Source organism: Thermobia domestica, chromosome 12 (genome assembly GCF_964235325.1).
Source record: "Thermobia domestica chromosome 12, izTheDome1.hap1.1, whole genome shotgun sequence".
Classification (NCBI taxonomy): domain Eukaryota; kingdom Metazoa; phylum Arthropoda; class Insecta; order Zygentoma; family Lepismatidae; genus Thermobia; species Thermobia domestica.
The window spans coordinates 11,658,328-12,235,043 of NC_137465.1; the positions used below are offsets into that span (position 1 = coordinate 11,658,328).

At 35.9% G+C, this 576,716-nt stretch overlaps 4 protein-coding genes across 13 annotated transcripts in view; 3 read left to right on the forward strand and 1 right to left on the reverse strand.

Annotated features, from left to right (window-relative positions):
- Window positions 1-2,208, forward strand: part of LOC145666337 (bumetanide-sensitive sodium-(potassium)-chloride cotransporter-like) — a 373,540-nt gene extending 371,332 nt beyond the window's left edge. For all 5 annotated transcript variants that reach the window (XM_081733455.1, XM_081733454.1, XM_081733456.1 and 2 more), the window contains one exon: window positions 1-2,208. This exon is cut by the window's left edge and continues 3,514 nt beyond it. The gene's annotated coding sequence lies outside the window, so the exon portion shown is untranslated.
- A 33,663-nt stretch (window positions 2,209-35,871) lies between these two features.
- On the forward strand, window positions 35,872-67,874 carry LOC145666341 (uncharacterized). 3 transcript variants are annotated; one of them, XR_014127720.1, is made up of 3 exons: window positions 35,872-36,049; window positions 43,674-43,714; window positions 67,126-67,874. XR_014127720.1 is itself a non-coding variant. In XM_081733468.1 (3 exons), exon 1 carries the CDS (start codon window positions 40,943-40,945, stop codon window positions 41,306-41,308), a length of 366 nt encoding a protein of 121 aa, XP_081589594.1. In that variant the 5' UTR covers window positions 40,041-40,942; the 3' UTR covers window positions 41,309-42,392; window positions 43,674-43,714; window positions 67,126-67,874. The 3 variants fall into 3 exon arrangements, 1 of the variants encoding a protein (XP_081589594.1); XR_014127721.1 differs by lacking the exon at window positions 35,872-36,049 and adding an exon at window positions 36,066-36,440; XM_081733468.1 differs by lacking the exon at window positions 35,872-36,049 and adding an exon at window positions 40,041-42,392.
- On the reverse strand, window positions 45,941-314,560 carry Ncc69 (sodium chloride cotransporter 69). 3 transcript variants are annotated; one of them, XM_081733465.1, is made up of 20 exons: window positions 313,999-314,560; window positions 152,446-152,596; window positions 130,906-131,001; window positions 123,501-123,754; window positions 121,875-121,989; window positions 117,253-117,392; window positions 113,018-113,212; window positions 110,411-110,642; window positions 108,809-108,930; window positions 106,563-106,698; window positions 103,753-103,964; window positions 94,269-94,510; window positions 92,121-92,317; window positions 87,255-87,299; window positions 73,299-73,455; window positions 69,646-69,755; window positions 66,485-66,599; window positions 60,923-61,086; window positions 54,917-55,025; window positions 45,941-49,761 (listed from the first exon to the last, which is right to left on the reverse strand). In XM_081733465.1, the coding sequence occupies exons 1-20, from the start codon at window positions 314,416-314,418 to the stop codon at window positions 49,626-49,628; spliced, it is 3,348 nt and encodes a 1,115-aa protein (XP_081589591.1). In that variant the 5' UTR covers window positions 314,419-314,560; the 3' UTR covers window positions 45,941-49,625. The 3 variants fall into 3 exon arrangements, with proteins under 3 accessions (XP_081589591.1, XP_081589592.1, XP_081589593.1); XM_081733466.1 differs by lacking the exon at window positions 130,906-131,001 and adding an exon at window positions 134,750-134,845; XM_081733467.1 differs by lacking the exon at window positions 87,255-87,299.
- LOC145666342 (immediate early response 3-interacting protein 1) lies at window positions 291,191-359,260 on the forward strand. Of its 2 annotated transcripts, none has more exons than XM_081733469.1 (3): window positions 291,191-291,339; window positions 346,150-346,248; window positions 358,683-359,260. In XM_081733469.1, the coding sequence occupies exons 1-3, from the start codon at window positions 291,201-291,203 to the stop codon at window positions 358,736-358,738; spliced, it is 294 nt and encodes a 97-aa protein (XP_081589595.1). In that variant the 5' UTR covers window positions 291,191-291,200; the 3' UTR covers window positions 358,739-359,260. The 2 variants fall into 2 exon arrangements, with proteins under 2 accessions (XP_081589595.1, XP_081589596.1); XM_081733470.1 differs by lacking the exon at window positions 291,191-291,339 and adding an exon at window positions 314,578-314,736.
- Window positions 359,261-576,716: the final 217,456 nt, after the last annotated feature.

Consider the following 576,716-nt stretch of genomic DNA (forward strand, 5'->3'; position numbering starts at 1 on the left):
ATTGATAAGTATGAGTATACTATAGTTACAGGTAAATTTTTCAGGTATTGTTTTAGCTGACTTACCATAACAATTGGTAATTTGTTAAACATTTGAGATTAAAAATATACATATATACAGTTTTGGTATAAACAGATAACTATACTTCAATTTCTTTAAGCTGTAACGTTTTATTTATCATTGTGAGTTTTAAACTTACAAAGTGAAACATGAGCTTGAGAGTCGTATTTTTATTATTATTTTTAAAGTAAACAGTTATTACTTTGAAATAATCTATAAAAAGGAAAGAAAGCAAAAAAAAAAAAAAAAAAATCTGTTCATGTGTATGTATATGTAAAGCATTTTTGAGTAATTTTGCTTAATTTTTAAAAATAATACATAATTATAAGAGATTTAGATATTAGATGAGATTGCCCAACTCTTTTGCTATTTCTGACACAGAAAAAAATATATATATTTTACATTTTACCACCGTGTTGGTTTGTATGTTATACACATTACAGAGAGTCTATATTGAATAATTAAAATCTATTTTTTCATGTAATGAAAGAAAAAATAAACAAACTAGAAAAGAACACCAATCCATTGTCAGAAAAGTCTAATAAAAGATCCGTCTAATACGTATATATGTTGTAAATATGACAGGGTGAGAAAAGTATAATTTTGTACTGTACTAACATTTACATATTAAAAAACGCGCAAACTAATAGGATTTGGTGATGTGTGTTTGTTGGTTTATATATATATATATAAAATTTGAATCTTGTGTAAATAAAGATGAAGTTGGTAGAAATAGTACTGTCTATGAGAAGTTCTAGTACCACTTATGTTAAGTCCTTGGCACAATATGTGAAAATGTACCTGTACACCTGTGTATTTTTTCCATAATGAAAAAAATCCGATAATGCTATTCGTTAATTATTATTTTACCATAAACAGTGTTAGGTCTCCGTATGTTTATGAGTGCAGTATTTTTTTATAATACCAGATGTATACAGAGTGTTTCAAAAGTTCCTTATCACCCCTTTTAAAATCTGTGTGGATATATTTATATTGAACTTGATGTAGGAAATATACAATAGGGCTAGGGGCAAACCTTTTGGATGATGGTTCGCGGACGCTTGCCGCTTTGAATTTCTTTTTTTAATTTCAAACGATAGGTGGATCATGTGATACATGGCCTTAGGCAAGAATTTACTCTGGATGCCAAATCTGAAATCAGATGTCATGTATCTTTATTTGGTCAGAAGTTATAGACAACGACAATTGATGTTTACCTATTACTCAATGTACTCTACATGTGACACAGGGTGACGTTGTGAATGACGCTGATTGAAATCGGCTGCTACTGTAAGGGCACTTCTCCCACCCGACAGTTTGACGATCTGGATGCGTTCCTCAGTTGCTAACGGAATGGTTCACCACCTGCAAAAAGCAGAATAATCACCACATAAAGAGGAATAACTTCTCATCAAATAAAGAAATATGAAATCTGATTTCAGATTTGACATCCTCAGCAAATTCTAGCCTAAGATCATGTATCACATGACACACCTATTGTTTTAAATAAAAAATTGAAATTCAAGATGTCGGCCGTCCGAGAACCATCAGCAAAAAGGTGTGCCCATAACTCTATTTTATATTTCCTATATCAGGTTTAACTACATCCGTACGAATTTTAAAAGGAGTGGTAAGAGAGTTTTGAAACACCCTGTAGAATTGTATTCATATATTATTATGTTATGTGAATATTGATCATTCGACTAACAAACATTGTCTTGATTTTTATTCAATTTGTGTATATATACGTATATATAAAATATTGTATCCAGTGTTCCTGAAAGCACCATAAATATTTTTTTCTTGTAAGAAAACATAACGTGTGGTTATTCATCTTCATTGATCCCAGTGGGAAGTGGCTTATTATACAATGGAAAAAATGGTAACATTAAATTATTTGTTTTAAAAATGGTCCACTATTTGTGAAGGATGAACTTTTTTAGTCTTCAAACGATAACAACAAGAAATTAGAACAGTTTTGTGTTATTACCGTTTGGCAGCATTTTCTCCAATGCCTGTAGACAGGGAATAATTGTACATAGATCACAGTGCTTCCACACACTGTAAACCGAAGAAAAAACTCTCATTCATTATGGAGATAGTTTGTAATTATACCATTCTTAATATTAAACGTCAAAAGAATTTGAACTCTGTTTGTTATTCTGTTCTTCTATGCCTCTCCAGCGTTGTTTTATTTAAAATTATATATATACAGGGTGTTAATTAACTATACCGACAAACTGTAAGAGGTGATTCCTCACATCAAAATAAGAGAAAAAGCTCATATGGACCTATGGCGAAAAGTGCATAGTTTGAGAGCTAGGGCTATCTAAAAACGCGAAAAATCTAAATTTCAATAGGCTCTATTTCGAATTCCAGAAACTGTAGATGGTGGTTCTTATCAGAATAAAGGAAGCCACGCATGCACAGTCCAAAAGTGCATATTTCATCAATTGTCAATAGGTGTAGAGGGTATTCCCTACAGGGTGTAATTCTCAGATATGTTTTGAATAGTTTTTAGAATACCCTGATTTCAAGAAGGGTCCAAAGTAGGCAGGAGGTAAACCTTGACAGCAATGGACATCCAATGCTTCGGAGGGAAGGCGGAAGTGTTAGGAACCGCCCTTTCATGTTTCTTTGTGTTCGGAATGACGTGTGATATGTATTTTGTCACGGTATATAAAATTCACGATTTCTTCACTTATAAGCGTGAAAGAAAACATCGACCATGCGTTTTCTCGAGTACGCACCTTACTCCTTAACCGAGATCCTTAACACTTGCGACATCGCGCCAAAAGATTCCGTGTTCACTGCTATCAAGGCTTACCGTTTGCATACTTTGGGCCAATCATAAAGTCAGAGCATGTCTCAAAATTCTGTTAATGGCATGTCTGGGAATTTCACCCTGCAGGGAATACTCTGTACACCCATTGAACATTAATGAAAGATGAATTTTTGGATTACATATGCGTGACTTCCTTTATACTGATAAGGACAACCATCCACAGTCTCTCGAATTCGAAATAGGAGCTCTTGAAATTTGGCTTTTTCGCGATTTTGGAGAGCCCTAGCTCTGAAATTATGCACTTTTCCCCACAGGTGCATAGGAACTTTTTTCTTATTTTGATGTGAGGAATCACCTCTTAAAGTTTATCAGTATAGTTCATTAACACCCTGTATATAATATGTATATGTATAATTAAAATTTATTTAATATAAAAATTTATGTATTTAATATAAAAATCAGTCACCATTGGTAATGAAAATATTGCTCAAATTATTAACAATTTTGACATTGTTGGTAACAATCAATTGCTCTTTTATTCAGTTAGTGTGGTTAACCAATAATATTTCCAACCTTAATCATTGTTATAATCAATCAATCAAAATTCCCGTAACTGCTACTGCAAATAATTAAATAGTTTTTTTTAGCAAACAAAATTCAACATAAGCCATTAAGTTGTGCGATCCTCTAAACATTCAGTTATATCTAAGGGATTTATATCTCAACATCTCTCAACCATATGAAACGCAAGAATTTAAGTTTCTACATGTTAAGACATGATTTAAGCTACGTATTAAGGATGTAATCTGAATAATATTTGCCTAAATAAACGATGCTATTGATTATTAGGTACTCAGCCATTACACAACTTATCAACTGGTAGGTAGAGAGGGAGGGACATGTGAGAAAAGTAACGAATAAGAGGTGATAGATATGAAGTATAATATGTATACATATGAAGAAAGTTCAGTTAGTTGCTGTCAAGTTGATGTCTGAAGAGGATAACTAGTGTTTTACGGATGAATAAAATTCAAACTTTTATCCCATGATTTTAAGTATAGCTACACCTTTTATAGTACTCATCTATATGTGTTACATTCATATTTTAGGAGAGATCTAGATACGAAAAAGTTAGTAGTTCCTGCCTCAGGACCCATGGTCCATGGCCCAGGATCAATGACCTAGGAGTATATAGAATCTCTCTAAAAGTAGACAATAGTACCTTGGCTCACCCCAAATTTTGGAAGGGGTACAATAATTGCCCTCCTTGAATTTTAGTAATGTCAAATTTAAAAATTTGGTATGGTAGTATAGGACCGTGGTATGTACCTCGAAGTGCGGATAGTCCATCTCGTTAGCTTTTATGGGTAAAAATTGCCATAATGTAAATTTTGTAGGTTTCTGACCTATTTGATTCTTTTTAATGTGACTTTATTACCTTATATAGTTATACGGCATATACAGTGGTGCTATTCTATTTTTTTTAACAACCGGTTCTCTCTCTCTCTCTCTAAATATATATAAAATACTTTTCTCACATACCCCTCCCTCTCTACCTACCTAATAAACTGTCGTAATCGTAAATATTATAGTTCTTCTATTTCACAATATGAGTTCATCCGAAGAGGATGAAATAGCCATAACAGCGATATCTGCTCTGTTGTTGGCACAAGATCTACCCTCCCCTCCCCCCAGAAAACGAGAAAGAGTAAAGAGGAGCTGCTGGACCAGGGATTGAATTCTTCGCTGCAATAATGCACAGGAAAGCACCGTATTTTCAATGGTGAATAATGAACTACTTACAGAAGATCCTCGTTTCTACAAAAAATAATAAATAAATAAAGAAAAAGAAGAAAACTACAGAAAGGACTATTCAGAGTTCCATACGCTATTGAAATTAGTAACTCCGAGAATTCGGCAGCGAGATACGAGCATCAGGTACTCTGTATCAGCTGAGTGAAGATCTGTAAATCCTTGTACCCACCAGATTGTAGAACTGAAAATCAAATGACTTGTCCAAATATGTAAATGAGGGCAGTTACCATGCGCGGCAAGCTAAAATAAAGAAGAAAGAGGAATTTTCTAGTATAGGTACTGAGTGTATCCGCTCAGCTCACTACCCACAAACAATGCCCACATAGCCCATAAAGTAAACTTATACCGCGCCGAGGGCCCCTCTCAGCACTACACCCGGACTTTTTGTTTTGTGCCAGCATTATAGAACTGTTCCCTAAAATTGTACGAAGGCCACACAACACTGATGACAATTAACTCTCATTGTTTCTATTGTTGGTGCTGGTTTACTTTTGACGCACTACATCTGAATTTTATGTTTACAAGTGTAGGATTACTAGTGTAAAATGATTACAAGAGCCTTACGACGGATAAAATAAGTGAGTTAATATGAAAGATGCCTGTATAGAAACTATTTTCCACTGGCGTTGAATTTCTGCACAGTATACAGAAGTTGTATTTTGTTTACAAGTGTAACGCTACTAGTATGAAACCATGACAAATGCTATTGAAACTCGTATCATTGCCAAAACCCACTCGTTTTCACTACCCTCGCTTTAGCGGATACCCACCTTCGCTGAAGCGCCCGCTTGCTTCAGACGCACCCCCTTGCTAACGCTTGGGCCCTCCAGCTTCGCCCTGCTATGACTCGGTTAGATAGCATTCGTGCTTTTTAGTGGTGATCTAGCGCAGATTGTTTTGTGTTTTTTGGGCTGTAGTTTTTATGCATGCATCCGGACGCTCAATTTATACACAAATCATAAACTATTTAAAATTTTTGAACAATTGCTTATGATGCCCCCTTGAATATTAACTATGCCATATGGATATTGTCATGTCTCCCAGCACAAATCATTTAGAAAACAATAAGAAGGAAATTAGTGAAGAAATTCTAATTTTTGAACACTTATTTCGAGTGGTGCGCCAAAAGTAAACCTGCACTCTTTTTTTTTTTTTTTTTTTTTTTAACATGTTACATTTTTTGGTATAGAAATTGCACAGTATACTTAAACCACGTATTTTTATTCTTTTAAAACATATAATTACATTTGTTCACACCTGTAGTTTTCGGGCGGACACTACTTACTTCACTTCATATCTCCTCTAAGGTCTTTATTCTTGCAGTTTTTTTAAAATAATATAAATCGTGCTTCACATCATATTTTTCATATGACTATTAATATCATTAATGCTTCTCCTGTCCAGGCAGCATTGTTTTGAAATTACAGCGAGAAATAAAGTTCAATGTCGTCATGAACTTCGGCGTTTCCAGACTCTCAGCTCGGAATTATTCCAAAACCTGATCGAAATTATGCTAGATTCGGTCAAATTATGCTAGATCAGTGATGAAAATTTTCCGATTCATAAAAACATACTCCACTTATTTCGAGTGTATGACAAAATCCAAGCGGACAAAATCCAAGAGGACAAAATCCAAGCTAAATTCTGGTAAGGCGGACAAAATCCAAGCGGATAAAATCCAAGGAGCAGTATCATGTGCGTAGTTGTGGTATGTGCCTGTGAACACCCTAATTAAATTGTATGTTTGTTTCTTTCTTCAATTGTCATGCATTCTAAAGTTGTATCTGTAATTCTTCAATTTATTGAAATAATATTTCATTTACATTTAAAGAACTGAAAATCCAATAAAATATGTAAGATTGACACAGTAAGAGTGCAGATGAGCTTTAATTACTCATAAAATAGTCTGGTCACTGCTAGGACATGCCCAGGTGAATCCAATTTAGGGTGATCAGAAATATTTTGACTAAAAAGAGTATACTCACATAAATTAACCAGAAAATGCTATAACAGAGATAACAAATAACAGCAAAGCAGCCCAGCCTTAAAAAGAGTACACTACTTAATTCTATTATATTTATTGAGAATTAAAGTAAAAATAAAATTAAAAAGATATAATTTAGATAAAAAAATACTTCTCTGCCCTCAAAGTATTTACTTCAGTTACACTTGTCAAAATAACCAATACATTTTCATTTAGTTTGTCTAGACACATTTTCACATTTCGATTTTCTAGATAACACTTTTACATTACTTAATTCATACACATTATTACACTATTAAAAATACACATTACATATTTCACATTTTGATCATTTCTGACGAAAATTTGATTAGTATATCATAATTATTTGTTTCAAAGTATACATAAAACACTACCAACAAACAAATCAAGACTTCTGTGTGCCACCTCATAAGAAAGGAATTAAAATACTCCAATGATTGGTCTCACAATAATATGCTGAGTGTCTTAAATGTATTATACTGTATATAATAAAATTGAGAAGAAAATACATACTTTTACAATGTATTTGTACACACATAATACATACTTTCATATGGATGTGTAAGTAATTAAAGCTCATCTGCACTCTTACTGTGACAAACTTACATGTTTTATTGGATTTTCAGTTCTTTAAAAGTAAATGAAATGTTATTTCAATAAATTGAAGACTTACAAATAAAACTTTAGAATGCATGACAATTGAAGAAAGAAACAATCATACAATTTAATTAGGGTGTTCACAGGCACATATCACAGCTGTGAACATGATACTGTTCCTTGGATTTTATCCGCTTGGATTTTGTCCTCTTGGATTTTGTCCGCTTGGATTTTATCCGCTTGGATTTTGTCCGCGCCCCCTTATTTCTACATCGTTCTTTAGCGGTGATGTGAAGTGGAAAATTTTCTTGTATATTTTTCCGGAAAATTTTCCGTTCTTAACAAATATCAGTGATCAAGTAACAATTCCTCAGTATTCAGAAAAATTTCAGTACATTGAATTCATGTATAGAAATGTCAAAAAGTGAAAGATTGTTTAAAGAAACTGAAAATTTTCATGGCTAAGACAATTTTCAGTACTATGTAGGAACAAGTGAAACCATTTTTCATGAATCGAAAAATTGTCCGTCCTCTACAGTGATGAAAATTTTCCGGAAAATTTTGAAACGGAAAATTTTCCGATTCATAAAAACATACTCCACTTATTCCTACATCCTTGTTTAGCCGTGATGTGAGGTGGGAAACTTTCTTCTATATTTTTCCGGAAAATTTTCCGTTCTTAACAAATATCAGTGATCAAGTAACAGTTCCTCAGTATTCATAAAATTGATTGAAATCATGATAGAAATGTTAAAAGGTGAAAATCGTTTAAAGAATCTGAAAATTTTCATGGCTCAGACAATTTTCAGTACTATGTAGGACCAAGTGAAACAATTTTTCATGAATCGAAATATTTTCTGTCTTATATGGAAATATTGAAGAACTTTTTATGAGTCTTAAAATTTTCATCATTTTGAAGCAAAAAGTGAAACAACTTTTTGTGAATCGGAAAGTTTTATTCAAGGATCTTATAAAATAGAGGATTTGCCCTTACAACAAAATCTTGAAGCCATACGTCACAGTTTCGCCACCCCTACTCTGCCCACTCCGCCCAATAGGATTGCAATGTTTTGAGCTAACAATCATGGCGGAAACGAAGGTAACCAATCAGACGATGGCAGAAACGAGAGTAGGCAATCAGACGTGTCGATTCTCGGTTGTTTTTTGGCTTCATCGATTTAATAGGATAAAGATACATATGGGCAGATCCTCTATATTATAAGATCCTTGGTTTTATTGCTCTGTAGAAACAAATGAAAGGAATTTTTATGAATCGGAAAGTTTTCATCACGATGTAGAAACAAGTGAAAAAAAAATTCATAATCGGGACAATTTTGGATATTATGTATAGTGATGCTTGGTGGAAAATTTTCCACTATATTTAACTGCACATTCAGCTATAAAATTCAATTCCTGTAGAGGAAAGTTAGACAGCAACAAATTATCATTTTCCAATTAGAGCAAAGTTTCAAAGAATTGACCTCTTGAATGAAAATGTCATAGATACTGGTTAATTTGCATTTGAAAACACCATCTCTACAAGAGCATTGGCAGTTTACACTGGAAAATATTTCACTGTCGCGCAAGAAAACAAAAACTGGATATTGTATCTTTTTAAATTTGAGACGAGGCAAGAAACACAACAATTATCGTCTTGTTTTCGAGACGAGAAATTCCTCGAGTGCTGTGGGCAACACTAATTCACCCAAGTCTTGGATCTCAAACACTATTTTAGTGTCACATGATTCATATGTAAAAAAAAAATTCAAATTGATAAAATGATAGTACGAAAACAATGAATAGCATTTATCTACGTTTAAAATATACAAGTCATTACACAATTGACTCCAATAATAACTCTGGTTTAAATGTAATATCACACCATTCGTGGACCAATCGGGACGTAGAACGGTTGTGATAACTTCCAGTTGAAATTAAGAAAAACAATTAGGGCATGATTTTTTTTTTTTACATACATTAACAAAACGGAAGAATAAGATTTCGAGACAACAGCGAAAGAAGCCTTCGAGGATCGAGACAAAACAAGACCTATTAAATTTAGTAGACGAGACGAGAAAACCTTATCTCTTGTCTCGTTTCATACAGAACTATTTGAACTATATATATATATATCTACAGATGGTGATCAGAAAAATGGAAACACCTGTAGTTGGCAACACGTCAGATGTATGGGTTGGCAGTGGTGTCGTGGCGCCCGCAGCGCCGGACCGCTGGGGGTGGTGTGTTAGGTCGGTCTCCATACTACGTCAGGCGCAGTGGAACAGCAGTGTCCAGTGGCTGCAGCAGACGGAGGTAGTGTAAAATGGGAGACCTCTCAGATTTTCAAAGAGGCAAAATGTTGGTGCGCGGTTATGTGGAGTGAGTGTGACGGCATTGGCTACTGTGTTAGGTGTGTCGCGTGGGACAATGTCGAAGGTGATGACGGCCTACACAACACACGGGAAAACCACATCGAGGAAGCGGAACAGTGGGCGGAAGAAAATCATGAGTGAAAGGTCACGCCGAGTATTAAAGCGCATTGTCACGCAGAACCGTCGTGCCACTGCGGAGCAAGTGACGGAGGAACTCAATCTGCACCTCTCCCCCCATGTTTCGACAATCACAGTCCGCCGCGAATTATATGACATGAACTTACGGGGTCGTGTTGCACGGGCCAAACCGCTGATCAGGGACCATAACGCTTTCGCACGCCGCAAATGGTGCCGCGACCATGCAACTTGGACCGTTGAGGACTGGAAACGCGTGATATGGTCGGATGAGTCATCCTTCACCCTACTCCCAACCACGGGCCGTGTTTATGTGTGGAGAACGCCCAAAGAAGGTTATGATCTGCAGTGTCTCCGCCCAACTGTGAAACATGGCGGCGGCTCGGTGATGCTGTGGGCCGCCATATCATGGTTTTCATTGGGTCCTCTGGTCACACTTAGCGGACGAATCACTGCCAACGATTATGTCGCAATTTTAGGAGACCACTTGCATCCTATGGTCCGGATGTTGTTTCCGGACAATGACGCCATCTTCCAGGATGATAATGCACCCATTCACACAGCTGGCGTTGTTGCAGCGTGGTTTGAGGAACATCGGGATGAAGTTCAACACCTCCCCTGGCCCGCCCAATCCCCACATCTCAACATAATTGAACATCTGTGGTCCACGACTCCGGCGACGATTTCCACCTCAATCCTCTCTCAAAGAACTGGCCGATGCCCCGCACGAGGAATGGTGTAAAATTCCACTTGCTACCATTCACGACCTCTATGCCTCCATCCCACGTCGCATCAAGGCTGTTCTGAAGGCGAAAAGTGGCCCGACACCATATTAACCCTTTGGGGATCTTTTTTTTTTTGTGTGTGTGTGTGTGTTTCAAGTCCAGATACATTGTAGAAGACATTGCGTATGGTTTCAGACCGTCCTGCGTCCAGACATAGGAGGTGATGACGTCATAAGTCTAAAAGTTATATTTTCGTGTAATACTTTTTGGGGGGGGTTATGTAAAGTATTTTTGGCGGGCTTATTTTTGCACGTAGAAGATTGAAATTTTGCACAAACATTCAGTCCACCGATTAGTATTTACCAGATTTTTGTTCCGATGTCAGTGTTAAAACAGGGGGGAGGGGGGAACCAGAGGGGCAAAGGGGTGAAAAAAGGGATATTTTTACCCCCAAAATCCGGTTTCTCGTCATTTTCCCGCCTCACATACATGATGGGGACACGTGAGTCATACCGTCTGAAAGGCAGTTCCATTCTGAAGAGAATGACGGTCGAATCATTATCCTAGGGTAATTAGGGACGTCTCAGGGGTTTTTTGAAAAATATACTTCTATATAGGGAAAAATTGGATATGATGGGTATATTTTTTTTGGCGGGCTTACTTTTGCACCTAGAAGATTGAAATTGTGCACAAACATTCAGTCGACCGAGTAGTATTTACCAGATATTTTTTCAGATTTCTGCGTTAAAACAGGCGGGTACAGAGGGGCTAAACGTTGAAAAAGGGAAATTTTTACCAAAAAAACTTTTACGGGATTTTCCCGCCTTAGATACATGATGGGGACAAGTGAATGGTACCACCTGAAAGGCAGTTCTATTCTGAAAAGAATGATGGGCGAAACATGACCCTAGGGTGATTAGGGATGTCTGTGGGAATGTTTAAAAATTTCCCTCTGTATACGGGAATATGGGACATAGTCGGTATATTTTTTTTGGGGCGGGCTTACTTTTGCACCTGGAAAATTGAAATTGTGCATAAACATTCAGCCCACCGAGTAGTATTTACCAGATTTTTTTCAGATCTCTGCGTTAAAACAGGGGGGTCCAGGGGGGCTAAAAGTTGATGAAAAGGATATTTAGACCAAAAAAATCCCGTTTTTCATCATTTTCCCGCCTTAAATACATGATGGAGACACGCGAGTCATACCACCTGAAAGGCAGTTCTATTCTAAAGAGAATGATGGGCGAAACATGACCCTAGGGTAATTAGGGATGTCTCAGGAAATTTTTTACCTGAGATCATGGTGTTTTACGGTAATTTGGGACATGGTGGGAATTCCTGATAAAATTTCTCCCGCCCTTGTTATTCACGATAGAAACTTGAAATTCGGCACACACATTCAGTATTCCAAGTACTATTTATCAGATTTTTTTTAGATGGCTACGTTCACACAGGGCCGCTCTAGAGGGGCCCAAAGTGCGAGAAAAAAATTTTCCCTCCAAAATGTTCTCTTTGACATCATTTTTCCCGCTCCTGGTATATGGTATGAGCATGCATTTGAAAGCCTGCTCCATTCTAAAGAGAATGAGGTATGAACCATGATCCTAGGATAAATAGTGACGATGCAGTAGCTGCTTGACTGAAAGTCTAAAAAATAGCCCGAAAAGGGTTAATCTGGTAAGTTGCAATTTCGTTCAGGTGTTTCCATTTTTCTGATCAGCATCTGTATATATATTTCACTCTTTCTTGTAGCGACTACCTGGCAGATGTTGGTACATTTCTTTACATGAATAATCAATGTTATGGCATATCAATCTGCAAGCATATAATTCGTGATGTCAGGTGGAAAATTTTCCATTTCGGAAAATTTTCCGTTCTAAAAAAAATATCAGTAATCAAGTAACAATTCCTCAGCAATCATAAAATTGGTTGAATTCATGTATAGAAATGTTAAAAAGTTAAAGATCATTTAAAGAATCTGAAAATATTCATGACAGACAATTTTCAGTACTATGTAGGAACAAGTTAAACAATTTTTCATGAATCGAAATATTTTCTGTTTTATATGGAAAAATTGAAGAGCTTTTCATGAGTCAGAAAATCTTCATCATTTTGAAGCAAAAAGTAAAACAACCTTTTGTGAATCGGAAAGTTTTATTGCTCTGTAGAAACAAGTGAAAGGGATTTTCAGAGATCGGAAAATTTTCATCACGATATAGAAACAAGTGGAAAAAAACTTTTCATAAGCCGGACAATTTTGCATATTATGTATAGTGATGTTAGGTGGAAAATTTTCCACTACATTTAACTACACATATATCTACAAAAGTGAATTTCTGTAGAAGAAACTTAGTCAGCAACAATTTATAATTTTTCAATTAGCTTTCAGGAACCGGATTCTATTATTTAAAATTTCAATTAATTAAAAGTCTGAATATTTTCCGATTCATAAAAACATACTCCACTTATTCCTACATCGTTGTTTAGCCGTAAAATTTATTGGTAATAAATATTGTCTTAAAAATTTTCATGAAGTGAAAATCTAACGATTCTTCATTCCAAAAATGTTTCAAGAACTCCAATGCGTTCTTCCCTCAGAATCCACCTTTGATCTTACAATATTAGATTTCGTCAGTTTAATACGCATACGACGTTTTTCTCATAGCTTTACTTTTTTTATAGATTTACATGCTGCAACATTTATAAATAAGTAGATATAATATAAAGTGCCTACTGTAAATTTTTGACTACACAAAATTCGAATTTAAGTAACTCATGAAAGCTAACACTGACCATTTTCTGGAAATAAACATTTATTTATTCATATATTCATTCAGAAGAGAAAGTGAAATATAACTAATAAGGAATCTGATTTGTGTAGTTGTTCTCCTAATAAAATAATAAAAGAAACACAAAAAGCTGCACTATTAGCCCTGCGTTCTAAAAGCAACAAGTAATTTCATTTTAATTTACAAAATAAAAAACATATTTCTTTCTTTATATATATATATATATATATATATATATATACTTGCTCTATCGAATCGTCAGTATTTCTAATACATTTTATACATAATAATGGTAGTTTTACAATACAAATATCTGCTCTAAGATGTTGATTATACAAAATTCCGATATTGAAATTATGATTTACTAGTGTTAAACACAATAAAATCATTTTTTTCTTATTTTCTGTTACAAAAATAATCTTCACAAGGAACTTTTATGTAGTTATTTCATTATATAGGCAGGCCTGTAAAGAAATAGTGGAATTTTCTTTTTCTGAAATTGATAAATTCACAAAGGTTTCTTTTCAATTTCTTGTTACATTTTAAATATTGGAATAGGATATTTGTTCTCTACGAACTCGATGTATGTTCCCTGCACGTTACCACACACACACACACAGAGAGAGAGAGAGAGAGAGAGAGAGAGAGAGCGAGAGAGAGAGAGAGAGAGAGAGAGAGAGAGAGAGAGAGAGAGAGACTGTATATTTTTACTTCCGAACTTGAAATATTAGAAAATTTTCTTGTTTCCGAAAGCTAATTGGAAAATGATAATTTGTTGCTGTCTAACTTTCTTCTACAGGAATTGAATTTTATAGCTGAATGTGCAGTTAAATATAGTGGAAAATTTTCCACCAAATATCACTATACATAATATCCAAAATTGTCCGGATTATGAAGTTTTTTTCACTTGTTTCTACATCGTGATGAAAATTTTCCGATTCATGAAAATTCCTTTCACTTGTTTCTACAGAGCAATAAAACTTTCCGATTCACAAAAAGTTTGAAACTTTTCTGACTCATAAAAAGTTCTTCAATTTTTCCGTACAAGACAGAAAATATTTCGATTCATGAAAAATTGTTTCACTTGTTTCTACATAGTACTGAAAATCGTCTGAGCCATGAAAGTTTTTAGAATCTTTAAACGATCTTTAACTTTTTAACATTGCTATCATGATTTCAATCAATTTTATGAATACTGAGGAACTGTTACTTGATCACTGATATTTGTTAAGAACGGAAAATTTTCCGGAAAAATATAGAATATTTTCCACCTCACATCACGGCTAAACAACGATGTAGGAATAAGTGGAGTATGTTTTTATGAATCGGAAAATTTTCCGAAAAATTTTCATCACTGCATATAATCAATCTTTACGCTATTATTGGGGAATAGAGCACTGTAGAATGCATTAGGTGATTTTTTCTGTGCCAGTTTTGAATAATGAATTATCGACCGTTTTCTTCTTACACATGTATTACTAATTTGCAGTTCGCTATCCATCATAATAGAGTAAATCCTCTTTGATTTCTATGTAAAGTTTTGTCAGTTGATGCGACAAATAAGCGAGTTGGCTATTCAGTTCATTGTACAGTTCAAAACTATTTTTATAAGATGAACACTTCCCTCACTTGAAAGCAACACAGAGAGCTTTCTTGAAACTTTCGTACGTCGTTAGTTCCAATATGCCTCTACAGGTAACGATTTGCCGAGATGTTTACGCAGAATCAATGAAATCTTTATGATATATGAAGAGATAGAAAACTGACTTTGCTCTTATCTGCTGTCAATCTGCATTCCATTGGTATCTTCGTCTGCGGGGACAACCCAAAGTTCATGCACGTGACCTAGTGTGGGGCAGAGAATGAAAGAAACTACCTGCCCTCTTATCTGCTGTTCGCATTTTCGCCGATCCCAAGAGGTTCATCCAATACATGGCTGAAGTAGCACTCTTATTGGCCACATATGGATGACGTCACAAAGATTCAAGTTCAACTTGCTACTATGCGTGTTCCTTTCCTTTCTCTGTTTTCTGTATGTGCGTGTTTAATAACAGACAGAGGAGATTATCAATATTATTACTTGTGAAATACATTGCATTATAATTCTTGATTTTTATGTTCATTTCTTACACGGTACAAATAAATTATCCCGAAATAAGTCTTCGTCCAAATAAAAGCGTTATTAAACGCACTTCACATGAATGTTATTATTGACTGCAATTTTAACATTTTTATTAAATCACAGAGACAATATTAGCTGATGGTGCTCGCAATAAATACACTAGCTTTTGCTGAAATCGTGCACTTTGTTATGCAACACCTTCTTTTGATCTCAAATTTACGTACAAAACTTGGGTTCCACTCAATTAACGGTGTAAAATTCAAAACGTCTTGGCCTTGTTATTTTTACCATGTACAAAAATGTTTCTAAGATTAACTTTACATTACACGCTCCAACTCGTCTATATTTGCATCCAAAAATAGGTCTGGTTTACAAGTATTTTGCGGCAAATAACGGTGTAGTGTCGTTATTGATAAGTTATGATCGGTTCAATTGCACGAGAAATGCTCACCAACTTGAACCAAATGGCCATTATTAGTTAGCATTCTTTATGAACCACATAAGGTTACCAACTAGAGTATACAAAATAAATTGTATTATATTTCGTTGGAGTTTAGCATCCCTTTCAACACCAAGGTTATAATGAGACATGGACCTATTGCTTCACGTGGAATCCGAACCACATGGGATTACGCCGCGAAATGAATCCGGATCTCCTGGGCCAAAAACGTGTGTTAACGATATAGTTCCAGACAATGTAAAGTTAACCCTGCTTTTCTTTAGGATGAATATACCAGGGTCAACTTTACATCGCCTTAAACTTTAAATCAGTGGTTTCCAAGAGCCAGCTTTCTGAAGGGGACTTGAAGGAGAAGCGAGGGATCACAAGCTAACTACATAAATAAACTATAAAATTGTAATAAAAAGAAATTTAACAGATGTTACGTGTTTGATATTTTGTCTTTCTTATACTCCCATCTGAGACTTTTAAGTAATTAAACACTTAATAAATATAAGCAGATGAAAATAAGGCGAGTGGTTTGAGGTTTGATGCAGGGCCGTGCCCGGGGGGGGGGCGAGCGGAGTGACAGCTCCGGGCGCCAAAGTAAGGGGGCGAAAAATCTTGTGAAAAAGGGGCAAAAGAAAGAAAAATTACTTGGAATATATGTATGGGGCGCCGTCGTATACTTTCGCCCCGGGCGCTGATTTTCCAAGGCACGGCACTGGTTTGGAGTCCCGTTCAGCAGCAAAGATGCATGAGACGTTAAACTACAGCTTAACGTAAAATCTTTACTACATATGTTCTCGCCGAAACTCAAACTCAGATCTCTCGAGCCGAAGACGTCTATGCTAATCATATAGCTACGAGGAAACTAAAGATGAAAATATTGTTATCATTGCATTATCGGTATTATTATTATTATTATTATTATTATTATTATTATTATTATTGAAGACTTGAGATTTCATTGATGAATCTGAAATCAGACAAAAAGAACATATGGCCAATAAGTGGGAGGGAGGTTAGCGAGAAGTATACAGGGTTTAAGAAGGAGGCGCCAGGTAAAGGGTTGGGAACCACTGCTTTAAACATTATCACTTACACTTTATAAGCTCGCACTTGTCCTGCTTTGCCCTGCCCTTTGCGGATTTGATGCAAAACTCGCTTGTACAGACCAGTCAGCACAGATTGACCTGTATTTTACGCACTTGATGATATAATTTCATCAAGAGACCACTATCAATAAAGACACGACAATAACATCTGTTGCAAAATATCTCTCCACATCCAATGCACGTACAAACTACAGGAGTTCATTTCTTAAATTATTTCTACACGAAACTCGTAATGTTTAAATGGGACTATTCCATCAGCGGATTTTCATTCTGCTACGAATACTTTCAAAAAGGATTTTCTTCATAATCCACTGGGAAGTGTAGGGGATCTAAGAAAACAGACATCTGAATAGCATATGGAGTGAGGTTAAGAGCAAGGATTACAGATCTGAAAATACTAGCCTTAAAACACTGCAGACAACTGTTTGTTGCATTTACTGCAGATTTTGAAACAGGTCGGTAGCCAGCCCAAAAATGTAGGGAGGGCCCGGCTGAAATTAGAGGGGCCCGATCCAACTATATTATAGTTATCCGCCATATTATAGTTCATTTGCAAGCCTACCATGGAAATTTTAAAGGGGCTGGCCCCATAGACCCCCTGGGTACGAGCATGTTTTGAAATCGAATTCCAAAAGCTGGTAATTTACAGGAAAGATGTAATTTAGATTTGATTTTCAAATTGAATTTAGCGTTCATTTCAGCAGAAGCCTTATGAGCTGGCGGGAGTCGAACATGGGCCTCCTGCGCCAAAGGTGTGTACGCTATCCACATACCCATTAGGAAGTTATATGTAGTAATTTAGAAACGAAAGAGAATTTCTGAGGAACTAGCTTGTCCATAGACTGAACCATGTAATTATAGTGTTACAAACTTATAAACAACAACACTAGACGTCTTCGGCGCAGAAGACCTGAGTTTGTCTTCCGGCGATAGGATTTTACGTTAAGCAGTAGCTTCAAGTCGCATATACCTTTGCTGCTCAACGGGTCTCCAAACCTCAAACCACTTGTCTTGTTTTCATCTGTTCATATTTATTAAGTGTTTAATTACTTAAAAGTCTCAGATGTGAGTATAAGAAAGACAAAATATCAAACACGTAACATCTGTTAAATTTCTTTTTATTACAATTTTATAGTTTATTTATGTAGTTAGCTTGTGATCCCTCGCTTCTTCTTCAAGTCCCCTTCAGAAGGCTGGCCCTTGGAAACCACTGATTTAAAGTTTAAGGCGATGTAAAGTTGACCCTGGTATATTCATCCTAAAGAAAAGCAGGGTTAACTTTACATTGTCTGGAACTATATCGTTAACACACGTTTTTGGCCCAGGAGATCCGGATTCATTTCGCGGCGTAATCCCATGTGGTTCGGATTTCACGTGAAGCAATAGGTCTATGTCTCATTATAACCTTGGTGTTGAAAGGGATGCTAAACTCCAACGAAATATAATGCAATTTATTTTGTATACTCTAGTTGGTAACCTTATGTGGTTCATAAAGAATGCTAGCTAAAAATGGCCATCTAGTTCAAGTTGGTGAGCATTTCTCGTGCAATTGAACCGATCATAACTTATCAATAACGACACTACGTCACTTGCAGCAAAATACTTGTAAACCAGACCTATTTTTGGATGCAAATATAGACGAATTGGAGCGTGTAATGTAAAGTTAATCTTAGAAACATTTCTGTACATGGTAAAAATAACAAGGCCAAGACATTTTGAATTTTACACCGTTAATTGAGTGGAACCCAAGTTTTGTACGTAAATTTGAAATCAAAAGAAGGTGTTGCATAACAAAGTGCACGATTTCAGCAAAAGCTAGTGTATTTATTGCGAGCACCATCAGCTAATATTGTCTCTGTGATTTAATAAAAATGTTAAAATTGCAGTCAATAATAGCATTCATGTGAAGTGCGTTTAATAACACTTTTATTTGGACGAAGACTTATTTAAGGATAATTTATTTGTACCGTGTAAGAAGTGAACATAAATCAAGAATTATAATGCAATGTATTTCACAAATAATAAATTGATAATCTCCTCTCTCTATTTTTAAACATTCACACACACAAAACAGAGAAACGAAAGCAACAAGGATAGTAGGAGGTTGATCTTGAATCTTTGTGACGTCATCCTTACGTGGCCAATAAGAGTGCTACTTCAGCCATGTATTGGACGAACCTCTTGGGATCGGCGAAAATGCCACCTGAAAGGCAGTTCTATTCTAAAGAGAATGATGGGCGAAACATGACCCTAGGGTAATTAGGGATGTCTCAGGAAATTTTTTACCTGAGATCATGGTGTTTTACGGTAATTTGGGACATGGTGGGAATTCCTGATAAAATTTCTCCCGCCCTTGTTATTCACGATAGAAACTTGAAATTCGGCACACACATTCAGTATTCCAAGTACTATTTATCAGATTTTTTTTAGATGGCTACGTTCACACAGGGCCGCTCTAGAGGGGCCCAAAGTGCGAGAAAAAAATTTTCCCTCCAAAATGTTCTCTTTGACATCATTTTTCCCGCTCCTGGTATATGGTATGAGCATGCATTTGAAAGCCTGCTCCATTCTAAAGAGAATGAGGTATGAACCATGATCCTAGGATAAATAGTGACGATGCAGTAGCTGCTTGACTGAAAGTCTAAAAAATAGCCCGAAAAGGGTTAATCGGGTAAGTTGCAATTTCGTTCAGGTGTTTCCATTTTTCTGATCAGCATCTGTATATATATTTCACTCTTTCTTGTAGCGACTACCTGGCAGATGTTGGTACATTTCTTTACATGAATAATCAATGTTATGGCATATCAATCTGCAAGCATATAATTCGTGATGTCAGGTGGAAAATTTTCCATTTCGGAAAATTTTCCGTTCTAAAAAAAATATCAGTAATCAAGTAACAATTCCTCAGCAATCATAAAATTGGTTGAATTCATGTATAGAAATGTTAAAAAGTTAAAGATCATTTAAAGAATCTGAAAATATTCATGACAGACAATTTTCAGTACTATGTAGGAACAAGTTAAACAATTTTTCATGAATCGAAATATTTTCTGTTTTATATGGAAAAATTGAAGAGCTTTTCATGAGTCAGAAAATCTTCATCATTTTGAAGCAAAAAGTAAAACAACCTTTTGTGAATCGGAAAGTTTTATTGCTCTGTAGAAACAAGTGAAAGGGATTTTCAGAGATCGGAAAATTTTCATCACGATATAGAAACAAGTGGAAAAAAACTTTTCATAAGCCGGACAATTTTGCATATTATGTATAGTGATGTTAGGTGGAAAATTTTCCACTACATTTAACTACACATATATCTACAAAAGTGAATTTCTGTAGAAGAAACTTAGTCAGCAACAATTTATAATTTTTCAATTAGCTTTCAGGAACCGGATTCTATTATTTAAAATTTCAATTAATTAAAAGTCTGAATATTTTCCGATTCATAAAAACATACTCCACTTATTCCTACATCGTTGTTTAGCCGTAAAATTTATTGGTAATAAATATTGTCTTAAAAATTTTCATGAAGTGAAAATCTAACGATTCTTCATTCCAAAAATGTTTCAAGAACTCCAATGCGTTCTTCCCTCAGAATCCACCTTTGATCTTACAATATTAGATTTCGTCAGTTTAATACGCATACGACGTTTTTCTCATAGCTTTACTAGTTTTATAGATTTACATGCTGCAACATTTATAAATAAGTAGATATAATATAAAGTGCCTACTGTAAATTTTTGACTACACAAAATTCGAATTTAAGTAACTCATGAAAGCTAACACTGACCATTTTCTGGAAATAAACATTTATTTATTCATATATTCATTCAGAAGAGAAAGTGAAATATAACTAATAAGGAATCTGATTTGTGTAGTTGTTCTCCTAATAAAATAATAAAAGAAACACAAAAAGCTGCACTATTAGCCCTGCGTTCTAAAAGCAACAAGTAATTTCATTTTAATTTACAAAATAAAAAACATATTTCTTTCTTTATATATATATATATATATATATATATATATATATATACTTGCTCTATCGAATCGTCAGTATTTCTAATACATTTTATACATAATAATGGTAGTTTTACAATACAAATATCTGCTCTAAGATGTTGATTATACAAAATTCCGATATTGAAATTATGATTTACTAGTGTTAAACACAATAAAATCATTTTTTTCTTATTTTCTGTTACAAAAATAATCTTCACAAGGAACTTTTATGTAGTTATTTCATTATATAGGCAGGCCTGTAAAGAAATAGTGGAATTTTCTTTTTCTGAAATTGATAAATTCACAAAGGTTTCTTTTCAATTTCTTGTTACATTTTAAATATTGGAATAGGATATTTGTTCTCTACGAACTCGATGTATGTTCCCTGCACGTTACCACACACACACACACAGAGAGAGAGAGAGAGAGAGAGAGCGAGAGAGAGAGAGAGAGAGACTGTATATTTTTACTTCCGAACTTGAAATATTAGAAAATTTTCTTGTTTCCGAAAGCTAATTGGAAAATGATAATTTGTTGCTGTCTAACTTTCTTCTACAGGAATTGAATTTTATAGCTGAATGTGCAGTTAAATATAGTGGAAAATTTTCCACCAAATATCACTATACATAATATCCAAAATTGTCCGGATTATGAAGTTTTTTTCACTTGTTTCTACATCGTGATGAAAATTTTCCGATTCATGAAAATTCCTTTCACTTGTTTCTACAGAGCAATAAAACTTTCCGATTCACAAAAAGTTTGAAACTTTTCTGACTCATAAAAAGTTCTTCAATTTTTCCGTACAAGACAGAAAATATTTCGATTCATGAAAAATTGTTTCACTTGTTTCTACATAGTACTGAAAATCGTCTGAGCCATGAAAGTTTTTAGAATCTTTAAACGATCTTTAACTTTTTAACATTGCTATCATGATTTCAATCAATTTTATGAATACTGAGGAACTGTTACTTGATCACTGATATTTGTTAAGAACGGAAAATTTTCCGGAAAAATATAGAATATTTTCCACCTCACATCACGGCTAAACAACGATGTAGGAATAAGTGGAGTATGTTTTTATGAATCGGAAAATTTTCCGAAAAATTTTCATCACTGCATATAATCAATCTTTACGCTATTATTGGGGAATAGAGCACTGTAGAATGCATTAGGTGATTTTTTCTGTGCCAGTTTTGAATAATGAATTATCGACCGTTTTCTTCTTACACATGTATTACTAATTTGCAGTTCGCTATCCATCATAATAGAGTAAATCCTCTTTGATTTCTATGTAAAGTTTTGTCAGTTGATGCGACAAATAAGCGAGTTGGCTATTCAGTTCATTGTACAGTTCAAAACTATTTTTATAAGATGAACACTTCCCTCACTTGAAAGCAACACAGAGAGCTTTCTTGAAACTTTCGTACGTCGTTAGTTCCAATATGCCTCTACAGGTAACGATTTGCCGAGATGTTTACGCAGAATCAATGAAATCTTTATGATATATGAAGAGATAGAAAACTGACTTTGCTCTTATCTGCTGTCAATCTGCATTCCATTGGTATCTTCGTCTGCGGGGACAACCCAAAGTTCATGCACGTGACCTAGTGTGGGGCAGAGAATGAAAGAAACTACCTGCCCTCTTATCTGCTGTTCGCATTTTCGCCGATCCCAAGAGGTTCATCCAATACATGGCTGAAGTAGCACTCTTATTGGCCACATATGGATGACGTCACAAAGATTCAAGTTCAACTTGCTACTATGCGTGTTCCTTTCCTTTCTCTGTTTTCTGTATGTGCGTGTTTAATAACAGACAGAGGAGATTATCAATATTATTACTTGTGAAATACATTGCATTATAATTCTTGATTTTTATGTTCATTTCTTACACGGTACAAATAAATTATCCCGAAATAAGTCTTCGTCCAAATAAAAGCGTTATTAAACGCACTTCACATGAATGTTATTATTGACTGCAATTTTAACATTTTTATTAAATCACAGAGACAATATTAGCTGATGGTGCTCGCAATAAATACACTAGCTTTTGCTGAAATCGTGCACTTTGTTATGCAACACCTTCTTTTGATCTCAAATTTACGTACAAAACTTGGGTTCCACTCAATTAACGGTGTAAAATTCAAAACGTCTTGGCCTTGTTATTTTTACCATGTACAAAAATGTTTCTAAGATTAACTTTACATTACACGCTCCAACTCGTCTATATTTGCATCCAAAAATAGGTCTGGTTTACAAGTATTTTGCGGCAAATAACGGTGTAGTGTCGTTATTGATAAGTTATGATCGGTTCAATTGCACGAGAAATGCTCACCAACTTGAACCAAATGGCCATTATTAGTTAGCATTCTTTATGAACCACATAAGGTTACCAACTAGAGTATACAAAATAAATTGTATTATATTTCGTTGGAGTTTAGCATCCCTTTCAACACCAAGGTTATAATGAGACATGGACCTATTGCTTCACGTGGAATCCGAACCACATGGGATTACGCCGCGAAATGAATCCGGATCTCCTGGGCCAAAAACGTGTGTTAACGATATAGTTCCAGACAATGTAAAGTTAACCCTGCTTTTCTTTAGGATGAATATACCAGGGTCAACTTTACATCGCCTTAAACTTTAAATCAGTGGTTTCCAAGAGCCAGCTTTCTGAAGGGGACTTGAAGGAGAAGCGAGGGATCACAAGCTAACTACATAAATAAACTATAAAATTGTAATAAAAAGAAATTTAACAGATGTTACGTGTTTGATATTTTGTCTTTCTTATACTCCCATCTGAGACTTTTAAGTAATTAAACACTTAATAAATATAAGCAGATGAAAATAAGGCGAGTGGTTTGAGGTTTGATGCAGGGCCGTGCCCGGGGGGGGGGGCGAGCGGAGTGACAGCTCCGGGCGCCAAAGTAAGGGGGCGAAAAATCTTGTGAAAAAGGGGCAAAAGAAAGAAAAATTATTTGGAATATATGTATGGGGCGCCGTCGTATACTTTCGCCCCGGGCGCTGATTTTCCAAGGCACGGCACTGGTTTGGAGTCCCGTTCAGCAGCAAAGATGCATGAGACGTTAAACTACAGCTTAACGTAAAATCTTTACTACATATGTTCTCGCCGAAACTCAAACTCAGATCTCTCGAGCCGAAGACGTCTATGCTAATCATATAGCTACGAGGAAACTAAAGATGAAAATATTGTTATCATTGCATTATCGGTATTATTATTATTATTATTATTATTATTATTATTATTATTATTGAAGACTTGAGATTTCATTGATGAATCTGAAATCAGACAAAAAGAACATATGGCCAATAAGTGGGAGGGAGGTTAGCGAGAAGTATACAGGGTTTAAGAAGGAGGCGCCAGGTAAAGGGTTGGGAACCACTGCTTTAAACATTATCACTTACACTTTATAAGCTCGCACTTGTCCTGCTTTGCCCTGCCCTTTGCGGATTTGATGCAAAACTCGCTTGTACAGACCAGTCAGCACAGATTGACCTGTATTTTACGCACTTGATGATATAATTTCATCAAGAGACCACTATCAATAAAGACACGACAATAACATCTGTTGCAAAATATCTCTCCACATCCAATGCACGTACAAACTACAGGAGTTCATTTCTTAAATTATTTCTACACGAAACTCGTAATGTTTAAATGGGACTATTCCATCAGCGGATTTTCATTCTGCTACGAATACTTTCAAAAAGGATTTTCTTCATAATCCACTGGGAAGTGTAGGGGATCTAAGAAAACAGACATCTGAATAGCATATGGAGTGAGGTTAAGAGCAAGGATTACAGATCTGAAAATACTAGCCTTAAAACACTGCAGACAACTGTTTGTTGCATTTACTGCAGATTTTGAAACAGGTCGGTAGCCAGCCCAAAAATGTAGGGAGGGCCCGGCTGAAATTAGAGGGGCCCGATCCAACTATATTATAGTTATCCGCCATATTATAGTTCATTTGCAAGCCTACCATGGAAATTTTAAAGGGGCTGGCCCCATAGACCCCCTGGGTACGAGCATGTTTTGAAATCGAATTCCAAAAGCTGGTAATTTACAGGAAAGATGTAATTTAGATTTGATTTTCAAATTGAATTTAGCGTTCATTTCAGCAGAAGCCTTATGAGCTGGCGGGAGTCGAACATGGGCCTCCTGCGCCAAAGGTGTGTACGCTATCCACATACCCATTAGGAAGTTATATGTAGTAATTTAGAAACGAAAGAGAATTTCTGAGGAACTAGCTTGTCCATAGACTGAACCATGTAATTATAGTGTTACAAACTTATAAACAACAACACTAGACGTCTTCGGCGCAGAAGACCTGAGTTTGTCTTCCGGCGATAGGATTTTACGTTAAGCAGTAGCTTCAAGTCGCATATACCTTTGCTGCTCAACGGGTCTCCAAACCTCAAACCACTTGTCTTGTTTTCATCTGTTCATATTTATTAAGTGTTTAATTACTTAAAAGTCTCAGATGTGAGTATAAGAAAGACAAAATATCAAACACGTAACATCTGTTAAATTTCTTTTTATTACAATTTTATAGTTTATTTATGTAGTTAGCTTGTGATCCCTCGCTTCTTCTTCAAGTCCCCTTCAGAAGGCTGGCCCTTGGAAACCACTGATTTAAAGTTTAAGGCGATGTAAAGTTGACCCTGGTATATTCATCCTAAAGAAAAGCAGGGTTAACTTTACATTGTCTGGAACTATATCGTTAACACACGTTTTTGGCCCAGGAGATCCGGATTCATTTCGCGGCGTAATCCCATGTGGTTCGGATTTCACGTGAAGCAATAGGTCTATGTCTCATTATAACCTTGGTGTTGAAAGGGATGCTAAACTCCAACGAAATATAATGCAATTTATTTTGTATACTCTAGTTGGTAACCTTATGTGGTTCATAAAGAATGCTAGCTAATAATGGCCATCTAGTTCAAGTTGGTGAGCATTTCTCGTGCAATTGAACCGATCATAACTTATCAATAACGACACTACGTCACTTGCAGCAAAATACTTGTAAACCAGACCTATTTTTGGATGCAAATATAGACGAATTGGAGCGTGTAATGTAAAGTTAATCTTAGAAACATTTCTGTACATGGTAAAAATAACAAGGCCAAGACATTTTGAATTTTACACCGTTAATTGAGTGGAACCCAAGTTTTGTACGTAAATTTGAAATCAAAAGAAGGTGTTGCATAACAAAGTGCACGATTTCAGCAAAAGCTAGTGTATTTATTGCGAGCACCATCAGCTAATATTGTCTCTGTGATTTAATAAAAATGTTAAAATTGCAGTCAATAATAGCATTCATGTGAAGTGCGTTTAATAACACTTTTATTTGGACGAAGACTTATTTAAGGATAATTTATTTGTACCGTGTAAGAAGTGAACATAAATCAAGAATTATAATGCAATGTATTTCACAAATAATAAATTGATAATCTCCTCTCTCTATTTTTAAACATTCACACACACAAAACAGAGAAACGAAAGCAACAAGGATAGTAGGAGGTTGATCTTGAATCTTTGTGACGTCATCCTTACGTGGCCAATAAGAGTGCTACTTCAGCCATGTATTGGACGAACCTCTTGGGATCGGCGAAAATGCCACCTGAAAGGCAGTTCTATTCTAAAGAGAATGATGGGCGAAACATGACCCTAGGGTAATTAGGGATGTCTCAGGAAATTTTTTACCTGAGATCATGGTGTTTTACGGTAATTTGGGACATGGTGGGAATTCCTGATAAAATTTCTCCCGCCCTTGTTATTCACGATAGAAACTTGAAATTCGGCACACACATTCAGTATTCCAAGTACTATTTATCAGATTTTTTTTAGATGGCTACGTTCACACAGGGCCGCTCTAGAGGGGCCCAAAGTGCGAGAAAAAAATTTTCCCTCCAAAATGTTCTCTTTGACATCATTTTTCCCGCTCCTGGTATATGGTATGAGCATGCATTTGAAAGCCTGCTCCATTCTAAAGAGAATGAGGTATGAACCATGATCCTAGGATAAATAGTGACGATGCAGTAGCTGCTTGACTGAAAGTCTAAAAAATAGCCCGAAAAGGGTTAATCTGGTAAGTTGCAATTTCGTTCAGGTGTTTCCATTTTTCTGATCAGCATCTGTATATATATTTCACTCTTTCTTGTAGCGACTACCTGGCAGATGTTGGTACATTTCTTTACATGAATAATCAATGTTATGGCATATCAATCTGCAAGCATATAATTCGTGATGTCAGGTGGAAAATTTTCCATTTCGGAAAATTTTCCGTTCTAAAAAAAATATCAGTAATCAAGTAACAATTCCTCAGCAATCATAAAATTGGTTGAATTCATGTATAGAAATGTTAAAAAGTTAAAGATCATTTAAAGAATCTGAAAATATTCATGACAGACAATTTTCAGTACTATGTAGGAACAAGTTAAACAATTTTTCATGAATCGAAATATTTTCTGTTTTATATGGAAAAATTGAAGAGCTTTTCATGAGTCAGAAAATCTTCATCATTTTGAAGCAAAAAGTAAAACAACCTTTTGTGAATCGGAAAGTTTTATTGCTCTGTAGAAACAAGTGAAAGGGATTTTCAGAGATCGGAAAATTTTCATCACGATATAGAAACAAGTGGAAAAAAACTTTTCATAAGCCGGACAATTTTGCATATTATGTATAGTGATGTTAGGTGGAAAATTTTCCACTACATTTAACTACACATATATCTACAAAAGTGAATTTCTGTAGAAGAAACTTAGTCAGCAACAATTTATAATTTTTCAATTAGCTTTCAGGAACCGGATTCTATTATTTAAAATTTCAATTAATTAAAAGTCTGAATATTTTCCGATTCATAAAAACATACTCCACTTATTCCTACATCGTTGTTTAGCCGTAAAATTTATTGGTAATAAATATTGTCTTAAAAATTTTCATGAAGTGAAAATCTAACGATTCTTCATTCCAAAAATGTTTCAAGAACTCCAATGCGTTCTTCCCTCAGAATCCACCTTTGATCTTACAATATTAGATTTCGTCAGTTTAATACGCATACGACGTTTTTCTCATAGCTTTACTAGTTTTATAGATTTACATGCTGCAACATTTATAAATAAGTAGATATAATATAAAGTGCCTACTGTAAATTTTTGACTACACAAAATTCGAATTTAAGTAACTCATGAAAGCTAACACTGACCATTTTCTGGAAATAAACATTTATTTATTCATATATTCATTCAGAAGAGAAAGTGAAATATAACTAATAAGGAATCTGATTTGTGTAGTTGTTCTCCTAATAAAATAATAAAAGAAACACAAAAAGCTGCACTATTAGCCCTGCGTTCTAAAAGCAACAAGTAATTTCATTTTAATTTACAAAATAAAAAACATATTTCTTTCTTTATATATATATATATATATACTTGCTCTATCGAATCGTCAGTATTTCTAATACATTTTATACATAATAATGGTAGTTTTACAATACAAATATCTGCTCTAAGATGTTGATTATACAAAATTCCGATATTGAAATTATGATTTACTAGTGTTAAACACAATAAAATCATTTTTTTCTTATTTTCTGTTACAAAAATAATCTTCACAAGGAACTTTTATGTAGTTATTTCATTATATAGGCAGGCCTGTAAAGAAATAGTGGAATTTTCTTTTTCTGAAATTGATAAATTCACAAAGGTTTCTTTTCAATTTCTTGTTACATTTTAAATATTGGAATAGGATATTTGTTCTCTACGAACTCGATGTATGTTCCCTGCACGTTACCACACACACACACACAGAGAGAGAGAGAGAGAGAGAGAGCGAGAGAGAGAGAGAGAGAGACTGTATATTTTTACTTCCGAACTTGAAATATTAGAAAATTTTCTTGTTTCCGAAAGCTAATTGGAAAATGATAATTTGTTGCTGTCTAACTTTCTTCTACAGGAATTGAATTTTATAGCTGAATGTGCAGTTAAATATAGTGGAAAATTTTCCACCAAATATCACTATACATAATATCCAAAATTGTCCGGATTATGAAGTTTTTTTCACTTGTTTCTACATCGTGATGAAAATTTTCCGATTCATGAAAATTCCTTTCACTTGTTTCTACAGAGCAATAAAACTTTCCGATTCACAAAAAGTTTGAAACTTTTCTGACTCATAAAAAGTTCTTCAATTTTTCCGTACAAGACAGAAAATATTTCGATTCATGAAAAATTGTTTCACTTGTTTCTACATAGTACTGAAAATCGTCTGAGCCATGAAAGTTTTTAGAATCTTTAAACGATCTTTAACTTTTTAACATTGCTATCATGATTTCAATCAATTTTATGAATACTGAGGAACTGTTACTTGATCACTGATATTTGTTAAGAACGGAAAATTTTCCGGAAAAATATAGAATATTTTCCACCTCACATCACGGCTAAACAACGATGTAGGAATAAGTGGAGTATGTTTTTATGAATCGGAAAATTTTCCGAAAAATTTTCATCACTGCATATAATCAATCTTTACGCTATTATTGGGGAATAGAGCACTGTAGAATGCATTAGGTGATTTTTTCTGTGCCAGTTTTGAATAATGAATTATCGACCGTTTTCTTCTTACACATGTATTACTAATTTGCAGTTCGCTATCCATCATAATAGAGTAAATCCTCTTTGATTTCTATGTAAAGTTTTGTCAGTTGATGCGACAAATAAGCGAGTTGGCTATTCAGTTCATTGTACAGTTCAAAACTATTTTTATAAGATGAACACTTCCCTCACTTGAAAGCAACACAGAGAGCTTTCTTGAAACTTTCGTACGTCGTTAGTTCCAATATGCCTCTACAGGTAACGATTTGCCGAGATGTTTACGCAGAATCAATGAAATCTTTATGATATATGAAGAGATAGAAAACTGACTTTGCTCTTATCTGCTGTCAATCTGCATTCCATTGGTATCTTCGTCTGCGGGGACAACCCAAAGTTCATGCACGTGACCTAGTGTGGGGCAGAGAATGAAAGAAACTACCTGCCCTCTTATCTGCTGTTCGCATTTTCGCCGATCCCAAGAGGTTCATCCAATACATGGCTGAAGTAGCACTCTTATTGGCCACATATGGATGACGTCACAAAGATTCAAGTTCAACTTGCTACTATGCGTGTTCCTTTCCTTTCTCTGTTTTCTGTATGTGCGTGTTTAATAACAGACAGAGGAGATTATCAATATTATTACTTGTGAAATACATTGCATTATAATTCTTGATTTTTATGTTCATTTCTTACACGGTACAAATAAATTATCCCGAAATAAGTCTTCGTCCAAATAAAAGCGTTATTAAACGCACTTCACATGAATGTTATTATTGACTGCAATTTTAACATTTTTATTAAATCACAGAGACAATATTAGCTGATGGTGCTCGCAATAAATACACTAGCTTTTGCTGAAATCGTGCACTTTGTTATGCAACACCTTCTTTTGATCTCAAATTTACGTACAAAACTTGGGTTCCACTCAATTAACGGTGTAAAATTCAAAACGTCTTGGCCTTGTTATTTTTACCATGTACAAAAATGTTTCTAAGATTAACTTTACATTACACGCTCCAACTCGTCTATATTTGCATCCAAAAATAGGTCTGGTTTACAAGTATTTTGCGGCAAATAACGGTGTAGTGTCGTTATTGATAAGTTATGATCGGTTCAATTGCACGAGAAATGCTCACCAACTTGAACCAAATGGCCATTATTAGTTAGCATTCTTTATGAACCACATAAGGTTACCAACTAGAGTATACAAAATAAATTGTATTATATTTCGTTGGAGTTTAGCATCCCTTTCAACACCAAGGTTATAATGAGACATGGACCTATTGCTTCACGTGGAATCCGAACCACATGGGATTACGCCGCGAAATGAATCCGGATCTCCTGGGCCAAAAACGTGTGTTAACGATATAGTTCCAGACAATGTAAAGTTAACCCTGCTTTTCTTTAGGATGAATATACCAGGGTCAACTTTACATCGCCTTAAACTTTAAATCAGTGGTTTCCAAGAGCCAGCTTTCTGAAGGGGACTTGAAGGAGAAGCGAGGGATCACAAGCTAACTACATAAATAAACTATAAAATTGTAATAAAAAGAAATTTAACAGATGTTACGTGTTTGATATTTTGTCTTTCTTATACTCCCATCTGAGACTTTTAAGTAATTAAACACTTAATAAATATAAGCAGATGAAAATAAGGCGAGTGGTTTGAGGTTTGATGCAGGGCCGTGCCCGGGGGGGGGGGCGAGCGGAGTGACAGCTCCGGGCGCCAAAGTAAGGGGGCGAAAAATCTTGTGAAAAAGGGGCAAAAGAAAGAAAAATTATTTGGAATATATGTATGGGGCGCCGTCGTATACTTTCGCCCCGGGCGCTGATTTTCCAAGGCACGGCACTGGTTTGGAGTCCCGTTCAGCAGCAAAGATGCATGAGACGTTAAACTACAGCTTAACGTAAAATCTTTACTACATATGTTCTCGCCGAAACTCAAACTCAGATCTCTCGAGCCGAAGACGTCTATGCTAATCATATAGCTACGAGGAAACTAAAGATGAAAATATTGTTATCATTGCATTATCGGTATTATTATTATTATTATTATTATTATTATTATTATTATTATTGAAGACTTGAGATTTCATTGATGAATCTGAAATCAGACAAAAAGAACATATGGCCAATAAGTGGGAGGGAGGTTAGCGAGAAGTATACAGGGTTTAAGAAGGAGGCGCCAGGTAAAGGGTTGGGAACCACTGCTTTAAACATTATCACTTACACTTTATAAGCTCGCACTTGTCCTGCTTTGCCCTGCCCTTTGCGGATTTGATGCAAAACTCGCTTGTACAGACCAGTCAGCACAGATTGACCTGTATTTTACGCACTTGATGATATAATTTCATCAAGAGACCACTATCAATAAAGACACGACAATAACATCTGTTGCAAAATATCTCTCCACATCCAATGCACGTACAAACTACAGGAGTTCATTTCTTAAATTATTTCTACACGAAACTCGTAATGTTTAAATGGGACTATTCCATCAGCGGATTTTCATTCTGCTACGAATACTTTCAAAAAGGATTTTCTTCATAATCCACTGGGAAGTGTAGGGGATCTAAGAAAACAGACATCTGAATAGCATATGGAGTGAGGTTAAGAGCAAGGATTACAGATCTGAAAATACTAGCCTTAAAACACTGCAGACAACTGTTTGTTGCATTTACTGCAGATTTTGAAACAGGTCGGTAGCCAGCCCAAAAATGTAGGGAGGGCCCGGCTGAAATTAGAGGGGCCCGATCCAACTATATTATAGTTATCCGCCATATTATAGTTCATTTGCAAGCCTACCATGGAAATTTTAAAGGGGCTGGCCCCATAGACCCCCTGGGTACGAGCATGTTTTGAAATCGAATTCCAAAAGCTGGTAATTTACAGGAAAGATGTAATTTAGATTTGATTTTCAAATTGAATTTAGCGTTCATTTCAGCAGAAGCCTTATGAGCTGGCGGGAGTCGAACATGGGCCTCCTGCGCCAAAGGTGTGTACGCTATCCACATACCCATTAGGAAGTTATATGTAGTAATTTAGAAACGAAAGAGAATTTCTGAGGAACTAGCTTGTCCATAGACTGAACCATGTAATTATAGTGTTACAAACTTATAAACAACAACACTAGACGTCTTCGGCGCAGAAGACCTGAGTTTGTCTTCCGGCGATAGGATTTTACGTTAAGCAGTAGCTTCAAGTCGCATATACCTTTGCTGCTCAACGGGTCTCCAAACCTCAAACCACTTGTCTTGTTTTCATCTGTTCATATTTATTAAGTGTTTAATTACTTAAAAGTCTCAGATGTGAGTATAAGAAAGACAAAATATCAAACACGTAACATCTGTTAAATTTCTTTTTATTACAATTTTATAGTTTATTTATGTAGTTAGCTTGTGATCCCTCGCTTCTTCTTCAAGTCCCCTTCAGAAGGCTGGCCCTTGGAAACCACTGATTTAAAGTTTAAGGCGATGTAAAGTTGACCCTGGTATATTCATCCTAAAGAAAAGCAGGGTTAACTTTACATTGTCTGGAACTATATCGTTAACACACGTTTTTGGCCCAGGAGATCCGGATTCATTTCGCGGCGTAATCCCATGTGGTTCGGATTTCACGTGAAGCAATAGGTCTATGTCTCATTATAACCTTGGTGTTGAAAGGGATGCTAAACTCCAACGAAATATAATGCAATTTATTTTGTATACTCTAGTTGGTAACCTTATGTGGTTCATAAAGAATGCTAGCTAATAATGGCCATCTAGTTCAAGTTGGTGAGCATTTCTCGTGCAATTGAACCGATCATAACTTATCAATAACGACACTACGTCACTTGCAGCAAAATACTTGTAAACCAGACCTATTTTTGGATGCAAATATAGACGAATTGGAGCGTGTAATGTAAAGTTAATCTTAGAAACATTTCTGTACATGGTAAAAATAACAAGGCCAAGACATTTTGAATTTTACACCGTTAATTGAGTGGAACCCAAGTTTTGTACGTAAATTTGAAATCAAAAGAAGGTGTTGCATAACAAAGTGCACGATTTCAGCAAAAGCTAGTGTATTTATTGCGAGCACCATCAGCTAATATTGTCTCTGTGATTTAATAAAAATGTTAAAATTGCAGTCAATAATAGCATTCATGTGAAGTGCGTTTAATAACACTTTTATTTGGACGAAGACTTATTTAAGGATAATTTATTTGTACCGTGTAAGAAGTGAACATAAATCAAGAATTATAATGCAATGTATTTCACAAATAATAAATTGATAATCTCCTCTCTCTATTTTTAAACATTCACACACACAAAACAGAGAAACGAAAGCAACAAGGATAGTAGGAGGTTGATCTTGAATCTTTGTGACGTCATCCTTACGTGGCCAATAAGAGTGCTACTTCAGCCATGTATTGGACGAACCTCTTGGGATCGGCGAAAATGCCTGCTGTTCTGCGTTGTTGCAACATAAAGACCATAAATTAAACAGCTTTTAAATGGAAGAAAATCAATTTTTAATCAGCGCGCTTTAGTATTACCCTAGCAAGAAAAAGTAAAAGTGAACATGCAATATTAATACTAACAAACATTTGGACGAATTTTGAAATGTATAAAATAAATAGTTTTCACAATATTTTGGAAAGAAATATGCCATGTTATTATATAGGGAAATCCCATCACATTCTGAGTGTTGGACACAGCCTTAATGTTGTTCAATTCATAAATGGTCCAAGTATTCCGGGGAAGGGGGAACGGTGGCTCAGTGTGCTTACTTCTGGTGCGTGGGGTCCCTGGTTCGATCCACGGCGTCAGTTTGTAGTGGACATCGTGCTCGTGGGTTTTTTCGGGGTACTCCCTTTCCTCCCACTTTCTCATTCCACTAGTTCTTCCAGCATTCACTGCTTTAATTATTGTTTCCCTTAGTCTAACAGGCGTAATTATGGGGCGTTAAATTAAAAAGATTTAATTTCAAGATTTCCAAGTATCAAGGGAGAGTAATGGGCATCTAATCATTTGTTCATTCCGCTGAAGTCGCCATAATCTCCCGAAAACAATTTTCTTCAAACCATTGCATTACTTTTGTCCCTCGGGATCACAATATTCTTAGCTCTTCAAATGCATCTGGAATTTCAACAGCTGGCAAAAAGTACAAAGCAGCTAAAGAACGCATTTCTAAACTAAAATCTTCCCTTTCTCCGTATATAGCATTAAGTACACACGATTATATCTTTTTGTATGTACGTGGAAACAATCTTTATTCTAGCTGCATACATAGATACTTTTCGAAACCTGAAATAATCAATTCTGGATTTAGTCGATCATCATTTTGGAGCGCAATAGACAAAGATTTTCGAAAATACGCGTAAAATCACTTGACTTCTGCAAGTCAAGTCAAGTCAAGTTCAGAACAAAGGAACTATTTTAAAATTGTCGTTACCACCAACAGCTCCATGTACCGCATATGAATAGTAGTGAACATTCAGCTGTTCTATGGTTGGTTGCTCAGGTGGTATATACTGCGACCAAACAAGTTATATTTGGCGTCTGTGAGCTTGTTCAGAAGGCAAACAAGGACGGTATCCGGGTGAAATAGTAAGAAACTTGTCCTGAATCATTTGGAGCGGTATATGCGCTTCTACTTGTTTCGAAAAGAACTTCTCATCTCGAAGCTTTAGAGGTAGGTAGTAGGTGTAGGGGTGTGTAGAGAGGTAGGTAGGTAGGTGTGTGTGTGTGTGTGTGGGTGTGTTTGTGTGTGTGTGTGTGTGTGTGTGTGTTTGTTCACTAGCAAACAAATAGTGGTGTCTAGTGATGTGTCATTCGCAAGTCAGCCGACTCTTCTGCATGGGTGAGTGAGTCATGGCTCACTAGAAATGAGCGACGACTCTTTGGGAGTCGTAATTCTCCGGGAGTTGTTGTTCTTTAAGAGTCGTGACTCTGGGAGTCGTTCTTTAAGAGTCGTGACTCTTCGGGAGTCGTAGGGGGCGCGGTGGCTCAGTGGTAAAGCGTTCACCTCCGGTGCTTGGGGTCCCTGGTTCGATCCCAACTCGTGCCGTGTGGACTTTGTGGTGGACAAACATCGTGCTCGTAGGTTTTCTCGGGGTTCTCCCGTTTCCTTCCCGCACACTTTCTTTATTCCACCATTTCATTCATTTCTCATCATCACCGTCTCCTTTAGCCTAACCGGCATAAGCGTGGGACGTAAAACTAAAGATTCCATTTCATTTTCATTTTTTCTTCGGGAGTCGTAGTTCTTCAAGAGTAGTTACTCTTCAGGAGTCGTGATTGTTTTGGAATCACTATTCTCTGGGAGCCACGTTTCTTTGGGAATGCCAATGTTTGAGGAACGTGAATCTTGTACGTACGTCGCTCACGTCGCACTCTCTTGCTTCACGATCTTGTGGTTGGTTTAGTCAGTTGTTCTTTTGGAGAGGTGGTTTCGCTGGTTCTCACTGGAGTGAGCGCCTCTTCAATCTAGTTCGGTAAGTGTGCGTTGTCATAAATGTTAATGTATTTACTCTACATGTTTGTGTTGCTTTGACTTGAATGAATTAAAAATAGTAGCAACAACGTAAATGTTTTGCACTTTAATGCAACAATTGGAATTATGATATTTCACATATAAAGCGCAAAACTAATTAGTAAACTTTTCAATATTAATTAAAATTAAACTTGCACAATGGTGGAGTAGGTCAAGTAAATAGAAGCCCTTAAGAGCAGGTTCTTTTCTTTTCCCTGAATCTGCTCTGGCAATCAGCTATTCATTTGAGAATTTAAAGAGTGAGAACATAAATGTGCAATAGTGGTAAGAACTGATTAGTGATACTATGTTTGTTCGTACACCAATTGTGCAACTGACAGTTTTAAATACAGGTATGTGTTACACAATTCTTAAAGGGGAATGATGTGTTGAAATAAGCATATATAATTCAAATAAATTCTTAATAATTGCAGTAAATGTAATTATATTTTATAATAGAGAATCAAATCTGATTACGACTTAGTTCATTATTTTCTTTGCAGAAGGTAATTTCAGCTTAAATAATGGTCTGCTTAAGGGTATTTTGTGGAAATTCTTAAGGCTCTGATGTACAAAATTCAAAACGTAATTCACCTAAATTGTATCCGAACATCTCTCTATTTTGTGGAAGTACACAGGGTTGGGATGGTTGGGGCCTACGCCCCTATTAAGACTATGTACTTAAACAATTCTTAAACCGCAATATTATATTATTGACACAATAAATCTATTTTTATATAAAAATGACAAGAATCTTGTTTATGATCGCATCACGGGAAAACAATTGAACAGTTTAAATGAAATTTTAGATATAGTTATCACCTACCTCGAGCTCGATTTTTTCATATCATTGATTCCTAAGGAGGGGTGAGCGGTGTACATTTAAAAAATATAGTTTCTCACGGTGCTGTGAAATTAGAAATATGAAACTCGGAATGTAAACTCTTCACTAAAAATAAGCGGGCCCATATCCTATATATATATATATATATATATATATATATATATATATATATATATATATATATATATATATATATATATATACAGTGATTTATTTGTGGATTTTGTAGAAGGGAGGAATGTTTATGCAAGATTGTGTTCCGTATAACAGAATAACTTTAGAGTCGGGTTGGGACTTATTTTTAAACCTACCTACTTTGAAGTTATGATAGATACTAGTTTGATGGGCGGTCCCCAAGTTCATATTTTTATTCGCCTTTTTAAAAACAATTTTATGATAAATACTGCGGATAGGTACGTTAGATACGATTTGGTTAGGTAGATTAGATTATATGCGTTACTTAACTTGCTACGTTTCGTGCTACTGCTAAGGACAATTGTGCAGCATCCAGAGAAAGCCCTATAGTTACATTGCAATCTGCACTAGTTGTCGTAACAAGTGCCACACTCCTACGGGTAAAACAATTTTGTTATAGCAAATAATCCTTTAGTCCGTTCTGATCTGGTATTTGAAAACAAATTCCTCGCCCAAACAATAAATACTATAAAAGGTAAGAGTTTACTTTGGGCAGAACAGTGATAGGTGCACATACACTTGAACCTGATTTTTTTTTAAATAAAAGGGGAAAGACGGTACTAAGTGCTATTTCTTATATCATAAATGAGTTTTGGCAGGAGTGCGTGACCCTAACACTGTTCTGCTGAAAGTAAGCTTCCTGGTCAACAAAATATACCTGTATTAAAACGAATCCAGAGACTGTAATCTGGCCTCCGAAGAATCATGAGCATGTATTAAACAATTACCAATATGATGCTACCTAGGAAAAAAAAATACTTTATCTTTTCTTTCACTTTTACTCTCGAAATTGAAACAGACATCGTAGCCTACAATATTTACAGTTTTTACAACAAAATCACATGAAAGGATTGACTGCCGATTTCACCTTGAGATAAGCTGAAGCATGACTTACGGCCTGTTATCTAACACTATCTTTAGAAATTAACAATACTTTCACACATAGGCGTAGCTAGAACTTTATAGTTGGGTGTACACAAAGACAACAAATTAGATATTGTGCCTTTTTAATACCTTTGTAGCTTTGCAATACAATCAATTGGCTCTTTAATTCCACTAATGTTTTCAAGGAATATAAATTCAGTAAATGACAAAGTTGAAAATTTCTGGATATAGCTATGTAGTGGAAAAAATCAAATTGCATAGAAATTATACACACGCCCAATGTTCATACATGTTTTAAACAAATACATTAAAATGTACATAATCTGTAACAAGAGACGTCTGTCAAAATGTATAATGTTCTTAAATTCATTAGTAACTTCATCTACATCAATAGACGAAGCTCTTTCCTGTTCAACAAACATCAACAGCAGGGATTCTAATCTATCCTGTTCCTGAGTTGCTCTTAATTTACTTTTAATTTCAGTAAGTTTGGAGAAAGCTCTCTCACACGTGTAGCTTGTAAGAAGTATAGAAGCACGTATTACAGAGTAGAATGCAGTAAATATCTTCTTTCTATCTTCTTTTTCCAATCACTGAAACCACTCCTGCAGCATAACAGAAAAACTTCCTTTAGGTACAGACAATTTTACTTTCAAAAAACCTTATTTCTGCTGCCAACTCGTGTCCTGTCAATTTGAATGATCTAGCTAAGAGGGTTATATCTTCATCCTTTACATTCAAGTCAAGCAGATTTCTCACGGCTCTCAGGACCTCAATAGTTTCTTGACTAAGCTTCTCATCAATACCACAAACAACTGAGTCTAAAAAAGAATAATAACAAGAAATTGCAATCTCCTCTTTGTTTCAAACAAATACTGCAAGCCGACTTGATTTGTCAAGACTAAAATTTTGCGCCCTTCATTGGAAGAATTGAAATCTCCAGACTATCACAGATCTTAACAGCTTCGTTGTAAAATTCCATTAACTCAGACGAATTTCTCATGGATTTCATGGTATTGCGAAGCGATCTGACACTAGATATAGTGGAAAGTAGATTTACATCTGGACTTTGGAGTAGCTTGAGGAACGGATGTAGAATTCGAGGGTATATTCAGCAAGTTCATTATTTCAAATAATTTGTACTTTTAATAATTTTGCCCTGGAAAAAGAAAGGGCCCCCCAACTTTTCCTTATATTGAAATATCTGTCTTTCATTCTCTTTGATAAAGCAGCCCATTAGGGTGTGCCTGGGCACACCGGCACACCCTGTGGCTACGCCTACGCTTTCACAGCGTACCTCACTTTAGAATAGTGAAGCAATAATAGAGTGATTTACATTGGATACCGTCTTTTTTTAGTTGGTTTGTCAGTAGCAGCATGATATCCTCTTTTTAACTAGTTGAAGGCATAGTTTTCTGAATTGAAAGAAGTAATGTCTAATTCACTAACGTTTATAAAATGAAGAGATTTGAGGGTTTTTACAAATAAACGGTTTCTAGCGTCAGTATGCTGTAAGTTCAAGCTGGAAACGCCTCTCTCACACACTGCAGAAGAAACTGGGAGCAATTATATGAACAATTTTTCGGGAAGCAATGCTATAAACAAGACCAACATAGCTCGCGACAATCAACATGCTGAAAAAAAAAATAAAGAATCGCTACTAAAACACGAAGTTGAATAATTCTACTTCAAAACAGATTATAGCTTAAGAAAGGGACTATATATCTTCCCAGGCTGGGAAGACTGAATTAAACCTAGAGACAGGGAAGTCAAAGCTTAGAAGGGGGGAAATTCCCAGGCTTCCCTGGCTACAAATAAATCCCTGTATATATATATATATATATATATATATATATATATATATATATATATATATATATATATATATATATGGGATATATATAATCTTTAATGTTGTATTTTTAGATATATTATTAATACTTTTATTTAATCCAAATTGTTCATGATTTTGCATTAGAATTACACTTTTTCGTACATGACACCTGTTAATTGTAGTGTCTGATAACACTGTTCAACAACGAAAATGTAAATTGAACAAAATCAGCTAATTCTTATTGATTTTGTGGTGCTGATCACGAATTTGAAAGTTATTTTCGAATATTAGCTCTACTTTTCGTTTTACAGGCATGTCTAATAATAACGCTTTAAAAATAAATATATTCGCTTCGTTTGGGGTAAAATCAGGGCCGGCGCTAGAAGTTTTGCCGCCCTGGGCGGTTCTTTCACATGCCGCCCTTTTATTGTTTTCTTTCTCAAATTTTGCCGCCCCTGTATTCTTTTCTTTTTTCAAATTTTGCCGCCCATCAGACTTGCCGCCCCGGGCGGTAGCACGGCTCGACCCCCCCTCGCGCCGGCCCTGGGTAAAATGTTACATTGATCTGGCAACACTGGAGAAACTATATGAACGCTTGGTTTCATTGTGTTCCTTATCCCAGTAGTGTTCTGCTATTGTTAGAAAAGACAGGTTTAGTGCAATTATCAGCGTTTTGGGTGTGACGTTTGTGTACTGCAGGACATAAAAATACAACTACAAGTACGCAAAAATACTGGTATTTCGAATGTATATTTTTAAATAGTTGTCGGAGCTATTTCAAGTGACATTTTGAGGATTTCAATAAACAAAAATGCCGCGAAATTGTGTAAACAGTGCGGATAGCTTCTGCTACTTGTGTGGAGAAGTGACATTTTCCTCACAAAAGCAGACTATAACACCACTAATAAGAAAAGCCTATCAATATTATTTTGGTTGTAAAATTGGAGACCAAGATAAATCTTGGGCACCCCACATTGTGTGTAACACTTGTGCCAGCAATCTAAGAAATTGGATTAATGGGAAGGGGCACTCAATGCCTTTTGCAGTGCCCATGATTTGGAGGGAGCCAAGCGACCACATCAGAGACTTATTTTTGTATGGTTCCTTCCGTCAAGAAGGGAATTTCCACGAAGAAGCGGGCCTTGATCTATCCTAACATTCCTTCTGCAATGCGCCCTGTTCCACATGGAGAAGGACTACCTGTTCCTGACCCACCTAAAGAATACGATCTTTTTTCTGATGATGATCAAGAAGTTGAAGCTCCTGAATCAAGTACTTCGAAGGACCCTACGTTTATTGTAGAAGAACCTCCATGTGAACCACATATACTTACTCAAGAGGAACTAAGTGATCTAATCAGAGACTTGGACCTCTCGAAAAGCAAAGCCGAAATTTTAGCGTCACGCTTAAAGCAATGGAATTTATTGCAGGAAAAAAGTAAATATTTCAGTGTATCAGAATAGGGAGAAGATGTTCACTTCATTTTTTTTACTATGGAAGACACACTTGTGGCATGTACAGATGTAAATGGTCTCATGAGGGCACTTAAAATTAATTACGAACCTACGGAGTGGAGGCTCTTTATAGATTCGTCCAAGGTAAAAGGCAGTGCTTTTACATATTGGAAATTAACTTCCTTCAATTCCTGTGGGTTACGCAGTTCATATGAAGGAATCTTATGAAAACTTGAAACGTTTACTTCAAGCCATTAAATATTACGGTTTTCAGTGGCTCATTTGTGGTGACCTTAAAGTAATAGCACTGTTGCTAGGTATGCAGTTAAGGTATACAAAGTATTGTTGCTTTATATGTGAATGGGACAGTAGAGATCGTGGATCTCATTACCGCAAAAGTGATTGGAGTACCAGAGAAACTCTTCAGCCGGGAGTGAAAAATGTGCAGCATGAACCACTGGTAGATCGTAACCGAATTTTGCTTCCCCCTCTACATATTAAATTAGGTCTTATGAAAAGTTTTGTTAAGAGCATGAACCAAGAGAATGAGGCCTATAAGTACCTAAGAGGACAATTCCCTCGATTAAGTGATGCCAAAGTTAAAGAGGGTGTTCTCATAGGGCCACAGATTAGGCAACTATTCAAAGATCACAAGTTCGACTAAATTCTCCAAGGTGAGGAGAAAGCTGCGTGGGAAAGCTTGAAGAGTGTTTGTTCACAGTTCTTGGGAAGACACCGAGCAACAAATTACAAACAACTGGTAGCAAAGTTGTTATTGTGCTACGAAAATCTTGGTTGCAATATGTCTCTGAAACTCCACTTTCTTCATTCACATCTAGACTTCTTTCCCGAAGATTGTGGAGCAGTAAGTGACGAACATGGTGAGCGTTTCCATCAAGATATTGCAGCCATGGAAAAGAGATATGAGGGAAAGTGGATTTCTAACATATTGGCCGACTACTGTTGGACTATTGCAAGAGATGCTCCAGATGTAACCTACAAAAGGCAAGCCAAGCGAAGACGCTCAAAATAAAATAAACATAATCCTGTACAAGGGATCACTTGAAACTTTTGTCTACATTGGCACGAAAAGGTATTTATACATATTTTTCATGTTTTGATGTTAATACTGATTTTTATTACGGAATTGTTAATGTTTAACTTGACCACGATTACTTTATTTTCTGTATCGCTGTGAAACTGGTATTTGCGCAATTTTGAAAAAGGAAGTACAAGGGTATAGAAAGCTATAGGTTAGGGTACTTCTTAACTCCCCAGCTTATCACATCACAGTGAAATAGATAAAAAAAAAAGTGAAATGTAGGTTTTTACAAGGATTTTGCTTATGTTTTATAAATATTAATACATTTGTATATATACAGCTACTGTTGTACAAGGGCGTTTTTTTTTTTTTTCACAACCTGAGCTAAGAAAATTTTTCTATTATCATTTCCTTTCATATTATGCTTAAATGAATGTAAAAATACCAATTTCAAAGAATTTATATACTTTCGATCAAAATTTGTTGAACAGTGTAATACGATTTTATGTTTTAACCTCACCCTCTCCCGGTTGTAAAGGTATAAGTGAGTCACTGAACCGTTCAAATGAATCGATTCATTTTAGTGAGCGAACTCCTGAGCGACAAATCTGAGAGGTGAATCGTTTTGCCCATCACTAGTGGTGTCTATTTATTCGTGATTACTCCTCGACTGTTGCGGTCTCTCTCTCTTTTTTTTTCACACGCCCAATAATATTAATCATCTCGGCAAAGATAAACGATTACAACAATTTTTGCCTTTCGTCTGTCGGAGAAAGCAGTTCGCAAACATCTGCCTTCTGCCTCTTAAAATCGTTTCCAGTACAGGTAATTTACGCTCAAAGCATCTCAAATCATTTTATAAATCTAATTATACTAGTTCACTAGAAAAAAATGGGAATTCATAGAACATAATTCTGGGATATTAAAAAAAAAGAAAGAAAAAAAGAAGTTTGTTCAGACTTGCTCGAAGAAACAGACATAATTTTCACGTTTAAAACAATAGATAGGAAGTTGGTTCATCCAAATCTTCTGCGCCATCTGTTTAATAGCCTACTGAAAAGTACATTATCCAGTTATTTTACTTAATGCCTGTAACTACTTTAAAAAGATCATTGATCCTATCTACAGTACATTTGTACTGGGAATCATGGTTGAGAAGTTTCATAGCAATACACGCTATCAAGAATAGAAACAAATATTTGTGTAATTAGCGCATACCTAATTAACCAAAAAGATAAAATATTTTAAAAAGGAAACTCAACTCCCCCCCCCCCTTTTTTTTTTTTTTAGCATTTGCTCGTTTACCTGTGTGTTTCTTTTTCTTCATTCCAGCTTTTCTTGGAGTCAAACTTGGAATCATCGGTGCATCAAAGGTAAGCTTGCTAACTGAAGGGCTAAGTGTTGATAGATAGGTCATGAGATTCACAAGTGATGCAGGAGCTGAAAAGACGCAGCAAACCGATGTGTATGAATTCCTGTTGTCCACCAACTATCATTACCTACCAAACGTTATGTTGACCAATTCTTCTTGTCGACCGAATCTCGTGCTGAGCAATTCTCCTTGTCAACCAAATGCATGTCGTATAAATGCATCAGACCCATATTTTGATATAGAAAATAATATTGGCTTTATTTATTGAAAACACTTTGTGTAGCAATAGTCAAAGAATGGGTAAACTACGTGCAATTATCAGTAAAGAATTAACAATATTACTGTTCATAAACTTTAAACATAACGGAATATGGTACAATAATGCTGCTGTGGCAATCAGATACTACACAGACGCTGCGTTCTCGTGACTTAGCATCCTACTTACACTGTTTCTCACTATAAAACAGCTCCGTATCCACTCGTTTCAATTTCAGGTTTGTACTGGCATATAGATGTCAGTTTACAGAGAAATGTCTGAGATTACTGATCAGATACTGCATGTTATGAAACATACAAAGGTTCTGATTATTCTTAAAGAACTGAGATAAACTACAATGATATCTCGGTATACGTCCGCTTTGAAGTAAGTTCAACTTGAAATACATCCTGCTTGGATACGAAAAACATTTGCTTGGTATACGTCCTTAGTTTGGAATACAACTCGCGTGCTAGAACTTGCGTCAAAATGAATCACGACAGCGCACCGAGACAAAGCTACAACTGTCCGCGAGCAAAAATGAATTTTAAGTTCTACATCCCTTAGCCCGTGTAGGTTAAAGGATAGTAATGATAATGTAAGTGGAGAACCCCGAGAAAACCCACATGCACTGTGTTTACACAAGCCCACTTAGCGCGAGCTGGAATCGAACCAGGAATCCCATGCACCAGAGGCGAGCGTTCTACTAATGAGCTACCGCGACTCCGCAACTGCCCACGAGCGTCAATACCACAGTCAGTGCAGTATTTAGTACGTACACTCGCCAAGACTGTGCAATAAACAGTGCGTTTATTATTCCTACGTTTACAATTAAACAGTGTTTAAATGTATTTTATACAACTCTACTAATGTACAACATACCAATAACTATCATTTTTTTTTTTTTTTTTCATGTGAAAAGATGAATCCTTTTCACTTCGTTACGGGAAAAAATTCGTTTGATATGAGTCCAAGGATCTGGAACGGACCAAGAACTTATACCGAGATAGCACTGTATGATAATATTAAATTGAATAAAATAAACTTGTCCCCATAATTTCAACAGCTAAATGCAGCTAACATACGAGGGTCTTCCAAAAGTAAAGAACGTTTTGGCAAGATTAAATAATAAAAAAAGATATCGGCAAAAAAAAAAAAAACTTTATTTACAAAGCCACAGGACCTTACTCTACTTTTCTATGTAATCGTCATAGTTGTCAAGACACTTGTTATAACGTATGACCAATTTTTCAATGCCGATGTTATACTCATCTGCCGCCAAAGATTCGAGCCAAACTGTGACTGCTTGCTTGAGTTCCTCATCGTTTGCGAACAGTTTCCCCACCCAAAAAGATGAGTGTAATGTACTCAAAGTGAAACGTCGGTTTTCCTGAATGTTTTCTTCGTCTTTTTCCTTCATTTCTTCCCTAACAAGAGATGGCCTCCCACTTCAATCTTTATGGTGCGTGCTGGACCTTCCTTGATTAAACATAATGCACCATTTCCTCACCGATGACTCGTTCATTACACTATCACCATAAACATTCTTTATTTGCCTATAAATTTCAATAGGCCTAACTTCTTGTTCGTTCAGAAAACGAATGACACTCCGTACTTCACATTTGGTGGAATTTCCGATTGGTCCCACCATTTTGAACCGCTACCAAAACAAGTAGCGTGATCGTATAGCATTAACTCACTCTGAGGTGAAGGAGGGAGCTAATTGCCGCGTACGCGATTCGTGTTGGGGGTTCGATGTCGCGCGCGATGAGCAATCATTCTTTACTTTGTGGACATTCCTCGTATTTAAGGAATTGGAAATATTATAATCTCTTTCATATATATATTTCTGATCGTACATTCCCAAATAATTCCTTTTGTTAAGACGTAATTTTATTTGGAAATAAACTGTATACCACTATTTCTTGTGTGTTATACGAGGAAAACTAGGTTTACGAAAAATAAAGAAAAAACAATTACTATTTATTTATTTACTTATTAGGCATAACAAATATTACTAATACTGTTTCGCTTTAGAAATTATCAGGAGTTTTGGTCCCTCTAAATGTGTTTCCGTTTTAACCAAACACAAAGTTACATTTTTTTCTTCAAACTTTCACAACACTTTCATCCGTCAAACTTCAACCACACACACTGTTTCATTATCAGGGGGAAAAAAATATTTGATCGTCTAAAAAGCATTTCTTCCCTAAGTACACATTCCATTATTACTATTATCATTATTGTTATTAATGACCCAAAACAGAAATCAATTAGTTAGGTTCTGAACTATAAATACTAATAAAAAATATACATACTATAAATCACAATGTCTTTCTAAAACAACAAACTCTCAACACAAATTGTTTCGTTTCTATTCACATATTTTTTTTACTTTTAATTCGAAGATAAATTTATTAATTCGTGTACTCAAAATATTCTTTTTTACTCTCTACAACTGTACATACACAGTATTAAGTAAATGATTGTACAGTTTGTGAGCTTATTTTCATTTTATGTTCTCACAACATGTGAGTGATATGGTTGCTTTATTGTATTCATATTATATATATGTACACGCAAACACTGGAAAAACAAAAGAACATTGAAACTAAAACCTTAGATTGAATTTTAAAAATGAAACGTTTAAATATTCATAAACTACAATAGATTTTGGCCAATTTATAATACGCAAAAGGACACAAGAAGCATATTACTCTACTAAACTTCAGGAACGATGGAGGAAAATGCAGAACTGTGGGTAGCAGAATAGGTAATGATTCTCTATACATGACAGATACAAGCAAAGTTTCCAAATATACCATTACAAAGAACAAAATGCATATAAAGGATCTTCTGAGGGCAAATAGAGGGCCAAATATTTGGAAATACTGTTACTATGAAGTTGTTATTTTATTTATTTAACTCAGTTTTGGAGATACGATAAATCAGGTTTGGATATTTTTATCACTGTCGAAAAGTTTTAAGTGAACTGTTTAATTAGTGTATAATACTTCAATTATGTATAACTTTTAACACTTTTGATCTCTCTTTGTTAATAATTTGGGACCAAAAGAACAAGTTTTTACAACGCAGAGAGTAATTCTCTACAACTGACAAAATAAAAATCTAACTGCAATTGGTTCATTAATTGTAAAGCAGCTGAGAAAAGAAATGTAATGAATGGAGTGCCCTCTTGCCCATTTGAAATACTTTCAAGGTCTTTTAATTTTTTCTCATAGTACTTTATAACAAACTAAAAAATAAAATTGTAATACTGTTGTTTTCAATTTTGTGATTTTTCTAAAACGCAGAACGAGACTACTTCCGATCTCTGATAATGGAAAGGCCCATCTCATGAAGAGGTTTCACTATTTGTAGTTCTAATTTAGAAATAAGAGGCTCAAGGGAATAATTTCCAATTTGATGATGATGATTATGATAACATAGGAACATATGAAAACATACTAGTGCATCTACCTTAAAGAAAATTAAAATCTCACCAAAGGAAAGGATTATTGTTAGTAAAGTGTGTTAGTTTTGGCAGTATATATGTATCATTGCCTTCATCAAACACTCTTTAACCCTCGCACTACCTAGGTATTTTTTGTAACACGCACTAATAAAAAAAAGGGGGGTCCATTTTGTGCCCATCTGTTAAGATTAAATATATCTCGAAAAAGAAACGAATTAGAAATTTATAAAAATCTACAGAGACTGAAGTAAACAGGATAAGACTAACACCTATTTATTATACTGCCATCTAGGAGTGACACTTCTAAATCTCAATCACAACTCCTACCACTGGGGGGTTACTTTATGCCCACCAACTTCATGACCTACCGAAATAGCAAATTTATGAGATACACTAACATGAAACTCTCAAAATGAACAGTACATGGGATAAAACTAACCGCCAAATACAGAAAAGGCGGGATAGAGCTATTTATTGCACTGACACTACTAAATGTCAGTCACATCTACCAACGGTGGAAGGTGTACTTTGTGCCCACCAACTAAAAATAGCAAATTTTATAACACACACTAACGTGCAATTTGAACCACCGTAAGGTATGCGATTCAGCTAAACATAATGAGCAATAACATATTTTCTTACAATTTTAAAGAAACAATTAGATGAGTAATTACAAAAATATGCTCTGCTGGGTACAAAGTATCCCCCCTCCCTTTGATAGTCCGAGGGTTAATGATGTGTCTATATACAGTGTTATTACATAATAGCTATAAGCTGAATCATTACTTTATATTTAAGTAGTTAACATTCACTTCGGTATACTGGATCAAGACCAATTTCTGTTTGCAGCACATAACAGCAAAAGAGATTTTGCTTATTTCTGTTTTCGGCAACGAAACTGCTAATCGACCTTTTAATAAATTTATGCTTTAAGAAAAAGAAATAATGTTTAGGTGTAGATAACACAAAAAGTATAGCACTTTATTTGTTAAAATTACCTTAATAACATTCATTTTGGAATCCACTTTTACAACTCGCCAACCATTCAATACAAAATAAGCTATCTTGTTGATTTCCTTCGATAACACCAAGTATGCTACAAAGCTATAGGAATCGTCTGAGAATAATAAATGAACTGTGTGCAAACAGGAAAAAATTAACAAGAACTTCAGCAATCATCAGCTAATGATTTGTTTATGATTATGTGTCTAGATATAAAGCTACTACGTAATGTGTGAAGACTGCTACTACGTAATGTGTGAAGACTACTACTACGTAATGTGTGAAGACTGCTACTACGAAATGTGTGAAGAATTATTTATTGACGGGTGAAACTAACATAGATCAGCAATAATAAGGACTTGATTTAGTCAGACTTTATTTTTAAGTTACGTTAGTTGCAAAGCTGGAATGAGCAGGATTTGGTGCTTTTTGGTACGCTTGATAGGAACTACAAAAGTGAGAACTCTTCGAACGCAGGGCCTTCCCAATCTTATATATTCTTTTTTTCCTTCTACGATGTTTATCATACCTTCCATTTTTTAAACATTTGTAATAACACAGGAAACATTACAAACACATAACCCTAAGTACCTAATCTCCCATTAAACAACTGGGGTAATTAAAACAATTACCTTTAACAAGCAACCTGGACAGTTACTACATAAATAATGATAAAGCGCAGTAAATATTTGATACTATCTAAAAAAAAAAAAAATACTTTCATTTTACACATCTTAAAACAAGCTACTCAAAGATAAATATAGTTAAATATAGAAAGGATGGAATAATGATACACTGGCCTGTTGGACAATCACTGGAAAAGTACTATTGCCTAAAACTGTGTTTAACTAACATTTAATTATTAGGTTGAAACTAAACAGGAATGGAAAAAAAGAGTCTATTTCTCAAGTCATTTAACTATTTTTTTTTCTACGTTGTTTACTCAGAATACAGTAGCTACGTCGTTTTCCTGAACATCAGGACACGAAATCTGTGCACTTTCTCTTGACGAAGGAAGTATTCTTGAAATGTTTGAAAAAGTTGATTGTCCACAATATTTATTATTCCTAGCACACTGCCTGTAGAAACACTCACTCGCGCACACAACGTACTATATATAAAACAAACACCCACTGGCTTGTTAAACTCTGGCCCCAGTCAATGGATGGAGGGAAGACATTAAGAGTAGAACGTGAGGACTGAGGTTTGGTTTCCTCGCACCAACAGGAACGGCGGCATATCCTTCGTCAAGGTCTCAAGCCATGCCATGTAAAGAGCTGCTGATACAGCACCTTTGCGTGGCATTGGCAGGGTCCTGAAATATTTGTAAAAAGAAAAAAAGAAAAATTAGAAAATTTATTCATTTGCATTACAAATATGAATACATGCAATTATAAAGACATTGGTCGCAGAAAATTGTGATATTCATATGGTTTAAATCAGTGGTTCTCAACCGATGTGTCGCGACACACTGGTGTGTCACGCAGTCCCCTAAGGTGTCTCGAAATTTCAGAATTTAAAAATCACGAAGAATTTAATAATAATAATTAGTTAAAATCGAGACAGACTGTACCGGTACCTCTAGCGGTAGCAATAATGCTCAGTGCTATATAGAACCATTATGAACACTAATAGGTTTCACTATTATTATTATTATTAATAATAATAATAATAAAAAATAGCAAAACAAGTGTGTCGCGATATGCTAAACGTTCAGTAAAAAAAAAAAAAAAAAAAAAAAAAAAAAAACTGGTCTAAATAACAATACCAAAAAATCCGAACTAAATACACTGTTTAACTCTTGTTTTATAGCTAACATATGTTCGGACGAAATTTGATTACAGCGCATAAAGATTGTACCAAGAAAATTTCGAGAAATTAAGCGTATAAAATATATCTATCTCATATGCGTAATGGTAGGATTCAACTTGGTGATTATGTCAATAACGTTATGCATCATTTAAATATGGTGCCTGGCAACAGTGAACACAATTAATTATCACATGCAAGGAATAACGGTTATATTTAATCTTCATTGTTTTTCACATTATTAACTGCAAATTGTAGGTATACAATGAAAAGATGGATTTTAAAAAAAGATCTAGAATATTCACATTTATCAATAAGTAGATTGATGATACGCTGAAAACAGCAACAGGAAAATGACTGGTAGAAATATATTGGTTCCATTGATGTTTCAAACACACACAAGATAAGAAAGACATTGGAAGGGAAGGACTTTTTTTCTTTCTTTCTAAAATCTGATTAAAGAGGAGGGTATATTAAGAGTTTTATTGCTCCAGTTTGTGTGAAGGGAATAATGGAGATATGTAATGTATAAAAATACTGAGAGGTTTGTTCTCACAGTTGTGTTTGGGGACAGGATGATACAAGATATTGCAACAAACATTTTAATATTTGTTGTTGCCCCAATTCGAATAAACTTACTTTACCACCAAAACTTTCTACGATACTTAGTCCAAGAAATTAAATTATTTCTTTATTCTGTTAAGGCACTGAATTTATTTAATACTTATCATTTATTAGCTCTAATTCCAAAAACGTAGCCTTCCAAGATGGCGTTCTCACATATTATATCTTAACAGCCTAAATGTACTAGTAGGCCACAACATTTAACAGGATAAATGTGCATGTCTGTCTATCGATAAAAAAAGACATCTTGCGTACGGGACGATTGTCCTTTATAACACATACATATTATCGTTGCAATATATAATGCAGTTGTGCTGTAACCTACTAATTATGTCATGTGGACAGTTGTATAGTGGTGCAGATGTATTATGATATCCAGTTGTAAGTAGAGAATAAACAGAGTGGCCCAAAAGCAGGCATACAGCCTTGTGTTGATCAACTATGATATTTTAGTTTAAGATAATGCGTTTACTTGCTATGGCGTGTTCCGAGCTTAGATGTGAGAACTTAAGAACAACAATAAAGAAACTAAATTAATTTGTATGGATAACAGTAAGTAAACTATATAAAATACCATAAGCCGAACAGTACCGGACTATATACCTACTTTTGGGCCACTCTGTATACGGAATATATATATATTTTTTAAATATTTTCTGAAGGTTTAGTTGAATGGCTGAAATGAGTAAGAAAGCACTTATTAAATATATATCATAAAATTTATCTTGTGGATGTTCCTTACATTTACGATAGTCTCAGATCTATTTTGAAGGAATTAACTTAATCTTAACGTACGCCATTTTTCTCTTCCTAGTATCAAATTTTAACATACTGCCGAGCTAGTTTATAGTGAATCAGGGTTGGCAAAAACCATGGTTTTTATTTAAAAAAACAAAAAAACGGTTTTTTTGGTTTAAACCAGGTTTTTTTTGGTTTAAACCAGGTTTATTTGGTTTAAATAATTTGCTCTACATATTCATATCATATATGGACAGAAATAAGTTTGTTTCGCCTTGATGTTATTATGCAACAACAGGGTTATGCTGGAAGGGGTCACATAAGCTTAAAGCGGAATAAAAACTGCTTCTCGAGTTACATCTGAGAGAAATTGTCCTCCATTTGAACTCGGAACCAGGGCTAATTGGCCACAAATGCGCTACGTCTTCCGACTCGTTCACGAAGGAATACTGATAAAAATACGTTGTACTGATCTTTACATGCTTCTTAATATAACTGTCAAGAGTCATTTCAGAAGGACAAAAAGATACACAGTTGCACAAGTGAAACTATTGTACAGAATTACATATGGACAATTTCAAAGTACTACGGAGTACAGAAGAACTAGTTTAGTTCAAGTTAGTTAACAACGACTTTTATTGGTCCAAATTAAAGAAATACAACGACTTAATTTGCATATCAGTAAGAAAAGTGTATAAAGATACGAATTATTTGAGTCCACTTTGGCTCAGACTCATTTATACATAAATATATACCAAAGATACTTCTCATTTCACTAAATGCCTCTCGTGGGGTCTGTATGACCCCCCCCCCCCCTTCACACACACACAAAAGTACGGCATTTCGATGTATTTTATCAATGGTAAACATTCAAACGAAACAATATTTAGAATTTTTTCTTTGATTGCAATTACACAACAATAATAACTACAAAAAAATCACAAAACACATTTATAAACTTATATATATATAAAAGTTGCTTTTGTAGTATAATCTTTTTGAGTAATGAATGGGGAATTTAGGTCTGAATATAATATACGGGAGTGAAACGTGATAACCCACAAATGTGTGTTCATCAAGATTTTACAAACACTTACACTTTTACGAATATTTTTCGTTTTTTGGTTTAAACCAGCCAACCCTGTAGTGAATATTATACTTTCAGGCCAAAATCCGTAGTGCAACACTGATTTTCAACGTAGCAATGATCATATTGTTTTTCCGAAAGCAGCCGCGGGCGACGCTTGTGTGTTTCATGAAAGATTATTCTTGCTCGAGACTACACTCAACTTTATTGAATTCATGCGGCTTTGAGAATAGGTGAGTGTACCACGGGTGATACATAAGCAGTGTTTCTTTCAGAAACAATGTTTCGAGGGGTGGAAACACTTAGTATTCCGGGGGTCACTGCTGGTACTATTCTATTTATTATTATACACGTTTTATTTTGGTCTCCTCCGGGGGTACTCTCAAAGCTCCGGGGAGGGGAGCAGTGCCCCCCAAAGACATGTCTGAAAGAAACACATTACATAGGCTCACAGTATCTTTCGAATTATCCACCGATACTAAACGCGACAGTGGATGTGAAAGAATACTAGATTAACTTGTTTCCACCCAAATTAGATTTACACTTTTCAAGATATTGCTGGAATTGAAGAATAAAACAAGTATTTTTCTTCGTTCTTATTTAATACTTAGAATGTACTTATAATTTAGTACTTAGAATACTTAGTGAAATAGTTTGTTTCTTTATATTCTCCACTGTCATAGATAAGTTTTCAAATAAATTATGATAGTCTTTGATGAAAAACTTAGTAACGAACACTTATCTCGAAATCATTGATGAGAGTAGAACACCCAACTTTTTTGATACCGCCTCATATTTCCAAACAAGAATTTTAGGAATGAAAAAAATGCATTAAAAGATTGCGATCTTGGCTAATAATTAGTTTTTGGATCAGAGACCACAAAATTTTTGAACGGTCCCTAAATCGAGTTTTCGTATTTCCTACGGAATAAGCACATCAAACTGAGTTGAGTTAAGTGATACGTTCTAGGTGGCGAACAAGAACATTTTTGATTGAATGAAATTTATTGGATCTTTTGATCCAATAATAATTACTTGAAGAAAAGTAATAGATACTAATACAAGTGGTCGAAATCAGGCGCAATGATTCTATATTATATATATATATATAAAATCATACTGGCATTTGTAAAAAAAAAAAAAAAAAAAAAAAAAAAAAAAAAAAAAAAAAAAAAAACACATTGAAAGCGTATTGTTACTTGGTCAATCCATCTAAAGTGGTCCAAAGATGGAGAAAATGTTTGCTCAACCATCTCCGAAAATTATAGAAATTGCAGTGTGATGAACCTTGTGTATCAGAAGATCAACAACACTATTCACGTTGTCGTATGTACAAGTGTTCCTAATGCTGGCTATCTTTGTTGTCGGTGGAGTGCCAATTTTTGCATTTGCAAGCGTTTGTATTATGATCAATGAGCTAGAAAGATGGAACATTTTCCTCTAAACATTCGTCTTTGTTTGGTGTTCGTCTGATACGTAAGTCCTGAGTAACTGTAGTTTTCGTAAACGCTTGTAAATGCAAAAAGTAGCACTCCACCAACAACAAAGATGGTCGCCATTCAGGAACACGTATATACGACAACGTGAATAGTGTTATTGAGCATCTCATACACAAGGTTCATCACACTCCAATTTCTATAATTTTCGGAGATGGTCAAGCAACCACCTCTGGACCACTTCGTATGGATTGACCCCACTGGAAAATTCCATACAAACGCTGAAAAGTGTGGTATGTGAATAGAAGAAAGCATGCTATCTTTTGGTTTTTCATACTGTGACAAAGAAATATCTAGACAGAAGTCTTAAAAAACATAGATTCTGTTTTTATTTAAACTGCCCTTCGAGATTTGTTAATTACAATTTAGATTTAATTGTATAAATAATTAAATAATGAGATTTCAAATACACTGCCAAAAACACAGGAAACACCAAGATGTAATGACGAAAATTTAATGATGCTGGCAACCCCATCGTGAAGCAAACATTATGATTTTTTTTTCATTTATTCATTCATTCATCCACTCTCATTTGTTTATTTATTTATTTATTTATTTATTCTTTCATTTATTTATTTAGTTATTTACTCAATTTATTTATTTACTATTAATTCATTCTCATTTATTTATTTATTTATTTATTTATTTATTTATTTATTCAATCTCTCACTCTCATTCTCTTTGGCATTACGTTTAATAAATAACTGAGTACTCACATCACAACAAGCGTAGACTCTTTGGAATGTTCCAACAGCAACTCTCGCAATCGGAGGTGCCGGTTCGTCTTATCCTTCATGGCTAAGAGTTCTGCTTCAGTCACTAGAACTAAGAATTTGACAAAACGCGTTCATTAGAATTATGATCAATATGATACTGAAAACTCAAATAACTTAAAATAGTAAAACTAAGCACTTTTACGAACAGCTATTATAAAATCTAATAAGTTTAAGAATTGTATTTTTAGAAGCATAATTGGATGCATAGTGGATGTAAAAAGAAGAAAGGTTGATAGAGTTATGACAAGCTATAATACATGTTAGTCAACCCAACACAACGTTGCTAAGTTTTATAGAAGAAAGACGCTTAAGTGAGAAATAGCCAACATTAGTATAAAAGAGCCTTAAAAGAGCCTTTCCCAACCTTTTCCATACCGCGGCCCCCTTTAGAGTCAACAATACATGTGAAGGACCCCTTTGCAATATATATAGTTAGTATTTATATTTCTTTCTTATGTTTCGCACTTGTAACAATAAAAGCTTTGGGAAAGGTGTAGGGAGAAGGAAGAATGTATGTACCATAGAAAATATTCTAGTCAAGGGCTTTAACACACTAAAGAATGCTGAGCAAGAATTTGTCATTCTTCTTCCATTTTTGAGTCTCCTATTGTGTCAAAGAAGATTTTTGTTTGGAGATATTTTGCAAACACGTATATACATCAGTCTCTACACGCTTTTTGGTTCTGTCAGAACAAAAAATCCCGTTGGATTATAATTCGATCTCCGCAAATCGATAATTATAGGCAATTTCTTGTAGATCGAATATCAGTTCTCACGCAAACTGGCTTGCCATTATTAATTCGATCATTTAACTTAAAATGGTGTATTTCTCACCACTGTGTGTGCCTTTCTCCGATTGGCTTGTGGACCCCCGATTGGAAAAGGCTTAAAGTAAGCAAATATTTTCAGAAGTATTTCGTTAGAATTCCGTTATGGAGCTATATTGGTAATAAAGAATGTAATGATCATTCAATTAGAAATCCGTTAGGGGCTCAGTGCCAGCGGATTTATCTCTGGTGCGAGGGATCTCTGGTTAAATTCCAGGCAATGAGAATTTGTGTTGCACAACAACAGAGTTTGTGGGTTTTCTCGGAATCCTCCCAGTTTCCTCCGATATTCTCATTCTCCCAGTTCTTTTATAATAATTCGTCCCAAGTCCAAAAGACATAATCGCGGATGTCAAAAGAAATTTTATTTCATCTTTGGAAATCGGACTTCGACTTTGTATGACAGTTCTAACATTGGATTCACTGTATTTGTTTGATCAAGCCATTTTGAGGAACCAGTCATTATTACAATAAAAATAATAACACATAACAGAAACAGCTGAAGACATCACAGACTCATGCTGTATAATGACTCCCAAGGACTATCTAAAAAGAGACAACAATATTGCAAACAGTATTCACCAGTTTTTGGCACATAATATGTAATCGCCGATACCAAGCCATACTACAAATACCAACCAAGTCCAGTACTTGAAAATTATAAATACAAACTCTATTGGGATCGAGAAATCAGAACAAATTTAACAGTATCTGCAAACAGACCCAACATCATTATTATCAATAAAACTGAACAAGAAGTAACCTTCATAGATGTAGCAGTACAATTCGCTCATAACATACGGAATATTCAGCACGAAAATAAGCAAATATGAAGACCTGGCAGACGAAATCACCAAGTTATGGAAATGTCAGAAAATTACAGTAAGACCAACCATTATCTCAACTACAACAATTGTCCCTAAAAGTATTGTGACACAACTTGAACAGATAAATGCAAAACATTTTTTTTTTTTTTTTTTTTTAAAGAAAAACTTCAAATAATCTGCACTTATCAGAGACTACTGTCAAATTACTACGCTGAAACCGGTTTAAACCGAGATACAATAAATAATAACAATCTTTATTTTAGTGCCGCGAACAGCTTTTGGCAAAAATACAGCACGTGGTACCAGAGCATTATATTGCGATGGAATGATAATAAATAAGAAAATAAGAGTCCTAATATAAAACACAATGTAGATAAAAGTCAGTTAAACAGAAATAATTCCTTGTCAACACAGCGCAGTAAAAATTATCAAGTTCTTCATCTATCTAAAACAACGACAAGTTAAGAACAGCGTTCATAAAATTACATTTCGGATTAACATTTCTAAACGTCATTGGTTAAAAATTATCAGTCAGATCTCATAAAATTTTCACATTGTTTAATACAGTAAGTCTAAAATGAACTTAAAGAATCTGTCAATCTTTTTAAAATTTCACATTTCCATTTCAGAGGAAGTAAAATCGTGCTATTTATTATGTTATGATTGGATACTTTATATCAGTGAATATTGTTTACAAAACATAGGTTTTAAACTTTATCTAGAATTTTTTTGCATGCATACTCTGTCGAAATTTTTTCATCTATTCATAAGATTTTCCAGACCCCAATAATCATTTCAATATTCATAGCTATGTGAAAAGTAGCTCATTTTCATCTTAAAACATAGCAGCCGAATAAAACATTTTTGCACATATTCTATCTTTTTTGTCAAAGTTTTAGAAATGCTGTTCCAAATTACCGAACCAAATTCTAGTTTTGGTCTTACAAGTAATTTGTATAGAAATACATATGTTTTCTCTCTCTGAAATACAGGCCACTGTTTAAAACCTATTACCCTTCTGGCACCTTATACAATACAATTTAAGTGGTAAAAAAACTAACTGACCGTCAAATGTGATACCTAGGTCTTTAATAATGCTTACTTTCTCTATTTGTACACCATTGACCTCATATTTACTGACATAATATTGAGTTTTATTGGTGTATGTCATAAATTTTGTTTTCTTATCATTAATTTTTAGAAAATTGTTTCTACACCACGTGTTTACTCCATTTAAGTCTTGTTGCAGTAAATAATTATCAGACTCATTGTTCACTAATCTGAACAACTTAATATCATTAGTATACAGCAAAATTTTAGAGTATTTGATTTTTTCTGCAAGATCATTTAAAAATAAAGAGAATAAGAGGCGGCCCAAGGGCGACCCTTGCGGTATTCCATTTTTTACATAGCCTACACTAGAATGTACAGGTCCAATTTTAACTTTGTAGTTCTGTTTAACAGATAGCTCTCAAACCAGCGAACTTATAAAGGTGACAAACCAATAATTGATAACTTGTTAATGAGATACTTATGATGACAGAATCAAAAGCTTTTGAAATATCTTGTATATTACATCGATTTGTTACAATTGACTTGCCCTTATAAAAAACATGTTGCGACTCATTTAAGATATTTCTTACATTAAAATGTGTGTGTTTATGTACAATTAGTTCAAATATCTTCGAAAATGCACTGACAAGAGTTATTGGCCTGTAGTTGCTAGCATTCTGTCTATCACCTGATTTATATATCGGAACAACATATACTTGCTTCCACGTTGAAGGATATACACCTGTACGTAATGAAACGTTAAAAATATTTGCCAAACTAGTTGAAAGTTCAGTTGCACAGGCTTTTATTGCATAATAAGGAATATTATCTGGACCTGGAGTAGTGTTCGGTTTAATTAGTTTAATTGCTCCCATTACATCTAATTCAGTAACTGTAGGAATTCCGATTAGGGCACCATTACTAACGATATTCTCAGGCAATACCTCTTGACCTAAGTTTAAGTTAAAAGCTCCATACAATACATTCTTAAATGCTTCAGCAATTTCGACAGTGTCTTGGATTAGCATTCCATTACAATTTATTTGCTTTGGTACTTGTTTACAGTCAAACTTCTTAAAAATGTTCTAAAAATATGAGCTGTTCTTATAAATACTATTTTCTAAGCTTGAATAATAAGATTTCCTTGCTTCAATGTACTTCTTTTTTATATATAATTTTCCTTAGATCTGAATATCTCCGATACCATACGTCATCATTTGTTCTTTTGGCTTTAATAATAATAATAATAATAATAATAATAATAATAAACCAAGTTTAAACCACGAATAAGAGAATTCTAGAAACTTCTCGAACTTTGTTTCTTCTTATATAGTTTCCATGGCACATTTAACAACCTTTTAAATTTTCCAAGGTAACAAAATAATCAGATTTAGTTCGGAATATTAAAAAGTCCATCCCCTGTATATTGAAAGTCCACCAGTGGGAAATATTCTAAAGTTCTAAAGTCATCACTGTGAACAAGGACGTTCATTACAACTGAACGGAGAAATAATTTGATGCATTTGCAAGAAGTAACTGAGTATTACAGGAAACAGATAAATATGCTGAATGCAAGAATATCACTTTAGAGATGGCCTTTCAGAGATAAACTCCTAAAACTTCTACTTTAGTAGCTAATAAATAAATAAATAGAGACATCACAAGTAAACAGACACCTTACAATATAATGAAATGTAATGAGTTGAAGGTCACTAATGGTAGTAATTTGATTATTATCCCACGTATGGATAGTATGAAGATTCCCCAAGATTTCGAAAGAGAAACAATGATGCTGCAACCCAAAATATTCCGAGTTGGATCATTTCCAACGTGGTCAAATAGTGAGTCAATACGACGTCTCTGCAATCCAAGGACAAATATCTCGAAACTTTCAGATTTCACTGTCCGTCATCAATTGGGTTCTTACTCAATTTAAAACACATCAAAAGGAAAATGTGAGTCCACATTCTGGCTAACCAGTCCAGCACAACGCCAGTTGAGAGCTACTAAAAGGTGTGTGGAACAAAATCCCAAGTTCAAGGCTGTAGATGTGGCACAACACCTGAAAGTGAGTCGGATTACAGCTGTGAAATACCTGCATCAACTAAACAATCACGCAAGAGATGTAAACTAAACTCTTGCTTACCACAGCTACTATTGCTAACCAGAAACAGGGGGCAATAAACACAATAAACATGCTGCGGGACAATGTTAACTTTTGGCGCCAGGTAATTTTCTCTGATGAACCTTTATTTTCCTCATTTTCATTTAACGGACGCACATAGGTCTAGAGACAACTTTTTCAAAAATTCCACTTGGACCGGTTACAATCAATTTTAAAACATGGAGGGTTTTTACTGATGATGTGGAGAGCCATTTGGAGCTCTAAATGTTTCGAGTTGCTGGAATGTGCTGGCTCGCTCAACAGCGCTGGATACTTGAAATTTTGCAGATGGGTCTGCTATCGACATTTTCCACTGGGTTGCTTACAAAAACAACTGTTTATGGAAGATGCGTCCCTTGCCATACTACTAAAAACACCTGAACCTGGAAGAGACATAATATCATCCAAAAACTGTCATGAGTCAGTCAGTCCCGGGATATGAACCCAACTAAATATATCCAGGCTATTCTAGATCGTGCCATCAGACGGCATCCCCAAATGCCCGTTTCCAATGGAGAACTTCTACAAGGTTTGCGTGAAGAATGGACAAAAGTTCCCCAGGCCAAAATCATGGAATCCATTAATTCCATGGTCCAATGTGCAAAGATTTTGCTTCATGCTAAAGGTCAATCAAGATATTAACCTATATCCCTTTGTTACTCTTCAAAAAAATGGACAGATATTAATTTATTCATGATAAGTCTCTGCGTATAAATAAGATAAAAATGTAGATACAATTTGTTTCCTCCATATAAAATACATAGAGTTTAAACTAAGGTACTTGTTCCACAGAATTTAATCATTGGTAACAGTTAAAAGTTGGTCCTGTAATTTGTTTAATAGTTCATGTTAAGGCTATATTCATCGTCTATTGACCTCCAGACTGAATTTTACTACGTTCATTCATTACAAACTAACAACAACAACAAGTAATGACAATCTGTAACTATTACTGATATCCTTTAAAGCGGACATGACCCCTATACCAAGCAGGAAGGGTAAGGAGAGAACAGTAAAGCATGCAGTACTGAACTTCGTTTACAGATAATAATTAAAAAGAAGTAAAAATACGTACCTTTATCACTCTCTTTTTCTTCGTCTGACATGGACGTATATTTGAAATCTTCGATTAAACTTTCAAAGAACGTCTTGGTAGCTTCTTTAGGCCGTTTCGTGATATCTGGTATGATTTGAAGGTCAGAGTAATCGATGCGAAACTTTGATAGCATACTGGCCATACTGAAGGAAAGAAGAAATAAATTTACTAAAATTACAAGAAACTATTTTAGATCACGATAGAAAATTACTTGTAAATATTCTGTACGGTAGGAAGGGAGAGAAGCAAGCATTAATGTTTATTTTTTCCATATAATTCACCTAATAAGTAACCAAAGACAAAAATCAAGAGCACATTACGGAAGTTCGTCTTCTATAATAGACCAGGTTTAAAAGTTACTATTCTTTAATGATTCAGTTGAGGTTTTTCTACCTTTTCAGGTTCATAAACAATTAAAATACAAATGCAAAAAAAAAAAAAAAAAAAAAAAAAAAAAAAAAAAAAAAAAAGCTTATCAGTAAATATTAGATACACTACGTAACAAAATATCAGAATTTAGTTTTCTCGGCCTAAAATTGTTAATTCCCAATTAATTGATTACACTGAAATTTTATGAAAAAGACTTGAAGTTCTCTTCAAACTTTGCGTCATCTTGATAGTAAAGTTTTCATACAATGCATATTAATTTTATTCCAGGGATTCACCACCCTTTGCTAAATGAACATATCGACCTATCTGAATTGCCCAGAGGTAGCATGGTAAAGTTCAAATACTCCGGAAGTATTTTGATGTGTATGTAATAATTTACAAAACTAATAAAACAATATTGCAATAAAATACGATGGTTGGGACTGCATATTCTATGACTTTCAAGGTAAAGAGTATATTGGTGGAGAGAAGTACTATGAAAGTTTGAGGTAATGTAAAAGAGTTTGAGTGTTATGCAGGTTTTTAGATTATTTTATACCACCACAACAGAACAACTCAGATCTACTTATATGCAACTATAATAAAACATTGATATTATTTTATTATTGATCTCTATGTACTAGAATACACACACAAAATACAAAACAAAGCAAAGATTTCCAAGATTTTATGGAATGTTATACTAACTAGATAGTGCTTCAAACACCAATATAGATAAGAAATATTTACACTGTGAACATTTTAAAATAGAGGGACATTCAATTGCATAAAATATTTTTACCTCAGTATCCGATTAAAAACTAATAAACGTTAAATGTTTTCGAGATTCTCTGATGCCTTCACACCTAATCCATCACCTGGTTACACCAGACTTCTTACAAATCTTATGTAAGATTACCGATACTGAGGTAAGAATATTGTATTTAATTATTTAGTATTGTTCTATAGTGTTCATAAGTATACATTTAATTATTTACTACTTTATGCAATTGTATATATGTGACTAGCCGTTGGCTAGCTGGGAGCTCCGCCCCCAAGTCCCCGTGTCTGCTCGGCCTACGGCCTCGCATTTCTTATCTATCGGCCTCTGCATCAACAATGAAGTTCGTGAACTTGTTCTTCATATTTCCCGAATCTGCCCATCGTGGGACTTCGTCCCCACACACTTTCTTTGCTCGGTCTACGGCCTCACTTCAACTATCTAGAAGATAAGATTTTGTATCCTAGAAAACGCCCATTTAAATAGCATGGGAATTTCTTCATTCCCTTTAGACCCCTAAAAAATTAAAAATATTCACTTTTGGCAATTTTCCTGTAGGTTAGTCCTAGAAGGCTACAATCATGCCAAATTTCATCATTCTAATCCTGCCGGAAGCGCCTAAACATTTTGGAGTGTAGAAGATGTCCCATATAAATAACATGGGAAAGATTTTTCAGTTCCCCATAAAACCACTCTAAAGTTGGAAATTTTTATTTTCGGTGATTTACTTAGGTAACACTAACGAAAACGTACAAGCATACCGAATTTCAAGTTTTTATTCCAATTCTAAGTACCTAAAACATGAGATTATATGTCTAAAAAAGGCCCATTTAAATAACATAGGGAAATTCTTTATCCCCTCTTTAGACCCTCTAAAATTATAGATATTCACTTTTGGCTATTTTCCTGAGGGTTAGTTCACGAAAGCTACAATCATGTCAAATTTAATCATTGTAGCTTTCGGGAAGTGCGGGAAGTGCTCAATAATTTATGTGAGCTCATGTAGTTTTATATATAGTTGGGATTAATTAATATTGCTGTTGAAATTTCGATTTTGTTTTGTTTCTTCACGATCACGAGACTTACTTTACTTCTATCGTAGATCGAAATTGAAAAAACACGCTGACAGCATTGGTACAGTGTGAAATCTACAGGGTATTTCACTAAGTTTGACGGGAATTAAACCAAACCCTGGAAACTTCGTGTTCGTTGTTACCTACAACCTCGATAAAATGGGACAAAGGATGCACCTGAAAGATGCTGACGTTTATTTTAATTAACTCAGAAGCATGAATACATAGCAAAGAAACAAACCGAACGTTTCCACCAAAAAATGTGAACTTTAAACTCTAGCAAGGAGCGAATTATCGAAACATTGCTTATTGTTGTGGAATGATGAGGTAAGTTGCATTTTAGTCTCACATCTTGGGAAGCCTACTCACTTCCACACACTTGTGTTCATTGATTTGCTGATCGTGATTTAAGTTCCTTTCCAGCCCTGAGAGAGGTCCTACTTAAAGGAAATACGTACTAATGCTACGAGACCTTTTCCAGGGCTTAGTAGTGGGTGTGGTTACTAGTGGTTAAGCGCTCACCTCTAGCGTGAGAGGACCCTGCTTTGATCCAAGGCCATGTAAGTGTGGTGGAGGACAGCATTGTGTCTGGGTTTTCTCGGAGTCTCTCGTTTCCCCCACATTCTCATTCCACCAATTCTACAATCGTTCACTTTCATTAAATCATCAGTTTCCTTAGTCTTCAGGGCATAATCGTAAGACGTAAAACAAAGATTTCATATAAAAGAACGAACATCGTTACGTGTGTAGTGCGTCAAGGATTATTACTCTCCTATAGATTTCATAAACTCTACTATTTGCTTATTCATGTACTACTACTAATAACTTCTTGAACAGCTTAATTGATATTTCTTCTTACTTTCTTCTTATTTTCAATAAAAACTTTAGCACTTAAGGTCAAAATTTGGTAAAGCTATAAATTTTAAAATTATTATTATAATTATTATAATTATTATTATTATTATTATTATTATTATTATTATTATTATTATTATTATTATTATTATTATTATTTACTTTTCTAAAAAAAAAAGGAAAACTGTATACAGAGCTTCCATAAATAACTAATAATTTCTAACAAGAAGAATACTTTTTTATTAAAACTAAAATAAAAGTTTCAACAATTTAACGTTGTTTTCGTCAGATACTCAAAAGATCCCAGAGATTTTCAGAGTGATAAAGGATAGAGAACTTCCATCTTCCATGTTGAAACAGTAATGAATGAATGAATGAATGAATGGGGGATTAATGGGGACGTCAGCATCGAGGCTATATCTCCCCGTCACGATGAACGTAGTTGCTCAGAACTAAAATTGAAAGAACAAGCTAAAACGAATAGAGCTCAATGAACAAAAGTGCTGCTAAATGTTAAGAAAAAGCAAAAGTAGAGAATAAAAGAATAAATAAGATATCCATATATAATAACAGTGAAGTAAGTGAATCTTGACTGAAGTCTGCTGAATTGAATGCTGTGGAAATTTCGGTGCAGTGACAGTATGTGGAAGATCTTTACTATTTGCTGTAATTTATGATTTAGTCCTATTGCTTGTCTAACCTAATTTTATCCAGGTTTAATTTTGGATTCTTAGTCCTGATAAAAAATGATATGCATACTTGTCTTTCAATAAGCGACGACGTTTTGTGCAAAATGTTGATTTGTTTAACAAAATGCTTGGATTCACTTCGGTGTTTTGATAGTTCTGAAACCAGCTGAATATTGTTCTTAGAACTGGTAAGATGTTCTTTTATTCTACTTTGTTTCCCTTCATCACACCTAAGTAGGTTTGTTCGTAGATATAATCTCGTAATTTACAGAGTTTATTTTCGCTTCTATGTAATAAGTTCTGTTCTCTGTTAATTATTATTTATTAATTTATTGGTGATTTGAAGGTCTTCATAAGATCATATTACTCTGTAATTTTCTCGCATTCTGGCCAAACCTGGAACGAGACACATTTTTCTGCTTCTTTTGTTTTCAGTTTCATTTTTATGGTTTTGAATCTTTTGTCTTTTTTTTTTCTCTAAATACTATTTAGACCTTTACTTTTCTATTTATCTAATAAGGTGTTTCTGTGAAGATAAACTACCCATGATCTAAGTAAAAACTTTGTTCTTCAACTATAAGGGGAAAAAAAAAACCTGAAAAAGGCTTCAGTGATTAAGAGGCGCCGAAATAATCGTCCCACAAAATTAGGAAAATATGCGAGAGGTATGTTCTTCATATTCTTTTATTGTTCACAGAAACAATTGAAAGAAAAAAACTACTATTTTGTGTGTTCTTAAATAAACTGCTAGGAAATAACCGCATATTATCCAGGAACAAAATATTTACTACACAGTATTTTTGTTAACGGTAAATTAATTTGCGCCATTTTGGTACTTATAAAACATCTTTAAGAAGGTGTATTCTTATTCTTCTTCTTCTTCTGCTTCTTCTTATTATTAAAGTATTCTGCCTTTTGGGTTTTTCTTTTCTTCTTAATTTTCAGTTTGGACCTGGAAATGTTTTTTTCCATATTTCTCCATGTTCATCTTCCTTTTTTAACTCCCAATATTTTCTTTTAGTTTTCAAATCATCGATTACTTGTGTTCTTCCTATTAATCGCTTTCCTTCCATCCTTCCTTCTATGGCGGTATGGAAAAGACAAGTTCTTCGCAAGATGTGTCCAATTCAATTGACCTTCCTACCAATGATGGTAGCTGGAAGCGTCCTCTTCTCTCCTATCAGTTTTAAAATAGGTTTGTTATTCTTTTTGTCCACTTTATCATCTTCATCTTCCTCCAACATCACATTTCGAAGTTCTCTAAATATTTCTTCTCTATCTTTCGTAATGCCCAAGTCTCTGAACCATAAAGTCCAATGCTCGATATATATAGCACTTGAGCAATTTATTCTTTCCTCCAATATTAAGCCTGCTAGTTAAGAGTGATATTTTCTTGTTGAATGCTTCTTTGGCTATGGCAATTCTCGACGTGATCTCTTTGCTGAAGTAAGAGTTTTTCGTCAAAATACTTCTTAGATATTTCAAATGATCAACCTCTTCAGGTACTCTTTGTTGGGTGCATTTCCACGAGATATGAAGATTATATATACATATATTATAAATATATAAAAAAATATATATAATTCCAGCAAATCGAAAATCTACGAAAGCTTACATATGTTTGGAGCCTTCTAGGCCATACAGTACGTCAAATTGCTTGCCATTTAACACTAATACAAAATAAACCATATTGAACAATATTGTCATTTTATCAAAAGAATTAACTTTGGTTGTGAAATTTTCACGATCTGACATAAGATTCCTTTCGGCTTACCTTCTTTGTTCCGTGTCCAGTTCGTCTTTTTTGTTAGCCAATGCAAACACGCGTAGTTTACAACCAGCCCAGTTTCGTCTTGTGCTTATGATATATGGTAACAGCAACGTTAATCCTTCAGAAAAAAAAAAAAAAAAAACAATAAGTATTATTACTACACAAGATCTAAATTCAATCTCAACAATAGCTAGCAAATATAAAAAGTAATACTACTTAGAGCATCCTTTACCACTATTACACTACGCAGGTAGTTTTTAAGTTAAGCGTAATATCTGTGATTAACGTCTAACAATTTAAAAGTGAAAACTCTACTTAACTTTTTATTATTATTATTATTATTTTGTTAAAATGTACGAATGAAAAACTTGAACGCTATTAAGGAGATGTACACATCGTACATTAGACATGGGTACTGTTTCTAGTTTTTTGCGTTCTTCAGATACAGCCCTGAAAGTTGAATATTTCAAATGGTGAAAGCTGGTACCCCGCCTCCTGCTACTCCCAAGTAATTTTACATTAATTAATTAATATATATGGAAATTATTCTTTAACGTATGTTTTCTTGCAGCATACATTAACACAAATTTGGAGGACGTGACTATTGATTTGATTTATTTTCTTTTTAATTTTATTTATTTCAGGTTTCATATGTATAGCTACAGGCTTTTTACTTGCTACGCTTCAAAACAATTCAATAGTTTTACATCTGCTAAAATCAACCGCAAAAATTAAGTTCCATTGTGACAACGCACAGTGGGACGAAAGCACTAAATTCTTGGCAAAAAGTTGAAATGCGCAATATGAAGCAGAAAATTGTAAGGAAACCAATTCGTTCAGTTGTGCAGTGGCTACAATAATGTATTCAATATGTAAAAGAAAGATTTGAACACAAAATAAATTTACAAACAAACAAAAATACAGTTTTTAGGTGGAATGCACTATATGAATATGTCTCTGAAAGTGTAAAAGAAAATCCGTGGACAAATGTGTGTGTTATTTCGGCATTGTTTAATTAAAAATATAAAGTTTACTCGCACATCACAAAAGGGAATATTCCTTATATTCACACCTAGATTATATTAAATTATATAATTGGCATAAATTTGCGCGTGGGTAATATGCTTTGATTTGGCAATTTACAATTGGCTTACATTCTTGCGCGTGAACGGAAAAAGTGTAATTATACAGTTCACAACTGAAGAATAATAAAATTATAGAAAATTTCTTGCTGCTCAAAATTATTTTAAAGTTGTGGAAGATTAGTTATGACAATGATGATGCAAGGATGCTTCAATACATAAAAATTATCTTATCACAAGTTCTCTATATGAATAGATTATAAGATATATTAAACACATTCGGCCTTACGCAGAGTCGTTCTGACACGTGATTACTGCCATACTAAAGAGTTCGACTAACATGTTTCCTGCAGTAGTCACGCCTTTAGTATGACGCTAATCATACGTCAAAACGACTCTGCATAGGGCCCATTATGATTTACACGCATTGGTAATCTGTTCAGTTGTTTCATATCTTGCACTGGGCTCATTTTAGGGCTTTGATTGGAACACTCTGAGCTGGAGAGAGCGGAGGATCATTACAGTTGATTCCAATATCACTTCTGTGCACGCATCACAAAAAACAAAACACTGAATTGATCAACACCATTTTTAATATGGTGCTACCTTATAGTTCGTAGATTGTTTAGCAAATAATGGCGTTTTAAAACGTCGCCACCATTAATCAAATATGGTTTATTAGAATTTATTTCTGCGGGTGAATGCCCGAGAAGTACAACTAGATGTTGGGAATAAAATGGGGTCTGGGGGGCGAAGTTCTCAACGAGGTATGGGAGCAAAATTCCCAGAATCAACTTATATTCAACGTTGTCAGTGCGTGTATGGGGATCACACATCTAATCACCTAACACCTGCCCTCACATTTATCCCAGCTCAATTCAAAAGCTGCACTGCATGCAGAATTCGTTTTTCCTGAAACAGTTTCATGCGCTGTACTTCTCAAAAGTGCAAATATGTGCAGATTTCTTCTTTGCATACAATAAGAACAGTGTTTCCACTACGACATATTAAAAAATCACAGACATATTATGCCATATTTTCTACTAAAATGCCATTCTATCATTCGACCATAGTTTATATGCTTTCAGTACCAAATATGCATTTACCAAATATGATATTCAGTAGTACTACTACACAGCACATTAACGTTCTAAATATACAAAACGATACGTACATGTGGGTCATGTCAACATGTTTACCAGCCATTGAATATCTATACGCAATGTAGGAATAGTCGCATTCAAAGTCAACTTCCTATCTTCTGTCACTAAGCAGTGCCTCTCCGGCTTCGGCGGATAACCAAGTTTACACGTGCCATGAGGTCATTGTAAGCTGCTATCACTTCCTTTCCTGCACACTATCTTATGTGTACACTATTAAGGTTTAATTATAACAAATTATTTCGCGTCAATCTTTTACTTCACTTTTCGGGGCTTTGCCAAGAGTTGCATGGTTTGGCCCCACTGTGCGACGTGGTAATTCAAATTAGATAATCCATGCAAAAAACTTAATATTTTCAGCTACTCAGTTGACGCAAAGTAGCTTTGATTTCATCATTACCATTAGATTTAAGAAACTATTCGAGAGATATTTTCTGGAAAATTATATTGTTGATAGATCTTCCATTTTTGGCCGTAGTTATTATATAATAGTGCTTGCAATTTCAAAAATTCAGTTTTATCTATATGATTTATGGTTGCGATAAACTGAAAAACTCTACTATAATCTACTAAATTGATTGATTTTTAGTTTAGCGTCCCTTTCAGCAGCGAGGCTATATGAGACATGTACCTACGGCTTAATGTGGAATCCGAGTCACATGAGCTCTCGCCGGAAATGGAACTCGAGTCTCCCACGCCAAGGACGCGTACGCTAACCGCTTCTCTTAGTCAATAAAAATGGCACGCCATTAATACATGTACATTTATTCGCGGAAGAACAAGATGAGTTTACATTGTGAGTGTAAAGACTTTCAAACAAAATACGCCAAGCATTAACAATACGTGCGAAAAATTGTAAGAACTGAAGACAAATCTTACGCTGACAGCAAGGAAAATATTGCTTCTATTCAATGAATCTTACCTCCGTCGTCATAAAGCCACCAAACATCAATCGTGCCCTTCTTCTGTTTCTTTTGAAATTGCGTCACATTGGACACAACTTCTTTTGGAAGTTCACTGCCTCCTGGCCCCCTAAACAAATACAAAATTCAATCAATTAACGGGTATCATCTAGCAACAAATTTTACTAATTCAGTATATAAAATATGAATCAGGTAACATACGTACGAGCAATTTGATTTCACCTCAGCTACTTTTGTGCTGTAACATTTAAATTTTCAGCAACAGGTTTATTGGCTTCGCTCATCCCTTTAACCACTATATTTTTGCAATTTCTGTAAAAGGCAATATCATAAATCCCAAGTGTATCTAGTAATGATAAACTTCCTTATATTCAGACAGTTATTCCACTTAATCGAAAACGTGTCACATAAATAAGTAAATTAAAAGGATGTCTGCATGCTTGTAGCTCCAAGGAAAAAAATATTTATTTATTTATTTATTTATTCTGTTACAACCAACAGAAGTAAATATCAATCCGAACCCGCACACAAAACGTTAAGGTGGCCGTAATAGTTCAGTGGTGGAGCACTCATCTCTGGTTCGTGGATCCCTCGTTCGAAACCCAGCTCTCACCAAGTGGGCTTTCTGATGGACAAATACCGTGTACGTGGATTTCCTTGGGGTTCTCTTGTTTAATTCCACTTTTTCATTTTACCATTACATTTATCATCATTTCTCCGAGTATCATCAAGCGCACTAAACACCCATAGCCGATTTGAACGGAATAAGCACTACATAATGTATATGTTTAGAGAGGACATGTTAAACTTAATTTGAAGATCCCAGCACAGCCAACCGTAGAGGACAGGTTGATGATAGTATGTGTAGAAGAGTGACGCCAGCAGTTTGAAGGTTGTCTGTCAACACGAAGAATGTAATTGTGTGTCCCATTTCGTTGTGCATAGAGCGCGCAATGTGTCTCCAATGCCAGGACGACACTCGCGAACGCCTGTTGCGTAATTATATGACTGAGCGTAGATACACAGTTGGGATAGGAAGTTTTGGTGATAGTTCCGCAGAAAGCAACTTGCGTGGAACGTGACGTGTTAATGATTCATCGACAGTGTGCACGATCAGAGGCACAGGATTGTCAGTGATACCGCGACACGCCAGGTAGAGCCTAGATAAAAGGATCGTTTGAACTGTCCCAAGTGACAGGATAATAACTGTCAGCGCACTCAATCACTGTGGATTCACGTAAACGCACGAATACTAAACAACTGAAGTTAGATTTACGTTCCCGGCTTCCTCTCGCACGATTACTCCTGACACCTGCTTCACAATACTCAAGACTGTGCAATTACAGACTGTAAGAAAAGAAGCAATTATTTTCTTATTGCACACCTATATCTTTTCTGTGAGCGATGCGTCAAAACTCTATGGGTTTACCTTTTTAGGCCTTTTCTTAATCTTTTACACATTACGGTGTTATGTGTGATTTTTTACGAGTGGCAAAGCTATATTCTGCAACCCAGCGTGCTCTACTCGGTGCTTCTATCTTGAAATGCTAAGTTCCTATTAAGTACAGGTAGGACATGATGGAATGGTGCATAACCATCAATTGGACTCTTCTGCCTATGACCTCACCCAAGAAACGTTAAGATTTGTAGAGAGCGTGAGATACCCTACCAGACATTCAGCATTGGTACAAGTACAGTTGGAGCTATCATTTCTTATACCCACACTTATTCTGACACACTGCAAAACTGGTTTCAGGGAGTTTTAAAACCCACTCTACATCCCAGATTTAGCACTGCAGTCTTGGCATGAACAGCCGTGTGGACTGGAACACTTATGAAGTATGTGAGCTTAACGCATGATGAACTAATTCGAACGATTACCTCCAACGAACTGAAGCATCTCGATATTCAATCTTTTATATTATTATTTCTCCTATAGATAGCAGTATATGCTATACGCTTATAACAAGTGGAGCGATATTTCAGTACGAGGCCGGATACTTTTGGATTGAACTTGGTTTTGTAGTTATGTACAGTCACAAACAATATTAAGTACAGGTTGGAGTTATCATTCTTTATACCTCCAACCTATACTTAATATTGTTTCTATTATAATGGAGATTGCGCTGGAAGAAATATATTATGCTTATTAAAAGTGATATGCTTTATTGATATTATGTGATATTATGCAAAGTAGATCCAGCATTTGAGGCTTGTGTTAGCTTAGGGTAGAGTAGGTTACGTTAGCTTAGCTTAGCTAAAGTAGAGTAGGTTAGGTTAGCTTAGCTTAGCTAAAGTAGAGTAGCTTAGGTTAGCTCAGTTTAGGGCAAAGTAGCTTACGTTAGCTCAGTTTAGGGCAAAGTAGCTTACGTTAGCTCAGTTTAGGGCAAAGTAGCTTACGTTAGCTCAGTTTAGGGTAGAGAAGCTTACGTTAGGTTCAATATTCCTGGACCTACTCTGTGGCACTTAACTGTTTGCGAAAATATTGAATCGACGAGTTCGAAATATTAATCAAATTTGATTTCGCACATGGGCAGCGCGAGGGTCGCATACAATTTATCCACAGAATCATGTCATATGCTGCTCAAAGTAAGACATACTATTTGTGAGGAATATTCGACTTGATATTGTCATTCCATACGTTATGAAATTGCACCCATCATTCCTAACGGAATGTTCGCAAATTCTAATTCCCTTAGGGGGAACCCTTACGCCACCACTAAATTATTCTGAACCACACATTTTTGGATCGAGCAAATTACATATATAAGACGATAAAATGCTGCCTCAGTTGAATTGTTAGCAGTCTGAGTTCTTTTTCCCCAACGCTTTCAGTAGTCTAACTGAAATAAGTCCAAGGATATTTATATTGGAACTCTTTTATTGTTTCTATGGATATATTCACCTCTCATAAAGACCTTTAGAAACACGTTGTATAGATTGGACAATAACGCTTACTTGCTGGTTTTTTCAACTGTATCATAGTGCAGAATTTTGTCGCGTAAGCACAAAACGAAAGCAAGAATTAACCTTTTTCCTAAACTGATTTTACCACTCATAATTGCACATTTAGCTGAGAAGTGTTGACTGAGCGTAATACAGCAATTATTCAAGTCTATAACATATTTTATTTTAGGCTAACAGCAATTAGGAAAAAAATATTTTTGCTTGCAATTTCCATATTTTGGATCACTGGGAAAACACACATTTTTTATGTCGTGGTTTGTGTTCCTACCTTTACCCACCGAACTTTATGTTTTTTAAACAAAACTCCCTTAAATCCAAATTCAAAAGAGTATTCTTGACTAAATTTGGATTAGATATCATTTCACGAAGTTTCGAAAATGAAATGAAATCTTAAGTTTTACGTCCCATGATTATGCCGGCTAGTCTAAAGGAGACGGTGATGAGAAATGAACGAAATTATGGAATGAAGAAAGTAGGAGGAAACGGAAGAACTCCGAGAAAACCCATGCACACGACGTTTGTCCACCACAAAGTTCACTTGGCGCTAGCTGAGATTGAACCAAGGACCCCAAGCACCAGAGGTAAACGCTCTACTACTGAGGCACCGCTGCCCCACAAAGTTTTGAACACACGTTCTTTACACACATTGCATGCTGAAGAATAAAACGAAAGAAGAAAAACTTACCTGTATAAATCTGACACTGATCCTTTGTTGCTTTTTCCCTTCTTACTTTTATCCTTTTCATGAACATGGCTTTCGTCTACTACAGTCAATGTGTCGCCGAGTTTACTTCTGTTCACCATCGGTGTCGACGGTAGAGACATATCACTCACGCTGCTCACTGACCAAAGAGCAAAATACAAAATGAAATATAAATCTTAAATAATCAAGAAATTATGGTATCTTAAATAAAATCATTAAGAAACACTGGGATATAGAAAAAATACCTTAAATAAAACATTCAGTCACTCTTGTTGATATAGACTCCAACAAACTATATCAATAATTCCATAACAGACAGATTGTTAGCAACATATTACAGTCAAATATATCTAGTCCCAACAGCATTTTTCTAGACTTCTAGATAGAACTTACAATCTATTAATTGAAGTAACTTTGTAATTGTCTTATTCTAGGACCATACAGAGAATCTAACCTAGGACAAATGGTACGTACATTATCCATCAGGCTAAACGGGAAATATAGCTGTATCATGAGATCATTTATATTATGCCTTCCGTGTTATATTTTATATAAACTTTGTTGTCAGGCTTTTATTAACCAAAATGCATGAAGTATTATCACACAAAATTAATACGTTATCTCAACGAAACAAATTTTTGGTTTCCATTACTTCCATGCAACGTTATCAATATTAAGATAATCGTCTGTTTTCACCTAATCCCTTCTTTCAGGAAAAAAAAAGTGAGATTTTCCTCATTCCCACCGGACAAATGCCAGGATGGTACCTAAGATAAGATCCCAGGCCTTTCCTTTCTTCCCTTTCCTCGGACAGTCTGATTGCCAAGAGATGTCATCCCTCATCCGTGACGGGCTAACATGGTCATGGACGCCAAAGGCCAGAAATTTAATTCCTAATCCTAATCCAATTTATTTGTATTTTTTTTTAAACAATGTAAAACGCTGATTCAGTGATTATTTCACGAGTAAAATTCCACTTCATTGTGGAATTTCAGAATTTGCTCTGCGGAGATTTCCAGCATAAAAAGAATGAATGGGAATAAGATTGTTCTCACTGTGACATGAAGTTCCGTCTCATGTCAACTTGGATTTGATGACGTTTTGACGTAATGAAGGCGAAATTATTTACTTCCTTTCCTTCTTTAAACCAGGAATTCACAGGTATGCAGCGAGTCAAAACATGTAATAAAATTAAAATAAGTACCGTGCTTTACCCGCACAAAAGCGCGATTTTTGTTAAAACAGTGACAACCAACTTTTCAGCATTATACAGCCGCAACCATGTTTCAAGTTTGAGGAGCCAATTAGTATTGGACTATCGTCAATTAACCTCTTCGCTGGGTTAAAATAAATAAATAAATAAAAAAAAAAGTTAGTAATATGTGCCGTTAGTCAGTTATTTTTTACTATTACTGAAGCGCTCTCTGATAACGGACATTTTCGATAATTTTTATGTATCTTCTCCTCTCCCTCCCCAAGCTGCGGGGCTGAATTTGGATTTAAACGGCATCGGAAGTATCACTGTTCATCTCAGCGACCCCGAAAACTATGGATTTGGCAATAATACAAGGTCTGTATGATAAGTAATGAGACTCGCCGCGCCGCGGCGCGCGTGTCGCTGGAGCGGGTTTGTCGGTGATGGAGGATGTAGGGGGGGGTCCGAGCAAAGCAACGCACCGCGCGTCAGTTGGCTCCGAGCCTTAGTGGAGCGCGGACAAGCCTTGGACAAAGCCCTTGTGAACATTCTTGTCACGGCGGAAAATCAACAAACATGGAGGGTTCCATCGAACAGCGTTATGCGATCAAATTTTGCGTTCGCCTGGAGAAAACGGCTACTCAGACGCTTTCTCTCATCACGGAGGCCTACAAAGAGGAAGCCCTATCCAAAGCCCAGGTGTTTCGTTGGCACAGTGCGTTCCGGAACGGCCGGGAAAGCGTTGAGGATCTGGAGAGGGCTGGACGCCCGACAACAGTGACTACGGACGAAACTGTGGCAAAAGTGAGGGATCTCCTGAACTCAGACCGTCGATTATCGTTGAGATTGATTGCTGATGAACTCGATATGAACCACACAACAGTGCACAAGATTGTGACGGAACAATTGGGAATGAGAAAAACCTGTGCGAAACTGGTGCCGCGAGTGTTGACTGACGAACAAAAGCAACGACGTGTTGATTGTTGTCAGGAACTGTTGAACCTCATGAACAGTGACCCTAACTTTGAAGATGACGTCATAACAGGTGACGAGTCGTGGGTGTTCCAGTACGACCCTGAAACGAAACGTCAAAGCGCGGAGTGGCACACTCCTGCGTCCCCGCGCCCCAAGAAGGCCAGAATGTCGAAGTCAAAGGTGAAAACAATGTTGATTTTTTTTTGACAGTGTGGGGGTGGTCCACAAGGAGTTTGTACCCCAAGGACAAGCCGTCAACGCCGCCTTCTACAAACAAGTCCTTGAGAGACTGCACAGGAGCGTCAAGCGGAAAAGACCGGCGATCGCTAGCCGGTGGAAGTTGCATCACGACAATGCCCCTGCCCACACCGCCTTCTTAGTGACCTCCTTTTTGACCCGGATTGGGGTGGAAGTCCTTCCACAACCACCCTACAGCCCAGATGTGAGCCCGGCCGACTTCTTCCTCTTCCCGAAGCTGAAGCCACGCTTGAAAGGAACCCGTTTTGCAGACGTCACAGCCATCCAAGCAGCCGTGACCACATTTCTAAAGGACATGCCGGCTGCTGACTTCCAGGGGGCGTTTGCAGCGTGGAAACATCGATTGCAGAAGTGCATCGACGCAAGAGGAGAGTACTTCGAAAGCTTTTAAGTCCCTGTACAGATCAGATCAATAAAACAATGTTTCCAGACCTGGTCTCATTACTTATCATACAAACCCTGTATGTCATTTTCGATTATTATATATATATATATATATATATATATATATATATATATATATATATATATATATATATATATATATATATATATATATATATATATATATCCCCCTCCTCCATGTTGGGGGGCATGGCGTCTAAAGTGTCATTGTTCATCTCAGCGATCTCGAAAACTATAGATTCGACACTGATATTGGTCATTTTTAAATCATTTTTATACAACTCCTCCATCAAATTACGAAGCTGAATTTGGACGTACACGGGACTAGAAGTGTCACTGTTCAACTCAGCAACCCGGAAATCTATGAATTCGACATTGATATTAGTCATTTTCGATCATTTTTAAGTTATCTCCTCCTTCCCCTCCCCTGAGCTGCACTATCAAAGTGAAATGATAAAAACTATCCCAGGCCCAAACCTCATCTATGTTGAAAATTTGATCAAGATCTGTCGGGTGTTTCAAGAGATTAAGAAATAGTGTCCTTTAATTTTATATACAGGTTGTTTCAAAACAACACCGATAACGTTTAGGAGAATACTAAGGTACTAACGAAGCAATTTTTATAGAGGGAGTTTCGATATGGGCATATAATTTGAAGTACTCTCCAACTACCTCTATATAAATTATTGCAGAAGTACCACGGAATTCTGAAACTTGGATACGGCACATACTAATTCGTGAGATCGTGACCCGACTACGGTAGGTCCCATAGTTTTGGAGCTACGGACATTTAAATTTCATTTTTTTTTTTTTTTTTTTTCATGTTTTCGGCAGGCTATAACTCCGAAAGGAAGCATTTGTGCACCCAGGTTGGTCTATACTTTTTGCCTTACCTTGGTGTTAGGAATCAACTCCCAAACGTTGTCGGTGTTGTTTTGAAACACCCTGTATAAACATAAAAAGGGAACACTTTTGCATTTGTGATGGGCAAACAAAACATGAAGTGTTAACTCATGCAACGGTGTTAGGGGTTTCCGGGGATTAAAAAAACTGGCCATCTTTGTTTTTCGAAAACATCTAGAAAAGGTTAAAGAACGGGAGTCAAAGTTTTAAAATAAGCAGAAACAATTGAGTAGCTCCAAAATTATAAAAAAATAGAGAAAATGATCAAGTGCAATCTTGTTCTCATAAAAAGTTACGTCTAACCACATAGAGAGAGTATATTATAGTGCACATGTTGAAATTGGAAGTGGACGGGGCACCGTTGATCCTAACATCGTGTCCATTATGAATTGCTAAACAACAAGAAGTGATTCCTCCCTACATCACAATTTATTTGGATAATTTATTTATTTATTTATTTTTTATTTATAGTATTTATCATTGAGAGTGCAACGTAATAGGTTTTGCCGTTGTAGGCACTGAGCTGTTTCTCCAGCTGTTCCAGCTTCCATTATCTGCAACATTCATCTCAGAGCCCCACCTCTGGTTTCCAGAATATCCAAGAAAATGCTGTGCCATCAATTGTAAATTTTATTCCTCAAATCTAGATAGAGCTTTATAGTTACACACATCAGAGGCTCTCAAACTTTGTACACTTTTCTTCTTGGCTCCACATCCACAAATTCAACCATTTTGATCCACTCTAACACACTGTGAGACAAGTGAGACTAACACTGAGGTAGTTCACGAAATTTGTAGATTAATCTCAGCTAGCTGAGATTATACCCAACTTTATGCATACGAAAAGTGAAAAATCACAGTTTGATTCATCAGTTCCGAGCATTTACTCAGGTGTCTGAAATTAAACTCAAATGACGTCACGTTGTCTCGCCTTTTATGCATACAATCTTGAGATTAATCTCAAAATCTTGAGCAAAGAGTAAGATCTCAATTTTATGCATATCACTCTTTATCTTGCATTTTAATTTTTCTTTCCCCCTCCCTCATACATATTTTAATTTTCTCTCCGGAATGTTGAACTAATATCAAGATTCTAAATTGATTCAATGTAATTTATTTCTTCTACTTGTAACGGTCAAATAAATTGTGCTCTACTGATGAACGCCTAGATCAAACTGATTACACTAGAAACTCGAAATTTGGCATCATATAGGATTTGTAACGTAAGGTACCAGGACAGGTGTTCGGAAATTCGACGTGGAAAGGGAAGAAAGTGGAAAATGATGAATATTGCAATTATTATAAGAATTGTGCGTAATCTGGAAATTCTTTAAGGTTAGACACTCAAAATTTGTATTTGGACTTTTTATTTAAAATTAAACGCATATTTTATCATTTTTTGCTATTTGATACAGCAAGAGGAAAAGGGAGTAAGGAGTGTTTTATTAAGATGCCCCTACGAGATATTCAAATTTTGTGTGAGACTTTCGAGTACAGACCGAAAGACGCAGGAATAGGAAAGCAAAATGTTACCTACAGTAACATGTAGGGGCATTCGTTAGTACTTTCAATTATCAGTACTCCGAACTTGCCGCTTCACTTTTTGCTATATCTCGCTCATTTTCGTAACCCATTTACAACAAGCACCGCACATCTACAAATCCATCCTGTTTATAACATTTTCGCTCCAACAGATTTATTTACACTTACAGTTAACTTCTCCAAACAAAAGCACGTTTTTACCTTTCACCACAACTATCATGGTAAAGGATGAGATACCATGAGATTATTTCTGCGTATTTCCGTTAAAGGATGATATATATTTGACTGAAGAATACTGCAAGCGCAGATTAAAATGAATAACAATTTCAACGATTACTTTTAATTATTATTACTTGTACGTACATACATATATACATAATACGAGGAGGTGGGGCGGGGCGCGGCGAGTTGTATATGTAAAAGGATACCCATTCGCAAAAGGCTAATGTAGACGATGATTCCTCCACTTTCCCGACCCATTACAGGAAATGAAATGAAATCTGAGTTTTACGTCCCATGGTTATTGCCGGCTAGGCTAAAGGAGACGGTGGTGATGAGAAATGAATGAAATGGTTAAAAGAAGGAAGTAGGAGGAAACGGGAGAACCCCAAGGAAATCCACGCACACGGTATTTGTCCACCACAAAGTTTACTTGGCGGGGGCTGGGATCGAACCTGGGACCCCATGCACCAGAGGCGAACGCTCTACCACTGAGCCACCGCGGCCCTCCTGACCCATAGCACATTGAAATTCTGGTATTGATTTTCCTGAATTTCAATGACTAGCCAAGAAGCCCTGACCCGCAACCACTATCATTCGTGGTCAAGATTTTCTGTCTCAACCACCCCATAGCCGTCCAAACTTTCTTTTTATTTTTGAAATTCAGTACACGCTTCTTAGTGTAAATACTTATGAGTCAAAATTCTGAATTTGGAATACAATAGAAGACTACTACCGAACAATAATTATACACTAACGGTATCTTTAATATCTTTGCATTCTGAATGCACTCTCTTTGATTATCTACAACCAACAAACGTAAATTATTTATTTCGTCTGTAGCATTTGAATATTTTATTTATTTTTTCCTTTCAAACCTTAAAGTTCCTTTCAGCGCACATCAACCTTTTTATTTTATTATTCTTTATTATTTCTAACGATAATTTCCTTTTTCCAGCCTTTTCCGATCACCATCTTTTTGAATTTGTCTTGATTCTAAGGGCATTCTTCGTATCTTCTGTGGACAGCTTAAGTAAAGAAATAAATAAATAAAATAAAAATACCTTACTCTTCTCTGAAACTTAGTCGATTTTAATGGCTTTCGGCATATTTTGAAACACTTCCCCTGATTCATTTTAATTTGTCTGATTTTCAAAGTCAGTGTGAACCTTGTATAGAGGTGATGTGGTTAGCACTACGCTCAGGCTTGACCATTCTTGTTTCCGTAGATACACATTTTCACACAAGCTGAGTGAACCTCTGAACCATCTTGAATGAGAGTACAATGGGAGAATAAAATCTGCGCCCTCCAGGGATTGAACTCGAGCCGTTTGGTTGGTAGGTAGAGCCTTTCCAAAGACGCTACTATAGTTCTTTTGTATTATATATATATATATATTCCATTATTCTTAACACGAGTTTCCATTGTAATGATAGTACATTTATGCGTAGATTGGCGCAAGAGTATATAGCGTGGTTGCTAATTGTACTTTGAACAGAGATCGCGTTTCCTAGTGATTGACGTGTAAATCTATCATTCTGTCTATTCTGACTCGTAAAAGTTTAAACTGCGAGTCGAATTTGACTCGCAAAATTTCCGCCCGGTAGTTTTATTTGTTGCGAGTTATATATCATTGTAACGACGTGATGTGTTGCCAGGGTTTGAAAAAACCCGGGTTTTTTTGAAAAAGCCCAACCCACCTGGGCCCATGTGGGTTTTTTCGGGTATTTTCGGGTTTAATTGGGTTTTTTCGGGTTTAATTGGGTTTTTTCGAAATATTTAAATGTTTTTGGGGTAAAAGTGTTAAAATGTGATTTATATTTCAAGATTATCATTGCCACAACTTGTCACAATTGGCACAACAATTTTCTATTCACTACAGTTTTGAAAAAACGGCCGCCATTTTGTAATTTTACGTTGGATTGCTGCCAAGGTATATACATCTAATTTAGAGTGCCTCATGCTTCTACTCTGAACATGTCAACTTAAAAAGACCAGAAATTGCACTTTGTAGCGTGGATATCCGCTATTTTGAAAAAAAGAATGGCCGCCATTTTGAAATTTTACGTTGGTATGTCGCCAAAATCTATACAGGAAATTTAGTGTGTCTCATGCTTGTACCCTGGAAATTTAAACTTAAAAGACCGAAAGTGATACCCTGTAGTATCTGTGGTACAGGCAGACGAACGAACAAATGTAGATCGAATCATCCCAAGACCCTCAGCGACGTTCGCCAAAAATGAACACCAAATATATTAATTTAAAACAAAGATATATAATTCGTGTTTTATAAAATAAATATTTCAAAATGTCTTATACGACATAAATATTTTCCAATGTAAAATAAATAGTTTTATTGTTGGAGTCATGGGGGGCGATTAGGAGGGGCAGTTGCCTCCCCTCCACTTTTTTGAAATTACCCATTAATGTATATAGTTTCATTTGGAAATATAAAGTTTTGTATGTATTATTGGTTTATAGAATCAAAATGGTGCCATAAAGTATTTGTTGTTCTATGAGTACGTATTGGTTGTCTTCCCGTGGAATTAAGAAAGCTACAGGAATTGTGTTTGAACTGCCACTAAAAATAGCCCAAAAATAACATATTGGAGTGCCACAATTCCAGCGTACTTTAATTTCTTCTTGCAAGGGCTCGATATGTTACTCATTGAACTAATTGAGATAACATTTCTCAAGAAAAGAAGTCCTTCACAAGTTATTCTTTAATTGCACAAAAGTCGACAGTTCCTAAAATGTATTTTCTTCTTTCTAATAGTAAGGAATATTTTGATTTGATTTTTTTCAGTTTAACATCCTGTTCAGCAGCGAAGTTATATGAGATGTGGACTTAATGATCATCATTTAGTTCGAACCACGTGAGCTCCCCGGGAATCGAGCCCGGGTCTCCCACGTCAAAGGCGCGTACGCTAACCGCTTAGCCACGAAGGAGCTCAGTAAGGAATATTAATTTTGCAGTGTAATATACGAGTTTAGGGGTATACATATACAGTTTTGTATATACAATTAAATTTAGTGAATTCAGCATAATTCTACGTTTTAGGATTATTTTGTATAACTGAAACGTGGAGTGACTCTAAGTATTGCTGAGTTTTGATATATTCCAAGAAAGTGAAAACTTTACTTAATGGCAGCGAACATGTTTCGGGAAGCTGCAAAAGTATTTCTTTAAATGTCGTAGTATATGCTTGTAGTATTCACTGTCATTCTAAGAGTAATAACACATAATAGCATTCGTGGAATTAAAAATGTAAGTTGTTCATTAATTTCCAGTTTCAATATAACTTTTGCAAAACAAGCCTCATTATTCATTACTATGATTATTTGATTAATATTATTCTTTCTGTTTGTTTTACAAATTTGTTTTTAAATAGGTTAGGATTTAGATTTCTGGGCTTTAGGCATTTAAGGCCATTTAGCCCTTCATGTTTTGAGGGATGACGTCCCTCGGCGAGCACACAATCCGGGGAATGGGAAGGAACAAAGGATAGGGGAAGGAAGGAAGCGACCTGGGACCTATATGTTAGGTACCACCCCGGCATTTGCCTGGTGTGAATGAGGAAAAACCAGGAAAACCTCATTCAGGGTGGCTGGCCTGAAAAAGCGTTTTACACTTTTTCGAGCGAGTGCCCCCACCGGGAATCGAACCCGGGACCGCTCGCACCGTTGTTATTAAATAGGCCCCTAATCTGATCACACAATTTTCCAGACAGATATTCATGAGCAAGGAATCAAATCTCTTCTTACACCTTCGTTGTTTAAGAGTACAAAGGGCTAGTATCTACTTGCGTTGCCCTTGTCAATTTACTTAGTAAAATATGAAACAAGATATACCGTATAACTGAAACAGATACTATCCTAATAGTTGTACAACCTTTCGTCAAAGTGTTACAAGCAGCCAGGAAAACTAAAATAGATATCAAATATTCAGATCATGTCTTCCCCCCCCCCCCCCCAAACACACACTTTTAACGTCTAACCGCCGCCACTGGTTGTAGTTCACTTCCGATACTTTGTGCGTTCAATTACGGGAATTTCCCGAGCACTTGTTGCAAGACGGCTCTTTCCATAAAATTAATTTAAAACAATTAACACAGACATAATTCATATTTTATAAAGTAAATGTTTCAAAATGTCTTAAATGAAATTCAATATCTTCCAGCGTAAAATAAATAGTGTTATTGTTGAATTATTCAGTTGCGACGCTTTGTGCGTTGAATTGGGGGAATTTCCCGAGCACTTCTTTCGCGACCTTTTTTTTTTTTCCTTTCCTTTCTTTCGAAAATGCAGTTGATTTCAGCATTTGAAATAGTAAGAGTTACGTAATCTTCGGAACTCCGAGCACTACATATTTACTGGTAATACCAGCACCTATGGCCTTAAACCCGATGAGGGATAACGTCCCTTGGCGTCACCGAGTCAGCGAGCACACTTTTCACGGAAAGTATTTTCTAAAATATAAAAGTGCATATCTTACTTCAAACAGGCTATAAGCATAATCTATACATTAATTTGTTCTATAATTACCTCAAGCTAAAGTTTTTTTTAAATTATTTTTTTAATTCATTCAGTGCATTCAGAAGTTTATGTCTTATGTTGTTGTATACCTTAATGTGAAAGCATCTAATTTGCCCAGGAAAGTCCAAAATCTGATAAAAATCGCTTTCAATGTAATCACCTTAGTTGTACCAACAATATACAGCAAAAAGCTCAAAAACCCAGGCGGGTTTTAAGGTGGGTTTTTTCAGGTGGGTCCAACCCGAAAAAACCCGGTGGGTTTTTTCGGGCTGGGCCCACTTGGGCAAACCCTGTGTGTTGCAGAACACATTTGGTGTTCTGAGTGAATCAATCTGGTGTAAACCTGAAAGAGAGATTTCATGGGTATGACATTTCATTAAACAAAGTGTATGGTTTGGCTTCTGATGGTGCTGCAGTAATGGTGGGAAAAGTTAACGGTGTCGGTGCTAAACTTCGGGATGTGTCTCCAATTCAGCAGTAAAGGAAGTGGACACGCGCTAGTAAGTTAACTTGAACAAGAAAAATCGTCCAAAAATGCAACTGCAACAGACTCTACAGTCAGTTAAGATCATTTCGCTTTGTTTATATTACATAATTACTTTTAGATGTTAAATTGACTCGCAAAAATTTGAATGAAGCGCGAGCTCTGTTTGAACTACCTTTATGTTCTATGTCTCCTTACATAGAGTATGTACACAAAACAATAGCTTAATCTAGTTCGTATAAATTTAAACTAAACCATTTACATTTAAGATTTTACATTTTTATATATATTTCAATGGCAATGTATACGCTTATCAATGTCCCTCCGCTTGACATAATTAATATTCAAAGTAGCTTCTAACATTACATTTTTTTAATGCTTTCTAAACTATTGTTTAGCGTAGCATATTCTAAACACTACTTTTTTGATCATGCAGCATAGCAAAGCATAATTTTGCTTTATTTTTATAAAAAATTATATCTCTGATTTATTCAACTTTTTCGTTGATCAAAAATATTGGTACAAAAGCACGCATATATTTTTTTTATAATTGCTGCTGATTGAGGGGAAACTAAAAAATTTACAGAAGCCAAATTGTTAGCTTTAAAACGATATTTCACATTCGAAGAAGGGGAGTGCTAAAATTATATACAAAGAACTAACTTATTTATTCAGTAACTTATGATTCAGAGGGTATAAAAAAAAATTTGTCACAATATTTTGGGAACAGGTTCCTCATCAAAATAAGAAAAGAAGTAAATGTAAACCTGTAGTCGGAACTGCATAGTTTCGTAGTTATTGGAGCCGAAAACGTGAAAAATGAACTTTAAAAGGTCCACAGTTCCACTACTGTAGGTCCGATCGTAGTCAGGTCAAGATATCACTGAGGAACTAGTATTTGAACTATCCAAATATCCATCTTTCAGAATCTCTGGTACTTACACAATCAGTTTGAGAGAGACTGTTTGGGAGTACTTGATCACTCTCCATCTACCTTTCTAAAAATTAGTGTGCAAGTACTGGAGGATTCTTAAACATGAATATTTGGATAGTTCACATACCAGTTCCTCAGTGGTCTTGACGAAACTACGATAGGTCCCACAGTAGTGGAACTATGAACTTTTAAAGTTCACTTGTTTTACGTTTTCGGCACCCTGTAGCTCCAAAATTACCCACTTTTGAGCACAGGTTCATATGAACTTTTCCCTTACTTTGATTGAGGAATCTGTTTCCAAAATATTGTGACAACATTTTTTGTAACACCCTGTATAAACAGGCGGGAAGCAAGTTATGTTTGGCAAGGAACGTTGTGAATAAGTGCTAACGACTTAGAATCGTTCCCACTTTAGCACTTGTTGCCACTGTATAGTCTAATGTTTTGTGTTGTGATTAATTAATTTTTACCTACTTTCGGCGAGAGTTTTTCTCTACGATTTTACCGAGTTGTGTGTGCAGGTGCATCTCTATACGCAATCGATACTTCTTCATTTGGCAGTCAATCCGTCTCGTTAAGATTGATGGTAGCTAGCAGCCTTAACAGATAACATACTTCTTCCCACCGCTCTCCCTATCGATGATCTTCACAGTTACATACGAGGTACTACCCAAAATATCCGAGAATTTTTACCGGGCAACTAGTAGCAGTACGATATTCTGCCGCTAGATGTCTCGAGGTATATGTATTAACTACTACACCACAAAATTGTATTATCTTTGACGCATTCAGTTGTGAGTTATACTTGTGCGTGTCAGGACATGTTTCAGTGCTTCTGTGATTTGTCAAATGGCTGATGTTAAAGAGCAACGGATTTGCATCAAGTTCTGTATCAAGTTAAAGAAAACTGCAGCTGAAACATACCACATGCTGAAATAGGCATTTGGTGAGAGTGCACTGAGTCAAGCAAGAACATTTGAGTGCTTCAAGCGTTTCAAAGGAGGCCACGAATCTGTGGAAGATGACAATGATTCTGGTCGACCGTCAATATGCACAACACCGGAAATGATCATGAAAGTGCGTGATGTGATTCGCGAAGACAGAAGGCAGACTATTCACGATGTTTGTAACAGACTTCGACTGTCGTACGGTATATGTCAATGAACTCTATCCGATGAACTGAACATGAGACGGATTGCAGCGAAGTTTGTCCCTCGCCTTCTTAGCATCGATCAAAAAATCCTCAGGATTCAAGACGAGTACTGAGTTGCAACAAAGAGTTCGAGTGTCCAAACTTCTTATCCATAGACATTACAGGTGATAAATCTTTGGTCTATGGTTATGACCTGGAAACTAAGCAGCAATTATCACAAAGCCGGAAAAAAAAAAAACCTCTACAAGTTCGCAACAACACCAAGTCGATGCTGATGTTTCTTTTCGACATTCGAGGAATTGTTCATAAGGAGTTTGTTCCACCTGGTCAGAATGGTTGCTCAGACCAAACGAAAGACTGACTGCTGCACCATTATAATGCGCCCACGCACACCTCACTCGTTGTGAGGGAATTCCTGGCCAAAAACATGGCAACGGTCCACCCTCCCTACTCCACTGACCTAGCCCCGTGCGACTTCTGTTCCGAAGATTAAACTAGCGTTGAAAGGGAGATTGACTCCCTTGAAGACATCCAAGTGGAATCGCAACGGGCCCTGAACACCCTTTACTCTGCGGACTTCGCTGGGATCATTGCATACATGGCGGAGAGGACTACTCTGAACGTGACTGAGAACATTAGGACAAAGTATAATTTCCTGATTTTTACTATGACATTGTGTCGAATATTTTGGGTAGCACCTCGTAATGTATAACAATTCTAATCAACTCGTAAGTCTATTTCAGAAAATGACTGCATAACATATGTTTGTAAGATTAGCTCTTTCCTATAATTCATACTAGAAAATTAGATCGTTTTTCAGTGAATGCCTACGATGCAAAGCCTAACAATATTTTTGCTAAGCACAGAATTTAGTTAATATATAAATAATATGAAATCACAGATCTGAGAGCTTTCAAAAAAAAAAAAAAAAAAAAAATCTGTAAGCAATGACTACAAAGGAGAAGAGAGATACGCACGAACGAATTTTGAAATTTTTAAACTATCAGTCTTCAAATTAAAATTTATGATTTAGTGAATAGTTTACCATTATATAGATTTTATTGTTAGTTTTAAAATATTAAATTTTCCTTTTACTATTCTAATGCATTTTTAATGATTACGTCATTACATGCATTATAACTTCAGACCACGTACTTGCTAAACTGAGAGCTCTATAACAAGGTAGAATAGAATGTACTTTTAAATAAAACCTATTTTTCGAGTAAACATCTTTCTTTGTTTAAATTTCTATTTAGTGTCGTCAGCCATTCATGCACTAGCTACACAGGCTTATTCGTCTACATTCTACTGTCACGGTTTATTCACAACTTACCCGTGGTCATTTGCTGAATCCCTACACCAAGATATTTGTACAGCTCTGGTTGATTAAATTGAAAAAGAAACCAATCAGATAATTATTCACAATTTTGAGCTGATCTTTATCTATAAATGACAAATAAATGTCATGCAAACTATCTTCTGTTCCACAATAACAAAAACTCCAATGTTTTTTAATGATGTACAAAGATAATGATTTCGGGACTAACTCTCAGATGCATACCGCGCATTTTGTACATGCAAAAGTGAGAAGTTATTTTGTTTTACGTCAAAATCTTGACAACATGAACAATTCATGCGCATTCAAAACACTGAAACACAACTTTAAACTCCATGATTCTCAATAGAAGAACCTACAGGATATCTCAGGTAAAATAACTGTCTCAAAGCATACTCTTCGGAAACTACAATAAGGCGTAGTAGGAAGGGAAAAAAAATCGTTCCATCACCTCAGAAAATATTCAATGTCAACCATATCATGTATAAAAACTTTCTCAGTATGCAATTTTGAATCAAGGATAAATATTTTCATACTGTTTGCAGAAAGGTCATTGGTCTTCCACTAGTTCTTCAACTTCCTAACTCTGAACTAATTTAATGCAGTGTTTTACTATTAAACTGCTGAACTTTCGGATACAATGTTGCTCAATACTAGAAACAGGACACTAGTATATTAAGTTAAATAGATATTTGAAAACAATGTGTCCTTTGCGAAACATTATCTTCTCATAAAATGCTTTCTTTGTCTTTTAAAAATATCTAGTAAACACGTTAAGTTGATGAGTAATTTGCGATTTTACATTTATATTTTTTCAGCGATTTTTGCGATTTTACATTTATATTGTCAGAATTACAGTATTGAAGAATCAAGGAGTTTCGAGGAGTTGAAGTGTTACGAAATTGAGTTGAGTTGAGTTGATTTTGAGTTTAACGTCCCGTTCAGCAGCGAGGCTATATGAGACGTGGATCTACTGATTAACGTGGAATCCGAACAACACGAGCTCCCGCCGGGAATCGAACCCGGGTCTCCCACGCCAAAGGCGCGTACGCTAACCGCTTAGCCACGGAGAAGCTCTGTTACGAAATTGAGTGTTGTCAATATGACATTTTCAGTTGACGAATACAACTTGATATCTTATGACCAGGCCCGTATTTGGGTAAGTGCAATTCTGTGCTCGAGCACAGGGCGGAACTTTTTTCTTAAAGATTCACAGTAATATTTAAAATTAGCAACCCGCAGAGTCCCGCGAAAATATGTTAATATGTTTACTTCCCTCTAATTATAGTAGTTACTAATTAGCTAGCTTATCTGATTATTTTTTAAAAGTCATCCTCTTCCAGCCCCACCCTAAGAGGTGAGGATGAACATAATGAAAACTGATACCGTTAAATTCAGCGACCTCAAAAACTATGAATTCGATTCTAATATTGATAGTTTTTGATTATTTTTAAAATGTTCCCATGTTATTCCTAGGGGGGGACTTTGCACCCCCATATCTCAGCTGAGATATGACCTAGGGACCTGGAACAGGTCATTTGGATCATTTCTCTGAGAGCTTTAAAACATTAAAATTTTATGTTTCTATCTATTATGATTCTCGAGTTGAAAAGCGCTACAGACAGACAGACAGCTTATTGTATTATTACTATAGATGCTATTAAACCATTACTGACAGTGAATAATGTAAACTATTATTTTTCTTGTCAGTTCTCACCAATAATTATTAATGCCTCACACTGACGTCCACCAATGGATGTCAGCCAATCCCAGCTTCGAAATTACGCTCCCACTAGATTTCTAGTAGGTTTGTTCTTGTTCGTTCGTTCTCGTTCTCTCTCTCTCTCTCTCTCTCTCTCTCTCTCTCTCTCTCTCTCCTCCTCCTCCTCCTCCTCCTCCTCCTCCTCCTCCTCCGGTGTTGTTCCCTTCCGACTTCCTGTGGGTCGGTATCAGTGATAACAATCCCTGCACTGTTCGCTCAACATTCGGACAAGTGACACGTGTTTGTTTGTTAGTTTGTCTATATGTTAGTTTATAATACACACTGAACTGTGATGTGAAAAAGAGGAAAGTGCGAGTTTATTGTTACTTCTTTTGTATAAAGTTGTGATGGACGGTACAAAAAGTTGGGGGCAGCATATACACGGAAGGCAGAAGAAAAGAAGCATAAAGAGGCGATGCTTATGATCTATATGGGCTTCCAATTCCATTAAATTCATTCGACAGCGACTGGAAATCCACAAATGCTATATTACTATTTAAAACCCATTAGTGAGTTACACTAGCCGTGTGCACCAACGAAGTTTAAACGAGCGTTCACTCAAACGCGTTCAACATTAAACTTTCAAGTTTAAAAGTGGTTCCAGAACTTTTGTTGCACCACTGAAAGTAGAAGTTCAGTACATCTCGTTTAAGTAAACTTTGGTCAATTTGTAAAATCGACTCTGATTGGATGTCGTCTTTTGTCTCTAATCTTCGTTTAACAAAGTAACAAAAAGAAAGCATACCGCGTGCCTGTCTTTTCGACTTTCGAGATTCTGTGCATAGAGTTGTGAGTAGTTTAATTACAGTGATCGTAATGAAACCACGAGCAAAAAATGTTTCCAAACACGAGAAATGTATTGTAATTTCATTAGTGAAAAAATACAAAGATTATTGAATGTAAACAGACTGACTTGGATCGACGAAGTTTAAACTCCCAAATTTGGCCGTTCAAGCTAAATCCAAGTTTATCCACCATTTGATCGAGACTCAACCTTGAACGTTGTTGGTGCAACAGACATTTTTACCGAGCTTGGTTATGACCCTCGTTCAAGAGTTTTACTTGGTTGGTGCGCACGGCCAAACAAAAAAGGGGAAAAAATGAAAATACCCACAGAAAGTGTGTTTTATACCTCCAAATTTTCTACATTTTATATTTGGAATACTTATTTTATAACTGGAATTGGTCAACTCAAAGTTCCCATATGATATAGTGACAAGTCTTCAAGATATGAAAAGTAAAAATGAAGTAGATTGTCCCAACGAGCAATAGTTTACTTTAAGGGACTAAATATTTCCATTTTGTAATCTTTCTCGTATTTTTATGTCATTATCTCTAAGTCAGTTTTTGAGTTTTATAATTTTGTTATGCTTTATTCAACATATTCCAAAAATATTTATTTTTTTATATTTTCTTTAAATAATAGGATTGATTTTATATTCTTAAATTTTTGAGCAAGCTATTGTAAGTTTGAATAATATTAACACTATTTATACCAAAAGTTGAAGTAACATTGTCCATATCAATTTCATTCTTTTTTCTCTCATGTTATAACAATGGACATATTTTCTCTTTATCAGAAGTAAATATATTGTGCGCATACATACAAGAATGAACATATACATTCCACTGAATGAATGTTCATTTGATTATACAAACAAACTCTTACTTGAATAAAACAGAGGATGAGCATGCATAGCTATAGCAACGGAACAGAAAGATGTACACGTACTTCGGGAAATGATTCATGACATCAAAAGAAAACAAAGTCACCTTGCATGTTGTCGAATTCCGCGTCGTGTACGAGTGAGAGGGCCAACTTGGAATTGAAACTCTAACGGAATCTTTCTAATCCGTTCCAATTATCAGAATTCGATTTTCGATTCCGAGTTTGCCCCCTGTCACTCTTACATGACGCGGAATTCGACAATATGCAAGAGGGCGTTTTGTCTTCTTTTGATGTTACGAATCACCTCCCGAAATATGTGCACATCTTTCAGGTTCACCCTGTGTAATTCCCAACTCAGATTTTGATGTATTACCATCCTTAAATATGGTATGACATTCGACTATCACCCTTATTAATATCAATTTTATATATTCGACAAAATTATCTTTGGTTTTAGTGATGTTGAAAAGAAAAAGAAAAGATGCGTGAATTTTACTGAAAATGACTTCACGCAAAAGGAGAAAATGCGAGTCATAGATGTCTCACACTCAACCATTGTCAACTTTGTTATAAAGAAACAATCAGGGTGTCTACTAAAATTCCAAAATGAAATTTCGTGACTTTTTCATGACCTTTTCTTTAGTAAACCATAAAATTTCGTACCATTCTCAACAGGAAATTTGGGTGTGAATTAGGCCGAATTTTCATACATGCGACAGAAGCATGCTTTGCTTGTGATTTGGTAGCGTCTAAAGCCGATCATAGATATTTTTGGTTGTGAATTTTAATGTTTTATAGAACAAAATTTTCCAGTTTGTACTTATATTTGTACAGATTAAAAAAAAAAAAAAAAAAAAAAAAAGTCGTGATCCAAAAGCCAAATTTCGTGACTTTTTCTTGACTTTCATGGCCGTTTTCTGATTGCTTGACTTTTTCATGACTTTCGTGACCGATAGACACCCTGCTAACAATAAAGTAAGAAATTTCCTTACGCTCGTAATAATTTATTTTTAAATATGGATTGATAAAATCATGGTTTCAATAGTCCGAACGATCCACATTGCTCCGATAAGGGGCTCACGGTGCCATGTTTAATAGTTCACAATTTTCTCAACAATGTAAAATAAACCGATGGTTTCAATCTTTACAAACGGGAAGAAAGAAAGAAAGAAAGAAAGGAAATAAGTATGCCATCAAAATCTATTTTACCTGAAACATCCTGTACTTTACAAATATTGAAAATGGTAACACCCATTCATTCCTTGTTATCTGCTTTATATGAATTTTAAGTTCGTTAACAAATTTTCAAATTACGTGTTCTGTTTCTTTCTCTAATATTGAACACAACCTTTTGCATGCACAAGTCAGGTTGGTTTGCCAATGTGTGAAACCAGAAAAAAAAAATAATAATAATGATAAATTAACAGTTTACCTTGTGAAAGTTGTGAAAATGATGCATTATGGCGAAGAGATTCGTGTGAATTGCGTCTTGTTTTTGAAGCCCCTTTATCCACTGTTCCATTCGCTGTTGCGTTTATGATATCATCATCAGTTGCTATGACTTTGGAGTAGTCCAAACCTTCTTGCAGCCTTAGAATGGCAACCGCCAAATACATGTCTAATGCTTTACTGTTTAACAAAAGAGATATTATTATTATTATTATTATTATTATTATTATTATTATTATTATTATTATTATTATACAGTTAATATTTATTACCTAAAGACACGTAAACAAAGTACAGTAGACTCCCAAGTACCCGGCCTAATGTAGCGGAAGAGAAGGCCGGATAACAAAAAAGCCGGACAGGCCGGAGTTCTATGAACTCATTTCTTTGCGTAATTTCTCCTCCATAGTCACTACAACTTTTTTTTTTTTTTCGTTTATCACTCATTTTCAAATCTACACTGTAGTACACTTAAAAAAAATTAAGCATACCCAAAGAACAAATTACGAATACAGTACTGTACAGTTATGATCAGGAACAGTGACAAGCGTACTGTATTGAGATAGGTTACACACTGACGAAACAATGAACAAGGAGCAGAACGCTGCTCTTTTCCTGTCACAACTTGTATTTTGCACACGAAACGTAGGAGGATCGTAGCAGACGCACGCTTCTAATGCTTTGGCACTGTTGCCAATGCAACGCCTTGCCTTCCTCATTTAATTAGGATAAAAAGAAAACTAGGCCGGATAGTCGCAAGCCAGATACTCGGGAGTCTACTGTAGTGAAATTTCATTGGCTCGTCTTCAGACAAAACAAGACTTCCAAACAAAGGGAAAAAAAATATTACAATAATGCACACAGCATACACTCGCGTTACTGATATTTGCTTAACAATGCTGAAGGTTCATCACCACAGAAAGAAGCTTGACCAAAGTCAACGTAATCAAGGAAGTGGGTACAAGCTTTCCTACATTTTTATCTCACCTTCTTAGACCCCTCTAAGGTGTCGTTGGGGTCCAAGATTTGGAGACGGGGAGAGAGAGAGATCCAATACTACAAGCAACTAACGTCTATGTGGTATTGAACGGGTATAATTCTGTACCCAAAAAGACGATAAGTAACTGTAAAATACCAGTACTTCCACCTATATTGTCAGAAAAAACTATAGAACTAGAATGTTTTTATGAGAAAGAGTACAGACAAAGTGTAAGATCAAATGTTCATGCTAAATCAATCATTTCCATGTTAAACAAGTATAGTTTTATTCAGAAAATGTACAAAGGTATGTTGAGTCAAAGTTTTAAGGGATTTGGACCCGATGAACCCCTCCGTGGGTAGGTCCCTGAGTGCACCTAAAAATAATATGAGTTTATTAGCTAGTTGATATCTTAAACTTGCAAGACTATTTCATAGATTTCTCTACGTTACTTTTATTTCAAGTTTGTAAGTTTTTATGCAAGTTTGTAAGTTTGAAGATATATGCTCCTAAGGATATTCAATGATTAACGTAAGAAGAAATACAAACATGCAAAATTCTCAGTCTGTTACTATTAGAAGAAGACTGGTTAATCTTTGAAACACAGTGAAAGACAGATTAACAAATGTCTATCGTAAGGGAATAGGGAATGAGTATTGAAAATACCACATGATGTTTAAACAATACAGCTCTTGGCCCTTCTGATTAATAAAAATCGCGGACAATGCGATTAATGAGAAGGGTACAAAAATAGGCAAGAAGCACAAAAATAGGTACACATCTATAGATACAAATTTTTGAAACTTCAACATTATATTGGACGGGAGAAAGTGGTGTTAAGTCATATTGGGAAGACAGAACGATGAAAAACATGAAATGAAAGATAAAAAAGAAAGAAAAAGAAAAAGGTAGATACAAAAACCAGATCTAGATAAGTAAACCTGTTAACAGCAAACGTACAGTAAGTCAGAGTTTCATGGTAGATTTCAATAGATGACAAAGCTCTAGTGATAAGGAAACAGCTTAAAAAAAAAAAAAAAAAAAAAAAAAAAAAAAAAAAAAAAAAAAAGTTATATCAGTCAGATAAAGAATATGACTTACACCCCTAACTTCCATCCGTCCATATGTAAAACAACACTAAGAAATACTTACTGCATAACATTAAAATACATCAAGAGATCATTTCTGTCGCATTCTCGCCAGTCTCCTTTGTAGCCCATGAGAAGAATATTGGGTTTGAGCTTTCCTATTCCTGAAGCCTGAAGCAACGCTTTTGCTCCGTCTTCAAAATTCGTTTCATCAACGACGCTGTAGAAAGCTTTCACCTTGTGACTGCGAAGCCAACTTGTCGCTTTACTTTGAAGTGTACTGCGGATTCGTTGTGGAATAGGGCCCTGCAAATCATACAAACTTTTATAGATTATTGTTTATTATTATATTATTATTGATTTGGGACAACCCAATTTACAATACTACTACTACTACCAATAATAATAATAATAATTAATAATAATAATAATAATAATAATAATAATAATAATAATACCATTATGCATAGAAATCTTCAAATGGAAAAGATTTTTTAAACTATATATATCTCTGTTATATTCATCATGTTTCTAAACAACGCCGGCAATGTTTGGGAGACGATTCCTGACACCAAGATAAGATAAAAGTATAGACCAACCTAGGTGCAGAAATCAGTCATTTCGGAGTTATAGGCTGCCGAAAACATGAAAAAAATGAACTTTAAAGGTCCATCGCTCTAATACTATATATAGGACCTACTGTAGTCGCGTCGAGACTTCACTTAGGAACTAGTATGTGCCCTAACCAAATATCTATGTTCCAGAATCCTGAGTTACTTTCAGAACCCAATTTTTACAAAGATACTTGGTGGGTACTTCAAATTATATGCCCGTAGCCAAACTCCCTCTATAAAAATTGTTGCGTGAGTATCGCAGGATTCTGAAACATAGATATTTGGGTAGGGCACATACTAGTTTCTAACTGAAGTCTTGATCCGACTACAGTAGATCCTATAGTATTGGAGCTATGGACCTTTAAAAGTTCATTTTTTCATGTTTTCGGCAGCCTGTAACTGTGAAAGGAAGCATTTCTCGACCCAGGTTGGTCTATACTTTTTGTCATATCTTGGTGTCAGGAATCACCTCTCAAAACGTTGTCGGTGTTCCAGTATCCCAGACTGAGCGTACGAAAATAGAAGTAATCTTGATTACATCATTATCTACTAAAGCACCAAGCTTTCGAGCTATAATGGCTCAAGGACAGGATGTAGAAGAATTAACGGTGCCGAGTTAAATCGCCATCTTAGTTTTTTTTATTCCATTGATTTATATGAAAAATTATTTTTCTGTTTTCTTTAAAATTAACTCGAATTTTATAGTTTGGTTTTACTAATTTCTTCTTTAAATTTGTTTAAACCAGGGTGGATTGATTTAAATCAGTCTGATTTAAATCACGATTTAAATCAAGATTTAAATCACTTGATTTTTTTAATAAAAATCGTTGATTTAAATCAAATTCCGAAATAAAATAATTTAAAATGAAAATAAGTAAAATTCCGTTTCTGTTCTGTTATTTCGGTTACAGAAGTTAATAATCATAATACAATGAGACTCAAATGTACAGTAGTATGTACAACATAGTATGAAAACAAGTATCATGCACAAGATGATTAGGGAAAATCCGGTTTTGAACGGGTAACGGAGCAATGCTGCTTTCTTCTCTTCGTAACAATGGGTTTGGGTTTTTAAATCGTTAACTATTCCAATGGGGAAATCACCATCGACATTTAGTGTTATGCTAGTCGACAAAGCGTTACCCCCCACAGCGAACGCTGCCTAAGTGGCTATACGGTAATTTTAGTTTCACCAAAGTTGTAAATCATACTATGAGCCAGTCAGGGTTTCCAGGTCTTTTCTTTTCATTTCCCGCGCCAGAAGTGGTAGACGTGGATTCGATTCTAGGCAGGAGGTTATGTGGTTAGGGTCCCACGTTGAGCTGTAGTTCACGTCTGATGTAGCCTCACTGATATAGTCGAAAGAGACGAAGCAAGAGGCATTTTTTAAAGATATCCTCTGTATTGAAAACAAATATTAGACCCCAATTAATAAATTCCATTTACACTACTTTATACTTTACTAGCTATGCAAGTGCCTTTGGAGAATGGGGTTCCGGATTCGAATCCTGTGGGAAATCATGGAAAAGTTTCAGCGCATAAAGGTAGTTTAGATTCCACCTTGAACTGTAGGTTTACATCTTGTATAACTTCGGTGCTGAATGGACCGCTAAATTCCAAGCCACCAAGTATAAAATTTACATCATGATATTTTTAACCAATTCTCTGGTTTAATCTTTTATTTTTTTTCCTTTCATGATTTTGGCTTCTTCTGAAATTCCTACTCTCTACCAATTTTAGCACCTTATTTTCAGTTTCAGAACAAAGTTGATAAAACACGAGCAGTTACAGTTAAAATAAATAAATAAAATAAAATAAACATATCTTTCCCAGGAATATTTCTAAGCTGCATGGAAAGAAATGTCTGGAAACTGAAACATTATGTGTTTTACAAAACTAAGTTTCGAAATAATTTCGCAACGTAGTTTTTCGGTCATTTCAAAGACTGGAAAGAGAATAAGATGTATTGAATCCCAATTTAAAATTATGGTCTTTGCTGTTTAAAACATTTTCGATATACCTAAGTACCAAACTATTAGAGGTGGCATTTTCCGCCTTTCTACTGTGCACACATCTATGGCTTAGACCATCTAAGGGCAATTGTTCCATCATCCACCCCATAAAATAACGCATAGGCGACCCTGGCCCTTTCGGACTGTTGCGCCTTAAGGTTTGGTATATATTAGGTATATTGGAAGTTGGCACAACTTTAACAATGTATTTATTATTATTATTATTATTATCATTATTATTCATAGTGAACATCAATTTGGCTCGATGTAGCTCTACTTAACAGTATTAAATGAAATCATAAAATAAGAATATTCTTACCTTCTTCATTCTGAGAATTCCGTTCCATTCCCTCCCAGTCTGGAACAAATATCGCAGCCACTTCTCTCCACATTTTTAAGTCATGATTCATGTAGTTCGGATCTCTTAAATCATATAGGCATGGCCTATTTTGTATTTCGATTATAAACGCCTCTGTGTTAAACACACTAACCATGACTGGATATGTACACAGGACACGTTTTCAAACACAACTGAAAATTTCTCTTTGTGATTACACTTGTGGTTATCTGTTTGGGGGTGGAGTTCGAGCTTTTGAGATAGAGGCTCAAATTCAAGTTATTTCGTTGTTTCATCTTTTGCCTAAAGCCAGATATTTTGCTTATAGATTACCATGGCATCAGCTAACTGTCAATCAAGTGTGTCACGAGAAATCACCCTATTGTGTTACATAGATTTTTCTGTGATTAGCTAATTTTTCGGAATTTCCTTCTATTTTTGTGAATTTTCTTTTGTTATACACACACATACTTTATAATAGCAGAGTTCCATTCTCTGCACAAAGCGTCTTCCAAGCAGCTGTTTCTTGCTACAATCCCTCTTGCCTGGCAACACGTCTTTCCTTTCTGTCCTTCCTTTTGAAATCTTTTAAACAGCAGGCGGTCTATTGTTCCGACCTGCACCAAATTCGCTCGAGCCGACGTTTTTTTCAGCGATTTTATTGCTTTCGCGTTCATGTTTAGCCGCTCAGATTTAAATACATGGTCAGCGTATTTCAAGCATACGCAGGATTAATAAATGCGCTTTGCGATCGCTTCAAATAGCCGGGGACTTAAGACGGAAATTCTTTCGCGTGCGCGTTTGCTTGTTTGTTCCCAGATAATAGGGCGTATTTAGAGGGGTCCTATCCACTCTCCGATTTTTTTTTTAAGATTTATAACTAGAGACCGGATGTTTAGGCACTAAAAACCTAGAAAATAGGCAGGCAAATAGGCACTAAAAATTTAAAAAATAGGCAATAAAATAGGCACTAAAATGTAGCTCGAAATAATGAAGATAAATACTCAATACCATTAAAAATAGATTCAAGTCATAAATAATGCTCAAAGAATATAGAAACATACTTCATTGTCAATATCTTCTTTTATTGCATATATAAAAACGAAGCCTGCTATACATTTCACATATACTGGGTGAACCAGGAAGATGTGCACATACTTCGGGAGGTGATTCGTGACATCAAAAGAATACAAAAAGTCCTCTTGCATGTTGTGGAATTCCGCGTCGTATACGAGTGACAGGGGGGCTAACTTGGAATCGAAAATCGAATCCTGACAATTGGAGCGAGACATAAAAGTGTGTACATACTTTGGGAGGTGATTCGTGACATTCAAAAGGACTTTTTGTCTTCTTTTCATGTCACGAATCACCTCCCAACGTATGTGCACATCTATCGGTTCCAGTGCAATTGTCAATATTCGATTTTCGATTCCAAGTTGGCATCATTATCACTTGCACACGACACGGAATTCGACAAACTACAAGAGAACTTTTTGTCTTCTTTTGATATTAATCACCTCGGAAGTATGTGCACATCTTTGAAGTTCACCCTGTGTATATATTGTAACGTACCACGTGCTTGTGTTTACAAACACCTAATATACGTATATATGTATGTATTATTTATGTTATATAAATTATATATTTTCCCAATGAAGGCTTATTTTGAAGAAAATGCATAGAATAGGCAACATTAGGCACTAAAGCAAATATTTAGGCAGTAAAGGTCGAAGTAGGCAAAATAGGCAAAATAAAATTGGCTTTAATCGAAACTATAACCCCCTATACAAACTTTAAAACGTTATTTTTGATCATATCTTTAATATTAAAGAATAGGCATTTTGCCTAACATCCGGTCTCTATTTATAACTTTAGGCGAAATTTATGCATTTCGTGCCTTAAGCTATTTCCATTTTTTTTTAAAAAATATGCCCCCTACCAAACTAACTTCATATCAGTAACTTTTGTGAAAAAAGTGACATTTTGATAAACGCTGCTATACTTTTTCCTTAATGCTTAATATTTAAATTATATTACCTATCTTTATTCTATTAAAAATCGAATCTTCATTGCTCGATTAAAAAAGTACCAATAAACCTTTTTACTTCGTTTTATTTATTTATTTATTTATTTATTTATTTTTTTTTCAAAATTGAAGGCATTGTAGAACATGTTACATATGCTTTCACGCCTTTCTGCGTCGAGACATAGTATGTGATGACATCATAAATTTAAAAAGATATTTTTTGTTATGCCTATTATTCTTATTTTTTGGCGGGTTTACATTTTGCATTCAAAAAACTGAAATTTTACACAGTCGTTCAGTGCACCCCTTAGTATTTTTCAGATGTTTTCAGATCTCTGCTTGAAAACAGGGGGGGTCTAGAGGGGAAAATGAAAAAAAAATTAACAAAATAGCTTTCTCCGGTATTCAGATGGAGTCATATGAATGGTACCGTTTGAAAGGCTGTTCTATTCTGAAGAGAAGGACGTACGAACCATGATCCTAGGATAAATAGGGATGTTTCAGAAAACTGTTACCTGAGATCCTGTTTTATACGGGAATCTAGGGTATTTTGAAGATATTATTTTTCGCGGGCTTACTTTTGCACCTAGAAGATTGAAATTTTGCACAATCATTCAATGCACCCCTTAGTATTTTTCAGTGTTTCAGATCTCTACCTTAAAACAGGGAGTTGGTCCAGAGGGGTAAAAAGTAGAAAAGGATCTTTTTAACAGAAAATTCCTTTTTTCGTGTGATTTTTCCGCCCCAGATACACGATGGAGACATTTGAATGGTACGATTAAAAATCTTTTTTATTCTGAAGAGAATAATGTACAAATCACGACCGTAGGATAAATAGGGATGTCTAAGGAAATTTTTATATTACATGCGGGTTATCTGGGGCATTGTGGGGATGTTCTTAGCTCATTGTTAAATATTTTCCCCACCCTTACTATTCAAGATAGCTTGAAATTTTATACACACATTTAATTATACACACACCCTTAGTATTTCCCAGTTGATTTTGAGATATGTGCGTTAACACAAGGGAGTCCAGAGGGGATCAAAATTTGAAAAAAAAAAATCAGAAAGATCCCATTTTCTCTCAAAATTTCCCGCTTCAGGGACATGATAGAGAAATGTGAATGTTACCGTTTCAAAGGCTGTTCTATTCTGAAGAGAATGAGGTATGAACCATGATCCTAGGATAAAATAGGGATGATGATGTAGCTGCTTATCCATAATTTTCCTTCTAAAAAAGCCCAAATTTAAAAGTGTTAAGAAACATTGTTTGGGATTAACAGAGGTTAACAATTCGGGATTAATTGAAAATTCAACCCTAATACTTTCACTTAAATGGCATAATTAGCATTCAATATTAATTCCTAATGCTTTTTCTTCAGTTCGCCACTTGTAATTTACGAGAAGAAAGATTTGATTTAAATCAAAAAAATCGATTTAAATCAAAAAAATCAACAAAAATGATTTTTTTTAAAAAAATCATGATTTTTTTCCACCCTGGTTTAAACGCATCATACTTCGTGAAAATTAAATTTTGCTTTATGTAATTTTAATAATCTAATTTAACTCATGTCATGCTAAATTTAATTATGAATATTAAATTTAATTATATTATGTTGCATTCATTATATATACTCAACACCATTAAAAAATAAAAGATGCATAATAACTCGTTCCTTAAGAGCCTGACGTACTAAACATAATACAAAATTTACCATTTTTCTTTTGCTTGTTTTTTACAAGTGAAAGGAGATAATGAAATGCAACTTACACAATCATATACTGTATAATGTTATTCTACAACAGAAAATATGAACATGAAAAAAATTCAGTGTTGATAGGTTAAGGCAGCGACTAGAGGAATGAACATAACTACATTTGATTACGTATGGTAATGTTTTGGTTTCCTGTAAACAAGTTTTTAAATAATATTTGTATTTAGTTTGTAATAAACAAGATAGTTTTAACATACAGTTATTAAAATTCAATAATAACGTTATTGAAAAGTAGTTCACAGGATACCAAAAAAACATGACACGTATCAAATACAGTTGAGTTCGTTCCTCTAGTCGCTGCCTTAACTTAGATTTTGGGAAAATGTTATTCTGGGAACACTGTAATTTCTATGGATGGTAACACTAAAAATTCTTCAGGTTCATATTTTCTGTTGTAGAATAACATTATTTATGATTGCAGAAAGTTGCATTTCATTATCTCCTTTCACTTATGAAAAACCAGCAGAAGAAAAATGGTAAATTTTGTATTATTTTAGTATGTCAGGCTCTTAATATTTTACCTCTGAGACATCTAATTACACTGGAAATCTTTAAATCAACGTTTCCTTATGCCTCCACGTATGAGGAAAGAAACTCGTGCAAATGTTCTTAACATACTGAATAAAATTTTCATTACAGAGAATAAAGTTTTAAAAAATATCGAATCAAGTCTAAAGCCATCGCAATTTTCATTTATGTTGTAAAAGATACATATTCTAATCTGTAGGTAACAATCTAGGAAATGAATTATGAAAATATTTCAGGGAGATTCAAGTCAATTTTACACAATATTGTATTACTCAGGACTTTCAAAAATATTAGAATGACAATATTTCTGAATATTGTGCACTTTGGATATAAAAGCAAATTCATTCTATTTTCACGAATTTTATAGTTGCAATACCAGTACATTACTTGCCTTAAACAGAGTTACCACATAACCTTCGAAAATAATAATATTCAATGTTTAACCAGTTGACGATGATATTAAATATTTAGTTGAACGTTCCATGTAGCTTAAAGGACACTGATAACAAATGTAATTCAATAATGAAAGAATATGCTCAGGCCTCCTGGCTACGTCAGACTTGGACTTAGAACTTAACGTGGAATCCGAATCATATGATCTCCCACAAGACCCTGAGCCAAAGGCGTGTACGGTAACCATATAGCCACGCGGAAACTCTTGTTAATATGGAATTAATGGACAGAAAATGTCCGGTAAAATACTCGTATAACATAGTGCACAGTTGCTAGGCTAAGTGTAATAATAATAATAATAATAATAATAATAATAATAATAATAATAATAATAATAATAATAATAATAATAATAATAATAATAATAATAATAATAATAATAATAATAAGAAGAAGAAGAAGAAGAAGAAGAAGAAGAAGAAGAAGAATAGTAGCAGCAGGTTGGAGGAGGAGGATCAAGCACGAGGTTTTGGAATACGTGAAAAAAAAAAAAAAAAACCGTCGTAAGTCTTGATTAAAATATTAAGAACTTTATATACTGTCTATTATTACTTCTTTGATAAATCCACATAATTAGTGTGCATTTTTATTTAGTAACTTGTAAGTTAAAAATTATTCAAAGTAGTGGGCCCATCGAACCACCTCCTTGGACTTCCATGTGACATTTTGTACAAGTACATTTCCTGAAGTCAGATTTTTGTTTCGTTTGTATTTAGAAAGGATTGCGTTCTTATGTTGGGAAACAGTATATCAGCCACAAGTTCTGAATGCTTATTCTATATTCATTTCTTGTTAAATGGCATTATGTGAGTTATAGTATGTTATACTGTGGGTTCGAGGAGCCCCCCCCCCTCCCTTGGACCTACTTGAGACAAAAAAAATTCTTGGACTTTTTAGGGTTAAATGAAATGAAATCTTTCAGATTAACGTTCCACGATTATATCCTTTAGGCTAAGGGAGGCGGACGATTAAGGCAAATGAACGATAATGGAAGATTTTGTGAAATGAAATGAAAGTGTGGGAGGAAACGAGAGTATTCCGAGAAGATTCACGGGCACGATGTTGTCCACCACAAACTTACTTGGCCGGGGATGAAACCACGGACCGCGTGCACCAAAGGTAAGCGCTCTACCAGGGCCAATGTGACCCCCCCAGCCCCCGAAAAGAATACAAGCTATGGTAGAAGTTCAAATGACAGACTTCTAATAGATGGTTATATATGTTAATGTGATTTGAAACGTCAAAAGTATGATAGATTCTATGAATACATGAAAAGGCCTATGCTAAATAATTATTCTAGTTTTTGTTTTAATAGACAATAAAAAAAATAGATTGTGCACACAATTCTTTTATTTTGAACAGAATTAAAGAAATTAAAATAGTGAAATAGGGAAAATTCTGCATAAAGGAAGCAAGCAAGAAAGAAAAAGAAAAAAAACGAGAAAAGAAAAAGGACAGAAAGAAAAAATAAAATGAAAGAAAAGAACAAAAAGAAAAAAAAACACTAACACTATACTATCCATATTGCGAATACATATGATCTAGAATCGAATCAGGGAAATATTCTCGAGAAATGAGCGCCGTATCACTGAATCACCATACTCTCCATTTTGCAAAACCTTAAAATAAATGTAGACTCAAAGAATTGGTCTTACGTTAAGTTCACACATTCACTTTACATCAAAAGTCAGACAGTGTAACATGCTGTATATGGTTAATTATGAAACACTTAACACTATTCTCAAAAACACTTTATAATTTGATATTTAATGACTACAAAACGGAAATAGATTTAGTTCTCACCTGCAGAATGTGTCCACAGATCATCAACGACAGATTCTTACTCATTAAGTAGGCAAAGTCTATAAGAGGTGGACGGGAACTAGGAATGCCACTAAGGACTAGGATTTGTGGCCGATAGTTCTTCACGTGGTCCTCTACATTGTTCAACTGTTGAACAGAGACTAAAGCATTCTTATACGTTTGAGCCTGAGTTGTGGAGCCCCAATTTACATCTGAAATAAATAAATAAATAAATAAATAAATAAATAAAAATATGTTCTTTTAAATATTTATATGCACATAACATTAGGTACTTTTATATACCTAGCGGCGACTAGTAATGTTTATAAGGATATATAGATATAGATATGAGTGGTCCAAAACGGTGGAAACACCCAAATAAAATCCAAACCATTCAAAATTGTGAAAAAATGATAACAGACAAGGGGGAAAAATCTTTTGAGACATATGGCATCTCGGCTGCCATTTTGAAATGGCGAGTTTTTTTTTTTTAATATATATATATATATATATATATATATATATATATATTATATATATTATATATATATTATATATATATATATATATATATTATATATATTATATATATATATATATATATATATATATAAAATGGGAACCCTATCGTGTGATACATCAAATTGGACCAAAATTTTTCCAGCAATCCAGTGGTGAAATATTTTTGGCTCTACGACCAACCCTTGGAAAATTGTAACCGATTTCCTGCACTTACTCGGAGATAACACATCTTAATTTAAGTAAAAGTCATAGTTCACCAACGGAAGAACTGAAATATCATGAGTAGATTCCTACAGAAACTGATTATATGAATTTACAATAACAGTAATCGAAGCTTTATGATCAGGTCATCATAGGATCTGAGGAATATGTTGCTTGTCTCAAGCGTACAGAGATGAAGGAATTTTTCTTCCGTTCTACACTCTTTATTAACCCAACTTGTAGAAGCTACATTAAGCAGCCAAAGATTAAACTATACAAACAAGTAAATCGTAGAGTACTCACGTAGAAGGGGAAGTAGTGAAGACATGGCTAAGAACAAAATTATCTAGTGGAATCTACGATCACGTATTATAAAGCTTATTAACATAGGAAAGAAGTATTAACAACAGATATATAAAAATTAGCTGTAGGAGTGATTTCCTACCTAGAGTCACTCTTGTCTAGAATAAGTTCAAGTCATGATGAATGCTAGCAGTTAGGGTGACTAGATTCATAAATTAAAAAGACACTGGGTAAAGTGGCGTACTTTCACAATCTATTTAAATATAGCCATTGTTACGTAGTTAGTTTTTCCACTGAGGAAGTCTAGATGGGACACACGGCAAACTGATGTAATTTGACAATCCACCTAGGTATAAAGGGTGGTAAGAAACTATTTGAACAAACTTCGGGAGCTGATTCATGACACCGAAACAAGCAAGAAAAGTCTTCTGGAACTTTGGTCAGTGAGGGATAGTTTTGGCGATATAAGGTGCCGAAAGCGTGGGAAAAATGAACTTCAGAGGGCTGTAATTCAAAAACAACGCAACGTAGAGAGTGCGATTTAGAACATGACACTCGAAGTCATACCTGCTCGATTGAAAAATGTATGCTTCAAACCTCCGCAAAATGTGTGTGAGGGTTTCTCCAAAGGAACGTAGGGATCTCCTATAACCTGGCAAGTAATCTCTACGTGTCAGGAATCAGCTCCCGAAGTTTATTCAAATAGTTTCTTAACCAACCTGTAGACATTGTTATGTCGTTAGTCTTACCACTAAGGAAGAAGTCTCTACCTTTTTAATATAACCAGAATATTGAAATATGGAGTTTCCTATTGAGCCATGTGTTCGTAAAATACGGAACTATTTTACAAAATTTTGAAATCTGTACTATCTGTTGCAAGTGTTGATTGATAATTACCACAATACGTACTTTCGTAATGCATATGATAAAAGCAGTGGGGTTAGAGGCACAAACCGAATTAAAGGTTAATATTTGAATACCGATTATTACAACGCAACTTGTTACTCATTAGGTAGGTAAGAAGTTGCACATAGCACGATTTATAAACATACTTCTGTTTCTTTGTAGAAAGAAGTAACACAATAAATTAATCTCCCTGACGCAGAAAAGGCCATCAATCGCACAAATATTAAAACTGAAATTTTAAGAAACATAGGATCTGGCAAAAAGACCTCCCTATTTGAAGATGGCATTGTGTGAATTGTTGAGATACGGCGCAGCGGAAGGAGGAGTATGGATAGATAGCGGTATAATGCTATTTTCAGTAGTCGCAATAATGTAGACCGGTGAGCATCATGTGTTTGTAATGGAGGAGTATATTCATAATGGTGGTTCTGTGATTACTACTCAGCGAGCATTTCGCATTCGGTTTGGACTTGGCCGACATTATTCTGTTCCGGTCAAATTTGGGTAATCAAACTTTACAGCAACAGATCCTGCACTGGCTGAACTGCTTAACTGCTGAATGCTTTGGGGATTACTGGATAGACGCTCTCACACGCGCCACATTTTCCGGCGTTGTTACAGTCCGAGTCGGCCAGGCGACTTTTTTTTTTTTTTTTTTTTTTCCTCAGTTCACAACTTGTTGCTCCAAAATTTGATATCCCAGGTCTTTTTTTCCGGACTCTATATTAACAAATTAACTACGAAAATTATTATTTAATCGTATCTAACACCTAAAGTAGTTCCATTCATCTCATATGACCAGATGATACAAGATATAATGAAGAAGTATGATAACATCTAACAGGCTTTAAGAGCTACCTAGCACTTTTCATACTGACCTGGTTTCCTATAAATCACCACCAAATAGAGTGCCAAAACGACTACAAAGGTAAGTAACGCTGTCCACCAGCTGATAAGAAACATCACAGCTACACACAATGCAGAACCTAGAAGACTCAGCCACATGTTGTAATACTGTAAAATAAAAAGGAAAGATTGTTTAGTCTGAGAGGAGTTTTCATTCTTTAAAAAATTTTCAAACCTTTAAAATGGGAGAAATTCGAGCTTATATTAACTGAAATACTAGGAAGTTTTGCTATGTGGATTTTTTTTAATAGCTAATTTTTATTGTAAGTAGATATTGCATTTATAAGAAAGCTAATCAACAGTTTAATCATTTACTTCCTTATACTTCAAAGAACACAGGTGTGCTCCATATATTTGTTATAAATGCAATTACCTTCCTCTTCTTCTTTTTAACTTTTACTGTCTAAACTAGCAGTGGGCACAAAAACAATTTTTTTTTTTCGGATTTTAGAGTAACCGAAACCAGCTCTTGAAAGCATTTTAAAAAAACGTTTTTTGAAAAATTCAGATTTTTAATAAAAAGTAGTTTCGGTCAGAAACCGAACCAGTTTTTTTTAATGTCGGTTTCTCGGTTTTTCTACAAATCGGTTTTGCCCAATCTTAGTCCAAACCCCAACTTTGATGACCCATTATCAAGTTCGACCAGCTCTTCCATGATATCCGATTTAGTAAAGATCACATGAATTTTATCTATCGTGTACGATATATTATCCTTTGTGATTGATTTTTTTAATAGAAAAAATTAAATGAAGGACGAAGCTTTTACTTGTATGATAAAACTGAAAAGATTACTGCAGTTTTCCTAGATCTGACCAAAGCATTCGATACGATATCATAGAAAATACTCTTAAACAAGCTTGAAAGTTTGTGGAATATGGGATGTATATTGTTATCTTGGTTTAAAAGTTACTTAAAAAACAGGCTTACTCTCAAATTAATTTTATGTATGTAAAGCAAAGAGTTCCACAAGGAACTATATTGGGTTAAACGTTGCTCTTACATTTATATAAATGATTCATGTAATTTAAAAAGTAGACTGACATTTATTGCAAAATATACAATCATTTGCTGACGACACCTCACTTATATGCACTGATAAAACATGGACAGAGGTATTCATGAAATCAGAATGAGAATTGAACAAGAGGAAACAACTGCATATTAGTTAACATTAAGTACTGAAAAGACGAGGTGTAGAGTATATAGCATTTTCACGAATTTTAACAGATTAATCAGAAAATATTACACTAAAATTGGATTATTGTCAAAATATTGAAAATTGTAGTTGTAATTCTCTTATTGGTGAAAATGAAGTAAAAGGTTCAGGTATAATTACTGATAAGCATTTAAAACGCACTCCTCATATTAACCATATTAGTACAATTTTGAAAAATGATCATAAAATTTTGTCCAGTTAAATATTATTAACATAAAAATATTACGTATAGTATACAGGATGTTTCAAAACAACATCGATAATGTTTGGGAAGTGATTCCTGATACCAAGATAAGACAAAAAATATAAACCAACCTGGGTGCATAAATGCTTCCTTTCAAAGTTATAGGCTGCCGAAAACATGAAAAATTGAACTTTAAAGGTTCATAGCTCCAATATTGTGGAACCTACCGTAGTCCGGACAAGAGTTCACTTAGGAAATAGTATGTTCCTCGTCCAAATATCCAATTTTCACAATCCTGCGGTACTTCCGCAAAAATTTTTATAGAGGCAGTTAGTGAGTACTTCAAATTATATGCCCGTTGCCAAACCCCCCTCTATAAAAATTGTTGTGAAAATACCTCAGGATTCTGAAACATGGATTTTTGGATAGGACATATATTTTCTGCGTGAAGTCTTGACTCGACTATGGTAGGTCCCATAGTTTTGGAGCTATGTACCTTTAAAGTTCATTTTTTCATGTACCGGTAGCGTATAACTCCGAAGGGAAGCATTTGTGTACTCAAATTGATCTATAGTTTTTGTCTTATCTTGGTGTCAGGAATCACCTCCCAAATGTTGTCAGTGTTGTTTTGAAATACTCTGTACTCTTATAAATAGTATACTTATATATACCCACCGTCCTTTCTATGCATAAAAGCGTAAAACCATTCGCACAGAAAGCAACTGCATTAGTCACTTAGACACTAAATGCCACAAATTTGTTGCTGTTGATGTTTATACGTAACTAAAAGTACACTACACATAACTTAACCCTCTTACCTTAAATGTAGGTCTCCAGCCCACTGGTTTCGCCAACGAGGCATGGAATGTACTGAAGTTTACAAGAGCATAAGCCGCCAAAAAGAAATTTGAAATCAACGGAGCAATTGCATTCAGCTCACCTGTAATGAAAGAAAAAATGATCCAGCAATAAGTCAGATTTTTTTCAATGCAAAATGTTTAATGGTTTAATAAGAAATAGGATACTCAAGGTGAACGTCGCTAATAATTACATATTGTTTTCTATCTTTAGGACAGTTAAAAATCGCATGGAAAGTTAATTCAAAGTTTTGCATAAAAATTCGCGCAATTGCAACACTACTTTTTACAAGTTTTAAAAATATTGAAATGAAGACAAACCTCATAGAAGTAATAGTAATATCAGAACCGCAACTGGAGTGAAGTGGAAAGGTCACATGTTCCAGCAGGTGTTAGATTCGGAAGAGTTGCCGAAACAAAGGATGTAACTTAGGGAGGTGAAACATTCGTGAAATTGTAATTTTCTCTCACACATTTTAAAAAGTATCGTTTATCCATTCAATAGCAAATACCCTCATATGTTACTGTTTCTCCTCCTGTACCTCCCACACAGAATTCCTTTGAATTCGAACGTCTCGTATGGACATCTTAGTAAAGCATCCCAGCTCTGTTTCCTTTCCATTTTAGACCAAAAATCATAAAATGCTAAAACACGTACCGTCTAATTAAATATATATTTATTTCTTAATGGTACTTTACGTCACAAATCATATGCACTGTCCACATTTCCCCACATTTCCAGTTTTTAGCGTAAGAAGTTTGGCCTAGGCATTGAACAGTCAGTCAGTCGGACTAATACTTATATATATATATATATATATATATATATATATATATATATATATATATATATATATATATAATTATTATACTTCCTACTTTCATTGATATGAAAATCAAAGTTCATACCAATCCATGTATCAATAAAACAGGATGTTTGATGTCAAAGCACGCAAGGTAAAGTGAATCTTTTATTTTTTTAAAAAGTATGTTTTTCAATAATATTGTACATATTTTCTTAACCCAAGGTTCATAATTGGCTTTGATATCTGTGATGTTTTCGACAGGGTTGCTTTCAAGATTGACAAAGCTGCAACTAGTTGGCTAACTTATATTGCGAGTATTAAAACCAATCTCAATGAATAAGCATGAAAAGTATTCAAGGGTTTACTCTGGTTGTATCGCGAAAACCCTGCACAGTTTTGACAGTTCTTGATGTATTTTTCACAAAGTTTGGTCACTTATACGTAAATCTCACTTCCTATGAAGATACCTTCCATTCTTAGATGAAAGATAGAATAAAATTAAATTCTTTTCCTTCTTTTTCTCTTGAATGAAAATATTTAGAACACAAGTGAAACGAGATTCTTCGGACGAAACTTGTGAACTGAACCATTTTCAAGAAATAAATCAATGTTGCCAATTTTCATCAAATACGCTTGTTCAAGTTTTCTTTAGTCGTCATGAGTGACATAAACCATTTATTTAATCTTGCAAATACTACTTTAAATTTTCTGTATATCGTTTATACACGCCTTGTAGATTATCGGTATAACTACTCACCAATAAGAATGAATGCCAAAGCGATGAAAAATGTTAGAACATATCCTCGCACAGGTTCGTTGTTTTTGCCGTATCCTTTGGCAAACCACCCAATATAAGGATACAACTGATCTCTGCATAACGCTTGGAATACTTTAGGAGCAGACACCAAACTTGCAAGGGCTGAAGATAACGTAGCAGCGAAGCATCCAGCGTATATCAAAGGTCCCCACGCTGAAACAAGTTCCATCACCTGAAACAAGATAGAACTCAAAATTGGAACTAGTTTACTGTTGATAATTATAATGATTAAGTTTCAACCTAAACTTGAATTATTGTCCCTTTCAGCCTAAATAAATCAATATTTTCGATTTAAATTGATAGCAGCGGATACTGGACTGTGAAGTTCTAATACTTGATCGTGAATGACATTTCTAAGTAGAAAAGAATTATGTAAAGTATCACAGCATCAAGCAATGTCTTGTTATTTTAAATCTGACTGCTGCTTTTATTTGATTTAAACTACTAGTTAAGCAAAACAATATGTTTATTCTAAAAATTATTAACGTGTAGCACTTTCGCCAACTATTCACTTTGGCTTCATCAGATACCAGATAGTATCTGATGAAACCAAAGTGGATATGATAGTTGGTGAAACTATTACACGTTAATAACTTTTACAATAAACATATTGTTGTGCTCAGCGAGTAGTTTCAATTGGATTTAAGTCTATAAAAATTAAAGCTTGTACAATGGAAAACATTACTACTTTTAGTGATATTCAAACCAAAAAATAAATAAATAAATAAATAAATATAAATAAATAAAAATAAATAAATAAATAAATAAAAATAAATAAATAAAAATAAATAAATAAATAAAAATAAATAAATAAATAAAAATAAATAAATAAAAATAAATAAATAAATAAAAATAAATAAATAAATAAAAATAAATAAATAAATAAATAAAAATAAAACTCTTAAAGACGTCATTTTATGTGCAACAATTATTAGTGAAATGCTCATCAAATTGACACATGAGTTATTGAAGAGGGTATTCTATTTTCAGTATAGGACTCCTGGCTATAATAGGGCTAAAGGTTGTACTGAATCTTTCTAAATTTTCAGAGGAAAAGAAGGGTTACATAATACAATCAGAGAAATATCTTCAAATGTCATGATGAACAGGAACAAAGAAACAGAAAGAGTACAAGAAAAGAAAGAAAAAAGAAAGAGACAAAGAAATAACAGAAAAAGAAAGAAATGAAAGAAAAAGAAAAGAAAAAACTTGATTACAGAACATTATGCATGTTTCATATTTGGTCATTATTTTTAGATGAATGATAAAACATTAAAAGAAAGATAACTAATTTTCATTGTTTTCATTCATAAAATTGTATAACTTTTGGTTATCTGTGTGGTTAGTATTTAATACCTTTTCTATACATACAGTTTAATACAGGAGATCCGAACCACTACCAGCAATCCGAGTGTCAGCCTCTCCGTCACGAAAGCAATAAGAAAAAAGTTGAAATCTTAATCAATATCACAATTTCCTTTTCCAAGCCCTATTCAAGATGATTATTACAGCAACGAATGTCAGAAGATTTGAGTACACAATATGTTCAACAACTATATTTTATTTTGGTTCTGTGTCTTTAACAATAATATTTAAAAAAAATCACTTGCTTAAAAAAAAATTGTGTCAACAAATTTAAACTCACTTTACACCAAATTTAAACAAAGAAAATAGTGGTGGTGTCACATGTACACCACATCAAGGAGTTTGGTTTATTTGGCGTGGTTATTTTTCAATATTGATGGTAGATTTCTACCATTTTCAGTTTCAGTAGCGATTAGAGTGAATACAGAATATATTCTTGGGACGCTTAACTAACTGCAGGAAATCGCTTCTCGTTATCTATTACCGTTTTCACTGTACAGCAATGAATATTAAAACCGGAAGTGTTTGATTTCTGGTACTTCTGGTTTGAATATAGGGTTAAGAGAGAAGGGAGAGGGTTAAGAGAGTACCTATTCTTAGAATGCTAAATCAACTTTTTAAAAAGCTATTCTTGTTATCTTTTATCGTTTTTGTTCTATGTAGATCAATTCTGAAACCGGAAGATATAGTGGATTTCCATCACTTCCGGTTTTAGTAAGGAGATAATGATTGAGATAAAATTTATTCTTATGACGCTTAATCGATTGCAAAAATCCGCTTCTCGATATCCACGACCGTTTCTGCTTTATAGTGATCAATGTTAAAACCGATAATTATTGATATGGTTCGTTTGAATATCACCTCCATCAAGCAGCTCATAGCTGATTGATTTCTGCTACTTCGGTTTGAATATCATTTCCACCAAGGAGCTCATAGCTGATTGATTTCTGCTACTTCGGTTTGAATATCGCCTTCATCAAGGAGCTCATAGCTGATTAATTTCTGCTACTTCGGTTTGAATATCACTTCTAACAAGGAACTCATTCCTAACTTTTGACTAAATCCAAGCCAAAATTGATGGGGATTTTCAAGCAATTCGATTGTTTTCTTCCAAACGAATACACGGACAGATAGAGTAAATATATAAAGGTTTGGTAAATCAAACCTCTTGAAAAGAATTACCTGGAAACTATAATGTAGCCCCCACTCACAGGGCCTCCCAGTACAATTTCTGTAAGTGCCATTCCCAAGTTCAGCAACTATACCACTAGCTTGTCGGACAACAGTAGCACCAGCGATCACACTGAATCCTAAGTATGAAATCGTAGTTATCACAATAGCTAAAAGTGTCCCTTTTGGAATAGCGCTTTGTGGATCCTGAAAAAGTACAATAGGAGATTAGACGTTGTTTCTCTTGAATAATAAAAATTACATCATAAAAACAGAACAATGCAACATGGTTGCAACAAGTAAATAGTTAATAAATTAGGAGCTTTTAAATTGAAAGAGTGAAACGGGTGGAAGATGCACATTGTGTTAGTGTAAATATTGTTTTTAAATAATTGGTTTGCGAAACTATTTTTCGATTCATATGTTTAAATGTGGATCTGCAATCAACAGTTTTCTATACACAGTATCATACCGTTAAATTTTTAATGCAAGACAATTGAAGCCAATGGCAAAATAAACACTGAAGATAAGACCGATACTTTCCTGTTTTCCCCAGATTGAAATTTCTTTATCTTCAGCCGGTCATGATTATCAAAGAGGTTACAAACTTGTCTTGAAAGATACCAGATAATATGCAGCTATATGGTTTGGTTTTACAGGAAATCTTAAGCACATAGTCAATTTATATAAAGGCTGTATTGTTTAATATAAAGACACAAAAAATACTGCAAAAGTAATATACTGTCTGAAGGGTACATGAAAGCTACAACAAAACATTTTGTGATTACATAAACGATCCGCGTATGAGGAACAAAAAACTTAAATAGGTTTGGCTGGTTGTCGTACCTTCTTTCTGAAACCTCCCATGAGGAACTGGACAGCGGTGTCAGTCGAGGTCCTGGCAACTGTTCCAGTCGGAATGAAACTGCACCTCTGAAGTAGCAGGTCGAACACTTTTTCGCAGTTTGGCTTTCATTCAAGCCCAGAATTTTGTATGGGTCGCAATTTGGTGAATTCAACTCTGCGCACAACATTGACATCATGGTTAGGATACCATTGCATTGCTAATGTTCCATGATGACACGTCGCCAAGTCAGGCCAAAATAATGTTCTACCGTTGTGTTTAAGTAGCATTGATAGAAGTCGCTTATTTAGGCACTCATTGACATACAGATCACCTGTTATTGAACGGCTTGTAAAATGCACGTGATTTCATTCCATATTCGCATATTGCTTGCCAGACCATAATCTCACACACATTTGTTTTGAAGAGAATAGAGACGTACAACTTTCTTACGCGCGTTTTTCGACTACTTCTTACTCTGCACTGCGTTTAGGTATTTTTTTTTTCTTTTTTGTAAGTTTTTAGGTTATGTCTCCGATTGACACGCTACACCATTCTCATAGATGTTGCGAATTTTCGGACATCTCGCACAGAGTTCTTTTTTGGAGGCAAACGCCTTCAGTATCTTCTTTTCCAATTTCGAGATCACCGAACCTGGTTTTCGTCCAGGTCCGGATTTGTCGTTAAAGGTATACTCCTCACCGTATTTTCTAATTGCCGTTTGCACTGCACCATCACTTACTCCTTCCAGTTTGGTCTGTAGATTAGTCCTTTAGTGGTACACCATTTGTCCACAATGGATTTTTTCTTCTTTGCGGATAGCCCCCATATTTTCTTTCGTATTCAAACTTTCAACACACAAACTGCATCTACTGCTTTACCAACTTCAGATGACTCAATACTATGCTGTGGCAGCTATATGGACACTCCTACTTATTCTGGGAAGAGGAAGTTGTATTTATATTAAACGATACAGTCTTTATGTGCATTGTTCCACAAGATGTGTCATCAAACAAAGTTGATAGAAAAGTTAGCCAACAAATTAACTTCGAAGATACGTTTAAACCTTTCCCAATCTAACTTGCTGTCATCTCCATATTTCCTCCCCCAGCAGTTATTTACATTCAGCAAGAAAGAAGCTGATAAAGTGCTTATAATTATTTTTGGCTTTCAAAGAAAAGAAAAACAAGCTCACCTAATGATAGTATATATTTATATTTTAGGTTACATAAAATACTTGAGGATACTTGGATTGAAATTAGAGATAGCATTAAAAGTTCAGCAATAGAAAAATTGGGACACGCGGAAATACGTAGGAACAAACCATGGTTCGACCAAGAATGCATTAAACTAGCAGAGAAGAGAAAACAGGCAAAATTATGGTGGCTACAAAATCCGAATGAAATAACTACACAAAATTTCGCAGATATCAGGCGGGAAACTTCCAAAACTTTTAGAACAAAGAAACGGGATTTTTGAAAGCTAAAATTAAGGAACTTGAAGATAATAGTAAAAATAAAAATATTCGGGACATGTATAAGGAGATCAGCGAATTTAAGAAAGGCTATCAACCTCGTGCTTATATATTAAAGAAATTTGACGGGACAGTTCTCACTCATACGGATAGCCTCTTAAATAGATGGAAAGATTTCTTTGACGAGTTGCTGAACACGCAACCAAAAACTAATGTGCGTGGAGAAAAGGAGATACACACCGCAGAACCGTATATTCCAGAACCCAATCGAATAGAAGTGGAAGCCGCTATAAAGAAATTAAAGAAACACAAATCTCCGGGTGTAGATGAAATTCCGGCTGAGTTAATTTTAGCTGGAGGCGAAAAATTGTGGAACAAGATACACAAACTCATTCTCCTTATCTGGAACAAGGAAGAATTGCCACAAGAGTGGAAAGAATCAATCATTGTTCCAATTCACAAGAAAGGCGACAAAACTGACTGTAATAATTATCGAGGCATTTCTCTTCTGTCAACATCCTATAAAATCCTTTCAAATATTCTGTTAGCAAGATTGACCCCATACGCAGATGAAATTATTGGAGATTATCAGTGCGGATTTAGACGAAATCGATCAACTATCGACCAAATATTTACCATTCGCCAAATACTCGAAAAGAAGTGGGAATACTATACCCCGGTACATCAACTATTTATTGATTTTAGAAAGGCTTACGACTCTGTTAGGAGAGAAACATTATACAACCTTCTTACAAAGCTTGGAATACCGAGAAAGCTAATTAGATTAATTAAGATATGTTTAAGTGAATCCCAAAGTAAAGTCCGGGTAGGAAAATTTTTGTCCACGAGCTTCCACGTCGAAAATGGCCTGAAACAAGGAGATGCGTTGTCGCCATTATTATTTAACTTTGTGCTGGAATACGCCATAAGGAAAATCAAAGATAGCAATCAGGGCCTAGAGTTGAACGGCATTCACCAGGTTATGGCATATGCTGATGATGTAAATTTAATAGGGGATGATAGAAGAACAGTAGAAATAAATGCAGAGAAAACTAAATACATGGAAGTGCGTCGGGACCGTAATACGGCAAATTGTGGAGGCGTTAAAATATTAAATAATACTTTTGATAAAGGGGATACTTTCAAATATTTAGGATCAATATTAACAGACGAAAATCATATTCACGAAGAAATTAAATGTCGACTAAAATCAGGGAATTCGTGTTACTATTCGGTTCAAAATCTCTTGTCGTCGCGAATTCTGTCGAGGAATTTGAAGCTTAAAATATATAAAACGATAATCATGCCTGTTGTTCTGTATGGTTGCGAAACATGGTCTCTTACTCTGAGGGAAGAACATAGACTGAAAGTATTTGAGAACAGGATCCTCAGAAGAATATTCGGACCCAAGAGGAACGAGAATGGGGAATGGCGAAAGCTTCATAACGAGGAACTACATAGTTTATACGGTTTACCCAACATTGTTAGGGTCGTCAAGTCTAGGAGGCTTAGGTGGGCAGGTCATGTAGCTAGAATGGAAGAAAGTAGAAACGCTTTCAAAGTCTTGACTGGTAGACCCATAGGAAAACGACCATTAGGAAGACCTAGGCGCAGATGGGAGGATAATATTAAGATGGATCTCGCAGAGATAGGAATACAAAGTAGAAACTGGATCCATAAGGATAGAAGTCAGTGGAGAGCTTTTGTGAACGCGGCACTGAACCTCCGGGTTCCATAGGCCACAGAGTTAGTTAGTTAGGTTACATAAAATAATTAGAGAGTTTTTGTTCACTATTTCTCAATATCTACATTAATACATTTTCGTCTCTTATACGCATTGCTATTTTCCTACATTGTCAACCCACAAATTCTCAGAAAGTAGCAAAGGTAAAATATGAACAGAAAAGCTTTCAAAAAAAGATGTCTTACTGCCAAATCTCCTGAGATGTTAGCACCAGCAAGGATTCCTGTGGCAGCCGGGAAAAATATGGAGAAAACAGAAAAGAAATCTTGTTGCTTGTTTTCGCTATAAATGTAGTCAGGAGCAAAATTTTCTGTAATAAGTTCCTCTGAAAAATAAAAATAAAAAAATGCACATGAGTCGATATATATTTAACGTTACTCACATACAATATTGGCTCTACAGGTAACAGTTACTCTTACATTATGGATGAGCTTAGCTTAAGTTCTCGTCACTCGATATATTCATGATGCCACAACATATCGGCAAATCAATCACGCAGTCAACGTAACAAATTACATTTGAAGTACTAAACGATAAACTTAAGTAAACAACGAAACTTTTAAGTCACAGACGTAATGAGATAGGTAACTTTCGCATCTTAATACAGGGTAGCCACAAAATCTCATTACCCCTTGATAAATGCTAATACAAGTTTTCCCGTTACCCCGTTGATAAACGTTAATGTAAGGTTGTTTCAGATTGTGTGTACTTCCAGTTACAGCCTAGGCAGCTCGAAGCTCAGATCTCACCACCTGTGATAATGCGCTTTGGAGGTTCATACATAAAGGGCATCGTTGCACAAAACCGTTACGATGCCACTGCCGAACTGACAGAAGCTGTGAAACAAGCTTTCACTCAAGATACACTTGCAATGCTCCGCAAAATATCGCACAGAACCTGGCGGCGTAGTATCCTTTGTCATGAGAATGACGGTCGACAGACTGATCTTTTGGATACTTAATGTTTCCTATCTCAATAAAACTTCTCGAAAGCATTGTTGTTCATGTCATTCAGTTCTTTCCATGTAGTTATTTACGTACTTTTAGTGGTTTATGTTACTTATTTTCAGGGGTAACAGCACTCTGGTGGCGTATTATTCTTTGTCATGAGAATGACATTCGACAGACTGATCCTTTGGACACTTAATGTTTCCTATCTCAATAAAACTTCTCGAAAGCATTGTTGTTCATGTCATTCAGTTCTTTCCGTGTAGTTATTTACGTACTTTTAGTGGTTTTTGTTACTTATTTTCAGGGGTAACAGCACTCTGGTGGCGTATTATCTTTTGTCATAAGAATGACGGTCTACAGACTGATCCTTTGGACACTTAATGTTTCCTGTCTCAATAAAACTTCTCGAAAGCATTGTTGTTCATGTCATTCAGTTCTTTCCGTGTAGTTATTTACGTACTTTTAGTGGTTTATGTTACTTATTTTCAGAGAGTAACGGGACTTTGTGGTCACCCTGTACCTGATTACTCTTGCATAGAGACAAAATTTTAATTTTTACTAGTTTACTTTATTTCTGTTTGAACAAAACGATATAAACTTTTGCTACGCTGTTTCATACTGTATAAATATTGTTTAATCGACATATTATTTTATCAGCAATAAATTCAATTTAAACAACAAAAATATAAACTACCTAAAACACACCATCATACTCTTAAGATTAACGATTGAGTGTAGTCTCATTTGGAAGGAACACACAAATCTTGTTTATAAACTGAGTTGACTTTGCTATGCAATAAGAACTATTAAAAGGGGAAAATCTATCTAGTCAGGGTCTTACTACGCTATCTACTAAGTGGTGTTAAAATATGAAATTGCATTTCGTTTGTCTTGTATTTACAGTTAAGAATAAAAGGAAATAAAAAAATCGAAAAAATAAAGACACTTGTCAGTTATTAAAATATCTTTATATTTTACCATTAATGAATTATATCGTGTTATAGTAAATACAAGGATCAGGAAAGAATTAGAAATAACAGACAAGTGATCAAGAACAAGACCAACAATAAGGTGGAAGGACAAAGTTGTAAGAGAGAGAGAGAAAAGCAAGAGGTATGAAGTGGCAGCAAAGGGTGAATAATTGGCAGTGGAACGATAAAAGAAGATGGAGAGGCCTTGTGAATACCAAGACCTGGCGAGATGTTGGAACGGACGAAGAAAGAAAGAAGAAAAAGAGAGGGAAAGAGAAGGAAAGAGAGAAAGAGAAAGAAAGAGAAGGAAAGAAAGAAAGAGAAGGAAAGAAAGAAAGAGAATGAAAGAGAATGAAAGAGAAAGAGAGGGAAAAAGAATGAAAGAGAAGGAAAGAGAGAAAGAGAAGGAAAAAGAGAAAGAGAATGAAAGAGAATGAAAGAGAAGGAAAGAGAGAAAGAGGGAAAGAGAACGAAAGAGAAAGAGAAGGAAAGAGAGAAAGAGGGAAAGAGAAGGAAAGAGAGAAAGAGAGGGAAAGAGAAGGAAAGAGAAAGAAAGAGAAGGAAAGAGAAAGAAAGAGAAGGAAAGAGAGGGAAAGAGAACGAAAGAGAGGGAAAGAGAAGGAAAGAGAAAGAAAGAGAAGGAAAGAGAGGGAAAGAGAACGAAAGAGAGGGAAAGAGAACGAAAGAGAGGGAAAGAGAACGAAAGAGAGGGAAAGAGAACGAAAGAGAGGGAAAGAGAAAGAGAGGGAAAGAGAAAGAGAAAAAAAAGAAAGAAAGAGAAAGAGAAAGAAAGAGAAAGAGAAAGAGAAAGAAAGAGAGGGAAAGAGAAAGAAAGAGAGGGAAAGAGAAAGAAAGAGGGAAAGAGAAAGAAAGAGAGGGAAAGAGAAAGAAAGAGAGGGAAAGAGAAAGAAAGAGAAAGAGAGGGAAAGAGAGAAAGAGAAAGAAAAAGAGAAAGAGAAGGAAAGAGAACGAAAGAGAGAAAGAGAAAGAAAGAGAGAAAGAAAGAAAGAGAAAGAAAGAGAAAGAGAAAGAGAGGGAAAGAGAAAGAAAGAGAAAAAAGAGGGAAAGAGAAGGAAAGAGAAAGAGAGGGAAAGAGAAAGAAAGCAAAATTAAACTCAAGATTTTGTATTAAGTAAAAATGTAGCCTATTACAATACTCTACAGTAGGCAGAAATGATTTTCAGGTAAGTCAACATAAAAGTAATACGTATCAAAAAGATGCAATCATATAACAGGAGTATATCATGTTGCCTGGTGTAAGAAATACTTAATTTCAAGAAAATACTCAAAAGACATATTTTACTTGCATTCTTAGACTCTATGTATCATACTATATTTGTCAAAATGCAAGAAAAGAAAAAAGGAACCAAAGGTACACGGTGATCCGAAATGTCGTCCCCACAAAATGATGACTCTTCAAAACTTGGAAGACCAAGTCTGAGGGAAGGATACGGCATGTTGTGAGGTCATACTTCAAAATACTCCTGCAAAACATTATGCTCCTCTAAGCAATGAAGCTCTCTTTCACTTCAATGGCTCCGTGAACAAACAAAAATTATTGAAATCAAAATTTCCCACACTTGGAAATCGAAATGTTTAGTTTCTACAAAATGTAGCCACTGCTCATTATACTTTTGGAACAACTTTTTTCCGTGTGATCAATATCGTACACGGTAACATTCCGCAACACAATGACCCAATCTTGCCCACTTGCAACCTTTTTGTTTGAAGTTGCTTCAAAACAAAGTACGATTAGTAGTCTGTAGCCTAAACATCCGAACATAATTTGCACGTTTTGGAGGCTGTAAATATTATTCTTAACATGAAATAGACTCGGAATAATAATAATAATAATAATAATAATAATAATAATAATAATAATAATAATAATAATAATAATAATAATAATAATAATCCAAGTATGTTTGATAGTTACTTAAGATGTAAATTACAAACCTATTAGAATTATTATTGGATTCCAGAAATATGTACAAGAAGCAGACTCCTGTGTGCTTTTGTAAGATCTTTCATAAAAAGTTTTACCTAACATTATTATTTAAGAAATAACATTATTATTTGATTTTAATATCTATATGTTATTATTCTTATTATTACAAACTAAATACAACTATTATTTAAAAAGTAGTTCACAGAATTCCAAAACATGATACGTAATCAAATGCAGTTAAGTTCTTTCCTCTAGCCGCTGCCTTAACTTAGATTTTGGGAGAAATGTTATTCTAGCAACACTAAAAATTCTTCACGTTCATATTTTCTGTTGTAGAATAACATTATCTATGACTGCGGGAAGTTGAATTTTTTTTATCTCCTTTCACTTATGAAAAACAAGCAAAAGAAAAATGGTGATTTTTGTATTATTTTTAGTATGTAAGGCTCTTAAAACGTTTGTTTACCTTTACTGCGTAGGTTTGAAATGTTCGAAATAAGTTTTGCTCGAATTATAGTCGACTGAAATACCAAAAAAATCTCCAGAGCAATTAACATATTTGGAAAACGTAAACAGATGTTGGATTACCAACAGATGTTTAAAAAAATGTAATAATTACTAATATTGACGACAAATCATCCATAAACTGAAGATTGCTTTACAGAAAAAAAAGCTACTCTCCTAGTAAACGACTCAAACTCTAGAAACCTATCAAACATGTATTGCGACAGAACAGCACTATTCCGACAATATAATTTTCAAAGTTGAAGAAAAAGTGAATGAAAAAATGCATTCTACCCCTTTCCGCACCCTGAACATACAAAAACTTAGAAAAGGTATCAACACAACATAGTATGTTATAAGAGAAAATAATAATAATGGTCCGTGAATTAGTATCATAATATTAAATAACTTTACAATACACGAAAAGAACTTACGATTATATCCTAAAAATCCTTTAGCTTTTTCTTCATCATCCATTGGGCCAATAATACTACCAACAACAAAATCAAGCATCGCTACGATAAGAATAAATAACAGTCCTATTTGGGCCTGAAATGAAAAGAATTTTACTTAAATTTTAAGAGCTGATTTATACATTTCCTGTTCAATTAACATGTCAGAAACTGACTTCTAATATTATAGAAAGATAAAAGAAGTACAGCCCTCGTAATGAAGTAGGAAGTCATTTTTATGCCACTTTTCATCATCCATTGGGCCAATAATACTACCAACAACAAAATCAAGCATCGCTACGATAAGAATAAATAACAGTCCTATTTGGGCCTGAAATGAAAAGAATTTTACTTAAATTTTAAGAGCTGATTTATACATTTCCTGTTCAATTAACATGTCAGAAACTGACTTCTAATATTATAGAAAGATAAAAGAAGTACAGCCCTCGTAATGAAGTAGGAAGTCATTTTTATGCCACTTTTCATCATCCATTATTTTCATGTTTACACTAAAATCACTTATTGTATTACAATTATTTATAACAAAACTCAGTTATATAGGTGACTGTGACCTAGATCTGCACCTGAAGATACTTTTTTTTTCAACTTTTGCTAAACCATCACTCAGAAACCAGATGAGATGAAATGGGGACAAGACAAAACTGGTTAACAGCTACCTAGCTCCCTCTTTGTTCCGTCATATCACGTAGTTCTCTATAGTGGATTATCGGAAGTTGGGAAAAAAAAAAAAAAACAGCCCTCGTATAAAAACTAATTTGAAATTAAGAAAGAAGAATTAGTATCAACTAATCAACTAGGGTCAAAATTTAAAGTCACTTCAAGCCGCTGAATATAACAAAATAATGCAATAGTTTATGTTTAAAATTTATTTGTAAGGATTATTTTTCAGTTAAAAGACTCTTAACATCTTTTCCAGATTCCCCGTAACTCGGAATCTCCTTGCAACTAATTCTTTCAGTTATTCGATTTTATATTTATATATATACTCAAACAATTTGTTCTTTCTTCAAATATTGACGCAAACAATTTAATCCTTATTCAAATAATTTGTTGATTTATCAAATATTTATTCAAACAAGTTAGTAATTATTCTTATTCAAATAATTTTTATTCCCCAAACACTTATTCAAATAATTTATGCACTATTCAAATACTTATTCTAGCAATTTACTTATTGTTCACTTTTATTTGTGAACAATATTGAAAGAACTATTTGTTAATTTGAAATGACTTGAACAACTTATTGGATTTCAGGCAAAAATTTTCATCTAGGTCTTATATCTTGTGAACTACACACAGTATAGCCAAACCAAAACTATCACTTAACTCAGTATGATGTGCTTATTCCGTAAAAAATACGAAAACTCGATTTAGGGGCCGTTCAAAATTTTGTGGTCCCTGATCCAAAAAAAAAATCAATATATTTAATTCAATCACACATTTTCTTGTTTACAATTCATATGATTGTTCAAACAACTATCATTTGTTTAATTTCTTAATCAACTACTCGAATAAGTATTTTGCTCAAATATTTGAAGAAAATATATTTCTAAAATTGTAATATTAACAGCGCTTATTCTTACTCACCTTTGCCTCCCATTCCATTCCAACAACAACAATGCCAGTCAACAGAACAATTGCTATAGAGCCAACTATCCGTACATCGTTAAGATCGCCATCAACAATCTTAGTGTCCAAACTTTTCAACAAGTCTCTCATAGACTCTGCAAAACCAACGGTATACATAGCAACTGCTACGGCATTCGCTAGAGAAAATATTAAACCTATGGACGCACCGAATTCTGGACCAAGTGAACGAGATATCATGTAATATGTTCCTCCTGGAAAGAGCATAAACTTTTGATTAGTCTTACTGTATATATTGTTAATAAACAAGTTTAACTTTTTTTATTTTGGTTGCGTAATTACTGTAACAGTTCTGTTATCAACTTACTTTCAATAGTGTTTCATGGATAATGTTTGGTTTGGACTAGTTAGGGTAGAGGCCAAACCGACTATGGCTTTATATATGAACAAAAAAATTAAGAACATTAATAGCCTACTTCTCTGGCTTCTCAAATTTAGTTGATACTGGTCAAGTGTTAAGCCCAAAATAATTGATGGAGACTACTTTTCAGAAAATTCTTAAGTAATTTTCTAAAATTGGCTTGGTCAGTAATAGCTTACCTAGGTAGCCATTCATAGAGCAAATGACGAAATTTGATTGAAATTGTTCAAAGCATAGCCCAAATTTGGGCAATGACAAAGGCCGAAACTACAAACTTTTATTTGCATGTAATGCTTGAAGTCTAGGATTAGTCCAGAATAGGAGGGAAGATCAGTATTAAAATCCCAATATAACTCAACATCTACAGAAGACGAAGTGTATGTGTATATATATATATATATATATATATATATATATATATATATATATATATATATATATATATATATATACAGACACTTTTAACTTCTTATGTTTGAATTATCCGTATGTTTATCTGTTCAAACTTTTATTTGAGTTAGGTCAAATAATAGAGCTTCCATTGTAGTTTTCAGCAATACTAGGGTAAGTCAAAAATTATCCGCAATTTTGACATAACTCTACTTACATTGTTCATACTGACCTGTGTCCTCGTTTATTTTATTGTTATGCTGTTGTAGTCATGCTATGAAAGTTTGATCGTAATTCCTCGATTTGTCTTCCTTTTGTTGCAGATAGATCATGGCCACTTCATTAGAAGTTTGCACCAAAGAGGAACGAGCAGTGATCCGGTTTCTGTGGTCAGAAGATGTATCAGGGGCCGCAATCCATTACAGACTTTCTCCACAAAACGGTAACGTGTCTTGCAGCAACGGAGTGTCTAGGAATGGATAGAACAGAACCTGTGGCCGTACCGGCTCCTTTCTCATGCGTTAACACTTGTGCGACCATTTTTGAATTTCTCAATCCATTCGTAGACACTCAGCTGCGGCAAGACACTGTTCCCATACTGTACCGAAAATCTTTGATGGATTGCCTGATACACCTTCCGACCACAAAAGCCGGATCACTGCTCGTTGTTGCTCTTTGGTGCAACTTCTAATGGAACGGTCATGATCTATCTGCAACAAAACAAAGACCAATAAAGGTATTATGATTAAACTTTTATGGCATGACCACAACAGCATAACAATAAAATAAACGTGGACAGAAGTCAGTATGAACAATGTAAGTAAAGTTATGTCAAAAATGCGGATAATTTTTGACTTACCCTAGTATTGCTGAAAACTACAATGGAAGCTCGATTATTTGACCTAACTCAGATAAAAGTTTGAACAGATAAACATACGGATAATTCAAATATAAAAAGTTAAAAGCGTGTATATATACACTTCGTCTTCTGCAGATGTTGAGTTATATTGGGATTTTAATATTGATCTTCCCTCCTATTCTGGATTAATCCTAGGCTTCAAGCATTACATGCAAATAAAAGTTTGTAGTTTCGTCCTGTCATTGCCCAAATTTGGGTATGCTTTGTACAATTTCAATCAAATTTCGTCATTTTTTCTATCAATGGCTATCTAGGTAAACTATTACTGACCAAGCCAATTTTATAAAATTGGCTAAGAATTTTCTGAAAAGTAGTCTCCATCAATTATTTTGGGCTTAACACTTGACCAGTATCAACTAAATTTGAGAAGCCAGAGAATCAATGTTCTTAATAATTTTTTGTTCATATATAAAGCCATAGTCGGTTTGGCCTCTACCCTAACTAGTCCCAACCAAACTTTATAGGTGACTGAAGTAGACCATTGTTTATTTCCATGCCGATTTTGGTTCCAATCGGTTGTTGATCCAAAGTAAGTTAACACCTGTTCTGTTCTTTATCTGCATCGATGTCAAACTAGTATGAATAAGGCATCTACTGCATAGTATCATATCTAAATGTTTGTGTATACTATCAATTACCTTCATGATAATTTAACTCGAAATCTGATAATTTATCATCATTCCTGGAAATAAAAGTTCATTAACAGGCGACTTGAAAGAAAACTACAGTATCACTAGTAAATGATTGGGAAGAATTTTTTTTTTTTTTTTTTTTAAATGGAACTGTAAGCACCACATTTGACATTATAATGTAATTACTTGTAATGGAAGTATTCAGTCCTGGTAGATAGTAAACCAAGATCAACGAGGTTCTAGTGTATATTTCAAACAAACACTCAGTTATTCAACCACTTTTGAGATCACTGGGTAGTCTGATGCTTTAGATTTAATCTTAATAAAATTCAAACCTATCGAAATATCTCATGAAACCTTATCATTTTAGCCACTAATTATATATATATATATATATATATATATATATATATATATATATATATATATATATATATATATATATATATATATATATATATATATATATATATATATATTTGGTCTAGGAATTAATTCGTGCGGTTGGTACGCACACATTGAAGCTGTAGTACAAACACAAAATACATAAATACCTTAAGAAAAATATTGTCCATCGCTAACCACTACTTTCGCCCATCTGTCAGGCAATGTACGGATTCCGTGGCAAAAGAAGTCCTCATCCTTGGAAGCGATCCAGTCAGAGACCCATGTTTCGATATCTTCTGAAGAAGTAAACCGCTGTCCAATCAAATCGTTGTTCATGCAATCGAACAAGTAGTAGTCCGAAGGAGCAACGTCTGGTGAATACGGCGGGTGGGGTAAAACTTCCCATCCGACATTTTCTAAATAGGTTTTGACCGGTTTTGCGACATGTGGGCGAGCGTTATCATGTTGAACAATAAGTTTATCATGTCTGTTCTCCCATTCTGGTCGTGTTCTGGCCAGAGCTTGCTTCAAACGCATTAATTGTCGTCGATAACGTTCTCCATTCATAGTTTCACCCGGTTGCAGCAGCTCATAGTACACCACACCTTTCATATCCCACCATATGCACAGCATAACCTTTGCACAGTGAATATCTCGTTTTGGTTGTGATGGACCTGGTTCACCTGGTTTCACCCAGGCCTTTTTTCGTTTAGGGTTTTCGTAATGGATCCACTTCTCATCACCCGTAATAATTCGATGCAGAAACCCCTTTCTGCTCTGTCGTTGAAGCAGCAATTCGCAAATGGTTTTTCGTCTTTCAACGTCTCTGTCTTTCAATTCATGTGGAACCCAATGTGACATCTTTTGAATCATTCCCATGGCTTTCAAGCGTTTGGAGACTGTTGTTTGATCAACGCCTAATGCTGCTGCAAGTTGTTCCTGCGTTTAACACGAATCCTGCTCGAGCAATGCTATCAATTCTTCGTCTTGAAATTTTTTTGGCTGTCCAGCTCGCTCTTGGTCTGCCAAGCCGAAATCACCACTTCTAAACCGTGCAAACCACTTCTGACACGTTCGCTCAGCTAGAGCATGGTCACCATACACTTCCACCAAAATACGATGACTTTCAGTCGCACTTTTCTGCATGTTAAAGTAATGCAGCAGGACACCCCGCAAAAACACTTTATCAGGCACAAATTGCGCCATGTTCACTTAACTACAAACTGGTGTTGTTGACGCTTTAATCCACTGCCCTATACTACGAACGATACGCGATGACAGGGGTTTGCAACACATGTGTGGATACACGGAACTGTGGGACGCTCCGTTCGTTGCGCCATCTCTTGTCCAACCGCACGAATTAATTCCTAGACCAAATATATATATATATATATCGGGTGGGTGTGTAACTAAAGAGATTTTCAAAATAGTGGAAATTGAGATATCTAGCCACGAAGAAAGCACACATTGTTCCGCACTGGAACGTATAAAGCAGTAACTTATATCGCCACTGGTTGCGGTTGAAACTAACTTTACAAAAATCTCGCGATTACTGTGTGATTATACGGAAAACCAACACTTTAAGGCCTGCCACATACACTAGATCCTAGGAAATCTCATACGATTTTTCCTAGCGTCAAAACCTTAACGTGTGTGGCATCAGATCGCATGTCATTTCCTATGTTCTGAACGATCCTACGAGATTTCTCTTGTTTAGAGCACACTCCATTTTGGAAAGAAAATTCATAAGATTTCGATTAAAACGACAATAGGTGAAAGAAAGTGAAAACAAATATGTATTCTCCCCGTCAGCAGTGTGTGGGTGAGAGCAAAAATACTCGACAAAATGAAGAGTAATGCAGGGACTGATGAGGCATGTTTTAATAATTCAGCTTCTGATTTTTATTTTATTTTAGTTTTTATGTTATGTTACTTTATTTTATTATTATTATTATTATTATTATTTATTTGTTTATTTAGAGGTGTGCAATTTAACAATATAGCGCCTGGTATCAATATCAGTAAGATGCGCAGTGTAGTTAGCATATGAATTCATCAATTTTGTACTTTAATTAAATTAATATATCTTATGATATTGAAAAACATGGGTGTAGTTATCATGATGCTATCAAATTTTAGTTCTTGTAAATTTGTGAAATTTACGGAAGAAACGTGTAATATAATTTTGAAAGAACATTTCATAAGAAATCCAAATATGTGGGCGCTGCACTTGTGAGTTTAATATTTCGTGAGAAATGTATTTTTAAAAGTTGAACTTCTCAGGCACGTAATCCAATAACATCTCGTAACGTCAATCGGCCAGACAGGAAAAACCTTGACGTGTATGACACAAATGGGTAGGATTTCCTACGAGATATATCGTAACATTTTTCCTAAGATAAATCCTAGAATTTATCTCAGTGTATAGCAGGCCTTAATCTCATTTATCTCAAAGTCTACTTTTTCTTTTAATTCTCTCTCTTCACACACCCAGCTGATATATATGAATTTTACATATCAACACATGAAAGGCAAACAATATTTTTTAAAAAAATCAAAATGACTTCTAAATAAATATACGTATATGCAAAGACATGCACAAGACAGTGCAACATTTAAACATCAAGAGAAAGCAATTGTAATACAGTAAAAAAAAAAAAAAAAAAAAAAAAAAAAATCACAAATCATGAAGATTTCTCTGAAAACTTTTAATCTTAGCACTATTCTTCCATATATATTTTACGTAATTTGAAAGAAATACTAAAGCAAATGTGTTATACTGTACATACAGTGTCAGAATTATTACAGTAAATTTCTCTTTTTAAGATTATTTTAGATTTTTGTGTAAACCATAGTAGGGGAGGCCTACTCACATTAATGTAAGTAGCACTAGTTTAGAAATAAATTTCCTTCTTACGCAATAACAAACTGGCGTTCTTTACAACTGATTCTGTTTCCATATTAAGAGGTTTTCAACATATTTAGGGATAAAACAATTTCGCTGAGCCTTTTTCGGATTAACAAGTTCATAAAAGGACGTGATTGACAGTTTTAACTGTATTTACTTGAAACAAGAATATTCATGTAAATAAATTTGTGCAATATTTGCGTTGAAGACCGTAGAGAAAATAGTGTGGTTAAAAATAATAGCTATATAACTTAATTAGTATCCAGAATACGTTTCTGTTTGTCGATAAAATTATTCGTACTTTTAAAACTATCTACATACAACTTTATTTATTTTTATTCATTTAAATACATGTTCTGACTGTTGTAAATGGCAGTTAACTTACCTTTTCATCATAGATATGATTTCTGATCTGAGATCAAGACGAAAATATAGTGAGGGGGATTAATTAGGTAAATATAAAGGGTGAATGAATTAGTAATTTATATTTACCTAAACATGAACGAGAAAAAGATTAGTCTTATGCATCTATCATAAATAATTTTCATCTATGTAGGAAAATTTTGAAACCTAATTGAATGATATTCATAATAGAGAACATGAACAATTCAACGTAAAAGCATTCGACAGACGTGTATTTTTATCGATCGATTAAAAGGAAAACGTGGGATTTTTTTTTTTAAAACGAAAAGTAAGTAAATACTTAAAAAGCGAGATTTTAAATCGACTGTATGTGTCTTTCGAATTCGATGCATACACATGTGTGTTCGTGGAATTCATTTCACTCTTCAATTTCTACTCCGCAAAGAAATGAATAAATGGAGTTATTTTGAAATACTGTCTTCGCGCCAGTTATAATTATTTCACTTTACGAAATTTATTTTCTTCACCAAATGAAATGTTTAGTTCAATGTCTTATGTTTACGACAAAGTAGTGACAAATGAATGATTGGTATTATAAGTGGTGAAGGAGATCTCCACCCCCGAGAAAATCCCACAAATATGTACTTTATCCACCATGGAGCTCACAAAAAATGGGATCAAATCTGAAATCTTGTGCACGAAATGAGCAGTCAGTAATTTAAGCTTTTGTGTCTACTAATCTACATAATTTATCTATTGAAAGACATTACTATACAAGACTGATTTTCTGTCATAAATTTAATGAAAAACATGAAAGTAATTACATATTAATTGATAATTCAAATACTTTCCTTAAGAGGTGAATTATCTCTTGATTTTATCGCTAATATGAAAACCGCCGTACATGAAAACACTTAAAATACCTTGACCTTGAAAAACTTTCACTTAAGATGTTAATTGGTAATAAATTCATTAAAATCAAGGAAGGGGGCGACTACAGTTCGGGAATCGTGATTTTTATTTCGAGAAGCATATAGCAGATAATTAAAAACAATAAATACGTTGTCCTAAATATGAGTACCAACAAATGAAACGTGTAAGATGTTAAGTACACCTTAAACCACTAATATTCACTTATTGATTTCTCCAAGTTGATTCAAACAGAGGTTACAGTTAATACATTCGGTATCCCTGACGATTTTGAGACTACTTTATATGTGATTGAACATGTGAGCACCTCCCCTCCCCAGAAAGTTGTATAGATAGGTACCTTTCGTTTAGAAGAAAAATTTAGTAGATTACATCGGGAATTTCGCAGCCACCACTTTGGTAATTGCAGAAACTGCAGAAATTGCATATACAGAATCTGATTGCAAATAACCTACCTCCTTTTATGACACCATTTGTGCTAATCGCAGACATTGAAAGGGCAGATATTGTCGTAACAACGCACGTGGCAACAATTAGAAGCATTCCTTCACCTGAAACAGAATACTCCTTAATAATTATAATGCTCACAACTTTTATCACCCGCTGTGCGTCATATAGTGTTAACACACAACAAGCCACATTAACAAAACAACTGAACAACATGCATAACTTGTGGTATCCTCAAAGCAGAAGTGTACAAAAATGATCTTGTTCTCTTAATATTTTTTAGTCTTAAACATGTAGCAAGTCTTTCTCGACAATGTATCAAGTCACAGGACCTGATACTTTGCCAAGCATTATTTATAAATTATTACGTTTGTTCGGCATATATTAATTTATTTTTAACATTAGCAGATATGTCAGTTGTTCGCAACGCAAGAACACGGCTTAATGAACATTAACCCATAATTTCGATTATTGCAGAAATTGTCCATTTTCACTACTTTAGACGACGAGATTTGAAAGCGCTGAAATTTTTGTTCGCTCTTTTTCAATTAAACGTTTACATACAGAATTTACCCACACCTAATTTAAGTGAATCTTCATATTGGTCATTTGTTGAATAAAGAATCCAAAATTTAAATATTAGAAAAATTGCTTCCTTTTCCTCTTCGGAAATAAGATTTTCGAAAACGTTTAAACACATTTGTAATTATATATATTCGTTCGGAAAGCAACCTCCGATTGTTTAGAAAAGAAACACCAAAGTAAATACGATGAATTTATATATACACACATCTGAAAACAACTACTTTGCTCCATTTTCAACCTAGTTTCCATAAACATTCAAGCACTTATCATATCTCTGCACTATCTTAGAAATTCCATCAGCATAAAAATCTCCCACCTCTGCCTTGAGCTAGCCTGTGATGGCATCTTTCAGCCAGGGGCGAATCCAGGACGGACTTCTGGGGTAGGGGGCTGTGGGTTATAATACTGCTACTTAGAACTACTTTTAAGAGCTGCAAACTCGGAGATACATATAAAATAAAGTTTCCTCTTCTGGAGGGGGGGATCGCCCCCCTGAATCCGCCACTGCTTTCAGCTCCTCCTCATCACGAAAGCGCTAAGATCGAAGCCACTTCATACGCATCGCTGGGTGACAAATCTGGGCTGAAGGCGGATGATTGAAAACGTCCCATTTGAACTGGCTCAGAAGGTCCTTGGTTATTGAGCAGAGCGAGGTCGAACGGGGGGTGAACGAACCCATTTACGAACAACTTCTTCATTCATCACACTTGGTCCATACACAGCACAAAGTTCCCCATGAATAGTTGCTGCCGAATATTGTTTTGCCGTAAGAAAACAGCTCGCACCTCGTACATGGCAGGGTTTTCTATTGCAGCACACATTTTGAGACGCTTCAAAAGTGGAACTAGTGATCAGACAACCTTCACTGTGCCACGGCTGGATGCAGACTGATCTACTGCGCACGTCTGTGTAAAGATGGTAGCGCTGCACCCACTACTTCACGCAGAGACCAATCGGAGGTTACTTTCCGAATGCACCTCGTACGCACCACACTTTCCCAAACTCCACTTAAGCGAATCTTCTAGAATCTTAGGGAATCTTCTGAATAAAGAAACGTAAATTTCAACAACAAAGAAATTTCCCTTAGGAGCGCAATTCTCGAAAGCTCTGAAACAATTCTCGAAGTGTTCAGTTATTTTTAATGAGGAGTTTATACGTAGAGTTTAGTCTCTCTAACTTCGGGTATTCGTGAGATACCCTATTCTTGATCAAAAAGTATTTTCTTTTCCCTTCCTTTCGTGACGAAGAGAGATCTGTCCAAATTTTATGTTTCTAGCTATGCTAGCATGGCCTGGGCATCCGTAAGTGAGTAACTTCTATTCTTTTATATATTAGAGAAATGTGAATTGGCATAAACACGTGAATAACTTGTAAAAAAAAAAAAAAAAAAAAAAAAAAAATACTGAGTAATTGCACACACGTTATCCCTAATGCAATTTTTTCTTTCTTTCTTTCTCTCTTACTTTTTTCTCTCTTTCTTTCTTTCTCTCTCTCTCTCTCTCTCTCTCTCTTCTTTTTCCTGCAGCTTTCGAATTTCCTAATCTTCATTACTTCTTTGTAATTAGTGTAAGGTTTTTATCGACTGGTCTCGATTTCTCAATAATTTTCTCGTTTCGATTCTCGAAAAGCTTTCCTTGTATCGTTTAGTAAATTCATGTACAAAATTTATGCCCCCCTTTTTTTTTTTCATTAATTTCATCTAGAAGTTACCATAATCCTTCAGCGTCACGAGCGGTCCACGAAGGGTGTGCTACAACAATATTTATACCATATTTATTATTGGAGTATATTGAGTAATGACTTGCATATCTTTTAACGTTGATAAGTGTTCTTCATTATGTTCTTACAAATCACTTTATCAGTTTATAATTTTCATACTATGAATCATGTTAACACTAAAAAAATGTTGCAGATCTAAGACTTGGGTGAAATAGTGTTACCCACGAAACTTTTCAATTAACTCGTTTCGATTTTAGACTTGAAAATGAGACAAGAATCGTCATAATTCTCGTGTTCCCAATGGCAGAACTTTGTCTTTCTGCGATAAGCTTTTGTAAGTCAAAAGTTTTCTGCAAGAATTCTGCCAAAAATTTCTGCAGAAGAAACACTTGTGATTCTTAAAAATACGCTTTACGTGACGTAAAAAACAGTTCAAACTATATTTATGCGACTAATCCGTCCATTTAAGACATCTACACATAGCAGGCATGTTTTTATACTTTTCTGTTGGCTATTTTTTCTCCTCTGGCAATTTTTCTGCACAGGCGCGGCAAAATTGTCTGCGATCACATCGCAGATCGCGGCATATTCTGTTAAGGGGCTCGCGTTGCCCCGAATTTTAAAATCTACTTCTCCGTCTCGTTGGCAACTACTTATGAAATGAAAATGAAATGAAATCTTTGAGTTTAACGTCCGTCCTACGACTATGTCCTTTAGGCTAAGGGAGACTACGATTAAAGCAAATGAGAAAGTCGGAGGAAACGGGAGTACCCCGAAAAAAACACGAGCACGATGTTATTCACCACAAACTAACTTGGCCGGGAATCGAACCACAGACCCCAAGCACCAGAGATAAGCACTCTACCACTGAGGGCAACTACTTGTGAACGAGACTATAGTGCTGTCAAAATGTCTTGAGCCATGGCAAAAATGCGAACTAAAGCTCACACCCTCGACACACCCACGCATTGAGCCAGTTGTATTCAGTTGTTGCTAAGCGAGAGATCCTTAGCGAAAGGGAGTGGAATTCTTTCAGCCGACAGCAGCGCTCGGAAGGGAAGACTAGGTGTCAAGTCAATCTGGTATATCTTTAATCAACGCCAAGGCTGCTTTATTGGCTGAATGACCCTGTATATTTTAATACTACGGTCTACTACGTACATCGTACTGATGTGGTTAGTATCTTTGAAACTATGAATAATTGAGCTCACTATCGACACATTCATAAGAATATTATTCCAACGTTCTGTAGAACAAATCGCTACTGAAGTAATAGACAGTTGTAATACAACGTATATTTTATTTTTAGTACAAAATTAACACTTCTGCTTTTACGGATTACACAAACAAAAGAAATCATACATTAATAAAATCAAAAAAAAGCATAACATTATAACCAAAACCAAAATACAATACATATTAAAACATCTGTACGGCATTCCTCAAAAAATGCACAGCCATTCTGTTGGTTCAACTGGTAGTTCACATCACAAGATGGCAAAAGACAACACCAAACAACGCCTGCATTACTGCTTTCCTTAATCTTACCTCCTTTAATTTGGCCGTTTGTGCAAATCGCTGACATGGAAACTGCTGATAAAATAGTCACTACAGATGACACTGCAACGACTAAGCAGGCTTGACCTGTGAAGGGAGACTTTCATTAAAAGTTCTTATTTCTTACACTACGTCACAAACGAAGTTATATATTAAGGAAGTAAGAAATTCTCCAACATTAGAAATTATGATAGGGTAAATGCACTATCCCCAAGTACTCGGCGATACAATACTTAACAACAGGATTTCTACTGATCTGGAGAAATTATTTCCCTTACTTCCCCTGGCCTTTGGCAGGAAATTACCTTACTTTCATGACAGGTGTCGGATGACATTGACATATAAATAAGGAATAAATAACTGAATATTTGTATGTGAGAAACAGTAATCAATTGCTTATACGTACATTCCACTTATCTTCCATAAAAATCTGAATAACGTCCATTATAATGGTTGGATAAGGCGAAATTGGTATACAATTAATATTAGAAAACGTATTTTATAAAATTTTCCTGACTTTCCCTGATTTCCAGTCTTTTTTTCCTAAAATTTCCTGATCTGCACCATTTTTCCTGACTTCCGTGACCAGTAGGAACTCTGAATAAGCACATCGTGGCTTCATTACAAACGAAAATTTTAATCAGGGCTCCTCAGAAATTCTGCTTCCATGCACCATCTGGCAGAAGAATGAATTTTTGCAAGTATTGCATTTGTGTAAAATGCATATTTTGCTTTAAAAAAAATAATAGCTTCACTTTATAGGAAAGTTAAACCTCAATTAGTACTATTAGCTGCGAAAGGTTACTTTATTTAAATGCATACAGGAAACTTAAAATTTTATTGTTAAATGGATGGAAAATAAACGTGAATAAAACAATAGCCATGGTGATTGGAACGAAGCGGTCGGTGCCAAATATAAAATTAGAAGGGGAGAAAATAGAACAGGTAACTAATATTCGATACCTGGGTAGTATTATTATTGATGGTATGAAGTGTGAAGGTGAAATAAAAGCAAGAATAGGAATGGCAAAAGAAGCCTTTAGGAGGAAGAAAATACTATTTTGTGGGGAGCTTGAATAAAGAGTTTAGAAAAAGACTCATAACATGCTTCGTGTGGACTGTGGAATATTGTATTGTACGGGGCAGACACATGGACATTACGCACAAGTGCTGAAAAACTACGAGAAGCTTTCGAAATGTGGATGTGGAGAAGAATGGAGATAATAGCTAGGTCGAGCGGAAAACTACTAAGAGGGTGTTAGAAATGGTGAAGAAGAAAACAATTTTAGGTATTATGAAGAGGAAGAGAAACTGGTTGGGACATTGGCTAAAAAGGAATACATTATGGCGGACGTGCCATAATGTAGGATATCAAAACAGAGAAATCATACTTGAAGATTCTGTTGTGGCAAGTGACTTGGCAGAATACTTTAATAATAATAATATCAAACGCTCAGGACGATATTGCGGAGCAACAAGAGGGGCGGGGCTGACTACCAGTTACGCTTTCAAGATGATTCTCCAGAACTCGACCGAGGTAGGCTGCTGGAAGTAAAACCATAGTGTAACCTATTACATTAGAAAAAAAAAATCTCACTTTTGCATCTGACAGTATACCTAGTAGAACAGAATAATCAAAACTACTTCAGACTTCATTTTATAGTGGTCACCTTCCCATCATTTGCATGCATATTCACCAGTACTCAGCTGTACGATATTTCTAGACAATATACTACTTAAAAAACAAGTGAGTTTAGTTTTACAGTATGAAACTAGAATAGACTTCCAAACTATGGGAATTCAATACTCAAAGTAATACATCTGTAGTTACAGTTTACAATAGATTAATAAGACAACAATTATGAATGAAATTTCGTGACTTTTTCGTGACCTTTTCTTTCGCAAATCATAAAGTTTAGACACATTCTGAAAAGCGAATTTGGTGCGAATTGAGTCAAATTTTCATGCATGCGACAGAAACGTGCTTTGCTTGCGATTTGGTAGGGTCTACAGCAGAAAATAGGCATTTTTGGTGGTAAAGTTTGACGTTTATAGAACAAAATTTTCCAGTCTATACCATATTTCTCCAGATAAAAAAAAAAAAAAAAAAAAAAAAATTCATGACCTAAAAGCTGTTTCGTGACTTTCTTGACTTTCATGACCGTTTTCTGATTACGTTACTTTTTCGCGACTTTCGTGACCGATAGACACCCTGGACAAGAAGATAAACATGTTCCTCGGACGCAGAATTCATATCAAAAAGCCATACCCGCTCTGCCTTACTGTTTTTTTATGGGGATAAAAGTTGGAACCGGAATCCGTTAATTTGAACCAATTCCGGATTGAAGAGATGGATAACGGAGGAGACAGAACTTACTGTTGGAAAGCAGTATCGATAATCGAATGGAGCTAAGATAACGGTGAGGAATATCCATCCGTTAGTCCACATAATAACTTTTTTTTATTTCTTTTTCCTAATATATAGGTAATTATATCGGTCGAGGTCGTTAATGGATTTAAGATACGGTGACTGATGTCCGTTTCTTAGCCCACACGAAAACTCTCGAGGGGAATTTTTCAATCATGTTTTTCGCAACAGATAGCTAGACCAATTATCTTGGCTGAGCTTATTAATGGAGTTAATCCGTTAATATCTTGATGGGTAACGGTGACTAACCTCCGTATGTTACTTCACACGATAACTGTCGTGGGTTATTTCTTCTGTTTCTCGCAATATATAGGTGGAGTAATTGTCTCAGTCGAGTTTGTTAATGGAGTTAAGGTAACTGTGACTAATGTCCGTCCATTAGTCCACAAGATTACTCTCGAGGGGAATTTTTCAATTATGTTTTCCGCAACAGATAGCTAGACTAATTATCTTGGCTGAGCTTATTAATGGAGTTAATCCGTTAATATCTTGATGGGTAACGGTGACTAACCTCCGTATGTTACTTCACACGATAACTGTCGTGGGTTATTTCTTCTGTTTCTCGCAATATATACGTGGAGTAATTGTCTCAGTCGAGTTCGTTAATGGAGTTAAGGTAACGGTGACTAATGTCCGTCCGTTAGTCCACAAGATTACTCTCGAGGGGAATTTTTCAATTATGTTTTTCGCAACAGACAGCTAGACCAATTATCTTGGCTGAGCTTATTAATGGAGTCAATCCGTTAATATCTTAACGGGTAACAGTAACAACCCCATCCGTTACTCCACGCGATAACTCTTGAACGATTTTTTTTTTTTTTTTTGCAAAAGATAGTGCGATTATCACAGCCGAGTTCGTCAATTTAGTTAATCCGTTAACACTTTACGGGCAATGGTGTTGGTGACTAATCACAGCTATCCATATCCTTTTTATTATTATTATTATTATTATTATTGAAACAAAGGTAGAAGTTACACATCTCACCGTTAGATGGAAGCAAACATCCTCCAGCGGTTGACATCTACTGGACGAAATTGGAACTTCTAGTGCATGTTTCTTATTCCTGCCTACCAGAGTTTACATTTATGTCATTTTTCTGAGAAAATCTACCAGTATTGTTTAGGGGCGACTTTAATTCGATATCAAAGTTTGTGCGGCGAACGCATATCTTCCATTTATCACTGTATGCACAAAATAAATTATATTTTAGAAGTTATTCAACACAATTCTGTTCATATAATTAGTGAAGTCATTTTACACAGTGTTGTTAGAGAAGTGTCGTTGCTCAACGCTTGAATTACGTTCAATATTTTACTTCTGTTATTGTTCACACAATGAAGCTGGAAGGCTGACAATAGGAATTACAAAATTGACAGTTGAGAATGTAATACGTGCTAAACACGTGTGTCGTTCTTAATAGTTCCTGTATGGTGCCATGTTATTTAAAAAAAAAAAAATCTTCCCATGTTGAAAAATAAAAATGCTTGAAGTGCTTTTTTTCTGCTTTATGACTTCTCCTACAGGGATAAACGCCGTCTACTAAACTTAAAAGACGTTGACTGAAAAATATAGTTAGTTTCGCCATGTCAACTGAAGACGATAATGAACTCTTGAAATTTTCATAGCGAGGTTGAATTCTGCTTTTATTATTACTATCTTACTGAAGAGTAAAATTCAATGTTTAGTACATTATGCTGCTGAAAAAGAAATGTTCTAAACAATAAATGTTGACTTATATAGGGTGTTCATAAAATAATTGTAGGATATAAGAGGTCTGAAAATACGCAAGATTTGATCTATTATGTGGGCTATGGGCAAAATTTTGTAATACGGGTCGTCTTGATACTGTATAACTATCTGCAACCAGCTATCAGCAGACTGACTGTACAAGGTCTGTATGATAAGTAATGAGACTCGCCGCGCCGCGGCGCGCGTGTCGCTGGAGCGGGTTTGTCGGTGATGGAGGATGTAGGGGGGGGTCCGAGCAAAGCAACGCACCGCGCGTCAGTTGGCTCCGAGCCTTAGTGGAGCGCGGACAAGCCTTGGACAAAGCCCTTGTGAACATTCTTGTCACGGCGGAAAATCAACAAACATGGAGGGTTCCATCGAACAGCGTTATGCGATCAAATTTTGCGTTCGCCTGGGGAAAACGGCTACTCAGACGCTTTCTCTCATCACGGAGGCCTACAAAGAGGAAGCCCTATCCAAAGCCCAGGTGTTTCGTTGGCACAGTGCGTTCCGGAACGGCCGGGAAAGCGTTGAGGATCTGGAGAGGGCTGGACGCCCGACAACAGTGACTACGGACGAAACTGTGGCAAAAGTGAGGGATCTCCTGAACTCAGACCGTCGATTATCGTTGAGATTGATTGCTGATGAACTCGATATGAACCACACAACAGTGCACAAGATTGTGACGGAACAATTGGGAATGAGAAAAATCTGTGCGAAACTGGTGCCGCGAGTGTTGACTGACGAACAAAAGCAACGACGTGTTGATTGTTGTCAGGAACTGTTGAACCTCATGAACAGTGACCCTAACTTTGAAGATGACGTCATAACAGGTGACGAGTCGTGGGTGTTCCAGTACGACCCTGAAACGAAACGTCAAAGCGCGGAGTGGCACACTCCTGCGTCCCCGCGCCCCAAGAAGGCCAGAATGTCGAAGTCAAAGGTGAAAACAATGTTGATTGTTTTTTTTGACAATGTGGGGGTGGTCCACAAGGAGTTTGTACCCCAAGGACAAGCCGTCAACGCCGCCTTCTACAAACAAGTCCTTGAGAGACTGCACAGGAGCGTCAAGCGGAAAAGACCGGCGATCGCTAGCCGGTGGAAGTTGCATCACGACAATGCCCCTGCCCACACCGCCTTCTTAGTGACCTCCTTTTTGACCCGGATTGGGGTGGAAGTCCTTCCACAACCACCCTACAGCCCAGATGTGAGCCCGGCCGACTTCTTCCTCTTCCCGAAGCTGAAGCCACGCTTGAAAGGAACCCGTTTTGCAGACGTCACAGCCATCCAAGCAGCCGTGACCACATTTCTAAAGGACATGCCGGCTGCTGACTTCCAGGGGGCGTTTGCAGCGTGGAAACATCGATTGCAGAAGTGCATCGACGCAAGAGGAGAGTACTTCGAAAGCTTTTAAGTCCCTGTACAGATCAGATCAATAAAACAATGTTTCCAGACCTGGTCTCATTACTTATCATACAAACCCTGTATGTTAACAGTCTGCAAACGTTAAGTATTAAAAACAAAAAAATGTTTACCCCTGTCTTTTCAGATTATTCAGTTGTGAAAACTGAGGAACAAGGAGCAATCTGAAATTTCTGTACAATTTGCAGCTTAGAAATCGTTACAAAAATTTTAAGTAGAAACTGATGGTAAAATCTTGCTCCGTTTGCTTATGCATTCAGAAACACATGTCTCGATCTACTACTTACTTCTGGTTTTAAACTCAATTCAACTCTCCCCCTCCTCCACCTCTACTAGTCTAAACCAGTGTGTGATGTAATATACTCTTTCCATTCAGACGAAAAAAAAAAAAAACAGGTTTACAAGCTTTGTAGCTCATTCTCTCATTCGTTCGTTCTGAAATGCCTTTCTAGAGCCTGAATACAAAAAGATTGTCACAAAATGCTCCCATAGATTCATAAAAGCCTTTATTTGTACTCTTTCCCTTTTTCAAAAGTTGCAAACCTAGGAAGATACTCCTTGTGAAATTTATGAAAATTTGTCAATCACGGCAGTAGGATTTGTGCTTCCCAAAGTCTGTAATGCGGGCGCACAGTTCTAAAAATGACTGACAGAAATGAGTGTTATGCAATTATTAATTTCAGTAGTCATTCCGCGTCAAAGGTGGGTACGCTATTTACATAGCTACGAATGAGTTCTTAAAATTTTCGTGTACCACCCCAGGACTCATGACACAGGGCTCTTTGTGGCAAGCCGAACGCTCAATTCGATGCACCTCTTGACTCTTTCCTATTTTAATTTTTGCTGCAGTCGTTTGTGGTTTATAAGCACTGTACGTTTTATCTGGAACACCCAGTGTATATTATATCAGAGTATGAAAAATAGCGCTGTTTTTACGTGAAATGATTAGTTTCATCACTTGATTCTTGTAGAGCTCGGAATCTGGGATATTACAATTAACATTTTAAACTAATATTTCTTGCTTTCTAGGCTAGAGTTCGATACTACTACTCAATACCGACGTTCCGTCCTTACTGGGAATCGAAACCAGCATTATGAAACATTTTCATGACAACGGAAGACATAAAGGTGACGTGACACGACTTTCGGGAATATAAGCTAGTATCGATGGTTTTTCAGACTTATCGTATCAAGATCAGTATCTGTTTTAACTACACCGTTTATCAGTTCATTATTTGTGTCTCGCTCCTACGCTATGATTCGCGATGCAGAACAAGCAAAGGGGAGGAGAAGGGAGGGTAACTTCGTACATAAATTAGATGATCACCAATTAATCACTGACAGAAGACAGTTTCAGTGTATGATCACATTTACCACAAGAACTTTTTCTTTTTCGCAGAAAGCATACTTTTTAAGACACCTCGCGTGAGGAAGAGAATCTCGTAACTCAAAGTGCCAAGAATTACTTTTCCTTCACCTACTTTACAGCAGAGCAGAGCAAGCTGCATCTTTTGTGTTTATATAAATCAAACCCACAGCTTCTCTATAGCTGTTACTACAACACTAATTAGCTAAATGTAAAATAAAATAAAAAAGTTCTTGGTCTATCTAGTTTCACTAAAGCACATGCATGATTTTTCAAAAAGCACCATTTCGTGACTAATAAAAAAAAAAAATGCTGCTGGAACAATTACTACTTGCGGAACTCCAAGTTTTCAAGATGTTAAATTGTACGTGCGTTTAGTTCCTTTGTAATTATCTTTCCTTGACGTACGGAGTATTGAAAAAAAAAAAAAAAAAAAAAAAAAAAGCAGAAAAGTGGCATGATAATTTAAACTTATACGGACAGGTTTTACGCAGAATTTGCACTAATTTAAAATTATTTGCTTATCAGATTATAATGAAACTAGTTAAACGCTTTGTTTCGTAATTTTGACTTTAAACAAACTTAGATGAAAGAATTAATATTAAAACTGTTGATATTTCAATGATATTTGCAGTCGAAAAAGGGTTTATACAGAAGCTGATCGGTTTCCATCGAAACAAATGTTGTTGTAGCCAAAATTGTTGCTTGCCTAAGACATTCCATCCCGCCGACTATTGCACATCTGAGTTACCACTGCAACACATTTCGTTGCAACTGCACCAGGGGTATATTGTTAAAATGGCGGAAAGTGAAATAATCTGTATGGATCTCATTTTACTGATTCACTTTGGCAGCACTACAGAACACACAAAACTTACGATCAAATAAGAGAATATTTGAAATTTTGTATCAACGTAAAATTTCCCTTTAAAAAATATATATCAGTAATATTTTCCATTGTACAAACTTTGCCTTTCATCGACTTAAATTTGATTTAAGCTACTCGCTAAGCAAACTGTGTGTTTATTGTAAAAAATATTAACGTGTAACAGTATCTGATGAAGCCAAGTGGATAATTTGCGAAACTATTACACGTTAATAACACCGCCACGCAAAAGTTCTGTACACCGGCTCCCAGGACGATCGCCCGTGTAAATTCCTTTTTATGAGTGAAAAATTTTGAGCGATTTTGGATAGGGAGTACACAAGTTTTTTTGCCCATAAAACAAAATTTGACACGGTCAATCGTCCTAGTGTTTTTCAAAATTTGGATTCTATGTAATCGAATCCATAACCTGGGGTCCGCTGAACAGAACTTTTTTTTTTTTTTTTTTTTTTTTTTTTTTTTTGTATGGCTGAGTTACATATCCTCCCTATCCAAAATCGCGCAAATTTTTCGCCTATAATAAAAAGATTGACACCTGGGGTTTCTAAATTTGGATTCTGTGTAACAAAATACATCGAATCCATACCCTGGGGTTTCTAAATTTGGATTCTGTGTAACAAAATACATCGAATCCATACCCTGGGGTTTCTAAATTTGGATTCTGTGTATCAAAATACATCGAAACCATATCCTGGGGTACGCTGAACAAAACTTATTTTTGTGTATGGCTGTGTAATTTTTACAATAAATTTAGTGTTTTGCTCAGCGAGTTGTTTAAATCAAATTTATATCACTCAGAGATTTGACAATATAAGACATTAAATACCGTACTTTTTCAATAGAGGTAATGGCAACTTAAAAATGTTACTAATAAAAACCCCAATATTATTTGTGTTAATACACTCTCAAAATGGGGTTTAGGTTATAAAGGAGTGCGTTGATTGGAACAGTGATACGAATAACTCCCGATGTGTATTTAAGGGGAGAGTGATGAAAATATTGAACAGATTTACCATATTTTTTTTCAAGCAACTGCATTATTATTATTATTATCAGATACTAATCATCCCCTAATTAAATACAGGCAGTACTTTGATATGTTACTACTTTCTGAAAAAACTCCCCTTCTAGATTGTCTGAGGGGAAATTGTACTATCATGTCATAGAATTATTAACAAGATTTAATTTGTTGTTTTTAGTCATTAGCGAACTACCGTTATTTTAATAGAGTAAAAGGTAATCTATCTCGCTCGTAGAACTCTGTACAAATTTAAATTTGAAATTTGGTATTGATTTATTGGGACACTATAGCCATTAGCCGTCTGCAATTACAGATATACATAGGATTGCTTACGAGGTAAGAGTTGAGGGTGTTTCGTCTCGGAAAATTTACGATTTAAATTTGAGGTACAATCTCGTCTTGCATCTGGTCGTGAAAATTCTGTCTTGCTTCTTGCTTTGTACCGTAGGAAAAACTTTTCCCTACATACGCAGTCATGTAAAGTACAAGCTATGAAAATATCTATTTTTCCATATTTTCTGGGCTCTCCCCGCCCCCTTTTGAACTACTAAAATTACTCGAAATTAAAGAAATACAAACAGAAAATTTAGCACTAGTTCCCCTTTAAATTTACATAGAACTCTTCTTGGAAAGTTTGAGCGTTTGAAACACGATTGCAAAGAAATCTACGAACGAATTTCCTTGGCTTACGTCAAACGCAAGGTGACCTGTATCCAGCATGATTATGACACGCCTCACACAGAAGCAACGAAAGAAAGAGAGAGAGAGAGAAAAAAAAAGGCCTTTCATTTGTGTTACACCTTTGGTCCCTGTTTCGCGATAAGTAAATCCCTCCACTTGGCTATTTCTGTACCTCTCGCGTCAATGGTACGCTGGAGAGGAAGAAAAGGGTTATGTTTCAATAAAGAACCACGCCCACTCGGAAGAAACTCGGTCGATTTGAGAATAAAAAGCTGTACGTACGCGTTCAACATTCAAATGCTGAATAAACAAAAGGTTTTTGCTACCTATTTAGCAGAGGTACGATAACAGACGTGTGTCAAAACAAATGGTAGACAAGAAAGAGTTGAATAATTGTACCCTCCGTGTCACTTTCCTTTTGACTTGAAGTTGCCGAACAAATTGAGTTCTCTGCACTTCATTTATCCCTCCTTTAGTTAAAGTGAATTAATGTGTGTGTGTGGGCATTAAGTCTTTTCTTGTCGTAGAAAATATAACTCTTGATGTTAAAGAATTCAAAATAGTCGTGTAGAATACTTCCTAATTTAATCTTTAGATCAGCATGTTAGCTAACAGTGTGTCACGTATTACTCATCAAGCCATCATTTATTTATGACTCATTATACAAAAGTTATCATACACTAATTTATTCTTTTGTTTAAAGTACATTTATAAATACAAATGGCTATATGGCACGTAAGATACTTTGTTATGATTAATTTTTCAATAATTTTAATATTAATATAAGCTGGTTGTAATTAATTTATCCATTTGGTTATTATAAATACAGGTTGGTTATAATTAATTACTTCATCTGGTTCTTTTTTGGAATCGATTTAGCATTCTAAATACGATCTTTTCAACCCTCTATTTGAACAGGAAGTGGTAGGATCAATTACTTCCTGTTTCAACGTTGGTCACTATAAAGTAAAATCAATTAAGCATCCTAAGGAAAATAGTTTGTATATTCCCTCTCCGCTCTAATCTCTTTACTAAGAATCTCCTACCAGTTTCGATATTAAGAAAATATCGAGCCATATAAATTAAGCTCTTTCAGGTGATGTACACTTCACACTACTACTCATTTCTAACTACTTCGCTATCGAATCGTGTCAAGGGGTAAGAGTGGACCTGAAAAGGTAGGGGAACGCATGACGTCAGGTCGTCACCGTACCTAACTTTTTTTTTTTATTAGAAAATAGAGACCACCATAGTTATTTTTGGAAGTGGTGGAATGGCGTCCCACTCACTTTTACCCCCTGGTGTCAGTACAAAAAAGGAAGCCGGAAATAATTATTTGTTCTAGTTTCAGATAAAATTTTTACATTGAGATGACAACAATGAATCACGGGAAAACCATTCTGGGTCAACGGGCACGCGCGGGTTTCGAATCTAGGATCTCCGGACTGCGAAACTAGAAATAACTCTTTATCTCCATTTAAACAGTTCGTACTAAACTAAAACAATAAATCTGGAAAGATTTGGTTGCACAGTAACAACCTTTCTTAGAAAAGCATACTTTGCACTTTCTGTGACGTAGTCCGCAGTTGCTGACTACAGTGTGTTTCTCAGGCTGCTAACCGTAACGTACTTGATATTTGTTAGTTCAGTCAAAATTAATTTGTTTCCATTTATTTACAATCTTTTTGTATTTCTCAAATTGCTTTAATAATAATAATAATAATAATAATAATAATAATAATAATAATAATAATAATAATAATAATAATAATAATAATAATAATAATCCCTTCAGTACAAAATATCTTCAGAAATACTCGAGAGCTGAGTTAAAGAACGATTGTGAGGCAGAAACAGGCTCCAGCAAGTCTAAGAATTTAAACTAAAAAGAAAACACTGTCTAGCCATGAAATCTTTAAATAGAATGGTTTAAGTTTCTGATATAGAATAAAATATACAGCAATAGAAGATGATGATGGATTATAATATAAAGTCATACACGAAAAGTTTGACATTGAATCGACATTTCTTTTACGATTCTAAAGTCCAAAGAAAGTTCTTAAAATAACCAAAGAGTAATAAGGATCCTTCTATTAATAAAATGCCAACACAGGGAATAGAATGCATGAAAGTTAAGCACATAACAAAAAAGTACATAGTTTGTAGATAGAGAGACAGAAAAGGAAGAAAAATGAGAAAAGATTAAATAAAGAGAAATAGAAAAAGAGCAAAGAGAGAAAATACATAGAAAACAAAGAAAAAGAGAGAGAAAGAAAGAGAAAGAGAGAGAGAGAAAAAATGAAATCTAAGTTTTACGTCCCACGGTTATGCCGGTTAGGCTAAAGGAGACGGTGATAATGAGAGATGAGTGAAATGGTGGAATGAAGAAAGTGGGAGGAAACGGGAGAACCCCGAGAAAACCCACGAGCACGGTGTAGAGAGAGAGAGAGTGGTGATCGAAGCTATTCTTACTTGGGACAGTTAATCCATCTCGAAAAGGCATTTCTCGGTCTCTTGCCGTTTGAAACTGGAAGTAGTAGTAAATTTCTACAACTTCTGGTCGAGAACGAGATGCGCAGGTAACGATAATATTTCTCGAAACCCTGGACAGATTAAAAAAAAAAAAAAGTGTCACTATCTACTACCTATTTTGTTCTGTAGCGATGAACGTTCAAATCGGAAATTATTAATTTCTACTTCTTTCGGTTTGAACAGAGGATATGGATCCGATCGTTGGAATGCTGAATCGATTGCAAAAACAGCGCAACACCGAACAGCATTCTCTGCCTCTTGCCGTTTTTGTTCTGGTACCTCTCAAAATGAAATTAAATCTTTCAGTTTAACGTTCCACGATTATGTCTCTTTAGGCTAACGGAGACAAAGCAACTGAATAAAATAATCGGTGGAACGAAAATGTGGGAGGAATTTGCGGTACTCCGAGAAAACCCAAGGACACGATGTTGTCCATCTGAAACTTACTTGATTGGGAGTCGAACCAGGGAATCCACGCACCAGAAGTAAGTAGGACTTCACCATACTGTAGAGACCTGCACGGGCCGAATATTTCGGCCCGAGCCCAATCCTGCCCGAATGTACCTAGGCCCGGCCCAGCCCGGGCCCGAATTTTTTTGAGATTTTCGGCCCGAGCCCGGACCGAATTAAAAATTCTTGGCCAAAGCCTGGCCCGGGCCCGATAAATTTTTAAAGTTTCATTTTGTAACATTTTTCAAGGGCACACTTCTTCAACGTTTGCCTTTATTCTAATTATCGTTTAACGAAAGTCAATAATTATTAAAGAATTGCAATTAATCGGCCCCAGCCCGGCCCTACCTGAAGAGAAATCAGTGTCGGCCCACCCAAGCCCGACCCGGCCCAAAGAAATAACAGAGTCGGCCCGGCCCGTGCAGGTCTCTACCATACTGAGCCCCTTACGCCCCCTGATACCTGTCCACAGGCGCACACAAAGATAACTGTTCTACAATATTTCAAATACTTATGCATAGCATATTCTGGAAATCTGAACGCGAATGATTATAAAAGAACCGATGGAATAAAATAGTAAGAAAACGAGAGAACCCACGCAGACGATGTCTCCACTTCGAACTCACATGGACTGGGATCGAATCAGAGACCCCTCGGACCCGAAGTAAAAGCCCTCTACCACTTTTAAACTTCAATTTCTTATTAAATTATTCTTTATACTTTTGATTACTACTAGACTCGACAAGAACACGAGCAACGAGGATAGTTAAAGACTCTTATGTTTTTCAGTGAGACTCGAACCCAGGATGAGTTTCGTCTTACGATAAGCCTAACGGCCCAAGACCACTCGACCACACCACACTGGTTAGCATGGAGTCACCGTAATCCTATGGATCTTTTATGCAACAAACCTGAAGATTAGCAACGGAAATAACACAGAGATGAAAGTGTGGTGTAACGAAGTACAGTCAGGAATAAATGATACGGTAAAAACAAATTATTCCAAGACGCACATATTTGTACAGTCCGCAGCAAAAAACCTGCAACATAAGCATGTAAGTTTATTCTGAAACAACGCCTAACAGCCCAGGGAATCAACATAACATCTAAGTGGCACGAATCACGCCAGGAGAAACCTCGGCGTCCTTCCCTGCACACTTATTTTGGGACAAAGGACTTCGTCGTGACGATATTAACGGATTCACTCCAAAGCTAACTCGCTTGAGATAATCTCTGCTACCTACTGCAAAAATAGGATTCAAAAATTTGCTTTCATTCAAGAGTTATTGTGTGTAGTAACGGACGGACGGACGTATTAACATTACAGAGGTTCATTCATTTATATTGAGACGAATTTGAATGTGCCACTGTGTATATCAGGACGAGCCGACGAACAGACATCGAAAAATAAATTTTTCGATATGTAAGGGCTTTGAAATGTGTAAATTCTTTCAAATCTCCAATATTTTTTTCTTTCTTACGATCGTCATACTTTTTTCTCTTCGTGTCGTTGGTCGAAAGTAATAAAAAAAATAGAAAGTGAAATTTAAAAAAACTGTCAATGAAATTTGAAATTATAACAAAGGACACACTTCGGATACAACCTCATACGAAACATACTATGTATTTATACTTGCATCAGTATTTGAAATTTCAACATCGACCACAAAAGGCAATTCGTTCGTTTATGTAATTCTCTGAAATGGAAAATGAAATGAAATCTGTTTTACGTCCCACGATTACGCTGGCTAGGCTAAAGGAGATGGTGATGATGAGAAATGAATCAAGTAGTGGAATGAAGAAAGTGGGAGAACCCTGTGAAAACCCACGCGCACAGTTTGTCCATCACGAGGCTTACTTGGCGCGAGCTGGGATCAAACGAAAGATCCCATGTACCATAGGTGAACGCTCTACCACTCAGCCACCGCGGCCTCCATAATTCTCTGAAATCTAGGGATCCATACTGTATATTGCTGCTTCTTTTAAAACATATCAAGTTATAATAAATATGCGGCAGCCATTAAGCTAATTCCGCAATAAATGTAATATTGTTTGTAAGAGGTCACGTCAATTAAGTTGAACTAGTTGGCACAGACTTGTGTCTGAATTGCCTGCATTAATGTAATACTTATTTATTTTCCACCATATTCATGGCATTTAAAGAAGAAAAAAAAAAACTCGTCAGCAACTACGTCTGCCTAGTGTAGTTCAACTTTCAGAACTCAATATTGCAATTGCTTATGCTTCTAGCTTTTGTATATACCATTTATAGAAAGTTTGGTAGGATTTACGAACAAATACGTGATGCATCAAGTTGTACGCTAAAATGAAATTTCGAAATTTGCTAAATCATAGAAAGATTTGAGTTTCTTACCGAAAGTAAACATAAATAGTGTATAACTTCTTTTTGAGTTCAATTTCTAACAATGTGAGAAGCGGTATAGTACTTGGGAGCTGGTCTGTAGCGAAAAAGCGTTGGGTAGAAAATGTTTAAAGGAAGCAACATATCGGAACACATAACAAAAGAAATGTTTTGTTTATGTTTTGTTTATTAATACAGTGAAAACCTTAGAGGAGAAAGAAACAAAACTTGTAACAATAAAAAGGGGAAACCCAGAAGGAAAAGCTTTGACTACGCCATTATAGCCATTAAATATGGCAAAAAGAGAACATTTATTAAACGGCCTCACATTTTCAAATATCATCCCTTGTCTACAGAGACCGCGAAAAGACTACGTTAAAAATTCTAATTCACGATATCCTGAATGATATACAACCTAGCTTAGGACAGTTATAATGTTGGTTGCATATAGACAAGGGACAAAAGGCGAATTTCTTAATTATTATAAAGACCCCGCTAATTCCTTACAGTAAAGAGTCACATTATACGGCCAGGGTCGGATTTAACATTTTGGCGCCCCTAGGCCCAATAATTTTTTTCGTCCCCTAGTCTGGTTAAAGTTACTTTCCTAAAAACCTTTATTAAAAAATTACAGCCAGTTCTCCCGTGTTTGAGATCAATGTTGTAACGAAGTTGATGCATAATGTTGAAAAATAATTTAACTTTACCAACAATTATTTGTTCCAATGAACTTCAAAATCAGAATGCTTTATTAGCCTGATTTTTTAAATCAATTCAAAAAAAATGTTAAGTTATGGCTATTTATTTTTATTTCTAGATATTTTTTAATTTTTTTTCTCTCGGCCGTGCGCCCCCTGGGAGCTTGCACCCAGAGGCCCGGGCCTATTGGGAAATCCGGCCCAGTACACGGCACTACGTGTGGGGTAACGAAGTTCTTTAATAACCGAATAACAAAATGGTACGGAGTTTGCGTGGTTATATGCAAACTCGAATAAATAAATAAATAAATAAATAAATAAATAAATAAATAAATAAATGCATTTGTTAAATGTAAATGATTAGAATTTTTAATTAAGCAAGATTTTAGCCCGTGTACAGCGAATGGAAGGCTTGGGAGAACCTACTACTAAAATCAAGCAAAAATCAAGGAAGAATAATTTTCACAGGGATTGACATAAAAATTTAGAAATAACTTGTCATGTTTTTTTGGATCGAAAGTTCACTAGTTCTGGACCATAAAATCTCTAGCCTGAAACACTGTTTATGATAACATCCAAATGAAAGCTCAATTATCACCACTAAATGAAACCTTTCAGTTTAACGTCCCACGGTTATACTTTTTTTTAGGCTAAGGGAGACTATGATTAAAGCAAGTGAATGATGATGGAAGAATTGATGGAATGAGAAAGTGGGAGGAAACGGGAGTATCCCGAGAAAACCCATGGACACGATGTTGTCTACCATAAACTTGCTTAGACGGGGATCGAAACAGGGATTGCACGCCCCGGATGTAAGCGGCCTACCACAAAACCACCGTGCTCTCAACAAATTGTCAAGAGATATGAAAGAATTTGATGTCTCTCTGATTACAATGTCAGAATCTGAGGATTAGTTGACCGAAAGCTTCATTTCAATTTGAGAGCAAAATTAAAATAAAATGTAAAAACTTATAACCAAAGTGCTGTTTAAAACTGCTTTATGACCTAATTTAAGAGATAATTGTGCGTTTACAGATTTATTGGAGACTTAACTACACTGTGGCACTAAAATTAAGAATATTACATATCCCACAAGTACTTGATTTCAGCTTTTAAGAACTATGTTATTAACCCTTTTAAATTATGGCTTTTTTTAAATGGTAAATTATATACTTTCGGTCAAGCAGCTACAGCATCATCCCTATTTATTCTAGGATCGTGGTTCGTACCTCATTCTATTCAGAACACAACATCCTTTCAAATGGTATCATTCACATTTCCTTATTATGTCTATGAGGCGGGAAATTAAGAGAAATTGGGATTTCTCTTGATTTTTTAAAAAAAATTTGAGCCCCTCTGGACCTTCCTGTGTTAACGCACAGACGTCAAAATAAACTGAAAAATACGAAGGGGTGTACTAAATGTGTGTACAAAATTTCAAGCTTCTACCTTGAATAGTAAGGACGGGAAAAAATATTTACCAGCGAGTCCCACAATGCCCCAGATTACTCCAAAAGATAATATACAAATTTCCTGAGACATCCCTATTTATCCTAGGAACATGGTTCGTACATCATTCTCTTCAGAATAGAACAACCTTTGAAACGGTACCATTCGTATGTGTCCGTCATGTATCTAAGGCATGAAAATTGCGAATGAAAAGGTATTTCTTGTCAAAAATAACCCTTATTAAAACTTTTTGCCCGTCTTGACCCCCCTGTTTTAACAGAGAGATCTGAAAAAATTGAAAAATACTACGAGGCACTGGATGTATGTGCAAAATTTCAATATTTTAGGTGCAAGTAAGCCCACCAAAAAAATAGGCCCACCGAAGAATTATTTTTTGTAAATTATGACGTCATCACCTCCTATGTCTCGACGCAGAAAGACGTGAAACCGTACGTAACGGGTTCTACAATGTATCTATGCTTAGAAAAAAAGAAAAGAAAACGAAAATTTTTATTAGTTCTTTTTTAATCGAATAATGAAGACACTATCAAATATACTAAAAGTAGTATATATAATTTAAAAAGGTTAATGATAGTATAGATTCCCGTGATTAGAATCAAAGCTGATTTTATTGCAATTAAGGACTATGAATGTATGACTAACCTATTCCTGCTTGTCCTACGACCCATGATAGTCGAAGGAAAAGCATAACACCCCAAATGTTGAGCAGACATCTTACTAGAACACCTTTGATCCATCCGAATTTCACTGTGCCTTCGGTCTCTTTTTCTCCTTGGACGGCAGGAACTGTTTGCTACAAAGAAAGAAAAAATATATATATTAGACACCAGCATGAAAATTACTGTAAGGGCAGCACATATATTTAATAGCGTTATTATTCAAAATATTCCCTCTGAACGAAACTTATCCCTTTGCGAACAAGCATGTCCTACGATATGTCCTTTAGGCTAAGGGAGACTATGATTAAGGCAAGTGAATGATGGAAAAAATGCTAGAATGATAATGTGGGAGAAAACTGAAGTACTCCGAGAAAACCCTTGGACACAATGTTGTCCATCATAAACTAACTTGACCTGGGATCGAACCACAAACCCAACCACCAGAGGTAAGAAGCATGACAAAAAGTAGTGGTTCCCTCCTAGGACAACGTTAAAACATATCCTCAAATATTACCCAGAAGATCATAACTTTTTAATCTTTCTATCACCATCCACCATCGTACACAAGTCTAGAATGACACTAAACTTAGAACATGGCTGTACAGCAGTGTAGCCAGCAAGTTCTAGGGAGCCATGACTTTTTCAGGGTGGCCGGACTGTCCACATATAAAAATAAACCAGAAGTTTTTTCGCAATATCAAACCATCAGTAACTCCCCATACTAACATAGATTTTACACACGCATGTTATTTTCAGTGCGTTACCTTTTCGGGAGGTCCTTACAGATCTTGAAGTCAGAACCACAGGTTGTACAAAAAGAACACAAAATCTGTTGATGAAGGTCCACTTTTTGGCACTTTTCTATCTATATAAACTTCGAGACTGATTAACGCTCAGGCCCAACTTGAAATCTTGGCTGTACACAGATTTGAGACGTAAGGCACCACTAAAGAAGGATTTTTGGAAATTCGACGGGGAAGGGGGAGACTAGGGATGACAATTGAAGACTACAGGGGGGAAAAAAGGAGGAAAGTCAGTTTTTATAACTTGACACAATTGCTGTGTTTTACACTAACAACTCCTTCTTCCCTTGTAGGCGAAATCTTTAGCATTAAATTTCTTAGTGACTAATCTCCTTACTCCATGCAAACTACACCTATGAGGCTACATAATTCTGCTGTTAATTCATTTTCGATTTTTTTCACGACTTACCTCCTTTCTCCTCTGAGGTCTTCAATTATTATGTTAAAATGGCTATATCTCAGAATTCTTGAAAGTTAAGAGACACGAATTCGGTATACGGACATCATTTAAAATAATATGCATTTAAGCAATTTTCTTTTTATGGTCTAAAAGGGGAGAAAATGGGCAAAAAGGGAAAAAAATAGTGATTATTATTATCATCATAAAATGTCTATAGCTTGGACTCTTATTAACAGAAAGATCAAATTTAGTATTTGGAGTTTTCATTTAACGTAACTGGACTTTTTTTTTTTAAATCCCCTATACGGTAAGAAGAAACTATGGGAATGCAGTTGTTATAAATAATTATTTGGAAATTCCTTAAGGTTTGCGACGATAATATATATATATATATATATATATATATATATATATATATATATATATATATATATATATATATATATATATATATATATATATATATATATATATATATATATATATATATATATATTTGATTGTTTATATATTTTCGATCCGTATATATCGGGTTTAAGGATAAATTTGCTCCTGAATTGTTCCTTCATTCGAAGAGAAACAAAAAGAAATAATTTACAATGTTACACTAATTAATGTTGATTTTGTAAACTATATATTTCAAGCTTGCATTTCAATTATATATGCATTGGTTCTAGCAATAACAATTCGCTGTTTGTGGTTGCTTAGAAACGATATAGAACGTGTTGTATATAAAAAGTAGGAACTTCAATCGAATCTTAGTAAAGAGTAAATGTAAAAACTTATGCGAGTTCAAATAATCTTTGTAAAAGCTAATACGGTATATCAAATTATGATCCCTCTGACATATGTTTTCTTTGCTTTTATTGTTTAAGAGTCTTCATCCCGGCGAAATTAAAATACTGCTAATTTTACAGTAATTATGTGATATCTTCAAATAGATAAAAGATAATCGAAATGTGGAACAAGAGCGCCCTAGACATTATTTTACATGAGAAACGACTCACTTATCTGCTTTCGATTTCGAGCCATTTTGAAAATCGGCATTTATTTTCGCGTTTCTAAACAGCTGAAAACAGAAAGCCGCTAGGTGACTTGTGATAACGGTACCTCACGCAAAATAATATTGTCTAGGGCGCTCTTGTTCCATATTTCAATTATCTTTTATCTATTTGAAGATATAACATAATTACTGTAAAATTAGCGGTATTTTAATTTCGCCAGGATGAAGACTCTTAAGCAATTTTTAAAATGTCAAAAGAGGACAAAATATGGAACTGAGTAAACTGGTAGGTTATAGGTTAGAGACAAGAAATTCGGTATTTAGACTTGTCATTTAGAATAACGCATTTGAGGGAGTCGCAGTGGCTCAGTGGTAGGGCGCTCATGTTTTGTGTGTGGGGTCCTTGGATCTATCCCAATTCGCCCCAAGTCTGCTTTGTGGTAATCAAACACTATGAGCGTGAGTTTTCACGGGATTCTCCCGATTTGTCCTACTTTCTTCATTCTACCATTCACTCATTCTCATAATCATTGTCTCCTATCTCTTTTAGCTATGAGACTTAAATATTCCCTTTTTTTTATTCCCATAGAAAGGAAGAAAAAGGCATATAGTTGCAAATGTCATAACAAGATGGTCACAAATCATTACATCCCTTAAGCTTAGAGACACGTTAAGTAGATGAAATTTGACATTTAAACTCCTTATTCAATCCAGGTAGACATGTGCCACAATTTCCGGAAATCCCACTTATACCGGCCGAAAGGGAACTATTTCTAATTTTTATCTCAATATATAAAATGACCTCGAGGTTCTCTGTCTCATAACAAGAGAACGGACGAACCTTTTGAAATTAAATTTTTGAATATAGCAGTTGGGCTTTTTGTCATTTTACTGATTTAAATGTGTATTCTAAGGATAGAGAAGAACAGTTTTCAATTTTACGCAAAGAACAATGTCAGAAACTTATCCCGTGCGAAGAACGGGTATTTTAACTAAGCAAATAAGTAACTAAGTAAATAAATAAATATGTATGTATTCAGCGTGTTTAGATGTTTGAAGACCTAAAAGGGAAGAAAAAGGGATGGGGTGCTTCCTTAACATGCCCATGCGAGACGTTCGAATTATTTTTTTGCGAGACCTACAGATCAGACTAATTCTATACGAAAGGTGCAGAAGGAAGTATGCAGAATGTTGACCCCAATAACACATAGGGACATTTGCTAGTATGCATATAAATGCTTTTAAAAGAAAAGAAAAAAGTAAGATTAAACTCTGCCTTATTATGCACTAATACGTGTAATAAATTCACAAATGTAGATATCCAACCATTGGCGGATCCAGGACCAACTTCTGGGGGGGGGGGGTTGTCATACTGTTATATTTAAGGGCTCCAAACTTTGAAATGGGTTTTATTTATATATATAAAATAAGAAAGTTTTACTCTTCTGGGGGGCAATCGCCTCCCCCCCTGGATCCAACTAGGCAAATGAGATTAACAAAGTAGATGATTAATTTCAGCTGTTTCAATAATTTTAACATGTTCATTTGGTTTAAACTTTACAAACATTTTCTTAACTTGCTAATAAGTATTAAACAAGGCTAATGAACAAGATACTGTTTTGTGACCACATCCCCATTCCTCCCTCCCACGTGGTTACAACCCTGCGACTGTACCAAAACTCAAGCCCGACAACTGCACTAAAAATTACTACGTAACTGCTTTGAAACTATCAGAAATTATCATCTTTTCAAAATGTATTTTTAAAAAAAAATTAGTTTACAGAAGAAAAGAAACATTCTATAATTGTAAATACGCTAATACGTTTAAAGTAGCTTAGAAAAACAAACATTTCATGCAAAAGCGACCTCATCTGGCAAGTCATAGTGTCTGGAGTTTCGAAAGAAGCCAAATCCACTTCGTCTTTAAAATCCAATCTCAAAAGTGTTGAGAAATGCCATCGCAACGCCTGCTCTCGCTGGAGAAAATGGAGAGGGTGAAAAGAAGAAGAGAGATCTATTTTGGTCCTCTACAATGATTTACGTGAGAGCTTGGCTCCTGGCCATAAACACATTCCCTGATGAAATTTAAAAAAAAAAAAAAAAATCCTCCACTTTCAAAACGAAAATTTGGCAGCCGGAACTGAAAATACGGAAGACGCCTATTCACGTGACTGCGTCAAGAAATATATGAAACCTAACATTATTAAAGTTTGCTAAACATGCAAGAGATTTGCCTTGGTACAATTTTTAACGAACGTGAGATTGCTTTATCATTAGCAATATCGAACAGAGACGCTATGTTTTCCAGATATTAAACGCGCATCTCCAAACAACTAGGAAAGAAGGCTGTGATGCCATGCATTATTCAAGGAAGCGATTATTTTCAACTGAATGAGGGGGTGGGATCTTAAATACCTTTTTTTTAAAAAAAAAAAAAGAAAAATAGCCTGAAAAAAATCAAACTTGTTTTGCGATTTCTTTCTAGACTTCTAAACCATCCTATGCATACGTATCGAAAGTCTTATAGAACAGCTCTAAGCAGTGACATATTTAGGATTTTGTTTCGAGGGGGCTATACACAACACGGGGAGGCATGGGGCACTTGCCCACCTGAGTTTCAGAAATATATTTTAATCGATTCTCTACTAATATACTACAAAAAAAGCGTGAAGCTCATATCTCTGGAGGATCTCACAATGGTCTCTTCTCAGGCAAACCTCAAATGACGCTCCTGCGAAGACACGTTTAATATTTGTAATCTCATTTCAACTTAACTGGGATTTAATTTTAGAAACAAATGACAATATTCAGTTTTATCTGTGCATGTTTTTTTACCTGAAAGAAAATGTTGAGACAAGTTGAAGCTGAAATACAGTTTCAATGGCAAGAATTGCATACTGGTGAATCTCATGTGATGATACAAAAAAACAGTGAATCTAACCTTTTATTCTATTCATAAAAGAAAAAGATAGTATCCTCTTGGCCTACCTACTTTCCCGGGCTACTTATTCCCCCCCCCCCCCTCTTGATTTTCTTTAATTCTAACATTTATCTTTATAACTAAACGATGTAAATATTCATAATAACTAAAGTCTCGTTATGTTGCTATCCGTTCAAGTTGGTGTGGAACACCAGTTTCGCTTATCAGCTCCTCTTAAGGTTATTCAGAACGTCCAAACAGTTTGTGTCTAAAACGATAGATGGTGCCACCGTCACCAATGTTAACATATACAACTAATAAAATTAAAACAATCAAATATAAAATAAACAGTTCAAAAATTAAGCAAAAACGAATATAATCTGGTTAATGGACGTTACAAAATCTAGGGAATGGTACGTGTCGATTTCAGATATTGTTATTAGTTTCATTGTTAGAGGCCACCATTGTTAAGTAAACAATCAACTTTATCTGCCGTACTTTCTACCAGAAACTGACCAAACTTTGCACACCCATTTAAGATTGAAATATCTAGGGAATGGTACGTGTGGATTCCACATATTGTTGTTAGTTTCATTGTTAGAGGCCACCATTGTTAAATAAACAATCAACTTTATCTGCCACACTTTCTACCACAAACTGACCAAACTTGGCATACCCATCGGATTACAACTGAGATATCTACTGAATGGTACCAGTCGATTTCACATATTGTTGTTAGTTTCATTGTTCGAGGCCGCCATTGTTAAATAAACAATCGTTGGATTTCTCCATTGTTAGATAAACAATCAACTTTATCTGCCATACTTTCTATCACAAACTAACCAAGCTTGGCACACTCATTTACGATTGAGATATCAATGGAATGGTACGTGTCGATTTCACCTATTGTTGTTACTTTCATTGTTAGAGGCCGCCATTGTTAAATGAACAATCAACTTTATCTGCCATACTTCCTACCAGAAACTGGCCAAACCTTGCACACACATTTAAGATTAAAATATCTAGGGAAAGACATGTGTCGTTTTCTCATATTGTTGTTAGTTTCATTGTTGAAGATCACCATTGTTAAATAAACATTCGTTGGATTTCTCTATTGTTAAATAAACGATTAACTTTATCTGTCATAATTTCTACCACAAACTAAGCAAACTTTTCACACTTATGAACGATTGAGATATCTATGGAATGGTATGTGTCGATTTCGTATTGTTGTTCTTTCATTGTTGAAGGCCACCATTGTTAAATAAACAATCTTTGGATTTCTAAATTGTTACATAAACAATCAACTTTATCTTACACTCTTTCTACCAAAAACTAATCAAATTTGGCGCACTCATTTACCATTGAGATATCTATGAAACGGTACGTGTCGATTTCACTTATTTTTGTTAGTTTCATTGTTAGAGGCCACCATTGTTAAATAAAAAATCAACTCTATGTGCCACACTTTTTAACAGAAACTGACCAAACTTTGCACACCCATTTAAGATTGAAATATCTAGGGAATGGTATGTGTCGATTTCACATATTGTTGTTAGTTTCATTGTTGAAGGCCACCATTGTTAAAGAAACAATCAAGTTTTTCTGCCACACTTTCTACAACAACCTAAACAAAATTTGCAGACTCATTTAAGATTAAGATATCTATGGAACGATATGGGTCGATTTCACATATTGCTGATAGTTTCATTGTTAGAGGCCACCATTGTTAAATAAACAATCAACTTTAACGGCCATACTTTCTACCACAAACTGGCCAAACTTGGCACATCCATTTAAGATTGAAATATCTAGGCAATGGTACGTGTGGATTCCACATATTGTTGTTAGTTTCATTGTTGAAGACCACCATTGTTAAATACACAATCGTTGGATTTCTCCATTATTAAATATACAGTCAACTTTATCTGTAATATTTTCTGCCACAAACTAACCAAACTTGGCACACTCATTTACGATTGAGATATCAATGGAATGGTTCGTGCCGATTTCACACGTTGTTAGTTTCATTGTTAGAGGCCACCGTTGTTAAGTAAACAATCAACTTTATCTGCCGTACTTTTTACCAGAAAGTGAAGAAACTTTGCACACCCATTTAAGATTGAGATATCTAGGGAATGGTACGTGTGGATTCCACATAGTGTTGTTAGTTTCATTGTTGAAGGCCACCATTGTTAAATATACAATCAACTTTATCTGCCACACTTTCTACCACCAACTGACCAAACTTGGCATACCCATCGGATTACAACTGAGATATCTAGGGAATGGTACCTGCCGATTTCACAAATTGTTGTTAGTTTCATTGTTATAGGCTACCATTGTTAAATAAACAATCAACTTTGTCATACGTTCTACCAGAAACTGACGAAATTTTGCACACAAATTTAAGTTTTAAATATCTAGGGAATGCTACGTGTCTATTTCATGTATTGTTGTTAGTTTCGTTGCTGAAGACCACCATTGTTAAATACACAATCGATGGATTTCTAAATTGTTAAATAAACAAATAACTTTACCTGCCATACTTTCTACCACAAACTAACCAAACTTGGCACACTCATTTGCGATTAAGATGTCTATGGAATGGTACGTGTCGATTTCACATATTATTGTTAGTTTTCTTGTTAGAGGAAACCATTATTAAATAAACAATCATCTTTATCAGCCATACTTTTTAGCAGAAACTGGCCAAACTTTGCATACCCATTTAAGATTGAAATATCTATGGAATGGTATGTGTCGATTTCACATATTGTTTTTGTTTCATTGTTGAAGATCACCATTGTTAAATAAACAATCATTGGATTTCTTCTTTGTTAAATAAACAATTAACTTTATCTTACATACTTTCTACCACAAACTAACCAAACTTTGCACACCCATTTAAGATTGAAATATCTAGGAAATAGTTCGTGTTGATTCCACATATTGTTGTTAGTTTCATTGTTGAAGGCCACCATCGTTAAACAAAGAATCAACTTTGCTATATTTTGTACCAGAAACTGACCAAACTTGGCACACCCATCGGATTACCACTGAGTTATCTATGAAATGGTACTTGTCGATTTCAGTTGTTGTTGTTAGTTTCATTGTTAGAGGCCACCATTGTTAAATAAACAATCAACTTTATCTGTCATACTTTCTACCACAAACTAACGAAACTTTGCTTACCTATTTACGATTGAAATGTCTATGGAATGGTACATGCCGATTATCAAGGGCTAACAAGCCCTAGCCAAATTGTGTGTAATACGTCATTATGCTTGCGATCAAACGATAATTATTCGTGATCAAACGAGCTGGCCAAATTCCGATTGAATTTGTTTTCATGGTGGCTGTGGTGGAGGGGCTACAAGTCATCGGTAAATGTTATTGTTCGGAAAATGGAATAGTGCAAAAAAATAAACACATTTCATTCAGAACTTTGTTGTGCCTGCTTTGTAACCAGTGTGAATTAGTTGTGTGCCGCCAGATTTCTTTTCATTTTTTTTTTTTTTTTTTTTTTTTTTTTTTTTTTTTTGTCTCAGGTGGAGCGGGATAGCCCCCTACAGCGTTCCTAGAATTACACTCTAAAAGCCCACAGTGTTCCTAGAGCTGCACTCTAAAATCCCCTCCCATATAACTGACCTTTGTTTCACAGCAGACACCTCACATTTGAACTCTGTTGAGATTCTGTGTAAGTTTGTCGGTTGTACGCACAAATTGAGAGTATAAACATGTATTATGGAATGAGAAGTTCTCGAAATAAATTTGCAAGCTGAATATTTTTTCGCGACATAAGTGAAGAGTAATTGTATATCCTTGAAGAGTACCCTGGAGAGTAAGAAAACTCTAAGCAAAATAATCATTGAATAAATAGCAATGTAATCACAGTAATGTACATATGGCATGTTGTATTTCTACCAGATTGTCAGAGCACTAATTCTCTCATTTTTTGATGTGAGCGGTCTCGCTATCGAATCTCCAGAAGAACATTAAAAAAAAAAAAAAAAAAAAAAAAAAGATGTATTTAGGTCTATTCCATTTTAAACAAACGAAATACATTGCGTAAAAGAACTTTCCATGTTAAAATATTTGATGGGTAGAGTAGTTTGTGTGGGATTTGATTGTTATTGCATGTATCTATTGCATGCTGATTGGGTAGCTGGGAAGGCAGCCAAGATATTCATTCTGACGGTTGCAAGCCCGTGAAAATACAGAGCAACAGTTACTCCAAGGGAGTAGATAATAGATTAAAAAAAAAAAAAAAACTACCGTGAGGGAGAGAGCCGAAAAGAGTTTATAGTATGAAATTTTGTCCGCAACTAGGGAAGTTCCGCCAGGAACGCAGGATCACCTGTATATGGCTCTCATTGTTGAGACACTAAAATTTTTCAATTAATCGTATACGGAAGATAAACATTAATAAACTATTTTTTATTTACTTATTCCTCGGGGGGTAGTCTATCTCAGAAGATTACGATTAGCATAATTCTATGTTTCAGGGGTGCGCTTCCAATCCACCTCCCAGAGGCGGTTTTTGGGTGGGCGAACCGGACCTTGTCCTTAGATCCACACATTAATTAAAGTATATGTAACACACATGTACGTATGTGTGTGTGTGTGCGTATGATATGTGTATATGTATGTATGCTAAATGTAAAATATTTTTGAACCAATGTTTCCAATCCAAATAATAGAGCCCCACGGCTCCAACTCGCCAAAAACAATTTCCGCCTGTGTCACCTTCTACACATCAGCGGCTATGCCCATAGTATATTCTATGATAACAATTGACTGAATGTGCTTTTCAAGTTTCTAGCTCATTTTCTTGGAAAGATAATGCGTAAGACTCTCTTAATGTTGCAACGAGACGAGACAGGACTCTTTGAAGCGAGACACGATACAATACGAAACGTTTCGTAAAACGTCTTGTCTCGTGTCTCGAAAAATACAAACACAGTTTCTGAATTTGCTAAAAATTTATTAACTCGGAATAAATTATTTGCCTTCGAAATGTATACCATGTTTTATTATTTCAAATGATCCAAATGATTCAACGTTTCAAACCCTACACAGAACAGGGAATACCTAAAGCACTTTTTAAAAATGATTCTTACAAACTGCTTTCACTTCCATTTTTCAATCGATTCAAGTTTAATTATTTTGTGATAGTGCTCCAGATTCAAAAACAATGTAAAGCGTTCATTGAGATCAGTGTTTCAGAAGATTTTATTCCGGGGGCTGGTGGAGATATCTACGTATAAAAATCCTTTAATAGAAGTACAAGTATGCGTAGAAGTGGCAATTTTATCAGTAACTAACTATTATTTCATGGTCTTTCTCGTTCCGAACCAAGACAGAAACGTGTCAGCCTTTCTCGACACTGAGTTTCGAAAAAGATTCTGATTTGACAATAAAATTTATCTTTTTTATCCTTTTATGCTGTTATTCGAAGATAAACCATTTTTTAAATGGGAAAGTTACATAGGCCTCCTTATTTGTTGAAGTGGCGCCAGGGGTTCTGAAAAAAAGGATATCAGAATAAATGGGGAAATCTTGCCTTTCGTCTGTACTGACGGTATTGACAAATGTTCCTATCGAAGTAATTACGGGTACAGTCGAAACTAAGCAGTCGTTGCTGGAGGATTGCAGTCGTGTTTTGTGTTGTGCTCTGTTAACCAAACTAGGTTAAAAGTTATAATTTTAACCACTTGGTTTAACAGCTCTTTTGTGGGCCTCAGCCTTTCTGGTGTTGCCACGAGACGAGACAGAACCATTCGATACGAGACGAGACGGACACATCTTTTCTAGACGAGACGACACAGCCAGAAGTCTCATCTTGTCTCGTTTCGTCTCGTGGCAACACTAGACTCTCTAGATATATCAGTGCAAGGTATGACAACGTTCCTCACGGAGCACATGTTAGCTCTCAGCCTCTTTCTTTCACTGATGTTTGTTTACGTAGTAGATGAATATATAGAGAGTAACAAAAGGATGAGATATGCAGATTCTCCTGAAACCACATTAAAATTGTAGCAGTATTTGGAGCTTGTTATAAATGGATTTACCGGGGAACTAAAATAATTCTGGGAACTGATCATACAGTATTGATATAAATAAACATAGAAACAAGTAAATACAAAGAACTGAAATCGTGAATTGTTTTCAAAATACAGAAATCTCGAAGGAATATCTGTTTAGGCGGCTTTAATTGTAAAGGAATTTTGAATAAATTTGCATCCCCTGAATTCTTATACATAAAAAATAGAAATCTTTCTTTTAGCGTACGAATGAGATGCTTTAGGAAATTAGGTTAAGATAATTAAAATGATACTGTCCTTTGCAAAATTTAAGAGGAATACCATGATCGAAAAAGCATGAGTCAAACTATAAAGGTCAGTGGTAGCTTTTGCCATTTCTTACGACCACTATACGCACCTTATTGCGAAAAATTTATTCGTATTATAAAACCGATATCATTCAATAAATGTCAAATTTAACGGATCTTGAGAGATGAAATGACAAAAATTGTCATTACCTCTGTCGCATAAGATATTCTAGCTTTGTTACCCATGTTATTATATGACTTTCACGATAAGTGACAAGGAGAATATAAATCCCAAGTTCAAAACGTAAGGAAAGAAACCGGCTGTTCGCGCTTCAAATTATGAAAAATGTACCAAAATGGTTGAAATTATGATTTTGTATTTCTTTACGAGAAAGAAGAATAAAAATTAAAATTGGAGCAATTCTAATCATGTATGTATAAGTCCACTATCTTCTTCAAGTTACTAAACTAACTTCAAGTGTTTCAACCATTTTTGACACATAACTCGAAAACTTTTAAAGATATTAGAGGCAAGAATACGTGGTTGATAATGAGCTTTTTAATTATGTCACAATACTTTTGAACTTTACCTTATGAGAAATGGCATATTCCAAAATTAATTCAGTACCACCCTAACCTGAATTTTACCAAATGATAAGCGAAAGTGATACGGTGTGCATCGTCCAGGGATTAATTCCCGGTGTGGCACTCAAACATTTCTGTGTTGACCAAATATCGAGAGAAAAGTTGGGAAACTAAAAGATAGCGGACTTCTATCTAGACAGCCGGCAACGTTGGGTGTGGTTGTGCTTACTACTAACATAAGCCCGCTGCAGGCTCAGATCACAAGGGACTGTTGCGCCAGGATTATTTATCTATCTATATATATATATATATATATATATATATATTGGTGTTATTATTTTACCTTACATTCTCTCAGTAGCGTAAGTAAGGACGAATGGGCCTCCCCGCAAAAATGTTAAACGGACCCCCTCTTTCCACATTCATGAGTCACGTAAAATTTACAGAGAACAGTTTTGACTTTCTATGTTCTATCTAGTGAGTCACAACTTGCTCATATGCAAAAAAAAAATGCACATTATTATTATTATTATTATTATATTGTACTATAGTTTTCGTGTATTCTGCTATACCAAATTCGAGAGTCTACGACATCCGACATTTTTAATGAGGTGTGGTCGTCCCACTTTTTGTTGTTTGGTTCGATGCTGGTTTCACTGTTCTTTTCCCATCTTTGAAATACATAAGCACGGCAGATCGCGAAAACTCGACAAGTCGCGTTGTTTCCGAAATGAAGCTCCCAGCCACTTAGTCACCCTGATCATCGCCGGCTACGATCCCTTAGCGCCTTACCATATCTCTCTCGTAACATGAGATTTAGCGTACAGGGGATAGTTGACCTTTCGGCCGTTGTGGCGCTACTAACGTGCACTAAACAGAAGGACAGGTTGTCTGTCACATAAGTCTGAGTGGATTTAGACAAATGTAGTGAGGTCAGGATTGCCAAATAAAAATAGTCTAAATAAGGGATAGGTTGACTAGTTTCAATGAGTATTAACGGGAAGGGTTTTAATAAACATAATCTAGTGGTAGAAAATGAGCCAGGCATCAAATAAAAAAGTAATCATTTTAGACTAAAAGGAATACAAAAGTATGAACTAACACAAAGAGCTAATATAGATCTAAGAAAAAATAGGTAAATCTTACTTTTAAAACATTGAATTTACGTAATCAAAACTATTTCAAAAATCCTACTTCACGTTTGACTTAACTGTACTGATAAAATTTTTCAAGTTTGGATTTTTCTTTAGGCTGTCGAAAAACTCAGCTGTCATCAACTGGTCAGAAACACATATTTCTGTGTCAGTCCATTTCAAATTCACATGTGAGAAAACTCTTTTCACAAATGAATTTGACGGTGGGATCCTTAGGCAAAAGGGGACGACTTTAAATAAATTTGGCAACTCGGAGCTTTTCTGAAATAGCATTTGCCATTTACTGGCCAGGCTCATGACGACTCATTAAAAATTGCGGGCTTTAAAGTCGTTGTCTGAGGTAAATTTGTCATTTGGGCAAAATACGGGACTTTTGCTGCCCCGTATCGAAGCTCCCTGGGATACGGGACAAAATCATAAAATAAGGGACTGTCCCTTAAAATCCGGGACATATGTTTTACGTAATTTTTCTCTTTGCTAAAAAAAGTCACGTGGCGTATGTAGGCACTATAGTTGCATAATACTTGCAGTATCTTTATGTACTAAAATTAACAGCACAAAAAGTATATTCTTTTATTGTTTTAACTATGGTATATTGTTGTGTATCATTTTGTCTGGGAGCAATGATATATAGGTTAGCAGAGCCATTGTGTACAATAAATCGAATTTTAAAAACTTGATTACTATCTCTGCCTTGGCGATGCCCTGATATATCGTCGTCCTTCCTCATTCAAGGCACAAGCATCACACTGACTAATCGAGTGAGATTCTTGTCGTGTTTGGCGCGCGGTTGTGTTATGCCTTGTAGCTCTTATCTCAGCCCGATGGTTTCGTTCAAAAAGTAGCGAGTGGTCATAATGTTTTCGCTGGTCAGTAAAAGTTTTGTTGGCATTTAATTTACTAAATAATCGCTCAGGTGTTACCGTCTTCATAGGTAAAAATGAGATATAGTTGGAACATCACATAATTTTTAACATCTTAACATTATAAAGTTTAACTTCGAAACTGAAATGGGCCTCTTTCTGTTCTGGGCCTCTCAATGTTGCGGGCCCTGCAGGCCCTTTAGTTGCGCCACATCATTCTCTCTACTCAGAAGGATAGGGACAAATAGAAAAGTCAAAATTCATTTTGTCCATTTTTCATGCATCATACACTTCAGAAAAAAAATCATATAATACTGATATGTAAAAAAATATTAGTATTGTTTGTTTGTTTTCTGTATACAAAGAACCATTTAGGTTCTTTTTATCTCATATTCTGGTAATAATCAAAAAAAGAAAAGAGTTTCATGTGATAAACGTACGAAAGATAATTTGTCAACGCGATGTGAATGACGTTCTCTGCAACCTAATTCCCGTTTTTCGTACAAAACTCTATTCCTACCTGCAAAAAGAAAAGATTTATGTTACTCATCAATGGTTGAGGTTTTGCCCTGCGGCTGAACAACACGGCTTGTATAAATAGACTGACTGACTGCAGGTGCACGAAAAAAAAAAAACTGTTGGATTCCTCTCCCCGCCCACTTCAAGTGTGGATATCCTGGACACATTCAAACTGAGCGGTACGATCTTTCAGTTCTTCCCAGTAGAGGTGCCAGTAGTGATTGCTAAATGAAAAAGTGAGCATCTGGTGGCGAAAAGGCGAAGTGCTCGGACAAGGGTAGTTCACAGGAACCTTAAAGCCTGTGACAAACATCTTGGCATTCCAGCTGAACGAATAAAACGCAAGCTCTGACGCGATGTTGCCGAGTAGTAAAGGGATGTGGTTATGGCTAAGCAGACGAACTTCAGCGCGACCAGGTAGCAGGGGACAGACGTGGATGTGTACAAAATAAACGTGGCAATACCGCTGGCCCCTAATTTGCTAGCAGCATTTAAAGGGAACTCGGAGCGCCGCCTTCAAATGGCAAGATGTTTGTCACGCCGTTTAGTTTTGGTGTTACTGACGACGGCCGACTTAAATCACAACTAACAACGATCGAAAGTATGATAGTAGAAACGAAAGAAATAACACATGGGATGAAATTTGACAAATACAGTACTATTTCTGAACAAAGAGCATAAGGAAATGGAAAGTCAATGAAATTCTTAGAAATGATAAGCAGGATTATTGTACGTAGAATGAGAAAAACTAAAAATTCGGGGAGAAGGAGGCTTGAGCCCGATAACCTCCCTATTAACTGGCTCTAAGAGATATAGAGAAGTAGCTTCTTGGAGTCGATTCAGTAATGACAAGAAGAGATTCCATCTCATCTGTTAATCTATTTATAGCGGAAGAACTAAGACAGGGAGCAGCCTTTTTTCTTTCGTTCTTTTCTTTTCTTTCTTTCTTTCTTTCTTTTTTTTTTTTTTTTTGTAATCTATTCTGCGTGTGAAGGAAAGATACTTTATCTTACCCTGGGTATCTATACTAAAACCGGAAGTGGTACAAATTTACTAATTCTGGTTTCAATAATATTGACCTATATACCTAGGGATTTATTTCGAATCGATTCATCGTCCTTCTAATCAAATCACAATTGGTAGAAATTAACGATTTCTGGTTTATGTTTTTTCTTATATAAATCAATACGCTACAGAGTAAAGAAAAAATAGAACAGTATTCAACAATGTTGAAGGAAGTAAACTTAACCCATGACCTGAAACCAGTATTTTGTGAATAGTTTATTATTATTATTATTATTATTATTATTATTATTATTATTATTATTATTATTATTATTATTATTATTATAAAGATGGTGAATTGGCCTCTATTTCCGCTCATTTCAACCCAAGAATTTGGGAATTAATAGTTTCAGGACCAACGGCTCAAGGACTGAGCCAGTAGTTTAAACCTCCGTTGCTCGGCTCCTAATTAATCTAGAGAGATGATTTAGGTACCTGTTTCTTCAGATAGGATGAAAATTTCCAACGGTGTGCATTTCGTCCACATCGGGGGTCCCGCAGCGGAAGGGTAGAGAGAAACTCCCCCCCCCCAAAGGAGCTACAAGCATAAAAAGTGGTACCAATAAAGATAAATGAACATACTAACTAGTGATACCCTGTATATGACCATTGGGCTTGCGAGGGGTGAATAAGAGGGGTGAATAAGATTTTACCCTTTTTTAGTGTATATTTTTTTTAAAAAGAAAAACATTACTTGACAATTGTGGGACGCCAACAACACTTATTTGCCGCACGCGGAAAAAAAAAGTTACATGTACGCCAGACATTCGGAATAATCATATTAAAAAGTGAACGGCAAAGATACAATAGCAAGGGAGAAAAAAGTTGGGAACATCGTACCTACGAGAATCATCCTATATAAAATTTATTTATACATTTATATTTTGCCGTCTACTTTGACGTTGGCAGCCCTAGTGATGCCCCTAATTGTCACAGAGGCATGAACCATACCTTGTTGAAAAGCTTATATGACACAGATTCTAATAAGATAACTTTTGTGCCTAACTAATTTAAGAAGAAAGTCAAAAAAGCCTAGGAAAAAATACACTTTTTCGAAGTTTGTTGGGCTCTGCCAACATTATCATCTGTTGTATGCACGGGAGACACAAAAGTTACCTCATTTGAATCTCTGTCCCATAAGCTTTCCAACGAGGTATGGTTCACGTCCCTGTGACAATTAGAAGAGGTACTAGGGCAGCTAAAGTAAAGGTCTATGATTTTCTTGAAATCCCTATCGGTCCTGAAAAGGTTAAAATACAGAAGTTTTCTTTCTTGTAAGAAACTTGTCATAGATTATACGGGGCAAATTTACTTTCTTGACCGATGTCATCTTCAAGCAACAGAAGTGATAAGAAATATTTACAACAAGGCGAAATCCTTGTAACACTAACATAAAAATTTGGAAATCTACCGGGGGTGTTCTTAACCCACGCAACAGTCTTATCTATCTCGATTTCGTTTGACGTAATAATAAAAAAAAAAGTAACGCAAAGTTATTCAATCAGCGTGATTGAACGGTAATAAATGGATCAAGAACAGAATCAAAGAACTTGTTGACAGCGTAAACTGATTGCTTTCACTTGAACTTCTAATCTTTTGGTGATGAACGCATTTTTGAAACCATGATCCAGGTAATTAAGAATATAGCATACCAAACAACAACAACAAAAAAAGCTGAATCAGCCGATGAGGGATTATATTTACAAACAGAGGTCTAGGTGTTGATTGATAACATTGTGCTCTAAAATTGAGCCAAACATATATTACCAAATGACAAGTGATCTATCACGAATCTGTTGGTAATGCAACTAAAAACTTTTATTTGACATAACCGCTGATAGTTATTGTCAAGAAGAAAACACCTATCTGATTACCAGATTTGATATTCAACTCTTATTGTTTGACTAAACCTGAACTGTACACAATAACGGATTTACAAGCGTTAGAATCACAGTAATCCCTTCTTCTCCCTAAATTTTTCCAAAAGCTTATGCTATTTAAATCCTTAATACCATTAACTAACTATGACCTATGGAACCGGGAGGTTCAATGGCGCGTTCACAAAAGCTATCCACTCACTCCTATGCTTAAACAATTCGATCCGGTTTCTACTTTGTATTTCTATTCCTGCGAGATCCATCTTAATATTGTCCTCCCATCTTCGCATAGGTCTTCCTAATGGTCGCTTTCCGATTGAACCTCCAGTTAAAACTTTGAAAGCATTCCAATTTTCTTCCATTCTCGCTACATCACCTGTCCATCTGACGCTCCTAGATTTGATGGCTGGTATTCAGAGAGAATTCGTTAATCGAGGGTTAGTCACAGACTAGTTAGTAGCATACTAACGCTTTACTAAAGATGCACTTTTTGGTATTTAGAGTCTACTTTGGGAACAACTAAAAAGATGATTTGGGTATGATTAACTTATATAACCCCAATGCATCGGGTGAGAAAAATAAATGTGGCAACTACGGAAAAGTAGATCAGCGCATGCGTATTCTGTAAAAATGAAAGTAAATGAAATACGAAAAACAAAATGTTGTATCGCACGGTAAACCGTGGGTAAAAGATTAGTCTCTGCTCTAGATTAATTAGCCACATGTGAATAACTTCGTCAAATATTGCATCCTAATCAGAGACTCTGAATACAATTTTGATAACCATCCGTTAGTCAATCCCGTAGTATGGCTTTAATCAGACATCAAAACGACTCTGCATAAGGCCCAATAACTCGAACAAGCTGTATAAAATATGTAGTTCCTAGTTATGAAGTTTCTACCATTCTCCATTCCCATTCCTCTTGGGTCCGAATATTCGTCTCAGGATCTTGTTACAAATACTTTCAGAGTGCTTTCTTCCCTCGGAGTAAGCGACCATGTTTCACAACCACACAGGACAACAGACATAATTACCGCTTTATATATATTTTTATGGTTCAAATTCCTCAGAATTTGCGACGACATAAGATTTTTAACTGAATGACGCAAATTTCCTGTTTTCAGTCGACATTTAATTTCTTAGAGGATATGGGTTTGAAATTCCTAGTACTCTGTGTTTTATTAACTTATTTATTCTGTTTAGTTATTGAATTAAAAAATGTGAAATTGGATAATAAATTTCTAGTTCTACAAGCAACATAAGGTTATGGTTAGCCAGATGGCCTAAATACAAGTAAAACGAGTAGTACACAGTCAACTGTAATCGATCCTAACACTATTATATATGATTTTAGAGGCCAAAATTCACTACTTCAGTATCGGATCAAGATAAAATAGCGCTCACTTCTGGTAGTAGTTGTCCCAGATTCGACTCCAGGCCATGTAAAGTTTTTCGTGGAGATCGTGGTCTAGGGGTTTTCTCTGGGTTCAAGTTTCCTTCGACATTCTCATTCCATCAATTCTTTCGCCATCATTCATTTTCCTTAATAATTTGTCTCCTTGTAGATTTTCTACATGTACACGAGTATTTGGTTATACATAGGTTATCTTGTGTAATATTTTGTATAAATACCTATATTAATCTGTTATCTGTATACTTAACACGTTATTTATTTATTTATTTATTACTAGCATTAATTATCTGCTTTGCTGGGTTCAAATAAGGAAAAAGCAACAGTAATATGTTTCATTGAAGCGGTCTCTGATAGACGATATTTTTTGTCTTGCATTCTTCAAACATAACATATAAATTGTCGGTATTTTCAACTTGAGACATTGCGACATCAAGTTGGCTCTGTGAGAAGCAAAGGGTTCTCCCCCAAGTTGCTGAGCTAAATTTGGATTTAAACGGCATCGGAAGTGTCACTGTTCATCTCAGTGACCCCGAAAACTATGGATTGGACACTAATATCGGTCATTTTCGATTATTTTTGTACATCTCCCCCTCAGTGTTGAATTCAGACATTTTCACCCGGGGGGGAATGTCAACTCCTCGGGGGGGATGGTTGTTTTTCTGTATTTTTTCAAGAAAGCAGCAGCATATTTAACAATTCCATTCACATACACATCTTACCTAATATTGAGATTAATTGCTGATAAATATTCAATGTGAAATTATAATTAAGAAAAAAAAAACAATCGTTTGATTTCATCTAAAGCATTAAAGACTGGCAAAAATATTTTAGACTAAACTTTAACTGCTATTTACAGTAGCTATTTTTGTTATTATTTCCTATATTCAGTAGTTATTGTTTGTTACTAATGTAGAAGTTTTTAAAAAGATTTAAATTAACTCAAATATTTTTTGTCCTAAAACAAACACACACAGAAATATCTTAACAAAAAGTTATCATTCTTTCTCACACTTCTGATTCTAAATCAAGCATATTAGCCTTGGTTTCTTCACTGCATACATCAATAGTTTAGTTTACGAAATCTTTCAGTAGGATTAGTGCCGTGTCGTGGAAAATCAGCGCTTGGCGCGAGAGTATACGACGGCACCCCCGTATATATGAGTGAGGTCGACAGACCAGCCGCAAAGGTGAGAAAATTTTAAAAAGTAAACCATGCTTTTCCTTGATTTTGAGCACTTTTCATTACTTTTTTCTTTTATTTTATATAATATGTGCACATGTGTTTTATTCCTCTGTTTTCCTTTCCCTCTTTTCTTTTCTTTTTCCCTCCCGAATTTTGCACCCCTTACTTCGGCGCCCGGGGCCGTCGCCCCGCTTGCCCCTCCCCCATGGCACGGCTCTGAGCAGGATCTTCAACATCTTCAATAGCGATCTTTCACTTATATACTACTATCATATTGATAAATTCTATATAAATCTCTAGTCCAGGAGGGATAACTGTTCCTCCCTGATCCCTCTAAATGGCATCCTCTGAATCTCTCCCTTTAACTTAATTATTTTTAATTAAAGAAAGATGTGTTTACTTTAACAATCGTAAAACACATTTACGTCTGTTACTTCCGATGCGAGAAATGGGATTTAGGTGCCCTATTTCAAATAATGCAAGAACTGTACATTTTCAAGAACTGAAATCTGTTGACATCAGAGATCATATGGAATGATCGAAAGATCTTCCTATCTTTCCTTTCCTATCTCAACCTGTGCTAGTGCTACCTACAAATATACAATATAGGGCGAGAGTATAGTACCTACTAAGATACAAACCTTTCTTCAACAGTTGACAATTTCATGTTCTGCCAAACTCGGTCATAGCGTTAAGAAATACAAGTTTTATTGGCTATTTGGTATTCTATCTTAGATGTTAGCCTACATGTTTAATATTTATATAGAATGGGTCTGCGTCATTTATGTGTATATTGAGAGATTGGATTTCGTCTGCACGTGCACGGAAAGAAAGCAAATAATTATGTGAAGTAATTTCTACATTTTGTGACTGAAATTCTTTGAGTTTCTCCGGGGGGGAATGAATTTTCTTCGGGGGGGAGTTTCCCCCCGGGCTACCCCCTGAATTCAACCCTGCTCCCCCTCCCCTAAGGCGCATCGTCAAAATTAAACGATAAAAACCATCCCAGGCCGGAACCTCATCTATGTTGAAAATTTGATCAAGATCGGTCGGGTGGTTCAAGAGTTATTAAGTCAAAACATACTCACTTTTATATTATATTATAATTAAATTTTACATTTCTACGTATCTTGCCAGATAGGCAGACATTAGTATTTTTTAAATATATTGTGCCCCGCAGCTTTTACGTTTTTATATTTTAGACTATGGTGTTTATAGGGTCCGTATTAACTACTAACAAAAAATTAAGCTTACTAGTGTATTACATTTAAGCATTTACGTTTAGCTTAGCAAAAGAATTTATTTAGTAGACGCGCTTGCCCTCTTTGCTGGCCTAGTGGCTAGTGCGTGTACTTGGTGCACGTAGCCCCGGGTTCGATTCTTGATGGGAGAGCACAAAAAAATTAATTTCACAATCTTTCACTAATCATCCGTTTCTTTTGGCCTAAACGGTATAACAATGGAACTTGTAAAAGAAAAAAAATTAACAGACGCACTTAAGATTTTCTTTCAAATTCTTTTATGTTTATTTTTCTTCAATTTTTTTTTTTTTAATTTTACTGAATTATTCTATTTCTTTTGAAATTTGCGGAAAAGATTACCTTACATTCTTTAGTCCAAAAGACATATACGTGGGACGTTAAAAATGTTCTATCCATATAAATAAAAATAAAAATGACTAGGTTTGTGACTTACTAACTTTTGAACCATCCGACCGACCTCAATTAAATTATCAACATAGATGAAGGCTGGGCCTAGGATGTTTTTTTTTTTTATCATTTCACTTTGACGGTGGAACCTAAGGGAGGGGGAGAAAGAAGGTTGAGTTGAGTTGATTTGAGTTAACGCCCTTTCAGCAGCGAGGCTATATGAGACGGGACCTACTGATTAATGTGGAATCCGAACCACATGACCTCCCACCGGGAATCGAACCTGGATGCCAAAGGCGCGTATGCTAACCGCTTAGCCACGAAGGAGCTCATGACAGATATTAATGTCGAATCCAAAGTTTCCGGGTCCCTAAGACGAACAGTGACACCACCGATACCGTTTAAATCCAAATTCAGCCCCCCCATTTGTACCCCTAAGAGGGAATGGTGATACGTAAAAAAATTGAAAATGACCGAAATTACTGTCAAATTCATAGTTTTGGGGGTCTGTAAGTTGATTGGTAACAGTTTTGGTGCCCTTTACGTCTAAAATGACACGCATTCTCCCCGTGCGAAGAACGGGCATTCTGATCGTTTTCTTTTTCTAAAACTTCCATTGCTATGTACAGAAGCTTTATGGGTCAACAGGTACGCTTTAACTTTCTATCTTTCATAAGACGATTATTATATTCCTTTACAAAAGCACTCTGATAATATTTGTTGCTCTCAATCCCTTCTGCGATATATAATCCTAATATCCTGGTCGCTTAATAGTTGCATACATGCCACGGTGAGTGATCCCTTTATCTTGACTTAGTCTATGATTGATTGGTATATGTCAAGATATCGACAAGAAACAAGCACTTTACACGATTTCTTCATCTGATCTTGTCAACTACAATAATAAGCAAGAAGTGGAAACAGCAGTTTTATTTACTAATGTCAATTTTCCTACATCTCAGTGTGAAGAAAAGATAATTACCTTGACAAATTATTTGTTTATTATCACAGTTCAAGATGTAATTTTCACTGCGAGCCTCTCAAAATTATTGCAATTAGTCACGTTTATTTATATAATCAATCTTAATTAAAATAATACTGTAATTACTAAAAGCATAATATTCCATGTTAATGCACCAAAACAAAAGAAGACTGTAATGGTGATAATGAAATTGTGCAAGTGGGAGAACCCTTAGAACAGCCACACACACGGTGTTTGTCCACCACAAATCCCAACTGATAGAGACAGAGGAGCGTGGCCCCGTGTAGTGTAGTCGCTAACACACTCACCTTCAGTGCGAGCGGCCCCGGGTTCGATTCCCGGCGGAAACACTCGATCGGAGTGTAACAGCTTTTTCAGGCCAGTCATCGTGAATGATATTTTCCTAGGTTTTTCTCTTTCACACCAGGCAAATGTCAGGGTGATATCTAGAATAATGGTCCCAGACCATTTCTTTCCTTCTCCTCAACTCCCCGGGTAATGTGATCACTGAGGGACGTGAGAGGCTAACATAGCCATAGATGCTGAAAGCCCAGAAATCTAATTGAGAGAGAGAGAGAGAGAGAGGGGGGGGTCGAACCAAGAATTTCATGCATCATAGGTAGCAGCTGTACCACTAAGCCACCGCGACTTTGTTTTATTTCTTGTTAACGGGATTACGATAAGTTTTATAATCATTACGCTTTATATCCCTCATGTGGTACGGATCCTACGTTACACTGTAGTTCCATGTCTCTTATAGCTTCGCTGCTGAAAGGAACAAATTCCAACCCAATCAACGAATAGAATGAAGCTGGCCAAGGCATGTCTATATGAACGAAAATGGTATACGCTAGGTAAATCGGAATTCACAGAAACCAATAATTTTGCTGTGAACTATCAATAAAATTTTGGGTTGTGGTTTGAATACGCTTGGGATGTCCACTTCAGACTGATAATTCACTTTATCATATAAGGCCATATACTTGTTTATCGTTAAATTTTTAAAGAATAATCAAACAAGTTTCAAAATCAAAAAATAAAAATGTCACATCAGTGGAGAAATAATATGAAAATCTGACGCAAGCTGATAGGTGAAGAAACTTCACATATGCCATTTCAAGTCTTAACTCAATAAATACTATTATAATTCAAACAAGACAATCAGATATTTATATTTTAATTATTTGTTTATTTTTAGTTTGTGTTCATTTCTACCACTAAGAAGACAGACTTCGGGGCCATGTTTTCGCGAGGTGATAGTGCATATTTAAAGAGTTAATATTACAAACTGGCAGAGCGCAATAGCCAAAAATAACAAAGATAAAGCGTCTTAAATTTTCGACTCCCCGGATATATCGTACGAAGAGTAATATTACCAAGTGACGGCGTGGAAGAGTAAGGAGCATCAACAACTCACGTGCAAAGGTTCACGGGTTCGATTCCTGCGAGTCAACTTTTTTATTTTTTTTTGCTTTAACATATAAAGTAGCCATTTGTAACTAGAAGTGAAATATTAAATCACCATATGTTTATAATGAATAAAAAAATAGAAATGTTTAAATCAGTTGTAAAATCGTTCAATGTTCCATGTTAATTAGCAAAAAAATGTAATTAATTCCGTAAATATATTGATATCACGAGTTATACGTATTATGGCCACCACAGTCGTTGTGCAAAAATGTTCTTGACGCTTCGTGTCTATATCTATTGACTGTGGGAATTACAACGGGAATGAGGGGAAAATTCTCTTTGGTAATATTGTATGTTGCTATAACAAAAGGAGATTTCCCCTTCATTCCTCTTGTAATTAGCACTGTCCACAGATATAGACACGAAGCGTCAACAACATTTTTACACAACGACTGTCGTAACCATATCACTCGTGATATTACTATATTTACGAAATAGATTACATTTTGTTCCTAATTAACATGGAACATTGAAAGGTTTTACAACTGATTTGAACATTTCTATTGTTTTATTCATTATAAACGTATGGTGATTTAATATTTTACCGGTAGTAACCAATGGCTACTTTGTTGGTTAAAGCAAAAAACAAAAAACTTGACTCGAGCGGGAATCGAACACGTGACCCTTTGCACGTGAGTCGTTGATGCTCCTCACGCTTCACGCCGTCACTTGACAATTATACGCTTTGTATGATATACGTGGCGAGTCGAAAACTTTAAGATGCTTTATCTCCGCTATTTTTGGCTATTGCGCTCTGCCAGTTTGTAATATTAACACTTTAAATATGCACTACCACCTCGCGAAAACATGGCCCCGGAGTTCATTTACCAAATTCTGCTGTCTCCTTGTAAGATGATAGTTTTATTATTTAAACAAAACTGAATGCAGTTACCGATTCCTTTAACACAGTACCACATACAGAAAGCATATAATCCTACGCCATCTGAGTTTGTGATCAACAGCATCGTGTCCGTACGTTTTCTAGGGTTTCTTCAGTTTCCTCCCACACGCTTATAATACAAATTCTTTCACAATCCTTTACTTTCATTAATCATGTCTCTATTAGTGTAAAGAGTATAAACGTGGGACGTAAAACTAAAAGATTAATTTTATTTTCCTAAATTAGTTATCCAGAATCTATATGAAATGAAATCTTTGAGTTTTACGTCCCACGCTTATGCCGGATAGGCTAAAGGAGACGGTGATTATGAGAAATGAATGAAATGGTGGAATGAAGAAAGTGGGAGGAAACGGGAGAACCCCGAGAAAACCCACGCACACGGTGTTTGTCCACCACAAAGTTCACTTGGCGGGAGCAGGGTTTGAACCCGGGACAACATGCACCAGAGGTGAACGCTCTACCACTGAGCCACCGCGGTCCCCTCCAGAATCTATATTTAGGTGTATTATTCCAGCTCTTTTCTCATGGGACAGAAAAACGAAGAATTTTACTCCGAACAGGAAATTCGAACCCGGAATATCCCGATAGAAAAGCAAAACATAACCCTTCCGGTTTCTATAATACAGGGTGTTTCAAAATGAATATTGGGGTTTTAAGACTTTGTAGTGTTTACAGTAGGACGTCGATAATCCGAACGTCAAAAATCCGAACCCGGTCCCTAGAAGCTTTTTACATTTTGTCTCAGCGCTAGCGATAAACAAGCAATAGGATTGTCCATCGGCGTTGATTTTTTTTTTCAAAAGCTCATTCATATGTAATTGTTATACATATTTTAATTTTCCCTTAGGCCTATATAAGTTTTAAGCGTGTGTTACAAGAACAGTGTAATTTAGTGTACCAGCAGGATCTTCAGAAACATTAAATGTAAGTACCTTATGTACGGTATTGTAATTACTGTATGTACTGTGTAACCACTGTATCGATGAAAGAGCATACCGTACTGTATATTTAAGCCTAAATGGCATTTTCTTGGTCATTTTCGAAAATCCGAACAATTTGAAAATCCCAACTACCTGTGGTCTCAATTTGTTCGGAGTTTCGACTTCCTATTGTATTACAATTAACTTACAATTACAAATAATACACCAATTGAAAGAGCAACTCAGTTTTGTACGCACCCATGTGCATTCACTGTTTCCTCTGTCTGCCGTTAGAAAGCGCTAGTAGCAAAGATGGTGGTGAGCAGAAAGGTTTCTGTTTTTCACATTTTCCAAAGACTGAATCTGTCGTAACAGTGTAAAATTCTGTGTGGAGAATTTTAAGGAGGCGCTTACAATTACGACCTTACCGTTTGGAGTAAAGCTCTAAAGTCTACCGAGTACGGCTTACGTGCCAACCTTGCAAATGAAATTTTTCTGTGTGACTATTATGATTTTCTGGATCGTGTCCTCTTCAGTGATGAATCGGCATTTCACCTATTTCACCTAAGTGGTGATGTGAACACTCAATGTTCGCATCTGAGGGGTCAGCAAATCCCTACGAGATAGGACAGTTGCAACGAGATTCCCCTAAATTGAATGTATTTTGTGTCATATCCCTTCGGAAAGTCATATCTCGGCCTTTCTCGCCTTCAGACTCTATGTATGCCATGTGACGAATGGTACTCACATTAAACCCTTGTAGCAAAAATTATTTGAGATGCTCTTTCATTCGATGTATTATTTATAATTGTACGTTAAATGTAATAAATACTACAAAATTTTTAAACCTGGATATTTTGAAACAGCTGTATTGAATGCCTATTGTGGACCCTAACATTTTATAGTAAGCCCATCTTTGAAAGCAATCCGCAAGAACTGGTGGTATCTCATTATAATTTGAGAATGGTATCGGACACTTTTTTTTAATTATTATTATTATTATTATTATTATTATTATTTTACTTTGATTACGATCTTCAAATATAACTTGATATATTTTCCTTGTGGAAATGAAAATGATTGGATTTATAATACAACGTCAGAAGACAGATTGGTAACAAAGCCATTTTTACGATAATTTCATAAAAAGAAAGTGATATTTAATCATTATACACACGAATGAACAAGCTAAAAGTTATGTTAATAATCCCCAAGCAATCTTCTTTTAAGAATAGCTGATCATTTAAGTTTGTCATGCAGAAGATGGAAATACCCAGATTCCCCATAATTGCGTCTTGGCATGAGTTGAACGCTCAGTTATCAATCCGAGAACAATCTAGATTAATTTGTCAAGCTATTGCAGATTTTCACTTAATACATGGAGAAGTTTTTGTAACATGTTCAAATTCTTGCATGATTGCAGTATTACTAGGAATAGACTTTTCCTCTAGTGCAGGTGCGGCTTTTGAGGGAAGTTACATCAATAAAAGTTTAAATTTTACGGCTACATGCTAAAGAAAGCGCTTCATGAAGCTTTAGAAATCTGACTATATGAATTAGTAGATTACTTAAGCTTTCTTCCCATGACTTCTAGAGACAACATTTATTCATTTATTTTATTCAAATAACTTCAAGACACTCCACTGCTCCAGTGAACGTTGGAACTTTTATTGATTAATAACTTTTATAGGGAATAATACAGTTTCCGGGGGTTGGATATTTTAAGTGATTGCATACATGCAACATACATACAAGCGGCGGAACTGGAATTGGTCATCTCCGGTAGTTGGTATGTAACAATTTCCGAGGGTGTGCCGTTTTCAGCAATTCCACTGATGCAATATATAACCAGGGGTGTCATTTAGGCAATTGCCATCCTCCCAAGAGTTCGAGGAATACACATACTTCAATCGATTGTCGACTAATATACTACAAACCGTGAAAGTCTTATGTCGCTGGTACTCTTGCTTCCTTCAAGCGAAGTCTGAAATGACGTCCCTGTATAGTCTTGAAGGAAAGCGGTCGGCACAGTGCAATCCCTGGAAATACCCTTAGAAACTGTATTATGCACTGTGTACCGGAAGCGACCAATTCTGGTACCGATCGCTTTATTTCGTCAAGACTAGCTGATTGATATATAACTATGTTCCATTTGTGAAATTGCAAGAAATATTCCAGGCCCGGAAACATTATTCCTCTTTTATGTATTAGTATAATTTCAAAAAAGGTCACAGCGTTAGTCTTTTTCCTACAATTCTTACAGGAATTAACGTGTTTTTAACTTTTCAAAAAAAAAAAAAAAAGACAAGATTATATAAACAGAATTCGAAGAATGTGAACGGGCTGGAAAATTAACTTCATCCTAATAACTCTTTCACCCCCTTTCGGAACAGACTATGAAGATCTATGGGCTGTGAGTGAAGGTAAAGGGTCCACATTAGTGTTGTTAAAATTCGAATGAAATACTCAAACGGTGTCCATTATTGAAATACTCAAACGGTGTCCATTATTGAAATACTCAAACGGTCTCCATTATGGAAATACTCAAACGGTCTCCATTATGGAAATACTCAAACGGTCTCCATTATGGAAATACTCAAACGGTCTCCATTATGGAAATCTTCAAATGGCGTCCATTATGGAAATCTTCAAATGGCATCCATTATGGAAATCTTCAAATGGCATCCATTATGGAAATATTCAAATGGTGTCCATTACTGAAATATTCAAATGGTGTTCAAATGTGATGTAAATTTAATAGGGGATGATAGGAGAACAATAGAAAGAAATGCAGAGATAGGGACATGGGTTTAGAAGTAAATGCAGAGAAAACTGAACACACGAAAGTGCGTCGGGACCGTAATAGGGCAAATTATGGATGCGTTAAAATATAATACTTTTTATAAAGTGGATACTTTCAAATATCTAGGATCAATATTAACAGACGAATATCATATTCACGAAGAAATTAAATGTCGACTAAAAGCAGGGAATTCGTGTTACTATTCGGTTCAAAATATCTTGTTGTCGAGAATTCTGTCGAGGAATCTGAAGCTTAAAATACACAAAACGATAATCATGTCTATTGTTCTGTATGGTTGCGAAACATGGCCGCTTAGTCTGAGGGAAGAACATAGACTGAAAGTATTTGAGAGCAAGATCCTGAGACGAATATTCGGACCCAAGAGGAACGGGAATGAGGAATGGCGGAAACTTCATAACGAGGAACTACATAATTTATACGGTTTACCCAACATTGTTAGGGTCGTCAAGTCTAGGAGGCTTAGGTAGGCAGGTCATGTAGCTAGAATGGAAGAAAGTAGAAACGCTTTCAAAGTCTTAACTGGAAGACCAATCGGAAAACTACCATTAGGAAGACCTAGGCGCAGATGGGAGGACGATATTACAATGGATCTCGCAGAGATAGGAATACAAAGTAGAAACTGGATCCAATTGGCTAAGGATAGAAGTCAGTGGAGAGCTTTTTGAACGCGGCATTGAATCTCCGGGTCCCATAGGCCATAGAGTTAGTTAGTCCATTATTGAAACATTCAAATTATGCGTATTATTCAAATATTCAAATGGTGTGTATTATACGAATTGTGGATTCTTCAAACACTGGAATAATGTTCTTCGAATATTCTAATAGTGGATTATTTTAAAATAAAGTCGGATATTCGAATAATGAATTTAGCATAATTACTCCAAACTCGCCACTTCGACACGCATGGAGAGACATGCTCCGGTACTTCTCCAGGTTTCCATGTTAAAGGAGCTGGGTGAACCTTACATACATACAAATTACAATGACGGTATAACGAAAAAAATCCCACCCCCACTGGGGATAGAACCAAGTTTGATAGTAGTTCCTCACAAGTTTGCATTCTTAGTTGTACGTAAGCACTGGAAAGTCCTCTTCCTCCATTCTCACTTTATATTTTACGGTACATGGCCTGATATCTTTTCAACCACCAGTGCTTTGATTTTTTGAAATATAACCTTAGTTTCATCTTCACTACTCCTCAAATTTTTAACATATTTGATTTTTTTGTTCAGATTTAGCAACAATTTAAACGTCATCATGTTCTTGTATTTCGATGGATTTTTAGCTTGACATATATTTTTAACAGGTGCCAAGATAATTGTTCCTAGATTTAGAAGTCGCTTAAAGTTATGTTGTCAGCTTTCTCATCTTTGTTCAGAAAACCAGGGTTCGACTGTTTGCTTCCTTCTGGGAACTCAGGTGAGTCACACCAAACTTTAAATACTACTAATAAATATATATGAATGTTTGTTACATTAAAAAAATGAGCTTTTTCTTATGCCAGAATGAACCAGTGGCCCTTTTATTTTGAAATTAATGCTGATATTGCCTGGCTCATTCTGGCATAAAAAAGGGCATTTTTTTTACTGTAACAAGCATTCATTAACTCAAAATTGGTGAAAAAGGTAGATAGACTACTCTGGCATATGATCATCCATATATACTGTATATCATGGATTTATATTCTGTGAGTATAAACGAACATTTTCCCCTTTTATTAGCATATACTTTACCGATTTCGACCGATTTACACACGATGCTCGAAAAAAATATCTCGTCTTGAAAATGACACGAGAATTCTGTTTCTCACCTTCATCTCTAATTTGAAAATTTACTTCTCTTGACTCTTATCTTCTTTAGAGAAGATATTTTTCTGGTCTTGTGGGCAACACTAACAACCAATGAGGATGATCGAGATGTTCTGAAGAAAATAGTTTTACCAACACTGAATCTTTTACGTGGTTTAAACTGGAAATTATTCTGCATGTATAATATGTGCAAACTTCGAATATGGGGAAGATTTTATTCTTTATATTTAACGGACTGCATCTCCAAGCAATAACGTTATTTCTTCAGGTTGAGTGATATGAAGGCACATACCAAGTTTCATAAAAATCAGGTAAGTTTTCGACAGTTATCGTGTAACAGACGGACTAAGAGACACAGTCAAATGGTAGAAACTAAAGCCTTTTTTTATTTCAAGTGTGCCCCCGGAAAATGTGAAAGATAATTCGGTCCCACCCCTGCCAACCCTGATACGGAGGAAACCCTGCTTTTGCTTAGGAGAAAGATGTGAATGACTTCAGCTGTGTTGCCAATTTGTCATTCAGTCGTTCGGTCTTGACGAGTGAAGATCGTAGGCTACTTAGAATGGCTAACAAGACAGTGGACAGCGAAGCCTATCAATGTGGCATCCCTGTCCACATCCACCTATTGAAGGATTTTTGCTACAGCAACCTTTTTCTTCACTTTTGAGTGAAGTACGGGAAAGCACAAATCGACAGCAGTTATAGCACGGACACACTTGAAACAGAAACACTCTAGCGACATTCACTTGGGCAAAGTTGGCCAACTGAAGACTGTGGAAGGAAAACTAAGAACTCCACCGAAAATCCACAATGGTATTCCGTACAACCACCTAAGTATCTTGGGATCGAACAGGTTACTGGAAACCTTTCAATAATAAATAAATAAATATATAAATAAATATAAAATGACGACCAATGATCGATACTGAACCACTACTTTGACTGCAAGAGAGGTGAGACAATTTTGCCGAAACTAAGCAAACATATCTATTACAATATGAACAATACCATTAATTTGTGTATTTAGGTTATTTACCGCAATCGTGTTCTACTTTTTGAAGCATCATTTAATCTGGAGTAAAGGAAGATTTCTCGAATTCTTTTATACGGCCTTGATACCCATCTGTCAAAACATGTCAGAAACTCTGACATTTCAACAATGAGATAAGAAAACTAATATAATGAAATAAATTTCAACACCAAATTGTTATTTAAAAGAAAAAAAAAACTTATTTTGATCTACTGTACTTTGGAATATAACGTTTACAAAGTATTCTTTAAAAAATGACATTAATATACACAATTTATAGGACAGTTAACTTTTAGTAGTAGTGTGATCACCGCTCTTTCCTGTATAGTCCTATATACGTTTACAGTGTACATAATGTAAAGAAATCCCGACTTCAGCCCGCAAACTGTTATGGATAGCCTATTGACACACATTTAACAGTGGTCAACTAAATTCAGCGTCCCATTACTTTCAGCTTTAAACCTGCTGTCTATTACTCCAAGTACATATGTACTTATCAGCTGTGGAAAAATGGCATGAAGGATTTAACGCATCAAAGGCGCGCATCCAAACTATTTCGCTATATAGAAGTATCTATGTAAAATAAATTGTACATCCAGTGGCAAAAAATGAAATTAAATTTTTGAGTTTTACGTCCCACGTTTATGCCGGCTAGGCTAAAGGAGACGGTGCTTATGAGAAATGAATGAAATGGAGGAATGAGAAAGTGAGAGGAAACGGGAGAACTCCGAGAAAACCAACGCACATGGTGTTCGTCCACCACCAAGTTCATGCACGCAGGATTTCATTGAGGGGAAATTCAAGCATTGAATCTCATATCCTTTCTGGAGCTATTTTTTCAGAATATCTTGATCTCAGAACACTGTGCAATTAAATGAAACGCCATTAATTTCTGTATAGATTTGGAATAAATTTCCGCACTCGATTCAGATATAGAGTTTATGATACTAGAACTTCCTAATTTGGAGCAGCAGTAGATTAAAGAAAAAAATGTCAGTAACTGAACATAACTATGAAACGTAGGATTCGAGCTGGCGTGAGAAAATTAAATATTCCCGTGTCTCTATCGGAAAGTTCCATGTTCCAAATAAGCCATCGTCCGCCATGACGTTTTTCCGGGTTCTTTCACCAGAAAAAAATACTGAATGCTACATTTACGAGGTGCACATCAAAAGTAGGTGCTGTTTTGTTCTGAAGTCCACATTTCTTGTTATTTCGGGAAAGCAACTGCAGCGTCATAGACCTTCGTCTCTTAAGCAGTGCACGTTTTGTTTAGCACGTGGCACCAATAAAGCAATGCGAACGCGTGTGAAGGATGAGCAGAGATCTCCCATATTGAAAATTTCATTATGCAAGATACACGTGTAACCATGAAGATTTGTGATACACTGGGCTATCAATGGCAACAGTACAACGAATGATTACAAAAGATCAGAAAAGTTTCTCCTCGCTTGGTTCCACGAGTGCCTAATAATGATGAAAAAGACGTAAAGAATAGATTAAGTGCTGCAAATTTGACACTTTAGAAGAGAGGGACGCAATTTCTTGGAAAGTGTTCAATAACAGAATGTGAGATTCATCCATTGTTACAAATCAAAACCAATAAGTCAGTCGATGCAGTGGAAATACATAGATTTATCATTCAAAAAGGAAAAAAAAGAAAAAAAAGAAAAAAAGAAACAGAAAGAAAAAAATCGTCCGGCGGCACCAAATCAGAAGGTGCTGTGCGCTATCTTCTAAGATTCGCAGGAAGTGATGTTGTCTCAGCCTGTTCTGAAAGGCCATACATTACGGGGTAGTATATTCGTACAGTTTTGGATACAGAATTTTCCCCAAAATGGACAAAAGCAACCACAATGGCAATCTAATCTTTCACATGGACAATGCACTGCCACACCATGCTAATGCTGTGACCTCATTCTTGGCTGACCACTGTACTGAACTTATCACACCCTCCCTACTCACCACATCTAGTCCCGAATGACTTCTGGTTGTTCCTAAATCTCAGGAATTCTCTCCATGGACGCCATTTTACCAATAAAGCATCCCTGAGAAGTTATTTTCCAGTGTCTGAAACATGCCCCCAAAAATGACTGCCACATGCCACACACAATGAACGGAGCGATGGCAACTGTGTATCAATAGAGTTTGTTGATACCACGTTAGTTCCTTTGTTTTTGAAATTACAATGAAACGGCACGTACTTTTGGTGTGCATCTCGTAAATAGGGTCTGGCTGATTGTAACGCATTCCCGTGTTCCATTGTTAATTAGCAAATGATCTCATTTGCTACTGTGCGCAATATTTTGCATCTTTCGCAGACAGAATTTGTCTGAACTCGAAGTCTCGCACGAAATTAGAATACCTCGTATGGGCATCCCAGTACACTGCCCTCACCCATTTTTCTCCCTTCTAGGTCAAGTATACAAAGGAAAACGTTCGAATATCAAGCTTATTTTCTTTATTCTTCTATCATAGGTAGATAGATTTTTCATTTGAGCGTGCACAAAGGTAACTAAAACAAATCTTTTCATATGAATGTGCACAAAGGTAATTAAACAAATCTTTTCATACGAGTGTGCACAAAGGTAGGTTAAACAGATCTTTTCACATGGGTATGCAGAAAGGTAATTAATACAAATCTACTCATATGGGGGCACAGAAAGGCAATTTAAACAATATCATATGAGTGTGCACAAAGGTAAAGGCAAATCTTTTCATATGAGCGTTCACAAAGGTAATTAAAACATCTTTTTCATATGGGCGTGTACAAAGATAGCTAAAACTATATATCGTCTCACTATAACATTCTCATGTGGTTATTTCATTGGGTTTCAACTGTATTGCAAATAAGATAAAATGTTATTCCAATGAACCGAAGAGCTATAGGTACGGCCGGGTACACTCGTTCCGGTGGTTATAGTTAAGGAGCCGTACTTCCCATTTAGGGAAGGACGAGAAACTCCATACTTTCAGGAATTATTCATTGACTATCTAGGATGTTAAAAAGTAGGTAATAGACTGAGTTCTTGCCCTTGTACTTAGGGTGTTTAGGTAGTGCAACAGTAAGATGTATCCTTGTGCACGGGAGATGAGAAGTAGCTGTTCTTAACTATTACCGTTCCGGTATACCGGTGAGGTTTATCTGTATAGGTAAACCGGAGCGTGTGTGCCAGCCGCTACAGGCCAAACCGCACAGACGTAGCGACCTGTGCAGGCGTGTAGGCCTGAGCGTGTGAGAGTCACTCCAGCACACCTGTACAGTGTTTAGGTGAGGGAGTTGTGGCTAGTTCCTTGAATAGGGAACGTCGGTCGTCGTCTTGTTTGCTCGCCATCTCTCGACTGACAAGTAACACTTCCGAAGTGTAACACTCCGATTTTGATAAAATTGGGCAGGTAGATACTACACATGAAATAAACAAATACGTGGTTTTTATTTTCTGCGGAAAAACTGTTTTAGGGGCAAAAGCCCCCACCCAAAATTTTGAAAGTTGACGCCCGAAAGGCAAGAACAAGTGAACCGAAGTCAACAAAATTGTACACGCATATTGTAGACATAAAATGAGAGAATACGGGTTTCTCATTTTAATGAAAGAAAAAGAAAAAAAAAACGTTTAGGTAGGATACACACCCTTCCAAAACTTCGATCGTGAAATATCAAAAGTGTTAATAACAGTATGTCAGAAGTGCTTAAAGGATATGAAGAATTGGAACAACACATTGTGTAGGGACAATACGTAAAAAATAAACTAATACTTTTTATTTTCTGTGGAAAAATTGTTTTAGCGAGCAAAAGGCCCTACCCAAAATTTTGAAATTTGAGGCCCAAAAGGCAAGAAGAAGTGCACCGAATTGAATGACATAGTGCAAAGATATTGTAAACGTAAAATGAGATAATTGGGTTTCGTGTTCTCCTGGAGAAAGGCAGTTAAGTGAGGCACGGACCTTCTAAGACGTTGATTACGAAATATCAAAAGTGCAAATAAGCATACGTCAGAAGATCCTAAAGAATATGGAGAATTGTAACGAAACTTCGTATAGGGACAATTTGCAAAACAATAAATGAAACGTGTTTTAATTTGTGCGAAAAAACAGTGTCGGGGCCTAGGTCCCATCCGAAAAAAAAATAGTAAATATTACGATAATAGCGCAGGAAGGAGTGGACCGAAGCCAATGAAATTGTGTGTAGATATGATATAGACCCTATGTAAAATAAGACCTTTCGTGTTTCTCAAATGTCCCTATCAGTTTTGCTTCAAATTCGGTACATAAACAGCAAACTGAAAAAAAAATTGACACGTCTTTTTGTTTATCCGGAAAAACATTGTAAGGGTTAAACGTGCCTCCTGCAATACTATAAAATACGCTATACTCTTTGTGCTTGTAGTTCATCTGCCAAATTTGAATAAATGGGATAGAGACACGACACTTGTGAAACACGAAAGGCCATATTCTACATATCCAATATCTACATACAATTTCATTCGATTCGGTCCACTCCTTCCGCCACTCAACGCCTCAGTCCACTCAGTTTTTTTTTTTTCTTTTCTTTCTTCAGGAAAATACGAAACCCGTATCCCCTCGTACGTCTACAATATCTGTGCACAATTTCATTCACTTCGGTTCACTTCCTCTGGCCTTTCAGTCCTCAGCTTTGAAAATTTTTGATGGGAGCTTTTGCCCCCTAAAACCATAAAATAAACACGTATTCGATTATTTTATGTGTAGTATCTACCTGCTAAATTTTATAAAAATCAGAGTGTTTGAGTTAAAATCTTCAGGTTTACCGTTGCGTGTGTGTGTGCTCTAGCCTGCACAAGTATGCCCTTCCGGTATACCGGTGTGGTTTACCTGACAGGTATACCGTAACGTGTGAACCCGGCCTAAGATTTTAAAATGCACGACATCTGAAAAAACAAAAGAACCAGTTTTATCAGGGTGTGACAATCACACTTCACACATCCCGTAACTACGTTAATGACTTCCATTTTGAGTCATTGAAGTTTACGTTTCTTTCAGTATCAAGCTATTTAAGACATTTGGGGCGATATTAAGAGAGAATTAGTTAATCAAGCGTTAGTCACACGATTAGTATTAGCTCTGTACTAAGGAGGGTGTACTTTTTCATATTCAAAGTCTGCTTGGAGTTAAAATAATAAGTTGATTTGGGTATGATTAACTAATATAGACCTAATACATCGGCTGAGAAAAATAAATGTGGTAATTACGGAAATCTAGACGAGTGCATGCGTAGTCTGTAAACACGAAAATATATTAAATACGAAATTAGAAATGTTTTTCTGTGGTTTTATATCACAACAAGTTATAAATAGTTACGAAATCGAACTATAATCATTCATTTCTAAGAGGTGCATTTACACGAAGAACAAATGGAAGTTAATTAACATAAGGGCAATAGAAGGATTATGTTATAATTATAAGGGAAGGTAATTTACCGATCAATTGTACCTATCCCTCAGAAAATTTAATTTTTCTACTCACCTCTCACTGTTCACTTTAATGAACCACTTCTGCTACTGTAGAGGACTCTGCTTAATAGTAGCTTCATAGTTAATTCACCCGGTAACATAAAGAATAGGAAGACAGGTAATTATTTGCTCATAATGTAAGTTTATTGTGGCTAAACCAGGGTACCTCTGCTCTAAATTAATTAATCACATGTGGTTAACTTAGTAAACTACTACGTGCTAATCAAAGATTCTGAATACTCTTCCGATAACCATGCGTTAGTCAAACCCTTAGTATGGCACTAATAATACGGCGAAACGACTCTGCATAAGGCTTTAATGTTTAAAGCAAGGTCCGAACCACTATTCGAAAGTAATATCACAACGGGAATTAAGCCCAGAACCACAGGTGTTAACCACTATGTAGTGATCCGCACGAGACAAGAATTGATCGAAAATTGATCTGCTTCTATTGGCACAGCAATGGATTTCTGTGCATCTCTGCCGTGAAGGAATACTTTATAATTCTACATGTTCACACTTACAAAGTGTTTTCTTTCTACCATCCCACGATTATGCTCCGAGGCTAAGGAAGACGGTAAGATGATACTGAACGAAGCGGTGGGTGGAAATGGAGAACCCCCTGAAAACACACATACAGGGTTTGTCCATCAATACGCTCACTTGGTACGATAGGAATCGAACCAGGGCCACCACGCGCCAGAGGTGAACGCTTCACCACTGAGCCACTACGGCCCCCAAAGACAAAAGGTACACATTTTGTAAAACATGCTATATGTTAGCAGAAACCTGACTTTTGATTAAATGTGTACTTTTGATTAAATCGATTGAGAGTAAGGAAAATTGCCAGCTTGAGCCAAATTAGTATTCAAAAATGCGTATAGCTGACTAACAAGCAAGAAATTCAATTCACTTCCGCTTTTCGACCAAATCATCTACGTCATCAGACGTAATGACAATCAAACACGAAAATATCTAGTTAGGGCAACAAATAAAACGGAATGGAACGCTAATAATGCATTATGAGAATAAATATAAGTGGAAACATTGCCCTTCCACATTGTTAGGTTTGGCTATGCAATGGAGTCTAATTTCCTGGTTCAATGGCGAACTTGATTACATAATCTATGTTTTCCTTCACATGTCATGTACGTAACACGATCATCTTTACGAAAATTCTGCTCAGGAGAATGAGAAATGCACATGCCGATTTAGAGATCTATTGCTTACTTTATAAGTCACATACGTAGTCTAGTGACTAGCGCCGTGCTTTTGTGCATGAGGAAGGCACACTGAGTGTAGTAGAGCTCTCAGCTCTGGTGCGAAAGTTCACTGGTTCGACCCCATGCAATGTAATTTTGAAATGGATAGCATTGTGTTCCTGAGTTTTTCCGAGGTTCTGTTTCCTCCCACATTTTAATTTCATCACTTTTTCATAATGATTTACTTTTATTAATAATCAATCAATCAAAACAGCACTCAACAAGAAAAGATCACTCTTAACTTGCAGGCTTAATATTGGACTAAAGAAGAAGTTTGTTAAGTGCTATATATGAAGCATTGGACTGTATGGTTCAGAGACTTAGACATTACGGCAGTTAGAGAAGAAATATTTAAAGAGCTTCGAAATCTGGTTTTTGAGTAATCTGGAAAACTAAGATGTTCTAAAAAACAGATAGGAGGGAAGAGGACGCTTCTAGCCAGTATCGTTCGTAGAAAGGCCAATTGGGTTGGATACATCTTAGAAAGAAATTGTCTTCTTTATACCGCTATAGAAGGAAAGCTGGATTGAAAGAGAGGAACAGGACGACGAAGAACACAACTAATCGATTATCGGAAAAATAGAAAATATTAGATGTTGAAAGAGGAAGCTGACGGTCGAGAAACGTGGAAGAAACATCTCAAGGCCTAAACATAAAGTTTACAAAATCTTATTAGTCCCAGAACCTGCCAAGAGGCAGAATATTTAATTTAATGATCAGTCTCCTTTAGCATAATGGACATACTCAGAAGACAAAGGCCTATTTCCTTTAAAAAAAAAAAAAAAAAAAAAAGTATTTTCTCCCTCTCCATTAAAGAAATAAGAAATGTGGTAATATAGTATCTAACATTTATTCGATTCAGTGTTTATATTGTTAGGCCTAAATCTAAGAAAGTATGTAATTTGCAGTTCTCCATCCCAAAAGTTGATCAACTTTATACAAAATACTATATGAACAAACTAGAGACCTGCACGGACCGAATTTTTCGCCCCAGCCCAATCCAGCCCGAACGTACCTAGGCCCGGCCCAGCCCGGGCTGGGCCCGACAAATTTTAAAAGTTTTTGGTCCGACCCCGGCCCGATAATTTAAAAAAAAATAGCTCGAGCCCGAATCTTTCTCAAAATTTATTACTAAATTTGACCTAACCCTCAGAAACATTTTCTAAACTCTGGTTCACAAACCTGACGCTTGCCTCCCGAATGGTACCATTGCCTCCTAGAACTTTGCCTGTCATCGAGAGAACAAAAACTCCATTCCCTGTAACAAAAATCTAACTTAATTGATTTTTAGCATAAAGTGAAGATGGCAATATTGTTTAGCGACAGGCAAAACATTCCCATCCCTTGTTTTTATATTTTGAGTTCAGTGAAGGTCAAGGTCAGAGCTCAATTTACCGCATAATGCCTGGAATCCTCTAGTGAAAGTGGAGCGCTAAGCAACACAAACTGTAAATAGCTATTGCATTCTTTGTAACATTTTTCACGGACACACTTCTTCAACGTTTGGCTTTATTCCAATTATCGTTTAACGAAAGTCAATAATTATTAAAGAATTGCAATTGATCGGCCCCAGCCCGGCCCGACCTGAAGAGAAATCAGTGTTGGCCAGCCCAAGCCCGGCCGGCCGAAAGAAATAACAGTCGGCCCGCCCAAGCCCGGCCCGTGCAGGTCTCTAGAACAAACATTTAATGATTTAATTGTTCCTATTCAGTAATATTTTAACAAGAATTTACTCAGTATTTATGCAAATAAGCTTATTTTTCTAGTCTGACAACTGAAAGTAGGACTTGACCCATTTATAAAACTTGATGGCAATGTCTGCCATCTTAGATAAGTTCTGGCAATGCTAGATAATAAATGACGTTATTTCGTTGAGCTTCGTCGGTGATTTACAACGTACTTTTTATCACAATCTATCCTTCCTACTGAGATCAGTTGAGATTCAATATTTCTAACTAAATGTTGACATATCAATTTAAATACTAAGAAAGAAAAAGATTGAATAAACTGTGAACCTACATTCCCAGTAAACAAAACACTAGCGATTTCCGTACTTAAATGCTTATACCAACACATACTAATGTAGGTATGACATAGGTGCATAAACAAGAATGGCAAGATTAAATGTTATTTAAACATCCATTACGACATGTGAAAACACTTCTAGGGCTTACAAGCAGCAACATAGTGATGGTGGGGGATTAATCTGTATTTACAAGCAGACGCCTCGTGCTTCTTCGAACATCAAAAGATTTCCCCGTCTTCAGCACCGAAAGCTTTTAACACATAATTCTGCATAATCCTTGAGTACGTTCCAGTCATTTTATTGCCGAACTCAATTAATGGGATAGAAGTTACAAGGACGCTGCCGACAGAATATTTAATTTTATTCAGAAGTCCAGGTTTCGATAACCAAAGTTCGGCAGTAATATCTTAATGGGTTTATAGTTAATATATATATATTACTGTCTTAAAAATACTAGAAAAAGAAAAATAATTTTGGAGGTGTTCAAACGTTGATATGAGCTTGTAATGTGATTAATTTTCTTTCTCTAATTGGGAATAATAGTTAATTCATTATGTATTTGATCTTTTACTTTTGACTTGTAAGCAGTGTCGGAAGTAAGACGGTAGACGGTGTGCGGTGGTATCTCACACTGCCTTATTTTTTTTAGTGATGAAGGCATATTGTCACTGGAGAGTAGATGCTAAATACCTTTAATAAATGCATTTTTATACACAGTAATTGACAAATAGCTTTGCACGTAAAAAGATTGTATTTCTTATGTAGAAATAATTTGAAAGTTGATAACACCGACATTTTTGTTACCTTTTTCCCTACCTTTTGTCTTTAAAAATGAGACGTCTTCAAAGAAATTCATCTAGTTTATATTTGTATATGCCATATTTAATATTTTCTTATGTGTGTGTGTCTTCTTGCCTTAATGCATATAAATGTCCATTAGGACGGATTTAGGGTTGACTGCTGTGGGAGCGGATCTTCCGGGAGGTTTGGAATATCCCTCAGTCGAGTGGGGATCCGGTAGTTTCTCCCCCACAGGAAATTGTTAAGATAAAAACTTTTTTGTAAACATTTTTTGTATAATTCCCTATACTAGAAAATCATATATTTTAATTTTTTTTTCAGAAAGCTGTTGGCGGGGGATCAAAGTCTTTCCATGCCCCCCCCCCCCGTAACTACAGAGAAACTCTCCAAGGTTTTCAGTCATTATGTAAGTAGAAATTCAATCTTTTAGGCAACACACCGACATTTCGGTATGTCGAGTCAAAATTGTAATAAAACATACCGTCTCTGCTTTTCTCCACTTCGTACACTGCTTGTAAGTTATAATAAACTAACACTATAATAAACGCAAAGGATGTAATTTAATATACAATTGCTGAAACGATAAAATGGCAGAACGATGAAATTATTCGGGGGGAAAAACGCAATGTACGCTAAATTTGATATTAACTTCTAAATAAGGAAACTGAAAAGGTAAACACATTTTGCCCAATCTTGAAACAGTTGCGAGCACCTCCGTTCCGGTATCATTACTTGATGCACAGACGCGAAACTTGCAGAAACCTAAAGTTCTTCTGTTGATATTTTAATGGTGCAACAAATTGTTAATTTCATTCATTTGAACTGTCTTCTGCCATTGCTGATGAGCCACGCTCTACAAGCTGCAAAACTTTCACGAATCTAGGTTCCGTAACAGGGGCGTCATTTAGGGAGGGGGCAGGAGGGAGCAACTGGCCTCCTCAAGAGTTTGAGGAATACGTATACTTTAATAGATTGCTTATTAATATACTAGTACAAAACGTAAAAGTCTTATATCGATGGTGCTCTTGCCCCCCCCCCCAAGCGAAGTCTGAAATGACACCCCTGTTCCGTCATACCGATTAGTTATCTAATAATTTACTTTAATGATACATTTCTTACAGATTTCTTCATGTTTCTATTTTCCCTTTTGCCATACTACTTTCGACATCTAAGGCGTATTATAAGTGAAGGTAAGTGCACATGGGGACAAGGATTGACAAAGAATAGCATAGTTGTGAGTCTGAAAAAAAAATGTGGGGAACACTCATCAAAAGATGCAAATACGAACACCTTATAAAAGCGACAAAAACATACTAGGGTAAGGGGGTACAATTTCGAACAGGTACAATTCTGAACACAGTAAGCTTTTGCACAATTTTTCGAAATACAACAGTTTGCAACACTGAGTGAAGAATATGGCGTTGACAGTGACTCCTGTGCTTGTTTGTTTCTGATAGAGTTGTGTGTTTAATTTTTTCTTGAGGCCGTACAGAAATTATTCTTCAACCAAAGGTGTGTATATCAACCATAGAAAATGTCGTACTATAAAATAGCTCATTGTTTGACGTTGTATTGTTGCTTTAAATTGCGAAATGTTGGTTGTTAGTTTACTGTAGTATGTTGCACGGTCCATGATGGAAACAAGTATGGTACATCAGATGCTATCTACGAGCAGCATTTGTAACTGTTTAGTCGCAGATAAAGTATAGCGAAAGGTACAATTTCGAACACCAATAAGGGACAATTCTGAACACTACGTTGAAGGTACATATCAGTCAGTTGTGCTACCATTCTCAGTGTGCCTTTCATGTTTTGTCATTACAGATGCCATGACGAAAAACTGAAAAGAAGAAGCGTCTTTTGTGGGATCCTTTTAATATGGCAACAGCAGTGAAGAACGTCTTATCGGGTGATTTATCTTTAAGAGGAGCATCGGCATTGTATCACATTCCACTAGGCACCGTTCATAACCGTGTACTCAAGGAAAAGGAAAGGCAGATCCTCCATCGATAACAGGCAAAATTGGACATCCCACAGTACTATCGGAAGAAACAGAGGTTTTGGTGAATAGGTTAGTGTATTTCGAGAACAGAGGATTAGGACTTACACCCTTGCAAGTAAAACGTACTGCTTTTGATGTGGATGTGGCCTGTGGAGTTCGGCACCCCATGAAATCCAAATGTGAAGATAGCTGGTGATGACTGGTTCAAAAGGCACGCAAACATAAGTTTGAGGAAACCAGAAGGACTGTCGAGAGTTAGAGCTGCAGGTATGAATGAAGAAGTGAGAAACTACTTTAGAATTCTGAAAGGTGTAATAAATGACTTTAATTTGTTTGATAAACCTGACTGCATATACAACATGGATGAGACAGGGATTCCCTTGAATAACAGACCCATGAAAATAGTGGGTCAAAAAGGAAAGGGTGAGATCGTGTCACTAACCAACGTTGAAAAAGGGAAAAACATGACAGTCGTTGCTTGTTGCAATGCTTCTGGGTCTTTACATTACACTGATTATCATTTTCAAAGGTGTCAGAATGCGCCCCGAATTCAATGATGGTTTGCCACCTTGCACAGTTGTGGAGTTGAGCAAAGTCTGGTTACATCAACGAAAGGCTTTTCCTTAAGTGGTTGGAACATTTTTGTACATACAAAACTTCCGGTAAAGTTTTGCTTATACTGGACAATCATGGAAGCCACACCAATTTCAATGCCTTGAAATTCTACTAGGAGAATGAGATCGAGCTCGTGCGTTTACCACCTCATAGTAGGCACGTTCTTCAACCTTTAGATAGAACTTTGTTGAAGTCTTTGAAGGCACATTACCACAGGAAAGCAACAAACTGGCAACATAGCCATCCCAACGAGGCTCTGTCGAAGCTCAGATTTAATCCTCTCTTTTGCGAGGCTTGGAACTAAGCAGCTTCTGTTGGCTCAGCCATAAAAGGTTTTGCGTGTACTGGAATCATGCCCTTTTAGGACGACATTGTTCCAAAGTTCAAATTTGCTCCTTCCCTCCTATTCGTATCGTCTTCGGAAGAAAAAAAAAATCAGTCTAGGAACAACACTGAAACTAATGACATTTGTGCACCAGGAACATCGAAAATTGATGACTCACCTACATCACAAGATAAAGATAGACCCACTATTATCTCACCTATACCAAATACCTCAGGTTCTCCTATGCCACAAGGCGAAGACAAACCTAGCATTCTCTTACCTACACCAAAACCCTCCGATTCTCCGGAATATGCTTTGGTTCGTAACATCCTCAAAACTCCTGAGAAGAAACCTTCTACACGTAAAAGAAAACCCCTAACCTCGCTCCATCTTACAAGCAACGCTCACATTGTTGAAGTACAGGCTAAGAAATTCTGTGTTGTTAACCGGCCTACTCCAGAAAAGAAGCTTCAAGTTGCAAGACAACCGTAAAGAAGCAGGGCATTAACTCCAACAAATGAGGATATATATGGCTTTTGCCAGTTGAGCTATTATAGTGAAGAGTCCGTCGTGAAAAGCGACTGGATACGATGCCAGTCTTGCCACGTGTGGTATCATGAAATGTGTGTAGGTGCACAAGGGAAGAAACAATTTATTCGTGGAAAATGTATGTGATCGAAATTGTACCTACCAGTGTTCGGAATTGTACCTGATGTGGTACAAATCTGAACGTTTCTGTGCTAACAAAAAAATTATGTTTGTGGACATTGTAATAGAGCTTTTTTCTTAATATTTCTGTAACGCAACACATAGATTACAAACTTTGTATTTACCAAAAGTTGTCCTGTTATTACGTATAGTTTGTCCAAAAATAAAGTTTCTAAAGTGTTCGAAATTGTACCCTCTTACCCTAAATGTTCACAACATGTAAGAGTGAAGAAGAGCCTAGAAAATGAAATTGTGACAATCAAGGAACCAATTAGAAGTGATAAGGATTCTTCAACAAGGTTCTTTAAAAAGTACAACTAACGAAACTGCCTCACGCAGTCTTCCAGACTTTTACACTTCGGGACATATTCCGTACCTGTCCTCGTAAAATTCTGAATATAGGAATGCAACGCAATAAAAAAAAAAAAAAAATAGCAAAATGTGATACTATATGCATTATCGCCAATTAAACCGTAAATGTTGCATTGCATTGACGCAAACCTTTACGGAATGTGCCCGTTACTCTGTTAGTGTCGAAGAAAGAAATTCGGAAGTGATTGATTGTATTGATATTTTCCCCACACACTCACGAAGGACTTCTTAGTTGTGTAGGCTGATGTTTTTAACTATCGTTTGAATAAAATGAGGAATAGTCCGAAATGAGTGTTTTCTGCGGACTGGAAGTGATTTAATATCCTTAATGTTATCATATAATAGGTACAAGTTTCCTCTAACCATGATATGAACTTTTTATTTACTTATATTTACGGTAGTGACTTCATGAAACAACGTCTGTGGAAAAGAGTGGCCGACTATAATGGCAGAACAATGTTGTAATCCTGAACAGGAACTGAGGTGCAAGCAAGCTGTAGTGTGGTATAAATGAACACGCGCAAAGACATGTTCAGAAATCGACAGACCGATCGTACATGTTTATAGGCCCCAAGTCATACGCAAGAAGTCTGTAGGTAAGCGTGAACGTGTCGCTGACCACGATCGCGCAGGACGCCCATCGACATCCACAAATGCACAGAACATTGAACGTATGAATTTACTCATTGAAGAGAACATCAAATTGAATGTCGATGAAATAGGATAGCTTAGCATTGGGCATATACCAGCACATGTAAATATCCATGGTATTCTATGGTACAATACCAAGGATCTTATAAAAAAGAGGATCTGCCCTTACAACAAAATCTTGAAGCCATACGTCACAGTTTCGCCACCCCTACTCTGCTCACTCCGCCCAATAGGATCGCAATGTTTTGAGCCAACAATCATGGCGGAAACGAAAGTAACCAATCAGACAATGGCAGAAACGAGAGTAGCCAATCAGACGTTCGGTTGTTTTTTGGCTTCATCGATTTAATAGGATGAAGATACGTATGGGCAGATCCTCTATTTATAACATCCTTGTACAATACCGAAAATTGTGTCACGGTGAGTGCAACACAAGTTATCTAGTAATCACAAGGCCACGAGGATAGTCATCCATCTACAAAGCATGCTGCGTTACAAGAGGGAGGCAACAAACCTTACAACGGAAGAGAGGGAGATTATATATCGAAGTGGAAGATGGTTTATATACCAATCAAAAGCACTAATGATGCCTATTACGAAACTGTAATAAAATTTTTCCGAATGCATATACTGTGCGAGTTATATGAATATACAGGTTGTCCAGAAAATCCGTTTCCACCCCTGGAAATCGCAAACGATGAGATAAATGCCAAAGCAAGAAAACACGTGTTTGAACATTTTAAAAGTACACGTATCAAAGCAAAAAGTGTTGTCCCAGGGCCACCCGTAGGGTCCCAGGCGGGGTCCAACTCAAAATTGCAAAATTTAACGGGATCAAGTAGCATATCGTTGGAAACCTATTGAGAAATGAAAGAAGACGTAACAAGTTTCGACCCTCTAAAATTACCCTGTGTAAAATGGCGGTTGGTCAAAATGTACACTCATGTCCAAAATGATTGTCGCGTGTTTATAACTGTCTTCTTGTAAGAATATGATTTTGCAGGGTACTTTTAATACTGATACTGTGTATATAACCGGGAAGTGCACATTTGTGGTAAATTTCACAGGAAAAGAATTATAAATACGTAAATTAGAATGAGTAAAACAAAATGTTGCTAAATGGACAAGAAAGTTTTATTTTCGTTTTATTGTTCTTATATACTGCTCTTTTGACATGAACTTTGCCACATACATGTCTTTGCCGATTGTACACATACTAACATTATTCGAAATACCGGGCGAATTTGTTATCAAATTATATTTTTACAACAACATATTTATAGACGTGCGACAATAATTTTGAACATGAGTTTTCGATTCTCTGAGCGCATTTACTTTCCATTTTGCAATCGACACTTGTTTTCATTGTGAGACATTTGCACGTATTCACTGTTCCTGCTGCAAGAATTTTTTTGTTTGATTCGTTTTATAATGGATAATTCAGACAACAAGCATAGGTATCATTATATTGCACAGTCATAAACATAAATAAGTTAAGAGTCTTTATTTCTTATGGCTCCAACCTCTACTTATTTATGTTCGTGGTTGTACATTATATGTTACTAGTCAGTTCTATACTCAAAGATGTCAAATGTTATGTATTTTCTTTTCTTTTCTTTATTTCTTAATTTGCTTTTATTTTATTATATATATATATATATATATATATATATATATATATATATATATATATATATATATATTAGACATTGCTGGGCCCAAAGAACACAATCTCTCAGTAGGGACATTTCCTTTCTTTCCGTTGAGTACAATAATTAAAGTGAAAATGAACTGAAATCCGGCAACAGAAAGAACTAAAACTCAAGATGTTTGCACAGTGTTATTGTAGAGCGTCCAGACTTGACCATCTGCTTTCATTTATCAACAGCTTTAAACGATGTGCTAGTTGAACTCCCTTGCCATTTGAAAATTTTCAGTAGGACCCCGTCTGGTACCCTATGGAGGATCCTGGGACAAATATTTTTTACTTTCAATCATTGTACTTTTGAAAATATGACAAACATGTTTCCCTGTTTTGACATCTGTCTCACCGTTTCACGTTTTTTGAGGGTGGCCATAGATTTTACAATGACGATTTTGCTAACATTTTGAACGGAGGCCATATTGCATAGGGTAATTTTTAGAGAGTCGAGACTTGTTCCGTCTTCTTTCATTTCCCAACAGGTTTCCAACGATATGCTACTTGATCCCTTTACATTTTGCAGTTTTTGAGTTGGATCCCGCCTGGGACCCTACGGGTGGCCCTGGGACAACACTTTTTGCTTTGATACGTTGTACTTTTAAAATGATCAAACACGTGTTTTCCTGTTTTGGCATCTATCTCATCGTTTGCGATTTCCAGGGGTGGAAACGGATTTTCCGGACACCTTGTATATTCATATAACTCGCACAGTATATGCATTCGGAAAATTTTTATTACAGTTTCGTAATAGGCATCATTAGTGTTTTTGATTGGTATATAAACCATCTTCCACTTCGATATATAATCTCCCTCTTTTCCCTTGTTAATCAAATAATCACGAGATAATTTTTCGAGAACTAGATGCTAGCAGCTTCCACGGAGTGAAAAATCCCATTTCCTGAATCCACAAAAAGTCGAAGGTAGTTCCAATGACTGTCAAAATGCTCCTCATAGTTTTCTGGGAAATGACAGATGGTGTTCTGCTAGGGTTCTTTGAAGGAACTATCAATGCACAGTGGTACTGTGAAAGGAACGAGTTTTGAAGGTTGCAAACGAACAAAACTGACCTCGCATGCTTAACTTTCGGGATCATTCTCCTTGATAACGCCAGACCTCATAACTACAAAAACTGTGTAACATGGGCATAACCTTGGCTGGAAACGGGATCCCCTACAGTACGGATCTTGTACCCAGTAACTCTCACCTGTTCTTTCTAGAAACAATGGTTCAGTGGAAAGAAAAAAAATGAAATTAAGTTTTTACGTCCCACAGTTATGCCGGCTAGGCTAAAGGAGGCTGCGATGATGATAAATGAATGAAATGAAGACAATGGGAGGAAACGGGAGAACTCCGAGAAAACCCACGGACACGGTGTTTGTCCACCACAAAGCTCACTTGGCGCAAGCTGGGATCAAACCAAGGACCCCATGCACTAGAGGTGAACGCTCCACCACTGAGCCACCGGCCCTTAATGGAAAGAGTTTCGCAAATAACGAAGAGGTGAAAACCACTATTCGGTGATTCTTCCACATGCAGGATTTTTTTTAAATGCACGGGAAACTGCTACGGTATGACAAGTACCGTACAGTAAAACCTTTTCTAAACCATTACTGTTAAGATAATAGCAATCAATTTTTACTGAACCTAAATTACAGTATATAAGAAATCCATAAAAGCAATGCATTAGAATCCTCTTTACGTCGATCACTCCTGTCCCAGACCGGCGACTACCGATTATTGTCAGACATTAAGATCACTTCACTACAAACATATGGTTCGTTGAAATACGTATGTTAAACTGTAACAAAGTAATGTTAATGGAGAAGGTGAGTGAGCTCTGGAAAGATGAACATTAGCGAAAGAAAACTGCAAGTGTAGGAATTTTCATAAACTGATTCACACTGTTGTACTGTTTTATACGTACAACCAACAGCGGCGACCATATTTTCCTCACAAGCAAGCATCTATCCATTTTACGTACTGTTGTAGTCATGGTATGGAATATATAATATTTTGTAAGTTTCAGGGTTTCTGAAAAGCTTAAACAACTGTGTGCGCGAGTTCGAATGCCTTCGTTTTTTTTTTTTTTTTTTTCAAATAAAATTTTACACCAGTTTATTAAGAACTTAAAGGATAATTTGTATGCAAGTGGTATTTTACACCACTTCTGCTATAGTAGACCAGTGGCTCTCAACCTTTTTGATTGACGACACATTTTATTTAGGGATGGCCACAAAGTTCCGGTTCCGGCGGAACCGGTTCTCTGAGATCCGGTTTTCAGAACCGGTTCCAGAAGCGGATCTTAAAAACCGGTTCCAGATCTGGATCTGAAAACCCGGTTCCAGAACTGGATCTTAGGAACCGGTTCCAGATCTGGATCTGAAACCCCCAAAAACCCGTAAAGGAAGCACAAAGTTCACCTTCAAAAATAATGCAAAGAGGACCATGCACTTGTGCCTTCCCCGCCCAGACCTGCTTGTGCCCCCCCCCAAAAAAAAATTTGGTCCACCAGTGGGTGTTTAGCCAAATGAGTTGGTCAGTTTGCCTGTTTAGCCAATGAGTTTGCCAGTTACCCACTTTATTTAGCCAAATGAGACAAGCTGCCTCCGCCTGGCGCCTGCCTGTCGCTTCCACCATTTCATCTAGCATCCTGTTCACAGCTTGGCAGCACCTCGCGTTTAGCGTAGGGATGGTAACAAAGTTTCGGTTCCAGACCTGGATCCGAAGAACCGGTTCTAGACCTGGATCCGAAGAACCGGTTCCAGGCCTGGATCCGAAGAACCGGTTCCGGAACCGGATCTTCAAGAACCGGATCCGTTCAGACCCGAAAACCGGTTCCACCAGGAACCGGTTCTGGCCATCTCTAGTTTTATTCTAAACGTCCAGAACACCGCGACACAGTTGGTTTGATATTTTTATTATAAATAATAATAATAATAATAATAATAGTGAAACCAATTAGTTTTCATAATAATTTTATATAGCACTAAGCATTATTACTACTGCTAGAGGTATTGTCTGGTACAGTCCGCAGCAAAAAACCTGCAACATGAGCATGTAAGTTTATTGTGAAACTACGCCTAACAGCCCAGGGAATCAACATAACGTCTAAGTGGCTCGAATCACGCCAGGAGGAACCTGGATGTTTTCCCCCGCACACTTATTTTGAAGCAAAAGACTTCGTCGTTTCACAATAAACTTACATGCTCATGTTGCAGGTTTTTTTTTTTTTTTTTTTCTGCGGGGTGTATAGTCTGTCTCGATTTTAACTAATTATTATTAAATTCTTCATGATTTTTAAAGTCTAAAATTTCGCGACACACTTTAGCGGACTGAGTGACATACCAATATGTGGAGTAACAAACCACGATGGAGATTAATTGCACCAAGTGTTATCTATGAGACGAGAAATAATTTCAAATTCGACTTTCTTCAGTTTCGTACGTTAATACTTGTTCACACTAGTCTCTGATCAAAAATAAGGGGTCGTGGTGGCTCAGTGGTAGAGCGTTCGCCTCCGGTGGTTGGGATCCCTGATTCGATTCCAGCTCACGCCGTGTGGACTTTGTGGTGGATAAATATCGTGCTCGTGGGTTTTCTCGGGGTTCTCCCTTTTTCTCCAACTTTCTTAATGTTTTCCATTTCATTCATTTCTCATCAGAACCGTTTTCTTTAGTTTAGCCGGCATAGGAGTGGGACGTAAAACTCAAATATTTCATTTTTTCTGATCAAAAATATTTTTAGTGTTACATGATATGTAATATAAATTTATAAATTGAGAAATTGATTGTTCGAACATAATGAAAAACATTGGTCAACGTTTAAAGGGATGCGAGTCATTACACAACACGCTCCAATAATAAATATGATTTAAATGCTGTTATTTCATACTCTTCGAGGACCTCTCGTAGTGATTCAGAATTCTGATCACTTTTAGACGAAATTAAGAGGAAGAGAGAGAAAGAAAGAAAGAAACAAAGCATACATTCATAAAATACGACAAGAAATGGAGGCCAGACAAGAAAACCTTACTCTCTGAAGTCGTTGGTAAATTATTTAATCCCTTACGAAAACACTCGTGTGTGTGTATGTTCAAATAGTAATAATTAATGTTAAGCATAGTTAATGAACTTACAGGCATGGCGGATTCTTGTGATACCTATCAAAAAAGACAAGACGGCGAGAGAAAAAAACATTTATGACGAGACACAAACACAATTATGAAGAGGTATTTCACACAAGAATCTGACATGACGTGAGAAGAAAGTAACCTCTGCTCGTATCTAGCAGAAATACTTAAATTATTCACATGACTAAATTCAGTTCTGTGGCACTTACTATTTGTTCCTGATGTATCTTTGCTTTTCTCTCCCTAATTCTGCATTCAGACTAATGTAACTTTATCAAATAACTAGCGTCAAGTACCCGCTTCGTTGGGTTAAAATAATAATAATAAAATTAGTAATATGTTAACGTTAGTCGGTCATTTTTTACTATAACTGAAACGCTCCCTGATATCGGTCATTTTCGATCAGTTTTAAGGCGGCAGACTACTAAATATTTTTGAAAAACAAAATTTTTCTTTTGTCCGTTTTTCGTAAGTAGAAAGAGGTAATAAAATGTAACTTACCACAATAATAGATAATATTATTTTACACCCAAAAATAATAATCGGAAGAATTTTCAGTGCTGCCATCCATAGAAATTACAATGTGACCAGAATTTGAATTACTCAAAAATCTAGGTAAAGGTAGAGATTAGAAAAATGAACTCAACGGTAATTGATGACGTATCATGCTGTCTATGTTCCTTGTTTACTACTTTTTAAATAATATTTCTATTTATTTTATAAAACTTACATAAATTATTACAAAATAAATAAGTTATTACAAAATAAATAAAAATATTATTTAAAAAGTAGTAAACAAGGAACATAGATAGCATGATAAGTCATCAATTACCGTTGAGTTCATTTTTTTAGTCGCTGCCTTTACCTAGATTTTTGAGTATTCAAATTCTGGTCACACTGTAATTTCTATGGATGGCAACACTGAAAATTCTTCCGATTCGTATTTTTGGGTGTAGAATAACATTATCTATTATTGTGGTAAGTTACCTTGTATTAGGGGGCGCGGTGGCTCAGTGGTAGAGCGTTCACCTCTGGTGCTTGGGGTCCCGAGTTCGATCCCAGCCCCCGCCAAGTGATCTTTGTGGTGGACAAACACTGTGCTCGTGGGTTTTCTCGGGGTTCTCCCGTTTCCTCCCACTTTCTTCATTCCACCATTTCACTCATCTCTCATTATCACCGTCTCCTTTAGCCTAATCGGCATAACCGTGGGACGTAAAACTCAAAGATTTCATTTCATTTTTACATTGTATTACCTCTTTCTACTTACGAAAAACGGGCAAAAGAAAAATTATTAGTTTTTCAAAAATATTTAGTAGTCTGTTCCCTTAAATACCTTCGCCCCTTCTCTAAGTTGCACGTCAAAGTCTAATGATAAAAACCATCCCAGGTCCGAACCTCATCTATATTCAAAATTTGGTCGAGATCGGTCTCGTGTTCAAAGACTTATGAAGTCCTATTATATATATAAATAGATATATACGCGCGGATCCAAGGGGGGCTATAGCTCTCCCCTTGACGCTCATGTATACACTAGATAAAATGGGCTTTAATCCGGCTTTACACTGGATAAAGCGGCAAACTTTGGTTTAGCCCCTCCCATGATCATATCCTAGATCCGTCATTATATATATAAACCTAATTGTGTAACATACAGGGTGTGGCAAAACAAAGCACCACTGGTTAGTTTACAAAGTTGTAATCTGGAATACCTTTACACAACGCAAGTTCTCTAATTTTCTCGAAAACGGATCGAACGATTTTGCTTATTTTAGTAAATTGATATTTCACTGGGAACCCGATAATAAACTCGAAATAATTTATTTTAAAAAAATAATAATACAGCTCTTGTTACATGATATATTTATTCATTTATTTGAAAGCATACATGCATAAACCGATAACGTACTTTTTTAATTTAGATAATTAATTATATGAACATTACATGAAAGAAAATTTAAAAAACACACGTAACAGAAGAAATAGAAAGAAAAACAAAAAGGTGTACGATCCAGCCATGAAAATAATAAATGAAAGCAAGTGACTTAACCTTATTAGTGAGCCAGTTAGTGTATATTAGACATTATATTATTATTATTTCTCAAATTTCGGGATTCTACATCAATATTTTACGAGACAAAAAGCTATCAAGACGGAATATTCTTTAGAATAACTAGCAACCCTGGCGCCATCTGGCCAGCTATAGCTACAATTACTTTGTGGTGTAATTGTGGGGGCACAATGGCTCAGTGGTAGAGCGCTTGTCTCTGGTGCGTGGGGTTCCTGGTTTGATCCCCGCCAAGTAAGTTTGTTGTGGACAACATCGTATCTGTGGGTTCTGTCGGGTTACTCTCGTTTCCTTCCCCGTTCTCATTCCACCAATTCTTTCATCATTTACTTGCCTTAACTATCCGTCTCCAAGATATTGGTGTTGTAACTGCAAGAGTTTAGATTGTAAAGACCTGAGTCATTCCGCACAACGCGTAAAATAACTGCACGTATTTTCGTGTTACAACTCCGTGCGGTATGCAACTGTTATGTCTTCAGTACTGGTAATCGCGTGCAGGCTGTTTGCGCAATTGCTTTTCGAAGAACACCAAGCTCATGTCAGCAAACATTTGGGATCATAAAATATTATATTCCTTCTATATGATACATTTTACAGTGAAGTTTATTAAATTTAACGAATCAGTATTTTAGAATGTGATCTGAAAGCTACAGTAACAGAATTGTTCCTACCCACCCCTGATCCTCATCCTAAACAGAACTGATGTTCTAAATTAGTGCAATAGAAGAAATCTTCCGTATAATTTTGACTTTAAAACTGAATTTATTCGTGACTAGAAGTTACAACGCAACTCAGCTGACGGAGACCTGGGTTCAGTTCCCATGGGAGCACACCTGAACTTTGATCTCATACTCTTCACCTTGCATCTCTATCTTATGCTGTAGGTCTTCTAGAGACTCGCTGTTGAAAGGTATATTTATCAAATTCTTAGAAGCTTTGAAATACGTATGCTATTACCAAATATTTGTATCATGTTGCTGATCTAGAAAAGGCTTTTGACCAGTGAATTGGGAATTGTTGGAAGTTCTAAAGAAAGTTGGGATGGCAAGATCGAATACTCGTAAGAAACTTATATGTGAATTAACAAGTAAGTGTTAGAATAGGGAAGGAAAGGACAGAGTAGAGTGCAACTGGAAGTGGAACTCAGCAAAGATGCTGTCTCTCGCCTACATTGTTTAATATCTATCTAGAAAAGAAAGTGAAAAAGAGCCTACTAAATGAAGACGGCATTTCAGTAGGCGGTAGAATGCAGAGGCGTATTTAGGGGGGGGGACTTCCGGGCTTAAGCCCCCCCGAAATCTTACTATAGTAAAGTGTATGAAATATCTTGCAGAATTTTCATATTTTCAGGCAAAGCCCCCCCCGAAACAAAAACGTAAATACGCCGCTGGTAGAATGATTAGATATATACAGTTTGCAGATGATATGGCGCTTGTTGCAGAATCTGAGGAGAACATCAATAAGATGTTAGAAAACTTGAGGAAGTGCTGTGAAGAATATGGGATGAACATAAATGTTAGAACGACAAAAGCCATGGTGACTGGAACGAAGGGGTCGGTGTCAAATATAGAAGTAGGAGGGGGAGAAAACAGAACAGGTAAATAGTTTTCGATACCTGGGTAGTATTGCTAGTAATGATATGAAATGTGAACGTGAAATAAAAGCACGGATAGGAATGGCGAAAGAAGCCTTCAGAAGGAAGAAAATTATATTTTGTGGGAACTTGAATAATAAGTTGAGAAAAAGACTCATAAAATGCTTCGTTTGGAGTATTGTACTGTATGGTTGAAAAACATGGACATTACGCAAAAATGAGAAACTACTGGAAGCTCTCGAAATGTGTATGTGGAGAAGAATGAAAAGAATTAGGTGGATCGAGCGGAAAACGAATGAGAGTATGTTAGAAATGGTAAGAGAGAAAAGAACAATTTTAGATATTATTAAGAAGAAAAGGAACTGGTTGGGACATTGGCTAAGAATTAACTATCATGAGGGACGTGCTAGAGGGTATGGTGGCAGGAAAGAGAGGGTTGGTGAAGGAGATTATAATTAAGGGACGATATGAAGAAAGGAAAGTCATACGCGAAAACTAAGAGGTTAGCTAAAGATCGTGGAACATGGAAGGTTCTCAGTTGCAGCAAGTGACCTGCCAATAATGGTACAATATCTATGATGATAATTGACTGGAAAGCAAATTCCTCAAGAATCAATACCTTCCATTTTAAACCTCTGGCGCTAGAGAGCCCTGGTTCAATCAAAAACTACCTGAGTGTGGTAGGAAACATCCTATCCGTAAGTTTTATTGGAGTTTCTATTAATTTTCTCATGCTTATCCGCTTTCACTAATCATGACTCTTCCTCTGTCTCTAAAAGGCAGACCTAATCATGGATTGTTTGAGATTACTATTTTCTGTTCTAAAACTGTTTTTAGCACACCGAGTTTGAGTTTTTCGTTAAAGATGTTTATGATAAAGTTAAAGGAATTATGAGTATTTCGACGAAAATTTTTATTGTTCATCGTAAAATTTATGTAACAAGGGATCAATCCTGGAATCTTACGAAGCCGATATGAACAGTGTTGCCAGATTGGGTTACAAGTAGCGGATTGGGCGACTTTTTTTTTAAAGTGTCTTCGCTACCAAAATTTCAAATTGGGCAACACACTACTTTAGGTCTACTTTTTAATTATTTACAGGCTGTAATTTAAGAATGCGCACTACTTATTTTCACATATGAAATCACAAATTATTAGTTTTATATAATACAATAAATACTGTATTTGCTGAATGTTCTATTCACAACGAACAATAGTGAATACTGGTTTAATTTTTCTTTTCGTACTTTATAATCTCCATATCTGACAACACTAGACTTTTGTTGAGTTTGCTTTCTTGCAGTATCACTGACCCAGGCACGTAGCCAGGATTTAGTAAAAAGGGGGGGGGGCTGATATCAAATAATGTGGTCATCACATCAAGAGCTTGATCATTCTAAACTACTTTACAACATATATTGGTTCGTTTAGTCAGGATTTAGTAATGAAGGGGAAGGGGGCGTGACATGAAATATTGTGGTTACCACGCCAGGGGCTCGATCAATCTAAACTGTTTTACTGGCAACAAATATTGGTTTGTTAGGACAATAAAATGAGGATATGTTAGTATTTTCATAAGAAACTCTAAAGAAATCTCGAGTAAAAGAATAAAAGAAAGTATTGAAAAAGATTTTACAATATTTATGTTCCTTCCTTTGTTCATTCAAATACAACCATTTTCCTTTCATTATGACCTCAACTATTACAGAAAGTGCATATCCATATTATAAAAAGTTCATATCCAATAATGTTTGTAAAATATTTTACAATATCTGTCATTCCTTTCTCTGCTGAATCAAATGTTAGCGAAGTTTCTTTCCACATAAATTTTCGTTTTTATTATTCCGTCAACTACTGTCTGTATGAAATGACAGGTTAAAAGAGTAGTAGAAAAGTGTTTCTGAAATAACATATTTGATACTGTAGAGAAACAATGACGAAAAATTATGATTAAAAAAGATGTCCACACTGTTACAGAAAGGCACTATACTTTCGAAACCCTGAAATTTCCCTGACTAGTAGCAGAAATTCTGAGAATTCCGTAACTTTTCCAGAAATTTCAAATTCCCTGACTTTTCCAGGATATCCCGCTCATTCGCCGCCTGTATTGCAAGTAATACAAATCTCCTCATAAGAAAGAGTAACCAAATGCTTGCTGTAGCTTTTTATTTTTAACGCGAATTATTCTTTTCTCATTTATTTTTGTTTCATCCTTAATTTTTTCATTTCTGGTTTCGAAGGGGGGTGTCCGGACCCATTGGACCTCCTCCCCTCTTGGCTACGTGCCTGACTGACCGTGTTGATGTCTCATGCATTGACCTTATAACTGTACGGAGCTGTGTAAACATGAACATCGCAAATTTAATTGTGTTACTGTATTATCCAGATTAACCTAGTAAGTGGAGCCAAGGGCGTCCATGTTGTGGCTTCTAAAGGGGGGGGGGCAAGTATAAGCGACGTTTCAAATATAGTTTCATATTTTGCTGTAAATAATGTAAAAATTCTATTGGGTTTTTGATATTCTGAAGTGTAATTTCCTCTAGAGGGGGGGGGGCAAGCGCCCCACTTGCCCCCCTTGATGGGCGCCCTTGAGTGGAGCTACAATTAAAACTTCCAAAATGCATGGATCTCAGAAAAAGAATTTAATGAATGAATTAAAGAAGTGAAGAAAATCAGTGAAAAATCATACTATAAACGTTGTAAAGTGTATTTAAGAACCTACAATACTGACTTAAGCAAACATGTCTCTTTGAAAATCAGAAAGGTCGCTTACTATATACTATCACCGTTTACCCAGTTATTTGCACACTCTAGTTACTGCCCCTGATATATTATGGACTTCGCCATAATACACCATCGTCAACAGTCTAAAATTGCCATCGCTGTCTGACGGTTGTCAACCCACACATCTGACGTATTTCCAACTCCAGGTATTTCTATTAAATAGATGTATATGATTAGTAAAAGTATATAGTTGCAAAATAATTCTTTTTTAATGTCTGGATTATTTTAGTTCAAATCCACTACTTTTATATTTTCTGAAACAGATTGCACAGCTATAAGAAATACATTTATATTGAGTAATATTTTTTCTTACTCTACATTAAAAAGAAAGAAAGACGATTGCATAATATTTGAAGTGGAAACTTCACACAACACTATTGATCTGTTTCAGCTTTCAAACTATCACTCACTTCTCAAGTAGTGTGCAGTAGTTTGCAGATTGGCAGATTGCATGCGAAGTAAACTGTGCGAAGCAAAGCAACGAAGGGAAGGGAAGGGAAGGGATTAATTGTATTTATTTTGAAACAATGAAACTGTTGACAACATCAACGAACAGATAGAGCCAGAAAGACTGGCGACATCACTTCGCTGCCTGGGAGCGAGGCATTGAACTTACCTAAGAAGTCGGAAGTGCGAAATAAGCACGCTATTATTCCACCCACTGTCCATGTCAGCGTTTTTTTTTTTTTTTTTTTTTCTGTAATCTCCTCATAACGAAAGATAAACCTTCATTAGCATTTTTTAAATGTCTCTAGATTAGTCCCAGAATTACAAGGTTAATATTTTCAAAAAGTCTTATTTTACGACCTGCATGATCATGAAATCTCTCATGCACACTCAAGTTACACAAGTTCCTTATCTTTCGATATATGTCACTTGGTAATGTCACGCTTACACGTCACAACTAAGTATTCTGCCTCTTGGCAGGTCCTAGGACTACCCCCCCCCCCAGGTTTGGGTTTGGAAATGTTTCCTCCACGTTTCTCAATCTTCAGCTTCCTCTTTTACCTTCCAATATTTTCTTCGATTTTTAAAATTATCGATCAGTTGTGTTCTTCCTATTCCTCGCTTTACTTCCATCTTAAGAAAATTTCTTCGCAAGATGTGTCCAATCCAACTGACCTTCCTACGAAAGATGCTGGTTAAAAGCATTCTCTTCTCTCCTATCCGTTTTAAAACATCTTCGTTTGTTACTCTTTCTGTCCATTTCATCTTCATCTTCCTCCAACACTACATTTCTAAGCTGTCTACCTATTTCTTCTCTAACTTCCGTAGTGTCCAAATTTCTGAACCATCTTGTCCAATAATCCATGGATAATAAACCAGTAATAAGAAGCGAGTTTTGTTTTAATATGAAACTACCATAGGCTTCCAAACTATACAAATTCAATACTGAAGCTGGAAGTAGTAAAAATTTCTACCACTACCAGTTTTAGTAAAGATTTTATCTTCTCTACTTGTTGACGGAGCCTGGGTAAAATTCCCATGGAAGTACATCTGGACTCTGACGTCATGCTGCTCCCCTCGCATCTGGATCTTATGCCGTATTTTTGTCTTCTAGAAACTCAACGTTGAAAAGAGGACATTAAACAAAAGAAAGTACATTTATCAAAATCTTACAAGCTTTGAAATACTTATCACCAAATATTTCACAACAAAAACTGAAGTGTTGAAATAATACAAAATGACTACCAATTTAGCGTGTTACTTGTGTGTCAATTCAACACTAAGCACATCGCCTTCAGAGCATATCAGAAATATACCACGTTACTGGCTGAGTATTTGCATTGTTTTTTTATTGTTTGGTATGAGACAAGCTTTGAGATATATATTTCGCATTTATGACAAGTAACTAATAACATTGTATGTTTTCTGTAATCGGTCACAATAATATTGTTGTAAACTTGTAAATCATCTGACAACTGTTACACAGATAGCAATGCTTCCATCTATTTTCTTTATCTGTTATTCTTGTGTCTTAGCAAGTATGCTGCCTATGTAACTGTTGTCAGACGATTCGCAGATTTACAAGATTATTATTGTGATCGATTACAGAAAACATATTATTCGTTACTTAGCATAAATGTCAAATATATTTCGCAAAGCTTTGCTCATATTAAGCGATAAATATTAATGCAAATTCTCTCAGGTAGTACCGAGTTATTTCTGATATGCTCGGAAGGCGATGTGCTTAGTGCTGAATTAACACGCAAGTCACACGCTAAAGTGGTAGTCATTTTGTATTGTTTCAACACCTCATTTTTTACAGTGTTATATGTTGTTTTAATTGACTGGAAAGGAAATTCCTGAACAACAATTAATATTTTGAGGATAACTTCTGTTCTATACCTGGTACAATGCAAAATTACCAGTGTAGTAGAAAAGATCCTATCCGTAAATTTTGATGTAGTTTCTACTGATTCCTTCATAAACTATTTAGTTCCTTTCATTAATCACCACTCTAATAGAGCCCATACACTATCCGTTTCCCAACTGAAGGAAAACCTGATCGTGGCGTCAGAACTGAAAGAAAAACTGTGCGAACTGAAAGAATTCGTTCAGTTCAGTCAGCTCTTCATGCGGTTATTTGGACTGAACAAACGAACCGTCTTTTGCTACGATAACTGTGCTATTAACTGAAAGAAACACAGTTATCTCAATTCAGTTCTCTCAGTTGAAGTCCTGTCGTAATGGCAGCTAGTAAAATGAGGCATTGTTGGCTTTTATTGAAACCTACCATGCTCATCCCGAACTTCGGAAACATGCAACATGTGCATTATGCGAATAAGTATAAAAGAGGGGAGGCATACCTATTGGAATCTCGCGACACGCGATATTGTTATTTAAAAAAAATAAAATAAAAACCTACGGTATTTCAAGGAATTTAGAAGTGCACTCTACAAAACATCTGATGAGACTGAAGCAACTGAACTGAAGGGCTGAACTCTTATTAACTAACGCTACTCCACGTACTATCAGTTCAGTTCAACGTACGATCGGTTAAGTCAGTTCCTAGCTCAGTTGGACTGGCCAGTTAAAACTGACAGTGTATGGGCCCCTTAAAAGGCATAATCAAACGTGGGTCAAAGATTACATCTTTGCTTGAGCTGCTGAAACGACTCCGAAGAACATCTTATCTATATCACCGTTTTTGTTGTATGACGATCAAAACAAACCGGAAATGGGGAATTACTACCATTTCTGATTCTAATCGAGGGTTAGTGGAAGAGATTGAGTCTGCTCTTGGATTGCTGAATTGGTTACAGAAGATCGCTTCTCACTATTTATTGTTTTTGCTCGACGACGCGAAAAAGTTTAAACCACAAATTGTTAATTTCTACTCCTTTCAGTTTGAATCGAGTTAACGGAGTAGACGAAACCTGTTGTTCGGATGCTGAATCAGATTCCAAAAATCTCTTCTCGCTATAGTTTACCCTTTTGATTCTATATAAATGATTTAAACCGGAAGTGGTAGCTAATTTCTACGCCTTCCCGTTTTAATAATGTAGGTGAATATGGCAGGTTTTCTTGGCACGTTGAATAGATTGCAGAAAAAAAAAAACTTGTCGCTATCTTTCAGTTTTTGTTCTATTACGATCAAAAGTTGAAACCAGAAATTGTTACTTTTTGCTATTTTCGGTTAAAATTACGGGTTAATGAATACGATGGAATCTATTCTTGGGGCGCTAAATAGAAAAAAAGCTCTTCTCTATCTCTTACCGCTTTTGCTTTGATACCTTTAAATATTATTTTGAATGTTGTTCTAATAGGCACATTTTTAGTTTTATAATGCTGTTAAGAACAAAAAATAGGTCTATTAAACATTTTCAACAGGTGCAGAGTTGTTTAAAAATCAATTTAAATGAAAGAGGTACGATATGAAACTAATGAGAACTACATATTGAAATATCTGAAAAATACAAATGCAACAAAACCTGCATATTGAAACAATTAAAATTTAAAGCTAATGAGATACCTGAGCATGGTGTGATTTCACTAGTACGGCAATGTCCGGTTCAGTCTTCGTGACACATTATCAAGTAATTTAAAATACTCAATAACATTTTTAACTGCCCAATGTTTTAAACCAAAATTAGAAATAACTTCATTTTTTTTTATCATATGACCCAAAATTAAGAGAGTTATGAAGTTCTAAAATTTTCAAACTGTTTCCATTTTGAAACAGTATGACGGATTGAGTTCGATATTTGTAATATAAATGAACTGACCAAATTTGGTTTTAATCCATTCGGTTTTCGGTAACTTACTGTATTCACTGTATACAAAAAATGGATGCTACTATTACAAAAATAGATGGATATTGTGAGATCTCCGTAATAGGTATATTAAAAATCCCACACAAGCTTACTGCAAACCGGAAATAATAGGGTCGCTAGAAAGAAGATATGATAAAATGGGGGTCGTGAAAGGAATTAGGTTGAGAACCATTGGATTCTCATCATCCATAAGCTATAAATTCTGAAGCAGCCGAGTAGTACTATCAAATGCGAGGGGGAAGCGAAATAAATAATCCGAATCATACTGAAGTGCCATGACAGACGACGAATGAATGATTTTGCTTGTCACATTACGCAGTTTTCTTCGTTATATAAAGGTGTTAATAGACTTGCATAATCAAATTATTCCGGTGACATCATTAAAAAAATATTCCACCTCACGCGAACAATTTCGCACTTCCGACATATAAAATACAAGACACGGCGTTGTGCGTTCGTTGATTATAATTCCGACGCTGATCACCCTCAACACAAGTAATTCATTTTCTATTTGCATGATCGCTCTTACACAGTTCATTAGCAACCATCTTATTGGCGGGGTTCAGATGTTTATTACACATTGGGGATAGCATAACATATGGTTAAGTTCAAGGTCTAGGTGGCGTCAATAGTAAGAACATTGTTTCGTTTACTTATTATTCGTCACATTTTACCTTACGCTTTGTTTACACCGAAACAATAAGACGTAAATTCATGAGATTTACTGTAGGTCACGATACTTCCTGCCTCAATAGATATACAGGGTGTAACGAAAATGCGGGGATAATTGTGGTGATTTCCTCACACACATTTCCCGTGGAGATATTTCTAACTAGGCTATATCATATAGCCTAAATATACCCCACCCCAAAATACTACACGGCAATTCACAAGTCACACACACATACACTAAAGTAGCGGTCTCCAACGCATGTTCTGTGGGTCACAAGACCAAGGTGACCACAATTCTTACTTGCAAAAACGGGACGCATACGAATCAGCGACGGGGGGGCGGGGGGGCGGGGATATATCTCGTTTCCAGATTAGCACTGTTTTCAATTTATAAAATACACAAGTAAGAGTGATAACACAGCGTTTCTAACTTAAGTACTACCCAACAATACTTTTAACTACTAATAAACTACTTACCTCATTCTTGAATATCTGTTATTCTTTACTATATCATTACTTTCACTACATCATCTATAGCGTAATTTTCACTGGCATTTTTGGGATGAATGGATCTTCTTTAAAAGTTCTTTGTTTGCACTTAACAATTTGTAGAAATTGGTACAAGACTGATCAAAATTAATCTTACTGGTCGGCACAGCTTCCAAAGTATCTGTAAACAGTTGGGTTTTCATCACTTGTTCACAAAGCATTCATGTGCGACAATACACGTTCTATTGTAGCATTAGTCCCGGGTAAACAGAGAAGGAACTTCACAAGTTTTAGAAGATTTGAGTACGGTACGTTATAAGAACAGAAATGGGAAAATACTTCTACCCAGCAGTTGTCAGGAGATACTTTATTTGAGTTCCACTTAAATGAACCTTTCCAATGAGTGTTGGTACGGAAGAGTGTAGAGTTTGTATTGACCATTTATATTTTGAATAATAATTACGGGACACCTGGGTTATTTTTGCTTAAAAACGGGACATTTAGGCGTCCCGATGAGAATCAGAAAAATACGGGACAATGATTGAAAAAAAGGGACTGTCCCGGCTAAAACGGGATGTCTGGTCACCTTGCACAAGACCCATAGAGCACTTTGTAGTCAATCCATTGTGAACTTTCCAAAAATTAAGCATTTAGTATGAAAACCTGATTAAAAACAGTTGTAAATACCACAGTTAGAGTTACCCACGAGACGAGACGAGACCATTTTCATGACTAGATACGAGACGAGACCATTTTCATGACGAGATACGAGACGAGACCATTTTCATGAGATACGAGACGAGACCATTTTCATGAGATACGAGACGAGACCATTTTCATGACGAGATACGAGACGAGACAGCTCTTTCAACAGAAGCAAATACACTTTTCGGAACGGAGTATCACTTTCACGTCAACTTTTCGCTTAAACAGTCTCAATTCTGCTTGTGTAGGCAACCTTAATCGCATATAACTAAGTGGCCAGCGGGCATCTCAAATTGTTAATGTAGTCCGCATTGTTCGATGGATTGAAGATACCAGCATTAAAGGAAAAAATGGCTTACGGAGTTTTAAAATCTCAGTAAAACAAAGTTTCGTGAAAGTTATAGTGATTATTTTGACCGATCGTTTACTAACCCACTAGTTTTATTATTGTCAATTGAATCCTGAATTTGCGGTTATTTTTGGACGTTTCTGCCCCTCTCACTTTACAAATAGGACGGGAGAGGGAGCCTCAAGGTCATCATCATTCTAGATATTTTGCAATTATTGGCAGGTCACTTGCAACAATCAAGAAGTTTCCATGCTCCACGGTCTTCAGCTAATCTCTTTGTCCTCACGTATGATTTTTCTGTTTTGATATTGTTCATCGATTGTAGTCTCCTACGGTAAGTTTCTCGAAAAATGAAAAAAATTGTCCTGCCATTGTCAAATGAAATAAAAATGACTGTGTTAGTAAGTAAGGCCGTAAAGATTTTATCACGTAGGCATGCAATAGTAGAAAAAGAAAATATTTGTAATGTTAGCATGATACCCTCGCACTCTCTCTTTACTGCTATTAAATACCATAACCTCTAGCACGTCCCTTATGATACAATTCCTTCTTAGCCAATGACCCAACCAGTTTCTCTTTTTTCATTTCTCAACCACCACTTCTAACCCATTAATTTTGCTTCGCTTTTTTGCTTGGGTAATTTTGGGCTTTTTTTCAAAATTCTGCTTTAAATTGATAAAGCAGACTGTTTCGCTTCTCTATAACACAAGAAGTCATTTAGTTAGTGGTTGATGTCGATAATAATATAAAACCTCGAAAATAAACCATGAATTTCGAAAAGATATTTCAAACAATTTTACTTCAACATATTTACATTATGAATTCCAAAGGATTAACCAATGTATATAAGAATGTTTTAAACTCCTATATACAAAAGTAAGTAGGGTTGGCAAGAACCATGGTTGTTTTTGAAAATGCCAAAAACGCGTTTTTGGAGGAAGTTTAAACCAGGTTTTTTGATTTAGATATTTTGCTTTACGTATTTATATTACATATTCACAGAAATAAGTTTGTTTCGCCTTGGTGTTATTATGCAACAACGGGGTTATGCTGGAAGAGGTCCCATAAGCTTAAAACAGTCCGGTCAGTAAATTTCTTAAATTGAGAAACTCCTGACCTAGCCATTAGGGAAAATCCCGTCATTACTTTAAATGTAAAACAATAAAGGGAAAATCCCGTCATTACTTTAAATGTAAAACAATAAAGGGAAAATCCTGTTATTGCTTTGCATGTAAAACTTAAAGGTCAACCTATCATGATCAGTACGCTAAAACTGAGATATTAAATTACAAATTTAGTATGTAGATATCATTGAAAGTCCAATCCAAGCTAATGTTGGAAGCTAAGTAGGCAATCGATAAATTTTGCCAATTTATATCAATATATTTAAGCAACCTTGGCTTCTTTATAAAACAACAGGCATTCAGGCAAGCAGATATGTACAATAGGGTTTAGTTTCGTATGTTTAGGCTTAACATTCTTATGTAATACCGAGGTTATCAAGAAGACTTTCGCTTAAGGTGACATCCGAACCGCTACTTGGTTTACGCATGAAAGAAGGGTTCTGGTTTGACCGAGAATTGAACATGGAACACGTTGATTAAAAGGTGAAAAGGAAGTAAAACTAAAGCAGATGGTTTGATATGTGGAAAAGTCGCCATGAAGTTCACACGATTCGCATTTTTCGTTCTTTTTATTTTATTTATTATTATTATTATTATTATTATTATTATTATTATTATTATTATTATTATTATTTTTTGTTTAAACCAGTTAAAAAAAACAGCTGGTGTAAACCAGCCAACCCTAAAAGTAAACACTTCTTAAAAATAAATAAATAAATAAATAAATAAATAAATAAATAAATAAATAAATAAATAAATAAATAAATAAAATAACTAGCAAAATTGTATGTAGTATTTTTACTTCAAAATATTTCATACCCTCTTTTTGAAACAAAATAAAATTAAATAAATCATAAGAGAAATACTTAAATTTATATGATACACTTAAAGGCTGCATATCTAGAGCCTTTGGTTGTGTTTATTCTTGAAATTCTACAGTTAAGTTTTATATAACCACCATCACGATTTACCCAATCCTCAAGTTTTCTGAATTTTTAACAAGAGGGATTCAACATATCATTACGGAACTCCACCCCCCCCCCCAAAAAAAAAAAAAAGGATTACGGAATATATTTAAGTTAAGCAAAATACAACTGCACAACAAACATGACTGAGTGGTTAGCTTTTGCATTCGACCATTCTGGCAAAGCTTTTCTTCATTCCATCTGCCAATGTAGAAATAGTACGTGTACTGTGAGTTGGTCGACTTCCTTTCTTATTGTTTTTAAATCGTTATTATTACTAATTACCAGCAGAGACGGTTTTGCGAAGGTTAGGGGGGCGGTTTTTCAGACTGAAGCCTGTTCCCCAAAGTTACGGAATGTCTAAAACAAACTAAATATCTATTAGTTATGCCTTTACTCATAAACTTTACGCTCCCGTCAAATAAAAATTACGAATGTTTAGAAAAATTAAACATTAGCAAGAAAAAAAACTTTCAAAATACTTTTCTAAATCTGCCACTGATTCTCAGTATAAAATGATCTTCAAAGTTGTATCCGGAAGATCATTGCTAAACATATAAACGAAACGAAATATTAGTTATGCCTGTACTCAAATTTGAAGCACCTCCCTAATAAAATTAGGGCATTTTAGAAAACGGAACAGAGAAACCCCTCCCAAAGTACTTTTCTAAATCCACTACTGATTATTTATATAAATTGGTATTCAAGGTTATATATGGAAAATTATTGCTGAATCATTGCACAGCTACAATATAACAGAAATGTGGAAGTACGGTTAGACTGATATATTGAAAAACGTACGCTTTGACGGATATATAGAAAAACGTTAAGCTCAACTTTTGCCCTAGAAGCTAGTTGAGTTGATTTTAGTTTAGCGTCCCTTTCAGCAGCGAGGCTATATGAGACGTGGACCTACTGATTAACGTGGAATCTGAACCACATGAGCTCCCGCCGGGAATCGAACCCGGGTCTCCCACGCCAAAGGCGCGTACGCTAACCGCTTAGCCACGGAAGAGCTCACCTAGAAGCTAGTGTACTCAGCTCTTAGAAGTGAAACACGGATTACAAACTAAAATGATCTAGAGAAGAAAAAAATGTCGATAAGTCAAAAGTTAAAATAAAGTTAAATAGCCTCTAAAATTGCCCTCAAATACTACATTCTTCATGTTAGCTTTAATTCGTAAAACATGTGCTCTATGCATCTTGATGGTGAATTTCAGAGCGAAATATGGCATTTAGGTCATGGAATTCTTATCTAACTATAAAATATACTATAAGAAAGCTATTTGGATAGAAAAATCATGAAAATGAAAAAAGCCAAAATTTCCAAAATTCTAGTTTTTTTAAAAAAATAGCCGGCTTTTTATGTAAAAAAAAAACATCAATACAAAAAAGCCGGCTTTTTTTTTTTTTTTTTTTTTTTTTTTTGCATCTCTAACACTAATTCAATTTTCTTTGCATGAAGTCAGTGTTTTTACAAAAGCTCATTCATATGTAATTGTCATACATATTTTTATTTTCCTTTAGGCATATACAAATTAAGTTTCAAGTGTGAGTTACAAGAGCAGTATAATTTAGTGTACGAGCAGGTTCCTCAGAAACATTAAATGTAAATACCATTACGTACGGTATTGTAATTACTGTATGTACTGTTTAACCACTGTATCGATAAAAGAGCATACCGTACAGTATATTTAAGCCTAAATGGCATTTTCTGTCATTTTCGAAAATCCGAACTACCTGTGATCCCAATTAGTTCGGATTTTCGACTTCCTACTGTATTAGTAATCTGTGTGACCAAATTGAGATCGTGCTGCTGTATGGAAACTAACAAAACCTGTTTTTATAAAAAATTGAAACCGGCTCCTAGAAAATTCGAAAACTGACATTCCTACCTTCTCTAAAACCGGTTTCGCTCTTTCTTCGAAAACCGGTTCATTTTTTCACCGAAACTGTTAACCTTTCTCCATTATTATTTATTTATTTATTTATTTTATTTTATTTTATTAGATTTCACTGAAACCATTGTGATCTCCGCCGATGATGGTATTCTTTGTTGTTCTTGTAGTACTTATTTCGAAACAAGTTAAGACTCTTTATCCCGGCGAAATTAAAATACCGCTAATTTTACATTAATTATGTGATATCTTCAAATAGATAAAAGATAATTGAAATATGGAACAAGAGCGCCCGAGACATTATTATTTTGCGTGAGGTACCGTTATCACAAATCACCTAGTGGCTTTCCGTTTTCAGCTGTTTAGAAACGCGAAAATAAATGCCGATTTTCAAAATGGCTCGAAATCGAAAGCAGATAAGTGAGTCGTGATAACGGTTGCTCATGTAAAATGATATTGTCTAGGGCGCTCTTGTTCCACATTTGTATTATCTTATATCTATTTCAAGATATCACATAATTACTGTAAAATTAACGGTACCGGTAATTTAATTTCGCCGGGATGAAGACTCTTAACGAAAAAAAGCAGAAACGTTTGTTAGAAAACCGAAAGTTTTTTTTTTTTCATTAAAAACCCATCACTAGACATTTTGAAAAATTTATCTGGAGCAGGGGGGGACGGGAAAGAAAAGTGCTAAAAGGATTCTTCAGGAAATATACATATAGACTGAAAATGAAACCCGTGCTAAGTGCCAAAAATAAAAAAGTTCAGTTTAATGTAAAAATGTGGCCTATGTACCAAACACTGCTCAGTTAAAATCGGGCTCTCTAGTATTCACTGTAGTAGCAGTTCAAATAATCGTCAGAAGAATGCGCGTGGGTCTATGTCCTACCAGTTCTGAAGTAAAATATGGGCTTTTTACTCAGCATTTTCACTTTGGCACTTAGCACGGATTTTATAGTCAGTTTACATATGTTGAAGAAACCAGTAAATTAAAAAGGTATTAGATTATATTTTCATTTCAATGCTGCAAGGATTTACTTTTAAAAATCAAATATGGCACGGCGTAACGAACAATCTTAGCGGTGTTAAGGACCTATATACCCAGGGTCGTATTAACAGAGGGGCTTAGGGCGGCTGTAGCCCCGGACCTCCAGGTCCACTCTGATCAAAATCTCAACTGGCTGTCTTTAAAAATTATACAAGATACAGGCTCCCAGCAGGACATTGAAAAAATATAGGACAGTTTGGTTTATACAATGGAATATTATGGTCTGAAGCACAATAAATAAATAAATGTATTGTAAGAAAATACCACCCTTCACCGCAATGGACAACTATTTGTTATTCAAAATAGTAAAATAATAATAATAATAAAATAAAATAAAATAAAAAATAATATGCGGCTCCAATATCTATAGAATTCAGAACATAATCGCACTACCTCAGAAGAAAAAGAAATAGTTAACTCTTATTTATAGGATTAGCATGACATTTAACACTTTTTGCATGCCGTTATTCATATACAATTTTGAATATGTAAATTTTCAGTGATAAAATAATTCAGTGATAAAGTGGATAGTTTCAAATATTTAGGATCAATATTAACAGACGAAAATCATATTCACGAAGAAATTAAATGTCGAATAAAAGCAGGGAATTCGTGTTACCATTCGGTTCAAAATCTCTTGTCGTCGCGAATTCTGTCGAGGAATTAGAAGCTTAAAATATATAAAACGATAATCATGCCTGTTGTTCTGTATGGGTGTGAAACATGGTCGCTTACTCTGAGGGAAGAACATAGACTGAAAGTATTTGAGAACAGGATCCTGAGAAGAATATTCGGACCCAAGAGGAACGAGAATGGGGAATGGCGGAAGCTTCATAACGAGGAACTACATAGTTTATACGGTTTACCCAACATTGTTAGGGTCGTCAAGTCTAGGAGGCTTAGGTGGGCAGGTCATGTAGCTAGAATGGAAGAAAGTAGAAACGCTTTCAAAGTCTTGACTGGTAGACCCATAGGAAAACGACCATTAGGAAGACCTAGGCGCAGATGGGAGGACAATATTAAGATGGATCTCGCAGAGATAGGAATACAAAGTAGAAACTGGATGCAATTAGCTAAGGATAGAAGTCAGTGGAGAGCTTTTGTGAACGCGGCACTGAACCTCCGGGTTCCATAGGCCATAGAGTTAGTTAGTTAGTTATATGTAAATTTAATTAATGCATGGAAAAATATTAACTATTTCTCTACCTTCCTACTATCTTCTAGTTCTTTTATTTACAGATAAACTTTATTTTGACATTATTTTTTATTACTTCATATCTTTCTAATGGAAAAAGAAGATTGATAACTTGTTTCTCTGTAATAAAATACTTGAATCTAATTAAACACTGAATTATTTGATCAAAGTATTTTCCTCTGAAATAAATAACGTAACAGCATTTCATTCATCATAGCTCTGCAAATTATATATGCACTTCTAACAAATGTTACATAACAAATTTCAGGACATTTCCAGTTCATAAATAATTTCCAGGACATTCCCATGATTTTCACCATTTGTCTGCTTTCCATAACTTTCCCAAAGCGTTTCCACGACACTTTTATTTTCAGGTTTTTCAGGACGCATATTATGTACAGCAATATTGGAAAGCGTTAGGATATGTTAGTGAATATCAACACACCTCAATGCCTAAACAATACTGTTGCATACACTGCTAACACAGCTTGCGTTATAAGAAACTGGAGCATTGCAAGGTTCCTCAGCTAAGCTTCATTGGGGAAGAATAAGCACATAGGAAACAAAGAAAGAATAAAAGAAAAACAGTGGACATGGGAGGATAGGAAAAAGCAAATAAAAAAAATAGTGAAGATGAGTGACTATTCCCTCAGAAAGAAAAATGCTAAGACACATTTAGCATATTACTAATATGTAGCAATTTAAATAAACACTGGAACTGCCCTTGGTGTGCACTTTTAATAATTCAATTACTGAAAAATATAGGACATATATAGGACAAATAAACACTAATTTCCAAAATATAGGAAAAAATAGGAAAACAGGACAGCCGGGAAACCTGAAGATACAATCATCATCATAAGACAAAACATGACCAAAAATATGAAAAATTTCTTCGTATGCTACATTCACCGTCTTAATAAATTTCTTTGTATGCTATATTCACCGTCTTAATAAATTTCTTCGTATGCTACATTCACCGTCTTAATAAATTAACATAAATCAGTTTTGAAGAGAAGATCGTGATTCATATTTTCTCGTTGAATAGAAGTGTTGTGCAGTCTCATAATTACAGAATATCCAGTCCCAATCCGGCAGAAAAATTAAGTATGATAATGATTGATGTCATAAAACTACTTGTATTCCTTTAACTTTCTTACTGTACTTTCATAAAGACGTATTAGGCGAAGTCAGCAGGGGCCACATATTTTTCTAGCCCCGGGGCTCCAGATGTGTTAATCCGGCTCTGCTTATTCTTACATTTTTCTTTAAAATAAGCTGTAAATTAAATATAACTTAAGTTTGATGTAGAACGGTTAAAATTAAGTATCACAAACTAATTTTCATGAAATAAAACTCCTTAAAATAAGCCTGAAAAAACAAGCCAGTAAAAATAAAATAATTAGAACTTCCGTTTACTTCAAAGAAAGAAGAATTTTCCACATAAATCATTGGGCAAAAAAGAAATTATAAAGTAAGATAGCACATGTACTAAACTGTAATGTGAACAAAGGAACAGAAACTGAAGTACTATTTATCACATCACTTCTAAATCCGGATCTGAACATGACTAAATCTTCGCAATCACTTGATTATTGCATGTTAAAAACAAAATTATTTTACCCCCCAAAAACACCCACTGGAAATCTTCCATTGTTCATAATTTATGGCAACACGAAGAACGGGTTAAAAAAAAAAAAAGTTACGTCTGACGATGCACAGGAATTTCTTGAACCCTTTCTACGAACTGACCACAGATAGCTTCCAGGTAATGTGCCAAAATCCACGCACATACACACACACACACACACACACACACACACACACACACACGTATAAAAAAAGAAACATTGAAAGGAAGTCGTGAGAGATTGCAGTCATACATACGTAAGCCTTCCTGCCTTGTGGCAATGGCAACTTAAAAAAATAATAATAAAAAAAAATCAACCAATGTGGATGCTCTGAAGAACGCGCGTGTATACAATGACCTTTTCTCATTTGTGCCACAAAAAAGCAAAGTAGAATTGTGAACCTCAAGAATTTCACAGCTTTCAGTTCGCCAAGCTCCTACTTTTTTCTGACTTTTCTTCTTGTTTGCACGTGCTGGATGTAATAACGTACCAAGAGTAAGAGATTGATTATTTAAAAAAAAAAAAAAAAAAAAAAAAAAAAAAAAAAAGCAAGCAAGATTGAAGAAGATTCTACCCAAAAGAAAGAACATGCGTAGCCTGCTTGCTATATCACAGAAAACACTGCTTTAAATTGAGACCTACCTTTTTGCCTGTGATCAGTGGCGTAGGGAAGGGGGGGGGAAGAGCCCTTCCCCCAAAGAGGTCCGACAATATTCTTTCGTACTTTGATGTTTGTAATTTTTTTATATATATTTTTATGTTTATATATTTTTTGTTTGTAATTTTTCTATATGTACTGTACCTATAACAGCATTTCTCCCCCCCCCCTACACCCACAAACACACATCCTGGCTACGCTACTGCCTGTGATTATAAATCTACTGCATCGCCGGAAATTCAATTTCAAAGACTTCCATTACGAATAGCTCCAGGTTGACACAGTAATTTTTATATACTATATGTGAACTATCCTTCTGCTAAGCGTAGACTTCGCCCCAAGTTCTCTGCACTTGCCTCCCAGTTCTCATACCCCTAACCTTAAGGGATTTAGAGATCTGGTCATTTTATTTTTAACAATCACAACTCTCACTTTCTTTTCTGTCTTTCTTAGAGGAAACGTCAGAAAACACTTGAGATACGTCTTTATCTTAATCCTTTATTTGGCACTGTTGCTCTCACGCAACATCGCATTCTATTGTGTTACCCGCTCGAATTAACTTCAGTGATCTTTAATTAGCATTATTGCTTTCATTCAATATTCATATAATTTGCGGGTCCCTTCTTTAGATACTTCTAATCTTCGTCAACAGGGGACAATCAAATTCAGTATTGAAGTAGCTTTATCCCCCACGTTCCGTGATTTTTTTTTTTTTTTTTTTTTTTAACTTTGTGGTTTCTTGCTCTGTAGGAAAATACAGGGTGGCCGAAAAGTAGGTATACAGTCCCGTACTGATCACCTCACTGTATTCTTATTGTTATCAAACAGGTAGACCTAGTTTCTTTATTATTTGTTCTTAACGTCTTTTTACTTGTAACTAAAGCCCGGAACATTCGAAGCAAATACATTCATAAACTAGAATGTTATACTTACAATACAGGGTACTGTTGGTAATTAGTAAAATATTATAATTCTTATGATATTTTACCATAATACAGCAATGTTGCTCAGTAACTACACATAAGACCTATCATATGGCAATGTTGCTTTAAAAGAAACACCTGTATTTTGTAACCAAAGCACAAAACTACTTTAAAAATTACGAAATGATGATCAGGAAGACAGTTCAACCATAAAAGGAAACTAAAAATTTTAATGGTATTTCTTGCTTATTAAATGGTTGAGAGACTCCGAGATATAAACATTTTAAAATAATTGCCACTCCTCTTTCCCCTTTCCCTATCGAATTTCCAAAAATCCTTCTTTAGTGGGACCTTATACCAAATCCTATGCCCTGTCTAAATTTCAAGTTTCCAGTTTAAGCGGTTTGGCCTAGGCGCTCATCAGTCAGTCAGGACGGCTACTTTTATATACAGGGTGATCCAAAAGTAGGTATACACCCCTGCATTGATCAAGTATAACATTCTAGTTTATGGATGTATCTGCTTCGACTGTTCAAGGCTTAATTTGTAAGTAAAAAGACGTTAAGAACAAATGATAAAGAAACTAGATCTACCTGTTTGATAACAATAAGAAATGATATAAAATACGGGACGGGACTATATACCTACTTTTGGGCCACCCTGTATAGAGATACAACATATTTAATTTCCAGTTGCTATTTTATAATCATAAAACAATGCATATGTTTTGTTGAATATTCAAACTGGGTGATCCAAGCTCATTCATTTATAACCCTCTCCCTACGCCATTATTTCTAGTTTTGTACACCACAAGTCATTGTCACGTAGCTTCATATCAAAGTTGATGGGGCGGTGGTTCAGTGGCAGAGCGCTTACCTCTGATGTGTGCACGCCCTGGTTCGATCTCTGGACGAATTTATAATGAACAACATCGTGTCCATGAGTTTTCTCAAAGTACTCCGTTTCGTCCCACCATTTTTTCCATTATTCCCTTGTCTTCATCATCCGATTCCCTTAGCCTAAAGAGCATAATCGTAGAACGTTAAAGTGAAATTTTAAAAAAATAAACTAAATTTAGAAAACCTACTTTTTGGGCGGAAGGAATAAGGCTTATGGGAAATACTTGAAAGTAAATTTTAATCCTGTTCTCCCACTTAGGATACGTATTTTAATCAAAATGATACACTTATCATAAAAACCGTGCTTGAGGATAGTGTTATATTCAAAAATTAATCTAAAACTGTTCATCACTTTTTCCATACTGATGTAACACACAATCCCCAATGTAATTTTTATTTATGCAGATGAGAAAATGCTATTTTGTGGCACCTTGAATAAAGAGTTGAGAAAAACACTTCGTGTGGAACATTGTGCTGCATGGGTCAGAACATGGACATTACGCAGAAGCGACAAAAATCTACTGGAAGCTTTCGAAATGTGGATGTGAAGAAGAATGGTGAAATAGCTCGATCGAGCTGAAAACGAATGATGGGGTGTTAGAAATGGTAGGGGGAAAGAACACTTTTAGATATAATTAGGAAGAGGAAGAGAAACTGGTTGGGACATTGGCTACGAAGGAATTGTATCATGAAAGACTTGCTAGAGGGTATAGTGGCAGGAAAGAGAGGGAGAGGGCGAAGGAGACTACAATTAATGGACGATATCGAAACAGAGAAATCGTACATGAAAACGAAGAGGTTAACGAAAGACTGCGGAGCATGGAAGCTTCTCAGTTGGAGTAAGTGACCTGCCAATAATGGCACAATACCTATGATAATGAAGATATGCAGATGAACAAATCCAAATTAGGAAAAAAGTTACTTCGCAGTTTATCATCTACCATCATCTGTATATGTTTGAAGTCGTTCGATGAATTATATTTATTATTGGACACAGAAGTAAGACATCTGTGCAGAATATAATAGAAATAAAGCTGAATATCTAGAACTAAATCTAAAATGCCACGTAACAAGGTAATCAAATCCACAGCTAACAGAATGGTCATATTATTACTATCGTTCGTTTGCTTAAAATTCAAGGTTAAAAACAGTTATATGACTTCTGAGAACTTTTTAAGAGAAGTTATTTTTGAATAGAATGCTATAAATTTTGATGAATAAGATTGAAATAAAATTTAACATTGCACGGAAAGAAAGAAGCAAGTTTCATGCAATGAACCAAAGCAAATTCTCGAAGGATTTTATTCAAACGAGGCCTTTACATAGAATAAGCTTATAAAATGACTAATTTGACTGAAGGGAGGATTTTATATAGAAAATTAAATACTTTAAAACTAAACGCTTTGTATTTTTCACGACCAAAATATATATATATATATATATATATATATATATATATATATATATATATATATATATATATATATATATATATATATATCCATATCCTTGTAGAAACAAGTGTGGTATCAAATCCTATATCAGTATTGAAACGAAATCTAATATTTCAAGACTGCTATTCTAAGGAAGACCATTATATAGGTATATATAACAATGAAAAAGGTGGGAGGAAATCCAGAGACACGGCGCTTGACCACTACAAAACTGGGTTTTAAATCGAAACCGGTTTATAGAAAACTGAACTGGGTTTAAAATAGAAACACGTTTGATAGAAAACCGAACAGAATTTAAAATCGAAACTGGTTTGATAGAAAACAAGCTCATTTTTAAAAATAGCATTTTCGAAAGTTTTAAAAAGCCGATTTAGCTTTTCTCTTAAAGCCCAAAAACTTACTTTTGTGCCCACCTGTAAATTCGCAAGCCCTGTTACCGGTCTTGAGTCCAATAAATTGAGCGCGAACCTTGAAACTCCAGATTGGTAAGCCCCATTATGAAAAGTGAGCCCGAACCCCGATTACAAAAAGATCATTTTTGCCTCTGATTCGCTAGCCACTTCTAAGGTTTGCAAGAATTTACTTGAAGTTACAGTTAGTGAAAGTTGGGCTGGAGACTCAACACTGTTGCTCCGAAGTCCGTCTTGTAAATAGGGTTGCCCGGTTCGTCAAAATCAAAAAGGACACTGACTTTTACGAAAAATCACTAAACTAATACAAAAAGTACAACTACATACTGATGACTGACTAGCAGGCAGCAATACTTATCATTCATTCATTCATTCATTCTCTCTCTCTCTCTCTCTCTCTCTCTCTCTCTCTCTCTCTCTCTCTCTCTCTCTCAAGTCGTAGTATTTAATAAATTCATGGTACTAACAACTTATTTATCCTATTTGCATTCTAGCAATATTTTAAGCATCTTGAAAACCTGTTTCATTCAATAATCTCCTGAATCATCCCTGTTTCGTTAATTAGTCGGCCTGTTTCATTAATTAGTTTCCAAACTCGAAAAGGAGGGCAAAAGCGCGTCCGGCTTGGGTATAAAGCCGGAAATCAATTTTTATGTCCAAAAGTCGGACGGTCCGGCTAAAAAACGGACATCTGGCAATCTTACTTGTAAAAGGTGCTCCATCCCTTTTACGATCAATGACTACGTCAACTTTAATTTCTTAGGAGTAAACAGAGAAGCAAACATTTTGGAGGGAGTGGGAGCTAAGTTTTTTTGTATACCGAAAATGAAGTTTAGTTATAAACGAAAATATTTCTCGACCTACATGACAAGTTCCGGGAACAGGTGACGTCACCGCCACCCACCCCTCTATCGTCGATGCTGTTCGTGATGTATGAAATTTCACTACCAACCATTTTTTTCGATTCACATTCTTCCAATCCTGAACGGCGTGTAAACTAGAGTGAATTTTATTGGAACATATTTTCTCTCTCTGAAATTAACCACTGGAGTTGTTTTAGCCACGCTGACTAATTTGCAGTTACACTGTGGACTGTTTCATAGGTTACTCACAGGACAAGCAAGCAGAATTCCAGGAACCTCCACATGTTTGTAGTGGGATACACAGCTACTAGATGGCAGTAGGTGCGCTCGTTCTCACCTTGATGAGGTTGTACACTCGGTCCTCTTGCAAATCCTTTGTTTGATCTTAGCAACTGTAATGAGAGTCGGGCGCACAATAGTTTTGGTCGCTTGATTTTGGAATATTTCAAATTTTGGATAATTTGAAGTCTTTTCGTGTTTCCTTAAACCTCGTGGAAACTATTACGACTCATAATTGTGGCTTGTTTGAAACTTTTCCATTTAACTTACTGCTTTGGGTTGAAATCACTTACGGAAATGGAATAAATTCACACATCTATTTTTTTTCTCGAAACTACCAGAGGCGGCTCTAGCCTGGGGCCGGGAGCTTAGGCCCCCAGTTTTTTTTTGTTTGTTTGTTTGTTTATAGTAAACTTGTGATATACCTATCATAGTCTGGCTTCTGGTTGCTCCTTCCTCACTTTTTACCTTTTAGATCCGACTCTGAAAACAAATGTAGAAAGTCGAAAATCTGAACTAATTGGGACCACTGGTAGTTTGGATTTTCAAACTGTTCGGATTTTCGAAAATGGCCAAGAAAATGCCATTTAGGTTTAAATATACTGTACGGTATGCTCTTTTATCGATACAGTGGTTATACACTACATACAGTAATTACAATACCGTACGTAAAGCTACTTACATTTAATATTTCTGAAGAACCTGCTCGTACACTAAATCACACTGTTCTTGTAACTCACACTTAAAACTTAACTTATATAGGCCTAAGGGAAAATAAAAATACAAATATGTATGACAATTACATATGAATGAGCTTTTGTAAAAAACACTGACTTTACTCTACGCCGACGGACAATCCTATTGTTTGTTTATCGCTAGCGCTGAGACAAAATGTAAAAAAGCTTCTAGGAACCGTGTTCGGATTTTTGACGTTTCGGATGATCGATGTCCTACTGTAGGGATCTACATGGTTTTAATAAAACAAAGCGTAATCTTCGAAAGTCCTAATGGAGCATGATTTGAGACTCATAAGAAATGAACGTGGCCTAAGAATATGTTCTACGTTAGCATTTGTACAAAGTTTCAGATTTTCGTTAAAAACATCAAGCGTTTCTTTTAACTTTTGTTTTTAAGTACCCGGTTGAGGTAAAATTCTATTACGCGAAATTACGCGAGAATGCTAAAGTCTCTCCTCATTAAATCAAGAAGTTTCTACGAACTCGTATCAATGCACGCCACCACTGGTAAATACTACTCCCAGTAAACAAATAATATTGAAGACAGGACCGGCTCTACCATATGTGCAACACGTGCATTTGTACGCGCAGCAAGTTTCGACGGGGCAACAAAATCTGTCTTAACTATATTATTTATAATAAATATTTCTTACTGGAAGCAGACTTCATTATTATGGTAGTTAAATTTACTAAACTGACTTTCTATTTGAATACTACATTCATAAATCATGTTTAGGTCGCATTAGTTTAAGGTCACATGGACAGTGCTAAAGCAAATGGTCAAACAAATCCCAGCATGAATTGCTTGATTGTTCTTAAATACAAGAACTCACTTCTCAAACAGTAGCGAACATCTGATCCATTAAGTTGATTATCAGTTTTGATATAAAAAGCACTCTTGTCTTTGTCATAAACAAGTTTCTCATCATTGAAGGCGGAAACATTAAAAAAAAAAAGTAACAGATGTAGAAGGAAAATCAAGAAATAAAGATAAAAGAGCTAGTTACACTAGAATTGCAAACTGAGTTATTGAGATTAAAGCTCGATATTGAATTCTATAAAAAGGATTACCATCTTTCCTGTCCAGGTGTGTTTATCTTTCACAAACATAATAGACTATTATTTAAAGAAAGAAAAAGCGGGCATAACATTATATTTGTAGTGTTTAGACCTTTCTGAAAGCGAGTGCACTTTTCCTCACTTTGTTGTTCATGATGGAGTAGCATACTTAAAATAGTGACTTTTAAGATTTGTTCTTTCTGGAGAAAGGGGCGGCGGCAAATTCCTAGGACCGACCATAATTGAATAAATTATCTTATGTACTAGCTGAACCTGCGCTCTCTACACAGCGCATCATTCACATATGAGCATGAATCTCCTTGTTATTCCTCAACACTTGTCATGCCCCTTTATAGACACAAGTGAAAATAGTCTTGATAAAAATTGGCAAGAGATACCATAAAAGGGAGATTTTTTCTACTACTTTTTCAATATCTTGCACCGTTTGCAAGATTTGAGCTACTTCCGGTTGGAGTTTTTAATTCATGTATGATCAGAGTTTTCTTTCTTCTTGCATGCAGTATATAATAAGCAAATACATTACATACACAATTAATTATTCAGTGATATATGGTGTTCATTGGGCAAAACACTCCAAACACTGATCATACTGTTTGGATTCAACTTACTGTTGGAGTGGAGAAATGGTTATCCTTAGTTTTTCATCACTTGGCCATGAAACAAACGCCTGGGAGGCATGCAACCCCTGTATACAATTATGTGGTGTTGGAATGTTTAATGTGTAGGATATTATGCTTTAGTTTTTTTTTTTTAATTTCAACACTTCCAGTGTGCCCGTAAAAATGTAACAAAGAAATAATGGCCATGTTTTTTTTTTAAATATTCAATTAGAACTGGACAATCTACACAAAATTTGCAATCGATCAATGAAAACGTCATCTTTCTAGAGCCTGTAGTTTCCGAGATCTCATTGTCGAAAGGATTGGCCACAAACATATAAACGCCTACAAACGTATGACTTAAAAGAACTCCAAAGATCGCAGCACAATTCATTTGCATTGATTTTGGAAAAGACTTAAAATACAAAGGCTTTGAATTTTTTTAAAAAATAAACTTTATATGAAAATAGGTCTACTTAATTTTTTTTTAAAGTACACATAGTTTAAAATATTTGTTTCTGTTAAATATGAAATAACAAATAACCGTAAATCAAAGTTTATAGGTTGGACCTCAGGAGCTTTTGTTGCTATTGTAGCATTTTAATAGATAGATAAGGTCACTAGATTGGTTACTTTACTTAGTATAGTTTTTGCTATGGGTAACATGTTTCTGAAGTCCGGTATAATCTGTATTAAGCAGAAAGCAATTTAAAACTTAAATTGAATACATTCATTACTGTTAGGTAATTATAAAATTCGAATGGAAAAATGTGAAAATTGTTAAAAGGTTTCGAACCCCTTCAGCTTGACTCTGCACCTGTCTTTTCTCTCCTTCATTACTAAACATTATATATTTCAAGTGTTGTAACCTCATTTGCGAATTTGATTGAAATATATATTTCAATCAAATTCGCAAATGAGGTTACAACACTTGAATGAAACAGCGCTTTATCAATTTCCGTTGGACCATTAATACTTCCTGTTACACATCTCGAGATATGAAACAAAAAAACGCGATACAAAATACGTAGGTTGAATGTTCGCCTTCTGAATTTGTAGTCTCCTATTTTCTTTCGCAAGAGCCTTCCCTAAATACCAATTATACGAAACAGTCAATTCCAGAATCCATATATAGAAGAGAAACAGGAAATGAACTCCCGAAAACTAATAGATATTTTACATTTTCCAAGTAATTATTTTATTTGAAAGTTTCAACTCCCCTTCACACACAAACGCTAAATATATACACCTGATCCGTAGAAATCGTGGGCGTACTCCAAATGTCAGACTCCGTACAGGGCCTGCGTCATCGATTGGTACACTGCTAGCGAATTCTCCAACGCAGGTAGGCGGATGGCAAGACGAGAGAAATTAACAGAAATGGGTGTTCGCGGAAGAAATGAAAGCACGTTACAGAAAGCTAGATTTGGGCCTACTACGCCAACAGATAAAAGGTTCAATTTCAGTAGAATCTGCACTTTAACACGAGATTATAATCCTGCGTCGTAGCCAAATTTACTTATCGTTTACAAATAGTACAGGCAAGAAACAACCATATTAACTTCTGGCCTTACACTTCATAAAGGACGAAAGTGAGTCTCATGGTTTGTCGGTGGACTGACGGAACGGATCACTCCATCAGACCCAGATAAACCCATATGACGACGAACTTCCTCATACAGATGGAGAGCACGTAATTTATAACGCATTGCCTAGGCCTAGGCATTGAACAGTCAGTCAGACTAATACACAAAATTTCAATAAATAAAATTATAATTACAAAATTTCCACAATATTGTGAAACTGCTTCTTGCTCCTCTTCTAGAAACGGAATTGGAAAAGTAGCCTTTCGCGTACACCATATAAAAGAACGTTAGAATATCCTTAAAATGAAATATCAATTGTTATTTTCTTGTCACAATCAATGGGAGAAGTTCTTAATAAACCTGGCGTAATTTCTTAAAAGTTGCTGCGATTCGAGTGGGTTATTTATTATAAAACTTCTGCATGAGCTTTTTCTTATTTTTCAGAATTAGGTTCACGCAAATGTCACTTAAACTAGATTGGCAACAAGTTTTGTTTAAATTTTAAGTTATTAATTAAGCAATCTGTTAATGCCGTATGGAAACACTCCTCGGGTTGAGTGGGAGGAAATTATATTTTCGAAAGTGCTTATGCGATAGGCAAAACGGAAGTATACCAGTAGGAAATGAGTTAAAAGCGGTTGGTTTTTACTCGGTAGTGATAAACATAATAATTTTAACATTACGAACTAGGTTCTTCACCTTTTCCCTTTTCCAAATTAGCATAATTAGCACCGAGCATTAAGGATACACTGCAGTTAGAAACACGTGAAAACTGAGAACTATTCATATAGTAACGAAGCATTGTTTGGTCTCTTCCTACCGTGTTAATACGTTCAAGAACTACGGTGAAAAAATCGAGTATCAGAATACATTACAAAGAAGTGAATCAAATCTAATCTAATGAAGAATTTGTTAAGTAAAAATTGAAATATCACTAAAGCAAAGACATTTTTACTAATCTGTTACAGTTCAGAGACGAATCTAGCCCGGGGCCGAAGGGCCTAGGCCACCCAGTTTTTGAGTGACAAAAATAATCGAAGCCATTTTATATATTTTAGAAAGTTTATAGTAAACTCCTAATATACCTATCATAGTCTGGGTTCTGGTTGCCACTCCCCAGTTTTTACCTTCTAGATCCGCCTGTTACAGTTTTTGCAATATCATTGTATTCTTCAGATACATCTGTTTCTAATGATAATATCTTTGATGAAGGCAATAATATATTGCCGAAACTGTAACACAGATTGTTAAAAATACTTGCTTTGGTCATATTTAAGTTACATGCAGTTTCAAAGCCACATGCATTTGTATTCAATAAAATAAAGAAATAATAATAATAATAATAAATAATAATAATAATTCTTTTTTCTCTTGTAGTCGCGAATTCTGTCGAGGAATTTGAAGCTTAAAATATATAAAACGATAATCATGCCTGTTGTTCTGTATGGTTGTGAAACATGGTCGCTTACTCTAAGGGAAGAACATAGACTGAAAGTATTTGAGAACAGGATCCTGAGAAGAATATTCGGACCCAAGAGGAACGAGAATGGGGAATGGCGGAAGCTTCATAACGAGGAACTACATAGTTTATACGGTTTACCCAACATTATTAGGGTCGTCAAGTCTAGGAGGCTTAGGTGGGCAGGTCATGTAGCTAGAATGGAAGAAAGTAGAAACGCTTTCAAAGTCTTGACTGGTAGACCCATAGGAAAACGACCATTAGGAAGACCTAGGCGCAGATGGGAGGACAATATTAAGATGGATCTCGCAGAGATAGGAATACAAAGTAGAAACTGGATGCAATTAGCTAAGGATAGAAGTCAGTGGAGAGCTTTTGTGAACGCGGCACTGAACCTCCGGGTTCCATAGGCCATAGAGTTAGTTTAGTTAGTTATTATTATTATTATTATTATTATTATTATTATTATTATTATTATTATTATTATTATTATTATTAACTACTCTGCCTCTTAGGAGGTCCCTTGACTTCTTTTTTCTCATTTGGACCTGGAAGTGTTTTTTTTTTTTTTTCTTCATGTTTCTCGATCTTCACCTTCCTCTTTTAAGTCCCAATATTTTCCTCTATTTTTCAAATCATTGACCAGTTGTTCTTCCTGCTCCTCACTTTCCCTTCCATCTTGCCTTCTATGGCAGTATGAAGAAGACAAATTCTTTACAAGATTTGTCATCCAATTAGCCTTCATATAAAGAATGCTGGATGCTAAATGGATCTCCTCCTATCCGTTTGAAAACATCTTTGTTACTCCCTCTGTCCATCTTCCTCCTACACCACATTTCGAAGTTCTCTGAATATTTCTTCCCTAACTTCCGTAATGTCCAAGTCCATGAACCATACAGACCAATGTTCCATATATAGCACATGACCAATAACTTCTTCCTAAGTCTAATATTGAGCCTGCTAGTTATAAGAGTGATCTTTTCTTTTTGAATATAAAATAGCGTACATAAAAAAGTACTGCTTCACTTCACTTAGTTCCAATTACCACGATTATTTTTAATCTGAATATTAATGTTTCCTATTAATCATATGAATATATGGAGTAAAAGCTGTCCTTATTAACCAAAAGTATAATGCCAATAAATGCTGATTTCAAGGTCTACCAGGACTGAACATATACTTTGATATGCTGATTCGAATAAAAGAATGAGTTTTAAAAACTCATAATGTAACAAAATTGAGTGAATCAAAGCTATGTTTACTGTTTCAAAACGTCGTATTTTTATAGCTGATTGTAATAGAGTAACACGCTAAATGAAGCAGGGCAACAAGGTAGTAACACAGGAGGCGTTTCGTGTAACAGTTCTGCAGGACAAAATTCTGTGACAGATTCAAAAATTCCTTCGTATATGTTTCGGTAAGGACCTCGAGTGATTCGTCGTAACATCTACGAATGCTACAAGCTATTTGAGATCAAGTGACTATGCACAAAGAGTATAGGCACTCAGAATCCTATATTAGATGAAAATGTTAACCACATATTAAGGGAGACAGCTGAACGGAGCCCTCAGCAGTCCACACTAAAACTACAGTAAAAATCAAATCAGATACAGATCTTTCTCAGACTAAAGAGAGGTCTGTATCTTATTGTCTGTATTTGTATAAAACTGTATTGTATGTATTTTCATGTGTTGTCTTTTTTTTTTTCTGCATATAGTATCGCGTAAGTTTGAAACGTATCAGTACTTTGGTGTGCCCCAAAGAGAGAGGTTGAGAAACTCTCATCCTTTCTAATCACCTCATTTAAACGCAAAATTAACTATGATTTCAGACTCTGCTTCATAGTTTGAAACTTTTTAAAAAGCAGAATGGACAAGAGTCTTTCCCCCTACACCTTATGATATCTCAACTTGTATAAAAACGAAGGTGAATGAGTATCAAGTGATTTTATCAGTTATCCCAGCTGAGAACTACAGTATATTCCCAAAATAGATACCCAAGTATGTTCCCTCATGGCTACATGGTTCGCGTACATCCCTTCAACGTGGGGCACCACATTCGATTCCCAGTGGGAGCTCATGTGGGTCGGGTTCATGTTAATCTGTAGGTTCATATTTCATATAGTTTCGCTGCTGAAAGAGACTCTAATCTATCCATCTGAAATGGATACGCATGGTAGTATAGTTTGTTCAGGTGTCCTAGAAAATTAGGTATATAGGAAATTAAATTTATTTTAAATTCATTTTTATTCCCAAAAGAAGAAAAAGTTCTTAGAAAGAAAAGAAACTCCAGTCTCATTTCTTACAATTCTTCTTATTTTTTATTTTTTTATTTATTATTATTTTTTATTTTTTATTTTTTTATTTTTTTTTTACAATTTGCCATATATCCAGAGCCATATGTAAACGTGAAATAAAAGCAAGGATAGGAATTGCGAAAGCTTTTAGGAAAAAAAATATATTTTGTGGGACCTTAAATAAAGAGTTTAGAAAAAATGAAATGAAATCTTTAAGTTTAACGTTCCACGATTATGCCGGTTAGGCTAAAGGAGACTGTGATAATGAGAGATGAGTGAAATGAAGAAAGTGGGAGGAAACGGGAGAAATCCGAAAAAACCCACGAGCAAGGTGTTTGTCCACCACAAAGTCCACACGGCGCGAGCTGGGATCGAACCAGGGACCTCAAGCACCGAAGGTGAACGCTCTACTACTGAGCCACCGCGCCCCCAAAGAGTTGAGAAAAAGACACTTAAATTGCTTCATGTGGAGCACTGTACTATAACATCAGAAACATGGACATTACGCAAAAATGATTAAAAACGACTGGAAGCTTTCGAAATGTGGATGTGGAGAAAAATTAGCTGGGTTGAGCAGAAAACGAATGAGAGTGTGCTAGAAATAGTAGGGAAGAAATTAAGAGTCTTCATCCCGGCGAAATTAAAATACCGCTAATTTCACAGTAATTATGTGGTATCTTCAAATAGATAAAAGATAATTGAAATATGGAACAAGAGCGCCCTAGACAATATTATTTTGCATGATATACCGTTATCACAAGTCACCTAGTGGCTTTCCGTTTTCAGCTGTTTAGAAACGCGAAAATAAATGCCAATTTTCAAAATGGCTCGAAATCGAAAGCAGATAAGTGAGTCGTGATAACGGTTTCTCATGTAAAATAATATTGTCTAGGGTGCTCTTGTTTCACATTTCGATTATCTTTTATCTATTTGAAGATATCACATAATTACTGTAAAATTAGCGGTATTTTAATTTCGCCGGGATGAAGAGTTAACAGTTTTACATATTATTAAGAAGGGAAAGAAGAGTTTTACATAAAAGCTGATTACGGAGGGAAAGAGAAACTGATTGGGACATTGTATAAGAAGGAACTGATTTATGAAGGACATGCTAGGATATAGTGGAAGGAAAGAGGGAGGGGATGAAGAAAACTGCCATTAATGGATAACATCGAAACAAAAATCGTACTTGAAGACAAAGATTAGCAGAAGACCATGGAGCAAACTTCTCAGTTGCAGCAAGTGACCTGTCAATAATGGCAGAATACTTATAGTGATGATGATATATCCAGAGAAAAAAGTTTAATTTTAAAAATAATATTAATATACAGTTTCTTTAATTTTCAAAAGTTTCGTTTATTTTTTCCAATACTGAATTTAGAAAAAGGAGTAAACCATTTATTTTTCGTTTTTATTCTCTTGATGCTTTCCTTAGTAGGAAAGGAAAAAAGGGACCAGTAACAAAAACAAAATCTATATATATAAAAGAGAACGTACAATTCTTTGTCCGCTCATCACGCTAATACGGCTGAACCAATTTCTTTCATTTTTGGGGGGTTATTAGGATTTGGACCCTAGATGGTTTTTATCATATCACTTTAATTTTTAATTACCAGTGTCTTGAGATAATTGACCATTCAGGTGTCCACAAATCCTTTGTTAGTTCATCATAGGTAAAAATAAACGTATTTATATGCAACCCGCATGACCGTGTCACTCGGCGGGTTAACATAAATGACAGGCGATATACAGCGGAAAATAGCTTGAATCTTCTGTTTAAAATTTTTTAATTGATTTGCTTATTGAGCACCGGGATGACCGCAGCGAAGCGGGGCGGGTTAACATAAATGACAGGCGATATAATGTTAAGATTTACTGCAATCTTCTATGGTTTTTATCATATCACTTGAAAGCGAAAAAGTAAAAATTATCTAAGTAACAAAGTTTATTGCGTTCCGGGGTGACCGCAGCGAAGCGGGGTGAACGCTGCTAGTTTTAAATAACTTAAAAACAACATTCTATATTCTATTTTTATATAATTAAATCTTTTTAACTATTAATAATTTTCGTAGAAACGAACTCTTTTCGTGTTTCGTTTTCGCTCCTTTCTTTCTCTCTTTCGATCTTCGAACAGGTAAGATTTTGGTGGGTAACATCATATCATAAGGGTTTTCTCGGGATGCTCCCGTTTCCTCCCACATTCTCATTCCACTAAATCTTCCACCATTCACTTGCCTTTACCATTCATCTCCCTTAGTTTAACGGGGATAATCGTGAAACCTTAAACTGAAACAATTCATTTTCTATATCTCTCGATGTTTATTTAAAATATTTCACTAAACTAAAAATCGAACGACCGATTTTTTTTTCATTTTTTCTTTCTGCGGAGAAGGAGAGAATCTTCGAATGTCGAAAACGACTTCTGAGCTCTTTCCTTTTACGAATTGGGAAGAAAAGAGGAAGGGGATAAAGCGAGCTGAAATTCGACTGAATTGGAACTTTCTCGATAAAGGGAAAATTTTCGAAAATAAATTATCAGTTATTAGTGGAATCCTCCTGTCCTCTTGTAAACGTTATTTTTTTCTAGAAAAATCTGAAAAAATACAACTGAATGAGGAAAACTTTATACAGGGTGTTTCAAAACAACACCGACAACGTTTGTTAGATGATTCCTGACACCAATACAAGACAAAAAGTTAGCTTGGGTGCACAAATATTTCCTTTCAGAGTTTTAGACTGCCGAAAAAGAAAAAAAAACTATAAAAGGTCCATAGCTCCAATACTATGGGACCTACCGTAGTCGGGTCAAGATTTCACTTAGGAACTAGTATGTAGCTTATGCAAATATTCATATTTCAGAATCCTGCGGTACTAACGCAACAATTTTTATAGAGGTAGTTAGTGAGTACTTCGAATTACATGCCCGTAGCCAAACTTCCTCTGTAAAAATTGTTGTGTAAGTACCTTAGGATTCTGAAACATGTATTTTTGGATAGCGAACATATTTTCTAAGTGAAGTCTTGACCCGACTACGGTAGGTTTCATAGTTTTGGAGCTATGGACCTTTAAAGTTTATTTTTTCATGTTTTCGGCAGCCTATAACTCCGAAAGAATGCATTTTTGCACCCAGGTTGGTCAATACTTTATCTCTTATCTTGGTGTTAGGAATCACCTCCCAAACCTTGTCGGTGTTGTTTTGATAATATCAGTGGCGATCACATCCCAAAGAAAGCTTGTAGGGTTAAAATTTATTTTATTGTGAGAATATTATACAACGGCAATGACTCTTGAGAAGAACAGGAAGTTGAGTCGTGAAGACACTGCCCTTGATCTCACAGTGCTTTTTATTTAGGTGGCTTTCCTTCTCATCTCGTTCCTATGACGTTGACCTACTCAGAGCTTGTGATATTCTATACATCTTACAAAAAAAAAAAAAAAAAAAAAAAAAAAAAAAAAAAAAAAAAAAACCTGCAGGATGTTGATACGACACGAGGAACACGCTTACGCATCTTCAGAATCATTGCTTAACTCATTTCAAGGTTATTCCATATATACTGTGAAATTTAACCTGTATCACTGTTTACGGCGAGTGTGGAAGAATTCGTTCATTAAAGTAAACCCACCAACAAGCATGGATGTTCATCGCAGCAGAAACAGAAGCTTATAAGCAGCGTTGCCAGTTTGGTCAATTTTTGGCTAAATCTAGCCATTTTCACATAGGTCAAGCTTTCCGAAAGTTGGACTCGTAAAGGAAACAGTTTCCAGCAGTAAAATTTTCGGTTCTTTATTATTCAGAAAATCCTTTATGTGCAAATATTCGTTTAAGTTGGAGGCGTGAAATTCGATATATACACAAATAATCCAAAATGAATTAACATGTACTACAGAGTTTATCAATTCAGCTTCTAAAGGGAAAAAAACTTTTTTTTTTTTTTTTTTACAATATTCAAATTTCCGGTTTTATATTCATTAAATCTTATTTCTGTGTGAAGAATGAGCACTTTATTTTTTCGTATTATAATTATCCATTTGCTTTAATACAAGCAGAGAAAACTAAATACATCGTCGGGATCGTAATACGGCAAATTATGGATGCGTTAAAATATCAAATAATACTTTTGAAAAAGTGGATACTTTCAAATATCTAGGATCAATATTAATAGACCAAAACCATATTCACCAAGAAATTAAATGTCGACTAAAAGCAGAGAATTCGTGTTATTATTCAGTTCAAAATCCCTTGTCGCGAATTCTGTCGAGGAGTTTGAAGCTTATCTAGGTATAATAAAATGAAAAAAAAAATGAAGTTTGAGTTTTACGTCCCACGGTTATGCTGGCGAGGCTAAAGGACATGGTGATATGATAAATGAATGAAATGGCGGAATGAAGAAAGTGGGTGGAAACACGAGAACCCCGAAGAATTCCATGCACACAGTGTTTGTCCAAAACAAAGTTCACTTGGTGCGAGCTGGGATCGAAACAGGGACCCCATGCACGAGAGGTGAACGCTCTACCACTGACCCACCACGGTCCCTTTGAAGCTTGAAATACATAAAACGATAATCATGTTCTCTATGATTGCGAGAGAACAACATCCTGAGACGAATATTTGGACCCAAGAGGGGCGGGAGTGGGGAATGACGGAAATTTTATAACGAGGAACTATATAATTTATATCGTTTACCAAACATTATTAGGATAATCAAATCTAGGAGACTCAGGTGGGTAGATCATGTAACCAAAATGGAAGAAAGAAGGAACGCTTTCAAAGTTTTAACTGGAAATCCAATCGGAAAACGACCATTAGGAAGACCTAGGCGCAGGTGGGAGGATAAACATTAAGACTGGATCCAGTTGGCTAAGGACAGAAGTAAGTGGAGAGCTTTTGTGAACGCAGCATCGAACCTTCGGGTTCCATAGGCCATAGAGTGAGCTAGTTTAATAGTCGAACTTCCTATGGGGGGTAGGAAGTTGTTCGGAGGGGACAGCCAGCAATTCTCTCCTTGGGTAAACCCCTGAGAAATATAAACATAAAACACGAAGAAAGAAAAAAAAACATGAAACTTTAACAGTTAACAAAATCTTTATCATCGACTTGTCATCGTTAACTAATTAAACGGTGAAAACACTTTCACGACCCTTTATCTACATTCAATACGTTATTAGCAGTACACGCCATTACTTTAATGAAGAATTCATTGGCTATTGAATGCTTTGAATAACACGTGCTGTAATAGTGAACGAGATACCACACATGTGTCCACATATTGTTCTGTCATTAATCGATGATTTATTGCCTTCATTCATTGACACTTCCCTATTTAGACATGGAATTGTAATAGGAAGAAAAACAGATGATACTCATTCCGTACGGAAGATATCAGAGGACATTCTTCAACAATTACATTGCATTCCAAATCGAAACTGTAAAATATATCTAATAAATTTCGAATGCAAATAATGGGGCATTGATAAGCAATAAAGAAACAATTACTTCAGTTGTTGTAATTTGATTTAATTAGAGATAATGTCATGTCAGTCATTAACACATAATAAACAAGATATCAGGCTATCGTTTTAAGAATTTAATCATCATTTGCTGCAGATTAAGAAGTTACAATGCCCTGTTTATGACTAATCTCACCCCTCTGACTTGTCAACTACTATATTTAATATGATTATCAACTGTAATATCTTCTTTTATCATACCTTGCTGAAAATCGAATTTCGTCTCAAAGTTTTAACCAAAATTTCTTCAATTTTGAATTATCCCAATATTCTTTTCCTGCTTCTTTCAAAGTTTTTTTTTTTTTTTTCGAAACTGTTTCGTCTACTGTATCATCATCTCCATTACTCTTGATATTCACATTTCGAAAGCTGCTGTAATTTTTCTACGGTACACTTGCGTATTAGTAACGCCCGGTTTTTGCATCACACATATACAATCGTGAAACATTTTACCTTAGTTTTCTTCCTTTCTTAAACTTAGAACTCTCATGCGATTCTCACGTTAACCCTTTAATGGGCAAGTATTACCATTAAAATATTTAGTTTGCTTTCATGGTTGAACCATGTCTTCCTGATCATAATTTCGTAATTTTTAAAGTATTTTTGTACTTTGGTTACAAAATACAGGGTGTTTATTTCAAAGCAACATTGCTATAAAATAGGTCTTATGTGTAGCTACTGAGCAGCATTGCCCTAGTGGAGTGGATTTTGAGTTTAACGCCCGTTCAGCAGCAAGGCTATATGAGACGTGGACCTATTATGATAAAATTGCATAAGAATACTCTCAGTAATTACCAACAGTTAGTTTCGTTGAAATATTTTCCTACAGAGCAAGAAACCACAAATAATTACAATAATAAACTTTCGCGGAACGTAGGAGATAAAGCTGCTACAATACTAAATTTGACCGTCCCCTGTTGAAGATTAGAAGTATCTAAAGAAGCGATCGGCAAATCATGAATTTGAATATTGTATGAATGCAATAATGCCAATTAAATGATCACTGAAGTTATAATTCGTGTGGATAACGCAATAGAATGCGATGTTGCTTGAGAGCAACACTACCCATTATATGGTTAAACTGTACATTTCATTTAAACTACTCGCTGAGGAAAACAATACATTTATTGTAAAAAAAAAAAAAAAAAAATTAACGTGTAACCTTTTCGCCAAATATACACTTCGACTTCATTCATAGTGTCTGATAAAGCCAAAGTACAAAGTTTGCAAAACTGTTGTTACACGTTAATAATTTTTACAATAAATGTATTATTATGCTCAGCAAATAGTTTAAATCAAATATACATACGTAAAAGCAAAGCTTGAACAATGAAAAACAGTAATGTACGTAAGGTATGCGACATTTTAATATATTATATTTGGTTAATATTATATATATATATATATATATATATATATATATATATATATATATATATATATATATATAAAATTTATTTATTTATTTATTTATTTATTTGACTGTCGATATTTTTGTTATTAAAGGCTTTGGCGTTTTATATTTTCTGATATTTTGGTATTTGATAACTGTTATATTTCGTTGTTTTGGTACTTTGATATTCCGGTACTCTAAATATTATAGAGCTTTTTTGCGCACGAGATTGCATTAGTTCCCAAAATGATAGGGAATATTAGTCACACCGACTCTGGTCTAATGTTATTCGACACCTGATAGTTGAAGCTAGTAAATGTGCAGAAAGTTTTGATTTATATATATATGTGGTGCAGTTATGCGAAATACTTTACGTCTGATTATTTATATATATATATATATATATATATATATATATATATATATATATATATATATATTTATATATATATATATATTTATATATATATATATATATATATATATATTTATATATATATATATATTTATATATATATATATATATATATATATATATATATATATATATATATATATAAATAATCAGACGTAAAGTATTTCGCATAACTGCACTACATTTTGCATTTCGATAAAGGTGCAAATGCTGCAAAGACTCATGAACAAATTTTTGCAGTTGATGTGGAAGTTATATCATCAAAAGCAACAGTCAAAAGATTGTTAAGTAGCTTTTGTTCTGGAAATGTCAATGTCCACGATGCTCCTTGCAGTGGGCGACCAATCACAGTAAAAAGGGATTATATTGAAATAAGGTCAATAATGGACCAGGAATCTAATCTTTCGCCTATTTATTATTAAAATACAAAATAGTCTGTGTTTACAAAGTTCTTATAACAGAATACCTTTTATCACCAAGGTTGGAGGATATGTCGTTTCATACGGGAACAACTTCGCTCATAGCAGCCACAGGGGTGTCTTATAGTGACTCCAGGTTATGGTCCTAGGAAACCTCAAGCTCATAGCAGCCTCGTGAGATATAGCTGTGTTGAGGAATCCCTTTCGCTTCAGAGCAGCCTCCAGGGATATTAGGATAGGTTAAGCCGCTTAGTCCAAAGCGACCTCCAGAGCTGTAGTGGGTTGGCGATCAGTGCTCAACTGATGCCTTCTTTCTCTGTGGTTCCTCTTTTATGGGCCCTCTTTCGGGTTGCTCGTCTTCTTTCGGTTGCCTTCGTGTCTTCCTGTTCTTTGTATAGTCTGCTTGTTTGTAAACGTTAGCACGTGTCGTTCATAAAATGTGCTCATATTGTGATGTGGGGATCCTTACAATATTCTGGCAAAAGTAGAGCAAGACCGGCATGTAAGCAGCTATGACATCGTCAAGAACCTAAGCATCCACTGCCAAATAGTATTAAACCATTTGGAGACAGCTGGCTACAAAAAGAAGCTCGACATTCTTGTGCCGACTTAAGAACATCGATCGATCGAATTTCTATCTGCGAAATGTACCAAATACGCGCTATTTCTAAATCGGTTGATCGCGAATGATGAAAAATGGATAATCTACTATAACAATGTGCAAAAAGATCGTAGTCGAAACGAGAAGCTCTACAACCTGTAGCAAAGCCAATACTGACGCCCAGGAAGGTTATGCTGTGCTTTTCTGGAACTGGAAGGACATTCACGAGCTGCTGCCGGCGCGGTAAAACGATAGATCTCTACTGTCGACAAGAATTAAATTTCTCGGCTTTCGGCATCTATGGCCATGCTAGCCCGAGTTATGATGTCCCTCGGTGATCATACAACCCGGGGAATTGGAGAGGAACAAAAGAATGAAGAAGAAATTATGAAAGCAGTCAGACCATTATAATATATATATCTGTCTAGCGTAACTGAGGAAAACCCACGAAAACATGGCGTAGGATGGCTGGCCGGGAAAAGCTTATACCTTTTCGATCCAGTGTCCCCACCGAGAATCAAACCCGGCAATTCTCGCACCCAAGGCGTGTACTATCAACAAGTAGCACGAAGGTACAAAAATGACCCGAAGTGGCAAACAGGAATCGTGTCATATTTGCCACGCTGACAATATCAGATCCCATATATCTTTAACGACCTGTCAGAAATTAAGAAGTTGGCTGAGAGATTATAATGCATCCACCGTATAGCTTAGACCTGGTACCGTCAGAATATTTATCTGGGTCTGGAGAACTCTCTGAATTCTGTTAAGCTACTTTCAAATTAGACCTGTGAAAACCACGTATCTATTTTCAACAAAAAACCACAGGACTTCTGTTACGATCGGAAAAGTAGCGGAAGGTAAGCGAAAAAAAAAATTGCATGTGTTCTTTCATGCTATCATTTCCAAATCACAATAAATGCATTCCCAATTTTGACCTCGAAAGACTTCTTTCTGGACTATCTTCTATTTTTGTCTATTATGATATTTTGGTACTTTATTTTGATCAAGTTTCGAAATACATTTTAACAAGATACGAGTTATCGATATCAATTTTTGATATCCAAATCTGGATATCGCACAACCATAATTGTAGATCCATGTCTGATGTCTTATATAGCCTCGGTGCTGAACAGAGACGCTAAAGTCCAAACCAAGCAACCAACACGCTTTTGCGAACGAAAACGAGACTGAAAATACAAATTTCAAGTAAGTACGTAGAATGACAACCCTAGGAGGTAAATACGACCTTTGGGTAATTGAGCACTTACGTAATCTATAACAATCATTATATTGAATTGACAGCGCTAAATGCTAGTGCAAGGACCTTATTCCTGTTGATTTGATTTTCAGTTTAGCGTATCTTAGTAGCGACGCTATATGAAACGTGGGCCTACAGCTTAATGTGGGATCCGAACCACATAAGCTCCCGTCAGAAGTCGAACCCGGGTCTCCTACACCAAAGGCGCGTACGCTAACCACTTAGCCACGAGGGGGCTCTTTATTTCTGTTGAGATGAACGTGCACCTTCAGCCAATGAATTAGTTATAAGCCAACCATATACAATCGACGAGAAAAAACAGAATATTTTATGTCCAATGACTACGCTTGTAACATCAGATTTGAACTAATTTTAAAGATGAATATAGGTTCGCAAACTGCGACAAATCACTAAAACTTGTTTTATGAACTTCAGACCATTTGTAATGATCACATACATCAAGAACGAAAAGAAGAAAATACTTCAACAACATACGTTATGCGACATAAAATGTTATTGTAGTTATGGATTTTTTTTTTCTTTTTGGAAATAACCTACGAACAATGGACGGTAAAATGCATACTGTTTGTTTATCAAGTTTTCAAATCAATCTTCTGAAAAGAAAAGCTACTTCAGCATTAGTTCTTGGCCAAAATCAATACGAGACTATTTTAATACGAAGCATATAGGTTAAACTCAACATTTATGTATACGGTCTTCGGGTCCTGTTAAAGAAAAAAAAAAAATAGCTACCTGTGTTTGAAAAGCCATGAACCCTTCCAACCAGACAAATGTTAAGATCAGAAGCAGACAAGAGACGGTTATTTTAACTCAAAGTACTAAAATTGTACGAACAGTTCTAAAAATGAGATTTTAAAGGACAGGTGGTGGATACACTGTAAAAAATGAGGTGTTGAAACAACACAAAATGACTGACTACCACTTTAGCGTGTTACTTGTGTGTCAATTCAGCACAAAGACATCGCCTTCCGAGCATTCAGAAATAACTAGTTACTACCTGAGAGAATTCGCATTGGTATTTATCGTTTAATATGAGCAAAGCTTCGCGAAATATCTTTGGCACTTCTGCCAAGTAACGAATAATGTTCTATGTTTTCAGTAATCTGTCACAACAATATTGTCGTCTGACAACAGTAACATAGGCAACAGTTTTGCTATCTTATGTTCATATATGCTAAGACACAAGAATAACATACAAAGAAAACAGATGGGGGCACAGCTATCTGTGTAACTGTTGTCAGATGATTCACAGGTTTACAACAATATTATTGTGACCGATTACTGAAAAATAGAACATTATTCGTTATTTGGCAGAAGTGCCAAAGATATTTCGCTAAGCTTTGCTCATATTAAACGATAAATACCACTGCAAATTCTCTCAGGTAGTAACTAGTTATTTTTGATATGCTCGGAAGGCGATGTGTTTGTGATGAATTGACACACAAGTAACACGCTAAAGTGATAGTCATTTTGTGTTATTTCAACACCTCATTTTTTGCTGTGTAGACAGGGGTGCCCACAAGGGGGGCTATGACGCAAACTGCGTCATTGAAATATTGGGGGGGGGGTAAAAATCTATATAAATATGTTTGAGAGGGTGTAAAAATTAATCGAAAAGATTTTTTTTTCATGGAAGAACACATACAGATAGGCAATTGAGCGGGGTGCGTCATGGACATGAGGGGGGGGTGGGCACCACTGGTGTAGAATATTTTCAGTAAAACTATAGAATACTTTTCAACAGACCATACCATCTGATATTTTACACGTCACTTAGCTACAATAAATTTTGACCAAACAAACACTTTATTAATATTATTAATGTGTATTAGTTTCAGCAATATATATATCACTGCCTTTATCGAACACATTAGGGCATATTACCGAAACCCTAAAACACATTTATTATAAAATAACTTACTCGCCACTCCGCTCAATGCGCAGTGTTGGTAGTTTTCCTTAAGAAAATTTCCATCGACTGACAAAATTTTCCCGTTTTGTTATCAAAAGTTTGCCTAGTTTGAGTCCAATAACTATGACAAGTTATGTGATAAAGATTTCTTTAGCCAGGGGTAACAGTGAGGGGGAACGCGGGAGGACGTCGTCTCCCCACTTCCATAAAATATTTATGACGTCCCCCACTTCGTAAAAAATGACAATAGGCAAAGGTAGACAAAAGGGGCGGCGTGATAGTCATGCGTCCCCTTACCTTATCAGATCCACTTTTACCCTTGATTTCAGCTATATTAAAAGAAGTGCCCACCACATTTTTGTTCACTTGCTTTTTGCTTCCATTTTTGTACTATTTACTTTACTTTTTTTATACAAAAAAATACAAATACACCCAGCCAACAATGGGTGTAAATTGTGCTACTTTGAATACAAACCCACCATGAGCGTTGTTAGCCAGGGGGGTCGGGGGGACGCGTACCCGAAGATTTTAGTCAAATATTTAAAGAAACTATGCTATTTTGTATGTATAACTTTTGTCGGAAAGAGGATTGACTTTGATTCATACGACCCTCAGATTTAAAAAGCTAACGACGCCAGTACACACACTCACTATCTCTCTCATTGTATTGGTTTATTTCTGAAGAACAAAATTTACACTGGTCAATCTGAATTTAAGTTTTACCGAAAAAATCCTTTTTTGCTCAACGTACCTAAGGAATGTCCCTAGATTAGGAGTAGACCCTACTTCCCTCCAACTACGAACACTGTACGTGCGCTGCCTGCCTGACGCCAAAAGGTGGCGCTAGTGTGCAGATAATATAGAGATTTAAAACTATTGTGGGGTTTTAATTGCATCTTAAAAATTGCATTTTTTAAATTTAAAATACGACAAGCCTCTAATCATATTTAAATTTCAGCAATAATGTTTTGTGCTTTTCTATAATAATACATTGTGACGATTTAATTGCAATAGAATGTTTTGCTTCAATTTAATTATTTGAAAACGGACAGAAAGTACTAAACATGCATGTATTTTGCTGTTTATTGTTGAAGCAATGACTATCATTTTATTTAGATTTTACCTAGGTAGCATTATTAATATTATTGTTATTATTATCCTTTTGCCGTACTTATGGTACAATTTGTACCATACACGTGTTTCATGGTACATTGCGTTATAGCTCTACTATTCGAGCTTTTTCGTCCTTTTTTTTTTTTTTCCCTCTTCAAGTCCAGAGGCATTGTAGAAGACCTTACGTATGGTTTCACACCTTCCTGCGTCGAGACATAGGAGGTGATGACGTCATAATTTTAAATATATTTTCTTTTATGTTTTCTTTTTCGCCTATGTTCATTATTTTTTGGCGGGCTTATTTTTGCACGTAGAAGATTGAAATTTTGCACAAACATTCAGTCCACCGAGTAGTATTTACCAGATTTTTTTCAGATTTCTGCGTTAAAACAGGGTGGATCCAGAGGGGCAAAAAGTTGAAAAAAGGGATATTTTACAAAAAAATACCTTTCTTCGGGATTTTCTCGCCTTAGATACATGATGGAGACATGTGAATGGTACTGCCTGAAAGGCAGTTCTAGTCTGAAGAGAATGATTCCTGAGACATCTCTATTTATGAAAAAATTCCTGAGACATCTCTATTTATAAAAAAATTCCTGAGACATCTCTATTTATAAAAAAATTCCTGAGACATCTCTATTTATAAAAAATTCCTGAGACATCTCTATTTATGAAAAAATTCCTGAGACATCTCTATTTATGAAAAAATTCCTGAGACATCTCTATTTACTCTAGAACTATAGGCGGATTATAGTCCTAGAGTAAATAGAGATGTCTCAGGAATTTTTTTTTTTTTTTTTTACCTGAGATCATGGTGTTTTGTGGTAATTTGGGGCATTGTGGGGATTCTTGATAAAATTTCTCCCGCCCTTAGTATTCAAGATATAAACTTAAAATTTGGCACACACATTCAGTATACCAAGTACTATTTATCAGATTTTTTTGAGATCTCTACGTTCACACAGGGCCGTTCCAGAGGGGCCCAAAATGTAAAAAAATTCTCTCGAAATTTTCCCTTTGACATCACTTTTCCCTCCCCTGGTATACGGAATGAGCATGCAAGTGGTACCATTTGAAAGCCAGCTCCATTCTGAAGAGAATGGGGGTATGAACCATGGTCCTAGGATAAATAGTGACGATGCAGTAGCTGCTTGACTGAAAGTCTAAAAAATACCCCAAAAACCCCGGATCCCGAAAGGGTTATTACTGAAGCCACACGGAGTTCTAAAGCCACGATGAGCAGTACTCAACTAAAACCACATCATTAACCTATCAAGCAACTTCAGGAAATATTTATACAATTATTGCTAGCTCTTCATAGTTTTAACCAATAACGGGTAATTTATAATGGACTACGGCAGTGATTCTCAAACTTGTTGTTACTGCGACCCACCTTAAATAATAAAAGTACACTGTGGCCCACCAACATTTATTGAAATACACATAGACATTCTTTCTCAATAACTGTATCATATGAAACTGTACGCATACGTAAAGAGAGAAAGTGTTCCCACAGAAAGGTAACACAGAGCTAACACTACTCCCGACGCAATACCCTACCCCGTGACAGATTTTGACTCACCCATTCTCCACCCTAACCCACCATCTCTACTAACTGCACAACAGGGCCAGGCTCTGAGTAACCACTTAACCTACTCTTTACCTCATTAACAAACGCTTCCAATTTTCATTTTCTGAGTAGTACTTCATAACATATGTTTCTGCATCAAAATAAAATTTTCATCATTAAAAGGAAAAACCTCTCGCGACCCACCAGAAAACAGCCCGAGACCCACCAATGGGTCGCGACCCACACTTTTAGAAACGACTACGGCAAGGACGAAATAAGAACCATACTTGAGGACCATTATGCATAATAGTTTTCCTCACGTAAGGCGACGGTTCGGTCATTGTCCGTAAGTCGTACATTTTTAAATCTGTTTATTGTGCGTACCTCGTTTCTGCTATCTAGGTTACGTGCAGATATGGAGTGGGTCGTGGGTCAACAGAACCACCATGACCCACTCTGATCCACCAACTCACGACTCACTCTGCTTAGTGAATTGTAGACAGCATCTTCTGAACACTGCTAAATTCAGGGTTTGCCCAAGTGGGCCCAGCCCGAAAAAACCCACCGGGTTTTTTCGGGTTGGACCCACCTGAAAAAACCCATCTTAAAACCCACATGGGTTTTTGACTTTTTTGTTAGTATATTATTGGTACAACTAAGGTGATCGCATTGAAAGTTATTTCTATCAGATTTTAAACTTTCTTTGGGCGAATTATATGCTTTCATGTTAAGATTAACAACAATATGAAACATAAGACCTTTATAAAGCTCTAAATGCACTGAATGAATGAATAAATAAATAAATAAAACCCTCACCTTAGCTTGAGATAATTGTAGAACAAATTAATGTGTGGATTATAGCCTATTTGAAGTAAAGTAAGCGATTTGTATATTTTAGAAAATACTTTCCGTGAATAGTGTGTTTCCTGACTCGGCACCGCCGAGGGACGTTATCCCTCATACGTTGACGGGTTTAAGGTCATAGGTGCCGGTACCAACAGTAAATATGTAAATACATTAGTAAAACTATTAGTATTGTTTCTTACCTTTGATGGTAACAAAAGTATTCAGTAAAATTTGGTTTTCCAACAACAACAGTTAAGTTCAGTCATTTCTTGCTAGCCTTCAAATAAGCATTCTGTAGAATCAACACTAGCAATAACGTAAAAATTCTTGTCAAAATTAAGAAGCTTAATGCTCGGAGCTCCGAAGACTACGTAACGCTTACTATTTCAAGTGCTGCTGTCAAACTTCAGTATTAATGGAAGTTTCGATGTACAGTAAAGCAAGCTGCATTTTGAGGGAAAACAAGTCGTGAAAAAAGTGTTCGCGAAATTCCCGCAATTGAAACCACAAAGCATCGAAAGTGAATACTTCAACAATAAAACTATTTATTTTACGCTGGAGGATATTTCATTTCATTTTAGACATTTTGAAACATTTACTTTATAAAATATGAATTATAGGCCTATCTTTGTTAATTGTTTTAAATTAATTTTCGGAAAAGAACGGTCTTGCAACAAGTGCTCGGGTAATTCCCGTAACTGAATGCACAAAGCATCGAAAGTGAACTTCAATAATAAGACCATTTATTTTACGTTGAAAAATATTTAAGGCTTTTTGATGAATTATGTCTGTTTTAAATTAGTATAGCTATTTGGTATTCATATTTGGCGAACGTCACTGAGGCTCCAAGATGACTCGATCTACATTTGTTCGTTTGTCTGCCTTTACCACACAGTGTTCAACTTTCGGTCTTTTACATTTTCAGGATACAAACCAGAGACACTCTAAATTTTCTGTTTAGATTTTGGCAGCATACCAACGTAAAATTACAAAATGGCGCGCTTTTTTTTAAAAAAAAGAAATAGCTGATATCCACTGGCGAAAATCCCGGGAGGATGATGGGGACATATCTCTTACAATCTTGGAACTGTCCCCCTCAATAATCCGATTGGAAATGTGTCTTTTAGGAAGAAATGTGATGATTTGTGTCCAACTGTCACAAAGGAAAGTGAGATGAAATTAATACCTCCCAGAGTCAGTCTCAAATCTGACCGTCTCCCAATGTTAAAGACAACTCTGCTCCCCTACCCATGTTGTCCCTGGGTCCCACACAGGGGACATAAAATATGACGATATTATTATTACTTTACAACTTTAAAATCAGACTGGCAACATTGAAAACTGTTTACAGGGAATGATCATATTTGGATCATCCCTTGTAAACAGTTTTCAATGTTGCCAGTCGGATTTTAAAGTTATAAAGCAATAATAATGTCGTCATATTTTATGTCCCCTGTGGAGGACGCCGGGACCGACATAGGTAATCCTCCCCAGCATTGTTTTTCTCCTTCATAAATATTTTGTACATCGCATATATATATATATATATATATATATATATATATATATATATATATATATATATATATATATATATATATATATATATACCGTCTTACCCGTCCCCCCAATGTTGAAGACAAATTTGCGCCGCTGCTGATATCCACGCTACAAAGCGCAATTTTAGGTCTTTCAAGTTGAAATTTTCAAAGTAGAAGCACGAGAGACTAAATTAGCTGTATATATTTTGGCGGCGTAAAATTTCAAAATGGCGGCCATTTTGCAAAATAGCGGGTATCCATGCAGTTGTTGATGGGTTTTGGTCGGTGGTGGGTCAAAGCGTGTCATGGTGGTTGGTGGGTCATACTGGGTCAGAGTGGACGGTAAGTCAGTGAGTCATGGGTCACAGTGGGTGGTGGATCATAGATCAAGTTCTCATTGGTCCATGTCATCTCTGGTTACGTGTCTAGCACTATTGACAAATACATAATGCACTAACTTGTTTTGGGGTCACGCCTTTCCAATTGCACTTCGAAGCCACGGGAGAAACAAGTGCTGCCAAAATGTCTTGAGCCGTGGCAAAAATGCGAACTAACGCTCACACCCTCACACACCCACACGTTGAGCCAATAAGGGTTCAGCTGTTGCTAAGCGAGAGAAAGCGACTGGAATTCCTTCAGCCGATAGCAGCGCTTGCAACGGAAGACGGGATCAAGCCAATGTAGCATATCTATGCTTTCAATGTAAATTATAAACTACTACTTCCAATGTACGCCTACAGATCAAGAAAGTAGTTGACAAATCTCGGGGAAGAATATGTATCATGCAATAGTTCAAGGATTAAACACTATCTATTCTTCCCTTATGAGGTTAAAGACTTGCCTAATTTCCTGCTGTACCAATAAAAAGATAAAATCTTTAGCACCAGTTTTGGCAATAGAATTCGAAGCCAGAACTCAATATTCACCGCAGTACTGCATTGCTGAGTAACACATTAACACGCAAAACTTGTTATAATAATGTTTAGATCTCGTTAGTAAAAATGAAAGATTGCTGCGTGATAATCCATTACTGGGAAGTCCTATTCAATTCTAAGGACATTGGATTATCTACTAAAGAAAAGGAATTATCTATTCGCTGATTATGCCTACGGGTGATTAAGAATTACTACATATTTGTTCTCATAATGATCACCGTTGACAAGTTAGATTAGTATAAAAAAACGATTTTTCAAACAATGCAAAACTAAATTCCGCAGAAACGATTTACGACACTGCACACAACGTAATTATTAATACAAATCCCTGTCGCGACTAAACTCGACAACTGCACTTGTCTGTGAAAAACTGATTTTAAGAGCCTAACATACTAAAAATACAAAATTTACCATTTCTTTTTTGCTTGTTTTTAATAAGTAAAAGGAGATAATGAAATGCAACTTACTACAATCATACATAATATTCTACAACAGAAAATATGAACTCCAAGAATTTTCAGTGTTGCCATCCATAGATATTACAGTGTTTCCGGGGTAACATTTCCCCCAAAATCTAAGTTAATTCAGCGACTAGACGAACGAACTCAACTGCATTTGATTACATATCACGTTGTTTTGGTATCCTGTGAACTACTTTTTATATAACATTATTTAATTTTAATAATTGTATGTTAGAACTATTTTGTTTATTACAAAATACATAGGCCTACAACTGTTATTTAAAAAGTAGTTAAGAGGATACCAAACATGACACGTAATTAAATACAGTTCGTTCCTCTAATCGCTGCCGTAACTTAAATTTTGAGGGAATTGTTATTCCGGCAACATTGTCATTTCTATGGATGACAACACTGAAAATTCTTGAAGTTCATATTTTCTGCTGTAAAATAACATTATCTATGATTGTGGTTAACTTGCATCTCACTATCCCCTTTAACTTATGAAAAACGAAAGAAATATGAGTAGATATGTCTAGATTTCTCGTAGACAATAGATTTTATTGCCCCCTTAATTGCTTTATTACCTAACGACTTTCGATGTCAATATGGCCGTGTCGGCCTTGGGGAGACCGGCCCCGGGCTTGGGGGAAGTTTCTGGGGGAAGTGGTTTTATTACTTGTGCAATAGAGGTTGTTTGGAAAAGTGGAATGACCTCCTTTCTTGTTGAAACACGCTCCTATACGATTCTTGAATCGAAATTATAATCAAATTAGAATTAAAACCATGATTTAGATAATTAGAGCATTGGTATACGGCTTTGAATGTGATCCAACACGATTTTTGATTAAGGATACGGCTTTGAACGCTGTTCCTAGCTTTAAACATGATTTAATACGTTTCTTGAATCGAAATTATATTCAAATTAGAATTAAAACTACGATTTAGATAATTAGAGCAACGGTATACGTTATTGAACGCGATCCCTAGCTTCAAACATGAAACAACACGGTTTTTGAATGCTGTTCCTAGCTTTAAACATGATTTAATACGTTTCTTGAATCGAAATTATAATTAAATTAGAATTAAAACTACGATTTAGATAATTAGAGCAATGGTATACGTTATTGAACGCGTTCCTTAGCTCCCACAAGGTTTTTTCCCCATTAATTTAATTATGATCTGCCTTGTAAAGCTCGTAACTAATTGAACACTCTTATTTGAACTAGAAAATTATGAATAATGAATATGATTACACCCTTTAAGCTCCAATGTTTAGCAATGATTTTTTAATGGTGCTTTGTTTTACGGCGTAAAGTATTAAGATGGACGGGAAAAAGGAAGGATAGGAAGAAATATTTATTTATTTTCATTTATTTTTTCTTGTTGCGAACTGCACTTCTTTCGTTTAGCTTGCTTGGCTCTTAAATGACAGACTTAACTCTGCTATTTTTCAGCGTTGCTCAGTACGAAATTCGCAGATACGCAAGGTTCTGTGTTCTCTCCAAGCGTCATTGTAATACTGAGGGTGAAGATTGAAGTTCAGTTTCTCACACCCTATGCAAACAACCTTGCGATATGATTGGCCAGGAAAAAACCAGTTTGCTCCACCTCCAATGTTTAACCATGGGGGCCAATCACTCCCTCTAGTTTGAGGGAACGGGAGAACCAACCCTTTCCCCACCTCTCTTTCCATCATCAATGTCTTGTGTGAACAAGTTTCTACCCGCTTCCCACCCTTCCCCCGCATCTCTTGACCGCATTCTGTGTGATCAGGTTTTTACCCTGCGACAAGTGACACACATTTTTTCCCCACCCCTCACTGCCACTCTTTGGTTGCATCCTGTGTGAACATGCTTATACCTTCTCTCCCCCCAACGGCGATAACTGACACATTTTTCCTCACAAAGGGTGTTTTTTCAAACCAGTTCTGGTGGATGGTTTGCGGACAACAACCTCTTCCCCGCCCATTCAGACAAACAAACAAGGTATTGCCAGGCTGTCCTTGTACTCATTGCCAATAACCTGATGAATAAATGGTTGTCCTTCATTTTGATTTTGCAAAACAACACACACACAAAAAAGAACCTGTAGAATGGTTTTGTGTATTCCCACATACAATAATTATGCTGTTCTTTTCGGCAAAATACAAGTTATTGAAACAGTTGTTGAAATGATAGCTATATAGCTTACTGAATAAAGCCGGAATTTTAAAATTTAGGAACATTGTCGGCTGAATCCAACTAACGAATTTTATTGCTTGGTAAACAACTATTTGCTGTAAAAAATACGACAATTTGGCGTCTTTAAGGTATGAATTGAGACATGCTGGCGATGTTTTTCAAACTTTAGGCATTGTGTGAAAATTCCTTGGTATTACCTCTATAGAAAAGAAATATTTGCTTCGATTCGGCAAGAGACCGACAAAGGAATTCTTTTCTGATTCTTTGCAGATCGAGGCAATTCTGTATTACAAGGCAAATTCATTTACTTTATTTTTTTTCTCCCCCTATTCCATTCCCCTTATGTTAATGAATAAATAAAAAATATATTATATAAATGGAGTACACATTTCCTGTATTAACAATTTTGCTCGTGAAGTTTTCTACCTTGCTTCTGCCTTGCTTCTTTAAAGTGTTTTTCTGGATTTTTTCTGTGTTTTGTTCAAAGAAGAAGATAATATATTCAAGTAAGTTTTATATCATTATAATTGATTAGATATATTTGCATAAGTATCGAATGGTGGGACTCCTCCTAGAAAATTAACACATATTGTTTTTCTTATGAAAATAATTAACACGGTGTAGAAACGAGCTATGAGTTTGCCAATATGTTTCAATTTGTGGGGAGCATAACGCCCCGAACCTTAGGGATTCGCGTCTGACTTACATTCCCTTACGTGTTTACCGAAAATCGGGGAACTGTGCATGAGGGATAGTCCCCCCCCCAAACCTGAGGGAACCGCGTTTGACTTATAACAGCTTCTGTGTTTGCCAAACAGGGGAAACCATACATGGGGGCATAGCCCCCCAAACCTTAGGGATCCGCGTGTGACTTATAACGCCTTATGTGTTTACCGAAAACCGAGGGGAAACCATACATGGGTGCATAGCCCCCCCAAACCTGAGGGAACCGCGTTTGACTTATAACGCCTTATGTGTTTATCGAAAACCGAGGGGAAGCATACATGGGTGCATAGCCCCCCAGACCTGAGGGAATCGCGTCCGACTTATATCGCCTTTTGTGTTGCCAAACAGTGGGTTTACCAACACCGGAAAAGCTAGCTTCCTGAACGGTCACCACGAAGGAGCGAAATATATATATATATTTTTTTTTTTAAATTTGTTTGAAGACTATGTTTGAGTTTTGATTCCGTTTCGGTTGTGTTTTTGGACAAGTTAACCACAGGAAAGAGTGAAGAATGGAATTAGCATTATTATATTATAGTTAAGAATATGTGGGGGACACGAGAAATATCTTGGCAGTGTTAATTTTTTAGAGAAAAAATGCGCGGTGACATCCCTTAAGAAAACGCCAATGACGGATGGACTTATAGTTTTAGAAATGCGTGGTGACATCCCTTAAGACCCGCCACTGACGGACTTTATAGTTTTAGAAATGCGTGGTGACGTCCCTTAAGAACCGTCAATGACGGTTGGACTTATAGTTTTAGAAATGTATGGTGATGTCCCTTAAGACCCGTCAATGAGATACTTTACATAATAGCTGGTATTTTAGAAATGTTTGACAATCTACCTTAAGACCCGCCACTGACGGACTTTACGGCAAAAATCAAGTGTGCAATTTCTTTGAATCTTTATAACTGAAATTGTGATTAAACAGAATTGCGTACTGTCCAATATTTTTGATGGTAGATTTTATATAAATACATTGTGTCTGAATGATTTGTCATTAATCTGTATTCATATTGGATTGTCTTTTCGGAAAATAAGCAGTTTACACATAAAGAACACTTTAGAACAGATACATATTTAATATTTACTACAGATAATGTTCAAAATATATTGTTTAGTGTAAAATAATTAAGTTCAACAGAAAAGATAGACATTTGTTTGCTTGTATCCCTAATATTTTAGAAAATCAGTCAGTATTAAGTGTTTTATATAAAGAGTTCTTAGATGTAGTGGATGCAATTTTCCAAGATACATGTGAATATTGCAATTTTACGTAAATGTGTAGACTTTTCTTTCCTACAGTTAGACTCGAAAGAAAAGAAGTACGTTCATTGATTCATTTTGGATCATAGCAACGGCCTTTTCCCTTTGAATTCGTGTTAGAATAGCTTGTTTATCACGAAACGTAGTGAATACTCAAACGGTTCTCTTTTCCAAGACATGACAAATGAAAGAATGTAATTAAGTGAGAGAAATTTAAGGTTCTTTATTTCTGAATAAGTGTTGGGAATATGAACTTGCGTATTTTTAACATGTGTTGCAGTATTCAGAATCTTAATCATATGGTACTCACATGGTTTTTGTACATACTAACTTTATATTAAGCAAGGTAATGAGTGAGAAAAATAAATATTGGTTTTGTAAAATGAAATGAAATACGAAATATCTTGTTAGGGATGCAGAAAGAGAATCCAATGCAGTGTGAACGCGCTCTTTTTGCGTGGAGGAAGAGGGACTATACCCGGAGTGAATTCCCCTCACAACTTTTCAATTACTGAATGCCGTCTTTTGCAGTGAGAGATTTTGGTTTTATCCCGTCTTTTTTGGTACTAGGATTTCAATGTAAATGTATGCAGCAATACTAGTAGAGGGGATCCCTCACTGAAAGACTGGGACTTCATACCCCAGAAATGATGTGGTACCGCACCACTTAAGTAAATATTTGCTCTGTCACTGAAAGACTTGGGTTTATATTCCTTATTTAATCCAATAGTTTTACTTATACGCGTTTGATTTTCAATACTTTGATAGAATATTAAGACCAACAGAATATACAAACATGTGCTATAATTTATTACACATTGAAAACATATATACTATACTCACCTGAGAAATATACGGAACTTTGTCGCACACGCGTCAGCACTGCGGAACTTTCAACGCACAACTAATCTTTAATTATGACTTTTGCCGATAGGTGTCACTAGTAGTTCTATTAAAATAGTATTAAATCACTATTGCTAATGTACTGGTTCTGATTTTTTTTTCTTGGAAAACATATTGGTAGTATTAGTATAAAAAGTATAAGGAATCCGCAGACATAGTGTTTGTTCAGTTGGTATGACCTAGGATTGAACTACAGACCCCCTAAACATATAAAGTGAACACCTTACCACTTTTTAAATAAATAAATAATTTTGTATGAATTCCGTTTTATAACATGTTGTTGGAGTGGAGTTATATAAGTTTTTTTTTTTTATCGGGATTGAGATATAGAATTTTACAAGTGCAAGAGTTTTTGCGGGTGAATTAGATTTATCTTTTATACGATGATGAAAGATTGATTTGATTTTATATTTCCGATCTTTAAACATTTTATCCTGTGAGATCAGACAACTCCCAGCAATCATACTATTTGGGAAAAGAGGGAAATTAGGTATCACGCAAGACATTTGTTTGGTGTAAATGAGAAAATCATTATTATTATTTTTGACTGAATGCCCCGCCGGTAAATGGACCAGAACCGTTTGCTTTGAATGCGTTTTCGGGTACGTCCGCGTCGCGACACCTTTATACCGGGAATCGGGCCCGGGACCGCTCACATTGAACGCAAAAAGCGATAGCGAGTACGCTACACGGAACCACCCGCATTAAAGCCAAAACGTGTTAGCAATTATATTGTGAGGGGGAACACTAGTTCCCCTACCGGGAATTGAACCCGGTGGTGCCTGCACTGAATGCAAGAACGTTACCGATTATATTGTGAGGGAACACTAGATTTGATCTTAAGTTATCGGTACGTTTAGCTTTGGGTATTACACAACGCAGATAGTTTGCTTGTACAGATTTATTGAGAATTCGAAAATGTATAAAGTACTCTGCCAGAATTCTACATAGCTTTTGCAAACTAAAGATAGTTTTTATAGGCTAAAAGAAACTGATTTTGTACGTGGATAGAATAACAGAATTTTTATTTCTATTAAGTATAATTTGCACTATTTTGATGAAATTATGTTGTACTAATAACATTTTTTTTTATTATTTTCCAGAAAAGATGGAGTCCCAACACCAACCATCAACATCATCATCCGCTTCTTCCTCCTCCCTTAACCATATCGAGTGGTTTGAAAAAATACATAATTTATTAGATGTAGCAGAGGGAAAGAAAAGGAGAAGAGATGAGGGGACATCACAAAGGACGAAAAAGACGCGCTACTCACCAGTGGTAGAAGTGGTTCAAAAAAGAAAAGAAACTACACCAGTGGAAGAAGTAACAGTGCCACTAACTCAAGAAAGAAAAGAACTTCAGCCTGTGGAAGAAGTAGCAGTGGAAATAGTGGGGGAGCGGGGTAATAGCGGGGCAGCGAATGAAGCTGATATATATTTGAACGATGGGGAAGATTGGGTTATAGTGAAGGCAGGGGAAAAGTGGGATCGATTAGAGAAGGCAAGAAAATTGAAAGAAAAATTTTTGAAATAAATAAGTTGTATATATATTTGTAAATAAATTGTGTGTTGTTGTTGGATGGGTGCTGGGAAATTTGTGTTTTCTTTCCTCTGAATTTTTAAAACCTTTCCAACTTTTTAACAGTGCTGAGGTATTTTGATAATAGTCTCAATAACTAATGTGCAAACATATAAGGTTTCTTCTTCCTTTATATATACTTGAAATTAATGCAGGTTCTATTTTGATGAATGGTTGAATTTTGAGTTTATTTTTCAGCAAGAAGTCTCTATTTTTTTTTCTAAATTCTTAGAACATTCCTTGTAAGAATTAATCTGTTGTCACATGACCTATCTTCGGGAATCGAATCCTTGACGAGTGATATTAGAAAATGTTTTCGTACAAATAAAAAATATGAAATGTCCAACACTGATGTACTATTCAGTTAGCCAAGACGATCATACTAACCACTTGGTCATGAAACAATTTTAGTTGGTACAGTAGAAAACAAACTGTACACGGAACTATACTGTACAAACCTTGAAGATTTCAAAACAATTGAAAAGAGAGAAAGAAAATTGCTTATTTGATTTTTCACCAGTAATATTTCTCTTTGTCTTGTGGTAAACTAATCAAAGTTTAAACTTGGATAGGCTAAAGGAGACAGTAATTATGAGAAATGAATGAATGATTTAATGTTGTTTCGTCTTGAAAAACTCCAAGAGAGTTCACTACAAGTCTAACTAGTGGTACTACCACTGACCCACTGATGTCTTATATTGAAATTTGAAATCATATTCTTTACTAATTAAATAAATAATTAGTGGTCTCTCTTCGCTATGTATTGAAATGATTTCCCCTTGACTGTGTATTAAAATGAAATGTGATACCTCACAATTATTTTGTTTAGGATAAAGCAATTGGTAAAATGAAGAAACTCTGAGGGGAACGCTTGGAAAAGTTACAGACACAATATGTTCAGTCATAATTTTAGTTGGTCAACCCGGAATCTCAACCATCTAAGGTGAAGTTTGGTTCCACAATTAGTTTGAAAATATGTATTCGTGAGGATAGAACAGTAAGCAAGTGTATGTCAAGTCTCATTTTAACATTTAATTGGTGTAAACCTCCCTTGGTTTTGAATTTGTGAGCGTAATGTGAAAACAATCTTATTTTATTTGACATCACATTTGCGTGGCACGATTAAGGAAAACTTTACGTAAGATAGTCATGATACGTATGAATTTGTTTGGAGTTTGCCATCATCAAAGCTATTTTCTTTGTAGTCCTTAGACAGTAAACTGATAGACTTTGAAGTTCTTTTAAACATTCTACTTGGGAATCGAATCCTCTTATTACTTATTCTTTTGAGTATTTCTTGTATTGGATTATCGGCTTTGCGGTATGTATTTTGACTTACCAATTACATTTTTAACGAATCGCTTGTTCAAGCTCTGCTTTTGTGTTATTTCGATTTTATTAAAACTCAGCTTTTGAATTCTTTCGTGTTATTTATAATAACACTAAAGTCTATGACCATATTAAGAGCTACTTGTGAAATAAATGGAAATGATATTAGAAAACTATAAGTATGAATAAAATTTAGATGTCAAAGACATGTACGCTATCCGCTTAACCATACAAACTTTTGTTTCATCTCGTCTCATCTCATAGGCAAGCTAGAACAAAGAGAAAAACTATTCTTATTACTTTTAGTGTGAAATCGATACATTGATCATTTAGTGTAATCTCCTTTCCTTATGCTCTGTAAGCTAAGAGAAATGAATAATGCTGACAATCAAAACAAAACAAAATGTACATTTAGAGGAAGAGAGAGATGAATAGAGAAAGGTATAGAGATGGAGGGAGAGAAGTTCAGAGAGAGAAGTACAGAGGGAGGTCCAGAGAGGAAGGGGGAGAGAGAGGTCCAGAGATGGAGAGAAAGGTGCAGATAGGGAGATAGGGAGAGAGAGAGAAGTTCAGAGAGAGAAGTTCAGAGAGAGAAGTACAGAGGGAGGTCCAGAGAGGAAGTGGGAGAGAGAGGTCCAGAGATGTAGAGAAAGGTGCAGATAGGGAGATAGGGAGAGAGAGAAGTTCAGAGGGAGGTCCAGAGAGGAAGGGGGAGAGAGAGGTCCAGAGATGGAGAGAAAGGTGCAGATAGGGAGATAGGGAGAGAGAGAGAAGTTCAGAGAGAGAAGTACAGAGGGAGGTCCAGAGAGGAAGGGGGAGAGAGAGGTCCAGAGATGGAGAGAAAGGTGCAGATAGGGAGATAAGGAGAGAGAGAGGAAGAGAAAGAGGATGAACACTACAAGAAGTTTGTATTCAATAATCTTCATGGTTTTGCGAAATATGTTCCTATCTTTCTTCCCAACATTACGATCTTCAGAGTGAACTGAATTTCTCATAAGCAATACGAAGCTAGAACTAACCTAATGATGGATTTGTCAACAATTTCATAGTTCTCACTGTAATTTTTCGTATTATTTTAGAGTGCATATGCGTAGCAGACTCCTTGTTAAAATTGTTTGAACACTAAATAATGATAAGTAAGCACTTCAAAATTAGACCTGATATATAGCTGAAGCTATTAAATACCAACAAGTTGAATGGGCTCAAGTCAAAAAGTATACTTGAACTGAAATCTTTATTTCTAGTGGGTATGAAGAACACCTCTTAAGACATGTGTGTGAATAAATGAAGGAAAACATGGGTGATGGGAATCGAATCACAAACTACCACATCAGAGATGTGTACCCTATTACATATAAAGCTATTTGATTGTACAACAGATAAATAGGCGATATACTACACTTTATCCGTAAAATAAATTCCAAATTCATGAAACGTAAGAAGGAAAGGGTGCAGAGGCCGATGTTGGAAACTTTTATAATTTGCTCAGTTTACTTTAAATATTATTAGGAATTAGATTTTTTTTTTCTTTCTTTGTTTGAGCTTATCAGTATTTAAGGACATGTTAGCTATGAAGGTCTCAGTATCTATTTATCTATAAAAAGTGTACTGCACTGTGATCAATATCGTCACTCGGAGATTTATCAACTGAATATGAGAATTTGTATAAGTTTGTAGCAAAATAGCTGATTTGGACAGCGAGTACATCTGCAACATATATTCGCAACCTACACTAAACAATGCTGACAAACATTCTCGTTCTCCTTAAACATTGAAATAAATGAAATCTTTGAGTATTACGTACCACATTTATGTCGGTTAGGCTAAAGGAAATGAATAAAACTATGAGGGAAAACGGGGAAAATTCCCAAGAAAAGATACGAACACAATATTGTCCGGCACAAAGTTCACTTCTCAGATCCTTAAACAATTTATTACTCCCATTTGATCTTTCCTATGACCAGTATTATTTTAGGTAATGTTTTGTTGTAGCCCCATCCAGGTGTCAACTCTGATGAATTTTACGCGGGAACCAAGTCAAAAGCAATACCAAAAGCAAATAGAAATGGGGAGTAAACCGCTAAGGCTTCAATGGGTATTAGGATGGGAGGAGTGTGGACAAAGTAGGAAACTCAGCATAAGAGAGAGACTGGTCAAAAGTAAGAAAATGATAATTAGATACAGCTTAAGATAATCATTATTGGAAAATAACAAGAGCAAAGGACTACTTAAGAATCGGAAAATCTAGTAGACATTGTTAAAATCTTCCCTTTAACTTTTAAAGGGATTATTTATGGATCAAATCAAACTGTCACATTGCGTTGGAATCCAATAGTCTAATTAAAACAAACACATGCAAAGGATCTATTGGTGTTCAGGTATCGTGATTTCTAATTATTAATTTAAATGTTAGTATATAGAAATTGAAGCAAGCGCGGGTAAACGGGATGGGTGACTTTGTCAGTTATAAGAAAACTGTTGCAAAGATGTTATATTCAAGCAAGCGCGGGTAAATGGCATGGGTGACTTTATCTGTTTTAAAAACTGTTGCAAAGATGAAATATTCAAGTTAATTTGAATATAAGAATCACTTCATAATCATAAAAGAATAGCAGTTAAAACTAATGGGTGTGGAAACTATGAGTTTCAGGTCTACTTTAAACTTGTTCAAACCTGTTTTCAATAGTTAATCCAGATAATACAATACATCCTACGGCGAAACGTATAAATACCAGGGTTAACAAAGGTACATATAATAATCTTGTGCCGTTGTAGTCGATGAAAAAGATTTCTTCTCCGTATGGTGGGCAGTGAAAATATTTGTGCCTAGTGTTTTAGAAAAATACATAAAAACAACAATATTTTCAAACTGTTGAAAATTTAAACTGAAAATGTCTAATGCTGAAAACGTATGGCTTTGTTTCTGCGATAACATTCGCATAACCACGCAGTGCTTAATAAATGCGTTTCAACTGTGGGAATCTAAAAGAAGAAGTATGCTTCTTTGCAGTGGATGTGCACGCGGATTAAAAGACGCAATAAACCATGAGTGTATTCTGTTAGATAAAAATATATTGAAAACAAAAGTACTAAGCATTGTTATGGATATTGATACACAGGATGAAATTTGGCATGAGTTTCAAAAGATGCACGGCAATACTTTTAATAAATTAGAACAGTTTTTTCATATATATGATGATGCCATTCATAATGATACATTTCTTAATCAACTGATAGAAATATTCTTGCAGAAAGATTTTAAGAAATTCTTAATTTGGAATAAAAACCATAGTGATAGTGATAGTGTTTGTGATTGAAAAATATGAAGAAATAATAGACGTATGGATAAAATGTTACTCCTCTGTAGGCATATTACATATACAAAGTGTAAAAAGGATTTGGTATGACTTGATTTCTTCTGTGAGCGTAAAACTGATAACAAATGAATCTAACTGGTGTAATTCTCTAAGAAAGTTGACAATGGTTACTGCATAGTTCGGTATAGTGGAATAATTTTAAAGATATGTTTTGATAATGATGAAAAGAATGTGGTAAATGCTGCAAAGAACTGATTAACACCAATACAAAATGAAAACTATGTACAACCCAATTTAAAATAATGAAAGATACGCTTCTGCTAGAATTATTTGGGAAATAAGTGATAGTAAGATATTCACTATAATACATGTAAGATCCTACAAACAATAACCACAAAAACATTGGGTTACAAACGTTTATGTAAGTTAGTTATCAATTGGTTCTCATACAAGGTGTAAATTTTGTTTGCCATCTTTAATTCACGGGTATATTATACTCTTAACTCATTTGTTCTTCTCATAAATAATAATTATCTGGTGTTCAGAGGCTAGTTTGTTTTCGAACTTCTTCGCATCTGCATTAGTACAACCATGTTAATGGTCAATACTAACATTGGGATCAATGCACAAATCCTTAGTCTGTTTTAATACTAGCTCAGGATAATTCTTTAGTTTGTACATGCAGTTACGACGTTGATCAGTCTTACCCATTCCGAGGATGACAATATACATTGTTTCTCCAATGGGATGGAACACTTTTTCCGAAGCGCTGCATAATCTTATTTGACCGAACCACGGGTTCAACCTTTTCCCTTGCATGGATCTCCCTTCTTTCCAAAATTGTTCATTACTATTTAAAACATTTTCAACTATATGGAACAATACATCGGGATTCAATTCCTTTTTAGGATGTCATGTTATGTACATCGTTTGTTTAATTTTGACGCGAACTTTCAATAGTAATACCGATAAAAATATCATCATCATTGACGTCATTTAGTGTATGTTCTTGTACAAATTCGAATAATAAACGAACATATGTTTGCGGTTCTTCGATACCACTAGTGTGCATACATTCAATGGTAACTTCCTTTCCATGCAGACCAAAGTAAGGATAGTGCTTAGTTCTACTATTAACAATGCGAAAATAATCCCGTTTGCCTGTACCATACAATGTAGAACATGTACTATGTTCTGGTGCAGAACTCGTACTAGCCCCCGGAAGAACACCCATTAACTCGTCGGAATCATCGGTAGTTAAGACCGTAGTCTTCCCTACAGACACAAATTCACTAATTTTTTCACACGTAGCTTTCAGCATATTGTCTTGACGAAAGAAGCCTACACAGTACAGATCAATAATATCTTTTGCGGACTTGCAACTTTTCAACACAATAGTCGGTACACAGCCAAAATGCGGGAATGCTGCCTGCAGTAAGTTTACATGTGTTTACCCTCAGACCCGTAGCATAGCGTTGCGTTAACACCAAGTAAAACAAAATCTTTTGTTTTGCAATAAGTGTGATCGTTATGTCCATTTTCCGTGCAATGAAGTGTAGATTGTTTCATGCATGGGTTCATCCTAATGTTATCTTCCATTAATTCTATTCCTTCATATACATGATACTCTTTCATGTATTTTTCTTTGTCTCCTTTGATTTGACATGAGGTAAAAATCTTAAAGCTTCCTGATATATTTAAATGACTAAGCTCAGAACCAACAGTTCAAATTCCCATACTTCAATCATTTGCAGAATTTTATATCCAGTCTTTAACGCTTTATGAAGTACTGGGGTACAATATGTATCTGTTAAGACATGTTGAGTGTCACAATGTATGCATTCAATGATACCTTCTTCCTTACATGTGCAACATAAGCCAAACATAAGTCAGCCGTTACACGTATATGTCTACTGTTACATGCATAATTCTTTACTTTGTGTATATGTTCTGTATCATGAAACATTACAAGTAGATATAGTACTGTAACATCCAAATACTGAATTGTCATCCATTAAATCTGTGTGAATAAAATCATGCTTTCTCACACTATATTTTCATAAGATCATGTATATAATTAATGTTATTCTTAAGTTAATATTCAATCAAAATAAAAGTGGAGTTAGTCTGACGTATCAAATTAAATATTTTTTTATATTTAAAATACACAGAATCTAATTCAATACGTAAACAAATATTGTAATGGGAAAAAAACTTTTAAAATATTCATACTATTTTTCTGCGCATTTGTTTCGCGCATCCCCTACCTTTGCACTATAAATCCTGCGCATGCGTGTATTTGTACTAACACAAATAAAGTGGATGATACGTTGTTAAGATGTACAGTCAAAAGGTAGATGTTTCAGCAGTTGCAAAGCGAAAAATAAATAAAGACCTGCATAATGTTAAACAATTAAGAACATATTCTTCTTTTCATAATAAGAAAAGGAAAGGTGAAATTGAAACCAATCTTTCCTTATCGCAAAGTAAACATGTAAAGTACATTTCACCACGTGAAAAACGTTTTGAACTTGAAAAACAAAAGAAAATTATTGTTGTACATCCAAATGATCCTGACATTCCTGAAGAAGACGCTGAAAAATATAGGATTATTTATCCAACACAAGAAATTAGCATAGACGATACTGTGTATAGACGAAATTTCAGATACCCAAATGAAATACCGTTTGAAGAGGAAGTAGTAGTGGTAGATCAAAATACAATTTCTAATGACATTCTGATATTCAATGATGTGAAGTGTGGTTGTACTCCTAATGAAGTAAATGAAGTTTGTGTAAAACAGTTACTAGAAAAATATAAACTTTCTGAACCATTACTTTGTGAAAGTTGTGCAATTCGTAGTGAGAAAGAAACTGAGCATAAATGTGTAAGTGAAAGTGATGAAGAATTAAATACTACTGTGTGGAATTTCCTAATTAAGAAATCAACACGCGAGGAAATATTAAAACAATATCTAAAAATTCATGTGAAATATATAGACGTAAACATTATTCCGCATCTTATAAACAAATTTAACTATACATATCAGGAGATTACATTCAATGATTATCACATTTCTGATTTAAGAGAAACATATCTTGAACACGATAAAAATGTGTATCAACAATCCATACTGTGAATACCAATGTCGTTTCCTAAATACATACAATTATTGTGAATATCGGTGTTCTTCTTTTTCTATAGATGAACAGTGTTTGTTATTATGTATTGACCGTTGGAAACCACAGCGAGAACTTTTGTGTTACGGGTGTTTTCAAAATCGCGCAAATTTAAATGAACATGAGTGTATTACTTTAGACTATGATATGTTATGCTATAATGCATGGCGTAGAATGGTAAGCACACAAAGTTTTGATGACTTATATAAAGATTTTGCAACAGTACATTGTGATACTGAAATTGATGATTGGACATTTACATATACATTATATAACATTTTGTTAAACAAAGATAACATTCAGTTAATTACAGAGTTATTCTTACAAAAAGATTTACATTATAATATGCACAAAAAGTAATAATGGAAAATAAAAACTTTTCTGCTAATCAATTACAAAATAATAATAATAACAATGTGTATAAATTAACAAAAAGAAGTGATAAAAGACTTTCAGCAAAAAATTGGCCAATATGTAATTGTACATATACTAATATAAATATAGATTGTATTAAACAATATATCAAGGAATGTTAAAATCACAAATGTATCTGTATGTAAACTATAAATATATATCTTATTATAATTTGTAAATAAAATTTTATCACTGTATATTACTTGTTTTCATTTATATTATTTCCTTAGATGAATGATTTTAAAACTTTCTTTTGTGTAAATGCGTTTTACATTATCGTACTTAAAATATTCTGTGAAAATTATTTCATGCAACTAAAAACTTTAACATGTGCATATGAAACTTTAACATATGCATATCACAAAAATCCGTATGTTATGATCCGCGTGTCTAAAATTTGTTTGTACACTTTTATATTGCATGCCTGTGAAACTTCACATTTTCATTTTTTCACAAGTTGCATTTTAGTTTGACAACTTGCATTTTCATTTTTCACAAGTTGCATTTTTATTTTGACAACTTGCATTTTTAATTTTGAAAGTTACAATTTCATTTTGACAAGTTGCATTTTAGTTTTGACAACTTGCATTTTCATTTTGACAACTCGCATTTTCATTTTCACAAGTTGCATTTTAGTTTTGACAAGTTGCATTTTTAATTTTGACAATTTGCATTTTCATTTTCACAAGTTGCATTTTAGTTTTGACAAGTTGCATTTTTAATTTTGACAAGTTGCATTTTCATTTTGACAAGTTGCATTTTCATTTTGACAACTTGCATTTTCATTTTGACAACTCGCATTTTCATTTTCACAAGTTGCATTTTAGTTTTGACAAGTTGCATTTTTAATTTTGACAAGTTGCATTTTCATTTTCACAAGTTGCATTTTAGTTTTGACAAGTTGCATTTTTAATTTTGACAAGTTGCATTTTCATTTTGACAAGTTGCATTTTCATTTTGACAAGTTGCATTTTCATTTTGACAAGTTGCATTTTTAATTTTGAAATTACATTTTCATTTTTCACAAGTTGCATTTTATTTTGACAACTTGCATTTTCATTTTGACAACTTGCATTTTCATTTTGACAAGTTGCATTTTTATTTTGATAAGTTGCATTTTAGTTTTGACAACTTGCATTTTCATTTTGACAAGTTGCATTTTAGTTTTCGTAAGTTACATTTTTTAATTTTAATTTTGTTCAATCACTTCATATTTTTACGGATCGTATGTTATACATACTCTGAACAAATTTATTTGTGAACGTTTTAAAATTGGTGTTAATTATTTGTTTTTGAAAAACACTTTTCGACATTTATACCACATGTATGTGAAAAACTTTTTTGCATGTTATGATTTGCGTTTGTAAAAAAAAAAACATTTTCTGCATGTTATGATGCTTGTATGAAAAACACTTTCTGCATGTTATGATTCGCGTTTGTAAAAACACTTTCTGCATGTTGTGATTCACTTTGTAAAAAACATTTTCTGCATGTTATGATTCGCGTTTGTAAAACATTTTCTGCATGTTATGATGTTTGTATGTAAAACATTTTCTGCATGTTATGATTCGCATTTGTAAAACAATTTCTGCATGTCATGATTCGCATTTGTAAAAACATTTTCTGCATGTTATGATTCGCATTTGTAAAACACTTTCTGCATGTTGTGATTCACTTTGTAAAAAACATTTTCTGCATGTTATGATTCGCGTTTGTAAAACACTTTCTGCATGTTGTGATTCACTTTGTAAAAAACATTTTCTGCATGTTATGATTCGCGTTTGTAAAACATTTTCTGCATGTTATGATGTTTGTATGTAAAACATTTTCTGCATGTTATGATTCGCATTTGTAAAACAATTTCTGCATGTCATGATTCGCATTTGTAAAAACATTTTCTGCATGTTATGATTCGCATTTGTAAAACACTTTCTGCATGTTATGAATCGCGTTTGTAAAATTAGTTTCTGCATTTTTATATTACATGTATGTATGTAAAAAGTTGTTGCATTTTGTAAGGTAAGTATATAAATCATACTATAATATTACTTCATAGTATGCATATTTAAATTCATTATTAGATCAGTTTCTGTTTTTATATGTATTCTTTTTTCCCATTGCAAAGTCGGTGTTAATTTTTTGTTGTTGTTGTATTATTTAATATCTCGTAATTATTTAATCGAACACTTTGTGTGAACGTATTAAGAATACGATGGACAATCTTCTTATTTCGTTTTACTTACCGTAATACTCTTACATCAACATAGTTATGTAGTGTTAAATAAATACTATGTAAAATACTAAGGACACTTAAGTGTGAACTTAAAAAATCCTTTCTCATTGCAAAGTCAGTGTTAATTTTTTTTTATTGTAAATATATTAAAAAAGTTTCTGTGGAACTCTGAACAATCTATGATTGTGAATATAATAAAAATTCTTGCAGAAAGTCTGCTTACTTTTCTTAACACAATACTCATAAAGTGTAATTCATCAAATATTTGTTGCACAAATTCGTTCTTATTTATTTATTTATGTGGATCTTTCGTTACATAAACTCTTCTTATTCAAGGTATGTTTGTTTGTTACACAAACTTTGAGGATCTATGTTTCAAATCGCAAACTTGTAAAATACTCATCAAACTTTTAAATACTTCAAAGTATTAGTAAAATCAAGAAAAATATAAAACACACATCAAATACCAATTTTAAACGATAGAAACCGTAAATGAGTTTCACTTTGTAAAATGCCAATGATACCTTTTATTTAGGAAAGTTTCTTTTATTAAATAAAAATCAAGAAATGAAATTCGTATATATTTATTTGGAGATAAAGATATATACAAGCAAACAAGTATAGAAAATAATATACATGTACAAACACACACACACACACACACACACACACACACACACAGAAATAATATATACAGATTATATTACATACAAAAAAAAAGAAATCACTTTGTCGCGTTTCTATCTTTTTCTAATAAAATGTTCACTAGTCCTTCAATATAATTTGGGTTCTTTAATAAGTTGTCATAGGTTTCATGAAATAAATGTTCACTTCTTTTGTTAGCAGAATGCGATTTCACATAATTTGAATACACATTGTCTCTCACATCTTTGCTTGCCATAATTTTCCATGCTTCTGCTTCGAGAGTTAATATATTCACAAAAAGGCACCTGTGCCCGAACTGGTTGAAAAAATTTAGGGTACAACCAGGGCATAGTAAAACTGTATCTGGTTCCCACTTTAAAATACTATCTTTAACACAGGTTTCACTTACAAAGTCACTATTACACTCGCACTGGTACTGCACACGCAAATCCAATGGAACCTTTTGGGGTGAAGATGGATAGTCCAACGGTGAAACACTTGGTGATGGCGTGCTGGGTTTGCACTCTTCTATCTCGTTGAATAACTTACAAATTTCTTCCTCCTCTTCCTCATTAAATAAATCAGGAGATGTTGATCTTCCTTCTTCTGCAAGTGTCCACTTTATCGTTGGAACTTGAAACTTTTGCTCCGGTGTTCCTGTTACTGATACTGGTGAAGTTGGAATTAATATTGGCTCTTCTCTTAAATCAATGATTTCTTCCTCTATAATAACATCTGGAGAAGCCGGTGAGCAAATTTCTTCCTCTATAATGACATCTGGAGAAGCCGGTGAGCAAGTTTCTTCCTCTATAATGACATCTGGAGAAGCCGGTGAAAAATAGCAAGTTTCTTCATCAATAAACAAGTCCGGAGATTCTCTATGCAATTTAAACTTTTTGTTGGGAGATTCAACATAGTCAAATGTAGAATCCCAATCTACTTCGTTGCAAAGTTGAATTTCTCGCTGTACTGTACTGGCAGACGAATCCATGATGATACTATGTCAGTCTTCTCATCATACCCAGTATATAAGGAAAACTTATGTCGACGTCATATCACGTGGTACTTTAAAACACGCCCATTACATCATTTAAAATATTTTCAAATGTACTTCCCCAATTCTCTATACAACTTTCAATAGGTATAAGGGACGGAGAAAACATATACTTACATTGTATTTATGTTCTCATGTATCATTTATTGATCAAACATTCTTTTGAAACAACATTGTCAATATTATTTACATTGTGTTACGATCATTCACATCTTACAACGGTATTCCCTCAATAATGTTATTCATATCCTGTACTAATCACTTAAAATGTTATCTACGTACAAAGAAAAGTGTCAACACAATTCATACTGCAAAACTTCTTTTGTGTTTTCATTCGGTATCATATCAATGTAACAATCTTCTATTGCATTCAGTACCCCTTCATGTTTCAACAGGATCAACACTTCTTTTGTATTTCCGTTCGGTGTCGCGTCATGTACCACAATTCGTGGTGCCAAACTTCTTTTGTATTTTTCGTCAACAATGTTTTATTTTCATTTCCTATACCATTAAAGTTCTTTTATTACTCTGTCGGTATTCTATGATTAATCTCCTTTGTATTCACCATCAACATTGTTTTGTGTTCACCTAACGCATTACCAAACTTCTTTTTATTACTCTGTTGGCACTCTGTGATGTTTACCTGTCACGACCTCAATCCTCTTTGTATTCTTCGCCGACAATGTTTTTTATTGTCATTTCACATACCAATAAACTTGTTTTTATTACTCTGTCGGTATTCTGTGATGTTTATCTACCGCAACCTTATTCTCCTTTGTATTCACCATCGACATTGTTTTGTGTTCAACTACCCTGACGCCAAACTTCTTTTCTATTACTCTGTCGGCACTCTGTGATGTTTACCTGCCACGACCTTAATCTTCTTTGTATTCGCCGTCAACAATATCTTGTGTTCAACTACCATGACGCCAAACTTGTTTTTATTACCAATTAGCATAGGGGCATGATTCAACATGTTTACCTGCCACGATCTCAATCTTCTTTGTATTCACCGTCAACAATATCTTGTGTTCAACTACCCTGACGCCAAACTTGTTTTTATTACCAATTAGCATACAGGTATAATTCAACATGTTTACCTGCCACGACCTCAATCTTCTTTGTATTCTTCGCCGACATTGTCTTGTGTTCACCTACCCTGGCCCAAAACTTGTTTTTATTACTCTGTCGGCACTCTGTGATGTATACTAAACGTGTCGTCGGTTTTCCTTTGTATTTGTCTTCATGTTTTAACACGCACCTGTTACCCAACAACGCCATCTTTCCCTGTTGCACAACCAGTTTCCAAAAGCGCGCGAAAAGTTCAGTTCATGTCTTAAGTTCACCAGCGAAAGACGTACGAGAACCACGCTCTGTATATGTACCAGCAATGCTTATCATACCGCACTATACATATTCTATACACGAAATTTCTAGTATGCTCACACAGTGTTCGAGAAAATAAAAATACGATCCGTCAAATTAAAAAGTCCCGCATGAATAAAGTTTATTCCCTCCACCATTTTAATATGAATGCAAATGGTCAAATTAATTAATATAATCACAATCAAATTTAACAACAAGCGTTTCTAGTATGCTCACATATTGTTCGAACATAATATTTTTATAATAAGCTTCTAATGAAGCGATCCAATAAATAAGGAGCTTGCTTAACAAGCAATCCAATAGAAATTGTTCCAATTAATTTATTAAAAGAATTAATTAATATAATCACAATCAGAGATTGTTCTATGGAGTATGCTTTAGCATACGATTTGGGAAAAAGCGATCTAATAAATAAGGAGCTTGCTTAGCAAGCGAACCAGTACAATTGTTCCGACTAATTTATTAAGAAATACAAATAAAAGAATAATTAATTTGATCATAGCATAGCTGTTAGAAACAACCCTATCAAAATCACGTCCTTCAACCTCTTTTCTAGAAACTACTCCATCCCTCCTAACACTCAACCTTTTCCAGGAACCCGTCTAACCACCTAACAAACAGGGTAATAAAACCACCTCCCCCTAAAACCTCCCCAAGGCCGACACGGCCATATTGACATCGAAAGTCGTTAGGTAATAAAGCAATTAAGGGGGCAATAAAATCTATTGTCTACGAGAAATCTAGACATATCTACTAATATGGTAAATTTTGTCGGGCTTAGGGCCGGCCCGCGGGTCAGACTCGGGTCTACACAGTTTATATAATTTCGGTCTGGGGCCGGGCTTGAGCCGTAAATTTACAACCATATTTCTCGAGCCTTTTCGGGCCTAACTTTTAAATATACTGCAAAACTATATTTATCGGACCTTTCTTTCTGGGGAACTTTTAAAGGACAACTCCAAAATTAACTTCTAACTACTATTGCGTTAAGTTTCTGTAATTCGGGCTTATTTGATTATCACAACGAGCTCCGGCCTAAAGGCTAAAACATATTTCAGACTTAGGTCGGACCTCACATTATACAATCACGAGGCCAGGCGGGACCGTGGAGACGGTGATGGTGAGTAATGCATGAAATGGTGGAATGGAGAAAGTGGGAGGAAACGGGAGAACCCCGAGAAAACCCACGTACACGGTGTTTGTCCACCACAAAGTTCACTTGGCGGGAGCAGGGTTTGAACCCGAGACCCCTAGCACCAGAGGTGAACGCTCTACCACTGAGCCACCGCGGCCCCACGAACTAAAAGAAGATGCGTTAACCACTTCGCTATGAAAGAGTAGACTGAAGAAAACGTTTTCTTTCTTGTTGCCTCAAAAACAAAGGCTTTGGGACATCATTGATAAACTGCAATGTTGTGAAGCTCAAATTGACAAACAGTAACCCCAAGCTAACCATCTGCTGATAAAATGCCAGGAAATCTGAATAATTGTGAGAGTAAGTTGGTACATCACGAAGAGTTATGGATCACAGTACGAAGAAATTACATGACGTCAATTTTAAGATGAAAGAGGCGTCCACGTAAACATCTGGCACCTAAACTATCCTCCTCGCCAACCACAGTGAACTCTCAATCCGAGAAATTTATATCAACATGAGGAACAGTTTATATTTACACAGCAAGTGTCCAAGTGGTATTTTTAAAAATACACTGAACTTATTCATCCAAACCGCATGAACTTATTCTCTCTTTAAAACCACGGCAAAAGATTCAATTTGTTATATCTTAGAAATGCTGTAATGGTTGATGATCTAAACTGATATTAAAGTAAATTGAAGTTTCAACTTTAACAAAACTACATTGTTTTCACTTGATTAAAATCGGAAGTCTACATATACTTGTTAGGTATATGTTTTCCTATTGAGTTGAACTTTGCGCTTCCGAACACTGAGGCGAAAAACAAGGGTGTCCAGGGCGCCGATTTCTCTGTAAATTTGGGGGGCCCACTTAGACGCAGATAGTTTATTTATATATATATATATATATATATATATATATATATATATATATATATATAAGGATGTTAAGACAAATTGCATTTAAATTATGCCAAATATTGTATATTCACAAATACACCGGGGGGCTCCAGGGGGCTCCACATGAGCTTTGGGGGGCCCTGCCCTTCCCCCCAGGATCGGCGCCCTTGAGGATGTCTCGTCTCCAAAATTTTGTAGAAGTCTCGTTCTGCCTTTCGAAGTTTTTTCTTTTTCCTTTTTCTTTTTTTTTTATCTCGTCGTATAAAGAGGAATTGGAACCACCGTAATGCTCTTCCACTGGGAACCGGCGGGCGGCGGTCACGCGCAAAGTCGCACGCGTTAACATTTAGCATTGAGGGCTAAAATAAGTAATTGGGAAAATACGGGTTAAAGAGACGATCAGAAGGTATTGCTAAGCTAATTACCTAATCTAAGTAATCATACAAAGTCTGGAGTCACTTTTCGATGAGCGACTGGGGGCTCGCCTTTGATTTTTAATTTTATTTTTCTGATCGAAAATCCCTTTCGGAAAAGGTGTTTTGGATCAAACGATCCAATATATTTCAGGAAAAAAATTCTTCTAGGCCTTATATCCGGAGAACTACATACAGTATAGCCAAACCCAAATTATCACTGAACTCAGTATGATGTGCTTATTCGATAGAAAACACGAAAACTCGATTTGAGGGCCGTTCAAAAATTTTGTGGACCCTGATTCAAAACCTAACTATTTTCCAAGATCGCAACCTTTTGATTCATTTTTTGATCATTCCTAAAATTGTTGTTAAAAGTATAAAAAGACCTCCAAATTACGGATGGCAAACCCGAGTCGGGCATCAGCATTCGAAGTAACGGACAAACAGGAGTCTCTCCATAGGCGAACTTCATTTATTTATTACTTACGCGTTTCATAAATAATAATAATAATAATAATAATAATAATAATAATAATAATAATAATAATAATAATAATAATAATAATAATAAATAAATAAATAAATAAAAATAGAGTAGTAGTTCCTAAACAGGAAGGCTTCCCTGAGAGTTGGAACATCATCAAGGAAGCTAAGGCGTCACTTAAAAATAAATAAATATAGAATTATCTAAACTTCGTATTGAACTAACTTTAAAATAAACAATGACATCTTGTTCTTTCATTTCAAACTTTTTTAGGAACATTGGCTAAAGGAAAGGCTGAGAAAAATAAAATTACCACCACTACAATCGAGGCTTTTAAAATTATATCGCTCGATCTTCCATATGCAGTACGTAAACAGATATTTACAATATTATATAATTCATTGCATATGGATCCCTATCTGGAATCAATACACTTTTTTCTATCCACGACCAATTGAAATGTAATTTTGAAATCGAATGAAAAAATTCCGTTGCAAATCTCCAGTATGTGTGTGTGTAGGTGTGGGAGCCTCGGATGCAGTCGGCGTGTATGATTCTATCAGTAATCCACCACAGTGGCGTAACTAAGAGCTTGGGGGCCACCCCGCAGACAACGTGGAGTGGGACCCCTTCTCTACGTCCTACTTCACGATTTGGGCCCTCCCGCAATGCGGGGTATGCGGGACCCTTATTTCAAGGTGACCAGACGTCCCGTTTTAGCCGGGACAGTCTCTTATTTTCAACCGTTGTCCCTTTTTTTCTGATTCTCAAACGGGACGCCTAAATGTCCCGTTTTTAAGCAAACATGACTCAGGTGTCCCGTAATTATTAATCAAAATATAAATGGTCAATGCTAATTCTACATTCTTCCGTATCAACACGCATTGGGAAGGTTCAGCCGTGCCTAGAAATTCTGAATATTCAAATGAGAATTGAGTGTTCTATGGTTCAAGTGAGAATTGAGTGGGAATTCTGAGTGTTGAAGTAATTAAAAGTATTGTTGGGTAGTACTTAAGTTAGAAACGCTGTGTTATCATTCTTACTTGTGTATTTTGTAAATTGAAAACACTGCTGAGTCCCAAAATGCAATGTGGAAGTCACCCCCTGTCGCCGATTCGTATGGGTCCCGTTTTTGAAAGTAAAAGTTCTGGTCACCTTGCCTTATTTACGCCCCTAATCCACCAAACAGTTATCATCACCTGAATCATGAGTATGAAGCTTGAAAATTTAATTGTGAACAATACCAAGAATCTTGAAGTCATCCAATATTTCCACATTTTCAGAAGCACTTCATCTCTTATGGAATTCCTTATCTTTTCAGAGAGAGATCAAAATTTTCTGTGCTAATACACATATCAATACCAAAGTTATCCCTCTTAGAAAACAGAGGCCCTAATGTTCGGCCGTTAAAAAAAAAAAAAAAAAAAAATGGAGAAAAAGAGGAATATTTCCACACTTTTATGGACAATCCAATGCATTGTCTACTTGGCAGGAATCAACGACTGAAAGATTTATGACCTCGTAAAAAGCAGGCGGTCAAAACAGCATACTTTTCATCATTCTTCATAAATGACTTTACTAAACACGGTGAAACGAAATTACACGCTTCCACTATACACAAACATCCAATACATCATCTGCTGTTGCAGCGAAATATTCCACTCGTAAAACCGGGTTGACCTGTTCACACCGTTCTGTATAATTTATCTCACAATACCAATGGATCTCGGTGCGAGCGATCCTGGGTTCGATTCCTAGTGGGGACACGGTCGAGAAAGCGTAAAAAAGCCTTTATCAGGCCAGCCATCCTGAGAGAGGTTTTCCTAATTCACACGAAGCAAATGCCGGGATGGTACCGAACATACAGATCCCAGGCCGCTTGCTTCCTTCCCTTTGCGAGAGAAATCAGTCCTCATATGTGACGAGCTAACACGGTCATATATGCCGAAAGCAAGGAAATTAATTCCTAATACCAATAAAATTAATATACGCTGATATCGATGGAAAGTATGCTAATATATCCGGCAACCATATTTAACCTACTTTTAAAAAAAAGTTTCAAAGACACTAGTAGCCTTCAGTTTGACCAATGGCGGATCTAACCGGGGGCCTAGGTCTTCCAGTTTTTTGACTTACAAAAATAAATTTTAATTATTATTTAAATATCCTTGAAAGTAAATTTATGATATACCTATCATAGTCTGGGTTCTGGCTGGTCCCCCTGTTTTTACGTTCTAAATCAACCATTGATTAAAACCGAAAACAAACCAGAGTAGCCGTATTATTTAACAATCTTCTGGCTCGAAGTGAATTACTCAAACTTTTGCTACTGCTCGACAATCCAGGTGAGTTCCTGAAGACAATTTTGCACTAGCACATCGATTCGAGTATAACGTCCCGTCCCAGCACTGAGGACATGAGATAGGGAGCCTCATTCTTTACTATTACCACTTGGCGTAACAGCCCATTTGTGAGCCTAGGCATGCTCCAGGGCCTGGATGAACTACGTCAGCGCGATGACACGCTTTGTCCCTAACAGCCACATCAGGATGTTTCTAGACCTAATGGCCGTCACCTCTTGTTTATACGTCACTCCCCAGTTTGCATCACGAAACTGAGTTGACGAAAATTGAGAAGCACAGGCCGGAAATCGAACCCGAGACCAACGCTCTAGACTACGGTGTTCCCTCCCATTCTTTACTGGTCTTCGCAAAATTTGAGGATCACAACACATACAAAAATAAATAAATAAATAAATCAACAAGCAATTATAACTACTATACAGATTATCACAAATAAGTTTTACGTTCCGTTGATGCATTCGCTAAGTGATGGGGCTCAATGTCTCAGCTTAAAGCAGAATCAGAGTTGAGTTTTTAGTCGTGCAACATCGAGGTTATAGTCGAGGAGCCGTACATAGGTCCTGTTGGAAAGTTTGACTTCAGAGAATTTCTCTTCAGATATTTGTTAGACAGTTGAAATGCATGATTTTTGGCTTGGGTACGTTGTTCCAGTACCGTCAGTTTTTTTTTCAAAATGGCCGCCAAATCCAATATGGCGGCCAGATTTAACATGTTTCAAATAATAAAACAGAAAACTCATGTATTTTTTTAAAAAATACGTTAATTTTTTATTGTAACTTTTTCTACATAAAATTAGCTTTCCAAAGACATATAGAACGTCAGTGTTCGAATTAAACTTTTGGATTGGTGGGTGCTTGTGCTTATTAGTATAATAGATATAAATTAAAATGTAATGTATCTTATAATCTCTTTTTGTTTCGTTCGTTCTCTTCAGATATTTGTTAGACAGTTGAAATGCATGATTTTTGGCTTGGGTACTTTGTTCTAGTCCCGTCAGTTTTTTTCAAAATGGCCGCCAAATCCAATATGGCGGCCAGGTTTGACATGAAAACTTGAGTTTAGTCACCCCAGCGTTTATTCACAGTTCCTTGCTGGTGGCTTCGTTGTGCAGCATGGAGATCGTAAGTTTAGCAGCGTTGCCATGGATCAAGCTTTAGAGCAACTGTACAACAAGCCTGCAAAAGATTACAGTGGGATTATCGGAATAACGCGAAGAAAACAATCTGTAGCACAGTGTGACCTCATAAAGCATGAAAAATCGAACATACATCATTTCCACCAAAAGATGTGCGGTCTCCTCGAAGAGTCGGAGTACACTGTGCATCACGAATTTTCATCAATTACCAAAAGGGATGAAGCAAACATAAAATGCATCATGAAATACATCAGTGAACGTGGAAATCCATTTGACTTGAAGCTAAATGGTATGTTTGATATCATCAGTGGGAAGCACTTTGAAGAAGATGATCAGCACTATAGATTAAATTGTGTTTCACAGGGCGAGAAAGAGTATGACTCTTTTAAACGTGAACGTTTCGTTGATAAGACCAAAAGGCTATTAGATCCTCTTCCAAGGCTGAAGAAAATTATACCAAAGAAGTTGCAGGAACCAATCAGTGTTGAGAAAGGAACTGCTGAGGCACTCCATACTATTGATGTTGCTCGAGAAAGAGAATACCCTATCGATAAGTTACTATGTTGGGAGCTGACATCGACTTCATTCTTTCTAACAAAAGATGGCTTTCTTCAAAATCCTAATAAGTCGGATCTTGTTCATGAGTTGGAAAGAGAACTTAAGGAATGTAATATTTCTCTTCTTCCACTTTCAAGCTTAAAGACTGCAACTGCGTTTGACTTCATGCTGCATACTAGAGTAATTTCTTCAGTCAAAACATCAATGAAAACATTTGGAGATTTTGCACATTTAGTTTTACAGCATATTCAAGCTATTTCCAGTTGTTCTTCTCGGATAGATATTGTCTTTGACGTTTATAATGAAAACAGTGTCAAGTCATCGGAACGTTGTCGAAGAGCAAAAGTAGATCCCATAGAGATGACTGTTTCAGGGTCAAAAACTCATCTTCCAAAGAATATGGAAGCATTCTGGGCATCGGCAACAAATAAACTTAGACACCAGCCATTTTTCGTGAAATATATGCGATCGACAGACATTGAATGGCCTGACAGAGAGATATATATCGGTGGATTTGGTGAGCATGGAGAAAAAAGTGGGATTATGAATGGTAACGAATTCATTGAAATTACCGACCTTTCGTCACAACTTGAAGAAGCAGATGAACGATTATTTCTTCACATTCAGCACGCTGTAACTGCAACAGGTGTTAAAAGAGTAGTGCTAGCTTCATCTGATGCTGATGTTTTTGTCTGCGCAGTGTATTACTTTTTAAACACTTTTACGAGCAATGGTTTGAGCGAACATTGGGTTCTGTGCTGAAAAGGAAACACTTCACGTTATGTCCCCGTTCACGTCTTTGGCGATGTTCTGGACTACAAAGTGATTCAAATCCCTCCGGCTGTTCATGCATTAACAGGCTGTGACACAAGCAGTAAAACAGGAAGTAAACGTTCAGCTCTGAGTTGTGGCAAGCATAGCCCACAACTTTTAACACAATTCGGGAAATCTGAATTGTCAGACAATATGGTGGACGACGCAGAGAAATTTCTTTCTCGTCTTATCACCGGAATTCACCTCAATAAATGCTCTCCGCATTTATCAGTACAAAGAATGAAGAGACTTGATTTCACTAAATTAGCTCCAACATCTTCAAGCGTACGACTGCACATAAAACGTGCATACTTACAAAGTTATAGTTGGTTTCATATTTTTGACAAGATGCCCAAATTAACTCCAACTGAATACGGTTACGTGCGTAAAGATGATATTATCCCAGGAATTATTGAAAGTAGTTTGCCAGATGATTTTCCTCATCCATACCATTGTTAAAAGTGTGTTAGAGAAAACTGTTTGTGTTTGTCGAGTTCACAAAATTACCTGTTGTAAGTTCTGTGCCTGTGGAAGAAACATTCATTGTCGCAATCAGTATGAATGAAAGTGATGTGCTGCGATGAACGCTTGAGTCTTATTATTTTATAGCTGAATAATCATTGTGATAATTATATCAATACATGTACACTTTTTTGTCATGATGTGAAAGTAATAGTGTGTAAGTTATGTTAATGTGAAATTAACAAACCGTCTGAAAGAAATTTACTCTCGTCTTTATTATGTTTGTTCCAGAATGTTTTGTGGGTGCTTATCCTAAATAATATGAAAATGGATCTAAAGTGCAAGCGATATCAACATAGTCTAGAGCCCATAGGTCCTTTTGGAAAATTCTTGTATACGAATTTCTCTTGAAATCAATGCTACTGAGTCCTTTCATCAAAAGCATCATTTCATATTTTCGAAAGAAAACACGCTTTTATTTCATTGTTTCACACATGTCAGTTCTACTAATAAGCACAAACACTCCCCAATCCAAAAGTTTAATTCGAACACTAACGTTCTATATGTCTTTGGAAAGCTAATTTTATGTAGAAAAAGTTACAATAAAAAATTAACGTATTTTAAAAATATATATATGAGTTTTCTGTTTTATTATTTGAAACATGTTAAATCTGGCCGCCATATTGGATTTGGCGGCCATTTTGAAAGAAACTGACGGTACTGGAACAACGTACCCAAGCCAAAAATCATGCATTTCAACTGTCTAACAAATATCTGAAGAGAAATTCTCTGAAGTCAAACTTGCCAACAGGACCTATGTACGGCCCCTAGACTATTATGGAAGCCAGGTCTTATGAAATAGTATCGGGATTTGATCCCGGTGGTTGGTATTTTAGAATAAGATGCTTCCCACCACACTATCTGCCCTACTAGAAATGGATTACAGCCACCAGTTCCGAAAATAGGATCCGTATTCGAGGCACGCACCCCGCTGGATTTAGACGTAGACCACGCGCATAGAAATCAGGCGCATTAACCATTCGGCTACAAAAAGAGACTACAAACTATACCAGGGTTTGTCAACCTGGGGGTCGCGACCCCTAGGCAGATCGCGAAGATAAGCGAAATAGATAAATATAATTAAAACCTAATACCGGAATATATTTTTAAATATCATTTTGAATTTTTGTTTTGATAAGCATATTTTTACTTTTATACATACTGTTCAGAACAAAAAAAAAAAAAAAAAAATAGTCTACTAAACATTTTCAACAGATGCTGAGTTGTTTAAAAATCAATTTAAATGAAAGAGGTACGATATGAAATTAATGAGAACTGCATATTGAAATACCAGAAAAATACAAATTCAATAAAACCTGCATATTGAAATACAATTAAAATGGAAAGCTAATGAGATACCTGAGCATGATTTGATGTGATTTCAGTTCGGCAATATCCGGTTCAATCTTAGTGACACACATTATTGTCATTTTCATTCTTTGTTTTAGTGCTCAGCATGGAAGAAAAACTACTCCGGCCAATAGTATTAATTTTGAAACAGTATAACAGATCGGATTCGATATTTGTAATATGAATGAACTGACCAAATTTGATTTTAATTAGGGATGCGCACGAGACAAGATTTGTGGCTGTCTCGTCTCGAAAATGTGCTGTAAAAGCGATGTCTCGACTCGAAAAATGTCCATTGGAGGAGTCGTGTCTCGACTCTAATTTTGTCAGGAAAATCCTGTCTCGACTCGTCTCGTGCGCACCCTAATTTTAATCCATTAGCTTTTAGGGAAGTTAGTGTATCCACTGTATATAAAAAATGGAATCTACTATTCTAGAAATAGATGGATATCGTGAGATCTACGCCACAGGTATATTAAAAATTCCACATAAGCTTATTACAAACCAGCAATTATAAGTGGGTCGTGATAAGAATAAGGTTGAGAACCACTGATCTACACAAACCTTAAAACAAGATCTGTTCATAATTCAAATATGGACACAACTGTTGGCATTCATGGTTTTATCTCAGATAAATGTGGGATGTAAATAACCCAGCCTTTATTTCCTCTAAAGATAAATTCATGCTCGACAGTTCCTGAAACTCCTTTTTCCTTTATCAGTCATCACTGTTCGTATAGCATCGCATTTCATTTACTCCAGCAGAAATTTATCTGCTTTACTATGAAATACGCAGAAAGTGATGATGTGGTATATACAATAACACTCTCAGTGACCGAATATACAGATAATTAACGAGTGTCGCATTTTAAGGGTACGGAAAGTATCCCAACAATAGGAAGCACCGGAATATCTACAGATGATTAAAAACACTCTGATAACTGGCTAACCCTAACTAAAATGCCAGTATCTAACTACAAACATATATTGTTACCAGGAAACTACATACCAGCGCTCTTAAAATTGAAATAAGCTCTCTTTCAGTGGCTAGAGAGCGTACTTTTGATGCACGAGGGCCCGGGTTCGATTCACGATAATTAAACATTTCAGTTTAACAACCGACGTTTATACCGCTTAGGCAAAGGGAGACTATGACTAAAGCAAGTGAATGATGGAAGAATTTATGGAATGAGAAAGTGGGAGGAAACACGTGTACTCCGAGATAACTCACAGACACGATGTTCACCACAAATTTACTTGGCCGGGGATCGAACCAGGCACCCAACACACCAAAGGTAAGCGCTCTACCACTGAGCCACCATGGCCCCCCTCGATTTACGAGAGGAGAATAACGAACGCATTACTGTGCTACATAACTCACTGTAAACCAAAGATGTTCAAACTAATGAGACCCCTTACGGTCTAAATCGACCTCGGGTCAATTTCGTCCCGAGCACAAAGTGGACAGCGAGCCAGAGTTCTCAGTGAGTGCGAACGCAATAATGTAGGTCTACATAGGTGCACGATCGAGCGAGCAGGAGCCTCACTGGGGATAGCAGATTGTTAATCCACGACTGGGACAAATAGCAGATTGTTAATCCACGACTGGGACAAATAGCAGATTGTTAATCCACGATTGGGACAAATATGTCTAAGTTCAAGAGATAAGGTCAACATTTAAATATTCCCGTGAAAAAATCGATACCTTTTAGTAGGACGGCCACTTTCACACAATGATATTCTTATTACATGCATTACGGGTCAAGCTAGCTTTCTCAATTTGTTTCAGTTAGGCCTACTAGTTTTTTTTTATTAGGCCATCAATAGTAGTCTCACTCTTCCTCTTTTTCCTTCCATTGTACCTTTTATAAATTCCCTTAGCAAACAGATCCTTCTCTATCAATATCTCAATTCAGTTTTCTCTAATTGGATCAATATCGTTCACTCTTCCGTTACTATTATGTTTTCTTCTACTTAATTAGACCTAATATTTCCCTGTTACTCTAAGGTCTTCCTGCATTCAATTACATCAGATTCAAATACCGTTCTTTCCTTTTTACCTTTTTCCCTATTCAAGTAGATCAATAACTTTTCTCCGCTACTATCATGTTTTCCTCAAAATCCAATATCGCTTTCCTCCGTCCCTATCATCTTTTCCTTTAATCAAACTCAATAAGACTTTTCTCCATTACTATTACGTCTTACTCTAATTAGACCCAATATCGTTTTCCTCCATAACTATTTAGTTTTCCTGAATTTAAATAGACCCAATATCGATTTCCTCTCGTTACTTTTACCTTTATCTGCATTGAATTACTTCAATATTGTTCCTTCTTCCGTTACTATTAAATTTCCCTATATTTAATTAGAACCAATGTTATTTTGTCCGTTACCCTTACGTTTTCTTGTATTTAATTAGATCCAATATTGTTCTTTTTTCTTCTACTTCTTCCGTTACTGCTAAGTCTTCCTCTAATTAAAACCAAAACCGATTCACTCCCCGTTAATTTTAAGTTTCTTCTGTATTTAATTACATTCAATATAGTTATTTCCTCCGTTACTATTACGTTTTCCTCTATATAATTAGACGGTGCAACGACATTGCGCAAATTGTTCTAAGGATTAGATCGTTGATAATCTCTGTAATCTATGACATCAACGAGGAGCAGAAAGTGCTGAAATTGCGAAAATTTCCATTCCGACGTTGCCAACAACAGGATTTAGGAAATTACGTGAAATTTTGCACCGAAATAAAATGTATAAACGCCATTCCCTTGTGAAATATAGTTATCAAATATTAAAATAGGGCTTAGACACACATTTTAAGAAAGTACCCAACTGAGTGCCATAGATACTATATAACCTTACATTACTTAAAGTATAGAAGCAACTGAATAGCATAAATATTAATAAAGTCTTACATCTTTAACCCACAAACGCTCCTTGTGCCACCAGTGACCCACTTTATTTTTCACTACGTTACATGGGCTATATCATTCAGTTAGCCAAACCCCCGTTGTTCCACTTCAGGCACACTACCCGTTCTCTTGTTGTACGAATTTCGTTCAGTTTTCTTCTCAGGTTTTCGATGTAACACGGTATTGTTCAAGGCAATTGCTAACGAATAAAACTGGTCTTGGGCGTTTGTGGGTTAAACAATGTATAGATCCTGCTGACTAGCATAAATACTAATATAAGCGTACATTATTTACAAAAATGTAGGTCAAACTGACTATTAAAGATACTTACGTAGGCATTGTATCATTTAACAAGGTATAGACCTACATACACACAAAAACTATGTACTATGTTAAATTAACACAAATTTGCGAGTGTTTCTTTTTTTCGAAAGAAATGATACTTAAAGCCTCCCATTAATACACAAGGTACACATTTTTCTGTTTTCGTCCATTGTGAAAGTTTCACTAATGATTCCCTAATATATTGTCTCCTATTATATGTAAGACGCCCGTGCACACATATAATAACGATAACTGATAATAATAATAATAATAATAATAATTGTAATCCATTACTTTGCATTTTTCTCTAAAACTACTTGGTTTTGGTAACTTTTTTTATTAGTCGAAATGCTTATGGTAATCATGTCAATGTTGCACAACATTTTTTGCGCAATTTCCAACTTTGTTTCCCGCTTAGTGAAAATTTGCGCAATTTCAGTGCACCCTAATTAGATCCAATATAGTAATTTCCTCCGTTACTATTCCGAACACTTTCTCATCGGTTTTCAGTTCGATGTAGTTTAAATTCTTTCTTCTCTCTACGTTGCTACAAAAATTTAGGAGAGTAAATGTCCCTTATCGATCTTGTTTCGAACACGAACCCGTAAATTGCTCGCAAAATCTAAAAGTTTTCGTTTCTTTGTACTTTGAGAACAAATCCGAGCAGATAAAAAAAAAAAAAAAAACCTACTTACAGCAAAGTATAACAAAATTGCACCAATTTCCTCTTCAAGAAAATAAGTTAGCGAAACTGCCGTATCTTGGAGAGAACACTGTTGATCTCCAAAGCTGTTTCTTTCAATTAAGAAAAGATCAACTAACAGTTGAACTCTTGTCTCGTTAGCTGGGATATCACTCCACAGCTTTGATAACTCATCCCTCTCTCACTCCTTGCAGTGAAAAGGAGCAAACCTTCGCAATAGACAGTGGCCCACTTCTTAGTTTTAAACGACTTTGGCTTTCATACGAAACGATCAGTCAACAGCCATATATTTCGTACAGACGCAACTAACACACGGACAGAAGTGTTGACTTCTAACTGCCAATGTTTAAGAAACAAAGTGTTTTATCTTAATCATTACAGTCTACGTAAAATTAGCTGATATTCATCGTAGTAAATAGAACTTTCTTCCAGTATACAAGAAAACTTTTACGAATAAACACGTATGAAAACTTCCTACCACTTTAAATTATGGAAATAAGTTTTATTGACTGTATCAACCAACTAAACAAGACCTGACTCATCCCTTTACTAAAGAAATTACAGGGTGTTTCAAAAGTCCCTTACCACCCCTTATAAAATCCGTACGAATGTACAGTATTTATATTGAACTTGATGTAGGAAACATACAATAGGGCTAGGGGGCATACATTTTGGATGATGATTCGCGGACGGCCGCCATATTGAATTTCAATCTTTTATTTCAAACGATGGGTGGGTCATGTGATACATGACCTTAGGCTAGAATTTGATCAGGATGTCAAATGAAATTTTTTAGTCTTACGTGCCACATTTATGCCGGCTAGGCTACGGAAGACTGATGATGACAAATGAATGAAATCGTGGAATGAAAAAAGTGAGAGGAAACTGGAGAATACCAAGCGAACCCACGCACACGCTGTTTGTCCACCACAAAGCTCACTTGGCGCGAGGTACGATCGAACCAGGGAACCCAAACCTCAGGATGTCAAATCTGACAAAAGATTTCATGTATCTTTATTTAGTGAGAAGTTATTCCTCTTTATTTGGTGGTTATTCCTCTTTTTGCAGGTGGTGAACCATGCCGTTATCAACTGAGACAAAGCATGCAGATCGTCAAACTGTGAGGTGGGAGAAGTGTCCGTGCAGTAGCAGCCAATTTCAATCAGCGTCATCCACAGCATCACCCTGGGTCACATGTGGAGCACATTGTGTAACAGGTAAACATCAATTGTCGTTGTCCATAACTTCTCACCAAATGAAGATACATGACATCTGATTTCAGATTTGACATCCTGAGCAAATTCTAGTCTAAGGTCATGTTTCATATGACCCACCTATCATTTGAAATAAAGTGAAATGCAAGATGGCGGCCATCCAGGAACCATCATCCAAAAGGTGTGCCCCTAGCCCTATCGTGTATTTCCTACATATATCGATACATTCGTACGGATTTTAAAAGGGGTGGTAGGGGATTTTTGAGACACCCTGTATTTATTTATTCTTTTATACAAAAAGAAAAAACTCCACTGCTGAACTTTTATTAGTTGAACTGTAACTCGAATTTTCAAATCTTGAAGTAATTTCGCATAATTGGCGGAGAGAGAGAATGTTTTAATATAATTTGTGCCCGATTCAAAGTTTATTGCTCAAATTTTTATTATTTTGAAACGCGTATGATTGTTAAATCGAATTTGCCAGACACATCATGCTAGGTAGTTACAGGTAACTGATACCGTTATAAACAAGTTCTTAAAAAGTCTCTGGAACTTACTTTGCTACTGAAACCTACGGTTTTAGATGGATTAAGTTACAAACCAAAAAGAAGAAAAAATAGGCAAGAAGCACCGTTACAATCGAGGCTTTTTAAAAACTATTCTGTAATGCAAGAAAAGACATCAGAAAGGGGTAATTAGAAACCGGGCGAAAGCTATTTTGTAGAAAGTTTCACCACAACAAAAGACGAAACTTCACTTGTTGAAAGAGTAAATCGCGAGTGTCAATATTACGTCCCATAGTTAATCAGTATGGCAACCCAAAAGCATAAAAAGCATAACAGCAATTTTCACATATGATTGGTACCTTGAACATGGTTGTGGTTGTCTAAGGGTCCAGAAGAAACTAATTTTAAAACATAGAGCACAAATTTTGAAAAATTATGTTTAACATACTGTATTAATATTTTTTAAAACCAATATTTACAATTCAAAGTCATTGAAGACATAACAATGCAACAGTGAAAAGCTTATTTTAATTTCTGTAAACTTTTCTATGTAATCCTTTGACATGGAGAAAAGAAAAAAGAAAAAGAAGAAAACTTTCCTCCAACAATGAATAGTACGCATGAACTCCACACTATATTGTCGTGTACCTCTTGAACATAAGCACTTTCCGTACCTTTTGGCAAGGGCGCCGATTCCAGGAGGGCCGGGTGGGCCCGAACCCCCGAAAGCTCATGTTGGCCCCCGCATTGTATTTATAAATGTACAATATTTGACATAGTTTGAATGCATAATTTGTCTTAAAATTCTCATACATGCCTTCTGCATCTGAATGCCCCATATTATATCCTTCCATTCTCTTTACATATAACCAAGACACAAATAGGGATGCGCACGAGACGAGTCGAGACAGGATTTTTCTGACAAAATTCAAGTCGAGATATCACCTTTACAGCACATTTTCGAGACGAGACAGCCACAAATCTTGTCTCGTGCGCATCCCTAGACACAAACGAACAAAAAATCCATTACTTCCCTTTTTTTTCTTTTCTTTTTTTTTTTTTTTAATTTTGCCAGAAACGGGCGACCAACTTTGGAACTTAACCCGCCCTTTGGCTCTATTTCATACGGGTACCAGTCATAAGCATACAATTTTAAATAACTTAACGCCCTCAGAAGGACTACCAGACAATAGTTCTAGTAAGATCCAACAGCATTTCCTTAATACTCCATGTAAGTACTACAATATGAAGAAAGGTCCTTATCTGTAGATTTGGGAATTTCTGACAATTACCCTCCGAAAGCCTGTGTCCACCCTGTGGCGAATACGTGTAACGAGAGTTTTGTTTTGAAACTAACTATACGTGATTTTAAACATCAAAAACATATTACATAACTACATATTTTATCAACTTAATGACAAGCAGTACACCTTTATTATGTACTCCCAGACTATATTGTCAAACAATAATTTTTCTTTTTCTTGTTTATTAGTCACAAAAATAATTGAACAGCCACAGCTGACAAAATTTATTTTTAAAACCTTTATACTGTGACAGATGGAAAAGGAAAAAGGAGTTATTTTGGGAAGATGAAAAATAAAGTAGGAAATACATTATATTGCAATGTTTTCTTTTTCAATTCACACGTTTGCTTATCTTACCACATTCCAGCTGATTGTGCAAAGAATAAATTGTGACACACAGATAATGACCGGGAAGCATCCTGCTGTAAAAGGACGTGTTAGGCGGAAGCGCACATGAAAAACGAGCAACATTTTACGAATGTATTTTTCAATTTCAGGATACAAAAAAACCTCAAATTTGTATATTAAACATTAACACCTGTTTCAAATATGCATTCAGGTGAATGAACTGCAGAAAATAGTTTGTTAATTTAGTGTGTTCGATTTACAATCACAGGTCTTTACAGTCACGTGGTTAAAAATAAAGGTTCATGACATCAGAAACAAAAGTAGTGACTGACAGTGGCGGTTTTTAAGTGAATTAAAAATAAAATAAATTTTAACCCTACAAGCTTTCTTTGGGATGTGATCGCCACTGATATTATCAAAACAACACCGACAATGTTTGGGAGGTGATTCCTCATACCAAGATAAGACAAAAACTATAGACCAACCTGCGTGCACAAATGCTTCCTTTCGGAGTTATAGGCTGCCGAAAACATGAAAAGATGAACTTTAAAGGTCCATAGCTTCAAAACTATGGGACCTACCGTAGTCGGGTCAAGACTTCACTTAGAAATTGATATGTGCTCTGAATATGTGCTCTACATGTTCAGAATCCTCAGGTACTCACGAAGCAATTTTTATAGAGGTAGTTTGTCTATGGTCATATAATTTGAAGTACTCTCCAACTGCCTCTCTAAAAAATGTTGCAGAAGTAGTGCAGGATTCTGAAACATGTATTTTTGGATAGCACACATATTACTTCCTAAGTGAAGTCTTGATCCGACTACGGTAGGTCCCATAGTTTTGAAGCTATGGACCTTTAAAGTTCATCTTTTCAAGTTTTCGGCAGCCTATAACTCCGAAAGGAAGCATTTGTGCACACAGGTTGGTCTATACGTTTTGTCTTATCTTTGTGTGAGAATCACCTCTCAAATATTGTCGATGTTGTTTCGAAACACCCTGTAGATATATGTTTATAAAACTTATAAAAAGCAACAATTAAAATATCACTGTATGCATATCAATAATTGAATATTATGATGTCCCTTATTACCTACATTATGAACATACATACGCCAATTAACGTTTGAGGAAGATAACGTTACGTTATGGAAACTTGGAATTAATTTAACTTTAATAAAGAAGTAATACTATAGTCAGAAAAAAAAACATTAATTAAACAAGACTTTTAGGGAAAAAATGACTCAAAAGACTGCGATCTTGGCCAATAATTAGTATTTGGTTCAGGGGTCAAAATTTTTGAACGGGCCCTAAATCGAGTCTTCGTATCTTCTACGGAATAAGCAATTCATACTGAGGTAACTGATAAGTTGGGGTTTGTTTACACTATATGTAGTTCTCCAGATATAAGGCGTACAAAAAAAAATTGTGTGAAATATAGTGGATTTTTTGATCCAAAAATCCCTTACTTGTGCAATCCATTATGTTAAAAATCATGACTTCTGATTCGATTAAATTGGGAAATTCCACCTGAAATTGCATCAATATATAATATGTACGTGTAAGATACAAGAGATATACCTTTGAGAAAAGCGAATCTTATCACATTTTAAGCTTATAATCCAGAAGACAATACATTCGGATTATTGATGTATAAACATTACGGCAAAAAATGAAAATATTCATGTGTGACAATGATTGCTGTCTGTAATCACTTACACATCTACCAATGTCTCCGTCTAATCAAGACTTCATTCAACAAAACTGCATGCACTGAAATATAATTTATATGGAACACGTGAAAAAATTATATAGGCCGTGCGTGCGTTGATTATTTGTTGAAAATTCGACAGTATTTTAGCGTTTAACGAAAAAAGATGTCCGAAGACTAGATAAATCGATGATCTTATTAAGCTGAACAAAATTAGTATATGCAAAAGTTCATATATTATGCAAAAGTTCATGTGTAGTACGAGAAAAGGGAGCACCGCAGTCTAGTGGTTAAAACGTTGGATTCCTGTCCACGTGGTCCCAGGTTCAATTCCCAGTCGCTGCTTCCCCAATTTTCGGCGTCCGCCCAGCGTTGTGAGGCAAAATTAGGGAGTTACGTAAATAAAAGACGTGACGGCCACTAGACCTAGATAACTCTGAACACGCCGGTTAGCGATAGGGCGACGCGGTGCGCTGACAGACCTAGCATTCGTCGCTAGATTAGATGTAGTTCCATCAATCTCTGACAGATGGTGTGCGACGTCTCAGGCCCACAAATCTGGTCGTTACGCCAGGTGGTTTGGTTTTTGGTATATTAAATGAAAGAGCGCTGGAAATATAGAGGTTAATTCAGTCGTATTGAGCCGAAATCAATGTGCAACTGTACGCGCATGCGCAACACATCGCCGTGAGATTGCCAGGAGGTCAGCAAGAGTACCTCGTCAGTCACGCAGTAAAGGAGTGCAGTCGAGCGTAGACTGATGGCGCCAAAACTGAACATATCCTAGGAGTTCATTGTGGCCATTTCCGATGCTAAGTTCACAGAGTCGCCCGACGTAGAAATGTGTCACGTGCATAACTGTCGTGTATATCGTGGCACTGTGAATCGTATTATACGGAAATATGTGGCACAGAGTCCTGGGCCAACTACACCGACGTGAGCAACTAGAATAGTCTCTAAAAAGTGCTCATGATTGCGGTCGGTTTCTCGCACAGGGGGCAAACTTTGTCGCCCAAAAGTAGAATGAAACGTTAAAATCAACACTGCGTACTATCAGACTCATGCTCTGACTCAAATGTAAGAGCATGAAATCTCAGCACTGTAAGAACAAAACGGGAACCAAGTTGAACTGCAACCAAGAGGAGGTATCCAGCCACGCGCCGAAAAAAACACTGCAATTCTACTGCAGCACGGAACAAGAAACTGGAATATCGGCAATTCCCTTTCCTAACATCTCGGTTAAAGAGTCCAGATGCCAGCTCAATGGATTATTGTGCTGTCGGACTCCTCAATCGGCACCTGTCCCACCGTCGAGTCCGCACAGTCACCGGCAAGTGGAAAGTCTGTAGAGAGGAAGGGTGCAACACCCATGGCCCAGCTGCAACGTACTCTCCTATAACAGAAACTCCGATGCCGGACAAAAGTCAGTACTGTGCAGGTGGCCTGGAGATCGAACACAACCGTGGTGGAAACATGACATTTCCTAGGTAAGTAGCACATTCAAATTCGACTCAGTATGGGTGAATCAACCTCTGTATTAGAGGAAAAGCTACTATATTGAAGAATTTGAAAAGACTTAAGATAACTGGAAACATTATGAGACGTGGAGAAATCATGCTATGAGCTATGTAGGCATGTCAGAAGGAAAACCAGCTGCCATGATTGAAATTACACAAGATATAGGGGAGAGTGGAAAGCTACGCGAAACCAAACGAAAGAAAGATTGCTGACCTACGAAAATTATTTGATTCATTAATGAATTTATAAAGAAAACACAAACAAATCCCATAATCTTACGCAGAAAGAATATCATACAAGGCAACCAGTAATACAAAATTGTTGAGACCGGACACGTTCTTACCAATGACGTTTTAACTTTGTGGTACAAGAGGAAAGCAGAAGGGCCGAAGGGCAGAAAGGATAAGTTATATTTTATTATACATGTCTGGCGGACAGCCTCCTTCCCCCGTCTAATGTCTTCAACGATTCTTAGAAGTAGGCAGACAATATAAACGTGGGCAACGAAAATAGAAGCCTGGGAGAATAATATGCTTGCCTAATGTATGAACTAAAGGGGGAAATTAATTGAGCATGGGGTATAAAATCCACTGGCGAGATGTGTTGCTGTTGTATTGAAGCACCAGTCTCTTAAGACGTCAAAACTGCGAACAACAAACCACGGTATAAACAAAATACAATAGATGGGCCACGATGAGTTACGTATTGATACGTTACTTTTGGTTTCGGGTATGTAACATTATACTATTACATGCTTTTCTTTTAAAAAACGGCAACCTTCGAACGCTGAAATTGGATTCGCATTTTCTCATACATAAACTATGACAACAATGAGCTATATCCATGAAGCTATTAATTACGTAATTAATTAGCAATGACATAATTAGCATTGTATTTGTTATATGTATGGGAACAGCCTTTTATGATGATGACAGCATACAATTCATCAACGAAAGCAATACACACACTCGAATGGCTTCAAACCATAAACGCCATTAAATATCAATTAAAAATGTCATGTGCCATTAAAAGGTTGATCCCGGAATGATTCTCCATAAACCATAATAGCTATGGAATACACTATTAACCAAAAACTGCGCAGCACTGAAGATTTAACCAAACCTATCTACTGTCAAAAAGAAATTGCGATTTCTTCCGGCTGTCACACATCAATGATCAACATACGTATACAGAATTCGATCTTAGACAAAGACTGGAGGGAGGAAAGGTTAGGGTCCCCATAAAATAGTTTGATTTGCGAAAACAAGCGCCTTTCTTGAGTTTTATGAGTATTCCATTGTTTGGAATTAGTCTTCCTGATAATGAAGGAGTTTATATAATTAACATGTGGAAATACACTTAGAACTACTCATACATTGAGTGTAGAGGATTTACTTTTGGTCCGCATAGATTTGCAAATTACAGAAGAAAAATACTATCAAGAGCGATGTATAAGTAATAAAAATGTACCACCATTACCTCCTTACGTGATTATTACTTTATGCACATACCCAGCATCGCTGACGCGCCTACTTCCTACTGGCGTACTCGCATGGGTTACCCCTCTTGCGCTCGTGCCATGTGGATACTGTTCGTGTTTTTAGTGGCCACTTAGCATATACGTTGGTTCGTGTTTTATCACACAGTCGTTTTAATAGCACGCCTCCGAACGTGTATTTATACCCGTAACAAGTAGGCCTAAGCCCTCCTAAGGTGAATCTGCACCCAGTAATGCAACTCCCGTGAGAAACTCTTTCTACGGGATACTAAGATTCAATTCCCTTGCCAAACAAGAGAGTACACCAGTGGCGTAGCACACTTTTGCGCCCCCCCCCGCAAAGTATAAAGAAGGGGCCCTAGTTGTAAATCCGACAGAAGTAAGGTTGAATTTCTACTTCTTTAAAGCTTTATTCATCGCAAAACGTCGGGGCCCTCTATACCTCGGGGCCCCCCCGCATTGCGGGGGTTGCTGGGGCAGCTGCTACGCCACTGGAGTACACCATGAATTTAAATATACGAACCAAACCAGGACAGCACGTAATGAATTATTACTACAGGTTATAAATTTCCTTAAAATACCTCCAACACAAGATCAACTACATATTTTATTACCTACAATTGTCGTCTCAAGCACCTACAACAGTCACTTCCAATTAGGCAACGTATGGACGCACTATCACAATCTGAGAAATATAAAAATACGGCCCGTTCTTTTTCCTCTCCATGTGATTTACTTAGAAGAGAAGCAGAAAATAGGGGCAGGGAGTAAACATTTCAACGAAATGCTAGTAGTGCTGTTAAAAGAGATTGGAGCAGAGTTTCTTCCAGACATAGTTCAGAGGGATGGGGTAGCACTAAGCAGCAACTGTGATTGCACGTTATTTTGTGTACGGCACGGGCACCGTCTTTTAGTAATGGTACTCGCTATATTTTGATCCTCCTCTGACATTTTTGTTTAAAGTGGGGAAGGGAGTTTAGTGTAACGTGATGCTAATTGAAAGAATTTCATGAACTAAGACAGTGAGAGGAACAAGACAATTCTCTCAAAAAGCTCGCACTTCAACCTGGGATCGAACTCTTCGCCCCCAAGGTGTCACATCTTTCATCGTGTCCCGAGAGTTACTAATTTCTTTGAATTTTCGATTCCCAATAAATTGCAGAGTTCAAACGAACTACTTAAAGAACACAAGCTCTAGCCCACCTACCGTAACGTAGGAAAATAGGCCTACCCTATTAGTAGAACAAGGGCAGAGCGGCCATACCCTTTTCCCTTAAACTACAGTAGAGTCCCGATTATCCGAGTTTCCGTGTTACCCGAGCTTAATCCAAACAAACAAAAATTTAAAAACCAACCAGATCACAACGATAAACAGTTTACATGCTTTTGTTTCAGCAACAAAGCAAACAAAGTTGGGATAAAGATGACTCCGCCCGACATGACCATAAATAAACTAACGAGCTTTAATTGTTGCATGTCTTCAGTTTCAGTTTGAAAAGACACTGCAATACGTCGAACAACAAGACGATATGGCACCAGCTGGCATGATTTTGCTAAGTTTGTGCAATATAGCGGCCAGAAACGAGACAGCTTAATGAAGTAGAAGACTAACGAAATACTTTAATTTATTTATACTTCTTTAAAAAAAAAAAAAAAAAAAAGGCCTATGGGTTTACTAAACAGTACTTTATTTGTGTTGTGTTCTGTATTGTGTTTAACTTATGCACGCATCAATATCAAACCGCATTTTAATTACTGTATTATGGCTAATTCCTTATGTAAAGTACGTATAATTATATGTACTGTAGTGTATGTCCAATAAAATTAAATACAATAATAATGAATAATGTAATAAAGGAAAATAATCAATATCCAACAATAGTAAATACTGTACAAAATTTATGTATCCACCCTAGAGACCTGCACGGGCCGGGCTGGGGCCGATCAATTTCAAATCTTTAATAATTATTGACTTCCGTTAAACGATAAATGGAATAAAGCCAAACGTTGAAGAAGTGTGTCCGTGAAACATGTTACAAAGAATGCAATAGCTATTTACAACTTGTGTTGCTTAGCGGCTTCACTTTCACTATAGAGGATTGCAGGCATTATGTTGTAAATTGAGCTCTGACCTTGACCTTCACTGAACTCAAAATATAAAAACAAGGGATGGGAATGTTTTGCCTGTCGCTAAACAATATTGCCATCTTTACTTTATGCTAAAAACCAATTAAGTTAGTTTCTTGATACAGGGAATGGAGTTTTTGTTCTTTCGATGACAGGCAAAGTTCTAGGAGGCAATGGTATCATTCGGGAGGCAAGCGTCAGGTTGTGAACCAGAGTTTAGAAAATGTTTCTGAGGGTTAGGTCAAATTCAGTACTAAATTTTGAGAAAGATTCGGGCTCGAGCTATTTTTTTTTAAAAATTATCGGGCCGGGGTCGGGCCAAAAACTTTTAAAATTAATCGGGCCCGGGCAGGGCTTGGGCCAAGAATTTTGAAAAACTTGCCGGGCCGGGCCGGGTCGAAAATTTTCAAAACTTTTCGGGCCCGGGCTAAGCACGTTCGGGCTGGATTGGGCTCGGGCCGAAAAATACGGCCCGTGCAGGTCTCTAATCCACCCGTATCAACCGAGTTTTTGCTTATCTCAGATCCGATCCACATTAGTTCGGATAATCGTGACGCTACTGTATTAATAAGAGCTGAAGTAGATAAATAGGCTGAGAATTAGGAGGCATTACACGTATACAAGACCTATGTAATTACGCATCATTACACAGGTACTTACTTGTAGACAATTGTTATTACTCCTATGATATAAAGCACTGACTTCTAGCATCAAGGAGAGAAAGATAAAACTTAAAAGCAAAATAACTCAAGGAGCCGAAATAAAAGCATAATTTACGAAGCCGCACATGAAATCTTAATAATACGAGACATGCATCCTATAAAAGGAAGTGAGGCGCATTACATACGAAAACACTCTCATTCACCATCTTATAACATTAGGTATGTGTCATCAATTTCCTGTTCTTGATGCATCTTTGCATTGCTATTTCGAGTGCGAAGTCATTGGAAAAAATGCTTGGTTATTCTAATCATCAATAGATGTGTTGTCCTAAGTCACGCATGCGTAAAAAAAAAAAAAACATGAGGAGGATGTATGTATCAGCATTTATATTCTATGGTACTTCAAGCGAAATCCATGTTAAATTTACGCAAAATTCTCTTCCCATTGACTGGTAGCACTAAAATGATTGGTCGAGGATTCAAAAGAACGAGAAAAGAGAAACTGAGCCCCCTCTTTTGACTTTAGTTCTTGAAAAGTCTATTGAAGTCCCGCCGAGTTCAAAGAGATATATTGGTCACGCTCGTGTGCCCGAACAAAATTTTCTAGGGGGCCCACCTCCCTGGATGCTATATTACACTTAGTATATTTTATTTATGTTAAGAAACTTTAGTTGTTTTCGTGAGCCAGGGGAACCTTCCCCCACACACTTCGAGCGCTCATGGTCAGACTGCTTTTATTTGATAAAACCTTCAGTCAATACAGCACATCAGCCTCCAACGGATTTACTACAGATCTTGAGATTGAGTTCGCCAACTCTTTTACCCTTCGCAATATTAAATTAACATCTGAAATAGAGTCGCCCTCGTCAATTATGTAGCGCTAGCGCGAGTCTGTGGTGAACGAGGTTCCGAGTTACACAGCCGGTGTAAGTGTGTCGAATGCTATGATTACAACGAGTGGTTTAAACTGTGGGTTTAGTTTTACATACACTCTTGCTAACACACGAATGTATGTAAAACCAACTAGTAAAACAGATTCTACTCGCACTGACGATGGGCTACACAGGAGCGTATCGATTGCTATAAATTACAATCACGGAAAAGGTTTGATCCGAGTGGAAAATACTAACAACGACCTTCCAAACAAGCAAATGAACAAACAAAAGTGAAATTAGGATTACACGCAGATGACAAGCTTTGAGGTCGGACTTTCAGGAACGCCAGAATGTCAGAAGCTGCCACTTCGAGTACCGTTACCAGTCATCCTCAGTGAAACATTTCTGGAAAATCACCTGGCGGAGATCGAGATTATAATAGGTATTCAGCCACCATTGTCAGACTAGTCGCTGTCAGACAGTTATTATTGCTGTGCTCAAACATCAAGAGACGTACGTGGACATGAAACACTACTGCTCCCCAAGTGCTCCCTGGGATCAAACATATAAGCTTTAGCAAAAACAAAATACGTAAGTGGGTCGTTTTCGAACCGGGGGACTTAAATGGGTTAAGAAAAATAGGGCGTAAATTTTGTACATACATTTACAAAACGAGACGAGTCGAGTCGAGAAAAACTTTCCAAGAACCGAGACGAGACAGTATTCGAGAATCCAGAAGAAACTTCTACAAAATTTACGATAGTAAGACGAGAAAACCATATTTCTCGTTGCGTAGGCAATACTAAGGATAGTTCTGTGCACTAAGGAAAGCTTGTATTTTCTATATCAGTCACCATAATTGAGGACCAAAACACGTACGCCTACGTTGTCAACTTTGTTCCGTCTAACTCTGTTTCTAATTTCGTTCCGTCTAGTTATCAGAATTGTGGGTCCCTATCCAGCGCTGCAACACAGTATTGAAATATTTGTAGATTTCCTGCGACTATTGAAACAAGACTGCCTCAGAGAAAGTTACGCTTGCCTTCGTTTGACATTTTTAGTGAGTTGCTTATTCTCAATGGGACCAGAACCGTGAACACTAAGGAAGTCAAGTATGCGAGACCATCACGCCATCGCAATCGTTCACGTAACGTAAGGCTCGTCGAGTGTAGCAATTAGAGAACCTTCGCGTGAGCATTTGTTTCAAAAGTAAAGAGCAAACAGCAACAGGTGGTGAATTACAGATTGGCAAGATGTCAACTTTCTCCACTAACGAACATGAGATAATAATGGAAGTAATCCCTCACATCGAAACATGTCCACAGGAAAAAATATGATCATTTATCTTGATTTATTAACCGAATACCATAGTAGAGTAGTCATTCTCTTTTAAAGTCTTTCCAGTCTAAGAACAAAGTAGACGTAAACAAAGCGAAATGTATTACTCCGCGGCTCTCACGTGCTTCGGCAGCAAGAGACATGAACAGCAAGATCGTCTGCTTACTTACTGTCCTCGCATAATTTCCAAAGCGTAAGGCTGCTGTTGGTTGGTGAATAATTTATATATTTACTTAACAATCTAACTCCAACAGGGACGATCATCCCCAATTATAGGAGCATTTACTACCGTTGATTTACAAGAAAAACACACATAATATAAACAAAAAATTTTACAAAAGAATATGCACTGACACTGACTGCTGCTATGTTGGAGATATGTATTGTCTTTAAATCCTTATATAAACGAGATTGTTGTCTGTCCCTGTTGTCCTATTTTGTGTTTTATAACACGAGACGAAAATGGATTATTGCCACACATCGTCGCCATGAAACTCTGCATTCTACAATAATTTTAAATGAGCGGGGTAGGCGCGCGAACGCTTACGCATGCGCAGTAAATACTATATTTCCAGATACGAATCAGGTTGAAATAAAGCTACGTCTGTTGTTAATATATTGCGTTTATTATCACAAAATGTAGGATAAATTCAGATACCTTTATTTGAAATTATTATTTTAGTAGGGATTATATTGCGGTAGGATACCAGTGCAGTTAGACCAACAACCAATCACTGGTCATCGACCCACTGGTAGTCAGGTGGGTTTGTTTACATCTACTTTTTTCTAAGGCTGGAAAGAGAATAGGAGTTTGATGCCTCTACATTATCGACAAGACTAAATTCAGAGCTCCTTCGTGGCCAAGCGGTTAGCGTACGCGCCTTTGGCATGGTAGACCCGGGTTCGATTCCCGGCGAGAGTTCATGTGGTTCGGATTCCACGTTAATCAGTAGGTTCACGTCTCATATAGCCTCGCTGCTGAACGGGACGTTAAACTCAAAATCAACTCATTAACTCAAGACTCACGGTTCTCACACCTACATACTTTATATTTCATGTCATACCGTAAAACCGAACACAAAATTCAAGACTTTCACTTTTAATGAACTTCATTCCATTCTATTGAAGGATTAAAAAAAAAAAAAAAAAAAAAAAAAAGCAACGCGACAAAACATTATTTCAAAGAATATTGCAATGAGTGCTTGACACGTCCTTTCGTATTGGTTCTTTTTGTCAACCCCCCCAAGTAATGGAAGAAGTATTTGAAACTATTTCTAGATCATATTTCTGAACTTGTTATTCAAAAACGCGAAAAGCTGTTTTATCCCAAGTCCAACACTTACGTGTAAAGTAATGCTTGAAATTTGAAATACCATAAATTTATACTTTTAATTGGTAAAATGCAGGTTTGATTGAAATGCTTTATGCGGAAAACACTGAACTTGAGAAGTTTGCCACTAGAAACAAACAGCAATTAAAATTTCTAGGTTGATTCATACAACATAGAAGATTGTCACGTACTTTAATAAAAGGAAAACTATCATCATCCCATCAAACCTTAGAAACTATGGTACTATCAACTGTAATTTTAATTTCTCCCAGGGTGGACTTTCAACACACGGAAGGTAAAAAATAGTACCGCACTGAGAAAATACCAGCAACCCACATCTCGCACAACAAACGTGAATTCGGCGAAGAATTCCTCTCCCACCCTGGAAAAATCTCACGAAATGATCACTGACATTAAATTTGTAATTAATGCGTCCATTATCAGTATGAATGATAGCAAGTTAAAACTTTACTGGGATTAAGGCGCCTCGGACACAATACCCACATGATAGACAAAAGCTTTTGTCCACGGGGCATAATTCTGGAACGTGAAAATGAAAGATTTCAAATTTTCCTGAGTAGTTGGTAGATACTCACTTTAACAGCAGATCCTGATTATAACGTATGTGCTCAATAAAGTAAAAAACAAATCATTTGGAGTACCTTAGATCTTCTCGACAAAATCTTTTTTGAGGACTTACAAATTAGTGCAGAATAACTGAGTCGCTGTCGAAGATTACTATTTTATTTCTTCTGCAAATGTAAGCCTATTTCACGAAAAGTAGAAAGAACCGGGAAGTGCCTCCCTCACCCTTGAGCTTAACGCATTTCACCAATATGGTTTCATGTTCGTCTATTCTCAGGACTAACCAAAAGAAATCAGAACATAGGCCTGCAGCATGTGGAATTCGAATGAAGAACTGCACTCAATAGAGCCAAATGTACAACGCTCATGCTTTAAATGCATGTGAATCGGATTCGACGCCCGGTGAGGGCACAAACTCGAAGTCGTCATTAAGAAGCGATTCTCCTCATACTGCTTCGATATTAAACAGAAAGAAAAAAAAAAGCTAAATCAAGGAACAAATGCCAATGAGTAGCAAACTGAGAACGCTACTCCTACCAAATACAAACTCAGGTAACCTGTACTCAAATTCTTGGTGCATCTTCGCCCTCTGTACTAATTGTTGTCCACGAGATGAGATAGCTTCATTTCTCGTCTCGTCTTGTCTCGGAAACTATGTAGAAGCCACGCCTCGTATCGAAATTTTCCTAGTATCATTCAGCAAATGTAGGCTTAATACAAAATATATTTTGGTTAATTTCATCTACAATCCATCGAAGAAGAGTTCCATGAAGAGTGATGCAACATTTAAAGTATACCTATTATCAGAGCACATTTCGTAATGACTTTCCAATCTTTACGTTCTCCATTATGTTCGTACAATCTACTTTTGCCACGAGACGAGATGGGACTTCTCGTGGAATGTATCGGCTCGTCTCGTGTCTCAAAAATGCAAACATTGAATTTGTTAATATATATATATATATATATATATATATATATATATATATAAGTCGGAACAAATTATTTGCCTTTGGAATGTATACCAGCGCTTATTACTTCAAACGAGGATTATCTTACAAAGAACAGGGAATACCTAAAATTATCTTTTTAAAAATGATTCAAGTACAATGTTAAAGCATTAATCGAGATCAGAGTTTCAGAATATTTGACTCCGAATGCTGGTGAGGATATATATGCATAAAAATCTTTTTATAGAAGTACAAGTTCCCTTAATGGCAGCTTTATCAGTAACTAACCACCGTTTCATGGCCTTTCTCGTTCCGAAAAAAGACAGAAACGTGTCAGCCGAATTCAATACTGAGTTCTGAAAGTATGCCTCTTCGATAATAAAAGTAGATATATATTTTTTATTTTTTTATGATGTTATTCGAACCTAAGTCAGATCTGAAATCAGAAAGTCATATAGGCCACTTTTTTTTTTTTTTTTTTTGCTTAAGTGGCGCCAGAGGTCCTAAAAAAAAAGATTTTAGAAAAAAGTAGGAAGGCTTGCCTTTCGACTGTACCGACGGTACTGACAAATATTCCTGTCATAGTAATTAATTACTGGTCGAGTCGAAACCATGCAGTCGTTATTGGAAGATTGTAGTCGTCGTGTGTTGTGCTGTTAACCAAATTTGGTCAAAAGTTGTAATTTTAACCACTTGGCATAACAGCTGTTTTAGTGGGTCTCAGCCTCTCCAGTATTGTCACAAGACGAGACGACACACTTCTCATGTCTCGTCTCGTGGTAAGTAGTACAATCACTATCAGTTTTTAAACTACGAACCACGTAACACAGTGTTTGATATACAACCCCCCCCCCCTGCGAAGATTTCGTCAAATTACCAACACACTCGCGACATCTCTTGGGGCAGGAAGAAGGCAACGCCTGACTGAATTATTAGGAGCGTCACTGATAGACAAATATTCTATTTTGCTTTTGTAAATGGATTCTTGGTTTTCGAAACTACGTCAGGTTACCATTCGCTGAATCTACTTCCCGAAAGATTAGCTTCTCCCGTGCCCCTTATAAAAAGATAGTCATAATCACGGAAAACTACCTACGAAAATTCGTATCTCTCAATAGTAATTCCAAATATGTAACCTCCTCCCCCCAAAAAACTCCTTAGCACGACCTTTGATATGAAGAATTGCTGTAGGTAGGACAACTCTTCGACTTTAAAATAGCATATTCGTGGGGCAAGCAGGTGTTTAATCTTGATCGAATCAAGTTCATACACGCATATGATACAACTAACTATTCCTGTCTGAACAAACGGAATCTTTCACCAGAAATCCGGTTTTGCGTACCCTTATTAGAGTGGTGCACCTGGCACTCCTTGACGGAGCGTCTACAAACTACAAAACCTTACATTAAAAGCGTACAAAAATGTTTTATATTTCATTCATTTCGGAGCTCGTTCACACCCCATCACAGCAGCATAAAAATATAAAATTACACAACTTTAATTTCCCAAAAATATACAAATGAGAAATTTTGAAAAATTCCACCAAAAATAAGTTCTTAGAAGCCTCGAAATATATCAAATATGAAGTTCGCAGCTTCATTTCTTGAAAAGTTTTAAACTTTACTAAACCACTGGCGGCGCCAGAGAGAAGTCACATTCGTAAAAATTTAAGAGATTTCGACTCACTGATCAAAACCCAGGCCAAATTACTTAAGCTGGAAGATGAAATTTGAACAGTGCATAAAATTTGTGACGCAAGGTATGACTAACGAAGAATTTGTCAAAATTCGACGTGGAAAGGGAAGAAACGGCGGTCGAAATGATTATAATTAGACCTTCATACCTGGAAATCTCAAGGTCAGAGACACGACATGTTCCTTCCACTTGTATTCGTACTTTTCATTTAAAATAACTTAATACATGCTTCAGCGTTTATCTGACCTAGGAGGAGAGAAAAAAGGGTGGGTGTACGAATTTCGAACGAGACTAAGTTCAGGGAAAGCGGTTATCTCAGAAAAAAAGTTTCAATGCACTGGGTGGAGAGTGATAGTAGCATTGTGAACGGGGAATTTCGTGCCTCGTAGTAGGAAATTAAAATCTGACTATAGCAATCTCCTGAATGACCACGTGTATAGATAAAAAACTGAGTGACTGACCAATGACCAGGTCAAACCGCATAAGTTAGAAATTTGCACATTTAACAGGATATAAGTACCACTAAGAAAGGAAATTTGAAAATTCAACCGGGAAGCGGAGGGAGTGGGAGAGATGTGGCAAATATCATGTTAATGTTCAAATCTCGGAATATGTAATGCTGGAGACACGAAATTTGGTATTTGGACTTTCCATTTAAAACAATCAAACACGTGATTCACCGTCTTTAGGTATTTGCCCTAGAAGGGTAAAAAAAGAGTTGGGGTTACAATTTTTAAAAATGGATGGCCATATCTCCGAAATTTTGGTATTTTGAACTGTAATTTACAATTATTAGAGAAGTGTTCCAGCATTCTTTGATTTTTTTCCTACAAGGGAAGAAGAAAAAGGGTAGGAGGATGCAATTCTTAACCCTTTTAAATTCTTGCCTTTTTCGGAGTTTTTCTTGAGTCTCAGATAAGCAGCGACAGTGTCATCCCTATTTATCCTAGGATCATGATTTATACCTCGTTTTTCTCAGAATGGAACAGCCTTTCAAATGGTACCACTTACATGTCCCTATAATATGTCAGAAGGGAATTATTTGAGGGAAAATCGGGATTTTTTACCCCAAAAAAACTTCTTCAAAAGTTTGGGGCCCCCTGAGGCTCTACCGGGTCTACGCACAAACCTCCAAAAATTTGGAAAAATACTACATAGTGTACTAATTACTTGTGAGAAATTCGAATTTCCTGTCTTGAATAGTAAGGGCGGGAAAATTTTTACCCATGTTGAGAAAGCATCAAAAAAACGCCCAAAATTTCCCTAATATGCACCCTACAAATTTTTAAAAAAATCTGACACGCCCCTAATGATCGTAAAATTATGGTTCATACGTCGTTTTGTTCAGAATGGAGTAGCCTTTCAGATGGTATCACCCACATGTCCCTCGGATATCCCTAAGGAGGGAAAAATTGAGGGAAATAGGGATTTTTGCTGAAAAATCCCCTTTTTTCCCGGTTTGGAGCCTTCTGGCGCGGCCCTGGGTAAACATAGAGATCCAGAAATCACTTTCAAAAATACTACGTAGTGTATTAATTGCTTGTGCCAAATACCAATCTCCTATCTTCAACACTAAGGACGGGAAAAATATTTTCCTCCTCTGCGAATATTCCCAGAATGTCCCAGAATACCCTATATACATTTAAAAAATTTCTTGACACGTCCCTAATTATCGTAGGATCATGATTCACACACCATTCTCTTCAGAATAGAGCAGGCTTCCAGAGTGTATTACCCTCATATCCCTCGGACGTCCCTAAGGAGGGAAAATTGAGTAAATAGGGATATTTGCTTAAAAATTCCTTTTTTCCCGTTTTGGGGCCCTCTGGTGCGGCCCTGGGTAAACATAGAGATCCAGAAATCACTTTCAAAAATACTACGTAGTGTACTAATTACTTGTGCCAAACACCGATTTCCTATCTTCAATACTAAGGACGGGGCGGGAAAAATATTTCCCTCTTCTGCGAATATTTCCGAAGTTTCCCAAGGATACTATACAAACTTCAAAAATTACCTGACACGTCCCTAATTATCGTAGTATGATGATACATACGTCGTTCTCTTTAGAATAGAGTAGGCTTATAGATGGTATCACCCGCATGTCCCTAGGACGTTCCTAAGGAGGTTACAAGTTAGGAAAATAGGGAGTTTTGCAGAAAAATCCCTTTTCCCCGTTCTGGGGCCCTCTGGCGCGGCCCAGGGTTAACATAGAGATCTGGAAATCACTTTAAAAAATATTACTTATGGTACTAATTACTTGTGCCAGATACCAATCTGCTATCTTCAATACTAAGGGCGGGAAAAATATCTTCCTCTTCTGCGAATATTTCCGAAATTTCCCAAGGATACTATACAAACCTCAAAAATTTCCTGACACGTCCCTAATTATCGTAGGATGATGATTCATACGTCGTTCTCTTCAGAATCGAGTAGGCTTTCAGAAAGTACCACTTAAATGTCCCTATCATGTAGCCGAGCGAAGCAAGAAGCGCGAAAGTGGCATTTTTGGTCAAAAAATATACTTTCTTTTTTTTACCATTTTGTCCCTCTGAACCCCCTTCTATGTTGACGAAGAGATCCGAAAAAATTCTCATAAAAACTAATTGGTCCACTGATTGTTTAGGGAAAATGTTGGGATTCTAGGATTAAAGAGAAGCTCACCAAAAAATATTGAAGCTAGACCTCAGTAAAAAAAAAAAAAAAAAAAAAAAAAAAAAAAAAAAAAAAAAAAAATTGTATATTGATGACGTCATACCCCCCTATGTTCTGACGCTCGGAAACGTATAGACCCTTCCAAGGCTTTCTTGAATGCCTCCTCTCTTGGAAAATACAAAAAACCCGGAACTAAATGGCATTCTTAGTTCTCTTTTAATCGAATCTAAGACACTACAATATCGGTCGAAAACGACCGAAAAAACTTAAAAGGGTTACAATAAAATTGCCATATCTCGAAACAGTTCAAGATTATAGATATTTGACTTGGTATTTAAACTTATCACTTAAAATCATGAAAGACATGCCTCAAAGTTTTATTTCTTAGATATCCCCTAGAAGGAACGGAAAAAGGATGGGAGTTACAACTGTTGTAATCGGATGACCACAACTCTAAATTCCTTAGGGGCATTTAATCTTAACTGAATTAAAGACGTGCTTAAACGTTTCTTTCTGGGAGGGGAAAAAGTTGAGGTTGCAATTCTCATAAGATGGGGGACATACCTCGAAATCCCTTGACTTAATTTTGAAGTGAAATGAAATCTTTGAGATTTAAGTCCCACGGTCATGCCAGTGAGTCTAACGGAGACTGTGAAGATGAGAAATGAATGAAATTGTGGAATGAAGAAAGTGAGAGGAAACTGAACAACCCCGAGAAAACCCACGAGCACGGTGTTTGTCCACCATAAAGTCCACACGGCGCGAGCTGGGATCGAAGCAGGGACCCCAAGCACCGGAGGTGAACACTCTACCACTGAACCACCGCGCCCCCAACTTAATTTTGAGTTTAGCGTTCCTTTCAGCAGCGAGGGTATATGAGACTTGGGCCTACAGCTCAACACGGGATCTGAACATGAGCTTCCTACGGGAATCGAACCCAGGCCTCCCAAGAGAGAGGCGCGCATTCCAACCGCTTAGTCATGATAGAGCTCTACGAAATATCTTGAGATTAGGGACATGTTAGGGATTCGACTTCTCAAACAAATGGATATAAGCCTATGACACGACGCGACGTTTCCGAAATTTTCGCCTTCCATGAGAAAGGAGCATTTCAATTTTTTCCTCTCTATATAAAAATGACTTCGAGATTGTCAGTTTTACCATCACCGAAATAAGGGCGAACCAATTAAAATTAATTCTTGAACACAGTGAACATTCTGGCCAACGTGAGATTTTATCATCTCGCTTTGCTTAATTGAACGAAGACAGTCAAGTGCTACATATACTAGAGTAGAGACCAATGGATTGTTGATTTTGAGTTTTACGTCCCGTTCAGCAGCGAGGCTATATGAGACGTGGACCTACTGATTAACGTGGGATCCGAACCACATGAGCTCCCACCGGTAGAGACCAATGGAGTGTGTGGTTGCGAGATTTTAATATGACGGAAGCTAAAGAAATATTTGGAGAGCATTGAAAGTTTGAGAAAGATGAAGAAGATACAATGGGCAGAGAGTAACAAACTAAGATGTTTTTAAAAGCGTAGGAGAGAAGAGGACGCATTTAGCCAGCATCCTTCGCAGAAAGGCCAACTGAACATATCTTGCGAAGAAATTTCCTTCACACCACCATAGAAAACATGGAAGGAAAACAAAGAGAAGGAAGAACACAACTGATGGATGATTTCGAAAATAGGAGATAATAGGCCTATTGGAAGTTAAAAGAGGAAGCTGAAGACAGAAATGCGTGGGAAAAAAATTTAGACCCAAACCTAAAATTTCATTACTAACAGGCAGAGTACTTAACAATAACAATAATAATAATAATAATAATAATAATAATAATAATAACTGGGAAAGGGGTTTACATTTTCCGCAAAGAATAATGCTATAAATGCATTCTTGCAGTACGAAGAACAGAAGCAAAGGCTGAGATAGGAGATGAGTGGCCGTAGACCGAGTAAAAGCGGGAACCTGGATGCGAATCCGGAAAGGTTCTAGAATACTCTCCCGGAGACACAGGTGAAGGCGGATTAGTAGCCACCAAGTTAATTCCTTACTTTGTCAAACCTCAACACTCAATTCACATGGCAATGTCCAGCGACGGTCGTTAACCAGTTCTATTACTTTCTTTATTACACACAACTCAATGGGGATGCGGGCCATTGTTATCAGCTAGCCGAAAGCGAAGACATCGTAAACAAAGAAACAAATGTGAATGAACACTGAAGTTAATCAAAACAGTACTTTAAATTCATAAATAAAATATAATGCTGCAACTAAAAATATTTCAATTCTGCGTCCACATTATGCAGTGAAGGTTAAAGGAGACTGTGACAATCAGAATGAATGACGAAAGCGGGAGGAAAAGGCAGAATCCCGAGAAAAAAACACTGTTCGTACACCAAAAAACCCGCTACGCACGAACTGCAATCGAACAAGGACATCTACCACTGAGCTACAGTGGCCCCTATGCTTACAAAAAAAAAAAAAAAAATCCAAATTTCCGAATCAGGTGGTGACAAAACAATACTAAAATAACGCCCAATCATCGCTATTCCATCCATTCCGGAAAAAAATATTTTCATAACCAATGTCGCACTCACCATTGTCGATACAACAAAATGAAACAGGAGATGAGCGAGCGTCAAAATAAGCAAAAAAATATGACATTTCATAATTTAAAAGCAACTGCAAGAACATTAAACGCAAACAGACTAATAAAGAAAATAAGTATTTACAAAACATATACACAATATTTTATAATCCAGAAAGACAGAACCGCTACAATATTAATCTGCGTAATTTGAAATTCAGTATGTTACAATTATATAAGGTTGTGTATTGCCGTAACAAACATCTACATTAAAATTTAAAAACACTCTTGCTTCGCATAAGTAGAGGCCGGGTTCGAACCCGGCGGCCGATTATCTTTAAGTTCAGTTCCACAAGAAGAATGCCGGTATAGAGCCCCTAATATAAGCCCTGATGAACTTCATTTTCTCTTGCTGTTGTTGGTACTCATTCCAGTGTAAATCTGATTCGTGAAAAATATTTTTATTCAAAGAAATCTAGTTTTCCGTCCCTTTCGGCTAAGGGAGACTATGATTGAAGCAAGTGAATGATGGAAGAATTGGTGAAATGGAAAGTGGGAGGAAACGGGAGTACCCCGAGAAAACCCACGGACATGTTGTCCACCACCAACTTTCTTGGCCGCGGATCGAACTAGCGATCCAACGCACTAGAGGTGAGCGCTCTACCACTGAGCCATCATGCCCCTGCCCCACCCTTATGCTGGGTGGGCTAAAGGAGATTGTGATAATGAGAAATAAAGGAAGCGGAGAACCCTAAGAAAAAACACACACGCGGTACTTGCCCACCACAAAGTCCACTTGGCGTGAGCTGGGAACGAACCAGTGACCCCACACAGCAGAGGTGAACGCTCTACCACTGAGCCATCGTAACCCTCATTATTATTATAGAAACAAAATATGATTATGCTGAGTATATCTTGCAAGGAATATACCATATTAAACATTATATTATAAAAAATGTATATATTCTTACCTTATCTTGAAGAGTTACATTGTGTAGCTCGTCTAGAGTTGGTCTGTAGGCAGCTTGTATGGACATTATATTTCTGTAATTGTCAAGTCTTGGAAGGGCTTCACGTGTAAAATGCCGAAAACTTTTTGAATATTTTGTATCGTACCCAGTTGTCATTTCGGCTTGTGACAGAAGAGCAGTTGGGGACCCGGAACCTTCACCGCCTTCGCCATCAGCCATCGAAGCCTTTCGGGCCGACTTTCCTTCATAATTATCCGCCGTTTTATCTTCTGGAACACAAACTTCTCCCAAATCACCACCATTGCCGCCGGTTAATGTATCAACGCGATTTACCTGAAAACGAGTCCTACGATTACCCAGTTCGACCCCGCTGGAGCCTTTTCTATTCTCATCACCAATATTTTCGTTATTTTCAGCCATTATTTTCAACTCAAAAAGTTAATTGTTTACCGACGAATCTCAAATTTGCCGACACTACAAAGCACTGCATCCAAACCCTCACAAAACCCCGCCAGCGGCTGAGTTACAAATACGAATCATACTGCGATCGATGCGCACACCCTTTATATCATTTTCGCATATGCCGCTCGACGCTAGTTGGCGCTAGCAGCCGACGATTGCGAGAAATGAATTAACAACTGGGCAATATGGCGTTCACCTTATGGAATCTGTTTGAAGCGACGCTGCTCTGTTTAAACGCAGTTTGTGTCCTTCACGAAGAAAGATTTTTAGCAAAAGGTACATTATAATCAAGAATTCATTTGCTAGCTTTAAATAGCGTGCAATGTGTGTTTTCTTTCTGTTAAAAGAATGACTTGTGTAAACTAGTATGCTGACTCGGTACTTCGAAGTATCTTACCTAAGATTTAATTTTATCGTAGAATTTTATTACGTTTTCATTATATGTATACTTCGTACTAACCTATAGGTTCTGCATTGATGTACCTAAGTTTTGGTTTATAAGATTGCAATGATCTTCACATAAAATATATCCGTACGAAGCTTGACAAAATCTTCCTTGCACTTAGTCCTTGGAAGAAAAAATCTTGGTGATTTAATGTAATTGTGTTACTTTCGCGGCATTCTTTGACCTTTATTACAGGCATCAAGTTTATATTTAAAGGGCATAGTATGTCGAAATTAAGCCTTAATTATTAGTTTAAATTACTATATGCGTATAAATACGGCGTCCGGCTATAGGGCATAAAAAACTACATTGCAAAAAACACTGTGCTAAATGGCTGCTAAAAAGCACGAATGCTATCAAATAGGACACTGCGAAGCTGGTGGACCGACGCGATAGCACAGGGATGCGTGCAAAGGAAGCAGCCGCGTCAGCGACAATGGGTACACGCGTAAGCGCGGATATTAAGAAATGGATGAGGTTTAACTCTCATTCACCATCAACTCTATGTGAGATGAGACTTCCATCTTAACATGGGATACGAACAACATGAGCTCTTGCGGAGAGTCAAATCTGGGTTTCTCGACTCGAGACACGTTTATCCAAGACCTCGTTTTGTTGTACTTGTACGAATCATAGAGAATAAAATTACACTATATCATTTCCTACAGTTTGGTTCATTCCGGTGCTAGTTTCTTATTAACTAGCAGATAAATTATACAGTTGGCGTTTCTTACTGATTATTTCGTACTGGTTTACTTTTGGCACTCTGCTATCAAGATTTGATGAAAAATTATAATTCTTTCACTCATTTCCTTCTTAGTTTTCGCTGGGTGACATGTAAATGACTCACTTGGCAAAAATCAAATTCAAGGGGGCCATCAGAAGCAATCTGCAATTCTTTTACGATTCATGTAGCCCTATGAATACGGCGTCTGGATGTCTGGCATAAAAACTAGGGTGAAAAAACTGTGCTAGGTGGCCACAAATGCACGAAGGCTATCTAACCGAGTCAGCACAGGGCGAAGCTGGTGGGTCCGCATGGGGCTGTCCGAAGGGAGCAGGCGCATCGGCGATGGTAGGTATACGAGTTAGCAAAGGTTGTGTAAAGAAATAGGTTTTGACAGTGATGCGAGTTTTGTATATCAGTTACGGTTTCATACTACTAACGCTCCACTTGTAAACATTAAATACTGTACACTGTTCAGAAGTACACCGGCGGTGGAAAATACTATCTAATACAGTAATCTTTCATATACATAAACGTATTTTATTCGTAGTAAAGCATTTGTAATAATCTTACACTAGTAATCCCACACTTATAAAACTAAAACATAGCTGGTATTTAGTTCTGTCGCGTACAGGAATTTGTTCCTTATAAATATGTCTTTTCATACAAAGTAGTGAATTTTACCTGTAGATTTTCCAAAATGTAATTGGCCAAAACTATACCGGCATTGATTATTTTAGTCACTTCTGAATTACTCATTTCATATAATGAGTGACAGGGAGGACTTACATTCGAAGACAAACATGAAAGGGGCATTTGAAAACAAGAAACTGGAAAAGCGTTCAGTTGAAGTTTACTAATAAAATCTTTCTTCGATGTAAGAGACAGCTTACAGTGGGAACTGTAAACATTGTGGGCATATCATTGAAAGTATTTTATTCCCGGTGGGAGCTCATGTATTTCGGATATCACGTTAAGCTGTAGGCCCATGTCTGATATAACCTCGCTGCTGAAAGGAGCGCTAAACCCAAAATCAAATCAAATCATCATCTTCTAAGCAATTTTTTCCCCAGCTACCTGGGCTCGCCTTTTCGGATCACTGTCTTCTGCATGTACCTATCTTGTGTTATATCTGCTGTGACACCACACTGCATCATCACATGAAAGAATCTCTTAACCTTGTAGATGTCCCTCCCGTTTAAAAAAAAAAAAAAAAAAAAAAAAATCTAACGCATCGATTCACCATGCTCCTTAAACATTGAAACCTTCTACTTCTTTCAAGTAGTACAAACTTCTATATATAATTTCTCATATAAAACATAACTTTACTCCCAAACTTACTTCAAGATCACATTAGAACTCCAAATCACAATTTCTTACGCCCTTTGTCCTGTAAATTTTCCAAATTTTTAGTAAAAATGGACAGGGTTGGCTGGTTTAAATCAAAGTGATTTACACCAGCTTTTTTTTTTTTTTTTTTTAACTGGTGTAAACCCCTGTCCTCCCCCCAAAAAAGAAACGAAGAATACTTTAAATCTTTTAAAGTTTATGGTGACGTTTCCACGTATTAAACCATCTGCATGAGTTTATCTCCTTTTCACATTTTAATCAAGGCGTCCCATTTTCAATTTTCGGTCGAACCACAACCCTTCTTTCAAGTGTAAACAAAGCAGCGGTTCGGATGTCACTTTAAGCGAAAGTCTTCTTCTTACCTCGGCATTGGCAAAATTTACCGACTGTCTACGTAGCTTCCAACATTAGCTTGGATTGAACTCAGTTTTAATTTAATTAAATGATATCTACATACTAAATTTGTAATCTAATACCTCAGGTTTAGAGTACTGATTATGATACGTTGACCATAAAATTTTACATGCCAAGCAATAACTGAAATTTTCCGTTATTGCTTTGCTTTTAAAATAATAATAATTGGGATTTTCCCAATGGCTAAGGCGGGAGTTTCCTGATTTATATATAATTCTATATAATGGTTTCACTTGTGCAACTGTTAATCATTTTGTTCTTCTAAAATGACTCTTGACAATTATATTTACAAGTATGTAAAGATCAGTACAACGTATTTTTATCAGGAGTCCTTCGTGACTGACTCAGCAGACGTATCGCAGTTGTGGCCAATTAGCCCCGGTTTCGTTTCCAAATGGACAATTTCTCATGAACGTAAGCCGAGAAACGAGTTTGTTTCCGCTTTAAGCTTGTGTGAATCCTTCCAGCATAACCCTGGTGTTGCATAATAAGGCCAAGGGGAAACAAACTTATTTCTATCCATATGTAATATAAATACGTAGAGCAAATTATATATATATATATATATATATATATATATATATATATATATATATATATATATATATATATATATATATATATAAGGTTTAAAGCAGAAAACGGGTTTTTTGGTTTTTCAATAAAAAACATGGTTTTTGCCAACCCTGAAAATGGAGGAGTACTGAAGTTAACTCAAAGAATCTTATTTTGAAGAGATCTTTAACAGAAATGTGTATGTGTGTGTTTGGAATTAACGCCCAAGATATTAAGAAGGGAAAGGGAGGAAATATTCTTTGATCTGCAAGGCTATATTTAATTCAAAAATAAATGACGAAAAGACCAAGGTCGTATTTCGAGTGTTTCCTAACAGATTATTACATTACAAGTAACGAGTTTACAGATTTTAAATGTGGGTCAGATTCATGTAAGTAATAACGTTTAAACAAACTTTTTTTTTTGATCTTTTGTGCAAGCACTATCCTGATGGATTTTTACACTTTATCGGAGTATGTGCACATCACTTGGCACAGATTAAGTTAAAGGTCCGTCACCTAAAATGATTCTTCAAAAATAAAAGTTCTGAATGTCTTCTACGCTGTTACTTTCTTGACACTTGCTTGCTAACTGCATATCGTACAACGTGTATCATACACCTACCAACTTATATGCCATAGAAACAAGTGCAAAAAGCATGCACTAACTTGTGCTACATGGAGATTACAAGCTAGCTTTGTATCTACACCGGTTCAGTGCAGGGTGAAGTTGGAGGGCCTGCCCTGAGGACTGTGGTAAGAGTAGGCATGGTAGCGACTAGTATGCACGTAAAGGAATACAAGAGCGACAGACGCGCAACAACCCTTGCAAGGTGGTTACAAAATGCTACAGTTACTTCACAATTGTATAGTAATTAGCCATTTTTTTTAACTCTGTTTTATTTTGTAGATGAGTTACGAGTTCTCTGCCTGCATGTTTAAGTTCCTTAGATTCCTTTATGAATTACTCCGCATTTTTAACGAATAAGTTGTCAAAATTTAATGTGATGTATTCTGTAACTATTAAAACAGGAGTGGTCTCACCAATTACATCGCGTTTACTTACAAGTAGTCTACGATTTCAGCATCATCCTCTCCCTTTTTTTATATCAGATAAAGTGAAACAGGAGTTTTATATCCTGTTACATAATGAGAAATGTTGTGTACTATTTTATCAATGTTTCACTCACTTGTATTACTCTGTGATGGCAATGTATCAATCCGACATTAGTTTCCTTACAATTGTTGATTAGTTACCATATGCAAAACTCTTATGTCACCTAAGTCAAGTAACATATCATTTATTGAAATAGAGATCGTTCATTGTGATGGATAAATGTATTTACAGCAGCAAATTACAAAACAACAGATAAATGTATTTACAGTAGATAAAGATTTTTTATATGCCCTAAGGTCTATGGCATCCAAAAATGATGGTCGCCAGTATCTCTGACGTACAAATTATGAGAGGTTCCCTTCCCCCCACGGCCTTTGGTTTGACAAAGAATGAGATTATATCAGGGCATAAAATTTCGAAACTAGATAGTTAGATTCAGAATAATCAATTTTTAATTGGACAATTCATATACATGTTAAAAAATATATTACCTTAAGACATCGTACGTTTGTGTAACGCTCTCTCTGCACTGAAGTAACAGTTATCGATTGCAGTTTTCGGATCAAAGTCCTTAAGTGAAGGGGCATTGATGTAAATTGACAGCAAATCATTCAATGTGTCTGTCTTCAGTGAATTCCTGTAGACAGTCTTAACTCTGTTGAGACTACTGAAGCCTCTCTCATATGAATTAGTACTCACAGGTAAAACTGCACAAAATGTGAGAATTGGAAGCAAATTTAGGGATCTCGTAATGAAGTTTTCACTATAAATCTTTTTCAGTGGCTGGTTCAACGCCAATAAAGAAAACAAAAGTTTATATTCTGCCCACTCTGCTAAGACAAAGACCACTTTTTCACTGTATAAATCTAATTGCAACTACTTAAAAGGCAGTTTTATTTTTAACTATTTTAATCAGTGTTGGCAAAAAAAAAAATTTTTTTTTCGAATAAAACAAAAACTTTTTTAAAACCCGGTTTTATTATTATTTTGTTTAAACCAGTTTTCTTTTTTTTTTTGGGGGGGGGGTAAATTATTTGCTCTATGTGATTTATATTACATACGGACAGAAATAAGTTTGTTTCGCCGTGGTGTTATTATGCTGGAAGGAGCTACTTAAGTTTAAAGCGGAATCCAAACCGCTTCTCGGCTTACATCTGAGAGAAATTGTCCTCCATTTGAACTTGATACCGGGACTAGTTGGCTTCAAATACGATGAGTCTGCCGACTCACTCACGAAGCAATCCTGATTTTTAAAAAAAATCGTTGTACTGATCCTTACATACTTGTAATATAATCATCAAAGGTCATTTCATAAGGACAAAAAGATAAAAGATAAACAGTTGCACAAGTGAAACCATTATACATAAATCGGGAAACTTCCGCCTTAGCCATTGGGAAAATCCCGTTACTGTTTGGTATGTAAAATTTTAAGGTAAACGTATCATAATCAGTATTTTAAAACTGAGGAATGAAATTACGGATTTAGTATGTAGATATCATTCAATAAAATTAAAACTGAAAGTCCAATCCAAGCTAATGTTGGAAGCTACGGAGGCAGTCGATAAATTTTACCAATTTCTATCAATATATTAAGCAACCTTGGTTTCTTTATAAAACAACAGACATTCAGGCAAGCAGAAATTTTGGTGTCGTTTCGTATGTTTAGGCTTACTATCCTTATGGAATACCGAGGTTATCAAGACTTTCGCTTAAAGTAACACCTGAACCGCTACTTGGTTTACACTTGGAAGAAAGGATGTGGTTCGACCGAGAATCGAAAATGAGACGCCTTCATTAAAAAATGAAAAGGAGATAAAACTAATGCAGATGGTTTGATATGTGGAAACGTCACCGTGAAGTTCACAAGATTTAAAGCATTTTTCGTTTTTTTGGGGGAAGGGGGGGGGTGAATTAAACTAGTTTTTTTAAACAGCTGGTTTAAACCGACCAACCCTGATTTTAATTAAGAGCAGAAACTTCGCAACCCTGTGAGTTTAGGCAGAAACCATTTCTAGTCGCGAATGACGATCGGAAATTTTGCGCCCTGCTCTAGGGTACATTTTCCGAACACAGAATCTTACCTTGCACCATGAACATTATTCCAATTTAGGATTTCATCTTCTCAATATTTCAGTCTTCTCTGTGACCTTGTTCACGTGCATATGCGACGTAAACAAAAGCTTTAACTTTAATTCATTTAATATATTCCGTGTCGTGTAAAGTAAAAGAGCCCCGAGTATTCCAGAAAACACACACTTCGTTAGTAAATTCAATACAATTCCACTGCTATAAAGAATTGTTATATAATTACTAACATCGTTACTTTTGTTGAAGTTTACGAAATTATCTTAACTGCATAGATTTGTAGAAGAGTTATTATGCACAAGGCAATAACCGCTACTAGACCTACATAATTTTTCAGAGTGAAATTTAGGGTAAATGATATTGAACCGTTTTTAATAAGTTCTCACTGTCCAAGGAAATGATTGGGTTTAATACCTATAAATGTTGAATTTATTGGCGAAGACTGTGTTTACTAGACTACTTGCGGTTGTTTTCTTTTACAGGACAAGGAACATAATATGTTAAATGAATCAAAGTGATAGCTTCGGCGTAGACGCGACCATGGTCACAGAAGAGAAGAGTGAAATATTGTGAAGATGGAATCCTAAATTGCGTGAGGTCTCTGGTTTGATTCCCGACCAAGTAAGTTTGTGGTGGACAACATTGTGCTCTGGGTTTTCTCGGAGGTAGTCCCGTTTCCTCCCACTTTCTCATTCCACCAATTCTTTCATCATCATTGCTTGGGTTCCCAGGTTCGATCCCAGCCCCCGCCAAGTGAACTTTGTGGTGGACAAACACCGTGTGCGTGGGTTTTCTCGGGGTTCTCCCGTTTGCTCCTACTTTCATTCTACCATTTCATTTATTTCTCATTATCACCGTCTCCTTTAGCCTAGCCGGCATAACCGTGGGACATAAAACTCAAAAATTTCATTTCATTTTTCTTCCATCATCATTCACTTGGTTTAATCATCATATCCCTTAACGTAACAGGCATACTTGTGAGACGTTATACTGAAAGATTTCATTTCATTTTTGGAATTCTAAATTGGAATAACGTTCATGGTGCAAGGTAAAATTCTGTTGTTTTTATATTTCTTGTGTCCGTATTTATAGCGCTATAATGCAAAGTATAAATTCCTTATAGAATGCAAGGAACTCTTATTTACATTATATTGTATTTTACTAACCTGCTACATGTTTTTATAAACACTAGATATTTTTGGTATGTATTATGTATTTCGAACAGGTAATCGACTAGTTGTCCTTGATTGTAGGTAGACTCTTCTCATCTTGTGAATATAACTGGTCACATAGTAAAATATTTCAACTCCAGTGAACCTTTCAAAACGTTTTCTTTGATAGTTCCACTCCAGCTGAAACATTTTAATATATGACCAGTTGATCTTCAGAGGATGGAATAAACTTACCCACTATCGAGGATGAATGATCGCTTACCTATTCGAAATTTTTAGTACATATCAAAAATACACGATGATTACAGGAACATGTCCCAGGCAGGGGCGGATCCAGGGAGGGGCAATCGCCCCCCCCCTCCCAGAAGAGGAAACTTTCTTATTTTATATATATATAAATAAAACCCATCCCAAAGTTTGGAGTCCTTAAAAGTAGCAGTATGACAACCCACTGCCCCTTCTTCCCCAGAAGTCGGTCCTGGATCCGTCCCTGGTCCCAGGCTAGTAAAACAGATAATAATGCAGAATATGATTCATGTTCTGCAATTAGGGGGGGAAAAAAGAAGTAATAATTAAAAATTCAACAACGAACTTCACCTCTTATTAATCTCCAATATTGGAATTAGTGAAGCAATAGTGCCCCTTATTTAAGTCAAGTTTATGTTAAATCTCATTCCAATAATCGCAGGTTCGTCTTTGGACTCTTCTTCGGTTAATAACAGCAGTATGGTAGCAGAAGGTTATGATGGTATCTTATCACAGATGAATTACCACATACCCAACTGAGCTGTGATTTAGTAAATAACAATAATATAACAGTCTTCGGGCATTCCATAGAAATATAATAACTGTTTGACAGTAGAGACAGCAAATTCATGCGTTCATAGTATAATATTGTCCAATGTTGAATTACCACATACGGATCTGTAATGTACTAGGAAAAATCCAATATAAATTTAAAGAAAAGGTTAAAATGTAATATTCTTCAAAAAATATCGTTACCGGATGTCATTTGTTCTGTGCAAAGGACAACTTGATTAATCGAAAAGATCATTAAAAGGGAATCTTTCATTCAGGGGTGTACATACATTATTGTCAGATTCTAACCATGTATACAAGCAACATCAGCATAAGGTCAAAATCTCACCAAAGAATTCCATATTAACTGCTAATGCTGTAATAAATCGGGTAAGAACAATTTGTTTGCTATTATTGATAAAACAAACTGTGAAGAAAAATTAATATCGGTGGACCAACACCGTGTGTGTGGGTTTCTTGGCTTCTTCCGTTTCTTTATACTGTCTTCATTCCATTATTTCGTTCATTATCACAACTATTTCATTGAGCCTGGGTGCATAATCGTGCAACGTTAAGCTAAAGGTACAAACAGTTCAGATTAAGTTGTGGTTAATGCTAATCCATACCAGATTATATAGCAAGCAAATAATTTGCTAATGAATCCTCGCTGATAAATGACCTATTGCCAAAACATCACTATTCAGTACTCCAACACTTCCAGTTATTTACGGTTTACGTAAATTGCATAAGGTTGGAGTACCATTTTCACTAATGGTATCATATAGCTGGTACCATATACTAGATATAATGGTATCATATACCTACTTATTTATTTATTTGCCGGTTTTGCATAGAAGTGAGAGTATTCTCAAGTACGTATACAATTGTCAAAATTACAAATTTTATATATATATATATATATATATATATATATATATATATATATATATATATATATATATATATATATATATATATATATATATATATCATATAAAACTTTCAAATAGAGTAATACATAAATAATCATGGCTTTATAAACATACCCATTCATATCATAATTAACAAAGACATTTATACGTTGTCTTCAAAAAACTCATGTACTGAGTAATAACACTTATTTCCCAAGAACTTATGAAGATCGGACTTAAACATAAAATATGATTCATTTTGCTCTAAAAAGTCAGGTAACTCATTGAAAATTTTTGTGCAGTTCATATATACACTTTTTTGGAAAAAAAAAAAAAAAATGAGAACTTTTGGGGGATAACATGCAAATTATTAACGAATCGAGTATTGTATTTATGGACGTTACTGTTTTCAATAGATAAGTGTTTGTTACTTACGGTAAACAAGATAATTTTATATAGATACACACAAGGCGATGGTAATATTTTTTGTCCTCGAAAGATGAGCTTGCAAGAAGACTTTGTTGACAATCCAAACACAACCCTTAGTGCTGTCTTTTGTACGCGGAACATGCTAATACGTTCAGTAGAATAACCCCCAAAAATAATACCGTAACTTGTTAAAGAGTGGAATTTAGCATAGTACACTGACTCTAAAGCCTGTGTTGTAACATTACCTCTTAGTCTACGGAGGCCGAAACAAATACTACTTAATTTTTTTGTTGAGTGGAGAAATAAGCTTATTTCAAGTTAGTTTCGAACTAATGGTGATATCAAGAAATTCAGTTGAAATAGAAAAGTTGACTTTATTGTTATTTAGCATTACATAAGAAATAAATTTATTTTTAAGAGGATAATAAAAATTTAGCAAGGAAGTTAAACTGATTTTTTAAAACTATTTAAACTAATTTATTGCTACCTAACCAGTTACTTAATCGAGAAAATGCAGTGTTTAAATTATATTCAATATCATGTCGTGAGTTGCCTGTAATAATAACATTGGTGTCATCAGCAAATAAAACACCCTACCTACCTGACTGCCAAATGGTTAACTGGGTACCCCATTGAACACACCAGAAAATTCAAATCCATTATTAGCGATACTCAGGAACTAAAAGTGAATCTGCGCACCTTGGTAGTCTATCTATAGGTAGTCTCAATATTCAACTCCAGATGAACTTAGTTGAATGCACGCGGAAGTGGTTGAAAGATAACAGATTTGATGAACTTAAAGAGTACGAAGTAACCAAAATACTTGGAAGTATAAAATTACACATATTGTAACATTAAAAGGAAGAAATGTTTCTTATTGACAAACTCATCCAGGATTACATTTATCTGATTTTATTTCAGTAACATCTGTTCTCGTCTTCAAATCTAAATATCTTCGAGTTTAGAAGTGTGACGTTCTTCTATAATTTAAATAAATCCAGTCAAATAAACGCCAATAGATGGGAATACCGGTATAAAATATTGTATGAGGATAAATAAAAACACTGTTGAACAAGACTGCACTTATTTAATATATATATATATAAAAATTACACGTGACGTTTCGATCTTCTAGCCAAGATCCTCATCAGACTTGCACTTTTTATATTAAATAAGTGCAGTCTTGTTCAGCAGTGTGTTTATTTTTCCGATTTTATTCCGCAAGACGTATGACTATGATTGTGTGTCAGATTGTACGAGGATGCCACGCTTCAAAGTTCGAAGATATGTAGGGGAAACTCCATGTGAAATCACATGTTCAATATAATCGTTGCTCGCCCATCAGGAATTTTCTTGATATTTTCACCGTACTGAGAAAGATTATCAGATTTTTTTTTTTTTTTTTTTTTTTTCAACTGCCGCCGCCTTGGATTTAGACTCGTTTTTATTCACTGGTGCGCGTGAAAATAAAGGTTTGCAGTGGTGTAGAGGACAGCGTGCTGCATGATCATTAGGAAAGATAAGAAGTTGTAGTTTTTACTAACTTAAAGCTGATATATTGGCCTTCCTTAAAACATGCATAAAAGGCAGGAGAATATTTTGGTAAAAGGTATTTTAAGATCTCGAATGCAATCATCAAAAGTACAAAATTTCTCAGTTTCAAAAGAGTGTAAAATCAGAAGTATTTATGAACCCATAACATGGGATTTCGAGCAGAAGAATTATGGCTAGAAGGGTTTTCAAAAATTGTGAAATATAGGTGGGATTCAAAGTCCTTCATGCCAATTTTTGGCTTAAAAAAAAAAAAAAAAAAAAAAAAAAAAAAAAAAAAAAAAGTTTAACAAAAAAGGGAGCAAGGAGAGATCTAAATTTTAGCCCTAGATACTACTATTTGTAAATAGAAACTATATAGATTTCGTTTTGTAGTTTGCACTAATGAACAATTTACAGGCTCTGAAAAGCTTTATTATACAGTACAGGATAAGCTTTTTAACTTAAAGTCTGCAAAAATATCTGGAGAATTAAATATCAAATGAAAAAAAAAAAAAGTTTGAAATAAAATGTTAATATTTTGGAAAAAGAAATTCATCTGTGATAAAATTAGTCTCCATTGTTCCTCCTCAGGATGGGGTGGGGACAGCTTTTGAAAACTTAAATGGGGTAGTTTTCAGAGATTTTTCGGATTCGAATTCTACGGGATAATGCAAGGTTTTTTTTCTTTCTTTTCTTTTCTTCGATTTGTGGTAGATTGCAGTGTAATCTTTGAAAATTAGTTTCATTAAGGTTTCTTGAATTGAAAGCTCTCACATTTCATTCCAGAATAAATCTTCGACAACAGTACCAATATTTTTTTGTTTTTAATGTTTCCTCGCCTCGTGGAAGATGGCTCTCCACTCAGAGTGAATTCTGGTAATTCAAATATGGCAGTGCAATGAAGGATAGGTGGTGGTAATCGTAGTTAACTATCAAGCATTTTATCGGTTGCATCTTACCGTAGTCATGAAACTAAGAAAGAACTAGTTCAAAATAACAAATGAACGCAGTTCAGATTGAAAAGTCAGCGAATGTAGTAAAAAATATATTAAATTGAATGTAGTATCAGTAGACCCAAAACATGAAATAAAATACATTTCAAAATTATTACAAAATAGACGACTGGTAAACTTTTATAACAATTAAATCAACACCTTTCTCAGTGAAAAATGTAAGTATCAAGTATAAAATGTATTGGGTAGCCTCTAAGGTAGCATAGGCGGGATCACGGAGAAATGCAGCTGTTAAAATGCTCGGTAGTCAGCTACGATTACCACAGTGCGCTCTACCTAATTGCACTGCTACATTTCAATTATCTGAAGTCATGCCGATGCAGAGCAGTCTTCCGTATCATCTTTTACAAGTCGAAGACAAGAGATTGGTACTGTTTCTCGTAGACTTATTTTGGAATGAAACGTGAGAATTTCTAATTGAAGAAACCGTAGTAAAACGAGTTGTCATTGATTGCAGCACCATCTAATCATGGATCGATTTTTAAAATTTTTCTTGTAGAATCTGAATCTCCATTTTAAAAAAAAAATGGGAGACTACATTTAATTTTTCAAAGTTCATCCAGTCTCACTCCTAAGAAAGGTCTAATTTTATCACAGGTTAATTTCCACCTTCAAAATACTAAGTTTCTATTTCAAACTTCTTTTTTCTTTTCATTCAATACTTATTACTCCAGATATTTTGCAGACTCAAGTTTAAAAACTTACTTTATACTGTATATAAGGATATTGAGAGTCTGTGAATTATTCATCAGTCCAAACCACAAAATGAAATGCATCGCTTCTATTCATAATTAGTAGAAGTATCTAGAACAAAATTTCAAATTTCTTCCTTCTTTTCCGAAAAACCTTTGAGATTTTTCAATTTTTTTTATTTTCGGAGTCAATCAAAACCCTATCTTGAGGTTTCATGTAATTTTGATGGCTGCATTCGAGATCCCTTGTACCAGAATATTATCCTACTTTTATATATGAAAGACTATATCTCTGTTGTAAGGCAGTACAAACCAGAACTTCTCTAACTTTCGTAATAACCGTGCAGCAGCCTGTTTTCCACACTACTGTAAACCCTTATTTTTCACACGCTGTAGTGAAGTACAATTAGTCTAAATCTAAGATTTAAAAAAAATAAATAAATAAATAAAATAAAAATAACAAAAAAAATCTGGTAATCTTTCTCAGCACGTCATTGGTAAAGTAATCTTTGGTGGATATATATGTGTAAACTGGTTGTTTGAGAAATTGTTGATGATTTAACATGGAATGACCTTTAAATCTGAAGAAGGTCACAGAAATCACTTATATCCCAGTAATATAAAGTTGGTCCCATTTGATGAATAAAATGTTTCCACATCACTGTGAAGTTAATTCTACAAAAGGATCAATGTAAATTTGCTGGTGAAATTATTTATAACCACGAAAAGGATAAGACTTGCAGCAACTCCGAGATGAACGTAATACATATCCAAAGTTAAGTTCACTGCAGAATTACAAAAGAACACTTATTTTATTGTTTCGCTATATATATGAGACAAAAACAGATTTATTTCTGTACTTTAGAGTTGTTCCGCATACTGAAGCTCGTTAAATGGCTATATCAGAGAAACTGAAAATGTGAAGAACTTTTAAATTTTGTCTAAAAAGTAACATTAAAAACCAAAAAAATAAATTATTACAAATGAACATCTTATCCATTATGGCCGAGTTTTGGTCAAACATTCAAGAAAATATCATGGAACAAATAAGTTACAAAGTGTCTTTCAAAACTTCCAGAAAATCGCCAACTGGTAATAAAAACAATTTTGTGAATGATATAGCCCACTTTGCTGTTTATGAAGTAAGTTATGAATACGACAAGTCAATATTGCCATGCCTATAAGAAATATAACGATGAGGAAAGCATCAGGAACGTTAAAAGAGATGGAATCAGTTATTTCGGGATTGTCGAAGCACGTGAACACTTAAAGCATACAATCAAGAATGTAAAAGTTACACGTAAGGCCTCTTAAATAATTGAAACAAATCTCTTTGGACCGTGTTAGTAGGCGGATATTAAAAAAAGAAAATATGACTTTTGAACTTGGAACTGGCAACATTGACTTAGTTATGCATGTGGGGAAGCATGCTCCAGTCTTCTGTGCGTACAACAGAGCTATAATTGTAATTGTGGAGTTGCGTACCTGCGTGTAACAGTAAGTTGAAATGACTACCTTCATAGAAAATCCCGCCAAAGGAGAGGTGAGGTCTGTAAACCGATTTCTCAGCGCAAGAGCAGCTTCATATCACAGCAGATGTGCGTTGCCAAACACTGTCTTATCTGCAATATTCCATGCAAAACCGTCGAAAAGGAGTGTTAGAGTCTGGAATTCTTCTGATACATGAAAACGTCTGCTTATGCTGTCGAGACAATTCAAAAATTCCGACGAGAACTTCTATTTATTTTGTTCCTTCACCTGAAAAAGTGGGTGCGTTTGCAACGTTTCAATAGCAGTGATGTTCTCAAAATGTTAATTCTCAAATGGCTGAAATCTCGGGTGGCAAATTTCTACACAGAGGGTCTATGGAAGCTTGTGCCACTCTACCAAAACTGCTTGAAGCTTCATGCTATGTAGTAAAATAGTGAAAGATATGTATTCGTATAGAATCAACAATAAAATTTGTCTCCTATTTTCTTTGCAATAACCAGACTTTTCTTACATGCGGCATGTATAACTTACTCTATGGCGTGGAGGTTCAATGCCGTATTCACGAAAACTCTCCTTTGACTTTTGTCCTTAGGCAACTGAATCTAGCTTTTACTTTGTGTTCCTATTTCTGCGAGATCCGTCTTAATATTGGCCTCCAATCTGCGCCTAGGTCTTTCAAATGGTCATTTTTCGATTGGGTTTTCAGGTAAAACTTTCATAGCAGTCCAGCACCCTTTCATTCTGGCTACATGACCTGCTTACCTGAGCCTCCTACAATTAATGACTCTAACAATGTTAGAAGATTGCCCCCCCCCCCCCCCTGCCCCTGATTTTGACAAGTACATGCTTTTTCATAAATTGTATACTAAAATACTAATAAAAAAACATGAAATTCATGTCGCGACACATACTCTACCTCCACTCCTGACAAAATGGAAATGATGTTACTGGTCCATCGTAGACATACGCCACTGTGTCATTTGTTTGTAAAGTCAAGGACACAATTTGACAAACACAACGGTCTTTGTAAATATCCGTTTTCGATGTTACGTAGCACCTAATCACGTTTTCTAGAACGCCATGAAATTTATAATATTTTCTTGTTCGTTTAACTACCATAAAATTTCCAAATCTGGTTTCAAGTGCTTCGATATGAGACAACAATTTCTTCATGTGTGACGAGAAAGTAGGTAATACTTTTGTTTCATTTGCAAAAATAAAACATTTTCTCTACACTGAGAACTTGATCTGTTATTCTTTGCAAGCTGACTTTATCTCACGCTTTCTTGTGCTACTCAATCGCAGACATTCTTGATATCGCAAGAGGGCAGAAAAATCAGGCAGCTTCTAGTTCAAAACCCGGTTGCAAATCTTTGATTTTTATTTATTAATTTATTTATTTATTTTTAATACTGTCTGCCACTTCCATCCGGAAAGTAAATAATGAGAGAGAAGTGATATGTTCCATTTTCTTTCTTAATTCAATTATAATAATCAGTTCCATGTTTTCCAGTGTTCTTTTTATTTGTTACTACTTATAATACTTTATTTTATTTTATTTTTTTTTTAATTTTTTTTTTTAATTTTTTATTTGAATGTTGTAAGCATGTTCTGAGGTGTGTCGTTCAGCATTAAAATAGAAATAACAGATTAAAACGATGTGTTATATGATTCAAGTTGCTAATGTATTGAGTTCAGAAACAAATGGTTGAGAATAGCGTAAAGATGCGTTTTCCGTGCAATTTTTGAAAATTTATAACTTCGTTTACAGTCAAATATCAACATTGAAATTTTTACTCTCGTTTTCTCTTATACTGTATAGATATATATTCCATACAAACAAAAAAAAAAAAAAAGTTTTTATTTCATACCTCACCAAATGTTATACTTAAAACTGCAAAAATTACAAAATTTCAAACTTTAAAAAGTAGAGAAACACCCTTTACGTGGATTTTCTATCTCATACCATCTATCTCATCATCACAGTCTTTAGCCTCGATCCATAATCGTGGGACGTTAAAGAAAAAATTCAAAACTCGTAAGAAGCATTTTATCATTGTTGTTAGTCTAGCTATAGTAAGTATAGTGGAATTTGTTCAATTTTGATACTATACTCAGGGATTTCCACCTATTAGAGTTCAGTTAAGGCTTTTCGCGCTAAGAGACAAAATTAAGGTAGGGAAAGTGCTGGAGAAAATTGTGTTGGTTGCGGTGTTTTTGAAGAATCCAGTGCTAAGACACAAGTTTAATAAGTCTAACATCTGCAGAGCCACTAATTGCCACGCGATGCCCAAAAAAAGTAGCCGCCACTCAGAAATGCTCTAGGATTAAAATTAAAAAAAAAAAAAAAAAAAAATCTGCTACCAATATATATATTAATAGTATATTTAATTTATTTTATTTTTTAAATAAAAATGTTCAAGCAACCCTCGTTGGATCACTTCATGTTATTTGACCCAGATGTAATGGGATGCGGCGATTTGAAGGTAGGATTACATTCTTTGATGGGAAGACTTGTTTACTGACTTTATTTAATCATATCTGGCTTGCTGGGCAGTTTCCGGTAGTTTGGCGAGAAGCTCATATCCTTCATTTTTTAAAACCAAAGAATAATTCAACTTGTAATTCCAGCTGTAGGCCAGTTGCTCTTCTAGCTTTAAGATTTTTGAAAAGGTGGTAAATCTTCGGTTGGTGTGGTTCTTGAACGGAATTCCTTACTCTTGAACTCCCAATGTGGATTCCGTCAATTTCGTTCGACCGCCGACCATCTTGTCCATTTTGAAACCCCTGTTCCAGGTGCTTTTCGTCATAGGGAACATTTAGTGGCTGTCTTTTTTGACCTCGAAAAAGCGTATGACTGCCTGGCGCTTTGGAATTTTTCAACAGCTTCACTCCTTGGGTTTACGCGGCCCTATGGCCTTGTTTTTAGAACAGTTTTTAGGCGAGCAATATTTTAGGGTGCGGGATGGCTCCTAGAGAATGGTGTTCCTCAAGGTAGTGTTCTGAGTGTGACGTTATTTGCTGTTGCCATCATAATGTCATGTCTCTCATTACCACACCTGTTCTTGGCCTTCTTTCTGTTGATGACCTTAGCATCTATTATTTGTCCCGTGACTTCCGTACATGTACTCACCAGCTCCAACTTACGCTGAATCGTTTATACACCTGAACAACACAGAGTGAGTTTCGTTTTTCCATTGAGAAAACCACGTGTGTTGATTTTTGTCGGTTACGTACCTGTGTTGCATCTCCTGACCTTTATTTTCATGGAACACGCCTTTCGTTTTTGTTCAAAGTGTTCATTTCTTGGCGAACAATTCGACCGTAAACTAAATTGGTATGAACATGTGCGCGATCTGAAATATGCTTGCTTAAGAGCAGTATATTTCATTTTGCGAGTCCTGTCTCATTGTTCTTGCGGTGTTAACCGTACAGTACTTCTACGTCTCCACCATACCCTGAACCATTCTAAAATGGGTTATGGTTACGTGGTTTACTCCTCCGCTCGGCCATATCTTCTTCGTCAGTTGGATGCAGTCCATCATCTTCGTATTCGTTTGTGTATAGGAGCTTTCTGTACTAGCCCTATACCTAGCCTGTACGTTGATGCACATGAACCTTCCGTGCATCATCACAAAAGTTGTCTTATCCTCCGTTATTTTGCACGTCTTAAAGTACTTCCTGGTCACCCTTCTTTTATTCTTTAAGCGGGTGATCGCTATCGTCGCCATGCGGCACGACCTCGTATCACGCCCGACCTGTTGGGATTCGTGCATTAGAACTTTTAGACAAATTAGCTCTTGCTCTGCCCGATTTTTATCCATTGAGTTTTCTTCCTGTTCCGCCATGGAAGCTTCCTTGTTCTCAAATATAATTTCAGTTGGCGTCGTCTTGTAAGTCTTCCACGACTGATCACCAATATCAGCAGGAGTTTCGCTCTCTGTTACAACACTGTGCTGAATTCTCACACTTTTATACCGATGGCTCGAAACGAGACGACACTGTTGGCTGTGGGTTTGTCTTTGCCTCTGCCCGCTATGGTTACCGACTCCCTTCGTTTGCATCCATCTTCAGTGCTCAGCTGCTGGCTATTCTTGAAGTCTTAGACTATGCTATGTCCCATAACATTGCCCATATTCTTATCCTGTATGACTCCAAGAGTTCTCTTACCAGCCTTAGTAATATTTACACGAGGCATCCTCTGGGTCAGCATTTTTTGTTATAATATTATTCTCTATATGGTGCCGGCTTAGTTGTCCACTACTGTTCGATTCCTAGCCATTGTTGGCATTCCTGGTAATGAGCAAGCGGATTCTGTGGCAAAAGATGCAGCTCTTCATGGTGTTGCACTCATGACGTTTGTCCCTTGCACTGATCTTTACCCGGTGTTCACATCTCGTCTTTTGCAACAATGGCAGTCGGAATGGGATCTCGCACATGCAAACAAATTGCATGCCATTATACCTCGCTTAGGAGTCAGGATCTCTAGTTCCTGACAGTCTCGTCGAGAAGAAATCCTTTTAACTCGACTGCGCACACACTCGACTTGGACACAGTTATCTGACGCATGCATGTCTTTTACGTGGAGTAGCAGCTCCAGAATATATTTTGTGCAGAGACCGTTTATCTATTCGTCATCTTCTTGTCGATTACCCCGCTCTAGCTCGGCATCGCCAACGTTATAAACTTCCTGACGACCTGGGCTTGCTTCTTGGTGACGACATTCTTTTTCTTCATGGGTTGCTACTGTTCCTACAAGAGCTTCAACTTTTGCATGCAATTTAATTTTAACTCGTGTGTGGATGTTTCTTCTTGTATTTTAATTAACTTATTACTAGACTTCGGATTTTAAGGCAAATGCCTATTTTGTTCCCTTTATAGGAAGTAAAAAATACTTCGGATCTTTACGAATCATGAGGAATTAAGCCTATTAAAACACTTTATAAGTGCCCTAAAAATGCCTAAAATGGAGTTTAGCGCCTATTTTGGCCGTTTTGGCCTAAAAATGCCTAAAACTGCAAAAAATACAAAATTCCTGTATTTTTTAAATAAACTTTTTTTTAGTGTTGAGTGAAATTTAATTGACAAATCTGAAGGCAGAGTGAGTGTGTTTGTCGAGGCTAATTTTAGTCTAACTCGTATGAAGAAGTGAAACGCAGAGGGTGGTTGTATGTAAAAAATTGTTTCTAAAAGTTGAGCTATTTCTGCTCAAGGTCAAGCCCATTTGTGAAAGACAAAGACAAACCATCCCTTTGCATCCTGCAGACACTGTACTGAAAGATCTCTATCTCTTTCTGTCTGTCTCTCTTTCCCCAGGGGCAAAACCAAAGCTATTGCTAAGTGCATATCGCAGTAACCAATATTCCCCTCCCTGCCGTTCTGCATTCTTGGAACTATTCCACCTTTTCTCTTCTGTAGCGGCTCACTTCAGCTCTTCTGTGATCCGTTCAGCTCTCTGGAATTTGGACAATAGTTTACACACACACATTCACAAATCAACACACAGCTCTATTGAAGCAAGAATCTCTTCGGGTCTTCGCTTTCAATATTTGGGAAAAACCAAAGTCCACGAACAGAAACGATTCATGAAGTGACGCGGTTCAGTTGACTGGAGTATCCATCCATGTATCATTTTCGGGTCAGTGCAGTGATTTATCTTAAACACGTAGTTCAAGAACGATACATCGTCTCTACAACGCATGAACAATTGGACTCAACGGCTTACAGCCCAGTCACAGATCTTGAGGATTCTTAAAAAGAAGTTTTGTATCATACGCAACAATGCCAAAGGAGAAGTCTTCAAAAAGTACCTTGATTCGCCAGTGGTTGCAAGAATTTCCAGATCTAACATACGATGGAAGAATAATCTTTTGTCCATTGTGCAGCAAGCAGGTAAGAAAAGCTATTTTTATTTACAGAATTTATAAATTTAATTAAATCAATTGTACACCCCCCCCTCCTTGTTTCTGTATAGCTAGCTAAAGTAAAACCTTTATCAATGGGAGGTTAACTATTTTAAGAGACAACGTTACTGAGCTGCTGAACTCGTGAAAATCTAATTTACATGGAATTTAGATCAGTTAAGAAAAAACATAAAAATAATCCTGTAACACAGGAAAATCTTTAAAATGTAAAGACTTCTAGCAGCCTGCTTAAATGAAATATATGAACGATGGTTTTGAAAGTGCTAATGGAAGAAAGTGTCTAGACTTACACATTCAACAGTTTTAGGGATTCTCGGGGATCTTGAGAAAAGCGGACATGGCATTCTCGGTTCTTTCCGAAGGACTCCCCCCCCCCCCCGAAAAAAAGCGGTAAAGGTTAAAAACAATGTAAGTTAAAGTTGACATATTGTGTCAGTAACTCCAAAAGGGGTCCTCTTTTCGGAGAAAAATGTTTAATGCCAGCAATTACTCGACAGTTTCAGGAGCTTAAGAAAACATATTTTTGCTATCTCGTTTTTCAAAAGAAAAAAAAAAAATACGAAAGAAGTTAAGAAAGGCGGGATTCAATTTTTTTTAAATGCCAACAGTTCCAAAAGTTTGAAAGAAGAAATGTGCAATGCCAATATTGATTATCTTTAAAAAGTTAAGGAAACTGGATATATCCTTTCATCCCGAAAATATCTAAAAACGAGGATTTCAGTTTGAAAGAAAAACTAGAAATGTCAATATCTTGAAAAGCATAAAAGATAGGAAAAATGTTTAAAGGCCATTTTTTTTTTTTTTTTTTTTTTTTTTTTTTTTTGTTATTTTTCTCGAAAAAGAAAGAAAAGATCTGTTAATAGTTAAATAACGGCGTTTGAGGTTCATAGATTGTCTCAGAACTTGTTTTACGAAGCAGAAACTTGTTTGTCTCTTTGTTTTTTTATTTATCAATTTTGCTCGAGGTGCTACTGTCTATTGTCTTAAGATGCTATTGATTTCCATCCATAGTTACAGACAAATAAATTCCACACAGGGGCAAGAAAAGAACAGTCTGACACTCGTCTAACAAGAATTACAATTGCGGATAATTTTATTTTAGGACAGATCTTAAGAAAGGAAGAATTTGTCTCTGATGTTCTCTCCCCAAAGCCAAAAAAAAAAAAAAAAAGGAATTCTAATCGATTGCTCTCTCTCTCTCTCTCTCCTGATGAAGAATATCCATACACCTTTTGTCGCAGGGCCGCAAGAGACAACTAATTTCCAAAAAAAAAAAAAAATTAAAAAACGCCAATTTTATTTATTGTATCATGCTGATGTTCACGCTCAACTAAGGCATTGCTAATACTTTATTTTCGTTCTAACTTTGGTTTCTGTCAGTTGATAGTTGCAAAAATTTTGAATTTTTGAAATTTTAAAACGGCCCTTATTTTAAATTTTTGACAGGTCACTGATTTTCACACTGAAACATTTTAATCATATTTTGGGGAAAATTTGGTTCAAATCAGTTAAAAATTTTGTAAATTACAGTTTTAAAGAAAATTTTAAAGGGACGATATTTTGAAATTTTTCATGCAATTATTTTGGCATCCAAATCTCAAACAAAATATTGCCAAATTATGTTTTAATTTTTGCCAAGTTGGAGTGTGTCAGCATTCGAAATTAAATAAAATATAGTGCTTAAAATTAAATTAGTTACAGTGCTTAAAATTAAATATTATTTCTCAGATATTGATATACAATTTTATTGCTTCTGTCTGTAAATTGGGGATTATTCTGAAGTAAAATGCTCATCGATTAGTCTTTTATTTGATCTGTTCTGATTCGAAATGGGACTGGGGTATATTGGTCTTTAACGAGGTAGACCAACAAGTTTGCCTTTTTGTCAACTTTAAATCAATAATGTAACGTTCACCGATTAAAAAAAAAAAAAAAAAAAAAAGCACATTACGACCAGAAAGGCAAGCAAATAGTGATGGTAGTTGTCGCAATTAGTGCTCTCAATCGGGTCAGTTCGGGTCGACTTTTGGTTGGACACCCTCGAGTAACGGGTCGGGTCAGGTCAGCCTAACTCGGGTCACGGGTCGGGTAGCGTTAGACCAACTCAGTTCACCGGTCGAGTCGGGTCACCCGAGATAGTTTGACCCGACCCGACTGGTGAACTGAGTTGGTCTAACGATACCAGACTCGTGACCCGAGTTAGGCTGACCTGACCCGACCCGTTACTGAGGGTGTCCAACAATAAGCTGACCCGAACTGACCCGTTTGAAAATACTAGTCGCAATGTACACGAAGAAAATTAGAGAATTTGAAACCGAAATTAAAGTTAAAACGCCACCATCTTCACTAGTTTTGTAAGAAGCATTTGAAAATATATTTCTAAGCGTTTTTTTTTTTTTTTTTTTTTTTTTTTTTTTTTTTTTTTTTAAGGTTTCTCAGGAAAAGAAGTGCCACTTAAAGCAACACATTGATGGTGCTGGACATCTTGCCAAATCTAAAGCGAAGAAACAACAGAAACAGACACAGTTAACTCAGCCTTCTGGATCTGGATCTGAATCTGGAACTGCGAACACATTTAATGCGGATCTTGCTAGAGCCCTTGTCGCTGCCAACATCCCATGGAACACACTTCAAAATGAAACATTCCGACAGTTTTTACAGAAGTGGTGCCAGCAATCGATACCGTGTGAGTCAACACTCAGGAAAACGTGTTTGGATTCTGAATACAACAATACACTTGATACAATCAGAAAGGATATTGGCGATTCCAGCATTTGGGTAGGCGTCGATGAGACTACTGATGCATGCAATAGATACATAGTGAATGTTGTTGTAGGAAAACTTGATGAAGATGGACCTTCAACTCCTCACTTGTTAAGTAGCAAGGAAATTAAGAAAGTGAGTGCCCAGACAATTGCTTACACCGTGAACAAAAGTTTGCAACTTCTGTATCCTAGTGGTGTGGATGATTCTAAAATTCTTCTTCTTTGCACAGATGCAGCTTCTTACATGATTGCTGCGTTTAAGAACCTAAAACCTTTCTACCCCAACCTCATCCATGTTACCTGTGTAGCACATGCTTTTCATAGAATTTCTGAAACAATCAGGAACGAATTTCCTCAAGTCAATGCCCTCATTTCTAACATGAAAAAAACTTTTTGCAAAGCCCCATCGAGAATCGCTGTCTTTAAAGAAAAACTGCCTGGCATTTCTCTTCCTCCACAACCTGTCCTAACGCGCTGGGGAACATGGCTTGAAGCAGCTTTGTATTACGCAGAGAACTTGGACGCTATTGCTGGTGTTGTTGGCGAACTTCCTGGTGTGGAAAACATTGCAAGTGTTTCAGTTTTGAAGGAACTTTTCAAAGATCCCATTCTCAAAAGAGATCTTGTATATATCAAGTCAAATTTTTCATTCTTACCTACGACGATCACTAAGTTGGAAGCTACGGGAAAGCCACTTAGTGAACAGGTGTCAGTAGTTAACGAAGCCGAAAAGAAAATCCAAAGTGCTACGGGGAAAGTTGGGGAAAAAGTGCAGTGTAAGTGGGAAAGTGTAGTGAAGAAGAATGAGGGATTTCTTGTGTTGGCTCGTATAGGGAAAGTTTTGATGGGAGAGGATGAAACCATCCCCGACGAAGTGGAAATGAAAAATGTATCGAAATTTAAGTATGCTCCTGTAACATCTGTCTCAGTGGAAAGATCGTTTTCGGCAGCAAAGATGATCCTTACAGACAAAAGAGAGAGATTGACAGTCGAAAACTTTGAGAAACTGTTGGTAATTTACTGTTTCCAAAATTACGAATGAGCAAGTTGTGTACTGAATGAATCACCTGATTCACTGAAAACAAAAGATGTTAATAAAAAGGGGTATGTAATAATTTATACTATTATTTTTAGAGCCTATTTTTAATTTTTAGCGCCTATTTTCCTATTTTTAGTACCTATTTTAGGCGCCTAAAATTAAACTTTTTGGTGCCTAAAATTCCGAAGTCTACTTATTACTAATTTTATTATTGTTGCTTTTGGCCTTGTTTTGCTTTTATGATTAAGTTACGTCAGAGTATAGGTGCCAAAAGACCTCGTTTTGGCGCGCCCAAAAAAGCCTTACTCTTACTTTAAACTTACGGACTTAAGTATTTTTAAAAAAAAAAAAAAAAAATTAATTTCGTATCTTATTTATGGCTTACAGTAAGTATATTTTGTACTAGTTGTTGTTACTTATTTGTAAGAATTATATTTTTATTATAACGAAAGGCTAGATTTAAATTAGTTTCATTGTTGAACTTGTATTATCGCGAATCATAAACACTGTTTTCACTTGGTTACATGACAGATAGGAATGGAACTTTAAAACAAGTTTCGATGGAAATGAACTATCGAATGAGTTTTCTGATCTGTTTTGAAATCTGTAATTCAACATTCGATAGAAAGGATAGTTTTATAAATTATGAAGTAGGTTTTTCGAGAAGGCAGATGCACCAAACCTGCTCACAATATTGCAGTATATTCTTGTTATACCAATCAGTAATGCATATGTTGAACGAGTGTTCAATGTAATGAAAACTTTATGGTAAGATGATAGAAAGTGAGTGTCAACAGAATTTCAAATGGGGCCTCAATTTGTGTTCAGTTGAACTTGAAAATGATCTATCAAGATTTCCACAAAAATGTTGTGAAAAACTTAATCATTCTTGGCGCAGTGAACTCTGAAAATGTAAATAATAAGGTAGACGCATAATCATTAATGCATTTTCACTTAGTTCGGTATAGTATACGTTTGGAGTAATAGTAGTTATAAGTGGTGATAGAGTAACAAGTGTTAGAAGTAACGGTGGTAATACAGTAAAGATGCAAAACTCTTCATTCTCATCAGTACCCAGTACACAAATGCCGCTGGTTTCTGGACTAGTTTTCAGTTCAATCTGGCAACCCTATTTCAAAAAAGCATCAGAGTGATTGTAAAACGCCAATCTGTGTATAAGTAAACGTATTTAAGATCGGTAAATACGTTTTTTTCACAAGTAAGAAAAGTGATAGAAAAAAATGTAAAGAAGAGTCCGACGTGAGTTTTGCCTTTCACCAAACATTATTCAATATTTGTTGAGAATTGACAAATAAATATAGTTCACTTTCAGTGGTTTCATTACGAACCAAAAATACAACCTAAACACCACTGTCTTCATATTCGAATGATCAGCTTCTACCTATGCATGTAAAAAATAAATACCAGGACTGTAAAATAAGACTGTTAAAATACGTGAGATCTTAAAGTATGTTCCTAGTATGAGGTGGACTTTGTTGATTATTGTTTGTGAATGGTGATACGGAGAGCATACTTTTGTGTGAGAGTGGAAGGGATATAAAAATTTAGTGAAATCATTAAATTTCTATTATTTTTTATATCCCTAGGTAGAAGTGGGTTATTTGAATAGTGAAAGTGGTGTTTAGGTTATATTCAACGAACTTAAAAAGTTTGTTACTGAATTCTGTGTGTGTCTGTCATTTGCGATTTTTTCAATTTTGAGCCCTCCATTCGATAGAGCATCAAAAACTATCTCAAAGAAGTGATGGAATTTTTCGCGTCACTCTTATTATTCCCGAGATATTGGGCCAAAGAAATTCGATATCGGGAGATTGAAGGAGCCATGTGGGAACCGTAAGTTATAGAGAGATGATATTGGTGTTGATCAATACCTAAGAGGAAGGGAAACATTTTGGTACCAAATAGTAACCGGCGGGCACTGGTTATATCTGCATTTTCAGTATATATACGGTGATAAAAAGTGACAGCTCAATGTAGCTAATTCAATAGATCCCCTAATACGCAGGCTTCAAATATGTAAGTGTATTATCTATTGAATTTAATCAAATAAATATAATATACAATCTGAACAAAAAGTGCAGCCAAGTTCGTTAGCTTCGTAAAGTGATGAAATGAGGATGAATGAGGCAAGTTCCTTGGCCACTGCATCTGAAACGAACACTGGAACTTGACGCGAGGTGTCTAACATATTCGAATACACCAAGATGTCTATTCCTAGTGTCACAGCCGGGGCATTTGAGCTCTAAGGCTTGTGATGGCCTCCAAATGCACCACCCCTAAAGCTCGTCAACGTCATTTTCCTTGACATCTCGTGGAGGATTATAAGTTTTCTTTGTCTGGGTTTTGAACCACCAATCTTACTGCAGTATATGTGCCTTAGCGCATTAGCGAAGTTGATATTCCTAAGGTTGATGGTGATACCAAGCCCACCACGCCCACTACCACTATCCCTAAGTCTCCTTAACATCATTTTCCTTGAAACCCCGCTCCAAGTTTCAGTGTTCGTTTCAGATGCAGTGGTCAAGGAACTTGGCTCATCTATTCACATCTCAAAACTTTTTGAGGCTGACGAACTTGGCTGCACTTTTTGCACCTCTGATGTTTTTATTCAGGTTTCACTTCTTTTTGTAGTTCACTATATGAATATCGTATATTGGGATTCTCAGTTGTTGAAGTTTAGGATTGGATATTTTTAAAGGAGTCATAATGTGCTACGTGCAACATTAGTTCCCAACGGCTCTCCCACTAGGAATCGAACCCAGGACTAGAGATGCAAGGGCTCGGAAAAAAAACCGGCTTTTTTGGAAAAAAACTCGGTTTTTTCTGCTTTGCTTTTTTGCTTCGGAAATTTTGGGCTTTTTTCAAAATACTGCTTTAAATTGATAAAACAGACTTTGTATCGCTTCTCTATAACACAAAAATCATTTAATTAATGGTTAATGCTGATAATAATATAAAACATCGAAAATAAACTATGAATTTCGAAAAAATATTTCAAACAATTTTTCTTCAACATATTTACATTATGAATTCCACAGGATTAACCAATGTATATAATAAGAATTTTTTAACCTCCTATATACAAAAGTAAGCAGAGTTGGCAAGAACCGTGGTTGTTTTTGAAAATGCCAAAAACCCGTTTTTGGAGGGATGTTTAAACCAGGCTTTTTTGGTTTAAACCAGGCTTTTTTGACTTAGATTTTTTGCTTTATGTATTTATATTACATATTCACAGAAATAGCCTAAGTTTGTTTCGCCTTGATGTTATTATGCAACAGCGGGGTTATGCCGGAAGAACTCCCATAAGCTTAAAGAAGTGCGGTCAGTAAATTTCTGAAGTTGAGAATCTCCCGCCCTAGCCATTGGGAAAATCCCGTCATTACTTGAAATGTAAGACAATAACGGGAAAATCCTGTTATTGCTTTGCATGTAAAATTTAAAGGTCAACGTACCATAATCAGTACGCTAAAGCTGAGGTATTAAATTACAAATTTAGTACCGGTACGTAGATATCATTGAAAGTTCAATCCAAGCTAATGTTGGAAGCTACGTAGGCAATCGATAAATTTTGCCAATTTCTATCAATATATTTAAGCAATATTGGCTTCTTTATAAAACAACACGCATTTAGGCATGTAGAAATATACAATTTGGTTTGTTTCGTATATTTAGGCTTAACATCCTTACGAAATACCGAGGTTATCAAGGAGAAGACTTTCGCTTAAACTGACATCCGAACCGCTACTTGGGTTACGCATGAAAGAAGGATTGTGGTTCGACCGATAATTGAACATGGGACACCTTGATTAAAAGGTGAAAGGGAAATAAAACTATTGCAGGTAGTTTGATATCTGGAAACGTTACCATGAAGTTCACACGATTCGCATTTTTCATTCTTTTTATTTTTGTGGTTTAAACCAGTTATTAAAAAAAAAAAAAAGTTGGTGTAAATCAGCCAACCCTAAAAGTAAACACTTCTTTTTAAAGAATACACAAATAACTAGCAAAATAGTATCTAGTATTTTTATTTCAAAATATTCCATACCCTCTTTTTGAAACAAAATAAAATTAAAATAAAACATAAGAGAAATACTTAATTTATATGATACACTTAAAGGCTGCACATCTAGAGCTTTTGGTTCTGTATATTCTTGAAATTCTACAGTTAAGTTTTATAGAACCACCATCACAGTTTACCCAATCCTCAAGTTTTCTGAATTTTTAACAAGAGGGATTCAACATATCATTACGGAACTCCCCCCCCCCCAAAAAAAAAAAAAAAGACTACGGAATATATTTAAGTTAAGCTAAATACAACTGCACAACAAACATGACTGAGTGATTAGCTTTTGCGTTTCTATCGGGAAGTCCGGGATTCAACCAGCATTCGACCATTCTGACAAAGCTTTTCTTCATTCCATCTGTGAATGTAGAAATAGTGCGTGTACTGTGAGTTGGGCGACTTCCTTTTTTATTGTTTTTAAATCGTTATTATTACTAATTACCAGCAGTGACTGTTTTGCGAAGGTTAGGGGGGCGGTCTTTCGGACTGAAGCCCGTTCCCCAAAGTTACGGAATGTCTGCAACAAACGAAATATCTATTATTTATGCCTTTACTCAGAAACTTTAAGCTCCCGTCAAATAAAAATTACGAATGTTTAAAAAAACTAAACATTAGTAAGAAACCCTTCCCAAAATACTTTTCTAAATCCGCCACTGATTCTCAGTATAAAATGATTTTTAAAGTTGTATCCGGAAGATTATTGCTAAACATATAAACGAAACGAAATATTAGTTATGCCTGTACTCATAAACTTCAAGCACTTCCCAAATAAAATTAGGACTTTTTAGGAAACGAAACAATCAGAGAAAACCCTCTTAAAGTACTTTTCTAAATCTGCTACTGATTATTTGTATAAATTGGTATTCAAGGTTGTGTCCGGAAAATTATTGCTAAATCACTTCACAGCTACAGTATAACAGAAATGTGGAAGTACGGTTTGACGGATATATTGAAAAACGTACGCTTTGACGGATAAATAGAAAAAAGGGCAAGTTTAACTTTTGCGCTAGAAGCTAGAGTACTAAAAGCTCTTAGAAATGAAACACGGATGACAAACTGGAGAAGAAAAAAGATGTCGATAACTCAAAAGTTAAAATAAAGTTAAATAGCCTCTAAAATTACCCTCAAATACTACATTCTTCATGTTAGCTTTAATTCGTAAAACATGTGCTCCATCCATCTTGATGGTGAATTTCAGAGCGAAATATCACATTCAGGTCATGGAATTTTTATCTAACTATAGAATATACTATAAAAAAGCTATTTAGATAGAAAAATCATGAAGTTGAAAAAAGCCAAAATTTCCAAAATTCTCGTTTTTTTCCCAAAAAAGCCGGCTTTTTATGTGAAAAAAACCATCGATTCAAAAAAGCCGGCTTTTTTGCATCTCTACCCAGGACCCTGTACAACAAAGGCGCACATGCTAGCCACTAGACCAGCGGGAAGTTTCTTCTATTAAATATCTGTCCAAACAAGATTCTAATTCATTTACCCAAGCTACAAAATTACGATCACTTAACATTTCATTACCTAAATATGAAGAGTATCAACAGGGCCCCAAAATCCTTGATGCTGAATCCTCGATTCTACATGAGTAGACATCGCTTGTTTCAACATACTTAGTTATTCTCTATCCTTCCATGAAACTGCGCATGTTGTACAGTTTCATACTGTCTCGGATTTTCCTTCTAATGATATACACCTTTTAAATAGCGTATAAACTTAATTATATTTGCCACCAACATGTCTCATCTTAAAGTCGAAATATTGGATTTCTCATTTCTTAGAAAACTTCATTAATTCTAAATATCCCCACCTTTATATTCTTTTACTTATCAATTTAACTTCAATATCTATTTAATACCAATGACTGCAATAAAGGAAAAATATTCACCGAAAAAAGAAAAAAATATTACCTTTCCTTGTCTGGGTTTCCAACCACCAAATTTACGGCAGTATGTACGCGACTCAAACACTCGACGATTGACAACATTATCACTATGCACATAATGTGTTGTATAACGGAATCGTTCCCGATTTCTGATTGTAAGGATAGCTTTTCACCCATTAAAAAATTCCCATAGCAAATTTTTCAAATTTCATGCTCAAGCCGTTATAAGGTACCTTTCTGGAGAGTTTCACATCTTTATCTCATTAAGAAGTACCTAATGGCTACGAACAGTTTTTCGTCCATAAATAATTCCCATAGCACATTCCTTAAATTTCGAACGTTTTCCATACAGAAGTCACTATAAGGTAGGTACGTTTATGCAGAGTTCCATGTGTCTTTCTCATTGGAAAGTACCTAACCCATGTGATGAGTGAGTGAATAAAGCGATTTCTGCTTGGCTAAGGACAGTTTTTCGCCCATAAAAAAGTTCTCATAGCACATTCCTCACATTTCGAACTTTCTCCATACTCAAGTCATTATAAGGTATACATTTACATCGCAGAGTTTCACGTCTCTATTTCAGTGGCAAGTACCTAACCCATGTGATGAGTGAGTGAATAAACCGATCAACTGCCGTGCATGTTGATTTCATATAAATTTCGTTTTTTTAATAGTTCGTTCTGACAATGCTCTTCGAGCATTCTCAGTTGGTTTTTGTTTAGAACAAAATCACTAAAACTGGAAATATGGAAGATTCTCTCATCTTGTTTGTAACCTACTGTATTGATTATTAGATGGACGAATTGAGTTAATGTTACGATTATCCTGTTTTCATTTTTGGTGACTTTCTTTCAGAAGTAAAGCAACATAGCACGGTTTTATTATTCACATAACCTGTTTCAGACTTTGTATAATTTGTAGACCATACCAACAAAGAAAGTCTTTTTTATTCCCCTTTCTTTCTTTTTCCTCAATGAGGTAGTAATGGAGATTGCTGTGAATTGGCAGTAAATCCACAGTTTAACAGGGGGAAGTAAACAAATATTCTCACTGGGTATTCAACTGTAGTCAGCAGCGCAAGTTATAGGGCAATTTCATTGTATTTATTTTATACATTATATATTTTATAGGGTAATTTCATTCTACTCGGTTTATGTTATAATATTCATTTAAATTAATATTTCTTTCAGGGTAATTTCATTGTATTCATTTTATTCATTATACGATACATGTTATAAAAATATTTCTTTTACAGTTGGCTGGGGAGCAAATACTATCCAAGGCTTTGGTGAACAGCCCTCAGTAAAATCCCAAATTCTTAATTTGATACGATCCATTCGAACGGTAATGAGAAGTAAGTTACAATTTATATGATACATTTTACACTTAATTTCTTAATGTAATGTGAAGTAATCAGTTAGTCACACGAAGTAAATGAATTCTGTCACTTGTTATAATATGTACATACTGCAGTGTGAGAACTTTAATAGTTCATTAGAAGTGAACATTGTATTACACTGAGTGCTTACTGATTGCGACCAGCTGCGTAATATTTTGTTGGTCCACCTTTTGCTAAGGGGACAACCTGGACACGGCGTGGCATGGATTCTAGTAGTTACTGGTATGTTTCCACTGGGATCTGACACCATATAGTCCTGACGGCATTCCACAATGAGCCCACAGATATCGGTGGAGGAGTCAAAGGCGCGAAAAGCTCGTTCCACAACATCCCATTAATGTTCTGTAGGATTAAGACCTGATGAGTTAGGGGCCCAATTCATATGCTGCAGCTCCGTGGAATGTCCCTTAAGTCAAGCAAGTCGAGTCCTGGCTCGGTGACACCGTGTATTGTTGTCCTGGAAAATGCCGTCTTCGTGTGGGTAGAAGTGTTGCAGGTACACAATGTATGTCTCACTGTGGTCCATACACACCAACGGTCCCACTCCATGTCAACAGAAACATTCCGAAACTATACAGCCGCACCCACCTATCTGTACAGAACGCACCATGTACAAGGAGTCCATAGATTCGTGGTGTTGGCGCCACACATACACACGCCCGTCCGAGAGGAGTGGCACAAACCGTGATTATCGGACCAACACATCCTTTTCTAATTATAGTGTGTTCCTGTGCCCAAGCGCGACTAAGTCGTAAGGAATGGGTGACGAGTAAGTCGTCTGCTGTGGAACTTTATACGTGCCATTGTATGCCTTGTAGTTGCTTAGGATATGGGTGTTGTGCATGCATCATTGTATTGGTCACATAATTCCTGGACACTGTTGGTTCGTTTGGTTGTCACGAGCTGTTTGACGCGAAACTCACTCTACGTTTTGAACTTCCGTACGCCTGCGTAGTTCCGTCTCTTGGAGTCTTACCCGATTTTCTTCCCACTCCTTGTACACCTTCTCTACACAGGAACGGGCGCATCCGTCAAGTATCGCTATCTGGGTTATTGACGTACCTATTGCTCGGGTACCCACAATTCTGCCCACCTCCGATTATAACAATGTGCTGTCTGCCAATATGTAGCCTCGAGTGTTGGCCACACTTTCTTGTGTGGAGGGGTGGTCGCAATTCAGTGAGCACTCAGTGGATTATCCCTTTTCAATAGTTTAACCAATTTTGGATGTATCTTACTGAGTTTAACAAAATTATTATTCCCAGTGTAAATAAAGTATTATAGTACCTGGCGTAGAAATTATTTGTATTAAAGGACAATTTTTTCGGCTCCTGTAGGAAAATGTGAGGTCTTCTTCTAGTTTACAGTATCTTGAAAACTAATTAGTTGACTGTCATCTACATTTCTGTTGTTACTTCAAAAATTTCATAGTACCTAAAGGAATCAACGCATTATTTATAAAAGCAAGCAACAAATCAGTGTGAATCTGCCACAGTAACAGTAGAGAGAATCAGCATTTGTGGAAGATCAGCAGGAATGTAGGTGACAGTCCGTTACTTTGTTCTCAAGATACTCTGGAGAAGGAGGCGGCTCTACTCTACAGGGACCAAAATTGACCTTTAATACAACATGAAATCTTAACATATTATTCTCTATGTTCGTTCGTCAATGTAAACTACATCAGAGAAGTAATGAAATTCTTAACGCTTCAAGAACTAATTCCGAGCAGGGTTCCTTATTAATACAGTCTGACAAAGCTCGAATCTAGATGGGTCTAACATTTAACCCTTTCCGGATCCTGGCATTTTGGGCTATTTTTTAGACTTTCAGTCAAGCAGCTACTGCATCGTCACTATTTATCCTAGGATCATGGTTCATACCTCATTCTCTTCAGAATAGAGCAGGCTTTCAAATGGTATCACTTCCATGCCCATACCATATACCAGGAGAGGGAAAATTGATATCAAAGGGAAAATTTTGAGGGGAAAATTTTTTGTCCAACTTTGCCCCCCCCCCCCCTGTGTGAACGTAGAGACCTCCAAAAAATCTGATGAATAGTACTTCGTAAACTAAATGTGTGTACCAAATTTCAAGTTTCTATCTTGAATAGTAAGGGCGGGAGAAATTTTATCAGGAATTCCCACCATGCCCAAAACGACCGCAAAACACCATGATCTCAGGGAAAAAATTTCCTGAGACATCCCTAATTACCCTAGGGTCATGTTTCGCCCATCATTCTCTTCAGAACAGAACTGCCTTTCAGACGGTATGACTCACGTGTCTCTGTCATGTATGTAAAGGGGGAAAATCCCAAAGAAAGGGATTTTTTGGGTCTAAAAATCCCTTTTTTCAACTTTTGCCCCTCTGAACCCCCCCCCCCCTGTTTTTACGCAGAAATCGGAAAAAAACTTCTGGTAAATACTACTCCGTGGACTGAATGTTTGTGCAAAATTTCAATCTTCTACGTGAAAAAATAGGCCCGCCAGAAAAAATTTCCCTACTTTGCCCCACTTTTACCCTATACAGAAGTATATTTGGATAAAAATTCACTGAGACGGTCCTACTTACCCTAGAATAATAATTCGACCGTCTATCTCTTCAGAATGGAACTACCTTTCAGACGGTATGACTCACGTGTCCCCATCGTGTATGTGAGGCGGGAAAATGAAAAACGGGATTTTTGGGGTAAAAATATCTCTTTTTTAACCCTTTGCCCCTCTGGTTCCCCCCTGTTTTAACACTGACATCGGAACAAAAAATCTGGTAAATACTACTTGGTAAACTGAATGTTTGTGCAAAATTTCAATCTTCTACGTTCAAAAATAAGCCCGCCAAAAAATATATACACCCTCCATTCCAAAAGAAACCGAACGTTTTAAAAAAACAAAAAAGCAATGTACATTTTGGAACAAATCATTTTTATTAATCAATGTATTCCCCTTCTGCATCGATACACATATTTGCACGCTCCAACAAGTTGTCAAACGACTTCTCCATGTCCTTTATTGGAATGGTCTTTAGGACGGCGGTCGTCGCCTTCTCAATGGCATCAATCGATGCGTGCCACTTTCCTTTCATCGCCAAATGCAGTTTCGGGAACAGATAGAAATCGCACGGAGCGAGATTTGGTGAATAGGGCGGATGATGCAACCGAATAATGTGATTTTTGACCAAAAATTCAGTTACAAGTCGCGAACGATGTGATGGTGCATTATCGTCCAAAAGAGTCCAACTGCCGATTTCGCGATATTCGGGCCGAATACGACGAATTCTTGCCAGCAAACGCTTCATGACGCCCAAGTAAAACTCTCCAGTGACTGTCTGGCCGGGCTGAACAAATTCTTTGTGGATAATTCCTTTTGAATCGTAAAAACAAATCAGCATCACCTTAACTTTTGACTTCACCAAGCGACTTTTTTTGGGTGTTCCTTCATCCGGCGCTCTCCATTCAGCACTTTGCCGCTTTGTTTCGGGCTCATATTCAAAACACCACGTCTCGTCACCAGTTACAATCGATTTCAAGAAGTTTCGATCCTGCCGAGCACTTTTAACGATGTCTTTGCAATGCGCAATTCGATCAACTTTTTGGTCTTTGGTGAGTTTGTGTGCGAATTAACCTTCTTAAGGCTCAAAACTTCGGTCAAAATGCGGTATGCGGTTGTTTGAGGAATGCCTAATTCCATTTCAATAACTTTCACCGACGATTTTTTGTTATGTTTGATGAATTCACGCACTTTTTCGATGTTTTCTTCCGATAATCCGGTTCTGGGACGGCCTGATCTTTCGTCATCATCCAGCGTCTCTCTACCCGATTTGAATCGCCTGAACCACTCGTAAACTTGCGTACGGGATAGACACTCATCACATCACCATATGCATTTTGAAGCATTTGGTGCGTTTCACTAAAAGTTTTACCCAGTTTAACACAAAACTCAATTGCAGCTCGTTGTTTGAAACTTATTTTCCGACCGATGTACACAACACACTGACAGTTGAAACGCAATAACTGTGTTGCCGTGCATCCAAATGTCATGACATTTATACCAGTTGTCAATGAGGAACTACGCCATCTACCGGTAAAATATTACAACAGATGGCACTAGTGGTACTATTTGTTTTCAAAAGTTCGGTTTCTTTTGGAATGGAGGGTGTATACCGACAATGCCCCATTTTTCCCTATATAGAAGTATATTTTTTAAAAGTTTCCTGAGACATCCCTAATTACCCTAGGATAATAATTCGACCGTCGTTCTCTTCAGAATGGAACTGCCTTTCAGACGGTATGACTCACATGGTCCTATCATGTATGTGAGGCGGGAAAATGACGACAAACGGGATTTTTGGGGTAAAAATATCCCCTTTTTTTTAACCCTTTGCCCCTCTGGTTCCCCCCCTGTTTTAACACTGACATCGGAACAAAAAATCTGGTAAATACTACTCGGTAAACTGAATGTTTGTGCAAAATTTCAATCTTCTACGTTCAAAAATAAGCCCGCCAAAAAATAATGAACATAGGCTTAAAAAGGGAAAAATACATTTTAAGATTATGACGTCATCACCTCCTATGTCTGGACGCAGAACGGTCTGAAACCATATGTAATGTCTTCTACAATGTCTCTGGACTTGAAGAAAGAAAAAAAAAAAAAAAACGGACGAAAAAGCTCAAATAGTAGAGAAATAACGCAATGTACCATGAAACACCAAAACACCAAAATTGTACCATAGGATCCCCAAAGGGGTAAGTCACTGAGTTGCCTTCTGCGAGTACGGGTTCGATTCCCGGTGGGGAATTCGGTCGAGAAAGTGTAAAAGCTTCAGGCCTGTCGTCTAAGTGAGATTTTCCTGGGTAGCTGGGTTAGACTCAGAACAAATAATTGGTCTAATAATATTACCATAGGTAATACATTTGTTATTTCGTCTAGTTAAAAGAGATTAAAAAATCTACATTTTTCCTTAAAAGAGCGTACGACCCCTTCAAGATACCCTACTGGGCTGCGAAGTGTTTATATATATTTTCATTCTTTTGCACAGAGGATGGGGCGTGTGCAACTACTACTGAATTTGCCGCTGGGCCACGGAGTGTTTATATCTCTTTATTCTTGCGCACAAGGGTGGAAAATTTGGAAGGGTCGGAGGGCTACAAGTGACATTTTGAATCGAAATCTGACGGCTTTGGCATAGGTTGCACATTAAACAAACTATACTGTTCAATGTGCGTGATTATTTCGATTTTGTGACGAAAATAATGACTTCCAAGTCATTGAACAGTTGTGACACTATTAGTGCAAAGCCCATCCACCGAATCATTGTGCTTTTCATACGGTTTCTGGCCCAAGAACAATGAAAAGCCGAATGATTATGCGCTTTTTGGCCTAAGGATAATTAAAAACCAATTTTTCCCATCCAATGTGGTTCGAGCTTGCTGTGGTGGATGGCTTTCTACTAACTAACTTTGATTTCCACATTATCTAACTTTTTCAGCATTGGAGAAAAGATGTTCACCCCAAACTGTATTAAAGAAGTGGTTTGGGTAAATTCTGTTGAAATTCTCTATCCGCCCCGCCCCACCCGTATCCCTCAAAAAGAAAAAGAAAAAATAATGTGGATTACCAAGCTTTCACTCTGTGAATAAGTCTAGAAGATACATTTAAAAGATTTCGGTTCAAACCTAGAAGATGCATTGAAAATTAATTAGAGCGAAGCTCTTTATTCGTCTTAGACTGTCGTCTATCGGGATGCTCCTCCAAGATGTGTGAACCATTCTTAACCAAAGTTGACGTGATGATTCGAGAGTGCGCGTTGATTGTCGTGAGGGGTGGCATGGCCGACCGGACGTATCATTGAGAACCTTGGAAAAGCATTTGGCGCGCAAATTCTTATTGTAAACATTGGAAAATAGAAAAAGGGCATGTTTTGTTTTGCGAACACAATTTTTCAAAGCCGTTATATTTTTCGCTGATATGCCAAATTCAGCTATTTGCATGTCGTATTCGTTCACGAAAACAATTGATACACAAAAAAATTTCGTGAATAATCAATAAAGATAGATCGCTTCGCTCCAAATTTGCAGTTAGGGCATGCCTAGTTAAATTTGACTTATCCAGGAAAGTAGGGGACACGGTGGCTCAGTGGTAGTGGGTCCCTGGTTCGATCCCAGCTCGCGCAGTGTGGACTTTGTGGTGGACAAACACCGTGCTCGTGGGTTTTCTCGGGGTTATCCCGTTTCCTCCCACTTTCTTCATTCCACCATTTCACTCATCTCTCATCATCACCGTCTCCTTTAGCCTAACCGGCATAATCGTGGGACGTAAAACTTAAATATTTCATTTCATTTTATCCAGGAAAGTGTCGTATTAAACTAAGTTCCGAACTGTTTCACCGGCAACTTTCGCCTTCTTCAATGAGTTAATTCTTGTAAATTCTTCTTACATCCTAAATTTATGTATTATCATCATAACAATTGTACATTTAAAACTGTGTAGGTTGGGAACAATGACCTTCGAAAGTGTGTATGAGTTTTCTTCAAAATTCAAATTGAGGAAGTTGCTTTTTCCAGATTTACTCTTACATGATGAAAATAATATATAGATAATAATAAAATAACTGCTGCGAACATTCACTTCTTTATGAAATTTATCACGGCTGGAAATACAAGTTAGAATATGGTTGCTTACAATTACATCATAACAACTGCAGACTTGTGAAGGCATGCTTCATTTGTCACTGTTGCAGGTCCAACTTGAAAGTAGTACTTTTAGAAAGTTACAAACTTCTTGTAACATGTTAACATTTCTATCTCATGTAAAAAGTTAAATTGATGATTAATTTGGAAAAATTACTAATTTGAAAATAATTTTAGGCTTAGTAATTGCTTACTGTTACTAGTGCTTCAATGTTGATGTTAAACTTTTTGTACATCAAACTATAGTTGAAATTTTAGTATTTGTTTTTGAACCTGTTGATGAAGTGGTCAAGATTTCCTTTATCTAGATTTAATCCTGAACTCGTGGCTATGATTATATACATTTCAAAACCCTTTCTTTCAACTGATGATGTGATTTTGTGCAAGACCTTCACTTTTTAATTTTATATTTTCGTAAATTAATTTGATAATTGAATGTATCCGTAAGTGGTTAAAATTTAATAACTTGAGTAATACAGAAATTTATGAAATTGGTAAAATATAAGGAAGTCCGAAGATAAATTTCCCCAGGCGACTGTGAACAGAGTTGGGGTTGCAAGACCAGAAATAGCATGTGACATTAAATATCAAATGCACCTTTATTTTTCCACATAAGTACCACTTACATTGAAACATTTGTCATCCCGGTCTATAAGCTTCAAAAACCCTTCCAGGAAAACCGTATTCAGGGCTCTGCATACGGAAGAAGCGTCGAACAGCTTCTGTAACTTCAGCATTGCTTCATGGTGATACACGGCTTCACTTTAATCATGACATCCATCATTCTGACATTTTCGTCTGTAGTGGCCGTGCACGTCCTCTCAGGTATCGGTGTGTCCAGCATTTGCTGCCGCCCCTCACTGAATTGCCGACACCATCTCCGCACCATTTGTTTAGACTTCACATCAGGCCCATAGACTTCTGAGGCGGTTATGGATTTCTGCTCCCAATACGCCACGTGCCTATTCATAGCAGAAAACAGCTCATACTTCTTTCTTTGACTACGACGTCGAAACGCGCCTTCTCTTCATAGCTACCAGGATCAGACTAAGAGACTCGTCTGTGCTTTGCGCAGACACTGCGATGGCACCATCTGCAGGATCTCGAGCGAACGATACCCACTTGTGCAACCACTGTCTTGTTTCTTCCATTGTTCGCTTTCCTGGGAAAAACGAGAGGAGAAACTTATTTTCGGACTCTTCGTTGTATGTGAATTATGTGTATTAACTAATTATTTTTAATTCCAAAACAAAATTGGAAAGTGGCAGGTCAGTTATGTGGATCCCACTTTCACTACGATTAGCTAATATAGTAACAATTGTACAAAAAGAAGAGTATAAATACGTTAGGTATTTGCGATTTGTAGATTATTCTCTTTGCATTTGAAGAATGACGAAGATTTAACGAATATCTTAATTAAATAATATGAAATTTAATTTAGAGGAGGAAATGTACTGTTAACTTTATAAACTTTCTGGCTCTCACTATTTCCAAAAAATTATACAAAAGCCCGAAATGCCTGTCTTTTATGAACCAAATATCATCTCATTCTATTTTATTCACCAAAAATCATATTCTATTTTATTCACCAAAAATCATCTCATTCTATTTTATTCACCAAAAATCATCTCATTCTATTTTATTCACCAAAAATCATTTGATTCTGTTTTATTCACCAAAAATCGTGATTCTGTTTTATTCACCAAAAATCATCTGAATCTATTTTATTCACTAAAAATCATCTCATTCTAGCAAGATCAAATTGAATGTATGAATAGATTTTCGTTTTGAGAGCACAGAATACGATTTCTCATCAAAAGAACGAAAAACCAATTCAAAATCATTTTCGACCTAGAAGTACGAAACTGCTACAATACTCTAATGGAAAATGGAAGAAATAGGTTTTCAATGTTTCAAAAATAAAAACAATATCATTAGTAAAAGTAAAAAGGAGACTACAAAGAGTGGATTTCTACTTACAGGCTACAAAAACTAGCTCATGAAAACTAGTTTTAATGTTCCCATAAAATCTTCGTATCACTGAAAATTATTTTGTTGGTGCTTTCACTGACTTTTGGTGTTCAGTAGTAGAGCGTTCACCTCTGGTACTTAGGGTCCCGGGTTCAAACCCTGCTCCCGCCAAGTGAACGTTGTGGTGGACAAACACCGTGTGCGTGGGTTTCCTCGGGGTTCTCCCGTTTCCTCCCACTTCATTAATTCCACCATTTCATTCATTACTCATCATCACCGTCTCCTTTAGCCTAGCCGGCATAACTGTGGGACGTAAAACTCAAAAATTTCATTTCATTTTTTTCCAATTGCTAATGCAGCGTAACCTATATAGTCATTACTGAAAGGAATATTGAAAATCAGGATAGAATTTAGGAACATGTGCAAGGGATGTAAAAGAAATGAACTTCGGTTTCGCGTTTATTAAGACCTCTCATCTTGTGAAAATACGCAATTGAAAAGGTAAAGGTTTTGCACAGAACCATATCATTTATTGAAAGAAACGTTTTTCAATCATATTTCATAAGACGATAGACTGTATTCAGGATTAAATCTAAATAAAGGAAAACTTGACAAACAATAGGATTTCATAATCAACAGGTACAAAAGGAAACGTTAAGATTTCAACATTTATTTAGCTATCCAAAATTTTTTACAGTAACGTTCAAACGATAGCAGCAATAAACAGTTAATGATCAAAAAATATTCTCAAATTGGGAATCAATTTCAGTCAGATGGATATTTTAACAGATTTTAAGAAATTAATAATTTCCTAAAGTGTGCATATTCCTAGTAGGAGCTGACAACGTTGACAATTGATGTACAATGCCAAGAAATGAATAACAGTCTTTACGAGTTGATAATTATGTTATAAGTAATGATATTGTAATTGTATCTTCAGCAGTATTTTCCTACACTGTGAGAATATCAGCTATTAGCGTAAATAAGAAAGTACGTAACACTTATATTCCCAGTTTGAACTTTTAAAGAAAAGTCCTACATGGTTCAAAAAGTATTGCTCTTAGCCTATAATTGTTATTTGGTTGGTATGAATGAATCGTCCGCCCCAGACAGTGTTGAATTTAGATTTTTGTACAAGAGGGGGTAATAAAAATTTAAGGGATACATAAAAAAAAAAAAAAAAAAAAAAAAAAACACTTCCTGGATTTGATACGGCAAGGCCATTCTAACTCAATTTTTTTCCAAAGAATTTCCTTAGTCTCACTAGGCGAGTGCCGGTTAAAAAGTACAAATCACAGAAACCTTTCGTAGAAAACCCTCACATTACACCTCCATGTGAAAGGCTTTTTTCTTTCAACTTTTTGCCTTCCTCCGATGCTTCCAACAGTGCAAGAATACTTAACCTACGCAATACGTAAGTGAAGAATGAGTCAGGAGGATGAAAGCTAATTTGAACCTTGTTCGGGACTGTTTTATTTTGTTTATCAAGTCTGCTATAGTGCTTCACCTCCCAACTTTTTTATATCTGGTCGTTCGCAATAACCAACGTATTGTCATTTTCCCTAACTAACGTTGTGAAGCGTTTGCGTCTGTATCTAATTTCCAAGTTTTTATTTAACTTCGACTCCGTACGAGAATGCATTTTGTTAATTACAACAACTAGGTTTGGCAAAAGAAGAAACTGATTTTTTTAAAAAAAAAAAATAATAATAATAATAATAATAATAATAATAAATCTCTGCTCTTAAGACTCTTCTATTTCCGAAAAAAATAAACAGAAAATGGCAAATATTTCAATGCATGTGTATAGATATTTTAGGGGGCGCATACACATTCTAGGGAGGGCTCAGCCCCCCTTGAACATTCCTGAATTCAACACTGGTCCCAGGTATATCATTTCCAAAGATGATAAAAGTGAAAACTGCTACATATCTGGTTAATTCAAATAGTCTTTTGACACCCCATACTCCTGCCATTGTTCAACCAACAGTTAGGTTCCGTAACGAAAGGAGTCCTCAACCGAAATCTACTTTCCCAGATATTCGTGGGTTTTTAATCCGGATTGTCATGGTGCAACTTGATCAGTTAATAAGCACCATTTTAAAATGGATAAACGTAATGTACGTATATACCAGAATAACGGGCAGAGAGCTTGATGTAGGCGATTTGTAAGTGTAAACCGAGTTATAAAATATAAGAATGACTAAATACAATCTACGCACATGTGATGTCAGAGGATCGTTCTTTCAAACGTCTCAAATTATTTAAAATACATACATACATTCGATTCAGGAAACGAAATAAACCACTCCAGATTCTACAACAGTAGCAAGGTTGTTGAAAAGTCATTACAATTAAAACTAAGGAAAATGTCGATGTACTTACCAGTTTCCAAGTAAGAACGCGAAACAACCATAACTTGATAATAGTAGTGGGATTTTGTATAGAGCGCTAGGACATTTTTAAATACTAAACTCTTCTGTTACCCAAAACTTGTAGCAAATCGCAGTAAACAGATTACTACAAATCTTGGATTACAGCAAGTAAGAATAGTGCTGGCATTTTACATAAGTTATAATCCATTAAGTGAGCAGTATTCTTGATGTTAATTTGGGGTAAAAGAAGATTAACTTTCCTTCTAGAAGAAAATTATTGTTTGTTAGTCACAACATTCAAAGAAGCCTGAGAACACACACTTAAGTTCCATTTCAAGATGAATATTTTGTGCAACTTCTATTAACAACTTGAGGTACATTCTGAAGTGTCAGTCAGTCTTTATTTTAGACAAATATAAGTTCTTCATTCTGTTTTTCAGTCAGCTTTCATTGTTAATTGCATTGTATAGTTCTTTTTCTCTGTCTTGAAGATAGGCATCCAAATTTGTCGATTAGTAGTCCGTATTCTAATTTTGGATTTATTTCTCGTTTTAAGATTATTATTATTATTATTATTATTATTATTATTATTATTATTATTATTATTATTATTTTCAGAAAAAAATTTCAAGTCAAATTTTTTCAGAAAAATTTCCAGTTTTTTCCCAATTTCTCGGTTCAGATGTATGATACGGACATGTGAGTGGTACCGTTGGAAAGGGCACGTTATACTAAGGAAAATGGCGTTGGAACCATGACTCTGGGCCAAATAGTAATAACGCAGTAATTTTTTAGAATATATACATGAAAAAATGGATCACCCTCAGACTTTCAAAACTTTTCCTGCCCTTTGTTTTCAAAATATAAAACAAAGGTGCAAGATTAAAATTTTGCACACGAATTGTGTACATATGTACGTATTTTTTCAAGAAATTTTCAGATCATTACGTGAATCCAGGCCCGGGCCGAAGGGGCGCAAAAAATTTTTAAAAAATCGAAATAACTCCCGGTTTTCCCCGATTTTCCCGTTTCTGGTGTATAATACGGACAGGCGACTGGTACCGTTGGGAAGCATGCTCTATTCTGAAAAAACGAGGTATAAACCATGATTCTACAATAAATAATAAGGAAGCAGTAACTGTTCGATTGAAAGTCTAAAATTTACCTCAAAATGTGGAAATTCTAAAAGGGTTAATGGACGTACGTCCCGAATATATATATATATATATATCTAAGATTTTCTTAGTATCCTGCTACGTGATTTGTATGTGGTGAGTAATTTGTAGTTTAATAACAAAATCATTAGGCTTATTTATTTAGTATTTCTAGTTTTCCTAATGTTTTTCTTTCTTTCGTTCCAGTTCCCTTGATTTTCTTGAATATTTTGACAATAGTGATAAAATTAATACTTGGATGACAAAGCATGGATGTAGCAGAGGGGACATAAATTGTTCGGAATGTTGTTCGTGGTTGTGTACAGTTTGAAACTTGAGTGCTGGTTTATTTGTGAACGACTATACCATGAAACAGAAATTTAGAAGTGATCGTGGACCATCACTTAGCGCATTTAAGGACAACGCTATCACTAAAGGGCGCTTATAAGGGTGAAATAACAGTGTGACTTGAACCATTCCTTATCTTGATTGGAACGTTGAACTTTTGATAAAGAAAACATCGTATGGAAAGTTTAAGCGCCCATACAAGAAATTATTTGTAATTACTGTATATATTGTGTGGATATTTTTATAAATTTATCATCAAGTTCCGTAACCATTTCGGTAAGAAAGTTGTGTCCATTTTTCTGAACGTAGGTAAAAAATTTTTTATATTGTTATACCTAAATGGATATCCAGTTTGAATTCACAGTTTAATTTTTGTATACTGTGTGCTCCATCTGAGGAATAAAAAAAAAAAGTTTCAATAAATGTAACGCAAATAATTTTTATTTCAGTACTTTTCAATCAAATATGGTTTATGATGTATGTCTTACGTTTGTGCTCTATAGGATAAATTTTGGCGTGAGCGCACGATGATTTGAGTGTTCGCCCGTAATGCAAAGAGTTTCTTATTTGATCCCAGGTCAGGTTATATTTCTGGTAGAAAATTTCACATCAGTAAAATTTCTATCGTTTGTTCCATGTCTCTTCAACGTCCTGATTTCACAAGTTTTATCAGCATCATCATTCACTTGAAGATCATTTAAAAAAAGTTTTATGGCCCAGCACAGTGAATCATGAGATCAAATGTCTGCTTTGATATAAGTGCCGTATTACCAAGTAGTATGGATATTTACTTCTACGTCAGTGTTCTGTTTCCATACAAGTGAATTGGAAAAGCTTAAAGGGTCAAGCAGGATCGTTATATCAATATTTGCTAAAAGCCCAAAAATTACACAGAGGATAAATTTAGTCAGTACAGGGAAAAGAAGTAACATTTTCTTAACTGAATGCTGAGCACGAAGATATGAAAATTCCTACGTTAAGATGATAGTAAGTATTACTGTACTTTTCTGGAGTATCATCTTCGTCTGGAGATTCATCGTAGACTACGGCGGAGCAGGACGTTTGGGCGCAGACGTTTAAGTGCGGCCATTTGGGCGCAAAGCAGTCCACGATGAGCTTGTTCGTTCTTGACTGGTCATTGAGAACTCTGTTATACTGTCATACAGATTCCATATCCTTATTGGAAATAATGCTGTTCTTCTTATGCCGCACAATCGTATCGTTCCTTTACGTTAGACATATTATAAAGGACAGAAATTGGTTTTGAGATATCACAGGCTGCCTACAGTAAATTTTATTTGGCCTATTCTTCCTATTTCAATGTATATCTAGTGCCTATAAGTGCCTATTTTGATTAAATCTAAAATAACTTTCTATTAATACAGTAGATTATCAACTATCCGGCCTAATGGGCAGATCAAATAATAAAAAACATTCAATAAATACTTACATAGTACTTCCTGAACCACTCATAACATTAAAAACACTATTTTCATTCCAAAACTACCTCTTATTCGTTTCTTCTAATCTCTTGGTACAGGCCAGTACTTAATAAACACTTGTTATGTTTTGTACCATGCATTTTAATAATTTATTGTAGAAAATGAAAATATGTACAGTACAGTATTTTACACTTTTTAAGATAAATTTTCTAATGTCTGACTCAAAAAAAAAAAAAAAATCAAGTACACAATGCAGTATGAATATATAGTCATATCTTTAAAATAACTAAACATTAATGTAAAACATACGTCTTTTTACACAAATTACGTGTCTTTATTACAGATATATATATATCATTTTATTTAAAAAAAAAATATTCTTTTTAAACTAAGCCGCATAGTACGGAGACCGGACAGTCAATAGTTTGCTGCGGTTTCTTCCCATTTATTTTCAACTGGTAGAGACAAATTGTGCATGATGTGCAGAAACTTTGCTGTGTTCAAGGTGTTATTTTTAGTTTTTGCAAAATTATTTGTGGAAATTTTTCGAAAATTTCAGTGCCTATTTTCATATTTTAGTGCCTAAACATCCGGGCTCTAGTTATGAAATACATTATAACATATGTAGGTAGGTAAACGTATTTGGATAAAAGGTTTTGCGCCCAAACGGATGCGTTCAAGTGTCTGCGCCCAAATGTCATGGACCCAACTACGAACACTTCTGACGGGACATAAGACAGTGTTGCATACAATACAAGGTCCCTAATTGTAAACTTAATGACTTGATCGTGAACACTGAATGTTGTGCTATAACAAAACAAGGTTCATAAACACTTCTTCTCATGAATGAAGACGTTTTGTGTAATATTGGATTTTCTTTTTTAAATATGGTTGTATTATACCAACTGAAGTAGCATTACAAGGAGTCCAGTTCATTGTTCCTTATTGTGTCAGTTAACACGTTAGCTGCCAAGGGTGAATTTTGTTGTTTACCGGTAGAATAGGAAACGTACGTACTTAGTTTTTTTTTTTTTTTTTTTTTTTTTTGTACAAATGTCAATACTGAAACATAATTTAAGGCCATGTATTGAATCCGCGCGCATGAAATTTGGGGGTCCGATCGGACTTACGCGTGTATTTTTTGTTTATTGGCAAGGGGATAAATTACAATTGAACTGGCAACTGTGTTTGATAGTCATTTGTTCATTATTATATGAAGAAGCTTTGTATGAGAAGTGCGGATGAGTTCCTGTTGCTTTTAGTGCTAATAAGTAGTTTCTTTGTGCAATGAAAAACGAAGAAATATGCGCAGAACTTGATGTCATTTGTAACAACAATATAGTGATCTAGACTTTTCTGAAAATTCAGCAAATTGACAGAGACTTCACAATACTAGCATCTTGTCAAAGTAAATTAGAATAAGTCATTCAAAAAGCAACATGTAAGTCCGATCGGCCCTACAGAAATAGCAAATACTTGTTAATTGATATTCAGCGCCTCTAGCGGCGTTAATCAGCAACATCTAACAACTAAACCTACAGCATAAATATCTCCTATATTGTGTATGGTAGAAACACTACAGTTCATTAACACTAGAGGCAGCACTTTAAAATACAAGTACTCAAACGACAACTCGACGAATTAGAAATTGTGGGTTTCTCAGACCACTCCACTGGACCCACATGGCAGCTAATGTGATAATACAAGTTAAATTTCTGATATATATTGCTGATTCATGTTTGTTACATTCATTTTAGTTCAAATGAATGCGTTTAATGTGCCTTACGAATTTAACATTTCGAATTTTCCAAGTTGTCAATAAATGCTCATACTTTTTGTACCATTCCGAATCTGGAATAAAAAGAAACTTATTAAATTATAAAATAGACATATAAAGTTGTAATGCAAAGTTATTGTTGCGGTACGAATTCGAAGTTGAAACTGTCTTTAAATAATCGTAAAACTATATAAAATCAACTCACGAAAGAGCATTTATTCGTATTCATATTTATTTGCCTGTTCATAGCTTACAATATGAGGATATTCCCCAGTTAAGCTTTACAATTGTCGTATATGGATAGATTCTCTATATGTTATTAGTAAGGGAAGTTTCAACAGAGTAATAGCTTTTTTTCTAACAATAATTGTAACAATATTTCTGAATACCCGTTTGTCGTTAATGTCCTTATACACTGTCGGTAATTTTTTATACAATTCATATAAACAGTTTTGCTAAAATTCGCATAGTTCTGCTAGATGATATACATATTACAATTCTGCCTAGCATTTTATGAGTGAATCGTATTTGTTAATATAAACAGATCCTTGTGTCCGATTACATACATAATTGTGCGATATGTATATATAAACTAGGTATTATCAATAATTTATATTTTTTAAGAACATTTTTACATGAGGATCGTTCAGGCATACTAAACATTATTCTAATAATTTTTTTCTGTATTCGGAATGTACTAGCACTTATTCTCGAATTCCCTCAAAATATAACACCATAGTTTATTATTGAAAAAACCTTGCTATAATATAAGGACATGACAGCTTCCTTGCACAAACTGCCTTACATTCTACGGAATGCAAAGCACAGTGAACTCCGTTTAGTATTAATTTATTCAACATGAGCATTCCATGTTAAATTTTCAGTAACATATACCCCTAGAAATTTAACAGATTTTGATTGATATAATTCTGCTGAGTCTATAGTTATTGGTATAAGTCCATTTCTTTGGCCCGAGATTCGAAATTTGCAATTCTAGTTTTTTCCTAAATTCATAGTTAGTTTATTTATGTTTAGCCAACTAGTAATTTTTGTTAACGTCTTTGTAGTGAGCCTTCCTGCTTCGTCTACTGAGTCTCCACTAATAAGAACATTTATATCGTCAGCATATAATGTTGATTTGACACAGCCTAAATTGTTAACTAAATCATTAATATATACAACAAACATTGATTCTTAAGTCGACAGAAGTTCTGGAAGAGCGAGCTAAAATAAGACTGAGGTAAAACTAATTGTAGTTACATTTATTGTGGATTTACTAATGGAATTTCAACTCGGTACAATGTGTTAAGTAAAAAGCATCGCATTTCATTAATCCTGGTGTTACTACAAAGTATGTCAATTAGCTGAAGTGATATCCAAAATTTTAGTAAATATCCCTATAGGTTTTGGTCCACAAATGGTAATGGTTTCAATACTTAGTTACCCATGGTTCATGAGTTGTCATCCATAACTTTCTTCTTCCTGTATTTAACTAGGGTGTCCGTGGATCGATTCTTTGGAAAGTAAACATAGATGAATTCCAAATAAACATACACTCAACGAAATAAGTATATATATGTAGTAAATAAATAAAGCTAGCTATTAAGAATATTTATCATATAAATGCTACAAATAACTGACAAGCACTATACAGGTATACATACATCAAAAGGAATATAAGAGAAAAGACATTAGAATAAATCTTAAGAATGTAGAAAATAACTAAAAGCGCAAAAAAAGTAGATAATAATAATAATAATAATAATAATAATAATAATAATAATAATAATAATAATAATAATAATAATAATAATAATAATAAAGCGCTTTATTGCAGAAAATAATTCATTAGAATTATCTATAAAAAGAATTGAAATCTTTACCTAGTCAAATAAATTAATCCCTCATAAAATTATCATCTGAACTAATTTTGTATAGACGTTAAGAGGCCTCATCCCGGCGAAATTAAAATACCGCTAATTTTACAGTAATTATGTGATATCTTCAAATAGATAATCAAAATGTGGAACAAGAGCGCTCTAGACAATATCATTTTACATGAGATACTGTCATCACGATTCACTTATCTGCTTTAGCTATTTAGAAGATCGGCATTTATTTTCGCGTTTCTAAACGGCTGAAAACGGAAAGCCACCAGGTGACTTGTGATAACGGTACCTCACGCAAAATAATATTGTCTAGGGCGCTCTTGTTCCACATTTCAATTATCTTTTATCTATTTGAAGATATCACATAATTACTGTAAAATTAGCGGTATTTTAATTTCGTCGGGATGAGGCCTCTTAAGGGGACAGACTATTAAAAATGATACAAAAGCTAGCCGTTTTTCGTAAGTGAAAAGAGATAATGAAATGTAACTTACCACAATAATAGATAATGTTATTCTATACCCGAAAATACGAATCAAAAGAATTTTCAGTGTTGCCATTCGTAGAAATTACGGTGTGGCCAGAATAAGAATTATCCAAAAATCTAGGTTAAAGGCAGCCAGTAGAAAATGAACTCAACGGTAACTGATGACTTATGCTGTCTTGGCTCCATGTTAACTACATTTTAAGTAATATTTGTATTTATTTTGTACTGTTTATTACAAAAGAAATACAAACACTATTTAAAAAGTAGTTAATTTTTCTAGTCGCTGACTTAACTTACTAGGGAAGGTCGCATTGTGTTACTCTGACTTGATATCGATACTATGCTCAGTCGACTCCTTTCTACAAATGAAACAATTAAGCAAACGGAGAAATCCTCCATCGCAAGCGTGTTTGAATTACGAGCGTTAGATATTCAAAATCGAACAGATGTTGCAAAAAGTTTGAAGTAACTAGTTTTTGAGATAGACACTTCCCGCCTTATGCAGAGTTGTTTTGATAAATGATTAGCGTCATATTAAAGGCCTGACTACTGCAGGAAGCATATGTTAGTCGAACTCTTTAGTATGGCACTAATCACGTGTCAGAACGACTGTGCATAAGGCACTTCATTTGTTGGTATCGGGGAATTTTCTTGGGTGCCCAGCACAGTGGTGAGGTCAAAACGTACACAATTTGCAAGATAAGGGTACTTATTAGGGAGGGGGTAAAGGATAATAGCGTCTTTCAGGTTGCAAATTGCCTTCTGTTGAGCACATTGGATCGATAGATTGATAAAATGTATTTGCTATCACTATTCGACTGTATTATTCAAATATCACTTTCCTGTGTGGCCACCTTCAAATTGAACAATGACAATGACATTTGTCTCCGAAACGCTTGGCCATGGAATTAACGTGAATGGGACTCCGAACCCAGTCGGCCTCTGCTTATGCATTGTAGAAGATGGTGTTTCAATATCTCATTGCTAGAATTTTTTTTATCTTCAGGGAATATTTCACTATATTCGGCGAGAAATGTGGCAAAAAAAAAAAAAAAAAAAAAAAAGGCTGGCAATTATGTATGCAAATAGAGGTTTTCTCTAGAATAAAAGCCACCTTGTTCACAGCTTTGAGCGCACATTCCCACTAATCAGATTTTTAAAATTTTTCGGACTATTTTGTCGCTGAATATCCTCAAATATTCCTGGAGTTTGATCAATATTTTCCCATAATCGTCGTTTCAATTCGCCGAAAACTAAAAAGAAACATGGCAAGCGATGGTGTATTGAAACACCGTTTTCCGCAATGCATAAACATAGGTTGACAGGGTTTGGAGTAATACTCAGGGTAATTCCGCAGGCGCGCACTCTGGCGCTGCGCGATCTCTGAAGCGCCAATTCTTCGCGATTGTCTACAAATGAAATACCAGTGGTATAAACTGATATTCATTTGTCAGTGTCACCCTCTGGTGGATAACTTGTTGGTTTAACTTCATTTTAACAATACATTTATGTTTGTTTTCCACATATGATACTACGAGGCCTGTCTAAAAAGTATCCTACTTTAATTTTTTCCACGCAAAGTAGTGATTCTCAGGCGGCGCCACCGTGCACGGTGGAAGGAGGAACCTTAATGCGCATGCTTGAATTTTTTCACCGCGTTCGCGTGTGCCAGTCGTGAGCTGGTGGTCGCGAAGTGAGGTGCTGTTGGTAGTGTTCGTCGGATTTAGTGTTTCTCGCAAGATGACTGAACGAATTGAGCAAAGATACTGCATCAAATTCTGTCAAAGGCTGGGTGATTCTCAAACCCAAACAATTCGTAAGATTCAGCAGGTGTTTGGAGAAGATGCGATGGATGTAACACAAATTAAACAATGGTTCAACCGATTCAAAGATGGCCGCACATCAGTCGAGAGTGAGCAGCGTAGCGGCAGGCCCCAAACTGCTCGGAATGCAGCTGTTGTTGAGCGGGTGCGAAATTTGGTGATGGCAGATCGCCGTTTGACAGTGCGGGAGATTGCAGAAGATGTTGGAGTGAGTAAAGATTCTGCACATGCAATTTTGCGTGACGATTTGAACATGAAACAAGTGGCTGCTAAATTTGTACCCAAGTTGTTGTCTCAGGAACAAAAAGACGACGTTGCACACGACCTTCTGGACACCACCAACACTGATCCTGGGTATCTGAATACCGTGATAACTGGAGATGAGTCATGGGTGTACGGGTACGACCCAGAAACAAAACAACAATCGTCTCAATGGAAGCATCACGATTCTCCAAGGCCGAAGAAAGCGCGGCAGGTGCGAAGCAAAATCAAGGTATTGCTGACTGTTTTCTTCGATGCCCGTGGAATTGTGCATCACGAGTACGCACCGGAAGGACAAACAGTGACAAAGGAGTAATATCAAGATGTTCTCAGGCGACTCCGTGACGCAGTCCGGCAGAAACACCCAGCCTTTGACAGAATTTGATGCAGTATCTTTGCTCAATTCGTTCAGTCATCTTGCGAGAAACACTAAATCCGACGAACACTACCAACAGCACCTCACTTCGCGACCACCAGCTCACGACTGGCACACGCGAACGCGGTGAAAAAATTCAAGGATGTGCATTAAGGTTCCTCCTTCCACCGTGCACGGTGGCGCCGCCTGAGAATAACTACTTTGCGTGGAAAAAATTAAGGTCGGATACTTTTTAGACAGGCCTCGTATATTGTACAGCGCAAAGTACAAAATGTTTGCTGGACAGCTCATCCGGGCAAAATATTGGTGACAGAGCCTTTTGAGAAAATACTGGTCTCACTCCTACCTACAAAAAGCAAGAACATCACAATACGTATAGATTATGACAAGATTAATTTTGAATACCACGACGTTCTTCATTAAATTTTGGACGTCTAGCAAAGCGTTTCGGAGACATATCATAGTTCAATTTGAAGGTGGCCACACAGGAAAGTGATATTTGAATGACAATACAGTCGAATAGGGGTGGTAAATACATTTTATTAGCTTATCGATCCGGTGTGCCTAACAGGGGGCAATTTGCAAGTTGTAAGACGCTATTGCCCTTCACCTCCTCCCTCATAGGTGCCCTTATCTTGCAAAATATGTACGTTTCGACCTCACCACAGTGTTGGGCACCCAAGAAAACCCCCCGTTACCAAAAATGAAGCATCTATCTCAAAAACTAGTTATTTCAAACTTTTTGTAAAGTCTGTCCGATTTTGAACTTTTAACGCTCGTAATTCAAACACGCTTGCGATCAAGGATTTTTCCGTTTGCGTAATTGTTTCATATGTGAAAAGGAGTCGATTGAGCATAGTATCAATATGAAGTCAGAGTAACACCTCGCGACCTTCCCTAGTTAGATTTTGGGGGAATTGTTATTCTGGCCACACTGGAATTTCTATGGATGGCAACACTAAAAATTCTTTTGATTCGTATTATCGGGTGTAGAATAACATTATCTATTATTGTGTTAAGTTATATTTCATTATCTCTTTTCACCTACGAAAAATGGGCAAATGAAAAATGGTTACCTTTTGTATCATTTTTAGTGTCTGCTCCCTTAATTTGTTTGGCTTGGCAAGGACTTCAATTCTTTTCATAGATAACTAGCTGAAACTGCGCTGTCTACTCAGCGCATCGTTCTGTTATGACCATGAATCTCGTTCCCACTGTACATGTCTCCTTACTTACACATGTAAAGGATAGGAGACTCACAAAGGAAGTGAATTGCTATGTATAGATGGATTCAGTTTGTAGCAAACTTGCAGAAGTAACATAATATCAAGTGAAAGGTTTATATATATCTATATCTATATATATCTATATATAGGAAAGGAGGGCAAAGCGGATCACTTAACTTCAAGGGCCTCAAATGGCAACTAAAATTAAGACTAGGAAACCAAACTTTTGAGGAAATATTTAATGATTATTAAACTTTCAAATATCAATACAATAGTAACAAGGATTGCATATACATAAATGATATTGCTTAATTACTGAACTACTGCAATTTATTCACTTTGCCCCACCGGTAGGGCAAAGCGGATCATGATAGTGGGCAAAGTGAATAAGCAAAAACTCGTACATTAAAGTCAGTGTTTAATACAGATATGCAAAATATAAATTGTATAGAAGAACAATATATGTGTACACAGTCTAAGATCATAGAATGACACCTAAATGAACTGCTTTACATACCAGAAAATTAAAATGTTTAATATTTTGTGAGTATTAGCCTAACACATCTAAATATAGAATTAAGTCTAAACAAATCTTGCATACACATGATCCCTAAATATGTTTAAAAAGCTCAAGTCCATAGAAGTATTTTTTTTCTTATCAAGTAGGCATCTAGTATCTAGTTTCTTTCAATCTATAGTAACCCTAATGAGTACAATCTACGTAGTAGCAAACAAATTGAAAAAAAAAAAAAACAATACCCTAATAGCGTGTTGGTTTGCACCAAGTCTTTCACTATGTTTGATTTTAACTTGCTAGACTTTCCTTGCACTGTACACCTGCTGCAGGCGTTTTGAAAGAGTTACCCGCAAATGTCGTAATTTGATTTTCACTTGCTAGATTTTACTTGCCTCGGAGGCTTGCTGCAACTTTGTAGCAAGTGTGTCAATTCTAGTTTCTACCAACAGGTGGCACAAAAGTCTAATCTTAGAAATCTTCCCGCCTGGCCGCCATTTGTAGTAGGTGCGAAGTGCGTGAACCATTAAAACAAGTGGATAATTAAGATAATTAGTTAAGTATCCAGTATGTAGAGATAATTTATATTTTAAACGTGTATTGTTTGACAAAGTTGTTGAGAAAAATATACTGTGTGATTGTTCGAATACAGTAAATGTTCAGTTTGTAAAAGGCATGCAATGCAATGTAAGTTTATACCTGCAGAAGACTTACTACACTCACTTGCTGAAAACCTGTTGTAGACTTGCAATGCAAGTATATACTTACTACAAACTTGCTGTAGACTTGCAGGTCAACTGGTATCCTTGCAGAGACTTGCGTCAAACCTGCACTAGCTTGCTACCGACTTGCTGTGCACTTGCAGTGCAAGTGGAAACTTGCAGTAAGCTTGCTGTGCAAGTAAATCCCTTGCAGAAACTTGCTTTGCAAACTTACCATACACTTGCACTGCAGGCGTGCTGCAAGTTCGAGGAGCGTCAACTAGGAAGTTTGCATTAAACTTGCATCAAACTTACAGACTTGCATCATAAGTCTGCTGCAAGTTTGCCAGACTTGAATTGCAAATCTGCTGCAAGTTTGTTGCAAGTCATTTTTGCTATCTGGGTAAGGCTTAGGGCTGAAAATAATATCACATCACACGCTTGGTTTGCACAGATCACAAATGTAAATGTTTTGTCCCTTATAATAATTCGTACAGTTTTCGTGAAACCATGACAGACAAATAGAACACTGAATCCAGTCTTCATTAAGTGGATCTGAATAATATTCATGACAGAACTTTCATTGGCAACTACCGTCTCCTTCTGGTGAGTTTGAATGTTTTTTCTTTGTAATTCCAGATGTAATTGGGAGAGCTATAGCCGCAGCAAAACATTTCTTCTTGCAGGAGAACCTTGAATGGTAGATTTCCTTCTTTTCTCTGGTACTTCCTTTACGGAAGTTGCACCAGTACTTGGTTCGGTGGACATAGTAGACTTGCTATACTTCTTCGCACTCTTCTGTTTTAAACATTCCTTGATAGGTGTACTCGTTAGTTCCTCTGCACGTAGAGACCTCAAGCTTCCCCCCTCCCCGAACAAAATTTCACCGTACGCCACTGTAGTCATTAGTACTGAACATGTAGGGAACAGTTTACGTAAATTGATTCGAGGCAAAAAGTAGAGAAACGAAGAAACAAACAAAGAACTGAAATTAATTAAAATGATTTTAAAAGATGTAAAATCAAACTAATAGTTTCTTAACAGTGGTATAGAATTACATAGTTTAATATAGGATAAGCTGCGTTAATAGCCGCTGCGATTATTTAACTGAACTCCTATCCTAACCCAACATACTACTACAACAACTACTGATGTTACTCTACTACGACTACCACCACTACTACTATTACTACTGCTATGTTTTTGTTCGGCGAGTGTTAACGGAACAAATTCAATATGAATTTCAATATTCAAATTAGCTTTGTTGCAACGTATACGTACCGTCAATACCACATTTAGTGCCAAACAGATGTTCTAAAACAGTACTGCAATATGCTTGGGGCAAAGTGAATCGCTATTCGCTTTGCCCCTTCTAAAATTATTCACTTTACCCCACACTACCACATGAGACAAAAGACTGTCTACAGCGTATGGACGACGTATTTACGATAATTCTCAAACATGATAACAAAGGTAAGATCCCACCCTGTCCATGCATAGTGTGTTCACAAACATTCTACGGAATAGTAAGAAAATATTTCAAAATCCTTACCGCTTGAATTTTTTTAGCAAAATGCGTATTTTCTTTTTTCTCCTCTCTCGTCTAAACAACAACACGTACACACAAAACAGTAACGTCCTTCTCTTATTTCACTAGTGACGTCATAAACTGGGGCAAACATTTCCTGCCCTCTGTTTTCAGTTGACTGTAAATTGCGTTATTCGCTTTGCCTCATATATCCACTTTGCCCCCCCCCTCTCTCTCTCTCTCTCTCTCTCTCTCTCTCTCTATATATATATATATATATATATATATATATATGTGTGTGTGTGTGTGTGTGTGTGTGGTGTGTGTGTGTGTAATAAATCCATATCCGTCCGAGTACGCCTCATTGCGTCTCTTGAGGAGGGGCGGATAGGGATCATTTAAGGGGCGCGGGCGCTTTCTCCGACAAGGGCCACCAGCATCTCAATGTTTCAAATCAAGTTGCACAGTTTTCTTTCTACAGTAAGTCAGTAGTATTAACAATTGATAAGTAGAACCCTTTATTCTTTCATCAGTATATTATTCTGAATTGTTCAAAATATTATGTGAAGTTTAAGAAGGAGTACGTATACTATATTACAAAATTAGCAGATGTTTTAGTGTACTAGTTTTTGATGCTACTATATTTATCACTTTTTCATTCGAAATATTTTGTATTAACCTTTTTCAATAACATCAACATAAATGTTTTCAAATGTTCCTGAGACATGGTACTCATTAGCCTATTTCTAATGTATTTCAGTTTTGAAAAATTTCTTTCATATGTTACCTGAGTTACGGGCAAAGTCAATAAAAATTTGTATGCTAGTAGCAAACTAGGGTAAGTATTACGCACAAATTACAATTCTGCAAAATTAAAAAGCAGCACATTGGACAATTTTACAAAACAGTTTGCATTCGCTTTCCGTGTGAATATGTTTTCTCCTAATTCTGAATCACTTGCGCCATCAGCACAATCATTTCTTCTCGGTTGTATTCGTCATCAAGACAGACTGACTTTCAAGGATATCCATGTCCTTGAAAAGTCCAAGAGAAGACATTTATAGAATCCCTGGAAACTTCTTTACTGAAGGTTTTCAGAAGATGAATATGTAATAACGCATCACCTATTCTATATAATAGTTGCGTGGAATATATAGACAATTATTGCAAATTTAACTTTTTTTTTCTCGTGTATGGAATTACATTTCTTTATGTCTGAAAAAGTGAGATTTTGAGATATGACCCTTCGTCAAATTGTTTACGATACGTAGTTTATCGAAAGCTGTGTCTAGAAGTTCTGTTACTTGGTTGAAGTGTCTAGGGTCCAAACAATCCATAAAGTATAATGCTTCTTGAATCTTGAAGAAATACTCAATATTACCGTAGCCAATATTGTGTTGAATGCTTCGATGCAGTACCTGGTCATTGGATAGAAGCAGCTTCATCTTCACATTCATAGGAAAAAAATCTTTGTCCACCTCTGAAGGTGGATTGTTGACAGGTCAGTAGAAACAAAGACATCACGTCCTAAGTCTTCAAATTTGTTATTGGCGCATTCTGCAAAGCTTAATGCTGCATTCTTAACGTATTCAAAATCATCTCTCTACTCTTTGCGTTGGGTCAGAGTAGTCTGCACCATCCGATTAGGACTACAGTAGCACTCGGTATTTGGAGATAGTTTGACAGAGGGGTCGTCACTTGAAATATTCTCAGGAACATTTGTACTGTCCGCATTGTTTTGAACTTGAGAAGATCTTTTATATATATCCTTTCACTTTACATCTAGCTTCTGATTAGATATTTTCTGTAGAAGCAATTTTCTTCATTATTATGCTCAACTCCATGTACACTCCGCATCAAAAAATTGCGTCAGCTAACGCCGTGCAGTTAGGCCACCCAATATACACCTTATTATACCATAATCGTGTCAGGTAAAGAGACCCCTTCTCCTCCTTTCTTCTCTCCCATACTAAAATGAACTAACAACGAGCGCAATTCTAATTTCAAACTATACATGTATTAGCTTCGATAAAATGAAATAAAACCGAGACAAAACAAAATGCATAAGTTGATGTAGGGAGAAATTGAAACACACACAATGAAAAGTTTAAACCAATGGATGTCTATTACACAGAGATTCAAAAATGAAGCAGAGAGAGAGAAAAAAGAAGAAAAAGAAAAGGAGAACAGATAAAACTGTGGAATTCAAACGTAGCAAGAAAAGAACCTAACATTATAAGGTTCCGTTTCCAGAAATCCAACAGTAATATAGAAATAACGTTTGTTTGCACATATTTTTTTCAGAACTATTCGAATATATAGAGGATGATTCAAACATTCATTATGTCATTTTCATAATGGATAGCATACTCAATTTCCAGCAGAACTGTATAACTCCGAGACACATCTAGGATAACGTCAAAAGTTTAAAACACATGCTTTGTTTCCGCGTGGTTCGATTGCAAATTCAATAGTGTTCATTGGTTGTACTGATCCAAAAGCACATTCTAATATACCCAGTAGATAGCATTGGTCATATCCTCCATTTCAGACTACTAATGCAAACTGAACAAAACGAAAAGAAAAGAAAAAGAAAGAAAGAAAATTGAAGAATGCTATTTTACTGCTAAATTTCTATTAGAAATGTCCTATATTAAAAGTAGAAACTGTATCGTAATGAAAAGTTACAAATGTTCGAAAGCAACAGTTTATGTTCCTCATAGATTTAGCATGTTTCAAATCTCAACGTGAATAAAACACATTGAATTATAGGATGGAAACAAATTTTGTGTCGAACTAGTATAAATAAAATTGTTTTCAAATAACCAAAGAGGTTATCATTTTCTAGTTTTTTCCGAAGATTTATCTGTTCCGAACATCCAGCATTGATTTCATCTTTTCCGGATATAACGTAATTTGCACAGATAGAATGAACATGCTAAGAGCTCAAACGTATCATCGCGTCAGTCGGATGATGTAGACCACCACTGGGTCGAGGATTCAAATTCGTAGTGACCCGGTAATTCGACTGAGACTCGGTAACCCAGAGGATAAAAAAGAGATTTTACTTATTCCATTGCGTTTAAACAGTTTTTCTGTCAGAGGTGACCAGGACTGGAGATGTTATCCCCAGAGCACGAAAAACATGACGCTGAAGTTAACAGTTAATTAGATTCTCCAGACCAGGTATATCGGGCGCTTGCTCCGTTTTAACTTTGGAACATGAAGTGCGTGTGTGAGAGAGAGGGAAAGAGAGGGAGAAGTGAAAGATCAAAGACAGGAGAGGGAATGTCGAATATAAATATGGAACATACTTATCATTACAGTATATGATATACAACGCACACACTGTTTATTTAAATTATCGCCAGTGATACCTTGTAAGTTCTCCATCAGAAGATAAATATCTGTTTGCAGCCATTATTTTATGCAAAAAAATCATACTACCTAATGGGGAATCGAAACAAGATTTCCCATTTGGAAGTCTGTCACGTTACCAACCACCAAATGCTTTAGCCAAAATTTGTTTAACAAATGTTGTAGTGTTTCTTTCTGAGAACACTAACACGAAAAGTGTATACTGCAGATCAATGATGTCTTTGAAATGTCCTGGTAATTCCCTTGCCTTTTCCCAACCAGCATTCGTAAATCATCTCTATCATGATACAGGTGTTTGCTTCTACATTCTTATGTATTGCTTGTCCAGTATGATAAGTCGATTCTTCACAATCACTTTGTAAAAAACTTAACTTTGGCGTGAACAGGATTTGAACCTACGTTCGATAGCTGTATTATTTATAAGGCCATTACGTTACCCCTACACTATCATGCCACCTGAAATTACGACCCAAATATTACTTTAGCCCTGATCTTTGGAACGAACCGGTTTCTTCCTGTAACGTTATTTGCATCAAAGTGCACAACGAAATTCATTTATTCGACTGCCTACAGGTAAAGGAAAAACATACAATCGAGGAAAAGATAGAGAAATAAAACATATTTTACAGTAATTTCGCCATGAAAGTTCAAAAGTACGCAAATAATAATAATAATAATAATAATAATAATAATAATAATAATAAACTATATTATAATATTGAAAGTAATTATGTTTGTGACTCCTAATCTCTTGAACCATCCAACCGATCTCGATCAAATTTTCGACATTGATAAGGTTCGGGCCTGGGAAGCTTTTTTATAATTTCATTTTAACGGTAAAACTTAGGGTTAAGAGGAGGAGAGGAGGGTTGATATATAAAAATGAATAAAACGTAATAACTCTTGAATCACCAAACCGATCTCTATCAAACTTTCAACATAGATAAGGTTCGGATCTGGGACGGCTTTTATCATGTCAGTTTGACGGTGCAACGTAGGTGCCGGAGAGAGGAAGGTTATGTAAAAAAAATAAATAAAATAAAATGAATGTGACTCTCTTTGTGACTTCACCACTCTTGAATCACCCGACCGATCTCGATCAAATTTTCAACATAGATGAAGTTCGGGCCTAAGATGGTATTTATCTATTTATTTTGACGATATAACTTAGGGTTGAGGGGAGGAAGGAGTTAAAAAGAATAAATAGAACTTGATAACTCGTGAAACAAAGGATCAATCACGATCAAAATTTTAACATAGGTGAAGTTCGGGCCTGAGATGATTTTTATCGTTTCACTTTTACGGGAGAACTTGAAGAGGGGAATGGGATAGGGAATATATAAAACTAAATAAAACTTAATGACTCTTGAACCACCAAACCAATCTCGATAAAATTTTCAACCTACATGAAGTTCGAACCTGAGATAGTTTCCGTCATATCACTTTGACGGTGTAACTTAAGAGATGAGGAGCGGGAACGACATTTAAAAAAGAACAAAATATTACTGAAGTGGCGAATCTATAATTTTTGGAGTTGCTGAGATTAACAGTGACACATCTGATGCTGTTTAAATCCAAATTCAGCCCCTCAACTTGGAGGTGGGGGAGATATATAAAAATGATCGAAATAACCAATATCAGTGTCGAATTTATAGTTTTCCGGCTCGCTGAGAACAACAATGACACTGCAGGTGCCGTGCCCTACAACATAGGGTGGGGAGGGGATATATAAAACACATCGAAAATGACCGATATCAAAGAGCGCTTTAACAATCCTAAACAGTGACTGAGTATTTAGAATTCCCCTCTAAGGAATTACCAACTAAACGTGTTCATCTTTTACAGGGTATTCAAGACAAAATTCAAAATATTTCAGCAGAAGAATTACGAAATGCACAAAAGGAAGATCCTGATTATTTACCCATTGTTTCTTTTTAACAGGTGAAACAATAGAAGAGCTCCCAAGGAGTTCATGCAATTGGGAAAAAAAATTCAAACTCGATAACGGTATTCTTTTGTATAGAGATATCCATTTTCCAGACTCATAAAATTTGCATTCTGAGGTCATTAGTGAAAAATGTTCTTACAGCTTACCATGACAATTTAGATCACCCAGGGGTAGATAAGACGCTTCAGATTATCTCAAAATCACTTTATTGGAGTAAAATTAGATCAGATGTAAAGAAACATTTAAAAGATTGTGTCAAGTGTATACAATTTAAATCCGACCATCACCCACCAGCTCGTTTTTTCCACTAATCCTTATTCAGTTGAAGTCCCGTGTTCCCGTGTTCGCCAACCATCAGTTGTAAACGCGCCCTCCAATGTTTTCATTCCATTTTGGCAACTGTCTACATTCTTTTGAGGCAGAGTAACGTCGAGTTCTATGAAGTTGTTCAGCAGCAACAAGCTACTTTGCGGGATTATCCCGGTGACACTGCCACAGTGATAATCCCTCATGTGCACTAACGGTGTGAGAAAAGTATCTACAGTGAAATCCCAATTATAATCTTTCATAAAAATATACTAGTGATAAAGGGCTATAGTGTAGTGAAAAAGCGAAGTGTGATTTCATTAGTGAAAATAATTATATATTCAATGTTGAGTGATGTGATTTTTTTCTACTACGTTATTTATAATAATATTTTAATAAATAAGCATAGTGTCGTTTTATCCAGTGTGTTTTTGTTACATGTATGAGTAATGTTTGTGCGCGTTGTGGTATGCGTGACCATCTGATCGTTCGTGAGGTTTTCGAGACGAGACATCCGAACCTCTCGGTACCTAATGCTCATCTCGTTACTGAGACCGGCAGGCAATTTGGAAAGAATTCTGTAATCCCTTTTTGAAGACGTCCTTCAATGTCTTAACCCGGTAAGTCCAGGTCTCCTGAAAATACTCATTGGCAGGACAACGGAGTACAGACCCCGGTAAGCTTTTATAGGACAAAAATCTACCTGTACGAACTGCCGTGTGCTCTTTTCTCAGACGCCCACTTACACAGAGGACAGTTAAAAAAAAAAAAAGTGCTACAAAGCTTTTAACATCATAGTATTAGAACCAAGATTTTGCAGAAATTGAATAAACGTTGTGTGGAAGATAATTCCTGAAAATTTGCTAGGAGCATCTTTCAGACGGTTCGTCTCCAAACTAAGATGAAATAAACTTTTTACACATTTCTGAAAATTTAAAGCAGGCACACACCGGACAGAACGTCGCCGATTCTAAATTCCACAAAATTTTAAAAACAAATTGTGAAATGCCAAAAAAACAGAAGCTTTGTTACCGTAAAAAAAGGAAACGACAAGTAAAATTGAGAACAACACAAACCTTTTAGCAAATCAGAGAAAAGGAGGAATTCGGTAAATAGATTAGGGACGTGTCCATACGACCAGAAACATTTGTAACTAAAAATTTCAGGGGAGTCGAAGAAAAAACACGCATTCGTACAGTCGTCGACCATGAAGAATTCCGCGAAACACACACAAAGGCTAGAGACACTCAAAGCCACATTGACCATCTGTAATAAAACTGAACGTGTAGACAGTCTTACATCCAAACTTCTTTATCTAACATAATAGACAGATATAAAATCATATAAATACATAGTTATTTATAGAAGGATATTTTTGTGTGCTATCTATTCGTGCGTCAATCAGGAATAATAGACTGAGCGATCATAATCACTACGGTAGTTCCATACAAACTAAGTTAGCCGATCACATATTTCTAAAAAGTATTATTATTATTATTATTATTATTATTATTATTATTATTATTATTATTATTATTATTGAGATTATATACAGGTACTTCAACAGTACAGCGCACCGTGAATGAATTTCAAAACATGGACATGTTTAAAAAAAAAAAAAGTTCACTCACACATATATGTACATTCTGTTACACCACTGGCGCAAATCCCTGGGGGATGAGGGGGACATGTACCCTACAATCTTGAAACTGAGGGGATTGTTCCCCCAATAATCCGATGTGAAATGTGTTTTTTGGAGAGAAATGTGATGATTTGTTTCCGATTGCCACAAAGGAAAGTGAGATGAAATTGTCCCCCCCCCCCAGAATAAGCCTCAAATGTGTGGGCGTCCCAATGTCGAAGATAACTCTGCTCCCCTGATCCTCCACAGTATTGTTTTTCAACTTCATAAATATTTTTAACATGGCTAAAAAAAATGGGAACGGTTTTACCCGTGACCCCCAATGTTGATGACAGATTTGCGCCGCTGGATTACACCAGTGTCTTTGTGAAGTGGGTGACAGCAATGTTTAGTGTGAACATGTGTCGCTAGGTGCCGTCCGCCAATGAGGAACAACAGTCCACAGTTCATCGCCCTGCGCAGCCAGGAAGAAGGATCCGACAAGCATTGTCAGAGGGCACCAAACCACAGAAAATGTCGCCGTGGGAACACAAGCAAAGGAAACGCAACAAAGTCCATCTGTGTGTGTGGTGTGTCATGAGAGCTCGAGAGGCAGCGATTAGGTAGGAGCAGACTAATTTGTCTTTTTGTCAATAATAATAGAAGACGTTTGCTGTGAAGCGATTACTACAGACATTCGTAGATTGCTCATCGATGAAGTTAGACTTTTTATTAACCTCACACTTGGATAAAATAATTCGATTAGAACGATTGGACACTAAGAATTAGCATCCCTACTTTAAAAATTTATTATTTTTTAAATTCCAAAAACATTTAATAACTTTATATATATATACGCACTTATGTTGTAACCTAGGATTTTTCTATAAATTTCTCATCCAAGGTCTGTTTCACCACGGCCTATAGAGTCGAACTGAATATGTACATTAAAGTAATAGATCTATTGATACGTTTAAGTAATATTGTATAATTTAATCAAGAGAGTTCTGAATATTCTCAAATTTGGATATATATGCATACGTATCCATTTTTAAAGTTTCCTTAAACATGTCATTAATATGTACTTCTTGTATATCAGTTGAGAAGAAACTTCTATGTATTTATTTGCCATTGGCAAGTTTTTATCCTATGTTTTGTATTATTGTTCATCAAATATTAAATATATTTATGCAGGTGTTCGTTAAATTCAAATTAGACCCAATTAATATGTTTATACGAGTCAATAAGCGCCGAACACCGATGTCCCTATATTCACGAATATAACGCTAAAAATTAAAAAAAAAAAAAAAAAAAAAAAACTTTGTAGAGGAATATTGTCTGATAAATCGTTATTGCTATTCGTACAGAACCAAGTTCCAACGTAAATCGAGCATGATATTATATTCGAATATGTATATAGATAGATACGTGTCTTCACTGTTCGCCTTTTCCCGTTTTGTCTTATGATTCTTATCCCAGGAAACGTCAATCAAAACTTGGTAATCAATAATTTGTTATCGTAAGGCAAAATGGGAATTCCCGCTTCGACCTACAATAATTTTCATATATTGGTATCCCTGGTTGAGCAAATATGAGGGTTCTCACTCGTCCTGGAAATCCTGAAAAACCTGGAAATGTCCTTGAATTGATTTTGTCCGGGAAACATCGACCCCCAGAAAAAATAGTCCACACAAGCAGATCGGGAGACCTCGGAGAAAAATGTAAATTGGAACTTCTCTTAATCCAGCGTTGCGGAAATAGAACATTTAACTCTTCCCTACCGATGCCAGCATTATGTGCTACACAGCCATCTAATTGAAACCACATGGAGAGGTACATTTTCCAATAGCAGCTGTAGATGATCCCGCAAGAAATCACGAAACATTGCACCTCTTAAGTGGCCCTCAGAAAACAATCACACAATGACCTGACTCCTTAGAATTCCACCCGAAACATTAAGCTCCATCGTCATTGATGATTGACTTCTCACATCACGTGCAAATTCTACGTTGACCAATAATGTGCATTGTAGAGATTCACGTTGTCATCACTGCAGAATGTGCTTCATCAGTCCATATAATAAAGACTACGAAATTCGGACGTTTTCACAATTAGTTGACTATCCAGCGGCATAATAAAAGCCGTAAATTGCTGTCAGCATCACTTAGTTTCTGATGCAGAGAAAGATGGTAGGGAGGAAAATTGTATTTTCACACAGAATACACAGTACACTATCTTGACCGACACCACGCTCTCGTGCGATCTGTCGTGAAGACATATTTTGTTCATGTGCGTTCACTGCAGCAGTTGCATGTACTACCATGACCAAAATAAATGGCGCGTCTCTTTATTCTGAAGTTTTTTGAATATATCTCTGTTTTCTTTATATGTTCGAAATTTCGGAAGGTTTCCCCAGCAGGACAGGTTAATAACAAACTCGTTTTTAATATTTGTGTTAGATATTAGCTTAAAATAAATAAATTAGAAGCAAAAATATTAAATCGCAAGAAATCTCGAGAATTACCAACTCTGCTAAGGTGGGAAATTTTCAAGAACGCGAGGGAATTCTGCAGTTCAACACGAAGCAGCGACATCTATGTCACTGAGAGAAATGTGGACAAAATCTACAAACGAAACTTTTAACGAAATATTTCTAATATGTCTTATTACGTGCATTATCTGCAAACTCCAAATATATGAATATATGCAAAGTATTAACGTAAAGATAGAGCAAAAAGTGGAAATTATCTATGGAAAAGGACGAATTGGTAGCGCGACCGTAATGAAAAATCGTCTTTACCGGAACAGGACCAATTCACGTCAGAAAACAAATAGCTCAGTTAGTTAAAGCAACTAGACTGTATGCCGAAGGTAGTAGGTTCGAATCCCGATGGAAGCCTCGTTGACATTATTATGGTTATTTTATTTATTTTTTTATTTGGGAAAGAATCAAATTGTAACTTATGTGTAAAATTCATGACGATACCAAAAAAAAAAAAAAAAAAAAGAAAGAAAGAAAGAAATGTCGTTGTCGCACTTGCATTAGCATCCCTAATTTTGCAAATAGTTTCGTAATTTTTTCCTCTGTGCTCACTGCTCACTATACGTTATTCTCGCTGGCGCATAACGAATGTTTCCCAGTAAATGTTAATTCTAATTTGGAGAATTTTATAAAGTTTCACAATATTTCTCACTAGATAGTCTTCTATCTACTTGTTTGGATATTTTGATAACAGATTTCCCTATTAAATGTTTAATTGTCCCTAGATGATTAATTACGGAAAAGTTTTACAATGTATTTGTATTAAATTTAAATTGTTTTGAATTTACCACATGAGATAAGTAGCTCGAAGGAGGAAAGCTCAAGTAATTGATATTCTACGTAAAAGCAACCTATTGTAGAATGATGGTACTTTTTACCCTCAGCACATAATCTTTACGTTAGAGAGTCAGACAGAAAAAAGTCTTGGTTTTTCCTCCCTATGACCACCCATCTTAAACCTCTACATTCCATTATTCGTCTCACAAAATTTCGGTGCTCCAAAAACATTCATATAATAATAATAATAATAATAATAATAATAATAATAATAATAATAATAATAATAATAATAATCCTGAATATGCCATCCTTACATAATGTAAGGATATCTTAGTTTCTTAGTTTAAATCTTAGATATCTTAGTTTAAAATGCTTTCTTTAGTAATTATTTGAGCAACCATGTAGGAGGGAGTACGACGTTTTATTTTGCCCCTCTCATTTCAGTACCCTTCCATCAGAAAGTAATTTCTGATAAGCAGGGTAGACAAAATGAATAAGAAATATATTTACAGCATCCTCTCCCCTTTCATGATTGGAATATCACGTAGCATTTTTTTATTCTACCAAAGATGGCCCTGTGCGGTTAGGGGTAGGTAACTAAAGAAATACCTAATATATAGCGCCCCTTGATTGTAATATTACCGTTTCTTTTTTTGTACGAGGGAGCCCCTACACAATCAAGGGTGACAAAAAGAATAGGAAAAGTGTCTATTGATTCCAGTGGCGGATCCAGCACAAACGTCTGGGGGGTGAAAGATTCTTTAGATGATGTGAAGCTGTCACAAATTACCACTTAACTAAACTAAACATAATAGTGGGGTGAACTGGAACCCAGTCAGTTTAAATTGATGTAAAAGTTTAATTTTTGGCTTCATATTAAAGTTTTGGTTTCAAATGAAAATTTCAGTCCAAGTGGTCAAGGATCAAATCTCGTGGGGCTCTTCAGTGTAGGCTAATACGGGGCCCTTATGAGAAAAGGCAAAAATATTAAAATGTTTATAACGTTCGAATTTTTCGTCTACTTTAAAGAAATGTTGGGCTTCGTATTAAAGTGTTGTTTCCAAATGACAATTTCAGTCCGAGTGGAGAATGATCAAATCCTGGAGTGGGGGGGCTCATCAGTATAGTGTGCTACGGCTCCCTTGTGGGAAAAGGCAAAAATATGAAAATGCTTATAACTTTCGAATTTTTCGTTTATTTTAAAGAAATTATTGCCTTCATATTAAAGTCTTGGCTTCAAATGACAATTTCAGTCCGTGTGGACAATGATCAAATCTCGGAGGGCTCTTCGGTGTAGGGGTTTCGGCTTCTTTTTGGGACAAGATTCACGTAGTTGATATTGCAAAATTGCTTTGTATACATTAGTGGAAACTTGCACCATTTGGTTAATTTTACCTCTTATTTTTTGCAGATTTCAAATTCCAAGCAAAGAAAGCACTTACTAGTTTCATTAAAATGAAATGTCTTTTATGAGAAGTTGTCATGGAGTAGACGAACGAACAGGCACCCAAACATTGGTTGAGTCGGACGGTTGAAACTCGTTAAGCTCACTTCAATTATTATTATTATTATTATTATTATTAACAATAATAATAATAATAATAATAATAATAATAATAATAATAATAATAGAGCATTCATGGGGTCCGTGGCTCTAACATGCTTGGCTTCTAGTGAATTCTATAAATTCAACGGAGGCCAGCACACGGATTATTAATAGATATCGTGGGAAGTATAATACTAATTTTAAAGCAACAATTTTATTAACATGAAAAAGTATATGCTTTTTTATACACGTTAAACAAGTAGTGAAAATGTAACGAAGAACAACAAGTAATATAAATATGCAATATCGAAATAGTAATTTAAATACGGTATCCTTTATATAATCTAAACCATAAATTTCGTGAAGACTCAAGACTAACAACAAATTTAATAATTTTAAATGTGAGCACAAATGATCAGTTTGCATATGGCCTCGTGGCAGGTTAAATTTAGAAGGTTAACATTGACCAATATATATATATCCATGAGACCTTAATATGCCGGGATGATACCTAAATACTTCCTTTTCCATTTACATATAATCTAAATGAAATTTAAGAATTACATTTTATATATTATTTCCGTTAATAGAAGTATATAATTTCATGACTATACTCCTTACCTGCGAAATCCAAAGTGAGGCAAATTCGTCACGGCCAGGCTTAGTTCCCGACCTGGTACCGAAATTGCCCACCAGATGGTAGCTCACTTCAGACATAGGCCTGTCAATTATAGACTATCTCTCCCTCTATGTAGTTTTCATCCTTTGCGCTCTTACAAATGTTCTTATACAAACTGCATACAAAAATACATTTATTGGGACTATTACGTTACATAATATATCCTACCCCTCTCTCTATATAGGATACTAACCTTACTACAAAAGGAATAGTCCACAATAAATGGAATATGAATTGTTGACCAAAAATAAATTCTCTACTTACAGTTTTCCAGAATCTTATAATAAACTACTCTCTTACATATTACATCTTATTGCCATGCCTGCTTTACAAAGTATTAGGAGGATATGATATACTTCTCTCTGCAAAGAAAAAAATAATAAACCCACAGAAAATATCTAACAATGATTACAAGGTAACATATACATATTAGGATTCATTATTGTTATGAACATAAGGTTTAATGTGATTTATGTGTCTTTTAATGATAACACTAGGTTGATCACATTTTCTTAACCAAAGGGTGTTTAACGTAGGTTTATTAATGACCTCAAATGGCCCATAAAATAAGGGGGATAACTTAGGTGTATAATGTTTAATTAATGAAGCCTTTTGAAACTTCCTAACCAATACTTTCTGACCTTCCGAATAATTACAAGGTTCTCTATTTTTATTATAACATTTCTCCTTTCTACGCCAGGCTTTATCAATGTTGATGATGACTCTTCTCAACCTTTCTTCTTTATCCTGTGCCTTAGTAACTCGTCGAAGTCTATTTCCCACAACACGTCCAGAGGTGTATAAAGTTTTCTTCCAAGAAACAATTCGGATGGCTCGTATCCCGGACTCTCACTCTTACTGATGTTTAAGGTGAATTCGATTCTGTCCAACAGTTCAGCCCAATTATTTTGATGTTCATTACAATAAACACGGAGCATGTTTTTAAGCACTCTGTTCACTCTTTCACAAAGGTTACTGCTAGGATTGTACGGAGCTGTACTCACATCCTGGATACCTAAACTGAAGAGAAATTGCTTCATATGATGACTACAGAACACTTGAGCACGATCATGAATGATTTTCTGAGGTTGTCCAACTAACATGAACAACTGCATTAAATGTTTGCATATAACCTTGGAATTCCAGGAACACAAAGGTTGAAGCATGACGAACCGTGATGCTGCGTCCGTAATGACGAGAATATGACGATAAGGTCCAGAATTTGGAAGCTGGCCAACAGTGTCTAAATACCAACTGTTGTTTGGCGTAGTAACTTTCCTACTGTAATAAACTCCTTGCTTTTTTCTGTTGGAGTCCTTGCAGAGTTGATATCGCTGACATCCTTTCACGTATTCTCTGACGTCACGGTATAAGGTCTTCCAGGTACATCTAGAGGCTATCTTCGCTATCGTCTTGGAATATCCAGCATGAAATCCGCCCATCTCATCACTGTGAAAATATTTCATGATAGGATACACCATTTCCTTAGGGATGACTATCCTCCAACCATGGTCTCTTCTGCCTCGGGTCTTCTTCATTAAGATTCCGTTCTTAAGACAGAATTCATCCGCCCTTTGACCTCGCCGCACTTCTTGGATAATATTCCGTACTTCAGGATATTCCATTTGATGTTCCTTTAACGGTTTGCTAAACAAGGGTGAACTCCAAAAATTGGCGAAACTAAGGTTGACTGGTTTCCCTTCGAATTCTTCAATTTCATTAACTGAAGGATCATTAGTGTAGAATTCCACACCATTGTTCGTGCGCGAAATAAAGTCAGCTAGAAAATTCTGCTTACTGCGGAGATAAACAACCTTGAAGGAATATTTAGAAAGTTTTTCAATTAATGTACCATACTTACGTTGACGCTTATGATTCCGTAACAACCACGTGACTGATGAATTATCACAAAAAACAGTAAATGGTTTTATAAGATAGATTTCAAATTTTTCAATAGCTAGAAGAAGAGAACGTAGTTCAAGTTCGTATATGCTTTTAGACCAATCTACTGATGAAATATTCTTAGAGAAAAATGATACGGGTCTAAGAAGGCCGTCATCATCATATTGAGAAAGTATAGCTGAATGTTTCTTGTAAGTACTATCCACATGAATGACAAATGATTTATTCATGTCTGGTAATTGTAATACAGCATGTTCAACAAATGCTTGCTTAATATTATTATAGGCTTCATCTTCCCTCTCACTCCAGTGAAATTTAATTTTATTGGATCTTAAACGGTGTAGAGGTTCCATGATTTCCGCATAATCTTTCACGTATTTTCGGAAATAATTAAAATACCCACAAATACGATTTACTCCTTTTTTATTTTTAGGTCTAGGTAATTTAAGAATTGTATCAATCCGTTCCGGATCAATTCTAGTTTCTCCCGCTTCAAATTCATAATCTAGGAATTTGATTTTAGTTTGGAAAAGTTGTGTTTTCCTTTTTGAAACTGTAATTCCCCATTTTCGAAAACGTTCAAGAATTTCCTCTAATACCCTTTTGTATGTTTCAATATCTGGGGCATGAATAAGAAAATCATCTTGAAAAATTTCAAGATTTTTACCTACTAAATCCCCAAAGATTTTATACATGAAATAGTAAGAACATATGGGATCAAAGGAAATCCCATTGGGAGAACTAAATGTTCTAGTAAACGGTTAGGTGTACAAAACGTAGTATATTTTCTACTACTCTCAGAGATAGAGAACTGATAGAAACTTTCCTTTATATCTAATCTTCCGAAGATGGTATCCTTTCCTAAATTCGCTATAGTAGCCTCTACATGCGGGGATGGATAACTGTTAACCCTTACTTTCTTATTGATTTCAGAGTATGCTATCACAAGTCTAGGAGTACCGTCCTTATTATGGACTAGAAAACACGGTGACGAATAAGGAGAGAAATCGACCTCACGAACCACGCCCTTGTCAATAAGTTGATTTATATAATTATCAAGAGCCTTAAGTTTAGGGCTTGTAATTTGATATGGGGGAGACGAACTGGAGTTTCATCCTCCATTTCTATTTCATAAGTGAACCCCTTTATTGTCCCTAGTTGTTCAGTGATGACGTCACTGTATCTTTCACAAAGATTTTCAACATAACATGGAAAATCTGGGTATTGTTCTACAAGTTTAACTGAAAGAGAGGAAGCATTATCAAAATTACAATTGTCAGAATCACATTCATCATATATGTCATTAATGCTATTCGATTTATTATGATAATAAACGAGGTATTCACTACCTGGTTTCTTTGTTGTGGCCTGGTCCTCCGGTCCACCGGAATCTGCTGCCAGAAAGGTACAGTGCTGTTTCTGCTGGGCACCTTGTTTATTTGTTTTTGGTTTCCAGTGTCCTTCCCGAACGATCCTTTGTCCATTGCGCCTCTCTCTAGAGTGACTCCGGACCGCATCGGAGACGCTGGAATGAGATATAGGACAGTAGTTTCCATTGGAGACAAATAATCCCTCCAAAATAGAGGAACAGTAAGATTCTTCTGTTCAATTATAAATTGTTTGGCACTCAATTTGATATCAGCTTTCCATTTTAAAAGAAAGTTATTTCCTAACAGCAAATCAAAATGTGGAGAGTTTATGATGTAAAATGTTTCACTGAATTCACAACCTTGAATTGAAAATTTAATTTCTGTGTTTTCATAAAGTTCAACCAAATGACCATCAACAGTGGTAGTCACTAATTCTGCTGAAGTAGGTTTTATAGGAACACGACACATAATTTGGCGTATTTTCTGCTTATCAAATTGATACTAGAAGCTGTGTCCAATAAACAAGAGTTTGTGATGCCCGCAATTAACACTATAATGTATAATATTTGTTTATCACGCTGCATATTAATTAGTGTTTTTGAAGGTGGCACTGATGTACGCATAGTTTTTCCACTAACACAGAACCGCTGAGTATGTCCATAACCAGCACATTTATAGCATCTAATAAGGTTACGTTTTTCAGTTTGCAAGCCAGAAACTTGTTTTTGAATTTTTGAATGATTTTGTGATTCTTCAAAAATGTTCAGTATATTTATAGCAGGTGGTATTGTTTTAAGTGACATATAATCTCTTTGATATTTAACAAAATGATCGTAAGTTTGCGCTATGGTCAACAATTCAGAAACTGAAGATGGTATGGCTTCCCCAAAACAATTTTGATATATTTCCGGTAAAACCAGACTGGTTACAATATTACAAAATATTTGTTCAGTGTATGTCATACCAAGAACATTGGCAACACTGATTTTCTCTTGGGAAAAATGTTCCAAGTTCTTCCCCATCATTCATTAATCGGTAGAAGAATTTTCGTACATATTGTGTACGACCTACTGTGGATATATATTTACATAGTAAATTAGTACAAATTTCCTCCCAATCATTACAACGTGTAAGGAAAGAATGAAAGGTTCTGTTAAAAATTCACCCCTAGTTTGGGTTAAACTTGCTACCAAAATAGCTTCCAATTCTAAGTCATACCTTCTTATAAGCTCATCTAACCTAACCAGAAAGATGAAGCAAGAATGGCTATCTGTGCCATCAACTATAGGTAATGACTTAATTTGCTGTTCCAATGAACGGAAAACACTTTGTCCTAGCAATTTATCAAAGTTGCATTGAATAGCAGGACGTGCCATATTTGGCTGCATTAAATTCATCTGTGCCAATGAAGACGGCATTCTACTTTCATTATTGATGTACTGTTTACACTGCGTTTCATTTTCATTCCTATAAGACACCGTTCGTTCATTTTTCATGAACTGATCCTGCCTACCCTGTACATTGGGAGTACCTTTATTATGATGTTTTGAAAAATAGATGTTACGCTGATGTACATCTGTGCCTTGTCCAAGATTATTTTGGCCTACAGACTGTACATTCACACCACGTCTCATCGGAACCTTAGTCCAAGATACATTTGATTGGCCTACATAAGGTTTACCTGCACCACTAATATTGCCACAACGTGGACATGGGTACCTAATTGTCTGTGAAAAATGTTCACTATTAAATGGCTCACTCTGAGCTTGTACATTTTGTTCAGAACAGTATTGTTCTCTAAATGAGTGTGCATTGAATTCTGCACCATATAACCCACTGGCTCTATGTGCAGTTTGTTCAGCACGAAATGGCTCCCGTGAACTTCGTGCGTTCAACTTAACATTAAGTGGCTCTTTAAACACCTGGGCGTTTGGATAACCCACACCAACTTCACTTTCAGTTTCAATAGTTTGATTAATTTCACTTTTATCACTTGCATTACTCTCAGTTACCTCTTCATTATCAGAGAAAGAAATTAAATTATGTTCACTCATGTTTTACACTTAATAAAATCTCTAAGGTGCTCACAACTTTCAATGATTTTTTTTTCCCACACGATATCTCATCAAGAAGACAGCTGTAATTTTTGTGCTTGCCCACTTGATGGACTTTGGATTTCGCAGCCTTATAAATTATGTAACATGCTTGGCTTCTAGTGAATTCTATAAATTCAACGGAGGCCAGCACACGGATTATTAATAGATATCGTGGGAAGTATAATACTAATTTTAAAGCAACAATTTTATTAACATGAAAAAGTATATGTTTTTTTATACACGTTAAACAAGTAGTGAAAATGTAACGAAGAACAACAAGTAATATAAATATGCAATATCGAAATAGTAATTTAAATACGGTATCCTTTATATAATCTAAACCATAAATTTCGTGAAGACTCAAGACTAACAACAAATTTAATAATTTTAAATGTGAGCACAAATGATCAGTTTGCATATGGCCTCGTGGCAGGTTAAATTTAGAAGGTTAATATTGACCAATATATATATATCCATGAGACCTTAATATGCCGGGATGATACCTAAATACTTCCTTTTCCATTTACATATAATCTAAATGAAATTTAAGAATTACATTTTATATATTATTTCCGTTAATAGAAGTATATTATTTCATGACTATACTCCTTACCTGCGAAATCCAAAGTGAGGCAAATTCGTCACGGCCAGGCTTAGTTCCCGACCTGGTACCGAAATTGCCCACCAGATGGTAGCTCACTTCAGACATAGGCCTGTCAATTATAGACTATCTCTCCCTCTATGTAGTTTTCATCCTTTGCGCTCTTACAAATGTTCTTATACAAACTGCATACAAAAATACATTTATTGGGACTATTACGTTACAGCTCGATTCCACTTCGCGCCAAGTGAAATTTGAGGTGGACAAATACCGTATTTTCCTCCCACTTCCTTCATTTCACCATTTCATTCATCATCATTCTCCCTTAGCGTAGGTGCATAATCGTGCAAAGTTAAACTAGATATTCCATTTAATTTTAATTTCAATAATAATAATAAACAATTAATTCAACTGAAAGGACTGTAATTTATGTTGACGGCAATTATCATAAATATGCAACCATTATAAAACAATGCTTTGAGTAGAAAGATAATCCTTTCCAAGTGTTAACGAATGCGCACGAGATAAGACATGTCTCAAGAAAGAGACGAGACGCGCTTTGTGACATCCAAAAGAAAACGTAACAAATGTTTTGGACACGAGATAGCTTTTAAAATGTCTCGTCTTGTCTGGAATGTCTCGAAAACAAAAGTATAAGTTTTAAAATTATTTTTCAAGATCTATTCTCTCAAAAGTAGCTCTCTGCCTTAAAATTAATAACGGCATTTGTGATTTTTTTTTAAAAAATAAACAATGTCTAAAGTTAATAGTTAACTTTTCGAAAAGAAGCTTTATTAAGGGTGAACCTGAAAGATGTCCACAAACTTCGGGAGATGATTCGTGACATCAACAGGAGACAAATGGTCCTCTTGCAGTTTTCGAGTTCAGCTTTGTTGTCGAGATACAGGGTTGCCAACTGGTCGTGTTTGAGAAACTCACTGGAAATAAATTCAACTCCATACTACTACTCATATATTTTACAGGTCAATTGACTTATATAATGTTGCAATGTTAAACATTTGTTTATGAAGCGTGTACAAAATTTGCCAGTGTCTTTTCTGAGAAAATCGTCGAGAAAAAGTCACCTCCAAGAATAAACTACCCCTCGTAAATTTTTCTAAGAGAAATAGCTGATACTGCAATATAGGGTTGTTAATTAACCCTTATCCGGGCAACCGGGGCCTCCCAGGCCCAGTAGCTTCATTTTTCTAAAATTTCTCAATAACCATACATATTTCGAAGACATAAAATACTGAATTCTTCTATCTTTCGTCGAAGTTAAAATCATGAACATATCGAGTTGGTAAAGCTTTTTTTTTAATTTGAAAATCTTTTCCTGACGTAACCGGGCAACCGGGGTCTAGGAGGCCCCGTATAACTTTAGTGAAATTCCTGTCAAATATTAGATCAAATTGTCACATAATTATATATTGAACACGTGACTATTGTAACCTTTAGTCGGAACAGTATGCGGCAACAGACATTGAATTTTGAGTGTTCTGCACTTAAAATATATACTGGGCCTGACAGGCCCCGGTTGCCCGTTTACGTTACAAAAATGTCTTGCCCGGATAAGGGTTAAATATTGATTAATGAAAAATAAACAAAATTGTTAAAACCATTTTGGAGAAAATAGCTTTTTTCGATTTTCGGCTGTTTGAAAACCACACTTATTTTAGGTGGTAGGAAAAAATTGGAAAATCTCCTGTAGCAATACTATGTAAACCCCAAGTTTAAAATTTGGTGTAGATATGTTGAACGGTATGGCCTCTAGGCGAGTGCACAGAAAAGTGTACCAAACGGACGGACCGGAAGGACGGGTATCGAAAAATCACATTTTCGGTATGTAGACGCCATGAAGTATGTAAATCCGTTGAAATCTGAATTTGATATACTATTTTCACAATCACCATATTTTCTTCTCTCTTTTGTCGCTCGAAAAAGAAAAGCCTGAGTTTACCACAAAAAGCTAGGGAGTTTACCAAAAAATATTCAATTACATGGCCACCGCACTAAACTTTTTCAATTCAATTTCTTAACTGTGTTAGGCCGCAGTTGTTACTGAAGTGTGTATTTGGATAATACGAAAAAATATATATCGTATTATTCAAATACATCGAATGTCAGATTATCGAATAAAAAACTTCGATTGAAGAAAATCCACACTACATAACTAACTCCACTTTGAGCACATTTTCATTAGACATATAATAGAGCAATTAATGCAATAATTGTTTATGAAATATGAAAAAATCAAATGTGTCATTTTTGAGAAAGTCGTTCAAAAAGAACACGTCAGGAGTAACCTACCTCTTGTGAATTGTTTCGAACAATGAGTTAAGATATACTTTTGGTTATTAATGAAATATTTATTTGCGAAATTTGAACAAAATCGCCTGTCGTTCGAGAAAATTGTCGGGAAAAACCTTGACCCCCAAAATAATCTATCCGTCGTAATTGTTTTTCATAGAAATGCCTTATACTAAAATATAGGGTTATTAATGAAATACTTATTTATGAATTATCAATAAAATTGTCCGAGTAATTTTTGAGAAAATCGTGAGGGAAAAATAACTCCCCGAATAAACTATCTCTTGAGGATTCTTTCAGGGTAAGCGAGTTATTCCATATTATTAGGTTTTTAATGAAATATTTATTTCTGAGTACGAACAAAATTGCTTGATTCATTTTTGAGAAAATTGTGGAGGAAAAACACCCCCAAGAGTAAACTACCCCTCGTATATTTTTTTTCAGAACAAACGAGTTTTGCCATATTGTTCGGTTATTAACGAAATATGTATTTTTGAAATATGAATATACTCTTTTGAGTCATTTTTGAGAAAATCGCCCAGACAATACACTCCACCAAGAATAAACTACCCCTCGCATTTTTTTTAGGACAAACGAGTTATTTATGCCATATTGTTAAGTTATTAATGAAATATTTAATTATGAAATATGAACGAAAACACTTGAGTCCATTTTGAGAAAAATCACTGAGAAAAAACTCACCCCTAAGTATAAACTACCCCTTGTAGATTTTTCTCAGATAAATGCCTTATACCACAAAATTAAATATTGATTTATAAAAAGAAAGAAAACCAGATCGTTAGAGCCAGTTATGAAAAAATATCTTTTTTTCTATTTTCATCGTACAGGAAACTACCCTTGTTTTGGGAGTAGGAGGGAAATAAAAGAAACTATAGGAAATACTGTGAAAATCTTAAACTAAAATTTGGTGCAGATAAGTTGAACGGTTGGCCTCTAGACGAGTGCACAGAAAAGTGTAGCGAACGGACGGAAGAACAGATGGACATTTATCGAAAAATATCTTTTTCGGTATTAGGGGCTATAATACGTGTAAATTCGTTGAAATCTCAAATTTGATTTTTTTCGATCACCATACTTTCTTCTCTCATTTGTCACTTCAAAGTAAAAGGAACTCAGAACTACAGATAAGAGACACCTACTTTTACACATAGACATTTATTGATTTAAAACTGTTTTAGTTTGTGTCATTTCACTGTCATTTCACTTCCAATTGAAAGGTTTTACCATGAGTAACGGCATACCAATGACGAGACGGAAGTTTTGAGAAAGTAAATGCATTCAGAAGTCTAGACTGCATTACGCCTATCAGCCTGTTTTTACTTCTGCAATTATTGACAGCTGTAATTTCGTCCAAACGCTACATGAAATAATTCTTGGTTGACGTCATTGTATTACTATTTTAGTATTGTTCTCTTCAGACTTGGTTATAGTTTTGTCTTAACGGTTATACATTTTTCTTTCTTATTTCATCGTTATACATAAGAATAAAATGTTGTGGTGAGTGGATAGATTCGACCTACGAACATTGAGTTTTCATTCTTCCAACACTTTACCAATGGACCAAGCTTTGTCTTCACGTTAACGCACGGTTACAGGGTTTATTACGATTTAAATAAAATAGCTGGCTGTTAGAGTTTCCTGCCCACATATTTCGATAAAAAAATTTCATTGCTTCGTAGATACGTAGAGCAATGTTTAGATACACATTTTAGGAGAGTGAATTTTGGTGTATATAATAATTTCATGCCAGATAAAAGCTAGATAAGTTTTGATAAAATGTTTCATATGTAGTTCTCAATAATAGGCTTGCTGTTCGGGGTGAAGTTCCAAGGTTCAGCATTGACTAGCAGTTTTTGCTATTAATATCCCTTCTAACAATATTGGCAGTGGACAAAAGTTAGCCCGTCTTGAAGCTTTTTGATCCTAATTTAATTATTTTACTTTATTATTTAACGAATATATTGAAAATTGTCAGCAGGCGCGTATGCAGTAATTTATTTCGGAAGGAGTCCGACTTCAATATTAGGATAAATTATAAAAAAATTTTAAAAGATAATCCCCAAAATTAGGCTTAATTTACAGAAAAGTTGGGATTTCAGAGGGGGTTCGGACCCCCTGGACCCACCCCTAAATGCGTACTTGTTTGTCAGTAACGTTTCCTCATTTTGAAACCCTCAAAAACTTCGGATATATAAAGGAAAAAGAGTTATTTTCGATAAAATATCACTTCAAGGAGACGCGACAGTTTTATTGCACATTGTGGTATCCAACGTTCACAAGGGCAAGAATTCCTTTCTTTGATTCTCTGCCATTGTGCTCTATCGAAAGGTTAGGTTTGTAAAATATTACTCCTACGAACAAGCGTGATTGGCAGATAGGAATACTGAATAGAACTCCACAGAAATGCATGCTGAACTTACGTTTATAGCTACCCTTTGGTGATTTGCCCTGAAGGTCAATCGAGTGGTAATTCAGTTCCGTCTCTGTTCTTAAGCCATGTTCGTATTACTTCGAACAGTTTCGCTAATGAAAAGCATGCCTCGTAATATAACAGACTTCTTTCGCGTAAGAAATCGAAACTCGGTTAGCCAGAGCAACTAGTCTGTACGAATTAGGTTGTTAGTTCGAGATCAGTACGAGTAAGGGTTTTTTATTACTATTGATTGTTTTTATCTTTTTTATGTGAGGAAAAATCAAATTGTGACATCGCGATATCAAATGTATTTGGTTAGGTAACTTTGTCTTAACTAAACTTTAAACATCAGTAACCGTCGAAATTATTTCACTAACTGATCAGTCACTGAACATTTCAAACACGTCAAACCAGTGGCATAATATGAAGGTAAACCTCTCCTCCGCAGTCGTTAGTTATGTGTCCGTACTTTCAGGGGCGTATAAAGGGCCGGGCGACTGCCTGGAGCGGCAGAGAAAGAGGGGCGCCAGAACGAGCCTCAAAAAGTAAATTTTATAACGTGTTTTCTGCTGACGTTTTTGGTTTATATTCTTGTAAAGTAGTGGCAATTACATAACCATGGAAAAGGAGAGTTTCATAGTAATAAGGGGGCTGTATCGAAAAATGGAGAGATGGCATGTAGAATAAAGAATGGCGGGGGTGTAAGTATTGTTTGTTTGTTTGCTTGAGTTTAGCGTTCTACGGTTATGCCTTAATGGCCAAAGGAGATGTGGATACTAATTATAATGGAATCCGAACCACTTTTATCGTTTAACAGTAATCCACCGGGAAACGGACCCGGTACCACAGAAAGCAGGCGTGCTAGCCACAAGACCAAGCGGGGGAGGGGAGTTCGTATTGTTTATAGCGGGCTATATTCTTTGTGAAGTTTTCCTAGGTAATGAATGTCTTTTTGAAAAATGGGTTTAAAATATTAAAAACACTATGATAAAATGTAAAATATAGGCTAGTACTAGGGGGAGGGCGCCAAAAAGTCACTTTGCCCTGGTGAAAATTTTGCCTGGTCCGCCCCTGCGTACTTTCTGTATATTTTTGGTCTTGCAGCTTCTGCGGTTCCCACGCCACAGTCTTGCGGGGACGCTATTTACGCCTATGCTTCAAACGTAATTCAATAACTGCTTAAGAAATTCTACCATCAGCGTGGAAACGGGAATATATATTTTTCTAATAGTCCCATAGAACTTTCACTCGGAACGCCAGATGCAATTAAGTAGAAGGAGGATCTGATGTTTCCTAAGTAAGTTCATTTCAGAAAGTTTGCTTATTAGCCCGACACCAAACCATCCTGGACAAATTCCTCTAGAACAATGATCAGCAAAACTTTATTCTGCCTAATTTTATAAGCGACTCAACGGTGAAACACTTGCTAACGAAAGCAATGCTGTGTATACACTGCCTTGTTTCTGACAAAATATAAAGTGCTTTGTAATCTTTAGACACTTTTCCTATTCTTTTTGTCACACTTGGTTGTGTAGGGCGGCCTCGAACAAATAAAGAAGAGGTAATATTACAGTCAAGGGGCCCAATAGGTATTTCTTTTGTTACCTAACCATAACGGCCTAGAATCGTCTTCAGTAGAATAAAAAATGTTACGTAATATTCCATTCACGAAGGGGGAAAGGATACTTTAAATATATTTCTTATTCATTTTGTCTACCCTGCTTGTCAGAAATTATATACTTTCTGTTGGGACGGTGCTGAAAAGAGAGGGGGGAAATAAAACGTCGTTCCCCCTCATACATTTCAAATTTTGTTACATGGTTGCTCAAATTATTACTAAAGAAAGCACTTTAAACCAAGATATCTAAAGTTACTACATTATGTAAGAGTGGCATATTCAGGAATAATAATAATAATAATAATAATAATAATAATAATAATAATAATAATAATAATTATTATTATTATTATTATTATTATTATTATTATTATTATTATAAATGTCTTTGGAGAGCCGAAATTATGTGACACGAATCATTACATGTAGAGCTTTAAGATGAGTGGTCATAGGAGAGGAAAAAAGAAGTTTTTTCTCTGTCTGACTCTCTAACGTAAAGATTATGTGCTGAAGGTAAGAAGCATAATCATTCTACATTAGGTTGCTTTTACGTAGAATATCAGTTACTTCAGTTCTCCTCCTTCGGGCTACTTACCTCATGTGGTAAATTCTAAACAATTTCAATTTAATACAAATACATTGTAAAACTTTTCCATAATTAAACATCTAGAGAAAATTAAACTTTTAATAGGGAAATCTGTCATCAAAGTGTCCAAAGAAGTAGATAGAAGACTATCAAATGAGAAACATTGTGAAACTTTATAAAATTCTCCAAATTAGAATTAACATTTACTGGAAAACATTCGTTATGCACCAGTGAGCATGTAGTAAGTAGTGAGCACAGGGAAAATAATTACGAAACTGTTTGCAAACAAAAATTAGAGGCACTAATGCAAGTGCGACAACATTTTCTCTTTTTTTTGGTATCGTCATGAGTTTTACACATATGTTAAAATTTAATTTTTCCCACATAAAAAATAAATAAAATAACCATAGTAATAAAAATGACAACGGCACTTCCATGGGGTTCGAACCCAATACCTTCGACATACAGACTAGTTGGTTTAACTAACTGAGCTATTTGTTTTCTGACGTGAACTGAACCTGTTCTACCGTAAAGACGATTTTTCATTACGATTATGCTAAGAATTCGTCTTTTTCCATAGGTAATTTCCACTATTTGCTCTGTCTATACGTTAATACTTATATAGAGAGAGAGTTCGCAGATAATGCATGTAATAAGACACATTAGAAATGTTTCGTTAAAAGTTTCGTTTGTAGATCTAATCCACGTCTCTCTTAATGACACAGATGTCGCTGTCCGTGTTGAACTGTAGTATTCCTTCGCGTTCTTGAAAATTTCCCACTTTAGCAGAGTTGGTAATTCTCGAGATTTCTGTCGATTTAATGTTTTTGCTTCTAATTTATTTATTTTAAGTTAATATCTAACACAAATATTAAAAACGGGTTTGTTATTAACCTGTCCTACTGGGGAAACCTTCCGAAATTTCGAACATATAAAGAAAATGGAGATATTTTCAAAAAACTTCAGAATAAAGAGACGCGTCATTTATTTTGCTCATGGTAGTACATCAAAGACAATGATTTCACTTTGAATGACTCCTCTCCAAACACCACATCTTCGACGAACGTTTCCTATCTGCCGCAATCGTGCTGCTAATTTCTGCAGAAGATTGTAGGAAGTAGCTTTGCCGTTCTGGGTATCTGTAGCGTATAATCGCCTGCAGTCCTATCATTTTCTCCATATTGACCTAAAATCATTAGCATTCCGAATGCCTCCAAATTCGTATACGGCATGAATGTTATTATTTACTACCGACACGTCCTACTAAAATCACTCAGTGCTTCTTTGACCCCTGTTTCTATTTGATATTTTGAAGTTTGACGCCCCCAATAGAGGTATTTCCGAGGCGTCACAGTTTTCGAAATTTGCACAATTTGCTTCCTCATGTACTTTGGTTTAGTTTCAAAAATTATGAAAGTAACCAAGAAAATTCTGTCGCTTTTTCACCTACCACCTTCGAGCATCGACATGCCACATAAGACGTACCTGGAAGATAAAAAATAGTCCCCATCAGCATCGACGACCTTCTGCCAACGTTCTGGTATTCCATGGATTCCATCGAAGTAGCACTTGGTGGGGTGTGAAGCGAAGAAGGTATCAAATGCATTTTGCACCTCTACTAGGGATTTGAACTTGCGTCCTCTAAGGTGATTGACCAAGGAATGGAACAAGTGATAATAGGACGGTGCAATGTCCGGGGATTATGGCGGATGCAATGGTGTTTCCCATCCAAGGTGTAGAATTGTGTCCCGAGTCATCCTAGCCACGTGGAGCTTAGCAATCATCTCTAACAGGAGGATACATTTGCAATTCAGAAGTGCTGGCTCCAGAGTTTTGAGTTTTTCTTGAACACGGTTCAACTGCGACAGAACACAGTTGCATTGATGCTCTGACCAGCTGGTAGCAGTTCCCGATACACGATGCCGCGAGGAGTACACCAAACACATAGGAGGACCTTCTCGGGCAGTGCTGGTTTCGGCTGTTTTGGAAGCGGTTCGTGGGATGTTAACCAATGATGACGGCGCCGTGAAGCTTCGTACAGGACCCACTTCTCATCACATGTTAACACTGTCCAGATGTAAGGTTAATCACCTTAAATAGCTATAACACCTTTTGATATAGTAATTATTACCTGGTTCCATTTATATATAAAGATAAAGACAAATTATTATTTCTGATACTAGTTTTTAATGCTTTAAACACATGTAATCTTGACTTATTATTCATTACATATGTTACCCTGTAACCATAGCAATTATATATGAAAATTGACAATTGAAAACAACTTACACATCTTCACAAAATTACTCACATAATTCGCCTCTGATTCCCTTTCCTGCAAACAGGCACAGGTAAATTTTACAATATACAACGTTATCGTTGTACAGAAATGGCTTCTTTTTCAGACGAGATAGCAAAGAAACACAGATGTCTGCTCGCGTTGTCTTTTAGCCCGGAGTCAAATCATGTTGGAACTATCGACTCAATTTATAGTGCTTCCCAAGTTGACGGGTGCTGCCGAATGGTTTCTCCACTCACACTAAATTGTAGTCCCAGTTCTTCACATGTCTGGCCTCTGTTCGCCTCAATTGCTGCCTGAAGATATTCATTTTGTACATGTGTTGGTCTTCTGGCACGTGGTGCGTCTTCGAGTGATTTGTCACCGTTTTTAAACTTGTTAAACCACCGCTGCACTGTCCGCGTCGTCACGACACTCTTATCAAAGGCGTGGTATATCTTCCGCCCCACTGCAGCGGCGTTTGACCCTAGTTTGAACTCGTACAGCATACACGCTCTTATAACGCTCAGTGAAGGTCCCATGTTCACTCAGTCCTTACGCAAATTCACAGTGTAACTGAACTGCCACAACCAGGTAGTATGTTCGATATACCCATAGCAAAACTGACCTTCGCCTTATCTCCATCTGCATTCAACTTACGGTGTGAGGGCCAATTGAACACAGAACTCCACAAAAAGCGACAAACTTTCTTGGTTACTTTTATATTTGCTATTCTTTTTCAGTTGTAGCATTTGGAAATCTTCGCATCAGGATAATAAAGAACTCGTATAGCTCCCAAACGGTAAGGGATTTGGTAAAGTGTTTCCTCTAAAAGTTGTTCAAAGTTTAGCGATTGCTTCGATGCGCGAAAAATTAATCCCTGTTTCCATTTAAAATTTTGAAGTTATCCTCCCGTAGAGGTATTCATGAGACGCCCCTGATTTCAGAAACATCATCAAGTGATTCGGCACATGCATTTTTATAACACTTTTTTTTGTTTCGTAGATTTCTTTAAGAAAATTAAATGAAATCTTAAGTTTTACGTCCCACGCTTATGCCAGTTAGGCTAAAGGAGACGGTGATGTTGAGCAATGAATGAAATGATGGAATGAAGAAAGTGGGAGGAAACGGGAGAACCCCGAGAAAACCCACGAGCACGGTGTTTGTTCATCACAAAGTCCACACGGCGCGAGCTGGGATCGAACCAGGGACACCAAGCACCAGAGGTGAACGCTCTACCACTGACCCACTGCGCCCCCCTCAAAGATTTCTGTGCACTAGTAGCTGAGTTAATGCCCTGTTACGGATTTCGTGAATCACCCTGTGTATGAGAGAAAGAGAGAGATAGATATAACTCTCTTAGGAAACAAACCATACAAGGTAGGCAAACCAAAGTTGGATGCCACAAGCGACAAATAGTGACCTACACAGTCTATTAGTTTTAATGTCCCCATTTGTCGTTAATATTCATAGGAAGACTAGATAGGATATATTGAAGAAATTTCCAATTGTAACTTTTATTTGAAGAGAGCTCCTCCGTGGCTAAGCGGTTAGCACACGCGCCTTTGGCGTGGGAGGCCCGGGTTCGACTCCCGGCGGGAGCTCATGTGGTTCGGATTCCACGTTAATCAGTAGGTCCACGTCTCATATAGCCTCGCTGCTGAACGGGACGTTAAACTCAAATTCAAATCAACTCAATTTTATTTGAAGAATGTTTGTCTCTTACAACTTTCATTTTTTTCAACTATCATTTAGGTGGTGGCGCCGAAATATTGTTTGCTTACACTTAAGAAGTGTCTAGAACCGGCCATGTACCTGTATTCAATTTTAATAATAATAATAATAATAATGACACGAAATTTTTGTTCCTTAAGATTATGTGTGAAATTAAACCTTTTGAACTGCCCCCTGCGTACGTTCGTACATATTTCCACTTTTTTCTACTGTTATACAGCTTTGTCCTCGTATTTAATCTGTATGATCCTACTTACACAATCACATTTATTAAAATAATATAATTGCCAGGGGGGGGAATACATTGTCCACTACCAAATCTTGTTCTTGCCGTAGATAGTACTATTCATAGGTCTTTTAACAATTTAAAATATGCTCAACAGATGGTAGCATTAGCGCAGTTATTGATAATTCATAAATCTAACACTATTTCAGCGCCTGTAGAAATACTTGGCAGACTTTTGACTTTCTATACTATCACAGTTTAGCTGGTATGTTTAAAATACACAGTATTGCTAATTTTTCCTACAAATAAAACAAGCAAGCAAACTCTCGCGCAAGTAAAAACATATCTAGTATTGTTATTTGTGTCAAAAAGGGATTGTGAGCTGCGCATTTGTCGTATGTTATCCTATATCGTGTAAGTAATTTTTAAAGAAGCAAGAATGGGTGGTTTATGCCTTTGCTTGCTTCAGAAAGAAAGAAAGAGTAACCTCTATACGTGTGCTGTTGTCCTAAACTTTTCAGAGGGTATACGACGCTGTTTTGTGATCATCTATGATTGTCATAAATACATTTTTAATGAACAATGTAAAACACATGTACTAATTAATTGAAAATCTTTAGGTTTTACGTATTAATTAATTGAATTTAAATATAAAGGATATATTACTGTTTTATAATCTACAAGCATTTCATGCTATTACTTTGGTGACACTCCTTACTTATATAACACCATTAATAACATAAATGGGTGTACAGTAGGTATGGAGAAGGAACAGAAATAATCGCGCCAGATTTTTTCATGACATATATTTGAACACATGTTAAGAATATGAGAAAAAAAGTGATATAGGTCTAGTCACTTTATCATTGGAGCCATGGGCGGCGATTAGGGGGGGCAGTTGCCCCCGCACTTTTTTGAAGTAACACATTAATGTATTAAACTAACTAACTAACTAACTCTATGGCCTATGGAACCCGGAGGTTCAGTGCCGCGTTCACAAAAGCTCTCCACTGACTTCTATCCTTAGCTAATTGCATCCAGTTTCTACTTTGTATTCCTATCTCTGCGAGATCCATCTTAATATTGTCCTCCCATCTGCGCCTAGGTCTTCCTAATGGTCGTTTTCCTATGGGTCTACCAGTCAAGACTTTGAAAGCGTTTCTACTTTCTTCCATTCTAGCTACATGACCTGCCCACCTAAGCCTCCTAGACTTGACGACCCTAACAATGTTGGGTAAACCGTATAAACTATGTAGTTCCTCGTTATGAAGTTTCCGCCATTCCCCATTCTCGTTCCTCTTGGGTCCGAATATTCTTCTCAGGATCCTGTTCTCAAATACTTTCAGTCTATGTTCTTCCCTCAGAGTAAGCGACCATGTTTCGCAACCATACAGAACAACAGGCATGATTATCGTTTTATATATTTTAAGCTTCAAATTCCTCGACAGAATTCGCGACGACAAGAGATTTTGAACCGAATAATAACACGAATTCCCTACTTTTAGTCGACATTTAATTTCTTCGTGAATATGATTTTCGTCTGTTAATATTGATCCTAAATATTTGAAAGTACCCACTTTATCAAAAGTATTATTTAATATTTTAACGCCTCCACAATTTGCCGTATTACGGTCCCGACACACTTCCATGTATTTAGTTTTCTCTGCATTTACTTCTAAACCCATGTCCCTGCAAGCGTTTAATAAGATCTCTGCATTTATTTCTACTGTTCTTCTATCATCCCCTAATAAATTTACATCATCAGCATATGCCATAACCTGGTGAATGCCGTTCAGCTCTAGGCCCTGGTTGCTATCTTTGATTTTCCTTATGGCGTATTCCAGCACAAAGTTAAATAATAATGGCGACAACGCATCTCCTTGTTTCAGACCATTTTCGACGTGGAAGCTCGTGGACAAAAATTTTCCTACCCGGACTTTACTTTGGGATTCACTTAAACATATCTTAATTAATCTGATTAGCTTTCTCGGTATTCCAAGCTCTGTAAGAACGTTGTATAATGTTTCTCTCCTAACCGAGTCGTAAGCCTTTCTAAAATCAATAAATAGTTGATGTACCGGGGTATTGTATTCCCACTTCTTTTCGAGTATTTGGCGAATGGTAAATATTTCGTCGATAGTTGATCGATTTCGTCTAAATCCGCACTGATAATCTCCAATAATTTCATCTGCGTATGGGGTCAATCTTGCTAACAGAATATTTGAAAGGATTTTATAGGATGTTGACAGAAGAGAAATGCCTCGATAATTATTACAGTCAGTTTTGTCGCCTTTCTTGTGAATTGGAACAATGATTGACTCTTTCCACTCTTGTGGCAATTCTTCCTTGTTCCAGATAAGGAGAATGAGTTTGTGTATCTTGTTCCACAATTTTTCGCCTCCAGCTAAAATTAACTCAGCCGGAATTTCATCTACACCCGGAGATTTGTGTTTCTTTAATTTCTTTATAGCGGTTTCTACTTCTATTCGATTGGGTTCTGGAATATACGGTTCTGCGGTGTGTATCTCCTTTTCTCCACGCACATTAGTTTTTGGCTGCGTGTTCAGCAAATCGTCAAAGAAATCTTTCCATCTATTTAAGAGGCTATCCGTATCAGTGAGAACTGTTCCGTCAGATTTCTTTAATATATAAGCACGAGGTTGATAGCCTTTCTTAAATTCGCTGATCCCCTTATACATGTCCCGAATATTTTTATTTTTACTATTATCTTCAAGTTCCTTAATTTTAGCTTTCAAAAAATCCCGTTTCTTTGTTCTAAAAGTTTTGGAAGTTTCCCGCCTGATATCTGCGAAATTTTGTGTAGTTATTTCATTCGGATTTTGTAGCCAGCGTAATTTTGCCTGTTTTCTCTTCTCTACTAGTTTAATGCATTCTTGGTCGAACCATGGTTTGTTCCTACGTATTTCCGCGTGTCCCAATTTTTCTATTGCTGAACTTTTAATGCTATCTCTAATTTCAATCCAAGTATCCTCAACACTCGTGCACTCCGAGTCTTCTAAAACCGAGAATCTATTCGAAACTTCAATCTGGTATTCCTCTCTTACCTGGCTCTCTTCTAATTTCTTTAAATTAAATCTCTCCGTTTTCGGACATTGAGTATTACATTTATTCAACGATAATCTCTCCCGTATTATCGCTGCTACCAGGTAGTGATCAGTGTCACAATCAGCCCCTCTAAACGACCGGACGTCAATTATGCTAGATTGTCTTCTTCTATCTACTAAAACGTGATCAATTTGATTATGTGTTTTTCCGTCTGGTGATGTCCAAGTGTATTTATGAACGTCGCGATGTGGGAATTTTGTACTCTTCACGATTAGGTTTTTGGATGTTGCAAAGTTCACGAGTCTAACACCGTTGTCATTACTTTCCTTATGCAAACTTTCGTTCCCTATAATCGGTTTGAAAATATCCTCTCGTCCTACCTTCGCATTGAAATCCCCTAATAGAATCTTCATATGGTATCGCGGGAGTTGGTCAAATAACCGTTCCACTTCTTCGTAAAAACTATCTTTTATATCGTCACCCTTATCTTCAGTTGGAGCATGTACATTTAAAACAATAATATCACACCACCGTCCCTTAAGAGTAATAAAAGAAAGTCTGTCAGTAACAAATTCAACCCGTTTAATTGCTGGTAATATTCGTTTGTGAACGAAAAACCCTGTTCCTAACTGGTGATTTTTATTTCCTTCCCCGTAAAAGAACGTAAAATTTCCGGAATTCTCAGATCCATTTCCTTCCCACCTAACTTCCTGAACTCCTACTAAGTCCATCCTGTATTTCTCTAACTCACTCGTTACAGATTTCAACGCGCCTGCCCTATAAAGACTTCTAATATTCCATGTTCCAAATCTCATGTCCATTTTCTTTTGCTGATGTCGTGCCAAATTATCAGTCCTTGTCCGAGGCTTTTGTGAATGTTTCTGAAGAAGTACCTTTTTTTACAGGATGAGGGTGTTAGCCTTACCCAAACCCCCAAGCTGGAGGACCACTCCTAGTCGTCTGTCCGCGACTGCTTATTCAGTATATTCGCAGCTAACCTCTATATCTAGAGGCCTTCTCCTCGATCCGCAACCTGAGGACGCGCCATGCCGTGGTGACAGGAACCCACGTTAACACATTAATGTATATAGTTTAATTTAGAAAAGTAAAGTTTTTGTATGTATTTACTGGTTCATAGAAAAAAAGATGCAATATATTTGCCGTTCCGTGAGTATGTATTGGTTGTCTTCCCGTGGAGTAAAGAAAACTACAAGAATTGCGTTTTAATTGCCACAGAAAATAACCCCAAAATTAACTTATTGGAGCACAGCAATTTCAGCATACTTTCACTTCTTACAAGGGTTCGATAGATTAGTCAGCCGCTTTAAAAATAATTCAAAAAGCATTTCACGAAAGAAAAAAAAAGTCTTTCACAAGTTATTTTTTAATTGCGCAGAAGTTGACAGTTCCTAAAATTTCTTTTTTCTAAAGTAAAGGGAAAATACGTAATAAGAAAGAACTTCTATCTTTTCCATTGTTTCGTATTGCAATATATGAGTGAAGTGGTGTGTTAGGGGTGTACGAATGTATAGTAGTAATTGCCCCACTCTGCCTAACTTTTGATTATCCTCAATGAGGGGCCCCAAGGCCAGGGGTCAATGACCTAGGGGTACATAGGACCACCCCCTCTAAATTTTGGCAGGGGTACCATGGCCCACCCCCTAAATTTTGGCAGGGGTACATAGGACCACCCCCCTTAAATTTTGGAAATTGCCAAATCTAAAAATTTGGTATGGTAGCCTAGGACCATAGTATGTACCTCTATCAGTATTGGGTGTCGATGTCGTTCCCTTTCATGGGTAAAAAATTGCCAAAAAGTCAAATTTCGGTTTTTTTTTTAACCTAATTTATCCCCTTTGATGAGGTATTATTATCCTATATAGTTATATGGACGTATACAGGGGTCCATTACTTTTCATAAGATATGGGTATATTAATGCACCCCTTGAAAAATATGGGAGGGGTACCTTGGCCCACCCCTTAAATTTTGGAAATTGACCAATTTAAACATTTGGTATTATAGTACAGGACCCTAATATGTATTATAATAAATTTGGGTGGTCCACCTCGTTCCCTTCTAGGGGTACAAAATTGCCAAAATATAAACGTAAGCAATACGTTGTACCACGTGTTTGGTTTTTGGTCGATTTTATCCCCTTTGATGAGGTCCTATTACCTTATATGGTTATATGGGCGTATACAGGGGTCCATTACCTTTCATAAACCATGGGTACATTAATGCACCCCTTGAAAAATTTGGGAGGGGTACCTTGGCCCACCCCTTAAATTTTGGAAATTGCCCAATTTAAACACTTGGTATTATAGTACAGGACCTCAATATGTATTATAATAAATTTGGGTGGTCCACCTCGTTCCCTTCTAGGGGTACAAAATTGCCAAAATATAAACGTAAGCAATACGTTGTACCACGTGTTTGGTTTTTGGTCGATTTTATCCCCTTTGATGAGGTCCTATTACCTTATATGGTTATATGGGCGTATACAGGGGTCCATTACCTTTCATAAACCATGGGTACATTAATGCACCCCTTGAAAAATTTGGGAGGGGTACCTTGGCCCACCCCTTAAATTTTGGAAATTGCCCAATTTAAACACTTGGTATTATAGTACAGGACCTCAATATGTATTATGATAAATTTAGGTGGTCCACCTCGTTCCCTTTTAGGGGTACAAAATTGCCAAAAAATATAAACGTAAGCAATACGTTGTACCACGTGTTTGGTTTTTGGTCCATTTTATCCCCCTTTGATGAGGTCCTATTACCTTATATAGTTATATGGTCATGTATAGGGGTCCATTACCTATCATAAGACATGGGTACATTGGTGCACCCCTTTAAAATTTTGGGAGGAGTACCTTGGCCCACCCCTTAAATTTTGGAAATTGCCCAATTTAAACATTTGGTATTATAGTACAGGACCTCAATATGTATCATGATAAATTTGGATGGTCCACCTCGTTCCCTTTTAGGGGTACAAAATTGCCAAAAATATAAATGTAAGAAATTAGTTGTACCACGTGTTTGGTTTTTTGGTCCATTTTATCCCCTTGGATGAGATCCTATTACCTTATATGATTACAGGGATCTATTACCTATCATAAGACATGGGTATATTGTTGCACTCTTCTTAAAATTTGGCAAGGGGTACACTGAAATTGTCCAATTGAAGCATAGTACAGGACTTCAATATGTTTCGGTGGTCCTATTGCCAAATTTTTTAGTACAACCACGTGTTTGGTTATTGACTCAATGAATCCTATTTGATAAGGTATGGACGGGTATCCTCTTTCAATTTGGTAGGACCCTTCGGGTGTAGTAAAGTCACGTGATCAATGTTTTGGTTTTGATGCGCGACGAGGTCCCTGGTCAATGTTCTCTAGGAATTAGGTGGAAACTTTGCCCAGGGTTCTCGTCTTATATCGCACAGTTCTTTAGGAGAATCTGATAACGTTGTATGTGGAATGGACAATAAAAACACACAAATAAGCATAAATTGTATTTTATTCATTTTTCTGGTTTCTTCTTTTTCTTTCTTATTGACAATGTTTGTATATTGAGCTGGGTTTCTTCATTAGACCGCCTCTTCTTCTTGATTGTGATGATTTGTTTCCATGTTTTGCAGCATAGCACCCGTTTGCAAAGCTTCGTATTGTGAATTCTGTAAAAAGAACAAGGAAAAAGATGATTAGTATAGCAATAGATGATGATTAAACAAATACACTTGCAATGATAAATATGATAAAATTACCTGGAAGGTATATTGCAGCAGTCTACGATCATTAACCGTGGGTACTGTTGTGAACAAATATTGAATTTCACGCAGAGATTTTCCTTGAGCTTTACAGCACAAATAAAAATAAGCATAATAGCCACATACAGATGAACCAAGACTTTGCATTTGGCTATTATTATATTTATAGTACATACAATGGAGTTTTAAGATTGCAACATGTTGTGGTACATGAGGAGGAAGGCCATAGCTGTCAAAATATTCTCCAACACCGCGATTATCAATATAAATTGCAATCCAATGACTTCCTACTTTTGTGGATGGATCTGTATTTACAATGATTGCCAGAGGAAGAGAAATCCGTGAGGGCAACTCATCGCTTGCAAATACCCCGGTAAAATGATTTCTGAATAATGGACTACCGTTTAAAGCACTAGCTAATTGTAATGTGTTCAACATCGTGAATGGAAATGATACATAACGTATACGTACCTTGTAATTTAAAAGTCCAGGATAATGTTGCGCTGGTGGTCGATCTCTAGGAGTGAGGAAAACTCCCCATACACAATACAGTTTGCAGGTGCTGCTAATTTCTCTTGGAAATGAACTTCCAATCGGATGGCTCCATGTCGTTGTAAATTCCAATAGTGACAATCTCCAGCAGAAGAATCAGGAGTTAGGTCAAATACAAACAGTGTATATCCATTCTTGTAGTCGGCTCTTGAAATTGTATTTCCAGTATTGGTAAAATGTATGCCAGAGCCTGAGAACAATGTGTGGTACGATGAAATGTAGAGATTTTCTTCAAAGTTGGGTTGCAATGGTTTTGAAGGTACAGCTTTTCCATCCACGTACAATGTAAAGAAATTAATGTTTAGATGTTGAAATTCAAATGGATTGGTGGTAATAGTTCCACTGGATGCTTCATTCGATGTAAATCCTACAATAATACGATTTGGCAATGTTCCCATAAACAGGTTATCAATAGTTTTGGATTGTATATCCTTCGGGATGGTAAATGATTTCATTTGAACCCTTGTCAGAGGATACTTTGCCGGTGTAGATTGTAAAATTTTATTGTGTGCCAATTTGACACTAGGGCTGATGCTGACTTTTTTCACCTGCAACGATGCATCTAGAATATTGATTTTTGCATTGACACCACTTTCACCGGCCATGAGACAAAAGTTTGGTTTTGCAGGAATAAGTTTCACACGTAATTCCACACCATGAATTAATATTTTATCTTGATTAAAAATGTCACAATGAAGATGTCCAATCATATCGAATTTCATACTTTGTTTTGTCAGTTCATAGCGTTGTTGAAATCCTTTGTTCTCCCTGGTGGTTGCGTTCATATGACCAGCCGTATCTTGAAACCACATTGCTGTTTGTAAATGTGTATTTTTAGCTCCATCACTATAATTGAGCAGTTTTTCCAGGTACGAACGATATGGATGATTATGTGACGGAAATGAAATCAGTTTATTGTTCAAGTAGATTTGTACTTCACTAAACATAGCATTTAGAAAATCATTGACAGGTGCAATTGCTTTATCCGTATTGATGAAGGGGGAACCATCTGGTTTCACAATTTGTGCTTGGATGTATAATAAGGTTTGTGGCAAATCAATGTATTCATCACTGCTACCACTCACTACAAATTCTATTGGTGAATTTTCAGCTATTGAACTAATTGGTTTGTAGCCAATAATACGATTGTCCAGAACACTGGTTTGCGTGGGTAACGTTGAAAAAATGTCCAATTCACTTTTTACACATTCACAGGATTGATGATGTAAGAAAGCCATCGTTGAATTAATCAAAAATATCTGGTGACGATGCCAATGATCTCTTCTTCTTATGTGATAATTTACGTCTCTTTGTAGGATTGATGGTGTTGTTGATCGTTGGAAGGTCAACCTCAAACTGAGAGCAGTCATCCCATTTTCGTTTATGATATCCACTTCCCAGCATAGTTTTCAACTTATTTTTAGCTTTTTCTTGTAAATTTGTTTTTGCCTCTTGCATCCGTTGATGAAACGATTCTTCCAGCGGTTGATTCGAGATCACAACATCATTAATCATATTGGCACCTGATTTTAATAATTCTTTTCCCACAGTTTTAGCTCCTTGCTTCACAAGTGGTAACACTGAACGAAATAAGCCACCAAGGAAACTTCCAATGCCATGTCCTGCTTGATAGGGACTTCCCACATAGACGTTGCCGATACCGGACAACGCTTGTTTTTGGTAGTATTGCAAATACGGATCAGTCATGACGACGACGACGGAAATGTAGTTTTGTAGACACCGTTCCAAAGGTGAATGGCATAGGATGACCTGTGCTGTCCCATATATCGATTTGTATTTGCTCAAAATTCATTTTTTCCACCGGAACATAATGTGCAGGATTAAAGATTTGTACTGCATGACTTCCAAAAGTATGATTCACAGGATCCATGTTGACAATTCGTAGCAAGGGTACCATTGTATCTCCAACAATGACAGATTCAATAATGTCACAGTAGACGTACATTTGTGATGGTAAACCTAATCGTACATCCGGTGTATATTGTCCCTTTTCCATATCTTTTAAATCACTTTTCGGTTCAAATCCAAGCATTAAACTAACACTTGGTGAGATTTGTACAGAAGTATGGATTTCCTTTTTGGGATGTCTTATGAGGCATATATTATTAGTTGCGTCATGAGATATAAATAAATTGGTTTCTTTATGATGTATATTAATTGCATGAATAAGATCCCGTATATTGTTATAATAGCGAACAGGGATCGTTACAACCTTCCACGGTTCTTGATCATTACTACTTGATGATTTGTAATATATTTTATTGTTTTTACTGTTAATGTTCAGCAAAGAATGTGGATAATGAATCTCTACAATTGCCACATCCCATTTCTGGCGAAACTCTACACGTCGTTGTAATTTCGTAATATATGAAGTCAATGTATTTTCTGGAAAATAATCCATGGAACTATTACTGGGAAGTGTAACGTAAAAATCTTGATCAGGTTCCATTCTTCTTCTTCAATGAAGTTGCAGGGATCCACGAATTGAATGAGGAAGGATATCCTTTCCACTGGACGAGATACTCCTTTCTGCGACCTTTTGTTCTTGTACGTAATATTTTATCGATGAGGAACGTCGAAGGGAGCGGTACTGGTTGTAATTCTTCTCTGTATAAAACACCATCGATGAGTTGATGATTTAAATCCTCTAGTCGATACACTGGTGGGTTTCTTGGTACAATGGCTTTTACTCTGAATATTTCCCAAGTCCAGTTCTCGAGGTAACCCTTGTCAAAGATACGTTTTGTTTTACTTATACGAACAGTATCACCAACAGATAAATCCGTATCTTGTTTTGAACGTTGTAGCTTTTTGTCGTACAAGTTATGCCACACCTCCAGTAAATTGTCCTGAGAAACGTTTGCAGGTGCCATTTTAATACTGGAATGCCGACTTTCATTGTATGCTTTTACAAGTAAAGGCAATACTTTGATGTAATTGTATGTTTGATATTTGGTAAAATATTTCCACATACGATGTTTCAATGTCTGATTAAATCTTTCTGCGATGCTGGCTTTAATATCTGGATCCTTTGTTGTAACATGTTGCACGTTGTGTTTCCTGAAAAACTTTTGTACTGTCTTGTTGGTAAATTCAGTTCCTTGATCACTACGTAGCACAATTGGTTTTCTGTCCTGGAAAATCATTTCAAATGCATTCACTATATCCTCGGCACTTTTTGATTTTAGTGGTACAGCCCACCCGTACCGACTAAACACATCAATCACTGTAAGAATATAGCGGTAATTGTCATTATAGTTTTGAAGTGATTGTAAATCATTTAAATCACATTCCCATTGATCATCAATATTGTTGACAAGATAAAAATCTCTACGGAAACGACGACGTACAGGACGATGTAACGTGTAGGTAGGTTGTTTGTTTAACCAAAGTTTTATTTTGGCTAGAGGTATAGATTTTCCTGTGGCTTGCCATAATTTCTTTGCAGTAGAAAATGATGCAGGGTGTGCTGGATTGTAATAAATGGAATTCAACTTTTTGTTCATGGTTTGTACGTTGACCATTGTGGAATGATACGTTTTCTTTTTGGTCGGACTTCTAAAACATCATCATCATCTTCTTCTTCTTCTTCTTCTTCTCCGGAAGAAAATAATTCAGGTGCCGGTTTTGGTGGTGCAGATCCTTCAGATGCTGTTGTACTATTATGCTTGACAATATAGTTTCATCTTCGTGGATTACCAATCAATTCTTGAGGTGTGTTTGACGATGCAAGGTAGTTGCAAAACAATTCCCAGCCTTGAGGATTAGAATGTTTCCTCGGTCGAGTCACATCGCACATTAAATCTACAATATTGGATCCATGTAGTTTATTGTCGTTGATGTACACTGTTCCTTTATGATCCCACATAATTGCGTCATCTTGTTTTAAACGACGGAATAGTAGTTCGGCTTTCTTACGATACATTTGTGGTATTGCGGCTAAAATTTCTTGTTTCGTGCTATCGTCAACATTCGGAACGTCACCATCAGGTTTCATTGATGTAATTGTAAGTGGTATTGGTTCTTCTTGTTTACGTATCACATAAAGATATTTCTGTAATATTCTATTGTACTGATTCCATTTTTCTTCATCACTTGGATACGATGTATTCAATATAGATTGCATTTCACGATCGAGATTAGATTCTCGATTTTCACTCACACGGGATGATGATGCATGCATTCGTTGAAGCATTTCTGGTGGCACTAAAACCATCTTCTTGCTATGTTCCATGATGTTTATTGTTTAAACAAAATACTGGATAACACACTTCCTACAATAGGTGCAAGTAATGCAGGTAAGAATCCTCCTTGTTGTACGGCTAAATGTTTCTTCTTTTTATCCAATGATTTTGTATTGTCTACCAGATAGCGGAGCGTGTTCTTGTAACGCTTTAATCTTGACTTCTGCGCACTTGTCAGTGGAACATTGCCTTTTAAGACATTATAACAACATTCACAAATACTATGAATTAATGAAGCATCTGCATTGGCAATAATAGCTTTACGCAATCTTGGTTTAGCTTTGTGCAGAGCACGTAGCAGATCAGCGTGTTTCACTGTAGGAGACATCGTGACAGACTAAGTCATTCTTTTCACATGCACAATAATTTAAACATGTTTTGTTGGTACGTAAACATAATGATGCAAATCGTCGGGAAAAATATTTGTACGAAATCGCATTTCATCGGGTGTATCTTGTTTAAGATCCATCAGTAAATAGCCATGTGGATTTCTTGTTGCGTCTGCATAACTTTCTTGTAGAAACAGTGGATGTTCAGGCATGATTTGATAACTCATATGCTTGATTTGTGACTTGTCACGTGGATTTTTAAACAACACCAAATACGAACAATTTAAACTCATATTTCTATTTGCTTTACTTTGATGAAATACATTTTGTGTTATAAAAATCACACTAATATTTCGATGATGTGATCCTTTTGTGAACATATCAACAATATCACTATTCACTTCTCGCATATGGTCATCAATAATAATCAAATGTGGTCCATCTTGAGGCTGAAAATCTTTCATTCGTGGAAGTCCTTCGTGAAATTCTACTGGAACCGGCATTGTTGCATACACGTCTTGCCATTCTGCATAATACCAATATATCTTACAAAATTTTGCATTGATCATGGTTGGGAGATGTGACAGTAATCGCTTCACAAAATACGTTTTTCCACACCCACTAGGCCCTGCGAGAATACAGGTAAATGGATGTTTCCACTGTGTATCCATGATGAACACTAACACCTTGTTTCAAAAATGATGCGTATTTAAAGCGAGTACAAATTTTTTTGTTTTAGTTTGTAAATTCTTGCACTCACTGGTGTGAAAAGGAAAAAAAACAGCTCATCTGTTTATCGAGTAGTTGAAAACCGTTTATTTGTTAATCGAATAGTTGAAAACCGTTTATTTGTTAATCGAATAGTTGAAAACCGGATAAAGTTTAACGGTTAACCGTGAAAGCTGATCACTGTTTGATTTAAATTCTATTTGAAAAATTTTTCGTTTCAAATTTGTATTGAAATTTTCGTTTCAAAAATTTTGTTTGAAAATTTTTTGTTTCAAAATTTTTTCGTTTCAAAAAAATATTGCTTCAAACTTTTTTTTGTTTTCAAAATTCTTTAGTTTGAAAAAAATTTTTTTGTTTCAAAATTTTTGGTTGAAAATTTTTTCGTTTGAAAATTTTTGTTTGAAAACTTTGTTTGAAATTTTTTTTGTTTGAAAATTTTTGAAAATTTTTCGTTTCAAATTTTTGTTTTGAAAATTTTTTAGTTTCAAGATTTTCGTTTAAAAGTTTTCGTTTCAATTTTTGTTTTGAAAAACTTTGGTTTGATTTTTTTTTAGTTTGAAAAGTTGAAAAAAAAGTTTTAAATGCCAAGAATCTTTCCTATCAAAGTTTCCACCTAATTCCTAGAGAACATTGACCAGGGACCTCGTCGCGCATCAAAACCAAAACATTGATCACGTGACTGTACTACACCCGAAGGGTCCTACCAAATTGAAAGGGGATACCCGTCCATACCTTATCAAATAGGATTCATTGAGTCAATAACCAAACACGTGGTTGTACTAAAAAATTTGGCAATAGGACCACCGAAACATATTGAAGTCCTGTACTATGCTTCAATTGGACAATTTCAGTGTACCCCTTGCCAAATTTTAAGAAGAGTGCAACAATATACCCATGTCTTATGATAGGTAATAGATCCCTGTAATCATATAAGGTAATAGGATCTCATCCAAGGGGATAAAATGGACCAAAAAACCAAACACGTGGTACAACTAATTTCTTACATTTATATTTTTGGCAATTTTGTACCCCTAAAAGGGAACGAGGTGGACCATCCAAATTTATCATGATACATATTGAGGTCCTGTACTATAATACCAAATGTTTAAATTGGGCAATTTCCAAAATTTAAGGGGTGGGCCAAGGTACTCCTCCCAAAATTTTAAAGGGGTGCACCAATGTACCCATGTCTTATGATAGGTAATGGACCCCTATACATGACCATATAACTATATAAGGTAATAGGACCTCATCAAAGGGGGATAAAATGGACCAAAAACCAAACACGTGGTACAACGTATTGCTTACGTTTATATTTTTTGGCAATTTTGTACCCCTAAAAGGGAACGAGGTGGACCACCTAAATTTATCATAATACATATTGAGGTCCTGTACTATAATACCAAGTGTTTAAATTGGGCAATTTCCAAAATTTAAGGGGTGGGCCAAGGTACCCCTCCCAAATTTTTCAAGGGGTGCATTAATGTACCCATGGTTTATGAAAGGTAATGGACCCCTGTATACGCCCATATAACCATATAAGGTAATAGGACCTCATCAAAGGGGATAAAATCGACCAAAAACCAAACACGTGGTACAACGTATTGCTTACGTTTATATTTTGGCAATTTTGTACCCCTAGAAGGGAACGAGGTGGACCACCCAAATTTATTATAATACATATTAGGGTCCTGTACTATAATACCAAATGTTTAAATTGGTCAATTTCCAAAATTTAAGGGGTGGGCCAAGGTACCCCTCCCATATTTTTCAAGGGGTGCATTAATATACCCATATCTTATGAAAAGTAATGGACCCCTGTATACGTCCATATAACTATATAGGATAATAATACCTCATCAAAGGGGATAAATTAGGTCAAAAAAACCCGAAATTTGACTTTTTGGCAATTTTTTACCCATGAAAGGGAACGACATAGACACCCAATACTGATAGAGGTACATACTATGGTCCTAGGCTACCATACCAAATTTTTAGATTTGGCAATTTCCAAAATTTAAGGGGGGTGGTCCTATGTACCCCTGCCAAAATTTAGGGGGTGGGCCATGGTACCCCTGCCAAAATTTAGAGGGGGTGGTCCTATGTACCCCTAGGTCATTGACCCCTGGCCTTGGGGCCCCTCATTGAGGATAATCAAAAGTTAGGCAGAGTGGGGCAATTACTACTTGTATACACAATTAAATTTAGTGAATTCAACATAATTCTAGGTTTTAGTGTTATTTTGTATAACTGGAGTATGGGAAGAGTTTTACAAAAGAAAATGCGAGGACATAGAAGAATTAGAAAGAGTTGGGAAATATGAGGAAATGTACAAGGAGGTGAAATCTATGGAATTTCGGAGGAAGAAAGGGGGTATTATGATGGCAGTAGAAAATAAGAATGGGAAGGTAGTCAGCGAGAGAAATGAGGTCATAGGGGAAGAGGTCATGAAGGTGGAAAGAATACGTTGAAGACTTATATGAGAGTAGGGATAGACCGTGTAGCCTAAATGTTGAAGTAGAAAATGAAGTAGGCGAGGATGATAAAGGATTTAGTATTCTTCGGGATGAGTTTGAAAAGGCTATATCCGAGATTAGGAATGGAAAAGCAACCGGAATAGATAACATACCAATCGAATTCATTAAAAATATAGGAGACAAGGGAAAGAAAAAATTGTTCCGACTATGCAACGAAATATATGAAACAGGAGAATGGCCAAAAGACTTTCTGAAAACGCTCATGATACCGATGGCTGAGAAATCGAACCCAAAGAGATGTGAGGATTATAGAACTATTAGTCTCATATCTCATGCAGCTAAAATTCTGCTCATAATACTGAACAGAAGGTTATATGAAAGAACAAATAAAGAAGTTGAGGAGGAGCAGTTCGGGTTCAGAAGAGGCAAGGGCACAAGAGATGCTATTGGACTATTAAGGGCGATCGGTGAAAGATTTATAGAAAAAGGGAAAGAGGTGTATGTTATATTTATTGATCTAGAAAAGGCTTTTGACCGCGTGAATTGGGAATTGTTGTTGGGAGTTCTAAGGAAGATAGGGTTAGAATGGAAAGATAGAAGACTTATAAGAAACTTATACATGAACCAACAAGTAAGTGTTAGGATAGGGGAAGAACTGACGGAAGAGAGTGCAATTGGAAGGGGAGTTCGACAAGGATGCTGCCTCTCGCCAACACTATTTAATGTCTATCTAGAAGAGATAGTGAAAAAGAGTTTACATGATGATGATGGTATTTCGGTAGGAGGTAGAATGATTAGATGCATAAGATTTGCAGATGATATGGCGCTTGTTGCAGAATCTGAAAAGAAAATCAATAAAATGTTAGAAAAAATGAGAAAGGGCTTTGAAGAATATGGGATGAAAATAAATGTTAGAAAGACAAAAGCCATGGTGATTGGAACGAAGGGGTCTGTGTCAAATATAAAAGTAGGAAGGGAGAAAATAGAACAAGTGGATAGTTTTCGATATCTGGGTAGTATTCTTAGTAATAACATGAAGTGCGAACGTGAAATAAAAGCAAGGATAGGAATGGCGAAAGAAGCCTTTAAGAAGAAGAAAAGTCTGTTTTGTGGGACCTTGAATAAAGACTCATAAAATGCTTCGTGTGGAGTGTTGTACTGTATGGGGCGGAAACGTGGACATTACGTAAAGGTGATGAAAATTGACTGGAAGCCTTCGAAATGTGGGTGTAGAGAAGAATGGAAAGAATTAGTTGGGTCGAGCGCAAAACGAATGAGAGAGTGTTAGAAATGGTGGGTGAGAAAAGAACACTTTTAGATCTTATTAGGAAGAGGAAGAGAAACTGGTTTGGACATTGCCTAAGAAGAGATTGTATCATGAGGGACGTCCTAGAAGGTATGGTGGCGGGAAAGAAAGGGAGGGGGCGTAGGAGACTGCAATTAATGGATGATATAAAAACAGAAAGATCTTACGCGAAGACGAAGAAGTTAGCGGAGGACCGTGTAGCATGGAAGCTTCTCAGCTGCGGTAAGTGACCTGCCAATAAAGGCAGAATACCTATGATGATGATGATGATGATGGAGTATGGAGTGATTCTAAGTATTGTTGTGTTTGATGTGCTCCAAGAAGTAAAAACTGCACCTAATGGCAACGAATATGTTTCGGGAAGTTGCAAAAGCAAATATTTCTTTAAATGTCGTAGCATATGCTTGTAGTATTTACTGTCTTTCATTTTCTAAGAGTAATAACATACATTTAATAGCATGCGTGGAATTAAAAATTAAGTTGTCCATTAATCCCTGTTTCAATATAACTTTTGCAAAACAAGCATCATTATTCATTACTATGATTAATATTATCCTTTCTATTTATTTGTTTTGCAAATTTGTTTTTCAATAATCTGATCACACAGATTTCCAGACAGAATTTTAAGATGTTCATGAACAAGAAATCAAATCTCTTCTTACACTTTTGTTGTTTAAGAGTACAAAGGGCTACTACTACCTATTAAAATATGAAATACTATATAGGGTATTTTAAATGAAAAAGATAGTATCCTATTAGTTATACAACCTTTCGTCAAACAAAATATTAGAAACAAGGAGGAAAATTAACATTTATATGCAAATATTCAGATCATGTCTTGCCCCCCCCCCCCACTTTTAACGTCCAAGCGCCGCCACTGATTGGAGCCATGGCTCGATTAAATAAATAAACGAAACAAAAGTAGAAAGTACTATACATTTTGAAGGTACACTCTAATTACTAAGATTAACCAGAGGGTATACGGCGTGTACTGCCGTGTACCCTCGACTACAGCCCTTACTATACGATGTTATAGAGTTCGCTTGAAGGAAATTGCAACAGAAAATGAGGTGCGTGAACTTCCCCCCCCCCCCACACTTGACACACTAACGATAAAATTAGTGTCAATCGTTAGTGCATCGTTAGTGCTTCTGAAGGCACCAACCCCTAACGTTAGTGCTTCATTAGTGTAGGAGCTACAAGTAAAAAACCTTCGGGGGCCAAGTTCATGTTGCCCCCCATTTCAAGCACTAATGAAATAACTAGTGCCATTCGTTACTGCATCGTTAGTGCTTCCTAGTGCACCAACCCCTGACGTTAGTGCTTCATTAGTGTAGGCTCTAGAGCCAAAACAATGGTACACGCTGCCTCCCCCACTTCAAGCAACAAGGAAAGAAATAGTATCGTTCGTTAGTGCATCATTAGTGCTTCTAGAAAATACTAAAAGTTTCGTTAGTGCCCACTATGAGTGTAGATATAGCCAATTTTAAGTCACGAAACTCCCATAAGAAATTCATGGGTATTTTTCATTGCATTAAATTCCCGTACGTAATAGTAACCATTACACTAATATACGATTATTAGTGCTTTTAAATTTGGGGGGGGGATTTTACAAAATGGAAAATGCTACGTGTCTAAATTTAGCCCCGCAGGCATCTCAAATACTAAAAACCGTTTCACATGGTTAGTGCTTCGTTAGTGCCCATTAGTGAATATCATTTGCGAGACTAAATTGATTTTTTTTCTAATTGTACAATTATTGTCCTACAAAGGTGAGATAGATGTCAAAAGTTAGTGCTTCGTTTTTGCTTCCCGAAGCACGAAGCATTAGTATTAGTGCTATTGTAGTTTAAGAGTTATAAGTGAATAACTCACTCTGTGCTAAATTTAATTTTAGCGAATTTTACAATAATTTTTCCACAAAGGTGGAATAAACATCAAAAATTAGTGCATCGTTAGTGCTCCGAAAGATACAAAGCATTAACGTTACTGCTATCGTAGTTTAGGAGTTAAAAATGAATAACTCAAGGGAAGGCTACTTTAGATCTTTAAATTTTATACAATTCTACGCTAATTGTCTGACGGAAATTGGACAAAACCAGCGTTTAGTCCTCCGCTGGCTAAGCACTAATGTTAGTGTTATTTTAATTTAAGTGTTATTAACGAATAACAAGCACGAGGCTAAATTTAAATTTATCGAATTTTACAATAATTGTCCATCAAAAGGTAGGATAATCGCTAATAGTTCGTGCTTTTTAGTGCTTCAAAAAATACAAAGCACTGACGATAATGCTATCATAGTTTAGGAGTTATCAGTGAATAACTCGGGCGGAACTCAATTAATTTTTTTCGAATTTTACACTAATTGTGTAAAAATTGAAAAAACTGGAGTTAGCCCCGCTCGAGTTATTTGTTAAAACTCTTAAACTGTGACGGCACTGAAGTTAAGTGATTAGTGTTTCATGGAGCACTAACAGTACACTAATCTTCTGTGGTTATCTTACCTTTGTGGGACAATTAGTGTGAAGTTCGATAAATTTAAATTCAATCTTATCCGGATTATTCATGAAAGTACTAACGACAATGCTTAGTGTTTTATAGAGCTCTAGCAATGCAATATGCGCTTGTGTTTGTCCTACTTTTGTGGGACAATTAGTGTAAAATTGTTTAAGTTGAAAAATCTAAAATTACACAGGGTTGAGTTATTCATTAATAAGTCCTAAAATATGATAGCACTAACATTAGTACTTATTATTTTTCGAAGATTTAAGGATGCACTAACCTTTAGCGTTTATCCTACCTTTATGAGAAAATTAGTGTTAATTCGATAATTTTAAATTCAGTCTCGTCCGAGTTATTCATTAATAATTCCCAAACTATGATTTCGCTAACGTTAGAGCTAAGGTAGCATTAACGTTAGAGCTTTTTGGAGTATTAACGCTGTACTAACCTTTGACGTTTATTAAACCTTTGTGAGACAATTATTTTAAACTTCGATACATTTAAATTTAGCCCCGAGTGTGTTATTCACTTATAACTCTTAAACTATGACAGCACTCAGTGTTTTATAGAGCTCTGTTAATGCACTAACCACTGGTGTTAGTCCCACTTTTGTGGCACAATTACTAAAAAATTGTGTAAAAGTTGAAAAATCTAAAGTTAGCCCCGCCCGAGTTATTCATTAATAACTTCTAAAGTATGATGGTACTAACGTTAGTGTTTAGTGCAATAATGTGCAATAACGAAGCACTAAATATGTAAATAGTTTTGGTAGCACTTAAGAAGCGGGCGGGGCTAAATTTAGACACAACATTTTTCATTTTGTAAAATTCCCCCATATTTAAAAGCACTAATAACCAGATATAGTGTAATAGTTATAGTATAGTGTAGTGTTAGTAGCTCTTATTGCAGAACTCCTAACATTAGTGCTTCAACAGTACGGACGGTAGAAAATTAAACTTAGGGTAAGCTAACTATACGCTAACCCATAAAAGCATTCACGATGAGAAGCATTAATGTTCGGTCTTGGTGCACTAGCAAGCAATAACGAAACATTAACGATGTCACTACAAGAGACCACTGCTGCTTTTGAATTTCGTGAGAATTTGACCTAATGAAAAATTCCCCATCTTTTTCTTATGAGAGATTCGTGACTATAATTGGTAGGGTTAAGATTTTTTTGCACTATAAATGCGGGGAAAATGCAAAATAAAAAATGCAATTATGCACTAAAAATCTAAAAAATGCACTATAATTTGAAAAAAAAAAATGCTTTCACAGAGAATCATCCGTTACTATTTATTAGTGCATTCCCTCTCTCTCTCTCTCTCTCTCTCTCTCTCTCTATCTATCTATCTATCTATCTATATATATATATATATATATATATATATATATATATATATATATATATATATATATATATATATATATATATATATATATATATATATATATATATATGAAGGTCGGTTTTCGAACTGGAATGCATGACGGTTGTCTGCAAATAACGATTTGTACATTGAAAAGGTTCTTTCAGTTTCTACAGAAACCACCGTAGCATATTTGAAATAGACCATATTACTAATTCCTAGATCATTTTCTAATTTGAGCAGTATAAATTTTCTGCCTGAAAGAATGTCCACTATCGCACACAAAACATGGTAACCTGAGGATTTTTTTCGATATATATGTCATTTTTCTTGACAGTACAAGTCCTACTTCCCCAGGAACACTTTCTAATGCACTTGCTGCATTTTTGATTGAGTCAATTTAAGTCAACTTTTCTCCAGATTTTTCTAAAGAAGTAATCAAACCTGGTAGAAATCCAAAATTAGATTGAATGTGCACAAGCTTACCTTGAATTTCAGGATTGACCAGTATCTCTTGTGCAGTTCGAATCGCGGAAGCTTCGGAGGAGTCGAAAGAGTCTATCGTTTTCTTCACAGCTTCGAAGTTTTGACAATAGTATTTACAGGCTTCTAGCCACGTTCTCCACCTGGTAAGAACGAGGCTAGGTGGTAGAGGGAGTTCAGGATGCTCAAACTTAAAAGCAGCTACACGTGATGGGGCCTTACTGAACACTTCCTATGAGTTTATTAACATCAGGAAACTACACACGTATCTCTTCAGCCACTCTGTGGCAACCATGCGCGAGGCACGTAGTGTGAATCATTTTCGAATATAGCGCCTGCAGTGAGTTCGCTGCTTTTACCATATAATCGGTTACAAAGAGCAGCACGTTTTCGTAAAGGTCACCATTAGGCCATAAAAGATGCATTGATTTATCAAATAACTTACTGATCGTGGAATAATTGACCTTTTCCAGAACTTCGCAATTCAAAAGAAATGTTTTACCCGACCCACCCTCATGCATCACTCCAACAACATTCACTACATTTCGTCCCTCCGAATCACAAGTTTCATCCATGGACACCCATATTTTTTTTCCGGCCATTTCTTGTCTAATGCACTGCATTGTTTTCTCGAAAAGTTTGTTCACGTAATTCTTCCTTAATGTCGAAGAATCGGGGAGGGGTTTACAACAGAGGTGTATTTTTTCAAAAAGGCACGCAATGTCACGTTGTCCACTTTGTTCAACGGAATGTCAGCACAAATAAATGCTTCAAACAAATCTTCGAAAAAAACAGAATGATTTTTGGATGTACCACACTGCGGGAGAAGTTGTTGCCGTAGAGTGATTATTGTAAGAGATTCCACTCCGTAGAGTGATTATTGTGGAAACTGGATTCGAACTCGCAACAGATAGGCGTTCTCTGGGTACTTCGACACGAAACCTACAATTTATTTTAATCGTAACTACTGCTAGCATTTTCCTCTGAGAAGCAATCCCAGTTGAATTATACTAGGAGGCTGTTATGTAATAAGGAAGACAGGTAGGTATTTCCTTGGCTGTATATAAGGGACTAGAGCAGGGATGCAAATAAGCAACAAAAGTTTTACTAGCCCAGAGGAAAAGCTACTAGCACACACTCCACCATAGAAATCATTTACTTACCTTCGGTATGATATTACAGGGTGTCTACTAGGTGTTTGAAATTCCAGGTATATATATATATATATATATATATATATATATATATATATATATATATATATATATATATATATATATATATATATATATATATTTAAGGAAATAAATGTTACTGTTAATATCCCCTCCACAAGGCCAGTTGAGAAAATTGTGCAGTAACTGGCAAAAAGCAGAGTTCTCACCTTTAACTAATCATATCTCTTGATATCCCTCTCGCGTTTCACTTTCGGCATTTCTTAACAAATAGGCAAAACATAAAACAATGTTCCATTTCTTGAGTAAAACTTCCCAATTTTCCTTGATTTCCAGTTTAAGTACTGTTTTTCCTGACTGGTCCCTTCTTTTTCGTAAAATTTCCTAAAGGAAAAGTTTCCAGTATTTCCGTGATTTCTAGATTTGTTAATGTAGCAAAAAAATATTTTCGAACTGCCACAAGATATGGATAAAATTTCCACCTAAGGACTGTCAAGAGGTCTATGGGATCTCTGCCACAGGAAGCGTAATATATATATATATATATATATATATATATATATATATATATATATATATATATATATATAAATTTGACACAAGCAAGCGGAAGCAGTGACAGAACTTAGATCAGATATCCCTTTGGTCGCCATCATCCTTAAAAAAAAGTTAGGATTTTTCTATTATATGCAGTGAAACATGTAAAATTAAGAAAAATCCAGGCTTTTCCAGGTAGAAAAACAAATTCCAAGTTTTCCAGGTCAATAGACATCCTATATTAAATATTCGCCAGATGGACCACTCGTCCTGGGTGAGTGGTTGTTTGCATCCCTGGACTAGAGTATTAAAGTAGAATAGGACTGATCGAAATTATTTTGGGTTTACTCGAGCAGACGGATCTACCAAATAGAATATTTATAGGTAAAATATGATGTGAAACGTTTTTCGTGTAGGAATGAGAGTGTTATTATAAGTAATTACTGCCAGTGCACATCATATTGAAATGAATTTTGAGTGAGAGTGACAGTATTGTATGTGTAAGTATGCTTTTCCACTATCATCGTTTATGCGTATACCCCTCGTAGCTGACGCGCGTGCTCCCTACGAATACAGCCCCTCGCCGCTGCTCAGGTCTTCCTGCTGCGCTTCTGCCCTGACTCGGTTAGATAGCATTCGTGATTTTTAGTTGCCAGCTAGCATAAGTTGGTTCTATTTCATGCACTGTATATAGTTTTTATGCCATACGTGTACATTGTATTTATACTAAGCCCTCTGAAGTCAATCTGCAAGCAGTAATGGACCTCCTCATTTAGTGCATGATCTGCTAAAAGAAATACAAAGCTCTAACCTAACCTGAAAATGTAGATATGCAGTCTGCAGCAAAAAACCTGCAACATGAGGATCTAAGTTTATTGTGAAACGACAAAGTCTTTTGCTCAAAATATATGTGCACGGGAGGACGCCGAGGTTTTTCCTGTCATGATTCGTGCCACTTAGACGTTATGTTGATTCCCTGTGCTGTTAGGCGTAGTTTTACAATAAACTTACATGCTCATGTTGTAGGTTTTTTGCTGCGGACTGTACCATAATGTAGTAGAATCGTCTGCTAGAGTAATGCCATTGTTTTCGTGTGTGTAGTAAGTTCCTTGTGTTTATAAATATCCTTTTGTGTGGGTACCGCCGTGACTTCATCTTAGAGGTCTGCATGGGCCGGAATTTTTAATGAAATTATAACGTCAGACCCGACCCGAGTTCGAAATATGTTTTAGCATTTAGGCCCGAGCCCGTGTGATAATCAAATAAGCCCGAATTACAGAAACTTAATAAACTGAAAATTGTACTTTTGTTTACAGCAATTAGAGGTATAATTTTTCAGTTGTGTTTTAAAAGTTTTCCAGCAAGAACGGTCCAATAAATATCGGTGTAGAGCATATTTACAAAGTTAAGCTCGAGAAATACGGTTGTATATTTAAAAATTTACTGAAGTGATATATCCTTTGTAAGCCCGAGTCCGGCCCGCGGGCTCAGCCTGAGCTCGTGCAGACCTCTACTTCGTGTGTCATATTATATATTAAGAAGGCGGGATTCTAATTATTATTACTTTAATGTTACTTAAATATGCATCGAGGCAGAAGGTGATGGCAGCAATGAATGAACGGTGGAATGAAAAGTGGGAGGAAACGGCAGAATACCGAGAAAATTCACGTACACGTTTTTGTTTGTCAACCACAAAACCCACTTGACGCAAGCTAAACGAACTACCAGAGCTTACCAACTTAGTCAACATGTCTCCTTATAAAATTAGATAGTACCACTTTAAAGCTCTCCTACAATAAATATGCTATACTGATATTAATTTTGTATTTCAGAATTTAAGTACAATATGATATTAATAAGAATATGCTACTCGAAACTACTGGCATAATAAATTTTGTCTTTCCTTCTCTCACTCTCTCTCTTTAATATAACTTCTGCGCTTGAGGCTAAAGATGACGGATGATTAATGAAAGTAAATGATTGTGAAATTAATCTTTTGCGCTCTTATCAGGGGATTGAACTCGGGACCATGTACAACAATGGCACCCGCTAGCCATTAGAAGTACGGGGAAGGCGAGAACGAGAACATGACAAGACGGTGTTCTCGCTGCTGGTAGCAGACGATGCTAGCGTAGAGTGGATGTGGATGCTAGTAGCAGACGATGCAAGTGACTTACGACTCCTGCCAGTAGAGGCGCTCGAGTCAGTTTTGTGGCATTCTGGGAGAAAAATTAATTTCCATTCGTTGCATAGGAAGTGGTGCCTCTTACAATAATCACTCTACGGTTGTTGCGCGGTCTTTGCCTCTCGTTTCGCACGTAACTTAAGTCCCCGTATGTGTTTGTCCCTTGAAACATGCTGTTCAACGGTAAATTTTCTTTCGGCTGAAACTGCCGTATCACACACCTTGCAGTAGAGAACACTTCCATCTGTTGTAAATACTTTTTCAGCTCCAAATTCATTCACAAATCGTTTAAGCTTGGAAGTACTACTCTCTTTTATCTTCGGCATTTTAACCAGATAGACTACAGAATTAGGCGTCTACCAACAGCTCACCAAAACAGTAAATGGCAAGGTCACTGAACTCTCGCTCCTTGGCTTCATGTGACTAATCGCCAGAGACTGCAGTCTGCGGACATTGACCACGCCTGCTCCAACGAATCTTCGAACTAGAATCGTATAGGCGGAAGCATTCTGCTTCAATTTATTGTTTTTATAAGAAAAATGAGAATTATGCAGTTAAAAGTAAGAATAAATACTAAATATGCACGTAAATAAATGCCCGAAAACTTTAAAAAATGCACTTATACACAGAAATGGGCAAAAAATGGGAAAATATGCACAAACAAGTTTGTCTTAAATTACTTCTTTTTAATAAAATAGGATTTATAACACAACGAGCAATGTTTATACTAATCCAGAAAAAAGATGCAAAATCATCAAGATCCTAACCCTACTAATTAGTGATGAGCAAATGCATGACCAAGACCAAGACTCGGGTGGTCTTGGTCTTGATCTTAGTCTTGCACACCCGGTGTTGGTCTTGGTCTTGCACTGGAATACTTGGTCTTGGTCTTGCACTGAAATACTTGGTCTTGATCTTGCACTGGAATACTTAGTCTTGGTCTTGGTCTTGCACACCCAGTGTTGGTCTTAGTCTTGGTCTTGCATGCAAGAGTTTTGCAAGTCTTGCTTTTAGGGAAGCTTATGCTTTTCATAGGTGAATTTTACTCTGGATATAAGGGATAATATTTTTTCCTGTTAAAGGCCAAAAATAGAAAAGTTCGGTCTAATGTAAAATGTTGCTATGTGCCTAGCACTAGGCCTACTCAGTGAAAAATTGGTTACCTAGTATTCACTGTGGAAGTAGTTCAAATAATCCCCAGAATGTGACGCATGCCTAAATGTCACATCAATTCTAAAGTAACATCTGAGCTGTTTACCCAATATTTTCGTTTTGACATTTAGCACGGATTTAATACTCAGTCTACAATTGTCTGTGTCTTTTGTGTAAACTTAATTTATATTACTTTTTACCTCTATTAGAAATACAAAATAACGGCATCAAACTCCAAGTTATATTGAAATAACTGTACAAAATCACTCTCACTTGTGAATATGGATTATTCACTGTTGTATAACGGTATATCGTTCATTCTTCGATGTACCGCAAAGTGGTCTAAATAACGAAAAAAAAAAAAAAAAAAAACACTGGACAAAACCCCCAAAATGAACTCTATCACTGGAACGAACGTCTATAATCTTTTAGTAGGGGGATGTTCACTCTATATAGAACACATCTTTTTTTCATCCTGGCATCACTCGTTCGTGAGGAAGTACCTGTCGAAAGTGGATATGGCCGTCCTTGTAGAAATGCTTTTTGTGTATGGTAGTATGACGGACCTGTTACTCTTAAGTATGTTGATACTTATGAAATGCTAAATATTAGTATTACTGATCAGAACAATAGCAATCCTTTAAGGCCAATGGCAGGCCTCTGAGGTACTTCGTATGCGCACTGAGGGCATTTTTACAACACTATATTCAAAATCAATGCTTTGCTGTATATTTGTAGATTTTCGACATTTTCCTAGCAAGTCCAAGGTTTCATTTTCATTTTAATATTTTTGTGGTCTCTCTATTAATGATTTTTGCTAGAACTAGCTGCTACTACCTGCTACCTGACAAACATAGCGAGCTTCAATGAGTCTGGGCGCGCGCTCAATGGCCACAGAGACTGACTGCTAGTCCCATTGTGTCGTGTCATCTTGCCACCAAGACAAGTCTTCGCGTACATGATAAATCGCTGAAGAATTTACTATACCCGTAGCTCCTCTCCCAATAGAGATGCTAAATGAGAAAGCTTAGACGTGTCGAGAAAGACTTCCGCAGGTATCGCGAGAAACGATACCGGAAAACTCTTTTTTTGGGGGGGGGGGCATTGTCTGACCCGGTAATTTTATCGCTGAGACCCAGAATGCCCCAAATCATAACAATATGCCGAACAAAATTTTACAACTTTTAAATATCCATTGCCAATCTCATGTATGGACACCAGAGACTTTTGAAAGTGATTAATTTCACAATCGAATTTTGTGATTTTTATTGTAGTTGATTGGACAACTCTCACTGTTTTGTTTTCAAATACGCAAGTTGCGAAAATAGTTTCGTTTCTATAAACATTTCTTACACGGACTGATTTTTGGTTAAATTCATTATTCGTGTCGTTACCGTCCAAAAATAGGTTTATTTAGTTTAAATGAGATCCTAAGAATGACAATTGTGCAATTTTAATAAGAATGACATTACAACAGGCTCTAAATTACTTTTTCTTTATAACGACCCAAGATCGTATTTGTAAATCTTATTTTGAAAATGTGGACTTTTTTCGCTACCTACATAGGCAACCAGCATCACTGACCATAAACGGTAAATTACTATTCACATTACAACAGAACAATCAAAAATAACCTAATGCGCCATCAAAAAAAAAAAAAAAAAAAAAAAAAAAAAAAAAAAAAATCGGCAAAAACGCGCTTTCAATACGCTCCCAAATAGTTTCACAGCATTTTCTGGTCATTCCGATCACTGTGTGCCGTATAAAGGCATACAGGAGGCTAAAAGTTATATTAATAAACAATTATTCAACGTATAAGCATCAGGCCACGAAATCAAGCTTGCGGTCACATGCACCAAGTTTTTGTCAATGTCATGAAAATGTTATTTCGATATTAATTTTATGAGCACACATTAAAAATTTCCAACGGATGCTTGAGTCTCGGAGCCAAGGCCATACCCATGTAGTTAGCGCATATGGTGTACGAAATGACCGATGTTCAATACTACATTTCTCTTCAGTTTTGGAAGAACACCACTAGTATGCTTTGAAATGAAATGAAGTATCTAGTTTAACGTACCACGATTATGCACCAAGGCTAAGGGAGACGGAGATGATGAAAAATGACTGAAATGGTGGAATGCAGAAAGTAGGAGGAAACAGGAAAATCCCGAGAAAACCCACTCACACAGGGTTTGCCCACCAAAAAGCTCACATGGCGCAAACTGGGATCCAACCAGGAACCCCAATAACCACACTGACTACTCTACCACCGACCTGGTACTTGTGCAAGACACTTGCGCAAGAATCTTGGTCTTGCAGGTATGGTCTTGGTCTTGGTCTTGCATGCAAGACTCTTGCAAACACTGCAAGACCAAGACTCTTGCGCTCATCACTAATACTAATGAAGCACTAACGTTACGGTTCGTGCAATAAGAAGCACTAACGATGCACTAACGATTGCACTACAAGATATCATTAGTGCTTTTGAATTTGGCGGTAAATCGACGCAATGAAAAATTCCCCATGCATTTCTTATGGGAGTTTCGTGACATGTATTAGCCATAATCACACTAATATTGAAGCACTTAAGAAACTATAAGTGTTTTCTAGAAGCACTAACGAATGGTACTAATTTTATCGTTAGTGCTTGAAGTGGGGGGAGCGTGAACTTATTGCTTTCCTTATTGCTTGAAGTCCGGAGGCAGCGTGTACCATTGTTTTGGCTCTAGAGCCCACACTAATGAAGCACTAATGTCAGGGATTGGTGCACTAGGAAGCACTAACGATGCATTAACGAATGGCACTAGTTATTTTATTAGTGCTTGAAGTGGGGGGCAGCGTGAACTTGGCCCCCAAAGGTTTTTTACTTGTAGCTCCTACACTAATGAAGCACTAACGTTAGGGGTTGGCGCCCTAAGAAGCACTAACGATTGACACTAATTTTATCGTTAGTGCGTCAAGTGAAGGGGGGGCAAGTTCACGCACCTCAGAAAATGCCGTGCAGCTAAGCTACCCAAATGACACCTTATCCAGGAGCGGCGATTAGAGGGGGCATTTGCCCCCCATTTTTTGAAGTGATCCCTTAATGTATATAACTTCATTTGGAAATGTAAAGTTTTTGTATATATTACTGGTTCATAGAAAAAAATGATGTCCTATAATCTCTACCTTTGCGTCAGTACGTATTGGTTATTTATCTTCCCGTGGAGTTAAGAAAGGTACAGAAATTGCATTTTAATTGCAATTCAAAGCAATTAATACGTATTGCAACTGCATATTTCTTTAAATGCCGTAGCATGTACTTGTATTATTTACTGCCTTTCATTTTCTAAGAATAATAACATACATTTAATGGCATGTGAGGAATTACAAATATAAGTTGTTTGTTAATTTCCAGTTTCAATACAACTTTTGCAAAACAAGCTTTATTATTCATTACTATGATTTTTTTTCAAAAGCAACAAGGGTACACTTAAAATAGAAAGGATCTAGCCATTCTAAGTAGCCTACGATCTTCACTCGCCAAAACCACACTACTAAATGACAAATCAGCAACACAGTCGGTGTCATTCACTTCTTTCCCCAAAGTAAAGGAAAGGTTTCCTTCGCAAGAGGGCGGCGGGGTTGGGCCGAAGTATTTTTCACATTTTTTCGGAGGGTAAACTTGAAATAGGAAGGCTCTAGTGCTATTTTTTTTTTTAAAGTAAATATCATCGCCGAGGCCACAAGCCTATAGGTACTGACGTGGAATTTGAAGAGAATACTCCATTTGACACGAAAGCAAACAATAGGGAAGAATTTTTAAAGGAAATATGCGACGAGCTGAACTTCCCGTTTAGGGAAGGAGGAGAAACGCCATACTTTTAAGGATTATTCATTGACTATCTAGAATGCTAAAAAGTGGGTAACAAAGCGACTTTGATTTAGTTACTGAGTGATTCAAAAGTAAAACCTGGGCTCGCCTCTCGTTGTGTTTTGAACTTTGTTTATTTATTTTGACGAGTAGCGCTTTTCAAATGTTTGATGCCACGTCACTGAATGCAACTGCGTCTGCGCAGATTGGGAGTAGTCAAGAAGAAGAGAAAGAACATGGTGTGTGGAGTGATTATGGTCATGCCGGTGTGTGACGAATGCAGCATATCTGATTATGGTGTAGTGGAAATAACGATAAACACACGAAAAGAAGACAGTATACGTTTTCTGCAGTAATAATTGTTTCCATATACCGAACCCCAAACTCAGATATCAATATTTTCATTGCTAATTGGGAAGAGTTAAATATTTATCTTAATAAATACAAAAATTACGAAGTATTCTTTATTGGTGACGTGAACATTGACGTTCTAACTAATTCACTGGTACGAAGTCTATTCTGTGATATCCTCAGATCTCACAACTATTCTTACGTTAATAATCAACTAATCAAAAAATCTGCATACCTAGATAATGTACTTACTAACGAAGATAAGACCAGAATGACGTGTGGTATCATACAGCCTTTGCTATCTGATCATGAAGGTTTGTGGCTTCTGATTCCTGTGACAGTATGCTTGGATTCTAACTATGTTAGAACCAAAAAGTTTAGAATAATGGGGGAAGCTAACATACAAACATTACGAAGTAATCTAAGGGGAACTAACTGGGAAAACGTAGTTTTAAACGGTAAAAATATTTCTGAAGTCTTTCATAATTTTATTTATTTATTTATTTATTTATTATAACAACACAACAGGCGTTCTGCCCATTTACAGTGTTTGTTTACATATATGGTGAAATGTCATTATTGTTACAAAAGAAAAACATACAGAAATTTTTATTGTTTCATTAATTAACTCAGCTCATCATACTACAAATTGTATTCTTAAACATTTTTCAGACATATTGAATATGTCTATCATTTCACACTTCTCTTCAATATTATTGTAGTGAGAGCTCATTCTCCATAAAGGGGATTTATACAGGATGTCAGTACGTGCTTTCTTACAGTACATGGTACTACTATTGCTCAACCTCGTTCTAGACGTCGGAACATGCAGAAATAAATTAGAACTTAGTTCTATGCAATCAATTTTATTATTTATTATTTTATATAGAAAAGCTAAATCATTAACATACCTACGTTGCTCTAATGTCGGTATATTGAAATTGTTTGTTAGTTCTGGGTATGATATGTATGCTGGGTACAATCCAGTTTTTTTATACATTAATAACCTCAAAAACTTGCCCTGCACTCTTTCAAGCATTTGGATATATTTTCCATTATGAGGAGCCCAAATAACAGAAACGTATTCAAGTTGGGGTCTGATATACGAATAATATAATTTCAAAATTGTCATGTGGCTACGAAAGTCTCTACTTACACGACAAACAAATCCAATACTCTTATAAGCATTGTTTGCAATAGTTTCAATGTGATTTGCGAAAGTCAGTTTTGGGTCGAAGGTAACACCAAGGTCTTTAATAGTTTCCGGCCTACAAAGATTTATACCGTCAATAGTATAATCATAATTTATGTATTTTCCTTTTCTAGTAAATGTAATAGCTTTACATTTAGTTATGTTTAGACTGAATTTATTCACGTGGCACCAGTGTTTTACATTTTCCAAGTCTTCCTGGAGGTTTTTGCAGTCTTCAAGTGATTTAATTTGAGTATATAATTTTAAGTCATCTGCAAAGAGTAAAGTATGCGATTTCTTGATGTGCTTAGTTATGTCATTGTTAGTGATGAGGAATAATAAAGGTCCAAGGTTTGATCCTTGCGGTACTCCCGATGTAGCATTAAAATTGTTGGAGATATGACCTTTGTAAGCTACAGATTGTTTACGATCACGTAAGTATGATGTGAAAAGTACTAATGCTTGCTTAGAAAGATTCATAAGAGCTAGTTTTTCAAGTAAAATGTCGTGGTTAACTAAATCGAACGCCTTCTGAAAGTCTGTATAGATTACATCCACCTGCCCTCTTTTGTCTAGTTCTGAAGCTATAAAGTTTGTTATAATTGTCAAATTAGTTGAAGTGGATCTATTCTTGAGAAATCCGTATTGGTATACAGAGATGCTGGATCTAACATGATTAAGTAAGCGATTGTGTATTATATATTCATAAATTTTTGCAAATGGGGATAGAATTGCAATTGGTCTAAAGCTTTCTATATTTTTAGCATTGTTAGTTTTTGGAATAGGACATATCAAGCTTTCTTTCCATCGGTCTGGAAAGACATTATATTTTACGGACATGTTTAATAGTATATGTATAGGATGTTTTATGATATCAATAGTTCCCTTTATTATGTAGGGTGGGATACCATCAGGGCCACACGCTGTTCTAGATTTCAACCTTTTAATGGCATTTTCTATTTCTGATATTGTTATTTCAGTGATTTGGAAAATATCAAGTGGTATACTTCTAGGTTCGTGTGACATTAGAGCATCAGTGTTATAACTCACAGGTGCATTATTGTAAACAGACTTAAAATAATGCGCAAAAGCCTCCGCAATATCCCTGTTACACTGTAGACTTTCACCATTATACATAAGGGGTCCATTAGTCAAATGCCTTGTCTTTTTTTTTTTTTTTTTTTTTTTTTTTAATATAAAATCCCAAAAGTTTGTTGGATCATTTGTTATGCAATTCTCGGAGTTAACTACGAATTCTTTGTATGCTTTCGCAATGTTTGCCTTTACCTGCGTCCTTAAATTATAGAATTTATCACGATAATATGTATTATTGTCTATTGTGTTCTTCCACTTTTTGTGATAGTACGATTTTTGTTTGATTTTTCGAATTATTTCTGAGTTAAACCAGACAGGAAATATTTTATTACTGGGATTCTTTTTAGTTGGAATGCATTGTTTAAATACGTCGTCAATTAATTGATAAAAAGTTTTTACAGCTTTATTTACGTCATTTAAATATGAAAGGCAATTCCAATTAACTTTTGAAAGATCTAAATACAATTTATGATAATCGGCTTTTCTGAAATTAAAACCAGATAATCTATTGTTTACTTTTTGTTTCGGAAAACGTTTAACTGAAAGCGCTATAATTAAGGGGGGATGGTGATTGTCTATAGGTACCAGTGGTGAATTTTCACGGTTTACTTCAATTTTGCATGCATTTGAGAGTACTAGGTCCAGTGTACGGTTATTGGTATTTTGTATATTATTATGCATAGTTAAATTATAGAGTGACAGGAAATTGAGGAGGCTTTTACATTTAGTTGAGGAATGAGTGAAGTCAAACATAGAATTGCTAATTTCCGGTAGGTTGAAGTCCCCAATACAGAGAATAGAGCTACCCACTGGACAATTACTTTCAATGAATTGATAGAAGTTTTCGTAAGTGCTTATTTTCGATTCTGGCCCTATATACAAAGCACAAATATACACAACTAATGATTTGTTTATAAGTTTGATTAGAACACAGTCAAATCCTGCATCGTATGAATTAACAAACTGAACATTGAGGTTTGAATGTATAGCTATTATTACACCCCCTCCCTTTGATGTCCCAAATAGTTTCAAGTTCCTGTCTTGACGAAATACCGTGTATCTGTCATCAAAATATTCAGAATTATAGTAACCCTCATGTGGACTTTGACTAAATATATAGATGAATGTTGTCCTGTAAAAGAAAGAACTACTTCCTACAAGCGCGTTAACAAATTGACCAGAGGAAATCCCAAATGGTTTACACCTCGCCTTCAACGGCTCCGGAATAAAGTAATGGCTCTTTATAACATCGCTAATGCGACAAGGTCAGCCAGTGACAAAGAGAAATATAAAATATCAAGAAAATTGTACAGAAAAGAAATTAAGAAAGCGAAAATTGCTGCGAATGAGAATTTCATAAATAATTCAAAAAATAAGTGCTCTGCGGCCTGGTCTATTATTAACGGGGAGCTAGGGAAACAGGTTGTTGAAGACTCGATAAAGATATCCCCAAATAAATTCAATGAATATTTTGTAAATAGTGCAAACAAACTAACTGGTAGGTGCAAAAATGGCATTAGTTCACAAGTAGATTTCGCTTGCTTATTGACACAGACAAATATTAATCAACCTAGTACTCATTTTCTATGGACCCCTATAAATATTAGAACTGTACTGTCAGTGGTTAACAAATTAAAAGGTTCGAATAGTGAGCATATATATGGGTTTTCTAACAACATGCTAAAGAAGATAATAGACATAATAGTTGAACCTTTGATCTATTTATTCAATTGCGTACTTCTCGAAGGTGAATTTCCGGAGTGTCTTAAATTGACTGTTACAGTTCCGATTTGCAAGAAAAATGATAAAACTCAGCTTAATAACTATCGCCCAATGTCTTTGGTACCAATAATATTTAAGGTTTTTGAGCAATGTATTAAGAATCAATTGTCAAGATATTTTGAGGAAAATAAATTATTTCATAATAGGCCTATGCAATTTGGATTTAGACTTGGGTGTTCCACGCCTAAAGCCATGGAAAATATAGTATCAGAAGTGTTATATAATTTGGAGAACAATCTTCATGTTGGGGTTACATTATTAGATTTGAATAAGGCGTTCGATACCGTGTCGCATAATATATTAATTGCGAAGTTACACTATTATGGTATTACTGGCTTGCAATTATCTTTAATTGCATCGTATCTTAGTAATAGAAAACAAGCTGTTAGCATTGGAAATGAAAAGTCAAGTTTCATGTGTGTGTAACAAATGGTGTTCCACAAGGTAGTGTATTGGGCCCCTTTCTTTTTCTTGTATATAAAAATGATTTTCCAAGTTTTTTGCCCAATAGTTGTGTTTTATATGCTGACGATATTACTGTTGTAAATTCAGACAAAATATAATTGATGTTCAAAGTAGGAATAGAGAAATGTTAGAGTTGTCTTCTATATGGTTTAAATGTAACGGACTTACAGTAAATCAGGATAAAACAGAAACTATGTACATTAATCTTAGTAATTCTACGAGTCACTCAGATACACGCAAATCTGTAAAACTGTTAGGAATGTACGTCGATTCAAAGTTAAATTGGAATGAACATACAGAAAATTTATGTACAAAGTTATCCAGAGTATTGTTTTTATTGCGTAAATTAAAAACTGTAATTAGCGAGAAATCTCTTATAACATCGTACAATGCTTTTTTTTTATTCACATTTGGAGTATGGAATAATATTCTGGGGTAATTCTTCTGGTGCACAGAATTTCAAATGAAAAAAAAAAAACAGTAAGAATAATTAAGGGATTGCCTAAAACAGCATCATGTAAGGAAGTGTTTAAGGAAATTCAAATTATGACAGTGCCTTCTTTATTTATTTATCGATGCCTCATGTATATAAAAGAAAATTTGGATAATTTTAACCACCGAATAATATGTTCATTCCTACAATAGTAGGCATAAAGACGAGCTTAATATGTTACAAGTTAGGTTAACCACTACTCAAAAGAGTTATAAGTATACTGGTATGAAATTATTTAATGTATTACCACAAAATGTACGCACAATGCCTCACGACAACTTATAAGGAATTCTGTATATAGTATCTCTGAATTTGAAAAAATCTGTTATCAAGAGTTATCTGTTATCTGTAATCTTTGTTAGCAAGAACAAAGATACATAGATAAAACTTGCCTGATAGTGTGATAAAACTTTTATATATATAGCGTGGAGCTCCATGGGAACTCAACCCCTCTCTTAGTTTGTCTGGATCTCTGAGAGGTCCTAACCGCAACCACCTAGCTTGCCTGAAGCTCTGTCGTTTCCTTACCAGCTTAGATTGTCTGGAGGTCTGCGGGACCTTAACCTATCTTTGCCTGGAGCACTGAGAATTCCTAAATCACTGCCACTTAGCTTGTCTGGAGCTCTGTGATATCCTTCTCTTGGCTGCCTGGGGCTTCGGACACATATTTACCCGAACTACATAGAAAACTTTTTATTGGTTCTCGGACCATACTTAGAGTGACTTCGTGAGTTATGTTTATATACAACAAGAATTTTATAATAAAATTGTAAGAGAAAAATGAATCCTGTGCTAAATTGCTCTACTTTCTATTTCATCAAGGCAATTTTATAATATTTAACGAAAGTTCTTAAGAAAAACAATTTATTAAGAAATTCGCAAACTAATTTTTCCTGAATAAATATCTTTAATCTCTGGAACATCTATCATAGCATATTACTGACGCGTGGCGAGGCTTGAGGGGAGACAGGATAGACAGCGTCTACAATTTTATTTGTATTAAGCCATTAGACCTAAATTACTAACTTAAAATTTTGTAATTTAAAGATTCTGAACTTAAAATTTCCTATAATTTATTCTGAGCTCTTTTTTAAATGCTTCCAAATGAAAGACAGAAAGCAAAGCGTCTCGCGAAACCTTGAACATTATTCCTCTGCTACATCCATTTAACTTGCATCAAGCTATAGAAGTATAGGAGAAACAGTCACGTGAGAAGTTAAGAGTCCAAAGACTCTCGCTGTGTACACAGTAAAAAATAGTTGTGTTAATTCAACTCAATTTTAACACAGGGCAGTGGTTCCAACGTGACTACCACTATGTGGTGTTACTTCAACACAGACCCCGCGGTGTTGGCATTTAACACAGGGGATGTGTTACGTCTTTAACACACAACCGGTGTTGAGCGGTGTTAAATTCGGATCTGTTTTGGTATTTTCGGTGTTGATTCGACACCATGTCAGAGTCGGTAGTGTGGAGAAAAGTGTTGAGTGTTACTTGTGGCGGTGTTGCACCAACACGAAGAAAGTAACACAGTGTGTATTGTGTTAATTATTTTGTGTTAATATTACACCATGTCAAGTATCAATATAATACAGTCTCTGTGTTACTTCAACATCATTTTCTTATTATTACAACACACAATCTGTGTCATAATTCAAAGTCAAAACCGTGTAAGCAACACCGTTTTGGTGTTAATTCAACACTCCCTGGGTTAAAATTTAAGGTCAGACCACCAGATTAACACCATTTTGGGTGTTAGTTTGACTCCACTTTTGCGTTACTATGACAGCTACCCCGTTGAAATAACTCCGTGTGTGATGTTGATGTAACCATTTTTCTGTGTAGGAAAACTATGTGGTGTGCATGCTTACGCTTACCGAAGATTCTAATTTTAAAATAAAGATAGTAAACTACAGAACACTTCATATAGAAAATCTTCATAAAAAATTTTGTTGTCCTCCCCAACATTTATTGTGAAGTATTTCTTGATGGTGCGAAACACAACCTTCACCATCTTGTTCAAAATTGATAGGAAACTCTTACCTATATCCTTATAATATGTTTGCCTCTTAATCGTGATTCTACTTGTTTTCCGCCATTTTTGAAGCACAGCCCCCGGTGTTGACTCGTGATCTCTAGTGCAGTGTAGAAGTGACACAGTAATACGATGTTGTTTCTCGCTGTTGACATATTTCTTCGGAAACATTGTGTAAAACAATTGAAAACACATCACGCGGTTTGCATGTTGAAATTTTGCGTATACCTGGATTTATTTAAGTATTTCTTCTACTGTGTTTGTCTGTAGCTTCAATTCATAAGCCTTTATAATTAGATGCCCAACATATTTGGCAATCAAGCAGAAAACAACACCAAATTCTACACCTGTGTTAATTTAACACAGAGGCTGTGTGTCATTTCAACTACCGGCATTTGACACACAACTCCAAATGGAGAGTGAGTTGTTCTAACCACCTATTTGTGTTATAGCTATTTTAACACAAGCGTGTTAACACATAGGCATGTCGTTGAAATAACACAACAATTTTTTACAGTGTAGTAGTACCTGCGAAAAGACGTTTGCTGTTCTGTCTACGTTTCCAGGGCTGCCTACCTTGTTTATTTTAAGCTGGATTTGTGAGTGACAGAAGCAGACCGCTATTTCTTTTTATTTGTTTCTATTTTAAACCATCTTTCGAGCACCCTCTACAAAATGTTAAATTGTTATAACGTACCCTTGAAGAACATTAGTGTATATATTTTTTCCCTATGTGTCGCCTACATCAGAATAAAAAAAGACCCCCCTAACGAAAAGTTGAAATGTATTGGCAATCCTATCACTTTTATGTTTTTCGCGAGAATGACAAGTACTTTTACATGTTCCTGTAAACGCCTCCCACCCCTGAGTAGGATTGCCATTATTTTTTGATCCAAACTACGGACAAACCTTAAAATGACATTCCATCAAAGATACGTTGTCCAAACACAGAACAAATATTTTGAAATTTCTTACCTACACTGTAAAAAATCGTTGTGTTATTTCAACGACATGCCTATGTGTTAACACGATTGTGTTAAAATATAACACAAACAGGTGGTTAGAACAACTCACTCTCCATTTGGAGTTGTGTGTCAAATGCCGGTAGTTGAAATGACACACAGCCTGTGTGTTAAATTAACACAAGTGTAGAATTTTCGGTGTTGTTTTCTGCGTGATTGCCAAATATGTTGGGCATCTAATTATAAAGGCTTATGAATTGAAGCTACAGACAAACACAGTAGAAGAAATACTTAAATAAATCCAGGTATACGCAATATTTCAACATGTAAACTGCGCGATGTGTTTTCAATTGTTTTACTTAATGTTTCCGAAGAAATATGTCAACAACGAGAAACAACATCGTATTACTGTGTCACTTCTACACTGCACTAGAGATCACGAGTCAACACCGGGGGCTGTGCTTCAAAAATGGCGGAAAACAAGTAGAATCACGATTAAGAGGCAAACATATTATAAGGATATAGGTAAGAGTTTCCTATCAATTTTGAACAAGATGGTGAAGGTTGTGTTTCGCACCATCAAGAAATACTTCACAATAAATGTTGGGGAGGACAACAAAATTTTTATGAAGATTTTCTATATGAAGTGTTCTGTAGTTTACTATCTTTATTTTAAAATTAGAATCTTCGGTAAGCGTAAGCATGCACACCACATAGTTTTCCAATACAGAAAAATGGTTACATCAACACCACACACGGAGTTATTTCAACGGGGTAGCTGTCATAGTAACACAAAAGTGGAGTTAAACTAACACCTAAAATGGTGTTAATCTGGTGGTCTGACCTTGAATTTTAACACAGGGAGTGTTGAATTAACACCAAAACGGTGTTAACTTACACGGCTTTGACCTTGAATTATGACAGAGGTTGTGTGTTGTAATAATAAGAAAATGATGTTGAAGTAACACAGAGACTGTATTATATTGATACTTGACATGGTGTAATATTAATACAAAATAATTAACACATTACACACTTTCTTCGTGTTGGTGCAACACCGCCACAAGTAACACTCAACACTTTTCTCCACACTACCGACCCTGACATGGTGTTGAATCAACACCGAAAATACCAAAACAGATCCGAATTTAACACCGCTCAACACCGGTTGTGTGTTAAAGACGTAACACACCCATTGTGTGAAACGCCAACGCCGCGGTGTCTGTGTTGAAGTAACACCACATAGGGTAGTCATGCTGGAACCACTGCCCTGTGTTAAAATTGAGTTGAATTAACGCAACCATTATTTACTGTGTAAAAATCACCTTTTTAAGTTATAACACAATTATTTTCTGTAATACTTAAAACACTATTGGAAACTAACATGTTTTATATTTTTTCAATAACACAAATATAAAGAAAACATGCCATCAAATTACGTATATTGTATTAAATCTAACTCAAAAAAAAATCCTGGAATGGAAAAATGAGACATTTTTTTAAAAAACATAACCTACTTTACTAATAGTAACTGAAATATAAGTAATATATCCTGTAACGAAAACAATTTTTTTCGCTCGATACTTTAGCGATTCCCGACTCGGAAATTTTCGGGCAGCTCCAAAATCTGTCAAATACGGACATTTTCCTATTTCATACTTTGTAGGATACGGACACGGACACGGACCTAAAAATACAAACAGTCTGTACAGAAGACGGACGTATGGCAACCTGAGACGCCATCGTTCGAATTAAAAAAAAAAAAAAACGCTTCGTCTTTGTCTGCCCTCCCCCGGTTCAATTTAAAAAAAAAAAACGCTTCGTCTTGGTCTGGGGCCTAGACCAAGGTACCCGTTACCAAATTTTGGTAACTCGGTCCACTCGTCTGGTCCCCACGACACACAGAGACACAAAGACAGGCAAACACACAAACAAACTCTATTTTATTTATATTAGATTCTTCGCTCAATAATTGTGCAGATGAAAGATTTAAAAAATACAAAAATCTGGTCATTGTAGAACTAATAAATTATAAAAAATTTAGTATGTATCAACAAATTCTTCCATACGGCAAACTGAATGAGTTGATAACCGCCTTTCCTAATACTTTTTGCTCAGACCAGCTTAAGAATGAACTTATCAACTTATGTTCCGATAGTAACCAACACACCTCTCTTCCCGAATACTTGAAATATATTCTCAGTAATGAACTTCAAAACGTATATCAGGAAACGACAAAGCTGCTAAATATGGTATTGAGCATTCCATCAACTTAAGTTTTTTTCTAAGGTATTTAGACATGACTATCCCTAAAGAGGGTATGGCGAAGTACGGTACTGCCCCCATCTCTAGCAAATGTGATTCCATTCATAAATCTATACTTCGGAAAAGAAATACTATACACCAAATTTCATTAATTGTAAAATGTTATACTTCAAGGTACAGAGTAAACATATATTGCAAAGAATATTGAAAACTGAAACATTAATACAATATTCATGAATTATCAGGGATCATCTTACTTTTAATAGTGATTACTGTATGTAAGCACCCTTTATGCAGTACGAAATATCAGAACTAAAAATAGAAGTAAAAAAACAAATACCTACAAATACATCCATATATATATATATATATATATATATATATATATATATATATATATATATATATATATATATATATATATATAGAGAGAGAGAGAGAGAGAGAGAGGGCATTGGTACAATTCTTACTTACCCGAGATTTTAGAATTGTTTCTATTAATGTCCTACCTGGAGTAAATTACATTTTACGAAAGGTCTGCAAACTGTACCAATCTTCCCCATGTGGGGACTGATTGGTACTCACTTGGGGCAGATTGCTACAAGCAAAGTGAAATATCACACAGACTTTTTGATAATAGAGATAACGTATTTTTTATTTTTCCATGAAATATTTTGAGATATAATATTCCATTAAACTTCCACAAACTCAAGTGTTTTAACAATAGATTTAAGGACCTAAAGCAGCAAAAATGCAAAATAAAAACGTGTTTCATAAAAAGAAAGTGAATATTTGTCAGAATCTAGTAATTTCAATAGATCTAGTTCAACCTGTTAAACCTTCGGCTTATGAGTTCTGGAGAGTGAGAATGTGGCTTTAGTGCCGAACGTATACGGAACAATCATGTCGTACTATTTAGCAGTAGCGGTTCGTAGTCTGTAGAAGCACACCGGTTGCAATATCAAAGGTATGTAGATACGCGCAAGTGTTTCCTTCCCCCAGCGTTCCTGAGTTTTATCCAAAAAATATTCAGGAAATATGAAGAGGAAAGTTTTTTTTAAAGCTATATTTGTATATTTATTGATTGAAGTTTATTCTCTAATATTGATTTAATATATAAGCTATTTTCTTTATTTGAAATAACCACTATAAATGTACGTTCATAAACTATTTATATACCCAGGTACAAAACTTCTACACTAGTGTTATTGAACAAGAGATAAATCGAATATATAGTATGTGCTGTAAGCCATGAATGATGACGTTAACCCAAAAGAAGAAAAAAGCAAGGAAATTGCATAGATTCAAGCAAGCAGTTAAACAAAAAGTATTTAATTAAATAAACTATGCATTATTTTAAAATAAAAGGTCTTTCTTCGTTCTTTTCGGGCTTCAAATTTTTATATGACTTCATTGAAATCTGAAATACTGCTCGCCAAGTTTTTTTCTGAATAAAAAGCATCGCTACCGCAAATATTTTCCGCTTTATTTTCTTTAGGGTACAGAAACACGTCTCTCCTCCGACAATACGCATTTTGTTAGCATTTCTTTGTATGAATATAAGAAACAAAAAGTCCATTTTCAGTAACCACGTATTTTTGTCTGCTGTTCTACTATAAAGAAGCATGAAATCTAAGATGTTTTCCTTCGAAAATAATAATTTAAAAAAATAGTTTAACATTCCAACAAATTAGGCTAAAGAAGAAAGATGATTATTGAAAGTGAATGATTTAAGATTAATTTTTTATGCTTTCCGCCGGAAATCGAACACGGGATCATGTGCATGAAAGAGACAGAGCTAGGAATTAGACCAGTGATAGGACTATTTCTCCTTCGAGACATGATTTACTAAATATTAATATTTGGAATGATTTGTTAGTTTTCAATCGATGGGAATTAACCGTGAATTCGAAATCACTGAATTTTGATGTTGAAAATATCTTGAATACAGGGTTTTCATAAAGTCTGGACGGATTTAATTTGCTTATAATTTTCATAAAAATGCTCATAATGAAATCAAATAAAGTGCAAACGGTAGCGGAAGGATTAAATTTTTACTTGGCAACACTGTTAGATAAGCGGCAAATCTGAACACGTTGAGAGAGGGAGAGGGAGGGCAAGGGTCAGTTTCTCCTTTCAGCCATCATGTTCTCAGAGGAGGCAACCTTCCATGTCTCCGGGAAGATTAACCGACACAACTGTCGCGTTTGGGGCACGGAAAACCCAAAGGAATTTGAGACACATGAGAGAGATAGCCCTAAAGTGAACGTTTGGTGCGCTGTGTCCTATGATCATCTGATTGGACCGTTCTTTTTTGAAGAGGGGACCGTGAATGGAGATTCGTACCTGGATATGTTGCAGAAATACCTCATTCCGGAACTGGAGGCACGTGGAATCCAGAACGACATCGTGTTCCAACAGGACGGGTCACCCCCTCACTATGCAATCAAGGTGAGACAGTTCCTTGACGAAAAATTCCCTAACCGATGGATTGGCCGCGGTGGCCCGACCGCTTGGCCGCCAAGATCACCCGACCTTACTCCCTGCGACTTCTGGCTTTGGGATCATGTGAAAACGGAAGTTTATGCAAAGAAGCCAAGTAGTTTGGAGAACTTAAAGGACAAAATCAGGGCGTCTGTGGCTGGCATTTCGGATCAAACACGGCGGAACGCTGTGAGTGGATTCCAGCGCCGCCTACGCGAATGTGTGGACGTAAATGGCACCCAGTTGGAGGTGTGGCGGTGAATGAACTGAGCTGGTGCAGATTACAGGTAAAAATTTAATCATTCCGCTACCGTTTGCACTTTATTTGATTTCAATATGAGCATTTTTATGTAAATTATAAGCTAATTAAATCCGTCCAGACTTTATGAAAACCCTGTATAGGAATTTCTCTTTTGGGAATGGTAGGTATATATATCTCAAAGTAGAAAAAAAGAAGGAACTGCGATTGCAAGAACTAGATATTTCTGCTATTATCGATGTTCATTTGATTTGATTTGGTTTACCATTCATTCTGTACATCATATTATATGTATGTTTAACTATTGTGTCTTCTTTATTTCAGTTCTTAAATGTAACGATGTTTTAAATTGGAGAAATTTTGTGGAAACAAAATCAAGCAACCTCTTAAACACAAAAATAATATGTATACTTCTGTGCATAGTAAGATTATTATTCTTTCAATGTCACAAATTATTTCCTATATTCTAAATTACTTGCGGCCCCTGGTTCGATCCCAGGTCGCGTCAAATGGACTTCGTGTTGGACGAACACCGTGTACGTGTGTTTCCTCCCACTTTCTTCATTCCAACATTTTATTCATTTCCATCATCTTCTTTAGTATATGGCCATAAAAAGTATTGATGAGAAATTAATTACAAATTACTTCACTGGGTGGACTGGGAATAACTATCATAAATACAGTATTAATTCCCGTTGACTACATTTATACTTCAGTTTTTCATTAGACATACTTCCTGGTGTTCCATGTTGGAATCCCCCCCCCCCAGAAAAAAGAAAAACATCTTGCTTGAAAGAGAACCGTTAGGGACAGTTCTTGAGGCAGCAAACATTCTTAAAAACTGCACCGATACCAGCACAAAATTAAAATACAGAATTGTTTTATATTTTGATAATTCCTCTGTTTTAATCATAATGAATATTTAGGATCACAACCACCCAACTTTGGGAGGGCAAAAGAAAGAAAGAAACAATACTACCACCAGACGCGTATTTGTTCTTTGCGAATTTGTTTTGTGAATACCTTCTTTCTTCCAAGCGTCTGTATGTTACCCAATCAATTGAGTCAAGCACTGCCAAGCGGAGGAATTTGTAACTATTACAGAAGCTGACGATACACCATTTGCGGAACAAGCTGCAACTGCAAGCAGGCACCCCATGTTAAGAGATAGGCGCTCGCCACTATACGCTCAACGTTACTGCTTCCAGTGGCAACGCTCGCTGCAACTGGAATTGTAAATATCTTTCTTTCTTTTAGTTTTTTTTTTTAATTCAATTATTTAGAAATGCATCAATACTTTCTTGCGCTCAAGAGCAAAGGTTTATTTTTTACTGATACACTACTTTAATACCTAAAAATATCTTTAGTATTAAAAAAATATCCGGTTGCACAACCATGCCACATGTAGTAACAGCCGCCACTGCTATTTAGTGATTAATTAATAGTAAACCGTACTTCATACGTATCCCAACGCAAATCAAATGAGGTCTACTAGTTTTACTAATGTAAGACTCTTGTCTTGAATTGGGTGAGTGAAGAAGCTGTCTTTACTTCAAGTAAGTCTAAGGACTCTTTCACATTATCCGGCGATTTGCCGGATCCGTTTCCGGCTGTTTGCCGAATCCGGTTTCGGCCCCTTTCATATTATCCAGCGTTTTGCCGTGGATGAAAAATATGCGAGCAGGGTTGCTGTGCAACTGAAGAAACAAAACTCTGTGACTCTTGTCGTGTTGTGGTGGTTGTAATGGACAGACGCAAAATGTGTTTTCTACTCGCCTTGTTAAGACATAGGCAGAAAAAAAAAAAAACGTCAGAGACACATATGGGTTCACCCTGATTTTTCTATACTGTTTCCACAATTAAGGGAAGACGAAGGAAAATTTTTTAATTACTTTCGTATGTCTATCGCATCAACTATTGTCATTCAGTAGTTTTGTTAACGTGGCTGCAGTGGACAAATGCAAAATAAGATGCATTTTATTCGCTTTGTTACCAGGCCCATAGCCAGCCCAAAAATTTAGAGGGGCCCGGTAGAAGTTAGTGGGGGCCCGACCCAATCATAGTATACTTCATCACCATATTATAGTTCATTTGCAAGCCTACCGTGAAACTTTTAGGGGGCCAGCCAAAGTTTAGGGGGCCCGGCCCCCCTAGCCCTCCGTGCATACGGGCCTGTTTGTTACCGAAATGAGAGAACATGCCACATACAGAAAAGATGTGCACTTTTTATTAGAGAAGCGGTATTTTGGAAGAGATTTTTCTATACTGTTTCCACAATTGATAAACTTGGGCAAAATAGCGGCCCGGTTCTGGATATTTAAAATAAAGTTCCGGTATTCAACTGTTGTGACTGAGAAAACCATGCTAAAGTCATCTCGGGATAGTCAACCGTTGAGGTCTATCCGAGAATCTCAAGCCAACATTCAGCCACTGACCCCAAGACTGGTCTGTAGGCATTATTATTATTATTATTATTATTATTATTATTATTATTATTATTATTATTATTATTATTATTATTATTATTATTATTAGCTGTTATGCCCGTTCTTCGCACGGGTCAGATAAAATATCAATGTAAACAAACTGAACAATGAGAGAAGAATTAAGAAACACTTCTAAAATTAGATATATTTTGTGTGAATATATATCCAACAACGTACGTGTTTTCATTGGGAAGGCCGATGGGGGCTGAATTTGAACGTAAACACTATTGGGAGTATCAATATACATCTGAGCGACCTCAATAAATATGAATTCGACACAAATATTGGTCATTTTCTACTACTTTTACATGTCCCGGTAAACGCTCCCTGAGACCCCTCCCTGGTTCGAATTGTGAAAAAATCGCCTCTGGCCTTCAGCCGATACCGCAAAAACTATGAATGTGACACTAACATCTGTCATTTTCTATTACTTTTACATAGAAAGTAAACGCCTCTCTGATCATCTGGTTCCAATTTTGAAAAAACAACGCCTCTGGCTCCCAGTCGACGGTGGCTGTATTTGGAAGTCAACGCCTTGGGAGTATCACCATTCATCTCAGCGACAGCGAAAACTATTGATTTGACACTAATATCGGTCATTTTCGATTATTTTTACATGTCTCGCAATTCTCCATCCCGGTGACTCCCGGCCCGCATACAATGGTGGCTGAATTTGAAAATCATCGCTAATGAAAGTATCACCATTTATCTCAGAGACCGCGAAAACTGTGAATTTCACACTAATATCGGTCATTGTGGATTATTTTTACATGTCTCGGTGATCTCCTGGCCCAAGTTCCTTAGCTGATGGGGACTAAATGTGAAAGTAAACGCTATCTCGAGTTTCACCATTGGGCTCAGTGACCCCGAAAGCTATGGATTTGACATTAATATCGGTCATTTTCGATTATTTTTACATGTCTCGAAATTCCTTCTCCCCCACCTTCTGGTGACCCCCGGCCCGCATACAAATGGTGACTGAAGTAATCGCTAATGGTAGTGTTACCATTGATCTCAGCGACCGCGAAAACTATGGATTTGACACTAATATCGGTCATTTTCTACTACTTTTACATGTCCTGGTAAACGACCCCCTGAGACCTCCTGGTTCGAATTTAAAAAAAAAACGCATCGGTTTGATCTGGAGCCTGGACCAAGGTACCCGTGACCAAATTTTGGTAACTTTCGGTCCACTCGTATGGTCCCTAGGCCGCACAAAGACAGACAGACACATAAACTCTTTATTTTCTTTATATTAGATTATTATTATTATTATTATTATTATTATTATTATTATTATTATTATTATTATTATTATTATTATTATTATTATTATACTATTTCGGGTTATTCTTTTGTTTTAAGCGTTCCGACTATTGACTCAAGTCTCTTTAAAGCACTGCTCTAGTCTCTGAATTCAGAGGACTATTCAAGAAATTACAGCCAGATAATTATAAAATATATAAAGTACGATATATTTATCAAATATCACATTATGAATTCTCTCTTGCTTTGCGTAGCAAAATAGTACATAAATATATAGCAAAAGACTGTATTGCTGAAATATTTGATAGTGTATATTTCAATTTTGGGTCACCACAAATTTATAGAAGGTCATTTGTCCAGTGCTACCCGGACATCTCCCAATCTTCTATTACATAGAAAAATAATAATTTTTATTGATTTCGACACTTCGGTAGTATTGGTCATTTTCAATTAATTTTACATGTCATCTGTCCCCATATATTGCATGTACAGGTTTGGTTAATTACTCCAGATGCAGTGGGCCAGAACATAACCACATACAAAAACACACTCCACACACACAAAACCACACGGTCCCATATTATAGCAGCCACTTTCTGCTCTTTCCTGGCAACACTTGCTTCCTCCCCCAATACCCATCCGGTAGTTTGCCGCGTATATGTGAAGAGCTTCATTGTTTGTAATGTCCCGCTTGGCTATACACGGCGATTTGCCGCGCCGGATTCTAGCAGGGAGATCCGGCTGTTTTTGCTCGCCGGATAAATGTCCGGCGACCGCCGCACATATGTGAAGAGCTTTATTGCTTGCAATGTCTTTCTACCTCGTCCGGCAATTCGCCGGATAATGTGAAAGGGACATAATATTTTAATTTTTCAAATGTATAGCTGTTTTCGTAAATTACAATTATTTTCCCACACACACGAAAAAATACATAACAGTATTACTGTAAACATTAGTGGAAATTACGCGCTGTGATGGGGGCCGCTGTTGAGAGAGGGGCGCAACAAAAAAACTTGCCCCCTACTATATTTGAAATGTTGTTACGTGGCTGCCCATATGCATGTGTACTAATGTGCCCCAACCGTACTTCAGGATCATAACTGAAAAATTACTCCACGGAGGGCAATTGAACATAAATGAAATTATTTGTAAATAATTACACTTTCACGCAACATACATAAGTTTTCAAAAATCCAGTTCTTATTACAAATATAAAGTTGCAAAGACATAAGTGAAAACTTACTTTTGCTCTAAGAAATCAAGCTTTTTTCTGCACAGAGAAAAGAACGCTGCGTCCATCCATCAATTGTGCCTCACGATGTGTATTTGTCACGCCAACACCAACTGTTGTCCATTTACCTCTTCATAGTGGAAAAATATCTACATCGTATCTAAGTGCCCCATGTACCAATGTCCCCCTCTCCCATATATATATATATACATGCCCGTATCCACGGGGGGCTAGGGGTCCGGTCCCCCCTAAAGTTTTGGGCGGCTACCAGCCGTATATATATATATATGTGTATGTGTGTGTGTGTGTGTGTGTGTGTGTATGTGTGTTTGTGTCTGTCTATCCAGTTTTTTACAGCACGCTTCGCCACTGTTGCTGACTGTTGGCTAAAGAGAAAAGCTGAATTAGTTTTTGCTTTTAAAAATATAGTTTTTCTTTTTCTGAATGAATGTCCTTAAGAGGCCCCATCATGGCGGAATACAAATACCGCTAATTTTTCGCGTTTCTAAGTGGCTGCAAACGGAAAACTACTAGGTGACTCGTGATATTACCTGACCAGGATAGCACTGCGGTTTTGGGAGGATAGCGCTGCTGTTGTGTTTACATCAGTTTCTTGGCAAGCACGGTGGGACAGGGGAACGGAGAGTTTCACTCTGCAGTGTATCCAACGATTTTTAAAAGTTGCAGTTTGGATGTTATGCATAGCCTAATCTCTTTCCGCTTAATAAAGAACGCCGTAAGTTTTCTGATTGTAATGAACCATTCCTGCAGTAATGCAGATGTATTGTGAATAGTGATATATGAATGGACATTACCAATTTAAGAACAACCGGTCAAACCCCCCACAGCCAAAACACCCACACTCAAAAAATGTCAAAACGCCCACACAAACGGTCATAACCCCCACACAAATGGACAAATCTCCCAAACACACGAACGGTCATAACCCCCACAGCCAAAACCCCCACACTCAAGAAATGTCAAAACGCCCACACGATCGGTCATAACCCCCACACAAATGGACAAATCTCCCAAATACACGAACGGTCATAATCCCCACAGCCAAAACCCCCACACTGGTAATCGGTCATAACCTCCAACGGTCATAACTCCCACACTAGAGATGTAAATGAGCGAACTTTTCAAGCGAACTTTCATTTTCGAAAGTTCGTTTCCGAACTTTTCATAAGCAACTTTTCCCGAACTTTCGCTTTCTTTTATTTACTAATTAGCGACACTCATTTTTATAATAATTTATTCTCAACATAGTGTGATGACTGTGAGCTAGCTCTGTGTTATTCAGTATAGTTATTTGCACCATAAGATACAAAATGGACTGACATATATTGACATTATACATGATATGGATAAACACGTAAAACACATTATTGTAACTGAATCAGTGCTTTCCACAAAGAAAAAAATATTAAATAAAATGATTAATTTTGTATTGGTAATGCGTGAGTTTATGATATAAACTTGTTTGTGCAAGTCAAATTTAAGTTTTCGGTTGTCAGCATCATGTAAAATTGAAGGTTTCGAAGGCTTCCAGTCGATTTTCGTCACTTTTACGTAATGTCCACGTTTTCGCCCCATACAGTACAACACTCCACACGAAGCATTTTATGAGTCTTTTTCTCAACTCTTTATTCAAGGTCCCACAAAACAGACTTTTCTTCCTCCTAAAGGCTTCTTTCGCCATTCCTATCCTTGCTTTTATTTCACGTTCGCACTTCATGTTATTACTAAGAATACTACCCAGATATCGAAAACTATTCACTTGTTCTATTTTCTTCCCTCCTACTTTTATATTTAACACAGACCCCTTCGTTCCAATCACCATGGCTTTTGTCTTTCTAACATTTATTTTCATCCCATATTCTTCAAAGCCCTTTCTCATTTTTTCTAACATTTTATTGATTTTCTTTTCAGATTCTGCAAGAAGCGCCATATCGTCTGCAAATCTTATGCATCTAATCACTCTACCTCCTACCGAAATGCTGTCATCATCATGTAGGCTCTTTTTCATGTAGGTTCTAGATAGACATTAAATAGTGTTGGCGAGAGGCAGCATCCTTGTCGAACTCCCCTTCCAATTGCATTCTCTTCCGTCAGTTCTTCCCCTATCCTAACACTTACTTGTTGGTTCATGTATAAGTTTCTTATGAGTCTTCAATCTTTCCAATCCAAGCCTATCTTCGTTAGAACTCCCAACAACAATTCCCAATTCACGCGGTCAAAAGCCTTTTCTAGATCAATAAATACAACATACACCTCTTTCCCTTTTTCTATAAATCTTTCACCGATCGCCCTTAATAATCCAATTCCATCTCTTGTGCCCTTGCCTCTTCTGAACCCGAACTGCTCCTCCTCAACATCTTTATTTGTTCTTCCATATAACCTCTTGTTCAGTATTCGGAGCAGAATTTTAGCTGCATGAGATATGAGACCAATAGTTCTATAATCCTCACATCTCTTTGGGTTCGATTTCTTAGCCATCGATATCATGATCGTTTTCAGAAAGTCTTTTGGCCATTCTCCTGTTTCATATATTTCATTGCATAGTCGCAACAATTCTTTCTTTCCCTTGTCTCCTATATTTTTAATGAGTTCGATTGGTATATTATCTATTCTGGTTGCCTTTCCATTCCTAATCTCGGATATAGCCTTTTCAAACTCATCCCGAAGAATACTAAATCCTTTATCATCCTCGTCTACTTCATTTTCTACTTCAACATTTAGGCTACACGGTCTATTCCTACTCTCATATAGGTCTTCAACGTATTCCTTCCACCTTCCTATGACCTCATTTCTCTCGCTGACTACCTTCCCATTCTTATTTTCTACTGCCATCATAATATCCCCTTGTTTCCTCCGAAATTCCATAGATTTCACCTCCTTGTACATTTCCTCATATTTCCCAACTCTTTCTAATTCTTCTATGTCCTCGCATTTTCTTTTGTAAAACTCTTCCCTCGCTCTGTCTGTTTCTCTTCGTAATTTATTATTTAACTTTCTGTACATCTTCCTGCCCTCTTTTGTATCAACCTGTTTCCACATCTTCCTCTCCCTCATTTTCTGTAACATCTGCTCTGTAACCCATGGTTTCTTAGCAGTTTTGTGTTCGTGGTAACCTACTGCTTCTTCTGCAGCCTGCTGTAAGCAACGTTTAATATGTTCCCACCGTGTGTTACTACCTGCGCCTATCCTTTCCTCGTTTAAACATTTTTCTTCGAATTTTTCAACGAAAAGATTTCTTATTTCTTCGTTTTTCAACTTTTCAGTATTCAACAATTTGTTACCCACTTTTCTATTTATAATATAGCCATGTTATATACGAAAATGTTTGTAATTTTACAGGGATTTTTTAAATGGACAATAAAAAAAAATGAGCCGAACTTTCGGCGAACTTTCGCACGAACTTTTCAAGTTTGAACTTTTCATGAAATTTTCCAACACTATCCCACACAAATGGACAAAACAGCCACACATAGCAACGGTCACAATCCCCACATAAATGGACAAACCCCCCCACACAAATGGACAAAACTCCCACATGCAGAAATTGTCACAACTGCCACACAAATGGACAAAACCCCCACACAATCGGTCAAATCTCCCACACTCTGAAATGATCCTGGTTGTATGTCTTGCCCTTGTACTTTATAATAACATTTTTTATTCCACTTAAACTGGTGTTGCAACTATTCTTCTTGCACTGTTTTGTAATGACAGAAACATTAAAGTGGGCGTCGTAAAGAGCCACAACAAAGACGTGCAATCACGATCATTTCAGAGTGTGGGGGATTTGTCCGATTGTGTGGGGGTTTTGTCCATTTGTGTGGCAGTTGTGACAATTTCTGCATGTGGGAGTTTTGTCCATTTGTGTGGGGGTTTTGTCCATTTATGTGGGGATTGTGACCGTTGCTATGTGTGGGAGTTTTGTCCATTTGTGTGGGAGTTTTGACCGATTTTGTGGGCGTTTTGACATTTCTTGAGTGTGGGGGTTTTGGCTGTGTTTACATCAGTTTCTTGGCAAGCACGGTGGGACAGGGGAACGGAGAGTTTCACTCTGCAGTGTATCCAACGATTTTTAAAAGTTGCAGTTTGGATAGCCTAATCTCTTTCCGCTTAATAAAGAACGCAGTAAGTTTGTGATTGTAGTGAATCATTCCTGCAGTAACGCAGATGTATTGTGAATAATGACATATGAATGGACATTACCAATTTAAGAACAACATAGCATAATTGACAATTCAGTGAGCGTCTACCGTGTATTAAGCAGATTGTATAAAAAATGATTACGTTTTATTCGATGTCATTATAAAACAGGAGCAGCCTGTAAAACGCTGCTCGCTAGTTTGTTCGCAAGTTAATATGGAGGGTGTATTTTTGTTGTAGTTTTTTTTTTTTTTTTTTTTTTTTTTTTTGCTTGTTACTTAAGATGTTCTGCAAATAACTTCAATAACTTTTGAAACTGTTTGTATTATCTTGAGCCAGGGGCGGATCCAGGCTGAATGTTTGGGGGGCGGACGTTCGAAGGCAAATCAAGGTAAGAGTGTATCGCAAAAAAAAAAAGAAAAGAAAAGAAAAAGAAAAGAAAGTAAAACAACTTTAGAAAAGGAGAAGTAGCTATTGTCTGTAATTTCTAGAACAAAAATGGCAACTTGCGATTTCGAAGATGGACATTGTTTCGAGCAAGAATGCTAATGTACGTAATTTCTTGCAATTTATTGCTTTATTTGACTTCTGCAACGTAAAAAAAGTAAGGCCTGCCTATTTTAGGTTTTATTTTACATTTATAATAGAAAGGTGTAAATTCTTAGGTTTTATTTCTAAAATAAAAAATATCCTATTCTTAGGGGGGGAATCGCCCCGATTTCCCCGCCCCTGGATCTGGCCCTCACTTGAGCACATGCGTGAAGTGGTTTATTACGAACAGGACAAACAGAACTATGATAGATTGATTACAAGTAATCCAGTTAGAAACACTGCTGCTTGCATTTTAGTTCCAAAACCGGCCGCCCGCACTCGTTCGCTGGTCAGGTAATAACAGTACCTCATGCAAAATAATATTGTCTAGTGCGCTCTTGTTCCACATTTCGGTTATCTTTTACTTTTATCTATTTGAAGATATGACATAATTACTGTAAACTTAGCGGTATTTTAATTTCGCACTGATTAGGCCTCTTAAATCGTGAAATACTTATTATTATTATTATTATTATTATTATTATTATTATTATTATTATTATTATTATTATTATTATTATTATTATTATTATTATTATATTAAGAATTCTGCCTTTCGGTAGGTCCTGGGACTAATGATAATTATCATTGATAATGCTGGCCCTATATACAGAAAACATGAATGAAAGTAGTGTTTATTTCGGTGTAGAAAGTAAAGTGTACTGATGGTTGTAAGTTATAGGGCTCGGAAGTTGAAGACCTAAAAATTGCCTAAAAAGGACCTATAAAAAGACCTAAAAATATCTTTTAAAAAAGGACCTAAAAACTGGAAAAAAAAATGACGTGAAAATAAGACCTAATTTAATTAGAATTATATATTTAATGAATATAAAGCTCAAGAAATACAAGCTTCTGGTAGCTTAACGGTTGGTCCTTCTTTCACAAACCGAAGTACAAAACTAAAATAAGAAAACTTCTCCACCCTGACTCCCCTTGCTGGACGATATTGTTACGCCTCCTTATCTGACTTGTGATTGTTGCAGATCTGATCTTGTCAGTCCAGTCGTTGAAGAATGTCTTATCTTTTGAATTTTCTTTACTAAAGAAAAGATGTTTAAGAGGTGGCTGTTATTCTAGTTAATGACCAGGGAATTTATTTTCGAAAGATAAAGTGCAAAAAAGACGTTAAGACCTATTAAAAGCTTAAAAAAAGATCAATAAACAAAAAAACGCCGAAAAAGGCAAAAAAAAGGACAAATAAAATCCACCATTTTCTGGCCTACAATGACCCAAAATGAACATATATTACGTTAAGCCTCGTCTTTGGGCACTCGTAAAAAAGAGGATTTTTCCTCAGCTTCCGGGCCCTAAGTGAACATTTTAGGCGGAGCCTAAAAATTTATACGATACTGTATAACATACAATGCAGAAACTGGACTTCAGATGTCACTACAGGGCAAGAAAAGACACAGTTAGGATGAAGTGGTGACTTCTGTTTTAAAACTGGTTCATGTCACGTCAGGTTAAAACCATTACCACTCACACAGTATTCTTTCAAATCCCACCTCACAAGGTCAAATATTTTTAAGAAAGCAAGTTCCAAATAATTTTGTTGCCAATACGTGCAAATAAATTTCTGAACGATAAGTGAAACATTCCTATTTGACCAAAAGTATGTGTCTAAATCTCTTAAAGCCTATATATGATGAAAAACTAAAATATTGTAGCATTTATTTGACCAGTCATAGAAATCGTAGCCTTATTTATGATAATCCAACATTGTCAGGTTTCTAGTTTATTTATTTCAATAAATTAAATTGCAGTAGTCTACTCATAAGAGATGGCAGCACTATGACGTGAGTAATTGAATATTTTAGTTTAGTGCACAGATAATTATCCTACCATCCAAGAGATGGCACTACCTGTACACAGTCTGTGAGTATTGCTCCATTGAAATCAAAAGTTTGAAATAAAAAATTGCGAACTTGTTAGTATACTGTATGTACGTACATACATGGTTTGAAGGTAGCAGGCACGTAGCCAGGGGGGTCCGTTCCCCCCCTTCGAGACCAGAAATGGAAAAAAAATAAGGAAAGATTAAACAGAATGAAATGAGAAAAAGAAGGATCAACGTTAAAAATGAAAATAATAATAATAATAAAAAAAATACAGGAAGCTTTTGGTTACTTTTTCTTATGAGGAGATTTGTATTATTTGCAATACATGGTGGCTAGGTAAGCGAGATATCCTGGAAGAGTCAGGGAATTTGAAATTTGAAGAAAATATACTGAATTCTCAGAATTTCTGCTACTAGTCAGGAAGATTTTAAGCTTCCGAAAGCATAGTGCCGTGCCGTTGTGTAACATCGTGGACATTTTTATCATAATTTTTCGTCATCGCATCCTTGTAGTATCAAACATGTTATTTCAAAAACAATTTTCTACTGCTCCTTTAATCGGTCATTTAGACCGATTCTGTTAGCAAAAGTTCTGTTAGCATTTGATTCAACAGAGAAAGGAACGCAGATATTTTAAAATAATTTACGAGACATTGTTGAGTATGTAGCTTTTATAATAGTGAATATGCACTTTTTATAGTAGTTGAGGTCATAATGAAAGGAAAATTGTTATATTTAAATAAACTGAGTAAATATTGTAAAATCTTCCATAAGTTTTTTTATTATTATTATTTTACTCGAGATTTCTTCATAGTTTATTAAAATACTTACCAGCATATCCTCATTTTATAGTCCTAACAAACCAATATATGTTAATAGTAAACTAGTTTAGATTGATCAAGCTCCTGGGCCCTCAGAATTTCGTGTCATGCCCCCCTCCCCCCTGTTACGAAATCCTGGCTAAACGAACTAATATATGTTTCAGTAAAATAGTTTAGAATGATCGAGTCCCTGGTGTGATGACCACAGTATTTCATGTCACGGACCCCCCCCCCTTCTTCTTCACGAAATCCTGGCTACGTGCCTGGAGATAGCCTGTCCAAAGAGAGTCAGAGACAGACCTAGTGACTTTAATTTATATGTAATAACTTATTGTCAATACCGTTTCAGACTTATCTGCTGAATATGCCCTTATGAAATGTTTAATCCAGACATAAATGAGTTTTACATTTCTTCACCATTGCCAGGGACGAGGAGAAGGGTGAAAGTAAATAATGTGTTGCGACACGAAACGAAGGGGGAGAAGAAAAATCACGTTTCCAGTTCATAATAATAATTAAACGACACTTGGGCAATTCGGATACTTGCTAATCTTTTTAAGTCCAACGCAAGTTGCTTTAGATGTCTTATAGTTGTATTGTACAGTCCACAGCATAAAACCTGCAACATGAGCATGTACGTTTATTGTGAAACGACGAAGTCTTTTGCTCCAAAACAAATGGGCAGGGGAGAACGCCGAGTTTTTTCTTGGCGTGATTCCTGACACTTAGAGGTTATGTTGATTCCCTTCGCTGTTAGGCGTAGTTTCACAATAAACTTACATGCTCATGTTGCAGGTTTTTTGCTGCGGACTGTACGAGGAGTTGGGAAGATAATAGCTGCACGCACTATATACAACCTTGGTTGTTGAGGTCAGTGTTCGAAGTGGAAAAAAACAGAGGCCGTATGTTTTATTACGATTTCTGACTCGACATACCGGCTATCTAAATGCTGAAATACAGTGAGGGTATGTTGCCTAAAATATTGCATTTCTATTTGTATGACTGAAAACCATTGGAGAACTTCTCTGCAGTTTCAGAGAGCGAAAAGGAGAGACTGATCCTCTGTCAACAACTATCTGAAAAAATCTTATGTTGTATTATAGAGAATAATACACAAAAATGCTCAAGAACCAAGTTCTTATATTAACGATTTCCTGCAGGAAAAATCTCGGATTCCCCCACTACACTCAGGGGTATTCCAAACCTCCGGAAGATCCGCCTCCACAGCAGACAACCCATAAATCTGCCCATGCTCAAAACCCATTTATTCATTAAGGCAAGAAGACACACACATATACCCACACACACACATAAGAAAGAAACAATTCAATATTGCACATCAAAATATAACCATGATGAACTTCATTGAAGACCCTACTTTTAAAAAACAAAAGGTAGGAAAAAGATAACAAAAATGTCGGTGTTGTCAAGTTAGAAATTATTTCTACTTAAGAAATAAAATCTTTTTATGTGCCAAGCTATTCGTCAATTACTGTGTTTAAAAATAGATTTATTAAAGGTATTTTATCATCTCCAGTGACGGTATGTCTTGATCACTGAGAAACCAGAGGTGGTATGCTTTCATCACTGAAAAACCAGAGGCGGTATGGCATACCACCGCATACCGTCTCACTTCGACCACTGGTTGAGGTGCCAGCAAAGTTCCATCCTATAAACAATGGTCTAAATCAGGGCTTCCCACTTGGGTGTCGCGATTCCCTGGTGTGTTACATGGTAGTATCAAGGGTGTTGCGAAATTAATTGTTGACTTCAGAATATTAAACGAATGAAGACCTTATAATAACATCATTTTAAATTTTCTTCTTTTCAATCAGCTCATTAGATGTCTGCCGTAAGAACAAGAAAGTGAGATCGTATAATAAGGAATTCTTAAAAATGGATTTCATGTAGTGTAGCGATGAAGGATGTCTGATAGGGAATGTTTGATATATTGTACAAGAAAGAAAAGGAATCTGTATTATGTAAACTTGTGTGTTTTGGATGATTGCATGGCAGTCTCCTTTTAATAGGTGGAGTGGTTATAGTCTACCATCAAGTTTTAGTTTTAAAAAAAATGAGTTTTCAGGATTTTCTCGTAAACTACGCATGAGGATTTACACTTATCGTTACAATATTATTGAGCTTGATGAAATTTATTGAATCTATCAGATCTTTGAATCATTTTTAATATTTCAATATTGCTGTTGTCGTGTCGGCATATAGGCTGCGTATAAGAAAGCTCAGGTATAAAAGCGAAATTAAAATTGTATACCAATGGGAGACCTAACATCACGTAACGTAGCCCGGGGCCGGGGGCCCTAGGTCCCCAGTTCTTTTGAGTGACAAACACAATAGAAGCTAATTATTTATAAATTTTAGAAAGTTTATAGAAATCTCATGATATACAGAGTGTCTCAAAAGTCCTCTCACATAGAGTAACTCTGTTATTATCAGAGTTACAACAACATGTAAGAGGAAAAAACATCTGGAAACATGATGTTTTCAATCTAAAGTGAACGGATTTTTTAAATCGGACCAACCGTTTGCACTGTACTCTATGCGCCCATTGTTAAATAAAAATGCAACGTTGCCATTTACCTGGACCCACAACATAAGTAAAAGAAGTTACTGTTTGAAATGGGGCTGGCCATCGACACGTTAACGTAAAAGACAGTAACTTCATTTACTTATGTTGTAGGTCCACATAAATGGCAACGTTGCATTTTCATTTAACAATGGGTGCATAGAGTACAGTGCAAACGGTTGGTCCGATTTAAAAAATTCATTCACTTTAGATTGAAAACATCATATTTGGAGATGTTTTTTCCTCTTACATTTTGTTATAACTCTGATAATAACAGAGTTACGCTATGTCAGGGGACTATTGAGACCCTATCTGGGATCTGGTTGCCCGCCTCCCCCTTCCCAGTTTTTACCTTGTACATCCGCCTCTGGTAACTTGAACACAATAGGAAAGTATTTCGTGCGCTGGTTACCCGAGACTTTTATATTTTAATAGTTTTTTTTTTTTCATACCATAACTCACGGTCCATATCAGAGACTACTTTCACTCTGTCTTCTTTGGCGAAATTTTATTCACATGCAACAACTTGTAGACGGAATGTACTGTCCGCTGTTTTACCAGATTAATTAAGCTTATTACGGTTCTAGTTATACTTTACTACGAACTAAAGTACAAAATAAAGTTGGTTCAAACGAACATAACAGATTTGGATTTTCCCAGATTTGACTTCCTAGAATAGTCATTCCCAGCTTTGTGAATGTATGATGTACGAGGAGGGATGATGTACTCCTCCCCATAAACTTCAAAATTCGACAAGCGTTTGTTCACTTTCTTAATAAAATCCACTTGCTATTGCAGAGAAATTATGATTGATGTAAAAAAAAAAGAAAATTAATCTGACACTTCAATTATACTCTTTATTCTTCTTTCTTTCTGACAATACTCGTATACCTTATATAGTAAAATCATAAAGTAAACAATCTTTTCTGTTATCAGCAGGAAAAATATGTATATAAGCAGGACCGTAACTTGCGGGGCACAACTACCCACCCAGAGAATTTCCCCGCCGTTCGAGAGGGTCCCAAAATTTTCTTACTTCATATTCGATACGAACATGAAATTATAAATGAAGCATCAAACAGGTTCAGTACATTACACAAACAACACAACACAACACACAAAAGGTAAATAAAACAAAAATGAGTCGTGGGCCCATTTCAGTAAAAAAAAAAAAAAAAATGTCTACTATTAGGGGGCCTTAGAAATAATATTTATTCGTATGACTTTGAGATTTGTCAATATTGTCCCCTTAATTAACTTACCATGTATGGAACGGGGCCAGGGGCGTAACTAACGGAACAGCAGACCTTGCCGTGCGGGAGGGCCTATAGGCTCCGAGGGGCACATAAATAGTAAGAGAAAGATGGAAATAAGGGGACTATTTTCGAATTTTGCATTTATTTCTAGGGAACCCAAATATTAATGCTCCCCCCAGAAAAGTATCTAAGTTACGGCGCTGTAATAAGCATTATAGCCACTCATGGACCGTCAGTGAGTCAAAATCTTGCAATCGTTACAAAAGATTAGCCACTTGTCATTATTCCCGGAAGGCAGAAAAATTTACCTGGTTCTCCCTTGAATAATGATACTTGTAGTAAGGGCGTCATTTGGGGAAGACAGGGGCAATGGCCCCTGAATTTGAGAGTCACATCCTTTTTTTAAAAAAATGTATATTAATAAAAAATGTAAAATTACTATATTGGTGGAGAGTCTTGCCTCTTCCCCCTGGCAAATCTGAATTGACGTTACTGACCTGTACCTTTTGATTTCTTATATATATATTCAGATATCCATCTTTCAGATCCTCCGGTACTTGCACAATCATTTTTAGAGAGAATGTTTGGGAGAACTTGATCACTCTCCACCTACCTCTCTAAAAATTGGTGTGCAAGCACTGGAGTATTCTTAAACATGAATATTTGAATAGTTCACATACCAATTCCTCAGTAATGTCTTGACCCGACTACGATAGGTCCCATAGCAGTGGAGCTATAAACTTTTAAAGTTCACTTGTTTCATGATTTCGGCACCCTATAACTCCGAACTATCTACTTTTGGGCACAGGTTCAGATGAACTTCTTTTCTAATTTTGATGTGAGAAATCAGTTCCCAAAATATTGTGACACATTTTTGTAACACCCTGTATAAGAAAAGATTTGTAAATATTTATTAGTTGATTAAATAACATCTTGCCCGGCTCAGTTTCTAAATACAGTGCGACATCGATAACTCGAAGCTGAAGTGAGTAGACAAAAATTCGAGTTATCGACTTATCAAGGTGGCCACAACAAAAATTCGAGATACCCAGGTTTCGCATTCCTCATTAGAAGTGACTATATAACCTCTGTAACTCGAAGTTTTATTCGTTGAACCTCTAGAACTCGAAGTTGTGAAAGATCCTTAAATTAAATAAGAACACACATTGACACAAATCCCGGGGGATGAGGGGGACATGTCCTCTCCAATCTTGGAACTGAGGGGGACCCCAATAATCCGATTTGAAATGTGTTATGGGGCCAAATTTTGATGATTTTTGTCCGATTGCCACAAAGGAACGTCAGATGAAATTGATGTCCCCCAGAATAAGCCTCAAATCTGCCCGCCTCCCAACATGGAAGACAACACTGCTCCTCTGATCCTCCATAACATTGGTTTTCAACTTCATAAATATTTTGTGGATATCGCAATATATATATATATATATATATATATATATATATATATATATATATATATATATATATATATATACATATTATGGAAACGGTCTTACCCGTCCCCCCAATGTTGAAGACAGATTTGCGCCGCTGAATAAGATGAACAATAAAAAGATAATTCTATACATGTATTGTAGTGGAGAGAGAGAGAGAGAAAGAGAGAGCTTTCATGTCTAAACATGAGTAAAACACAATTACAGTACACATTAGCAGCAATGACAATCACGTAAAAGCATAGAGTTATAGCTTCGAGTTACCGAGGTCACAGGTAAATTTCGACTTGTACAGGTTCGTAGATACGGAAGTTTTAAACATGATTATGAAACCTTTATATCCGACTCATCGAGGCTGTGATTTTTAAACATTCGACCTAAAAAGTCTTTTATAACATTGAGTGTTATGGAGAGTTCAAGGGAATGTAAAAATAATTCGAGTTATCAAGGATTTCGAGTTATCAAAGTCGAACTGCATTTAATATTCTTAATTTAATTTAAGTTATTCACTATTTCTTTTCTGTAAAAAGTGGAGTGGTGAGATTTAGGAAAGAGCCTGGAAGAGAAGACCTCCCGCGTGTGTGCACATACCTTTGATATTGCAACTATTGCTAATGTGTTAATATTTTAGTGCGCGCAATAGCCATAGTGGCGCTGCAACAATCGATTCTTTGAAACTGTAGACTGTTTAGGAGCGTGCAGAGGTGGTATGGTGGTATGCTGGAACAAAATCAGTTATTCAAGTACAATGTAACTTTCGTCGTGTGTACAACAAGAATCCTCCATCATTCAAGACTATAAAGAAATGGTGTGATCAATTTTTGGCGATCGACAATGTTATGAAAGAGAACTGTGGTTGTAAACCCAAAATCAATTATCAGGTTGTAGAAAATGTGCGGAGGTAATTCGAAAGCAGTCCACAGAAGTCAACACAAGCAGCGAGAGAACTTGGAATGAAACGTTCGACAGTTTATGAAGTGCTTCACCATCGACTACGCGTGTACACATACAAGGCACAACTTGTACAAGAACCCAAGGCTGGTGACCGATCAAAACGAGAGGCGGTCTCGTTGTTCTATGCTAGATCGCATGCTGAGGACGAAACATTTTTATCGCGCGTGATGTTTTCAGATTAGGCTACCTTTTATGTTTCAGGTAAAGTGAATCGCCACAATGTGCGTATTTGGGGTACAGAAAATCCCCCATGTATTCATAGAATACGTGCATGACAGTTCGAAAGTGAATTTGTCGTGTGGTGTGATGTAAAATCAAATTGTTGGACCATTCTTCTTTCAAGAAGAGACTCACTGGTAACATTTATTTGGATATGTTGGAAAACTTTGCCGTGTCACAGATGAAAGACATGCAGTCAACATTAATCTTTCAACACGATGGTGCCCCACCCCACTGGAGCCACGCACTCCAAGAGTCTTTAGATGACACATTCCCACGTCGTTGGCCTAAACGTTCCCTCAATATTACCCCACTAGATTTCTTCTTGTGGTGGTACATCAAAGGAAGAATATATGCTAGAAGAGTAAACGACTTATATACTGAACTTGAAAAAAAGCATAAGAGCTGTCATAAAGTATGTCATAGAAGACATACTCTGCAATACATGGCGTGAAGTGGAGGTTTTTTTTTTTTTTTTTTTTTTTTTTTTGGACATTCTTCGCGCCACAGCGGAGGTGCCCATGCACAAATGTACTGAACTGAACTTCGTGTGTTTGTGCATTGCTATGAGACCTTCCTATGAGTTGCATTAACATTTTCATGTGTAGTAAGTATAGTACATAAATTCTCCTCTCTGAGGATTTGCTTCAAGCAAGCGGTCCCGGGTTCGATTCCCGGTAGGGACACTCGGTCGAAAAAATGTAAAAAGCATCTTGAGGCCAGCCGTCCTGAATCAGATTTTCCTAGGTTCTCCTCATTCACACCAGTCAAATGCTGGGGTGGTACCTAACTTATAGGTCCTAGGCCGTCTTCTTCCTTCCCTTTCCTCGCATAGTGTGTTCGCCGAGGGACGTCATCCCTCATTTGTGACAGGCTAAATGGCGATAGATACCGAAAGCCCAGAAATCTAATTCCCAAATCCTACTTTGCCTTAAAATGTTGGAGTTTCATTGTGTACATTAGCCTGTAATTTGATGTTACTTCACAAGGTTGCAGAATAATAAGCTTCAAGTGTTCCATTATACATGAAAAGCTATTTTAGGAGTAACATATTTCTTTCTTTCTAAAACGAGAAAATAAATGTTGATTTTTCCTTCAAGAGTTGGTTTTGAATTCGATAACCAAAGACAGTTAAACGAGAAAGTCAATGTGGTGAACCCATGAATGTTATTTATACAATTTATTGACGAAAATTACTGAAATTATTGTGAATAATTCTATTGGTGATGCACAGTGATGAGTGAACGCACCAACCACAGAAACCTTAGTGAAAGTAAAGAAAAAAAAAACAACTGAAAGAAGAATGGGTCATTTAGCGAGAGAACGACACACATACCTCTTGAAAGAGTGAATGTAAATACCTCTTCCGCCATTTTGTTTTGTGGGAATTATCAGATGGATTCCGCATCCGGTGAGAAATCAACACCATAGAACAGCTTCTGAACAGAAAGGAATTAGTTTAGACAAGGAAACAAAAACAAGGGGGTTACATAACTTTTTTTGCTTTCTTTCTTTCTTTTTCAGTCTACACTGGAGCTTTCATTCGAATTTCATACATACAGTAGTTATGTGTTGACATCACCTAATGTAAAATATATCATAAAAGGTAGTTTTCTTTTTTTCTTTGTTTTTTTTAAAGTCCTGCCCAGTGATGCCAACCATGGGAGAAATATGCCATTATTATTATTATTATTATTATTATTATTATTATTATTATTATTATTATTATTATTATTATTATTATTATTATTATTATTATTATTATTAAGTATTCTGCTTTTAGCAGGTCTTGAGACTAATGAGGATTTTTTTTCTTATCTTTTCTTCTTCTTAATTTTCAGTTTGGTCCTGGAAATGTTTCTTCCATTTTTTTGATTCAGTTTTCTCTTTTACTCCCAGTATTTTCTTCTATTTTTCAAGGCGCGGGAGACCCGGGTTCGATTCCCGGCGGGAGCTCATGTGGTTTGGATTCCACGTTAATCAGTAGGTCCACGTCTCATATAGCCTCGCTGCTGAAAAGGGACGCTAAACTGAAATTCAACTCAACTCAATTCTATTTTTCAAATCATCGATCACTTGTGTTCTTTTTCTTCCTATTCCTCGCTTTCCTTCCATTTTTCCTTCTATGGCGGTATGAAGAAGACAATTTCTTCGCAAGATATGTCCAATCCAATTTGTCTTTCTACGAAGGATGATGACTAGAAGCGTCCTCTTCTCTCCTATCCGTTTTAAAACATCTTCATTTGTTTTGAAGACAACGATTTTATGGAAAAAATAATAATAAATAGAGATGCTAATATGTTACAAGGTTTTGGTGCTTAAGTGTGATTATAAGAAGAAAAAAACCTTGGGAATGTGATCTAAATGAACTGTTAGTATGTTTTCCTTTTGAAAATGACTTGTCCTAAGGGACAAAGGTTATATAACCTAATGAAACTTTTAATTGCTGTTTTAGGGTCTAATTTCAAATTAATGACAAAAAAATTTGTAATAAATGGGAAACCGGGAACAGAGGATCATAATTGGTCCAGGTAACTGCCAAGAGTGGCAAACGGGGGGAACAGAGGCATCCACAAAAGGCGCATTAGCCATATACTTGAGAACGAACTTTGACTTGGGTTGAGAGTTTCTGATATATTCATGTAAATCTCATTCGTTCACATATGTAAAATTTGGTAAAAAGAAATGAAAAAAAAAACAGTCTGATTTTTTAGTTTTGGTCTCTGCGAACATAGATTTGTGGCAGCTCTGAGAAAATGTAAATAGTATTCTTATTATCCCTTTGTTAACATTGTAATTTCCTTTTATGTTAATAAAATTATAGTACTAGCATTCAGAGATGAAACAGTTCTTCCACAAATTGAAAAGTAAAACCTACCTCTTATGCTCAGGTATTCAGTTCTGACAGCTCGAAATACTGTTTTCCATTAAAATAATTTTATTTAAATACAACAACTACCACCATAATTACACTATAAACTTTCATTTTTATTAATCATTTGTTACTTTCGATGTCCATTTTATCTTCTCCATCTTCCTCCAGCACCACATTTCGAAGCTCTCTCAAATATTTCTTCTCTAAGTTTCGTAATGTCCAAGTCTCTAAACTATAAACTCCAATACTCCAATATATAACACCAAAATCCCATATTGTGGGATTTTTTGACAATGATTTCTCGAAGTACGTAGGATAAAGGGATTTTTTGTAAAAAAAAAAAAAAAAAAAAAAAAAAAAAAAAAACAGGATTTATGCGATTTTTCATTATCTATTCCATTGACGCTAAGGAAATTGTCTATGAACGAGGAATAGACAAGTTAGTCTTCAATAAATTTGAAATTAATGCTAATTTTCAATTTTATTTTTACTATAAAATGCATGTTAGTGTTAAAGTAATTTATACAGTGACTTGTGAATCTTAAAAAGCAAGTGCCAAGGAACGTTAATTCTACTCTGGATTGAAAAAAGAGAGAGAGGGAAATGAAAGGAAGACTTTGTTTTGAAGGGCGTAACAAATGCATATGCCTAATCGACTTATCTATCATGATTAAATAAGTTTGGAGAGGAAATTAGTAAATTCAAACTATTAAATTCCACTATAATATAAATTAATGGCCTAAAAAAATTAAAAAAAAAAGATATCTCATGCAGAAGCAACCTCAAAACTTTTCCAAGCAGTGGGACAGACTGACATAAAAGCCAAGTCTCGAAAATTAAGATTTTCATGCATGTAATACTTTATGTAAAATAACTATTATCGACATGTATTGTATAACTTTATTAACTACAGTAAATTGTGTGAGCGTATCACTGCAGCTGTGGCCGATATCGACCCTGACATGCTAGGAAAAGTTGATTGATTGAGTTGATTTTTATTTTAACGTTCCGTTCAGCAGGGAGGCCATGTGAGACGTGGACCTACTGATTAAAGTGGAATCCGAACCACGTGAGCTCCCGCCGGGAATCGAACCCGGGTCTCCCACGTCAAAGGCGCGTACGATAACCGCTTAGCTGCGAGGGAGCTCGACATGCTAGAATAAGTTTGGTAGGAAATTGATTATAGACTAGATGCGTGTCGTGTAATTCGTGGATCGCATATTGAACATTTATGATATGTTAGGGGGAAAAAAAACTTTTTGAGTTGGTCAATCAGTGTGTGTAATCTCTGTTTACATGGTGTTTTTAAAAGCAATAATATTAATAATATTAATAATAATAATAATAATAATAATAATAATAATAATAATAATAATAATAATAATAATAATAATAATAATAATAATAATAATAATAATAATAAAAATAAAATAATAATAATAATAATAATAATAATAATAATCATCATCATCATCATCATCATCATTGAAATAGAGAGCATCATTTTGACTCATCTTTATTTTGACATGTAGTACGAAGAACGGATCCTCATTCGAAAATCCACGAGGAGACGATTTCCCCCGGCTGGAGGCACCCACGATCGCAGGTATTCAACACCCTTCAAGTCCTATGACTATGCCTTGTACTCTAAAAGAGGTGGATGATCAATGAATCTGAATGAATGTGAAAAGGGTAGAGGGATGAAAGTGTGAGAGGAAACGGCAGTATCTCGAGAAAACTTACAGAGACAATGTGTTCCACCGCAAATTCATATGGTCTCAGATCGAACCAGTAACCTGTCGCTTTACACGTTAGTGATCTACCACTGAGTCACTCTGCCCTGCTATGAATCTTTGTAGATTAAGAAATTTTGAGTAGCTATGTCTACAGACGGGATGCATTTCAATAAATTAAAAGTCAGAAAACTAATACGCTTTTTAGTAAATACTAGCAGCGTTCACCCCGCTTCGCTGCGGTCACCCCGGAACGCAATAAACTTTGTTACTTAGATAATTTTTACTTTTTCGCTTTCAAGTGATATGATAAAAACCATAGAAGATTGCAGTAAATCTTAACATTATATCGCCTGTCATTTATGTTAACCCGCCCCGCTTCGCTGCGGTCATCCCGGTGCTGGCATATTGTAAAAGTGTCTGTAAAAATAAGCAAATCAATTAAAAAATTTTAAACAGAAGATTCAAGCTATTTTCCACTGTATATCGCCTGTCATTTATGTTAACCCGCCGAGTGACACGGTCATGCGGGTTGCATATAAATACGTTTATTTTTACCTATGATGAACTAATAACAAAGGATTTGTACGTTATGGACACTTGAATGGTCAATTATCTCAAGACACTGGTAATTAAAAATTAAAGTGATATGATAAAAACCATCTAGGGTCCAAATCCTAATAACCCCCCAAAAATGAAAGAAATTGGTTCAGCCGTATTAGCGTGATGAGCGGACAAAGGATTTTGTACGTTCTCTTTTATATATATAGATTTGCTTCTTTATTTTAGACCCAGTCAGTTGCATAAGATTATAAATTAGCATTAATTATGTAACCTTGAATCGCGCTGCGAATCATGTGTAGATTCTGTCTTCCGTGTTTGTTCTTGTTAAAAAGGAAAAAAAAAAGTACACGCTCGTGGTGTATATAAGTATTTCGTGTCTCTGGTAAATTAACATGGAAAATTGAATATTTGCTTAAAGCCGTTTATCTTTCAATCCCGATGGTTAATGGTAGTTTAACACGCTATCTTTCTGTGATGTTATTTTGCTTTGGAAAGGCTAAATAGGCTAATGCTATTGGAGGGGAAACGATTGATCATTTTCCCTCCGTCCTAGGATTTGTATAGCTTTAATTTCTACAACTATAAAAACTAATTAAGAGTTGTTATTTACGTTTATTAAAGCCATTGAATCAGATTACGAGACCTAATCACTGCGAAATTAAAATACCGTTAATTTTACAGTAATTATGTGATATCTTCAAATACCTAGGTAGATATAAAAAGTAATCGAAATGTGGAACAAGAATGCGCTATACAATATCATTTTGCATGAGGTACCGTTGTCACGAGTCACCTAATAGCTTTCCGTTTGCAGCCATTTAAAAACGCGAAAATAAATGCCGCTTTTCTAAATGGCTGGAAATCGAAAGCAGATAAGTGAGTCGTGATAACGGTATCTCATATAAAATAATATTTTCTAGGGAGCTCTTGTTCCACATTTCGATTATTTTTTTTTATCTATTTAAAGACATCACATAATTACTGTAAAATTAGCGGTATTTTAATTTCGCCGTGATGGGGCCTCTTACACAGTGTATATACCCACCGAGTTGACTCACAAAAGTCAATATAAAAATATCGAATTAAGAAAATTGATTACATCCACCTATTTTCTCAGTCCATTGACTAATATGGGAAGTTGTTTTTTCTTTGAAATGAATGCATCGTTTTAACGACTTGATTTTACTGATTTTTTTGTTCACAGCTCCATGTATATACAAAAATGTCTTTTCCTTTGGGAAATTTAAATTCTGTAAATGTTTAAAATTTATGTAAGTGAAACCTAATTTCAGTAATAATCAAGGGCGCACCACAGGGGGGTCCACCGAGTCCGGCCCCTTTTCTCATTTTGACGGTAGAACGTAAGGGAGAAGGAAGGGAAGTCAAAAAAATAAATAAAACTTAACTTTTGATTCGGGCCTGGGATAGTTTTCATCATTTCACTTTGATGGTGCAACTTAGGGAGGGGGGACGGGAATATATAAAAAAAAATGATCGAAAATTACTGATGTAGTGTCGGATTTAAAGTTTTCGAGGTCGCTGACTTGATCATGATGACACTTTCGACACTGTTTAAATGCAACTTTAGCTTCGCAATTTTGGGGAGGGAGAGGAGGAGATACATAAAAATGAGTATTGAAAATGACTTATATTGGTGTCGAATTCATAGTTTTTGGAGCCCCTAAGTTCATTGGTGACAGTTTTGGTACCCTTTATGACCAAAATGAAACATACTCTCCCCGTGCAAAGAACGGGCATTCTATTAAACAGTTCCGCTACTGCTAATAGATATCGCTAGCTGCAATGCCTGAGACAACTGCGTGTTATAATTTGTTTATTCAATGATTAAGATCAATGACGGCCAATTTGTGGGCTGAGACAAAATAAGAAGCATACGTGAGAGAGTGGCACCGACTTCTGTATAACTTCAGAGGTGCGTTCAGTTATATGAGCTATATTATTGGGTATCCATGTAATGATCCAAACAAATATATCCAGATTCTGGGGTACCCAAAGAAATTTCTTGACGGAGCCGTGTCTCCTCAACTCTCAGGATCGACACCTATGCTGGGGATCCTTTTCCTCCTGAGCGAATGATTCACTGGATTTGCATAAGTCTTGCCCTTTCTAAAGCTTTGTTCTATTTTGAGTATTCTGCTACTTGTTTCATATATCTAAGTCAATTAGAATCTGCGCTATGAAAATTTTAAAGTAGCTACACTGGTGTTCAAAACTTAAGGGCGAAAGTAAGTTTCACATGTTGTGTCATGTGTTGTGGCATAGATCAGTGAAAGGTGAAACATGCATAAAAAATAATGTTACAGTATGATAGAAAAAACAACAAAAAGAAACTGCTGATTAGAAGAACAAAAATGGCATTTTTCTGTAGATACTATGATATACACTGAAGATAATTTTACATAACATTTTGCTCAAGGGAGGGGTTTAAACCTCGTACCCCTCCCTTGCGTACGCCACTTCGTCGGTTCTTTTAACAGTTGCTAGACGGTCCTTGGTGCACCTAGACATTCTGCAAGACTTTTCCCTGTAGCATCACACATATACTCCATTGGATTCAAGTCGGAGGAATGGACAGGCCAGTCTATTCGCCGAATTTTCTGTTGTTCCAAGATCTCCGCCACATGCGCTGTTCGATGCGGTCGTTATTATCACCCATAAAGAAGAAGTTGGGGCTAACTATCCTTCTGAAAAGGCCCATGTAGGGAAGGAGTATTGTATCACAGTAACGTTCGTCGGTGAGTGTACCACAACCAAACATTTAGTAGTCGGTATGCCCCACAATACGTATTATGCTTCCCCATACAAGAATACCTGGACTACCAAAGCGATTATCGACAATGTTCCTGAGTTCATTGCATGTTCCCACCTCTGGCCAGATAGGCGTACGTCAAGAATACCTACTTAGACTGAATCTGTTCTCATTCGAAAAGAGTACGTGACCCCACTGATTCTCAGTCCAGTCCTATTGTTCTTGGCACATCGCAAATGCCACCGTTGATGTGCGTATGGCAAAGGAACACATTGTAATAACTGTCGGGCGTGGACCATAATATCGATTCTATTAAGTTAAATTCCAATATAACAGTGCATATTCCATTATCCAAAACTAGAATTAGCAATAGCAATACTATATTTTACTGCATGAAATGTTGCATAAATCCCCTATATGCCGAATGAGTGCTTCCTACTGTAGCCTAATATAGAATCAGTAGCTCAAGATATAGATATGTTTGGAATGAGTGAAAATGTTTTAGAAGAACGGTGCCTGGACATCATATACCTGTTCTGGTAAAATAAATAAATAAAACAAAACTATCAATTTAGGTGTGCAAATATAAAGGTAACCAAGAAAGTTCTGTCGTTTTTTTGCGGAGGTCTTTGTTCCATTTGCCCTCACGCTATGAGTTGAATGCGAATGGAGATAAGGCGAAGGTCAGTTGTTGGTGTGGATATATCCAACATACTACCTGGTTATGACCGTTCAGTTATACTGTGAACTTGCGTAAGAACAGAGTTAACATGGGACCTCCACAGAGCGTCATAAGGGCTTGTATGCTGTACGAATTCAAACTGGGGTTAAACGCTGCTGCAGTGGAGCGGAAGGTATACCAGACCTTTGGTGAGGATGTCGTGACTATGTGGACAGTGCAGAAGTGGTTTTATAAGTTTAAGGACGGTGACTAAACACTCGAGGACGCACCACATGACGGAAGACCAACACATGTACAAAATGAAGATCTTCATGCAGCAATTGACGTAAATAGTGACCAGACATGTGAGGAACTGGGACTACAATTCAGTGTGAGTGGAGAAACCATTCGGCAGCACCTCCATCAATTTGGGAAGTACTACAAGTTGGGTCGATGAATCCCACATAATTTGACTATGGGCCAGATCACAACGCGAGCAGACACCTGTGTTTCTTTTCTGTCTCGTCTGAGGAAGGAGCCATTTTTGGACAGGGTGTTGACATGAGATGAGAAGTGGGTCCTATACGAAGCTCCACAGTATCGTCATCATTGGTTAGCATCCCATGAACCGGTTTCAAAACAGCCCATCTCCATGGTTCTATATTACGTCCGGTATTTCTTGTATTTTGTATACGTAGTTTGCTATATTACGTATATATTTTCGTGAGCAAGGGGGACCTGGCCCCCCTGCTCTCCTTTCGGACGCCCATGCCTTTAGACTATATGTGACGATGAGTAATTTGCGGTGATAAGAAAATGAACGATGGAAACACAAACATCCAGGCCCAAAAGGAGATTCGAATCTGGATTACGATTTCTAGTTTCATCCCTTGAAAAACAACTTCACACCTACCAACAATAAGCCGTTATACACTCGTCTAATTGGCTTTGATTTTACTTTTGATTCTAGGTAAGAAACTTGATTTTTCCTCATAAATTTTGTTGATTGATCTATTTGTCTTTTGAACAATAGCCTTTAGTCAGAAACATAAAATACTGCTTCGTTAAGTCAAGACATTTTTCCCTCATTACATTGCTAATTAACTTGATGTATGAGCTCGCGTTAATTAAAAGTGCAACATAAATTTACTTGTAAAGCGAATGCTTTCGCACGTGAAGCGTTATTTTGACCGAGAGGAGATAGGAGGGGGAATAAACAAATGAAATCTTTGGATGTTGCAACAAAGTAGAGAATATATACTTCCTATAGTCTTCTGGTTCTGTCTAAGAATCTGAAGAATACTAAAAGTGTATCGTAATACGGCACTCTTCAGAATCAAGGAGACCACTGTATCAAATTAAGTGAACTCGTAGCAGAGAAGGGAGAACCATCTCTTCGCAATGTAACCTTCCGGTATTGGAATCAGTGTTGTCATAAGTACGATAAATCATGTACTCAATCCAGAATTTTGATATTGTTGATTACTGTATAGGTATCTCTTTCAACAGTGAGGCTATATGAGATGTGGACTTACAGCTTCACGTGAGATTTCGAAAAACAGAAGCTGCCGCCGGGAATCGAACTCGGATCTCCTGCGCCTAAGACGTGTACGCTAACCATACAGCTACAAGTGAACTCTGAAGATTTTGAGCTTTCTTTACTGTACTTCTTTTCTAAAGTCACTACTATTGTGTTTACGTAGTATTATTGGTTGAAGGGAGTGGGAGGGAGTGAAGGGAAGTTAAATTTACATTGAAGTTTCATTACTCGATCATGATGTAGTGTCACATGGTATTATCATGAGGGCATGTCGGATGTGAAAGAAAGGGTGTTTTTCTGTGAATTGTGATAAAAATGGAATAAAACGAGTCCGACGAGGCTGCTAACCCCCTTCGTTCGCTGACGCTCGCTCAGCTATGTTTTGTGGCGGAAGCGAATCACCTTTCTTATCAATAAAGTTGTGTACAAAGTGGACTAATACCACGTGACATTACGTCACAATCGGACGTTGCAACTTCAATATAAATTTAACCTCACCCAAGGGGATGTTGGGAGGGGGAGACATGACTAGTTTTCTGCATTACTTTATAGGGTTGCCAGAAGATAAGAGCAGTGAAAGTAAGTACATATAATCTGTTTATCGTTTTGTTTTGTTATTGCACAGATTTGATTGTTGTGATTTGAAGAGAAAATCGAGAACACCAAAAAATTACCTCACAAAAAAAATTTACTCCGATATTAGGAAAACTACAAATAAAGTATTGAACTTATATAGAGAAGAAAAATTTACACTGTAGACCAGTTTTTCCCAACTAGTGGGTCGCTTAGTCCCATGTGGTGTGTCGCGAAACATTTCAATTTAAAAATATTGAAGTATTGAAAAATCAGTTAAAATAGATTTTGAGACTAACTGTGCCTGTCAGGGTTTCCAGCTGCAGCAAATAGGCTCAGTACTACATAGTCATTAATATATAGAAACTTATAGGCAGGGGTGCCCACAAGGGGGGCTATGACGCAAACTGCGTCATTGAAATATTTGGGGGGGTTAAAAATCTATATAAATATGTTTGAGGGTGTGTAAAAATTAATCGAAAAGATTCTTTTCATGGAAGAACACCTGCGGATAGACAATTGAGGGGGGTGCGTCATGGACATGAGGAGGGTGGGCACCACTGTTATAGGCCTAGTTCAGTGACGTATTTACGATTTTGTTTCTGGGGGCTTTGCTAACTTTCATGGGGAGACTTTGCCTGAAAATGTGAAAATTCTACAAGATATTTCATATGCTTTACTATAGTAAGATTTTCGGGGGGACTTAAGCCCGGAAGCCCCCATAAATACGCCACTGGCCTAGTCATACACTATTGCAATTTACTTCATTATTAATTAAAAATCGAACAAGTGTGCAATGTTGTGGGCATCCAATCGCCAGTGTGTCATCAATGAAATAAGGTTGGAAACCACTGCGTAGATCAATGGCGTACGCAGAATTTCATCAAGGGGGTCTTCAAACACAACTTCGTATGCTTTCAGGATTAAAACGTGATTTTAGTATAAGTATTTTTGCATAACATTTTACTTAGCGGGTGTTAAATCTCAACTCCCTCCTCCTTTCTTATGTCACTGCTGCAGATATATTTGATATTTTTTTTTTTTTTTTTTTTTTACACATATAGGCCTAATTGTGAAACAATACTTTGCAGCACGCGTTATTCCAACCACGAGGAACCGTGGAACTGACAGCAGCTAACACTTCCCACTTCCTGTCGACACGTTCTGTATCCACTTTTTTCGCCTACTTTGAACCTCTGAGAATTCTGTTGGTAGCATGTTTGGGAATTACGCGATGTAGGGTATCACTTGCGCACATGGAGTATCTGTGACTTCCTTTGACGCTGATATGGAGTGGCACTTTACAGTTTTTCGTGTTCGAAATAACGCGTATTGCAATGTAATTTTTCCACGCTCTTGAACGGCTCTAGCTCCGAAACTATGTACGCACTTTTCCCCACAGGTCCATATGAACTTTATTTATTTATTTATTTCAATGTGAGGAATTACCTTTTATAGTTTATCCGTATAGTTCATTAACATTCCGTATAATAAATATCTCAGCCTGAAGGGGATAACCGTGGGCCCGTTAATCTGAAAGATTTAATTTCATTTCAAAATACAGGGTGTTACAAAAAATCGTCACAATATTTTAGAATAGATTCCTCACATTAAAATAAAAAAAAAACAATAATATGAACATGTGACCAGAAATGTATAGTTTCGTAGATATAGGGTGCCAAAAACGTGATAAAATGAACTTTAAAGGTCCATAGTTCCCTACTGTAAGCCCGATTGTTGTCGGGTCAAGACATCACTGAGGAACTAGTATTTGAACTATCCATATATCCATATTTCAGATCCTCCGGTACTTACACAATCATTTTTAGTGAGGCTGTTTGGGAGTACTTGATCACTCTCCACCTACCTTTCTAAAAAAAAAAAAAAAAAAAAAAAAAAAAAAAAAAAAAAAAAAAAAACTGGTGTGCAAGTATTTGAGTATTCTTAAACATGGATATTTGTATAGTTCACATACCAGTTCCTCAGTGATGTCTTGACCCGACTACGATAGGTCCCATAGCAGTGGAGCTATAAACTTTTAAAGTTCACTTGTTTCATATTTTGGGCACCCTAACTCCGAAACTATTCACTTTTGAGCACAAGTTCATATGATTTTTTTCTTATTTTGATAGGGTTGCCAACTGGCCGGTTTTTGACCGGCCTGGCTGGAAATATTGCTGTTCTTTTGATTAAAGTCGGTGACTGGTACAAACTTCTTATCAACCACTTTATGAGCGTTTTTTCTCAAATTTGTATATAGTTCGAAGCAATTTAATCTAGTTCGAAGTATAGATTTAAAAAGTAACTTTCATTCATTCTGTAAATCCAAAACAGTCACCTTTCACCATCCACCAATGATTAATAGGGACTGTATTAGAGAAAATTTGAAATTTACTTGTAAGGAATTTTATACACTTTAAAAAGTGGCAGTTACTGGTAAATACAATAAAATGATCAATACCGATTTCAATTTCTCATTTATAGCACAATGTATTCAGCTTATTAGTCAATGCACCAAGGATATGCAGAATACGGGTGCTAATGCACTTTTGCTCACTATAGTACATAGGTCCGAACAAAGATACTTCATACTTAGACCTGAATGTTAGGGAATTTTTAGGGGGGTGCCGTTTTTTTTATTTTCCAATGTTGGCAACCCTATATTTTGATGTGAGAAATTTGTTTCAAAAATATTGTGTCACATTTTTATAATACCCTGTACATTCTTCCGATTTTATATACAAATAATCCTGGAAAATGACTTGCAATTACGAAAATTAATTAAATAATGGAACTTCTGATGAATGGTCTTAAACAGTATTGTTCATGTAAACACTAACAGTGACACATATTCTACTAACAGTGACACACTTCTTACTTATAAACAAATCAATTAGTAAAATCTACAAAGTGAATGGGACGTTCTTCCTACGTTACACTCCTATACAGTTAACAGACACTGGACAAAACGGGAAGACAATACGAGTAGCTTTGTAAATATAAGTGTAAAAGTTTGGCAACACTGACGACAACCTAAAACAGTAGCGCGATTATGGCAGAAGACATGTTGGTTATCTTCTGGAGTAGACCCATAAAAGTGGTGAAAGGAAAGAAAGAGCATTCCGAATGAGGGCAGGTGATTGTACAGAGACACCCCCCTCCGTCTCCTCCTCCCGCAAAGAGATTCTAACGATGTGGACTACCGTTTTATGGTCGACGTCATTCTCTTGAATAAACTTGCTTCTTCATACTTTATGTTATTATTGCCTTCAAGATAAAACGTCATCCGTGTTTAAATCCGCACACTTGTCATGAGGGAAGAAAGAGAGGCTCTTGCATCTCCGTTTGATGAGCTGGGAAAGAGAAAGAACTAATTTCTTTTACTTTGATGTCTAGTACGCACACGGAATTTGAAATTAATCGTTTTCCATTTGCTGCTTAATGAACTAAACCCCTCATATGAAGCCCCAAAAAGCATAAGATAACCAACTGGCCATTTAAGTTACAAGATGTGTGGTCAGCACATAGGAAGTCTCATCGCCGATATTGCCAGGGATATATACTAAACAAGCTTTGCCTGCCATCTGCTGGTATATTTCCAAATTAAACTACCTATATATTTTTACATGATTCGATCCCAACCACCCACATAGCACACGGACGTCCAAGACTAGCCCACAATGGACAACGGGACATCCCGGGATCATCAGGGTTTGCTCTCGGGACATCTATAAGACCTCCGCGGAATATCTAGATGTCCGCTAATATCCCGGAAAACGGAATATTCAACAGGACCTCAAAGGGATGTCCACTGATAAATCGTGGGATAACGTGGTCTAGGTATGTTCGGCGTGGGATTTTCCTGCAATCTCCTGTCCCATATGGGACGTCACGTGGACATCCTACGTGGGAATCATTTAGGACGTTACATACAGGACGTCCATAGAATGTCTACTCATTATCCCCATAATCCCGGGAACTATATGGAATAATTGGGATCAAAATGAGGCGTCGTGTGCTATGTGGGCAGTGTTGCCAGATTGGACTACAAGTAGTGGATTGGGTGTTTTTTTAAAGTATCGTCGTTATCAAATTTTAAATTGGGCGACATGCTACTTTGCGGGCTACTTTTAATTATCTGCAGGGTATACTCTTAAGAGTGCACTGGTTTTATATTTTTTTATACATAAAATCACGAATTATTGGTTTTATATAATACTATGAAAGTTTTGTTTGTTGAGTATTCTATTCACAATGAACAGCAGTTCTACTAAAACTAACATGTTTGATACTTGTTCGGTTCTTGTTTCTGTACGTTTTATCTCCCGATCTGAAAATACTAGACTCTCGTTAAGTTTGCACTATTGTACTATCGCTGACCGTGCTGCTGTTTCAATTTGCATAGGCTTAATAGTTATGCACAGTTATGTAAACATGAACATCGCAAATTTAATTGTGTTATTATATTGTTCATCTTAATATAATGCGTAAGTGGAGTTACAATTAATCTTCGAGAATTCATCGCACCCAGGTAAATAATTTAGGAAGTGAATTATAGAAGTGAGAAATAACAGTGAATAAACGTTATGAAGTATATTTCAGAGCACATAAAACTTAACTAAGCAAACATGTCTCCTTGAAAATCAGAAATGTAGCTATATTTTATAGTATCATTGCCTACCCAGTTCATTGGACACTACAGTTCTACTTTGGACGTAGTATGGAATTTGCCCTAACACACCACCACCAACAGTCCAAAAGTGCGGTCGCTGCTCGACCATAGCCAACCCAGACATCTGACATTTTTATGTTTGGGCTACAAGCCGCTACTTTTGGAGCACAACCTCGCTACTTTTTAATCTTCAGCTCTGGCAACACTGATCCCAACCCACTCCACCTAAAAACTCAGTTTTACCGGAAGTGGCGCTTACCATTAGCCTACGTTCGTCCGAGCCTCTCATTTATTCTACATCTACAGTTAACAACAAAAGTTATTTCCGCTTGATAAAACTAGAATCGTAAATAACTTCAGAATGGAAGGACAATTTGACCACAGTTTCCAGTAAATTAAAATGAATGTGATTTTTTGTACACTCGAGCCATACCACCGTTAATCTCAAAATAAATTTTACCAAACGGAAAGAAATTTTGTCGCTAACTGTACACTGCATGTTATAAGGCTTGATGACTACGTGATTACCTACTTCCTAAATGTATGCTACTAGACATCACACGTTAACACATTGCTTACGCAATACAGTAATTCCTTCCCTGTGGACAAAATTTCTTCTAAGAGAGTCACGAGGAGCTAACTTCTTGATTGACCTTTCGACCCACGACAAAGATGATAACATGGTGGTCATATAATTGCCTCATTCCTTACATATTTTTCTAACAAAGCGTGGCACATTTACCAGTATTTCCATTTTACAGCATCTACACACGTTTTAAAGTTTATTCAAACACACCACAATTATGTAATATATGTATAAACCGAAATATTCTGCCTAATTTTACACAGATAAATAAATATATTGAGAATTTAACAGTTATTTCTTTTACTCGTTTTGAGAGCTTAGAAAATATGGTTACAAGAATGTGTTAGTTTATAAGTACAGAGAGAGGTGGCTATATGGTTATCATGTCATACTATCCTTCGGCTTAGATAAGGATTACATTTCCAGTGAGAGAGCTCATGTAGTTCGGCTAACCGCCATGAGACCCGACAATTGGTCTCAAATACCACTTTTTGTGAAGCTGCAATACCCAATTTTGCGATGCGACTGGTTGAGGCCAGGATATCCCCATGTGGGTTTCGCTTAATATTTGTTAGCGTGTGTAAACCAACTGTTTACGCTCCTGAACGTTGCCCTGTAATTCTAGGTTCACCTCGAAAGCACTCGAGTTCTCGTCACTCGAATTAGCGTGTGGCATCAGCCAATAAGCTCGCAGTGCCCTGTTACTAAAGCTTCAGAGAGGAATCTAATCATTCATAATTGTCCACAAATAAGAACAAAATCAATTATGAATTATTAGATTTCTCCCTGAAGGTTTAGTAACAGCACTGGCGTCGTTAGGTTTTTAAATCTGGGGGATCGGATGAATCAAAATCAAAATCCTCTTTCCGACAAAAGTTATATATACAAAGTTGTCTTAGATTCTTTAACTAAAATCGGGGGAACGCGTCCCCTCCGACCCCCCCCCCCCCCCGCTAACGACGCCAGTGGTAACAAGGCACTGCGAGCTTATTGGCTGATGCCACATGCCAATTTGGGTGACGCGGACTATAGTTCCTCACTCTCTAGAAATTGTTGAAGATCCTACTAGGCGACAACTACGTGGGTGCTCCGGGTCTCAAGCACCACATTGAAGGTATTTAATGGGTGCTGAGCGCAGCACGCACTGAATTTTTCAGTTCAACTAGGAAATTGTACTTTCATGTGGTGAATAATAAAAAGAAACTATAGTGCATAAGATCCCAGGTTAAATTTTATATAGGAATGCATATGTGTCGAACAATAATTCATTAATAGGCCTACCTATTTTAGACTCTTCAGATTTACAGCATATCGAGGATCGAGCGATATAAGATTACAACGATAATAATAATCTGTGTATAATTATTTCTTTAAAGAACTTGGTGATGTTACTTTATATTTTAAAAATATAAAATGCTTTACGTAAATTATTTTATATTTTCACTCAAATTTTCCTCTAATATTCTAAAGGTTTGACTATATTATTTTAATAATTTTCTGTTTCCTTATTTTGGCCAATATTGCTAAACATATTTAAAATTCAGAAGCAAAATTTTAATGTTTAGGAATTTTATTCAATATAAAGTTTTGGAAATCGTGCTAAAATAAATATATATCATTCTTAAAAATTACTGACATAGGAGAATGTTTTAAAGTTGTATTTTATAATGTATTTAATTTTGACTCCAAGGTTACGAAACTGACATAATCCATCCATTCAGAGGCATCATTTAGGGGGGGCAGGGAGGGGCAATTGCCCACCCTGAGTTTGAGATTTCTATAGATTGTATCAATAAAATAGTAGTAAATCAGTGAAATACGCGAAATTTTACTTATATCAAGAGGTTTTGCCCCCCCCCCAAGCAAAATCTGAAATGACGCTCCTGCATCCATTACGCAAAAAGATGTAATTGAAACAATTAGTAAAATTAAGGGGAGTACTACACCTGGACCTGATAACATTCCATATTATGTCATTAAAGGCTGTAGTAATGAAGTAGTATCAAATTTAGCAAACATATACTACGCATCGTTAAAGACTGGAATATTTCCTTCAAAATGGAAGCTATCATATGTAGGCCCTACTGCCAATATATAAACATGATGATCAAAATGTCGTTAAAAATTATAGGCCTATAAGTTTAGTAAGTGTTTTCTCTAAAATTTTTGAAATAGTTGTGCACAAACATTTATATTTCACTGTAAAGAATATCTTAAGTGATACGCATCATGGTTTCTATAAAGGTAGATCAATTGCAACAAATCTTATCCATTTTATTGATTTTACATACTTTGCACTAAAAAATAATTTACAGGTAGATGTTATATATATCGACATGTCAAAGACCTTTGATTCCATTGATCACAAATTACTACTAAGTAAGTTATCAAACATTGGCCTATCATTGTCATATATTAGTTGGTTTGAAAGTTACTTATCAAATAGAACTTTTAAAGTAAAGACAGGGAATGTAGCATCTAGTCAAGGTCAAATAGGGAAGGGTATACCTCAAGGATCTCTCCTGAGGCCACTTCTTTTTTCTCTGTTTATCAATGATTTACCAGGAAAAGTCGAATACTCAAAAACACTTTCATACGCAGATGACAAAGATTTTTAGAGTAGTTAATAATGAATATAATAATTATCTGCTGCAGAAAGATTTAGATACAGTAAACCATTGGTGTGAAAATAATTTATTAATGATCAACTCTGAGAAAACTAAACATATGACATTCACTAATAAAAGCCAATCTTTTGTTAGCAAATATAAAATTAATGGAGTAACAATAGACAAAGTTGAACAAATTAAAGATCTCTGTATTTTTTATGACAGACAATTAAAATTTGGTAATCACATAAATGACGTAGTACAATCAACAAGAAAAACAATAGGTTTTATATTTTATCAACGGCTTGATTTTATAAATGATAGTTCTTATGTGTACCTATATAAGACACTTATTAGATCCAAATTGGAATTTGGTTCAGTTGTCTGGAACAGTCTATCCAACACACTTGTTAACAAAATCGAAACTACTGAAATGTTTCATAAGGCTACTGTGTTATAAAATGAAAAAGGATTATTATGCACATGAATATGGATATTGGTTAACATTTTGGGGACTTCAATCCCTATCGGAAAGGAGGAAAGTTACTGATAAATTGTTTATTCAAATGGTGTTGGATAACAAATATAGTAGTGAATATTGTTTAGAAAATATAGGAATAAGAGTGCCGATTTATAGTGTTAGGAATCGATCGACATTGGTTGCATTAAATTGATAACGTGAAATACTAAGAAGGATGACAATGTCTTACAATTTAAAATGAACATATGTTAGGATAGATACCAGAGCATATCTTACAAAATTAAACTGTTTTAACTTTATGACAACGGTTCTAGCTGTTTATCTTTATTTTATTGTTATTGTGTATTTTCAGTGTATTTTTATGTTATAATCTTTTAGTCAAAGAACCAGTCTTTTATGTTTAAACATGACAATAAGTGAACAAAATTTTTGCATATTGGATGTACAATTTTAAGTAAGGTTGTTTCGTTTTTTTAAATGGTAGCTAAATGAAACTTTAATTTGCATAGTTATTTTAATCGTATATTATGAAATTGACTGTTTTCTTTTATTTTTTTGTTTCATATATCAGTTTGAACCTTATAATTTTAATATATTAATATTCTGATAATGGCCTTAACCTGCTCTAATAGTCATTTTATATTATACATTTTCTGGTCTGTTTAAAATGATTATATAATGGTTTTAACATAGTGCTGTACTTTTGCCTATGAGCTGTTGAAACAAAGTTATTTTTATTATTATTATTATTATTATTATTATTATTATTATTATGCCTTTGCAATTTTGCAATTTAAAAATAATTTAATGGTTCATTTTATTTCAGCAGGTCTTGATAGCCTTTCCCGCCTCTCAGGAATAATTTGGGAATCATTGGTCTATTGGATCGACCAAAAAAAAAAAAAGACATCTGTGCCGACGCCTGAGCACCCTTGACAAACTTAAAACTGGACACTTATGATGGTTCTAATTAACTTATTGATTCATTTTTGTGCTAATTGTTTATAATTTAGATGTTGTGTTATTGTGCAACACATTAACCGAGATATTTCATGAATTTGTCAGTTAAATTTAATTATTTGCACATGTTTACATTATCAGAGAAGGATATAAGAAAGTAAGGAAGTCTGTGAAAAATGTGTAGTTTTTGGAGTTCTATGATTTGATCTCTGCAAGACGGGTTAGCAAAAAGCAAAAACAATTTGTGTAATATTGGATCTCATGGCTTGATGTTGTAAATCCAATCAGCCACAATACCTAAAAATGGACCTCAATTATTGTAGTAGATATCTCAATGGTATCTAATGTCCGAAATAACGCGTATTGCAATGTGATTTTTTCCCCACCCTCTTGAACGGTCCTAGATCCGAAACTTTTCCACATCGTTCCATATGAACTTCTTTTATTTCAATATGAGGAATTACGTCTTAGAGTTTATCCGTATAGCTCATTAATATCCAGTATAACATTTCAATGGCAACATATATTCTTGGGGGCATGATGGCGCAGTGGTAGAACACTTACCTCTAGTGTGTGGGGTCCCTGGTTCGAGCCCAGCCAAGTAAGTTTTTGGTGGACAACATTGTGTCCGTGTTTTTTTTTTCGGATTCCTGTTTCCTTCCATTTTCTCATTCCACCAATTCTTCCATCATCATTCACTTGCTTTAATCATAGTCTCCCTTTCCCTAAAGGGCATAATTGTGGGACGTTAATTTGAAAATGAAGAGTGTGGTTCATCTAAGATAACAAGTGTTCAAACTATTTCAGAGGTTCTTCGTAGTGTTATAATGTTATTAGGGACTGAAGACACCATTCTTAGCTTTGCAAATTGTAAACGATGACCATATTCAATTTTGCCTCTATACTGAATGTTATCTCTATGACTCAAGTTTATGGGACGGTATTAATATCAGACTTAGGGAAGTCGTAAAAGAATCTTCAGTTCTAAGTCATGCATTGTGCCAGTACATCTCTACTTGTTGATCTCTCTCTCTCTTCAATACTTCTACTTTTTCTCTTACATGTTCTTTTATTTTTTATTTCTTCTTGCTTTATTTTCTTGTATCGGAGAAGTGTGCAATATTATCAAGCTCCTTGGAGCAGGGCAAGTTGTGCCATATGTGCAACACGCGCAATTGCACTGAGCGGCAAAATCTGTCATAACTATATTATTTAAAATAAATATTTCTTCTTGGAAACTTTTCATGATGATGGTATAATAATTAAATTTACTAAGCTGACTTTCTATTTGAATACTACATTCATAATTCATGTTTCGGTCGCCTTAGTTTAAGGTCACATGGGCAGTGCTAAAGCAAATGGCCAAACAAATCCCAACACAAATTGCTTTATTGTTGTCAAATACAAGAACTCAATTCTCGAACAGTAGCGAACACCTGTTCCATTTAGTTAGTTATCACAGGTTTGATATGGAAACTAGTCTTGTCTTTGTCATAAACAAGTTCCTTATCATTGAAGGTAGAAACAAGATTTTTAACAGATGTAGAAAGAAAATAAAGAAATGTGGATAAAAGAGCTCGTTGCACTGGAATTACAAACTGATATACTGAGATTGAAGCTCGAAATTGAATTCTATAAAAAGGATTATCATCTTTCCTCTGCAAGTGTGTTTGCTTTATCTTTCACTAACATAATAGATTGTTATTTAAAGAAGAAAACATACACGAGATTGTATTTGCTCTGTTTAGGTCTTTGTAAGTGCGAGTGCACGTTGCCTCTCCTTCGTTGTTCATGATGGGGTAGCATACTTAGAATCGTGTTTTTTTTTTTTTTTTTTTTTTTTTTTAAATAAAGATTTGTTCTTTCTGGAGCAAGAGATTGGCAAATGATTAAATTGCACTGGACTGCAAATTGCCTGTGGGTGATCTTGCCTTGGAGTCATTGCTCCTTTGCTTCATGCGCTCCAATTGACGTCGAAAATACAAATTTGAGGAACAGTGTGAATATCTGCCAATGTAGAAAAAAAAAAAAAAAAGAGGACCAATTTCTATATATACACAGTAGATCTCTATACATTTTGTTTTTCTGCTTCTAATGGTTGGAGACAGCTGTATATACACACATGTCTGCTGTGATGCAAACCTTTGCTTTCTTTAGCGAGAAAGTGAACGTAATGGCTAAATAGAAACTGAAAGCAATGGAAAGAAAAAGCACGAGAGATGTGTGGTCACCTCTTGCCATGAGGATGGTCTGGCCACTCACTCATCAGTCACTAAAGCCCTCTGACCTACTAACAACTTCCGGGCCAAAGATCAGCCACTTTACAAGTAAAAGTTGTTTGGGTTCATTCGCTTCCTGTACGGTACAGTCCTCGTGCAATGTAACAGTAAAAGAATTCCCTGAAGGGTTTTGTGTCGTCGAATCAATTGAGAGCCAATGTGATCGATGCTTTTCGACTTTATGGGAACAACAGGTGGGTCTTCTTTGATAACATCCATCAACTTCGTTACAACTGCGAATTATCTGCAAATAAACCTGTCATTTTCGTTCTGCACGAACAACCTGAGATATAATTCTGCAAATCGTTTTGTAATTCGCTGAAGAAAATTCTTAGAGAAAACTTAAATTATTCTCTCTCTATTTTTTTTTTCTAATGGATTTTCGTTCTGGCTCTAAAAGGACCAACATAAATTTATACAATCTTGCACAGAGTGAAGGTAACACATAACACAGTAATAATAATAATACGTAATAATAACAGTAACGTACCTTCAAATATGCGTACTGCCCAGTGGTTGAATTGGGCCAATATGACATACCACTAATAAATTAAAAATTAAATGAAATGAAATCTTTAAGTTTTACGTCCCACGCTTATGCCGGTTAGGATAAATGAGATGGTGATGATGAGAAATGAATGAAATGGTGGAATAAAGAAAGTGGAAGAACCTCGAGAAAACCCATGCACACGGTTTTGTCCACCACAAAGCTCAGGTCACTAACGTAGCCAGGATTTTTGTTTGCGTGGCTTTAGTGTTGATACACACACATAACAAGAAAATATAGAAATATCTTCCGTTAGTCAGTCATTTTTTTTTTTTTTACTATTACTAAAACGCTCTCTGATATTGGTCATTTTCGATCATTTTCATGTCTCCTTACTCCTCTACCCCATGTTGCGTGGCTGAATTTAGATTTAAACGTCATCGGAAGTGTCACTGTTCATCTCACTGACTTCGAAAACTATGGATTTGACATTGATATTGGTCGTTTTCGATCGTTTTTATATATCTCCTCCCTCCTCCTCCCCTAAGTTGCGGGCTGACTTTGGATTTAAACGTTGTTGGGAGTGTCATCAGCGACCCCGAAAACTATGGACTCGACATTGACATTGATATTGGTCATTTTCGATCATTTTAAATGTCTCTCCCTCTTCACCTCCCCCAAATTGCACCGTCAAAGTGATATGATACAAATCATCCCAGGTCTGAACCTCATCAGGTAATCGAGATCGGTAGGGTGGTTCAAGAGTGGTGAAGTCACAGAAACTGTTATTTTCACTTTTATTTTATATATATCCTTCTCATTCTCTACGTTGCACCGTCAAGATAAAATGATAAAAATCTTCCTAGGCCCCAAACTCATCAATCTTGAAAATTTGATCGAGATCGGTTGGTTGGTGCAAGAGTTATTAAATTTTATTTATTTATTTATATATATATCTCCCTCATTCTCCCCCTCCCTTAAGTTCTACCGTGAAAATAAATAGATAAAACACAATCCAGGCCAAAACCTCATCAATGTTGATAATTAAATCGAGATCGGTCGGGTGGTTCAAGGGATTAAGAGTCACAAACGTAGTCACTTTCAATTTTATAATATAGACTAGCCTTTGGCCAGCTGGAGTCTATGCACCCATATCCCTGTGTTTGCTCGGCCTACGGTCTCGCATCTATCAGCCTTTGCATCAAGAGTGAATTTCGTACGTTTCTCTTAATATTTTCTGAATTTCGCCAGCTGGCGGCTTTGCCCCCAAACCCCCGCGTTTACTTGGTCTACGGCCAGTTATTTCTTAAATCCGCAATTCTACCGAATTTCAAGTTTCTTTTCCTACTTTAACTACCTAAAAGATAAGATTTTGTATCCCAAGAATGCGCTAAAATGTTTAGTTTTACTACTACTACTACTACTACTACTACTACTACTACTACTACTACTACTACTAATAATAATAATAATAATAATAATAATAATAATAATAATATTTACATCTTTGAAGAACTGGCTGTTTTACATATTTCCTCGTTGTTTCTCGATTGCTGTTTATGCACATTTTCTTCTCTAAAATTAACACTACTACTGTCTTTTTTTTTTTTCTAGCCATTTTTCTAAAATGTTTGTCGAGTCTGGAAAACTCGATTTCAACACCCCCTCCCACAAATGTAAACTGGTTTAATTATTTATTTATTTATTTGCCAAAGTTCCAGATACAGCACGGTAGCCATTTTACACTGAAACTATATAACATAGAATATAAAATTAACAATAACAAGTGTAAACAAAAAGCTATATAAAGGTCCGTAAGTGTAGCAATAACAAATTGAAATAAAACTAAAGTTCCATAAGTGTAGTAATAATTTCCCGTCGGAATACATTCTCATTTTAAAATATCCACGTCAGAAGCAATGGAGTTAAATTCAGAAGCCTATGGAACAAAGAACGCTGAATAATTGATAATCGAGGCGTGTTGCAATGAAGTAGTTCACTATTTCTAGTTCTTCTTGCAGGTACCCGAATAAAGGATAAAGACGATGTTGGCGAACATATCTTGTCTAGAAACTGTTTAGTGACATATTTTATTTTGAAATAGAGTACATGGAAAACAATTGTTGTTTGTCCCAAGAAAAAATTACAAACATCAAAGTACTAAAGTACATTGTCAGAACCCTTTGAAGAACCCGACTCCCCTTCTCTACGCCACTGGCTCAGGCAATAAATTAAGCTGACGAAAATCATACCAGTCTTAAAAATTTAAAAAATAAACTGTACCAGGAGTGTATTTAACATTTTAGACGCTTCGAAAGATGAAAACAAAATGTCCCTACATTAATATCAATAAATACAGGTGTAAAGTGAGTAAATATTTAACTATGTCGATAAGCGTTGAAAACTGAAGATAATCCTGGAAGTTAATGAATAGTGGAAAGAAAAAATAACGAATATAAATTCGTAATTTTAAATGTTAATTTCAGTTCCATTTCAAGCGAGATTCTTTTTACTTTGATATTTAGGTTACAAATGTAAAACTCTCATTTCCAGAACTGTAATATGCGACACTTGCGTAAGAAAAAATTTTCGTCCCCTAAATCTTGCCACCTAGGGCCATAGCTCGTGTTGCCCCATGCGTAAATACGGCCCTGGACTTTATTGAAATAATGCCCAACTGCACGCTTGTTCTTCATTTCTCCCTCACTCCAGTAGCGTCATTTCAGATTTGGCTTGGAAGGGGCAAGACCCCTTGATATAAGTAAAATTTCGCGTTTTTCACTGGCTTACTACTATTCTATTGATAAAATCTATATAAATCTCAAACTCAGGGGGGGGCAAATGCCCCTCCCTGCCCCCCTAAATGACGCCCCTGCCTCACTCACCCATTGTCTCTCATATTTTCTTTGTTTCTTGCTCGTTTTAATTATACTGGTGAGTCTAGTTTTGAGTTAGATAGTGTAAATGTATTTTTATATATAGGAATTTTTATAATGAAAGAGGAAAACTGCAATAGATATTGCTTAAGATTTTTACGAAATATTTTGTTGTCATGCTTTTAAATCGAGTTTTCGTATTTTCTACGGAATAAACACATCATACTGAGTTAAATGATAGTTTGGGTTTGACTGCACTATATAAGTAGTTCCCCAGATATAAAACCCAGGGGTGCCCACAAAGGGGGGCTATGACGCAAACTGCGTCATTGAAATATTTGGGGGGGGTTAAAAATCTATGTAAATATGTTTGAGGGAGTGTAAAAATTAATCGAAAAGATTTTTTTTCATGGAAGAACATCTACGGATAGAGAATTGAGGGGGGTGCGTCATGGACATGAGGGGGGGGGCGCCACTGTAAAGCCTACAAGAAAATTTTTGATTGAAATATATTGAATCTTTTGATCCAAAAATGTGTTGCTTGAGTATTATAAAACATGACAATTCATTTTTTCTTTTAAGTTGTTGACTAAATCTGTTATATTAAAAGTGGACTTAATTTACTTGGACCTCGTAATAGACCCGTAGAAGTTATTCTTGGAGATTTCAATATATTGTCTATTTTGATGTAAATTTTCGTGTTGATCAGCATGTGAATACTCGAATAAAGTTAGTTAGAGTTTTATACATTTGTAGTTTTTTAACCAACATATCAAGATACACTAAGATTTTTCCTCTTGGTGTAAGACATAGCTCCTTAAAGTGAATCTTGATAAAAGTAGACCCCTAAAAAAACATTTTCGCTAAAGATAAATATTGTACACATCTGATATAACATAAATGGTTCGCCCATCACGAGGCTTAATAATCATTGGGATCTCGGAGTTACTTTTGACACAAAACTAACTTTTACAGAACATATAAACACTATCAGTAAGCACTCGATGCGTCTTCTAGGACTTATGTACAGATTAACAGAAATACGGAACCTAAGTGTGCGCATTTCAAATGTTAATTTCTGCACCTTCTTATACAGTGGGGGAGTAACATTGTTGGTTACCAAGATATAATGTTACCACTCTTTTATAATAAGGTACCAATAATACATATAACTCATATACCAAAAATACATATAACGTGAATATGGGATTTCCACGTGTCTGAATAGCCACACCAGTAAAGTACGGTACGTGTATTTCCAACACTAATAAATGCTTATAGCGTTTTATGCTTATAGTCTTATAGTAAGGCACTGCACTATCGAAATATGCTAGTTTTTTATTTAAGTTCCAAAATTGGTCGTCCGTTTCTAGCGAAATTTTGAAAATTTACCGAGAAGAAATGATTATTGTGCTTGTTTGTCTGCTTGATAATGTATAAGGAGAGCGAAAGTTCTGTTTATTTTCTTCTATAAACGATTCTAACCATGGAACTATTTGGCAAGCGGAGGGAAGGGAACTAGTCGATGCAAAGTTACTTCATGGTAGAGGTATGTTAAAGTAATGAGCATTTGTTTTGTAAATATGGCTGATGATCAGGAAAATCTATTAAAAGCAAGTAAAAATCATGGCTTAATAAATCTAAAAATAGATTGTAGAAAACACGGTAAGCAAATAACTGTAAGGAAACGTGGAAAAAGTTATATTTGTCAATATAACGATAAGTAACATAATCAATATGGCGGCTAGGTCTAGAACACAGATCCTCTTCCCATTTAGCTGTAATGAAGACAGAAAACAACGTGCCCTGCGGGGCTCTAACCCGCCTTGCTAACGCTCGCTCGGCAATACTATTTGAATTAAATATTAAACTTTGGCACACAAAGGAACCAATTATTACGCTTTTAGCTAAAAACTAGGCGGACAACCAACTTCGAAATAAATGCCGTCGCGCCGCCATGTTCCATCATCCTTCTTCGTATATTTCATATATACAACAGTAAACAACAGTTATTTCTCCTTCCCGATCATACACAAGCTTGTGTGTAACTTTAAAGTAATTTTTGCCCAACATGTAGGGCATACTTAACCATTTGTTCCTGTTATTTTATAAATTGTATCGTCGGCAAACTTTGCCCATAATCAACCATTATATTATATGATATAAAAGGTTTTTTTAGTGAAGATATGGCATAATCGAAATGAAGAAGTGAAGTAAAAAAAAAAAAAAAAACCGAACTCGAAAATATGTATACCAAGAGCGCCAAGTAGCTATTCGACTATTAGGAAATCAGGAAATCTATTGTGTCCAAGATGCTGTGGGTAATAGACTATACAAATAGAAAGGACTGTATAACTTGCTTGTATATTCAAGACTAGCAGCGTTCACCCCGCTTCGCTGCGGTCACCCTGGAACGCAATAAACTTTGTTACTTAGATAATTTTTACTTTTTCGCTTTCAAGTGATATGATAAAAACCATAGAAGATTGCATTAAATGTTAACATTATATCGCCTGTCATTTATGTTAACCCGCCCCGCTTCGCTGCGGTCACCCCGGAAGTTTTCGCTTTCAAGTGATATGATAAAAACCATAGTAGATTGCAGTAAATGTTAACATTATATCGCCTGTCATTTATGTTAACCCGCCGAGTGACACGGTCATGCGGGTTGCATATAAATACGTTTATTTTTACCTATGATGAACTAACAAAGGATTTGTACGTTATGGACACTTGAATGGTCAATTATCTCAAGACACTGGTAATTAAAAATTAAAGTGATATGATAAAAACCATCTAGGGTCCAAATCCTAATAACCCCCCAAAAATAAAAGAAATTGGTTCAGCCGTATTAGCGTGATGAGGTAACAAAGGATTTGTGCGTTCTCTTTTATATATATAGATGAATTGTAACGGCTGTTTGCGAACGATATTTTGTTTACAAAATGTGTCTTACGGAGTACAATAAATTCGTTTCCAAAACCTTTCTATAGTTCGAAGAGATTGTGACACTTGTCATAATATCTTGCTCACGTGATGTAACATCATTAATTGTAATAAATGCTTTTTAAACTTGTGAAGAAAATGTATGACAATGTCAAATATTAGGTTACACTAATGTGAAAAATAAGCCTTGCTTAGCATGTGATATAAACGACAGAAATAAGAACCTAATACAAGAGATGTTCCAGTGTTTACTTATCATCATGTACTTCATCTCTTTCTTCTCCAACAGCTTCTGTTGCTATCGAAAGACTAATCTCAATAAATAATCATCCTCATTGTTGTCTGACCTCAATATTTGTATTCCTTGTTTGGACTTCCATGACTTCCAACAAGTGGCAACATCAACACGATACTTATTTTCATTTCAGAAGAAGAAGAAGAAGCAAAGAAGCAACTTCCGTTATTCTCTCTCATCCTTCCGTCCTCTGAGAAGAAAAAAGAGTGGATCATCAAAACTTTCACTTTCATTCCATGCATTTTGTGGCTTCATGCTGTGGAGAAAGGTCTGTGAGAAAGAAAAAGAATAATTTCTTTGTTGCAACTTCTTTACAGCGAGCGACACACGGTCACTTCAAGATTCTAAGTCAAATTAGCAGGTACCTGAGAGACAACAAAACGTTACACTAAGCGTTAAAGTTATAAAAAGCGAACGTAAGCAATTTTGCAATTGCCAATAGCACTTGTTAACGCTTCATGGACGTTGATAGCTTTTATTTATTTTTTTTAACGTCAATATTAGACATTTTAATACATCAACACTACCGGTACCAAATTGTGTATATTCATACTATTCTAAATGGCTAGAGGTCTGTTTGAATATCAAATATTACATCTCCATCTACAAACTTTCTATCTGGTACCATTTTGACCGCATTCGGAGCATTACTATCCGCGGGTAACAATCATGAGTTCTAAACGGCACAAGATCTAAACGGCATAAGTCCTAAAAATATAGGCACTGGACGTAAATTTTAGGTCTTGTGCCGTTTAGGACTAGTGCCGCGAAATGATTTTTATGTCTTGTGTCGTTTAGGTCTTATACCGTTTAGGACTTGTGCCTTTTCCATTCACCTGCTTTAGTTCTGAAACTCGCCACCACCACATGAAATTGCGATGATGCAGTAACTAGTTGGCAATAATGTTACGAACGTAGCTAATTCCAACGGTAACAGCTATATTTGTACTACTAAAATTGTTATTATCATTATCTGTTCTGCAGTTATACATAAATTACATTATATAACTAATTTCATTCTAAAAATTAATTATATAATTGATTAAGAAATTGTTTTATTTCAAATGGAGATACGAGAATCGCATGACAAATTCCTAAATTAAAAAAATTAAATAAAAATGTTTAAAAAGCATATTTTACCAGACTTTTCTGAAGCACTCGGAATTGCTGTATATATATATATATATATATATATATATATATATATATATATATATATATATATATATATATATATACTCTGTAGAGTGTATTTTATTAAGAGTAGAACAAAGCCCATTCTAATTTTCCAAAGGTAGGACAAAAGCTCACCAAAGTTTGCTTAATTAGAACAAAAGCCCACTAGATATTTCACAAGTGAACACTAAATACCGACTATATATATTAAGAACACAGACAGTTACTATATTTACAGTGTGTTTTGATAGATATGTATAAGCCAGAAATAATCAACAAATAACGCTAAATTACTAATGTAATATGCAACACAATACGTTTGAAGAAACCAATACATAGTCATTTAGGGGTGTAGCCTGCAAACTTTTCAAGAGAAGTAGGCTTTTTAACATATTAAAAGCAAACCAAAGGTATATTTCCAAATTACGAAAGCTTCAATACTTATATTATTATTATTATTATTATTATTATTATTATTATTATTATTATTATTATTATTATTATTATTATTATTATTATTATTATTATTATCAGTTTGTTACCTTTTTGAAACCTGGGTCTTGACAGTGCGTAAATTTAAAACTACAGCTTGTGGGAAATGTACGAATAAGTTAAGTCAAAAGAAATCGGAAACTGTTCATAAAAGTCAATGAGTTTGACTGTGTTTATCTTTTGTACTCTTAAGTAACAGAGTTGAGATAAGTGGCTTTCTGGACGTACTACTACAAGTAGAGCAGTTAAATTTTAATTTTAAAAAATCGTTTTCTTACGAAAGCAGGATATAAGAAAGAATTTTTTGAAATACATCGTAAAAAGGGTGGTGTAATTTTTTTTTTTTTTAAAGAGTAGTATATCTCGTAAATCTCTGAAGCTAGTAAAATGAAACTTGGCATATAAACTTTCCACTGTAGGAGAGAAAAAAAAAACTGAAAATTCAACACATAAAAGGGAAAGAACAAAGGGTGAACATTCTTTAATGTTCGGATTTCCCATTACTTACTCAGAAAATATTTATAAAGTAACGAAGGATTTGCTTAAGTTGGATGCATTTAACTCTGTATTTCAACTTTTAACTAAAAGTAATAAAATATATGTTTCGGCGTCTTGAAAATTACATTTCTAAGAGGGAAGGAGGGACAATTTCTTTAGTATTAAAATTTCTCACTGCTTATGAAATTTGGGCAGAAAAATCTTTTCCTTTAGGTCTGGGTTCGTCCAGTTAAGCAAATAGGAGTACAAAGTGGATGATTAATTAGGTTCTTTTAATTATTTTAACATGTTGACGTAGTTTATTTTTTTTTAAAAGAAGTGTTTCTTTCACAATCTATTATAAACATGATTAATTTGTTGTAATTATTAAACACAGACTAACCCCCACTTGGGGGCAAAGAGTTTGTTTTGGGTGTTAAACCATCATTTGCCGTCTGTGACATAACCTTTGATTTTAACTTCACGTACAGTAAAGGCTCAAATCTCAAAAATGTAGCATATCTGTATTATTATTATTATTATTATTATTATTATTATTATTATTATTATTATTATTATTATTATTATTATTATTATTATTATTATTATTATTATTATTATTACTAATAATAATAATAATAGTTAATTACGAGTATGACAACTATTTGCTACGGAAAGAGTTGAATATAATAATACTTATATATGTAATAATAATTTACTTCAAATCAGCACAAAGAAACCAAAATTTATGACTTATATAACTAAAACACAACACTATGTTACTAATACGAGGTCAATGGTGTGGGAATAGAAAAAGAAACAGACATTATGAAAGATCTGCGAATCACTTGATAGGTAGTTAATATTTTGTCACCACACAAATGCTATCATGCAAACAGCAAGAAAGAACAATAGGCTTTATTTATTTATTTATTTATTATTTCAAAACGATAGAATATGTATTTATACAAATTACTTGTAAGAACTAAGCTAGAATCTGATTCTGTAATATGAAACAGGTGTAAAACTTTGACTAACAGATTGACAGTATTCTTCGCACGGTAGCGCCACATGGATTTTTTAGGTCCAGTGCCGTTTAGGACTAGTACCGTTTGGGACCAGTGCCTTTTAGGACTTGTGCCGCGAAATGATTTTTAGGTCTTGCGCCGTTTAGGTCTTATGCCGTTTAGGACTTGTGCCGTTTAGGACTAGTGCCGCGTCCCCCTACCCGCAACTACTTTAACCACATCCGCAGATAATGTAATGGCAAATATACATAACTTGTTTGTTCTGTAAGAATTATGATTTCAAGAATGGTTTCTATAGGCCAGTATTTATATATTGTGTGCCTCTGTGCTCTAAATAATTTGCCTCCCTCCCGAGAAAAGAACAATATTAGAGTTGAATTCATAGTTTTTGGGGTCGCTGAGATGAATATTCAGTTTTAATCCAATTCAACTTGAAGGTCATACTCTACTCCTCAGAGAGGGGGCGAGATTTTAAAAGTAATCGAAAACGACAGATATTAGTGTTGAATTAATAATTTTCGAGGCCGTTGAGTTTAACGGTATCAGTTTTCATGATGTTTAAGTTCACCCGCACCCTTTGAGGTGGGGGTGGGAGAGGATGATTTTTTAAAAATAATTAGTTAAGCTAGCTACTTAGTAACTACTGTAAGTAGAGCGAATTAAACACATTAACGCATTTTCTCGCGGTTTCGCGGGACTCTGCGGTTTGCTAGTTTTAAATATTACTTTATCGTGAATCGTAAAGAAAATTGCCGCCCCCTAAATTCTGCCTCCCTGTGCTCAAGCACAGAATAGCACTTACCTAAATACGGGCCTGATTTCTAACGTGACAATTACCCAATTACCAATTTGTGTAATGTACAACTTGTATTGATTGTACATTATTAGCGTTAAACGAAAGAAAAACTGTCAAACGTGAGACATTGTATATACAAAAATAATATGGGTAAGTGTCAGACCCGCAACCAGAATTTTTTGTTGGGAGGAGTTCAAAGTTTTTTTTTTCTGGGATGAGGTCCAATACGTCTATGTAGTATGAAACCTATGTTATTCTGCACCCAAAATATAAGTTGTTGTTAATTACTGCCATATATTTTCTCAGAGAATCCGATATATTACACTTTATAATTAAAGGAAGGTGTAAATCAAATCCTTAGGCAAGGTCAATCATTTCTCTCTTAAACGAGTATAGTTGTGTTAAGAAAGTGTAGTTTTTGAGAAAATCGTCTGAGAAAACCTTATTCCCAAGAGTAAACTACCCCTCGTGAATCTTATAAAAGTTATTTATATCATATTCTAGGCTTATCAATCAAACATTTATTTATGAAATATAAAGAAAATTGCCTGCGTCGTATTTGAGAAAATGGCCGGAGAAAAATTTACCTATGAGTAAATTACCGCTTATGAATTTTTCCGAGATAAATGGCTTTATACGGTTGTTAATTAAATAATTCGGGAGATTTAAGGAGCTATATTTCGGGAACCGTAAGTCATAGAGAGATTATATTGGCGTTGATCAATACCTAAGAGGATGGTGAAAATTTTGATATCAAATAGTAACCGGTGGCCAGTGGTTATATCTGCATTTTCAGTACATATACGGTGATAAAAAGTGATAGCTCAATGTAGCTATTTAATCAAATAAATTTAATGTACAATTTCATATAAATTTCGAAACAAAAATCTTTTAAAGTCGTTCTGGCAATGTTCTTGGAGCATTCTCAACTGGTTATGATTGTTTGCGTTTAGGGTATAAGATATTCCTTAGTTGATGCCCATTACGATCACTGTGTAAACAAGCACAATTCCTGATTCCCAAAACCACAACAGCTGGCATATTTGCGGATCCCAAACGTTTCAGCATATCCTCTGATCTGATTGGTCGATACAGATGCGATATCACAAGACATGATCTACATATAGCACAAAATAAACCACAATTGGTGTCGGCTCTGGTAGCCGAGTGGTCTAGCGTAGCATGCTAGTAACTAAAATGTTTTTCGCTAGGGTTCGAATCCTGCCAACGGACAGTTTTTTTTACTACTTTTAAAAATGTTTATAACACTTCTTTCGTTAAAATAAGATTAAAAATAATATTCAAAAAGTGATTTAACGATCATTGTTTTAAAATTTTCATTAAAATAAGTTTGCCCTTGTACTATATAGATCCACAGCAAATGTAGTAGTAGTAGTAGTACTTTGCCCTTGTACTATATAGATCCACAGCTAATGTAGTAGTAGTTGTAGTAGTAGTAGGAACGGGTTAGAAGCCCCGCAGGGGTTGTTTGGATTATGTTCTCGACATCAAATTGGCAAGAATGCTGAAACGTTTGGGATCGGCAAAAATGCCAACAGCTGCTATAATCTAGCAAACAGAGTTGTCAGTACCTGAAAGCCTGATTTCTCTTTATTCCATAAAATAAAAATCTCTCAAGATGCTTACTTTATATTTCTTTTCATAATTTTTTTTATTTTTATTATGTTTTCTGTAGTTATAAAAAAGTATGGCGTATTTATGAATAGTAACGAACAATAATTTCAGTAAATATTTTCGTTTGAATTTCGAAATTTCCATGTAGTGAAATTTTTTTAGGAAAAAAAAAATGTTAGATACTTTGGCAATGTTAATGGACAACTACCTGGTATTTATGCGCATTTAAATAAAATGCATATAGCTATGTTTGTTTGTTCATAATTTCTGTGAAATATTCTGTGTTGATTGCAGCTGTTTGCACAGTCATTTGAGAAGAAGCGTAAAAGGAATATAGCTGCTCATGAAGTTCCCATTGAGCAAACAGATACACAGACTACTGCCAGAGAAAGTGTGCTATCACACAATTTCATTAACAAGAATTGGAAGAAGTCAAAAAACGTTGCAGTAAAGAAAAGAAAGTGAGCAGCATTTGCAGATGATAAAGACGAGAATGTAATGTGTTATGTGTGTGATAATTTCATGTAGCTACGAATTGAATTGTCGTCGATGCTTCGCAGCTTATCTGTTTCTTGAGTTAATTCTTCAAGTGAAAATTGTAGAGAGAATAAATGTTAAGACATGAGAAAGTTCTTTAAAGTGATTTCACCTTCTCACCTTACACGCTGTCCCTTCCGGGTTCTGGATTTATTTAGTTAAGAAAGATCAGATAAAGTCGTAAGGCAATTACGGTGAGAACCTGTGCAGGATTTTGGAAGGAAGATTGCACTAGTACTATCTCAATATTCACTTTGTGGGCATAGGAAAAACCTCAATCCCAATATCCAGTTGCAGTGTTCGAACCCGAGATCTTCCACTTATGAAGCGAGAGTTTTAACCGTTCACTTTTCCTTGCAGGTATTTTTCTAATTAGGAATCTATATAAGACAGAACCTAGAGTTTAATGTTGCATCCTGATTACATGTACTGCTATTAGAAAATAAACCCGGGACGTAATTTTTTAAGCTGCAACGTATATAATGGGGTGACATCTCTCAAGAGAACTTTTAGACAATACGTTATTGTAAAGGAAATTCTTGAACATCCTTGTTTAATATTTGCATATTATGAGGCGGGCGATGGCGAATCACTAATCTGATCCAATATCAGTGTGCGTATGTTCATAGGCACCGACCTGAAGAAAATATTGGGGGGGCCAAAACAATGAATAAATATATAATCATATTCAGCCGTTTTCTACCAACTTCTGGATAAAGGCCCCCATCCCTCCAGATCTCGGTCTGCTGCATCCGCTCCGCTGCTAAATTCATGACCTAAGTAAAATTTGTGTAAACGCATTAAAACAAATTCAAGTTCAAATTCTGGGAACTTCACTGCACCACATTGATCTTCACTTCTCATATTAGTGTTACCATAGTGTTGGTTGAAGCTTCAGTGCTCTATTAACTCTTTTAGGATTTTTGGTAACTTTTGTTACCATGGCGTACTATGGTATTTGACCTCTTATTTAGGTTCTATAACAGGTACGTAAGTCGTTTTTTATTAGTCAAGTCAAGGATAAACCAAAGAACACCCCAGATGCGTTTTGGAACCGGATGGTCAACTTGGCTGCGCCAAGTAGGGGCGGAAGGGCGTGACTTTTTACTTTTTATTAAGGCAAATTTCAAAATTTTTCATGCCTGTAGTTTTCACGACATCAGATTGGAATTGTATGTACCTTTGGATATTTCTCAAATTTTTCTGTAATCTCTACGTGAAGCCGAGTCCGGGCACGAGGGCCGCAAATGTTCCGAGGGGCTGATTTTTTCAAAAAAAAAATTCAGTTTTCCCGATTTTTCCGGTTCAGGAATACGATACGTACATGTGTATGGCATCGTTGGAAAGGGCTTGTTATACTAAAGAAAATAACGTTTAAGCCATGACTCTAGGCTAAATAGTAATGATGCAGTAAATTTTATAATAAGTATATACGTATGTGTGTGTATAAAATGAGAGCTTAAATTCAGACTTTCAACAATTTTTCTGCCCTTTGTTTTTAAGATACAAGATTGAAATTTTGCACACATATTATGTACATAACAATGTATTTTTAGAAAAAAATTCAGATCCCTACGTCAACCCAGGCCTAGGCCAGAGGGGCGAAATGTTTTGGTTGCATTTGCAAAAATACTTCCGAGTTTTTCCCTAATTATCTGGTTTAGGTATATGATACGGATATATGAGTGAACCGTTGGAAAGGGCTTATTATACTGAAGAAAATGGCGTTTGAACCATGACTCTAGGCTAAATAGAAATGACGCAGTACATTTTTAAAAATATTTTATACCTAAGTATATATAGAGGAAGTTCGGATATTATGGAATACCATTTTTGTTTCGCTTGTAATTCAGTTATCATGTTGTAAAGAAAGTTCTTGCAGTTTTCAACCTTCAACTTCAAAAGAGCATATCTCAGCTCAAACAAACGTTTATTAATCGAAATAAAAACCATGACAATCAATACACTTTTGCCAACGAGAAAAAAGTGTGTTAATGCCGGTAGCATAGAATTCTGGAGTTCTGAACGCGACGAAGTCGTCGGCTTTTGAAGCATTTCTCGCGAAGGAAGGTGTCGAGATGCTTGAAAAAGTGGTAGTCGGTGAAGAGAGGTCCGGCAAGTGGGGTGGATGAGGCAGAGTTTCGTAGCAAAATGCCTTCAACTTTTGCAGCGTCTGTTGTGCAACATGCGGACGAGCGTTGTAGTGGATCACCATGATCTTTTGTGGGTGAAGTTTCGGCTTCGGGAACTGTTGAGGAGCTTCGCCGACGTCCAACCACTACGCCGAACGTCGCTGATTGTCGTAAAGGATCCACTTCTCATGACACGAAACAACCCTGTCGAGAAACGGGTCGTTCTTGTTCCGCAGAAAAAAAAAAGACACTTCAAAACGACGATTTCGATGATTTTCGGCCAATTCGTGTGGCATCAATTTATCGTGTTTTTTATTTTTATTTATTTATTTATTTATTTATTTATTTATTTATTTATTTATTTTTGACTTGCCAATCTCTTGCAGGTGGTTGGAAATTGTTATAGGTGTTACACCCAAGTCTTCAGCAAGTTCTCGAACAGTTGTGCGTGACTGGCTTCGACCTAAGGCTCTCAGTTGGTCGTTGTCAACAGCAGATGGCCGACCACTGCGCTCGTCATCTTCCAGGCTCTCGTCACCACTGCGGAATTTCTTGAACCACCATTGTGCGTACGTTCGTTAGTGGTTCCTGGGCCAAACGCATCGTTGATATTACGATCTGTCTGGGCAGCTTTTCGGCCTAGCTTGAACTGGAACAAGGAAATCGTGTGAATTTACCTCTTGTCCATGCTATCTTTGAAGTCCAGAAAAAAGTGGAGAAAAGTATTTTAAAACAAAACCAATACAATGAATAGATAGAGCAAAAAACGCGCTTTAAACTTATATATACATCACAATATTATAACGACACTTGAGTTGAAAATACATAATTGAAAATATAAGTAACAAAAAACGCAATAACTTTCTTTACAACCTGATAATAATTGCACATTGAAACAAAAAGGAAACTAAGTATGCGTCTTACATATTTGGCTTTATTTATGTATATCTTGATAAAGAAGTTTCGTTACAGGGGTGAGTAAAATTTATAATTTGTAAAGAAACCACTTTGGAGGGTAATATGAAATAGTCGTGTAGTATGGAATACAAATGCTATATAGAAAAGAAATGAGTTTTTTGTTGAACATACAATGAATACAGTGACAATATATGAAAATTCTGAATGCCAAGCCATAACTGAATGTGATTACTTGCAAAAGTCATAAATATAATACTCTGCTTCAGGATCGGCACAGTCATTGTGTGCTCACATTAAACATGATGAATGCTGGACCCAAGCTCACCCCTTGTATCATCAGAAAATTTACTGTAATAAAAAAGACACTTAGCATTGTTGTCATTATAAATGTATGTTTAATTGCCCAATACCGATAGATATTTTTGTAATCGGAATAACATACGGAATACCATGCTTTTCTTGCGGATATTCCATATTGCCTTCCAAGCCACCTTGGAAACGAAAGAGCTGTTAAACGCATTCGAAGGCGTATAGGATAATGGCGCTTATCAAACTACCACTCTGTATATCCAACGTCATAGTAAATAAAGAATTGTTGTTCTATTACATTTCAATAGGAAAATACAGGTTGTAAACCACTTACCTGTAAAAGTATTCCTGAATAAGAAATCAGATTCTCACGTCTACCAACACAACGAATGTCACAATCACATGGAGACTGACTGTAGAGCATCATGGGGACGTGAGGTACTAGTTTCTTTCCTCTCCACTTGGAAGTAACACATCACAGGCGAGCTAATGAGGTATTCCATATTATACGACTATTCCATAATACCCGAACTTCCTCTATTTATATACATATTTAAAAATTTCTCCCGACCTCAGTTTTCAAGATACAAGAACGAAATTTTGCTCACGTATTATGTATATAACAAGATTTTTTTTTAAAAAGATTCAGATCCCTACGTGAACCCAGGCCCGGGCCAGAGGGGCACAAAAATTTCGAATTTTTTTCGAAAAATATAATTTTTTTTTTCAATTTTCCTATTTCTGGTGTATAATACGGACAAGTGAGTGGTACCGTTGGAAAGTATTATCTATCCTGAGAAAAACGAGGTATGAACCACGATCCTACGATAAATACCGGTAGTAAGAAAGCAGTAGCTGTTTGAGTGAAAGTCTAAAATTTACTTCAAAAAGTGGAAATCCTAAAAGGGTTAAACGCCGATTTGAAAACGGTGCTTTTTATCGAATAAGAAGGCTGTTCCTAATATTGAATTAAAGGCACAACGTAATTTACGACAGAAATTCTTGCTCCTCTTTGGTAATTCTTCCTCAACTGGATTATATTGGGGGGGGGGGGGCGAGGACCCCACCTTTAAATATTGGGGGGGCCAAAAGTGCCATGCCCCCCCAAAGTCGGCGCCTATGCGTATGTTTTCTTAAGGAAATTTCCCTCAAAAGACTAAAAATTTCCCTTTTCTTACCAAAATGTTCCTAGTTTCTTAAGTATATAATTCTTATGACAGAAGTTATGTAATACTGATAAGATTAATTGAGCTATTTTGAAAGGAAGTGTCAATCATATTTGTTTTTTCATTTGCTTCTGTTTTTTTTATTTTTCCTTCATTTATTCATTTATTTATTTTTACAAAACACACCCAACCAACAATGGTGCAAATTATGCTGCTTTGAACAGACCATACACACACAAAAAAAGTATGCTTTGTATTGGTTTATTTCTGAAGAACAAAGAAAAATGTAAGCATTTATATTGATAAATCAGTCAGCGTGAAAATTCCACTACATTTTCACATTTTAACGAAAAATTCCCCTTTTTCTTTTTTTCTTTTTCTTTTTTTTTGCTAAATTTCCCTATGAAATTTCCCTAGATATCGGAAATTTCCCTCAAACTACGAACACAAATATTGCCCAATATGGTTTCCTGATTGTTATAATTTTAAGTAATAAATTTGTTCATTGTGATTTCTGTTTTGGGCTTTGGAATATAACTGACTAAAAGAATGCACGTTCCTCGCATTGGAAGAATAAGATTTATAGAAAATATTTGAGAGATAAATTTGAAGCTCATTCGTCCTTAGGACACTGATTCAAAGTGAAATTATAAAAACGCAACGTTACTCAAGTCTTAACCATGTTCAAAAATTGATTTCAAACAGTTTCTTCACTGTTCAAACAGTTTCAAGCTGTTTCTTCACTTTGGACATTTTATAAATAGTACAAAATCAGAAATTAATATTAAATTGTCTCACTCTATTGCTTCAAAAGCTGAATTTCGAAAACCTTGGAACGTATGTCCATTTATTTTCAATGACGATTTCATGTAGTAAATTTCACCTTTGTCATTTGAGCCATTCGTGAGATTTTTGGCAAACCTTCAACTTCTCCTAGGATACGCATTTTAATCAAAATTAAATAATAAAAACCCAGTTTGAGCCAAGTATTAAGTTGAAAAATTAATTTCAATATGTTCAGTTGCTTTGTGGTTCAAAGTCATCATAAAGCGTCAATTGATATACTCGTACTGGGTGTTTCAAAACAACACCTACAACGTTTGGGAGGTGATTTCTGACACCAAGACAAGACGAAAAGTATAGACCAGCCTGGGTGCACAAATGCTTCCTTTCGGAGTTATAAGCTGCCGAAAACAGGGAAAAAATTAAATTTAAGAGTCCTTAGCTCCAATACTATGAGACCTACTGCAGTCGGATCAAGACTTCATTTAAGAACTCGTGTGTACCCTATCCAAATATTCATTTTACAGAATCCTGCGGTACTTCCGCAACAATTTTTATAGAGGTAGTTTGGCTACGGGCATATAATTTGAGGTACTCATCAACTACCTCTATGAAAATTGTTGCGGAAGTACTGCAGGATTCTGAAACATGGATATTTGGACAGGGCACATACGAGTTCTTAAGTGAAGTCTTGACCCGACTACGGTACGTCCCATTGTATTGGAGTTATAAATCTTTTAAGTTCATTTTTTTTTTCATGTTTTCATCAGCCTATAGCTCCGAAAGAAAGCATTTGTGCACCCAGGTTGGTCTATACTTGTTGTCTTACCTTGATATCAGGAATCACCTCCCAAACGTTGTCGGTGTTGTTTTAAAACATCCTGTATATAAACGGAATATAAGTAGGAAATAGATGGGTTAAAGCTTATTGCATTAATTTATTTATATGTTCGTTTACGAAATTTATTGTAATACATGTGTCATTAAAATGAATGAAATACACTTATAACAGAGTTTACATTTTCAACAAATTGTCTGGGGTCAGTCATTAAGGATTCTGCCCTTTTCACTAACCTTTGTGTATTACCAGAGGCGTCATTTGGGCTTCTATATACAGATATAAAAGAAGTCCTGGCTAACTGACTGACTGACCAATACCTAGGACAAGCAACTCGAGCTAAAGAGTTGAAATTTGAAGAGTACAAGGGTTCCTCAAACAAAAAATGTACTCAGTCATTACTTCCAGCAAGATGGGACTCCTCCCCACTTTCATCATGATGTAAAAAAAGGTTATATCGATGCTACACTTCCACAAAGATGGACTGGTTGAAGGGTCCGGTTGAATTCCCTGCCCATTCTCCAGATCTCCCCTATGGACAATAAAAGTTATAAGTACATTGATTATGAGTAAGTACATTTTGAGACACCCTATGTATAGGATTTCTGATGTAAGGTTCTACTAAAGAAGGATTTATGGAAATTCGACTTGAAACGGGAGAAATGAAGGTGGTAATTATTATACATTGGTAATAAGATATTGATATAAGGGAATCCCGTAAAATTCTCGACGTGAAACTTGGACTTTTCATTTAAGATAATTAAAGACCTGTTTAATCACCTTTTGAGTTTTGATATTTGAATTTGATCGAGAAGGGAAGGGAAAGAGGTAGGTTGGTTCACTTATCTAGGTCAAATATTAAAAAAACACACGTTTTCAAATTTCATACCTCTGATCTTAAGAGATTCCGAGATATGAACATATTATTTTTGGAAATTCTACTTAGAAGGGAAACGAAATAGAGATTCAATTATGATATTAAGATGTCCGTATCTTGTAATCTCTTAAGTTTAGAGATGTGAAATTTCGTATTAAGAGTTTTCATTTAAAATAATTAAATGTGTATATCGGCTGTTATTTCCTTTAATTCTTGACTTATAAGGGAAAAATTACAAAAAGTGAGATACTGGTTAGCTAATACACCTATTATCCCGAAATTCCTTAAGTTTAGAGACATGAAATTGATGTTTAGACTTTCTATCTAAGTCTAAACTTAAACAGAAATCTATTTATTCTATTCTATCTATTCTATCTTAGTGTCTCTGTATTTCTTGATATTTCACATACCAAGAGAGAGCGGAGGACGAAGCATGAGTCGAGCTTCCGCTGCGTCGCCATCTTCAATCGCTCGGTTAAACAGAAGTTTGTCTAGAATGCACTGTGTGCCACAAACAGCTTCACACGTGAGGGTTTAAATGTGGTATTCGTTAAACCTTTTTCTTTCTTTCGAAGACTTGGAACTTCTGATAGTATTATAGTATGTTTTGAATATGTATTTATAATGTATTTGACAAGTGCGTGCCACTTAAAAACAACTCAAGAACAGCTTATCCATGCTGGTTTAAAAATGAAATTATCAAAAAAAAAAAATCAAAACTAAAGCAATGTATCATAAAAAATACAAATGTAATGAAGAAGTAAATTATCTCAATAAATTCAATGAATTGCGTAGGGAAATAAAGAAAAAGATTAAGCTGGCATACAGAGCGTTCATTCAAAATTCTGAAAATAACATAAATAACAATGCTAATGAATTGTGGAACTTTATAAAAAATAAGACTAAGCATCTTCTTGGGGGGAAATTAAATTATGAGGGACGCGAACTTTATCACAATGATGAAATAGCCAATGCTTTTGCACAGTATTTCTCGTCAGTATATGTGCCAGATACGAACAATTTATTAACTTATGTAAGTAACAAACTAGAGTCACTTACCATTGAGGAAATCACTCAATCTGAAGTAGAAATGGCAATCAAAAAATTAAAGCCCAGAACTGCTGTTGGCCCTGATGGAATACCTCCATATATCATAAAGGGTTGTATAGATGCGTTTACATATCCGCTTAGGATTGCATTCAATCTCGCTTTAAAAACATGCGTTTTTCCGGATAAATGGAAATCATCTATAGTTTGCCCAATACCAAAAACTAATGATAAACACGAAATAAATAACTACCGACCTATATCAATTTTACCTACTTTTGCAAATATATTTGAACAAATCCTATACCGACGGATAATTGACCACATCCAACCCGTAATCTCACCATATCAACATGGCTTTATCCCACACAAATCTACAACAACAAACATTGCACTTATCACAGACTTCATAGCAAATTCGTTAGATGTAGGATGTCAGGTTGATGTAATATATATATTTTTTGAGAAGGCATTTGACAGAGTCAATCACAAGGTACTATTACATAAGCTAGGCGAATATGATTTCTCTTCTCCCTTGATCAAGTTCTTTTCATCATATTTAAATAATCGAAAACAAACTGTTATCTACAAGGAATATAAGTCATCTGATTATATTGCATATTCTGGAATTCCCCAGGGCTCTAATCTAGGTCCATTATTGTTCCTTTTATTCATTAACGATCTCCCTGATCATATATTATTAAATAACAAATTGCTTTTTGCTGATGACCTCAAAATATACGGTAGGATAAGGACCATCCATGACTATCTCGATTTACAACGGGACATGGAAAATATTGCTAATTGGTGTTCTCTTAACAAACTTAATGTAAACATAAACAAATGTAACATTTTATCGTTTACCAGAAACAAAAATCAAATAGAGTTTGATTACTCAATGAATCAGATCTTACTAAATAGATCAAATTCAGTCAAAGATCTTGGAGTTATATTTGATACGAAACTGACATTTAATAATCATATAGAGAACATAGTTAACGAATCTCTCAAGATGTTAGGGTTCATAATTAGAACTGGAAAGGAATTTAACAATAGTACTACACTAACAAAAATGTATTATGCCTATGTCCGATCAAAACTAGAATATGCTGCTGAGATTTGGAACCCATCACAACAGCAATACAGACACCAACTGGAAAAGGTCCAATCTAAATTTATCAGGTACTTGACGTACAAGACAACTGGAATCTATCCATATTATGAAAATTATTTAACATTAATAGACAACTTCTGTATCCCTACACTTGAACAAAGGCGAAATGTGACAGATTTGATTTTTCTCCATAAAATAGTACAAAACGAATTTAATTGTACGGATCTCATATCAACATTAAATTTTCATGTCCCGACACTTAAAACTCCTGCTAATAACTCTGGTCTGTTTTATTCCAAAAAAGCAAGGACCAACGTATTATTGAAATCACCAAATTGGAGAATGTGTTCTACTTATAACAAAATATGTATCAAACACAAAGAAATTGACATCTGCAATATGAACTCTATGTTTAAGAAAACTGTTGTAAATGTATTATGTAATACACCAACACTATAATTGGGCTTATGCCTGTTGTGTTGATAGCAAATAAATAAAATAAAATAAATAAATAAAATATACAAATAAAATATAGGTCCCCACCCTTTTAGCTTAGATTATCGTCGAATTTTGACACTTTCCTCCTCGTTCTATTAACTTATACTATGAGTTTGGTGCGCGTGATTCTGGGTTGAATTCGAGATAAAAACCTGTCTTTTTTTTTTAATACCAAAAATGTCCAATTTGGAATAACCTTACTCAAAATCGTGCTCACGACATCATTCCGACTCTTGATTACAACATATTTTCGACAATACGCTCATTCAATCTCACGCTCACTTTATGAGGGTAAGGAGTGAGCGTGAGTTCTGAACTCAAAAGCACCGATCTCATGAGTTCGGGCATCTTTATCTTCTACAATTTTATCTTACTATTAGTTTACCCTACACGGAACAATTAAGGTGACCAGACCTCACGTTTTAGCCAGGACAGTCCCTTTTCTTTCAACCACGGTCCCGTTTCTCTTCTGATTCTGAAACGGGATCAAGGGTGCCCATGTTATGGTTTCCAAGGGGAGGGGGCAAATATAAGCGAGGTTTCAAATATAGTTTCAAATTTTGCTATAACTAATGTAAATATCCTATTGGGCTTTCGATATTCCCAAGTACGATTTCCTCTTAGGGGGGGCGAGCGTCCCCCCTGATGGGCGCCCTTGAACGGGACGCCTAAATGTTCCATTCTCCAGCAAATATGAACAAAGCGTCTCGTAATTGTTATTCAAAACATAAGTGATTACAGCAAATTCTACACTCTTTCCTTAAAATGACTGTATATAGACTTAATATTGGGAACTAATATTGGGGATCAACGCTTATTGGGAACTTTTAAGGGGTGGTTGGAACTGGCAATTGTTGGGTACGGTATTACTTAAGAAAAGATACGATATCACCCATACTTGTGTGTTATGTAATTTGAAGACACTGCTGGCATATTTGCGGATCCCAAACGTTTCAGATATCCTCTGATCTGATTGGTCGATACAGATAAGATATCTACAGACTCTTGATCACTCTTGATCTTATCTGTATCGATCTTGTTATTCCAAGATAGATACAGATAAGACATGATCTACATATAGCACAAAGTAAACGGCCACAGCTGTCGGCTCTGGTAGCTGAGTGGACTGGACTCGCGTGTTAGCTGCCCAAGAGGTAACACGTCTTTCGCTGGTCGTCCGTCCAGTGTCGTATCGTGCGAGAGGCATTGAATGCGCCCAGTGTACTTTGTGTTTGCTTGGAATTTACGCTGACTTGATTCTAATATTTCAGTTTAGTGGTAACTAGTGAGTTTATTTAGAATTATAAAATGTCTATCAAACGTGTCAATACATTAAAATTAGGATTTCGTGCGATTCCTAACCGTCCGTCCACAACAAAAATCCATGAGTTTATTCAAAATACGTTTAAGTTAAAGGAAGAACAAATACTAAGTATTGAGTTGGATATTTATCGTAAATGTGTGTATATTAAGTTATTGTCTGACTTGTTGTGTGACAAATTGTTAAGAGATCATGGTGATAGTGTTAAATTTCAAGATGATAGTGGAACATACCCAGTAACTTTAGAATTAGCTGATCGACCTTTAACCTATGTGCGAATAGATGCCATTCCGACGGAATATAGTGATAATGATGTCACGCGTGCCTTGTCTATCTATGGAGAGTGTAAAAGTATAAAAGACGAAATTTATGACGATACTCATATTTATGAAGTTAGATCTGGACGAAAGATCGTGACTATGTATTTGTTTAAACCTATACCGTCCTTCCTGGATATTCGTAACCAGAAGTTCCTAGTAACTTATTTCGGTCAGGACCGTACTTGTTCTTACTGCCAATCTAGAGATCATTTACAAGATCAATGTTTTCAGCGTCAAAAACGGGCCTTTGTTTCAACAACAACCATAGAACATACTGAAAGTGATAAGGAACGCTCTCGGGGTTCGTCAACCCCAGAAATTAATGTGGTTAAACCTGCTAATTTGCCTACTTTAACGTCAGATGTTGACTTTCCAAAGTTAATGACTGAGCTTACTACCCCTGTGATACAGGGCCGTTCTCTAAACACTACTCCGATAGTGCCAAAAGACAGTGTTCCTAGCCGACCATGTTCCGGAGAAATTAAGGAAAACGTCTCTCCCAAGGATATTAGTGATAGTCAGGACAGGACCTCATCTGCAGCCCCTCCAGCTTTACATGGTACTTCTTCACTGGCTGAGTCAGATTTTCCACGGGAACATCAAGTTGTCATTGAACAAGATACAAAGAAGCTTTTGATAGACAGTGATTCCTCCTCCACTAGCGTTGTTGATGGTGATCAGAAGCTAGAGTGCATCTATAGTGTATCGGAAGTTTCCTCTGTAAGTCCCATTTTTCCAGTTCAGTCCAAGGAAAAAGATCATCCTTTCTCCCCTGTGAGTTGTCCTAGTGGGAAAAAAGGATCTGATGCCCGGAATTCCCAGGAAGCCTCCCAAGACAAGAAACGGAAGAAAGCGGGAACGGCTATAGCTCAAGTAAAGCAACCTAAGAAGACGGATCAGGGACCCTTAGAAGTATCACCTAGGATCACCAGGTCGTCTGTAGCTAAATTAGTGAGTACGGAATATCTACCTGATACCGCAGTTCCTTCTTCAGGTGAGTCACAAACAGTTTCTACTCCTACCTAAACATTCAGAAACACAGTGCTTGCAGCCAAATAGTGGTGTGGGATTATGAAGTGTGTTGCTAACATTAGACAACTTCCTATAACAATATTTATGTGTACTATCTTAAAACTAGCAACTATAAATATCAACGGAATACAATCGCCAGTCAAACTTGAAGCTCTCAATGACTTTCTACTTAAATCTGAAATAGATGTAGCTTTTCTCCAAGAAGTTGGTCCAAAGATTGTAAACGTACATCCATCATATAATGTATATAATAATTGTACATATAATAGCCTTGGTACTGCAATTTTGGTTAAAGAAGGCATCCCGCTTACAAATGTAGAATTACATCCTAATGGTCGAATTATCAAAGGTCAGGTTAATGATATAACTCTAATCAATGTTTATGCGCCCAGTGGAAGCCATAATAGAAAAGAACGGAATAATTTTTATGCAAATGAGGTAGCGCCGTTTTTTAGTGGCCCAAATCATGTTATCTTTGGCGGAGATCATAATTCAAGTATAACTCACACAACAGAACCAACTTACAATTATTGCCCTACCTTAAATGAATTGGTAAAGAATTTGTCTTTGGTAGATGTGTGGGACTTCAAACACCCAGATTTAAGGGGGGACACATTTATTACAAAAACTTCGAGCTCAAGGATAGACAGGATTTATGTAAATGATAACTTCAAATCACAGGTTGTTTCTGTATACCGATATCCCACGTGTTTCACTGATCATCTCTGTTTAATAATGGAAATTAAAATTAATGACCAGAAGATTGCTCGGGGACGGGGATATTATCACATGAATGAAAGTCTGCTCAATGATGAGTCATTTTGTCAGCTCTTTTCTAAAAAGTGGGCTTATTGGCTTAAACAAAAGAAGTGGTTTAAAACATATATTGAGTGATGGAATCAATACTGTAAGGACAAAATCCGAAGCTTTTGTAGGTGGTATTCCTCTGAAATTTATGCTGATAAGCGAAAACTTTATAATTTCTATTATAGATGTCTATTAGAGGCACAAACTGATGCGATGACAAATCGCTCGGCCCTTATCTCTGTCCGTAAATACAAAGCCAAATTATTACAATTCCATAAACAGAAAATGGAAGGGATTAGGTTACGTAGTAAAGTTCCAGGGTTTCCGGAAGAAGAACAATGCTCTCTTACACATGTGTTAACAGAAGCCAAACATGGACGGAGGAAACTTATCACGTCACTCACAGATGCTCAAGGCGCTATTCAAACTACTCAGGACAATATTCGTAACACCCTGTATGATTATTACTACCAGTTATTTGGGGTCGCTGCTGCTACCGGCTGCGAAAATAAATTACTTGACAGAGTGCCTGCAGTGCTAAATGATGAAGACAATCAAATTTTATGTGCTCCGTTTACTAAAAATGAAGTACAAAGAGCTGTAAATGCTGCAAAAAAAGGAAAATCTCCTGGCCTCGACTCTATCTCTGGCCGTTTATATGTTAAATTTTGGGATATAATGGGCGATACACTAACATTGATTGTAAATGAATGGTTCTTTGCCTCAGAGACTATCAAGCGTCCTAATACAGCCGTCACGGTCTTTATCCCTAAAACTGTTCAACCATCTAATGTTAGCCATTATAGACCTATATCCCTTCTTAATACAGATATCAAAATTTTTAGTAGATGTATTAAAAACAGACTACAGGACTACATGGATAAGTTATTACAAAATTTGCAATATGTGGCTGTTAAACAGAAAACCATCTATCACCTTTTATTAACTATTCGAGATAGTATTACTATTTGTAATGATTGCGCTTTTAAAGCGGCTGTGATAAATTTAGACTTTAAAAATGCCTTTGATAATATTGAACACTCGTACTTATGGTCTGTTTTCAGAAAATTCGGTTTTAATGAACAATTTGTTACATGGATGAAATATTTTTATAAAGACGCTCATACGAAGTTAAATGTTAACGGTCACCTATCCAACAACATTCCCATCAAACGTTCAATAAGACAAGGTGATCCCCTTTCAATGTTGAGTTTTGCTATTAGCCTTGCTCCCCTGTTATATGCTATGAATGACCGCCTAACTGGTCTAAATATTATTACCCCTGCTATAAAGGTGGCTAGTTATGCAGATGATGTAACAGTTTTTGTCTCTTCTAAACTAGATTATTCTCTCATGATGGAATGTGTTCGTGAATATGAGGTAGCATCTGGGGCTAGATTAAATGTTTGTAAATCACATATGTTAAACATAAACAATAGTATTGATTTTAATGATATAGATACCGTCCCTCAGGCCGACAGTATCAAAATTTTAGGAATTACCTTTTATTCAAACATAATGCACACTATTGATCATAACTATACGAATATTGTAAACACACTGCGTCATTCAGGTTATGTAAATCAATCCAGAAATCTATGTTTATATTCCAGAGCTAAATTTATAAATGTTTATCTCTTAAGCAAAGTCTGGTATTTGGCAAATGTATTACCTATGCCTCAACTTATAGGAAAACAAATTCAAAGTTTATGTGGTTGGTTTCTATGGAAACATCAGGTCTTCCGTGTTAAATATGATGTAATGTGTTGTTTACATTCACAAGGTGGCATCGGTCTGGTCAATGTGCAAGAAAAAGCTGCAAGTTTGTATGTTACTCGCTCAATGACCTTGTACACAGACGAAGCTAATAGTGTAACACAACAACTGCTCACTTACGTATTAGAACGAACAGACAGGAGTCTACCCCTGTATATGGCTGACCTCTCTCAAAGCTGTAAGTACTTGGAAACTGTTTTGTGTGATTATATATATCTGTCTCAGCTTTTTGATTTTAAAACTTTAAGTAGTAAAAAGCTGTATGTTTTTAAAATGACTAGATTATATGTCCCACCTAAAATTGTGTTAGATGAGTGCTTGTGTAATTGGTCCAATATTTGGGCCAATATTAATGACTCGACCTTGAGTGTTGCCAGCAAATCTATCTGGTTTATGATTGTCCAGAATGTTATTGATACTAAAGAAAAGAGAAACAAATATGGTTTTAGTCCTGATGCTCTTTGCAATAGATGTAACAATATAGATACGTTGATTCATAGAATCACGACATGTCTGGAATCCACAAAAATCTGGTCTCAGTTACGTCACTTTTTAGCCATTCTTACTCGTAGTTCGGAACGCAATATAAATATTAGCATAGTTTTAAGACCTGATTATCGTTTTTATCCCGTTAGTAAACAACATAGTGTCAATTGGTATATAGGAACGACCGTCAAATATATTTTTAATTCCAACTTAGAAGCAGGGGGAGCCTTCTATGTACAGTATTTACAAAAAGAATACTCCAAATTAGCAAAGGATGTACGTAATAAACTATTTGCAAATTTTATAGCCAACTCATTGTTCTCGTAACTTCCTTTTTTTTTTTTTTTGTTACAAAAGCATAACCACTTCAATGTAATTGATTCTTGAGTTACAATAAATTATCTTAAAAAAAAAAAAAGTGGACTAGCGCAACATGCTAGTAAAGAAAATGTTTTTGGCGTAGGTTCAAATCCTGCCTACGGACAGTTTTTTTACTACTTTTAAAAATTTTTATAACACTTCTTTCGTTAAAATAAGATTAAAAATAATATTCAAAAAGTGATCTAACGATCATTTTTTTAAAAATTCTCATTAAACTTCTTTCATTAAAATAAGTTTGTCCTTGTACTATATAGATCCACAGCAAATGTAGTAGTAATACGTTGCCCTTGTACTATATAGATCCACAGCTAATGTAGTAGTAGTTGTAGTAGTAGTAGTAGTAATAGGAACGGGTTAGAAGCCCCGCAGGGGTTGTTTGGGTTCTGTTCTCGACATCTAATTGGCAAGAATGCTGAAACGTTTGGGATCGGCAAAAATGCACACTGCTGGCGCTCAAAATGCAATCTGGGAACAGGGCCGTGCCGGGATACTAATGAGGGCGGTGGACAAGCCTACTAAAAGGGCGCCCATACAAACGGGAATATATATATATATATATATATATATATATATATATATAGAGAGAGAGAGAGAGAGAGAGAGAGAGAGAGAGAGGGAGAGAAAGAGAGGGACTTTGAAAGAAAGTATGGGTGCCATTTTATATCAAAATCACCACCAAAGTTGTTTTAGTGTTAACGTAAATAGCTAACGTCGAATCGAAATCCTCTTTACTACAGAAAAACTTTTTAGTTTATGTAATAACATTTCTCTCAAGTAAAAAGAAGCTAAATGTATCAACAGCTTAATATAGCACGCCTATGAACGCAGGAGGCTCATTGCCGCGTTTACAAATGCTCTCCATTGATTTCTGTCCTTAGAAAACTGAACCCAGTTTCTACTTTATAATTCCATCTCTGCGAGAACCATTTTAATATTGTCCTCCCATCTGCGCCTCGGTCTTCCTAACGGTCATTTTAATATTTGGATTTCCAGTTACAACTTCGAAAGCGTTTCTAATTTCTTCCATTCTGGCTACATAACCTGACCATTTGAGCCTCCTAGACTTGATGACCCTAACAATGTTTGGTAAACGGTATAAAATTATGCAGTTCCTCGTTATGAAGTTTCCGTCTTTCCCCATTCCCGTTCCTTTTGGAGTTCGAATATTGGTTTAAGAATCTTGTTTTCAAATACTTTCAGTCTGTGATTTTCCCTCAGAGTCAGTGACCATGTTTCGCAACCATACAGCACAACAGACATGATTATCGTTTTATATTTTGAGCTACAAATTCCTCAACAGAATTAGCGACAACAAAAGATTTTCAACTGAATAATAGCACGAGATCCCTGCTTTCAGTTGGCATCAATTTTTTAGTGATTATGGTTTTGGTGTGTTAATAATGATTCTAGATATTTGAAAGTATCCACTTTGTCGAAAGAAAATATTATTTGGTATTTTAACGCATCCATAAAATGCAGTATTACGATCCCGACAAACTTCCATTTATTTAACTTTCTCTGCATTTACTTTTAAGCCTATATCCCTGCAAACGATAATTAAGATTTCTGCATTCCTTTCTATTGTTCTATCATTCCCTATTAAATTTACATCAGCAGCATACGCCATAACCTGGCAAATACAATTCAGCTCTAGTACCTGATTGCTGTCTTTGATTTTCCTTATAGTGTTCTCCAGAACAAAGTTAAATAATTATGACGACAACGCATCTCCTTGTTTCAGGTCATTCTCAACGTGAAAGCTCGTGAACAATAATTTCTCTACTCGAACCTTACTTCGGGATTCATTTAAATATATCTTAATTAATCTACCTTTTTCGGTATTGCAAATTCTGTAAGCATGTTGTACAATGTTTCCCTCCTACCAGAGTCTAAAGTCAATAATTGATGTGCCAGGATGTTGTATTCTCTCATTTCTTTCAAGTATTAGTCGAATGGTAAATATCTGGTCGATAGTTGATCGATTTTACCTAAATCCGTTCTGATAATCTTCAATAATTTCATCTGCGTATGGAGTCAATCTTCCTAATACAATGTTTAGGAGGATTTATTGGATGTTGGCAGAAGAGAAATGGCTCGATAATTATTAAATTTGTTTTGTTGCTTTTCTTCTGAGCTGAAACAATGATTGATTTTCTTCACACGTGGTAATTCCTCCTTGTTCCAGATAATGAGAATGAGTTTGTGTATCTTGCTCTGCAATAATTCCCCTCCAACTAAAATTAAGTCAAGCAGAATTTCGTCTACACCCGGAGATGTGTGTTTATTTATTTATTTTTTTTTAATAACGATTTCTATTTCTGGCTGGCTAGGTTCTGGAATATACCGTTATGCTGCATGCATTTCACTTCCTTCACGTGCATTAGTTTTTGGCTATGTGTTAAGCAAATCGTGAAAGAAATCTTTCCATCTATTTAAGATGCTATCTGTATCAATGAGAACTATTCCTTTAGGTTTCTATAATATATAAGGACGAAGTTGATAGCCCTTCTTAAGTTTCTTGATGCATTTATACGTGTCCCGAATGTTTTTGTTTTCACTATTATCTTCAATTTAATTAATTTTAACTTTCAAAAGTCGTATTTCTTTGTTCTAAAAGTTTTAGAAGTTTTCTGCCAGATGACAATGGAATTTTATTTCGTTCGGATTTTGTAGCCAACGCAGTTTCTTCTGTTTTCTCTTGTCTGCTACTTTAGTACATTCCTGGTTGAACCATGGTTTGTTCCTACGTATTTCTGCGTGCTCCAATATTTCTTTTGCTGAAATTTTAATGTTATCTCTAATTTCAACCAAATATCTTGAACACTAGTACACTCCGAACCTTCTAAAACCGATAATCTATTCGACACTTCAATCTGGCTTCCCTCTCACCTGACTCTCCTCTATTTTTTTAAAAAAAAATACCGCTTCGTTTTCAGATATTGAATATTTCCTTTATTCCACGATAGTCTCTATCTTACTATCACAATCAACTCCTCTGAACGACCGAACATCAGTTGTGCTAGGCTGTTCTTTTCTGTCTACTAAAACATGATCAGTTTGAATATGGGTTTTTCATCTGATGAGGTAAAAGTATATTTATGAATGTCGCGATGTTGGAATTTTGTAATCTTAACGATAAGGTTTCTGGATATTGCACAGTTCACGAGTCTAACGCCGTTGTCACAACCTTCTTTATGCAAACATTTATTCCCTATAATCGGTTTGAAAATACCGTCTGGTCCTACCTTCGCATTGAAACCGCCGAACATAATTTTCAATGCAGGAGATGATCAAATTTCCGTTCTATTTTTTCGTAACAACTGTCTTTTTTTAATCGCCATCCTTATTTTCTGTTGGGGCATGTGCATTTAAAACAATAATATTACACCACCGACCCTTAAGATAAATAAAAGAAAATCTATCATTAACAAATTCAACCTATGTAATTCCTGATATTACGTGAACGGAAACCGTGTTTCTAGTTGGTAATTTTTAATTTGTTCCCCGTAAAAGAACGTAAAATTTCCCGACCTGACTTCTCCATTTCCTTCTCATCTAACTTCCTGATATCCCACTAGGTCCAACCTCTATTTCTAAACTCATTTTTTACAATTTTTTTCTGCGCCTCGCCTGTAGAGACTTGTTATATTTTATGTTCCAAATCTCATGTCGATTTTACTTTGCAGAGTTCGTGCCAAGTTATCAGTTCTGATACGAGGATTCTGCGAACTTATCTGAAAAATCCGTTTTAAAAATGGATGAGGTTGTTAGCCTCACACCAAATTCTCAAGCTGGATTATCACCCCTTGTCTGTCCGCGACTGCTTACTCAGTATATTCGCAGCTAACCTCTATATCCCAGAGGCCTTCTCCTCGATCCAAAACCTGAGTACTCGCCGTGCCGTGGTGACAGGAAGACCACATTTTACGGAAATTAATACAGCTTTATTTCAGAAATATAACAGGTACTGATTATCCGAACACTGCTTTAAAACACGCAGGAACAATGAATATGCTCGGATATATGGATGCATATTAAGACTGTGAAAACTTCGATGCCGTAAAAATCGTAAATTAGAGACTAGTGTCAGTGTAGTATTATATAAATGCATCGTACGTTTGACTATCCGAACTATTCTTGATGTATCACATCGTTTCGTTTTATAGCTATATAACTTTCTGAAAGTATTTGAGAACAAGATCCTGAGACGAATATCGGACCCAAGAGGAACGGGAATGGGGAATGGCAGGAACTTCATAACGAGGAACTACATGATTTATACAGTTTACCCAACATTGTTAGGGTCGTCAAGTCTAGGAGGGTTAGATGGGCAGGTCATGTAGCTAGAATGGAAGAAAGTAGAAACGCTTTCGAAGTCTTGACTAGAAGACCGATCGGAAAACTACCATTAGGAAAACCTAGGCGCAGATGGGAGGACAATATTAAGATAGATCTCGCAGAAATTGGAATACAAAGTAGAAACTGGATGCAGTTAGAAACTGAACGCGGCATTGAACCTCCGGGTTCCATAGGTCATAGAGGGAGTGAGTTAGTTAGATTATACTCTTTACCTCTTCTCTGCCAATAACAACTGTATGAATTTGTAATACAAAACTGAAATACAGAAGAATAAAATAAAAAAAAAAAATGTCATATTTCGCAGGGCATCTTATGTAAAGGGCGCCTTGTATTCTTCACAGGTTCTATACTACCAGTCATTATTTCAATTTATTAAACAAAGCTGTTATACAGGATAACTAAAACCACTTATCTATAATGTGGTTTCGTAGGGCGCCTTATGTAAAGGGCGCACTGTACCTTTCACGGGTTCTTCGCCAACAGTAACTGTGTGTATTTATTGTACAGAACTGTGCTATACAGAAGAGTAAATAACATCGTTCATCTTTGACGTGGTCTCGGAAGGGTGCCTAATCTAAAGGGCGCTCTGCACCTTTCACTGGTTCTTTACCAATAAAAGTGTAAGAATGTATTACTAAAAACTTGTACCTTTATTTATATTGTGATATTTCGGAGGGCGCACCGGGACACGTCCCGGTGTCCCGGTGGGCCAGCACGGGCCTGTCTGGGAACTTTGCACCTCTTTTATTCCTCCTCTCTTTCCCCCTCCAGGGAAATTCATATATGGTTCCCGTTTTTGAAACCTAAAATCCTGGTCACCTTAGGAACAATTCTTCATAATGTGCATCTCTCTACTATTTTCTTTACTTTTCAACAGTCGCGTCTCTCACATTGAGTAGCACTGATCAAAAAAAATACAATAGACTTTTTTATGTGCGTAATATAATAAATTAAACAAACCATTAAATTACAAAATTTTTGAACTTATTGGAACTGTTATTAGGGAAGTTACTGTAACAATACAACCTATGCATTTGTGGGAACCAGGAATAAGATAGCTTCACAGAACAAGTCATGAAATTATGAGAAATGTCATATTAATATCTCTTAGGTTGTTGTTGTGTTGTGACTTCTAATCAAAGATAGCTAATTGTCTTCTTATAAATCTTTTAAAACTCAAACAACATTAACTCCGAATGGTTTCCGGGTGAAGTTTTTCAACAGTATATATCGTAAAAAATACCGTGTGTGCACTGTACATATGTGTTGTTGTTTTCTCAAAGGAAATGAAAAAAAAAATCCTGTGGGAATTTCAAACAATTTGTAATCTCATACACAAATTCTTCCGGTGTATTGTAGGTGGAGATGTTCATGTTCGTTCATGATGCAGTTGGAAAAGAGTCTTTCGTTCACTAGGTAAGGTTTCGTTTTCTTCTTCTTCTTCATTTTTTTTATAAAAATACTTTCACATTGACATTTAAATTACATCTTGATCTTTATTGACGTCGCTTCCCTTCTTATTTGAGTTCATTAACAGAAGTTAATTACGAGTAGTGAAAGAGAAGGGCAAAAGAATATTGTTATATTCTCATCCAGCAATTTTATTATTAATTTCTTCTGTTCGTCTCACTAATTGTTTGTTCCTTTCATTCTCAAATTATCCTTCAGGTTCAGGTCTTCCATCTTGACAAGACTTTGGAGCAGAAAAGACTTATTCTTTTAACATAGAATGGAACTTTTTTTTTTTATTAATAATAACACTCACATCAGGGACATACGCAGGGGGTAGGTCCTGGGGGTCTGGACCCCCCCCCCCGAAATCCGAACTTTTTTTTGTAAATGTAGTCTAAATTTACGGGCATTTTAACAATTTTTAATATAATTTAGCCTGAAATTGTGTTTGGACCCCCCGAAAAGCTTTGGACCCCTCCCGAAATAAATTCCTCCTTATGTCCCTGACTCTCTCTCTCTCTCTCACACACACACAGTGTCTGTGTGCGAACCACAGGGTATGGATTCGAGTAGGGACGGCCAAAGTTTTCCGGAATCCTGAAAATTTATTTTCCGGAATCGGAAATTTCACTTTCCGGATTTCGGGAAAAAATCCGGAATTTAGATTTTTCCGAAATTCGGAATTTTTTTCGAAATCGGAACTTTTCCAATTTTACTTTATGGATTCCGGAAAGTAAAAATTCCGGAATTGGCCATCCCTAGGTTCGACTTATTTTGTTACCCCAGAATCCAAATTTCGAAACCCCAAGACAATTAACCGTTTTTTTTTTTTATGGCGAAAAACTTTAGTGATTTTGGATAGGGACGACACACATTTTTCACCCATAAAAAAAAATTGACATGGTCAGTCTTCCTGGGCTTTCGAAATTTGGTTTCTGGGTAACCAAATACATCGAACCCATACTCTGAGGCAAGGGTGCCCATTTGGTGGTTTCCAAGGGGGGGCAAAAGCGAGGTTTCAAATATGGTTTCAAATGTTGCTATATAACTAATGTAAAAATTCTATTGGGCTTTCGATATTCCCAAGTACGATTCCCTCTTATGGGGGCGACCGCCCCACCTTGCCCCCCTGATGGGCGCCCATACTCTGGGGTCTGCTCCACAGAACTTTTATTTTATGTGTGTGTGGTTGTGTAATAATTACAAGACAAAAAAACTTTCTACTGTACAAAAAATTATAATATAAATATACAGGTAGTTACAAAATTACGGCAACACGAATGTATTTTAAACTCGTAGGCGTAGCTAATATTTACACTTTAGTAACACTGAATCAGGCTGTGGAGCTCAGTAGTAAAACACTCGTCACTGGTGCATGGGATTCCTGCTTCGATCGAAGCTCGCGCTGAATGGGTTCTGTGGTAAGCAAACACCGTGTGCGTGAGCAGCGGCGCAAATCTGTCTTCAACATTGAGGGAGACGGGTAACACCGTTCCCTTAGTTTTTTTTTTTTTTTTTTTTTTTTTTTTTTTTTTTTATGTTCAAAATATTTATGAAGTTGAAAAACAATGCTGTGGAGGATCAGGGGAGCAGAGTTGTCTTCAACATTGGGAGGCGGGCAGATTTGAGTCTTATTCTGGGCGGACATCAATTTCATCTCAATTTCCTTTGTGGCACTCGGACACAAATCATCACATTTCTTCCCCCAAAACATATTTCAAATCGGATTATTGAGGGACAGTTCGCCCCCAGTTCCAAGATTGGAGGGGACATGTCCCCCTCATCCCTCCGGGATTTGCGCCAATGTGCGTTACTTTCTTCGGAGTTTCCTCCTACTTTCTTCACTATACCTATTCCGTTCATTATTATTATCACCCTTATTGCACAACCGCCTCGTTTCCTAACTACATTGAGTCAAATGAGTGGGCTAGTTTATCCACAGTGTTGCAGATCTCCAAGCGCCGCGGTCTGAAAATCCGACAAGTAGTAGTTATGATTTGTGGCAGTTTATTTACACTGTATCATCTGGGTACTTTTACCCACAGCGGTTCGGATCGCTCCGAAGAATCATTTGATTCAATACAGTTAGAAAATGTGACGATCAAGTAACCGCTACCGCAACCACATATATTTTAATCACGCTCGACTCTAGCCATAGGAGTTAAATACACGGTTCTGATTGCTTGAAGTTAACCGTTTCTCGCCGCGTAGGATACATATAGCACAAATCAAACGCTAGCTGCTGTCGGTCCCCGTGGTCGAGCATGCTTGCGCACGGAGTAGTAATAAAAGTCGCTTTTGGCGTGGATTCAAACCAGGGGCGTCATTTAGGGGGGGGCAGGGAGGGGCATTTGCCCCCCCTGAGTTTGAGATTTATATAGATTTTATCAATAGAATAGTAGTAAGTCAGTGAATAACGCGAAATTTTACATATATCAAGGGGTGTTGCCCCCCCCAAGCCAAATCTGAAATGACGCTACTGATTCAAACCCGGCCCGTTTTTTTTTTTTTTTTAAATTTTCATAACATTTTTATCATTAAATTAATATAAAAAGAATACTCATTTGCTCTTGTAGCAATATATAATGAATAAAAAGTTATTTACTTACGTTACGAAACATAGCTGAGCGAGTGTCAGCGAGCGAAGGGGGTAAGAAGCCCCGTAGGGCACATTTTGTTCCACCTTGACTCCCATGATAATACCACGTGACATTACATCACACTGGGGTATTGTAACTTCGAAACATTGGCTAGGGTAGCGCGTGAAAAAAAAATATGCACCGCAACCGGTCTAAAGCTTACTTAAACGTACCACAAAATTTAAACAAAAGATGTCGCCTTAATTGGTGAACATACAGTTACTACTTTGGTTGCTTACAAAGTCCAACGACAGCAAATCCGCGACTAAGAATCTTGCGCCGAATTATATGTTGAAGAAGTCACGGGATATGCTTAAATATTTTCTAATAATGGTTTACAATTCGGTATGTTTCAATTCAAGAGAAGGATTGTAATGGAAGTGGAGTGAAATTTATTATATTCTTCGAGAGAGAACCGGAAGAAATTAATACTTTTATTGTCTTCCTAAAAAGAAGAAGCCTCTCACCAACCAAACACGTGAAGAACGTCTTCCACCTCCTTTATATATACCCACGCAGCCACCGCGGCACGATTTCGTGATCGTCGGGGAGAGAAGTGAGTGTGAGACCACCTTCAGAAAATGAAGCTTTCGCTGCCAAAGTGCTTGACCTTGCCTTCCTCCGTTCGACTCTCGACCTCAGAACAACGGGTTCGACAAACGATGACGCATTGTAAAAACAAGAAAACACCCATCATTCTCATGTTCTTTGAATTGAGTGAAAATAATGCTCGAAAGAAATCGTTTATTGTAAAATCATGAATCTATAAATATAAACATTTGTTGTAACATTCACTTTATCAGAAGCTCACAGAATTTCCATATGTGATCTTCAGGGAAAGTCTTATAAGAAATATTCATTGCGACATCTTGGATTTTTAAGCCCCGGGTTTATATAGAAAATATTTTTTCTCGGGAGACAGAGTGGCTCTGTGATAGAGCGCTCACCTCAGGTGCAAGAGGTCCCTGATTCGATCCCAGGTTAAGTAATTTTGTAATGCTAATAAGTGATGCTAGCCTAAACGTCTATCGACTTTTAAGTGCCATCTGGAAGGAATCGATGTAACTAGTTGATGAATTGGTAGATCTAATCTATGGTTCTTTATCTATGACCTTGCCACAGTGCGATTTACTTCTCGAGGTAAGGACCCGGAAAGTGACCTGCAGAATAGCAGTATATTGTCCGTGGGCGCCATTTTTAGAACATCCGATATATATCAGTTCAGTTTAGTGGCAGAAACTCGCTTGAACTAAAAACAAATTCTTGAATAACATCGTGGTAAATAAAAATCCTGAGTTGTACAGAGCGAAGTAAGAATAGCCCAGTGTTTGAAAGAAATGGTCTCAATCCTTTCTTCGCCTCATGCACACATAGATTCATACTTCCTTCAAGCTATTTCCTCCTCAACCTTGCACTTTCTTTTTTGATACAGGGTACAAATAAAATTAAATTTTATTGCTTTGTTTTCCCACATTAAAACTGCTTAAAGATATTGTCACGCAAACCTTCGACGGAAAATAAAATTTATTGTTTCAAGATGGATAATCTCACCGCAAACATTCCCCTTTACTTCCAGAAATAATAGCTCAATACGACAGCCATTACCTTCCATTATTGTGATATTATTTTTGAATCTAAATCCTACTTAAGCTTATTCATGACCTGGCAACAATTGATTCTGAGCTTAATGTACAAACCATATAATAATTCTTGAGAAGATCAAATGTTAAATTTGACCTTCAATATATGTCAGACAAAAATAATACCTCTTCCTTTCAAGAATTAAATAATAAATAGAAATAATTCTACGTAGTTGAAAAAAATACGTAAATTGGTTTGTTTTTCCATATGTGCTCGCAAAATACAAGTTAACTCAAGCTGCATGTGACACACAAGGTACTCGTTACGTTTTAATATTTTAACAAGCTGAAACTTTACCACGCCTTATCCATAAAATTGGTAATGGAAAATATAGTTACTTTCTGAAAGTAGCAAAGAATAACACATTTCGTTTTCTTGTGATATTAAATGTTGAGTAATCAAATAAACAAAATTAACCAAATAACCCGAATGTTAATTGCCACAGATTAAAATAATAATAATAATAATAAAATCTTGTAGTACCAGCGCCACCTAGTTAGATCTGCTACTATATGTGATCAGTACACTGAGAAAAAAAATGTAGGTGGCGTACTTAAAAAGATAGGTTACATGCGTAATTCCTGTAGTTCTGGGACAACGTACAGCAGACGTATAACTGAAAACGCATGTTTTATAATACTTTCTGTATAAGTGTTCCATGTTTACGTACTTTCCGTATGAAACAATGTAGGCGGTCAGGATCTCACATACAAATTGACGTATATAACATATAGCTGACGAAGGTAACATAAGTGTATAGCCTACATGTGATATACGGAAAACTGTTAGATGTCAGACATCCTGCAACGACATGATGTAACATCTAAGGCCAGTGCATATGTAGCATACGGATAACGTATGCTCCGTACTGATTTATATTGTAAGCAAGAGGATACCGTATATTTGTACAATATACCGCTGCCCGGAGAACGGATTTTTCTCTGTGTAGGAACTATTTTTTAAAAGCAATGCATTCTTTGCATTCACTTTACGTAAACGAAGCAATGCAACAAATTCCTTTCTTTTCTGATAGACAGAAGTAGGAACTTTCGTTCATGTCTTTTATGGAGTGAAAATAAAATATTTCGCGTCTCTTTCCGTTCCTTTACGCTAAATAATAACAATAATAATAGTAATAATAATAATAATAATAATAATAATAATAATAATAATAATAATAATAATAATAGTGGTTGTAGTAGTAGTAGTAGTAGTAGTACAATGCCCGTTCTCCGCACGGGAAGAATACGTTTTATTTTGGACATAAAGGGCACCGAAATTGTTACCAATCAACTTATGGACCCCAAAAAACTATGAATTCGACACTAACAGTGTTTCTATCAGAGAAAAAATTCCAGAGAGGCACACTGAGAGGTCGGAGGGGCATTTCTTGTATTATTCTATTTATTATTAACTAACTAACTAACTCTATGGCCTATGGAACCCGGAGGTTCAATGCCGCGTTCACAAAAGCTCTCCATTGACTTCTAACCTTAGTTAACTGCATCCAGTTTCTACTTTGTATTCCAATCTCTGCGAGATCCATCTTAATATTGTCCTCCCATCTGCGCCTAGGTCTTCCTAATGGTCGTTTTCCGATTGGTCTTCCAGTCAAGACTTTGAAAGCGCTTCTACTTTCTTCCATTCTAGCTACATGACCCGCCCACCTAAGCCTCCTAGACTTGACGACCCTAATAATCTTGGGTAAACCATATGAATTATGTAGTTCCTCGTTATGAAGTTTCTGCCATTCCTCATTCCAGTTCCTCTTGGGTCCGAATATTCGTCTCAGGATCTTGTCTCAAATACTTTCAGTCTATGTTCTTCCCTCAAAGTAAGCGACCATGTTTCGCAACCATACAAAACAACAGGCATGATTATCGTTTTGTATATTTTAAGCTTCAAATTCCTCGACAGAATTCGCGACGACAAGAGATTTTGAACCGAATAGTAACACGAATTCCCTGCTTTTAGTCGACATTTAATTTCTCCGTGAATATGATTTTCCTCTGTTAATATTGATCCTAGATATTTGAAAGTATCCACTTTATCAAAAGTATTATTTAATATTTTAACGCATCCATAATTTGCTGTATTCCGGTCCCGACGCACTTCCATGTATTTAGTTTTCTCTGCATTTACTTCTAAACCCATGTCCCTGCAAGCGTTTAATAAGATCTCTGCATTTCTTTCTATTGTTCTCCTATCATTCCCTTTTAAATTTACATCATCAGCATATGCAATAACCTGGTGAATACCGTTCAACTCTAGGCCGTGGTTGCTATCTTTGATTTTCCTTATAGCGTATTCCAGAACGAAGTTAAATAATAATGGCGACAACGCATCTCCTTGTTTCAGGCCATTTTCGACGTGAAAGCTCGTGGGCAAAAATTTTCCTACCCGGACTTTACTTTGGGATTCATTTAAACATATCTTAATTAATCTAATTAGCTTTCTCGGTATTCCAAGTTCTGTAAGAACGTTGTATAATGTTTCTCTCCTAACCGAGTCGTACGCCTCTCTAAAATCAATAAATAGTTGATGTACCGGGGTATTGTATTCCCACTTTTTTTCGAGTATTTAGCGAATGGTAAATATTTGGTCGATAGTTGATCGATTTCGTGTAAATCCGCACTGATAATCTCCAATAATTTCATCTGCGTATGGGGTCAGTCTTGCTAACAGAATATTTGAAAGGATTTTATAGGATGTTGACAGAAGAGAAATGCCTCGATAATTATTACAGTCAGTTTTGTCGCCTTTCTTGTGAATTGGAACAATGATTGATTCTTTCCACTCTTGTGGGAATTCTTCCTTGTTCCAGATAAGGAGAATGAGTTTGTGTATCTTGTTCCACAATTTTTCGAGTCCAGCTAAAATTAACTCAGCCGGAATTTCATCTACACCCAGAGATTTGTGTTTCTTTATTTCTTTATAGTGGTTTCTACTTCTATTCGGTTGGGTTCTGGAATATACGGTTCTGCGGTGTGTATCTCCTTTTCTCCACGCACACTAGTTTTTGGTTGCGTGTTAAGCAAATCTTCAAAGAAATCTTCCCATCTATTTAAGATGCTATCCGTGTCAGTGAGAACTGTACCGTCAGATTTCTTTAATATATAAGCACGAGGTTGATAGCCTTTCTTAAATTCGTTTATTCCCTTATACATGTCCCGGATGTTTTTATTTTTACTATTATCTTCAAGTTTCTTAATTTTAGCTTTCAGAAAATCGCGTTTTTTTTGTTCTAAAAGTTTTGGAAGTTTCCCGCCTGATATCTGCAAAATTTTGTGTAGTTATTTCATTCGGATTTTGTAGCCACCGTAATTGAGGCCTATTCCGGAAGAAGGGCACATAGACCGTTTTCTTGAATGAAGGGAAAGAGCCTTAAAGATTTTATTAGAGTATATAACAATAATATAAGCTTGCAAATACCTATTAAATTTTTTTTAAAATATAAAACATCTATTTCACTAATAAATAGCTTGTCTTAAATGAAAAATATATACTATTTTATATATTTATAAACATACTTGTATAAAATGTTATGTGCCCTTTTTTATGAAAATCCTTGTTGGTTGAGGAAATAGCACACTATTAATGCATCACAATAATGTCTTTACTGTAACAAAAAAGAAATATAAACCATTACACATGATAATAAATGTGTTATGGATTTAGTCCTGTTCGTACTCATTCAATATGAATTCAATCCAGTCCCTGTCTTCAGCTGACAAGAACTTCATTAAGGACCGAACATCTTTCTGTTTTGTTCGCTCACTCCAACAAAAGGGACAGGCTTAGGGTCAATATGTCTCAATTTCTGACATACCACAGTAACTATTCCACCATCCTTAACACAATACATCTATGTATAGAGCTGTGGTTTCTTTTGTGCTTTCCGATGCACTCATGAACGAAGCAAGGATCGAATCTTGAAGAGACAAGGATCATACGAATTGCACTGAGTATGAAGGAAAATTTTTCATAGCATTTGTTTTTACAACACTGAGTAACTAAGAACATTTTAGCCTATACTTCAATCTTACTCGAGTTGAAGTATTTTTCACCACGAACCCTTTTACTTTTTGATTCTTCACGTTTCAAATTCGTTTACTGTACCTCTTCTTATACAGAGGTATTATTTCAGTATCCTTTTTAAACTAGTGCCACGCTTCTAGGTTAATAATATTGCAATGACCACAGCAATAATCGCTGCTAGAGTCTGAATGTCAGCTCTGAGCCAAAACACCAGTGTAAAGGCTTACAAAAACAATATTGCCACGCTGCCAAAAATAAAGATATCGAGATGAAATTTTCACAGCGCCTACAGCATAACATGGAGGTTCGTTTTAAATGATTTCCGGAAAAAGGGCACATAGGCCTATGTGCCCTTCTTCCGGAATAAGCCTCAATTTTGCCTTTTTCTCTTCTCTGCTAGTTTTATGTATTCCTGTTTTATGCACAATTCTATTCATTATTACATTTTAAATGTATGTTTCTGGTCTCTCTCGGGAGGGGAACACTCTCAGAGGCCCGAGGGGCAATGCCCACCAAAAACAAGTCTGGAAGAAACACTGGACATGAACACTAATATCGATCATTTTCAGTTATTTTTACATGTCACCATCCACCCTTAGGAGTACTAATGGGGGCTGAATTTGGATTTAAACGTCATCGGAAGTGTCGCCGTTTGTCTCAGCGACCGCGAAAACTATCGGTCATTTTCGACCACTATATATATACCCCCTCTCCCTCCCCTAAGTTGAACATTCAAAATAAAATGATAAAAACCATATGTTAAAAATTTGATTGAGATTAGTCGGATGATTCAAGACTTATTAAGTTATTTCATTTTTATTTATGTAGATAGATTATTTCTCACATACTCGGCATTAAGGAAAACAGAAATGAATTATAATGAAACATAATCACCTATTCTTTCACTTTATCAAATCTATTAAAAACCAAAACCTGTATAAATGTGAGGCATGGTCTCTAAGAAATTATAAAATTAGAGAATGAAAGCCTTGAAAATGTTATGCTCAGTGTTTCTTTCAGAAAACATGTGCCGGGAGGGCACTCTAAAACTATGTATTAACAAAGCGTACGCGCAACAAGACGTTCAATTGTCACTTATTTGTTCAAGGTTGCCAGTTACAAACACAAGGTACCGCCTAATCTCTAAATATGAAAAACGTAAATTGATAAATAATAACTTCAGCACGAGCTTTAGAACACTTGTAAAGTAGCAACATTAAAATGTTTATTTATCTGTTGTATTCCGAAACTATTTATCTCCCACTACTGGTATACTAACTAGCGTATTAACCTTATCTCCTCCGACAGGCACTCTCAGCACTGCCCCCCCCTTAAAGAAAACATGCCTGAAAGAAACACTGGTTATGCTATAGAAGGATATTGAATATTAAATGATGGTTAAGATGCTAAATGAGAGAGTGTTGCCAAATGGTAGGAGAAAAGAAAAGTATACGGGAGAATATGTCAAAAAGAAGAGACAGGATGATTGGACACGTTATGAAAGATGAATGAACCGCCCTATTAGATATGGGATGAGTGGCAGGAGAAAAAACACCTGGAGGAAGGCCGCGATTGGAGGATATGGACCAAGTAATAAGATGTAGGGAAGAAAAAGAAATTGGAAATGAGAATCTGGCTCAGGATATGGAAAAATGGAAAGCTGTATCAAACAATAACACAAGATGTGGGGAAGAAAAAGTACATGGAAACGAAAAGTCTAGCTCAGGATAGGGAAGAGTGGAAAGCTTTGTCAAACAATAATACAAGATGTGGTGAAGGAAAAGTACATGGAAATGAAAAGTCTAGCTCAGGATAGGGAAGAGTGGAAAGCTTTGTCAAACAATAATACAAGATGTGGGGAAGGAAAAGTACATGGAAATGAAAAGTCTAGCTCAGAATAGGGAAGAGTGGAAAGCTTTGTCAAACAATAATACAAGATGTGGGGAAGGAAAAGTACATGGAAATGAAAAGTCTAGCTCAGGATAGGGAAGAGTGGAAAGCTTTGTCAAACAATAATACAAGATGTGGGGAAGGAAAAGTACATGGAAATGAAAAGTCTAGCTCAGAATAGGGAAAATTGGAAAGCTATGTCAAACAATAATACAAGATGTTTGGAAGAAAAAGTACATGGAAATGAAAAGTCTAGCTCAGGATAGGGAAGAGTGGAAAGCTTTGTCAAACAATAATACAAGATGTGGTGAAGGAAAAGTACATGGAAATGAAAAGTCTAGCTCAGGATAGGGAAGAGTGGAAAGCTTTGTCAAACAATAATACAAGATGTGGGGAAGGAAAAGTACATGGAAATGAAAAGTCTAGCTCAGGATAGGGAAGAGTGGAAAGCTTTGTCAAACAATAATACAAGATGTGGGGAAGGAAAAGTACATGGAAATGAAAAGTCTGGCTCAGGATGGGGAAGAATGAAAGGCTCCGTCAAATCAATCGGAAGGTTGCTCACCTGAAAAGAAGAAACCTTCACATTTTCTGTTGGAAGTGGAAAATCTGTAAAAGAATTTGAGTGACCAGAGTTATCTCAATACAACTGAACATTGTGATTTCCTTCTATTTCTTAGTTCTGTACCACACGCTTCAGAGTCGATTTAATATAATATCATAATTGCCCGAAGAACCACGCTGTCTGACCTAATACTTCTTAACAAGGGACACTTCGAAATTTTGAGGACTTTAAATATTTCTTTCTATGTACAGTCCGCAGCAAAAAACCTGCAACATGAGCATGTAAGTTTATTGTGAAGCTACGCTTACCAGCGCAGGAAATCAACATAACGTCTAAGTGGCACGAACCACGCCAGGAGAAACTTCTGCGTCGTTCCCTGTACACTTATTTTGAAGCAAAAGACTTCGTCGTTACACAATAAACTGATATGCTCATATTGCAGGTTTTTTGATGCGGACTGTACCAATGCTAACCTAATTTGCAGTTATATATATATTAAAAATTAGTATATTTCTTTCGTAAAAATGATGATTGAATGTTGAACGTACGGTATAGAACGAAAAAAAGAACGAAAAAATGAAATGAAATCTTTTAATTTTACGTCCCACGTTATGCCGCCTACGCTAAAGGAGACGGTGATTATGAGAAATGAATGCGATGCTGGAATGAAGAAAGTGGGAGGAAACGGGAGAACTCCGAGAAAACACACGCACACGATGTTTGTGCACACGGTATAGAACGAATTCTACGTTGTAGGCAGGAGGGAACGAAAGACGGCCCTTTATAAATTAACCGAAGCTTTCTCCCACTTTCCTAAGATCTTACTCTTATTATTATTCCGTTTTCTTCCAAAGATTTCTTACAGGAGTACCCTAACTAAAATTGGTTAGTTTAGCTTCCCTTTCAGCACTGAGGCTACATGAGACGTGAACATGCAGATAACGTAGAATCGGAATTATATGAACTCACGCTGTGAATTGAACCCGGGTCTTCGAAGGCGCGTAGGCTAATCATATAGTCAGGAAGGAGCTCTTTCTCAACTAAAATTCTATGTACTTCTTATGCGAACGGCATTATCTGTACACCCCAATTTATCAATTGATAATATAAACCCTTGATAATATAGGCTGTGGATAATAATAGATAATATACAGTACACGCTTATGCACTGTAGAAAATATTACGAAAGCCAAACAATATAAAGAAACTTTTCCTAACAGGTTTGATTTTAAGGAGTCTGACCTTCAAGACATAGGTTTTTATTTTATTTATTTATTTATTTGTGAACAACACAATAAGTAGGGGTGTTCGATAATGCTGAGGACCTATCGAACTTCGGGAGTTAAAATTTATCGAGTTGTCATTGGTTACTCGAAACCGTTCGAGTATTTGAAATTATCGAAGTTTCGGGTATTATCGAAATTTCGAGTATTATCGAAGTTTCGGGTATTATTGACATTTCGAGTATTATCGAAGTTTCGGGTATTATCGACATTTCGAGTATTAAAGAAGTTTCGGGTATTATCAACATTTCGAGTATTATCGAAGTTTCGGGTATTATCAAAAGTAGAGGAGAGCGGTTCCTTCACCTCTTCAATGATTCCTTCTTGCAGCCAAACTAGTCAAACAACTTTTTTCATCTGATAAGTTATTGCAAAGTTGTATTTGAAGAAATCGTACGTAAAATTATTTTTCTGCCTGCAATCGGCAAAGTGACTATTAGTAGACTAATGGTGTCTTGGGTTCCAATTCCATTTGGGTGATGCATGTTTTCTCTTCCTCTTTCTCTCTTCTGACAGACTGCTTAAACCTTGTACAGTTCTGTGGGGAAAAACCTTTTCCTTCACTTCATTGCTAAGGAGAGAAGTTTTAATATGAACACCCATTATATACAACTATGATAACCTCGAATGCATTGTTTCTTCCGAACAGTACTTTTCAAAATATTCAAGCGACTCGACAAATGCGATCATATTGATATATTTCTGTATTTGCTGCTTTCAAATAATTCGAGACTCTCGAACAGTTCGAGTGTCTCGAAGTTGTCTAATGTTTCTTACATTTCGAGTGCCTCAAACACCTCGAGAGTCCCGAACATTTCGGGAGTCTCGAACATTTTGAGAGTCTCAAACATTTCGGGAGTCTCGATCATGTCGAGAGTCTCGAACATTTCGAGAGTCTCAAACATTTCGGGAGTCTCGAAAGTTCGATAATTCGATAAAATTAAAATTCTTTATCGATGAAACGGTTTGAAATTTTATCGAATTGTTATCGATTACTCGATTATCGGAACAGCCCAAACAATAAGTCCAATTATAGTGTTGGTGTATTACAAAATAAATTTACAAAAGTTTTCTTAAACATGTTATAGTTCGTATTATAGATGTCAGTTTCTTTGTGTTTTATACATATTTTGTTATAAGAAAAGCATATTCTCCAAATTGGCGACTCCAATAATACGTTGGTCCTTGCTTTTTTGCAATAGAATAGGCCAGAGTTATCAGCACGAGTTTTAAGTGTCGGAACATGGAAATTTAATGTCGATACTAGATCCATACTGTTAAACTTGTTTAGTATTATTTTATGTTGAAAAATCAGATCTATCACATATCGCCTTGTTCAAAAGTGTAGGGATACTCTCTACACTCTCTAGGGATAAGTTCTCTATTAATGTTATACAGTGGCGTATTTAGGGGGACGCTTCTGGGCTTAAGCCCCCCGAAATCTTACTATAGTAAAGTATATGAAATATCTTGCAGAATTTTCACATTTTCAGGCAAAGCCCCCCCCCCCCCCGAAAGTTAGCAAAGCCCTCCCCGAAACAAAATTGTAAATACGCCACTGATGTTATATAATTTTCATACTATGGATAGATTCCAGTTCCCTTGTATGCCAAGTATTTGATACATTTGAATTACACTTTTTCCAGTTGGTGTCGTTATTGCTGTTGCGATGGGTCCCAGATCACAGCAGCATATTCCAGTTTTGACAAACATAGGAGTAATACAATTTTGTTAGTGTATTAATATTGTTAAACTCATTTCCCATTCTAATTATGAGCGCTAACATCTTAAGAGACGCGTTAACGAGATCGTGGTTTTTAAGTGGTATTTTTGAAGTATCCCTCTTTGATATGACTCCGGTTCATTATAGTGTAGACAAATTATAAAATTAGTTCCGGTTCATTATAGTGTAGACAATTCTTGCATATAAAGCAAACACAACAGACACACACAGAAAGGATAAATTATTTTACATTGTCAACTAATTTTTAGGTTGATATGCTATATGAGACAGTTCTGTGTGAACATGGTACCAAACAAAGAAAAGTGTATTGAATGCGGTTTTGAGCTCCAACTGACCGGGTCCGGTGGTCCTGTTATTCACCTATCTTGGAAGAGGCAAAATTATGTATTGGGTAATTATATATGTGTGTATAAATTATTTAATTTAATCTAATCTCTACAAAAGTTATGGTTATTTTCTCGCTATCAAGAATTTCAAACTTGAAAAATGTATTAGGAAACCAATTTTTTCACTTCTCTTTCGACATTTGTTGGAGTTGTTTTCCTTTATGGGCAACAGTATGGGCCTAGTATGTTCTTTTTCTTTCAAAGTTACAGTTTTTAAAACTTTCGCCGATTTCATTGTTTTAAACTCATCTAGCTCCAAAACAAAATGTTATTTACCCTACTCATTATAAATTTTTGTAACATTTGATGTTACGAATTACCTCCCAAAGTTTGCTATTTTAAGATAATCATAATTTCGAATCTAAAAGCACTTACTTAGTCACAATATGCGTAATTTTATTTTATTATTATTTCCACGCGCTAATGTAAAGAAGCTATATACAATTCCTATTTATTAAGATGTCGTTTGTAGCATGGACTCAAATAGACAGGTTTACATCTTTTGGCTGTTAAAACGTCTATTATATGGCAATTTTTTGGCCAATAATACCGTCATTATATTCCATTGCTATAGTGACCATATGGTGGTCTTCCAGATGCTAGAGGATGCAACACAATTGAAAGAAAGAGGAAACCTTTTATAGAAGTTAACGGCGTTTAGAAAGTGAAGCTTTTAAAAAAATAAAATCGAAAAGAAACAGGGAAACTAAAAATTATGTTTGTGGTAGAGCACGTGAACATAGCCTAGTAAGTACGTACATAAAGAAATTGACGAGCCAGAGGCCAAAGACGTGACAAGATGTACAAGTAAGAGTTTAAGACTCAAAATGGGTGCTCTTGTAATTTAAAGACGCTAGAAAAGCAATCTGTTCACAAGGGTATTGTCTTTTCTTCTTGTAGAGTAGTAATTTATTTTCTGAGATTCCTTGTAAACCGAGATGCACCGATATATGCTAATAGAGTGCACAAGAACTTACCAAACTTGTTTCTTTCCAATAAATTAAGCCTAGATATGTTGGAGTTCCACTGGTTAGATCTGATAATATGTAACACGTAAAGCATTGTTATGAAAATTAGGAAGTACCTACATTAAATGTTAAAGATATTCTACAATAGGGTATAATGAAACAAAATATCGAAATATGAGGCATATACCAGTCGGTAGACATTATTAAGAACCAAATGATATGGGTAAGTGTAAATCTTCATGCATAATTTTCGAGAAAAACAAATATTTTTATAAACCTAAAAATTGATGTACCACAATCACGACACTTATTTAGATGAAACTGATAATGAAGTGTACCGTCATATCAAGCTTTTATTAAGACATTAACAAGACAATAGAAGACAGTATAGTTAATCAAAAAATTCGGATGTCTGAAAATAAAGACCACCCTAACCACATGCATAATATCCCTTCGTGGCCAGGTTTCTAACATCCACGCGTACAGTGCGCATGAACCCGAATCCAATTCCCTATTCCAACAGCACGCTTGATATGCTAATGGTCTTCATTGGTAATAGCAAAAATAAAGTTGAAAAATATGTTGGCCCAGCGTAGTTTAAAGTATTTGTTGGCCAGTGAACATTTTGCCATCACTCGACTGCATATTCCCAATCAGAATCTTACTAATTTCGTATGGGCTTCTTTTGTAATTGAGTTGTTTAGCAATGTTTGGTAAAGCGTCCAATTACAACGCCGGCTAACATTAGCAGTTCGTTAATCTACTGTTTTCCACTGTTTGTGTTGACAGACAAGGATCTATATATGTGGCAGATTGGTTATTGAAACTGGTGGAGAGGTATAGGATTATTTTTAGAAAACTTTTCAACTGAATAGCGTTTGGTAGAACTTGTAATCGTGTAAAAAGTCTGGTTCTTATTCTATGGATCCATGATAAAACAACTAACCAACTTTGTGGCCTATGTAACCCGAAGGTTTAATGCCGCATTCACAGACTCTCTCTATTGACTTCAGTTTCTACTACGTCAGGCACGTAACCAGGATTTCGTGAAGGAGGGGGGGGGCGGATCCGTCACATGAAATACTGTAGTCATCACACCAGGGGCTCGATCATTCTAAACTATTTTTCTGGCAACATATATTGGTTCGTTTAGCCAGGATTTCGTAACAGGGGTGGGGTGGGGTGACATGAAATTCTGAAGGCCCAGGAGCTCGATCAATCTAAACTACTTTACTGGTAACATACTATATTGGTTTGTTATTACAATAAAATGAGGATATGTTGGTAAGTGTTTTAATAACAAACTATGAAGAAATCTTGAGTAAAATAAAAAATGTATTGAAAAAGATTTTACAATATTTACGTCCTTTCTCTGTTCATTCAAATATAACAATTTTCCTTTCATTGTGACCTCAACTATTACAAAAAGTACATGCTCAATAATGTCTTGTAAATTATTTTACAATATCTGTGTTTCTTTCTCTGTTGAATCAGATGTTGACAGAACTTTCTTTCCACATAAATTTTTGTATTCCGTCAACTAATGTCTGTTCCAAATGACATTTTAAAGGAGTAATAGAAAATTGTTTTTGAAATAACATGTTTGACGCTGCAAGGATACGATGACGAAAAATTATTATAAAAAATGTCCACGCTGTTACACAATGGCACTATGCTTTCGGAAGCTTGAAATCTCCCTGACTAGTAGCAGAAATTCTGAGAATTCCGTAACTTTCTAGAAATTTCAAATTCCCCGACTCTTCCAGGATATTTCGCTCACCTCGCCACCATGTATTGGAAGTAATACAAATCTCGTCATAAGAAAGAGTAACCGAAAGCTTCGTGTAGTTTTTAATTTTTAACGCTGATCCTTTTTTTTCTCATTTCATTTTGTTTAATCCTGCGTTAATTTTTTCATTTCTGGTCTCGAAGGGAGGGTCCGGATCCCCGGACACCCCCCCCCCTTGGCTACGTGCCTGACTACGCAGTCCTATTTCTGTGAGATCCATCCTAATATCATCCTCCCATCTGCGTCTAGGTCTTCCCATGCTCAAACAACAGTAGCCGTGATGGTGTTATAGGTTCATTTATCCAGAAGAAAAGAGTATTATGGTTCAGTGAAAAATTCCGGTCTTCTGGAATTGTAAGGATATCGAGCTTGTTGTTACCTCTAATATGACGCTGAACTGCTGATATGACTCATCTTTTCCCTAGGATAATGCGCCAATACCAAGACAAAAGAGACATCAGCCAACAGACCCATGAATTAGATTCCAAGTACAGCATCGGCTTCTTTTTCTGTTAACTGCAGCTTCTCTATGTGTCTATTACTTCTTTCCGAAACTGAAAATGGTTCTAATGCATACGGCAAAACATATTGTCGTTCTTCACAGAAATGCCTAGTATGAAAGAACCTTACTCTAGTTCTTAGTCTATGGGTCAATGATCAAACAACTAACTTTATGACGTATGTAACACGAAGGTTCAATAACACGTTCACGAAAGCAATACAATGGACTTCTATTTGATTATTAGCTGGGGCCGCGGGGCTCAGTGGTAGAGCGTTCATCTCTGGTGCACGGGGTCCTTGGGTTTTCTCAGGTTCTCCCGTTTCCTCCCACTTTATTTATTCTTTTCTCATTATCACCGTCTCCATTAGCCTAGCCGGCTTAAGCGTGGGACGTAAAACATAAAGAGTTCATTTCATTTTCATTTATATTTGATTATTCTGCAAACATTGGAACAACTACGTGAAAAGTGCATTGCTTTCAAGGGCAATTATGTTGAACAGAATCACTATGGATTATTGTACATCTTATTGATATGTTGATGTGGTTGAGAGTTTATCAACCTACCTTCGTATCTGAGCATTAAGAATGAAACATAACACTATTCTATTATTCAATAAAACTTCATGCAATGGACGTTTGATTTCGTAAATCATTCTTGGTTTCTTGGGCTAGTTTTTCTTTCGATTTACAATGCTCATCTAAAATAATAGAAAGTGGGTATATGGTTGGAAGTAATAGGCTATAAGACCTCTTAACTACGCCATCATCTTTCATTAATGCAGCAAGAGAAGTGTAGAAAAAGGTGAAAGGTTATGTCAAAGGAAGAAATAAACATTACGGTTGTGTTGCATTGACCCGAATTAATGTTTTGTTTTGGTTGGAAGATTTTCGTTTGAGATGGAACGCTCCGAACATTACAAAAGTTGTAGACCTTCAACCTTTCTATTATGCACCTGCTCTTAGGACTTTTTTTCATGGTACGAAAAGTAATTAATAACTGCTTCTTTCAAGGATTGTACAGTAGTGTCTCCTTTAGTTATCATAACCAATTTTCAGTGTCGAATTGGTAGAATAATAAAAACAATGAGAAGCTCAAATGAAGAAATAGACAGTTCTTATTCTACATCTCTCGCTCCCGATTTTTAAAGCTCTTTCCACACGTAGCAAAAAAATTTAAACAGTGGCGTATTTAGGATTTTATTTCGGGGAGGGCTATGCACAACACGTGAATAAGTACTTATATTTTTCCATTTGGGTTCCGACAAATTTTAATAAAGTTGTGTATATAACAAATTTATTTCGGGGGGAGGGGCTTGAGCACGATATCCACCCCACTAAATACGAAACTAAATTTAAAATATAATCCAACTTAATATAGCAAAAATTAATAAATAAAAATAAAGAAAAATAATACTGAGTTTTTAATGTTGATCTAGTTTTGAAATAGATTACAGGAGTTAACTGAGTCATCCCCTGTAGTTTTTGTATAGAGATGAACAGTGCTTTTAAAATTGTCATTAATTTTTTAGACATAGAGGATACGGGGTTAATGGTTATAACTAGGGGTGTTATTTGGGGAGACCGCAATTTTCCCTATCCCTGAATCTGAGAATCACATACTTTTTTAAAAAATAAATTATATACTATCAATAATAATATAAAAAGCAGGGGTGGATAACTTAACGTAACTGTAACGTAACGAAAATAGTTCTCTGTAACAAAATTATTGGTTATTTAATGTAGGTAGGTACAAGGTATAACACCAATTTTTGTTACGACACCGTAACGTTATTCGAGCATGTAACGTTATTGTACCGTAACTAATTGAAGGAACAAATCTGTTTCGGGTATTCCATTCACACTTGGTGGGAGAAAATCAACAACTGGTACCAGCTGAATGAGATTCTTTCCTCTGCGGGTATCTAATGGAACGAAAATGTGTGGAACAGAAGCTATTTCGTTACAAATACTATTTGCCACATGAGTAACGCAGTTGATCAGACAGGTTTGGTAAAGGTATTGTGTTCATCAGTTACAGATCTTATCAGATCTTTGGAGAGTTCCTCGGACATGGTATCTATTGTATTGTTCTTCAGAGGGTCACATTGAATTTCGTTCTTCAGGTGGTGAAGCAGAATGAATATTTCACTTTCATATGTTGTTATTGCAAATATGAAGTAGAGACAGGGAGAAAAAAAGAGATCGATTTCTGTGAATATCATAGGAGGAAGTCAGTCACATACAAGGAAAAAGGCAGGTGGAAGGGAATAGCAGGGTCAGGGGGAAGCACAGAGTGAGACAAAAGTAGCAAAGGGGAGGGAAAATAGACAATCTCTTTCATTCTTCATCTTGCTTTGTTTTCATAGCGCTCTTCGCTGTCCACAACAAGAGTAGGATTAATTTATGTAAGAACTGTTCCATGAATGGTGGGCGCAAGCCTGTGAAAATCATATTATTATTATTATTAAAACAAAGCCCACAAAATAGCTAGGAAATTGTGTGATGCATGGCCACGTCATTGGCTATCAATCTGCATTATTTTTGGAATATTTCACCGTTGTTTGCTGATTCTTAATCCAGGCACATCCCCAATTTGTTCACTATATTGAATCAAACTATATTATTATTATTATTATTATTATTATTATTATTATTATTATTATTATTATTATTATTATTATTATTATTATGTCTAGCGAGCATAGCCTAGTGGCTAGCGTTCTTCTTTCGCAAAAGGGAGATCCTGGGTTCAAAGCTTGTGGCCTGCTACCCTGACCGGTTTTACCAGCTTTTTTCGTTGTTCCACAAAGTGAATGTCGGGATGTTATCTTTAAGCATAAATCCTGTCTGATTTTCTCCTTTCCTTTTTCCATTATTGATGTTAAAATATTCTGTTGTAAATTAGCCTTAGAAGCTGCATTTGAAATATTTTACATAAATAAATGAATGTTTAGAGCACGCCAGGCACGCACCCAGAATTTTTTTTTTTTGTTTGGAGGTATCCGAAGATTTTTGCAGGTCTAATACGTATATGTAGTATTTGACCTGTGTTATTCAACACCCGAAAAGACGACAATTGTTAATTAGTGCCTCTTATTAAACATGATAGAGCTAAAGATATTAAAATTTTTAGCCTATGTCAATCATTTCGATGACAAAGAAGTATACTTATAGTAAGAAAGTTCACAAATGTTCGTCGACTTGCGAAGTTTTATGGGGAGGAATCTGAATCCTGTGGATCCCCACATAGGCCTTGGTTTCAATTCCCAGTGGGAGCTAAAGTACTTTTCCGGCGTTGATTCAGTATCTTGAGACAATGGAAAAGCTTACGGTAGACTAGCGGAGTCCGGTTACGTGCTATGTGCCTTCCTTTTACTTAAGGAATAATGCTGTTGTTTGAGGTTGCAATTCATCAAGTATAAAAGGGGGAAGGGAGTTAGTAAAATCAATCTCATGTTGAAAGTTTACATATGTAGGCCACATGGAAGACAATATTTCAATATACACTATGTAAAATATTTATAAGTCAAAACTTGGTGTATATTTTCGGGTCGCGGACATAAGCTCACCGGCATTAAGCTCACCTATGTTAATGCAAAAGCGGACAAAAGCTCCCCGACATAAGCTCACCACTAATAATATATTTGTATTATAAGATAATTTACGAAATAAAGAATACAATAATGATAAGTAATTACATTTATAGATTAACTAATTTAATTGCAAAGGAAAATAAACATGAATAAAATAAATAAGCAACGGAAAAATAGGTTTCTGTAGTGCAATATTTTCACAATTAATATTGAAACCCCAAAAGGTAATAGATTTCTTCCACTTCCGATTTTAGTAGAGGGATTAGAATACAGACGAAATGTATATTTTTGGGACGCTTAACTGATTGCAGAAAACAGCTTCTTGTTATCTATTATAGATTTATTCTATAACACTCAACGTTAAAACAGGAAGTTTCTGATTTTCGACCACAGAAGATGACAGCTATTTTTTAGAACGCTGAATAGAATGCAGAAAACCGCTTCTTACTGTTACAATTCCTGTTCTATGGATATGACTATTGAAACCGGAAGTGGTTCATTCCTACGACTTCCGGTTTCAGTTGAAGATCAATAGAGGACATGAAAGGTATTCTTGCAGTTGAGTAGCGAGAAACTCATCAAGGTGGCGTTCACACACAAGCATTTCATATATATATATATACAGGCATGAGCGCCGATTCTAAGGGACCAAGGTGACCCGGGACCCCCCAAAGCACATGTAGGCCCCCTAATTGTATTTAAGAAGATATAATATTTGGAATAATTTGAATGCAATTTGTTTTAAAATCCTCATGTATGCCTTCTCCATCTGAATGAGGCCCCCCATTTTACAGAGAAATCGGCGCCCTTGTATACAGGCGCGGATCCGAGGGAAGGCTATAGGAGCTATAGTCCCCCCTTGACGATCAGGTATACACTGGTTAAAATGGGCTTCAATTCTGCTTTACACTGGATAAAGCTGCAAGCTATGGTTTAGCCCCTCCCTTGTTCATATCCTGGAACCGCCACTGTATCTTACAGGGCCGGATTTAGGGACTGCAAAGGTGCACTTCCCCCCTTTGTTGTAAATATACACTATCTAAAATGAGAAGCGAGCAGTGAAAATAGCAACACATTCCGAAACTTTTTGCCATCATGTTTCTGTTTGGGGCTTAAAAGAAAGCAGAGCTTTGGAAAAGCATGATTTTCTGAAGGTTGAAGGAAAATAATTCACCAAGCAAAATAATATAACTTTTGTCAAGTAAGTAAGAAAACATACTGTAAGGCAAGAGGAGAGAAGGACATTTTTGTCCTGCATTCCACTTGCGTCCCTGTTTAAAATATTTCGGCCAGTAGTTACTAAAAAAGAAGATACAACGTACAAGACAAGTCGAGTCGAGACTGTCGGCGACCGAGCCTAGACATAATATATAATGATCTTTATTCCTTAAGCGATACTTGGAAACCAAATTTGATTTAAATCTGACCAATATTTACCAAGAAATAAAGTACAACATACAAACAGAGCCGAACCGAGCCTGTCCTTTACCGATTCGGCCACCAAGTATATAGATGTTTATTCTTTGGACAATGGGCTATCTGCGCACCAAATTTCGATGATATTTGGCCAGTAGTTACGGAGAAATAAAATAGAACATACAAGGAAAGCCGAGCCGAGCCTGTCGCCGACCAAGCTCGGCCATCACATGTAGGCAATCTTTATTCCCTAGATGATTGGGTACTTGTACATGTAATTTGGTTTAAATTTAGCTGGTAGTTACCGAGGAATAAAGTACTACATACACACATACTTAATTACATCTGGAGTAAAACTACAAGCTCCCTTATGCTTACTAAGGAAACTAAAAAGAAAAGTTCTAACATTACAAATGGAACATACTTCATGTAAGCAGAATCCACTTTCAACATTCCAACACTAATGGGGAGAGCTTGAGGCGGGTGAGTCCCCCTGACTACGCCACTGCACTTTTGAGACACTTGAGAGCTAACCGAATGGAAAAACTGCTTTCATCTACCGCTCTTGCTCTATGTAGACCAATATTTATTGAAACGAGAAATTATAGTTGAATGAACCACTTCCGATTTTAGTAGAGAGTTAATAATAGAGATTAAATATGTTCTTACGAAACAGAAACCCGGATCTTAATACGTATTACGTTTTTCGATCTATGGTGATCAATGATCAAACCGGAAATGGTTTATTTAAAGCACTTTCGGTTTGAGAAGACTATTTTAATAACAATCTCACTTCCTAATTCTTGACTCTTTTACCAAATTTGATGATGATCTATGAAATACTTTATTTATTTATTTATTTTTGTCACACACTGACACACGCGAATATGGTAAATATATAATGGAGTTTTAATAAACCAAACTCTAGTTATTCAAAAAAAAAAAAAAAAAAAAAAAAACGAAAACTTGATTTTTGCCATCCCTGCACACAATTAATCCGTTCTATCCACAGAAACATCGTACTGTGTGCGATTTTGTGATAAATATTATAAAATGAAAAGAAATCTATCCTTCCAGAAAACAAGAGAAATAGGCAAATATATAAGAAACATTTAGACTTTTTTTGGTTGTACATTTGTGAGTGGAAGAGATTAAAGCTACTGCTTCGAAGGAGAATCCATCCGTTTCAACCAACAAAAGATGTAGAAAAGCAATTGGAAAGACATTCCATACTGAGGTTTCAAAGATCATTATCTTTGTTCTACGAAGTATTTTGTTGACACGTGAATCATACTAACTTATGCCGAAAAAGCACATTCAGATAGTTGTGTCGTAAAGTTGTGGGAAAACAGTGGGAAGTGGGAGTGGAAAGGGAGACTGCTCAAGGCATAAATGATTATGAAACTGGAGGGGTAGACACGGGTTTCACTTTTCAAATTGTCATAATACATCCCTCCTCAGCATTTGTTCTTCAAAGAATGTCATCCATAGTAATTCATGAGGTTTGCAAGTGGTCTTTTGACTCTTTACCTGCAGTAACTCAATACGGAGGAATGCATTACAATTAATCCAAGTAATTAGGTGCAAAATTGTGACATTCATCTGAATTGTATTACTCTTTGGCAACAAAATTACCAGTTCCTAAATGCAGTATTTTCTAAGATATTTATGAATTAAATTTTACATGTTATCTTATGAAGATTCTGAAGCCTCTGATGATGGGAAGACATCCCCTTAAGCTGTAGGTCATGTCTGACAGTGGCGTAGTCAGGGAGGATCACCCGGCTCAAGCCCCCCCCCATTAATATTGCGATGTTGAAAGTGGATTCCGCTTACATATAGTATGTTCTATTTGTGATCCTGATGTTAGGACTTTTTTTTTCAGTTCCCGGCGTAAGCTGACCGGATGTTGTACTTTTACTCCAGATGTACTGTAATTATGTGTGTGTGTATGTAGTACTTTATTCCTCGGTAACTGTCAGCTAAATTTAAACCAAACTTGATGCGAAAATACCCAATCATCTAAGGAATAAAGATCACTACATGTGATGGCCGAGCTCGGCCGGCGATAGGCTCGGCTCGGCTTGCCTTGTATGTTCTATTTTATTTCTCCGTAACTACTGGCTGAATATAGTCGAAATATGATGCGCAAATAGCCCATTGTCCAAAGAATAAAGATCGCTATACTTTACAAAGCGACAGAGCAAAGGACAGGTTCGCTTTTACAACAACAAAAGAACTACGAATATATTTTGTTTGACGGAAGGTGAAGGGGCTGAAGTATAATCTTGGGTGTGAGAATGTATTCATTTGGCCCTGTACATTGTCAGTTATTCGCTTCAAACGCCATATTTCTTACCTTTTCATGCCGGCATATGTAATGACTTCTATATATTGATTTGCTATATATTACAGGCACGCCACGAAACCTCAAGTCTGAATCCAGCAACAAGATCATATAGTTTTTTTCTTTTTTTCTTTTCTTTTCTTTCTTTCTTTCTTTTTTCTTTTTCTTTTTTTTTTGCAAGATATAATTTATGCAAATGTCTATCGCCAAACTGAAATATTCAGTCATCATTGGCGATCTGGCGATCGAAAATTCCAACCTGGCGACCAATTTGGTACATGGTTTTTGTTTTATATTACTTAGGCACCAGACAAGGGTTGGAAAAAATAGTTTTATTTTTTTAAAAAAAAGAAAAGAACAAAACGTGTTTAAAACATAAAAAAAAGATGTTCAAAACGTTTTAAACATGTTTTAAAACACAGACGAAAAAAACATGTCTTAAACATTTTGAACAGTTTAAAACACGATTTTTAACATGTTTCAAAATCATGTAATAACTTATTTCTTAGGACTTTTTGCTCTTTACTAGCAACCGACCTTTTCATTTATTTTATCCTGATTAATAACACTGTGCTGGGTACAGAATATTTCAGTATAGATTAGTAATTCTCAACTTATTTCATATTCCAACCCCTTTTTATTACACCCTCTTGCCAGTGATTCTCATAAGTACTTTCTTGGTTGTAATTAGCTTTTTAGGTAGATTTTAAAATCTACCTACTGTGGAGATTTCACACAATCTATCAATATGCATGGTGCAACAAAAGTCCTCACCACCCTTGTGCGTTGAGAACGGGTTGAGGGAGAATGATGAAACTTTTAAGTGGTCTGACACATCAGATAGTGCTATCAAGCATCATGGCTGGCATCTTTGATTGGAATTCAAAAGTTCAAATACAAATGGAGTCATGTTACGTGTTTTAAGGCTAGAACTTTACCAGAAATACGCTTGTGCATTTACTTTAGCCTTAAAACAAGTCATTTCGGAGTTACTGGTTCTGAAAATTTCCTAATTATGCTCTTAGGGGCTAAATTCGCGTTTCATGGAGGCGGGTGTGATTTTTAATTGCAAAAATTTGATTACTATTTCAAAACACTCATACTAATAAAATTATCTTAAAATAATAAATTTTCGAAAAGTAATGATAGTTTGAAGCACACTTCATGTTGTGCTAACTTTAGAACATTTTCTGCAAGCCTATGTAATTGGTTGTTTTTTAAGTCAATAATTCATTGAAGAAAACTAATATTTGAGGCGTTCAGAGCACTAGGGATCCAAGTCCATTTTCAATAAGGTTCAGGTTTGCTCAGCAAGTGAATTCTATTTCCAAACGTAATATTTTCGCAGTCAAGAGTCCGCAATAAGTATAACTAAAACCACGTTAAAGGCCGTGGGATAATTTCATATGACAGCCGCTAGATAGGGGCGTCAATGGGACAGGAGGGCATCCGCCCCCACCCCACCCTGAATTTCAGACTTTGGGGGCAGTAAGGCAGTTTTAAAAACCTTTCGATAAGCAAGATCCAACAAAATAAGTTTGAAGTCCTTACACCGAATAAATAAGGAGGAAATACAGATGATCGAAACTGGAAAGTTGTTCCAAATGATGTCGTTTTTTCTTCCCGTAAAACTAATGTTAAGCGATTCCAAGTTGTACGGAGACTGACAAGGTACATTCGCGAAGTGTCCCCTCGGGATTCGTGTAACATAGATTCAAATGCAAAGTTCTCCGTGGCCCAATGTGTATTGTACTAATTTAAGCAGCCCATACCGGTAATTTCCATATTTATAGGCCTTCATATATATACGGAATTCAATTATACACTACTATAACACTCGGACACAAAGTTGCTTTTAGTTTCTTTAGATTTCACTGGACATGAATGGCATATGCAGAACAAATTGAATCAAGTACTCCTTCTCTGATATATGTTACCCACCTTGGCCGCCATCTTGGATTTAACTTTCGGTTTTTCAAATGGCAATAGGTTCAAATGATACATCAAATTAATGTAAACTTTTCTCGGAATTTCATTGGTGTACTGAGTTTTATCGTAGCTTGTATATACCATTAAATGTCAAGCACTTCGTATTGAACCAAATAGAAAGTTGTGCAGGGCCCCGTGTGTGTATATGCAATCTTTTATGTGTTATCGTTGATGAAATATTCTCTGAACTTATATACATGCAGACACACAGATGTCAATACGGAAATGGTAGGTCTTCACCCAAATCTGGCCGTATCTGGATCTACATTAGGCATTTTGACAGAATACAATACTTCCTTATTATAGTATAACATGGAAGTAATAACAATCACTCATGGAAATGTAATAAGATTATGACACCTATGTTGTAAGGAGTTTACCAGTTAGAAATTGTTTTGATTTGTCAACATCAAAAACGTAAGCGTAACTGATATTAACCTGCAATGTCTATTCGCAAAGTGACTGGAGGGAATGAACATGTAATACCTTCCAAATGGTACAAGCTACGGTAAAATACATTACACCAGTGAATGTAAACGTAAATGTCCGATGTAACACTTGCACCTATTTCCATTTGAAAAACCGAAAGTAAAATCTAATATGGCGGATCTAAGATGGCGGCCGGGATGGGTAACATGTGTCAGAAGCAGTACTTGATCCAATTTGTTTTTCATATGCCCATATTCATGTCCAGTGAGTAACATCTAAATAAATTAAAATGAATTTTGTGTCCGAGCGTTATGGTAGTGTATGATAGAATTCCGGATATATGAAGGCCCATAAATATGCCAATTACCGGCATGGGCAGCTAAATTTAGTACAATACACATTAGACAGCAGAGAACTTTGTATTTAAATCAATTTTACACGAATCTCGAGGGGACACTTCACGAATGTACCTGGTAAAAACCAACATGTAGGCTACTATATCAACGAATGCCTGCGATATATTAATTTCAGAACCGCAATTTAGAACCGCAAGAACCCTATGTTTGTTTTCTGAATACAACATGAAAAATTTGTTTCCATGATAATTCTTTTATTTACTTTTTAATATCAGTTCTACAAGTAGTACAACCTTCGACTATGACACTTTCTCGCAAGTTAACTTATAAGCATTTAAACAAAACAACGAACATTACAAATCAAAGGGAGAAAATGAGACAAAATAAACTACAGATTACCACATTGCCACGAGAAGTCAAAACATTCACATGAGAAGAAAATAGTCTTCTGAATGGGTAGCACTTTTTGACAATTTTCTTTCTCTGGCAGATTTTTTTTTTTTTTTTTTTTTTTTTACAAAAATAAGATAAAATAGAAATATGTTTAAAGGTGCAAAGGTGCACGTGCACCCCGTTCCTTGTAAATATACACTACCTAAAGTGAGAAGATAGGAGTGAAAATAGCAACACTTTCCGAAATTTTCCTCTGTCATGTTTCGATTTGGGCTTAAATCAAAGGGAAGTTTTGCAAAATCGATAGTTTAAGTCAATTTTCTAAAAGTTCAACAAAAGGATTCACCGAGAACAGATACTTAGGATTTCCAGGGCATTTCCTCATTCACACCACAGGTGCCTAAAGGCATTTAAAAAAATCCAATTCAATTCAAATGTAGGCCTACTGGTAGTTATTGGTGCACCCCTCAGAAGATACTTTCTACCAAATCTTGTGTGTTGGTCCCCCTTGATGAGTTTCTCGCTACGCCACTGATGTCTGATATGTATTTGATTTATAAACTAAATTGCTTGCAAGCAAATGAAATGTCCTTCCTGCTTCCCTGGGGGCCAGTATATGTGTAACTTTGGTGTATGTAGCTCCGGGTTCGATCCTTGTTGGGAAGTGAGCTCGAGCTTCAACCACATTGGTCAGTGCAAGACTGTTGTAAAATAAACATATATGGTGACTACCGGCAGTGAGCTCCTTCATGCCTCGTACGCGCCTTTCGCCTGGAAGACCCGGGTTCGATTCCCGGCGTGAGCACATGTGGTTTCGATTCCATGTTAATCAGTAGGTCCCATCTCATAAAGTCTCGCTGCCGAAAAGGACGTTAAACTCCAAATCAACTCAACTATCCGCAGTGTCATCACAAGAAGTAAAAATCTTATCAATAAGCTTACATTAAAAACTTCACTCTTTGATCATTTCTCTTTTTCCTCTTTTTAAATACAGAGCAATCAAAGTAATGCTATTCTCAAAGGACATGTGCCTGAGGGCCTAAGGTGTTTACTGAATCTTAAGTATGAGGAAAAAGAAAACAGACTGAAAAACGTGGAATTTATTTACTAGTATAATGGAGATTCTTTTAAAGCCAACCTTAGACTCCCTGTCGCCAAGGATGTTTAAACGTTACTTAAGCGTAACTCCAAGACCATCATAATTGAAGAAGATGAAATACAGGTACAAAAGGTAACCGATAAAGAAAAGAGAAACATAGAAATGGTACTCATCATAACAAAAATATGTCTACTTACACAAAAATGTTCTGCAGAATTTCAATACGTTTCATATCGCTAAAATCAAGGAACAAAACCCTTTGGATTCGAGAGAGAACTGGTATTCAGTGGAACCAGTTTTATCTTAACAATCTCAAGCAGGTACGACATACGTGGGTATTTCGAGTAACGCTAATCCCTTGGTGACCGTAACTACAATACCAAAATGCAGAATGTTCCATTGAGTAACGTTACTCAGCGTAACATAATTCAGAGCGTACCATTTTAAAAGTTACACTGACCAATAACGTTATTAACTAGGTGCAGAAATGGGTTACAAAATAGTAACCGTAACAGATAACAAATTGTAGATATTGAACAATTCGTTAAGTTATCCACCCTTGATAAAAAGTAAAACTACTATATTGGTGGACCACCTTGCTTGCCGCTGGAAAATTTTGATATGACGTTACTGGTTATAATCTAAGAAAAAATCTAATATCAAAAGAGGGCTACAGCGGAAAAAAGTCATAACAACTACATTGATCCCTGTTTCTCAAAGCTTGGGATAATTTTGATCATTAATAATCCCATGACAATAACATAATGAATAAAGATACAACAAATAGTTAGTATTTTCTCAAACATAGGGATCATTAATCGTTGTAATCTAGTCTTCTAGTCTACTCTAATATATAAAAATGAAAGTTGATGATGATTTTGAGTGTAACGTCCTTTCCAGCAGTCAGGCTATTTGAGAAGTGAACCTACTGATTAATGTGGAATCCAAACAACGTGAGCTCCCGCCGAGAATCGAACCTGGGTAGGAATGGTACCGAGACCGAGACTAGTCTCGGTCTCGTCTCGGTATCGTCTCGAATTATCGAGACGAGACCGAGACCGAGACGGCCTTTTATATACCGAGACGAGACCGAGACCGAGACGGCCTTTTATCTACCGAGACGAGACCGAGACCGAGACGGAGCTCTATAAATCGAGACGAGACCGAGACGAGACTTAGGTAAGTCTCGAAAGTTTCGGTCTCGTCTCGAATATTGATATAGACAACTATTAAGATTGACCTTTACTCAAAATTTCTTTCGTTGCTGTATTAGGTAATATGGGAACAGTTGACTAATGTTCAGTGGCGTATTTAGGGGATGGCTATCGGACTGTAGCCCCTCCCGAAATAGATTTGTGGTCATTTTTTCGCATTGCACGTACAACACAAATATTTCTTACTCGTTCTCAAGCCTTTCCCGAAACAAAATCCACTGCTGATGTGTATAGTCATCTCTGTCTCTCTCCCTCTTTTAATATATATATATATATATATATATATATATATATATATATATATATATATATATATATATATATATATATACCAGCGGATCCAGGATATGATCGAGGGAGGGGCTAAACCATAGTTCGACATTTTATCCAGTGTAAAGAAAGAAGTAGGATTGAAGCCCATTTTATACAGTGTATAGCTGAGCGTCAAGGGGAGGTATAACCCCTTTAACACTCCCCTTGGATCCTCGCCTGTATATTATATCTAATATAAGTAAAAGGAAGAGTTTGTTTGTCTGTGTGTCTGCGTGCCTGTCTTTCTGATTGCCTGTGTGTGGCCTGGGGACCAGACGAGAGTCCAAGAGTTACGAAATTTGGGTGACAAGTATCATGTCCCAGGCCTCAGACCAAGAAGAAGCGTTTTTTTTTTTTTTTTTTTTTTTTTTTTTTTTTTTTTTTTTTTTTTTTGAATTAGGAGGGGCGTTTACCGGGAAATGTAAAAGTAGTAGAAAATGACCGATATTAGTGTCGAATACATAGTTTTCGCAGTCGCTGAGATCAATTATGATATTTCCATTAGCGATGACTTTCAAAGTCAGCTACCAGTGCATGCGGGCCGTGGTTCACTTGCGGGAGAGGGGAGTACCGAGACGTAAAAATAATACAAAATGACCGATATTAGTGTCAAATACATAGTTTTCGCGGTTGCTGAGATAGTGATACTCCCACAGGCCTTGACTTCCAAATACTGGTCCCATGCGAAAAATGGGCATTTCATCTAGTTATATATAATAGTCATATATATTAAAAATGCTGAATTTTTTTAACATGCTGTGTGAAATATGGAAGGGGAAATTCTTCTAGATAGTCTGCAATACCACTAGATAAACAAGCAATGTTGCCAACGCAACATAAAATCGTAATTTCTCAAATTGCACTACGTTTGATATTACATATTTCTGTTCAGTTAATTTAGTTTAGTGCGTGGGTTTTCTCGGGGTTCTCCCGTTTCCTCCCACTTTCTTCATTCCACCATTTCATTCATCTCTCATCATCACAGTCTCCTTTAGCCTAACCGGCATAACCGTGGGACGTAAAACTTAAAAATTTCATTTCATTTTTTAATTGAGTTTAACGCCTCTTTCAGCAGCGAGGTTATATGAGACTGAATCTACTGATTAACGTTGAATCTAAACCACATGAGCTCCCGCCGGTAATCTAACCCGGGTCTCTCACGCCATAGGCTAACTGCTTAGCCACGAAAGAGCTCTACATATTTCTAATTCAGACATTAAACTAAACCACAAAAGCACATATATTACTCAGTGTAACAAAGGACAATACATATCACTAACATCAACATTTTGGAGATCTCTAATAACTCAAATGGCAGAATATTATAATATTGGTGTTCAGTAGTTTTAATTACAACAAGTCGCAGTTACATTATTTTAAGCAGTGTTGCAAAATTAAATAAATTGCTAAATATTATTATAAATATAGTGCAAATAACGTAGCTAAAGTGCAAAATATTTTAAAATTACTCGTAATTTGTTTTATGGTGCAAGAATGTTTTCAAAACACGATATTTTTCATAGTCTTTGGGCTACTTATAATGTTAATGTCAAAGTTTTCGTTCCAGCAATACATGTAAAAGCAAATTGTAACTGAAATTAAACGTAACTGACAACTTTTCAGTAGCACTAGTTGTTCTCCCTAAACCTTAGGCCTGGTGTATTTTTTAGATTAAAACACTGCTTTATTAAAATTTTAATTACACCCTAACTGCATTTCATTTGTTATAGTTTGACCACCGACCACCTCAAACTCGATCCATACCATATAGCTATATGCAATTATTCAAAGACTTACAGTTAGTAATACACATTGTGTTGATTTTGGTTTGTTTTGTTTTAGTTTAACGTCTCACGATTATGCTAGGGCGGCTAAAGGAGACGCGGAGTTACTAATCATAGCGGAATCCGAAAAACTTCGGTCGTTGAACATTACCGCCACCGGGAATCGAACTCGGGACCATGCAAACCAAAATCAAGCGTACTAGCCATTACAGCAAATGGGGGTTCTTACATTGTGTTGACTTAAATAATTGAGTCAGTGTTGCCAGATCCGAAGATCAAAAAGTAACATGTCTGTGCTCCAAAAGTAGAGGATATGATCTATTTGTAGCCCAAATATATAGAAATGAATTATTTGACAACTAATGACTGGTACTAATGACATAATGTTTAAAATAGATCGGAAAATGTTATGGATATATTGCAAGACGAAATTATGATCGATAGACGAAAACAATTTTAGATTGGATACCACGTGACAAAAACAGCCTAGGAAATGTCAGCATACAAGAAAGTGTGACACAATGAGGAACCACTGGGGAGTAACCTGGAAAAGGGTTACTCAAGATAGATAGTTGTAGAGAAAACTTGGGAAGACTTCATCCAGTAGTGGATTGATAATGCTTGATTATGATTATGGTGATGATTTTATATCGAGACCTCAGAGGTAAACTAAACCAAGTCATAATTTCTTAATTTTACAGGAGAAGCGAAAAACCGGTTCCTTAACTAAGATCTATAATACTGTTTTTCAAACTATACTAAGTAGTTACAAAGATGGCTTTAGACTTACATTATTACACCACTAGAAAGAACACAGTCTATTAAAAAAAAAAAAGTATTCTAACTCAATTTGACCAAAAAGTGACTTAACATAGTCTACCACTAATGTTCAGATATATATTACCACGTGAAATACTGTTTAAATTTAAGAGGTAAGGTAGAGTAAAATTGGTTCCAAAATTTAACGAAAGTCATACAGCGAAAAAAAATATATTTTTGACTATTTAATACTTCATGTTGCTGCAAAACTACGAAAATGAATACAAAGGAAAACTAGAAAGTTAAGAATCACTTGTTTTAGCGAGAGAGAGAAAATAGATACAGCTAGCTCGAATTACCTATATACTTATATAATATGTATGTTCATGTTTCGCAAGTAATTTTCAATCAATATAAAATTTCAACGTAATGAACGCACGATTGGTTTTCTCGAATAAAGATCACATGCACCGCTAAGAGCTCAGGAATAAGCTTAATCTATGTTACGGCAGTGGATATACGTATGCGTATGTAATGCATTACAACTTTAGGAACTTGTATAAGAAACAGAATGTACTTAAATTTAGACGCGAACTATGCGAAACATCTGACTTTGAATCTAACTTGTTTCGTGATGCAACCCGAGGCCACACATAGCAAAGATGAGTGCCGTAGCTCCCACCCAAAGTTCAGGAATTTCGTGTTATAAGGTGTCAATTAAACACGTAAATGTGCAACGGTAATAAAGCATTTGATCAATTTTAAACAAAATATATTGTAATAATAATTTACCCTATTTGTTCAGATAATGAACGTTATATTATGTTTTTAAAATGACAGTCAAAACAGAATGTATTGGATAATAAATGAGAAATTGTAAAATTTCAATTTCGGTACGATTAAATACATTCATGCTGCTATGTGTTGCGTTATCCGTTAGAATGTATTGAACAGTTCTTATCCTAAGGCCTATTCTATTCTCGAAATAAATTGTCAAGAATAAGGCCAAAAATAAGAAGCAGAAACGACAGACTTTACAATAATAATACTTTTACAATTTTAATTTCACCTATTTATTTCGAGACTTTCGAGACGAGACCGAGACGAGACCGTGATTTGGCCCTCGAGACCGAGACCGAGATCGAGACAACCATTTGTTGACCGAGACGAAACCGAGACCGAGACGGCGATTTTTGACTCGAGACGAGACCGAGACCGAGACAGCTATTTTAAAACCGAGACGAGACCGAGACTGTACAAAGTCTCGTCTCGTCTCGTCTCGATACCATCCCTAAACCTGGGTCTCCCACGCCACACGCGCGTACGCTAACCGCTTAGCCAAGTGACTATGTAACTTTTCGTACCGCTTGAACCCCCCAACTGATATCGATCTAATTTTCAACATAAATGAGGTTCTGGCCTCGAATGATTTTCCTCGTTGCATTTTGACGATGTGACTTAGGGAAGCGAGGAGATGAGATATATGAAAATGGTGGAATGAAGGAAGTGGAAGGAAACGGGAGAACCCCGAAAATACACACGCATACGGTGTTTGTTCACCACAAAGCTCACTTGGCGCGAGGTGGGATCGAAGCAAGGACCCCATACACCAGAGCCAAGGATCCCAATTGAACGGTCGACCACTGTGCCACCGCGGCCCACCGATATTAGTGTCAAATTCATAATTTTTGAGGTCTCTAAGTTGACTGGTGACACTTTTGGTGCCCTTTATGTACAAAATAAAACATATTCTTCTTGTATTCTGGTAATCTGTTATAACATTAACATTATTGAAGCAAAGAAACCACTTTGTCTCAGGATAATTCTTAAAAATTTCATGTGGAAACGTATTCACAAAAGAATTGTTTATTTTGTGCCTAAATAAATTAACGAGAATAATGGCTTAACACCTAATAGAAATTAAGTAAAGTACCTAGGTATAGTATAAAAATTGCAACTTAAAATATGGAATAATAATGGTCTAAGCATAATGAAGAGGAAACCATAACTTTCATACTGCACTGCTGACGAGTATCTTCAATGACTCCCTTCCATCGACTGGCAAAATAGCGTCGTTAGCTAGTGTTTAATGTTGTTATGGCCAGAGAACAACAAATGTCAGAAACAACACTGTGTATGTGGTTGAATTATAATGCCTGAGCTAGGCAACCCGCCAGTGTTTCCTGTGTTGCAAGTTGCATGCCTTTCGGACCTTTGAATCTTTTGGCAATAACCTTATTCTTCCTATATGAAGAATGAGAAAGTTAGTTACTGTGTCGGACTGTACAGGGTGGCGAGGCGGAGATCTCACAATAACATAGGCTTAGTTGTATTGAACTAAAAAAAAAAAAAAGAGTTAAAATTTCTATTATTGTTTATATACTAAATATTATACCATAAAGTTATTGCAGGTTTGCATAAACTATTTAAAGGCTTTAACCTGTCAAATTGACGTGCTCTCTTTGTTGCGGGTGCCAGCAGCAACTCGGATGATCTAGTTTTATCACAAGTGGCCTTGTGACTGCTGTGTGGCTCATTCTCTAGTTGCGTTGTTTAACTGTTTTAGTGTTATAGTGTTAGCTTCGACACTCAACGTAAGCGGTGCCTGTGTGTTCTCAGGTGGAAAGTAAATGTTAATTAAGGAAAGAACATTATGTGTTATTGTTTAGAGTGTAATTTATTAACGTTTGGATGGAAACAAATTAAAAGAAATATACGAGATACGAAAAAGTTAAAAAGGCATCAGAAGCTTGGAGTAACATGATGGTGGGCGAAACGTAAGTCTTTTTCAGCCGTGTTCTGTAAGAACGAAGATTCTGTTTATGATATCAAGAAGTACGGTTTAATAATCAATGTACTGCAGGAAATAAATACATCCAGTGATTTTGATGGAAATACAGACAGAGCAAGAACTTTACGAGACAAATGGTTGAAATTCGAAAGTCTAATGACACAAGCTCTTTACACAGAGCTAGTTGAACACCATCTTCAAATTGCCTACAGTCCTCAAAAATGGACTACTTAACGGCATAGAAAATGGTCCAAATACTAGCTAGAAGTTTGAAGTCATTCAGAGAGAAATCTCATCTGTATGAAAGGTTAAAATGTTTTCGGAAAATCTTAACAGGGAATTTGAAGAAAACGTACTTCATCTCAGAGTGAATGGTGATTTTGCAACGAAAAGGGTTCCGCGTAAAAATCGCTTTTTGATGAAAACTGCACTGATAAAGACTTATTTTTGCAACAAGAAGGCCAGTGGAAGAAGTTCGAGTAGAAACCATTTACAGAATTTGTGACGCCGCTTTTGCAAGTGTTGAGGAGAGGATTGCTCGAAGTGAACATTTAATGGAAGATTGTGTCTGTTTGGATCCAAAAAGATTTGAATAAATAAATAAAGAAAAGTGGATTACCAGATGAAGCCCTGAAAACATGAGCAAAAACTACAGGCGTGTGTAAAGAAATCTTGACATTCGAACTCAAACAATTTGCGACCCATTACGTTGGATTATTTCAAGAATCTAAAGGATGCTTCTACTAGTGACTTTAACGTGGTTCGTGTCCAGCTGATTCTGGAAATGAAGACGAATGGGATGAAAAAAAAAAAACGGCAGACCTGGATCATCTGAATTAAAAAGGCATTTGAAAGCAAAAACGTTTACATAAATTTATCCATGTTGCGCCCCTCTAAGTTTTCATCTGTGCCTAGCTCTGACAGCTCCAGACTAACACTGGTTGGACCAATAATTGGTAGGGACAACGCAGAAAACATTGCTCCTATATATTTCGTGAGACGTTAAACTGAAAGATTTCATTTCATTTCATTTTATTGTGCGCTTTCTCCCAAAGAACTTCATAGGCCCGAGATACGAAATGAAGAGTGCTGTGAAAAATAAACCGCCTTATGCAGAGTCGTTTTGACGTATGATTAGTGTCATACTAAAAGCCTGACTCCTGCAGGAAACATATGTTAGTTGAACACTTTAGTATGGCACCAATCATGCGTCAGAATGACTATATATAAAGGCCCCAAAAGTTTTGGTCCATGTTAAATTGAAGCTTCTAATCTGTTTAATTCATTCATACTGCCTGCTCCTGTTTAATTCATTGGTTTTACCAATGACCTATTAACCAACAACTGCACAATATTTAGGTTGTGCTAGTGAGACGATTGAGAACCAGTAATTTTTATTTCTCTCACAAATCTTTCCTGATTTCGTTGCCAAAGAAATAAAAAATGGAAAGGAAAAATGGTTGGAGAGGAGGTATTTGATATTCACCAGCGGAGAACAAGCTGTTTAAATTACGCCATTGAACTTAAATTTATTGCGAGGTAACCGAACAAATTCGTAATGACAGTGTCACAACACTTTATTCAATCTTAGCAAATAACGTAAATATTTTTACAGATTATTTACAGATATTTTTACAGGTATTGAATAAATAAAAATACAATTCATATTCATTAGAGACCTATCTAAATATAGATATGTTTCTATGTTTACTATGTGGTTTTTAATACGTACGTTCATCATCAATGTATAACGTCGAAGAGGTCAAGGAAAAGTTGTGTAAGATGGTCAAGCGAAAGTGTTTTTCAAATGTTCTTAACTCCCATTGGAGAGGGGAAAAAAATCAACATTAAACGTTCTTTGAATTTGAATGATTCAAGTAACAAAAGAGTTTATTTTCTTTTTTTCCTGTGGAAATATTTAGCTGAAAAACAGGTGTTTCTTCTTCACCTTATTTTCTTCAGTGAACACAAGAGAGTTAGAGTACAGTAATTTCCATTTGACTCTCAGAGCCTTTTCGAGTGATTCATTTACTGGTTATAGAAGTCAGGATTTACTCTTATACAAACAGACGTAACCGCTTAAAGCAAGTGTTTCTCAAGGATAATTTGGATGGATGAATAATAATAATAATAATAATAATAATAATAATAATAATAATAATAATAATAATAATAATAATAATAATAATAATAATAATAATAACTTTATTTTAAGTGCTATGAACAGCTCATAAGCAAAAATACAGCACTATGTTAAAATCATTATATAATCATTTTAAACAGACCAGAAATTATATAACGTAAAATGACTATTAGAGCAGGTTAAAGCCTTTGTCAGAAGATTAATATATTAAAATTATAAGGTTCAAACTGATATATAAAACAAAAAATAAAAGAAAGCTGTCAGTCTCAAAATATACGATTAAAAGAACTATGCAAATTAAAGTCTTATTTAACTACCATTTGAAATAATGAAACAACCTTACTTAAAATTTGACCTTGACATGCAAAAATCTCTTTCACTTATTGTCATATTTTGACGTAAAAGACTGGTTCTTTGAGTAAAAGATTATAACATAAAAATACGCTGAATATACACAATAACAATAAAATAAAGATAAGCAGCTAGAACCCTTGTCATAAAGTTAAAACAGTTTAATTTTGTAAGAAATGTTCTGATATTTATCCTAACATTTGTTCATTTTAAATTGTAAGACATTGTCATCCTTCTTAATATTTCACGTTTTAAGTTTAATGCAACCAATGTCGATTGATTCCTAACACTATAAGTCGGCACTCTTATTCCTATATTTTCTAAGCAATATTCGCTACTATATTTATTTTCCAACACCATTTGAATAAATAATTTATCAGTAACTTTCCTCCTTTCCGATAGTTCTTGAAGCCCCCAAAATGTTAACCAATATCCATATTCATGTGCATAGTAATCTTTTTTCATTTTATAACACAGTAGCCTTACGAAACATTTCTGTACAGCTTCGATTTTGTTAACAAGTGTGTTGGATAGACTATTCCAGACAACTGAACCAAATTCTAATTTAGATCTAACAAGTGTCTTATACAAGTATACATACGAACTACCATTTATAAAATCAGGCCATTGATAAAATATAAAACCTATTTTTTTTCTTGCTGATTGCACAACGTCATTTATGTGAATAGCAAATTTTAATTGTCTGTCATACAAAATACCGAGATCTTTAATTTGCTGAACTTTGTCTATTGTTACTCCATTGATTTTATACTTGCTAACAAAATATTGAGTTTTATTAGTGAATGTCATATGCTTAGTTTTCTCTAAAACGAACTGAACTGCATTCTAAGCATGTGACTTTATTAATAATAATAATAATAATAATAATAATAATAATAATAATAATAATAATAATAATAATAATAATAATAATAATAATAATAATAATAATAATAATAATAATAAAGGACAATATGTATTTGAAAGTTCTGATGACAATTGAACCAAATTCAGTTTCAACAGCAGCCAGTGGCAGATCTAGCGTGGGGCGCCTAGGCCCCCAGTTTATGAGTGCAAAATAATTGAAGCTATTATTAATATAATTTTGAAAGTTTATAGTCTGGGTTCTGGCTAGGGATGCGCACGAGACGAGTCGAGACAGGATTTTCCTGACAAAATTCGAGTCGAGGCACGGCTCTTCCAATAGAAAAATATATATTTTTCGAGTCGAGACATCACTTTTACAGCACATTTTCGAGTCGAGACAGCCATAAATCTTGTCTCATGCGCATCCCTAGTTCTGGCTACTCCTCCCTCAGTCTTTACCTTCTAGATCCGCCACTGACAGCAGTGGTTCTCAATCTATAATCCAAGTTTAGTTTTGTTTGTTTCCTCTGAAGTTTAATGTCTTTCCGAACACAGAGAATGTTTGATTAGGTTTAGGATTAGGATTTAGATTTCTGGGCTTTCTACGGCTATGTTAGTCCGACATGAATGAAGGATGCCGTCCCTCGGCGATCACACTACCCGAGGAAAAGGAAAGAAGAAAGCGGTCTGAGACCTGTATCTTAGGAGCCATCCCGGCATTTGCCTGGTGTGAATGAGGAAAACCCAAAAAAACTTCACTCAGGATGATTGGTCAGGAAAAAAAAAAACTTCTTTGACCGAGTGACGCAGATTGTTTGAAGCGTGGATCTACGGCTTAACGACAAATCCGGACTACATGAGCTCGCACCGGAAATTGAGGCATAATCTTCCTCACCAAACGCCTCTACGCTAACCGTATAAACACGAAAAGCGAGAGGGATTGTAGAGCCTGACACTGAAAATAATACAAAATTTACAAATTTCTTTTGTTTGTTTTCCATAAGTGAAAGGAGATAATAAAATGCAGCTTACCACAATTATAGATAATATTATTCTACAACAGAAAATATGAACCTGAAGAAATTTCAGTGTTGCCATCCATTGAAATTACAGTGTTGCTAGAATAACATTTCCCCAAAAATCTAAGTTAAGGCAGCAAATAAAGGAAGGAACTCAACTGCATTTGATTACGTATCATGTTGTTTTGGTATCCTGTGAACTAATTTTTAAATAATTCTTGTACTTAGCTTGTAATGAACAAAATTGTTTTAACATACAGTTATTAAAACTAAATAATGTTATTTAAAAATTAGTTCATAGGATTCCAAGACAACATGATACCTAATTAAATGCAGTTCAGTTCGTTCCTTTAGTCGCTGTCTTAACTTAGATTTTGGGGGAAATGTTATTCTGGAAAACACTGCAATTTCTATGGATGGCAACACTGAAAATTCTTCAGGTTCATAAAGGGAAGCGGTGGCTCAGTGGTAGAGCGTTCACCTCCAGTGTTTGGGGTTCCTGGTTCGATCCCAGCTCGTGCCGTGTGGACTTTGTGGTGGACAAACACCGTGCTCATGGGTTTTCTCGGGGTTCTCCCGTTTCCTCCCACTTTCTTCATTTCACCGTTTCATTCATTTCTCATCATCACCGTCTCCTTTAGCCTAACCGGCATAACTGTGGGACGTAAAACTAAAGATTTCATTTCTTCAGGTTCATTTTTTTTTTTTTTTTTTAAGAATAACATTATCTATAATTGTGGTAAGTTGCATTTCATTATCTCCTTTCACTTATGAAAAACAAGCAAAAGAATTTGTATTATTTTTAACATGTCAGGCTTTGAAGGCAGGGATCGCCTTACCACACGCTGTTTCCTTGTATTTGAATTAAATAAAATGCTTTTTCGAATTGTATATACAGCAGTTCTTGCTTTGCAGCGTAGATTACATTTTTGAGTGCATATGTAGACAGAAATTATCTCACAGGGTTGCCCAGGAGGGAGAATTTCCTTCCCAGGAGATACAAATTCCTCCTTCCTAGGGGATGTTCGCCAATCGAGACCAACTATACATTATTCGGCGTAAGCTCTAAACTGTGATAAACAAAGCCACGTGTAACTAAATCTCGCTGATTTGCTTTTGTCCTACCGACGCTTGTGCTCCTCCGCAAAATAGTTCATGTGATTGCATTATTACTTTTACTATGAAGCTTCATATAAAACTGCTATATTATTATAAATGACAAAAATATAATACGGATTATCTAATAATACTGCAATCGAGTGTGGCTAATGAAACAATAGAAATAAACACTAAGCATGCGCAGTAATTCTGGCGCCAACTCAACTGTGGACGGGTGTTCTGCTTTTAAAGTCTAAAAGATGAATGGCATGAATCCCGGTTCCGCGAGTGTTGTGGTGAAACAGCAACAAGGCAAACCTTTACTCACTAAGCAACAATTGTTTACGAGCGAAATTCAAATACTTTTTTTTTAATCTTTCGAGTTTCTTTTCTTTCTTTTCTGCTGCTGCTGTAAGTATCTGGACAACACGAGACAGTATTGTCAAAATGCACGTGTATAATCTGCTCCTCCCCGTGGGGAATGGGAGTGATACATCACTAGCCAATCGTATTTGTGACAAGCGGAAGGATACAAATATTTTGTTTATCGGAGTTTAGAGCTTACGCCGAATAATGTATAAGTCACCAGTATTTTTCCGGGTGCATTGAAATTGCGCAAACCTTCACTTCTTTATCTGTTGACACAGATAAAGTCATAACGAGCAGCCAACAGAATTGGAAATTGCGCAAAAACTGTTCTGCAACGTTGCCATTATTACAGGTTTATGGATAAAGATATTTTTTGAGTTGCCATATTTATATTCAACCCAGGCCCGTGCTGGCCCAGCGGGACACCGGGACGTGTCCCGGTGCGCCCTCAGAAATATCGCAGTATAAATAAAGGTACAAGTTTTTAGTAATAAATTCTTACAGTTTTATTGGTAAAGAACCCGTGAAAGGTGCAGTGCGCCCTTTACATTAGGCGCCCTTCCGAGACCACATCAAAAATGAACGATGTTATTTATTCTTCTGTATAGCACAGTTCTATACAATAAATACACAGTTACTGTTGGAGAAGAACCCGTGAAAGGTACAGTGCGCCCTTTACCTAAGGCGCCCTACGAAACATCACATTATAGATAAGTGGTTTTAGTTATCCTGTATACCAGCTTTGTTTAATAAATCCAAATACTGACTGGTAGTACAGAACCTGTGAAGAATACAAGGCGCCCTTTACATAAGATGCCTTGCGAAATATCACATTATTTTATTTTATTTTATTCTTCTTTATTTCAGTTTCGTATTATAAATTCATACAGTTTCTATTGGCAGAGAACAGGCAAAGAGTATAATCTAACTAACTAACTAACTCTATGGCCTATGGAACCCGGAGGTTCAATGCAGCGTTCACAAAAGCTCTCCACTGACTTCTATCCTTAGCTAACTGCATCCAGTTTCTACTTTGTATTCCAATTTCTGCGAGATCCATCTTAATATTGTCCTCGCATCTGCGCCTAGGTTTTCCTAATCGTTGTTTTCTGATTGGTCTTCCAGTCAAGACTTCGAAAGCGTTTCTACTTTCTTCCATTCTAGCTACATGACCTGCTCATCCAAGCCTCCTAGACTTGACGACCCTAACAATGTTGGGTAAATCGTATAAATTATGTAGTTCCTCGTCATGAAGTTTCCGCCATTCCCCATTCCCGTTCCTCTTGGGTCCGAATATTCGTCTCAGGATCTTGTTCTCAAATACTTTCAGAAAGTTATATAGCTATAAAACGAAACAATGTGATACATCAAGAATAGTTCGGATAGTCAAACGTACAATGCATTTATGTAATACTACACTGACGCTAGTCTCTAATTTACGATTTTTACGGCATCGAAGCTTTCACAGTCTTAATATGCATCCATATATCCGAGCATATTGATTGTTCCTGTTTGTTTTAAAACAGTGTTCGGATAATCAGTACCTGTTGTATTTCTGAAATAAAGCTGTATTAATTTCCGTAAAATGTGGTCTTCCTGTCACCACAGCACGGCGAGTACTCAGGTTTTGGATCGAGGAGAAGGCCTCTGGGATATAGAGGTTAGCTGTGAATATACTGAGTAGGCAGTTGCGGACAGACAAGGGGTGATAATCCAGCTTGAGAATTTGGTGTGAGGCTAACAACCTCATCCATTTTTAAAACGGATTTTTCAGATAAGTTCGCAGAATCCTCGTATCAGAACTGATAACTTGGCACGAACTCTGCAAAGTAAAATCGACATGAGATTTGGAACATAAAATATAAGAAGTCTCTATAGGACAGGCGCGTTAAAATTTGTAAAAAATGAGTTTAGAAATAAAGATTGGACCTAGTGGGATATCAGGAAGTTAGATGAGAAGGAAATGGAGGAGTCAAGTCGGGAAATTTTACGTTCTTTTACGGGGAACAAATTAAAAATTACCAACTAGAAACAGGGCTTTCCGTTCACAAACGAATACGTAATATCAGCAATTACATAGGTTGAATTTATTAATGATAGATTTTCTTTTACTTCTCCTAAGGGTCGGTGGTGTAATATTATTGTTTTAAATGCACATGTTCCAACAGAAAATAAGGATGGCAATTATGAAAAGACAGTTGTTACGAAAAAATAGAATGGGTATTTGATCATCTCCTGCAATACCATATGAACATTCTGTTAGGCGGTTTCAATGCGAAGGTAGAACCAGAGGGGATTTTGAAACCGATTATAGGGAATAAATGTTTGCATAAGGAAGGTTGTGACAACGGCGTTAGACTCGTGAACTGTGCAATATCCAGAAACCTTATCGTGAAGATTACAAAATTCCAACATCGCGACATTCATAAATATTCTTGAACCTCATCAGATGGGAAAACACATATTCAAACTGATCATGTTTTAGTAGACAGAAAAGAACAGTCTAGCGCAACTGATGTTCGGTCGTTCAGAGGATGATTGTGATAGTAAGAGAGAGACTATCGTGGAATAAAGGAAATATTCAATATCTGAAAACGGAGCGGTATTTTTTTAAAATAGAGGAGAGTCAGGTGAGAGGGGAGCCAGATTGAAGTGTCGAATAGATTCTTGGTTTTAGAAGGTTCGGAGTGCACTAGTGTTCAAGATACTTGGTTGAAATTAGAGATAACATTAAAATTTCAGCAAAAGAAATATTGGAGCACGCAGAAATACGTAGGAACAAACCATGGTTCAACCAGGAATGTACTAAAGTAGCAGAGAAGAGAAAACAGAAGAAACTATGTTGGCTAGAAAATCCGAACGAAATAACTGCATAAAATTTCATTGTCATCTGGCAGAAAACTTCTAAAACTTTTAGAACAAAGAAACACGAGTTTTGAAAGTTAAAATTAATTAACTTGAAGTTAATAGTGAAAACAAAAACATTCGGGACTTGTATAAATGCATCAATAAACTTAAGAAGGGCTATCGACTTCGAGCTTATATATTAAAGAAACCTAAAGGAACAGTTCTCATTGATACAGATAGCATCTTAAATAGATGGAAAGATTTCTCTGACGATTTGCTTAACACATAGCCAAAAACTAATGCAATTGGAGAAAGTGAAATGCATGCAGCATAACCGCATATTCCAGAACCTAACCAGAGAGAAATAGAAATCGCTATTTTTTTTTTCAAAAAAATAATAAATAAACACACATCTCCGGGTGTAGACGTAATTCTGGTTGACTTAATTTTAGCTGGAGGGGAATTATTGTAGAGCAAGATACACAAACTCATTCTCATTATCTGAAACAAGGAGGAATTACCACAAGAGTGAAGAAAATCAATCATTGTTTCAGTTCAGAAGAAAAGCAACAAAACAGATTTAATAATTATCGAGGCATTTCTCTTCTTCAACATCCAATAAATCCTCTTAAACATTGTATTAGAAAGATTGCCTCCATACGCAGATGAAATTATTGGATATTATCAGAGTGGATTTATGGAAAAATCAATCAACTATCGACCAGATATTTACCATTCGACTAATACTTGAAAAGAAATGAGAGAATACAACATCCTCTCACATCAATTATTGACTTTAGACTCTGGTAGGAGGGAAACATTGTACAACATGCTTACAGAATTTGCAATACCGAAAAAGATAGATTAATTAAGATATGTTTAAATGAATCCCGAAATAAGGTTCGAGTAGAGAAATTCTTGTTCACGAGCTTTCACATTGAGAAGAATAACCTGAAACAAGGAGATGCGTTGTCGTCATAATTATTTAACTTTGTTCTGGAGAACACTATAAGGAAAATCAAAGACTAGGTACTAGAGCTGAATTGTATTTGCCAGGTTATGGCGTATGCTGATGATGTAAATTTAATAGGGAATGATAGAACAATAGAAAGGAATGCAGAAATTTTAATTAACGCTTGCAGGGATATAGGCTTAAAAGTAAATGCAGAGAAAACTAAATAAATGGAAGTCGGGATCGTAATACTGCATTTTATGGATGCGTTAAAATATCAAATAATATTTTCTTTCGACAAAGTGGATACTTTCAAATATCTAGGATCATTATTAACACACCAAAACCATAATCACTAAAAAAATTGATGTCAACTGAAAGCAGGGATCTCGTGCTATTATTCAGTTAAAAATCTTTTGTTGCGCTAATTCTGTTGAGGAATTTGCAGCTCAAAATATAAAACGATAATCATGTCTGTTTTGCTGTATGGTTGCGAAACATGGTCACTGACTCTGAGGGAAAATCGCAGATTGAAAGTATTTGAAAACAAGATTCTTAAACCAATATTCGAACTCCAAAAGGAACGGGAATGGGGAAAGGCGGAAACTTCATAACGAGGAATTGCATAATTTTATACCGTTTACCAAACATTGTTAGGGTCATCAAGTCTAGGAGGCTCAAATGGTCAGATTATGTAGCCAGAATGGAAGAAATTAGAAACGCTTTCGAAGTTATAACTGGAAATCCAAATAGGAAAATGGCCGTTAGGGAGACCGAGGCGCAGATGGGAGGACAATATTAAAATGGTTCTCGCAGAGATGGAATTATAAAGTAGAAACTGGGTTCAGTTTTCTAAGGACAGAAATCAATGGGAGAGCTTTTGTAAACGCGACAATGAGCCTCCTGCGTCCATAGGCATGCTATATTAAGTTCTTGATACATTTAGCTTCTTTTTATTTAACAGAAATGTTATTACAGGAACTAAAAAATTTTTCTGTAGTAAAGAACGTTTCGATTCGAGGTTAGCTATTTACGTTAATACTAAAACAAATTTGGTGGTGATTTTGATATAAAATGGCACCCATACTTTCCCGTTTGTATGGCGCCCTTTTAGTAGACTTGTCCACCGCCCTCATTAGTATCCCAGCACGGCCCTGATTCAACCAGGGGTAAAAGTGAGAGGGAACGCGGGGAATCGTCATCCCCTCGCTTCTAGAAAATATTCGTAGCGTCCCCTCACTTTCTAAAATTATTACAATGGGCAAAGATAGCCACGGGGGACGACATGACGTCATGCGTCCCCCTACCTTGTCAAATCCACTTTTATCCCTGCATCCAACAGAAGTGTCAGATGCCTTTACCCACCTGATACCAATGAGGCCAGGTGACAAGCGACAAAAAATTTCCCCATTACGTAGTAGAAAAGTACATAGAAAATGATTGAAAGTAAGTAGTTTCCTTTTGAATTTAATCCATAGTAGCACATGCTTCAATAACTCATAATACTGCAAAAACTGTTGTCCTAGTTTGAACGTAATACTAATGGACGTGATAATACGGTAGATTCTTTCAATGCAACTTAATTATAGTGAATTTTTCTTCTGTTTTCATTTAAGACGTAGATTAAAATGCAGAAACAAATTACAGGCCAAGACTAAATATTTCTTGCCTCTAGTGCAGCGTTTCCCAACCTTTTTCAACTTGCGGCACACTACGGGGGTAACTTGAATTGTCACGGCACACTCATAGATATTATTATTATTATTATTATTATTATTATTATTATTATTATTATTATTATTATTATTATTATTATTATTATTATTATTATTATTATCTGCAAATATAAAATACCATGATAAATTTTTTCTGTGATTACTGATCCCCTTCTCACAGACATGAAAATTTGATCACTGGTTTCCCCCTATGCTAATTCATTATGCTTATTTTTTATTCTAATTTTAACATAGAAAACAATTGCAATGAAATATAGGCAGGGCCGGATTTAGCATTTAGGCGCCCCTAGGCCCAATAATTTTTTCCGCCCCCTAATCTGGTTAAAGTTACTTTCCTAAAAACCTTTATTAAAAAATTACAGCCAGTTCTCCCGTGTTTGAGATCAATGTTGTAACGAAGCTGATGCATAATGTTGAAAAATAGTTTAACTTTACCAACAATTATTTGTTCCAATGAACTTCAAAATCAGAATGCTTTATTAGCCTGATTTTTTAATCAATTCAAAAAATATGTTAAGTTATGGATATTTATTTTTATTTCTAGATATTTTTAAATTTTTTCTCTCGGCCGTGCGCCCCCTGGAAGCTTGTGCACATAGGCCCGGGCCTATTGGGAAATCCGGCCCTGAATATAGGACTCAGATTTTTAAAAATACGCTTTCTTTTTCGAAAACTGTATCCAACCTTTCATTAAGAACGAAGATCACTAAATAACGAACGAACAAACAAATGTCTTGTACTTTTAACTTTGCTGTTTTAACGAAAACCGGTGCATATTATTGCAATCACACAGCTTGCGATGCCTCGAAGTCAAAACACAGCTGTTGAACAAAGTGTTGTTCTGTCATTCACGTGCGAATGAGTGTTCTACGAACGTTCACTTGACGCGTACTGTACAAGTGCTTCCATTTCTCGGTGTTAGTATTACTCTCAATTGAAACATAACATAGCAGCTAATCGTGGAAATGTATACAAGCCGAAATACTGTCCGCTACATAGTAATAGATGTAGAATAATATATTACAATTACAATAATTTTTTCCATGGTAGAAATTCATAGTAATGTGAAATACAAAAATATACATTTTTCCCTATGTCTTGCAATTTGGTTGCTATAGAATTAATAATTTTGTTTCGATTTCCTCGCGGCACACCAGCGGTCCATTCGCGGCATACCAGTGTGCCGCGGCACACCAGTTGGGAAACGCTGCTCTAGTGTTATAAATGTTCTAGTGTTTCAGATAAATTGTCAATAATTGTGAGCATGAACTTGTCTTTTCTTCTTCTTCTTCTTCTTTAGATATCCACCTGTTATGTGGGCGCCTATATCATCCGCACTGCGTCAGACAAAAAATGGACCTAGACACAACAATACTCAATTTTTACTTCCCTGCTCCTGATGTTCATACGGTGGTTTCTCTTTTGCTAGAAATCCAAACAGAAACTGCCATGCAAATGGCATTTATATATTACATTTCGGTGCAAAATATCACAGAATTTCCTAAATCCTGTTGTTGGCAACATCGCGGTGCAAACTAGTGCAATTTCAGCACTTTCTGCCCTCGTTAATAAGTCATAGATTACAGAGATTATCAACAATCTAATCCTTAGAAAGATTTGCGCAATATCCTTGTACCGATTTTTCCATAACCACTTTTACTTCCCTTTTATGCAATACAAAGTTCCTCTGGAGGAAACTCAATATTATCATTATTTATATATAAGACTTTTAGTGCATAGGGAACCACCCTCATAGTAAGTTGTAAGACGAAGGTCGTCCCAAGTCAAAATAGGAGTCAAATTCTCTCCTAGATGCAACAGTTAAATAAAAAAAGAAAAATGAAATATTTCAGTTTTACATCGCACGTTTATGCTACACTGTTAAAAATGGTTTCTTAAATTCTAGAAAAAAATCCTCGTATTTGAGACCATCCGTTTCTTACCTGTGCACCGAGTAATACATTCTTAAAAGTGAGATTTCGATTTTCTCAAATCAATTTGAGAAATAATGACTCAAATGCGAGGAATTATGTCTCATTTCTGAGGGTGCAAATGCTTTCTCAAATTTGAGAAAAATGTATTTTTTTCTTAAATTGAGAAAGTAAAATTTCAGGAAATGAGATGTATAACCCCAATTTTGAGAAATACATTTCTCAAAAAGATTTGAGAAATATCTTCCTCAAAAGCAAGAAACGGTGCACAGAAACGGGGTTCTCAAATACGAGAAGTAAAAGGATATAAACAAAATATAAACATGCAAAAAATTCAAACTATTAGTACACCCAGAATTTATATTAAATAAACACCTACAGTTATAGATATTGTTTAAAACAACACATTTAAATCTTCACTTCAACGCAAGAAAATTTCACGAAGACCACGATGACTTGTATTTTAAGTGCGTTGCTTATTCCTACTGCATCAGACAGTTGAACATTTTCCCTTTTATCACTGTCCACTTTCTCAAGACTTTTCTTTTTCATCGACGTGGTTTACTCAAGATTCTCCCGTTTCTCCAACATTATACCAACTTCTTGATAATTCAGATTCAAGAATTATCCGTCTACTTCAGAATAACGGCAACAATTTCTGCTGTAGTGTAACGTCCCATGCTTATGCTACGAAGCTCAGGGAGACGTACGCTCATGATGATAATGAGCGAAAATGCTGTAATGAAGAAAGTGAGGGAATCCCGAGAAAACACACATAAGATGTTAACTCACATTGCCCACTTGACGGACGTGGAATCAAACTAGGGACCGCATGCCAAGGTTACTAGCCCCATGCATCGGAGACTAGTTCTACCACTGAGTCATCGCAATCCAATATCCCTACTTCTCTACCATAAAAAAATTGCCTACATGAGAAAACACCGTGTTTGTGGGCTTTTCCAGGATTCTCCAGTTTCCTCCTGCAAGAAACGTACACAGGAATTTATTTCGGAGGGGTTCCAAGTTCAATACGAGGACAAATTGTATTAAAATATGTAAAATTGTTCCTAAAAGTAGATAAAATTTACATAAAAGTAGCATTTTGGGGGAAGATCCGGAATTCCAGGACACAGTCCCTACCTTCCACCTTCTTCATTACGGAGGGGCATGCGACAGGTTCTGCCCCTCATAAATGTGCTATAACTCCACTGCTAAGGATTCAATTCAGATTGGAAACAAGGTCACAAATCCATGCAAAAATTACCAAGAAACGTACGTCCACATTTTCATTACGCCATTATTATCCATCTCTATTACTATCTCTCTCAGCCTTGGAGCACAATCGTGGGACGTTTGATTAAAAAATAAATGAAATCTTTGAGTTTTACTTCCCACAGTTGTGTTGGGTAGGCTAAAGGAGACGATGATGATGAGAATGAAAAAGATAGTGGAATGAAGAAAGTGGGGAGAAATGGGAGAACCCCGAGAAAACCCATGCACACTGTGTTTATCCACCAGAAAGCCCACTTGCCGCGAGCTGAGAATCCTGGAATCAAAGCAAGGGCCTCATCGCACCAGAGGTGAACGCTCTACCACTGAGCTACCGCAGCCTCTACGTTAAATTAAGAGCAAATGCGTACAGTACTAAGCCACAAATAACCTGCAAACGTGTGTCATTAAAACGATTACTGGTGGTGAAAAAAGGAGGCGCCAATCTATGCTCGGTGATCAGTACAAAGTTTTTTTTTTGTATTACAATTCCATAATAATAAATCGTACATTGTTTTGTAACGCTGTTTCTAACTACACAGATGACTAATGTATTCTTTGTTTCCGTACATAAGCTATTTTGCACATTATAACGAATGGCGAAGGGTGTAAAACATTGATATGCCTCCCCGTTCTATTGTAATATAGAAAACAAACGTGCCCTACGGGGCTCTAACCCGCCTTCACTTGTTATTGCTGCACTCGTTATTAGTATGTAAATTGAGTACTGAGCTTTGATTCATATAGGAGCCAACCGGACTGCTATAGCCTATATAACCTGTATGAGGGGGATCAGCGTTCTACACCCTAACGAATGTACTACAGTAACTTTTAGTCTATGGTAGTATGTTTACAATTCACCCAAACTTACGTTCGAAAGTTGATATGTATGCTACTCCTCGCCGCAGTCACATCATACGTATCCATACGCCACCTCAGCTGCATCACCTACTGCGTACTCATATCCATTCGCACTCTGCTACAGCTGAAATCCTTTATCTCGTTTCGTTAATAGTAATTGAGACCTAGCAATATTACTCCTTAGTAAAACATAGTAATATTATTTCGGTAAGATTGTTATCGTTATTTTTTAATCATCTATGATATTGCAAATCACGCACTATTCCATTCTCATTTTTAAGAAGTGAGAAAATCTCATAAATGGGAACCTGAAAATTTGCCTTGATCTCACAAATGAAAACACATTTGGAAATAATCAAACATTTTCTCTCAAATATGAGTAAACTACTTATTTTGTTTTGAACTTGCATTTTTCTCATTTCTGAGCAAGGACATTTTTAAGAGTGTATGCAGGCAGGGCCGGCTCTACTAACTTGAAACACGTGTGTTTGCACGGGGCCGCAAAATCTGTCATAACTATATTATTTAAAATAAATATTTCTTGTTGGAAACAGATTTCATGATGATGGCTGTTAAATTTACTAAATTGACCTTCTATTTGAATACTACATTCATAAATCATGTTTAGGTCTTATTACTTTAAGGTCACATGGACGGTGCTAAAGCAAATGGTCAAACCAATCCCAGCATGAATTGTTTGATTGTTGTCAAATACAAGACCTCAATTCTCGAACACTAGCGAACACCTGTTCCATTTAGTTAGTTATCACAGTTTTGATATGAAAACTAGTCTTGTCTTTGTCAGAAACAAGTTCCTTATCATTGAAGGTGGAAACAAGTTTTCCTTTTTTTTAAATTTTTAACAAATGTAAAAGGAAAATCAAGAAATAAAGATAAAAGAGTTAGTTGCAATGGAATTACGAACTGATATATTGAGATTCAAGTTTGATATTGAATTCTATAAAAATTATTACCATCTTTCCTCTGCAGGTGTGTTTATCTTTCACTAATATAATGAATTATTGTTTAAAGGAAAAATGAGATTGATAATTGTAATGTTTAACCTTTCTGAGTGTGAGTGCCTTTTTCCTCCCCTCCCCTTCGTTGTTCATGATGGGGTATCATACTTAAAATCGTGGCTTTTAAGATTTGTTCTTTCTGGAGAAAGGGGGCGACAAATGGTGCCATTCCAGAGGGTAGCAAATTACCTCGGGCCGGCTCTGATCCCATGGTTATGCTATGTAGGCTAAAGGAGACGGTGATGATGAGAAATGAATGAAATGGTGGAATGAATAAAGTGGGAGGAAACAGGAGAACCCCAGGAAAACTCACGCATACGGTGTTTGTCCACCACAAAGCCTACTTGACGCGAGCTGGGATCGAACCAGGGATCCCATACTCTACCACTGATCCACCGCGGCCCCCCACTTAAATTAATCAAATTAATAGTTAAATAAGGTGCCAGGTCAAGATAATATTTGAATTAGTGATTGAATTTTATTGGTCAAGGTAGAATTTGAATTGTAATACAGTTTTTATATTTTTAATAATCAGTAGCTAAGCCTGTGCTCTCTATACAGCGCATCATTCACATATGAACATGAATCTCCTTGTCATCCCTCACAACATTTGTACATGTCTCTTTACAGATACAAGTGAAAGACGTCTTGATAAAAATCGGAAAGTGGTTAATTAAAGGAGAGATTTTTTCGATTATTTTAACAATATCCCGCACGGATTGCAAGATTTGAGCCTACTTCCGGTTGGATTTTCTATTTCATGTATGATCAGTGTTTTCTTTCTTCTTGCATGGGGAGCGCGGTGGCTCAGTGGTGTAGCGTTCACCTCCGGTGCTTGGGGTCCTTGGTTCGAACCCAGCCCGTGCCGTCTGGACTTTCTGGTGGACAAACACCGTGCTCGTTGGTTTTCCCGGGGTTCTCTCGTTTCCTCCCACTTTCTTCATTTCATTCATTTCTCATCATCACCGTCTCCTTTAGCCTAACCGGCATAATCGTGGGACGTAAAACTTAAAGATTTCATTTAATTTTCTTTCTTCTTGCATGCAGTATTTAATAAGCAAATGCATTACGCACACAATTAATTATAATGACAGTGATATATGGTGTTCATTGGGCAAAACACTCCAAACAATAATAATTCATCTTACTGTTAGACTGGAGAAGTGGTTATCCTTCGTTATTCATTATAATTTGGCTATGAAACAAACGCTGGAGAAATATACTAACCTCGTATACACATGCGTGTTGTTGGAATGTATAACTCGTAGGATATGATGTTTTTTAATCAATACTTCTGGTGTACCCTAAAGAATGTAATAAAAACAATAACGGCTATTTTTTTAAAAATATATTCAATTAGAACTGAACAATCTACACGACATTTCCAATCGATCAGTGAAAACGGCATCTTTCTAGACCCTGTGGTTTCCGAGAGAAAAGAATTGACCACAAACACACAAACTTTTCTTGACCACAAACATATATAGATTGACATATTATTGGCAATTCTCGTCCTCGACACAGCGTTGTTGTATTTAATAATATTTTATTCAAACATAAAAAGAGAAAGAAAGAAAAGAAGATGTTACGAGACAGATGGTAGCCGTAAAGTAATGACTCGAGATGTTCGTTGAAATTCAAGGTAGTGAGTCAGCGTGGGAGCAAGTGAATCGGTTTCTCTGAATGTGATTTGTGTCACACTTAGTTGCTCTATTCAATTAGGTGAAGGCTGTTTGCAGGAAGGAGTGCCCACGATAGAGTAGTCCTTGCAATAAAAATGCCCCCTTGTACACTAAGTTCATGACAGAAGAGTGAAAAAAAGCAATAGATGGCTTCGTTTATAATAAAGAGTGAAGAGAAACGTTCGAATACTTTATGCGACCACCACTTCACACGTGCAAATGAGTTGCCTTCGTTAATCAAATAGGACTTTCACTCATCGAGGGAAAATGATGATGCTAAAAAACTTTTTACAAGGCTGCAAAAGAATCAGCGGTAACATTAAATGAAGTAGAAGAGGCAATAAATAAAGATGGGAATGATTGTTTTGATTAAACTGTGAATTATATTATTGTCTGAGAATATATAATAATTCATTTCTAAATATTGAATGAAGAATTAAGTTTGACGCACTGTAGGAAAACAGTTTTCGCTTTCATAAGCTAAGAATAATTTATTAAGTAAAAGTTGTCATTTAACTCATAAAATTACTTTGATATATCGATTTACAATAATTCCAAGCTTTCAACACTCCTATGAAAAGGATCATAATTTTGTTAACATCATCATAGAAATAGTTGTTTCCTTCCGGACTTCTCCCGCTGTGCTTATAGGTTAAAACCGTGTTAATTAATAGCTATATTGCTTACATTTATATTTTTTTATAACATCTAATTTGCCCTAAGTTCTGAAACTAATTGAAACGTAGTTTACTCACTAAATGTTTGAGTGATTAACACAAAAAAGAATATATTTAAACTGATGTATTTTCCGAAAATTTTCTGCATTTACTTTCTATTTTTTACAAAATCCCTTCTTTATAATTGAAAATACATCCACTATTAGTGGTTTCTCTGCGTATTATATTCTTTATTGCTTAAACAAACATGTTTATACATGTCTGGCTACACAACTTCACTACATAGATGTTAGGTCTGGTCATAGAAGAAAATTATATCATACGCTACGGACTGTTGTCCATATCAACATATACATATTTATAAATATTATCGTTATATTTATGGACAAACTTTTCTGAGGGTTCTCCCGTTTCCTCCCACTTTCTTCATTCCACCATTTCATTCATTACTCATCATCACCGTCTCCTTTAGCCTAACCGGCATAATCGTGGGACGTAAAACTCAAAGATTTCATTTCATTTCATTTTTTCGTTATATTTAAAAAAAAAATCCTTTCAACCACCCCCTAACTCCTATATCATATTGCAATGACTTTATAGGTAGATACTAAAGTGGACACATTATCTCAGGAAGGCTATGTTACATAACTGAAACTGTAACACAAATATCAGATGGTGATCAGAAAAATGGAAACACCTGAACGAAATTGCAACTTACCAGATGAATATGGTGTCGGGCCACCTTTCGCCTTCAGAACAGTTTTCATGCGACGTGGGATGGAGGCATAGAGGTCGTGAATGGTAGCAAGTGGAATTTTACTCCATTCCTCGTGCAGGGCATCGGCCAGTTCTGTGAGAGAGGATGGAGGTGGAAATCGTCGCCGGAGTCGTGTTTCCAAGAAGGACCACAGATGTTCAATTATGTTGAGATCTGGGGATTGGGCGGGCCAGGGGAGGTGTTGAACTTCATCCCAATGTTCCTCAAACCACGCTGCAACAACCCCAGCTATGTGAATGGTGCATTATCATCCTGGAAGATGGCATCATTGTCCGGGAACAACATCCGGATCATTGGATGCAAGTGGTCTCCTAAAATTGCGACATAATCGCTGGCAGTGATTCGTCCGCTAAGTGTGACCACAGGACCCAATGAAAACCATGATATGGCGGCCCACAGCATCACCGAGCCGCCGCCATGTTTCACAGTTGGGCGGACACACTGCAGATCATAAGCTTCTTTGGGCGTTCTCCACACATAAACAAGGCCTGTGGTTGGGAATAGGGTGAAAGATGACTCATCCGACCGTATCACACGTTTCCAGTCCTCAACGGTCCAAGTTGAATGATCGCGGCACCATTTGCGGCGTGCGAAAGCGTTATGGTCCCTGATGAGCAGTTTGGCCCGTGCAACACGACCCCGTAAGTTCATGTCATGTAATTCGCGGCGGACTGTGATTGTCGAAACAGGGTGGGGAAGGTTCTGATTGAGTTCCTCCGTCACTTGCTCCGCAGTGGCACGACGGTTCTGCGTGACAATGCGCTTTAATACCCGGCGTGACCTGTCACTCATGATTTTCTTCCGCCCACTGTTCCGCTTCCCTGATGTGGTTTTCCCGTGTGTTCTGTAGGCCGTCATCTCCTTCGAGACTGTCCCATGCGACACACCTAACACAGTAGCCACTGCCGTCACACTCACTCCACATAACCGCGCACCAACAATTTGCCCTCTTTGAAAATCTGAGAGGTCTCCCATTTTACACTACCTCCGTCTGCTGCAGCCACTGGACACTGCTGTTCCACTGCGCCTGACGTAGTATGGAGATCGACCTAACACACCACCACCAGCGGCCCGGTGCTGCGGGCGCCACGACAGCACTGCCAACCCATACATCTGTGGTGTTGCCAACTACAGGTGTTTCCATTTTTCTGATCACCATCTGTATAATCTTAATATATATATATATATATATATATATATATATATATATATATATATATATATACTAGCAGCGTTCACCCCGCTTCGCTGCGGTCACCCCGGAACGCAATAAACTTTGTTACTTAGATAATTTTTACTTTTTCGCTTTCAAGTGATATGATAAAAACCATAGAAGATTGCAGTAAATCTTAACATTATATCCCCTGTCATTTATGTTAACCCGCCCCGCTTCGCTGCGGTCATCCCGGTGCTGGCATATTGTAAAAGTGTCTGTAAAAATAAGCAAATCAATTAAAAAATTTTAAACAGAAGATTCAAGCTATTTTCCGCTGTATATCGCCTGTCATTTATGTTAACCCGCCGAGTGACACGGTCATGCGGGTTGCATATAAATACGTTTATTTTTACCTATGATGAACTAATAACAAAGGATTTGTACGTTATGGACACTTGAATGGTCAATTATCTCAAGACACTGGTAATTAAAAATTAAAGTGATATGATAAAAACCATCTAGGGTCCAAATCCTAATAACCCCCCAAAAATGAAAGAAATTGGTTCAGC

Excerpts from the sequence above, each read along its gene's own strand:
- LOC145666341 (XM_081733468.1), top strand. The coding sequence starts at position 40,943 with ATGGTTCCTTCCGTCAAGAAGGGAATTTCCACGAAGAAGCGGGCCTTG.
- LOC145666342 (XM_081733469.1), top strand. The coding sequence starts at position 291,201 with ATGCCGTTATCAACTGAGACAAAGCATGCAGATCGTCAAACTGTGAGG. Across the intron at positions 291,340-346,149 it reads TGGAGCACATTGTGTAACAG|TTGGCTGGGGAGCAAATACT; the intron begins GTAAACATCAAT and ends TTTCTTTTACAG. Across the intron at positions 346,249-358,682 it reads CATTCGAACGGTAATGAGAA|TTCCCTTGATTTTCTTGAAT; the intron begins GTAAGTTACAAT and ends CTTTCGTTCCAG.
- Ncc69 (XM_081733465.1), bottom strand. The coding sequence starts at position 314,418 with ATGGCTGAAAATAACGAAAATATTGGTGATGAGAATAGAAAAGGCTCC. Across the intron at positions 117,393-121,874 it reads AGGATTTTTAGGATATAATC|AGGAACTTATTACAGAAAAT; the intron begins GTAAGTTCTTTT and ends TTTATTTTTCAG. Across the intron at positions 108,931-110,410 it reads TTTGGCATTCATTCTTATTG|GTGAGCTGAATGCAATTGCT; the intron begins GTGAGTAGTTAT and ends CTTTCATTACAG.